Source organism: Anguilla rostrata, chromosome 6 (assembly GCF_018555375.3).
Source record: "Anguilla rostrata isolate EN2019 chromosome 6, ASM1855537v3, whole genome shotgun sequence".
In the NCBI taxonomy this organism is placed as follows: Eukaryota; Metazoa; Chordata; class Actinopteri; order Anguilliformes; family Anguillidae; genus Anguilla; species Anguilla rostrata.
Window position 1 is genome coordinate 10,040,483 of NC_057938.1, and position 571,572 is coordinate 10,612,054.

Below are 571,572 nucleotides of genomic sequence, written 5' to 3' on the forward strand. Positions count from 1 at the left end.
CTACTTGTGCAAGTGTGGGTGCAACCATGGACATTTTCATAAATATATAAAAAGGTCTGGAAATATTTTGGTGTGCAGGGGCAGGTGAGATACAGAATCACCGCCCCCCCCAATTATTGAAAATTATTATCGTCCTGATTCTATTTTCTTTGTTTGCAAAGAGGTTTATTTTTAATGTTTCCATAAAGAACTGTACTAGCCACCTACTCTATAGCTGCTCCAAAGATCGTGACTGGAACAAACACGACACAAAACTTATTTTTTACTGAACTTCGCTGGCAGTTATTTGAGAATCTCCTCCAACTGGTCGAATTCTGTCGTCATATCACACCATTTACATAGCCAGGACCTCAAAGATGCAGTGTTCAGATTTGGCCGCAAGATGGCAGCATAGATGTAAAAACTAGGTATGTGAATTTGTCACTATTGCAACACAAACTCATTCCCTGAGCACGTGGGTTCATTATCAAAAAGTGTGTAAGGATGCATATTGATAACAAGCTGAGGGACCTGTGTTTTGTAAGAAAATGCATGCTTTTGCATCAGAACATACTGGAGCTCTGTGCCTGACCCAATAACCTTGATTGTACATCATGATACAGATTCAGCCTGGCTATACATCAGCATCGCCATCTTGCGTATATGACACACACACACACACATATACACAAGAATTGATTGCTATACTTGTGAGGACTTCCCATTGACTACATTAATTCCGTAACCTCTAACCCTAACCCCAACCACTACATGCCTAACTGTAACCCTAACCTAATTGTAACCCTAACCCTAAGTTCTAACCCTAAAACAGCCTCTTGAACTTCTGAGAACCAGCAAAAGGTCCCCACCTTGCGTAATTTCGCTCATCTTTCTATCCTTATGGGCACATTTGGTTCTCACAAAGATAGTAATACATGTCCACACACACACACACATACACCCTATCTCTGGCCAATGAGTTCTTAAAACTTGGCAGATTTGGAACCACAAGTTCAGGATCAGGTGAAATCTTGCCCTGTCTCGTTCTGCTTCTCTCCATTTCAATAGAAGTGTTTACAGAGGTCCTGACAGGTATACATTTTGTACCTTTCAGAGTTGACCTCTCACATCTGGCTGAACCGTGGGGGAGAGTTTCCCCCAGTACAGCGTGTTGAATATATAACCATTTTTGAATATTTAACCATATGGGGTTTGGAAAGGTGCATCAAGTAACATGTTACAATTGCCAAGTTAATTATTGAGATGCTTTCATTAGCTCTCTGGATTTGAGGGTTCTAGGAGCAGGTCTTGGGTTTCTGAGAAATGCAAAACATTTACACTCATATGCTTTGTCACCATACTTTTATTCATAGCCTTGCATGTGGCTGAACCACAGACAACAACAGACAGTATATTCCAATCTGCGCTCAGCATACAGGTTTGGAATTTTTTATCAGCCTGCTGGAGGTGAATCAGCATAGACAGTCCCCTGACCATAGCTCTCAAACTATAGGTTACATACTACTTTCTCTGGGTAGCACAGCTACTCTGAAGAGAAAAGGTTGATTTATTCAAGGGCTCTGGAAAAAAGATAGCACACATTTTATGAAGCACATTTTCAGGAGTACCCAAATTACTATGAGTATCCATACAGAGATCCCTGGGTATGCACACTTCTTACACTTTTACCTAATAAACAACTAAATCTTGAATCTCCCTGAAATCAATTTATGAAAGCTGGGCTGTCTGTACTTGCCATTCATAAGTAGAAATGTTGACGCTCTGGAAGGTGGAACCCGACCTGTGTGACACCTATTCTGTCAGGATTTGTTGTTCCATTTACCACCATTGTACCGTAGGCCTATATGGCAGAACGGGCGTGTGGACGGGTGCCTGAGTCGTGTGCATAGTGAGTGGAATTTCGCTTGACGCGGGTGGGTTGTTGTCCTTGTTTTTCCGACCGTGGGCGGATGGAAGTCCTTGTTTTGCCTTTAGCTGCGTCATACAGCACATTCATAAAAAAGAAAAGGGATCTATCTCAACATTTCACACCGAAGGACTACGTGGCACACACACTGCAACTGTCTGTATGGCTTTTAACTGCAGGCAAAGCAGTATTACTCTCCATTCAGGTAGACACTTGTGAATCCTTTTTTCTTTTCCATGTATCAACAGGATCTCAAGGTGAATGGTACATACAATTTTTACACCTTCCATATTAGACGGAAAGCAAAAGAGATGAAGTGCTTCAGCATAAGCACTCTCATTGGGCTGAAAGTACCTCTCATTCTCTCTCTCATGTGGTAACAGTAACATCAATTGTGAAGGCTGAATTTATTCTGATTACTCCAGGATGTTGCTATGTTTGATGCCAAAAAATTATGTAAAGAAAATGAAAACATAATTCATATTTATAATATACCACTTACTATATGCTGTACATTTCAAGTAACAATGAGTTATTTCACAAATAAGGAACTGTTATGGCTTAAAATCAGTAGTATTTGTAGTTATAAGCTGAAAATATGATCAGTACAGCATTCCGTTGTCACAAGAAATGACAAATAAAGATTGCAAAAACCTTGGATCTTCATATATGCAAAAAAAAACAACTTTTGTTTTGTAGGAGTTTGCTCAAGGAGAGTTGCAGCCAGATGCCAAACTGTAAGGATCATGTCTTACATCCACACCAAGACTAAAACGTTGAATTCTTGAACGTATTCTTTCTTGTCTTGTTGTTCTGTGGAGCAATCCCGTGCACGCGCGCTGTCACTGGTTCATGTAATACTACTTTCCACTCACCTGGGTGGTGAACACAATACAAAGCAGCAGGAGACTATAACAACGCCACAGACTATTACTTGAATCATCCCTGGCCTCATTCACGGCAGTGTGTGTGACGCACATTCAGCAGTGTTTTGTAGGAAGGTGGTGTGTGGGTTGCTAGGCATTGTGAAGCAGCGCTAAAGGAGGTGAGAACCGCGGGCTGGAGTGGGAGGGAGGAACTGCAATTTCCTTTCAAGCCGGCCTGACTTTTGAGTGTTACTGACTTGCGCTCCCATTGAAATTGGGACAAGAAAGTGGGTTTGCGGATAAACGATTTCACGTGACTCCTCTTGTGTTGATAACCAGAAAAAAAAAAACACTCCTGCCACGGGCTTATGAATGACTGAAACTCGCATTGTATTTTCTGATCAAGTCGGAAATATTGTTCTTTATTGCTTATTACCTTTGAACTACATTAAAACATTGCCTTCATTGAATCAGTAGACACTGAAAACTGTGAAAAAATACTCTCCCATAAGGCATTCTATGGATAGGATGAAATCTTTTCCGTTCAGTTATATGGGTAATTGAATTAGATGCTCTTCTATTGCTCTCTTGAAAGTGGCTTGAATGTAATTTGGTAAAGAGTTCCATTCTGTGATATATCTTTAAATGACAGTAGATTTGAGGAGATTTGTTTTAGGGTAGTGTGGTAAAATATATCCTGAGCCGCCCTTTCCAGTTTGATAGTTATATTTACTACTAAATACTAAGTACACTACTTGATCAGAAAAATACTGTGGTTTCTCAGAGATTAAGACATTCCCGTAGCTTGTGTTGAACGAATGACATTTGTGCAAACAGAACAATGGAATGCCAATCTGGCAGTACTGTTTTTATATATTTAACTCTAGGTGTGACAAAACTAAAGTTTTAGTCACTTGAATCAGATTTATTGATGTTATATACCCACAATATATGTAAGTAACAGCAATACCCATGTCCGTTTTAGTTAAAATTTTGTCAATATGCTCCGACCAAGTCCCATGTCCAACTCAATTCCAAGTAACTTGGTCTTTTTGATCAAATGTTCTTTCAAGTAATAAGCTCAGTTGAAGTTCATTAACAGGCATATGTCAATATTCAGCACAAATTTGTTCTTATTTGCCCACTCTGCCATATATTGTCTGTGATGGGGTTTACCACCCAAAAACAAATTGTTCTGTTACTGCATGTCTACATGTGCAGTCCTTTATTTCTTTCTCTTATGCTGTTTTCCTGTTGTCCCTTTATATCGTCACTCTTCACGATGACATAAAAGCAATCAATTATATCATCATTATCATCATCATCATCCAGAGGGTATGGTGACTTAAACCATACATTTTGTGAGGCTGTCAGTTGTAAGTTTCTTATCATTGTCGGAACATATAGGAGCAAATGAAAAAACATGCCTCTGAGACCATTGTTGCTGTCTTGGCAAAGTGCATCAGTGAGTCAGTACTGAAGGCTTCATGCTCGCTGAATGGAGGTTTCAGGGCAGTATGAGGAGAAAAACATAAACAGGTAAGAACCAGTCCTGAAGCACTGTTGCCATGCAACAGAGCAGAGCTTCCTCTGATACTAGAATCCTTCTGCAAGTTTAGATTTTTCACTGTTGGGGAAAAAACAGCTCGACAAATGTGTCCCTCGTTGCCATGGCTAGGTCATTTAAGCCCCAGCCAGCCTCCCTCCCCTACCCACAATCTTCCCTCCCTCTATTTGACTAATTCACATTAATGCAGATCCATTTTAATTCCTGTTGCTAGGGTTGTTTTCTCACTTGTTTTTGCTATATTTCGACCAAACCAAACTGAGATTTTGATAATAACTTTTTTGCAGGTTAAATTTATGAATCAAACTGTGATATTGATATTCACTTTTTACAGGAAAGCCATTGCATTGCCACACATTTTTTGGTTTCTAATTTTCTGTACATAGCTTATATTTTTTGCATATTCCTATTAAGTACTTCCACAAAATCTAAAACGGCAGGTCTAAATCTGGTCCACAGGTCAGGCAAGCTAAAAGTTAACCATTAAAATCAATTTGAATAAGGCTCATGTGCAAACACTGTGAGGTTTCACAATGGAGACACCCTTTCTGTTTGATTTTCAGGCATCTGTTGATAACTGATATTTAAAAATAAAACAGCAACAAATCGCAGAAACTGAGACACACGTCAACAGTAATTCCAGTTCAGCATCTACCTGATTCTGACGGAAATGAGGACATATTTGGTTTGGTCTGCTGTTGCCAGAACAGTGAGTGCGCCAGTGGGGTGACTGGCTCCCATCACTGAGTCACCCCGAAACCTCCTGTCTGTCCCTCGTGTGCTCCATCCGGCCCCCCCACCCCACTCGTGGACCGCCACCCTCGGTTGCTGAATGCAACCTGTCCAAACCTGACTGACTGTGTACGTGTGAACCTTGTGCCAGATAGAGGAGGATTCCCTCCACCCCACCCCCGACCCCCTCCCAACTCTGGCTCCTTCCAAGGTTTGTTGCTCCATGTCTTCCAGAGAGTTATTCCTTGCCACTGTTGACTCTGGCTTGCTCTCTGGGGGTTTAGGTGAGGGTAAACTAGGAAGCACTCAATGACAAATCCTCTGCAAAATGCACAAAAAAATAAAATGTATTGATTGAACAATATCGACATGCTGTTAACTGCGCTATTTCCATCGCTAACCACAGTGAACACTGGTTCCAGGTCACTGGATTCCAGCTCTGCATTTTGAAGTGTCCTCTGCCCGGTCTTTCTCTGTGTCTGTGATTTCCAACATATTTTCTCTCTGTATTTGTCATGTCTGCTCACACCTGTCTAATTTTCTGTATCGACATCAGCCAAGTATCAGGAGCCGTTTCTACAGTCCGCCTGCACTTCTTTGCTTGCAATTTCCTACAAATCCAATAGGTGGCGATACAACCTTCAGGTTTTCTACATCATCTCATTTTGATTTAATTCAGAGTTTCCCAGCTGTGTCCCTCGAGATCTACCATCCTGTATGTTTTCACTTCAACCGTAATTTGCCACACCTGGTTGTACTAATTAGCGGCTCAACGAGATCGCTAGCTGCTGAATTAACGAGTGCTTTGTTAGGGTTGTAATGAAAACCTACAGGACAGTAGATTTCTTCATAAAAGTGCACAATTTAAAAATTTTAAAAATGGAATCATGGCCCCAAATCTTCTATGATTTTCATAATTATCACGCCAAATCTTTTTGGCTGAACAGTTATACCTTTTCTACTGACTAATAGACTAGTCTGTTAAGTCATTACATTTCATTTCATTACATGAAATATGAAGTGATCCTTCCATGGAAAATGTCAATGGGGGTGGGGGAGGGGGTTTCTAATGAGTATTCTATAAAAGGAAGTTTTGAAAACAGACTACATTCCTTCCTAGAGCATGTTGGCCTTTCTCATAGTCTGCAGATGTGTCCAGCTGGAGAGAACAACACTTATCATGCTGCAATGGAGCTTTCAGTGTTGTCAGGTCCACCCCTGCTCACCAGCACATATACCCCTCCTGCTTCTCTACATGCCACTCACAGTGCACATGCACAGGCCTTTCATTCTGGCTGAGAACATTCATGTCTATGATGAAGGATGCATCAGGAACAAGGACCCAGGTCTCATTTCTCATTTCAAACAGGGAAAGTTTTTTAGGATTTTTTTTAGGGGGGGGGGTACACTAACAGTGCCACCCAATACAGCATGACAATTTTGGGAGGGGGGGCATTTGATGTTTTCCCAGAGTTGGGGGAACCATGATCAGTAATCAGGCAGCACTGTTAAATTATGATGCCATGGGTCCCAGGGGGACCTATAGGCATATCTTAAATGTGACCACAATAACTTAAATAATTTAGTTTAGTTTACTGAAATGCAGGTGCACTGTGTAAGGTTTGATTCTATAGGAAATCTCACTGCCTTTTATCACTGAGAGGGCATTCTGTATACCATGTTACATAGTGTTTTTCTGGCTATACACCGTAAGCTCAGGGGACTCACCAGAGGACCGGTGTGTTGTCACACTGAAGACGAATTGCCAGTGGAACAGCTGAGTATTCACCTTTCAACTTAACCCTCAAATCAACCCTTTTGGTCACTCCTTGACAAGAGCGTTATGATGTCATTGGATTTGACCCTGCTCTCTAATTTCCTACACCACTCTGATTTATTACCTTTTCTCCAGTTTTAGAAGTTGTGCCTCCCTTCTCTTTCTAAGCTAGTGTTACAATGAAAGATAGCTCTTTTTATCACTGAGTAAATGTGACAATAATATTGAAAATATCTTATAAGAAAAAATTTGAATTTTATGGTATTATTTTCAGTCTTTAGGCATGAGAACAGACAACTGAGGCTGAAATTGTACATCCTGAGTGGTGGGACAGGGTATCATCACTGTTCCCAAAAAAAACAGGTTCCTGGGGCAGCTGTCTCTGTGTCCCTTCACTTTCAGTTCCTTCACCAGCCAATTCTAGGAATGGTATTACGCGGTTATCAGAAAATAAAAGAGGCTGGAATGTTTCCCAGGCCACCTTACGCACGCGCACACGTGTGTACGCACGAGCACAAGCTGGAGTTCGCGTTCTCCCTGCCCTAAATATTGAGAGGATGCTGTTTGCGTCGCCCAAATCGACGGGAGGTTAAACAGTGACTCACAAGGATTTCTGCACAACTGAACCAGGTCCCGTTGGAGCTGTTTCTGCCGACCCCTCATCTTCGTCCGTCAGTCACCCGCCCACCCACTCCTGCCACCTCCCTCTGACTCACGCTTCTACGGGGCGCTGCAGGGAAGGCCTGCCGGCTATCTGCTCCCGACCCCAGCCCCAGACTGCTCTAAATGGGAGAGGGCGCGTGGGCGTTTGGGGAGGGGAGGTCTAGTCAGGCGAACTGAGCTGGCAGGGCCAGGCACGACGAACACGAGACCCCCCGCCGTCCCTCTGCTCACAGCGTGACTCAATGTGCGGCCGTGTGGGGAGCCAGAGCCACGTTTCCCGCTGCCTTCTCTAGTGGAAAACAAATCAGACTCACCTAAGTGATGGCCACACGGCACGTCTTTTGGCAAAAGAGTGTCCTTTCCTAAAGGTCAGAACCCTTCCGTCCTCATAGGTGCATTTAGAACAGGTTTCCTACTGTGTCACTGTGAGCCCCCCACAGTGGCTCTCTCATTGGTGAATTTAGAACAGGTTTCCTAGTGTGTCACCGTAAGCCCCCCACAGAGACTCTCTCATTGGTGCATTTAGAACAGGTTTCCTACTGTGTCACTGTGAGCCCCCCACAGTGGCTCTCTCATTGGTGAATTTAGAACAGGTTTCCTAGTGTGTCACCGTAAGCCCCCCACAGAGACTCTCTCATTGGTGCATTTAGAACAGGTTTCCTACTGTGTCACTGTGAGCCCCCCACAGTGGCTCTCTCATTGGTGCATTTAGAACAGGTTTCCTAGTGTGTCACCGTAAGCCCCCCACAGAGACTCTCTCATTGGTGCATTTAGAATAGGTTTCCTACTGTGTCACTGTGAGCCCCCCACAGTGGCTCTCTCATTGGTGCTTGTGCTTCGTGAGCAAGACTCTCGGATGCTTGAAGACTGGTGAACTGTGCAAGACTCTCTCGATGAGTCATGGTCTGCCCCGCAGGTTTGCTGTCTGGTGCACATACCAGGCCATGGTGCCGTGTCCTCGACATCCAGTGTGTGCACCTAGAGTCTCCTAGTTGGTGACTCAGCTCGGCCTACAGGCTGGTCCCAGTGGGGTTATGAGGTCATGTTTGTCCAGCTGACAGATAACAGTGAGTCTAGTGTGACTGACAAGTGGCGTGTTCATGTCTTCATATACGTGACGTGCCAGACTCTGTTCCATCTGTTCTCTGTGGACTCTACTCTCTAAGAATTTCTAAGACTTATGCAACTCGCTCAGGATGCTAAATGCACAAATGTAATTGACTTTTCTTCAAAAACACATTGCTGGATGTGATGATACATGTCATGTTTCTGGATTTAGTTTTTAAAAAATAAAGTTACTTCAACACTGGAACAACAGCAGACCTTCGGGTTCAAGCCTGATGATGAAAGGAAAAGTAGGTTGGACTTGATTACCCTGAATCATGCCATCTTTGTCTAAGTTGATATGGAGCATGTCTGGGGCTGCATTTGATTACCTCAATGTCAACCTAATATTGCTAGCTGACATCTTACCAATATTTCCCGATCCACAGGCAGCGACATTGTCGTTTTTTAGGATTACCCTGCCATACTTTTGTACATGTCGAAAATGTGGCTTCATCCAGGGCTACCTTCACAAAATTATAAACCCTACATAACACACGACTAATAAACATGCTCGGAATTCAACGTGTCTTTTTCCTTTGTTGAAGCATGGAGTTTGGAGTCATATTCCTGCATTGCTACTCTCTGTCACAGTCTGCCTGGGAGAAGAAGCCGTTCAATTTTAGCCTCTTTCGAAGCAGCCAGGAAAAAAACGAGATGCCTAATCAACACGAGTGGGCCATTCTGCCACCAGGCAACCACTGCAGCCTGATTGCGCTTCCAAGTCTGAGGCGTCATGAGTGGGCCGATAAGAAAGGTTTTATTTATGGCTGTTCAGACAGGAGGCGAGTGGGAGATAAGTGACGTTACAAGCGCACGCCTCTGCAATATGTCTGAAATTCAAATTTCACCTCTGACTTTAGCAAACCAACTGTCAATGCAGAGGCCTTAAATGCACTGAAAGAGCACTGAACCCGACGTGTCATCTTCATTTCTCATATTAACACTTGTGTATGCTAATAAAACGTGAGTGAGTGTGTATATTGTTACACCAATGTACTTTACATTGTATTCAAAGTACATAGGAAAGTGGTCTTCTTTTAATAACCTGCTGTATGTGTTTGCACATATAATCCTAATACATTGGGTTTTATTTGTGATTACTGTGTGTTCAGTGATGGATAGGCACACCGGAAGAACAGGTGCACACTCCTACAGCTGGGATTTGCAACATCTTCATTGCATAATCATTGATATGTGTCATGCCATTTCTAACCCTCCCAACATCCTCACCCTAAAGTGGGGCCATAATGAAATGAATGAATGAATGAATGAATGAATGAATTGTGCTGGTTCAGAAGCTGAAATGTACAGCTAATTTAGGTTAGTTGTCGCCAAAGGCATTTTTTTGCAACATTATAATGAAAATGTATATCGAACAAAACACATCTATATACATGTCACACAACATAAATCTATGTATTCTCTTCAGGTAAAAATGGGGGCTCCTAATGTGTGGGCACGCTTATCCTGAGTCAGTGCTCGTGCGTCACAATGTACTCTGCAGTGCACATCTCAGAGGCTAAATTTCTGTCAGGCGCCAGCAATCCAACTTTGCCGGTCTTTCTTTCTGAATGAGCAACTCAAACCACTTCCGACCTCAAATCCTGTCTCCTGCCTAACTGTGCTCCAAAGCATTTTTCATTTGTATTTTTAGCCGGCCAAAATGGTCCAACGCTTCGGCAAAGTTCTCAAACGTGAATGCCGTGACATAACAGATGAACTGCTGCCAAAGATGGAGGGTCAGTGTAACAGCACTTTCCATTCCTTCATTTGTATGTCTGCAGACAGGCTGGGAGGAGGGAAGGGGGGCAGTCAAGTGAGAGGGCTTAAAATGGTTATTGCACAAATCACCAAAGAGAAGGTTTCTTGAACAATTGCGTGTTTGGTGATTTTGAAGCTGGAAATATTTATGGATAGGCTTGGACCAAATGCATTGTCCGCAATGTTATATAACACCTGTTCTGAACGTATCCGAACAAAGCATTCTTTTCACCTAAAAACACAAACTAATATCATGCAAGATAAAGTAAGAATGTCTTTATAAATTATATATTATGACATTTTATATAAGATCTTACAAGTAGACAAAAAAAACAAACAATCAGAATGCAACTTTTAGTGTGTTTATTGACTGTATAACAAAGAATAACGGCTAACTACTAATGGACCATTTCACCACTTTCAGTAAAAACAAAACAAGAAAAAAAAAACACTGGCTTACACAGGAAGAGAATAGTTGACATTTTTTATATTTGAGTGAAATATCCTTTTAAAATTACTAGGCTTGTTGCAACTGCCACTTGTTGAAACGGACCCCCGCTCTCCTCTACAATTAAATGTGCATGCAAAAGGTGCATTCGGCTAAAGTGCGTAAAAACGGATTGCCAGTGCACAGTAGACATGCCTTAAGCATTGATATTTCATAATAGTTCCAATGTAAAAATCCTGTATAATATACCTTTAACTTGACTGTTTACTACACGATTACGTCATGTGTCATAATATAGAAACCACTCCCACTGTTTGACCAAGCACCAATCAGACTAAACACGCAGACGCAAAATTCATACAGACAACCTGTTTTCCACCAATAAATCCACTTTTGTAGTGAGCCTCCATAAATTGGTTAAAAAACAAACATGTGCCGCGCATTGAGTTTTAACCCAGACTCATATCGCGTAGCCTACCACTCATTCCGCTTTAAAATTTCGTTATTTGGATATTGGCCTGTGTTGTACACAGTCCCGTGGCACTCACGAACGGGAATACTAATCACTACCCATAGACCGTATAAAAATAGAAACTACCTCAAATCGCCCCGATACGTATAAGCAGCGGGTTACTGTATTACGGTATGCAATAAAAATATATAGTATTGATAACATTGTGTAACAACACTGTCAGCTCAGACGGAATCCGCATAGATCTGCTTCAGGTGGACCTAATCGCTGAATATGTGACGACGATGGCTGTTTCATAACTGAGCGCTAATACTCGTTTCTTCTGGATACAACTAGCTACTGCAGGGGGCGTGCGCTGTCTTCCTTATTTTGTGCTATTGCTACAATGCATGTTAGTCCGACTGTCATTACCACAGTTTTAACAAATAACTATTTTATCACGGAAGTTTTTGAAACCCATAACTTTTTTTCCCACAAAAGTTCCTCTTAAATTAACTCACCGGGTTACCCAAAAGTGGAACTGCCTCATACCCTTGGATAATCGCATATTTTACGGTGACCGGCGGTACGAGCTCCTGTCATTCATACAGAAAACTGGCGCGGCATGTATTCTGTGGGCTGTTCACAGATTCTGCTGTTATACAACAGTCGGGTGTGCACTTCTGCTAGACTGGTGCTGCACATTGGTCCTATGGTTGTTATATATACCGCGCAGTCTCCTTGCATCAGAATTTAACTGGACACAAGATAATGATGTTATTTTACTGTTAGCCAAACCTCAATTCAGATCTTTCTTGCCTTAGTAAAGTCAGGTTTACTTAACTAGGTTTTGGAGCTGAAGTAGGCTATAAACTAAAACATAACCTTTCCGATTAAAAAGCTATAGCCTATAATCGTCTATTCTGTATCTTACATACAAATGTTATGCAAATGTATCCTATCCAACAGCATTTTTGTAGGCTACCAATATACGTATTCTATAAAAAAAAACAGTGAATCCACACATTTGACTCCGATACTGAAAGTGTAGATTTTGTGTGACTTTCTCGCAGCTTTAATATAATTCGTTTGCGTAAAATGCCACTGCTATGAACCCAATAAGCTCTACACATTGACATTACACACCATTGTATAACTGTTTAGATAACACGCGGGTATAATTCAAACTCTTAGAACCAACCGCTTTCCTCCCTTGCCTTCGGTTCATTATATACGGTTTTCCCTACTACTGATTTGTCCACACCTCTTGAGCAGCTTCAGTAGGCATGGGTTTCCACGTGAGACGTATGACATCCTTATATAAAGAGACTGGCGGCCTTTTAGACCAATGGGAGCTGCCTGCTGTCATTTCCGTATTTTTTCCATGGAAACTCAAAGCTCATATCCAATGAAATGAAAACAGTGAGGAAATAGGGGAGGAGTCCGTATTGAGGTCATGCTCAACGCTAGGGGATCCAGGGCGGCAATAGTGAGGCTGACTTGAGAGTGGTGCAGTGTGTCAATCCATATGCCGAATAGTTTTCCGTAACAGACACAGGAATACGTTCAGCTGACATTCCAGACGGGAAAAAATTACGGACTCTTTCTGACACAGAGAGAACTATCTGTACGGGATCTAATTGTGCAGGTTTGGTTGATTTCTTACTTATTTTTTTCTTCCTAACACGGTTATTTTTTCTAACGCTAATGGGTTTTAATCATTGGAAAAAAACTTGAGTTTATTATGCCTGTTGCGAATGACCGTTTCCGATAAAACACGGAAACGGAGTGATCAAAGTAGACTAAATTAGCTGTGCTTCTTAAACGGTGTATTTTTTTCTGTATTTGAATGAACATGACGCGTACACATCTAGGAAAGAGTTTTAAAGAATGGGTTGCATAACTATGCCGGTGTTCGGGTCACACAGCTGGCCGGTCAGTGGAGGTCAGTTGCCCAACCCATATTCGACATTCTTGCGGCGTGTGGAATTATTGGATTGTGGAGGGAAAAAGGAATTTGTAATTTCCCCCGTTATTTTCCGTCTTATGAAAACATGCAATATTTTTATAGCCTACGGTCGATTAATTTTTATCAAGCCATAATGCATGAGTATTCGAGGCGGTATCACTATAATGTGCAGTGAAGCTCATTTGGGGGTGTCGGAAAAGTTATGAAAATGTACCTGGCTAGTTTGCCAAAACATGTTGCTCGAGAAATAGACAAAAGCCACATCTTACTGAAGGTGTAAGGTAGGTTTTTGATACTATAGTTAGGAAGCACTACGTTTTTCTCGCGGTTAGGTATAGGATAGCTTGTGTTTAAATTACTCTATTATTATTTCTCGATTTTTTGTTTCTGTGCTTACTGTCTGTATCTAGTTCTGAACGTATAGGACGTGGCTGTTGCAGCTGTGTGCCTTAACGCTAGTCTACTTTCATATGCGCTTGCCGTGCTGCTCATGTAAATCGTCTACGTACGTTGCCTTAGCTTGCTTGAAGTAGGTCGACAGCTACTGGTTCAATCCAGCTGGCTGTTTTGTTGTACTGTCAGTAGTGCCGGGCGAAGAGGATGATTTCTTGACTGACAATTCTTGTTGTTGTTGTTGTTGTTGTTGTTGTGAATGAAAAACGATTAACCTATAACGTTATACTTCCTATGCAAGGAGAGTTATTCACGAGGACACGACAAATATCCTGAAAATGTACATTTTAAAACCTCAATTTGAGCTTTTATAAACAACTTGATCTGCAGAAAAATTATAAGGGTTATCAAGTTTTCGCTTACATCCCTTGTGTTAGTATTGCTATGTAAATATGTGGGCGTGTGCTATACTGTCAATCATTGCATTGAGTGGCCTCAGAATTCAGGGTTATTGCAGCTGACCTAGTCCTACTTCAGGCGCTCCAAATACTATAAGCTGGCTTTAATGGTTATAGTCAACACAGCACTGCTTCTAGGATGCAACACTATGCAGTTGTCGTCTTCAGTTAAGTTTCTGGTAGGGTTTGATAAGTATATTTTTATTTGTCAATAGAATAAATTGTGTTTGTATTCAAGAAGCATAGAAGCATTGTATTTGTATTTTGCTTAATGTAATTTCAGTTCTATGTCTCATTCATTTATTCAGTCTCTCTTATACCAAACTTTGTGTAGTTAACACACTACACAGCTAAGAACTGAAATGGTACAAAATTTGTAAGAGATAAAAGACTGATGAACCAGACTGTGAGCCTAAATGGTAAAAGGATCAGAAGCTGTTGAGTGCCTCTGGTAGTTTGAAAAGGTTATGTATGGTCGCAATGCTTTTGTTCCCTTTTTGACGTCAACATAGAGACTGGGAGCAATGCCACTTCGCATAGTCTAAAACAAAGACTGACAGCCGTTAAGACTGATAAGAGACTGCTGTCGTCTTAGTTAACTTAATCACCTAGTCATTTTCATCTAAGTCATTGTCATGTTGTGGCTGTTCAGACATGCAGGGATTCTGACCTTGACGTCACTATAATGGTGATCAAGAATCTGACTGAGGGCTGACGGTTGTACGAGGCATAAGCTACCACTTTCTGCCAACTATGAGTTAGGGTTTATCCCAAGTCTTCTTGGGGCAGTTGCAGTGGCCTTAGCCAGAGTTTAAGTGGAGTTGAAGTTTAAACCACTGCTCGACCTGTTGGCTGCTCAAGGTTCGTGAGATTAGGAGTAACAGTCTCCCAGATTTAGCATGGTATTTTTTGCAGGTTTAAAGTGGGGACATAGGCTCCATTACAGAAAATACATTTATAAGTGAAGAAATTGCACATACAACATAAAAACTTATCTGAAAATGAACAAATAATGTGTGTGATTGTTGGAAGGGGCATTATTATATCGGGTGTAACATTTCAGTTAATTCAGCAAACCTAAACATGAAAAACCATGATGCATTATCATGAAGCTATCTTCTCAGGACATATCCACAAGCAGTATGATGGTTTATCTAGTTCATTTGTTCTGCCTCTAAAAGGGGGGGGGGTGACTTGTGTGACTGGAAAGAGCAGTTCTCGCTGCTGGCTGCCTGCAGGCCTTGTGTGGTATGAGTGTTCAGCATTTCTCATTGGTGAGTGGTGAAACATGACGCAAATGGACCAGTGCCACAGGAGAGGGATTTGATTCTGTATTCCGGTAGAGAGAGAGAGAGAGAGAGAGAGAGAGAGCAGGAAATAGAGAAGCCCGGTGCATCGCCCACTGCTTCACAGAAGAGGAGCAGAGCATTTTAAAAATCCTTGCAGTTTGGGGTTTCTATGCCCTGTTCTTGCTGTAGAGGTTAGCGAATCACTAACAGTGTCCATTGTGACTGCAGGTGCCAGGGAAACACTTTGCCAGAGATCCGGGAGCTTCAGCACTGAAGGACAGCAATGTTTATCTAGGCCTTTCAATTTGTTTACCACTTTGTTTGGTCGACTGCACTGGGAATCAGATCCCCAGTCTGACCCCTGTTACGCCAGTCCTGTCTGCTTCCCATCTGTCAGTGTGTGGAAAGCCAGACAAACTTGAGTTACTTTTTTATTGAGTGATTGATTGATTGATTGATGTACATCATTTCAGGAGATATGCTGAGCGGTTTTTCTTGGAGAAGTGCTGAGACTGGAGTCACTGCATTAGAGTTTTGGAAATTCGCACCTGAACAAAACGTTGTTACTGTGTTGAATGCATTTTGCTATGTGCAGAAACCCTATTGGCCTTGCTCCTGTAAGCAGGCTAAAAAGTACTCATCCTGTTCTCCTTCCTTGCAGCCGTGTGTTTTTTTGTGGTGGCATGACCAGTGCTTGCCTATTGCAGATTATGGGTAACTTTCTAATATCTTATCTAATATCTAATATAATGCTGGCTTATATCAGTCTAAGCCAGTGTTCAAGCCCATTTACAAAGCAGCCAGCCGTGGGTGAAATTGGCCAGCTTTAATACTTTTAAATATCACACAAAGGTGAAGAAATAAGCACATAGGCTAAAGGACAAAGGTGTATGCTGGCGTCTTTAATCAAGAAATATGTGAAAATAATTTTAGTCCAAAGTGATTTTATTCTGGGCAGAGACCTCAAGTCACACAGGCCTGGCTGTAAGCAGTACAAAGAAGAAGCAGTCATACTGGCAGAAACACCTCTCCCTTTGCCTGGACTTGCAAGTACTGCATCCCAGTTCCAGGCCGTACCCAACCTGCCCATAAGCACTGACCCTGGATCAGTTAAATTTTTTTCTGATTGTGATTGTGCCTAGAACATAGGCTTAATAATTCCAGATGCCCGATGTTTTCTTGGGCCGAAGGTGCCTAGAATTCAGAAACGTCTGCTTTTCTGACTCAGCTGTTCGTTTGGGTGTGCGTTCTGTGTAGCGTCTAAAACATGCTGCCTGTTTGTTTTGGAATCCTGTTAACTGTTTGCTGACTAAGCAAAATTATGTAATTTCTTATGTAAATGCAGCCTGTAATGCAATATTGCTCTGGTTTCATTACGTGGAGCTTTGCACCCGACACAGAGTTATGAAACCTCTTGGGGGATGATCCACAGTACTGATTAACAAAGAATAATCTAAATGACGAATATTTCACCCTTAGGTTGTGTGCATGTTTTAATAGGACCGCAATGGGGTTAAGAAGCTGTTCATTATGAGTGACAAATACAACAGTTCATTGCTCTTTCAGTCTGTCATTAATGTTTTATTATGCTTATTGGAGAATAAACAGTAAAAAGATCTTGTTTCTTAACAACAGACTGATGAAGTCCATCTTGGAGCCCATTTCAACACAAAAAATTGTGCAACCCACCATATGGTGTATACTTGTAAATCAAGCCCATTGCAACGAGATTCAGGTTTTCTTTCCATTTCATTACTTGATTCTGGGGTCTTGTGTGTTGACCCGTTATCTGCTTCAGAGTCATTAATGCCAACCACAGATCGGTTTTGGCATTATCAAGTTTGCTAGGTACACAATGATTGTGGGCACAGTTGCGTGTGCCCTTTGTCTGAGCACAGGTAGGCGTCTATTGGGCTACTATCACAGAGTCATATTTTCCATAAGAAATTCTCTTCTAACAAAGTATCCCATGTACAGCACTTTCTAATCATACTGGACACAAGACAGAAATCGAACACAGTTCTATTTAATTTGTTTTCTCTATGCATTAATAATGATCGACCTTTATGGGACTGAGTTGGTTGGCTCACCTCCAGTACACTCCAGTATAATCCAGGTACATGAACCTGAAGACATGGCAGAGTTGAGGACGAAAGCGTGGCCTACATAAGGAGCTCTTCATTTGCTGTCCTAGCTGCGTTACGGGAACTGTGAGCCAATACCGTGACAAATGTGCCCAGCAACCTCTTTATCCCTCACACTGCGTCCTCCGACTGCGAGAGCCAATTTGCTACTCTGTGCGCTCCAGGGGATGCTCTCCTTTCTGCCTTCCTGTCCTCATTAAGGCCTCGTTTAGAGGGTGGCACATCACCTGGTCATTTGAGTCTTTATGCTCGTTAAGTGCTCGTTTAGACAGAGTGACATGTCACCTAGTCATGTCAGACTACATGTGTTAAAAACAGCCTCACTTAGAGCAGTACCTCACAGTCAATGGAGAGGGCCGGTTTCTCATTTGATGCCGGCCAGCTACAGGTTGGCTTAGCACTCCTGGCTTATTATGCCAGGATATGATGTGATACGAGGCATTTGGTGTGTGTGCACTTCCAGTGATCACACTCCTTCCACAGTAGAGTGAGAGCCAATGAAATATAATGCAAATGTGTGTGGAGTTAATATATTGTAACGTAATGATAAATCAGTAATACATTGTTAAGTGAATATATTGCAGTATCTGAAATTGGTAATAAATTGCTATTAATGTTGTAAAATGTATGCTATCCTTCCCGATATGAATGATATAGGCTCTTGTTTCATAAGGTTCTGTTGAGTGAAGTTCTTGGGCAGGGGTGTCAAATTGAATCCCAAGGGGGCCGCAGTGTCTGTGGGTTTTAGTGTTTTTCTTTCAATCAGTAGCCAGTTAGGGACTTGAGAACAAGGTGTGTGGGTTCGTTAGCCAATCATTGACTTAAATGAAACATTTGTCTCAAGAACAGCCCAAAAAGCAGCAGACACTGCAGCCCTCCAAGACTTTAGTGACACTAGTGGACACCATACCGACATAATGTACTCTATATTATGTACTAATAAATGCATTTTCCTCACTATGAATAGATGAATTACAGTGCTGTCCTTCCTGGGCATCAAAGGCACACTGGCCTCAGTTTAAATGTGTGAAAAATCACGACCAGAGTGTTAACAATGTTGGTAGCGGCAGTGATGACTGGAGTTGTAATTTCTGAGCAGCTGTTCAGGTTGGAAGACTGATTGAACTCTTTTTAATCAGACGGGTTACAGACCAGTAGAAAGGGCGGGCTTATACCAAGTGGCCGAAGCCAGTCATTTTTCAGTTAGCCCAGTGATCTTCATTCCTGGTTTTGTTTTCGCCGTATTATCAGCAACCAGTTCAGAACCAAGAAACCAGGTGAGGCGAGTTAACTCAGTCATCGACTGCATTAATTGATCAGTTAAGTGCTGAGAAACAACAACTACAACAAACCAGCAGACCCTGCGGCCTGCCAGGACCTGGAATGAAGATCACTGATATACCCATGCTCTTATCCAGAGCTTCTTGCATAGTTTGCCTTCTTTTACACATGATCCATTTTAATGGGCTGGATATAGCATATATTTTTCAGGATTTTGCGATAGGCCATTTATGCTGCCTGTTTGTGATGGTAAATCCAGCTGGGGGTATTTCACAAAGCAGGATTACTGAGTTAAAACCCGGGTTTTCAGCACAGTTATCCAGCTAACTTAGCAATCATGCTTTGTGAAACAGGGCCCTGGTTGATCAGCTAACCTGTGTTAATCCTACTGAGCAGTCGAGGAAGGCTAATTGTGTGCACTGGTGCCTTTAAGTGAGAAAATGTTAAACACGAAGAGCAGATTATAAAATGTATACATTGCACGTTACTAAATATTCCGAGTGTACTGAACATATTGGAAATGAAAGGCCAATGTAGGCCTCTCTCTTCTTGTTTCACTAGAGACGGTTCCCTGTGTCTTTTGGTTTTGAAGGTGCCGGCAACAGCAAAGGGCGGTTCAGAGTTCTGAGAGCACACAGGGAAGCCGCTCCTGCCGTAACCCTGGCGACTGTGAGATCGTTTATGCGGTTTATGTCTCTTTCGCGGGGCGGCCATTAGAAAGGGAGGTGAAAAGAGAGCGCGAATGAGGGCACCCCCCCGTGCGCGGGGCGGGAGTCGGGATGGGGGGCGGGGGGGGGGGGACCTCGGGCGAGACGGGAGGCTCGACGGCAGACAGAGCTGGTCTGAGGCCTCCCTTTGAAGCCTGTCTGACCTCTGGGCTCGCCCTGGACTTCAGTGGGCCAGCGGGAGCCATAGCCCTTTACGCGGGGGGACTGATCTTCAGCCCAATCAGACGACCTCAGTGTCTCAGACTTTGTTTGTTGTCTGAAAATACCTGTGAACATTATTGACGGCTGAAGTTTGAAGTATTTTAGGAACGCGAAATTACTGAGGGTCAGCCTGGCCGCTTCTTTTAACTGAAAATCAGTGTAATTACTGTGCGATGATTAAGGGGTGATTTTAGAACTCCAGCCTCCGTGTGCAAGTGAAGTGTGTGAGTCAGCATCACTGTGTCACGCGCACGTCTCTCTCTGCATTTCATTTCTGCAGGAACGTTCCGGAAGGGCGATTACCAGCGGCAGGCTCCCCGTAGGACGATGGGGTGATCCTCTCCCGTTTTCTGCCAAAAACCACTTACCTTTTTACGGCACGTCCATGTCTGACGACTCCGACTCCAAGCCTTACCTGTACTCCGCCCTGGAGGGCCGGGGCGAGGGGGCCGTGGCCTGCAGCGCCATGTCCCAGCTGCACAGGATGGGCGGGTACGGCGAGGGGCGCGGCCGGGGCGGGGCGGAGCTCGGCCTGGCCTCGGAAGGCAGCGACAGCAGCAGCCAGGGCCCCGGCCCCTCCCCCCACAGCGACAGGAAGCGGGCCCGCTCGCTGCACGAGGAAGACGTGGAGATGAAGAGCAGCGGCTCCTGCGGCAGCGGGACCGAGTCCCACAGCAACGAATCCCATGGCAATGACTCCCATGGCAACGAGTCCCATGGCAATGAGTCGCTGCGCAGCTCCAATGGCAACAGCAAGGATTCTGCCCTGCTGGTGTCATCTGGGAGCAACAAGAGGTCAGTTCGATTGCATCATGGGGAGTGGGAGTGCCGTGTCATTGGTCACTGTGTCAAAATATGTTGTACAGGCTATGAATTGGCTGTGCCATCACAACACAGTCTTAGACATACACCCCTTCCCCCTTTAATCCACTCTTATTACATCAGTGGATGGCTCGGAGCTAAAAATTGGCATGGAAACTATTTTGACTGTTATAGAGAGCCGCAAAAATGTGCGTATGTACGTCATCCTCTGAGTTTTTAATCCGTTTCATACCTAGTGAGAGACAAAAGAAAACAGATGAGCTCATGCTTTAATCCTTCATGCTGTTTTTGATGAAGAGAAGGGGGGTGGGAACTTAAAGGAGAAGAATCTGATGAAGGGGAAGTTGGGGGGTTTGACCCTTTTGTGCGCTAAGCACCCACAATGCGTTTTTGACCCACTTATGTACAGATATCAGTGCGCGGTGAATGTCGTTGACCCTCCCAGTTTTTTTCCCCACATGTACTTTTGGCTTTAACTTGAGAACACAATGTTCTGCCAAGTTACTTCCCCTGCGGCCTTTGGCAACAGGAGAGCGCGAAGACAGATGTTGGCGGCGCTCCCCCCATTCATTTACACTGTAGAGGGCGGAGATGGTTTCCCTGACAACGCCGTGTTGAGTTTATATGTGCGTCAAAGTTTGATTTTGGCCGCCTGCCAAAACCGCAGAATGTTCTCTAGTCTTCTGGGCGGCGCCTCAGTCTGCAGCGGAAAGCATGGGGTTGTGAAGTCGTTCCCTCTCGTTTCTGTCTTTCCTTCGAGCGCTGTCCTCGGTTAACCTGAATCTGACTGAACCAGGGGTATGCAGTGATTCATTTTAGGATTTGGGCTGCCTTCTGCAGTAAACCCTGGATTTAGTCGGCTTTTTAAGAAGAGGCCTCTCAGAATATGGCACCTCCTGTTTACGTGCCCTCTGCTCTTCCTTGTCACCCCGTGAAAAGACCAGAGTGTAAGATCTTTCGAGTGGGCAATCGAGCAGGTGCTGGAGAGGCCAGCACGCGAGCATTAATCATAAAAAAAAGTTCCCAGGATGCCTTTGTGTGACCTGCTTAATACACCGGGCATTCCCCCCACCCCCCGTCCCGTGCTGTATCCCGATTTTTGCAAACTGTTGCAAACTACAACATCAGGACAATATACAAAGTACAATAAGCGCTGGAATGGAGGTTCATGTAACATGAGTGGTAGCTGCAGTCCGGAAATGCCGTCCTCTAGCACAATAACTGCGCAGCTCAGCTGGCGGACCTGCAAAACACAGGCATTTCTGAATTGCGCGGATGGAAAAGATTGCCGGTAATTTCCCCCACCGAATTAAAACAACAGCTCTGGGGTAATGTGGAAAAAGCGACAGAACGCAAGCTAATCTGCAGTTAGCCGTTTTGTTCCTGGCTCTCTGTCTGCGGGGGAGTACTCTGTCCCTCATTCGCTTCTTCCTGATTCTCAGCCCCAAGGACAGGCCGTACCCTTGTGCCTCTGTAGCGCCAGAAGCTAGACCCAGTCCGGCCGGTTCAGTTTGGGTCCCAGGTGGTTATTGGATTACATGATATTACATTACATTCATTCAGCAGATGCTCTTGCAAGGGGGAAAAGAGCATGGCACCAATGCAGCATTCAAAATGCAGCATTGAGACGTAGATAGAAGTAATATGAAAGAAGGAAACGTCAGGTCTGTCATCTTTATCCGAGAGGGCATCAGCATTTGCACAAAAAGTGCGCAGTACAAAAGGGATGTGCATTAATATCGGTTTCAGGAAGGGAAATTAACCCACTTGTCACAAGCTAATACCAGTGTGTGCTATTCAGGCTATAATGAACTTAGCTTTATATAATTAGAATGCTATTTACGCTGGCAGAGCTATTATGAAGGTGCTTTCTATAGGTTAATAAGCTCATTTTGGTGCTATCTACGTCCTTGAATGTGCTAAACAAAGTATCAGCTGTAGTTGTTTTTAGCCTCTTTGTGTATTAAGGACCTAATCTTGGAGGCTAAAGCTGCTTCCCAGACATGCTGCATCGTATTGCGCCTCGCTGGACTTAGAGAAGGTCCTGTGAGCTTACCTGTTGTCCAAGTGCCTGCTTATAGCAGGGGTGGATAACCAGTTGCAAGTGCATGTCTGTTTTAGTTTCCACGAATTAACCCGGCTTACCTATTAGCTGTGTCAGCGAATTAGCTGTATACACCAGGGTGGGGAAATTGTGGTCCTGGAGGGCCGGTGTGTGTGCAGGTTTTTGTTTTCCGCCAGTTACCCTTACTAAATGATGTAATTGGCTGTATAAACCAACACCGGTTCACTCGTAGATTTGATCAGAGTAAAACTTTGCGTACGGTGACTCGATAACAGTCTTCGGCTGACATTCATGCTCTTATCAAGCAGTGAGGCTCAAATGTCGGGTGGCGTAACAGTTATGGCTGATTACATAACTAAGGCCAGAAGTTGGCATGAAACCCAGGTACGGCCTTCTTTACCCACCTCTGGTTTATACCAACACCGGCTCACTCGTAGTTAGTCCTTTCACATGACAGAATACCGGCCTGGAGCTATAAAAAGGCTGCCCTGCAGGCAGACCTGTGCTGTGCTCTCCACTGCGCCTCCGTTTGAAGGCTGGAGCCCGGGGTCGTTTGTTGTTGCGCTGAATCAAAGAGCCCTGTTGAAGGTTCCTCGATGGCCCGGGAGGGGAGCAGGCTTTTCAGGCTGACAGTAATGACCATCTGTAACCTGTGTGTCTGTCTGTCTGTCTGCCACCTCAGCTCCAACTCCCACAGCCCTTCCCCGCCCAGCAGCTCCAACGCCTTCAGCCTCCTCAGTGCCAGCTCTGAACAGGACAACCCCTCCACCAGCGGCTGCAGGTAAGCTAGAGTCTCTTAGTGTTTCTTTGGTGTGTGTGCGTGTGTGTGTGTGTGTTTGTGATTGGAGAGTGAGGTTTCATGAATGGCATATTGGGTAGAACCACAATGAGCTGTCAATCGCTGACTTGAAAAGGCATTGCTTCTTAGAGAAAATGAAATGATTGGCCCAAATTAGTGAGTGACTGGCATATACTATAGTAGCCCTGCCTATATTGAAATCCCAGTCTTCCCTCACTAGTGCATGTGTATGTGTGCATCTCCTTCTGTCCCTCTGAGGCTCACGGTATGTGTGTGTGTGTGTGTGCATGTGCGTGTGTGCTTGTGTGTGTGCGTTACATGACGTGCCCTTGACATGCCCCCCGTGTGTTTCCTTGACGATCTGCAGCAGCGAAGAGTCTGCCAAGGCGAAAACTCAGAAGGAGCTGCTGAAGACGCTGAAGGAGCTGAAGCTGCACCTGCCGTCGGAGAAGCGGCAGAAAGGGAACAAGTCGAGCACGCTCAGTGCCCTGAAGTACGCGCTCCGCTGCGTCAAGCAAGTGGAAGGTGAGGCTCCCTGCGGAACTCTGGGCACAGCGCAGCCACAAACACTCTCCGGGTACACGGCGTCCCAGAACAGCCCATCCAGGACCGGCTGATGCAACATCAAGCTTAACTCTGAACACTAATTGGGGCCCCTGGTTAAAATAAGCCCAGGCTGGGGGGGGGGGGGGTGGTTCTCCTGCGGTCGGTGATTACATCAAGAATCGATCTGTACTGCGTGGGTGACTCTTCTCGGGATGGAGTAGTTAAAGCAGTTTTGTGAACCCATTTCTATCCTGGTACAAGCAGTAAAAAAACTTTATTCTGTTTACTCAGATTGAGTGATGACTGTGAGCTCTCTAATAAAATCAGCTGCAGTAAGGGAATGCTTTCGTCGTTAATGAAGGATTTGAATTGTCGTAAGATAACGCGCGTCCTGTAATCAGTAATGCCCACATAAACTGTTTAAAGCGCAGTAGCACGGTGTAATGGTGCGATGTTATTACAGTGCTCATTCCTGTGCGTCTGCTCTGTTGCAGCCAACGAGGAGTACTACCAGCTGCTCATGATAAACGACAGTCAGCCGTCGGGCCTGGACGTGTCCTCGTACACCATCGAGGAGATCGACAGCATCACCTCCGAGTACACGCTCAAAAACACGGTGAGTGGGAGGCCCGCTTCGGATAGGCCGCACGAGCGTCCGTCACGTGGAGATGGCTCCCCTTAAGAGCCGGACGCTCAGAAGGTACGCTGGGAATGGCCTCCATTCAGGCGCCCGTACGCCGCGCCGTGATTCTCCCTGAGCCACGGTCGTGATCGGGATGCGGCCCGAGCCGGCGGAAGCCGCTTGCGCCCCCGGAAACCGCAATTACGCCGGGAAAAATAGAGAAAAAGTCAGAGAAATTAACACCCACACAGAAAGCCCGTGAAGGATTACTGTGGCAAACAACACCCCCAGCACAATGAAACGGCTGCGGTGTTCTGTTTGCCGCATGATGTGAGTCATTTCTGTCTGTGGCGTAGCCATTAGTTTTATGGTCACGGGAAGGAATATTAAATTGTGCGTGTATGTTTGTGCTTCTCCGTGTGTGCGTGATCTCCTCACAGGACATCTTCGCGGTGGCCGTGTCCCTGATCTCGGGCAAGATCGTGTACATCTCGGACCAGGCCTCGTGCATCCTCAACTGCAAGCAGAGCAACTTCAAGAACGCCAAGTTCGTGGAGTTCCTGACCCCGCAGGACGTCAGCGTCTTCTACAGCTTCACCACGCCGTACCGCCTGCCCTCCTGGAGCATGTGCACCGGAGCGGGTACGCCCAAGCTCGCTCGCCCGTTTCGTCTGCTCAGTCACCGTAGCCGGTCAGGCGTGGCCATCAGACTCGGCCCCTGGAAGGCTTTTTGTTCACTGCAGTGGTCTTTTTTTGGTCCAGCCTTTCTGCTTAAATTCTTAGTTAGGCCCTTTGTTTACTCCGCATTAGCATTTCTTGGGTAAATAATACATTACGGATTAACATTGCACGTGTCCCATGCCTGTTCCAAATTACTGACTGGTCCAATCGAACGGGGGTAGCTGTTTAAAACACACACCTGCCGTTCTAGAAGGTTCTGCTTTAACCCTGTTGTTCTGTTTACTTATTAGCCCCTGTGAAACTGCTAGCTTGGGTAAAATATACCCCAGGACATTATTGTGTAAATTTTAAAAAGTAAAAAATACTCAATATATAATCTTTATCTCAATTCACGTGGATGCCATTTACCTGAGCAATGAAAATGTTATTCATTTTTTGTGATAAAGGCAGAAGGTTTTCATACAGCAGGTTAATGAAAGCAGTGTGACATCACTGGAAAAGAATAATCTGGCGAGGGCAAAACCTTCTAAGAGATTACCGGGCTTTTTGCGTAGTTCGGGGAAGCTTTCCGCGTTTCTGACGCGTTTCAGGCAAATTGCATTAACCTCGCCGCTGACCGAGCAATGGCATCATCTATTCATTGAATGTTTCCGTGCACCTGCCACTGAATATGCACCCGCTGACAGCTTTGTCTCCTTTACAGAGTCCTCTCCGTCAGACTGCATGCAAGAGAAGTCCTTCTTCTGCCGTATCAGGTGCGTGCGCGATCTAAATCCGTCCCCCGGCCCGTCCCACCAACCATCTGCTCCAGATGTTTTCATTTATGTTCCGTTTTCCATTTTGAATCATCGCAGGGAGGTTAGCTTAGCAGGTGCAGAGGAGCGAGGCTGCTGTTGCCTTGGAGACAGGACTGCTGGTCAACCTCGCCATCTTGCGGGCAGTCCTGTCGCTACAGCTCTATGTGTGCAGAAGAGAAAGAAGTTACCAGAACCACTAGATTTAAAAAATGCTGAATAGAAAGGCACTCAACAAGATGTGTTACTGGGTCGTTATTGCATCCTTAATTAGCTCACGGATTTACAGATCTTGTTTTTAAAAGCGTTCAGGTGTTTTAACTTGCGTGCTGTGTGCCTGTGGGGCGGTCATGTGACCACCGTGCCGTTGTCTTTGTGCAGTGGGGGCAGGGAGCGTGGGGGGGACCCGCAGTACTACCCCTTCCGCATGACGCCGTACCGCATGAAGGTGCAGGACACGGAGCACGCCGAGGACCAGTTCTGCTGCCTCCTGCTGGCCGAAAGAGTGCATTCTGGGTATGAAGGTAAAGATTGGCCACAGTTCTTGCAAAATTACTTCAGTGACTTTTTTGCATAGAAAAACTTTGTAATCAGTGTACTCTTCCAGTATCTTTTAGACCAGGACAGTAGATCTTTTAGACAAAGATACACAGAAAAATAGACATGAACTAGCCATTAACAGAATCTTTTTACCCACTTTCTGTGCAGCTCCCAGAATCCCCACAGACAAGCGGATATTCACCACCACCCACACCCCTGGTTGCATCTTCCAGGATGTAGATGAGAGGTGAGCCACCCATAAATCCCAGCTTTCCCACAGCTTTGTTGACATGTTTCCATAGCATGTATTAAAATGTTGTCACAGCATGCGTAAAATGTTAACCCAGGATAGATAAATCATGCTTTGGCTTTTTTTCAAATCCTAGCTCTCTTACCCAAATGTAATTATCTATTTTAATATCATCACATGCTGGTTTGCATCACTTGATAAGGTAGTGATAAAGCTCTCTCTCTCTTTGTCTCTCTATCAGGGCTATCCCATTGCTGGGTTTCCTCCCACAGGATCTAATTGGTACCCCAATCCTGCTGCATCTGCACCCAAACGATCGACCAATCATGTTGGCCATCCACAAGAAGAGTGAGTTCACTCTCACATTACATAACTAGGCATCATGCTTCACTTCATCCTGTCACTGACCCCTGGTGCGTTTTCTCCTCCAATCACAGTCCTGCAGTACGCCGGCCAGCCCTTTGACCACTCCTCCATCCGCTTCTGCGCCCGCAACGGGGAGTACGTCACCATAGACACCAGCTGGTCCAGCTTTGTCAACCCCTGGAGCCGCAAAGTCTCCTTCATCATCGGCAGACACAAAGTCCGCATGTGAGCGAGGCCGCCTGTTCTTTCTGCACTGCCTCCGTGACCCCTGTCTCTCTCTCTCTCTCTCTCTCTCTCTCTCTCTCTCCCTCCTCTGATCATGTGTTCTTCTCGTGGCCGTGTCTCCACAGGGGCCCTGTTAATGAAGATGTGTTTGCGGCTCCTCCCTCAACCGAGGTAAAGACCATGGACTCGGACATCCAGGAGATCACAGAGCAGATACACAGACTGCTGCTGCAGGTCAGTGCAAGCACGCGTACACGCACAAACATGCACACACACACACACACAGACGCACACATTCCACCTCTGACACTGTCTAACCGCACTCTCTCATCCTCACACAATAGCCCGTCCACAACAACGGCTCGAGTTGTTACGGCAGCATGGGCAGCAACGAGCACCTGATGAGCGTGGCCTCGTCCAGCGACAGCAACGGGGGCCGGCCCAGGCCGGAGGAGGAGGAGTCTCGCAAAGCCAAGCCAGTGAGTGACACGCTTAAATAACACATTCATGTATGTTATTGGAATGTGTACCTGTGGGTGTATTGAAGCAGGGGCTGGAACACACCGTACCTTACCGTCTGTCTGTCTGTCTGTCCTGCTTTCCTTCCAGCGTACGTTTCAGGAGGTCTGCAAGGGTGTCCACATGCAGAAGAACCAGTACCAGCAGGGGGCAGCAGCCTTCCCCCCAAAAGCCGAGCCAAAGAGGATGCCTAGTAGTAAGTACAATACTACCCCTCAGTCCCATTCGCTTGAGCGCTTGAGGTCAGGGTAGCATTTTGATCGAGCGATGAAGATTACATACAGAATCTCCATGGATGGTATGGATGTTATTTGTTTGTATTGTACAGTGTATGCGTGAGGTATTGGAGCTGATGATGTTATATGTTTGTATCGCATAGTGTATGTGAGGTATCGCATGGTGTATGTGTGTGAGGTATTGGAGCTGACGATGGCTTTTCTCCAGCAGAGTCCCAGCAGAAGAGCCCTGTGGTGAGGCCCAAGGACTCGGCCGTGCATCTGAGCGGGAAGGAGAACGTGGTCAGCATGGAGGACCTGGTGGGCGTGCAGGAAGAGCTGACCTACAAAGACGAGACTGTTTACTCCTACCAGCAGATCAGCTGCCTGGACAGCGTTATCAGGTCAGAGGCTGCCATGGAAACCAGCGCTCCTAGCACATGGGCACGGCTAATAATATAACGCCTGCCCTCAAAGACTGGCGCACTGCGTGTATTCCTCATGTTGATGTCTGTCTTACCCTGGGTTCACGCAGCGAGCAACTGGGATGACCAGTTGCCGGAAGTCCATTCATTCTGAGCCACGTCCAGCAACTCGAGCAACATGGCAACCGAGCAACCAAAGTTGCCTGAAGTGTTGCTCACGGTTTGACCTATACAACCTAATACACTCTGGCAACCCATCAACCGAGCTGCTCGCTGTGTGAACGCAGGGTTAGGGTTCAGCTACTAGCTTTTAAAAAGCCTGCTTGGTTAAAGCATGTTAGATATCACCACAGTTAGTATTTCTTTAGTGTTCTGAAGCAGTCAGCCACATGGTGGCGCTGTATCAGCCATTGAAGCATCACAGAACAGCATGGTTTGCATAAACATTCTCTTAGGCGTGTTGTTCGTCAGGGCGGATTAAATGGTAGTGGATAAAAAGTTTGTGGTTCATCTAGTCATTATACATCAGCGGGGGGGTGGTGAATGCCGAGCTGAGTGTGTGGGCGTTTGACTTCTCTAGGTACCTGGACAGCTGCAGTGTCCCCATCACTGTCAAGAGGAAGTGCCAGTCTTCCTCCAACACTGCGTCCACCAACTCCGACGAGGACAAGCAGAACGCGGTCGATAACGCCATGCAGGTGTCTGAAGGTATGCCTCCCACCCGTTCGCCTCCCCTGTGTCCGTATCCTCTAAAACTGCTAGTGCCCTTATGCTGGTCTTCCCTACAGCCTTTAACGTTTATGGCAAAGTTAATCCCTAATTCTTGTGTTCCCTAAATGCACTCCTCCACACACGTCCTGTAAAGCCATGTGACCCCTACCACCATTCAACCTCACGTTTTGTAATGTAACTGCCATTTCTTTTATAGCACCAGTGCTTTATGTTAAATTTGTTGATCGTTTTATTTTTAAATAAGTACATTTCTATAAGCTGAGTTTTCCAGAAGTTTTAGAAAAAGAAAGAAAGAAAGAAAGAAAGGAAGGAAGGAAGGAAGGAAGGAAGGTTCACGCTAGCACCGTTGCTCTTGGGACTCTTAAACTGACGGCACGTCGTCTGCCTCTCTGCACTCCTTCAGAACCGGCCCTTTTAGAGGCTCAGCCTGGCCTCCCTCCAGTGAAGGTTCACAAAAAGCCACCGGGGGCAGCAGTGGGCTCCTCCCTCGCGCCGCTGGCCCTGCCCAGCAAAGCAGAGAGTGTGATGTCCATCACTAGTCAGTGCAGCTACAGCAGTACCATTGTCCACGTGGGAGACAAGAAACCTCAGCCAGAATCGGGTATACACACAAGGCGACATTTTCCTTGTCCTTGCTTTCTGGGGTCTTTTGAGGATTTCTGTGCGTGTGCGTGTGTTTGTTTGTATGTGTGCGTGTGCGTGTGTGTGTATATCTATGTGTGTGAGTGGAAGTACGTGTGTGAGTGCGCAGAAGTGTGTGTGCATGTGTGCATATATATGTGTGTGTGTGTGTACATGTGAGAGAGTGTGTGAGAGTGTTTGTGTGAGTATGTTTTGAGTGCATGTGTGTGCTTGTGTGTATGAGTGAGTGCATGTATATGGGTGTGTGTGTGTATGCGTGTGTGTGTGAGTGAGCCTGTGCGCGTGTGTGTGTGCATGTGTGTGGGCGTGTGCGTGTCTTTTGTAACTCTGTGCTTCCCTCCTTTCCCTGCAGAGATAATTGGAGACGTGAGCGGAGCAGGAGAGATGGGGGAGGGCCCAGCGGTCGCCCCGCCCTCCAGCGCCGTGTCCCTGCCCAGCCAGGAGCGGGAGGCCTATAAGAAGCTGGGCCTGACCAAGCACGTGCTGGCGGCGCACACGCAGAAGGAGGAGCAGGTCTTCCTGTCCCGCTTCCGGGATCTGCGCGGCATGCTCTCCCTCCAGGCCGACTGCTCCGTGCGCCTGGACCGGCAGCGCGGGCAGCCCGCCACCGACGGTACGCTGCCTGACCCAGCGCCTCCCTGACTGCCAGGATCCGCTCACCACCACAGCGTGTTCAGATGTGGAGTTCATGTGTTCAGCATGTACTGTAGCAAGAGCAGGGCGTATACCAGAAGCAGCGTTCTTATTGGCTGTGGTGGTCATGCTAGTGGAAAGCATGTTATGAACAAAGTTATTTTTTTCATGTGTCATCTCACTTCCCACCCGGGAGTCCCCATTCATATTGGTCTCGCGGACCCCTGGGGGTTCTTGAAGGTACTATAGGGGATCCCTGGGCAGACGTGAAATGCAATGACTATATATATATAGGTTTGAGAAAATATTTTTTAAATGTTATGCGTTATTTTATTTTTTTTTAAAGGGGGGTTAGGATTTGAAACCCTGCTAGAGCCTTTGAGCTTGTTTGGGTGTCCCTGAATGAGAAAAGGTTGAAAAGTCCTGGTCACACAAAGCACGCTTGCATACAATAGCGTGTACACAGGAAGCCACGTCTCCTCTTACTCTGTGGTTATGACACCAATGCTTCCTCTCACCCACAGCAGCAGCGGCCGCTCAAGGGCGCAGACAAGGCAAGGCGGGCGGCCGGGCGGAGTCGGCCAACCGGCGGGGCGGGCGCAACAAGAAGACCAAGTCGAAGCGCGTCAAGAAGCACGAGTCTTCGGACAGCACCGTGTCGCACAGGAAGCAGTCGCTGCTCCCCCCCCGGCAGGGCCTGAACCAGACCTCCTGGTCGCCCTCGGACACCTCCCAGTCCACCACGCTGCCCATGGCCTACCCCGCCGTCATGCCCGCCTACCCCATGCAGATGTACCCCGGGGCGGGGCCGGCGAACGCCCAAGTCAACCCCTCCCTGCCAGGCTTCGGGGAGAGCCAATGCGGCCAAGACCCCCGCTTGCCCATGCCGCCCACGCCTTACTCGACGCCGCTGGTCACGCCCATGGTGGCTTTGGTGCTGCCCAATTACATGTTCCCCCAGATGGGGGGCGCCCCTCACCAGCCCTTCTACCCGGATCAGACCTCCTTCCCGCCCCAAGCCGCCTTCAACGGCCCCGCCCCCTTCTCGGCCACGCCCGCGTTCCATGTGCAGCCGCAGTTCGCCTCCCAGAACCCCTTCCCAGCCCAGCTGCATTTCCAGGCCCAGCCCTTCCCCTACGGCATGCCCGCGGAGGCGCCCAAGAGCCCCGCCCCCGAGCCCCGAGAGGGCGTGTCCCGCTCGTCCACACCCCAGTCGCTCGGCGCCAACGGCCAGGCCTCGCCCCCCCTCTTCCAGTCCCGCTGCAGCTCGCCCCTGCAGCTCAACCTGCTCCAGCTGGAGGAAACGCCCCGCTCCACAGAGAAGATGGACAGCTCGGCGCCCCCCGGTGGCTCCCAGGGGAACGGCGTGATGGACAAGGGCAGTGCGGCCGGCCCGGCTAAATCCGGCCAGGAGAAGCAGCAGGTAGGAGCTCCTCCGGGCTCTCCCCCTTGGGCGGTGTACCATTTTACCCTGTGGGCCTCATTCTGCCTCTCCTCGAATCAACCAGCAGCCTGTCCAGCCAATACACACCTTTCTCACAGTGCTGTGAGACAGCAGTGACATCTCTGAGCTGCTACAACATGGCAGCAGCATTTCCTAGAATTGCAGGGTTCCAACTGCCATTTCTACCGTCCTGAGATATTGAGCTTCAGTTTCAGTCTGAGCTGATTTGGTTTTATCACTTAAAACTTCCTAAAAACTGGAATTCCGCACACATTTGAAAGTTTGTACATTTATCACACACATGCAAAGCAGCATTTATTTGTACATCTTCCACAAAAATGTTACTTGAAATTCTCACGTGACGACGCGTCAGCTAAAGTTTTCGGTCCCCCGTAGATCAGCAGCACACAGTAGTGCTGAGGGCCCCTGCACCCCCTCTGTCCCTCGGAAGGACTGCCCCTAAAATGGAGCATGCATTCTACACTGTTGACTGTTAGTGGTCATCTTACTCATCAAGCTTAACCAGGTTTAACACGCGTAGGCCTGGACAAATAAGCCCAATAGTTTCGCTGTCTGGCAGCGGTTGTCTTTTTCTTATGGGGCTTATCCCCTTACCTCCGGTCAGAGTGAAATTCGTGTTCGCTTGACCGATGCGAGCGAACCAAACAATGAGGCCTTGACCTGGTTGATTTACATTGCCATTGTGGGGTAGAAATAAAGAGGGAAAAAAAGCTGATATTAATCAATTTGTCCCTTACACCTTTTAGCGTTCACTCCATCTGTCTGGGCTAGCACAGACGTCTGGAGGGTCTGCCAATGACCCTGGTCCCACAGGACCTGCTTTTCCAAAGCCCACATGCAGTATCGATGTGCTTTTACCATGGTTACAGTCACAAGAGGGTCTTTCTTGGGATAAAGTGTGCTGTAGACTCGTTTGTGGCAGTGAAGAGGTAGGCCAACGCTGCGACCAACCCCACCTCTCCCAAACCAAATCGAACCATAAGATTGCATTGCATTTTTATTTATTTTTTTGGATTGTTTTGAAATCAGTATCCCAAATATTTCTCTGCACTGCTGTGTTTATTTCCCTCAGTTTTTAAAAGTGTAATTTCTTATCGCTCTGCATGAAGTCCAACGAAGCCGACACATTCTGTTGTTGTACATACGTGTGTGCGAGCGTGAGAGAGAGTGTGTGTGTGTGTGTGTATCCCTACACAGCATTGCAGGTTTGGCTGACCTTTTGCTTTGACCCACCTTCAGTTGTTATGGACCCTCCCCTGTTGCTTTATTAGCTTGGCTTATCCTGTTTACAAATAAAACTTCTGAGTAATACGGTCGATGAGCTAAGAGCTTTGCTCATATAATGGAAGGATGGTGTGAATCCGTGATTATTTTTGAAAAGGGAGTTTCGCGGATGATTGAGCATGTGTCACCCTTTACTCCCTGCACACCGCCATGTCTGTCCTTCTGTGTTATTTATGGCTATGTAGGCTGTAGCGCGTCTCATTTTCAAGTGCCTTTTAATACAAGGCAAGTCCAAACTGTCTCTTGATTGATATACCGTTATAGCCAGTGCCACAGCTCCTCATTGATTCAAGGATGAGTCTTGGCAATATACAGCCTTTCTCTGAATAAAACCTCACCGACTCCTTTTCAAACTGCACAAACTGTCTAAGCGAGAATATGTGAGTCTGTTCCTCTTTCAAGTGTGAAAGAAATTTTAAACATTTGTATGTAATGAGAGCAACGTGCCCTCCTCTTAATAGAAGGCTCAGATATGCGCACATTGCAGCACTAATGGTGTCTATTCACAGCCGGTGTACTGCCCTGACGTACAGCGGCTCTAATGCCGTACACCAGGCTGATGGGCGGCCATTTTGAAAATAAAATGGCAGCATGGTGCTGAGTTCAACGTGCCCACCTATCGTGTTAATTTGAACCCTTTTCTCATAAAGAGATAGAGGAAGAGAAAGGAGACAGAGGAAGGGAAAGGAGACAGAGGAAGGGTTGAATGAGGGAGAAGAGATTAGAAAGGAGACGGGCAGCTCAAAAAAAAAAGGACGAGAGGAGGTAAAAAGAAGAAAAAGAGTGCCGGTGAAGGTGCTGTGATTGACCTGTCAGCGACCTCTGTTTTTCAGATGGGTTCCCACAGCGACGCAAACTCCACCCTGAGCGATCTGATGGACATCCTGCTCCAGGAGGACTCTCGCTCCGGAACGGGCTCGGCCACGTCCGGATCGCTGGGCTCCAGGTCCAACGGCTGCGGCGGCTCAGCCAGCGGCGGCTCCGCCAGCGGGACAGGTCCGTCCGTCCGCAGGGCACCGCCAGACACCAACACGTTCCGAAATGGGCTCCCAAATCCACACTTCCCGAAGTGGGCTTTTCCATTGAAGCAAATGCTGTCCAGTTTAGACAAAGGGGCATGTCTTAGCACTGTTGCTTATTTGCACTATTGCTAACTATCGCTAAAGAATATATGTCAAGGAAAGTCAAGAGAATAAAATCATGGTTTCATAGAAACCAAAGATGACAGGTCACCAAAAAGGAGACGTCAGGAAAGTCAGCACTGACCAAACATAATGAATTTTCTAACAAGACCACAATTACCACTGGCTTGTCTATTTGTTATTAATGTAAACAGAGGGCTTTTGTTTCAAAAACTCACCCTTTTCTGACCTCTGTTCTCAGGGAGCAGCCACGTCAGCAACAACAGCAGCAAGTACTTCGGCAGCATCGACTCGTCCCAGAACAGCCACAAGACCCAGGCCCCGGAGCAGGAGGCCCCGCCGCAGCCTTTCGCCAAGTGCGTCCTGCAGGACCCGCTCTGGCTCCTCATGGCCGACGCGGACGAGTCCGTCATGATGACCTACCAGCTGCCCTCGCGGTGAGTGGGGAGAGACCGACAGTGCCCCCTGGTGTCAGCCCGACTGATGTACCTGCCCAACCCGCATAATTCTGGTCGCAGGGGCCTGAAGTCTGGGGTGTTTCTCTTTTAAACACCAGTAAGGCAATGGCTTGACTTGACTGCCTAATGATCTTTATGAGGAGGCAATAACTGACATATGTGCGTCTCAGTAGATCACTTTGGTATGGAAGCACAAAGCAATAATCACAGCTGTTGTTGCCATCGTTAAGGGTGGTTCACACCAGATCTGGCACTCCATGCATCCTATAAATTTTCTATGGACAGGCCATAAAAACAGACAGCTTGGGGGTTCAGTGCATCACCAAGCGCCCTTCCCGGATTTGGTGTGACCCCCCCCCTTTATTCTAATGTCTCAGGGGATCTTGGACGTGGGGAATATAATGTTAGTTGGTTTCTGCAGTGGCAGTCTACATCCAGCAGGTGGCTGTCATGCACCAAGAGTTGTACCAGAGGGGTTCAGGCAGAGCGGCTAGTTGAGGGCTTCTTTGTTTGACTATGTTTATCCACATTTGGCCCCACAGGGAGGTGCAGAAGGTGCTCAAGGAGGACCGGGAGAGGCTTCACAGGATGCAGAAGAGCCAGCCGTGCTTCACAGAGCAGCAGAAGAAGGAGCTGGTGGAGGTGCACCCCTGGATGAAGAAAGGAGGTCTGCCTCAAGCCATCAATGTCAAGGTGAGTTCTCTCTCCTCGCCACAGAATTTCACTGTTTTCTTTCCAACGTGACAGTTTAAGGCCAGTTCACTATGATGAAACAAATAACTGTATTTCCACGGGAAAACTACAAACCTTGGCATACAAACTTGGATATCACACAGTTCTTAGGACAGCTTGGTTCGGGTTCGTGCACAGTCCAGCTTGTAGTCAGGGTTTGTGTATAGTCCAGCTTGTAGCCTGCTGGTGCCAGTTTGTTCCCATCATCTTAAAATGGGAGATTTAAGTCTGTTCGAGCCTTAAAGTTAACAGAAGAAATTCAAATCAAGAGGTTGGCTGTGGATGCCCATATAGTTACTTTATTCTGCAGATTCTTTTTTTTTTTTTTTGCTGTTACCTGTGCTATAGAGTGTATGGTCAATTTTATAGAATAGAGGCTATTCAGTTCATAAGTAAAAACAGGGGTTCGGAACTTACAGGAATGTAACAAGACAATACTGCAGGGTAAATGCTTGTTCAAAGGGGAGTGGGAATGTTTGTTCAGACTTGGGAATGATTTTGTGGCTTGGGTCAAAATAAGAATGTCACACAAGTGGACCTTAAAGATCTATGTGTGTGTGTGTGTACAGGCATGTGCGTGCTGTGAGGACGCCTCCTCAGCCCTGATAGAGGAGGAGTCGCCGGATTTGGAAATGGGAGAAACGAATGACGAGGCCCAGAAAGGCAGCGAGGAAGCCCAGCAGGCCGAACACTGCCACAGCCACTGATTAGCACTGCCCCCTCCTGGCCAACAGACTCAAGCGCAGGCCAGAGCACTTCAGCTCCCTGCGCACGCCTAGAGAAGGGCCTACGCACAGACTCTCGCAGACTCTCGGCACCTGCACAGAGACTCTCAGCACCTGCACAGAGACGACCGGGCCTGCCTGTGGGAGCTATGGATACAGTCGAAGAACTGCTACACTGTGTCCCCTGAGCTACCGCAAACCGCTGCGGGAGATTGCCACTCGAGTCAACACCGTGTCCATACACTGATGCCAGTGTCCTTGGTCAAAATTTTGATGTTTGTGTTTATTTATTAAAAAACGTAAATATGGTCAGTTTAAAAAAAAAAAAAAAAAAAAAAATTTTTTAATGCTCAAGTCTGTCACGGAGTCCCATAAATGTTCCAAGTGAGGATGTCCGTCATGGAGGACGAAGGTGCTGACCCCTGCTTTCGCTGCAGCCAGTGCCCTCTTGACCCCGCCCAGACTACCGTGGAGCCAGTCAGAAGAGCTGTGTGACGTGACAATCAATTTTTGTCTCCACCCACATCCTTTACACAGTTACATGTTTTTTTACATGTCAGTATTTATTTATTTTTTTAATATCCTGTCAAGTTTGAATTCGGTCAAAGCAGGTCTAAACATATGTTCTCTGCACTGTTTGTCCTCCCTCAGATTATTCTCCTTTTTATGTATTTTATATGTTGTGGGGGGAAAAAACTAAAATATTTTTTCTAATAAAAAGGGAGAAATGTCCTGATCATAAGACGCACATGAGTTAGTGGTGGAAATTATCAGTTTCCTCTGCCTTCATTGACCTAGAGATATATGTATATAGTGTAGATGTTACTTATTTATGAACAGAAAGGACCTTGTAGCCAATTGTTTGCGAGCAAGGCTTCAAAAACACATTTTTGTATACATAACTATAAAAGCATTGTGCTCAAACAGAGGTACAGGCAAGGATGTGTTATAAACTAAATGGACCAACATCATTTACACAGCTGAATTGTCTGGTGTGTATGTACATACATTGTGCGGTCCATACGTATTTGGACAGTGGCACGATATTTGTTGTTTTGGCTCTGTGCTCCAGCACACTGGATTTGAAATGAAATGATGAATATGAGGTTGAAGTGGAGACTTTAATAAGGGTGCAAGGGTACTTGTATCCATATCCATTCATCCATGTAGGAATTACAGGATTGTAATTGTTCACCTGATATGGATTTAAATACCTGAAAATTATACCCAACCGTCTGCACATCAACACATATTCATAGTTTCATTTCAAATCCAAAACAAAAATTGTCTCACTGTCCAAAGACTGCTCTGTGTGTGTGTATATATAGAGCCAGTATTTCGTGGGACCTGTTAACTGCCAGTCGGCCCTTGTGAGGGTAGTGAGGTAATAGATGGCATACCATTTGTGATACAGTACATTGAACAATAAGGCTGTTTGTGAACCATACCTGTGTCCTGTATACTCTCAGGTCAGAGTACAGTACTGGCATTCCGCAGTAGGATTACTTTTTTCCTCCCGAGTATTGTAATTGTGTTTCCTGTTTATTCATTTTTAAGGCTATGAATCCCTCATGTCATTGATATCTTTTGCAAATGTCTTTCATGAGGCAAAGGCAAAACTACCTACTAAAAGGACAACACTAGTGACTGAATGTAAAGTTAAATGTAAATATTTTTTGTCTCTGTGTTACTGTATGGTCAGACAGCTATGGAGTGAGACGAAACTGTAGCTTCTTTTCCAGTTTTTTTGGAAATGATGGCTTTCCTGTGCTGTGAATTTATTCATAAATTATATTGCAATAACATTTTTAATAAAAATGTGTCTTTATGCATTTGATAAGTTGTTAGCCACTCATTTTAATGTACACCTGTGGCTGAATGGTGGTAGCAGACTGCTGTTTGTAACCCTGCCTTTCCAAACCCTTGTCCTGGCTGCATAAATCCAAATTTGGTTTAATCACTGAATACTGAATGTGGGTGTAAGATAACTGAACGAGTACTGTTGGTCCTTGGTAAAAACAAATTTATGATCGTGAGACAAGTTACTGAACTACATTTGCTACTGTTGACCTTTTAAAATAGCAAATGTTTCACAAATATTTTGTTAATGTTCACGCTATATGAAATGACATGGGCCTACCTACGACCTTGCTAGCTTCATTTCGAGTTGTTTAAAATTGATTGGATTAAAGTTGGATTGGAAGAGTCGAACCTTCATTGCTTGAATTTTACCGAAAGCTGTGTACAGTGTTCACCATGTCTCTCATCCGTAAAACGGATATTGTACATGTGGTAACAGCGATTAGTATCGTTGCAATGATACAAACTCTTTTGGTACGTCCACTTCTGTTTCAGAATGGCAACAATGCGTGTCCGTGGCTAGCTGTTGTCTTTTTAGGTTCAATTAATGCCAGTTGTATTACAAATAAAATAAAATGAAGAGAGAAGAGTTAAACTGGACAGAAAGTATCTGCTGAATCTTTCTTGATTGGTTGATTGATTTGTCGTACGTAGGAGTTCATCCTCTCTGGCTACAATCAATGCATAATATAGGCTAACACGCGAATAAAATAGTTTGATAACCCAATGGCAAAGTGATTATGCTTGACACTTTTTAGAAGCATTACAAGAGGTTAAAACATTGCAAGAGGTTACTTTTTTGTATTGTTATAGAACATGCTAAATACTATCTTGGAAACGAAAGATTACCCTGCGTTATGAACGACAGGCCCGGGGCTCTCCCTTGTCAAAACTGCTGTTTGGGCTTTGTGGACCATCTGCCAACAGTAGGCCCTGAACCCAAACCAATTTATATTGAAAACTGCTTTGTGATAGGCCTACTGTACCGCAGACTTACACTAGTGCTAACTTAAACAGTTCTATAACCTTGCTATTTTACATAAGGTGAGTTGTTTAAAATAATAGCTTGATTCGCGGTATATGGACCTTCTTAAACGACATTTTTTCGACCCAATAGCCGGATCCAAATAAAAATGGTCCAACTGTCAAAATCCTTGGGACGCATCTCCAGTTTTCTAAGTAGCTATTGTAGCCTGCTGTCCATCTCTCATAGACCTACCTTCGTACGCCCAAAGGCTTGGTTTCGATGGTATCACGCTGGCAGGCAGGCTCACAGACCGTAAAAGGAAACCCGGCTAATAACACCAGCTTTGATCACAGATTCGCTGCCCATTTACATGTCCTGTCTTTCGCACCTCTCCCAATTTTAGGCGGAGGTGTGAGCCGCAACAAAGCCTCATCAGCGGGGGACGTCGCGTCTGGGCACTGCTAATCCGGTGTTATTAACCTATGTTCGGTCACTAGCCGAAAACAGTCTGCGAATCTTAATATGTGGATTTGCACGAATTAATATGTACTCTGGTGATTGATTTATCTGTGACAGATTGCCCAAGTAGTTCAAACGCTTAACACACATTTCAGTGTTTATTAGTTTTTCCTTTTTTTGGGGTGGAGGGTGAACTTCACACTTACCAACTTCAAACTTCACATTAATTCCACCGATAAGTTTTGCCTTTTTTATACAAAGGTTACTTGAAATGTAGTTTACAACATTGAAAGAAGACATAAATCATTGGTAGGCCTACAATGTCAAAAATGCCAGGGCACAATGGCTTGTCATTGGGGCAGTACCCTCAGAGGCATTAGTATTCTAAGGTACAAATATGACCCAGTGAGGGAACATTATTAGAGAACAAATATGGACCCGTACCATACCCCTTTTATAACAGTGTATACATGCACACAAACGTGTGTTCATTTATAGGTGATGGTAGCTATATATGGCTATGACCCGACACATCATTGTGGTGCCTGCCTTACATTTGCTCAGAGACAGGATCTAACGTTTTCCTGCTGGCTGAAGCTATTGTGTCTGTGTACTTTGAGAGTCGTTAGCAACACTTTGTTGTGCAAGGCCCAGCCTAGGTGTCAGTGCACGGCATGAACAGCGGTTTCCACTGCAGATGGGGTTCTTTCATGTGGGCCATGGGAACTGTTGGAGGGGGGTTCTCCTCCAAAAATCCCCCAGTTGAAGTGGCTCCCAGGTCTCTAGAGGGTGCAGTGTAGGGTACTTATGGACGTAGGGTGGTTAATAAAATATTTCATCCTCGGGTGTTTAGTTGGTTAGCGAGTGGTTTTTCTGCCTGAAGCCTCTCTTCTGGAGCCTTTTCTGCCCCTCATAAACCAAAAGCCTATGTGTCACTTTTCATGTAAAACGAAAAAGCATTTATTTGTTCAAGTTAGCCTAAACATGGTTTAAGTATTGCTTTAAAAAATAACCAGTTTGACATGTAGCCTATGCACTGGCAGGTCCACATGGTACATGGTACAGTTCTTCATGCTATGCTCCAATTAACTGTTTCCTGCAATGACACTGCCGAACAGAAAGATGTAGCCTAAACAAACATTTATATTTAATATAAACAACCACTTATTTTAAATGATTGCTTGTTATGCTTCAGATATGGAAAATCTAATTCCACAGTGCATTCTAAAAGATCCCTCAGCCAAAGTTTGATGCTGAGCTTTCAACAGCATTCAGCCAGTAGGTTCTAATTGGGAGTCTGCAAATACATCTGATACCCAGTCGAGACATTTCAAGGGGCATCACCATATGAATAAGGAAATTGTGTGACTTTTGACACGTCCTTGCAGAGAAGGAAGTTTCATGGTAGAGCTTCACACCCGATAAACGCAGAGAATGTTTTATGAGAGATTTGGTCGCTGCATACGCGCATTTATTCATGTGATTTCAATACAGTGACGTTTGTCACACGTAAGCAATAATGTGTGATGGAATTCAGTCGCTTATTTCGGTAGCCCAGTTATAACCAACCAACAAACTACACGCAGCAATGGAGGTGTGTTCTTTTTTTTTTAAACAGAAATATTCCAAGACTGTAAATACTTTTCTCCCATTTAAACTGGTGATTCTTATTACCCAGCAAACAAAGTACCTGTTATTTGGGTGCAATTACCTAAGCGTCTTGTCGTAATTAGCATTAATACCCAGAAAACAAAGGATTGATTGTGCTTAAAGTACTTTTTATTCAAACGTCTTCAGTTAGGCCATGTGCAAAACAAAGTATCCATTGGATTAAGCAGACCGCAATGTGTTTGGCGAAATCGTTATGCATTTAATGGGTTGAAAACAAGATCTTGATACAATCTGATGTCGCACTGCATCGACGCAGGCAACTGGAGACAAGTTCACTTTTGGAAACATTGTACTGAACTAGCCTAACACAAGTCACACACAAACATTGACATTAAATTCACATTATTTACTACAATATGCATTATTTGCAAATGTTCTTTTATTAATTTATTGTTTATTAACCAACGGTGGATTGAGTCACAAAATATACAATATATAGGCACTGCATTATCGAGAGCAATTTAAATTTGTGGGAAACAACAACCCCGCTACCAAGAATGACCTATTTACATTTGTAATTTACCCTCCCTTCATTGAAGGTAGCAATACCCAATTGACTTGAAAATCCCCACTATAATGTGATAATATATACACCTAAACATGTACATGCAGTTATAAGCTTTTTTTATAATATCGGTGTTTATGTTTAATAGTTTTTCTTCAGTGAATTGTGTGCATGAAAACTCAGGTTCTGATCTTTTTTTGTAAAGAGCTTTTCTTTGCGGTGTCCCCTGTGAATAGACAGATATTTACAAAACAGACAGACGGGTCAGTCTGTCTCTGGTCTAAATGGGATACGCAGACGAGAACAGTGCTGTTCGCTTCTCAAAGTCTTGTCGTCACACTTGGCTAACTGCAATCCGATGGAAACGCATAACTACTCCTCAATCATTCTCAAGGACAAGACCACAATTCACAATTTACCACGGTCTCCACATAGATGCTGAATAGGTAGTTGTGGGCATATTTTGGACCTCCTGGTTCTCAATAGCCTCGGGAGAAATGTGGCTCTGATCACTGTCAGTGTCGTCCAGATCAGAACACAGATCCTCGCTGATCGTGATGGAGGGCGCCGGTGAAAGGTCCGATAAGGTAGAGCTCGACATACTCCGACCCCCCGGTGATAACAGTGCTGTGTAAATCCCTTCACTCGCTGACCAAGTGCTGCCATTGCTGGAAGTCTCTGACATTACATCCACAAGCATGTCCTGAAAGTGGTCCTCGTTCAATGGCATACATTCCAGGAGGTGGTTGAGCAGCTCGGCAGCCACTGTCGCATCAATCCCAGGGCAGTTGGACACGAATGTGTGCACCTCGTGCATGCACTGAATGTAGCCGGCTGCAAACCTCTCGCTCGCCTCCCGATTCATAGTGTCCGCTTCTACAGAAACAGAGGTACAATTATACATTAGGCTATATGTCTTAAGAAGCATAGTATGCAAGCAGAACATTCAAACGAGGCTCATCAGTGTGCTTAGCTTGTTTATAAATAAATATATTAAAAAGCATACCTTGAGTTCGATTCTGTAGAATTTGTTCAACTCGCTTCACAGTCATTTCAAGAACTTCTGCATTCTCCATCTTTGACTGGACCTGCCGGGGGAATGGTTGAAGCTATTATATGTAGGCGAAATATAAACAATCGGATGCAACAATGTGGACCAAGCACACTTATAGTTTAGGATACTCCGCATAATTTATGATCACACATCAGTTGCGGGCGGCGCATTCAAACTGACAAAACTTACGTCTGTGTCCGTGATCAGAGACCTGAGCTCCTGCAAACTTTCATTGATACGAGCTCGCCTCTTTTTCTCCACCAAGGGTTTTCTCGTCTGCAAGCAAGAAGTTTACATTCATGACACAACATCTACTGTAGTTAGTACTAGCTTTCAAACAGCAGAGTTCTGGTGTCTTACCTTTCTGTCTCCTTTAACACCGTAGTATTCATCTTCATCCCTGCTATATCCGTTTTTGTTGAGTCGGGATGAGGGTGCCATGTTGGTTTCAACCCACACAGTTCGGAAATCTGTGGCTTTGTTGCACTGTTACGTCACGATCCTTGAAGAGGGCAGATGGCAGGCGGTGCTAGTTACAAAAAATCCACACACTTAAGGCAAACAGACCAGGCGTTTATTGTGTACTCTTTACGAGTTGTGATTTTGGCGTTAGACGATTGTAGTAGGTATTTATAGGGCCTAATTTACATATGAATAGAGGTTTGGCTGTGAGAGCCAGGAGACACTGGAGAGCACCAAGCATTAGCCAATCAGTTTGTAAGCCTTTGTTTCTCTCCCTTCTCTCCCTCCCCACTTTCCAGGGTTGCGCCGCACAGGCTCGAACTGTAAGGAAACATCTTTATGTTTCTGTTCCCGATTAAATATATTTTCTTCAGAACCCACTGCCTCCATGACAGTCAATGAATAGGCTACGACGTGGAAATATAATTTGGACTGTAAAATTTAAAGTGAAGATTCTACGAATCATGAGGCTCGTCGTCCCTCCAAACTTTGAGAATTAAAATTAAAAGCACGCTGGGTTATGCCATGCAGTTACGTCGCAGGTATTCTCATAGCTTATAGTTTGATATTGTGGAGTTTGCTGGTAATAACGTTTAGCTAGGCCTACTTCTCTATAGTTTAAATTGCTATTTATTTTATTCAATAACATTTTGGCATGATGTACGGTGTTTCTCTTTAAAATGTAATTGAGTTGGTGGTTAAAACGATGCTAGATATTCTGTCACGTCACATGTTCATTTTAGTATGTTTTTATTTATCAGTGTAATCTAATGAGCGAAGTTTAGGCACATAATGCAGATTGTTAGACAATAATCGTATTGCCTAGAAATTGGATCCCTGCCATCACTCTGTTCGGCTTGCCTCATTTATTTATTTATTTATTTATTTACGTTATTTTTTCTTGTCCGAAATTAGGCCTAACACTGGGCGACATAACCCCAACATTATTTCTGTGAGGCCTTGTGAATGTAACGATGCCGCCAGTTGGCAGCTGCAGGCTGACACCCCTTGGACAAAATGAATCAAGTCCGAGCCCTGAAGGCCATAGAAAACGACAGGTGTTGTCTCGCGCTTGATTTGTTCCCCGTTGTTTGGTGTTCTCCGCACTTTATTGTCTGGCTGTAGGCTATATTCAGTTATCCTATTCATGTCCTATTGTAAGTGACAAACGTCACTGGGCAAACGTACACGTTCCAGAATATTAAGTTACAACTTTTGCAAACTTAAAAAATGCTGCATATACGTTCAGAAATTGAGTAGGCCAGTCATGATACTGTTACAGCCATTAGCTGGGCCAACTGTTGCTGATGATGATTTGTTGATGTAGTCTAATTTTCAGGGAGGTGATAACAGGAACCTTGCTGTCGAATAATAATCCACGCGGTATGAATAGAAAGATGATCGCGTTAGCCTCTTAAATACTGTGCAGTAAGACATAGGCCTACTAAAGATCTACACCACTAAATTCAGGTTTTCAACTTGAAAAGGAAAAGAGGTGTTATTTCTATTACGAAATAAACTTCCAAGTCTCCAAATTTTATGGCCCAATACAGGCAAATCTTGGAGCAACAGGGCGGTAATAAGGGGGTAATAAACTGTGGACGTGACGGTGTTCCCTGACTTTGAAGTCATGAGGTTTGGCGCCTCAGTAGGCTACCTTATTCTCAGCATCCGTACAGTCTTGTTTTTATAAATTGTCCATCGTACGTGTGGAATTAGTGGCTCAGGGTGTCGTAACCGATTTTTGTGTATTTTGACGGGGTGTTCTATAATAAAGTTTTTTGTTGAATTTGGTTTGTTGAATAGCCTTGGTTCAAGGAATTACTGGCTATTTTATTGACGGACTCTAGATGGCAAGATTTGCAAAGTAAAGCATCAGTAAAGCTTTTGTGTAAATGGATTCTGTTTTATACCCATTTTGGAAACAATTTTTGGTCTATGCCGTTTGCACACATCCTGGTTTTCAGAAAGTTTAATTTAAAAAAACAAAAACAATTTATTTATTTGTTTTTTAAGAGACTTTTAAAAGAGACCATGTATTTCTGAAATCCATATAACCCTTTAGGTTCCCAATTAAAAATGAATGGAAAAACTTCATTTATTCAAATTTCACTGGCAAAATGTCTTTCAAAGCGCAATAAGGCGACAGAGATTGCTGTTGAGAATTTTGCAGGTCTGTTTAAACAAAACATTGTTTTTTTTTTTTGTATAATAGGCTACAATGAAGTATGTATCTTCAAAGGTGTCCCATTTTTTCAATAACACATGTCCCATGGGCCATGTCTTAATTTGTGCCCCTGGTTTTAATCACATTTAAAATTAATTATGAAAATAATCAATAAAAATTCAAAACAGTAATAGTAACAGTAACAGTAATAGCCTATTGCTTAAGCTGTAATAGGATGGTATGGGGTTTTGAGCATGAAAGGCAAGTAGTCTATTTAAAGCATGGTCTGACCAATCCCAGTGAACAGAAGGGTGAATTTAGATGGAATCTAGATGTCTAGAGGGGTGGAAATCTAGGTTGAGAGATGTTTTGACATAAACGGACTAGGTTAGCTCAGTTTAGCCATAATTTCGCTCGGAGTTTACCCTGATATAGCCTGGCTATGTCCTAGCAGGCTACAAAACTTTCACATTTCAACGAAATCTGGAGTTTTCGCTAAACGTCTAGATTGTGTATACCATCCAAATTGGTTAAATTGAGCTAACCTAGTTTTTTTGTGTCAAAACATCGATCAACCTAGATTTCCACCCCTTTAGACATGTAGATTCCGTCTATATTCAGGCTTGTACTCATTTGGATCAATCATGTCATTCATATATAAATGCAGTCCATTCCATAGAAATTCCACTTATTTTCATCATGATTACCAACCTCCTACTTCCAGTCATCATACTGAGATTGAGTGTGAGTAATGTAGTCTTTTGAGATAAGGCTCTGTATAATTACAGAGGGTTTGGCTGAACAAGCAGTGTGCATTTAACATAATCTGGCCCAGAATGCAATTTGGGGAAGAAATTCAGCGCCTCACATTGTGTTTATGTCCTCTCAATTTGCATTGTAAATTTCTCTGTTAGGGCAAAATGTTTGTTTATAAACAACACGGCATCACAGCAAGTGACAAATTCAAGGGCGTGGCCATATAGTCAGGGCCTAAGAAAATGAGGTAGGAGCTCATCTGCAAGCTAGGTAGCTCTTTAGTTTATTTTGCTACCAATCCAGTTAGTCATCAAAGTTAGCTATCTAATTCAGTTAATTGATAACCTATATTTTGCTGAAAACCCAGATTTAAAAACTAACAGTATGGCCTCAAAAGTAATCTTTTCTGTTTCAAGTCTTGAATAATGTTGGGTTGCAAAGATACTTAAACCTTTTGAATTTGGGAATGTTAGAAACATAATATCTGCCATGGCAGTATAGTATAACAGGATTGTAGGTTTGATCCCAGGTGTGGCATTGCCATTGTATCCTTGAGCAAGGTACTTAACCTGAAGTGCAACAGTAAATACCCAGCTGTTTAAATGTTAAAGAACTTGTTCATTTCATTATTTCAGTGACATTTCAGCATTTCAATTCATTGTAATAGAATGCCAAAGTTCACATGGTTTGGAATCCATTGTGTGCTAAACCCCTTATCATTATAGTGCAAAAATATATAACCATTTAATTTTCCATTGGCAGTACATTGGCATTGTTATTATATGGAGGGACCCTTATGGGGGGAGGGCACAAGCTCACAAGGCACTTGGCCACGCGACGTAAGTACAGCCAGCCCGCTGCGGAATGCTACGCATCGCTGGTCTAATAGGCTGTTGCGCAGATAGCTACCCTTCGCTATCAGCACGCGGATCTCAGACGTTTTCTCTGCCCTCTTCTCCGTCCAATTTTCACTTTAACTTATTTTCACATTCACCACCTTTTATATTTAAAATGATATTTATGTTACGCCAAATCTAGAGAAACATTATATTAATTCAAGGTTTTTTTTTAGTCTATTAGACACCACGTAGTAATCTATTGTTTCTTTGTTAATATTTTGTAGTTTCATATTCCTGGAATTCTGTTAACATCATACAGCAACCGCTTGAAAGTGTTGAGAAATATTTTTTTAATGGACACGAAACAGGAAATAAACGTGTTTTTCTACACAAAGTCTTTTTTTTTTTTTGTATTTAATTTTAAAAAAAGGGGTGGGGGGCTCTTACAAAGACGACGTGTGATGGATTTAGGACGTAAGCCTATGTGCTATACCATGCCATCTGGCCACGCGCCTCTGAATCAAAATTAGCGTGGGAATGACGAAGTCACAATAACCCATTTCAGTGTGTTTTCCAAGCGGCTCTGTGTGGCGTGCAGCTCAGGGTTACTCAGCAGAATGAATTGTGAATTGTCTTTGTAGTAATGGGCACGGTCTTGTGTGCCTTAGGAAGGTTGCCGTAGTTCTAGGCGCAGGTCATGTGTGAGAGGTTGAATAAAGAATGGCGTTGCAAGCATGAACGTCTCCGGCTGATTAGCTTAAAACTCATACTTCTAGTCTTCTTGTCGTTTTTGAATGGCCTTTAAATGTGATGGGTGTAGCTAGTTCAAGAAAATAGGGCTAAACACATCTCCGGGTAGACTTGTGAGAAGCGACTTACCCTCAGCCCCGGTTAGGTTATTGTAACCCTAACAAGATGCCTTTTTAAGCCAAGACTTCAGACACAACTGAAAAAAATGAATATTTATGGCTAGTTTGAATGAACTCTCATCTTGCGATAGACAACAATGTAATCAAAGTGATCGGTAAACGCACACAGAACCGATTTTGGAATTCTTTGAGGCAAATGGAGGAAGAAGGGCGCCTGAGAAGGCCATCAAATTAACCGTTATTTTTGGGTGTGGTCTTTACAGGCAGGATGCTATTTGTTGTGGGTCTGTATACCTACTCCTACATGTCAGTATGTTCTGTAAATTGGCATACTCTTTAAACATTCATAATAAAAAGGCAGTGTGATTTGGTGTAATTTATTGAATGTAATCTAATGAATGTAATTTATTAGTTCTCATTAATGCATGCAATCCAATGTAAATCTCTTGTTTAGAATGACACACCTTTTTTAAAAACCTTTTTCTCCCCGTGGTTACACTACTTCCTCCTTCATAGAAATATGTATTAAGTCTACATTTACATGTATAACATAACAGATACACTACATATAGGACTGTTAGGCCACTGTGTTCCTGAGGGCCCATATTGCTGCACATTTTCTAAGTCTGTATGAATAGTGGAATACTTAGCACATTCCTTCTGCTAATCTGTGCTGTCTGGGAGGGGGGGAATGCCAGGTGGGTGTAGATTATGGAGCGGAGGATGTGACATCAGTTGTAGGAGGAGAATTGGCTGAGGAGAAGGCCCGATGATGCAGCTAGAGTACTCTAAAACAGAACGCAGTCTTCGTCACTGGGGGGGGGGGGGGTTGCTATCTGGTGTGGTTGAAAATAGCATTGCCCTGTGTGTTCCTATTGTACCTTTGAGAAAGGTACTTATCTGAGATGCTTTTTTAAACTTCCAGTTGCATAAATGGTGTCTATATAAAAATGTGGGCTGTAAGGTTTTAAAAAAAAAAAACTAATTTCCTCTTGGTCCGCTCTTATAACATTTTTAAGTTTGTACATTGCAAAGCACTTTGATAACTCTAAGGATTCTGTATTATAATAATAATAATAATTATTATTATTATTATTACAATTATTATTATTATTATTTTATTTAAATTTTTTATTATTGTTGTTGTTTTGTTACAGTGGAGGCACCTTTTCTGATTCCATACAAGTCTTGGTCAACTGTTGGCAAAGGCCATTTTAGCACCAATCAGAGAGCCTCTGTGTGAAGTAAATGCTAAGGCTGAAAAGAAACATGCGGTGTTTTCACAATTCACTATTGAAATGAACAGATCTAAGTCTGACCTCTTCCAAAAGTCAGTCAAATTACATTTACAGTGCATATACATACACTCCCAAAAAGAAGTACAAGCAGAAGCTCATATTTTACCTTTTAGTAATTACAATATTTTTGTCTTTACTGGAATTCCAGCTAAATGCAAATAGAACCCTACTCTTGGTAATACATCTGTTTGAAGTGTGTCCAGTGTGGACAGTCTATATACTCAGGACTGTGAAGATGTGAACAAGAATGTTATTGCACTGCCTTCAGGAGATCTCGCCCCTGGTCCTTGAGAGCATGGTTTTTTAAACTGAAATTTCTGAAGTAAAAAGATCTGCTAATTGTTTTTTACTAAACATTTAAAATGCCTAATGAAGGATGATTTACCCTCTTAATGCCGCATTATGTCAGAAACAGCCTTATTATTATATATTTTCTATTACACCTTCATTTTAATACTTTCAGCAAACTTTTAACCTATTGGTTCTATTGGTTCTTTTGTATTTTGTCTTTGGACAAATCAAATGGTAAACAAGTCTAACCTACGACAAAATCTATTCCAGCACAAAAGTCTGAAACTTCAGTAAAATAAAATACATACACAGGGGTTCTCCAGGACAAGGGTAGGGAACCCATGTTGCCTGGAGAGAATTTTCTTCTGGCCTCAGGGTGTATTCAGTAAAGGTCAGGTCCTACTAGTGTCGGGTCAGTACATCTTGGTATCTTACTGAGTGAGAAAAACTGCAATTAGTTTAGAAGATTGACCACTGACGTCTTATCGTCTATGGTCTGCTTGACAGGAAGAAAGCCTCAGGCAACATTAGCGGTTGAAGTCAACCCACCATAATCCCTTGTGCATGTTCTGTACAAGCCATGGAAGAAGCGTCCTAAAGCCTACTTCCCATTAAGGAGATCCTGCGTGGCACCAGCAAGAAGGAAGTGAAGGTGGAGGCGGCATCCCAGCTAGTGCAGGATCTTTCCAGCATCAGCCTCCTCAGCACGCTGATCGCAGACCTGCTGTTGGTCGACTTCCAGGTGGAAGAGGGAGTGAATGAGAGCGAGGGGGAGGCAGGCTTCTTGTTCTTTCATGCTTGCTCTGTGTCCACGTATTTGTGTGTGCGTGTGTGTGCGTGCGTGCGTGCGTGTGCGTGTGCGTGTGCATGTACGTCTGTGCTTGTGCGTGCGCGTGCATGCGTGTGCATGTGGGGGAGCCCGAATGTGCGGGTGTCTCCCAAGAATGTGAAATGTGCTTGTTGCATGAGCATCATTTGTGCGGAAGGTAAGGAAGAGGATGCCTTTTATGGATGTGGGAGCTCCAAGTGCATTTATGGAAGTGAGTTCAGATGCTTGTCTGCATGTGATTTTGTACGTCTGCATGCGCGTGGGTTACTGTAGATGTAAGCAGCTGTGTGTGATTGGAGTCATTTTTGAGAGTGTGATGCTGTGCGTAGGCATGTGGGGGCGTGTGTTTATGTTTGGGGGGGGTCTGTGTGTGTGTATGTGTAACTATGTGTGGTTTTGATATTGCAATCTTTGAAATATCATAACGCCTGCAGCAATAGCAAGTTTTCATATCATTCACTCAGCCAACAATACCAGTGTTTCAAAGCTATTGCGTTGTGATAGGATATATGGCTAAGACAATGTGATGATTTTTTGTTTCCTCAGTTTTGTCTAGTCATTCCTGACAAGTGTCTCTTACGGAAATTCAAAAAGAACCACATGCTGCAAGCAAAAATTGTTTTGTGATTTAGTTTTATCAGTCATTAGTTTCTTAGTTATTATTGATTGTAACAGATGCCCTTCTCGTAAGTGCCTTAATACATAAATTATGGCATAGCATATCACTGAACAAATGTTTTTCCTTACACTCTTTAGAGTGTTAAAATGATGTGGCTCTGATTTTTAACAGCATTCTCTGTTGGCAAATTGGTATGAAGATCCCTACAGTAGATGTATCTGTGCCTGAGAGAATATATTGTGTGTTGTTAAATGGGTGTGTATAAACAGTGACTGCTGTGTTTCCCTACTTTATATTATACACTGAGGCAGCCTGTCAGTTTTTCAGTTTGTTTGCTGTAATTTGTCTTGCATGGTTGCAGGTTTTCCCTGTGTGTTTTTGATAGGTACAGGTCACCTGACATAGCCCTGTATTGTGAGGTCTTGCCAATGGACAGGCATTGGTTGCATCATACAGTCAAGCAGTACAGCAGCTTGTTTTAATAAATGGATATGTCCATATCCAACATTACCTTGGATGCATTTGCCACTTTCAAATTGAATCTAATACCATTGCAACAAAATACCACTTCCTTCCTGCCCCACAGATGGTTATGCACCTACATTCTCAGAGTTGTGTCATCATTCTGCTGCACAAGGCAGAGTTTTCAATAAGAGCAGTCTGATAACTACATAATCTCTGTGGAATCAGCATCCTTGTTGTGTGCTCATATAATTTAGGTTGGACATCTAACCTCTCACTCCGGATGTTTCTACTGTCAAAATGTTAGGAATAATTTGAGAAACAAGAGAACAGGTTAATTTGCAACCAATGTCTGGTTTACAGCAGAAGGTACTGCACTAGTGTACTTTCATAAACTCACCAATAAACCTGACTGGTCAAAGGGCAAAAAAACATTTGAATAATAAGTCCAATATCATTATTTTCTCTATTGTATTCTGATGTTTATGTCAGGGACGTGCAGAGGGGGTGGCTACAGTGGCTTGAGCCACTGCTTCTTTGTCCTCCTTGGCTGAAATGGCCCTCTGCCTCACTGGACCAAATAAATAAATATTAGAGTGAGTTTTCATACAATGTCATAAAGTAGTGTGCTGACGTTGATGGGGCTTTTTCTTGGCTTGAGCCCCTGCCCCTCAAAATGTCTATGCACGCCCCTGGTTTGTGTCATACTTGTGTCTTTCTCCAGTTACCTACTTTGGTTGATTATCACTTGGATCTTGTACTAATATGAGTTTACCTGCACGTTTAGTGATTGTGAAATGTTAGCTTGTGATACAACTGAAGATCAATTTTAAATTAAATTAACAATAAGGCTGATGGTATGTACCACAGAATGTTTAGTCGTTGGCTACACTGTCCCATTCAACGTTACTAACGGAATCAGCACCAGCTGGTGTCCTTATGTCCTTCATTGCGGAACATTCTGTAGTTTTCAGGTGTTCTTTTTTGCAGTTGGGATTGAGTGTGTGGTATCTGGGTCAGTGACTTGCCTTAAAAAGCAGTTTGTAAGAAGGAATGCGCCAAGAAATGTTGATAAGTATTCATAAGAAGCCGAACATTTTTGTGAGGTTTATCAAAATAAAAATCCACTATAACATTTATTATAGCCTACTTACATTTATGGTGTTCGTACGACTCGATTACACACGTCGTGCTCACCAATCCTCTGAACCAGAGCTCGTTATTGTATTAGAAGCCTGTCACTTTAAGATGGCTTAAATAAATAAATAAACAAATGAAACACGAAACTTCCGGCAGATCCTAGCCAAATGAAAAAAAAAGAAAAAAAAGAAAATCTATGTCATCAGCACCAGGGAAGGCTGGGGCATTGAAATAAAGATCAGAATCCGCACTCGCTCCAGAAGGAATTCCACAAGCGTCAAAGCCTCCAGACAGACAGAAATGGTGAAGATTACATTTCAGCAGGTCGCGGGACAGAAACCCGAGAAGGAGAACGATGCAGATAAAGCGGAGATTCTCATCCCCTGTCCGCACGTAAGTTCAGTGCATTCATATGTGTTGGTGCAATGTAGGGTTGTTCTTCTTTCTTTGGCGCTGACATTAAAGGTGCCCTATTATAGATGATGGGCGCGCTGTGTACAGTGAAATGGCTACTGTATTCGAGTCTGAGCCCCTCTGTGTCCACCGTTAATGGTCTATTGACATTTAGCCTACTGAGAAAACAATTTTACAGGACAGCTGATGACAATGAGTCTGGGGATGTACTCAGTGGGAAAAAGTAGGTGAAAGGAAAGGGACCAACTTCATGGATTGCATGTGATAATATCACATATTGTTTGCTGCAGTAGCCTACATACAGTTTTAGTAAATGCAATTAATAAGCTATCCATACTGACAGAAGACAGTTGGTCGTGAAGCTTGCAATTTTTAAAAGGCTGTAGCCTACTAAAATCCCATATTCCATGAAATAGAATCAAGGTTTTTGTGACAGGAAGTTTGAAATAGATCAAAATCACCAGTGTACAAGTCAACTACAGTCAGTGTATCAGGGGAAACGATGTACCATACCAGTAGGTGGCAGACAAAATGGCAGATGTCATAGGAGGGGTTACCGTGGCTCCGGTGTTCGACAATATTTTCCAGCATCTAAATGGATCCGGTTACCTTCGACGTCGATGGTGCACTTGACATTCTCTTGTTACCTGTGAATTATATTCTAAGAGCAAGTGCAGGTGTGGGAGACAACAGGATGAGAGGCTGAAGCGCTTGAATGTTAAATGAGGGCGATGTCTAAATAATTTAATTTAATAAGACAGCTGAAAGAGACCAGGTTTCCAGTGGTTTGAATCTGTAACATATTTCTTCTCGATTAATTTTCACCGTGATTGACGTGAGAATGTATTCAGCTTCTGGACGTTTTAACCGCCAAATTCATCGAGTCTAGCCTGAGACTGCATTAGCCAAGAATATGATAGACGTTGTAGGTGCCTATAAACCAGTGTAACACTCTCTTTTTAAACGGATCCAAGAGCTACCACAAATTAAGGGACGTTTGACCCACAATAAATGCTAATGTATCATTGTCTGTACACACGTTGTCTGCAGCCGATAGCTATTACTTGACAATAATAGCTGATGTGTTGCAAGACGTCCTTCATAATCTTAGATCGTGTAGGCTCATCGCCTATGAGTTTTCCACCGAGATACATTGTGTTCTGTCACTTGTAGCCTTCCTTGCATCATAGTGTCTTTGTAACTACATCATCCAACCACTGAGCTTCAAGTGAGGTTATTTTTGATACACAGATGGTGGTTGCCACAACACCAGGACTTTCGTGGGGCTCTGTGCCTCTCTCCTGGCTACATATACAGACGACAGTGTTCAGACTGATAATAGGGTGTTTTCCTTGTGTTTCATGACAGGTCTATTTTATAATGAGATATTAATTTATTGCTTCAGTCAATATTGCCTAATGTTAGAAATGTTCTAAAAATGTTTTATTATTTCCACAAGTGTAGGCTAAACATTCCTCTTTGTCGTACATATACGGTGTCTGAGACTGCGCTTGGAACGACAGCCAAGCTACAACATATTTCGTATCATAAAACAGACGCATCATACATGCTACAGCATCCCGAACACTCAATGCTCATTAGTCACATTTTTAGAACCTGTTACTTTTAATCACATTAGACAAATAGACTGCTCTACAAAATGACGCTTGCCTCTAGCGTCAGAACAATCATACGTAATTGAGGCTATTAATACTGTCTCTTGGGGAGCGCATCTTACAATGCCTCCTTTCTTTGGCAGTAGATCTCCCACACTTTTCGTGTTACGTTTCATCCTCGGATACGAACGCGGTACAAATAAGGAATGGCGGAATGTGGTAGTGTGGCGGGTTCTATTAATAGGCATATCTGTAGCCGTGTCAGCTGTACTCTGCTTCGTTTCGGAGCGTTTCCAATCTTCCTGGCGCGATTCACGTAGGACGAGCGCGTGTCGGTAGCAGATGTACTGAGAGACTGGGGGTGGATTGGTATTGCTCATACCCTGTAGCCTACTTGCTCAGATACTCTGCGTTATGAATAACTTGGCAACTCCTTCACAAAGTACACCCACGCTTTTACTCCCAGATCTTTGTGAAAGCCCTCGTCATGAAATTGTAGCAGCACGCGCTATTTTAACACGTACAAATATGGAATTACCTGTGCGATTACGAGTTTCAGTTTATGGGATTCCATTGTACCAGGTCCTTACAAGGGTGGCGCTATTACTCACGCTCTGTCTCTGTCACACACATAGACAAGCACGCACACTGACACACACACACACACACACCCATCATCATTGCCATTATCTGTGTATGGGGATTATGTAGACAGTCCATTGTCTGTGTGTGTCAGTGCTATAAGCAGCATGTGACCCTATTTTCTTTCTTGTTTTCTCAACAGGAGGAGCTGGTTCTTCCTCTTCGGCCCAAAAGATCTCCTCTCAGTGGCCTATGTTGCCTGACCTTTGGCCTGGTGGTCTTCATGTGTGTGCTTGTGCTGGCATCGATATGTGTCTATAGGTACTACTCCATACCACAGGTAAGACTGCTTAATTTTTGTCTTTAAACTGACATCACGCAGGATGTAATCTGTGTGGTATCTCATTTATAAAACCACAGATACATGCACTGTTGAATGCAGACATTTTAGAGGTAATGTTAGTAGCCGCATGCATAACCTGGTAAACATTTAAACTGTGTCTGAGTCCTTACCCTGTGGGTGTTAGTGTAGGCACAGTAATCGTGGTAATCAGCAGTAAGGGCAAATTGAAAAGCTTGTTGGTGCATGTGCACAAGTCACTAAACCGGGGGTATTCAATCTTTTTAACCAGTCAGTACATAGCAGTACTTGAATTATTACGATGAATCATTGAATCATCACAAGGGTGTCCAATTTTATACATAAAGGGTCATTGTGAATGTAGGTGTTCTAGTTGTGTTCTGTGCTTGTTCAAGTGATGATTAGATTTCCATGTTTCAAGTGTAAATGAGGGGCAAAGTTTTTTTTCGTGTTCTGCTGCTCATTTTATCTGATTCAGCTTCCATTTTAAAGTGGAAAGAAAAGTCAGCGTAGAAAGAGGGTTTTTGAGAAATGGGGCCACAGTGTTATCAGATACTGACAGGATCAGTAATCGAAATGTCATCTCACCAAAGTACAGCTTATACTGCTGCAGACAGATTGACCTCAATGTAGTTCAGCTGCTATTCGACCTGATGCATTTTCTATGGTTGTGGTGGTGATGAGATCGACAATCTCAGGAAAGTATATGATGATGATGATGATGATGATGATGATGATGCTGGCACTGATTGTAATGAGGATGATGATGGTAGTGGTTGCAATGAGGATGATAGTGGTGGTGACAATAATGGTAATAGCTGTAATGATGGCAGTGATGGTAATAGATGTATGATGATAATGGTGGTAAAGCTTGTAATAATGGCGATATTCATGATGAGAATGGCAGTGGTTGCAATGAGGAGGATAGTGATGGTGACGATAAAGGTAATAGTTGTAATGGTGATGGTAACGGCTATATGATGATAATGGTGGTAATGCTTGTAATAATGCCAATGTTAATGATGATTACAATGCTAACGGTTGTAATGGCGATAGTGGTGGTGACAATAATGGTAGTAGTTGTAATGGCGATGTTAATGGATGCATGAGGACGACGGCTGTAGTAATGGCGATGGCGACAATGGATGATGACGTGGTTCTTCGTTCCCTGTGCTGTTGTGCAGGAGCCTGAGGATAATATGTTTCACTGCCGCGTGCTGTACGAGGACCCCATCTACGCCCCGCTGCGGGGGCGGCAGGAGCTGGAGGAGAACGTGGGGATCTACTTGGAGGACAACTACGAGCAGATCAATGTGCCCGTTCCCCACTTTGGCGGCAGTGATCCCGCTGACATCATCCATGACTTCCACCGGGTGAGAATACATTTGCTGCGCTATGACCTTCATCGTCCAAGGAAAAATAGATCTGGTTACATGAGCAGTTGTCTGAGCATATAAGAAGCTTAAGTTTCCATGCAAAAATGATGGCTGCCCAGCAAAGACATTATTATTATTATTATTATTATTATTATTATTATTATTATTATTATTATTTTATACAGTAGTTGGTAGCAATGGTCACTTGGTTTTACAGTTTTGGAAGAGATGTGGTTAGCAATAGCCTCCATTCGTTCTTGAATTCACACTATTTGTATTTAGTGGAGTGGCTGGTTTTGTTTATGAGGAATGATAGTTGGTAAAACAATTGTTAGATGGACTGTGTGTCCTTGATAGTCCTTCGCTGAACTATTTTGCTCTTAAAAAAAGGCTGCTGTTATCATTATTGTTAAAACTCTTTTTTATATGTTGCCAGGGCCTGACAGCCTACCATGACATTGCGCTGGACAAGTGCTACATCATCGAGCTGAACACCTCCATCGTCATGCCCCCGAGAAACCTCTGGGAGCTGCTGGTTAACGTCAAGGTACAGCATCATGTAATGTTCCGTCAACCATTTTGCAACGTTGCGGCAAAGCTCTGGCACGGCCATCGCATTGCACAAAATGGAGCAAGCGAGTTGCTGTTAACTGGTTGCCACTGTAAGCTGGGTGCCGCTGTAGCAATGGTGTGAGAGTGTGTAGGTGTCGTATGTGTCTGCCAGGGGAGCCAAAGCAAACAAGGTCTGGTTAACAGGGGGAAAAAATAAACTGAAAATGGGGCTATTTGATACGGGTTGTGCATCCTGTTAGGCTGACAGATGGTTGGACGAATAATTCACGAGGGATGTGCCCGTCTGTCTCTACAGAGGGGGACCTACCTTCCCCAGACCTACCTCGTCCATGAGGAGATGGTGGTGACGGGCCGGGTTCGAAACATGAGGCAGCTGGGGGCCTTCATCTACAGGATGTGCAGAGGAAAGGACACCTATCGGCTCAAGAGGCGGGGATCTCGCAGACGTGAGTGTCAACAAGATCTCTTTTTTATGCCCAGGGCAAATCACATGGCTCTTACAGCTCTACAGACCCACAGTCTTAACACACTCCCAAGTGTTCAGAATGTGATGTAGGAGAAGAACAGGATTACATTTAAATTTTTGAGTGGCGTGATCTGAGGAAATGCAAGGGTTTTTGAAACACTAAGGCCCCAGATGAAACGGCTTCCCTTTTACTAATGCGCTGGTGTTGGTGTTTCTGAATGAATCGTATTTCCACGCATCCATTAATTGTCCCTCAGAGAGGAAACAATGGTGTGTTTTGTTGAAGTTCAAAAGATTGTGTCACCGTGGGCAACTGAGAAAACTGAGCTAAGTTGCAGCTACTGATATCAGTGGGTAGAGAGCTCCTAGATGTAGTTATAGACTCATGTGGCAATGGCTGATTTTTACCACAAGAATGTTGCTGTCATTGAAAATTGTCATTGAAAACTTTTGATTGGAAAACTGTAAATATAAGGTCATGTCATATTTAGCATCAGGGGTTAGTTAACATCAAAAGTTTATTTGCTTTTTTTGTCAGCATTTTTTCCTCTACATGTCAGTCAAGGACAGTTCTAGCAATGGTTTACTCTCCCAGGTGTTTTATGAATGTGCTCAGGTAGCTTGCTTGGCATACGGAAAATTTGCATAGCTCACAATTTAAAAAATGTATTCATACTCATACTGCTAGTTGCAGTACATACTGACAGTGCCTTGCCTGGCTGTTGAACTGGTGCAAAACCTAAATTTGATTGTCTTGTTTTTTCTTCTTTCTTGGCAGGCATTGACAAGCGCGAAGCACGCAACTGTCACACCATCCGCCATTTCGAGAACACATTTGTGGTAGAGACGGTCATCTGTGAAGAAGCCTAAGACAGGGGTTCCGCTTTTTGGCAACGTCTGACATTTACGCAGATTCACCTCCAATACTGTAGCTCTCTTCAGCGTATTTAGTTTGACTGCACTTTATAAGCATGATGTATTATATTTCGTTTAAGAAATTAATTTTGGTTTGTTTTGTCTGGTTTTATTTTTTGTCCTGATTTGTTTATTTTTCTGTCGTTCTGTTATAAAATGCGTTGTTTGTCGTACCAATAAAATCTGTATATTTGAATATATTTAAGAAATTTCAAGATCAGTTTTAGTCTTGAAGTTTTGTTCTTTGTTTTTTAATCATACTGTTCTTAATGATTTTCCAAAGTGAAATGAGGAATGTTTACTGTATCAGCTGAGAGAAAAGAGGTTAGATTCTTATTTTGTTTTCATGTGTATCCCCCTTCCTGTGGGGGAACAGTGCACTGTTGATCCACTGATATCCCAGGATATCCCATGTACAAACAGTGCTTCACTATGTACAAACTTTTCCATTTGCTATTTGTCACATGATTGTATCATTGTTTCTACTTTCTCCTTTTGGGGGATTGTAAAATATGTTTCTTCTCCTTCCCATGAATGCTGTTGATTCCTTTTTTCTCCTGTTGTACGATCAAATCACCTTGTGTTTTGTCTGGGTGGAAACAGGCAGGCCCCGGGACTTTAAATTCCGGAAACTGGATGATTCCATTTCACATTAAGAGGGTTGTTCTGGACCAACTCAGATGATCCAGACTTTTGGTTCTGAAATTACGTTATTTTTTTTTTTTTTTTTTAAAGTCTTTAACCTATTTATTAATGTTTGGTTAGCACAATTGATGTCACTGATCTAGCTTTTCCAGAACAATCCTTTTCCTTGAGATGGAGCTTGCTAGAGGGGTGTCCCCCAGGTGCAGCTCTTATTGTTTCCCAAAACGCCCTTTCCCGCTGGTCCCACCCATTTGAGCTCACCAACATGCCAAAGTTCCACCCCCATTTTGCCATGGCCAATTCTTCCCACCTTCTACCTTTTTTCCTCTGCATGTTTCTTTGAAACACCTGTACTGTTAGAATATTTTATAAGACCACAAAGACAATGCCTTGGTTCAGAAACTGAACTGAAGTTATCGCTGTTGCAAGAGAACTTTAGAATATTTAATGTTCAGTCTACAATACCTGATTTGACTGATACTACTGTATATTCTGTCTGCTTGTAAAGCCCTCCTACCTGTGAATAAACTAGATTATCCAAAATGTGGAACTTCTGCTTGTTGTAATCATTTCATCTCTTGATTTTATTGCAGTTGGCCCCTGACTACTTGTTTGTGTGGCACCATTTAAAAATTGTAATTGTCGAGAAATGTCCAATATTTAGGGGAATGTCCTCAGCATGAATTCCCTAGCCCAAATTAATGGTCTTGCATTACAATCCTTTAGTATCTTATCCAAAGAAACTCACACAGCTTGCATTACTCTATTCAAAGGTATTACGACAATTTCCTATCTGGGATTCAAGCAACCTCTGCATGACAAGGGTACAACGGCAGTCTCCTACTGGGGAATCACTGCCGCCCTATGTTAAATGCTCGCTGGAAAATAGTGTGGGCGACTGTTCCCTGATAGTCCATGGTATTGTCCACTACTTGGATGTGACCCCAAATCACTTTTTTTTGTGCCAGTCAGCCTTTGGGTGACACGCATTTCTAAATCCTCCAGTTCTCACAAGTTCATTGAGAGATATATGCTGTAATAGTCAGTTCAGCTGCTTTGATGTCAATCCACATCATGTTCACATCAAGCAATAACAATGGTGGACTTTATAGGACTGATAGGCCAGTCTGTGAATTTCAACATGCTCTGTTCTTCATCTTGAAAGATCACATTGCCACACACCATAGAAAGATGTGATGTGCACGTGTATGTAAGCTTATACCTGACTACATCAGTCCTATTGAGTGTCTAGTTGTGCTAGGTTTTAACATTTCCTGTTGTGAAAGCGCAGCTTGTTCCTCATACGCCATTATTTCCTCTTCTCACTAGTTTTACTGCAAGGCAAGTGGAGAGACTTTATGGTACTTTGCACATCATATTCACACTAAACAGACAGCAATATTTTGTAGGCCAATTTCCAGAAACAGAGAACTTGATGTATTTTCTATGGCATTTAAATAGTAAATTAGTAGTTTCCTGTTCTTTTTGAAAAATTGTATTGACCATTTTTGAGTGTTGGTTAGAGTCAGTAGCCAATTCACCAGTGTGAACAAAGCCCAAGAATGTGAAACAAAATGAGAGTGAAATATGTCATCCTCCCTCAACACTCTCACCAATCTTTCTTCTCTCAAGGACTGTCCAAGACTCGTCTAAAGAAGCAACATTAAAAGGTTTTGAGAAATTTCTGGGCTTTGATGATGAACTGCCCTTGACAGAAAGGAACACTGTTTTGTCAAGTTATGAAATAGGTGAACAAAAACATGAAACTATTTTTCTTGTAACACTAAGGTAGAAACTGATTATTTTCTCCATCCATCCACCTATTATCTATACCCACTTATGCTGGTCAGGGTCGTGGAGGGTGCTGGAGCCTATCCCAGCATGCATTGGCAAGAGGTAGGAATACACCCTGGACAGGTCGCCAATCTATCGCAGTGACTGTTTTCACTCTTTGTATTATTAATAAGGAGTTCTGTTTGACAACATTTTAAATGTTGCATTATGAAAGTCTGTTGATTATGTGGCTGTAACAAAGACATTACCATCTTTTAAAAATATCTAATTATTTAATAGCCGTGTCATGAGTTAAACTCAATTAAGCCTTGTATAATTTGGAACTAATCACAACCTAATATTGTATTCATTTGCAACTGAAGTTTATACATTGATAACTGTTCTCCCATGACTGATAGCTACCACCATATTGAGAACTTCTCTTTACCCTGATGAATGCTGGAACACCAGAATGTATGTGTTGCTTCCGCATCTGCTTGGCTTCTTATTTTGTAAACAATATATATAATTTATAATTGCAATAAATGCATAGTGATGGAAACACTTGCCATTTAAGTCTACATCTGTTCTTGAATAGGTATCTAGGGTTTTTATGCAATCTTTCAGAGCACAGTGCTTTTCTGGTATTTGGAAATATTTTATGGCCCCCTGACAGTTGATCCATAATACCAGACCTCAGTCTTAAGTTTTTTTTCGCACCAAAATATTATATGAAGTACATGCTTTTCACAACTTGAAGTCCCACATGAATGACCACGTCCTTTTTATGATTTCTGAAAATAGTTCAAAAATACACAAAATACATGATAACACACTTTGGAACATTGATTTGAATTACTTCTTTTTTGTTTGTTTTTTGATATACTGTTGCCCACAGCTTTATTTATATGTTTACCTTTGCATACATGTTTTTTCTTGTTATAGCTCTGTACACAGATACTAAATGCCTTTACACAAACCAATCAACTAGAGTCTCCTGCAACGTTTATTACACAAGAAAGCGTGAAAAAGCTAAACACATACTGTTAGCAAATAATGAAACATATAGCCTATCCTTTGCCAATTATAGGATTTTTTTTTTTTGCTGTGCTACATAATTATTCAAAACGACGTTGCAGCAAAGCACATAAACTTGCTGAAGTGTGCCGTTTTTATCATTTGAAATTTGACGGCCTTGGCTGGTTCTAGCGCCATTCCCTAAGTGTCCAATGTGTGTTGAGCCTTTTTCTTCCAGAAATCATCTAGTGAGAAATAGTAAACTAATGGGTCAAAGCAGATATTGAAGCTGACAAAACATACAGTCCCCATACGAACAACGAGGTTGTACTGTATTACGCAAAGCGACCGTAAAAACAACAGCATACCGTACGGTACAAAAAATGCTGCAAACATGAATAAATTAACACCGAAAATCATCATAACTCTCCCTTTGTTGCGTCTGATCGACTCTGTTTTAAGTCTGTGCAGAGTCCTCATTACCATTGCCGTCGATACGACATTTACCATTAGCAATGCAAATATTGTTAGAGAACCTGCTACACCCCACCACTCTAAACGTGCTTTTTCACTGCAATCAATCATGTCCTTGTTCCCGGTTATGGCCTGGGGGATATTTAAGACAATGAAGAGAACCCACGTAACCGCACAAGCGATTCCCGAAGATCTTGAGGTGCGAAGCATCCGCGAGCGCAGAGGGAATTCCACCGCCAGCAGTCTGTCCACGCCGATGAAAGTGATGAAGACGGCGCTGGTGCACGTGTTGACACGAAACAGCATTCTGGAGGTAGTGCATACCACGTCTCCAAAGGGCCATATCGCTGTTGAGTGATAATATATGCGCAGAGGCAACGGGAGGGTCAAGAGGAAGTCGGACAGTGCCAGATTTGCCATGAAAACGGTGTTGGATGACTTCAATCCGTGCCGCTTTAGGATAATCCACAGGGACAGCCCATTCAATGGTAATCCCACGAGCATCACCACGCTGTACGAAATGGCGACCACAACAGACGTTTTGTCCGCCGGAATACTACAGTTGGACATCTTTCCTGTTAATCTCATAAACACACAGAAAACTGCGGACTGCTTGACATCCTTTGTGTGCGTAGTATTTCACCGCATATCAATCGTTCAGCTGAAAGTGAAAGGAAGGAAGAGCTGGTGTGATGTCCAAATTTGGTGCTATTCTATTGAAGTGTGTATAAAAATACCTACACGGATCACCCGACGTGGATGTAAAGTTGACAGTCTGCACTTTAACCTCATGTCAAATCCAATGTCCTGGAGTACAGAACCAAAACAATTGTGTCAGTGTCCAAATGCTTATGAACTGCATACACACACACACACCGTCCACTTTATTAGGTACACCTGTTCAACTGCTCCTTAACGCAAATATCTAATCAGCCATATCCATGTGGCACGAAGCAATCAATGCTGGTTCAACGGCATGTAGAACATGGTCAAGGCGATCTGCTGAAATTCAACACAACACAGAAAATCTCAGTGAACATGTGGGGAAAGCAAAAGGTGATTTAAGTGACTTTGAACGTGGCATGGTTGTTGGTGCCAGACAGGCTGGTTTGAGTATTTCAGAAACTGCTGATCTACTGGGATTTTCAAGCACAACCATCTCTAGGGTTTACAGAGAATGGTCCAAAAAAGAGAAAATGTCCAGTGAGCGGCGGTTCTCTGGGCAAAAATGCCTTGTTGATGTCAGATGTCAGAGGAGAATGGCCAGACTGGTTCGAGCTTATAGAAGGGCAACAGTAGTTCAAATAACCACTTGTTAAAACCGAGGTATGCAGAACGGCATCTCTGAATGCACAACACGTAGAATCTTGAAGCAGATGGGGTACAGCAGCAGAAGACAACCCGGTACTAGCAAGGTGTACCTAATAAAGTGGTGAGTGTATATATGTAGGATTTTAGAGTTTCATGCAAATATTATATGAACAAAGATCACAGATTAAATGTAGGTGAGACAAATTACCTGTTCATACCAAACAGTATTGAATAGAGCTTCTATCTGCAAATGAAGGGTATGTAAGATTTTATCATTTGTGGTTTTCTCAGCATTTCCTGTTTATCGTCTTGAAAGGTCGTCTAACCCATCTTTGATGAGAGGTGGTTAAAATGTGCAGCAGCAGTGGTCTTGTGAACGAGGCTAATAATAGGATATTAATTCTATTCCTCTTCTCGCCAGTACTGTTGCCTGGTTGAGAAAAACAACACTAAATACTTCTGCATACATTTTAAATTACCAGTGTTTTTTGAAACTACTCTTGTGCTGGTTTTCACCTTTTTCTGATTCAGGGACCCCCATCCAGACTGAAAGGCATCTAGGGGACTCACAACACACTGGGGCTGATGGAGGAGTCTATCTGTGCACATATCAGTTGGCCAGAGACCCCCTACATTTCCTTCAAGGACTCCCTGGGGTCCTTGTTGAAAATCCAGGATTAATGGCACCCAAAAACTATGATGCCTCCCTATGATTTAGGCTGGTATACTATAGTGCTTCTTAGACCAAAAACCACATAACCACACAAGCAAAAAAAAAAAAAAAAAAATTTATTAATAATTTGAAACAAAAAGGGTGAGTCCAACAAAAATAAATTATAGCCACTAGGTTACAACCATCCAAATCTTCTAACACGAAAGAGCAAGAGTTAACACTCGGAGTACGAAGCACCCGCGCGCGCAGAGGGAACACCACTGCCAGCAGTCGGGCCTGATGAAAGCGATGAAGACGGCGCTGGTGTAGCCTCCACGTTGACACGGAACAGCCTGCTGGAGGTAGAGCATGTCACGGCTCCAAAGGGCCATGCCGCTGTCGCGTAATAATAGATGCGCAGAGCCACGGCAAAGACGGATAGTGCAACATTGAACAAGGAAACCGATGTTGGATGTCCTCAACCCGTGCCATGGCCATTTTTCCATATGCACAGCCCATTCAGTGGTAACCCCACGACGACCACCACGCTGTACATGGTGGCTAAAATAACGTTCACCCATACTGCATTTCGGCTCGCAGGACAAGATGAGCTGATCATTTTTTCAGATAAGTGGCACAAATGTTACTTCACCCACAATGAGTATTTTTCTTCTGTCTAAAACTAGAAAGTGAGATAACCACAACCTAGTTTCTCCTTTCCGAGAAAAGGGTGATGGTGCTATGGGGTGGTAGAGAAGGGCATAATTACTTTGAAACACAACCGGAAAAGCTTGCATTTAGTAATACAGGTTGAATAGGTTGATAAGGATGCCTTTCTGGTGGCTTCTTCAGCATCAGATACATAAAGGACATGACCATCATAGAACCTGAATTATTCATCACCCTTGCATTTGTATGTAACTATTCTTCTCTGCAGCCCACTGATCTACAGAAGTTCATCTGTATTGTGTTTTAAGAGGGCAGTGGATAATATTCCAGTTTTTATTTTATTTTTTATTTTTGTTTCAGTCTGTAAAATGTCTATTGTAAAGCTTGCAAATGTACTGCACAAAAATAAAGATAAATTGATTAACTGATTGATTGATGAGCTAAACTGAGGTCCTGTCTTACCGTGCCAATAAAGTTCTGATGGTGATTTTTGCAAAGAATGGGATTTCCCCAGCTCAATTTCATACCTGCCTCTCACTGTGACTTTCTACTATTCCCCAAGCAAAACTGGCTGAATGAATCCCACTTGGTCCTGCAGTTGCAACATTTGCCACCTGGGGGCACTGACAGAACAAACATACCTATAGGTAACACCAGAGCCTTAAACCAGACACCCACCGCACGCGTGACGACCGCGAGCGCACTACGCGCGTAACTGAAGCGTAGTTGAAGTAGCCTACTGTTATTACAACGGCAGCGGGCGACGTCCTCTACACCAGATGCGAACGCGTCGCGAACCAGCTGCGAAGCTTGTGCGACACAAGCGAACTGAAGCGTAGTTTTTCGCTTCTGTTCTATTTTTCTGCTTGTCGCGCGTCGTGATGACCTGTTTATACACAGACATATTCTCTAAAATGCTAGGTACGTGCTCTGATTTATATTTCATCCTTATATTAGGCTACTGGGGGTGTCCCTAGTTCCCTCCCAGATATTTTATAAGCAGCTAAAAAATTTTTTTTTCGTTTTTGTATTGTCCTTGCAGGAAAAAAAACAAAACAAAAAAAAAAACTGGAACCTGGAACCTGGGGAAAGGCAAACTTAATTTCGCTATCTTATTTTGCGGAGGGGGTAGGGTGAATTTGAAAATACACCACAGAAAGACGTAGCCTATTGAATGATGTAGAAGTGAATGCACCGAGCAGCGGTTTGTTAGCTCGACTGTTGGAAGGTAGTTTTTAACCAACCATTGCTCAGCCTATTTGACTTCTCCGATGTCTTCGTTCGCCGTGCTTTCAAAAAGGGCTTGTTAATAAAAATCAGATAATCCACAGAGCTTTAAAAAATCAGATTATTTAGTGGTCTTGCCGATGAAAATGCACCTATTTTATAAATGAAGTTGTAAGCCTTTATTGCACTTGTACTTCAAAGCTTCCGGTGTTCATGGCGTTGTGGTGTTCATATCCCTTCAAGATTAAACTGTTACGATATCTTTTTGATGATTAGCTGATTTTACTAAATCTGATCCTATAAATGTTTGTGACATGAATGACCAGACTACACGCGAATTCCCAATGGTTGATTACGGATTATTTATTATTATTATGATCATTACATATTCTTCATAAAAGCAAATAAATTAATACAGTTTGAGATTGATTATTATGCAGGCTACGTTGCGATTTAAGATTATGGTAATTCTTTAAAGCGTTTACTTTCTCACGTATTTACATGAGTTAACGAAATATTACCAAATTAACAAACCGAAAAAGGTCTCTCACCAAGTATTCACTCAACCCATAATCAACAGTCGTGAACAAACGTGAAATACACGATGTAATCCCACTGCAGACTGTGAGAACTACTAGGAATATAGAGCTTTAAGCAAGCCTTTGCGCGACACAAACGTAACCTGTGTAGACACACTACGCGCCGCGCCGTGCTACTTCGCCCTGTTACGCGCCGCTTACGGTACGCGTGAGGTGGGTGCCCAGGGTTACGGTTAAGCCACACTATAAGCGGCGACGGCCGCCTGTCGCCGCGTCCCCACAGTCGGCTGTTTGTGGGCGTGTCACCTATTTTTGACAGACAGTTGTGTTCGTTAAATGTTGACCGGGTTTAATATCGTGTTTCATATTCATTGTCCTGTCTGAATAAAAATCATTTTTGCAGTAACCTAGATCAGAATTTTTAGTCAGCTGCCTAGCTAGGCTGTTTAATATCTAGCTAGTGAGTAACAACCAACAACAAAAACATTGTCTGGCTTAGGCTACATCTGGTCAGCTAGCTAGGTGGCTGGTAGAAACGAACAACTTGCAGCTAATACATTAGGAAAATTTTTTTGTTTGTTATTGTTTGTTGTTACTCACTATAGCTAGACATTAGACAGCCTAGCTAGGCAGCTTATTAACATTTTTCAGAGCTAGGTTACTGCAAAAATGATTTTTTATTCATATATATATATATATATATATATATATCTATATATATATATATTAATATATATATATATATATATATATATATATATATATATATATATATATATATATATACACATATGTTTGCTTGTGAAACTTGTCAAAATGCTGAATGATGCATGAATAATCAGTAAAGTAAAGTCACAACAAATTTGCCATAAGATCCAGATCCAAATCCAAACGGAGTACACATATGATTTAAAAGTCTTGCTGGAAAAGGTTATTTTACATACCTAGGAGCTTCGGAGTGGAATAGTTTGGGTATGTTAATTAAATCAACTCCCTCTCTGAGAAGTTTTAAAAGGTTAACAAAATCCTGGCTGATCGATAAGGTTCCTATGTAGTTATCCCTTTTGCTCCCTAATGTTAGGATTGTGATTCTGTTGTACGTAGTAGACCCTATGGTTTGTACTTGCCTTTTCCTTTTTTGTGTCTTGTTTTGTTGAGTGTTGGAGGACCACAATGGAAATAAGCCTCTTTCGGCTTTGTGTTGTTTTTTTTTTATCCTCAATGATTTTTAATGTCTGTAACAACTGCAGTGCAGTTTTATATGTGTTTTAATTGTCAAATAAATTCAATTTGATTCAATATGGGCTGTAATAAGTACTCCTTAATAGGAAGATCCCTACCCCAAGAACATATCTATTGCTATAGTACAGTACAATTAATTTTTACAAAGTACCTTATTCAAGAAACGCTATGTAGGGGTTAGGTAAAAGCAGTCTATTCAATTCATGACCTCCAATATAAAAGGATTTCATTGACTACAACAACAAAAAATCATCCTCATTTCACCAACTTCCAAATTATTTCACCAACTCTTATTCAATTTAATTTCTAAAGTAATGCTTCCACTACAAAATGTGTGAAAAATTATGACATTTATTTGGCAGACAAAAAAGGGTCAGATAACAACCTAAATACATAGAAGGGCCATAACAAACAATTACCATAACAATTCTTACCATAATGTTCTGTTAACGTTAGCTAAATCTACTACTTTGGCGGAAAATAATGAGCTAACATGCTTTAACTCATTGTTAATTCGATTCAAATGTGCAAATAAGAAAGTATCAAAAATGCTGTTGATTTTATCTTCTTACCTTTTAAAAGTGTATCACAGAGTCAAAAACACTGCTACTCTACGGCGCTGCTGCTACTAGCTCCCAATGTTTGGAACTATTCAGACTCTCCACGATCTGCCATTGCTGTAAAATAATTGGCCCGTTGGAGTGAACGGAGTTGACGCGACTCTCTCTTTCTATGGCTCTGGGTAACACCATCAAAACAAGGTGAACATCTTTTCGTAGACTTCTGTGTTCTTCCTTGTTGAACAATCGTATTTGCGTATTAAGATATATTTAGGTATTGGTCAGTGAGCTTGCAGAATCAACTTTAAACAGTAAAAATAGATGACTCATGATCACCATGGTTATTGTTTGCATGCTGCCTGAAAGTTGAAGCCTGGCCATTAGGATCTATAGATAATTATGCGACTGATTCTTATATCATTGGTGCCCCCTGTTGGACAGTAGCACAGTCAAGTAAAATGGGTCTCTGTGCTCCAGAAAGTGATTGTAATTTTTGGTGTAACGGGCCACCTACTACCCACCTACCCACTGATTAAATGAATCTTCAAATTAAACTACATAAAGGTTGCATTGAAAGAGTTCACCATTCTAGTTTTCACCATTGGAATATTTCACTCCTTTTTTAAGTGAGGAAAGGTCTGTTTAGTTTAGCACCGCCAGTATACAGTACACCCATTTTGTTTCTGACTTCCTGTGAGCAAGTGAGCCTGTGGTGCGTGTGGCTCTGTGTGTAGTTCTGAGCAGCCACACATCATGTCGTCTTTCTGTTTGAAAACCAGACTGGGTGTGTTCATCTGCAAACATCTGTGGTTGTTACTGAAGATCTATGTATCACTAACTGTACTCAAGTGAAAAGAGTGTGTGCCTATGGCAAGGGATAAAAGATCAGAGTTTATGCTCAGATTTGTGTGAGGGCATTGAAGACGATAAAAATATTAATAATCTACCCAGCAGTCTCATGACTCTCACTTTCTGTCTCCTCCGTTTGGAATTGCGTCTCCACATTTACACAAGGATCACTGGAGCTGAGTCGCATGAGCATTAATGCACTTGCATGCAAAGCGGTTACTGTTTCAGCACTAAAATCTATACAGTATGGCAGGCATAATAGCACTAACTGTATGTTTTTTCTTACTCATGACAGCTGCTTGCCTGTGAGGGCCTTGCCCCAACACTGGGAGGACCTAAGGCAGTTGGTACCTAAGGAAGCCCCGCCAATTTGAAACCACCCTACCCGTCATGGGTGTAAGTCGGTTATGTCCTCCTGCAGTGGACTCCCTGTCACAGCTGGGCTGCATTTGGCACAGATTTGAGCCTGGCTATGTAATCTGTTAGGGCTATTCAGTACTCAGAGGGCTGAAGCAGTAGCTGTGGCAGCTCAGCTGGGTGAACTGGGTGTGGGTGCCTGTTGGTGAGCCTTTTGAAGTGATAGGCACTTTAGTAATGATTCGATGGGCTTACACTTGCAAATGGGCATTGTATATTGCAGTGCAATATGATTTTTATTTGCAAAGAGAAGATTTGTTTACAATTTAAACCTTTGATTGAGATTCTTAAACCGTAAACCTTAAGATTCTTGTCCTGATTTCTTGCATTGTAAACTAGCTGTGATACCAGTGGCAATTGGTTTAGCCAGAACATCAACATTCCTGTTTCCAGTATATGACATCACTGTTCTTAACTGATGGATGTCCACACTGAGTCACGCTAAATCCTCCCCTTCTAAAGTGCAACCCCCAACCAACTGCTAAAAGGAAGTTGCTGCTGTGAAAGCCACAGCACAGATACCTTCAGTATGTTTTGTAGGAGGGAACACCCACATTTGTCACATCACAGGGTACAACTTCTAACCAGAGACACTCGGACTGTTTGTCGAATTAGGCCGAACTAATTCAGCTCTTCCATTGGCTGTGGTTGGGGTGTTTGTCTTTGGTGACGCACACACTAAGCTTTCCTGCCCCCTGCCCTCTGGCCCCCCAATCCTTTGTGTGGCACTCAGCTCAGTCCAATTCTGAGGATCCATTCCTGCCAGACTGCCAGAGTTAATTGTACTTCTCCACTGGCGGAAGGACCTCCTGATACTCGAGGTGCGGACTTCCTTGGCGACAAAATAGTAGCAGAGGGCGTCCAGACAGCAGGTGACGTTGGCCAGGGTCATGGCCAGCTGGACGAACACGGTGATGTTGGCCTGTAGTGTGCAGTCAGTGATGGTACCTCGCCGCACAAAGAACTGCAGCAGGATGGCTAGGTGGCTGGGGGTGAAGGGCACCAGGAAGGCGACTAGGCCGCTGTAGATGATCCGGATGCAGGCCTGGTTTTTCGGGCTGCGCTCTCTCGAGCGCCGGAGCACACGGACGACCCGGGCGGAGCAGGCCACCAGCACCGCCGCCGGCAGCAGGAAGCCAAAAACCTCCAGGCAGCCAATGAGCGCCGGGTGCCAGCCCTTGTCCGAGAAGCCGTGGAAGCAGCGGAAGCTGCCTTCGTCGCCGGGGTGGAAGTCGTAGACGGGCGCGGTGGCGCCGAACACCAGCGCCCAGATAGTGGCGCACACGAGCAGGGCCTTCCGCGGGGAGCGCAGTTGCTTGGCCTTGAATGGGTGACTGACGCCTATGTAGCGGTCAACGCTGATGCACGTGATGGTGTAGATGCTGCCGTAGATGCTCACAAAGTACAGGCTCTCCAGAAAGGAGCAGAAGACCCTCTTGTTGTCAGCCCATTTGGAATTGGACATCCGAAATGGCAGGGAGAAGAGGAGCAGCTGGTCCATCAGCGCCAGGTTGGTCATGTAGATGGTGGACTCGGTCCACTTCTTGAGCTGGAAGCAGAAGACCAACAGGGCGGTGGTGTTCAGGATGAGCCCAAACACAAAGATGGGGATGTAGATGACCAGCCGCAGAGAATCCATCATGTTGTCCATGTCTGTGAGATTGCACTTGCTCATCTTGACGCTGTAAGAGACAATACCTGCGATCAGTTCACATGTTTATCATCACTATTCCTGCCTATCAATTTCTCATTCTTGCCTAGGTCAGATAATTATTAAGCTAAACTGAACACCAACACTATCAGTAATTAAACCTTTAGTTGTGCCCTGAAAGTGCACAGTGGTAAGTACGTTACTGTTAAGAATGACTCCCATAGGTTTTTAATGAGGTTGGAAAGCAAAATGTAGTTCGGCTTCATGGACAAAATTTACCACCAGCCTCTGTGTATCTTTTTTTGCCCATTTGTAAAGGTATTGTCTATAATAATCACTACAAAGGCCTCAACTTAGCATTGCCTTGTTCTTCACATTTACTTAACATTTACTTTCATTTAAGAAGAACCAATTAAACTTTGTATGTAAATTACTTTGTTGCATCAGAACAATATGGTCTGTGGCCATCTAATTACCCCAGTCCTGGAGCCCTCTTGTTTATGCTTGTTTTCATTCCAACCATAATTCTTGAATTACACGCAGCTGTTAATTGTGACTAAAAATGTACACGTAATATCTAATCAGGGATAAATTACAGTCTTAATACCACATTTAGGGAACAACTGAAGTTCCTGTAGCAAACAATGAAAACTCTAGATTCATTAAAAGGCTTTTAATCAGACCAGTCATGCTTTCATTTTCTGTAATGTGCTGTAATAATTATTCCTTTTTTAAAGAGGTTGCATTTTTTAATTGATTAATTGATGGACCTACAGCACAAATGAGCAAAGTCCTTAACTCTATAAGTGTGGACACCTGGCACTAAAACAAAGCCAATTGTGAAAAATATTTGGAGTTTGGAGACAGATTGATGACAAGCAAGATAAAAGTTAAAATTTGTGCTGAAATGAGGAAGAACATAAACATGTGCTTTCAGGTACATTGACTGATCAAGAGACTGGCTGGAACATAAATAGGCATACACAAGGAAGTGCCAGAGCAGAGGATGTGAACCACTGCGTTAAACCACAGACAAGCTGGCAGTATCTTTACTTTCACATTTGTTTTTTTACAAATCATGAGAATTATATGCAAACATAAAGGTGGGCTGTTCTGACAGTAACCGAGATTGCTGTTGTCATACTAAAAAAGTTCCTTTAACTAATGTTTGCTAATTCAAAATGTTCTAATTATACATTTTAAAAATCTTTTTAAATGCCTACAGCGGAAAAATAATTGTTCCATTTCAAAAGGAAACATTATCCCAACTAAAACTTTCTAATTGCATTAGATGCCACTAACACTTGAAACTGGTCTCCTGAAAGCAAGCTGAGATTGTTTGAGAAAAAGAGAAAGAAATGGATGACTCAAGGAAATCAAGAAAATGGCGGTCTTTCAAAATACAGGTTCCTTTGCGGAGATGATTTGTGCAGCTGGTCTGAAAAGAACAGGTATGTCTTTGTGTGTTGAATGTCTACATGTGTTTGCATGTGTATATCTCATTGACAACAGCATGAACGTCTGTGTGTGTGTGTGTGTGTGTGTGCGTGTACATATCTTTTCTGGAATTTACTAAATTACACCATAAAATTATAATTTTGAGTTGTATACCTTCTGACCTTCTGACCTGGCAGTATGTAGTAGGACTAAACTAAACTTCATTTAGACAGATACAAGACAAATAGCTGTCAGTACACTGAATAAGAATGAACTAATGTAATACTTTTGATGTTCAACCAATCAAAATTACTTCTAAAAAATTATTTAATTCCCGACACCAACCACTGTTAATACCTTAGACAGAAAAACCACTTGAGTCTACATTAGACAGAATGTGTTCACTGAATGGTGTATTTGTCCACACATTTTTAAATTAAATTTAAAAAATCAGATTTCTAATACTTCTAATACTTTTGGCCAGTACTATATATATATATATATATATATATATATATATATACATAGTATTTACATAGATAGATAGAGAGAGAGAGAGGGAGAGAGAGAAAGTAAATGCAATTAATTAATGTAATTAATATTATAAGGATTATAACACGAATCTGCATTAATAACATTGCTGCTTGTTCTATGGACTTCTATGGGGAATATAATGACAGGCCAGCACTCACAAACTGTTCAGTTTTTTTTTTTTCAAATCTTTCTCTGTTCCATTATGCAGAAGCACAGCCTGTGCATGCCTCCTCACTCTTCACACCTCACACACCAACCTTTGAGTCATGCTCCCGTGGCGCTCAATCAGATATCTGTGAAAAGTGCTCCTTCTTCACTGTCTGCTTTCATCTGTTTACAAATATCAGGAGGCCAGGAAGTAGGTAACTCATTGACCAAAGCAACTGACCTTCAAAAGAATAAATTGTTTAGCACCGTATTCATAGTTAGTAACAGACATTATTTAATGTGCCCTAAGCATTATGACCTTATTTACTTAAGTGGTTAAAATCACTTTAATTTTGCAATTACTGCTGTTTCATGTCCTACGCTATTTTCTTGCGGAAAGTTAATTTAATTTGGCACTTACCTGCCTATGCTTCCACCAAAGTTGTCACTTGTCTTTTGCTTATGTGTCTGTGTGCAATGGCTAAAACTGAGCAAATGGTTATAACCACTTCCTTGCGCAAGCTTTTCGATGTCACCATCTGTCTGTGTTCTGAACTGACAGAAGTCTTCAAAGACATCTTGATTTTGAGGTTCAGCTTTTTCCCGTTTTGTTGCAATTGTTTTTGTTGTTATTGCTCTTGTGTTAAGTTGTATTAGTTATTCACAGTAAGGAGCCTAAAATATGAATGAGGACAGCAAACAATTATTTTAATACAAACAATTCTTATGTTAATTATTATTAATGGCACTATTGCTGAATTAAAGAAAGAAATCTACATTCATGCACAGCATTTCTCCAAATCAAGCCTGGCATCACATTGATTTTATAACTTTAAATAACATGGACAGTTTAAAGAAAATGCTATGTATCAGATAACAGCTTGCGTGCCAGAAATATTTCTGGTTGAAGATTTCGGTCCATGGGGGTGTGAAGAAACTGCTCAGGGGTGGAGGTGGAGAAGTTTCAGTCTTTGAGTTGACAGCACTGCTTAATATTCATTTTCATACTTATAAAACTGCATTGAAATTCAATGTAATTACTGTATTGTATTTCTGTTATTTTTGAGGGGGTGTTTTGAAGAAACAATCTGAATGAGTGGGGGAATGTTGACCTTTAAAAAAACCACCAACTTAACAAGACATTTGAGGTCAGAAAACATAAGCACAGCTAAGGTTGTGTCCTTTCCACAAATTACCCATCAATTATTTAAGTAAGGCTACACAGTACGACATACTACAGGAACTACAAAATACTACAGGAACCCGTTGCTTCCTAACAAGAATTATATTGACGGGTGGATGTATAGCATTATGCAAATGTTTGGGCACCCCTAGTCAAATTGCATGCTTTGTAGATTTTCTAAGTGAAAAGAAGTTAACAAAAGTGACGAGAAGTTAACCTCTGCAGGGGACAAACTCAAACATGACATATTTCTGTGAATTTTAATGCAGAATGCAGAATGTCTCTGGATTGCTGTGGACGGGCAAGCGTTGAGGGGAACTACAATAGGGCTTTGCAGACATGCAGAGTTTGAATGTACTCATTACCGAGAAATACATGACTTACCACAGATAAATCTAATCATGCTGATACCACGTCAGTCAGTTGAAAATGGAGGTTACACAACATATTGAAACCAAGTCACAGAAAAATACAGACTCATTTAACATGCTTTGATTTAACATGCTTTGACTGTTTTTCTTACGGAAGTGTCATAAAAACTTGGGTACAGTTCAGGATTTATGTCTACCAAAGGAATAAAGTTATGTTAAATGAATTTGTTGCATATTTAATGCTTTTCAGGAAATATCAAAACAAAAATTTTTTTTTTTCAATACAATTTGTGCTAGGTCTCTATCCTTTGAAGACAAGTTACCACAAGAACAAGTGAATAATGAACAACACTACACTGTTTATAGCCAGCATAAGATTAATATCCCACTGTAGTAATTCAAAACCTGTGAAAGATAATAGTATAGACATAAAAATAATATAAATGTACTTACTGTTATAATGGTAAAATATTATTTTTAATAATTACAATAATACATGTGGTTGAATAAAAGTTTTTACTCCTCTACAATGGTATGTGATGATAATGATAAATTCACCATACCTTGTTTGGGACCTGCCCATCTAAAATCTTCTCTCCTACCAGAAGTCATCTATAAGACAGGATGCATTCCAAGCCATTGTATATCTTCTTGTGAGCACATTACATGCTTAATATATTAACAGTACTCTCACTCACAGAGGACAATACACTGGAGTGATGCACTGTTTTAATTCCATGATGGCAAATAACTGAATAATGATATTTGAATGCAACACCAAAGCAAAATGGAAAAAAAAGGTAAATATTGAGAACATGAGCAAGCTGGAAGCACAGTGTTGAAATGGGGTAGTGGAAGTGATGTGCTACCAACCATACTGTCACATGATGCAGACACTGCTTCCTCTAATTACTATTCAGCTGTCAACATCAGTACTGACCAAAGGGTACAGGGGCAAGCACTTTTAGGGAACATTTTAATGGATTTTAAAAAATACAAACTGAACTGAACAATTTAAAGGCTCCTGATAGCTAAAAACCATGATCTCATTTACATCCCATTATGTTCCAATCATGAAATCTTTGCAGTTTCTTAATGTTCCCTAGCAATTATGGTGTCATTATTATTTTTAAACAAAATTATCACATTATCATTATTATTATCAGTTTGGTCATCTAGCTAAGCAGAGGGGCAGATTAGAATTTGTGAGAAAATTACAACTACAGAATAGCACATGCTAGCAATTTACTAGGAATCTCAGGGCTTTTTCAATTGAACAGATATGCAATAGGACAGTGTATATTATGTTTGTATTTCAAGAATCTAATTGTGTGGAATCATTTACAGCATGTACCAATTTGTAGTTGCACTGTGTGGTCTTAGCACATATTTATGCACATGTATTCATATGTACGTATTTACAGAGTTTGTGAGTTTTTTGAACGATTTAAATGATTTTTCTGAAACTGAAACTATAATTAATTACAAATGTAGACCTGAGTATGTTTCTCTTGCAGTTTTAGCAGAAATAAATGGCAGTTTGTGTTCTTGCAGTAGTTATAACATCATGCAATTTTGTATTTAATGTAGTTTTAAATGTATGAAATTGTGGTGGAAGTTGCAAATCAAATATGCAAATAAGACAAAAGATCTAATCTAAAACATAGGCCAATGAAAAATGTTTTGGGGGAAATCTTGAAATGTCACGGGGTTGGACTTGAAAGAACCAGGACCTAGTAAATGCTCTCGTCAACCACTGCTTTTGGAAAACAGCCAATCTGTCAGACTGTCTGTCAGACTACACCACATCCTCTCTCTGCAGGCATGGTTTTCTATTTACTGACTACTTTTAGATCAACTGCTGCCACTTGCATACGTGAGAGCTACAGTTAGACCGTTGTCTGGGATAGCTTCATGTCATCACAGGGCGCTGTTCCTTTAAAACCAAGCACCATTTGTACTGCAGTGTACACTGCACATACTGTATGCAATGCCGAACTTAAGCTTCCATACTGTAATCAGTCATACACGACAGTATAAAAATGGGGGAGGGTGGGCAGTATTGTGGTTTTGGGGTCATTATCTTTCTTGAGACCGTCTGTATGCTAGTCACCCTGCATAGATTTCCACAAAACACAAATCGCCTCGGGATGTTCTGTTGTATGTCCAGAGTATTTTTTTGTTCACGTGGATCAGCTACAAGGTACATAAAAACAAATACCACTTAAATATGTTTCTAATTAAATACACAATACGTGCTACATATAAGTGAAAAAATGACACGATTCTCTAAAGTGCAATCTTCCAGCTCTACACCACAGGTCCCTTGTTTCTCTGGTAGGGACAACCACATCTATCCACAGGGTTTGGGGGAAGAAGTTTAACTTCTGTGCAGTTTATTAGAAATCCATGAATGAACAGGGCATTAACTATCCATATCAAAGTCACGGCAAAACAAAAATGGAAGGACAAATTGTACACATGCCGTCCCTTTTCATTTTAGTGGTGCACACACTTACACATTATTAACATGTTCTGAGTGGCAAATGATATTTTGCTGACTTTCTCACTGGTATTTAGTTTAGTTGAAAAGTTATTTATTGCCGATGGAAAAGTAACATGACTCAATTCACACGGTTATAAAGACAATGTAGCTAGAGTACAGTAAAACTGTACTCTGTTGTGAAACTGTAGTGAGTTACCAGCTCACAGGTAGGAGGTACAGATTTATATCAAAGGCAAACACATTTGCCCACATATACACACAGGCACGCATGCGCATACAAATACACAGATACAACTTAAACTCATTACATTTAGCGAAACATACAGCACATAAAAAGACAAGATAGGAAGGGTAGATTCCTGCTGACCTTATAATAATCAACTTGTATTTAAGTTATGAAAATTTGATGATAATTTCACCGAACAGTATTTTTTACATAGTATACCATAGTATATCAGTAAAATTATTTGACAATTTACTATCAGTAACACATTTATTATAAAATCAAAGTATTAGCAAATGTTATAAAATGTTTGAATTTCTACTTCACTAAAGAAAACACTGTACTCTATTAATACTATTAATAATAAAGTAATTCAGCAATACTTAAGCATTAATAGAGATAACCATCAAGCACCCCTAAGCTTATCATGTTATAAAACACTTTACATTTATATAAAATAGCTTCCTAGCACAGAAATACTGAAGAACGACCCCAAGCCAAGCATTTCTAAACAATTATTTCTGAGTCTTAATATATTTATTTAACCATACTGAAAAACATAATTTTGTGTTTAACTACAATTTCCTCAAAGAAAATATCTATTTAACAATATGCATATTAATCATTTGTTTAAAATATTTTTATAAAGCCTCTTCTTGGACGTAATGGGTATGAACACATTCACTACTGCAAACATTGAACTTAAGTAATATTAAGATAATGAGAGACATGATTGTGCAATAAAGACTTGACACTTAGAATCTTACCTTACTGTAAGTACAGGATTTAACACTGCAACTGAAATATCTCAGGCGTGCTCAAAAATCTTAAGAGGACTGAATATTTTCATGGGTACCAACCAGGTAAATGAAGACTGTGCTGACGTTTCACATTTCATCCAAAATCAAACCTAGTACACTGGCACAATTTATGAAAGGAAAGTACAAAATGCTGAGGCTAACAAAAATCACACGCACTCAAGACACACACATACCCACTCACCCACCGATACACATGCACAAGCACACACACGCATGCTCAGCTACTTTTCAATAACACAAAAATAAAGGCCGGCATGCAAAATAACTTTGGGACTCCAAATTGAGACATTTCTGCACGTACACATGTCCACTTCAGCTGCAGGTTGCAATGAGTTAACACGCATAAAACTAAGTGTAGCTAAATCTGACCATGTGATGCCCCCTAATGTCTCATTTGTGAGACATGGGCCTACTTGGCCATGGAAGAACAGTGCCCCACTGAGAGAGCATGCTCATGAGGACTCCTCCCACTATCGTCACCGGGTGTCACAAGTCCCAGGGGCTGTCGCAGGGACGCACGCTCCCGTGTCCCAGCAGGTGTGGTCCTGACCCAGCGACCCCATCCAATGACTCCTCTTCTGCCTCTGTACAGGCCACCCCGGCTCATTTCTAAATGTTTTTCAAAAAGAAGGGCCAAGTGGGGTCTTATTTATGTTCATTCCCTAGTGATCTGTGTGTGTGTGTGCATGTTTGTGTGTGTCCGTGTGTGTGCGTGAGCATGCATGTGTGTATACGTGTGTGTGCATGTGTGTATACGTGTGTGTGCATGTATGTATGTGTTTGCGTTTGCGTGTGTGTGTGTGTGTAAAGGAGTAGAAGACCGAGGGTCTAAAAGGGTGGAAGTTCCTGGGGCAGTGATGGGGGGAGGGACTTTTAGGCACTTGAGAACTTCCTGAGCATGATAACTATGAGTGCAAGAAGCACCGATGCCCCCAGGAACACGGCGATGACGATGGCGGTGATGGCGCCCGGACCCAGCACTTCTGCAGAGATCACACACATAAACACATTAGGAACGCTAAACGACTGCAGGCAAGTTGTACGGGTCAGGAACAAAATATCTATCGCTTGGATAAATGCATTTTAAGTGTTTGCTAAAAATACAGGTTGTGAACGATAAAATGAATCCACCACGGTGCTCTAAGAGTGAGGGGATCCGCAGGTCCGGCAACAGTGCGGGGCGCTTCTTCCTTGCACGATTGGGATCACTCACACATGCAACACAAGGTCACTACCAGTGTTTAATTAAATGTCACTTCCCCCGTCCACAGAGCACAAGTAGTTACCCTGTGGTTTGAGCAGCATGACACTGATACACTGATGTCACGGGCTGATAAGTCACAAGATTTCAACCCAATCAATGATGTATGCAACACTCTTCAATGATTCCTGAGACAGCGATTTCAGCTCCCATCGACTAAGTGTGAGCTGACTGACATTCCGGTGGAAGAGCAGTGTGATGTTCCTCCTGCAGAATTCCACATTCCGGCCATATCCTCTATGCCACTGAACATACAGGCTGAACTGACTGCGAAACGCCTCTTAAGTGACTTTACACTTCCATGGATTTGTTCAGAATCACTATTCACCAAATGTATGGACTACACAGCAATTTAACTTGGTAGTTCAGCAAAGAACATACATCAATACAAGTGTAGAAGGCACCTCATTTGGTGCAAGACTTACAATATACCCAAACATATATACATATACAATATACATCACCCACATACAACATGACCATCCAAATAGTGCAAATCAACATAGTGCAATTCAACATGGATTGCAGATTCAGGGGGTGGGCGTTATCTTCATCTATTTATTGAGTAAAGTAACTACTGGTGAGTGAGAATGCGGTCTGATAACAAGCACAAAAACAGCCACACCCTTACCGTTGTCCTCATCCAGTGGCTGGAAACGGGTGTTGTCCTCGTACTCAAAGGTGAAGGCGTTGTCCGTGAGGTCGTGGAAGGGGTCCTTCGTAGTGACATCAAATGCGTCACCCCCCGACGACGTGTCCTGGCTATCCTTGTGTGGGGTGGGTGCAGCATCTGCCACTGTTTCTATTCAAAAGCATCAATGGATTGATACCCTTATTAAGAGAGTCATTTCCTTTTACTAAGTCTGCACATCATGAAATGCTGTCAGGCCAACTGATAGATAAATGGTTCAGGGCTCTGGTTAATTCTACCAAAGAATGTAGCATTAACTCAAACTGAAACACATAAAATGAAATGCACAAACCAAGACAAAAGAGGGGGACTGGAATGAATGGGTTTTGAATTCAGTAACAAACTAAGAACCATCCTGTGGCTTCAGGGTTGGCTTGGAAACCATCAAGGAAGGGGGAGGGGCTTCCAAAGCTTTCAAGAAATGACTACTTTGCTGTGGTTTGCTGTGAACAAATCTCAATAGTGTGTAGTGTGCCAATTGGCAGGTAGTAGTAGTAGTAGTAGTAGTTGGAGAGATTCAGGCCAGCTTTATTTGAAATGTAGCCGCAACTTGTACAAGCATTGGTCAAGCACTTTGATGATGCAGTGCGAAGCCGTGCAAAGTTCCCGCCCTCCAAGGAAGCACGGGAGCCGCTGATGAAAGAGGTCTTTGTAGAGAACCATTTGGTGCAGACCACAGGTAACCTTCACAGCACTCTCTCTCTGTCCCAGGTTTAACGGTTCTGGAGCTGATGCATGTAAACATTGTGTGTGTTTGTGTGCGCGTGTATGTGCGGAGGGCTTTATACACACATACACAAGCAGCTATATTCATATATTCGACTATATATGCTACATTATACAAAATATTGATACAGCTTTAGTGAGTGACCACACATTTTGAAATATGCAAATAAGATATGAAATGAAAATCCATAATTTATTGTCTGGCAGCCTGAGGAAAGCTACCTGAGGACGGCCTCTGACACTGACGACTACAGGCGACTACAGCCATTTTGCCTTCTACCGTTTTTCGCATCCCTCCAAAGCCTGCTTAAAATCAAACCGGGCCCAATGTTTGCAGCCAGTCTGACTCACTGACCAGCGGAGTATTTTTATTAATAACATGTTTACTCTGCTGTGCAGGCTTCCTGTGTTGGAAGAGGCTGCAGGTATGTTGCCCGAGTTTCTCCCCCCTGCCCCCCCACCCCTGGCCAGCCACCCTATCAATGCAGCCTTCACTGGACGGGCACAAAAGGGCGCTTGTGCCAGAGGGGGCGGTGTGCCCCGACGCGCTCGCTTATGAAAGGATGAAAATCTGTGGAAATCTGAGTGTTACTGTGGCAGCCTTGCGCAAACAAGCGTTCCTGTTTCCTGTTGCCACCAGCTTTTTCTGCTTCTCGTTGGCTATTTCCGAGTAACGGCTCTTAGACAGATCACTACCCACCCCTGCCGATTTCATTCCATTACATTACATTACAGGCATTTAGCAGACGCTCTTATCCAGAGCGACTTACACAACTTTTGTACATAGCACTTTACATTGTATCCATTTATACAGCTGGATATATACTGAAGCAATGCAGGTTAAGTACCTTGCTCAAGGGTACAACGGCAGTGTCCTTACCCGGGAATCGAACCTGCGACCTTTCGGTTACAAGCGCAGTTCCTTACCCACTGTGCCACACTCCGTCCCAACTGTGATTTTCCTACACACATCGAAGCTTGCTCATACATATTTTTTATTCACATTATTCTTTAATTCAACATTATTTTTTTTACTTTCCTACCACCAATAAATATACATGACTGGTTCACTACAAATGGCCTATTCTGCAAGTGGTAATCATTTTTAAGTAACAATATTACATGTACTGTAGATACAGAATAGCTTGTGTTGTTTCAGAAAAGAAAAAAAAAAGTAAGCAAGTAAATAAAATAAACAAAATCATCCTACCCTACATGGTGTCTGAAAGCCAGAGGGTCTGACCATCCACAGAGAAACCTTGACAACAGAACTAGGAACCACCAAAATAATCACAAGAACAGAGACACACTACCAACTAGGCACAGTTTCAAATTGCTTCAAAACCAGTGCAATGAACCAGACCCATTAATCTGCTTTTCCTCATAACAATACGAAAGGCCCTAGAAAGAGCCATTTGGACAGATACGGGGATGGATGGACAGAGAGCCGATGAAAGGATGTTGTTGGCGTGTCATTGGCTAGGATCTGAGCGACTCAGAGCTCAGGGGGGCAAGCCCCACATGTCAGAAGCCAGTCCATCACCGTAGTGACACTCACCGATGAGGTGTCCCATGTCCTCAGCTCACCCTACTGGGTGGGGGGGGGGGAAATTCCAGACTAGTTGTCACTACTATGAGGCTGGCAAATGCCCTGTCTACCCTTCCCTGGCACACTGTGCCCCACCTCCGCATTAACCCAAGGTCGAAGCAAGGAGCAAACATACAAGCCATTTCGTCTCTATGAGTGGGAAACGTGCGTATGATTGTATGCAAGCATACATAGGTGGCCCACTTATACATACATTGCGTGTACAAATGTAAAAACGTGTATACGCACGTAAATGAACAAGTGAACAAATATATCATTGTCTGGAACAAAGAAACTAGATTTTGGCATGCTGCTGGGGAAAAACTTAACTGAGCCGGTCTGAACATTCATTCCAGCTCATACTGTTGGCTCCTGTTGCTCCAGTAGCTGACACATATTGGCCACAGTAAATATTTGAACGGTTTCACTCCCAAGCAGGAGATTGGTGGAGTCTCTTCCCACCAGCTTGCTTCATGTCTAGCTAAAACACTGTCAACCATTTTATTCATAATATCACAAAGAACCTCCATTTTGTTGATGGTAGTTCGAGTTTATGGTTTTTAGTTACCACATAAAAATGACACCACAAGCAGCCTGTCTGCCTGGTGAACAACGTCCACTAAGCGTCTCTGTAACATTGCTATGACATCACAATGCTGTCAGGAAACTGTGTTCTAGTAGTGTGGGCACACAACCAGAGACCCGATGTCTGAACAGAATTTTGGGGTACGACAATATTTAAGGGAGAGCACAAGAAATTTGCTTGAGTCACCATTCATCCATTTTTAAGTAATTGCCTTTTCTTCACACTGAAATAATGAGAACATTTATTCAGAATTCATTTTGAAAATAACTGTCCAGTCCTATTTGCTGTCCTATTAGATTCAAAGACTGACTCAACTGTCACCGGCCAATGGCAATAGTGACAACTCTGAGACTAACTACTGCACAATTCCAGTATTCCTTTTTAACCAATTAGATTCTTAATAGTTGCACTGAGGGAGCACTGTAAAGTGATATATCCGTACATCACTCACTAAAAATGAGATAACAACCTTAATTTACACAACGTAATAATTCCAAAAAAGGCTATATCTTTTTCCAGAACACCTAATGTAGAATGTTGTTGTCATGAGATACAGTAATATAAGGACTTTCAGATTACAACATAATTTTACGCTAGGCAGAGAACAGCCAGTCCACAGGGGATTCATCTAAAGTATTCACATTAGATAGTTTCTACTCTTTCTAGTCCTGAACTACGACAGCGACTGAATGGCCCCCTCATCTACGGTCAAGAGACGGTCTTCACAATTCAAACTTGTGAGCACACAACTGCATGCAGTGCAGTAATACAGTAGCGTCCAGCAACCAAAATCAGCTGCAACCTTGAAGTCCTTATAATACAAATGGCTACCAGTACAGCAGAATTATGAAGCACATTTTAAAATTCTGACAACAAACAAAAAACAAGAATGACCTAAAGCTTAAAGATTTGGGATAGGAAAACAAATTACTTTTTACAAAAAATCCAAAACCCATCTAGAAAGATTTTGATCTAATTTTCCACACATCAAATCATTATCCGATTTTCAAAGAAGGCCCTATTGAAAAATTGAGAGGGAAGTAGTTGGTACTTTGCAAGAGCGACACCGCACATCCACCAATATCTCTCCTCACGCATGAACAAATAACAGCCCTACCTGAATGAATGGGGTCCAAACGCAGGCTCAGGAGGGCCAGTATGAAGAGACCGAGAACACTGCTGGGAGCCATGTTTGCTGTGTGGAGCCTGGATGGAATCTCCTCTGCTTTCGACGGGCACGTCCGTGAAGACCGTCCTGGAAAGGGTGAAGTGGAGAGGGCGGGAGAAGGAGAGGGAGGGAGGGATAGAAAGGGGCTGAAAAAGAAAGGAAAGAGAGAGAAGGGGAGGGGCACTGACCGTACAATACGAACCTTGTCAGTACCTGCAGTGACCAGCCCCGCACTCAAAGTCCTGGGACACACGCTCAGCAAAAAAGAAACGTTACTGGGCATTTTCATCACCTCCAAATTCCCATCAATGTTCATTTAGTGGCTCCCAGCACTTTGGTTTGTAAAGACTGTGTGTGTGATCAAACATTCCCACTTTACATGCAAATATGAAATGCTCAAAACAAAATGGCGGATTTCACCCAGCACACAGTGGCTTCTGTGAAATAAGGGCTGCTACACATACTGTACTGTACACATTCACCTGAATTCACACACTCATTTTCTATGGATATAATTACTACATAGTACAAATACATATTGTCAATACATGAAGTAGTGAGGTAAATTTGAAAATTTGATATTGAGGTATATAGTCTGGTATTCACACATTACAGTAGATCCTCCTTTAGGCCAAAATGTTTTGTTTCTGAAGGGGTAAAGTTCAGGGAACTCTGACTTTGGAGGTAATGTGTCCAGCCTGCAGTCCGCCTTAGCATTAATTAGTGCCTGTAACATTAAACTGTTGGCAAGTCTAATATTATAGGCATTAAAGAACCAAAGAACCAAAACCTACCATGCACTTAGCTTACCAACTTTTTTCCCCCCACTCCCTAAAATGGCACACTACCTAGCAGAAAACTTGAGGCGATGAGAACTGGCAGAACTTTAAGTGGACCCAGGTGAGATCTTGACACCACATGACAACTTTACAACCTATTAAATTCCCCGTTTTCTCGAAGCGCTGCCCTGCCGATGATGAACAGCCACCTCAGCAGACTCGCTCAGAACCTCCTGTGGCTGGGGGGCGACCTACTGACAACCCCCTTAAAGCAGTCCTTTATACGACTGGTCATTAACTCCCGAAACAGTGTGAAGGCAACTGAACAAATGAAGGCCTTGCTGTTGGAAAGCCTGAGCGGGAGAAAGAAATCCTGCGTGCGCGCGCTTCTGTGAGAGCGTGCGTGAGGAGGGTTCAGCCAAAGGGAGCACAGAGGTTTCATTACAATACAACACATTTTCTTGTTGAACATTCGCAAATTAGGTCCGGTGAGGCAAAAAGAAAAAAAGAAAGAAAAAAAGGCGGGGCTATTCCACTCCAGCTCTGACTGTTTGCCACCGTGAGTATGTGTGCAGGTTTCAGACGGAAAACGCTCGGTAAGCACTTGAAATATTTTCATAGCCTACGCGTACGACTCCCGTTTACGTACGACTACGATGACTAAGAACTGAATGCTTGGAAATGACACAGTAACAAGTGATACTCTGAATATTTCCAATAGTTTTATTTCCTATAGAAAAGGTAAACAGTGGCTTGAATAAAAAAGGTCAGGGTTTATATACCAGACCGCAAAGCCCCTCCTACAGTTTTGTGACGTTTGTGTGTGCCGTTCAAGTCTGTTCTGTAGCACAGGGTGCACCGGAGCTGTGGAAAACCCACATTCCCCAAAATAACATTTTTTCCTTTTTTTAAATTCCATTTTTGAAAATATTCAGCACATAAAAAAATTGATACAATTGCACACACCCATGCATAAAATGGGAGTTTATACTCTTTTTTTTATACAAAGTCAGCTTCTGTAAACCCATTCAAGAGGATAGCCTCTTCCAAATAAAAAAGTATGACACCTCATTTCCATACTCTATTATACAGTTGCAGAATTGAAAGTTTATTCTTTTAAACAGGCTAGTATTTTACAAGGAAATGGATAACTATTGGAACCGTTGCATATGTCCTTAAAACAGGACACCATTTTGATCAGTTTGCAAATCGTCTCCCACGAACAACTGGCAGAAAATGGGGGGGTAAACTGAAATTAAAATAAAATAAAAAAGGGCAGCTGAAAATCTTCCAATAAATATAGCAAAGGGGGTTCTTCCTTTCTCTAATGTTCTTTCTACCCCCGTCCAAATTGACCACAACCCACTACGCTACTTCCAAAAAAAAAAGGGATGTTGACTCCACCTCCTCTCCCCACTGTGTACTGTAACCCCAACCCTCCCTTTCAACTTTCCCTGTGAGGTGGGAAGTGGGTTTCGATCCTTCCAGGAGAACCACATCCAGAACATCTGGCGGCTCGGGCCAGCAGATCCCCGTCCTCTGTAAAGCCACAGTTCCAGTCCAGTTCGCCTCCGACTGGCCGGTCTGTCGTCACTTCACCGAAAACACGATGCTGTCGCAGGCCCTTCTGACTGGGGGGAGGAGCGGTTGCATCCCCCCCACCAGACAATCAACTTAAAAAAGTGGGAAAATTTTTAAAAAACAAAAAAAAAAAAAAAAAAAACTGGTGATGGGATGACATGTCAGTTGTCTGGGAGCAGAAATATTTGGCGGGCTTGGCACCAGTCCCGTCCCACCGCCTCAAAAGTCCTCTACCGTCTCTATCTCCCCCATGTTCAACCGTTCTGATGAGGCGTTCACAGAAAAACCTGCCGAATCAGAGAGAGCACATTCAGTCACATGATCACAAAGGGATCTCAGTACATTCAGCAATAGGAGAACAGCTTTTTAAATGCACCTGTACTTCACAGGGTTGTCAGGTATCATAAGCCAAACTAGAAGAAAACCGATCTGAAGTGTTTCACGGTGAAGGAGAAACCTCATCTCAACCACCAGCTATGTGGTGCACCCGCTTGGGTAAAGCACGGCAGCCATTTCGCAAAAATGCTCACCACACACAAGGAGGAAACTACAAGAAGGTAACTACACTGAGGCATTAGGACTGATTTGATTCAGCAGAAAGACTGCCCCCTACACGTCCACCAATATGCTGTGAACACCAGCTGAAATTCTGATAGATATACAGTTTCTCTCTTTTTTTAAAATTCACCGATGCGCCTCGAGATCAGTCTTGTTTTGGGGTTAGTGGGGTGGGAAGGATTTGCTTTCCTGGCCAATTTACAATAATAGTGTGGCTGTAAATCTGAGTTTCTCTGGCAACCCGAGGGCAAGGTCCTCTCCCGAGGTCTGCCGAGCCTCAGTTCTTACCTAGCAGGCTTGGGTCGGCTCGTACCATCTTCTGTTTCTTCTTCTTCTTCCCTGATGTGACCGTCTCAAAGCGGGCCTGCTGCAGGCTGCTGTGATTGGACTGAAAAATTGACTGACGTCCTGGCTGGGTCCCGCCCCACACGGAATCCTGGAATATAGTGGATAGTCAGTCGGGTCAGAGGGGCAGGCATTTCACCACACGATCCAGTGATCAACTTATAAACAGCTCCGAAGCACAGAAATCTGTAAGTATTTTGTGGCACCTCTCTGGAACTGTCACAGTCACACACTTAGACTATATTGTCTGGGGAAGTTAATTATCTAGCTCCACCATTACACGTGCACATCAGGAGCTGTTTTCAGAAACGCTTCAGGTTATCAATGCACCCAAAAACCCTTGTCTTGGTCTTTAATACACATTTTTTAAACAGAAATAGAACATTAGTACTTCAAATTATGTGACACAATACCCCGTGGAACAACGTTTTTGGATTTAATGTCAAAAGGTCGGCTGTGTGCCGGTTCTAACAGGTCTCTTGGTTCCCTGGGAAACGCCCCCCCCCCCTCACCGGCTGCTGCTGTGCTTTCTGCTGTGGCGCTGGCCGCGCTGGCTGCGCTGGCTGCAGCGGCGGTTGCGGCGGCGCCGTCTGGTGGTTGGCGTTCTGTTTGGCACGGCGCTCCAGAAAGTGCTTGGCGAACTCCTTGGACTCGGGCGTGTCTCCGAGGTAGGCCCTGACGTAGTCGTGCACCTCGTAGGGAGACTCCACCTCCTTCAGGAACGATGTGAACGTGGGAACTGCTGGGGCAGAGCAGACGGGCTGAGAGCAGGCTCATTCTCTCACACTGAGGGCAATGCCAAGGAAGAATCAGTGTAGAAAGAACCAAGCAAAAAATCGCAACTGTTGCAGTGTGTACATGAACGTTTTTGAGTGCAGTGTGTGTGTGTGTGTGTGGGAGGGGGGGTTTGTGTGGTGTGTGCGCATGTGTGGGGGGAGGGCATGTGCGTGTGCGTGCGTGCGTAACTCACCATCCAGGTTGTTGGCGGTGTTGAGTGTGTGCAGGGCCTGTTCACACCACTGTGTGAACCCGTCCTGAGTCTGATTCACGCCCTGGAACAGCTTCAGCAGCTTCTCCTCCTCCTCCGCCTTCTTATTGGCTCGGCCGCTCGATGAGTGGCTGCACACGCACACGGGCACACAGACGCCGCAGGGTTAGCCAGCTAGCTGACCGCTGCGTCACTCCCTCCCTGCGTCACAGCCCAGCGAGCGCCGCGCCCGCACGCGAACGCTAGCGCCGCTCGACCGCGCGCTTTCACAGTGAGTGAGCGAGCGAGTGCGCAAGTGCGCGAGTGCGCGCTACCTGAGGTTGGCGTTGCTCTTGTTCTTCTTGGCGGGGTTCTTCTGCGGGGGGGTTGTGGCGGCCTCCTTCGCAGCCTCGTCCCAGAAGCCCAGGTTGGCGTTGCTGGCGTCCGCCGGGCTGCTCCAGATGCTCCCCGCGTCGGTGCCCCACTGCAGGCTGCCGCTGCTCGCCGAGCCCCACACGGAGCCCACACTGCTGCTGCTGCTGCTGCTGCTCTGTTTCCACAGCAACAAAAACAACACAAAAACAGGAGGTTCAAACCGAGAGGTCAGCTCCGCTCAGCCCTGAGGGACAGTCTGCCAGCTTTGATAAATTTAACACCAAACACAGACGACCCAGTACGAGAACAGTTACACACAGAGGTCAGGACAAACATCTTTTTTCAAAGCAAGTTTTATAAACCAACAGATTTATTTTATCTATCATGGCTCGCGTTATCGCAGGATTCTGAGGTTTTATTTACTTTTTTTTTTTTTTAAACAAAGAATGAGTCACACAATTACACTGCATTCTATAAAAGCAGCTAGAGGTCATCTTTCTTTATAAAGATTACAATGGGCGATGACCCAGACTTAAACCCAACAAAATAACCACTCCCGTTTCTTTGAGCCAATCGTCTTTTGTTGTCTGACATTTGTGTTGTGTAAATATTAATCAATAAACAACGTAAATATCAGCGGCTGAATGATTGGCTCAATCAAGGTAATTATTTTGTTGTGGTGTCTTACGAGAAGCAAAGACAAAATTTAAATTTGAATGAAGTTTAAACAGAGTCACTCATGCTCATCATGAGTAAATTAAAACCGAAATCTCTCCCAGGGTTTTAAAAAATATTATTAGCCTGTGTGGCAAAAATGGTCATCGTCATAATTTGTAGCTTATTACAATCCCGTTATAATTCCATCGTCTCATCCCAGTTCTGTTGAAATGGTCATGATAAAATAAAAAAACGATATACGTTGATTGTGTCAATTCAATTTGGCATATTATGGGATAATCAGTTAAAGTTACCACTGTTTGTACGAGAGTCACTGGCAGATAGTAAGTGCCTCTATGCCCACGTACAGCAGCTGGGAGGGACCCGAGCGCTCCACACCGGCCGGACAGCTCTGGCCAGACGGCTCGGTTCGGCTGCTGGGGCAGCCGGCTTACGGTTCGGTCTGCTGGCAGCGGCTTACGGTTCGGGTCTGCTGGGGGCAGCCGGGGCTTACGGTTCGGGTCTGCTGGGGGCAGCCGGGGCTTACGGTTCGGGTCTGCTGGGGGCAGCCGGGGCTTACGGTTCGGGTCTGCTGGGGGCAGCCTGGCTGCGGCGCTTCCTTCCTCTGCTTCATCTGCTGGGCTTCCTCCCTCTGGATCTCCAGCAGGGACTTGGGCGTGGCGGAGGGCTGGCGGGAGGCGGAGCCCCAGCCCGGGAGGCGGGACTGGGGCTGGGACTGGGACTGAGCCTGCTGCTGCTGCTGCTGCTGCTGCTGCTGGATGACTCTCATCAGCTCCTGCTGCTGCTGATGCCTCTGTGGGGACAGCAGGCCCGGTCACACGCTGTCAGCCGTATGCAGGGAGTGTGAGAGTGTGTGTGTGTGTGTGTGTGTGTGTGAGTGTGTACGTGTAAGTGTGTGTGTGTGTGTGTGAGTGTGCGTGTGTGCGTACGTGTACACAGCTCTCCCACACACGCGTGTATACATCCCTTTCTCAGGCAGATACAACTGGTGTGCATAAATAGATGACCACACTCATCCGCACTGCGTGCAAACTGTGCATACAGCTCTCTCATACACAGCCATATATAACACTCTCAAACTCATACATACACGCAGTGAATATCATTCTAATATTAAATACAATTTATCAGGGGATACGAAATTAAGCTACTACAAGTTTCCCTTACACAGGAGTCAGGATGCAAATATAAAAAAGGAACACCAACATAAAAAAGGAATACTTTAAAAAATGACTGTGCTCAAAGAAGCCAATTTTCTGTTAATTTGCACGTCCCACAGAGCCCACTCAATATTTTGGATCTATTGTAAAAAATACTGTGTACCTTTTTATGCCATATCACCCAGCCAATGTGCAACAATTTATTTTCATTTGGATCGGATTATCTGTTCTCATTTAAATGTACGCCTCCAGATAAGCTACTTGCACCCTTTCGTGAATGAACCATGACGTCCAACGAATCGTGAAGAGAGCCCAACCGCTTAATATGATATACTGCGCAGCACTGACACACCAAATCAGCACAGCTCACTAACAGCACCCTTCAAAAGCTATTTGTTTTGCAAAGCAACTCACGCTCCAGAGCCACTTCCGGTAGACACACACACACGCACACACACTCAAACACACACAGAAAAGCACATTTCAAGGTCTAATGCAGTTTAAAAAAAAACCAGAAAACACAGTAAATGAGCCCGTTTCTGCCCTCATCGGGGCTAGACGGGCGCTTGGCAAATCTCTGGAGACGACCCTGAAAATGAACAGTGCTGAACGGGGCGGGGGAAGTGAAAGAGCAGCAGGGGGGAATCGGAGGCTCACTCACCTCCTCCAGGGCTTGCCGCTCCCTCTCCTCCTCCAGCTTCTGGATCTCGGCCAGCGACAGCGCGCTCTGGGCCTGGCACAGCGGCAGGGAGCCGGCCGCCTGCTGGCCCCACTTGGAGGAAGAAGGGAGCTGTGGAGAGGAGGAGAGCGTAGGGCCCGATTTATACTCTGTCGCACGACCCTTTCGTCGAGTGTCGTGCGACAAACACGAAAGTGCCGCACGACGTTTCTCATTCGTACTTTGGCGAAGGTCTGTGGGGAGGGTTCTGTTGATGTTTACACTTGGCCAAGAGGCTCACTCTACAAATACATGAGCCTCTGCTGACGTTTACATTTGAGAGAACATGGCGGCACCAGGAGAAACTATTGAGAAATAAGGGAGGAATACATCCTGAATGGCAGAAATGAGGCGGTCTGTCGCTCAGATAAACGAAACATAATGAAGTGGAGGGGGGGGAAAACAACATATCATACATGTGACATATCACATATCCAAGCCAATGAATTTCGGCATTCCATTTGGCTGTCCAATCACTGCGCGACAAAGTATGATGTTCTGTGACAAAACAAAATTCAAGAGGCGCGGGACACTTTTTTTCCCCAACTGAGAATATGTCATTTAAGCCATGCAACACTTGTTGAAAGGGTCGTGCGACTAAGTATAAACCAGAATTCTACGTGTTTGGAAGAGAGGACATTTCAAATTTCAAAATCTGTGCTTTACATGAATGCACTTGCATTATGATAAAAATAACTATTTTTTGCCAAATATGCCAACTCACGAAAATAACAATTAACTTCACTCATTATTTTACTAAGATAGCTGTGACAGAAACAGGATGAAATAACAGGATTAGTGTGATTTAATAAGCTGCAAATTATGTTTTGTCATTCCGATAATAATTTTTTTTGCCACACAGGCCAATAATATTAAAAAACCCCAGGAGCAATTTCTGCTTTAATCTGCTCATGTTGAACAATCAAGCTAGCGTGACATCTTGTTTTGACAAATCAAGCGTGACAATTCAAATCAAGCGTTCTCTTGCAATGCTGTGTGCAAAGGCTGTGTAAATTTTATGCTCAATAAACACAAATGTCAGGTTATCAGCAGTAATCTTATATACTTAAGCGGTTCTCTTTTCTATCTGTCAGCATTGAAAGCAAGCTCATCATTGACAGGACTCAGTCAGCTGAAATGCCAAGTATCGATCGCATGTTGTACTGAGGCTTTTTCATCTTCAGCAGTCTGAGCAGACTCCATTGACAGGACTGCTGCTGAACCAGAGAGCAGTGCTACCCCTCAGCTCCTCACCTTCATCTGAGCCAGCTGCTGCTGCTGCTGCTGCTGCTGCAGCCTCCGCAGCGCCTCCTGCTGCCTCTGCCGCTGCACGTCCTGCTCTCGCTTCTTCTGCTCCTCCTGCTGCAGCAGCCGCGCCTCCTCCTCCAGGCGCTTCTCCTCCTCCAGCCGGCGCAGCGCCTCCAGCTCCTCCTGTTTCTTGCGCTCCTCCTCCTGAGCCAGACCCGGGAGCAAACGCACATTAACAGGCATGGACACACAGAGGGATGGACATGCAGACAGACAGACACAGAGAGGCAGAGGGACAGACAGACAGACAGACAGACGGAGAGGGACATGCCCACCTGCTTGCGTAGCAGCTCTTCCCTTTGCCTCCTCTCTTCCTCCTCCCGCCTCTTCCTCTCCTGCAGACGGCGCGCCTCCTCTTCCTCCTCTTCCTTCTGCCTGCGCAGCGCCTCCTCCTGCTCCTGCTGCAGCCTCAGAGCCTCCTCCTGTTCACACACCTCCTCCACTCAGTTTCCATTCAGCACTGCCCTTAAACCCCTCACCCAAAAACTTAAGAGCTTCCAATCACCAATCATCCCCAGCTCACTCACAATGAGAAAGCGGCTACCTCAATGCGACTTAATGCTGAAAAGGCTAGCAAAGCATTCACAGAGGCAATGGCTAATGCTATAGATACTCAAAACCGGACCTCAAATCCAAATCTGGCCCCGGTTTTCTTCTCTCTTCACTGAACAGCTAGTGCTACAGATTGACCAGACTGTCTTCACACCAGACTCCCAGGTAAAGGGAGGGTGAAAAACCAGCAGTTCCCAGCACTCGAGGACCGTGTTTCGAGTAAAGCTGCCACACACTATACAGAAATAAATTTTAAAAACATTAAAAAAAAAACATTAGTTCTCTTATGCTCGCGGTCTCTTACCTGTTGCCGTCGGGCCAGCTCCTCTTCCTCCCTGCGTTTGCGCTCTTCCTCCTGCTGAGCCAGAAGGGCCTCCTCCCGACGTTTGCGCTCCTCTTCCTCCCTCTTAGCCCGCAGCTCCGCCTCCTTGCGCTCCTGCTCCAGCTGCGAGGCCCAAGGGAAGGTCTCGTCATACCCAATGTCGGACATGCGGTCCCAGAGCTGCTGGCTAATGCAACTAACTAGCAAAGTCTAACAGTGGATGTGTTTCATCAGTGGTAACCAACCCTTTTCCTGGAGATATACCATCCTGTAGGTTTTCACTCCAACCCTAACAAAGCACACCACATTCAACTGCTAGAGATCTCAAGAGCTGCTAATTAGTAGACGTGTGCCAAATTTGGGTTGAAATAAAAGCCTACAAAATGGTAGATCTCCAGGAACAGGTTCGGTTTCCACTGTGTTACATAATAGAAACATCCGTGAAAATGACACTCAGAGAAAACACTTCCACAGTGATTTGTGCCCAGTGACTGCAGGTCCTGGAGCACAGCTCCATTGCTGGGGACGAGCAGAAGAGGCTTTCCGGTCGCGCGGCCGCAGAGTCCTACCTTCGCCGCGGCTTTGGCCTTCTCCAGCTGCTGGATTTGCTCCAGGGAGGGAGCCTGCGCCACGGAGTCGCCCGGAAGATCCCACACGCTTCCCCCTTCCCACGCTGACGCACGACATGGAAGAGAGCACCACACTCCGTTAGGCTACACACACGCTGCGCGTCAGCGTGCCAACACCTCGCCACCCAGCCTGCTTACGCCGCACGCGGTGACTCAGCTCGCCGCTACGGCAACGCTCCCGCCAACCAATCTCATTTGAATTGGCATTAAGGAGGAGGTGCCCTCGGGTTAAAACGCAGAGAACAAATCCCGGTGACAAATCCCGTCCGGTGACAGATGAATTCAGCGCGAGCGGCAGGAATTGCACCTTGCCAACGCCTCCTAAGGCTGAAGAGCAGCGTGCTGAATCACTGACTAAATGAGCCCTTCACTCTCAATGCATCCCACTGCTGAGGCGGCTACACACACACAAATGACTGCGCACCCACTTCAGCAGTCTGCTGCTGGCCGTAGCCTGAAGGCTGCGCGTTAGCATCGTCGCGCAGGTTTGGCGGCGGCGGCGCTAGCGGTAGCGCACGGGGCGAGCGGGCCGCTGATCGGTCCCCCTGCGGACGGCGGCTTACCGCTGCGGGCCGCGTGCGCGACGGTGGCCGACGCCGAGGCCTGCGGGGACGGGTTCTGCAGTTCCCAGACGGAACCCGAGTCCGGTACGGACATGGAGCGCGTGACGGGCGGGACCAGGCTCTGTTCAGACGTCCTGAAAGAGGAGGAGGAGGAGGGAGAGCAAGGTGAGGAAGAACCAGGCCCAGGCCTGTACGGTTCATATCAACATTAACTTTGCTCATCTTTTTAAGTGAGGCCTGTAGTTAATGTTTTTAACATTACAACCCACCCAAAAACCTGGCCTTCCTTTGATGGCTCAATCAATTGTTTAGTCAGCAAGGAAGACGGAACTCTTTCTCACACACCTACACCCACGTTACCTTTTCAATAGTCAGCCACTGCATTAAAAGCTAACCACACCAGCATGACTGCATATGACTTTCAAGGTCATGTAAACGGTGTCCTGACCGCTAATGCACCACACAACACCCACGCAGTGGATTAACTTTCCATCCTAAGCCAGAATGGCTGCCTGCTTGCGGCAATCACATGACTACTGCAGAGTATGCATTCTAGCGTCCCTTGTTTCTGTGGTGCATTACCTCATCTTGAGGGCCTGGTACTGCTGGAGCAGGAGGTTGAGGTGCTGCTGTTGCTGTGGCTGCTGTGGGGCCCCCAGGGCCGCGGCCTTCTGCTGCTGGGCCAGGGCCTGTGCATACTGCTGCCTGAAGGGGGCGCCAGATTACATCACCGACTGGCATGGATTTACAGAGCCTACATTTTCACATGACTCAGCGCCTCTTTCTGACAGGTTTGCTTTAATTTGGCTCAGTGAGGTAAGAGAAATACCTGTGCTAGACAATGAAAGTCATATATTTGTAGAGTGAGCCTCTTGACCAAGTTATTACTGTGAAAGTGAATATGTTCTGTCTATGTTCTCAGCTGGTTACATAATGGATTACATATTACAACTGTGAGGTGCTGCTGTACTCAAACACACAGAGATAAGCACATTTGTGCCACTGACATGCACAGACACACACAGGCTCAGACTGGGCCTACCTGATGAGGTACTGGTACTGCAGCTGCTGCAGCTGGTACAGGTTGAGGGCTGTGAGCTCCTGCTGTCTCTTCAGCCTCGCCTGGTCCACGTCGCCCTGCGCACAGCGGCCAGACAAACACACAGCGCGGTCAGGGAATGGCTGGAGGGAGAGGGGCGTACGGCACTGACCCGTCCTCTGGGGCAGAGCTGTGTCAATTGTGATCATGCCTGGCAGCACACACACTAGGCTCATCACTGCCCGCAGACTGACTGCAAACCGACTGCACCGGCTGCTTGCGCAGTGCAGCTAGACTGCAGTGAAAACAGACAGTGCTACACGTGCTGCATGCATTTTATTCTAGAAAAATATGGGTTCGGTTCAATGCATTTAAATCTATTTCAACAGGACAAAAAAATGTGATTAAGATTAAGGAATTCTGAGGATACAGCTCCTTTCTTCTGAAGAAAAGTACTTCAAGTACTTATTTACTTAATAACACTATCAGTGTGAGAAATTCTAGATATTGGTTATCTGAACAAATCAGCACATCATTCATTGAGCTGAGCTACAATACAGCACTGAATTGTGGAACAAACAGCTAGTGGTGTCACAAACAGAGCGCAACATAACCGCGAGTAAGACGGTCATGCTTTACTTCAAATCTCAGGGCTAATAATATGACAAATGGGATAATGCTGCAAACTCAACTTGCCCTCCATTGGGTGTGGACTGGTACAAGCAGTAAAGTAATGACCTGACTGAAATTAAGAGGTGCCCACAGAGCTGTTTTTACCAGCATGGGCGGGGGGGAGGGGCCAGGTGTGAAGGGGACCCGCCCCCACATCTTGATGATCTCGCCGAGTGGCTGGAAGAGCTCGTCACACCCCCTCTTCACCAGCAGGGTCATGGTGAAGTACCCGGCCTGGAACCACTCCATCATCTCCTGGTTGGAGAAGGGCCCTGAGACAGAGGGAGAGAGGGGATGGGCGTTAGCATTCAGAACTAACTCTGCTAACAATCCTGGCGACATTTTACTGACGGCTACAATGCAGCCAGGCAAGAGAATGTGCCATTTAGGGGAAGCTAACGGCTCTCTGTACCCCTGTAGGGCAGGCTAACGGCTCTCTGTACCCCTGTAGGGCAGGCTAGCGGCTCTCTGTACCCCTGTAGGGCAGGCTAGCGGCTCTCTGTACCCCTGTAGGGCAGGCTAGCGGCTCTCTGTACCCCTGTAGGGCAGGCTAGCGGCTCTCTGTACCCCTGTAGGGCAGGCTAGCGGCTCTCTGTACCCCTGTAGGGCAGGCTAGCGGCTCTCTGTACCCCTGTAGGGCAGGGTAGCGGCTCTCTGTACCCCTGTAGGGCAGGCTAGCGGCTCTCTGTACCCGTAGGGCAGGCTAGCGGCTCTCTGTACCCTGTAGGGCAGGCTAGCGGCTCTCTGTACCCCTGTAGGGCAGGCTAGCGGCTCTCTGTACCCCTGTAGGGCAGGCTAGCGGCTCTCTGTACCCCTGTAGGGCAGGCTAGCGGCTCTCTGTACCCCTGTAGGGCAGGCTAACGGCTCTCTGTACCCCTGTAGGGCAGGCTAGCGGCTCTCTGTACCCCTGTAGGGCAGGCTAGCGGCTCTCTGTACCCCTGTAGGGCAGGCTAGCGGCTCTCTGTACCCCTGTAGGGCAGGCTAGCGGCTCTCTGTATCCCCGTAGGGCAGGCTAGCGGCTCTCTGTATCCCCGTAGGGCAGGCTAGCGGCTCTCTGTACCCCTGTAGGGCAGGCTAGCGGCTCTCTGTTCCCCTGTAGGGCAGGCTAACGGCTCTCTGTACCCCTGTAGAGCAGGCTAACGGCTCTCTGTACCCCTGTAGGGCAGGCTAGCGGCTCTCTGTACCCCTGTAGGGCAGGCTAGCGGCTCTCTGTTCCCCTGTAGGGCAGGCTAACGGCTCTCTGTACCCCTGTAGGGCAGGCTAACAGCTCTCTGTACCCCTGTAGGGCAGGCTAGCGGCTCTCTGTACCCCTGTAGGGCAGGCTAACGGCTCTCTGTACTCTGTACCCCTGTAGGGCAGGCTAGCGGCTCTCTGTACCCCTGTAGGGCAGGCTAACGGCTCTCTGTACCCTGTAGGGCAGGCTAGCGGCTCTCTGTACCCCTGTAGGGCAGGCTAGCGGCTCTCTGTATCCCCGTAGGGCAGGCTAGCGGCTCTCTGTATCCCCGTAGGGCAGGCTAGCGGCTCTCTGTACCCCTGTAGGGCAGGCTAGCGGCTCTCTGTCCCCTGTAGGGCAGGCTAACGGCTCTCTGTACCCCTGTAGGCAGGCTAACGGCTCTCTGTACCCCTGTAGGGCAGGCTAGCGGCTCTCTGTACCCCTGTAGGGCAGGCTAGCGGCTCTCTGTTCCCCTGTAGGGCAGGCTAACGGCTCTCTGTACCCCTGTAGGGCAGGCTAGCGTCACTGTACCCCTGTAAGGCAGGCTAGCGGCTCTCTGTACCCCTGTAGGGCAGGCTAGCGGCTCTCTGTACCCCTGTAGGGCAGGCTAGCGGCTCTCTGTATCCCCGTAGGGCAGGCTAACGGCTCTCTGTACCCCTGTAGGGCAGGCTAGCGGCTCTCTGTACCCCTGAAGGGCAGGCTAGCGGCTCCCTGTACCCCTGAAGGGCAGGCTAGCGGCTCCCTGTACCCCTGTAGGGCAGGCTAGCGGCTCTCTGTACCCCTGTAGGGCAGGCTAGCGGCTCTCTGTACCCCTGTAGGGCAGGCTAGCGGCTCTCTGTACCCCTGTAGGGCAGGCTAGCGGCTCTCTGTACCCCTGTAGGGCAGGCTAGCGGCTCTCTGTTCCCCTGTAGGGCAGGCTAGCGGCTCTCTGTACCCCTGTAGGGCAGGCTAGCGGCTCTCTGTACCCCTGTAGGGCAGGCTAGCGGCTCTCTGTTCCCCTGTAGGGCAGGCTGAGGCAGGCTCTCTCACCCTGTATCTCTCCCTGAGGGTCTTTGTAAAACCACTTGAGCGCAGCCTCGTGGGAGAGCGGGAGGGCGGCGGGCTTGGCCGGCTCCAGGCCTGAGGCGGAAAGCTTGTCGTCCTCCTGGAGGTACGCCACCATCTTCTCCGCTTCCTGGGGCAGTGACAACGAAGACCCCACGAGAGGCCCACAGAGAAAGAGAGGGGAGGCGGAGACACAGCGGAGGAGGAAAGGAGGCAATTAATTTTGGCAATTGGGAAACTGATAGAATCCACTCAGATGATTAAATAAAAAAATTAAATGAAATTGAAGGTGAAATGGCCTTGAGCCACGGATTTAAATCAGGTTTCAAAGCAGCGAGACACCGTTTGGCATTTCTGCACCTCCCCGCACCTGCTCAAAGTGCTTCAGTCCCTCGTCGTCATCCGCGTCGTGTGGCAAGGCCTCTGGCTGCCCGATGGGGGCCATGATGCCTGCCGGAAATGGGAGGGGCCCAGGGACCAGCTGGGGCATGTCGGGGGGCCGCCGCTGCTGCGTGGCAGCAAACGTGGGGGTGGAGGTTTCTGCAAGACCGCAGAACCACAGAGGTCACGGCCTGCGGCACGGTTAGGACCACAGGCCTGATTGGTACGCTTCAGTCACATGACTTACCTTGGAGGGAGGGGGGAGCCAGCTGCTGCTGTGCGACTGTGCTGGTGGGAGGGGCGATGGAGGGCGGGGCTTTACTGGGCACCGGCCACGCCTCGGGGGGAGGAGGCGTGTCCTCCTCCCTCTCGGGCTGATGCGGGGGAGAGGGCGTGGGGCGCAGGAGCTGGGGCTCTGCTGGACATGGGGGCGTCGACAGGGGAGGGGCTGCCTCTTCTTCCGACTTCCCAGAGTCTGCAGGGCGGGACCGTGTTATGGGCGGGGTCATGAGTTCACGCAGAACAAACCGACAAAAAAGCAAAAATGCTTTAACTCAGCCTCGCCCAGCTTCATACGACAGCAATATCGGCAAGTATCGTCCTTATGACCTCTGACGCAAGTCTTCTGAAGGTGCGCCTTTTAAGTGTTGAACTGCTAATTGTGTTTCTGTAATCTACGGTTTGATATGCCAGGGATACCAAGCAAGCCAATTCCTCAGTTATCTGCATGATTCACTAAATGACTCAAGCTATAATGTATGCAATGCACCGCGCCCGCGCGCTCACCCTCCCTCCCGTCCGCCTCCTTCCCAGCGGGGGTGTCCGTTTCTTTGGTCTCGTCTGGGTCGACGTGCGCCTCGCAGTCCTCCGCGGGTCGGAAGTCCAGCTCCGCCTCCTCCAGGATGGGCTCCTTGGGGGCTTTCTGCTTGAGGGGGGGAGGGAGGATGTGAGTGGGAAGGCTGAGGGACTCATGTCAGCCCAGCACAGCGTAAAGCTCAAGGTGACCACAGAGGGCTGTGCTGACTAAACACAACAGCCGGTTTCCCAGTCAATGTTCAGTTACTGCTTTTTCTGCTATTGAAATGCACGCTCCGCTCCAAAAAAAATCATGACTAGAAATCCCAGCTGCGAGCGAAATTGCCGAACCACATTAATCGCAACAATCCCAGAATGAGAAGCCAAGTATAAGGCCGAGAATTGAATTAAACTTTGAAATCAAAGCCCCACAAAGAGAACAAAATGTCTTCTCAGGAAATCTAGCTGTCAAAATCCCCACTGGGGTACATTCACACACACTGATCAGAAAAAGTATCTTCTGACAAGGAAAGAAAAGTACAAGAACCAAAACACAACATGCACCTAAGTTTGCTGTTAAATGCTTCAGATAGGAAGAAACAAAAATGAAATAATAAATGTCAAATTACATGATGTTATGACAATGCACTTACATGATCTCTGTTATCAGATAAAATCTCAACAATCTAAAGTTAAATATATATGTGTATATATATATATATACACACTTGTCAGTAAGAAACCCTTAAAAACCTCAATATTGCCAACGCTATGTTGTTGTTGTTAGATTTAGCGACTTCCCAGCCCCTTTCGTGACCACTTCAAAAAAGAGCCTAGCGACAAATCAAGCAACATACATAAAATAAAAAATTCCATGCCGTTACAGGCAGCTTTTCAGAGAATCTCCCTCTGTTGTGTAACACATATTCATATGCAAATGAGTACACAATGTCATGAATATGCAAATTAATGTACAAAGTCATTTACAAACTTCTAGTGGCTTTTTGAGCATGTGCTAGCTTGGCAGCTACGGGCACATTTCAGTAGCGTACGCTGGAGCCCGTCAGAAGCGGCGCTCTGGGGCGGGTCGGGGCTGGCGCTCTTACCTTCATCTGCGGGAGGCCCGAGAGCTCTGCGGCCCTGCCCTTGAGGGACAGGAAGGCGCCGGAGGAGTCGAAGGTGCCCGTCTCCTCCTCGGCGTCCTCCAGGCACCACTCCGGCAGGCTGTCCCGCTCGTCGTCCTGCGCCCGCCGGTACCCGCGCTCCTCCTCGCGCCCGTCGAACGGGAAGCGCCGCCGCTGGTCCCACCCGGCTGAGCGCGGGCCTTCTGCAGAAAGGGGGGGGGGGGAGGGGGGGGGGGGGGGAGTTTGCGGGGTCACTTCCAAAAACGAGCTCAAACCGGGCTCTGGGTAGGAGGGGATTTTTTCGGCCGACGTACCTGGGCTGGGGGGGCACCACCTGTCGCTGCCGTCCCGCCGTGAGCCCGCCAGACGCCAGCCCCCCTCGTCGTCGTCGCCGCCGTTCTGCTCCTCGCGGGACACCCGCCAGTTCTCGCTCTCGGAGCGCGTGAACTCGTGTTTCCGGCCCGGGACGGCCACGCCCTCCTCGTAGTTCGCCCTAACTGCTGGGGAGAGGGCGGGCAACAGGAAGCTGTGACTGAGCTCGTTTTGGGGTTGGGATTTGGGGCATAGGAACGCGCCTCTCGAACCCATTTATTCCACATATTTCCAACAAGCAGAGGGCGTCCTCGACTGAACAAAGACCAACACATTTGCAGCCCAACACATCCCATAAAATTGTTTTCTTTTTTTTTTCTTTAACAGAACAAGAACTTGACCCAAACCCTCCCTTTAGACATCACAAAATGTCATGCTCACAGAAAAGCATTATGGAACAAATACTTCTATTCCACATGGAAACCGCATAATTCAGTTTTGGTGAAACTGTTCACTAGCTAGCAAGCCAATTAATTTCAGCAATAATGCAGAGGCTTGCTAAAGCTAAAAAGCGACATGTACATGACTGCTCTGGGAGGAAAAGATAAGGAGCTCACTTACTGTGATTCAGCTGGAAGTGGGCTGTTGCAACATCTACTGCGTCACGTGACAGGATGGGGTCCAAAAAGAGAAAAAACTATTAGCAGACTGCACTCATACACTTGACCTGGGGACGACTTGCCCACAACCTGAGAAGCCTAAGGAATCACACATTTCATGGATTCAAGAAAATCGCATCACTCTTCTACAGTACATTTACGCAAACATTTATTACATAAAAATAAATCATGAGTAAAACACCAGTTGAGGAAACATTTCTCTTACCTGGATCTTTTCGACCTGGTTTTTCAAATCTTTTGTCTCCCCTTGAAAAAAAAAGACAGTGTCAAGGTAAGAGTCACAGAAAAACACATTACTTAACCTACGGGGGGGGATCGGTAATAAACAACCAAGCTGAAACTCAGAACCACTAACTTTTTCCCATCGGGTGGTTATAACAAAACAGGCACATCACACGATTTATTCCATCACCCATACACGCCCAAGGACTGCACTTCTGAACTGACTGCAGAGGGACAGGGATACCTTTCTACAGCCACCCATCCACGCCCATGCACTGCACTTCTGAATTGACTGTAGGAGGGAACGGGATACCTTTCTACAGCCACCCATACACGCCCATGCACTGCACTTCTGAACTGACTGCAGAGGGAAAGGGATACCTTTCTACAGCCACCCATACACACCCATGCACTGCACTTCTGAATTGACTGTAGGAGGGAACGGGATACCTTTCCTCCCAGCTCTGTGAGCGGTGCATCTCTCTCCCGCCGCGACCAAACCCTCCCTCACCGTCATCAAAGCTTCTTTGGTAAAAGCCTCCTTCTCCTCGGCCTCGTCCTGGGAGGACACACACACACAAACACACAAGTTGTCATGTAACAGTGAAATGTAGTCATAACAACTTCTGTGTATTATGCCAAGCTGTTTCTGTCACGCTCCTTCATTTGCGGTAGGTCAGAGTGGAAATGGCTCAGAAAGAACGTAATCTTCCTGCAGATGAACTGCTCACGTCAGCAACGCACACTACTCAAACCCAACAGTAATGTGCTGCACTGTGGAAAATGACCGTGGAGCTACGGATGGGCCTTAAAGTCTGAAGATCACTTCCTGTCAATCGGCACCTTTGGGAAAGCTGGCCTTCCCGGACTCACCTCGACCCCGCGAGGAACTTCGGCCCCTCGGGGCCCCCACCACCGTCCCCACTCCCCTTCCTGTGAGTCGCAGCACAGCTGCACTGTTCACAGACATGGAGAAATTTCTCTGTGGAGGGAGACGCACACAAAGACATGACCAACAGGGCTCCTACAACACGCCTGACACAAAAACGACTTTTCAATGATGAGGGGCAATTTGTTTTACATTTTTCATGGGAAAGGATTTCCCAGCTGAAACGTTCTCACAGTACTGTTGCAATGCAGTTGCAAGCTTATAACACTGACAAAACATTCCAGGAACATTGTGAGAATATTTTGTGTCAGCTGGGTCATGAGCTCATATAAGATGAACTGCTTGATAAACACAATGCGGGTCAGAGCTCAGAGAAATTTGGCTCTCTGTACAGAACAGGTATTGTGAGTGCCACTTGCTTGTGACGATTGTAATGAAGAGGTTTCATGTTTGCGGGAAGAAATCACCTGTTCCTCTTCTGTAAATGGTACGAGTGCCAACGGTGGGAGGGGCTCCTCTTGTAAAATAGGGAGGAACTCCTTATCATGCAGATCTAGAGGAATCTGCCAATAGGAGGAGGAGAACACTAAAGACAAATTCTGCTAGAATTTGAAACCATCACCAAAGGGAACTTTGGTAACTCAAGTATTTTGTTCCTACAATACCCAAGCTGTCTTTTAGCAGTTAAAGACCCAGCCACAGAAGATCAGTTTTCAACCAGGTTTCGTATACTTAAGGTCATCCTCCTGAAATGAACTAACAACTAAGCTTCAGGAATAATGGAAAATAATTCCCTTTACCACCAACACTAACATTTCAATGAGCTTTCAGGGAATGATATTCAGAATCAGAATCAGATATATTGGTCAAATAAGTTTGCACATACAAGAACTCTCCAGAACTTTCAGAACATACCATCTAGCCGAAAACGAATAAAAACGGCGAACACCATTGCGTTTGACAACAGAACTTGAAGGGCAGTTGGAAGTGAATTCAAACTGCTATGCAGTCCAGTTTGAAACCACGCTACACCCGCCAGGCACCTCGGCGGATGGCCTTACCTTATTATCCTTTACATAAAGTGCTAACATCTCCTCTCTGCCGTAGCGGTAATCCGCCAGCTTGTACTTTGGCAGCGCTGGTGAGAGGGGAGGGGAGGCGACGCTGTTGCTGCTGCCGCCGCCGCCGCCGCCGCCACCGCCGGACAGGGCGCGAAGCCTGCAGCAGAGGAGGAGAGGGGAACCGCTAAACGCTCTCGTTCAGGGTAGGGAATCCCAGCCCAATGTACACTACCCAGTTAGTCGCTGTACATGCTCCGTTTTGCACTAAACTTCATTGGCACAATTCATTGTTCCCCATTTCTTTAACCTTCTATGTTTTGACACGCTGCAGAAGGAAAGGAGACATGCCGTACAATAATTACTGATGACCAAGGAAGGGCTGGCTGGGACATAAACCAGTGACTCTCACATAGGTGTTCAGCACAGACACATACTGCATAGGAGATGGCAGTGTTTGCATATATTTAATGCTCCAAAAGCAAGCTTTTTCTTCTGATACATCAATATAACCGGCTTCTCAGCACACCGCTCCACAATCAGCTGAGATTTTAACTGATAAAAACCATTGATCCCCCAACCAGGAGGGTACATGGAGCAATTTACTCACCACTCGGGTCCAAAGTTCAGCATCTGGGTTTCTGCCATTGTTCCTTGAAATTCTACAAGCAAAGGAAAATAACTGCACTTAAACATTGTAAAACTGCTATTTCTAATCTATTTTCAAAAATTACAATTTCAAACATTGATTTATTTGGCAACTTGTAACCTCCACCAATAGAAAAACAAATATTGCTAGTAAAAATAAAAAAATAAAAGCTTTTACTTCTTTTTATGCAAAAAACTGTAAGAAATATGGTCCATATATAATTTATTATGCTTATTATTCCATTGAAACTGGGCTCATAGGCACATGGCTTCCAAAGGCTGGACCACCATATAGAAATTAAAGTTCTTTTCAAGAGTGCCAAAAGCAGAATACCCCCTACCCTTCTCAACAGACTCATGGTATATAGTTTCATTCCCAACAACTATTTTAGGCTCTTGCCCAATTAGGAAGGGTATTCCAGGCACCCTTAATTCAACAAGAGGCTTTCCCTTGCTGGCAGTGCCCCCTGCTGGTCATTCCTCTCACGGCGATACAAGAGCAAAATATATGAAGATGACGAGATTTTGGGAAGACGGGAAGGGTTCGTCTATTATTTCAGCATCAGGACACCGCAACTCTCAATAAACTAGCGATTTCGCAAGAAAGAGTAACTAACTCATTAAGAACGTAGTTAGCCGCTTAGACGAATAAATTGCACCTGGCATAAAAATGAATTACTAGCATTTGCTATAAATCCGTGCAAAGTGTTTGTTGTGCTTGGGTTTAACGTTACTCCACGTCAGCCAACTTGAGGTTACCTTTAACATGTGTTGCGGTCTCTGCTTAGCTCACAGAGCTGTTAGCAATGGAACGCAATATCTAAACCAGTCCAACGTCGCAGATCGCACTTAATGTTAGCTACTTTGCTGGCTTGCTCATTACATTCTGACAATATGGAAATCACCCTCACCTAATTCCATGTTTGCGGACAAACTTTGTTTAGCTAAGGGTATTCCGCTGGCTAACCTTGGCTAACTCAAGCAAATTAAACTTTTCAGCTTGCAGGACAACTGACATAAAACTGAAAACTACGACTGGTTATAGCTAGATGTCTTCCTCGCTACGACAGGCAGCTAGCCAGTATGGGTTTGTAGCTGACCAGCGACCAGGGCACTGGTTTTCCAAAACTTAATTCAATTGGAAAAACCGTGACAGTCATGACAAAGCACAACACACATCACCATAGGAATACTTACAATTCCTTCATTTGGCCATTTAGCAACTCATAGCTACAAGCGGATGCGTACATCGAGATGCTAGCTAGCTCTCTAACTAGTTACACACATGCTACGGCTAACAAGCTAAAAATATTATGTAATATTACGGAGAACACATCTACAAACCCAAATAGCTGTCTGCCCACCTAACATTAGCCATCTACAAAAACTGTCAACTTTTAAAAACAAGAATCACATCACTATTTCACAGTATCTTCCATTCCACAAAGCCAAAGTCGTATTTGGGAATCTCACCAAAGTGCCCGAAACGCACGTCAAAAAATGTCGCAAAACTAAAAGAAAGTATGCTGACATGAGTTTCTCATAAACCCCAGAACGCTCCGTGCGGCCTACACAGCCTGCTGCCACATCGGACTTTCCTATTTACCTACCGCGGCCATAATAATTCCCACGACGGTTCTGATACCATACTAGACACCGAAGCTCTACGGCCAAGCAACCATGCGGGATTCAACACAACTGTCAATCACTTCGGAGCCAACACCAACAGTGAGTATATATTTCAACCGTTCAGTTTTATTATACAACCATAACAATAATTTCCACCCACTGCTTACCTGTTTTAACTGACAGTGCAGGCTTTGCTATGCGAATCCTTTCGTTTCGACAAGATGGCTGAGAAACGGTCACATGACCACATAAAGACCACCAGGGACCCGGATGGCAATGGATTAGCTACCATAACTTTAATGTAATTGTTATTTCAATTTCCAAATTACAATTAAATTTATTATACGAGAAACATGCACTGGGAGATGGTGTGCAATTTACCAGAATAACACACCCATATTGCCACTTCACTTAACATTATCTAGCGATATGGTGAAATGTAAATATCAGTGAGAGCGGAAAACAACTGTACGTTGAAAGTAGGATGAAAACCGTGTTGCTTTGTCATGTCAAATAAATGCACACGTGTACGGTTCAAAAATAAAGATACCGACTGATTTTGCAATTTTAATGTCCTTGCCTTTCTTTGCATTGTACTGCCATAGAATGGTAATTGAACCAGTCAAAAGTTCTTGAAGTGTGGCTCGTTGGTCTAGGGGTATGATTCTCGCTTAGGGTGCGAGAGGTCCCGGGTTCAAATCCCGGACGAGCCCATCTTTTCGTTTCGCGAATTACACTTATTTGACAATCCTTTTTATCCAAAGTGACGTACAATAAGTGCATACCGGAGGTAATTGGAACAACTACAAAACACATATATGTCCCATAAGGTACAACACATTTTGTATCAATTATTCATACACAATTAAATGTAAGAGTTGCACAAATACATGTTGTTCATCCACAAATAACCGCAGCCAATCCACAAGCAACAGCAGCGGATCCACAAATTAACTGAAATCCAGCGGCACGATTTGCAATAGACAATCAAAAGATTGTGACCCCGACGTGATTTGAACACGCAACCTTCTGATCTGGAGTCAGACGCGCTACCGTTGCGCCACGAGGTCCTGATATCATTCCCGGAAATATTGACATTACAACTTGAATCCACGAGGCTTAATTATAGATTCGTTTTTCCAATATATTTAACGTTCGACGGAAATGGCCGGTTAGCTCAGTTGGTTAGAGCGTGGTGCTAATAACGCCAAGGTCGCGGGTTCGATCCCCGTACGGGCCAACTCTACTTTTCTTTCATGACGGTCATGACTAATTCGTAGCCTAGTAATTACTGATGCATCTGCGGTGTAAGAACGAAAATATATCCTGTCCTCCAAAACTGCTTGTCTTAACTCAAATTAAACAAGCCGTATTCCAAAGCAATGCTACCCAATGTGTCATACATTCTTCAAGTATTCCACTAGCTTGGCCCCGTGTGTTCAAGCGTTAATGGGGCAAACATATGTTTGGATATGTTTGTAAAATGTATTTAATATGTGTATTTTTAAATCTGTATTCATGTATGTACACCCGCTCTGCCCCCTTCTGTAGTGTGAATGATTGTATCTTTGTTGTTATAAATGTCTGTTTATAAATGCAAATGTACATGCTGCTAGGGAAATATTGCCATGGGGATAATTAAGTATTCCATGTATTTGTCTAAGTGTGTATGTACAGTATTATTTTACAATCAGTATATATTTGAAGATTCAAATATATAAGGACTTGTACATTTTGTAAAATAAACTTGAGAACGAAGTAGAAACATATCCTGTCTTTTGGTCCATACATTGCCTTGCATGAGGCAATTTTTTAGAGACATTGTTGTGACACTAATTTTGAATGATGTCATTGTCTTCAGATTTTAAGAACCTAGGGCCAAGTTAATTGAAAGAATATAGGAGACATTGGGTAGCATTTCTTTGGAATACGGCAGGCCTAGATTTGAATGAATGACTTATACACTTTATTAGGTACACCTGTTCAACTACTCGTTAATGCTAACATCTAAGCAGCCAATCACGTGGCAGCAACTAAATGCATTTAGGTATGTAGACATGGTCAAGACGATCTGCTGAAGTTCAAACAAAGCATTAGAATGGGGAAGAAAGGTGATTTAAGTGACTTTGAATATGGCATGGTTGTTGGTGCCAGACAGGCTGGTTTGAGTATTTCAGAAACTGATCTACTGGGATTTTCACGCACAACCAGCTCTAGGGTTTACAGAGAATGGTCCGAAAAAGGGAAACATATCCAGTGAGCGGCAGTTCTCTGGGCAAAACTGCCTTGTTGACGGCAAAGGTCAGAGGAGAATGGCCAGACTGGTTCGAGCTGATAGAAAGGTAACAGTAACTCAAATAACCACCCGTTACAACCAGGGTATTCAGAAGAGCATCTCTGAAGGCACAACATGTCGAACCTTGAAGCTGCTACAGCAGCAGAAGACCAACTCGGTACTAGCAAGGGGTACCTAATAAAGTGGCCGGTGAGTGTATGTGCTTTATGTGTGAGTCACTTGGCATGTCTGTACGTTGAAAACGTGTTTTTCATCAGATATTATTTCGTTTTGTACTCTGTTATGAGTTATGTATAGTATCTTATTGTAGATGAGAATAACATAGCATCATGCAAACCGTCTACTGAAAAAAGATGAAGCATTCCTTCATAATGAAAGAATGAAATGTATTTCAAATGTTTAAATGGAAGCGTTTTCAATGGGCTATTGTACACGACAAACCTAGTAATTGTTTGTGTGTCGGTTGAGGATATATAGGGCTGGCTAACATGAAAGGCGTAACTTGGGTTGGATGACATACCTGACATCCCAATTATTTTAGGCAAAAGGAAATCTTTAAAAGAAAACTGCAGAGTTGAATCGACAGCAAAAACTCCAATATCACATGCGTTGGTGGTATAGTGGTGAGCATAGCTGCCTTCCAAGCAGTTGACCCGGGTTCGATTCCCGGCCAACGCAAACGTTTTAGAAACGTCAAAAGCAAAGACCAACGGTTCAGTCCTTTACGGCCTATTTTTTACAGTCTCTGTTTACGACACGATCTTGAGATGTTGGCACAGCGAACATTTTCATTTTAGGACACTAGGGGGCGACGTTATCCCACGCATATCGGACTAATAGACTACGTACTGTTTAAGCCATGTACTGGCGCTTATAAACACAGGACCAGTGCAGTGGTCCTTTGTCAGTGTATTCAGTGAATGATACGGTGAAAGATAGAGAACGCTCACCATATTTTCAAGGAAAACGTCCTTATATTAGCGAAATTGGAATACGCACAAATATGGTGCTTTTGATGAGCGGAATACAGTCGCCTTCAGCAGTAATTGTGCTACTATTTTTCTCTGACTTCATGTAGCCTATATTCAATCACTTGTGGCACGATCAAGGTTTATCTGTGAAATATATCGTCTCCAAGGTTAGATGTCACGATAATTATGGTCAAAGGGAGTTCGACATAGCTAGACTTGCTAAATGCACTGAGTATGGAACTGATTTACATGTAGACTACTGGGACTACAACGTGCGTTCATCGAGCTAGATTAGTTTTATTGTATTCACAGGTAACTTAATTTCCCTGTCCAATCTGGTCAGTAAACGTTCTTCACTTTAGTAAGCGATATATGCCAAGCCGCATTGTAACAGCACTCATGCAAACAAGAAATACATTGTAACTCACCCAAACTGAGTTTTGTTGATGTTCAGTACATTTTGTGTTCGCTGGTTTGTTGCCAAAAGTTTATTTTCTGTGCCCAGTCCGTAGTGCAGATAATTTATCAGTCCAGAGCTAGCCTAGCTAGTTTGGCACCGCAGAGTTTATCCTGGGGCAGGCTTGCCATGCGATCAGGTCAGTTGGGGATTTGCAAAGCAGGTATATTGGCTACGTTTGACTTTTTTGTGTTGAAAATCTATAACTTGTGCTTTATATTTGTAACGCGATGTATTATTGTTTCAGCGTATTGGTTTCGTTTATACATGGAAAGAAAATATATACAACGTAAGCCAGACAAGTGCTCAACGCATCACACTTTCAAAAAATAATATTCAGCCTCTGCCTCATGCTTCTGCACGTGCTAGTTTAACCAAATTAGCATTCTAAATTTAAAATATCCTATACATATTGAAAATCTGATGCATATTATTATTATACTGGTACAGGAACAATCATGCTATCTCAGTGCTTGAATCAATTGATTGAATCTAATTTCTATTGCAGAGTAAAACAGAGACGCTAGTTTTCAAGTCAGCTGAAAACGGTGTCTGCAAATTGCGGTCAGATTTGTCCGTCGAGGACAGGTGAACCGTTGAGGCTAACCGATTAAGAATTACATGAATATTCAAGCAGCACGTGGGCGTTAAACAAGACAATGATCTTGAGGCCTTGCAGGAAAGTTGGCTAACCATAGTGTTTTGGAATGGAATGGACAGCCAATGGGGTTAGGGATATATTATATACCCATGCTATTGTGCCAGGAAATCCCATGGGGCACTGTCCTAAGAGTAACATTTCTCTGCAGTGTTGTAGGACATTGAATAAAACTATGCAATCTGCGAGGCCAACAGGGATACAACAACACAGCATTTTGTCGGAGCAGAACAAACTTATTGTGAATATGTATGTGAACCACGGAGCAATTGCATGGCCCATGTGCAATAACATGCAGCTGGCAGGACATAAAAAAAATTTTTTTTTAAACTTGATGCTGAGCTGTAGCCTACTCACAGAACTCTGACTTGAAACGGCGGCAGTGTAGCACAGTGGGTAAGGAACTGGGCTTGTAACCGAAAGGTCGTAGGTTCGATTCCCGGGTAAGGACACTGCCGTTGTACCCTTGAGCAAGGTACTTAACCGGAATTGCTTCAGTATATATCCAGCTGTATAAATGGATACAATGTGAAATGCTATGTAAAAGCTGTGTAAGTCGCTCTGGATAAGAGCGTCTGCTAAATGCCTGTAATGTAATGTAATGTAATGAAACATCAAAGGAATAGAACTGAACAATTGTGTGCAGGTGACACCCATGTAGTCGCTGTGCAGATATTCTTCACAGAGTGCCCCCCCCCCCCACATGGACTTTTTTTGATTTGCCATCTTAGAGGAATTAAAACACCACTTGGTTCTTGTTCACTAACATTGGCCTTGAGCTTAAGGCTAAGTTACAAAAGCGCAGACCTGGCGCAGCTCCAGTTACAAATACAAGATATTCAGGGCTCCTAGCAGCTCAGCAGAAATCTAATTTACCCCAGATCTATAGGAGCCTCTGGCTGGATGCTCTCGCTGCCAATCTAATGAGATGTCCTTTGCAGAATCTGACAATTTGAACAGAATATTTGGTTATTGTGACCACTAACAGTCAGACTCCCTCGATGAGGAGGTGGTGTTGAGGTTGGAGGATGACACTTCAACTGCCAGCTACACATGTCTGTCTTCCACCTCTCACCTTAGCAACTGCAGAATCTGTATTTGACTGTAGCCCTCAACACTTAAAGCCAGAAAGTATTCTGGTAATACCATACTTCATGGCTATGCTGCACTCGGTGTGTGGCTAGCTCCTCAGCTGTATCTTAGATGCCACTGGAGAACCATGTCAAACAAGCAAACAGAATTTAATTAAGTAGCCCTATCACTGAGCGACTAATAATAACATGTAGGTAACACATTTATCCCCAATTTATTAACTGTTTACTTAAAGCATCTTTTTCTATTAGATAATTGTTTTATGTAGCCTACAGGCGAAACCTTCCAGAAAGCAAGCACCTATCAATCAGAGTGCCGTCAGCTGTCGGCCGGTGGACAGCTGTACCGATGGCAGCCAGCTAGTGGCCACTGTTTGCTGCCCGGGCTGTAAGAAATCAATTTTGAAACAACAATAAATATAACATGAATAACATAAACTCCTCTCAATCACTTACATCCAATTCCATACATCCAAAAAAGATAATAATAATAATAATAATAATAATACCAGTTTTCAATTAAACAGGTAGTTTTGCTTTGGGCTATGAGCAAACTATGGGAAATTATGCACTGTATTTTTTCAAGGAATAAAATGATGACAATCATTGATATATTACTCTTTCTGCAATCTCTGTTTTAATACAGTAATTCATTGCAGGGCGTCTGTATTTGATTAGTCTAGCCTTAAAAGAGATGTGACAAGTGTCAGACTAATTATAGTGAAAAGCCAATAATCATGTCTTTTTTCAAATGTGTGTGTGTGTGTGAGAGAGAGCGAGAGAGAGAGGACTTTCTCTCCCCCCTCCCCACACACACAGACAACTACACCATCACAAATAAAAATTTAAAAAACACAATTACGGAAAATAAATCTTACGAAGACTTCAAAACAGTAGTTTTAATTTCCTCTCCTAATTCACCGTAAATCGCTATTCCCCCGCTACCCAAATACCCCAGAAACCCTGAATATTGTTCACCAATGTAAAAATGCCACCTCAGCGAGCAATCGTTTATGAATTAATCCCCTTACAACCAACTACAGGGTCCAATGAACCCGTATCACTTATTCGATTCTGCCGAGTCAGCCGAGTCATCCAAATGTGTGTGTGTGTGTGTGTGCGTGCGTGCGTGTGTGTGAGAGAGAGAGAGAGAGAAAGAGAGAGAGAGAGGCATGCAAGTAGTTCAGCAAGCCTACTCTCGCGCTTAGCAGTAGAAACGGGACAGCAAGGAAACCAGTGTTCAATATTGTTTTTCCATCGGATTTTAACTCCAAGAAAGCGATTTCTAGTCTACCCTTCTGAACTCAACTATGTGAAAATCCGTCAGAGACCGTTTTTGAAGACAAGGGCTAACCGTTCTTAACCGTTCAACAGCTCTCTCTCTCGCTCTCTCTTTCTCTCTCTCACTCTCTCTCTCTCTCAGTTGTTTAATTAACACAATTTACCATATTGGCATAGCTATCTCTTCCACATACTTCCTGGATATCTGTGGATTGACATGCTGCAATGTCCCGAGGAATACTTTCACGCGTTAACCTTTGGTGGATTTTGGTGTCATCCACGCTGCTGGCGAATGTGTCCAGTGTAAACGCGCATAGCTGCTATGAAGTGAAAACGGCTTTCCAGCTACACCACATTGGTCCATTGAAATTGGTACCCGAAACACCTGGGACAGGTTAGTGCGTAAGAAAGACTCGTGCTTGCCTGGATGCTGTAGCTTTTCGGTGTGCAAACGCGCAGCTATTTCAAAACGTACGGTATTCCTAACCAGGTTGGCAAACTGACAAATGTAATCCAGGCAGAATTAAACATTTCTAAATAATTAACATTTTGGTTGCCTAAATTCAGTACCACAGCAATGAGGCCAAGCACAAATATTTAAACTTACGCTAAAGTGATTCTTGCGAACTTTGGCTATATGATGCTGTTGCTCCTGGCTCAATAGCCAATGCACGATTCGTGGTTCCACTCGCGCTGTGAAATGTAAATTGAGGCTACATTATGAAAGCCGACTTGATAAATTATGACAGAGACATCCATCCACTTGCCTACTCCAGACATATGACTCAGCGCTCAAGAGCGAGCTCCGGTGATGCTAAAAAGAAATTCAGTGAGCTCACCGGCTGGAAATACACACCTTAATGTCCTCATGTCGCATAAAGAAAATAGAATATACATATGAGCATAATTCCAGGAATGACGCATAAACGTGTTTCTTTGGTTTAACTGTTGCCACACAATAAGACTAGGAGCCATCAAGAGTTAGGAAGGGAATAATGTGATCGTGGTCTTTATAATTGATGTTGATGACAGGGCAACAAAATACAACAATTCCAGTGGTATTCTGAGTATGTCAATTGGGAAGAAAAATAGCTACTTCTGCAAAATGGTAATATAATCTGGCAGGGGAAAATAAGAGAGGAATTCCCAACTTAAAAGTAGCACATTACAATCGCAACAAATTCCACCAAATTTGGTGGTTTCAATCGGCGTTTTTTCGGCAGCTAGTAAAGCGGAGCACTGATTCGTTTTTTCCAACTCTCTTATGGTGTAACAAAAGGGAGACCTAACATCTTAAGTACCGGTGACAAAGCAAAGTACACCTCTGACAAACTGTTTATGCAAACACATTTCTCTTGCATGCCTGATTTCGTTGGCAGCCATTAGGAGCCATTAGAAGCTGCTCTTCCCAAGAATTAAACTGAAACTAACAGAGTCAGACTGAGAGAGAGAGAGAGAAGGGGCTAAATGTCAGACAGACAGACAGACAGTCAGGCGGAATGGGATTGAAGGGTTGGCCTCCCCCAGACCCAAAAGTTCCTATTATTTTCCACTCAGTGTGAGTTTGTAAGCCTACCTGTACTTTTGCTCTGCATTAAGATGCCCCTTTGAAGCTATTTTGAAGTGGAAAGGGAGTTGGAATGGGCCACATCTAATTCAGTTCAGGAATAAAACAGGGTCTCGCCATCAGTCTGAGCGTCAGACAGCCACAGTAATGCCACTGAGGCCTGACACAGTCCTGTGGTTGGGGTTAAATACAGCACTGTTGACATGACTGAAAAACATTCCCTGGAGAGTTTGAGTTTAAAAGCACCGGAGGTGGTTGTCATTTCCAAGGCTGTGCTAACGCCCCTCTCCCCACCTCTAATCTACGCGGTGTGGCATTTTGCAATTTCATTTTTTGTTTTTTGTTTTTGTGGTAGCATTAGTTTCTTATTTTATCTATGATTGAGAATGTTTGACACAAGGAGAAGTTGGGGAAATAGGTTTTTTAAAGCATTTCCTTTTCTGTTTCCCACAATTCTGAAGGTAGCCAATATGTAGTTATGCCTACTGCTTTCTTGGAATTGGAATTGATTTGTGCCGGTTCTTGAACAGGCAGATCCAGCAGGCTTCGCTTGCCTGTCGGTTTCATGTCCCTTACAGTATAATGGGATGGTCTGTCCAAAAACCCATCAGTGTCATATGACATGCAATATCCCTGTGGATGAGCCACCCCCGGGCAGTGTTGGGGATCACACGCTAAAGTCATGGCCGTGTCTCAGTGCGGGGGTGGGGGGGGGGGTCTAGGGAGCGGGTCTAGGGATACAGTTGAAACTACAGTATGCTTTATGCCATTGCTACGGTTACGTGACGGCTCACCAGGCAGAGACGTCCTTGTGGCTTGCCCTGTCAGGAGTGGCAGGGCCGCAGACAGAAAATGCTAGAGGGAAGCCATCTAGTCTAGAGAGATGTTAACAAAAAAGGCAAAACAAAAAGAGCCACAAAATGACAGATGTCATAGTTAGTCATTATGTATTGTAGGAAGGCCAATGAGGGCTGGCAGGAGTAGGGATGTGAATGTATTATATTTTTGAAAGTTTTCTCCCTTGCTATCACTGTGCCACAGGCACCCAGGACACTGCAGCTGTGGTGTGTGCGCTCCTGTGATGCACTGTCCTATGAGTCAGTGTCTATTTTACTCTCTAGAGCGTACGCTGTACTGCAGGAGAGCTTCCTTTCGAGTAATTTGATATTCAGTTATTCTATGGCTCCCAAGTCTTTACACTGGAACAGTTTTAACCTTTCTCAAGCGTTGCATACGTATAATATTATTACCAACAGGAAATGGACCACATATTCAGGCTGATTTTTTTTCCCACGCAGCTTTAAGTTCTTTTTCTTATAGGCGCTCCTTAAAGAATGCTTTTCTTTTTTTCATTTGTCGCTCCGGCCTCTACAGCCAGTGATCATTTAGATGTGACGAGTGGTCGAATAATCGCTGTCGCCTCTAATGAGTGGGCAGTGACTTGATCCTTTTTGGCCAGTGAAGTGATGGTGTAGGGCAGGACTGCTCTGTGAATTCTCCTTTCGCCACATCACAGCACCCAGACAGAACTCTGGAGCTGAAGATCTGCAACCCTCTGCTCATTCCGGCTCTCATTTAGAGCACCTGGGTCTGGCTGAAGTGCACCTCAAGATCATCGCACGTCTTGTTTGGTGTTTGCTTGTTTTTTCAGGAATCTGGAGGAGTTTGCCCTGGGTAAAGCCGAGCAGGCCTCTCTTCAAAGCACTTCCACAGGGGACTGGGGGTGAAGGGGGCGGGGGGGTTCTGGAGTGACTTTTCAGATCAAACGCCAAGTAAAGCAGCTCCGGAGTTCTGACGCTGTGAAACTCCAGTCCGGTCAGAGTCAGAGGTGGGCTGGGGCTGAGGGTGGAGCAGGGCAGGGGCAGGGGAAACCTAATGAGTCGGCCTTTCATTAGACAGAAAGGGAAAGTCACCAATTGTTATTTTCAAACTAGCACGCCAGAGCAGCCTTATTTTCTGACTGGCTTTGTGTTCTGTTACAGGGTAACATTGAAATAAGTAATTGTACAAACCCCTGACCCCTAAGCTTTTTAAAGTTTTTTGTATTTTTTTGGGGAGGGAATGTACCCTAGTAGTGCAGATTTTAAACTGCAGAGAGAGAGAAAGAGTCAGTCTAAGCCTCTGCTCACTTGTCCTAGAAAGAAAACCGCATATAATCTGTGAAAAGATAAGACAATGCAGATGGTTACTAGTCATGAATTAACTAGTTTAATGTTATGAGGAGTTTCTGACTGACTACAGTACAAGTTTGATTTTTGGAGTCTTGTAGGCACTTAATTTTTCTTCTGAGGGCTTTCAATTAATGAAGAATTGGTCTGTACCACTGCCAGTGTATGCCTTAGAAGAGCAATGCTTCAAAGTTGCTTAGGCAGGGATTATTTTTAAAAGTTATGACTGTTCCCGTGCTGTGGTTTTGAGCCAAGGGAACCATGCAGAGATTACCTGCTGATCTTGTGATGTGGAATGTATCAATCGAAGGACTGTGGGGAGGCAAATCCTCACTGATAAATACAAGGTTGCAGCAGATAGTGCAATTTGGTTCTGTCACGTTCCTCTTACAACGAACCCGGTCATCAAATCTGTGCAGCTCTGAGCCTCAGACATCTCAGGTGAATCACAGGGGTCCTAAAAGTGATAGATGGACACACAGCCCTGTTTTTATGCTCACAGCCTTGACGCCGTGTTCTGCGTTTCTGCTGATTTGAAGCTCAATAGCTTCTGTAATTTCATTCAACATAAAACAAGCCTGTGATTTGCTGCCGCTGAAAAGATTAAACCTCTGGTCAGTGTTCACACCTCCAAAACTTTCCAGAACCATTCACACTGTACTGGTCAAAGCCGGCAGTGATTGACATGTTCTATTCACACTGCAGACTGCTTTAAGCCATTTCAGGCAGAGTCAGCTTTAAAAAGCCACCTAACAGCCTGCAAATGGTCCTCTTTCAGACTGAAGCAAAGGCCACTGTTGAGTCAAAGCTGGCATTAAGATGGCTTATACAGCAGTGTGAAATCTCTTAATTCATGGCAACTCTTTTCTCTGTGTATTGTTTGATAGGTAGCCAAGAAAGCTCCACTCTTTATCCAGTTTCCCCCCTGCATATAGCGGTGTTCTACAGTTGGCTAAACTGAGTAAAGAACACAAATACATCTTGTGCTGTGTGAGCTTGGACAGCCCGGCCTGCCCCCACATACGAACACACCTGCTCACTGTCTACCGTTTATTCCACTGTCCAAATCTGCCCTTTCTTGCCATTCTCACAAATGACAAGCTTAATGCATACACCCTAGCATTCGCTTAATGGGAGTTGGACTGCTTTTAGAGCAATCTGGAATCTTCTACTACCCACTTCCATTAGTTTCACCCACCAAGTCCAGTCTGCTCTCCTCTGCCTATATAGATTTCCCTTCTTTTCACTGCTTTTAAGCTCAGTTAAGGTACGGTCTTCCTTGCTTTTAAATATTGTGTGTTCCTTCAGCTGCCATGCCATTTCACGTTCACTGGAGATTTGATTGGTGATAGGAGTGTTCCACCATTGTTAAAATAGTATTAATGTTGATGGTCGACACAGGATAGAACTGGATGCTATACACAAGGAGAAGGTGTGAAATGCCTCTCTGGTTAGTCATTCCTTTTACGGATTCAGTTTAATATTATGAAATAACTATGCTGTTATATTAATTATGGTGAATGGACACATCAATTGCACTGATGACTATGGAATCTATTGGTAAACAGTTGATAATGAATTAACTCTTTAATATTGCTTTATCCAGTTTATTATCAAGTTTTTCTCAGGGCAAACTGCTGTTCTTTTGACAGGTAGGCGAGAGTTCCTCCACTAGGCTGGAGACAAGTAGCAGGAGTCTGTGAGTGAGTCTATAACACGGAGAAGGAGAAAACAGGAGTTTGTGATGGAGTTTATAACAGGAGTGAGGGAACAGGAGTCTGTGATGGAATTTATAACAGGAGGAGAGAGGGAACAGGATTCTGAGTGAGTCTATAACAGGAGGAGAGAGGGAACAGGATTCTGAGTGAGTCTATAACAGGAGGAGAGAGGGAACAGGATTCTGAGTGAGCCTATAACAGGAGGAGAGAGGGAACAGGAGTCTGAGTGAGTCTATAACAGGAGGAGAGAGGGAACAGGAGTCTGAGTGAGTCTATAACAGGAGGAGAGAGGGAACAGGAGTCTGAGTGAGTCTATAACAGGAGGACAGAGGGAACAGGAGTCTGAGGTGGTCTATAACAGGAGGAGAGAGCAGGAGTCTGAGTGAGTCTATAACAGGAGGAGAGAGCAGGATCTGAGTGACTATGAACTATAGTAAACAGTGAGTAACATTAATTGCTTATCCAGGTGTCTATAAGCTCAGGGCAAAGTGTTCAAGGAGCGAGTGAGTCCCCAACACGCGGAGACAAGGGAGCAGGAGTCTGAGTGAGTCTATAACACGGAGAAGGAGAAAACAGGAGATTGTGATGGAGTTTATAACAGGAGTGAGGGAACAGGAGTCTGTGATGGAATTTATAACAGGAGGAGAGAGGGAACAGGAGTCTGTGATGGAATTTATAATAGGAGGAGAGAGGGAGCAGGAGTCTGAGTGAGTCTATAACAGGAGGAGAGAGGGAGCAGGAGTCTGAGTGAGTCTATAACAGGAGGAGAGAGGGAGCAGGAGTCTGAGTGAGTCTATAACAGGAGGAGAGAGAGAGCAGGAGTCTGAGTGAGTCTATAACAGGAGGAGAGAGCAGGAGACTGAGGGGGTCTATAACAGCAGGAGAGAGCAGGAGACTGAGGGGGTCTATAACAGGAGGAGAGAGGGAGCAGGAGACTGAGGTGGTCTATAACAGCAGGAGAGAGCAGGGGATTGAGGGGGTCTATAGCAGCAGGAGAGAGCAGGGGATTGAGGGGTCTATAACAGCAGCAGAGACCAGGGGACTGAGGGGGTCTATAACAGAAGGAAGGGAGAAGTGGTTTCAGGCGCTGGAGATCAGGGCTCACTCAGTCAGACAGCTGTCTGGATACAGACCTCTCACTGTGGCGTAACCCTCCCCAATAACACACCTCCCAGGGGAGACTGTCATGACCACATCCAATGAGCCGCTAGCCGGCCCCCCTACCCCCCTCCAGCCCCCAACCTGGCCTCTGTACGCCGTGGTCATCGCTCGATTGAAGTCCCGAAGCCAAACATTTCAGCCGCGATTCAGGGGGATCCAAAAAGTTCAGGTATGCGGCGGACCCTGCCGGAGAAGTGTTTTCTTTCAAACAAGACCTTTCCCAAGCGCAGCAAATCAATATTGAGTAAATACCCCGCGGCTTTGAAGGAGACGAGCACATCAAAGCGAGAAGCACTTCCTGAGGCGAGGCAGAAAAAAATTACATCTGAGAGACCAAATTCAGCATTAATTACCTGCATTTATGGAAGTTTATTCCTGCACTCAGAGAGCGAATCAAAAAGCCACTTCAGGAAATTGCGCTCTTTTGAAATATATATGTATGTACACTTATCATCTTAGCAGAAATTTCTGTTTTTCTCTTTGATCAGTAACTGAATCTTGTTTCCTTAAAGCACATTTATTTTGGTCAAACTGAGTCTTTACAATATTGACCATTTGACCTGTGTCTTTTTTTCAGTTCTACAGGCCAACATGTCGTGCCTTTGACATTGGATTCATTATAAGCTACATTAAGATCTGACCTCAGTAAAATACTTGCAAATGCATTTAATCACAAGACTTATGCAACCTGAGAACGGTTAAAGAAAATAACCATTCTCAGCTTGCGTAAGTCTGGTTTACAATAGTCTGGAAACCAATTTGACCATCTGCCATGCCAAGTCTCTGTATGTGTCTGACTGTGTTTTAATCGTGCAAAGTTTGAGAAACTAGAGGCAGGTTTGTCAGGGCTGTGGAGTCTATTTCAGTCTGAACTGCAACTGGGCATTTAAAAGGCGTTTTAACTGCTCAGACTGCCATTGGAATGGTGTAATTCATCCCACCGCCATGCTGAAAACATCACATACTTGATATTCTTGGTTCTCTGTGCAACACGATTGCCAGGACTGCTTCGCTTGATGACACTTTGCTTGATGATTTGCGAAAAGCTGTCAGTATTCATGAGCTAATCCGCAGAACCACCTGCATTATGTAAGTGTGGCATTGCCACGAAATGCTAAATTTGAACCGATGCTAAATGAATCGTTGGGAGATGACGACCTTGGGCTCTGTAGCCACGCGACCCCTCAGGGCCATTGGTCCAGTGCTCACTGTTAGCTATAGCGTGCTTACAAAATTCTGTCCCCCCCCCCTCCTCTTTGGAGCTTCAGCCTGTGAGGCCATGGTCTATTTCTGAAACACTTTCTCCGTCGGGTTCCGGACGTGGATCGTGGGGCCGAGGTCCCCGAGTATCAGTTTCCCGCTGGAGATAACACGGGGCGGCGAGCCAGCCGTGGGGGCGGGGGAGCGGCGGGGCGAGCGGGGGGTCGCGGTGACTTCACTCTGCGGGGATGATCGCAGCTGGCGCTTGGGCGCAATCTCGGCGGGTAATTAAGCGACCGCGGTGCTCCGACTCGGGGTGCAGCCTATTGTGTTTCAGGGACGGATTTGGAAAGGGGGGCACAGGTCCCTGGGGCCCCCGGGGACCACAGTCTCGGGTTCCAGTTTCACAGCAAAACCAAGTCAGGGGGGAAAAGACACCCAGCCTCACACCCCTGAGCACTGAGATTTAATAGTAAACTTATTATGGGGGGGTTGATGTCATCATGTAATTTCTTGAGTGAGAGATATGAGAATGTATTGACCTTGCATTTCATTTTGGGTCAGTACTGACGTTATGTTGACTTGTAGGCCTTGTCAGTAGATCTCTCGTTTTCCCTGGAACAGACTTATTATGGCTAGTACTGTTGAGAAGGATAATATCATCACCTAATGAGAGAGAGAGTTTATGAAAAATAGCTACTTCTGCAATATTTATGTTTATATGATATTCTCAAATTTTCCGTTTGCTCCGCCCTTCAGATGTGCAGCTACAGATCTGCCAGCACAGCGGCCCCACCTGCTGCACCCGTAAGATGGAGGAGAGCTACAGAGTGGCTGTCCAGGCCGAGACCCTGCAGAGCATCGCCTCCTACAGCTATGATGTCAAATACCTCTTAACCAGCCACGCCACTGCCTTCCAGGGTGAGAGAGCTCTTAGAACTGGACACTACTGTGTGTCTGTCTTCAAGATGATCTGTGATTTTGTTCACACACACACACTCACACACACACACGCATGCACACACACACACACACATACACGCACACACACACAGATGGACACACGTGCATACACACACATGCACCTACACATACAGATACATTTACATGCCCGAACATACAAAAGCATGGAAACATGCACAGACATATGCATGTATGTATACAGGTCTGTAGACACACGTTAGTGGTTTCATGGCTGTACAGTGTGCTGTTTCAGTGCTAGTATCTGTAAGTGATGTGGTATCAATCTCATCTACTCTTCAAATGGGAGCTGATGTCCTCTGAGCTGGTTGGATGGCCAGCTAGTGTGATCTCCCTGCCAAACACCCCCCCCACCCTGTTAGAGCGTGACAGCACTGGGGATGACCCCCACCTGACTTTTATCCCTAAGAAAATCATTTCATAGCCTCTTTCTTTGAATAAATTCCTATTCATTTCTAATATTAGAAAATGTCCTATTATGTGCATTTGCTACTATGGTCGCTACCACAGCAATAACTACAACTGACTTTTAGTTCATCAGTATAGATATATGTTAATGAAATTCAGTGTCATTATAGGCTTTTTTGAAGTGGGTGAGTTTGGGAGGTGATGTCGTTTTGGTCGACTGGCTCCTCCCCCTTGGTTGGGGATTTGGGATTGGGAGCTCTCTGTGGGTTTGCTGGCCTGTGATTTGTGGAGGGAACGCAGGGCACATGAAGCCTCGTTGCTTTGCCGCACTCTGACCCATGCTGTGGGGGTCGTTGTACGGGTACCCCGGTTTCCAAGGAAACATTTATACGGCCAACTAAGAAGGCAAGCAGCCCAGTTTCCAAAGCCGCCTCTCTCTTTCAGAGTCGGCTGAATAATAATAAAAACGTCACTTGAATTTGGAAACAATTGGCCCATAAATAAATAGATTTCTAAAAATGCAAAGCAAAACTAGCCTCTTTTTCTTGGCAGACACATTTCAGCGGGGTAATAATACGCTTAGGTCCATTTACATTGAATCCCTTTCAGCTAACTTGAAATCACAAGCAGAATGTTTTAACAGACTTGAAAAGGACAAAAAGGACTGTATTTGTACTTGAAAGAGCACCAGTTGGCAGCTGTAATGTATGCTTATATATGTTTGGGGCTTGTGCTGTCAGTTTAACACATCATAAAGAATGCATGAATGGGTGGAAACTTCTGCATATTCATAACTGCCATTGACACTTATGAATATGCAGAGGCTTGGATCCATGCATGCTTTATGAAGTGCTTATTCAAGGTGATATTTGACATGCTTCATTCACAAGTGGGATCTGAGGCTCTCGCAAGTAATATCAGTCTGGCAAACTATTTCTGGTGATTCTTGTGCAATATGATTTGCTTCAGGACTCTTCAGGTTGTTCATCTGTCTTTAGCTCCTTTAATCAAAAAGCATCTAAATCACTATATGAAATGAAACATCAGGAGAGAAAGGGAGCTCTTGAACAATGCATGCCTCCATTTGTTGTGTACTTTGTGTCCATCCTGGTTGGTTTGTCCAAGAACAAATATTTTAGGTATACTGGCTCCTTCAGTCTGTGTTTCTGCATTCTGGACCAGTCTGTGAAGGTTGCCCAGACACTAAAATGATCAGGTTATCTGATTAAACAATTATCTTAAATTTGGGGCTTTGGAGGAGCACAAAAGCTTTCTGGCCGTTGACTTCATCTGTGGTAATTGTTCTTTTTATGTGGTCATATTTGTTTCTGTCAGAATGGTTGCAGTAGATTTTTGAGACACGTGCCAACTGAGAAAGTGTTCTGGCGATGTTTTTACGTCTCTCAATTCCTCCATCTCTCTCCATCACTCTCATTTAGAATGTAAAAACGTTTTCATTTTCATGTCCTTGGGGATGTTTATGAGTTAGTTTGAAAAACAGGGTGTTTGAATGGGATGAAAAATGCGGTTGGGTTGGTCTCCCGGTATTGTCTTTTTAAGAAGGGTACGACCTGTTTGCTGTTTGCTGTGTAATGTGTCCAGCTCTGCACATGCCCAGTTTACTCTCTGGATCTTTGAGTATCCTGTCAACTCATTCCCCGATGTGTAATATCTCAGTGACTCCAGCTCTCTGTTGGCTTTTTATTGAAATACAATACAATAGTGGAAGCAGAAGGTAATCCTGGGAAATTTAAAAATATCATGAACTTTCGGTTGACAGCTTTGCTGACGCATGCATATCCCTACTGTGGGGTGGTGTAGAGCTGAGCTTGTGGAAGTCCCTCAGGAACCCAGACTAAAGAAAGGATGTCATCCGCCAGGCCTCCACAGGTTAAGAACATTTTCTCCATCTCTACCAACATTATGAGGCTGCGGAGACCATGCCTATAGGAGTCTGGGTCTCCTTCTTATAGTGAGCATGGAATTAAATTTTAACTCAATGAATGGTTAGTACAAGGGTTGTGTTAGTGATGATGATGTCCTTGGATGTTGCTTTGATGATCTTGATTCTAGTGTTTGCTTCTGTGACTGATGCCATCCTTTTGCTCTATAATGGTACATCTAACTTGGTGGATTGGATTTATCATGATAGCATGCAAGTTATTTGCAGTAGCTATTTTGATCCATTTTGCTTGTAAAATAAACAAGAACCTGTAACACTCTTAAGAATGCTTTCCCATAGTGTCCAGATTTACCTTATGTTGAGATTATGTATGTAGGGGCCCTGTTTTAGAAAGAGGCTCAGATTGGGTGATTAAGTCTTTTGGAACTGTGTTGTCTTGATGTGGTCAGGTCTGAACATGGCGGGGTGGGGGGGGGGGTTCACAAGAAGTTGGGGGCCAACCCCTGCTGGTTAACCACTGGAGGCCCCACAGTCTATTTGGGCCTAGATTGGACCCTCCCTCCCACCAGTCACCGCACACGCTTACACAAACACACACACATACACACGCACACACAGAGGGCTGAGAAAGGGAATTCAGCTCACACAAAAAGACAATAAGCCAGCTCTTTCTGGCCAGAAGTTGCTTCCTTCTTTGGTTTCCCTGTGTGGTTCTGGAGGCCTGACCGATTGCCCGGGGCATTCAGCCACCAGCTTCTGGATGTTCTGCAGTCTGAGGCGGCCTGGATCCCAGCAACAGTCCCACCCCCCTCTCCCCCACCCTGTGCCCACTCCAGCGTGGGACAGTCCTCGCTCTGGAATTGCCTCAGTGTAGGAATGCAGCCTCCCTTGTAATGTGTCGGTTTCACACTGATTTATGTGTGTGTTGTGTGTGCGCGTGTGTATGTGTGTGTGTGTTTAGTGTATGTGTTTGAAAGGGAGTGGGGTCTGATGACTGATAGAGCTGATAGGTGCTACATGGTTGCTTGCGTGAGTAGTGTGGTATTTGGAATAAGGAATGGGGCTTTTAACCAACAGGTCATGGGATCAGTTCCCAAATGAGGTACTGCCCTTGTACCCTGGAGCAAGGTATTTAACCTGAAGTGCTTTGGTAAATATCCAGTGGTACACATGAAAAGTATGAATGAGGAATGTCTCCTTGCGTAGGGACAGCTGCCAAAGAAATAAATAATTAGGATATCTTATGGAAGCTGGAGGAGTGAGCAACATCCCAGAATCCCATTCTGTAACAATGCCTGTTTTGTAGCCCATATGTTCTCTTCCCAATATTTTACACACTTCTCCTGTTTCTCTGGGACAGTTTACTGCTACTCTCAGGAAATGGGTTTGGCACAAGCCCTTAAATTTCCCGTGCATTTATTTAATTCTATGTTCAGTATTCTGTGGTTCCCAAGACGGAATATTCTGATAATCCAGCCCGCCCTCCCCCCACCATATGAAACCCAATGACTCATCTGTTATTTTATGCAGGGTGTATCGGATATCGGACCGTCAATAAAGCCCAAAAGTGCCGTACATAAGCAATCATCATTTTCTGGCACTGTTGGAGGTGCCAAATAATTTTTTTAGCAGACACAGGGAGAGCGGAGCAGTGAAGTGGTTTAAAGTCACTATCGGTTTGGCTTGAGTGCCGTCATTTGCTCCTTGGTATCAATCGCCTTTCAACACTTTGTCTGGGAGACGAAAAGCACTTAAGGTCTCAGATGGACTTTTTGATGACACGGTGGGCTGAAAGGGTAGCTCTTCCATAACAGTCAGTCAGAAAGCTCCTCTGCCAGTGCAAGTGAAGGGGGTGACAGGGAGCACTGGTAGGAAACTCCAAGCCTGCTGTGACCCGAGGCCAAACTGATCCACTTTAGTGTGGCATTACAGTAAGTGGGCTTTTGGAGGAGGGCCTTGACCTATCAGTGTCATCTTGGCAACCAGATTGGTCACTGACCAATCAGAGCATGATTGGTCTCAATTGGCTGACAATTGCAGACCAGTTGGGTTTGTGAAAGAGACTGACTGATTACATCACCTGGTAATCTGAAAACCAGAAGCATTTTTTTCTGTTGTAGCCGATTGTCGAAGAAATTAATGTGAAACAGCCTTGAAAGAAAGCCGATGATAATAAAGTTACTGGCTGAATTCTCGGTCATCCTTCATGCGTAGGATACGTGTAGGATATTTCTAAGGCCTTCATGAAGCACGTATTGTTCATTAACATGATATAGCATCTTTTACATCATTCCTAAGCAGTGACTTATGACATACCAAAATGTTAATCTCAAATTTGGTATAGTGAATGTTAAATTTTGAAATAACACATGATGTCACTTAAATTGAGTTGAACCCTTTGACCGAAACTCCTTAACATGTGCTTATGAATGATTTGTAAAGGTGTTATACAGTGATAACGAAGGCATTTCTGATGCCTTACGAAGGCTGGAGGAATGCATGCTGTGTGAGGGGAGACACGCCCCTGCCGCACCACTGTTCCTGTCACTCATCCTTTTATAGCTTTTACAGGAAATAGGCTTTCTCTGTTCCCTGGTTTTTATATGCTGCACAACACTCGCACTGATTTAAAGTCACTGGCCAGACTCCTGTATCCAGGGTGTAGTAATGACACAGCCATGGGCATGCTTCAGTATTGCTCAGACAGCAGTAATAATGTCACAATGCTGCCAAGAGTGCAACTTCAAGTCAAAGTGTGTTTAGCTCAGGTGGGTGTAAATACAGACAGATGGATAAATATCGTCCTACCAGTACCGAGAGGTTAGTGGATTTCGTGATGCTACTATTGCCATTAGAAATAGCATTAGGTGAGACCCCCCAAATGGAAGTGTGTGCGTGTGTGTGCCTGGGCAAGGGATACTGTGTGTATTCCACAAGAATTGTGGGATAATTTCAATGGAATGAAAGGCATTTTTACGTGGGGGCATGGGGGGTCTGGAAAACCTGTCATTTGGGTTATTTGGGGTGAATCTGAAGTACCGCTAAACTGTTTTAGCAAGCCTCCGGTCAGCCTTTGCCAGCAGATCATGAATTTAACTCGTTCGGTGTGGTGACTATGAAACTCCAGTGTGATGACTGGACAACTCAACACTTCCTCTCAAATTGATAAATCTAGTCTAAAAAATTTGCCTGGATTAGATGGATTAGAATTGGCTTTAAAAACAGGTGTTTTTGGAGCTGGGAGTCTTGTCCTGGATGGGTTTCATCCTGAGGAGCCTGACACCCCATGGCATTGCCCTCCTTACCTGTGCACTATTCACAGCACCCCCCCTCCCCCTCCTTAGCCCCTTCCCCAACCTGCCTGCCCCGCTTGCCCCCCCCCCCCCCACAGAGCCAGCCTTTCCCATAAGGCCCTCCTGTGATTATGAGGGAACTGCCTCAGAATCACGGGGAAATTCCACTGCTTTCTCAGTATCGCTGGATCTTTCCAGCTACTCTGTTTCAACTCTGCTGTGCTATTTTGGTTGGCCGAGTTTTGGTGGCTGATTATTTCTTGTGCCCTGATGTGCAGTGTTCCCGTCACAGTATGAGATACGTTTGTTTTTGTAAGATGAACAGTGAAAAGAGGACGTGTGTGTACTCTCCACATTCTGTACGGAATCTATACCTGCAGCGGGGTCAAAGGTCGCGACAGAAGAGAACAGGACAACTTTACATAAGGCTGTGCTCGCCAGAGTGAAGGCGTGGTCTGAGAGGAGAGAACAGCGTTTCCCAGTCATGATCACCTCTCTCTCCCTTTCAGAACGATTCCTGACAGTTTATGTCTGTATATTAAATATGTTTTTGTTCACTTGAGAGTTTCAGTAAATGACCCATAGCATGCGGTAAGTGATGTGTTTTGACTTGTGTTTGTCATGTATGAAGTGCTGCTTTATCATACGCACAGCAGCCCTGTGAGAAGGGCGTCGCGCCAGGAGTTCCCTGGCCGACGGGGAGCCGCTCGGTCCCGTCTCAAAGACGCGGCGGCTGCCAAGACCACACGCCGCAAAGGACAACCGTAAAACAAACGCATTCCTCTCTCTCCTCCCGAGCCCCTTTCATTTTCTCCGGTGCTGTCGGCGCCCCGGTCCTCCCGCTCTCCTCCTTTTCTAGCGCCTAATCCATTGTGTGGAGACGCCCGCTGTCGTAAGAACCGCGGAGAATAGCCGTGCGTTCTCAAATATTTTCCGACAGCGTGATTCATGAGATGATGGCTGCTTCCCGCTTAATTGGACAGGCCTTTCCCACTGCATCCAGTTCTGTCATCCCTGGTCGGTACGCTACGCTAAGTAATTTCTGTGTGTGTGTGTGTGTGTGTGTGTGTGTGTGTGTGTATGTGTGTGTATGTGTGTGTATGTGCGTGTGTGTGTGTGTGTGTGTGTGAGAGCGAATGAAAGCCCCATTGATGAATGGAGGAAGCATTATTGAGTGCTTTTCTGTACAGGGTGTGTATGATGCATATGCATGTGTGCGGGGCTCGAAGGGTGTGTGATTGAGAATCAGACATAAATCTGCAAATATCCCAACATCCCAACTCAGAATTAATTGGTGCATCAGCTGTCGATGAATCACCTTCTGAACGTGGGCAGATGTATGTGTTTAGACCCTCTGCACTTTAACTGAGGGTGACAAATTATTTTTTCTTATATTCTTTTCTTTGCAAGGCCCCAGTAATAGTAATTAATGATTTTAATGTGCTACAGCTGCCTTTGAGGAAAGTTTCTCACAGTCTGACTGAAGGTTACGAAACACATGCGCTTGCTACAGGTCAGTGCTGAAAACAGCATTAGGAAGCCCCTTTGTGCTATCAGAACCTAAACATGGCATCAGTGTCAGTGCCTTTCATTGCACCTACTCTATCTTTTTAAGGGTGTAGTGAGGCTAGCTCTGGTTGCTAAGCCTTCCTTGTTGCTTTTCTCATGCCCCCAAACAAAGAGAGTTCAGCAGTGTTAAGGGCAGAGCTCTCAGACTATGTAACGTTGATACACCTGGTTTAGACCTAAGTTACTGCCCATATTTACCGATTCGTTTTGTTGGTCATATGGCCCCATGTGGGAAAAAAAGTGGCTCATGGGGAGATAGAAATGCCCGTTGAAAGAACGCGGTGTTTACCGCGGTTCGCTCTCCTTTAACTTAAATATATGGCAGGAAGCAGGTTTTGAATCCATGCGGAAAGCAAAAAAAAAAAAAAGAAGCCTTTCAGTAAAACATTTTTCACTTTGAGAAATGTAATTACATTGAAAGTGTTTACGGTCGGTTTTCAGGCTTTTGCTCTCAGGGGCAGAGAGGGAAGGGAGGGATGACAAGGCGTGAGAGAAAAAGCAGAGGAAAAACAGAAGGAAAACAAGCGAGGGAGCGAGCGAGCGAGCGAGCGGCGGAAACGAGCGGCGGGCCCGGGAGCATGAGTCAGCGGAGAGAGAGACCCGGCGGGCTCTGGAAGGTGAGCGGGCGTGGCCCCCCGTCCCCGGGAGCACCGCCTTCACCGCGGCGTTCACACGCTCGGCCCTCGGGGCGGCCGCCCGGGTCCGAGTCCAGGGAACGGCCCGCGGGCCGGGGCTCAGAAGCATGACCTCAGCTCCGCCTCAGCTGGTAGGCCGGGACAGGCCGTCCTCTCCCCCCCCAAAACAATCATTTCCTGATTAATCCTTCCTGTTTTTCGGGCGCTCGGGCTGCAGCCTCCGCCGCGCCTGAGCCCCGGCTCGGCGGCCCGCTGTCTGGGATCCACATCTGGGTTTCTTGGTCGTCCCCCGTCCCTCCTCCGGAGAGACGTCTCTGGAAAGCACGGGCGCGCTTGGCTCCGCGCGATGCGGTCATTTGTTAGCGTAAAAGAGATCTGTCAGTCCCCCCAGATGAATTAGGATTCTGGTGGAGCGCCAGGCGGCTGCTCTGGAGCATTTCACACGGCTCGCTAAGCAGGAGCGATTTCAGCCCAAACTGCTGAGTTCTGCGAGGGCTGGCCGCATCGAGCGTCACGGCAACACCTCAGACGAACGCACCAGGAAGGCCGCTGATATTACGCCGATGTGTTGTCACGCATGGGAAAGCATTTAGACCGTATTACTTTTCCAATGCAGAGCGATACTGTATGTGGGGGCAGGGCGGGGGCGGTGCTGAGTATCTTTGTGACAGATGTGCTGCTGTGCTCTTGTGTCTGTGATTCGCCGGCCTTCTGAGTCTGTGACCGGGGGGTCAGTTACATTTTCGGGTGAGGAAAGGAAGTGGGTATTGCCGGTAATCCTGGCCTGTCAGGATCCGAGCAGTTGCTCCCGTGAGCTGGGGGAGCGTTTTGTGTTCCCCACATCTCTCTCTTCACTTCAGCAGCCTGGTTAATCTCTGTCTGGAAAAGGCGGAGCACCTGTTTAGCCACAAGCTCCCTTATTTGGACGCCGCTGCCTCCCTGCCACGCCCGCTCGCTTTGTTGTTGTTGTAGTTGCGTGCGGAGCAGGCCCAAGCCCTGTTTTCGCAGCGATCTTTCACGTTTTTATTTTTCTGCCAGCTTGGAGCCTGGAGTGTGTGGAGTTTCCCACTCGGTAAACGGGTGTGTGAATGAGTGACAGCCTGTTGGGCCCGGGGGTTGGGCGAAGGATCCGTAAGCTGCCCCTGACCTCTCTACTTGCTGGACGCTGGGTTTTGGACCCCCCTGGCTGCCCCCCCTCTTTCAGGTCATGGTTATACCCTCGGCATCCATGGAATTGTTTATGTTGGAGAGTTGTGCGCTAGCTGGGTTGCCATCTTAATTACAGCCAAGCTGATGGAGAGATGGACTGCGCATTCCTGTGCCCCCACCCCCCTCCCCGTCCTGCACCCCACCTGCTAACCCCCTGAAAGAACAGCGTCAGCGAGCGGGTGGAGGCGGGCGGGGGGTTGGGGCTCAGAAGACGTCTCACAGATGTGGTCATGGTGCCTCAACCCTCAGGTCAAATGCTATCAGTAAGAGAATTGCTTAGTTGAATTCAAGTCAAAGTCGAGGCCCGTGGTCAGAATGACTGACCGCTAATACCGCCACGACGTCCAATCGCATCACTGTGATTTATGCATTTATTTTGTGTCATTGGATTCTTTTGGGGGTTCGGTTTACGAATTGCGAAGTTATACCTTCTGCGCTATGCATTTTTACTAATTAAAACATGATATTTAATCTGCAAGCATGCGCCTCCGCTGCAGCGCATATCTGGGCTGGGAGCCGCGTGAAACACAAGACCTCTCCGGGATTAAATGCTTTATGGGCATGCAAGCCGAACCCGCGCCCGGCATCGCCGTCCAAACTTGCGGCTCAGGGCGGACCGCAGCGGCGCATTTCGAGACCAGTGTCTCCTTCCTTATTATCGCCCCCCCCCCCCGCCCCCTCTGGGCAGGGCCACGTGCCCCGCCTGGCTCAGGACGCTAACGATCCTGCCCGTCAGGCGTCGAAAAAAAACTCCGCCGTCACCTCTCTCTGTCCCCGAACGGGATTGGGAACGGTCGGAGAGTTTCCGTTATCGCGGTCGAGAGCCACGGAAACATCGCCGCTCTTATTTTTCAAATTTTTTGATGGAGCCGTGGCGATCGGCGTAGTCATTACTGTAGGAGCCCGGTGACTCCCAGGCAATTGAGATTAAAAATAGCTGTCGCGATTAAGCTGAAGTCATTTACGGTGGCGTTGTGGCGGCAATTTTAAGAGGCTGTGTAACCTCTGAATCGCAGCATTGTAAATCCAGGCACCCCCTTTCCTCCTCTGTCGCACCCTCGTGCGGAGGAGTAGCGCGTTAGCCTTGCCCTAACGAGGGTTTTATGGCCTCTGTACTGTATGTGTGCGCTAGGGTTCAGGGCATTAGAACCGAGCGCTCCTCAAAACTCCTCTTGTGGTCGGCTGCGGCCGCGGAAACCAGCAATCGAAAGCAGCTCCTCTCTCGTGTGATTTACACGGTGGCATTGGGGGCAGTGACATTTTGGGCTGCCATAAAACAGTAAACTTAACTTCTTTCGCATTAGTGGGGCGTTAGCAGAATGCTACCACAGAAATGAATGTCCAGACGGGGAGGGGGGGGGGAGCGAATATCAGCCGAATGTGTTTAGCAGATGATTCATGTTCTCAAAGTCCAGAATTCCTCCCTGCATCTGTAATTGCTCCTTCACACAAACACTCGATAGTTTTATGTGCTCCCCCCCCCCCCTCCAGGAGGGTAGATTTTTTCCCAGGAGCCTTTGTGGTTGTAGACAATGACTTCATGGCGTCACAGTCCCTCCTCTCCAGCAGCTCGTTTTGGGCGGTCCCTGCAATGGGCCGCATCCCCAGCGCTCCGGAGCAGAGGCTACTTCCTATCTCTCCATCCAAAGCTCTGCTTATCTTGGTTTTCTTAATTCACCTTTTCCCAGGGCAATAAGCGCTAGATACTTTTCCATGGAAATTACCTTTCGTTGACAAACACTGTCGTTGTTTTTTCCAGCTTTGTTTTTCTCCCCTATATGGACCTGACATTTGTGGCTGTTGAGTCACCTTTGTGCCATCCGCGTGGCGCTGAACACAAAGTGCGCGTACTCCTGCGGCGCACGCAAGTATTTACACACTACGGGGGAACGCAGTACTACAGGAGAGCTTTCACCCATCTGTGAGTCATGTCTATCAGGGATGACTGCTAAACCGTGCCTTTCAGACCCACTGCTGCCGTTTAACCCACGGTGCCCCCCCGCCCCTGCGGGCCGCGACCCCGCGTCCCTCTGCTCTCCCGCGGCGGTCGGGGGCCGGCGCGCGATCCCCGCGGCGCTCCCTGTCCCTTTTGGCCTCATTACGGAGGCTCCGTGGCACCAGACGGCCTCCGGGACGGGCGTAACGCGACCCTGGCATGCGCGGCCAGAGAAAGCGCTCTGTGGTCTCGGCTTTCAGGCCAGAAACCCCGCTCATCCGCACACGCGCGCGCTGACATTCAGCCGGGCCGCCTGGCACGAGGGCGACGCCGTCCGTCATCTCCACCGTCTCGTTTCTTTATTGTTTTCGACAGGTCTCTCTCTCGCTCTCGCGCGCATTATCTCTTTTTAACTATCCCGTGAGGTTGGCTGATTATTATTTCTGATTAATTTGTTGGAAATGTCCGCAAATAAAAGTCACAGTTCAAACCAGTAACAAAGGTCAGTTTTGATTTGATATTATTCAAAGGACTTCCAGGACTTGATACTCAGTGACTATTCTGACTCCCTTCTGAATTACAGTAAACGATCATGTCTCATTTAATTTATTGGCCGTGCAAATTGTATTTTAATCATACCATACTCATTTTCTCTCTCCTTCTCCCTGTGACTCCCTCTCATTATATTGCTCATTTCTAAACATCTCATTTGAAACATGCTTTGGTGTGTCAAATTGAAATGGCTGCTTCACAAAGAATGAAAAGGAGGATTGGTTTCAGTGGCCTGTGATTAAGTGGTCTCATTGCTGTTTTTTTACAGGAAGTAATTGAATTGTTTCACTGCTCCTTCTTGAGTAATGGTAGTTATTGCAGCTGTTGTGTATGAGATGGCTGCTGTTGATTTTGTCTGTGCTATGGGAGGGAGAGAGAGAAAGTGGGTGTGTGTGTGTGTGTGTCTGTGTGTGCACTTGTGAGAGACAGGGGGAATCTCTATACATGATTAATGCATGATTAATGTGTCTGTTTCTTTGTGGATTTGTCTTCTATATGTGTGTTTGTGTGTATGTGTGTGTGTGTGTGTGTGTGTGTTTGGGAGAGACAGTGCAAATCTTTGTGTATGATAAATGTGTCTGTGCTTCTTAGTTAATTTGTCTTCTATGTCTATGCTTGTCTGTGTTTGTGTGTGTGTGCATGCATGTGTGTGTGTGTATGTGTGTGCATATGTGCGTGTGTTTGCGTGTGTGTGTGTACATCTGTGTGTGTGTGTGTGTGTGCGTATGTGTGTGTGTGTGTATCTCTAGAGGTTTCTTCCAGTTGCTGCTGTTTCTCCATCTGCCAGACTTACATCAGTGCCTGAGGAGGACTTCCTGGCTAGGACATGGAGAGGAGGGGGCGGGGCGGGGCAGGGCAGGGTGGGCGGGGCAGGGTGACATCACAGCTGAGCAGACAAGCCGGTCCGAGGAACGCGTGCCGTCCTCTGCGAAAACATGTCCTAGCTCGTGAAATGGCTGCAGGCTTGACCCGCGTCTCAGAACTGCTTCCACCTGTCCGCCGCTCTGTCTGTCTGAGGGTGTTCACGCTTAGTAGCAGAGTCTGAACGCTGCGCATACACAGCCAGGCGGCTCTTCCGTCATTCGCTTGGCTTCCAGCCCCTCTGGAATTCATTCATTTGAATTTATCACACCCAGATGTAGTTTTAGCACCACTTATGTCACAGGCTGGAATTAGTCCCCCTAGCTGTTTCACGCAGTCAGTTTTCTGGGTTTCTTTTATTTAAAGAATGCTATTTACTCGCTTTATTATTTGGAAATTTCACCATAATGTGCCGTATAATATGTGAACTAGTCAAAGGGTTCAGGTTTCAGTCAGAAAATATTGGATGTGACAAAGACCTTTATTGAAAGTTCTTTATATTCATGGAGTTTATTACTGCTGAATTATACCGAGACTAGTCACCCGCTTATATATTAAATATAGAGGATATTGGGGGTGGTGTTATTTTTATTTTTTGTTGGATGTTATATTTAAGCCTTTTGGTAACATTGATTGGACCCTTGGGAGTACTTGCGAAGCTGATGCATTATTCTTTTCCTTCTTCTTGCCCAAAGAATTTAGCAGTCTCATAAAAACGTGCTGAATGTGGAGTTGATTTGCATGCACGCTATGGCACCGACGTCCAAGATAAATACCATGGCCTGCCGTGAGTGCCTCGGTTGAAAGGGTAGTGTTGAAACGTACGCGCTCTTAGACAGCTTCAGTTCACCTCCTGCACGGGAAAAAAACCCTTTGAAATTTGGCAGATGTCCTCACTCTGCAGCTTATGGTGTTTTTTTCCAGAGCTGGTCAATATTCCCACTGTCTTTCGCTACTGTCCACCTTTGTAAATGGACTGCATTTATATAGCACTTTTATCCAAAGCGCTTTACAATTGATGCCTCTCATTCACCCATTCACACACACACTCACACACCAACGGTGAAAGGCTGTCATGCAAGGTACCAATCAGCTCGTTGGGAGCAATTCGGGGTTAGGTGTCTTACTCAGGGACACTTCGACACGCCCAGGGCGGGGGATCGAACCGGCAACCCTCCGACTGCCAGACAACCGCTCTTACCTCCTGAGCTATGTCGCGATTCTAGTCACAAAGCGTAGTTGAGTTAATCGCAGCTATCTCTGACATTGAACATTGAGTTTTGGAGGCTTTTACGCCTTTGAGCAGTGCTGCGTTGAGGCGGGCCAGCTGCATGCTAACGTCTGGAGCAGGACTAAGTGTCCCAGCTCAAGTGGGGGGGGGGGGGGGGGGGTCAGCGGGTCGTTCAGCCTGTACTCCGCAGGACAGAATGCTAATGGCGTTAGCCGCTCCTGCCCTCGCTCTCTGGGCTCGGTCGCGATTCTAGGCAGGCGCGCGGGGCGGTCACGGGGCGAAGGCGTTTAAAGGTGAGGTCTCCGTACGTGTGCGGGGGCCAAGCGCCAGAGTGCGGTGCGCTGATTGATCATTTGCATACCTCACTGCTGTTTGGGGAGTTGAGGACTGTGTGGGGGAGGATTAAAGCGGTTAAGGTTGGATGTGCGGTTTTTAAATGGCGGTAATCTGCTCCGTGCTCATGAAGATTAATGCGTGATGGAAGGCAAGTGGAGTGGTGCTGAGGGGAAATGGAAGGCCCTTTTCCCCTTTTAAATGCGCTCTTTTAAAATGACCACAAGCTTATGCTCATAAATTGAATTGACTTAGAAAGTGTAAACACAATGTCATTCTCTGTCTCGCATTTTTTAAGTGAAACGTTTAGGATTTTGGTATCTTTTCCTTTGGTCTTTTCCATTTTTTTTGACATTTTTTATATTTGCTTATATGTGTTTCTTCTGCAAACATTTTTGTCGATCTTATTTGTTACTTGAAAATAAATTTGTTAAAATAAATGTGTTACTAATTCTATCTTGCTCTCTCTCTGTCTCTCTCTCCCTCTCCCTCTCTGTCTCTCTCTCTCTCTCTCTCCGCAGATACCCTCCAGTCTGTGGTGTCCTTCTCCAAGAGTCACGTCAGCTCTCTGTTCGACAGCTCCTACCCGGCCCTGGCCTCGGATGCCAGCGGCCCCGTCGGCGAGCTCTTCTCCGACCTCTCGCTGTTCATCCGCGGCGGCAACGCCAGCGTGGAGTCGGCCGTCCACCGCTTCTACGACGGCCTCTTCCCGGCGGTGTACCGGCGGCTGCTGAGGCCCGGGGCGGCCGAGCCCAGCGCGGAGCGGGACGACTGCCTCCGCATGACCCGGCAGGACGTCAACCCGTTCGGGCCGCACCCGGGCGAGCTGGCGCAGGAGCTGGCGCGGGCCCTGCAGGCGGGGCGGGCCCTGAGCCGGGCGCTGGGAGCGGGCGAGGAGGCCATGGACGCGGTGGAGCGGGCGGGGCTGTCGCGGGAGTGCACCCGGGCGCTGGTGCGCATGCAGTACTGCTCGCACTGCCGCGGGCTCACGCTCATCAAGCCCTGCGTGGGCTACTGCCTCAACGTGATGCGCGGCTGCCTGGCCGGCCTGTCGGAGCTGGACCGGCCCTGGCGCCGCTACTTCGCCATGCTGCAGGACGCCGGCGGCTCCATGGCGGGGGCGCACGACCTGGAGCTGGCCCTGCTGGGCGTCCGCTCCCAGGTCGCCAGGGCCGTGGAGTACGCCCTGCTGCACGGGCCCCGCCTCGTCGCCACGGTGAGCAGACGCCCAGCCCGGCCCGCTTAGCCTGCATGCCTGACGCATTGCGCGGTCTCGCTCGTGATCTCAACTGAGGGAGGGATTTCTGGGCAGAGCCGGGAATGAGAGGGATACTGCTGGAGAGTCCTTAGGCCAAGGTCTCTCGCTCTCTCTCTCTCTCTCTCTCTCTCTCTCTCTCTCTCTCGCTCTCTCTCAATCTCTCTCTCTCTCTTACTCTCTTTTTCACTCCTCTTTCTAGGCTTTCCTGTCCTGCTTTATCTCCTATTTCTTGCCTTCCCTCTTCATCTTTTTCTCATTCCCTCTGCTACCATAGTTATCTCTCTTTCTCTTCTCTCTTGAGGGGGAATATGTCACCCATATGTCATTTGCTGTCCGCTGCTTTGTCTTCCATCTCTTGCTGTCTCCGTCCCTCTTCTTTCTATTTCCTCTCTGCTCTTCCCTCCTCCCTCTCTCCCTCTTTCTCATTCTCGTCTCTCGCTTCTGGCTTTCACTCTATCTGCTCACACCACCTGTGTCCCTCACTCAAAATCAGAACCGCATTCAAAGGGCTGTATTGACAAGAGCAGCATTTCTCTATGCTGCCAAAGTGTACAAGTTTTCAAGCTTGACAACCAGTACAGCACATCTTTTTCAGAGTCTAAACAAGCAGTTCCACACAAGGCTAACCATCTGTGAGATTTTACAATCCATTGCCAAGAATTTGAACAGTTATGAACAAAGCATTACTAGGCGCCATGATTCTTAAAACATGCCCTTTCAAGTAATTTCATTCCTTTCATACGTATAATTTTGATTGATTAGCATGTAACGGCTGGTCCAAACAGCTGAAGTTTGAGCACAGAAGTTAGAGTGGGTTTGTGAACAAAACCAGGCCAGGTCTCTCTTGACATGACAATGACCCCCAGAGATTTCATAATCACCAAGAGTGAGTGAGGGGTTCTAGGCACGGCTAATGCGAAACTATGCTTTTTTGTTTAGTGGAGCCCTTGATAAGATCTCTTTGATTGTGCTCTCTGTTCACTTTCTGAACAATGAGCTTCTCACTCACTGCTGTATCAGACTCTGCAACACACAAATTTAAGCGTGTGTGTGTGTGTGTGTGTGTGTTCTTGTGTGTCTGTGTGGGTGTGTGCGTTTGTGCAGGCGTGTGTGTGTGGGCGTGTGCATTTTTACATGCGTGCGTGTGTGTGTGTGTGTGTGTGTGTGTGTATGCCCTGGGATGAACAAGTGTTCTATTCTCAGCTTTCAGTATCATCCCCCATTGATAATCCCATAGGCGCAGTCCCCTTCCCTCCTTTCCCCGCCCGTTCACCTTCACAGCGCCCCCCCCACCCCCACACGCTCTCCAATCATCCCAAAGCTCCCCCCGCCTGCCCCCCCCCCCCCAGGACACACGTGTGTCTGGAGGCGGGGTTAACGCCTGCGCCCGGCTCGGGGGCCGCCTCCCCCAGGGCGTTTGCGTGTCGCGGCAGGTCGATCTTTGGTTAATTGGGCCCACGGTGCCGGGAAAGCGGGGAGGGGAGGGGAGGGGAGGGGTGGGGGGTTGCCGGGTTCGGAGGCCGACCCTGGCCAAACACGCAGGTCTTGAGGCTGGGGGCTGGCAGCCTGCTTGGTATTCATTAAGCAGGGGCCTGACACAGAGGAGAAAGGGACGAATTTGACAAAGCCCACTGAGTTCCAGCCATCCATTCAGACTGGGTCCACTGAGGTGGAAAGGGCCGGAAAATTGTTCCTGGCAAAGGAAGGGACCCCCCCTATGGAGCACTGCTGGGGTCTGATCCATGCGGTGGCCTCTGGGTGTCCGAAGCTCAGAGCTGCAGCTTCAACGCTGAGCCCTGGTGCTTATGGCCAATGAAGAAAAATGTAAATCTCAAAACCGCAAGACTGTCCTTTCAGTTCAGCCTTAATGTCGCCCCTCCTCTGTTTATTTTGGAAGGATTTTAAAAATGTGTTGTTTCTTTTGCAGTATTTGTTTTCCCCGCTAGAAAAGAGGGGGAAAAGGTTAGCAAACGATTTGGTTCGTCTTGAGTTTCAGACGTGCCTGTGGCCCGCATCCATGATTTATTAGGTTTCCATGGTTCCCCGTTCCCCGTAATTTGCTGTGAGGGTAATTGGCCCGTCGGCGCAGCTCTGCGTTGGACGCTGCCTCCGCTTCGCCGGGCGGCGCATTGCAGTGTAGCGCAGTTCCTCAGGCATGCGTCGCGGAGGCAGCGCGAGCCATGCAGCCGCAGGGAGGCCAGCCTCCGCTCCACTCCGCACTTCCCCTCAAACTCTTATGTTTAACAGCTGCCGAAAGGACAGTTGGCCCGTGGCATGCTGCGTTACAGCCCCCCGCCCCCGCCCCTCGCCCCCCGCCCCCGCCTCGTCAGATATGCCCCTACTTTGGTTTTTGATGGTTGGGAGTGCGGCTGTGCGGCTCCTGTGAAGTTACTGTGGAGACGCGAGGCTGGAAGGCAGGTGTTGACAGTCGCGTTGAGGGGAACACATTCCCTTTCTTGTCCAAAAAGCTTGGGTAGGGGGGTCAAGGGGCCAGAGGGTGGTGTTGGGGGTACGAGGGAGAAAGCCAGAGTTTTTTTTTTTTTGGGGGGGGGGGGGTGTGGCCTTCTCCATTCCAGTGGCAGAGTGTGCGGATAACAAAACATACATCGTTTCTCACACTCGGTGCTTACACATGACTGAGATGGCTGGGTGTCATTTTACCCAGCTGTGGTGATATTTTCACATTGGGGTGCTGGGGGTGGGGGTGGGGTGGGGGGTGGGTCAAGGGATCCGTGAAGGAAGGAGGGGTTGCATGTAGTGCCTCCACGTCCCCTGTTACATAGAAAAGAGTCGAGCCACAGCTCAAACCTCAATTTCTTTTTCTTGCTGATGACTTCTGCGTCTTCTCTCACTCCCAGCTCCCATCGAGAGAAATGCTCATTTACCTTCTTTTCGTTTTCTTCTCTCTGTTACTCCCTGCTCCCATGATCCTTACTGCCCAGTGCAGTTCTCACCGTGCAAAGTGTCCACTTGGTGACCAACGATGCAGAATGGTTTGCGATGTGGCCCCACCCGACCACGCCCTCGCTGCCTGATCAGGGCTCGACACTGTCGAAGCAAGCGAAGGAACAAGGAAGACAAGAAAGATGCATTCCCCGGCTCCCGTTCCAAGACTAAACCAAGGACAGACTGATTGCCTGTGGCCGCTGTGATTAACGGTTTCCAGTGCGTGACGGAAAGCTATTCTAAGAATGTGCGCGTTCGGATGAAATCACCATTGCAGGGATAGCTGAATTAATGTGCCGTTAGACCCTGTTCTTCTGAGGTTTAAGCAAACATTCTAATTATTCCCTTATTCACAGAAGAAGAAGAGAAAAAGGTTAATAACAGCTGTTTTAGATAACACAAATTGTACTGGGCTCTATTTTTTGATGGAGGCCAACAGTGGTCGAACGCTGTGAGCTCGGGCGGATGCTTCTGGCCCGAGCGTCCAGGCCTGGCCAGACTGCTTCCTCAGCAAGTCCAAGAGTTCATTAGCTGATACAGTCCTCCGCTGCACTGACACAGCAGAGACGCTTGGACAGGGAAATTCTCCCACTTCCTTCCACGCCGCCAGTTTGTCTCTATCTGCTGATAATATGCGTCCTGCACCAAAAAGTCGTAAACTGCGCTCGGGAGGCGGCTGCTACATTTCTGTGCAGAGGACATTCGGCAAGGACTGGGCCTTTGAGCCTGCAGGCCTTCCATCAAGCTTAGTGGGCTGAGACTAGTCTTTACGAGCTCTCTCCAGGTTCAGTTTTCACAGTTCTGCTTCAGTTTTCTCTCTCCTTCTCCATTCCTTCCCCACCCCCCCCCCAGATTAAAATTCAGACATGTTTTATTGGCGTAACAATACATTGTGTCATACTGCAAGTATTTTGTTAAAATAATTTGTCTCTCTCTTTTATGTTCGAGTCCATTGACAGAATCCATATCCTTTGAACTCAACTTTATGTGCTGATCGCTTGGCACGGTAACACATCATATTTCTTTTCTTCTTTTTTTTCCCGGCTGACCATTTTCTTTGTAACGTGCTGATCTCATAACCAGTAGGCCTGTATATCTAAATACAGAGAAGGTCAAGCAGAAAAGCAAGACTGAGAATTGATAGGGTTTTCTCCCGTTCATTTAGAAGTGCCACGCTGTCAGCTGTGTAGCTCTTTAAAGAGTGCAGGTGAGCAGGTCTTTAAATCATCTGGATGGTTCATCTCTTTCACCTTGCTTACGATACCGGCCAATCCGCCTGCTATGAATTTCCACGGCCAGCATGATCCCCTAACCACAGAGCCTGTTCTGTTTATTGAACGTGATTGGGTGAGGGATTTGTGCAGGGTCCTGATAAGAATTAAACTCACAGACTGAGGTTGTGTAGGCATTATTGCTGCTCACTGTTAATAGTCGTGGGTTAATGGAGTAGCTTGGCTGGTTTGTGATGATGACTCCATTCATAAGCCCTGTTGTTTTAGTGCCCAGAATGCGAGATGATTTGATTCCGACCAGCCTCTCCCCGCCGGGCAAACCCAACCCCTTTCGTCCCCCAGCCCCCAACCCCCTTCCTGCCTGTAATGGCTGGGGCAGGTCCCGACATGCCCACAGTTCACAGATCAGACCCTCTCCATTGGGACAAATATAGCTCCTTTCACTGCAGTGTCCAATGGGGCTGCACCTCACTGCTGTACACCAGGTGTGTGACGCTGAGAAGCGCTGGTGTTTTGGTACGCTGCCCGCTGTTAACAGCTGCTCATAGAGTCAACCCCCCAAAAGCCCCACCCTCAGAGCCACATTTACATGGTGCCATCTTGACGTTGCAAGGTTTTTAGTTTCACAAAAGCTGCGACCGTATTGTCGCTGGAGCCATTCGATTGGGTGCGTGTCAGTCATGTGATCACACGGTCTCTGCCCCACACAGTTCTTTGTGTTATACTGTCTTGTAGTTCAGAGTTGTAGTTCACTTGCTCCTCCATGTTATACTTCCTGCCATTTGAGATGCTCCCACGGTCGTGGCTGTCCTTTTTACGAATCCGTTTACTACCCGTATGGAGATGACATTTGAATGCCCACCAAAGGTCAGTTATAGAGACATATTTTTGTACCATTCTTTGAGGCCATATGCAAGTGATTAGAACATGGTAAACAACGATCACAGAGGGGAAAAAGGCAAAAGCATCTGTATTCAGCTGTGTTTGTTGGTCAATTTACTCAGATGTTTTGACTATTTATAGTGAGTTATGAAGGGAGAGGTTTTTCCCTAATTGCTGTTGACATCATTCAGAAGAGACAGGAAGTGGAGTGAGCCTAACATGGAGGACTGGAGCTGAGTCAGTCAGATAGTCACAGAAAGGGAAATGGCAGCCACATGTGAGAGAAGAGGTGGAGACTGAGGCCGCTGTAAATCAGCGAACCATGACAGAGGGGTTCATGGGAAATTAAAATGTTAAGCCATCTTTCAGGAAACAAACCAGGAGCATCCAAACCACAACCTTGGACCATGTTGGTGCCTGGGGGTGCGAAGAAAGTGGTGGGTCATGTAATGAGATTGTAAATAGGTTTCTTGTGGCATGTATGAAATTGGATTAAAATATGCAAAGCTGGTACAGTTGATTTTTGGAATCAGTGCTGTATTTAAAATAACAGATAAAAGGATGCCATTCTAAAGCCATTTAAAGGGGACTGATAAGCATTGAAAATTTAATTTCCAGTGTACAAACATACAGCATGGGATTTCACAGTATGAGTAGAGCCAGTCAAGTCCTTGTCTCGACATTTGTGTTGTAGGATTAATTCAACTGAAAATACACACTGGTGACGTTACATTCATGGATTGGCCAATATGAGTGTATAACTATCCCAGCACTTCTTGGTAATTTGTATTTGTCCTAATACTGTAGCTTATTCTTCTGCCTAGTTGGCTTTGCAGATGTTAGGCCAGAATAGTGTTCACTGTTCTCGGCTAGAAATAGCTGTACAAAATAAGTATTGTACCTTACTGAACCCGTGTTCAGCAGTTGTCTACGACCATGAAATGCACTTTTTTGTACGTCGCTTTGGATAAAAGCGTCTGCCAAATGAATGTAATGTAATGTAATGTAACTCTTGAAATTGTTTGACGTGGCCTTAAAGAACAGTGTCTCTCAGCACAGCTGAAAAATGTCTTGGGCTGAAGGCTGTTGTCGATCCTTGCCAGCATTGTCACTGAGGTAAACAAAAATACAGCCAAGTGAACTGTTTCACGCTGGACTGTCATACGCATGCATTCAGCTCTCTCACATGCATACAACAATCTCATAAAACCTGTGCACACACTCATACAACATTTTTGCACGCTTCTCGCACAGCTGGCACAAACTTTTACAATGCTCTAATACAATGTTTACAACACTAATAAGGGTTCTCACAAGTTTGTGTAGCTTACACACCCACACAACTGAAAAAACAAATAACATCAGACTCATCATATGACCTTGTAACCGGATCACATGGTAGGACCTTCTTGTAGTCTTTGCTCTGACCTTTCGCTCCTCTCCCAACACAGAAGCACAAGAAACTCTAGTTTGACCAAAATTGCCCATGGAGCTAAACTTTCTCAATCGCCAGGCGCATGCTAGCATGAAGCGGTTAGCCTGGCAGCGTTCTTGCTTACCCCGGTGACAATGCTGGCGCGGATCGACGGGAGCGCTCGGCTCCAAGAAGTTTTTCTGCTGCGCTCAGGAACTATAAGTGGGCATGCATCATTCCTCCGAGCTGTGTCACATTATGTCAGCGGACTTACTCTGTGTCCGGTCCTGTTCGGCGTGCTGTTTTGCATAAATCTCCTTTAGCACCTTAACTTGCCGCTTCTCCGGCTGAGTGTAGACCGATAATTGTAGTAATGTTGCCAACGTGTACTTTCAGTTGAGTAAATCATACAACAAAGATATTAAGACAAGAGTTTGGCTTCGCTGATTCCGGTGCGGTTGAGAGCTTACATATATGGTAAGTTATTTATAATAGCGCGTGAGAGTTGTGAGCTGTGAGAGCTCTAGCTGTAGATGGGGGGGGGGGGGGGTGCGTGTGATACTCCCATGTAGAATGCAAATTGAGCAGTGTATAGTGTATAAAGGGTTAGCTCTGGGTAGACAAGCCCTGTACCCACAATGCACTGGTGTGCAACAGTCAGAAGAGCTCTGAGAAAGTTCCTGCGCCTCTGAGCCGAATCCTTGGACAAATAAACCTCTTTACTGGACCACCAGTGGATACTGTAAGGGAATACTCCCCAAGAGGAGACACACTCAAACACCAGCGGGAGGATCCTCCTGCTCTTTGACCCGCTTTGACCTTCTCGCTCTCTTTGTCTCTTTCTTTCTCTCTTGCTGTTTCTTTCTCACACATCGTACGAAACTCTCAGACAAATGCATCCGCGCATAAACACACAAGCGGTCTGTCAAGTGTGGACACACTGTGATTGTCACATGTATACTTGTAGATGGACACACATACATGAACGTCCATATGCAGATCACACACGTACTTGCATGTTCACACACATATTTGCACACACATACTCGCAATCAAATGTGGACGCATACATTGAAAACACATAGAAACACACATGCCCAGTGCAGTATGGGTGGACAGACGCAGGCCATGACAGAAACACATGCACACACACAGACACCTGTTGAGTCTGCATGTAGAAATACGATCCAAGCAATTTCTCACTTACATTTAGAAATCCTACACTTATTGGATCCTCTCAGATATGTAATCTTTGGATGGATTATTTTTCACAGGCATCCAGTATTTAGTTATCAGTCAATCAGACATGGAATGCCTGAGATGTATCAGAAACAATAACAATGAGCAGGTGGTCTGATAAATGACACACATTCCATAGCTGGGTGCAATATTGATCTTTACGCTCAGGGTTTCAATAAGAGATAATTGACTAATTGATTGATTGATTGATTGACCTGTATTAGTGACTTGTGTACTGGATTAATCTTACTCACCATGAGGTATTTTGGAGATGCTGTATCTTATTTCTAATGGGAATGGTGCTGTTGCCAGTGTTGTCTCTTAATGTGATGTTATTTGTATTAAATGGATATCCAGCTGATTATGTATGCACACATAAAAAAGGACAAACTGTGGTTTCTTGACACCGATTCTCTGCAGCTAAAATATTGTTGGTCCAATGCTGGATTCCTTCAATTTCTTTGTGTTATCCTAGAAACACTGGTTATTGTCTTTTCCTAGAAGCACTGGTTATTGTCTTTTTCAGGCATCGTACTTCTTCAGTTGCCTACGGCCAGAATTGATCACGCTTCACCTTCAGCTATTGATTCCTGGAAGAAGGTCCTTGTGACAGTGACCACCTTCATTTTGGACTCTGTATAGATCTGGGGAAGGGGGCAGGGGAGAAGGCTGCTCACCTTGTTTCTGGAGACGTTATGAGGATGAGAACAGAAAACCAAATTTATATGTTTGTTCAGACAGGGTCAATTTTACCTGCTTTGCTTGTCACTGGTGTAGGCTTTGTCGTCAGGGAGACGTCTTTATGATGGGATGAAAAGCACAATTTATTGGGCTATAAATACTTTTGAAGGAGCACTTGCTCTGTTTTATCTTTTTATATCCTTGTCTTTTGCAACACGGCAGCTGTTTCCGTGGTACACAGGAAGATGAGATATGAAGTTATTTCTAAAATAAGCAAATGGGACGTTCTGTTACCATGTACATCTAAAATACAGACAGCCACAGTCACTCCCAGTATATGCCTGTCTCTCTTTCTCTCTCTTCTCTCACCTCTAACTAAATGTAAAGAAAAAAACTATTTTTTACCCAGTGGTTGGAATGAAAACAAATGGAAATTGAACTACTCTTAAATTGAAGGATCGGAGCAGGGGTTCAGGGCTGGACTCTGAAGATCACTCTATTGAGACCAGACCTCAGAACTGAGGTGTTAATCACGGTCAGTGTTCAGTACTGAGGTTGGTCGTTATCGGTGTTCAGCACTAAGGGGCTAATCATGACCAGTGTTCTGTTCAGCGGTGTCAGTCACGATAAGTGGGAGTGTTTGCGAGTGTGCTCAGTCGCTCTTTGGGTCAGTTGTGTGCAGTTACTGTGTAGGTTCATGGCTGTGTGGATCTGCTGTGTTCAGTCGCTCTGTGGGTCCAGTGCACTCAGTCTCTGTGTGAAGCCACTGTGTTCAGTCTCTCTGTGGGTCCAGTGTGCTCAGTCTCTGCGTGGGACACGCCCTGTTTGTGTGCTGCAGGTATGGGGCTGTCTGGTCTCTGGCCATGGCATTGGGCCCAGGGGCTCAGACTCTTAACACCTCCCCCCTCCCGCTCAATGAGTCTGGGTGACTGAGGAATTCCAGGCCTGTAATAGCCCTGTTTATTAATACCAGTGGACCCAGCAGCGCCGCCCGGCCTGCCCACAGCCCTGCCTGCTCCCCCAGGCCAAACCCCGGCAGGCCCCTCGCCTACAGCTGCCCAGAGGGGCCCTGAGGGGCCCAGAGGGGTCCGCCTGTCTGAACAGAGAGCTGCTTTGGAGGGAGGCTCACAGCCCTCATGAAAAAACATATATTAAACATTAATATTGAAACTTAAGGAATGTGGTTATGTGATATAGCTATACAAAAATGTAGTTCTTGTTAGCTACAGGGGGCCATTATGGCTGATTCAGATCTTGTGGTTGGGGGTTAGATGGCACTGCTATATGCTTCAGCAAGGCATTTCACTTGGTTTTGGACACTTGCATTAGCCGCCAAACATTACACTTGCTCTGTTGACTCAGTCAGTAAAAGCAGGTACCTTTAGCAAGCTAGCTAACGCTAAACTCAGTCATAATGCCAAAAGAGAAATGGAATAATTTATAAGCACAGAGTATTCTTTAAACAAATAAAATTATTAAATTGTTCAATTTATTTTGCCTTATCACTAAAAATAAGTTTTGTTGTCATTTGTTCTTAATTTTAAATACGGTACAGGCAGCATTTAGGCACCAATACTGATTTAAAAGCATTGTTTTAGCACTGGTATCGGCGAAATCTAAACAAAACCCAACCCTAGATATGGGAGAGAAGTAGGGAAACCATTACACTGCATTTGTTGGCCAGAGAGTTGTCTGAGTGAGTGCTGGAATGAGTCTGTGAGAAGCTTACTGGTGCGTGAAAGCTGGTGGGGCGAGGGAGAAGGGTGTAGCACCCTTACTTTCTCTGAATCCTGAAGGGCGTTGGCCTCTTGTCTTGTCAAATGCAGTGGCCCTGCCCTCCCCCCATAATTACACCATGTTGCTTATCTCTCCTTAGAAACTTCCAGAAGATATCTCATATGTAGCAAAACCACCCATTAACAATAAAGCTGAAGGGTTCAGGGCGAAAGAAGAGTCTGTCTTTGTGAGCGGTCTGGTTCTTTTTATTCTTTTATATCAGTTCAGGGAAATAGTGCACAGAAAGCAAAACGAGAGTGATATTTCCAGCCTAGCACCTTTCCTGCTGTTAACGTACTCATTCCAGAAGTACCCTCCCGCCAACTATTAATGATAATGTATCAAATTTATATTACTCATTTGATGATCTTAAGGTACTTTACCGTGATGGAGGAAACTCACCTTGACCTTCATTGGTGTTTGGCAGCTACCAGGGTGATACACAGTAGCTATTTTGCAATTGTTTGAATGCTCACCACATAATAGTTGATTATTATTATTACTATTATTATTATTATTATTATTGTTATTGTTATTATTATTATTGTGCACTGTGGATAATGAACTTGGTAAATAGAGTGGGGTTTGTAGTAAAAAGGTAAGGCCACCAAAAAAAAAAAAAATATGGTAATATAATGTATAAATATAAATATGAGAACTCTAATCCACTGTTGTGTAAAAGAGCCATATTCTGCATGCTGGTCATTTGTGTCCCTGAAGTTTTGTGCATTTGAAATGAAAAGTCATGCAAGGCTTCTGTAACATATGCAGCTCAGTCGGAAACCATCACTCCTGTCTCTGCTTCTCTTGTTGTACTAATGTTATTCAGGGAGAGCCCAATGTAAGCAGCTATCTACCTGGATGGACTGTCATAGACTCCTGCTTTTCAATTCATGAAGCTGCGTGCACATGTACATAAAAAGTGTTGCAGGCTGCTAACATGGCTAACACGCCGTTCGCCTCTAACATATTTGGTTGTGCTGACTGTGCCTCTTTAAAACTGTGTGTCTCTCCTGAAACTACAGAACTGTCATCACTTTCTTGCTTTCACCAACAATGCTATATCTAGTGTTGCTTTGTAGTTTTCGCAAGAGGCTGTAAGTAGTTCTTGGCCACTGGTTTAGAACCGCTGTCCAAAGGTGACATTTTGTGAATCCTAAAATGCTACCAATATTGGCGCACTCCAAATCTCCAGAAGGCGTCCCATTGGCTGATCAGGTCCCTGTGATGTGTGCTTCTCCTTTAATGCTGACGAACGCGAAGCGACGTCCTCGCAGCCTGCATCACGTGTCCCCTTTGTTCTGGTTTCACCATATTTCGTGATTGGCGTGACCTCTTTGAGGAGCCGGCTCCCTGTTTGCCTGGAATGAAAGGATCTGTGTCTGTTTAGCATATGGCTTCTGACAGCCTGCGGTTCAGTAATTGCTGAAGGTTTTTTTTTTTTACCAGCTGTGTTTGTTACTGTCCCCACCTCCACTGTTTGCAGATTTTTCTGTCTGTGGTATAGGGCAAAGACATGTTTATCCTTTCCATTTTTCGAGCACCCACTGCATCTATAAAGTCCCCTCAACCCCTTCCCTTGCTTACGAGCGAGATCTAGATGGCCACAGTTAGCATGGTACTGAGGCCGCCACAAGTAGCCTTAATGAATTAGGAAGGTATTTATAAAGCCAACCGAGGCATTCTTTAAGCAAACAAGACCAAGCTGCGGGGTTCGGTTTTCTGTGGAACGACTTCACTCATCGATACGGTCGGCACGGAAACATGTACAACTCCGCCCACGGACCCCCGCCACAGGCAGCGAGGTTCTAAAGACAGAGGGCTGGAACTGCTAATCAAAAGGGCCCACCTGCTAACCCAAAACCACAAGCCCTTTGCAAAAAGTATTTCATGTTTTGCATTAAGGTAGTTTCTTTTCCAGCCCCGGAGTTGCTGCAGATTGCAGTGTTTGTCTGTTTGGAAAACGTCCTTATCAAGATACTGAGTGGTGCTTCTCAGAGAGGAGCTTGTTCTTAGTGCAGCAGCCATCATACGGCTTTTGGTCCAGATCACATCCTGAGACTTTCACTGCTGCCTGTGGCTGGAAGCCCCAAAGAGGGAGGGAAAAATTGGCTATCATTGGATTTAATGTTGCCCAGGGAAAGAGGGTTTCAGTCAGAATGGCATTTCCCCTGATGCTTCGCAATAGCGACCCCTCTGGTGGGTCATGCATCTGCAGCTCATCCCCAGTGCCTCTGTGGCTGGGCTCAAAGACATCAAAAAGAAAGGAAAGGGCAGTAGTCTAAGGATATGCTGCCTTAAGGGGGGTACAAGTAATTGTGTGTACATACCAAACGGGCAGAGGATGCTGCAGTCATTGGATGGGTCTCAAATAACCATTCTGTTTTCTGAATTGTGAAATAGGGAAAAATATGAATTAGAAAAAAAAACCTTTAATGTTTTTTTTTCCCACCCACGTTCAACAGACCTCTTCTGCAGTGGTTTTTCTGTTTCCAGTAATAGTTCGCAACAGATTGCCATCTAAAAAACCCTGCTGTTAACACAAACACACATCTAAGGACCATTTTCTTTGTATGTAAAACAGATATATTAATTCAGTCATCGTGTTTGATGATTGGATTTTCACATTAAGCAAACACAATGAATGAGGCTATTAGACGGTTATATAAACATAAACGTCTCTTTGCTGAGGGACCAGTAGCTGCCTATTCCAATTTTCCCGTTGCTTCGAGTTTATCTGATTCTACTTTCAGCTTAACAAAACATCTGGTCGTATAATTTATTTTCAATGTAAACATGAACACGTTTCGTTTTTGGAATTACAAAAAGTTCATATAAATTGTGTGGTGGATGTTCGTATTATGAGGTTGGATCAGAATTAACTTGATTGCATCTGATTTTACAAGCTGGTTAGCATCGTTAGCTTATTTTAGTATAAATATGCACAACTCATTGACCAAATTAAGACTGATGTTTTACGATGGAACCATATCAGTCTCTGTTTCTATGACCATTTCAAGCCACCATTCATAACAGTACAGCTGTTCGGTATCTATGGTCCCATTGCAGGGCCGTACCTGTGACTGCTATTGCCTAACTACTAATCACTGCTAGTGTCATGTAGTGCCTCTAGTGGTGAAATATCATTACTGCAGGAACTGATAAGGCAATCAGTCAGTTTGCTCTGTGCAGGTGAAAGGCTCACTCAAATTTAAGGCCACTTAATATCCTGAAGTGCTTTTAAGCCTATTGGGCAGCATTGATTTTGCAGGCAGGATTGTTAGCCTTCCTCATAAGCTGCCAGGCCTTTAATTAGCGTGGGGTGCGTATGACTCTCCGGGTCGGTCGATAGCTCTGCGCACATACTGATCATCATTAGGGAGGCCTGATTGTGCTCATCTCGTTAGAGGGGTTTTTATAGCTGCTGTCAGGGGATTAAATTCCACCCCTGATGCTCCAAAGCCATAACTCTCCCTTTCTTTCCCACCTGTCGGTCTATTCAGCATTCATTCCTCACCCTCTCTGTCTCTGTCTCTCTTAATCAATCAGAATCTCTCAACATCCACTCTCTCTCTCACTCTCTCTCTCTACTTCCCTCTCTTATTCTCTCCGTCTTTCCTTTCTTACACGTGCTATCGTTTCACATATTGAGCAGTGTTTGCAGATTTACAAGTAATACTTAATAATAATTAATAATATATGTCTGATGAATGTATCTTGTGACAACTATGTAGTCTGTAGTCTGTAGTCTAAGTGTGTGAGTGGTCTATCTGTGTGTGTAAATGATATGTGTGTGCTTGTGCCTGAGTGTTTGTGTTCTTCTGCCTGTGTGTGTGCGTGCGACCACAATGACACGATCACAATAACAGTGTGCAGCTCTCAGTAACTGCAGGTCTGTTTGTTATTACTCCCTTATTGAACTTATAAACCATGGAAAACCCGAGTGTTCCATTCCGCGAGCCTTCTCCAAACCCACAATCCCCTGCTAGTTCCTGGAAGAGCGCTGCCACGGCTCCTTTTCTTCTTCCTCTGCTGATCTGAATAGGGACAGAGAGTGTGGTCAGAACACTACACCCACCCCTCGCTCTGTTCATAGCGCTGCTTGAAGTTTATGACTCTGCGCTACTGTGTTTTAACCCTGTTTGTGATTTCCCTCCCTCTTTCCCTCCCCCTTCACCAGGTGGACAAAGTGTGCGGGCAGCCCACGGGAACGGACACGACCGTAAGCCCCGCCCCTGACACGGCTACTTCGCCCGCGATCTCCGCGACTCCATCTCTACCACCGACTCAGGCCCCGCTGGGCCGATTGGCCCATTTAAGGAGGTGAGCACAGGGTGATTTGGACCCTCCTCATCCAACCCCCTGCCCCCCCTCTACTTTTAATCCAAAGCTTTCTTGAATTTGGCTGACATCCTTATTGGATCATAAAGTGGAAACCCAACTGTCTTCTGCATCATTCTGCATCACATTAAAAGATTAGATTACATAATTTAATTTGTGATTGGCAGGCTAATGGGCATGTGATGCGATGCCTTCTTCCTGCTCTCCTGCAGGGACAGTAAAATAGGGATAAGACACTGGCACCATCACTTTGCCCTACACCAATCACAGACTACATTGGCAAAGATGAATAGAGCAAAGCCAAAAACAAGTCGAACAGTAATTGGTGGATAATGTCTGGGTGTAAGCCCTTCCCTTTTAAAAAGCACCTCCTGAACAATAGCTAGAAAGTATCCACCAATCACTGTCCATGTTGTTCCCAACAACATACTCTGTGATTGGTGGAGCTCTATCTGTGCCTTCATCCAAGCTGCTCTTGCCCGCTGTGGCTGACAGGAGCGTGAGGAGAGGGAAGAAAAGAGCGCACTGAGCAATCTGTCTGCCAGCCCAGCGAGCATCTTCAACTTCCTGTGCACTCTGGCTGGCTCTGCACTGTGCCAGTCACTGCTCAATCCCATCCCACCCACTGGCACAGGGTGACCCAGTCTGCCAGCCTACCCTGCCTCTGCCACTCATTCTGTCTCAGAACTTCATCGGTGACCCAGAGCCCCGACCCGTGGCCAGTGTAGACGCAGCATGTGTGACTGGCAGCTTCTGCAGGGAGGTGACAATGCCGTCTGTGGCAGCAGGAAGTGTCCCTGCCTCGCCACAGTACCGTTTCAATGGGCACTGCTTCGAGTATTGGCTATGTCATTAGCTAATTACAGTATGACCAGGAGTTTGAAGTGATCAGTCACAATTGGCTTAATCACTGATTCAAAATTAGGGCAGGGAAGTGGAAAAAATAACTGATTAAAAACTTATGATAAAAAATTATAATTGATTTGAATTGAATGGAAATATAATTGATGTAGTTGTTAAAATATGATTGAATGGTCCTGCCCGTATTAAACAATCACTTGAGAATTTAACATGTTTACATGTGAATTAAAATATTCACAAGAAAATGTCACATGTGAACTGGACATTTTCACATGTTTTTGGCTTTTTTCACATGTAAATGAAAATTTCCACATGTGAAAACAAAGCTTGTGACATGAAATCACATGCAATACCTCAACATCTCTAATAGGTTCCAGTACAGTATGAGTACTGTACAATAAAATGCTGCAGATTGACATCTCCCTACCTGATTGATGAATTTGCAATTATGTCAGCAGCAGCTTGGTCAGGATTGGACTCCAGACTGTGGGGTGCTGTATTTACAGCTTTTAATTATGATTATGGATATGAGCTGTCTCATTGCAACTGAGACTGAGTGCTGTTGTGTTGAGCGTGCTCAGTGGAGCAGGATACAGGAAGTAAACGGCCACCACTTCCCTCAGCCCCTTAGTGATGTTGTCATTGCATGTGCATGATGTGCCTTTTCCAGGGTTATGATTCCACCATTTTCTGTTTCGTTTTCCCTCCCCCTTTGGTATCGGATGTTTTTTTTTCTTACCTCTTTCTTCTTTTCTTTTCCCCTTCCTACTCACATCTCATCCGCTTGCAACACCCCTCCCCTCCATGGTGTTTGACTGCTCCTAGCTCCTTACCTCTGAAATCCTCCAAGAAAGATGAACCTGAAGGTCTCAAAAAGATATCTAGGTAAGCATGGGTCATCTAAATGCCAGCACATCTCTGTTTCTTTGTAATGGGTCTGGTGTGTGTTTCATAGTGTGAGTATCTGTGTGTTCTTTGTTAATGCCTTTACCAATTTCGGTGAAACAGGCAGTCCGCATTACTGCCTTGATCACATGACTTGGATTTAGCTTCAGTTAATCTGAACTGTGACCTTAGATGAACCTGTTCACGTTAATCGATGGGTGGCCTAGCATATGCCTGTTTGGATTCTGATTTACCATGGCTTCAAAACATAACAGCAAACAGAGCAGCCATGTCTTCACAATGCCAATTTTCCTCCTGGCAAGCTTTGAAAAAAGTATGAATTGGTTTCACATTATTCTAATCTTTGGAAATTTATGTTCACTGATTGTTGGGAAATTGCATGCACTTTATCATTTCGCAAAGTAAGGAGGTTTTAATAAATACATTTTTATTGACTGCCCTCAGTATTTTTATCCCCTGTGGTTTTCATTTGAGGTTGCTTGTCATTAATGGCTTTGCTTTTATAGTTTACAGTACATTTACAGTTGATTACCTTGCATTATTAACGTCTAAGGAAAAATACTGTTAATTTATCATCATTATCATCACTGCAAAAAAAGTTTGACTTAAGTGTTTTAGTCTTGTAATGAGGCTTAAAATCTTGTTTTTCTCTCTCAAGTAGAAAGCATTGGCTTGTTCTAAGTTACTGTTACTGCTTGACAAGTGAAGTTTCCTCACCCCATTGGCAAATCTTGAAATGAGTCAAACTCTGACCTCATTGGAAATATTATTGTCTCATTTAACAAAAAAGTACTAGAAATTGGATTTTAAGTCTAAATATAAGGCTAAAATACTTGTTGAGGTTGTGACTGATTTTTTGGTTTTTGCTGTGATCATCAATAATCAGTCACTTTTTTTCCAGATAATTATCGAAGGTATTGTATTCATTTATATGCGCATTATTACTATTGCTTTGTAAAACGTTGTGCTCCCCACTGTGTTACAGAGAGTTACTGCGCTACATTCAGAACTACAAGTCCTTCTTCTCGAGCCTGCCTGACTTGCTGTGTGAAGGGGAGATGGTGGTGGACGACTTCACCTGTTGGAGCGGCGATGATGTCGTGGAGACTTTGAGGTAAGGAGAAAGGGGGGGAGGAGGGAGTTCCCATGGATACAGACTATAAAGTATTTCCCAGACCTTTTGGGATTTGAATTGGAAATGTCCAAAGATACAGCGTGCAGACTTGTGTATTGCACGGGGTAGATTGGACGGGGTTAAAACTATTCTGATGTCCTCTACAAATGTACAACAAAGTACAAGCGGAGTTTCTTTTTTTCTGAGTTTTTTTCTGTGTATCTTTCTCTCTCTCTACATGGGTGGCACTGTCAAGAGAAGAATTTTCCTCTGTCTTTGAGTTACGAGGCATTTATCTCACAGAGAGCTTAGGGAGTTGGCTGGAAAGTCACAACTGCTTATGGCTTGCAGCCTCAGTCAAGCTCTCGCGCACAAAGTAATTTATGACCGTGTCTTTGGTTTGTGAGCATCAATAAGAATATGCTGATTGTCAGGAGATGCACTTTCATCCATAATTGCGACAGTAACAATTCTATTCTTTTCCTTGGTGTCAGATTAACGGTAGAATTGTCTTAACTGATAGGTAAAAGACATGATGTCATTTGTCTACGACACCTGGGTTTATATTCTCATTTGTATGGGCACTGATATACCTAATAGCTTCGGGTTTGTTTACTGTATGTGGTAAAAACAACAGGCCAAAGGAGATTGCTGAAAGTATCCTTGATCCCTTCCCTTGACATCCGCCCCATAAAAAATGTTGTGATTTATAGATTTATAGATTGCGTATAGCCTGTGTATCCAGAACCACTCAAATATATGTGAGCTTTTAAGGCCCTGATCCTTGGGGCTCACTCTATGTTGATTTTTATTCCAGACCGAGCCACAGTTTAATCAATTTGGTTTTGACCCAGATGTTGATTGAGCGTCTGCCTAATCTTAATTGATTTCTAATTTGTTTACACAGTACAAATGAATAGAAGTGAAAGAAACTCTTTGAAAATGTAGCTTTCTGTGTGAAACCGAGGCTCTCAAAGCACTTCCTGACAAGAAAATGAATTCTCTGGAAATTGAATTCTAACAATGGGCACTGTCAGGCGGGCAGTAAATTTGAAAGGCGTACATTTGAGAAAGCACACGCGGAATTTTACTGCGCGGTTTAAAAGGAGCATTTCAGAAAGGGCAGCCCCGACGTGCGGAGCGACGGGTGGCGTCAGGCCCCGAATAAACCTGTCGTCTGAAGGCATAGCTCTTCAGATGTCTTCCGCTTCCACATCGGGCGTCCGGAAGCGCGCTAAAAATACGAGCTCGCGGCGAGTGTGCCCGCGCTGAGCCCGCCAGCCTGCTGGGTGGAGAGCGAGAGGGAGCTCCCGGCCCCGCTCGCCCACTTCTGCTGATTCAGACCTGTCAGAACGTCCGGGCCAAATCAGTGCGCCGCTGACATCATCGCCATTTCCCCCGTCATCGTTTTGGATGATGGTCTATTTTAGTTCAGGTTAAGTGATAAGGTTGAGGTGGGGTGGGGGGTGATGTTAGGATAAAAGGGATTTAAAGACTGGGTAGGGGATGGGTTTGGAGGCACAAACCAACGCCCTTAGAGACGTTTAGTGGATGAATATAAATATTTCTTCTTTTGGCTCGTGGAGGTTGTTATCGATCAGCGGTCAGTTGCCTGGGAGGGAAACGACACCACGCATTAATCACAGCGGGAAGATGGCGGGCGTGGCTCTTCTTGAAAGAGCGCTCTTGGGCCAACGGCCACCATCCTTCATTAGGAACACGTGAGGGCAGGGGATTGTGGGGGATTGAGTGGTCAGACGAACACGACTCAGTCCAACGCTCAGTTTCAAAAGATGCATTGTTTCCCCCCGGCAGAAGTGAAGCCATATTCAGGAGGGAGAGAGCGAGAGAGAGAGAGAGAGTGAGACTCTGTGGTGTTAGTCCCTTTGATTTTGTGCCATTCCGAGAGTCAACCCCTCAATGAGCTCAATGGATTTTGACAGTTGGCCTGTGCCAGGCATTCACTGGTTTGTGGTGGAGTTCAAGCCACCAGGAGGAGCAGTGTGGTGGCTGTGTTTCTGCCAAACCCTTGGTTCTACTTCTCAGAAGCCTAGACCATGCTCATATCTAATAACCCTTGTCATAGAAGCCTTTCCTTATCCTTTTTATTATAAGTTTATTATTATTATTATTATTATTATTATTATTATTATTATAACAGGAACAATTGATATGCGTGCGGTTGCAGCGTCCAGTGAACTTGTGTGGAAGTGGGATCCAGCATGCTAACTGTGCCCCCCCCCCAGTGGGTGTGGTATGTGTGCTGCTTCCTTTTTATCTCCCGCCGTAGCCCTCTGAGGCCGGAACAGGCTGTTTGGACTGGGCCTGTTCCAGAACCCACACGCTCTGCGGAGAGGGGCTGGGATCGGGCGGATTTCACAGCTTTGTCCTCCCCCACCAGCCCAGCACATTAGAACATAATAGCCTGGTATGTTGTCATTGTGTGGACATGCCTGTAGGAAATGTATGCTTGTGTCCGTGTGTGTGTGTGTGTGTGTGTGTCCCATTGTGTATACATGCGTGTGGGGTGCAACTGTACAGTATGTCATAGCATGCTCATGTGATAAAATAGTTAAACTTAAGAATACTTGAAGTATAATTGGAGTGTATTTCACGTATGCTGAGTATACTATTTTTTCTCATGGGTGTGTACAATACGTGCACGTGTGTGTGTATGTGTCAAAGACAGAGATGCTGATTACATGGGGATTGTCTTGTACTTGTGGTTTGCTGTGGCTGAGTAGCCCATCCCAGCCTTCCCATACCTCTCGTTTGAGGCTCGTCCGTGAGAAGGGTGGGTCAATACTGGTGTATTATGGGATACACCCTGCCCTGGATACCCGAAAGCGTGGAGTGAAACAATGGCTCTCCTGTTGGCCCTCCGTGTCAGAAGAAGAGCCTCGGCCCCTCCCCACCCAGACAGGGAATGTGCCCTCAACCAGCAGGGAGCCCTAGGAGCGCATCAAACGCCCGCCCGCCCGCCCGCCTTCCCGCCGCTGAAGCTCATCTCTGAGCATGTGCGCTCACAGAGGCTGCAGCCTGGCCTGAAGACGCCTCAGACCACCCTCCCTCGTCCCACCCCAGGCTCCCCTAACACGCTGCAGTCCCACCCTGTGGCACTGCAGGAGCGTGTGCTCTTTGTTTCCCTGTCAGGACCTGAGGGCCTGTGGTCCTCCGCTACACGGGCTAGCCCTGCGTTTGCTCAGCAGCCCTGCACTGGGGGCAGGGCATCGCTAAACGCTAACGGCGAATGTTAGCGCCGGCAGACTGCCGCTTATTAAGGAATTCCCCACAGGTGAACTGTGTTACCCAGGTGAGTCGTCTGTCCCTCCCAAGCTTCTCCAGGGAGGTTTCCCTTGCCATTGTCAGCTCTGGCTTGCTTTGTGGGGATTTAAGCCAGGGTATATTGTGCAGGGTACATGTATTGTGACAAATTCTTTAAATTCTACATAAAGAAATTTGGAGTGAATTTTGATACAAATTTATTATGATATTTTATATTGAGAGAGAGAGAGAGATAGTGAAGTCTGTGTATCTTATCTCAGAACACAGCATGATATGGCCCAAGATGTCTAGGGCGTCGACAACGGTAGAGAAGGTTTAGAACACGTTTTGTGAAAGGCAGCATTCAAATAGTTCCAGGCATTGACCACTTTGTCAAAACTCAAAAATCATGAGCTGTTGCCAAAAATAGGACAAAATATGTCTGTGCCATTCTGCTGTTTCTTGTAAGTTTGCTGAATGTCTAAATATTTTGAGGTTAAGAAGAAGAAATGCTTGGGTGTTTGTGTGCGCTGTATTTCCTTGGCAGAAGAAACCTTTCTCAAAGCCGCAGCCAAGAATGTAGAGGTCGTGATAGAGATTGGATTGATTTGGTTAAGTGTTATTTTTGAGTGCAGCCAGCAGGATATTCAAATCTGTTTGTCCTGCGAACTCGCGGAAGGAACAAACGAAACCAAATTGCCATTGCACGCTTTTCTCATCCTAAGTGGACAGCTTGCCAATCTGTGTGTCATCGTCTTGATCGCGTACACCTTTAAATCCGCCGCGTCTGTTTCTTGAGCCCCGTGGATGATGTTTTACACGTGAGCGTTATGAAAAGTTAATGGGAGTAACGGAACTGGCTCTCCGCGCAGATGGTATCGGACGTGTGCTCTCACGGGTCTTCTTTTAGGGGCGTGAACTCATAATTCATGTGTTTGTAACAGAAGACAGAAAGAGTCTGTCGGAATGGGTTTGCTCTCTTTATCAGGTTACGACAATCTGTGTGTTTATCATCCTGACATCTGGAATCAATTCTGGCATCTCTGCTTATGTGTGTGTGGCGGGGGAGGGGGGGGGGGGGGCAGGGGCTTGCAGTGGCTTGATATGACCTTGTTATCCTCTGTGCTTACTCGGGGCTCCCTGCTGTTGTCACTGGCTTAATAATAGTGGAACATTCACCTGTACTCCAGCTCGAGGCCCTTTGAAACCACCTACCCCAGGTAGCGGCGCGCTACATTAACAGCTCCAGTGCTGCGGCTCTTTCTTGGACGACTGCTGTCCTGACTGACAGGAGAGCAGGAGAGAGGACAAGAGCAAAATATATGTGTGTGTGCGTGTGTGTGTGTGTGTGTGCGTGTGTGTGTGTGTGTGTGTGTGCATGTATGCTTGTGTGTGTGTGTGTGTGTGTGTATGTGTGCACGCTTGTGAGAGGATGCGTGTGTGCATGAGTTCAGATGGAGAGCGTGAGTAAGAAAGGGACAAAGAAGGAACACGAGAATACGATTGGAACGGAGGGACTAGGAGCGAGAGGGTGAAGGAGAGAGAAAGATGAAATGATAGGCTAGGAGACAGGGCTGTGGTGGATCTCACTGTGTGGCCGGCGCTTCCACTGCCTGGCTCCTTGGAGCAGGGCGGAGCCTCCTGAGAGAGAGAGAGAGAGGCAGAAAGTGGGCGGAGACATGCTTGGATGTGTGGCCAATAGAGTCAACGGAAGCAAAGCTCTAGCTCATCAGCACTGCTGATCTTATTATCCAGAGAGGAGTGGCCTGCTGTTACAGAGCTCTGCTCATCCCCTACGGATATCTGGGTACGAAGGGAGAGAAAGAGGGATTATTATTATTATTATTATTATTATTATTATTATTATTATTATATATAACTGGTGGGATACTGAGCCACACAGTAAAATGATCAGTTGTAAATAAACTCTTACGGAGTACATACGGTCCTACTCTGGTCCCTGTTGAACTCATATGTACTCTGTTAGAGTTGAATTAATAACACCAGACTTTTTACTGTGCACAGCTTGCCAGCACTATTCACAATCTTAAGCTGTGAGTTAATGCAATGTTAATGAGCGGCTATTATTCAGAAGTTCCGTTCCTGGCCGCGAGGTTTCGCGGTATTTGCAGTGTCTCTGAATCCAGACGAGCCCGGGTCCAGGTTATTGGTAATGGCGACTGCATCGCGCCGCGTGACGCACTGTCGCCAGTGGCTCGCCAGCTCTGGCCTTGCGTCTGAGTGCTGGGTCCACGCCCCGCCAGAGGGCTGGTACATAGCACTGCGATGAGAGCTCCCGTCTGAACCCCGTCCGGTTCCCGTAAGCCCTGCTCGTTTTTCGGGCTGGGTCCCGTCTGGGTGCCACCCTCCGACTGGGGTGAATTCAGGGCTGTGCCCTGTGTGGGGAGGGGGGGGGGGGTTGAAGTGCTTCTTTGGGGCAGGTTAGGTGATGATGGGGCGGGGGGCACATATGGCTTTTTCCACAATGACAGTGTTTTGCACAGTTTAAGGGTAATGATCAGAACAGAATGTGAATGTGCAGTTTTTTCCAACTAGGTTCTGTAAGTGTATTTTTGGTTGAGTTTAATAATGTTGTACACCATTAATCACAAATAAATGGTTAACGAATGTTAATTCGCTAGCTGGGTGTCATACTCTGTGGAGCATTACTTGTTTCACCTGTCTGGCACCCTTACATTAATCAGTGCAAATCAAACAGGAAGTTTCTCCTCATTTTGTCTTTATTTGTATCACACATTGCACAGATCACACAGTTTATAGCGTATGTGTCAGTGGCCAAATTCTACACTTTCTTGTAGAATACCACAGAAAGGTAGCCTTTGTCCCTGTCACTGCAGTCCTCAGAGATCAGAGCACCGAATATCCGCTCTCTCCCTGCGCGTTTGCGTGTGTGCTTGCATACCTGCTGACGCACGTCTGCGCGAGCGTAGATTTTACGGACGGGTACGATTGTGGAAGCGGCCTGTTAAATCCACTGAAGCACAGAGCACAGAGGCTTCGGCTGAGGCTTCGCCGCTTTGCGGGTCTGCCAGGCGCGGCGGGGCCAGCTTTCGCGCGACGGCACATCAGAGCGCCGCGCGACGTAACCGCGACATTCCGACAGGAGGAGCGCGAGGCGAGGCCAGGCGAGGGCCGTCCGGGGGCGTTCCGATCCCGCTTGGTTTTTTCGGAGGGCACCTCACGTGGCTCGGCGGGCTGTGTGAAGCTCTTTGAAGGGCCCTCTTTGAGGCCAGCGTCTCCCCGCTGCCAGCCGAGCCGGGTACGAGCCGCTGACATTTCCCCCCCCCCTCCCCCCTTTGTTCTCGCCGGGACTGTGGGAGCGGGGGCCTGGAACTCACTTCTGGAGGGAGCGCATAACCGTCTCTTTTGTACGAAAGAGCCTGACTCTAATTAGACTGATGCAAAAATGGGCAGATAGAGTGACAAGTCTGAGGGGAAGAAGTACCAGAAAAACAAAACGAGAATTAGACGAATGTTGGAAAGAACAAAGTGACAAATTGTAGGTTGCGGCTCTTATGAAAACAACACGGTCGTCATGTGTCAGGACCGCTTGCGTTCTGCAGAAAAGCGGTGCGTTTCTCTAACGGTATGAACATTGACTGACTGACCGGGTTGGTCATTGGAACGTACCCCCTGAGCCGACCAGAGGAGGATGGGTTCCCCCCCACTGAGTCTGGTTCCTTCCAGGGTTTCTTCCTATCTGCTACCAGCTAGATTTTCCCTGCCACTGTTCCCTTAGACTTGCTCCTGTGGGGATTTAGGCCAGGTTTGTCTGTGAAGCATATTGTGACAATTGTTTGTGAAATGCGCTATATAAATACATTTTGATTTGATTTGATTTGATGTGAAGGGGCAGTATGGCCTAAAAGCACACACAGTTTAGCCTACAGAGTGCTTACAGCAGCAGTTCACAGCCTTCATCGTGTTTAATTCAGTTTTTCAATTCAAATTTTCACCTTTAAATCAGCATCAGCGAGCTGCTTAGACCCTTGACACCAGGTGAGGTGAGGTGAGTTCACGGTTTAACCCACTGCTTTGTGCAATTAATTGCTTGCTGAGTAACATCAAATACCAGCAGATTCTGTTGCTCTCCAGAACCAGGCCTGAGGAGGACTAAGTTCAAAGACTGGACCTTGGTTGTGAGTTTAAATCCCTGACAGTAGGGCGTGGATACTCAAATCTGGTCCTTGAATCCAAATCCAGCCCTGGTTGTTTTTTCTTCCGGGTAATTAACAGAACAATTAGCGCTATTGATCAACCAGACAGTATTAACACTGAACTCCCAGGTAAGGGGAGGGTGGAAAACCAGCAGTTCTTGGACCTCGAGGCCCGTGTTTTCAAGAACAGGGCGGAAGGGTTTCAGTGGTGTCATGGATCAAGTTGCCGGAAAACTGGAGAACTTTTGACTGCTTTCTTTGGAACCAGTAACATTGGATAGTGGGCACAGAACCCAGCCAGTGCCACCTTACCCCTTTTGCAAACTCAAACCTGCTGGCACCTTCATCCAGCACTTTGCAGGATCAAAGCCCAGATAAATCACTGGCTGCGTACATCCATTGTGCCACAGGATTGTGCCACCAGAGACGATATGGCACTGCCAGCCAGCCGGATAAGTGTAGCAGGTGGGGGCTGGATGCAGACCCACAGTACTGAGGGAGGGGCTACCAACAAACGAGACGTTTTAACGAGAGGAACACAGATCAGTCGCGAGGGGGAGGGAGATATTTTCCCCCGTTCTTTTTTATAGGCCTGAACATAATGGCTATTTATCAGGGCTTGAGTTAGAGGTTGAACTGAGGACTTGACTTGAACCGGTCGCCGTGGCAATAACCCCGCCTCTTGTTGGATTTAAAAAAAAAAAAAAAAAGAAAACTAACAACAACAACAAAGATGGACTTTATTCCGCTCACGCCCCCCCAGCCCCCCGAGTCTGAGCAGTGGTTACCATGGATTTTGGCAGCATGGCCGTAGATCGTTTTGGGAAATAGTGGGTCCAGAAAAGCTAAAGGCTGTTGTCATGCAAATAAGATGACACATCTGAAACACACAGACATGCACACACACACACACACACACATTTATACACACATGCATTTTCTCCTCAATGCATGCAAACACACTGAAGTTGCGCCTTAGTCTCTGTAGCTTTCTGTTATTACCTTGTCCTTCCTTCTGCAGGATGCCAGTATTTCTCTCATTCTTGTCTGCCTGACATTTGGGCACAAAGAGAAGAAATCTTTAACCTGCAATCTGTAACTGTGTCCTTGGCTGACCTCCTGGTGATGTGGAGTCAGGGTCGATCGGGGTGTCAGCCTGAAAGAGCCTCGCTCTCTGCACCTGGGAAACCCACAAGCGACAGAGGCCAAATGAGCCTCATCTTTGCTTTCTCATCGATGTGTTTTCCACTTTCGTGCACAATGCTGATTTCACTCGAGCCGTGTTTACTTACTGTACTTAATTTACCTAGCTCAAGTGGAAACACTTAAACAATGTTAAAACCTATAGTCAAAAACCCTGAGAGGGAGTCAGGTGGTGTGCCAGTAGGGGGCACTCTTTCTTCTGAATCTAACAGGAGTCTAGTGCCCATGCTAATGGTAGCCTTTTAGAGATTCACTTTGGTCCCGCATATAAGACTAGTGGGGACATTAACCCCCACGGCCGGGTAAAATGAATGAACTGACTCTTCTGACTCTTCCTCTAGACACACCCTCCTGTACCCCCCGTCCCCATATCACCCCCACCCCCCTCCACCACCAGTCACAAGCTACGCAATCCCTCTTACGTCCTGTCTTACCTCCTCAGGTCGTCTCTACAGATGAAACATTAATTCTCGGTCGACCTTCCCAGTTAGTAGAAGGTGAAGAGAATAAATAAAAGAACAGAAAAGGAAGTATAAAGAAAAAGGCAGGCTAAGGAAGGCCGAGGGGGCTCTCTTGGAGGGGGGGGGCACGTATCTCCCAGTGACATTCTAGCGAGATGTCACTTGAGAAACCGAACGGCAGGAGTTGCGCTTGCAGCTCAGCGTTCAGGATTAAATTGACCTTCAGTCTGTCACATGCCTCCCCAGACACCACCTGATTCACACCCCCCCCTCCCTGTGACCCCCCCCCACCTCCATAGTCTGAGTGGGACATCACCGCTGTGCATTAGGCCTGAGCAGCAGGAATGCTGTCACTGCAGTTTCATCTTCCCGGGGATTTCTGCCTGGCACGCTCAGCCAGCAGGTGGCCAGGAACTTAAACTGCACGTCCCATTAAATCAGGGGTGCCTGGCCGGGGAGGGGGTGGGGGTGGGACAGGACTCTAACTCTACGCAGGCCTGTGCATGCTAACCGTACACGCACCCCCCCCCCCCCACACACACACCACCGCCCCTCCCGACTGGGGCTCCTGTCTGGGGCATAAGGTGGAAGTGAGGGTTACGTATGTCCCGTCGGCCTATTTGGGGTGCAGTCCCCGAGGTGGGTGCTACCCCTGGAGAGGACGGCCTTCTTGTGTCACTGCAGAAGGTGGGGGGCTGTAGGGGGGGTGGGGGGGGAACCGTAATGCATTTCAGCCGGGAGCCAATTACTGTGTAACTGCCGCAGGGTGGTTGGTTGGAGACTATAATGGATTTCAGCCAGGAAGCCTTCATAATTAAAATTATGCTTTTTATTAATCTGGCTTGGATCATATTTATAAATATCCTGAGGATCTGATGCAAAGCTCTAATGCAAGACTATAAGTTCATTTTCCCTGAGTGCGGCCATCTGCTAAGGCAAAGCAAATAGACAGCATAATGGATCGGACCAGTGAATCCTGGTGGTTTAAGTCTGGTCTAGTTCAGATCGAGGGTCTCCAGTCATAGTCATGGAGTCACAAAGTCCGCTGAATTTCTGAACGAGCTACCAATTTTGACCCAGGAAACCAAGTGAGGCGAGTTAGATAACTGTAATAAACTCAGCATGGCCTGTGGCTCTCCTGGACCAGGGTTAGCCATACTGTTCCAGATCATTCTTGGTCAATATCACAATGGAGGCCCAATGCTAGTAGGCATTGCTATTGTGGCTAGCTGTTCATCGCCCTGTTATTGAAGGTAATGCTTGCTTTTCAAAATCATTATTGGGCTCTGCTACTTAGGATTTGTGCTGCTCTGACAGTAAAATCATGCAAGGGAATCATGCAAGGGGGACACAAACGGCCCTAATTTTACCCCTTTAATGTAGAGTGCTCTTACACAAATACCTTTGAACATGAACTGTCACAAAGTTTCCAGAAAACCTTTAACTGTCAGTTGTAAAAAAGCTAATGACAATGATGTATCATGTTCTAACTAGTAGACATTAACAGAATATCAGACGCTCATATTTGTCATATTTGTGGTGTAGCTTTAACCGATGGACACGCGTCCTCGGGCACCTCCCGTCAAGCTAACCGATGTGGCGTTGTCACGGGAACAAGGTGTGATTTTACGGTTGCTCCCGAGCTTCGCGGATCGGGGCCCGCATTCCTTCGCCACCTCAGAGGGGCATTTCGTGCGCGGCTCTCGGACCGGGGTGGAATTCCGGGAATGTTTTTTCTTTTATTTCCCGCCGGCCGGTGGGGTTTTTTGTTAATGTTTTAATGCCATTTCCTGCCATTTCTTTCCAATGAAAGACCCCTTTCAGTGGCCTTGCAGAGGTGTTAATTTGACACCCTCCCAATATACCTGCAAAAATAATAGAACCTCACTCAAATATGGTCACGTGTCACATCTTAGTGTTTGCTAGATACAGCGCTGCTGAATTCAGTGATGGATAAGTGATCTTTAACTCTGCCCAGTGTCCACACAACTCCCTCTTACATGTGTTCTGATCAAAGTGTAGAATTTCAGGAAGACTTGACTAATGGAGAATTCAAGTCCATGAGATGGCTTTGAGGTTCAGCTAGCAGAACGGCCTTGTACCCGAGTCCCCTGTACAAGAGGGTTTGTTTGCGGTTTGGGGCCCTGCCAAGTGCTGCACTGGGGACACTTTTTGCCTTGTTTTTTCTAGGACGTGGACCTGCCCGGCTCTCCCAGGTGTAACAAATTTACAGACAAGGGTTTATACTCCTGCCACAGGACCCGTGCCCTGGAATTTACTAAGATTCACAATGGGAGCAAAGAGCTAATTTTCCTTAAAGCAGAAGGTCACCCATTTTGAGCCTGGCTTGAAACGGCTGTGATCCGATATTTTTAAAAGATATTCTTGAGGTGCTTGAAAGTTTTGAATGGCCTGAAGATGTAGGAGATATAAGACAGGCCTGGATTTACATAAACTATATATTATATTGTGGACATACATATACATTCAGATGTATTCATTTGTGAGGTGTACAGTAGCAGGATCATGGGAAAAATAAAAGACTCTTCTCTGCTAAGTAGGAGATATAATCCCCTGTGATGCGCATAACATATCCTAATTAGGATATAACTTGTACCATAATTAAGAGGTTTTGGAGAGAGCCTGTGGCTTTCACTGACAGCAGTGATTATTGTTTCATTGTTTGCACTGGAAACAGCTGAAATAATACAAAGTCCTGTTTTTTTATGAATTGGAACATTTGTGGTTTCACCCTCCAAGGAGACTTTGGTTTTATTATTGTTTTATTCCATCTTTCTCCTAGCATTCATAGTATAATGCAATAAACTGATTATTTCAGCTATATCCAGCTATGTTTCTTCGAATATAATAGAAAAGTTAGGGCGTAAATCTGCTTTAAAATAGCCACAGTATAATGGAAAATACTCATGCAGTTATTTGTGGATGTATAGTTCAGAGTTGCAAGCTCCAGTTCAGAAGAAATTCTGAATGATTTAGCCTTTGATCTTTTAGCTCTCCCCTTTGTGAATGTACCCCATACTGTAGCCCCCCCCCCCCAGCCCCCCCCGCCTTACCAACTTATGAACCTGTATCAGGTTACTGTACTCTGTGGAGGAGGCTCCAACCCCCCTCCCCTTATTTTTTTTAATCTCCATAAGAGATTTTCTCCCTTGGGATTGAATATGCTGTATATCTAATCATATAAGTGCAGCCAAAGTGATTAGAGACAACTCGGACAGCTCCTGTTCTCTCCCGTCCTTCCTGTTCCCATCTTTCCTCACTGTAACCCCTAAGCTCTACAATATGCCTGTGTGTGTGTGTGTATATGTCTATGCATGTGTGAGCATGCATGTGAGCATGTGCGTGTATATGTGTATGTGTGTGTGAGCATGCATGCATATGTGTGTGTGTGTGTGTGTGTGTGTGTGCGTGTGTGTGTCTGATATACAGGCTGTTTCCACTCTGAGACTTGTGCTCTTACCACCCAGCCAGACCCAGACCTAAGCAATCCTGGGCCTTCACGGCATGCGGATGGGAGGACTCCGGGGGCAATCTGTAAAATTTAGTCTGATGACTCTGAGTTCAACACTGTGCCCCCTCTCCCCTGTCCCCCAACCCCCAGCCCCCCAAACTCAAACCCCCCCCCCAAACTCCAGCCCCCAAAAGTCCGGCGCCTGACCTCCAACCCTTAGGCTTTGAAGAATGTCAAGACCCTGCAAGTGTCAGGCAGGTTGTTTATGTAGAGAAGTACCAGTGGCCATTCCTCTTGATCTCTGCTCACCACAGTCTCACGCGTAGTGGTCAACACCGCCACCTTGTGGACGCATGTGCTACACACAGGACAGACAGCTGCCAAAGATTCAGTAGCGTCTCCCAGAGAGGCGCCAGTGGTGAGACTGATGTGTTTTTTCACACATGCTCAGTGAGTTGCTCAATAACAATAATGATAGCATTGTTAATGATAGCTTTGCTCAAAAAAGTTCTCTTCACATACCAAAGTAAAACAGCTTTAACGTTTTTTTTTAACAGTACATAATAATCGTAATAATTATTATAATTGGCTATTTTGATATAGCTATTACTGACCGATACCAATTATTATAATTCTAATTAACATTATTATTACCACAGATGGTATGATTTTCTCCCAAAATAAATGACTTGCCTTGCATTTTGTGTAATGAAAAATGTTATTAAAGAGTCAAGATGTGGTTTTAACATCAAAATGCATAGGTTTATATAAAGACAACACCTTTTCTTTAATAATTTTCTCATATGGGTTGATGGAAGAGGGGCAGCTACATGGTTTGGAACAATGTGCTGACTTTGTTACTAAAGAACTGAATCTGGAATTAAAACAATGTCTCCCATTCCAAACCCATCAAAGCCAAGGAGGACTCCGGTCCGTTCCTGGCTTCCCATTGGCTCCTGGGCTCATTAATCGCTGTCAGACTCAGGGTTCGAGGCTCGGCTGGCTAGACCCCAGGCCAGGCACTTCTTTCCGTCCTCTTTCCATGTAATTTTCCTCTCGATCCGATGGAACGTCCTGCAGAATTCCACAGCATTCATGTACGCACGTGCCTCTTCAGCCATTCTCATGCCCGTGTGTGTGTGTGTGTGTGTGTGTGTGTCTGTCCTAGGCGACACGTCGCCCCTGTTTCTTTTCATTGGACGTCTTTTCAGGAAGTCGCCTCTCAGGCCAGCGGTTTTCCTCTCATCCGACTCGGCGCGTTTGCTGCCTCATCCTCTGAGGGTTTGGCGAAGAGGCCGATGAGGTCATGCGGCGGATTTACGCGTCCGCACGAAGCTTCCCCGAGTCCCGTCTTCACGTGTGACTGTGCAGTAAACAGCCATTAAAAAGCCATCCAGATAAACACATGCCGCGTTGGTTACGGAGTGTATTTCCCCTCTCTGACTCTGTATCTCTCTGTCTGTCTGAAGTGATTAAAGGCTGTCCTCGGCCTGCCCTGATGATCAGGGAAGATCACTCATTCTCCGGAGGAGCCTGGCCCCAGGGCCCTTTCAAGCCCGTCCGAGTCCCGTCCTCAAAAAGACCGAACCCGCTCCTCTTATTTTCCTTTTTAATTACAGACGGGCACTTCCTCAACCCCGGTTATAATGAGTAACAGGGAGGATGCGCTTTCACAAGGTCGAGGGAGGGGAGAGAGGCGTGCGAAGAACGAGTATATTCCATATGCCTGCACAAACCAAAACTCCCATCACTGAATCAACTCTGACAGTTATTATATGAGCCAAACAGGGGCCAAATGTTCTCTGGTAGAGTTAAATGTACTCTGTTAGAGTTGCATTTTGCTGTTTATGACTCACCTTGGGACAAAACTCAGTCACGTTCAAACTGCAGGCACACACGGACACACCCAACTGGGTGCTATACAAATACGTAATGTAGAAATACGATCAGCTCATTTTCGGCACTGATTTACAGTGGCAGCGGACTGCAGAAGGGTGACATTGCGATGAAGCAGTAGCAATATGGGCCAGAGCAAAGGAAATGTGAGGGCATTGAATGAACACACTGGCCCACAAGTATGTGGTAAAAGTGCTTGTATAAGTTTACAATACATGTATGAACCCTGGCCTTACAGTGACCTGACCCACCACCGATTGCCATATTCACTTCACCCTCATTTGCAGACATACTGTAGCTAAAACAATGAAGCTCCTTTTTGAGAGCTTCATTGTTTTAGCTATGTCTTCACCTGTAATATTCACTGGTAAAGATGGCAGCCCCTTCCCTCCTCCTGGTTGTCTGCCTCGGTTTAACTGGTTCTGGCTGGTTCTGATGTGATTGCTGATTTGTTGGCTCTATTGTTCTGGCTGAATGGGAAGCTCTCCCTTATTCTGAAGGGGGCTTCTTACTGACCGCAGAGTTTAGGAACATGAAGACCCTGCAGGTAACTGTCGAGTGAGAGCCAGGCACCATGTGGTCACTGGCAGTAACCTTTCGTGTCTTCAAGCACAGGCCAGATTCTCCTTAGTGTGCTTAGTTCTATTCCCTTTTCTGTGTCCTGCTCAGCTGATGGACTGAGTCCAGCGTGTGGAGCGGAACTGTTTATTTCTCACGCGCTAAATCAGTGTAGCACATCGCTGCTGTACCACAGTTACCGCCCGCCACATACCACAGAGTTACGGATCTGGGTTGAGCTGCGTAAGAACAAAGCCACGTCGGTCACAAGGGAATGGGATACAAAAACAAGAGGAAAAGAAGAATGGATAGGGTGTTCATCTCTATTAAACAGAGTCCTACAATAGGTTCAATAATGAGGGACGGCGCTTCGGGGAACGTTTGGGTAACGTTAGCGCAGGACGTCGTGCGTAGCGCGGTAGGCCTTTAGCGTCGTTAGCGCACCTGCTGTCCTACTTCTCCAATCTCCAGACATTTCTGTGGTTCCCATGGCCTGCAGTTCTGTCCCACAGCTTGCAGCCGGGGACAGCGAGGGCATGAAAAAACGTAGCTACCTCAGGTGGGGGATGCTTTTTCAGCCATCAAACTGCCGCGAGTAGCAGTGAAAATGCGTACAATTCACAAAGAACCCACCGTGGGTGGAAAGTGCTTACGACTACATTATCAGGGAGATGGTGACACGGTACGCCGTCTGGGTCATGCGTATATATAACTTGTGCTATCTGCATTAACGTCAGTGCCAGAATGACTCATTTTTATGCAAATGGAGTGCAGTGTTGGATGTGTTCAATACACAGAGATGATGCAAATTACCACTCGCAGTAAGGGGTTTTTTCAAGAGAAGCAGAAACCTGGCAGTAAATTGGCACAGTCCATTTAAGAGCCGTACAATGCGTGAACTTGCCAGCGACGGTGGGAGCTGTCATCGTTTCCAGAGGAAGACACCGCTAACGTTAAGCTTGCAAGAGAGCAGAACAGAGAGAGAAATTATTGTGCATACAGAAGAGAATTGCTCGACAACAAAGATGACATTGAGCCTGCCCCTCTGTAATTAGTTTTCTTCTATAATTTAATTAGGCTATTTCATTGCATAGAAACAAATATTTAGACACTTCCAATAGCCATGTTACTTAAATAAAAATAATTTATTTGAAATAGTCAAATTCTCTGAATTGAGGTGTTGTTCATATAAATCCTAAAGAAGTCATGCACCCAATTAAAGTGCATCCCTTGTACAGTGACCTTCAAGTTTCCAATTAAGTATTGAATCAGCATTTGCTCAACTTATAATAGGTGTCTCGCCTTTTGCTTTGTTTGTTCATTCGAAGGTAACTTCATCCGAGACCCATTTGTGAGCTACAAAATAATTGTGCTCAGACAACTGAGACTAGGAGCAGCCTTAAATGTAAATGAATGCAGCACAAAAGATACAAAAACATTTCGCAACCACAAACGGAACATACTGCTCTCGCTAACAATTTGGCCGTGGGTGCGTGGTTCGCTAATTTGGCACAGCGTTTGACCTTGTTGTGCAATGAGGAGCACAAACTGTGCTCAAGGCTGGATACCCCTATGAGAATTGGGACGTATTGTTTTAAAATCTTAAGTACCACATGTAATTTGAATTATGCATCATAGTGTTATGCGGTTCACGCAGGGTTGTCAAGGGTGATGTGAACAGGGCTCACTATATACTATGAACAGTGGCCACTAGAGGGAGCCTGAGATCCAAGCTAGTGTTGGATTAGGGAGTTACACCATCTGGTCTGTGTATAAATAACAGCTACATTTATTCAAGTTATCATGTTTGTTGCTTAGCATGTCACAAAATTTAAAGCTGGATGCTGAAACTGTACTATTTTATCTCTGGCATTGCTCTCTTGTTGCCATAGGAATGCATGCACTGAGGAACTGCAGAATTGTTTCCATCCCACATTACAGTCTGCCTGTTTTCTGTTTTGGTAGCATAAGCATTTGTTAGATAAAAGGGGATGGCAGTCCAACCAGGCATTAAAGAATTTGACTGTTCACATAAGGGCGGCCTCATCCATGGAGTAACATTTCACTTGGAAGATAAAGAGAGAATAGCTGTACTCAGCTATTTAACGATAATTCTTTGTTAGTTTCCGTGCAGTTTTTAAAAAATTTTCTTAATATTTTAATTTATATTGACTAATTTTCACCCACTGTCAATTTGGAAAGTAGGGGCAAAATTGGCAATGGCAGCAAGTTGAATTGTGCAGTCTGCTGCCCGGGCAAGAGAAGCTGAAATTATAAAGCACATATTTGGAATTCTATTAAACGTACTGTTCGAAGAGGTTTGGCTGGATTATGTGCACGTTTTCCCGCGGGATTGTGGGAAGCAGTTCTTGTATTCACCGCAGGGGATTTGCGTGTTTTCCAAGCTCAAGGCGAAAGAGTACTGCATGCAGATTCAAAAGACAAGGAGAAAATAATGGGTCTCTTTGGCCTGAATGTGAAATACCACTCGTATCAGCGAAGGTCAGTGTCTAAGGTTCGGGGGGGGGGGGGGAGGGTTCTCACATCCTTCCATCCCCAGTGGCATTTCCGCCTCCGGGTACCCGTACGACTCTTCCGCCATGCTTCTTACCATTTTAACTGTAACTAGGATGAGGGGAGCTCGGCCTCTGTTGCTATAATAAGGTTTTCGCTCCTGTCTTGCCATTTCTCTTGGCATCTCTTCTGCAATTACTGTGATCGATGAGTCCTGTGCTGACCTCCGGGGGCAGCACTGAGGGCTCCTGTGATGCGATGCTCTGAGAGTTTGGCCTGTTTCAGTAGATTGTGGGGACGGGACGGTGGTGCAATGGATAGCACTGGAGCCTTTCTGCGTGGTGTTTGCACGTTCTCTCCCATGCTCGCGCGGGTTTCCTCTGGGTACTCCGATACTTCATTGTTCAACTAGAGAGTGCGGACCAAAAGACATGCAGGTTAGGCTAATTGAAGAGTGTGAATTGTTTGGCCGTAGGTATTGGCGACCTATCCAGGGTGTATTCCTGCCTCTTGACCACTTGCCCAATGCATGCTGGGATAGACTCCAGGGAACCGCCCCACCCCGACTCTGAAGCAGGCATGGGAGTGACATCTCGGTTGGTGCCAGCAGATGGCAGTGTGGGACCAGCATTGAGGGAAGCCAGACTTCTCCTCAGCCTTTGCCAAGAGTGAAGTTGTATGTAGGATCATGGCACTAAGGTCAAACTGTGTTTGACCGATGACCAGGAGCTTTTTGTAGTAGACCTGTTTCTGTTCATTTGGGATAGAAGTTAAAACCTCTAGTTTTAGTGGGGGCCTTGGCAGTGGGAGGGGTAGCAGGTGGTAACAACAACAACGTCCAAATAGACAAGAATCATTACCATGGGTTAAACAACAAAGCATCAGCGCCGCTAGCATCTGAACGGTACTAATGTAGCCACAGTGTAATGCTGCACTGAGAGTGGACAAAGCTGTGCTAGTGACAGCTGTTCTTTACCATAGACATATGCGTTCATCCCTCTATGTGAATTTTGGTTCAGCGTCCCCTTCAGCTGGTCTGTTTGAGGGCCATGCTATCTTTACCTCCTCTAACCGTTCCCTCACTTCGATGGGTTACATGTACTTCAATAGCAATTAGCAGCTTCATAAGGCTTCCAGTGGGACATTTTCCACCCTTGTCCCTCTTTGCTTTCCCAATTTTTTTTTTTTTTTGGTCTTCTTTTTTTCGCTGAGCAGGTATTGACAGTTGAATTTCAGGGAATACATTGCTTACGTGTAGTAAAGACTTCCAGTCACCAATAAACCTCCAAGTCCCAAAAAAAAAATCAATATGCATGCATTCCCTCCAGGAGCCCAGCCCGGTTTGAGGAAGACATGTTTTAAATGTTGAGCACGGGACCAGGGCTGCTGAGGACTGTAATAACTTAATGATAAGAATCCTCCCCCAGAGAACATGTCTGGCCTTTTAAACGAGCTTGAACCGACAGACTGTAATATGACTGACATGAGGTATTTAAAGAGCGTGACCATAAAGGAACTTGATTACCTCAATTACGTGTGTGTGTGTGTGTGTGTGTGTGTGTGTGTGTGTGTGTGTGAGTGTGTGCGCACGTGCATGTGAGTGTGTGCATGTTTGAGACCCTGTGATGCTGGAATCAAGACAAAAACTCTGACACTGATTGTATGGTTTAGGAATCTAAATATATCTGTATGCACACACACACACACACACTCTCTCTCTCCCTCTCGCTCTCTCGCAGGGACACACATGCTATATGTACCTCACATCATGGCTAGAGCCCAAAGGCTGAGCCACAGGGAACTGATTGGAGACTCAGTGTTCTGTTCTCAGTGTACCGAGGAGCTAAAACTCATAAAGGATGCTGATAAAATAACAGCACCCCCTCATCGTCTTGTTTTTTTTGCGAAAGACACGGAAGGAGACAAAAAAAAACAAACCGAAGAAACGTTCCGTTATTTCCAAATGAGGAAGAGACGGGTCCGTTTCAGCGTCGCTCCGTGAAGCGGCCGGCGTAGCGCGTACGCGCGATCGCCGTGCGGTCTGTGTCCTCGGACGGGTCGCTGTCCACCGGGCGACGGCCCGTCTGCGCGCCTCCCCCGTCGCGAGCGAGCCTCCGCTCTCCCACCGCCAGACAGCTGCCGTCCACATGGGCTCCAGCGGCACGCCGACCCATCCCACGGTCCTCCGGGACGCGGGCTTGGCCCCGCGCCCCTGCCCACAGGTTGACGCCTGCACCGCGCCCCTGCTTCCCCCCCGGGTTTCGCTGGCTCAGTACAACCCCCCTCCCCCCCTCCCTCCTCCCGCGGCTCGCAGATCAGAAACGCAGCCGGGAAATTGTCTGGGTTCAAGGCCTCCCCACCCCCATCCTCCCCCCCCCCTCGTCCCAAACCACACCTTCTGTCACCAAGCTCAGTCCCGCTTTGTGACGGCAGAGCTGGAAAGTAACGTGATAGATCTTAGGAGGCTTTAGAACAAATGTGTAAATGCACTCTCTGACACCGCAGGGTAATAATAACAAACACTGTACATCGCACACCAGCGACATACCTCTGCTGGCTACACGGCATTACAGGGATGTATCAGAGGTTGCAAACAATCAATCACATTTTATTTATATAGCATATTTTACAGAGAATCTTTCACAGTATACCTAGGTCTAAACCCCCACAAAGCAAGCCAAAGATGACCGTGGAATAAAAAAAACTCCCTGGATGGCATGTAGAAAAAACCTTGAGAGGAACCAGACTCGGTCGAAGCAGCTTGTCCTCCTTTGGCCAGCTCAGAGTCCCAATTAAATGTAAAAAATGCGCGATTGCGGTCCCCAGTTCTCTTATGTAACCCTTTCTGTCTGTCAAGAGGAGAATGCTTTTAATACAAGCTCTGTTTCTGTTTCATACGTAGGAGCTTCCAGGACAGAATTCACTGACATCAACTGGACTTATATCTTGCAATTTAGGTCTGTCTAAAATGGTGTTTAGTTGCAGAATGTGCCAAGCCTGCTATTTGCCAGATTCGATTTGGACATTCTAGTGGTCTGATTTAATTTTTCTCTCTCTTCCCACTGTAATTACAGCCTGCTGCTTACCACATTGTGCCTTATATACTGCCCTGCAGATTTCCATTGTTCAACTGGAGAATGCGGACAAAAAATACAGAAGTACGAGAGCATTTGTCAAGCCGGTGTGCTATCCCAAATGGACATATGCAAGGACTGGCCATGCAGCTCTCGAATCACAGCTTCTGCTGTTTGAATGTGTGACAGTACATATGGAAGAAAACTCTTTGCCTAAAGTTTTGTCTAACATTGGTATCTGGCTCTGAATTTTACTCCACAGACCACACTAATCAATCAGACAACACCACCCTGTGCAGCTATTTGGCCCTATTGCCACTGGTATAGGCAGGATTCTGTACCAGGCATCACACTCTGAAACCCAGGGTTTTGATTAGATGAGTGACTCACCATGTCCTGTGCTTACCCAGGAGACATTATGCATGTGCACGCAGTGTGCTACAGGAGACTTAGCTCAGTTGGAGGAGGAGCAGATCGCACTGATGACAACCAATAGCATTAAGGTGTCTGGCAAACTGGCAAATCAGAGGCAGTAGGTGGCCCAAGAAGCTTGTCCGTTCTTGGCAGGATGGAACCGTTTATGTCATGCTGTTGCAAACTCCTGGTCAAAGTTGACCAATAACAACACCTGAAATAGCAAAATCAGTGTTGTAGCACTGTGGTCTGTGCCTGCTCAACTTGCTGTGAGTCAACCGCGTCAAGAGGCACATTTCCTTCTGGCCCGAGAGGAAGGCCTTGCTTTTGAGGAGTGCCTTGTAAACATGCACTCGGCGCAGAGCAGGACTGTGGGAGAGCGGGCCTGCAGGAAGGTCTTCTGAGAGATCTCCCCGGGTGCCCGTTTGTTGTGGCTCCGAGCCGAGAGCGAGGCTGGGGAAGGGCTCGTTTGGGGCTCCCGGGCCTGACAGGGGGAACGGCGCGCCGCGGCTCTGGAGCAGAAGGATAACGGCACGCCGCAGCCAAGCGTTCCGTTTAGGTCCGATAAACGCTCCGGGATCTTTATCGTCAACGTCCTTCAAACGGGATTAAGTCAGCACAAGCTCCGCTGGACTGCACCCTGCCTATTCTGCACAATGTAAAAATAAAACGAGCTCTCTACCGTCCAAGTGCCTGCCATGTCCCAGCAACTTTGCTCTTCGCTGATTAAATGTTTATCTTGGTGGCTTTTCCGTATTAATGTGTTTATTTGAGGAGGGCATCCAAGCTCTCTTTATGTGTGTTCTAACCATAAATTCCTGTGAGAAAGGCATGGCCTTTTCAAACAGTGTTGCCATTTTGGTGGTGAGTATTTCAACATATTTCGATTGTTGCTCGTAAATCCGAGGACCAAAATCCGCCATGCGAATTAGTTTCCACTTCATGTTTGTTTTTGTAGTTTTTGAATAGTGGGGATCTTCATGACACAATACTCTGTACTACAGTTCACTGGTTTCACAAATAATAACCATCCAAAGAATGGTACAAAGAATCTGCACTGTGTCATCTTTAACACTGTTAGGCTGTCAGAGTTTTTGCGGTATGCGGTTGCTATGACATGCTGCTGTAGCATGACTCTGCTAGGGGCAGTTCAGTTTGCTCATCTTTCAGCTATGGAATGATGTTTCAGAACTCCATAATGCATTTGCACGCATTATGTCCTTTTAAATCAAACGCATTTTAATTAAATACACTGGCACTGTAAAAATGTTCAGGATTCCATATTAATCACCAGATTTCCAAGCTGATTACTGAATTCCGTGATTCCGTCTATATTCTCCACATTACAGAAACAGACACGGAACTCATATTCACTTGCCATATCGATATAAGAGTATATGACTAATCAAGACTAATTATCACTGTAAGTACAGTCCAGGGACTATTTGCAGCAACAACAATTTATGTATGCTATACTGTACAATAGATGTCACAGACATGGTAGATGTGCACGTACGTCTTCATGTTTGGGCTCAATTGATGACCAGTCTTAGTTTACTTCAAAGATCAGAGTCAGAGTAGTGCAGTAAGACTGCACGAAGAGAGTACAGTATATCCCTACTGAGTTCTCCCCTAATACCCAATGCTGTAAACGTTCAAGTCCTGGATGCATAATGGTCAATCAACCGTCCTTGCAGTGCCAATATTCATGATATAGTACTGCTAAATGGAATGTTATACATCACTTTAATGGCATAGTGCTTTCCACTAACATAAACATCATAGGTATTGGAAAATTGTAAGCAGTCAAGCATAATAAAAATGTGACTTTTAACATCTCTTTAAGCTTCCTTAGTTCAACGTTTAGATCTTTTGGTGCGCGCAGTGGAAAATTGCTGTTAACTTCAAAATAGCAGTGAAGGGCGAAATGAATGAGATTCTGCTTGAATGCTCGCTAAGTCCAGAAATGGACCTGTCATTGCTTAGGTGGGCTTTTGAAATTTTGACCTGAGATGCAAATAATTGAAATGTGAGACAAATTACTTTTAGAGACTGTTCCTTGATCTTCTGAACATACAGGAGGCAAGTTGATTTGGCCAGCACCAAGTTATTTATTTTTTCTTAATTTTATTTTTTCAAAAAAGATCACTGTAGAAAGTGGGGATTGAATAGGCAAGAGTAAGAGACAGAGGGAGGGAGATTGACAGGGAGATAAGTTAAGAGAAGATGAGAGAAGAAAAGACAGATTGGGAGGAAGGGGGGAGGGCGGTTCTGATTGAGGGTGCTCCATCATGGTGTCTGGTGCTCGGTAATTAGCTGGCATATATCAGTGCAAAATCAATTAAAGAAGTCAACGGCTATGCTCCTGGCAGAGCAGGCTGCCATGTTCTCCCACTTCAAATGACTATAATGAGGTAGCGGATGCAGTGGTCAGAGTTTTTTGTTTCATTACCCTAATAACGCTCCCCCGCCCCCTCCTCCCCCCACTTACCAGTTATGCGGTCAATATTTGGATTTGCAGTCGAAGCACGCTCAGTCATTTCACAGCACGCAAGCTATCTGGCTTTTTAATTAATCATTTCTGTCAGTAAAGTGGGCTGCCCGAAAACTATTGATCTTGTCTCTCGAGAAGACGGTCGTCTTCCTTCAACCAGGTGCTTAATTTGCTGTCGAGAAAGGAATGGTCCTGATACTGCGGACACAATCACATTACCGACACAAATGATTCAAGTTTAAATAATGTTTTACCATCTCCTGGCATGAGTTGATAGCTAAAAAGGTATGTTATCTCTCCACTCCGAACGGCTGGGAAAATATACAAACGAGGCGAATCTGCTAGCAGTGTGCTCTCAGTGTCACCACCATTTACTGACAACCACCTCACGACTGAGAGCAAACTGCGGCTCTCCAAAAAACAGCATCACAGGCAGGCTTACGAGGGACAGATGGGGCATTGGTAAGAACCAGGATTCTTTATAACCACTTCCAATTTATTCTTAGGGCTGGGGAATAATTAAATGGTGATAACCATGAATGGATAGACATGAACTGTTTATATTTGAAAGACAGCGATTGAGTTGAAAAGGCAGCGATTGGATTGATATATAGCGCTGTACTCTGATATTCAGCTGGAAGTACGAGTTTAATTTCCTGCCCTGACGCAACATCTACAAAGGTCAGATCGCTCCCGCTTTGTTTACATTTGTCTCCCCTGAGCTCTGGGTTGGCCTGCCTTGTCAGATCCAGGATTGGCCTCAGTTCTTCTGTAGCTGAGCCTCATGATTATGTTATCCATCGCGGTTTCCGCACCTGAAACAGTGCTCAAATATCACACATCTTGGACCTTCGTACACAAAATCCTGCTGCATTATTTGCTTTCCTTGTCAGTCTGTGATGTCACCATTAGCGCATTTCGACCAGGTTGGCCTTCTCACTTGCATTCTTGCATGCCTTACGTGGAGCAGGTTCTCGGACCGTAAATATTTGGACATTTTACATATGGTTTGTGTTTATTGAGCTCACTTTGCTGCTTTGGTGTTTTTGGTGTGGGTGAACTTTTCTCACTGTACACACACTACTTCTGCTTCTTCACACAAGCTCTCGTTGTTCACATTTTAGCCGTTTCAGTTGCTATGCGCGCATCCATAGCTCTGTCACACATTTAAGTCTTTCCATCTTTCCATTTCTCCGGAGGCATTATCATGAGTTCTGCATCTATCTCTAATGATGGTTTCTGTCTCTAGCAATCAAAACAGTCTCGCTCTCTCTAATTGCATGTGGAAAATGCTTATCTTTCAAGTATACCCTAACTTGTTTCAGCACAAAATATTAGCGTTACTGCACTCAAAGTAAGGTTTCCTCTTCTAGTTGAAAGAAATAGAAAACGTATGTCATGTCTTTCCGTTGCATGCTGGAAGAATAAAGTGGTTGTTTCACTGTCTTCTTCTGTTTCACCACTCATGGGCGTATCATGAAGCACTTTGCTTGAAATCTTTCACATTGTCTACCAAATTCACTGACAGCTGCGGTCCAGGCGGGATTTTGTTTATTCGTTTTTCACTTTTCTTGCATTGTTTGACTTTTCGTTTCTTATATTTCCAACAGGATTATTTTTATTTCCTCTGGCTAAGTTTTCTGCAAGGCTAGCAAGGGTATCGCTAACAATGGCAGTTTGATAGTGGCGCCAACTTCCTTCTTTTTGGTCATGAAACTTTTTGGTGGCCTGATCTGACCCCCTTATAAAGTTTTTTTTTTTTTTTTACATTTTAAAGCAAGAATACAGCATCACTTCTTGAGTTTCTTTTATTGGAGAACCCTGTACGCAGAGCGCCGCGGCTAAAAGCTTCCTAAGCACCTAGCTCCTTTTCTGCACTGATGTAGCGCCTGTTATTAGTGCATAACATCTCGACGAGGCTTCTGGTATTGATGGGTTTCCTGCGGAGTTTGGTGGGGAGTTTCGCACGGTTCTTGGGCCAGCTCAGAGAAAGGGGCCTCGGACAGAAAAGGATGGTATTGCGCTGAGTGCTGACTGAGAGCAGCCAAAATGGATGCTTTGAGTGGATTCCAACCTGGCGGCACCATTATATTGCAGAGCCGGCTGCTAAGCTGCAGAGCCAGGTTGCCAGAGACAGAAAACCGATGCACTCAAACTCTTATCGCCTTTATACACGTACTGCCTGTGCTGCGCGTGTGTAAAGGCGGGGTACTTCATCAAATTTCAGAAATATTAAAAATACTGGAAGCAACATATCGCATGCTGCTTCACAAAATAGGCAGGCTACTAATGTAAAAGAAAAACAGGAGGCCATAAATTAATTTAATAGATTTTCAAAAGTGACCATGGATTGGTCTTATTCGTCTTTATGTCTAGAGCTCTTCCTCTCTTCATTCCCGTCAATGTGCTCCTGTATATGCAGTCAATGGAAACAAGTCTGATCACTTGTCATTTTGCATCCTGTATTCCAAATATGGCTGTTATTGTACAAAAGACAGTCCAAAACCGTTTTTTTATTTTATTTTTTAGAATGTCATTCCTCAGTCCCATTTCAGGCACGATTAATGGCATTATTGTGTCATAAGCTGACAAAAGTGTTATTTAAAATGTCTGTATGTTTTTCTCACAATGGCTGCTGACCTTTGTGAGATGCATGCATTTGATCTGTGAATGTATTGTCTTGGCTGATATGCATCAGTAACACTGAACATCTTTCCAAAGTTTGCTGTCTGGGGTGGGGGATAGCGGGTGGAATGGGCATCATCTGGCATGGCAACTGCAAGTAGTATGTCTGTAGGTGGTGCCTGTTGAAACAAGGATACAGGAAGGAAAATGCAGTGATTGTCTTTAGATCAACTGTTTTAACCAACGGCTCTTCACTTCCTCTCTCTGTGTCTCTCCTTCTGTCTCAGTTATAGCACCCGTGTGGTAGACAGTGGCCTGCAGGCCCAGAGACAGAACCCAGAGGTCAAAGTGCGGAGTATTGACGCCGTGCTGACTGAAGCGAAGGAGATGCTGGAGCGCTTCAACCAGGTAAGCGCACTGAGCCACCCCTACAATCAACACACACAGGCGCACAGACAGCTCAGCACACCCAACACAGCACAAACCACGCATATCAAGCACACGCACCACACACATGCACACGCACATGCACACGCACACGCACACGCACACACACCACACACACAACGCATATACACACACACACACAGACCACACATCACATACATTCGATACCTTCCAGACAACACACAACAGTCCTGTCACATTCACAACTGCAATATAAGGGTGAATTATTGTAACCTTCCACACACTCAATACATATTTCAAAATAGTATTAAAATACATGGCTGCCTTGAAGTAGCAGCTCTTGTTGGCATGATGGCCACAGGATTCATTACTAGTCGGATAAGCGCATTAAGATTGTTACTATCAACAAAATAGGTAAAAGCATGGGAACAGGCACAAACTGAACTGTTAACATGGCAAATATTGCAAATGAACCATTTCCTCTATTTGCTAAATCTCAGCATTCATCAGTTGGTGTCTGTTGTAAAGCTGTATATCAGCCAGGAACGCTGTAAATCTTTTTTAAGGGAAGCGTTTGTTCTTGCCTTGTGCAGACAGTGGCTGGGCTGTTGGCTCTGTGCAGGCTGGGTGATGGGGGTCATGGAGGCCCAGATAGAGCCGTAAATCTGCATGAAAACTGTATGTATGTGTGTGTGTGTGTGTGTGTGTGTGTGTGTACGCCTGTGTGTGCTGTACGTGTGTGTGTGTGTGTGGAGGTGTGTGTGCAGTATGTGTGCTGTGTCATGTTGTGTGTGTCCGTGAGGTGTGTGTCGTTGTGTGGTGTGTGCCTGTGAGTGAGTGTGTGTGTGCGTGTGTGTGTGTACGCCTGTGTGTGTGTGTGCATGTGTGTGTGCCTGTGTGTGTGTGTGTTTGTGTGTGTGTGTGTGTGCCTGTGAGTGAGTGTGTGTGCGTGTATGTGTGTGTGTGTGTGTGTGTGTGTATGTGTGTGTGTGTGTGTGTGTGTGTGTGTGAGTGAGTGGTGTGTGTGTGTGTGTGCCTGTGAGTGGTGTGTGTGTGTATGTGCTGTGAGTGTGTGTGTGTGTGTGTGTGTGTGTGTGTGAGTGTGTGTGTGTGTGTGTGGTGTGTGTGTGTGTGTGCCTGTGAGTGAGTGTGTGGTGTGTGTGTGAAGTGTGTGTGCTGTAGTGTGCTGTGTGTGGTGTGAGTGTGTGTGTGTGTGGGAGTGTGCGTGTGTGTGTGTGTGTGGGAGTGGGGTTGTGTATCCTCTTCGTGTCCCTGGAGGGTGACTCAGCAGTGGGAATGGCGTGTTTGGTCACACGCTCCTGGCGATGGAGCGGACCCGTGAAATGAGCGAGGCTGGGGTGCGGGTCATGGCGCGGGCCGCAGGAATGCTGCAGCCCATCCTGCGAGCGGCGCTGGCACAGACGGCGTCTCCGCACACGGAACACGGCGTCTCCGCACCCTGCCGCCAGCGCCAGTCAAACGCGGGCTCCTTCCCTGCCCCCGTTTCTTCTTATTTTCTTCTCTCTCTCTCTTTTTTTTGGGGGGGGGGGGAGGGAGAAAATGAGGAGCAGACAGTTGGTTCTGCTCAGGACGCAGGGCTGTCTCGACGCCTGTTCATTTGACGGCTAACGCTGGAGCGCTGCTTGTGTCAGAGCCTGGCTCTCCCTGCGGAAGCTCTCACGGGCCCGTTAGCCCGGGCCAGCGTTGTGTGACAGGCGGGGGAGGCCGTAATGACCACAGAGGCCCCTCCCTGGAGAGCTCAGCGGACGCTGGGCTTATTTGTCTGCCCGAAGAGCCCTCGTGTGTCCAGCAGTGGCTACTCTTCCCACTGGACCAGATCAAACAGTGGGGAATGGGGCAGTGTACAGTGTCCGGGAATGGGAAACAAACAAATCTAACCCTTCCCCTAAATCTGATTTGGTTGCGAAATCCCTTGTGCTCCCTACCTGCTTTGATCCCCCAGGTAACCACTGGAATAATGGTTAAGTTCCCAGATAAAGGGAAATAAGTAGATGTGCACCCTCCATGCAGTGTTTGTATTTCAATCACATTGTCATTTCATGTGCCACTGGAGATTTTTTTTTTTTTTTTTTTGAGGCCTATTTCCCCATGCTGGTGGATCTTAGCCATACTGGCCTGCTTTTCCTTGCAGTGATAAGGAGTGATGTGCAGAAATAATACACTTCCTTGCCCAGTTTAACTCTGGAATTTTCCCAAGCTGACCATTCAGAGAGAGGTGTCAAAGACCAATGGGATGCAGCCACGGGTCGGGATTGGGCTGCTGAGAAAGTGGAGACGACACAGGCTACTTTAGAGCGATTGTGTACTTTTGAGCATTTTGTCATGCAAATGTGATTAAATCTGAATGGGCCCCCAGATAAACAGCCACTTCCCCAGACGCCCTGGGGACCCATTCAGAAGATAAACAGGGACAGATTAAGGTTCCTCCCCGACTCATTTTAGCTGCTCACACAGTGCTCTCTCTCTCTCTCGCTCTCTCTCTCTCTATGTACCTATCTCTCTTTTTCTCTCTCTCCCCACTCTCTCTCTCTCTCTCTCTCTCTCTCTCTGTCACTGAATTCAGTGATGCTTTATTGCCATGAAATGGGCCAACCAGAAAAATGACACATGCTGCATATCTATTGTGAATGGCTGTGTGGCAACCTGCACCTGTTTCCGAGTGGTGCCATATAAAAATAAATAACTGTGGACTGATGACTGTGTACCACAATTTGGGCCAAAGCAATTCACAATGAGGACATAACAGTGAGACATAAAGCTCTCCATCTTTGTCCCTCCACTTCCTCTCGCTCTCTCTCTTTCTCTCTCCCTCTCCTTCAGCTCTGAGATCCACTTCCGTAAGTGACATATCGGCACCTTTTTTTCTGAGCGACGCCCACCGCTTTTTTTTTTGCGTGGAGTTCAGGGTGATGAAGGTTGCGTTGTCATGGAAATGTAGGAGAGCGCCACAGTCTTGTTGACACTTGTGAGGCCTTTCCTCCCTTTTACCATCAGGTGTGAAATATTTAGCGAAGCCTCCACATCCCTTCCCTGAGACCTTTCGTGCTCATTGAAGATAAGGGAGGGGGTGGCAACTCGACCGCCGTGTCAAACAGTTAAGTTTGTCTGCTGCAGCCTCAAGAAGAGCACATGTACGCACACACACACACACACACACACACACACACACACACACACACACACACAGGGAAAAGCTTTAACTACAAAAAAATGCCAGTGTGCAAAGGCAATTACTGTATAATCAAGCCATACTGTGAGAGTTCTCTGGTGATTAGAGATGAAAGTTGTTGAACTGTGAAGCTGCACTCCAAGTAAAACCTGTGGACTTCCCATGGTTATTTTCACATAATTGTTGAGCGCAAGGACACTGAATTTTGTCTCCACATTTAAACCTGCAAGAAATTTGTATTCAAGTCAGCAGCACCGGAATACGCGTTTTAGTCATTTCCAGATGCACACAAGACTTTAGGATTTATTAAGAATTTTTATATTAAATCTTCAGGCAACAAAATAAAAGTGTTCCCGCCCCCCCCCCCCCCCACTGCTCTGGGTACACTGTTCTGGATGTAATGGGTGTTAAAGAGCTGCAGGTAAAGATCGCTCGATGATTTAATATATAATGGAGGTTAGCGTATGACTCTCTGTGGAGCAGTTCTGCCTCAGCCTCCTCCGGCACATCATAAAGGCGTCTAATGTGAAGTGTAAATATTTAAAAGGAGGGGTCTTGATTGCAGGCCATCCTCGCAGCTGCTTTCGGGTGGAGATGCACCAAAGCCCGTTCGCTCCGAGACCCCTGTTATTGGTCCATTAAAACCTCTTTTTTCGAAGCCGCAGTTTTTCTGCTTTCCGTCAGACAAGATGGTGGGCTCTAGAATTGCATCGGATAGAGAGTGGAAGCTTTATATGATACTGTATGAGTGCATTAAGCCCAGGAACCGGACTGACAAAGACTGGGAGTGATAGGATGGATACTGAGTTGCTTTACAGTATTTATTTCTCAGTATAGCTCCTGCTAACTTACCATTTCTTTCTTCTCAGCGAGAGAGCTCTAAATCCTGAACTTCTCGGCGTCCGGTTATTTAGGGATAGCTTAATTTTCAAAGGTCAGTTTCATTGAGTAGCGCTGATACCATTTGATTTCCTGAAGAATGCATTGCCCAGGGCGTAATGTCATTTACATTTCCTTTGTCCCAAAGGAAGCGGCCACATTTCCGTCACAATAATTATCCAAATGATGTTTTGTCTGCAGGCAGGGAGCAGGGCTTGGGAATTTGTCTGAATTCGGATGCGCTGTATGTCTCTGCAAAGTGCAAAGAGCAAAAAGGTCAGCAACAGTGCAACAGAACTAATAAAAATGGCAGATTAAACATTCTTTTAAAGGTTGATCGTCAGACTTGGAAAGCACATTAGTGTACGTGTAACTGTAAACTTTTTTGTTGGTTGAAGTTAGCGCAATGAAGAGAGCGTGCCCATTTAGCAGGGTGTTGGGTTGTGCCACATCGACAATGCTTAAGGTTTTTTTTATCCCTGAGTTATGGGGTACAGTGGCTGAGCTTGGGCCGGCTAATGGCTAATGGCCTACTTCCTCAGAGAGAGACAGTGAGAGTAAGCTAGAGATGCACATTTAGAGGTACTGCCAGGGAAGGCCCTCCACATCAGTGCCACGGTGAGCTGAAGATTAATCATTTTTGCTGTGACGGCTAAAAGCAGTCTTAGACAGCAGTGTCCCGCCACACATTTACAAACTCATTCGAATGAGCAGCACGCACAGTAAGGCTGTAAGGCTGGAGAGTGAAAAAGCGTGTTTTATAAAACAGTGGTTGCACAGCGATGGTACAGTATTCAGGGCTCATGCATCCCAGGGGCATTTGTCCATAGTCTTCTGGTATGTATTTCTACATCTATTACACTTATATAACAATGTAATTGTGGGTCTGAACACGTGTAATAATAAAAAATAAAATGAAAGACATTGGTCATACTAAAAATGACAGTTGTTGTATTTTAAATGATCGTCGCAACTGACATCAGTGACAGAAACCAAATAAGATATGAATTTGAAGGAAAACAATTAAAATATTTTGATGTGCTCCTGAAATGGACACAGTTTAGATCTGTCAGTGTGGAACCTTTTATTATGGACAATGTTGCTCTGACACAATGATGCTGCGGACAACCAGTGTCCAGTCCCGGAGTTGTTAGTTAAAACCGTTGTTTGTTTGTTTTCAGTACCTTCTTTGGGAGGTAAGGTGGGAATGTTCTTGCCAGGGACACTGCGTTCGGTGTTATTTCGTTCATCTCAGCCGTGAGCTGATGGCGGCCTGGCCTTGGAGAACATTGGCATGTCGAGCGCTCACACCCGTGCACGCCTACAGCGCGCACCCGACGGGCTCACACACACGCAGACGGAGAGGAATGCTTTGGGCCTGTCAACAGCCCCCTCGGCCAGCATCTAATCACATGTGTACTTTCAGAAATTAATTACCAAGTGCTGCCGTGGGATACGTCTGAATGAGAAACGCTATTCAGGGAGTCTCAGGGCCCGGACAGCACATTTTGTTTCCTTGTGTTAAAGCTCCCCTGGTAACTTCCTGAGAATTATATTTAAAAACACAAAAAACAAAAAATAATCCGAGAAGCCAAACAAGGAATGTAATTACGGGCAGAGCGACTGGCCTCCCCACGTCCCCGACGTGAACAGATGCGCTTCACATCCGCGGAGAACGCGGCGACTGCAAATCTGTTTCCTTTTCGAGGTTGGCTCCGCTCTGGGTGTTTTTGGTGTGGCGTTTCTGAAGGAAACAATGTCTCTCCCTGTCGAATCGGTCCAATGGGACCGGTGGGCTTCACAGGTCACCGGAGTGGCAGAGGTGGCCTGCTGGCGCCGGACTGAAATTGAGTTCGCTCGCTCGGTCCTGTCCGCATCTCTGCCTCGCCCTGACCGTCCCGCACGGTCGTGCAGGAGGTCACGGTAGCCCGACCGCTGGAAACAGACCTGGAAAGGGCCTTTGGGACCAGCCCCCCCCTCCCCCCCCCCATCCCGAGTCACAGAAGTGTCCCGGATCATGGAGGGCCAGATGCCGCGGCGGAGGGAGGGGTGCGGTTAAATGGAACGAGATGTGCCCTGGCTAGAAAACCCCGGTGCACGCTGTTGCAATAAAGCGCAATCACTTACGGTTGTCTCCGTGTGCCATTTGGCTTGTGGCGTACTCTTGAGTGCCTGTTCCCAGAAGCAAAGATACGGCAAGCTCTTTTTTTCTTCTGTTTTTGCCTGTCTCGAGTTTTAAGCAGAATCGTGTTTCGGCGTAGGACTCCCGGAGTGCTGGTACTTTCCCGTCACACCCCCCTCTTTCTCAAATAAAGCAGGAATGTGTTTGGGACCCCAGTTCTAAGCTAATCAGGCCCCCTCTGTGTTATTGCAGCCCCAAACTCATCCCTAGGGGGCCAGACAATAGTTGAGCGGGGAGGGTGTCTCCTGGCAACTGGGATTTGCATTGAATAGGATCGACTAGACAACGTAAGAAAAATGAATCTGTTGCATACCAGCGACGCAGGTAGCTACACTGTGGCACGCTCGGTTGGGAATGACGAAAAGGGGTGTCGGTGTTGTGTTTTCTGCTCGGGGAATCGGCATTACAATAAAAAGATAATGAAAATAAATACATTATCTGACTCTGGATACCAAAGCTATTGCTCTGTCAAGAAGTTGGATTGTTTTTGCCTCTCTGCCTCATGGACCAGCACAGCTGCTGCTGGGTGTGTGTGTGTGTGTTTGTGTGTGCGCGCATGTGCATGTGTGTGTGTGCGCACGTGTGTATGATTGTGTGTGCCTGTGTCTGTGTGTCTTTGTGTGTGTGTGTGATTGAGTGTGTGTGTGTGTGTGAGAGAGAGATAGAGTGAAGGTGTGTGTGTGTGTGTGTATGTGTGTCTTTGTGTGCGTGTGTGTGAGAGAGAGAGAGAACGATGGTGTGTGTGTGTGTGTCTTTGTGTGTGTGTGAGAGAGCGAGAGAGAGAGCAATGGTGTGTGTGTGTGTGTGTGTGTGTGTGAGAGTGAGAGTGAGAGGATGGTGTGTGTGTGTGTGTGTGCGCGTGTGTGTGAGAGAGAGAGAGAACGATGGAGTGTGTGTGTATGTGTCTTTGTGTGTGTGTGAGAGAGCGAGAGAGAGAGCAATGGTGTGTGTGTGTGTGTGTCTTTGTGCGTGTGTGTGTGAGAGAGAGAGAGCGATGGTGTGTGTGTGTTTGTGTGTGTGTGTGTGAGAGAGAGAGCAATGGTGTGTGTGTGTGTGTGTGTGTGTGTCTTTGTGTGCGTGTGTGTGAGAGAGAGAGTGATGGTGTGTGTGTGTTTGTGTGTGTGTGTGTGTCTTTGTGTGCGTGTGTGTGAGAGCGAGAGAGAGAGCGATGGTGTGTGTGGAGATAAGGTGATGTGGGGGTACTCGTGGCAGCAGTGAACCACTAGCAGCAAACAGGATGAGCGAGTTAATTGGCTTTCTGAGAAAAGCGGTCACACACTGGTGTACAGCGCCAAACAGAACCCGGGAAACACAGGGGCTGGCAGGGAGAGAAAGCAGATGAAGATTTATCTGGCCTCACACCCTCGCGCAGTCCCGAGAATGCACCTCCACTTTCCTAAAGAGCACAATAAACCTTCTGTCCCTTTACGAGCTGCTTTTCTCAGCGCACAGGCTGATATGGGGTATGGGACTTAACCGAGGGCTGGGATTGGTCCACTGAACTGCGCAATGGCTCCGCTTCTCCTCCGTGAATCAGCATCTCGGCCAGGAGGATAACTCTGCCCTCTGCCTCCTGGGGATGTCCCGAGATTGCACAACTGCCTTATTGCAATTAACAATTTAGCGATTTGGCAGGCACTTTCATCCAAGGCAGCTGACAAAAGTGCATTTCACATGGTAAGCAAACGCCGCAAGGCCTGGAGATATGCTAAGTTGCTATCGTATTAGCTTCCGTGCCAAGGTCCATGCCTGACATACCAGATAACGAGGGAAAAGAGTTGAGTTTTTATTCAATAAAAACACAGAGGTTGAGTTTGACCAGGTGTGTTTTTATATGTTTTCATCCGCTTGGGTGTGGTTCTTGAGCAAAGAAATGTGGGAGTGCTGGAGCAAAAGACACGATTCTCACACTTCAACAGTGTCTCAAATCCACATTATAAAAAATACACCAGGCACCATTCTCTGGTGTATGGTGTGTGTGCGAATTAACCATTGCCTCCCAAAATACAAGAAAATATGGGTATCATATAATAATGTGTAACTTTCACCTTGCACCTTGCATAATAATAAAGACAGAGCTAATTTTTTCCAGTCCTGGAGGCCTGCAGTGCAGGCTCTTTTAAAATCACATTTACTTTCAGGACTTTGGAGGGAAGCTAAATTAGTTGAATTAAGACAATGATTTACATCGTTGCCTGTTAGTAATTAAGGCCTGGAGATACTGTGGCCCTCCAGGGCTAAGGCTAAGTGGCCTTGCAGAATGTCTGCTGCATAGCAAAGACCGCAGGAGCCAAGAAGGAGGTCTCGTCTGAGATGCTGGCGATTTAAGTGGGAAATCACAAAGCCGCACATCCCTCCAGCGAGTTTATCTTCCTTCAGGGGCCGGGGATGCGGACGTGGAGGAGGGCGGGGTGGGGCGAGGGTGTCAGTCATGCTCTGCTCTGCTCTATCGCGCGGCTTCCTCTGTGGAGGAGCACTCGGGTCTGCTTATCGCCGCGCGGGCCTGTAGAACACGCTGATCTCCGATACGGGGTCAGGCTTAGCGGGGGAGAGAGACCCTGGAAGGTTTTCAGCGCCTTGTAGGTTGAGGAAGCGAACTAATCAGGATACAGCGTAGGTCACTGGTCTTAGCTCAACAGGGCTCCAAACATCCTGCGAGAATGAAAGAGAGAGAGAGAGAGAGAGAGAGAGAGAGAGAGAGAGGGACTGACTGAAAGTCAGGTTGTGCCCTTGAGCTCTTGCTGATAGCGTGACTGTGAACTGGAAACGGCTGGTTCGAGTGCAGCGTAGGGAAGCCTCTTCGTGCAGTCTGTCAGTGACCCAACCCAACATAGCTATACTCATTCCTGGCTCCCCCCAATTTTTTTTACTATTTGCCCGATCCTGCACTTTATACCTGAGTGGTCACGTAACCATTGGCATTTACGAATCTGGACCAGAACCTTGATTTTCAGATGGAAATAATAAAAAAAAAAGTTATTTTAGACTCACTGAATAAAGGTCAAGCAATTGGATAATAAAAATGATACGCAACACAACTGGCCTCATTCTTCAGATGTATTGGCGTTGTGTGCACTGTGGAGGCGAGAGAAGGCTTGGCAGACTGGAGAGTGGAGACAGTAAACCGTCTCCTTTTTCTGGCTGAGAGAGAACACCTTACATAGATATTAAATGACTAGACTGGGAATATCCCTGGAGGCAGGTGACCATACTGCATAAGGATAGCACTCTGTCTAGAATTAGAAACTGTTTTTTTGCGGCTCTGTTGGTATTACCAGAGCCATCCTGTGATTGCCGGAAGCTAAAGGAAAGGCTATTAAATTGAGTGTAAGCATTATGGTCTAAAACCTCAGCTATGTCTGGTGTACTTTTCAGTTATGAAAGTTGAAATGCAACAAATCAACAGAGGACCACCTGAGCCTGCCCACGGACTACAAAGGGCTACCATGGTCTCTGCGGAGGCAGTGCTTGGTCTGAGGTTATTCAGTCTCCAATCAAGCCCTGAGAGTTGAGTGGGCCAGGCTCATTGTGATTTAATGTCTTTCATTCCTTGATTGATAGATGAATGCCCTTTTGGCTATCGGGCAATTATTGATTGACTCATGAATATGCTTATTGAATTAGACATTTGCCTTGGTTTCTTCGCACAATTAGTGGCTAATGAGCTTAGGATGGTATCGACGGAATGCCTCTTTCATGGCAATGGGCAATTTTTTCAGTGTCCTCGGTGGGTAACATTCTTAATTCTATTCACTTTGAGGCCACGCGCCAAAACAAACAGGCTTCCCAGTCCTGTCTACATTGCATTATAATGATGATAATAGAGCATCAGAGGAAAGGTCTTTCCCTAAGCAGAAATGATCCATTAATGAATTAAGTGCACCTCTAGCTCTGCATGTGTTTTCAGAGTAAACATTTAGCCATTGCAGGAGATTTAACGTGCGCACTGGATGAGCTATGTTGTGCTTCGCTCACAGCGAGTACAAATTCCCTCCTTGATTTGTGCCAGGTACATATTCTTTCTGTATAAAGTAGGCAGTACAGTACGTGCACTGGAAATAAATTGATTGCTAGTTGCTAATACTGTACACAGCTGCAAATTCATTGAGGTTCATGGTTAGGATTAGGATTAGCATTATGGGTAGGATGAGGGATAACGCTGCTGCTACGGTTAAAGTAATATTGTTACAGCTATTGCCTGTTATGTTGTAACTGGCTGTTCTAATTGCGTAGGTGCCAAAAGTATGTGGACACCTGAACATCACACCCATATGTGCTTGCTGAACATCTCATTCCAAAACCATGGGCGTTCATTTGGAGTTGGTCCCCCCCCCTTTGCAGTCTCCACTCTTCAGGGAAAGCTTTTTACCAGATTTTGGAACATGGCTGCGGGGATTTGCTTCCATTCAGCCACAAGAGCATTAGTGAGGTCGGGAACTGATGCTGGGCGATAAGGCCTGGCGCCCAGTCTGCGTTTCAGTGCATCCCAAACGTGTTCGATGGGGGTTGAAGTCAGGGCTCTCAGACAGGTCTGTCATCCTCAGTCTCTCCCAGCCCAGGGTTGGGTGAGTGGTGGCAATAGAGAGACTCACGATTCAGAACAGAAAAGATAGAGGTGTGGGGGTACTGATGGGGTGGTAGCCAGAGGCATTGAGCCAAATTAGCATTAAATGGTGCGTATGATTGTTTCCTACTGCCGTCCAATGGGCTCTATTGTTGGGTTGAAAATGTTTTATGTAAGCTATTATGTGGCATTGTTATAATTTGCCTATGCATGGTTCTGTAAAGAACATCTTCAATAAAGGAAAATGTAGTGGTATCATCTATTGCTGAATGTAGCACTCCACCCCCAGTCCTGACTGAAGTGGGTACTCCATTGGTCTACAGAAGTGATTTAACATTATTATTAGATTTGCCCTCGCAGAGTTATTGTATGCTACAGTTTATTATGCTACCATAAAGCATGTTCGGTGGTCCTTAGAGAGAAGCACTACATGTGAAAGTATAACCCTGTAAAATACAAAACCCAGTAAATTTTAATAGTTTATCCTGTTATACAAAAAGGTCGGATCCCATTCATAAAGCTGGGTATTTAGAACAATCCATGTAAAAATGTACCGGAGTCTCTTACCTGGCCTGAACTTCCAGATCTGAAAACAGGCCTTACATAAGAGTCCTATTCTGATTGGTTCTCAGAGAAAGGAGAACCAACCACTCGGAGGACGCCTTCACGGTTGCTGCCAGTTGGAGTTAACGGGTGCATTTGGGAAAAGAGGCTGGTGTGGAAACAGCTTCTGAAAGACAGGCCCAGATTTCGTCTGACTGCAGCGAGCTTTCTCATTCTGATGCAGAGACACCAGCTGGGGAGGAAGAGGAAGAAGTAGACGCTGAAAAAAAGTGCAAGCTCTGACTTTTGATGAATGAGAACTCTCTGAAGCGAGACATCCCGCAATTCTTTATTAAAAAAAATAATATCTTCTGGCAGAATGAAGTTTGCTGTTGGAGCAAAGTCTGGGTATGTTGTCTGCCTGGATTCTATGGAAAATAGAGAAATATTTAGGGGAGTGGAAAGGCTGACTGTTGGTCTTTTTTTCTGTCGGTCTTCATCTGTGGGTCCCTGTCAGCATAGCAGCTTGTCTCCATATTCTGCATAAGTTGCCATAGATTCCTCTGCATGATTGACATGTTGACAGGTCTCACTATTTTCTTGCCACCTATAGCTCCTTCATGGCATCCCCCTCTTATGGAAATTGTGGGTTTTCAGAATCCTTCCGTGTCAGTATCTATGGTATAATACCTCTATTTCTCCTTCTACCTGAAATCTTCAGTTTTGGGAGAAGTTTCCAGTGCCCCTGATTATGGATGCTCCTCCACGCCCCTCCCCTAATGCGAGATTATGTGCATTATGGCTACAGTTCAAGCAGGCTAGCTGGAGGAGGAGGAGGGGTGGTGGAGGTGCCCAATTACGTATTCTTACATGTTGCTCGAGTGATAACGGGAGGTCGATGGCACCAGCGGAGGAGGTGAACGAAATCGCAGCCGGAGCACGCCTGAGCGGGCCGCGGTCTGATTACCTCGTCTGCTCCCCCGGCGTGAGCCGGGCCACGGCGGCGGAGGCCTCGGCGAGCGTCGCTGTATCGCGGGCTGCTCGCCGAAGACGAGGGCGAAGGCAGGGAAAACAAACACCCACCCGGTAACGGAGAGGGGGCGGCCCGTGGCTAAAGCGCCGCCGTCAGCTCGCGGAAGCGCCTCTTATGAAATGCAAAGCAGGCCGTATGCGCCTCAGGAACACTGTAGGTACACGCTCAACTTTGATAGAAAAAAAAAACAAAAGCACAAAACACTTATCTCTCTGAGGCATTTCGCCCTAGGACACGAGGTTTCCGTCGCACTCCGTCTCTCTGCCTGTGGTGGTGTTTCCTCCAGTGCGTCTCCTTTAAAACCCCAGCTTTGGGAACTACGCACAAGGACAAGTTCCAAAGAGACACTCGTGTTTTGACGGTTCAATAAGGCCCAGGGGGACAGCAGGTTGGTGGAGTTTGTTTAACGTCCTCGTGTACGTCTTGATGAAAGCAAGGTCAGACAAAGCCCGTAGAAAAATGAAATTCCGTTAAAGCTTTGCCATGGCGACAGGACAGGACAGTTTCTGCCGAAGTTCTGGCGCTCGTCCTCCTCAGAGGGATGCTAGGTCATCCTTTGAAAGCAGCCTTTTTGAAGCCTGTTTTATTGAAAGTCTGCAATTGCTTGATAATTCGCGGCCTGTGTGTTCGCCTTCTTGTCTCTGAAGCCTGGGGAATGTTTGCTAAGCACGTACAACGTCAAAAAAAGTGATAATAGTCAGTTCAATTAATTTCAGGCCAGCGCTGTGTGCACTTAGCCTCGTGTTGACAAAAATGGAATCGGAAAATCTTTTTACTTGAGGTCAGTAATTATGTTTCTGTCTGATGAATGAAGCCTTTGAATTCCTGTGATTCTACATCAAGAATCCCTGCGCGACGAGATAAAAATTGATGGCTTTATTCATGGGGAAAACTGGAATAATTTCATATCAAACCCCTGTTTCTTTTGGGAACAAAGCCTTTGCTGAGCCGTTTTACTGCACTGGCTACTTGCTCTGAATATTACTACCTCCAGCACTGCTGAATCCCCCTCTCCTCCCATTTACAAGGGGATTTTTTAAAGCGAATTCAGCATCTTTCTCTTGTACCTTTGAATACTGTGCTGTAATAGTACGTGACATGGCATCCAATCAGCTTCCACATCAGGGAAAAAAGGGATTTTCAAGTTATAAATGACTTGGATTGTCAGTAATTCATGCCACTGAGCGCAACTGTGGACACAAATGCACGCACACATGCACAAATGCATGCACACACATGCACGCACACACGCATGCACACGCACACACACACACACATTCATGCACAAGCACAAAAACGCACATGCACACACAAACTGTACTTTGGTCTCTGTGTTTTGAACTCTGTCCAGGTCAGCATTTTTCCTCATTTCTCATATCATTACACCACATTATGGTATTAACTTGTTTAGGGAACACTGACATATAACTATATCTGCTGACATCATCTATGGTCTAAATGTTGCCCTGTTGCACTTATTGCATTGCGTATTTGTTTATTATTGTTTCGTGGTTCTGCTCTGTGGTAATAGCAGTAGTGAGGGACAGAATTGCTAATTTAAATCTAGTGCACGATTGTTTTTTCTGCAGAAACATTTATTAGATACACTCTGGGAAATGTAGATCAGGAAATATAATGTAAATGTAATTCACATTCAAACTTTGGAGAATCAGTTTTTGCATCTGAACCCGTAGCATACTAAAACCAGTCGAAAATATTCACATGCTATTGTTATATATTATGTAAAGAAAATAGTTATATAGCCATCAGCCAAACTGAGATACTCTACGAACACAGAAGTAGCATGAACAATTCCATATGCAATACATAAATCCTCTTTTTTATTATCACTGTAGCAAAAAAAGGTGAGCAGTAAATAGAAATGTGTCACATTTTTTTCCATGAATAAAATGCACCTGAAACTGCATTTTAGGTTTCAGTAAAACGGGAGCTGGTCTGGGAGTAGGTTTCTGGAAACTAAACATAAGGAAACTAAAACAGTGGCACTTTTTCTTGCAAAATAAAGTGCATGGTTTAATGCGATTCTTGATGTACTGGCACATGAGTTTATTCATGAACAGTGCTGGAAACCATTAAGTTGAGCTAAGTGGTCAGACTCTGCCTGTTCGTCCACAGACTGCTGCTCCACTTATCAGTGGTCCCTCACTGATGCCGTGTTTTTATAATTAGCATGCCATCCCTAACTTGCTTGCTTTGAACTTGCGGTTTGGCTGATCTATCCTTCTGGAACTTTCCTTGGACAATAGCTTTCAGTTTCTCTGTTATCAACAAACACAGGGTGGTTTCTATTGCTACTGTACAACATAGAAATGGTACTTTCTCTGGAATGTGTATGCTGAGTTCCTTGTTGGTCATATTTACTAATATTTATTACTGTTTAGTCATAATTAATGTGTGTACAGTCTAGGGCTGTATGATTAATCAAATTCACATTAAACGTGTGAATTCACAATAGCAAGAGGCCACAGTATTGGCTTTACGCTCAGTCAAAATAGGGAAACGGAGAAACGGCTGGTTGTTTGAGAGATGCGCCTGACTTTGGTCGTGGACTTCCTGCATTATTCTCAGAGAAACTGTTACCGCAGGCTCTCGGTCGTTATCCGGTCACGCTCCGCTGGTCCGTGACCGGGACTTTTTTTCAGAGAGCCCCGTCTCATTTTTAAGCCGCTCGTCTGTCTTAATTGAAATTCCCAGGGAGCCGAGCACATGAACCGCGCGGCTGCTGCTGCTGGTTCCCCCGGCTCGGAGCCGCGGATTTCCACGACGGCGGTGTGTTTTGCATAAGCGCTTTCTCGCCCGCAGGAAGCCTCGCCTCGCCGTTTCTCTCACAGGAAGCCTGCGGTTCGGGAGTAGCGCCCCTCACACCAGGACGCGCCAAACACAGACCGCATCCAGAGCCTTCTCATTTACTGTCCCGTTTGCCACAGATGGGCTGCCGCTGAGATTTCCATAGAAACATCGCCCCCCCTGCAACCCGCCCCCCCCCCTCCCCATGTCAGGCGCTAGTGGGGTGTTGACAAATTCTTTCCCCTGGAAACACCAGGAATCCTCATCCCATGTCTTTTCTGTGCTCTTTTATTTTTTAAATTCAGTGTCCCACGGCTGAGATTTCCTGTTTACTTATTACCCCGTTTTAAGGTAAAACCTTTAAGGTAAAGTACTTGTCCTCGCTTTGACTTTTTGAGTAGCTTCCCGGTCCCTCCTGCTGGGGTGTCCTCGCCCGGGCCTCATTTGTGGTTTTAGTGTGTTTATGAGCTGGCCCGTTCGGCTGACCCCGCCCTGCTGTGTTTGTTGCTGCAGGAGATGGAGGACAGCTCGCCCGGGTGGGGGACCCGAGGGGCGCTGATGGAGGCCGGCAGCGGGGTGGCGGAGGGCAGCGCCGACTGCGACGACGAGGACGGGTGCCGAGGCTCTGGGGAAGGGAACGTGGAGACCGGTGAGTCCTCGCTACGCGCGCTCTGTGCCGTCCTTCATCCTGCGGCCCTCACACCTCTCTTCACCAATCACTGCGCTGCTCACACGTTTCCCCTCAGCCCTCTTTCAACCTGACTCCTCACTGTTTCTCATCCACTCCTCATCCTCTCTGCGTATCTCATACTCTCAGCACCACTCACAAATGCACTCACACACACGCACAACACACACACATACATGCACACACACACTGACACACCCACACTCATGCACACACACACTCACAGCCCCCCCCCCCACACACACACACACACATATTGTGATTTGCTGCTCTGTGCTTGTCGCACTCTCAGCCAAAGCTAGTGACAGTGACCCAGGGGTGAGAGCGTGCACCACAGGCGCAGTTCAGAGACCCAGTTTCATCATATCCATATTCGCCGGGGGTCATTTTCCCCTCACTGCTGGTCTGAAAGTTCATGGTTTTATTGAGGCGGTGAGAAAATGTCCCGGGGGCGGGCAGAAAACCACAGCGCAGCAGCGGCATCGGCGAAGCGGTTAACAGCGCATCGACTTTGCAGTCGGACTCGCGGCAGAACAACCCCGACCGGCTAATTACCGCTCGGATCAGCCGCTGCAAACGGGCGGCCATGACTAATGCACCCCGCGGGCCAGGTACTCAACAGCAAGGCCGCGCAGCAGACTGACGTGTCTGAAGGCTCATGGGAAAAAAGGAAAGTAGGAAACAAAACAAAAAAAGAATAAGCAACAAAATGAAAAACAAAACACGGGGCCTTTCTTTGAATGAGCCTAAAATGGCGGACCATTGCATCTCATGCGCTGTGTGAGGGTTCCAGCATCCAGCGACTCTGCCAGATCCCGTATGTCTTCAGCGCGAGAGAACTTCGACTGAAATCTTCAGACCTTGTGCAAGCTGGGGAAATGCCCGGGTCTCCAATAGCCCTCGTCCTGTTCCTCGCCGATAGCGTTTATTTTCCTTGCCTCCCGCATCCCGAAAATGTAAATAAAAGACCTTGGCGGAAACGGGGAAGGTTGTGTTTGGTAGAAGATGTGGGAAAGCGAGAGACCGAGCCTGCGTCCTGGTTTGTTTCTGCTTCTGTCTTGTTTAGAATAAATTTCTCCAAAAAAAAATAAAATAAAAAAACGTACCTCGGATGAACCGGAAAAAAAAAAGCGCCTGACTCTACTGTAGCGTTTTGAAATGCCAAGGACTGCATGTAAATGCAAAATATGTTTATTTGTTATAGGGTTTTGTTTTCTCTGGAGTAATAACTCAGAATGAAAGGGGGCCGCGGAGCCAGACAAACAGGATTATCAAGGAAAAAACATGTAGGGGGGCGGATGCACGCTCGCGCTGGACTGAGTTTCCTTCCTCTGCTTTCCCAGTCAGTCCTTGCGTATCGGGGTTCTTCACACTGATGAGAATGAGCTGCATTATGTGACATCGGTTGGCTCTCCGCAGAAATCCCCTGGCCATCGCTGTACACTGAGGTCCATGGAGGACTGGAGCCATCTGGCTCCAAACAGACTGATTCATAGCCTGCGTTTCTCTCCTAAAGCCCTTTTTATAATCGCACTTCATTGCACATTCCTTTAAGGGGCAAGTAATAAAGGTCATCACACAAACACGCGCATGTACGCGTGCGTGCTCATACACACACACTCAGTCACACACACACACACACACACACACACACGCTCCCACATTTCCTCAGAATTTTATTGCCCTTACGTTAATGCTCTGTAACTGGCCTCGGGGCTTATAAACATTTGATTTGCTGCTCGAAGGGCTTTGCAGAGATTGGATGCCACAACCCCATGCCTCTGGGTACTGGCCTCTCCATCCATGTTCACACCCACATATGAGCACACAGATGTTCAGTATCACTCACACTAAACCAGGGTCAAATACTCGCTTTGAGTTATGTGAAAACCCTTGTAGACACAGTACGCTTCCTGAAGAATATTCATCATTTTAAAAGAAGCATCTGCTTTCGCTGATATTCAGATAAAGAACACTCTCAGGGATAACTCATGAAAATGTGCACTCTTTCAGAAACAAAATGCACACGCACACATGTTCAATAACACACACACCCACACACACGCACACAAACTTGCTCTGTGTATCTCTCCCAAATTCCCCATTCTCTGTCCATGGCTCAGGAGGTCATGAGATTTTGATTAGCAGCTCACAGGGCCCTTCGGAGGTCGAAGGTCGCGACCCCCGTGCCCCCGGTCACACGCCTCCCCCTTGACTTTGGAGCCACTGGCTTGCAGAAGTGTCAGCGCGGGGACGGGAAACGGGGGGGGGGGATTGACGAGCGGCTCCCGGACCTGCCCCCAAGGCGCGTTCCGTCTAAGCGGGGTCACCTTTGACTCCCCCGACAACCGTAAAATTCGTTCGCGAGATGGATCCCAGACATTACACGTCCGAGGGAGGCCATTTGAGGGAAGTTATTTGGCGCGGAGGGCGCGGGCGCCGCCGTCCCCGCCTAATTCAGAGCGCTGAAATCCGTTCCGCTCCGTTGGCACGCGGCGCAGAGGCAGACGCGCTACGGGCAGACTTCAAAGTCACGGCCGCCCGCTGCGGACGGATCTGGCACCGGCAGCGACGAGCCGCAGGCCGACTGCAGCGCCTAAAGACGCATTCCCATGCGCCGCGTCATCGGGCTTATTACTCACTGGTCCTGAACCCCCCGTCAGACACATTCACTGTCATTCCTGCGCGGTGACCAGCCCGCTATTTTTATGGCGGCGTCAGAGCTGGCGCACAAGCTTTTGTGTTCGAGGGGGGACAGTTAGATAGCTAGACAGTCAATCTTCATGTCGTTTTTAGTGGCCTTTCATTGGCCGAAATGAATGGACGCGATGATAAATGCGCGGATTGTAATGCATAAAGCGGGGAGCGAATTTTAAATGGGGACGCGCCGAGGCGTTTCATCCCGCGGCTAGGCAGCGCCGAACCGCCGGCTGTCTGGCACGGAACCCGAGGCGGCGGGGGGACGTTGTTGCGATTTGGGGTCTCCGAAATTTGGCCGCGGCGACCGACTGCGACTTTGCTGCGGCACCAAGTAAACATTATCTGCAACTGCTTCATAGAATGGCGGAGAGCTGAGCAGATTCGAACCAGGCCTTAGTTTAGTTATATGTGGCTGGAGGGCTGCCAGGCATGTGTTTCCCACTACAGTGCGGTCACTGTGCGGGTTTGACCTTCAGTATTCATTCCTTATATTGTTACACACCCTGCTGTCCCACACACAAGAGCTGGCCTCTCTAAATAATGTAAGGAGGGTCAGTGGTCGCTAGGGAGAGTGCATTTCATGCATTACTCGAGTGTGATGAAAAGCTGTCCATTGTACTGTACAAATTCAATTCATTCTTTTACAGGTGTGGTTGTAATTTGGTTGTAATGCAGGTTGCGCTAATATCAGTTACCTACACTAGTATTAGTAGTAACCATAGCAATGATACCAAACTGTTCAAGTCAAGCATTATTTTACTTCATGTTTTGTACCAATATGTTTCACAGAATATCAGCCTGAAAGTTACACTAATGCAATGCCTATAGTGGCAAAGTGGTGAGGAGAAAAACTCCCTAGCTTAATAGTTATACACAGCAGCTGTAGTAGACATAGCACTAGTAGTAGTTAGTAGTCATGCCTGTAGCAGTATCTATGGTGCAATTTATAATACTAGCAGTTGTAGTATTCATAGCAGAAGCAAACTTGATGATAGAAACAACCTTAGCTGTAGCTACAGTAGTAGTACTTCTAGCACGAGATGTAGTATGAGGCAGTTGAAATAGGAGTAGAAGTAGAAACTAAGCCAGAGGTAGTGTTAGAAGTAGTCATAGTGCTATAGTAGTCGTAGTCAGTATTACCTACAACACTAATACCAGTAGGAGCAGTTATGTTTAATCAACGTTAGATTGAGATGTACCGTCACTACTGTAAAGAGCTTTTAAAGGCACTGTATTATTATGATGAAGATTATGATTATTATTATTGTTATTATTATTGAGAGCATGTCCACTGTGTAGTAAATGAATGTTAAGTGATGCTGATATATCCATCCTGTAGAGTAATCCTAACAGGAATGCCCAAACAGCTGTGAACCTGTCACTGCTTTAAAGAAGAAATCCACTCTCCTCCCGCTCCTCTCCTCTTTTACGCATTCATCCCCACTTTTCTTTTATGGGGGCCAAAAGGAGTTGGATGCCATTTCAGACACCTCATTACAGCCCATCAATCCCTGCGTCCCTTTTGTGCGAACCGAACGCTAATGGAGTAAGGGGCCAGAAGATGGATGGCAGCGAATTGCTTGTTCTGCTCTCCCGCGGAGAAAACCGGCTGGTCCTGTGTCTTCAATGGCGCCCTCGTTTTTATTCTCAAAGTTCACGTTCGCTGGCAACCCGAGCTGGGAAAACAGGACAGGACCTTACCCAGAATACCACGGGGGAAAGAATATTGGTGGTGGGTGGGGGGGGGGGGGGGTTCTTGGGGGGTGGTGGGCATTGCATTTCTAAATCTCCTAGCAACGGCCTGTAGTGTGCCACTGGCAGGAGAGCAGGGGGAGGCTGAAAGGGGTTGTGGGAACTGGAGCGGGTGGTGAAAGAGCAAATGTCTGCCCGCTGCAGAGGAGGGACAGTGAGAGCTTAGGAGGAATTAGCCTCAGCGGGGGGACAATGCGCGAGTCCGCCTCGGTTCTGCTGGGTCCCGAGAGCAAGCAGATGCCTGACGGGACCGAGGGGGTCTCCAGGCGAGGAGCGCCGGCTCCTGATTGGACCGTCTTCCCCTCAGGCGAAACTCACGTGGACTCGAGGGAGCTCGCCGATGTGCCCCCAGCTCCTACAGCTGAGGTTGTGACCTGGAACTGTTATCCATTTCAGCCTTAGTCAGTCAAGCTCCTGTCCACATGAACGCCTGATCTCTCAGACGAGCTCTCTGACAGAGTGGAGCTCATAGTAAGGCCCTATAAAATCATATTTCATGCTTATCATGTAAGATACATTTATTTATATGCATAATTATTTGCTGTATTCACATTGTTGTATTGAACTTGTATTGAACTTTTATTTTTGAACAACTCCCACAGGTTTTAATCCCTTACTATTGCATGAAAAGCTGCTAAACAGAGCTGCAGTATTACAGCACGCAGTCGCTTTGCCTCAACTATAGGAGACAGACGTTAGGACTTTAGCCAGTTTTTGTGAATTTTACAGTTTCAGGCATTGTGTCCCTTCATTTTCAGTGAGATACATTCGTATTTTCAATATTTGCAGGATTCCACATTAATCATTTTTTCTGTGTTGATTACTGAATTCTGAAATTCAGTCCACGTTTTCCGCATCTCAGAAAGCAGAGTCCTAAGACCAGATCGACCCGCTCTGTAAATCTGTTTGCTGTTCGAAGCAGACAGGAGCCTGCAGAGCAAAATATTATTCGTAAAGTGTTGGAGCATGGCCTATCTGACCAGACTGACAATTCCCCCTGTAGAGATTTGCTAAGCACTCTTCAGAATTGTGCTTCGTGCCGGTTTATGTGGATTACCTCAGGGGCAGGTCTGCCTTTGAATATCTGAGTCAGCGCTCCCACGGTACCTGTCAGTCATTGTGTTGTGTCATCAGAGAGAAAAAAAACCCAGCAGATTTTCTCAGATCTGAAGGAGACAGGTACAGATGACTATAGCTATATGTATCTCAATGCAAGCAATGTGCTCCATGTCGACAGGCAGCTGTGGACTGCGTCTCTGTAAGTGGGGACAAGGACACGTGCCTCTTTTTTTGTCGCAGAAAAGAGTCATGACTTTATACTTCCCCCGTCTTCTGAAAAGGAAGTGTATAATGGCAAGCCACAATCGCTCAAGACATGGCTTACAAATCCAGGCCAAAGGGAGGCTATGAATCCTTCCTTCTGCCAACATTGTATGTGAGAGAAAGATTTGAAAGGAAAGCTTATCTGTCACTCACCGATACAGGAGGAAGGATTTGAATTGCATTTATTTATCCGAGCGCTTTCACGAGGAGCAGATAGCGGGAGGAAGATTGAATCGCGAGCTCGTCTTCAGCGAGCGGGCGCGGGGAGAGCCGCACTTGAATCGCGATTCATCTCCGAGAACCAGGTTCAGGAAGACGGGTTGAATGGCGAGCTCTTCCGCAGCCACGGGACGACACCGCCGCCACAGGATATTGGCCATTGTGCTGGCGGCGCACTCCCATTGACGCTACGGGGGAAGTCATCCCCCCCCCCCCCCCCGGCTGATTGAAATCAATCCCGCTGCACCTTCTCCAGCGCAGGGTCTGAATAGCGCTGGGAGCCCAGGAAGCCGCGGCCCGTTTTGTGCGCGCCGGCCCGCCATTCGCCGAGCTCCTGGGTTCGGATGCGCTCTTCGGATAAGGGAGGAAGGGCTTTGTGCGCGGCTCTTAGCGCACCGCGGAGCGCTCCCGTCTCCACTGGCACACAAGCGACTGGGTCTTTATCCAGGCCCAATCCATCCAAACACGCACTGAAACGCATGCGGGCTCCTCTAAAGTCAGCAAGTCAAAGATGAAAATGATTATTTAATTATCATCTTGTAAAATATCAGTACTTCCTGTAGTCAGCGCTAATCGTATATGCCGTATAAACCTGCTGTTGGGTTATCAGGGTATCGCTGAGGACAGTGAAACAGGGCCAGATGTTTAAGTGGGAAACAAGTGTAATTCTTAAATGCGTAATTAGAGATAATTAATCGCCAGATTGCTATAGCGACTTTTTAGCAACCATTGTGAAAGGGTGTGATAACAGACGGAGAGATGACGGGATAATGGTTTCATTCCCCCCCCCCTCCACCCCCACTTCACACTGCCACACAGCCTCATGCCAGGCTTATCAGCTTCATTTCTGTGCTGAGAGGAAGTGTGGAAGAAAGTGAGCAAGTAGGGAGAGATAGAGAGGGATAGAGTGGGAGAGAGAGAAAGAGAGTTATAGAAATGTTAAGAAAAATAAAGAAAGTGAGCGATAGCGAAAGTTAAAGATTATCCTGTTCACAGTATTTCAGTAAGAGACAGCAATTGAAATTATCTCAGATATTTTGTGCTTGTGTGTTTGAGCCCTATGCAAATCTGTTTTGTGTGAGAGGATGTGGGAGCGTGCGAACGCGTTCACGTGTACGAGAGAGGGGGACTGTCGGTGAGAGCGAATGTTTGCGGACGTGCGAACGATCGCTAGCGCGTTTATTTTGACAGGCCGTTAGCGTTTGGGACAACAGCGAGGGGATCCAGCGTCCGCGATGTGTTCACATGGTGTGCGATTTGTACCGGAACGTTCCGTCCCGACCCGGCCCGGCCTCGCTCTCTGATGCCGCGCCAGTTAGCGTGCGGCGGGCGACATGAAAGCGCTGGAGGTTCATCCATCCTTTCATCCATCCTTCCAGGGGATCCGGGGAGGCCCGAGGCGGGGCTCTGAGGTCAGCACAGATCAGCACAGAGGTCCTCATTGTGTACCCTCAGCCCCGTCCCCGCTGAGGGCCACTGGGAGGGGCCGAAAGGGCCCGGCCATGCTGCTTTACTGAAAGGGAACAGGACAGCCTCACACTGACTGAGCACAACTCACAGCACCAGCATGGCCTGTAGAATATTGGAGGTTCCCTCCAAAGGTGAACCCGCAAGTGTACCCTTGAATAGCTTCAGTGTCCAAGTACGTGCATATATGAAGTGCCAAATGTAGGCTGCCCTGTTGGGTCATGTAAGTTTGGTGGTTGATCACACGCCACTGAGGGCTGTGTAGTTGGTACAGCTGACGAACGTAGGCCGCAGGTCCCTGATCCGCCCGAGGTGTCGCGCTCTCCTAACCGAAACCAGGTGGCGATACCGCCAATCACTGCCCAGTGAGGCTCCCAGCCGCAATCAACGCCTGGCATGCATCACATTTAATCAGGACCTTATGACCAATTTACCCTGCACGCCACACCAGCCCTCAGCTGCCTGATTAAGATGATGGTGATGATGATGATGATGACAACAATGATGACAAAGCACCCTGTCTCCAAATCAACACACTGTAGCACCCTGGCTCTAAAACAACACACTGTAGCACCCTGGCTGTAAAACAACACACTGCACCCTTGGTCTAAAACAACACACTGTAGCATCCTTGGTCTAAAACAACACACTGTAGCACCCTGGCTCTAAAACAACACACTGTAGCCTGGCTCTAAAACAACACACTGTAGCACCCTGGCTGTAAAACAACACACTGCCTGGCCCTGTGATTCTGTATTTATTGTATGCGATCCACATTGAGCAGCTCTGAAAAGAGCTTTGTTTCTTCTTCGCTTGTTTGTGTGTCTTGCTCCCGCTTTGTTGGTGCTGAAAGGCTGGTTTGAGGCTCTGTCTGAAAGAGGCTGTGCTTGGGGAGAAATCAACTTTCTAAAACCACTGAATATCTTTATCTCTCTTTTTTAATGAGTTCTGGGATCTGCCAAAGTGGATCTTGAGCCCCCTGTGTTTGGACAATGTATTTCTTAATATTGAAGGAATGTTTTCTTTGCTTATAAAGTAATTGGAGGGATAGCAGCGCTGAACTGGCATGCCAACTCAGGGGACTATGCTCCCAGAATCCCCTGGGAGTCAGGATTGATACATCTAATGCCGGACATCCGGTATCCAAGGCAATGGGACTCCAACCAGAGAATTAGTAATGCTAAATGAATTACTTTCAGCCCGGCCGGAAGGTACCATGTAAAATTCCAAGCACGCAAATTTGCATGCTTCACTTTACACGGTTATCCTAAAATATCAAAAGCTCCTGACCATTCAAAAAAAAAAATAAATAAAATTAGTAACAAGTAACAAGCAGCCATCCGTTACGAAAAAGACCTGGACCCAAATTCTCCTAAGACCCGGCAATTCATTTTTTGTCTCCTTAAGGGGACAGGAGTCATGAACTAAATGTTCTACTCTGCTGAAACAACACTACAAGGGACACTCAACAAAAATATTTTTGGAAATATTTTCACTGCAACGTGTTTTTTTCCATTCAAGACACTCGTATTATGTCAACAAAAAATGTATATTTTTCTCTGCTGGGAGCACAAGAGGTTATTCATAAAGTATCTCACGGGTAGGAGTGTTGGTTTCTGATTGGTCTCGGCTCTTCAAGGACAAGGTCACGATTTTGACAGGGGAAACGTACTCTGAGGTGCTTTTTGAAGACGTGGCATGACGTTGATGCTAATCGCTGGTGATTGAGTACCGTTGGGATGACAGCACTCTGATCAGAGGCTAATTAGCAAGGGGCCTGCGCAGTGCAGGGCCTCCACTGACCGGAGACCGTATAATGGGTGAGAGGGGCAAGCGGGCTAAAGGACGGGGGTCAGATGTCCTGTTTGGTCCTCGTATCTGATGCCTGGCGCCTGACAGTGCTGACTGTGATGACGGCAGCCTCTGCCTTCTCTCCTCGCGAGCATCGATGGTTTGATAACAACCGGCTCTGAAGGCCTGGTGCTCCTGACAGCATTTGTCTTGTGTATATGGCCCTGTGTTATACAGCCTGTGTAATAACAACCTGTATAACGCCTGTGTTAATAACAGCCTGTGTGTGTTAATAACAGCCCCTGTGTTAATAACAGCCCGCATGTTAATAACTGCCCGTGTGTTAATAACAGCCTGTGTGTGTTAATAACAGCCCCTGTGTTAATAACAGCTCCTGTGTTAATAACAGCCCGTGTGTTAATAACAGCCCCTGTGTTAATAACAGCCCGTGTGTTAATAACAGCCCCTGTGTTAATAACGGCCCCTGTGTTAATAACAGCCCCTGTGTTAGTAACGGCGAGTGTCTAACGCCCACTGCTGGCCTTCGTTCTGGAATCCGAGGACCCCCACTGGCGGCTCAGCTATATAGCGAGTGGGGTGAACCTTAGTCCCCTTGTCAACGTGGCCTTTCTCCAGCCTTTCTCCAGCTTGACCAGCGTGTGATGGGAGTGTGGTGGAGTTTAGAGACTAGACACCTGATTTCAGCCCTTCTGTCTCTGACAGGAAGAACGTATTTATAGCAATGCTGTAGCACTACTGTCACTCCTCTTTCTGTCATGCAATATGCTATCTATGGAGGACGCAGTAACATTGTGGTGCTGATGGGGAGGAATTTAAGGGAGGGTGCGGAGGCATTGATAGCTGTAGAGGGGCACGGTTGCAGCGTCATGTGAACCGAGAGATTATTTCACTTTTATTTTTCATATTGCGCAGTAAGATTTTCAGGGATAAATCAGCTTTGACAGAGTTCTTTTTCACACCTTTTGCATTCACATAAACCGAGTTTGAGTTTAATTCGAAGTGAATATTTTAATGTGTGCCCTTGCTCGTCCCTGCCCTGCTCCTCTGAATGGAGGAGTTGTTTTGGAACTCCTCATGGTTTATTGGTGGTAGTCAGTTCTGCCCTTAATGGCCTGCGATCGATGAATTTCGCCCGGAGACATGGGCGGAGCTTAGGGCCAAGAGGAGCAAGCATGTGACTTGCATAACTCATCCGTGGAGCTGAAAGAAAGATCGCTTAATGATTGAGGCTAAATACTTCTCCAAGGGCAGGGCCTTTTAGCTGATGAGCTGTGTGTGTGGGAAAGTCATTCAAATTAGGTGGACACAATAGAATATTGTCTCAGTAATGCCAGATGTTATTTCTCATGTTATTTCCCTTACAGAACTACTTTCCACAGCTAACCAGCTGTGTGCCATATTTTGCATTTTGCACAAAAAGTATAACAAAAATAAGATTTGAACATAGTGAATAATAATAATAATAATAATCATAATAATAATAATAATAATAACCATTGATTGAACTAGACAAGACAAGCTGAGAGGTGATTTCTCATTTATTGTGTGTCATTGGAAACAAAATGGATGGAGGATGCGAGTCACAGCATCATAAGTCAACTTTTAGGAGGATGATGCCAGGTGTAGATAATTTCAATACCTGCAACTAATGATTTTGACAAGTGCTGAGGATTGTTAATGACAATCAATGATTAGGAAACTCAGTCTCATCTGAAAAGGCAGCATTATTCAGCTGAATGTCCCTGTCACTCTATTGGGGCCGTTGGCCTTCACTGTCCGGATGGAAGACCACTCCCAACTGACCCACCAACACAACACACAGCAGTAACAAATGTTTCCCAGGAGGCCTCCCATTGAAGCATTTTTTTAAAAAGCCTAACCCCGCTTTGCTCCAGCCATCCCGCACGATGAGGTGGGGCCTACGGTGGGGGCATGGCGGCTGTCTGCGAATCGTAAAGCTGTTTTTAAATCCAATTAAAATGCTGCTTGCAATGTAAATCTGTCAGGCTTAATGACCTGGTTTACGGAGAGCCTTAGCGGAAACAATCTCTGCATTTCTGAGGTGAAAGCAGTAAACCAGACAGGAGAGGAAGAAACTGAGAAACGGCGAAACGTTTTCAGCTCCCGATGATCTTTACCCCACGAATAGCGTTAGCGTGGCGTTCGTCCAGTGAAAAAGGGCGTTTCTGAATGTGCTAATCCGCCCAAAATCCTCCGCTGATTAGTGGCCTTGAGGAGTCGTAAAATACCGCTGATCATAATAACTGGGGATTAGCAGTTTCGGGAAATTGAGGAGAGACATGTAGCCTGTTCTATTTTGTGGAGTTCAGCAAGAGTGGGAGAGAGCCTTCTCTTTGTTTCACTGCCAGTATTTGGGGCAGCTTCTTCTGGGACCATGTGAAAAATTGAGCCATGTGCGTGTTGACATCTGTTAGTAGATACGCATAACAATGCTTTTACTCAGCAGGAAAATAAATAATTATTTTATTTGAACATTACCCAGAGTGATGTACATTGTTTTTTTTTTTTTTAATAAAAAACCATTAATACAGCAGAATATTTTACCTTGGTTATAGGTATAGTAGCAGTACCCCAATAATTAGTACATAATTACATAAGTATATGCCCAGTTCTTTAATTAATACACCACTCTGCCAGCTCAAATGTAACGACAAAATGTTTTTAATGTTGCAAAACCCATTTGCTTGCATATACAAAACAAACACTGTAGTTGGTTATATTGCTGAAATTGCACTGCCTACAAAATAATTGGTATCAAAATGCTGCCAAGTTACAAAAAAAAAACCCTTGATCTGTTTCACACTGACTAAAGAGACTCTTTTTCAAAAGAAATTAGCATGAGCATTTGCATTAGGAGGTTTCCTGCTAATCTACCTTGACCCTGTGATCATATTGCCATCTCAAGAGAATGTTTCAATTGTGTATCAAATCAAAGAACCCAATCCTAACAAGTCTCAGAGCACACAAAATAATGATGACTTTCTTATTCTGCACAAGCGGAAACAGAACACCACAGACCGCAGAGCGCAGGCAAGAGGCAAGTCAGTGTTCAGTGGAGTCGGATTGAACTGAGATTGAAGTTGCCATTGCTGTTTGCGACTGGAAAAAACAACATTCGCTTGTTGCAGCTTTTTTGACTATGAAAATAATAATTTTGAGCCAGTCCCGGGCCACGAGGCACGAACCGCGTCGCCACGCCAGAATGAATCAGCGGCTCTGACCGTAATGTCAGCGCGCAGGCGCTGCTGCTGACCCACAATTCCCGCTTCGGCCGCGAGGCTGGGGGGGGGGGGTCATCGGCTCGGGCGGGGCCGTCGTCTGCCAGGCTCTCTCGCGTCCCGCTTCTCCGTTTGAAAGCCAGGTGCGTGCTGCGGCGGAGGCCTCTCCAGCGCGCTCGGCGCGTCACCCTAATCCCGCTAACTCCGGAGCCGGGTCACCGTATGCCGCGCGGGCCGGCCCGTTGCCAGGCGCCCCAGCCGCGCCGCGCCGTGCCGTTTCGGGCTTCCACGGAGACGGGCGCCTGATTTATTTTACATGCCCGCCACGTTGCTAAGGCTTCCGTGGGCCATTCGGTTTGTTTATTTTTGTTCGGTTCCAAATGGGCTTCTGTTTAATCTGCGCTCAGCGAAGCCGCCTCTGGGAGGGTGGGGGGTGGGGGGTGGGGGCTGGGGGGGGGGGGGGAGGTGGCAGCCGTGAATACCGTATCCCAGTTCTGCCTCTCGACCGACCTTGTCGCTGTGACACAAATATGACAGTAGGACATGAAGACGTTTTGCCAGACCTCGATTCCATATGTGGTTTGTAATGCACTTGGGAACCCTTTTGTATTATTCTATGACTGTCGCTGAATTATCTCATTGCCTACTCTGGAGTGCTGGTGAATCTACCCCAGTCATGTGGTTAGCTCTACATCCTAGGCAGTATTAGCTGATGGAGGAAATTTTCCTTGAGGGAGTATTATTGGAAATTTACCTTTGCTTTTGAACTTTACTGATCAAACAGCTCAGTCGCAGAGTTGATATATTCCTGGCAGCTCTAAATGGGAGATTAAATGGATAGCTCTTAATCTTGGCAAGCACAGCACTCCACTGACATGCAATTTTTGGGAGTTATTTTGCGAAAGTTCAAATCCACTGCAGCTTTAATTGTATTTGAAAAAATATTAGGCACACAACAGATATTTTATGCCACATTATTGCTACCTTAGCAGGACCCAGAAGGTAATAGGCATTGGCATTTTAGAAACGTAAAAGCACGTATGAAAATATGTCTGTTAGGCTTCAGCATGAGATCACTTAAAACCTTTTTTAAAAAACAAGTCTTCACAAAAACAAAAGAAAATTCTTTCAATGTACTTACAAAGTAAATACAAAGTAAAAAAGAGAGAGTGCAAATGAGGTAAATATGGAAAGAGAAAGAAGAGACAGCGAAGAGCAGACAGATTGTGAGAGAGCACATTTGAGATAGTAACCAGGGCTGTTTCTGGTCATATTTCAGTCTTTTCTCTTGTGAACCACTGATTGTCACCTGTTGATGCTGGTGGTTATTTAAGTCTCAAGTGTACTGACATACGTACATTGAGCTAATGAGTTACTGTCTATACTTTAAAATGAAACTAATGTGAGTATAAAGACATTAATAAGCATTGAAATAAGAATATTATCCATGTCATATCCATATCCTGGGAGTATTGTTTCAGCAGATAACCTCTGTGTAATGAAAGGACTTGTTTTGCCTGATACAGTAAAGCTTATGGTCTTCACATGCCAATGCACTGAGATTAAACTGGACAGCACAACAGCATCTTTTTTGCTGTTAAAAAAAGACTGTGTACATTCCTAATTGGCAAAACTTCTTTGAAGGTTGTTTTTTTTTTTTTTTTGCCTGATACAGAAAAACCTTTTGATGTGACAATACGCTGAGATTTGATTGGACAGCCCAACTGCAGCTTTTTTGTTGAAAACAGACTGTTTTCCCCAACAGCCCCCCATGCCTCCAGCAAAAGGCTTCTGGTCCATTATTCCCTCTCCAGATATAAATAGAAAATACATTGCGTGGCTCTTTTTAAATGAAGACATTACGCAAACATGCTGAATGTTAACGAACAAATTAGATATTGAAAAGAGTGGACCTTTCGGAAGTGCAGCCGTAAGCAGCTACTGCATATTGTATTTAATAACCGTTTTGTGTGCCGCGTGAATAAGCTGAATGGCTCTAAGAGAGTGTCTGTTTCACTGGGAGAAAAGAAGATGCCACTTGATAAAGGGTCTGAGGTGTATTTCTGTGTTTACCACTGTGACCGCTGGTACTCTAAAGCTGATGTTAAGCTGTGCGTTCTCAGTTCCTCTTATTGTCTCCTGTGCTGGGACCACAGCATACAGTACCATTTGTCACAGCACTGCATACCCTATGTTTCCTACTGCAACACAGGCTTGAATTTAAAGTATCAACCATTCTATCAAATATTTTTACAGAATGTTTTAAAAAATTTCATGATACCTGTTTCTTTTACACACACGGTGCATTATTCTGTTTTGCAGTTTGTAGTCGCAGTTGGATCTCTCCAGTTTGGCGGCAATTACTTGATTATGATAGAGTGCACAGCATGGTGAGGTATTAATTCTTGATGAGAGATGATTTTTTCGAGATAAAACGGGTTTTATAATGAGAAAAAATAATACTATTTAAAAATAAGCATAGTATCGTGCTGAGAAATTAATCAGTGATTTATGAGGGAATTTTTGTTGGCCAATACCTTAAGAAGCCATTCAATCCCTGCGTGTGCATTTATTGAATGGGGTTTTCACTTTATTTTTAGAACAGTTATGCCAAACTCTGTTTATGACATACTAATAAAACCTGATGGTTCGCTGCATCTTTTTTGTCTAAACTCAATAAAAATAACCTGAGGCAAAAACAAATCCGAAAGAGTCCTTAGGAGAATACTGCCTGTTTATCTCCTGACAGGATCTCTCTGAAATGGCCATCCTCTCCTTGAAATCTCCCCGGAAATCCCCGTAGAATAGAAAATGCAGCCCTAACCTCACACAAACGCATGCATGCGCGCACGCTCTCAGGCTCACACACACACACACACACACACAGGCTCACACACACACACACACACACACACACACACACACACAGGCTCACACACACACACACACACACACACAGGCTCACACACACACATAGGCTCTCTCTCACACGCGCACGTATACGCACACACACACACACACACATACACACACACGTACAGGCTCACACACACACAGGCTCTCTCTCTCTCTCTCACACACACACACACACAGGCTCTCTCTCTCTCTCTCTCTCTCTCTCTCTCACACACACACACACACACACACACACACTTCTCTCTTATATCTTGAAGTCAGTTCCTAAGGCAGTTGGCAGCAGCTCATTCTGCCAAAGTAAAAAAAGGTGTCTTTGGGCCCCCTCTGTAATTAAGATGCCCTGTAAGAGAGGGCCTGGCAGCGAGCAGCACGCCTGCCCGAACGGGTACGCCGCCGGAGTCCGAGCCGCGCCGCGCGTTCACACCGCGGCCTCAGAAGGGCCCAATCAACCCCTCGCTGGCTGCTCAAAAAGGGCCTTATCACTCATTCAGGCTCTGAAAGGGTGGCCCGGGCTTCACGTGCGCAATTATGCGCTTGATTGTGTTTCCCAGCCTTGCCCGGCACACGTGGAGGAAAGGGCAGCTCGCTCCTCATTATACATAAGCCCAATCAAGGCCTTCCTTTCTGCATTGTGTCCTTGGTGGTATTGTGGACAAAGTCACCTGACCTTGTGTGCGTTAACCTTTTTTTTTTGTAAGAGAAAACTGTCAGGTTGTTCCACGAGTTAGGGTTTGTTCCAAGAGCTTTTTTTTCATGTGGTCCTGAAGGCCTGGGCTCATGTTAAAAATGGTGAGTACTCACAGAAATGTGAATATTCATGGGAGATATCTATAAATGCGGTCTGCTGGACTCTTTGTGACAGAGATGGATGTGGAAGGGAAACACCCCCAATGTGGACTGGCGCCCCCTCCAGTAATCAGCATGCTAATGCAGCAAGCTCCTCCGCACCACACCGACAATACAGTCATGTCCAACAACCAGGCAAAGAAAATGAGCAGAAACATATTTATCTGTCACACCTGACAGAGGGAGAAGGAAAGGGGGAAGGTGGTCGCCCCTGGCTTGCTGGCTCAGCGACATGGTGACTAGATTAATTGTGTCTGCGTTTGCGGCCATTAATGTCCGTGACCTTCTTAATTAAAAACAAAAATAGGCCTTTCCTCTCGCCGCCGTGTCCCCTGCATCGTGGAGCCTGCAGGCGCCGCGGTCGTTCTGCATCGCAGGAAATGACTTCTGCGTTTAATCTGTAGTGCAGTATCCTTAGTGCAGCACAAAGGACTGGCGGCAGAGCAGAAGGTGGACTCGCCATCTATGTAATCTGCAGCCAGCATACTGCTATCAGCACACAAAAGCCCAGGATATAAATATGCTTCATTAGCTGATTGCGGTTGACGTCATGTTCTCACCAAGGCCGAATCTTTGTTTCCTGAGGACTCGGTGCTACAGGTGTGAGGCAATAATGAGAAACCGAACAGTCACGAAACAGGAAGTGTGACGCTTAAGGCAAAGTCAGTGCAGATCTCTGAGGTTTAAGGTTGTCGTTTTGAGAGCGTGGGGTACTCATTTATCAGCGTATTGTTCCGGCTCTTTCTGTGGCCTTTCTCACACCCTCTCTTACACCGCCAGAGAGCTCAGCTCATCAGCACGCCTTTGAATTCTGCATGTTTATTATCCATAGCCTGGCTCTGGTGTGTTTGCGCTTATGTGAACTGTACATGCATGTCACATATATATATATATGTGTGTGGGTGTGTGTGTGTATGCGCGCACGTGTGTGTGTATGTATGTGTGTGTGAATGTGTGCGTATGTGTGTGTATGTGTGTGTGTGCATGTGTCTAAAGAGGCAGGCTCAAACGCCTACATCAGCATGTATGCCTTTGAAAGGGGCATGCCTTTGAATACCGCTCGTGCTTTGAGGGACCCTACCAGCCTGCCTCCTTGCATTGAACTGAATGCTTTTATCTTCCCCGTTTAATAATCTGTAATCCCAGGTGACAGTTTCACCTGGTGCTCATTCAGGCGGTATGCAGAATATTCGCAGAGTGCCCAGGGGGCCTGTATGCATTTCATTTAGTGTGTTCCAGTGTCAGTCAACAGCGGAAACATAATTGCCAGTGATTAAAAGAAGGCCCTCAGAGGTTCTTGAAGCAATAAAGTGGTTTCCGACAAGAACAATACATGCAGGAACACCTTGTTAAACCAATAGTGGTAAATCCTTTAGGACGCCAATCAGGAGATTCACTTCCTCATCGTGGGATTACTCTGCTGTTACGTTTCATTTTATTTCTGAAAACGGCCATTTTTCTGAACTGAAAAACGAATGAGAATTTGATTGATGTCGGCGTGCTCTGGCTGCCTTGCGAGATTGCTGCCATTTTGTCTCGTTCCCAAGGGACTTCCCAGGTTGCTCTTCAGGGGTTGTGACTAATGAGGAGGTGTCAGTCAAAGTGATTGAAGGAGCTGGAGCTCCGCCCCTGTGCCGTGCTGCCTTTATGGAAGCTTGTGGACTGGGGTTTTGCTCAACTGTACTGCCCATACATGTTAACAAGGGTACTGAGAGCACAGTTACTGAAGATGGCATTTATAGATGTCCTCATGAATTTCCAAATTGTTGGGAAAACTTGCCATTTTTGATTTATAGATTAATTAATATAACATGATATGACATTGTATATGGTGAGAGCTCACTTCATGCAATGTGTGTGTGTGTGCCTGTGTGTACGCGTACGTGTGTCTGTGTGTGCATGTGGGTCTGTTTGTGCGTGTGTGTGTGCTGCTCTGTTTCAGCTTTTGTGGGCACAGAGTAAGCATTGCTCAGTCTGGAGTAAGCATTGCTTTATATAAAATTACTGATCTGAGGAACTTATTATTTTATAATTTTTTTGAAAAATATTAAATGCATGGACAAATATTAAATGCATGGAGTATCTACAAGGTCTTGACATCCTTGACATTTAAACATATAGTGCCCATTGTTGTATATTTAGGTACAGTTTCAAATAATGAATTTAAATGTGTGTTTCTGTAGGCGTGGATATAGGGGTGTGTGTTTAATAGACCCAAAGGCCTTCAACACGCCATATCGACTCCACAGCAGATTGTCAGTGACTCAATAAATCAATCCTTAAATCAATCAAAACTCATTATGAAATGTGTCCTCCAGAATGTGATTTGCAGACCTCTTTTCAAAGCAAGTGAAGTGATTTCTATTGAATGAAGTATTTCACAATCAAATTAAGATGATTTATATGCTGGTAGATAACAGGGTGTTATCTCGGATTGGTGATAGAACGATATTATAGAGCAGAGATAAAAAATGGTTTGCCACTGGCGTGAATTCAGTCGATGTTTATCCGCTATCGTGACCAACGAATAAATGCAGGATTGATTTTTCTTCTTGAATGGTTAAGACAGATTAATTTAGGTGATTATTGAATTTACCAGGCCGAGTAAACTGTGAAAATTGAACACTTAGAGTGCTGTTATTTGCAAAACATAGTTAAAGACAAATTTTGACAGAACTGAGACCACTATCAAATTAATACCGAATAGCACAACACAGGGCTGTGCAATATCTGAATACTTCTCATCATTCTGGACATGTCACTCCCCCTCTCATTTGACAGCCTATATAAGCTCACATAAAATGCAAAACCTTGGTGCTAGCCTGTAGGGCAGCTAAAAGTGCAGACCTGTTATATTTTCAAAAGATCATCAGTACTCACACACCTACCAGACCTCCCTGATTTGTTACCCCAAAATGTGTACTTGATCGGCCAAAATTGAACCACGGGCAAACACGGCACTGCATACACACGTGTGTATTCTCTCATCTGTGGCAATTGTTTGTAATGTAATAGTGATTTTCTCACTGTACTGTGTCCTGTATTTTCTAAACTGGACACGGATGAAGGATGGACTAAGCAGAGTGATAGAAGAGAAGGAGTGAGGGGGAGGGGTGAGAGAGAGGAAGAGAGAAGGGAAGAGAAGGATTAAAGGGAGATGGAGAAATAGAAGATGGAGAGGGAGGGGGGAATCAAAGAGAGATGGTGAATGGTGAAATTTGCAGGTGAGTGAGTGAGAGAGAAAAAAGAGAGGGGGAGGAGGGAGAGAGAAGTGAGAGATGGAGAGAAGCCATGCGATGCTCATATGGACACTTTGTGATTAGCCAGCTCCGTTTTAAGCTTGGGACTGAACTGCATTCCCACAAAGGGATGGATCAGACAAAGGAGATCACCTTATGTTTTTTTTTATTACCCGCTGTTCCACACTCGGCCATTTGGAGCTTTGGAAACTTCATAACCATAAAAAAAACACTGATCCAGGATCACCTGACTCAACCCTAATGAGAATCTTGGCTTTAACGCATTGCACCCCGCGTTATGCATTAAAGGCCAGTGACTGATCCAGGGCCAGTGCAATATCCGCACAGTTCTGACCTCTCTGCGGTCACCCAGCCGTCTGCAGGCCTGGCAGTTCCTGTCGTATTTCCTACAGGGGCACTTTCGGTTGCGGGAGAAATTAAAAGCGCTTCCTCTCCCCACACCTGCACTTGTATTTTGTATTCCAGAGGTCTAATCTTCAGGGTGGCGAATCAGCCCCTCAGCCGCCGCCGCCGCCACCCCGGCGGCACGGCGGAAAGCCGTAATAAGCCGATATCGGGCCGCCGGAGTCCGCACACGTCTCTCCGTCTCCCCCGACGCGCCGTGTCAGACGCTCATGTCATCATTTTGTCAGCGGCGCGGCGCATAATTGCGTTGAATTAATTTTCCTCTGCTGCTGTCGTGTGCTGTGAGACTCAGTGCCCCAGGGAGGGGAGGGGGTTACAGCCATGGCTGTCACTGCTCCTGGGGGGGGGGGAGCAGGGTGGGGATGCCTAGTGTTTTTGATGCCTCTGGCCTTCGGGTCCGAAAGACTCCTGGTGAAAAGAAAAAAAGGGACGGGGGGCCCTTGTGAAAGGGAATAACAGTGTGTTTGGCTGGGGCTGGCGGGGGGGGGGCATCCTTGAGAGGGGATGAATAGTTGAGTAATGTGGGGGCCGGTGAGGTGAGGGGCAGGCTTTTGGCCAATGCCGTGGCCTTTACAGGACAGTGACTGATCTGCCCTGCCACTCACAGTATCGATGGGGCTCTGTAGCCCCACCCCACCCCACCCCCCCACCCCCCCACACTGCTGTATAAATCTTACAGAGCACAGACTCCCGCTACTGTGCTGCTGCACACACTATATATTGTAGACAAAAATATATTGCAGTATCTGAAAGTGGTAATAATTTGTGCAGTTGCCTGTATATTGTGACGTGTTGCGATGTCTTGAAGACATATATTTTATTTCGGTCTATTTTCAGTACGTTGCATGTTCGTTATGGCGCACACACTCACTCCCTCTCCCTCTCAAGCGCATGACTAAGTCTTAGTCACCGTGTTGAAATGAGAGGGTGTGTGCAGGCCTCGTTAATGTTGGGCCGGGCTCGGCCGGGCCGCCACCCCGATCCTCGTTAGGAGAGAACTGGGCCGAGACCAACGGTCCAGCTGCATCCCTAGCAGTTCGCCAGCGTCTCGGGGAACCTGAGAATCCAGATTTTATGACTCTTTCTCTTCCTAACACCCACTAATAGGGTCAGGTCCATTTCCGCGGAGAGACGAAGAGATGCCTCAGCCCTTTATAGAGTGCGATGACTCATAGACCATGAGCGGCAAGAGCTACAGCCTCTTTGTTCTATGCCGTATTTATCTGGCTAAATACACTACCCAGGATCAGAGCTGAAGTTAAATCTATAAAGTCTTAAATCAGACACTCAAAACCGCAGTCCCTGCAAGTTAGTACTTTCATTTTATTAGTTATTAACTGTCAGTCACCATCAAAGCTGGCTGTATGTTACCGCTGCCTACGGTGCATCAGAGTGTATTTAAAAATGGCATAAAGTAAGTTGCTTTAAGAAAAATGAAAGTGAAGCATCCTGCTGCTTCCGTTATCTGTGTCGTTCAGCTCTGTTCTGTTTTCTCTAATGTTCCCGGAGACTTCCTGAACAAAACGCAGAAGACCTTCACCATAAGCCCCTGGAATCAATTAGAACTGGCAGGGTCATTTTTAAAGGAAAATGCCATTTCATGAAGGATAATTACCCCTCCCAGATTAATCTGCCGCAGTATTTCAATACAGCTGTCCAGTTAATCAGTCAATACCACATCTTTAGGCAAGCAGTCACTTTGTTGTAAATCTGTTTAAATTTTTGATTGAATTGCTTTTCCCCTCACAATTGAACCATCTTGATTGAATCCAGGGGGATGGTCAGCTACATTAATTATTGATCCAGTGGGTTTGGATGGAAGGAGCACCAGAGCGATCTCTCGCACGCCACACCCAGGTTGGCTGAGCCTTAGGCCAGTGCCTGTGTCTGTGGGAGCTCGGCTCTGTCCCCTCCCTTCTGGCGAACCAGGATGTTCAGAATCACCTCTGAGCGTACAGGAGGGGGTCCTAAGCACGAGAAAAACCACAGAGCTCTATGGAGAAGACAAGCAGGGTGGAGCGTGCCTTGAATCTACAGTATCTGCGGGGAGGACCGCAAGTTGACCGACCTCCAACCGCCATTGCGTGCGCTGCGGGCAGAATAAACGTCAAACTGGGGAATTACCGTCTCCAATCTGAAATTCAATTACCCCGGGCCGCCAATCGCCTCCCATAGCCGCGGCCTTCGTAAATGATTGCCTTTTCAGATAAAGCGGAAATGTCAGCCAAATTGGAACGTCTTCACAAACAGACTCCTTGAATGGCTCAAAGCGCCGGTAATGAATTCAGGTTGAATCTGAGTGGCGGGGACGTCCAAACCTGGATGTCGCACAGCGGTCAGAGCTTGTCTTGTAATTATGTCTGTGACAGGAAGGTATGAAACGACTTGATATGGAGGTGAAAGCCCTGAGGACTGGATGGCATGAAACGATTTGTTTTTTTGTTTTTTTTCTTTTTTTGGGGCGGGGGGGGGCAATGGGGGGTTGCAGAGTTGCAGTGGTGTACTTGGAATTAAACCTACAGCCTACTACAAAGAGGATCATCTTGGCTGTTAATGTTCCTGTGATGGCTGATCTGGCTGCGAATCTCACTTCAGAAGTCAATATCTCTCCAACTTTTGATTCATGGATTTTATAGGGGTCCCGTAAGGCTATGTTTGGCGCTTGTCGGCCATTTGCGATGCACGGCAATTTATTCCCCGCCCCCTCGCCCCAGAGGTTTCTGCGCGCGGACAGCTGAGAGGTACACGCACGCCCACCGATTGATGCCGAGGAGTCTCCCGTGTGAGTGCGGATGCTTCCGGAAAAAAGCTCAGAATGAAAGATTGTCATTCTGGATTGTCTCTTTCTGCACTACCATCTGCCTCTTTGACTAAAATGGCAGGTTTTTAGAGGCTGCCTTCATACAGCCCCTCTAAATGCAGGGCCCAGATGGACGGTACCCACAGATAACCTTTTTTATGAACTTCAGAAGAGCTGCACTTGTGATGCACAGGATAAAAATAAAGGCAATTCACCATGGCCAGACGCATCAGACTCTTTCAGTTTTATTTTGTGCTGTTGCTCGTATTGATTAGCATATACAGTATGAGGAAAAAGCATGGATTTTGATTGAAGTCACTATCAAAAAAAATGACTGTCTCAATCTGTCCTTTGTTAATTTTTTCAAGTGACATAAAAACCTTGAGGAAAAAATGACAGAGTGATCTGTATATTCCCATGGTGTTTAAAGACATACTATGCAGGATTTTCGCCTTGAAAATATTATAAAGCAACCAGGATTCACGCAACTAGACTATGTAAAGGCAAAAATAAATTTAAATAAAAGTGCGATTAATTGATGTGTTTGTGCATGTGTGTGCTTAAGTAACACAATTGTGCCATGCTTCCAGGCAGGCTAGAGTAGACTGAAACCCTGTGGTGCTGTGCTAGCATTGGCTAATGTATTTCCCTTCCATTACTAAGCTAAAGCTTGCTACCCTGTAATTTTTTAAATTGATGTTTGTCTCTTTTAATGTATCGATGGATGTGCCTAACAACTTTAAGAAGCTTTTTAAGCTTCAAAGTGTCTTTCTTCAGTCAAGAGTGCCTTCACTCTTTGGAAAATAAATAAATTCGTGACCACGTCTTAATTTACGCTGTCTTCTGGACATAGGCATATTTCCGCTTCTACTCTGTTTAAGAGATTAACCCTAGTGAGTCAAGTTATTTGAGGGCCATGTGTGGGCTGGGCTTGCTGCAACCTCTTCACTTCCTGCAGATTGTTATTTTTTGGAAAATGCTGCTCTGTCAGCATAAGCAGATAATTGGACAATTATACCGCATTAAGCAAGCACAGTTTCTGGGAAGACAGACTAATGCATATAGAAGCCCATAGGAAAGTGAGTTACCCCTGGACTGGCACATACACTCTGTACATATATTTCCTGGTGTAAAATGGACTCTGTTAACCTGCAGACTGGCTCATTCTCTCTCTCTTCTGCAAAATCTCTTAAAGGGACAGCGCATGAGAAACTGTCCGTCCTGTCATAAAGCTTCACAGAAATGGTGCCAGTCGGCCCATCTGCTTGCCACTATATCGCAAATGTGAATTGTATGTAATGAGCTAGTAGTTGAAGGGTGCATGTGTATATCAGTCATAATCACATCACAGAAGTCTTTATAAACACACTCTGGCACAAGTGCTCTCACCTCCCAAAACAGAAAAAGACAAAAAAACAACTACCATAAAGAGAGGGGAGCTGTCGGTCGGTGTGTCTTGCTAAGGTACTTGTTATTAGTATTGTAATGGCGATCCTGGCTGTAGCTGGAAGCCCTGCAGCGTGATGCATGGCTTGCAGTAGCATTGCCCAGGGAGGCGGGGTTTCACTCAGCAGGCTATTTCCAGCATCAGTGCACAGTAGTAAGCACCATTATCGCAGCTCTCCGCTGTAGTGACCCCAGCTGTGCTGGAGGAGGCATGGTGGCTGGCTGCAGTGCGCTTCAGAGGATGTATGTGCAAGTGCGGTCCATCACACGCTGAGGGAAGATACTGCAGGGGTGCACCTGACCTACATTATTAAGAACAAACCGGGGAATGCAAATGTGGGTAAAAACAGAAAGGAAGACCTGAAACACAGTGGGGGGGGAGGCAATGCAACCTTGTAAAAGTATCAAAGGATTCAGAACTCTGTTTGGTTTAAGTCAGATTTGTGATCGTGGCATAAACAATGACCCCATCTGGACTGGAGATCAGCGAGGCCTTTGTCTGCTGCTCTCTAGGAACACACGTCCATTGTGATGTGGGAGCAGATTACAGCCCCGCTAGGTTTGCCTGTTTTCCCCGCATCAGCAGCAGAGCCTGAGTGCTTAATGTCCCCACACACAAAGCATGTTTGAACCCACGGGTCCTTCTCAGATCAGAACAATGCAGTTTAAACTGATAATCAGTGTAATCACTGTAATCAGTGAATTGGGAACAGAAGTCACCAAAAATCGAGACACCATTCTACAGTGGATTTTGATGTTTGAAATCAGTACCATTGAGGGTAAAAGGCTGACGCATCTGATTGGATAACTGGTGTATCCAGCTCTGCACATGATTGATGTCTTGCTACAAAAATGTTCTTGGGTGGATGATGGTAATTACAAGCTTTGATTGACACATCTCATGAAATATGAGAATATGACAGTGACAGTGTCCTGCCCTTCATATGTAAAAGCTGACAATGTGACACCCTTGTGACTTTGATTGAATTTTATCTGTGCTATTACATGCATTCCTGTGACCATTCTGGCTCTTAATACAGACATGTTATAGATATGTTAAAGACTTATTCTTACCTGCTTTCACAGATATACCCAAATAGAAATAGATGTCAGGATCAGGATGCACTTTCTGTATGATTTTAAACTCAATTTTCCATGATGCAGTGCGGTTTAATTGCCATATAGGAACAGGCTGATAGCACCACAGGTTCTATAGCCTAACCATATGTTCATTTCCTGCATTCCTCATCCTGTCTCTTATGTAACAACAGGAGATTATCTGTGAACATTTTTTGTCAGTGAAACAATGCATAGGTATTCAGGAGAAATTTGGGAGGTTTTTTTTTTTGCAAACTAGGATGTAGACAGGCTATATACGGGTAAAACCTGAGTTATATTGAGGATATCCACGTCCATCTATGTCAAAGTGTCTTTCCACCTAGATTTCTCTAGATGTCCGGCTTTTGCTAACTGGGTTTTGGTAACAGAAGCTATCGATGCTATGTGTACAACCCTGAACATCACAGTATTGTCCTTGTTTTTTTTAACATTCCTAAATAGTGGCCTTTTCAAAAGTGCTGAAACATCACACATTCCCCCAAAACTAGAACCCATGAAACGGAGTAGTCGCTGGACGCCAGTAGAGCATACGGCTGACTTGTCTCCAGGGCTGACCCGGGATCAGAGAGGAAGGTTCGGAGGGGGCTGCAGAGGAGGACTCTCTGGGGCTCCGGAGTAATCTCCTCTAATCCACTGTTTGGGCAGATGAAGAGAGGGCTTCGGTCGCGGGCCTGGGTGGAGCGCTAACGCGGTTCGATCGGGCTGATTTAAAGCATCCGCCGCGCTGACAGGGCGGGCCGCGGGGCTGCGGGCACCCGAGTAAGCTCTTAATTCACCGAGCGCACCTCGGTCTGCACACTGGCAGAACCGGGGAGACCCGGAGACCGGGAGGCTTTCAATCCGCACACCCTGTTAGCGCGGTTATTCTGTGATTGACTGTAATAATGCTTGGAAGTTGTCAAACGGACCCCTGTTAGGGCGATGACAGGCTCCTTATAGAGCGCTTTAATTATAGTGGCAAAGGCCTCAAAAAGCCTCTTATGCTTGGCAGAATGTTGGCAACTGCTTAAGAAACTGTCAATTTAAAATAAAACTGAGACAGGGTATGTTGTGTGTGAGTGTGTGTGCGTGTGTATGTGTGTGTGCATATTTGATTTTGTTACAAATTAAGTTAAAAAAAACCTGCTTTGGAGTCCAGTTTGGGGCATTTTTAAAGTTTTCGTTATACTAAGAACATGCAGTTAAATGCATTACTTCCATTTAAAAATATCATTATTTCTGTATGTAGCATGTGATGTACTGTGGTTTTAAAATGATCCAGTGTCATCTCACGGTCAGAGAGATACAGATTCTGATCTCCATCTGGTCAGTTCCTGTCTCATTATTTGATCAAACATTCTCATTATTCTCTGCCATTATGGGCTTGTGATTGTTATGGATTTTATATAATAACTTGGTTACCTTGTTCAAAGCCCTCCTCAGGTAGTTGGGAGTCCCATTGCTTTATCAATTTCTCTCTCTCTCTCTCTCTCTCTCTCTCTCCCTCTCTCTCTCCCTCTCCCCTCTCCCCTCTCCCCTCTCTCTCTCTCTCTCTCTCTCAGCCCGTGAGGAGCAGATTGTCTCCAGTAAAGGGGTCTCTCAGGAGCAGGAGCCCCCACGCCGGTCCACGCCCAACCCCCCTCGGCAGCTCATCCCCAATGCGAAGGGCAGTGCCCCCGCGACCTGCATGGCACCGCCCGCCCTGGTCCTGCTCCTCCTCCTCCTTCTGTCCACCCTGGGGTCGCAGTGGACCCTGCTCTAAGCCCCTCCCCCCTGAACCCCAGGCCACTCCCCTCCACACGCAGTGTGGGCCACGCCTCCAGAGCACGGGACTGGACTGGAGGGGGACGAGGAAGAGGAGGATGGGTGGGGGAGCGGTCGCTTACGGGACAGACTGTGGGTCGTGCTGCAGTGTGCGTGAGCTCCAGAGGCCGGTTGGCTCTTATCCCGCTACTTCTCTTTGGGCTGTTCTGCGTTGGCTTGGGAACTCAGTGCCTCTCGGGCTGATTTAAGGCCTATTGTTTGCTCTTCAGCTGCTGTACTGTAATTCCTCACTGTAATGGACTGCATCTGTCCCCCTCAGCACACACACACACACACATACACACACACACATACATATACACACACACATTCACATACACATGCACACACACCTACACATACACACACACATTCACATACACATGCACACACACCTACACATACACACACAGATTCACATACACATGCACTCACACACACACACACACACACACACACATGCACTCACACACACACACACACACACACACATACACATATATACATGCACACACACCTACACATACACACTTACATACACACACACGCACTAGCCCGCACAGGTGTATGTATTCAAGATCCACCTCCACCGCATACTGCACTGGCCCAAAGCTTTGACCTTTGCACTGGCTGCCTGCATGGCAGTGAATCAGTTCCATTTTAATCCAGGAAGTTTTATAGATTTGTGAAATGTATTTTCAAACTCATGGAATCCCTAATATATTTTTTAAACAATCACCGAATGAGGCCATACAAATATAATTTGATCCTGCCTTTTCAACCACAGCTTTTTATAAAACTCTTGCATGTTTTTGGGCTTATTTCATGCTGATGGCAGAGGATTGAATGGTATGCACAATATGTGTGTAAAAAACGTTTGGAAAAACAAGAGTTTGGATTCTGAAAGCTTCAATACAACAGAGAAGGGATGCTCAACAGTGAGGATTGTGAGTCTTCTTTAACTTGTACACACATACGCATGTAGACACGTGCATACTTACGTATGCACACACAGTACATGGCAGACGTGCACATCATGCACACATACATCACGTACACGCACACACAAACCACATACATACACTCTCATGTACGCCTGTACACATGTACACACAGAATTCAGATTCTGTGTCTTATCTTTGCCTAGAGTTGATTCCTAGCGAAAGAGGAACCTCTCTCACTGCTTCAACCCCCCCCCCCCCCATTCACTCGACCTTAAACAGTGTGAGCCCAGCACATTTTAACAGGGGAAGGAAAGACAAATTTGTCTGCCGTTCTTGTCTGCTTATTTAGTGCTTAGCCTAGTGTGAATACGTAATGTACGGCAAACGAGGACAGGCTACTGCTGGTGTGCTGTTGATTGTGTTGTGTCTGTATTTGGGTTGGATCTGTGAATGTGTGAGGTAGGGTTTACCCGGGTAGAGTCCACTGTTGTCAGGAGAAATCAACAGCCACCCATCACTGTGACTTCTTACTGCAGTTCTCTCCACAGGCACTTCTGTAGGCTACAAAGCACTGCAGCATAAAAGATGGATACTTATCTGGTCAAAGCCAAGGTTAAAAAAATTTGACATCCGCTGGTCGACCCTGTAAATGTTTCCACTTTGGTAGCTGGTAGCAGCGCACTTCAGATGTAGGATTGTTATTGGTACACAGTAATGGTCGGTTGCCAGAGTAATGTGAAGGTCTGCATTATGGATCCTACATTGACTGCGTGTCCTCTAGACTTCACACTGAGCTGATGGGTCCTCAAGTGACAGTATCTTTGGAATAGTTTGTGAGAGACAGTGTTCACCCCCTGAGAAAGCAGTATATATTACAACATAGCATCCAGCAGATAGGATAAATATTCTTGACATAATGCCAAAAAACATGCCAATATTGATATAATATTGCAGAAATACACTTATTGCCACTTGTGGATGTAATATTTTCATTTTTGTTGAGATTTGTTTTTTTTCTACAAGGGAACCGATGTCAAACCCTGTCTGTACATTTTTGTTGTGCAAACTTTTCTGCTTTTTTTGGCCTCTTTTGTCATTTTGGTGCTGTTGTAAAATTCACACATACAAGCACACTCTCTGTCTCTCTGTTTCTTCAAACACTCCAGACCAGACTTGCTGTGGTGGTTCCTGTTAATATTATGTTCACATCCCCATAACAGGATAATACCAGTTCCTATCTTCTTGCCTATCAAGATCACTGAACAGGTGCTGTGTTTATGTTAGCAAGCTCTTGCACTTCAAAACCATTTAACTTTTTCAAATGTTTACTTTCTTCACAAATGTCTGGAGAAAAGCTCAGTTAACAATTAGCTTTGCCAACTGTAATTCTTTTCAGTCTTGTAATATGTTTCATATATACGTATATGAAACACATATATGAAATTACCTGCATATTTAACCTTAGCTATTGGTTTTGTGAATCAACTGTCATAAACTGTTGCCATGGTTGCACACAACCGTGTGTGTATCATACAAATATGTTCATATTAGTGAATGTGAATGCATGAAAGTGTATTTGAATTGTTGATAAGGACTGAATGTTTTTCTTCAGCATCAGAGCTTGTGGAGTGCTTGTGACTCATATTGTAAGCGAATGTAAACAGGATCTTATATATGTTTGTACTGACAGGGTTTAGACTTGGGTAAGGTGCAGTACTAGCAGAACGTACAATGCTTAGGATATTATAGCAATGTATGGGTTATTTGCTTTTTTGCAACACAATTTGTCCTTGCTGAGTGTGCTCAGTAGATTATACCATGACATCTCTTTCCTATCCCTGTCTGTTTTTGTTGGCATCCTTAACTTGCATCAGATGCACAAAGAACGCTCATATAGCATGTGTATAAATGTATATATTTTACATCACTTTTCTTCTTTGCTTTCTTTTTTAATGCTGAGTTTTAAGTGTGGGTAAGTGTAGCTTGGTAAGGCTTTTTAAGGGTGCACTTGGTCTTTTTTTCCAGAAAATCTCCTTTGTGTAAAATGAAAACATTGATTTTTCTGCCTTACTTAAGTATCCCCTTTAATAAGAAATGACTTTTTATTGGAGTTTTTTCATCCATGGTACGTCACTTAACACTATATTAAAGTTGAAAAATGACTGTGATCACACTGCACAAAACATGATTAAGTTACATTTTTGTCCATACTGAACTGTGCACAGGGTGATAGATTCAAAATTTCTGTTTTAATATGCATTGAACACGAATCTCACTGTCTCAGTTTGAAAAATAGCGTTTTTTAAAAATATTTAATAACTCACTTCTTGGTCAGCTTTTGCAGGCCCCATCTTTTTGCTTTGTACATGGTAATACTGCAGCTGATTCTGTTTTGTCTTTTTAATTTGACTTTGTGATCATCAACTTTTAGCTTCAAGGAGAGCAGCGGGATTGACAGGTCCCAGGCATCTGTCTCTTATCTGTGTATAAGATGAGTGAGCATTCTGTGTTTTAGACATACACAACGGCCAGTGTGTTGTCTAACCTGAGCAATATTAGCTTCACCTGGCTAGCTGAAATTATGGACACTTGCTTTATTTACACAACTGCAGAACCCAGAAGAGTCTTGTGTTGCTGCCAATGTGAACATCCAGGGCCCTCAGATCTGATGTTTTTGCATGGCTTTATTGATTTACATATGCTAGAAGTTGCCTATGTCTAGGATGACTGGCTACATGTTGCATACCATCATACTTTTGTAGGTCTGGATTATTAGTGCTTTAGTATCTTGCTCAAGAGAACAATGGCAGTGTTCCACCAGGGGTCTGTGGGCTACAAGGCCAGCTTCTCGCCCACCACATAACCAACAGGCTGGGGCAGGTCCGGGGTTTACAGACGAGAGCCACAGTAGCTGCTGGACCTGCAGTTGTTCAATTTGTAACTGAAATAAATGAGACTGTTGATAGGAGAAGCTGAATGTGCCAAGCCTGAATCAGCCAACCACCGCTGGACTAGGAGAACGTCTTCCAGCTTGATTAATGTTCCCACAATGTTATGAATTTGTACCATTGGTATACACAATGTGATAGTAAGAATGGCATCTTCAACAGAAATGGGGCTGGGGTGGGGGGGGGGGTGGGGGGCAGGGGGTACACCACAGCCTCCACTACAAAAGTACGGAGGAGTCCGATCTTTAAAAAGCCTTACCTTTAATGAGTCTTTTCACTCAAGCAAAAGATTGAAATGTCACTGTCCCTCGAGTGGAATGGATGAAACATTTATTACTAGACTTCAGTTGATACTTCAATAAATGTATAAGGGTCTGCTTGGCCGTGTACTGTACCGGAGTCTTTGTCTTTTGATTTTCTCCCTAAACCTGAAAGCAGCTGCCAGCTAGTGAGCACAGGTCACAGGGAAAAATACACAATACATGCTGCTGCTCAGTCTCACAATCCACTCAATTTCTCCAACACTGAACTGTCTCTGTGTTTGTTTTGTGTTCTGCAGTTGTGCGCCACTGATGATGATTACAATGCTTTGCTTGGCAGACTCTTATTCGGAGTGTATGGTATTCATTTCTCTGTTATTCATTCACAAAGCTGGATATTTACCCAATGCAATTCAGCTTGATGGTCCATTCCAGTTGTATGCAACTTTCAAACAGTATCGCGCTTATCTCTACATAGCAGCTTATTGTTTCAAAATGATGTGGTCAAGCTAGACTGGCATCATATGAAAATCCATGGGAGAATTAATTTTGGCCTGACATTAGAAGGATACCTACAATAAAACAGGGCAAATTACACTTTAAATTGCTGTAGCACATTATACTTTATCCTGTGAAATGATCATGCTGCAAATGGCTAGCTCTTTCCCCATCTTCCTCTTTCGCTCTGCCCCCCCTCCCCCAGAAGAAAAGGAGTGTCAATCACTGGACCTGTCATTTCTGTAAAAAAAAACCCCGCCCCCAAACTGCTGACAGTCCAGACTGTACGCCACTGTGCCAGATCAGCTTAGACAGGAACAGGAGCTAATTGAAGAGCAGCCGGTGCCATTCCCAAAATGCTGAGGCAAGGAGGATTTTAAAATAGTTCTGAAAACAGACAGCTGTTATGACACTGGCTCCCTGCTCATGTCCAGTCTGGGTAGAAGTGCCTTGTTTCTTATCAAATACCATTTTTTATGGTCTCAGGTGCTGTGCTCCGCAATGGGCCTCATTCCCTGTGCTCCACAACAGGGCTCATACTCTGCTCCACAATGGGGCTCATGCTCTCTGCTGCACACTGGGGCTTATACTCTGCTCCACAATGGAGCTAATTATCTCTGTTGTACTCTTGGACACATACAGTCTGCTGCATGGAGGGTTCATGTTCTCAGCTCCAAGCAGTGGCTCCTGCTTTGCTCTACACTGAGGCCCAGGACCTCAGCTCTGCTGTGGAACTTGTGCTGTTGGCTCTCTGATTTGTACAACATAAAATTCAGCTGTGGAGATCTGATTCACATAGCCATAGTGAATACAACAAGAATGGCGGAGGTCAATAGCTACATTTCATTCAGCAGTGAGTCATTGTGACGGTAAGTGTGTTGGGAGGTGTGTGTGTGTGCGCTGTGTGAGAAACAGTATCTGGTATTTAGGGATTTAGTTGAAAAGAACTTAATTTTTCAAATCGTTTTAAATCCACATAAGTCAATAGCTAACATATAATCAAAACAATTGTTCACATATCAGACCTTCAAGCAGCCTTCGATGCTAATACAGGATGCTAATACAGAATAGCTGATGGGAGGAGGGGGGCATGATGACGCACACATTGCTGTCAACTGGCTGCTGTTCTGAACTCTGACAAGGACACACAACCCTGGGCTGGCTGGAATTCCTGTCCGGTGGCTGGAGTCTAGAGCGAAGCTGGGCCAGTTCATTTTTTTAAAAGTTTTATTTCTGGTAGGCACTGCTCGGCAATTATTTTCCATAAATAGCAGAGATTCCTTGCTTCGTGAGAGCTGCGTCACCACACTTCACCCTCCATCCGTTCGCACTGGCCAACCGCTGGCTGCAGACAAATGGTGTGACTGGCGGCTTCCCGGGTGCGAACAGAAGAGGAGAGACCACCTGCTCAGGAGCAAATCTGGGACAGGAGGATGCTGATACGAGCCACATTAGGGGTGTCCACATTCTCAAAGTGAGGCAAGTGGCAGAAAAAAAGCGTTTTGCCAGCATTAAATTCATTTTCTTTCCCCAGTTCCCTTTTTGTTTTTTATCCTCCGCCGTTCTTTGTCAGGATTCTAGTATCTGTAGATATTTCAGCAGATATATTGAGCGTGTATGAATGTTTGTACGCGTATGTGCATGCGTGTTTTGTGTGTGCATCGTCAGATCACACAAATGCATCATCATGTACAATATGCAGCAGTATCCCCTGGTAAATTTACAATGGCCTCCTGTAAAGAAATATGACAGCAGCCTCCTTCAGATAAACAGCTAAGATTCATAATAATTCAAAATCTCTGTGGAATTCAAGGCCATTTTTGCATTATTAAATGAAAACAGAGTGGTAGTAAGACCTCATATCCAAAGACAGGAATCTGGAAATTACTTTACTGGTGAGTTAAGCCTGTGGCAGGAGAAAGAGGGGGAAGAGAACTTCTGACCACAAAGCAAACACTGCTGCTTTGTCATGACTAGCGGTACTCAAACTTTATTGCTATGGGATAAAATGCACTTGCTACATCAGCCGGGCTCCATATTTATATGGAGCTCTCAAAATAGAACAGAGACACTGCCACACTTGTCACTGCACCCCGCATGTTCACAGATTTATTTAAACATGATGTAGGTCGAACCCTTTCCACAATTTGGGACCAAGACAATTTAAATGGCTCCTCTTTTGTTGTTCTGAGGTTTGGGGGAATGTAGCTTCACATGCTGCTTCTCTCCAAGGTCCTGAAGACATCCCATTGGTTGGTGAGGAGGCACAGCACTCTCTGTTATGACTCTGTCTCTTGTAACAACTGAATTGTGATGAGACACAGATCCTTCTAATGACACTGGGCCTATACACTTGCTAAATCCTGTTGCAGTATTTGCACTGCAGCATACCAGGATAAATGATTCATATTAATACATTAAAATACAAATACCAAATTCTTACTTTCTGTTGCTGTTTAAGCGAAATTGCATAAGTCGTCTCCTAAATGAGTTATTTTCAGCATATAACCCTGGTTATGAGTAAAAAGAAGTATAAAACAATATTGCGCAAGAGTTTATGAATGTGGCCAAAAAATTTGATGTTTGATTACACCAGTCAGCAAAAGCTACAAGCTTTAGAGAATCAATGTGGACAGAGGTGAATGTAAGAAAAACAGGAGTTTATTGTGACATGTAATGTAGTAATGCTAAAATAATCATAATAAACTTCTTTTACATAGTGGCTGTAATCATGATCTGTTTATTTTTCTTTTTGTGAAGGGTAACCGGCTCACCTCACCCACCCCTCAACCTGCGTGACGCACAGGAACCGTTTTGCACCAGAACGCTCACCAGCTGAGGTGAAGATTAAAGGTTTTATTTAGCCAAGGAAACTGGGGATGTAACGACGGCCAGATTTAGAATGCCAGGTTGGCGTCTTAATCCGGACACTAGCGAACCTCCAGCTTCTTCCAAGGGCATTGAGGTCTTTGAATGGCCTTCAGCTTTACTTAAACTTGGTCTGCACAGCTCTGAGCAGGACGTACCATTCAGCCCGTTGCAATTACACGCGAAACCAAATGACTAAGGCACCCCACAGCCCTTTTGTTGAGAAGGCTTTATCTGGATCGTCCTGACCATTGAGTCCCGGGGGATGCGGCTGAATACAGTAAAGATGGCCGATTCTTTCCCATCCATGACAAGCGTTCTCCGATTCACTCTTCTGTGGATCCCACTGGGAGCGATCATTTCTTTTCTCCAAAACATCCCTGGCGCGTCCCGCCGCCGCCGTTCCCGTTATCACACTCTGTCTCTCCTTTACTACCCCTCTCTCTTCCGCCAAATCCGGCCCCGCCCATTGATTTTTTGCAATATACGTATGAGAGTTTAATCTGGAAGCGTACATTAAATCTGGCTCGGCGCTCAGCCGTCACCTGCGCGAGGCTTGTCACGCGCCGCCGAGCAGCGCTGAGAGATTGAAAATGCATCGGAGGACGTCTCGCGCCGGATCCGATTGGTAGCCCGACGCGGGCTCCGTGCTAGGTCGCGTGTCTCCTGGGTGATACCGTCTTGGTAGAGAAGGCAGATTGAAAATGCAGTGTATCCTGGGAGCTGTCTGGTTTGAAGGTGTGGATTAGAGAGGGAGAGTGTGTGTGTGTGTGTGTGGGGGGGGTTGTGCTGTTTTTGAGACAGGATAGATGTCACAGTAATCGTATGAGGAGATTCAGTGATAGGCTGCTTTGCTGACCCTTCATGAGCCTACCGGGTCTCCTTTGTCATTGCTCTACCCCCCCCCCCACCTCCACCTACTCTATCCACCCACCTCCCAGTCCCTCTCCCATGCAGCTTCCCTTTCTCCCTCCCTTCTTTCTCCCCTTTTCTTCTGTTACTTTCTCATTTTCCCCTCCTTTCTCACTTTATCTATCCAATTTTCATTTGATACACAGACGGTATTAACAAATCCCCCCACCGACAAACGAAGAACAGAATATTTATCCGCTCTTTCTCTCTCTCTCTCTCTCATTATGGGATGGGGAGGGGGGGGATTCTGGTGGGCTATCCTAACTAAACAGGAGCTCATTGATCAAGAGCAATTGAAAATTCAGTACATCTTGCCAGGGTGTCACATAGCAGGGGTGGTGATGATAGGAAATCAATGATGTAGGAGGCTTACACTCGTGCATGGAATCTCTGTGAAATTTAAAACAGCACTTACTCTAAGCCTTTATGGGATAGCGGGACGCAGGGACAGGATTCCTCTGGAAAAGGTCCAGTTGCTCTGCCACAGAATAGGCATTAATGCAAAATTCATGCGTGTTCATGTGTTTCTATGGAAACGTGAAAATATCAGGGATATATTTCTGACATCTGTTGAACTCGTGTGCCATTACTGCATAACTTATTCATTACAGTTATATACGTACAATGCACACACATTTCATGTCATTGTATGCATGCTTTGAATAATTTATTGCATAATTTCACAATACCATATATGGCCTTATTTTGTCACATCACAGCTTCTTAATATTTTATATTTAGTGCTGTGTCATTTATTATTTTCAATAGATTTTGTTTACTTGCATTTCATAGATTTTATACATTTACATTTTAGCAACACTTAAGATAATATATTAGTCGACAGTGAAAAACATTGAACAACCAAGAATTATGGTAAACATTGATGAATTTCTTAACTGACCTACAAGAACATTCCTATGAGGTTTGTTGTGCATGTACACTAGGTTGTTAAATGAAATGTGTGTCTTGGTCAAATTCCCATTAATGGCATTTAAGGTAGCCTGTGTGATCCATGTGTAGAAACTGCAATGACATCAATCAACAGTTAATTTGTCATGAAAGAGAGAAAGACACAGCAAATTAGCAAATTAAAATAAAGAAAAATTAAGAAACACTAAGTAATTAATAGATGATGATCTGCCTGTAATTGCATTTAAACAGATGAACGTAGGCTAGTTATGTTTCTCCTATATTGTAAATTGCTCTGGATTTGAGTGTCTACTAAATGAACGTAATATTTGAAATGTCTGGTGAATAAAATCGCTAGGACGGAGAGCTGTCACTCACGGGTACTCAGAGCCTTAAGAAGCTGTGAAAAAATAATAGCTGAGAACAGAGGAGGAACCGGCAATATGCACGAGCCGAGCGCTAAACGTGTTCCCGTTCCACGCGGTGGTTTCGCGGTGGTGAGGTGACCCGCAGGTGTGAGCGGAGTTTACGCTTTTGCAGTTATTTCACTGTGACCGATCCGGGAGAGAAAAAGACGCCTGGCTCAAATTCCACCAGGGGGTCTCCCCGAGCCCCCGCCACATTCACAGCACAGACGGCCCCCGTTTCGTCTTTACACAAAAAGCGAAATGGTTGAAATTCGTGGCGTTAATGCAGGCACTCCGTCAATCACACTCCCCGAGACATTGCGAGGGAGACGCTACATTTTCCTCCACGGACTCGTGTCTTAATCCGCTTTCGATACTTATAATTGTGTTTTCATAACGAGGAAGGAAAGTGACATTTGGAAGATAACTGCGTGCACGAGAGAGAAGGGAACGATTGCATAATGATGTATGCAACAATGTAGCTGGAGAGCAGTCTGACCTCAGTTTGACAAGAAACATCATCTACCAGCGGTTTTTTTTTTACCAGTCTCCTCATTCTCTTTCCTCTCTATATAACTCCCTCCATGTTTTTCCTGCCTGTTTTATTTGCCTTCCTCCCTGTTTCTCTCTCTCTCTCTTCTTGTTGTGTAGACCTATGTCTTCCGTGTTTACCAGAAGTTGTGGTGATTGATTAGAAACTTACAAAAGATTACTTACAAATTCCTAGTATTTAGACAGCGAGAGTGTGCTTAGATTTGTGATTACGTAAGAGACGGTTCCAAGAAACACGTTGCGGATGAATAGCTGACAAAATGCTATTCAGTCCCAAGTGCATTTTTATCCCAACAATGGCTTCCCATTAAGCCCAACCATGGCGAACCCTGGGAAAGGAATGCATGTGCTGCCTAGTCACCCCGGTTGGCTTTCACTGTTACCCAGAAATATGTGGCCACTGTGCAGGAACAAGCTCACAATCGACCATGAAAATGCGATGTAGCACAGCTGATTCCACAGTCGGAAATCCATCCAGTTTTTTTAAAATGCTCACCATATGTTTTCAATCTCCTCCTGGTAGAGCTGCGCTTCTTTCATTGTGATTACTCTTATTTGAAAAAGGAAATCTGCGAAAGGTCTTGATCTCTGCCGGTTTAATTTATTGATAGGTCACAGTGTGGTTCAACGCCTGTTTGCCGTAGCGCTGTTCTTTTGTGCAGGCTTACTGTATGCGGACAATAACAATGAGGTGTCCCGCTGACATTTGCTGGTGAGCTCCTGTCAAAGGGCTGAGCAAAGGTAACTCTTCCCCTTTAACAATCTGACAAAACTTAAGAAAAGCTAAGAAAAGATTTGGCCGTTTTCAGATTGTTGTTGTTGCTCATTTGAACCTTTTAAAATTCTTTTGAGGCAGTTTTTGTTGTTAGTGTTGTCCACCTCGCCACAAGCTTATTTGTACAGGAATGTTTTAAAAACTGATTGTCTCAGTAAGTTTCTGAAATACTGGTAATGCAATTCATTACTGGTCAATTGTTGCACTACTGGACTCAATGAGCATGTAGCACATTAGGATCCACCATGAACTCAGAGGAGTGGAGCGTGCCTGTTGTGTATTATACATAAAATATCTCCTATACTGGCAGGACTGACTCACAATGTCACCTTGGTGTCCGTACACTAGTCATCAAGAACAGCCTTCAGTGAAGCATGGAAAGATTATAGGTTTCAATCTTTGGTTAGACCCAACCTTTGGGTTCTTTTCTCTCAATCACTCTTATTTAAATACAAAATAAGAACAAAAATGTAGCATGTTGGTACATGAATCTGCTAGGCAGATACATACTGTGATGTCACCCCATCTACAGGAAATCAATCTGTCTCAGTCATGTGACCTTTTTGTTTGTGGCAGCCATTTTGCTGACTGTCTTTCTTTATGTAGCAGCAAATAGGCTAGTAAAATTGCTCACATTACTCTGATTACAATATCCCATCAGATTACAATTTCTACAAGGTCAGCTAACAGTTAGTAGCTGGAGGTAGCTGAAGGTGGCTACCATACATGTTGCTAACCAACAGAACAGGTGCAAATTACAGGGTCAGGGACCTGGTGAGTGGGCCACCGTTGCAATATTTATCAATCGACAACATCTTGGGTAGGTAGAAAATAGGATAACCGTCTAAATTCCTAACTATCCTCATAAAACCGATGATCCCATATTATAAAGTGGACTAACATGAATATGCAAATGAAATGAGAGTGTGAACATTGTCTGTGTGAAAACACTGGGGTGCTTTGGACAGATGGGAGGGTGGAAACCGAGATGTGGTCTCTGGTCACAGTCATTCTGTCTGCAATGCTGCCACTTGATTTCTGCAGAAAAACATCCTGAGAATTGATTTCCAGGCATGGAGTTCACATGCACTATTGTACCATTGCACTATCGGTCTGAACATTTCCAGAGACGCATCATGCAGTGCTTCTGTTGTACCCTATGAACAGACTATTGTATTGAAATGCCCATACGTAGACCATATACAGCAGTCATTTATACAGAGCTGGAAATTCTGTTCACTGACTCCCCAGTGGTGAGTGTATCACATGGTTCTGATATGAGGAACAATAGCCTGATAGGCAAGTCAAATTTCTAAATTTCTAAATGCCTACTGAATGCCAGTTGGTTCATTATCTATATACTGATGACAAGAACGCCACCTTTAAAGGTGCCTAAAGAGAATTGGGTTCATGTGATGCTGGTCTGCTTTTGTAAGGCACGTGCAGTTGATTGTCACCAAGTACACTAATCTGCTGTTAGCAAACCAGCATTGATTATCTAAGCAAGCTAGTAAACTTGCTAGATACAGGATAACAGTGAGTGAATGTTATATAGCATCGGCTTATGCTACCCGACATGAGATTGTGAGACTCTACTTGAACTGGTACTGTAGCTGAGGGGGCAAGTGAGTGCAAGCTGGCAAGCCACCCTAGCTAACACTGGCTAGCTTGTCAAGTCTTTTGTTTACTGTTAGCACGTTAACAAGTTATGTAACTGTATAGAATCTGTGGTAATCACAGATTTGTTTATTTCTAGCAAATTAGCAAGTTATATAACTGTCTAGAATATGCAATCACAGTTCTCTAAATTATGGAGTTAACAGTTAAAAATACTAACCACTTAGCTGTTAGCAATTTGCTTTTTAAAATTGCACAGATAATTTATCATATACAAATTATTATTTTTATTTTTCAAATACAATTAAACATTGTAATGTCATAAACTATTTTGAGAGGAATGAGGAAGACACAATTCATTTCTCCCACAGGCAGTCTATTTTTTTTAACTGGAAGTCTTGAAAATGGTAGCAAAATCAAAGAGAATGACAACACTACTTGGGAGGCCCATTGACAGGCTTCAGGTAGAATACCAACCAAGGAATAGGCAGATGTGAAACAAACTTCACTGATTATTGTGAATGATTCATTGAAGGAGGGAGATAAAAGGCCCAAGCAATACAACAAAAAATAGCCCAAATTATGACAAACCACCAAAAGCCATTTCCCCCCACACAATAACATAAAAAATAGCCCAACTGGGGACAGTTTCCACCCAGTCTGAAAACACTCCCCACACAATATTTACACCCATCACACCCCTTCTGATTCCAGCCACAGTGGGGCCTCACTTTCGTCTTCCAGGAACAGAAAGAGATCCCAAAAACTAGTGCACCATGTAAGGTGGCTTTACCTCAGGTTCACGCTATATGTTGTCATTACCAAAATATATTCGTTTCAAAATATGACTACTGCCCGAGTACATTCAGCAAAAGCGAAGCAAGAGAAATTCTGAGTGCTCATATCATGATACTGGATTGGTCTGTTGGAAAAATATGACAGCCCCACATTTCCTTTTTTCTCCCCTAATTTGAAATGTGCCACTGCAATTAGAGGAATGTCCCGTAACTGCCAGCCACCTGTGCAATCCATCAGCTCCACAATGCAGTCATTGTGCCAAATGGGTCTGTCAAGCAGAGTGCAGGGATTCGATTGACCAGAGGAGGTGCTATTGAGTAATGCGGGAGATGCTGTGGGCTGAAGCTGTCCCTCCTGGGAGTGTGCAAACATGACATAATCATCAATTTTGAAATAATTGTAAAAAGAAAAACAATGAACAATTGAAGAAAAATGTACAACAATGTTCAGACAAATATACAGTTATTCATTTCGATTGCTTTATGCCAGTGAGAGAGCTTCAAACTTTTTTTTTCTTCCATACAAGGCTAAATTGGCACTGCCGGCACAGACACAAACAAATACATGTATGCATATGCACATGCAATTGTACATACAGAATCTCTCACACACTAAAACACACACACACACACACACACACACACACACACACAGTTTCCTAGATACTGACAGCTGAGGCAGGTCAGTTTATTTGACCGGGTGGAGGGGTGGTGGGGGGGGAGGCGGGGGCTGGCACTGGGCACCTTAATGATACACTGAGACATTTTGGCACGAGAGGGCAGAGTGTAAGCACACAGACAGCAGATAAACGGACTCGCTCAGAGACCGTGGGACTCTGTCAGGATCTGCATTAGTTACACTCCAAACAGAGCACCCTGTCAGCTGCCTCAGAATGGCTTGCTGTGCCATGTAGTAAGGAATGCATTGAAATCAAAGCTTGAAAATGCTCTGCGTTTGAACTGCTCATGTGAGGGAAGGAGAAATGCAGTGTATTAATATTCCCTCAACTTACACTTTTTCCTGTCTGTACTGGACATTTTAATGACAGAGCATTTCCAAGAGGTGGAAACACCACCATGTTTCTGTATAAATATAACTGGAAGGAGCAATAACCGGGGGCCAAACATAAGATTTTATGAGTGGTTGTTGCAATTTTTGGAAGGAAAAATCAAAAATTCAGCAGCAAAATCAGAGCAGTAATGTCACTGAATCATGAAGTGACACGTTTTGGGATCAATAGAGTATTAGGTTAGTGACTTTTTCACATTGGTCCACTGTAGATGAATTAGCTTCACTGCACTTCCCTGAAATCTGAGTTGGAAGCTTGCATGTACAAGCAAAATTTGTGATGTCACAAATATGTTGAACCTATCATGGTCCACCATGCAAAAATATGCAAATGAAACTGTATGGAACAGTTTGCAGCCATTTCCCCGGTGCTCCCTTTTTCAAAACATTGAATTGCAACGCGCTCAGAAAGCGCTGTGGAGCAGGTATAACGGGACATGGATCCAGCACTGATGGCAAACGCAACGTGAACACAATGCAAATGCACCAGTGTAGCTGTACGGTTAGCGCGCAGAAAGCTAACTTGTTACTGACATTGTTGTGACAGATGGTGTGTTAAACATGGCAGACTACAGAGTTTTAAGGATGCAACCCGGAAGTAGGAACTTCATTCCACTTGTTACCAAAGGAGGCCATTCTAAAACAAAAATGGGTGGAATTTGTTAATAAAAATCGCATAGATGTATTTGACAGCATAGAGGGAATCTGTGTTTGTAGTGCACAATTTACAGATGACTGCTTCCAGAACCGCATGCAGAAGTCGATGGGTTCAGTAAAGAAATTGATTTTGAATCCAGATTCCGAGCCTATATTCCAGAACACATAGTGGCAAGCGTTGTCAATTTGCATATTCAAAGATTCTGTTACATAGATGCTACTATGCCATTTCCAGTAGTTTATTGCAATGTACTAGTTATTTTTAATAATTTCTTGAAAATTGCTGTGCAATATAAGTCTTCTCCTCACTCAAAAAGTTAATATTTCTAAATATTTGTTGAGAATTATGAGCTTTTGGCTACATATGCAATTTTATTGGCTGTGGTGACATATGCTTTATTGGCAAACTTCTAATACAATGATCATGCATGCTAAATGTCATTCACGCTGGTGAGCCTGTGAGAAGCATTAGCTTTAATATCAAATATTTGATAACTAACTAAATAAATAAATTAAACATGCATTTTATGGGATTTGTTTCAAATGTGGTGCAGTGATAAGGCACTGAAAATCGAAAAGAACGCTGTCCACACACTCCTGCAGAAATGGACTGAAGTCAAATTGCCAGTATCCTCACGTATTCTTGCATAAGTACAAAACTGAAGGGTGTAGAAAGTGCTCTGTGCTTGTCAAAGCAGTAAAGTAAACATTTTAGCTCATGCGCTCATCAGTGCTTGTCACTCGCACTGCCATACATTGAAATAAGGTACTGTAAATAACACCTGCATTCCTATTTTGAGAAGGTTTGACAGTGGATGAGATTCACACATTTGCATATTTCAACAGTCCTGTTTTATTTAAATATTTAATTTTAACAAATTATGCTTGATAGCTTCATTGCATACATTATTTTGCACCATGTTCCATGCAAATGAGAAGAAGCATCACTTTACTGATAAGAAAATGGCACGAAATCTAATATGGCAGACAAGGGAAATGCAAACTGGAAAATGTGCTTTATGGAATATAATATATGCCAATGTTTCAGGTATTTACATTGTTTTGTTGGTTCTTTCTGTTTGGGGGGGGGGGGGGCAAGCATCGAAACTACCCTATTGCTTTTGTCAACTTTATCATTCTTCTTAATTAAGATTAATTTTAAACCATAAATAAATATTGTACATACCATTCTGATTAAATAAGTGAATGTTGTTGATTAACATTTGGAACAATTTTTCATGGTAATGTATTCAATTAATTCAAATACAGTACCTGTTACATACCTTTACATAATATATGTAAAGAATGGAGGGAAAGCCCGGTGGGAGAAGCTGCACTGTAGATGTTTCTGTGCAGAGTGAAGAAAAAAAAAGCTTGTGGTTGGCGTGATTCTGAAGTACAATCACAGCTGTGTCTGTGGTGAGGATTGATTCTTTCACAAAGACGAGAGGACAAAGGGCATTGAACGAGTAAAAACTTGCACTGCATTTGCAGCACCAGGAAAACTTTCCCCAGATGCACATACTCATTGACGCAGGTGGTTAACAAGGGTGAAACAAAATCTACACTACTCGCATGCACAGAACAGTGCAATAGGCCAGCAGCCAAAGAAAGATATATGCCCATACTGCACTAGCACGCCTATACACATGTATAATGTAGATCTGAGGATCACTTCCTGGCCACTCCATGATTACATGTCACACTCATGTGAAAGAAAGTCTAGATCACTGTCAGATTTTGATGGTTAATCATATTATCTGTCACATTACCTACTATGATTGCCAGTTGTGCTGTGTACAGGGAGTTAGCATGTCTTATTTTACTTATTTGTATTGCTGGTGTGGGTCTAAGTCATGTCATATATTTTCCCAATGGTCTTCCTCTAAAATTTGATGTGAGTTTCAGGGTTATTCAGGGGCTGCTGTGAATGTGGCTCAACAGTTCTTTAAATACAGAAATGTCTCACACTGACTCATAATATGGTGGCTGTTGTTACTGCCGCATACCAGTTTATAGATCGCAAATGATATTTAAACCATGAAATATTGTAATATCATTCATATTGTTTCCTTTGATATGTGTCAGGAGAACATACAAAAACTTCCATAAACAACATTTTAAATAACCAGAATATTGGGTCACATGTAGAGCCATGCAATATATGATTATGATGATGCAAATATACCTTAGATGAATTGAGCATTAATTTTAAAACGCGTGCCATTTGTGGATATTGGTGAGAGGGGTCAAAGCCAGGTCAATGGCCCTTGAATAATTAAGGGGCACTGCCCCCCAGTATTCACGACAACGTTCACTGAAATGTGTACTTATGTCAATGTAATGTTACACAGTAAATAATTTCTGTGACAGTAGTGCATCCGGTTAAAACTCTTACTTCCCCTATCTGAAACAGGGATATATACATTCTTTGACACACACACACACACACACACATGCTCTCTCTCACACACACACATGCACCCAATATCCTGTAGGCGTGAATTTTTTTGAAGTGCCCAATTAGCCTGTTTCACACTTTCAGGAATGCTTGAGTGGATGCGGAGCCAGTTCAACTCTTGGTCATTTCTCACAGAACTGAAAGTTTTTTTGTGGTGGGTCAAACGGTGGCTGAATTTTTCCCCAATGTGGACTTTATCTATGCCTCAGTGCACTATTTCTTGAAGAAAGCAACCATATGCTACTTTGAATTTCATAGTTTTCCTGAAAAATATACGGTTCGGAGGAAAAATGTATGTGCATGCAGCCTGGCGAGTTTAGGATAGGCAAGCTCTTTTAAAAATTAATTTATAAAGCTGTTTCTGCTAGCAACTCGTTTTACTTGTAACATATGGTGAGTGCAATCAATTTAAAGTCTCTTGAGTTGCTTTATTGTGTTACAATTGCTAATACTGGCAATGAATCGTAGTTCTTTATCTTACAGTTAATAAATAAAGACAGAGGTAAGAGAAACGTTTGTTGGGGTGTCTAGTTGTGTGCTGCTAGTTTCGTTTAATTTGTGGAATTTATATAATGGTTGGATTTGCCGCCTTCCTGACTGACTCTATTATTGCATATTTGTCACACTGAATGGTTTTAAATCTTTAGACAAAATTTAATATTAGACAAAATGGAAATGGAGTAAACACAAAAACACATTACAGGTTAAACAAGTTAAAATTATTTAATCTATTTAATGAAAAAAGATAACAAACACCCATATCACCCATGTGAAAACGTCACTATCCCTTAGGTACTCAATCAACCAATTAAACAAATTTAATTGATCATTTGATTCAGCTGACTGAACAGCCAGGCTTGATTGCAGCCAGCCCTGATTAATCTAAATCTCAGTCATATAACATCTTATGATCAGAGTGAGCTAGTCACCACAAAGTTTCTACAAGCACACTAAATTCCAGAAAAGATGAGAAAATTTGTTTAAATATTTCAGTCTGGAAAGGGCTACAAAGCCATTTCTAAGGCTATGGGACTCCACCAAACCACAGTGAGAGCCGTTATCTCCAACTTGAACCCAATAGAGATGCTGTGGCAGGAACTGAAACGAGCAGTTCATGCTCAAAAACCATAACGATGGGAAATATTGAAATTATAGGAAGCGTTTGGTTGCAGTTATTGCTGCTAAAGGTGCAATAAGTTATTAGGTTTAAGGAAGCAATTACTTTTTCACGCGGTTTTGTGTGTTTTATAACCTTTGTCTAATATTACGTTTTGTCTGAAGATATGAAACCATTCAGTGTGACAAATAAGCAATAAGGAAATACGGAAGGGGGCAAATAGGCTTCTTTCTCAAGGCACTGTAGCCTATGTAGAGTCAGTGAATAGACAGGTCGGCAGAACACCCTGAAAACAGCCCCAACCTTAAAACCCCATTGAGTAGTGGCAAAAAATAACCCCCTCTATTGGCCGACCCGCTGGTTTGATGCAATTTCCTGCAGGGAAGCTCCTCAGAAAGCCTCGCGCAGAAACACGAACTCCATGCCCTGCAGGTGGTGTCTTCCCTTCTCCTTCACTTGTCCACAAGGCAGTGCCGCGAGAGCATCTCCGCAATAAAGCCGACTGGAAAACGCAACTACACTCACTCCTTGCGCTCTGGCACGTGTACCCAAATACCTTAACTGCAGCAGAATATCGTATCTCTGTGTTGGATTGCTCTTTCTCGTTTAATATCAAAACCCGTTTAATTTTATGTTGTATTGGCTCGTTTTTTTCTGTTGAATTGTATATGCATTTCGTTTTACATAATTATTTCCCCCTCTTCGCTTAGGCTATTTCATGTCCTCTCCAAAATAACAAAATTGTTGTCTGTATACTGGCATGATTCATTGCAACTGACGCATTTGAGTAACCTGATTCATTTGTATAGAGTGCGGAAGCAAAACTGCCTTTGGAAGGATTGAAACTCTTGCAGTCAGTCTCCGGATACACTTGCAATTCGTTTCAGATTTCAGAAGAACAGGCTGGTATTACATGTCCTCGACCACCGCTAGCTAGAGGCGTGCTGCAGCGCTTACCACCCCGTTACCGGACAGTCAGCCGAGCGGATGCCTCTCGCAGTTTAGGACTTTTCAATATTACTCTCACTTGTTCTCGGATTTGCACTTAACCGTGTGGTGGTCATTTCGCCCCCCTGTAAAATGGATATACTGTGGGCTTTTCTTTTTTGCGTCTTCATCGGTCCGGTTTTCGGGGACAATGTGAGCAGCAAAGCCCGCAGCTGTTCGGATGTCAGGCAGTTCTACAACGGCAAGGGTTTTAGCCTGAGCGGAGTTCCTCAGGCCGAAATATCTGGTAAGAGAAATTTTCATTCTGAAATCAATATTTTTCCCGTACAGTTTGGATTTTTTATTTATTTTTTGCTTAGTTAGGCTATATATTTTAATAGCGTCGCAGCCAATAACATTTGCTTCTATGACATGCCCATAATGTATTAGTATGTGTGCTTTAGTGTGCTATATCTCATTCGTTTATCAATCTGATTTTTTTCTGAATCTTACTATAGGCACAGCATCCAGGAAAACTGTCTTTGCGTCACCTCAGCTTGTCTCGTAGGTGCACCAACAGCTCCCACTCAAACTTTTCAGGATTGTTAAAATGAAATTATTACCCGAGACACATTTTCAAAACATTGTTCAACTCAGTGTGACGCATGCTTTAGGCTACTCTCGACTTTTGAGGCATCCAAATAACGCTAATACAAGCAGGAATCGTAATATTGCTTCTGCTCATAATGATGATGACGTTGTAATTAAAAAATGAAAGTAATAAATCGGCGTCAATCTTTTTTTTTTTTTTTTTTGTCGCATGAGACGAGTGATTGAGCCGAGATGTATTTGATATACGATTGGCACCTCCGCCATAGCACTGCTAAGAGACTTATTGCAATTATTGTCAGGGAAGGCACAGACCACTTGTGCTCATGATCACATATTTGCACATCAAGGCAGTTCCCTCTCATTCTCTCCCCCAGTATATTACCCCGTGGGGCCTCTGGTCTTTCACGGCTTGCATACAAAAAGGTCTCTGGTAGTTGTCATGACAGTCTTCTTGGTCACTATTAAAATATAAACTCTTTACATAGGCTACCAATCCAGTTAATAAAATGTGAATTCTCCAGGACATTTTGCACATTGCCAATGACAACAGACAAAATACATTTGGATTGAAGAAGCTATTAGAAAATCATGATTTTCACACTTTTGTGTCCTGATCGGATACGTTCCGAGGGTTATTCACACTGGCTCGCGGCTAATTCATTTGAGCAGAAATGAGTCTGAGATCAATTCTGAGGGTTCTGTGAACTGTGGATACAGCGCATTTACAAAAAAAGTTCCACAGTAAAGTTCCACCAGCCATGAGATATCTGCGTTTTTTTTTGGTCCTCCTTTATTTCCAGACCGGCCAAGACACGTTTTCAGGCTGCTTCAATGCACGAGAACTTCACAGATGTGACGTCAGCGCAGGTCTCAGTGTCTGCTTTCAGGGAATTGATTCACAAACAAGGATTTACCGCAGATCACCTGCTGTCATCTCATGCAATTCCCTCATTTCTTAGAATAACTTTCTCACCGGTGCAAAGAAGCCACTGAAACGGGAGAGCCGTCATGCTGAACACACCCATTGTAATGACACAGAATGATCTTAATGATCATTTCGCACAACAGACTGTGTGAAAAGGTGACTCATCCGAACCTACCTTATCATTTTAACAGTCTGAACGGACTGATAAGTGGTCCTGTGAATGTCAGAATTTATCATGTCTGGGATTCTGCAAAGCTGCAGTGTCTATTCTGACCAAATTCTAATTTATATTTGAGCAAAAAAAAAAAAAAAAAAAAACCTGCACCATTGGTGCCAACAGACTGTCATTCAGTGAAACTAATTATTGATCTGACTTATCTACGCTATATTTTTAAAGCAGCTGCTTCAGAATTGCAGCACTGTTAAAACTATTGGTAAACCATATAACATGAATCATGTGGTGGGATTGTCTTGAATCAGTTGTGTGTTATTCATTGGCTTTATTTTACTGCTGTAGTTAGATCTTTTAATGTCTTAGTTTCCCAATTTACTATTTTGAGAGTAAAATGTCTCAAGTGAGACATTCCAGAATGTTACTTGAGTTTGAAAAATTAAGTGCAAAACCTAAAAAAAAAAAAGATTGCCAGTCTGTGATTGGTTGTTCACAGATGGCTGCACAAAGATGACTCCGCAACCCTTGCAATATGTGTGATGGTTTGTGGTGTATTTATATAACAATTTCTTATTCAGTTAGAATGTGTGCCACGGGTTATATATACACCTGTAAGCTCAATTTCTGCTGCAGTTGGCACACTAGAGGGATTCAGATCTGGATGAGAGCGTAGTTATTTCTGCACGGATGGAAGTGGCTTGATTGCGATGCCAAGGACATAGAAGATTGCAAGTTGACGAGGTAGAGGCTGGGAAGGTCATTCTATTCTTTTTCAGTAACACAGTGGAAGCCAACATATGCAGGATGCGATGAAGAGTCCATTCTAGTAAATCATTCAGAGGCCCTGTCATATCTTATTCATGACCATAACAGTGCATTGTGCACCACTGGCACTAAATTCATATTTTGAATCACATTCTGTTACACTCAGATATTATTATTAGTATTATTATTATTATTATTATTATCATTGTTATTATATAATGCATTATATAATAATAATTATTTATTCATCCAATGTATTTCCATACACTTCATTTCCCCACAGCAATAGTGAGTCATTTATCTGCTGCTGGGCATGTTGTCAGGTGACTGAGAATGAACTCATAGCACACCTTTTCCCCCATTTCATTCGCTGGCTCTGTGAACAGACTGCTGGTGTGTTGGCATGGCCATACATCCTAGGTGATGTCACACCGGACAGGGGGCAGGAATAGCATGCTGTTTGCCCTTTCACTCTCTCTTTTGGTTTTTTTTTCACTCACTTTCCCCCATCACTGCCTTTCGTTTTCCATGTCCTTCCACCCCTCTCTTTCTCTCTCATTTCCTCTCGGTTATGCCTCTCTGTCCTGCTCTCCTGCTGTCTGTCTCTTTTTTTTCTCTATATTTCTCTCTCTGTAACTTTCCTCCGTACTGTATCTGACTCCTCACCGCCTGCTTGAATTGGACATTTACATAGTGTCATAAATGGCATGTCTTTACTGTGTGTACAGCCTCCTTGTTATAGATAACGCTGGTGGAATTGTGTAGTGCCGAGGAATACTGAAACATGGATCGGTACCAGGTTTTTGTGCAGAATTGTTGGGGTTAGGATTCGGGTCATCCTAGATGAGTACTTGGGGAGCAGTACCATCCAGGGGCACAAGACTTATTCTGCAGCCCTGTGTTTGTAAACCTCCATTTATGTTTAGCCTTGCAGCCCTTGGTTTGAAATGTCTGTGCCCTTGGGCTCTCCTCCATGGTGCTTGTAAACAGGGCTTTAGAAAAAAAAGAAATCCCCGCACTGTCTCCTCTGAGTCAGAGAAGTCTGAAAACACACCTATATTTCACCCCGCCTTCCCCCCTTTCCTAATAAAGGACTGTGCAGTGCCTGCTGTCTGCATGCGAGTTCACATCAAAGGTTAGACATTTTGCAGCGAGGGAGATTGTTTTGTCAATCAATGATAACCAGCTGATATTACACAGCTATTGAGCTCCCATTTGAGCCAAATGTCACTAATTCATCGCTGCTGGTATCCTGCGGTCTGCCAAACAGATGTCCGTCCCGCAGGAGCATTTTGGGCCGTTTTGTTGCTCAGCCAAGGCACGTGACCGTTGCCTAAATTAGTTTTCCTGATAAGACACCTCCTCGCTTCGCTATCGAGATTGTCTTTCCTCCTTTCTCTTTTTATCAGGCCGTCTTGGCAGTGATTAGCCAATATTGATTTTTTTAAAGGAGAGTGGTTCATTGGCTGTCAGACGCGTAAAACGCTTCAGTATTAAGCACTTTGTGCATTTGTCCAGGCGCAAAAGTATTTCTGAGTGACACGTAGGCCTGCGTCTGTACATTTTTGATGTGAACTTAATGAATGTAATCCCTCAATTTTGAAATGGAAGTTAGGAATCCTCGGTTTTTGTAATAATCCACAATACTCTTGCCATATTGTACAGTATTTGCACTTAAAATGTACTGTGCAAAAATTTTGTGAACGCTGATGTCAGTGAAGTCCCTGACTTTGTTCACAGTTATTCACACCTTTGTTCTTGTACCCTACTTGTTCCGGTGCTGTGATGTCACCAAGTTTCATAGTTGATTGGACGAGAGAGGGGAAGTGTGCTGGATAAGGAGATGTCAGTTTGAAATCCATTAGCCTGGGTCTCTATTTGGTTATTCATCTCAGGAGCTGCTGTTACCACGGGGCTGTTAGCATGAAACGGAGAAGGCTGCGGAATGGCTAGCAATCTATATAACAGAACTGTGGTTCAGCAAATTATAATTGGCCAGAAATATGAGGGATTATGTGGTTGGAGACTGGTGGAGGTGGGACCACCATCGTTCTGTTCGTTATAAAATCATTTTTCCTTTTTTTTAAATGACCAATTCTGTTCTTTAAATCTTCTTTGCTAGCTTTTATTTATGTACTTGCATGTGGTTTTAAAAACTTGGCATTCAGATGTTCTTAAATGAGATGATCAAACGATTGTCCAAACTGCCATGCAGATACACTGTTGGTAACAAATCCAGAATTAAATATAACTACATTATACAGCAGTGAATGAACTGAAAATGGTCTTCCCCCGTGTGAGGTTTTTGAGGAGGTCTCACTGTGGTCCAGCTATAGCCAGTCAAGAGCATTTGAGCCTGTGCATGTTTGAGAATCAACACAGTGCACACTAGTTGTATCAGTGCCCAGGTAGTCACTCTGAACACGGACACAGATCACATGACTTGGCTAACTGGTGCTTCCTGTGGAGTATAGCCAAATTCCAAAAACAGCACTAGCTTCGCCCCAAAAATCGATCTCGTGATTTGATCGAGCTCCCGTCTCCCGTCCAGCACCTCTGATGTCTTTTCTGTACCCTGTTCTACCGCGATTATGGGTGGGTAGTACGCTTATAATGCTTAAAAATTTTTTTTTTTAAAAAGCAGTGACATTGAAGCGGTTTTGTGCTTCACCTCCACGCACCTAAAAGACCCGGGGGTTTGATTGCCTTTCAGTTGAGAAAAAGGGTAGAGAAAAAGGAACAGAGGAGCAGAAACGGAGAGAGAGAGAGCAGCCGAAAGCCATCGCAGCGGGGCCGCGGATCAGCGCGGCCTCTAATTAGTGTTAATTGGAGTTATGGCGCGATATGATCGGTAAGCACATGACTCACGAGGGCTGAGAAGCAGCCGACGTGATGAGAGAGAATCTGTCCGGCCCCCCGCTGTACATTTATCAGGGCTTTGCAGATAAGAGGGGCGCTCAGACTGTCTAACCCCCGCCCACGCGGCCCTGCGTGCCGAGGCTTTTCGAGAGGCGATGGAGGACGCTCTCTGTGACGGTGGTGATAGTAGATGCCTAACTACAGCCCCTGGTTACACACAGACCCACCACAAGCTGGCCATGGCTGTCTCACTGTCCACTTGTGCTGCTCTGCTGTCGTACAAGACCTGAAGTCGCTGTGCATTCCCGAGCCTGCTTGAAAGCTTTTGTTAACCGATTTGAGTCTCGCTGATCCTGAGTCGGCCCAGACTACGTGTCCCATCAGTCCTTGGAGCTGGTTAAATAAACTTTCCAATGAGTCGTGCTACCATCGCTACCCCGTTACCTCAGACACCGTGTCTTTGACGCATGAACGATGTGCTTTGATTTGAGGTCGATACTGTGCGCGCGCGAATTAGAGATGCACATTTAAATAACTTTGATATTCAAATATTCTCTGGCTCCCAAGGTTGAATATTTATTTAACTTGATGCAAACTTTTCCCTCCAAACAGTGTGTGTGTATGTGTGTCCTGTCTGTATAAACAATGACTCACTGCAGAGATTTGCATTTACTGACACTATCAGGCATGCAAATGGAAAATATTGATTAATTATATTTAGCTAATTAGTTTGCACTAGGTTCTTTGGCTTCCTTAATGAATACTGATAATAAGGAATAAAATGGTCCATTTCACTTTATATATTTTTTGTTAATTGAAAAGAATTTGCATACCAATCCAAGCAATTGATTGATCTCATTGTCCATGGTTTGAAGTTTGGTGTGTCACATTCTGTCTAATCCACAGTACAGACAGTAAACACACAGAGCTCACAGTGTCTCTGTGAGGCTGAAGTATGGCTCATCTGTGTCAAAGTACCATGGCTGTGCTCGGTTTATGTGCAGTTACAACGGTTCCAAAAGAATGTTCAGAATTCAGCAGAAAGCAAGAACGGTCATTAACATAGCCTGAACTGTTTGGTTACGCTGTCAACAGAATTAAAGGATTACAGAGGATAAACCGCAAACTACTGTTTTCTGCAACCAATGTCTTAAGGCGTGGCAGATGTCCAGTAATGAAATGAAATGCACTCCGGGGGCCTTATCCATTAACACCAGCGCTAATTCATTTTCCACTGTAAAATGTGTAGGCCCCAGTGCTGAGGAATGCCTGCCGTGCCCTTGTGGTGCCGCCACACTTCATTATTTGTGGGCAGTGCGGTTGATAGGCCAGCAGTCCTTACCAATCGAGCTTAAGGATCGGTCTTTTAAAGTCAAAACCCACAGAAGCTTTGGAATGCAAAATCCCATCCTCCAAGAACTGTTTCACAGTTATCCCCCTGGCATTTTTTAAAAAGGTTTTTGTTAATATAGTGAGTAAATGGCAGCAACAGTGGTGTTCAACTCCCACTCTACTTCCTTGGGCCTTTTGGCCTTAAACGGCGAAATGGTCTGCCCATCGCACGGCAGTGATATTGGAAGCTGTTGGTTGGTGATTTTGTGACTGCAGGCTCTGAACACAGTGAGCTGCTTACCTGCCTTGTTTAAATATGTATGAATTTTAATCACATTTGCCTTCCCCCGGATTACCGAGAAATCGTGTACTTCTGCGGGGAGCGGGGAGATGGATGAGTGTGGATAAATAACGCCGCGTCGGTTGGTATCGGCAGCGATCGCTACGGTATCAGCGTTTCGCCCGTCTGGGCGCCGTTCTCATTAGCTCTCCGGTGCTTGGCAGCGCCTCTGTTCTCTTTTTCCGTTCGGAGGTGGGCTCAATTACCTGAAAATGTTTTTTTTTTTAAAAGCTTCGATCGAAGGTAGAAATTATGTAAAATTACAGCAACAGAGAAGCAGCTGTTATCTTGCAGACTGAAAATGTGTGTGGGGACGGGGGACGGGGGGACGGGGGGACGGGGGGAGGAGAGGCCGGTGGGATGAGCGGTTGGGGGGGGGGGAGAGACGTGATCTCTGAGCTGCTCACTCCAGTGCGTTCTTCACCGCATTAGGAGCGTTCACTCTTCAGCTGGAGTCCCAAGCGCGTTGACGGATCTGCAGAAGCTAATACCGAGTGCTGATCTGTGACCTTTGTGAACAGCGCGAGTAACCGTCGTCGAAGAGCCGCGAGTGTTCTCCCCCGGTCTGGTCGTCTCGCGCGCGGCTCGCCGGCGGTGACAGGCCCGCTTTCTCAGGCCCCCCTCCCCCCCCCCGCCTCTGACCCGCCCGTTGGAGTCGAGCCGGGGAGAGGGTGTCGGCAGCGTTCGTCAGGCGGGCGGAGCGGTCTCGCTGTGTCAGGAGTGCGCCGGCGTCCGTCGGCTCGGACCCTCGGCGCTCGCGCTTCTCAGAGCTCGCGGGGCCTCGTTGGCGCTAGCCCCCTGTCTCCGGCTCCATAAATACCGCGCGGGCTCTGGCTAGACTGGGCTGGCTGGGTTCGGACGGGGCTTGCGCTGGGCTCGCTGTTACCATAGCAGCCGTGCCCTCCCTCCCAGACAAAAGACCTTGAGGCAAGCCCCCGGACATGGGCCACGCCCACTGCTAAACACCTCCACCATCCGCCGTTCGCTGTGCCCACTGCACCCACCCACCACCCACAGCCCACATTCCTGCCAAAACCCTGATCTCAGTGCATGTGGTTTTCAGAGCTAGGAGGTCCCTCTGCTTTGCACATATTAACCCTCTCTTTCTCACACACACACACACACACACACACACACACACACTCTTGTACACTCACACGCGTGCAGAAAGCCCATCTAGCTCCCTCTCCTCCCGAGCTCTCTTAATCAGGCCTCCAGACCGGAACGTGTTCTCTCCGTCTCCGTGTGTCTGCCCAGCGAGGGGGGCCGGGGGATGGTGCTGACGAAGCACCCTGCCTCCACCTCCAGGGACGACCGAAGCATGATAATGCGCTTCACCGAGAATGGGCACAACACAGCAAAGATCCCGTCTAATCCACTGCAGGATTCCGTTTCTGTGCATCACCGAGGGAGGGATGAGAATTCTAATGCTCTGACAGATTCTGCATATGCATACATCTTATGCAGGAATCTTATGTTGCAGCACATACTCTACATTCAATTCAGGGATTCAATAAGGGAATACTGCTTGAGCATTTTGGTACAGAGGTGACATTGTAAACCGGCTCCTCTGCGCCCACTCTGACATGCAGTGAGTGGCATGCCGCGTGCCAGAGGAGCATGCAAATGGGACAAGGCGTACATCGCAGGTAGTCAGTCAAAGTGGCGCTTTGCCTGTGATAGAGATGGGGGACTTCGCCTCGTCGCTGCCTTTCATCCCGGGGAGTTATTTTTATCTTGTAGCAGATGAAAGCACACGTGCTGGGCAAACAGCGGGAGAGGAGGCGATCAGTCAGACGTGCGCGGGGTCGCAAACGAAGCCCGCGCAGGCGCGCGGCGGGGGAGGGGGGGCGGGGGGGGAGAGACGGGGTGCGCGTGCCGTTCCCCTGAGCGCGGCGAACCCTCCTCGCAGCGTGGGCTTTGTGCAGCCCCTCCTCTCCGCTTCGATACGCTCAGACGCGCAGGAAGGCTCCCTAAACGCACGCGGACGGCGGGCGGACTGTGGGCGGGGAGGGGCAGCTGGGTGAGCGTTTGGGGTGGCATCTCCCCCGAGCCCGGCTGTGGGGAGGAGAGAGGGGGGCGGAGCCGCTGTCCAGCTGCCGGATACAGCACCCCCATGGGACGACTACAGCCCTGCGTCTCATCAGTCACTACAGGAAGTGTGGGAGACTATAGGCCACACAGGGACTGTGCTCTCTCACCTCTCACACAAAATAAGCGCACACACATGCACACACACACACACACACATAATCAAAACTGCAATCACACATAAGCACATACATATACACACACACACTGAAACTGAACAGCTCACCCACATTAGTGGCATTCCCTAATTTTAGACAGCACTTTAAGGTCATTCATATGATGTGATATCTACTGGTATGATAATAAAAAAAGTGTTTGGTTTCTGTGTAGCCAAGTAATTAAAATGCCAAAGGATTTCTTTACCACAAATTTATCACACATTAAGCTATCTCAGCATATGAATTGTCTCAGTTAAGCTGATGATTGGCAATTCTAATTACATGTGTGAATAAGAAAGAAAAAGTGTTATTTACTGAAAGTCAAAACATGCCTTTCATACTGTGTGGAGTAGAGAAATATGACCCTTTGAAAATTGTGGCTGTCCAGTAACTGAGAAAATAGACTGGGATAAAGAAAGATTAAGATGTCTTAAACCATGTGATTTTTTTTTAAATGTCCTGTTGCGAAATTCTTCACATTTTCATTTTTGTGCTCTGTAGGCCAGAAATTCCAAATGCAAAGCAGCTTGCAAATTAGCGACCGCGCGCCCTTGTCAGATTAAAACACTGATTTACGTGGAGCTGAAAACCACAGCGCGGATGATAAAGTTTTTCCCTGGCACCCCGGCGGTTTCCTCCGTGCTAAGCGACTCTCGGTGGAGCCCTGGCACTCGCGTCGCTAAGGCGCGTACGGGCGTAACACTTCAAGGTGATTAGCGAGAGCCGCGGTTTCGAGCGCGGGAGCGAAGGCGCGAAGCGCTTCCCGGGTGTCGATCTGTCTGGCGGGGGCGCGAGACTCGTCTCCTGCGGGTCGGTGGCGGTAGCTGGCGGCTCGGTAAATTCGGCTGCGGCTCTCTTCCCCCCCACCCCCTTCCCCGCCCCCCACCGTTGCTGTAATTAAAAAGTAAATCAAACGGCAAAGAAGTCATCCGCCCGATTTCCAGCGGTGTCTTCTTGGTGTCTTTTCGGCTGAAAGGAAAAGAGAGCGGGAAGTAGATCAGGCCTAATGCTCCCCCGTCACTGAGGGGCCTGTCTGAGACGGAGTAAAGCACTACCATTAAAGGAGATGTCAGAGGAATGCAGACATCGGTCCTAAGCCTGTGCTTCGGCTGCACCTGCTGTAATGTTGCCCTGTGGGGGACATAGGGCAGTCTGCACAGGTTAAGCCGAAGCCCGACACAGCATTAGCCATTGTTGTCTTCTTTTTTTTTTTTTTTTTTCCAAGGCGTGGTTTTATTTTTGTGCATATGGGTTTGACTCACTGGGACTGTGATGGAGAACAGGAGCACATCCAAATGAGTAGGAACACTCCCTCTCTGATACTGCAGCCTGGTCCTCCAATGACTAGAATACTGCCCTTCAACAGTGATACTGCAGAGTCTGATGAGATCTGGTTGGCGTGACATGATTGGTCAGGCCGAGCGAGGATGCGAGCATCAGGAGATGTTAGGAGACGTACCTAGCATGCATACAGAAGAACTGTTAGCATAGAATCTATGTGAGGCGCAGTGACTGGACTGGGTTTGTTTTTGTGTTTGTGTGTTCAGATGGTAAAGGGAGCAGCTCTCTCTGCATCTTTATTTTCCTCCTGTCTCTTTCACTTTCTCTTTTTCTTGCTCTTTCCATACTCCTGTGGCGTCTGCCCTCATGAATATTTCACAACGCCCAAACAAACCCAGCATTGTGTTGGGCGGCGTGTAAGTGTACGTTTCTGTGTTTGCATGCCTGTGCAGTTCTGGTAGTCATGCTGCATAGGTCTTACCTGGGGTGAGCTGGGTTGGGTTTGGGGGGGGGGGGGTGGGCGTGGCTGAGATTGATAGTGGGCCTGCGCTTGGGATTGGGGTGTTTAAAAATTGGCCTTGTTTTGGATTTGGGAGGTTGGTGTTGGGTAACAGGCCTGCATTTTGATGGGGGTGGAGGCTTGGAGTGATGTGCAGGAAGTGTGGGTTTAAAAGCCCCTCACCATAAATCATTCATGCAGTCTGAAGCCTTCATCCTCAGGGAAAGGCTCCTGTTGTTGGGACAAAGGAGGCCAGACAGCTTCCAAGTCTTCTCACTCTTCTCTCTCTTTTATTGTCTCTCTTTCTATCTCTCTTTCTCTATATATATCTACCGCTTTTCAATTCTCTCTCTTGCTGTTAATGTCTGTCTAATCCTCTCTAGTTCTTTAGTTCTTTCCACATTTTACCCCCTCATTTTTTCTCCTCCTGTTTCACTCCCAATTTCCGATCATCTGAGTATACTGATGGTCCTCTGACACATTCTTGTTCCCCATTTTATTTTATTCTATTATTATTCCATCTATCCATCTCTGCTGTCTTTAGATCTGCAGTCCCTCTTTCTGTAGATCCCTCTGTCTCTGCTTTTCTCTCTGTGGCCTCAGACTCTTCTGCTCCAGATCCAGAGGCATTAAAATGCATCCAGCCTCCAAACTGGCAATTTACTCAATGTAGTTTGTGATACGATGTTGTTTCATTGAGGCATAATGGGTATTATTATTATTATCGTGGGTGCAAATTATTGTCAGACAGTTCTCTGGTTGTTTTAATGAGGTGGTAAAATACTGTTTCCCTAATGAAAAATTCTCAAACGCTAGAAAAAAGAGGCAGTTTGATGCTAGAATAGAACCAACAGAAATCCAATAGAAATCAACAAAGAGCAGAGCACAATGAGGCCTTCTGTGAAAGGAGGTATTTTCATCTTCTCCATGGTGTGTGGGCTGTGGGCTGGATTTGTCACCTGGGTCACTGGACTTTGTCTTCACAATCAAATGTAGTCAGACCGATAATATTTGAGAAATAGAATTGCATAGATGTTTAAATAAAAAAAGAAAGAAATGAATAAATAACCAGAGTAAAAACTGAGACGGTCTGAGATTCGGCCAGCCTGCAAATTGAATTGGTTCCTGGCCGTGAAACAAGGTTGTGGCATCCTGCTCAGACTGGAGCGCGTCCCTCCACGAAATTAGGCAGCATGGAGGATTTTGGGGGGGGGCGGGGGTTGGGGGTGATAGGGGGCTGGAATGTGAGTCAGCCATGACGTCAAACACCGAGGAGCGGAAAAACTCGGGGTTGACCGGATTCACCCAGAAAAAGAGGTGCCTGTCGACATGGTTCTCCTTCCTGTGGTTTTAATGAGCGGATGGGTTGTTCGGCTTGCCGCCTCAGTCTCTCCTGCTGCCTCAGTCTTTCCTGTCTCCCCTTGACCACGCTTGGCTGACTGCAGCTGCTGCGTGCGTCACTCAGCACCGCACAACACCCTCTTACTGTATCACGTAGCTGTGTGAACTCACTTTCTGTCGCACCTCCCTATTGATTTTTACCTGATATCAAATGAGTTCCTTGCTTATAAATTGGCCAAATGTTCTAATTTTAATGTTTTAATGTTCAAACGCTGCTCTGAAATACTGAATGTACGTTCGGCCAATCGACAGCTCCCTGCAGTGGGGAGTTTAGAGTGAGGCCAAAGCTGACCCAGGTGAACAGAAGACTGTGAGCCGTATTCAGACATAGGGTTTCCCATTCTCATGCCATCTCGCATGCCGTTTCTGCCTGCGGTGTCTGATTGGCTATTTGGAATGAGTGGGCGGGACTTATCAGGCTGATGCCAAATCAATACTGGCACACTTCATTAGATTCAAGAGGTTGGAGGGTCATAATCTTTTTAGACCGGTGTAATGAGGTACCTAATTCCCCTCGATTTGATCCTCCAGGGAACTTTATGGTCTGGATAATGACTATACAGTGAGGTACAGGAATTCACCTTTTAACCCTCAATGTGTGACATCCACCTGAGCACTGCAATTAGGTGTAATTTGGCATTTGTTTCAATGGGGCATAGTTAGGTTTCCAGATTTGGATTTTAGCATGTGCTTCACAGGAAGTTTTAGCGATGAGGTGCATCGCATTGAAAGATAACCTACTGAATACATTAGAAAAAAAACAAGGTTTCGAAAAATCTCTTGAATCAGGTGCTTGATGAACCTGGGGACTGGCGTATTTCAGTGGAAGGAATCCTATGGTTCTGCAGCCCTTTGAAACATACCGCACCTTCATCCCACCCGTGCCCTGATATGAATTTCCTGTTTGTAACAAACGAAGATGGATATTGCTCCTGACTGGCTTGGGGGGACCCATCCTCTAAACCGCATTCGATTGCAGCTGTGTCAGGTATTATACTTGCTCTCGCTGATCAGCTAAGTGCTAACGTTCCATTACTGTACCATAAATACCAAAGAGCGAGTGGGTTGTTAATGTCTTTTTTTTTAAAGATTATTATATAATATTTTTCCTTTCATATAAATACTGGCAGTCTGTGCTCCTCTCTGGCTCTACTCTACTATAGTTCACTGAAGGACTGTAGAAAATGAAGAAAGCTGGTTATTTGATCATGTGAATACTTGACCATGATTTGGTTACTGATTTTAATGTTTAATATGACATCAGTAGTCAATTACTGTGGTATGTATGCGACATTTGTTAAAAAGAGACAAAGAAAAAGGCAGTTACTTTTTTGCATTAATATTCATGAAGTAGAGGCTATGAAGTCCAGCACAGTCTCCAGGCTCATGAACACCTGCTGTAAAGTGGTGGGCAGAGTTATATTTATTTGGTAGTATTTGCTTGTACCACCCTAGTACTCCATCTCTCTTTCTGTTGGATCTTCATAAGAATGTAAATTCAGCTAGGCTGAAATTTCATGGCTAATTTATAGCTCAAACATGACAACCCACAAACAAGCATGTTCATGTTCAATCGAATGTCTGTCTGAAGGCTCAGTATTTGGAATAGTAATTCCTGTCGAAGCTTGAAAATAGTGAGCCCTTTTCACCTCATTCGCAAGGACTAAGGACCCCATACTGCGACAACTGCATGAAGTGTGTAGATGTAGAGCTTAAGGTAAAATAACAGCCCCGGGTGCCCTTGAAGGCATTTGTTTGAATTCAGTGCTTTAAGCTTTAAGTATAAGAAAGAGCTTAGAGCTTAGAGAGGTAGAATCTCTTCATTTCAACTAGCGATCAGCCCTCTGAGTAGGTTCAATATGTGTCAACATATGTACTGTAAGTACTTTTTCTGTCAGCAAATGTGATGTAACAGGAAATGAACCATGGGATGAGATTTAATTTGACAGGAAGGGTTGATTACAGAATGCAGCAGTCCCACACAGTGGCTGCCTAAGGCCAGCAGGGGACTGTGAGTATCCTTGATTTAATCCGGTTTTGTAAAGTCTCATTCAGAACCTTAGAGCACGAGCGGACCCCCTCCGCATTGGGCCAGTCCATGGCTGATTGAGAAGGCCCTGTAAACGCAGTGAAGCCTTATTGCACTGGCTGTGGCCCTCTGAGGAGAGGACAAGTCCCCGTGCCCTATTCCTTCGGCTTCTTGCGTTTGAAGCATTCTAGATATCAGTGTAGAAATGGCAAGCCTAAGATATGCACGAGAACAATGAAAAAGTATGATATATTCCAAAATATTATATTACAGCGTATAAAGTAGCACACACAATAATTGATTCATTTTGGAGTATATAAAGTACAGTATAATGGGGCTCTAATGGAAATAATTTAATGGATTGTACCCTAATTAGGTTTCGTAAGGTCTGCACAGCTGTGGAGGCAGTAGGGTGCGGGGCTGGGGGGTATATGGGAGAGAGGGAGGGGCTAAAGATTATGTCATTAATACGGCCTGGTAACTGTGTTTACCTTGGGATTTGGACGTCTTTAAGAAATTGCATTTCCCAGGAATGTCAAGGTCATAATCCCTCTCTAAGTAGAATGTTCCCCCCAGACCTTTCTAAAGTGAAACGCTTTCATTAACCACGCCTGGGGCAGCCTTCCCTGGATTTAGCCGTGACTGGCTTAGGCTTATTATATTTCTAGGACAGTGAAGCCTTGTAATTATATTTCTTTTTCTTGTAAAGAAATACTGAAGATATAGGGCAGCATTTCTGTCATGCTACAAAAATTATTATCCTCAGTGCATTAGCATTTTCAGGAGACACAATTGCATCTATTGAAAACATCATGTGACTGTATTTTTTCGGTCCTTTATCTAGAGCAACCTGAAAAGCTTTTTTTTTTTAACACACTGATTAATAAACACCACCATTTTTCATGTAACTGTAACTGTTATTTGAACAATGCTGGTGTGATTCGGTTACAATGGGCTTGAAACCCTGAATCTTAAAGTTAAGAGTCTAGAGATCTGTACTACATGGCCAAAGGTATGTGGACACCTGACATCCAACATCTCATCCAAAATTATGGGCATTGACATGGAGTTGGTCCATCCTTTGCTGCTATAACAGGCTTTATACTAGATGTTGGAGCATTGCTGCAGGGTTTCGCTTCCATTCAGCCAGAAGAGGTCAAGCACTGATTGGGCAATTAGACCTGGCTTGCAGTTGGCTTTCCAACTGATCCCAAAGGTGTTGGATGGGGTTGAGGTCAGGGCTCTGTGCAGGCCAGTCAAGTTCTTCTGCACCGTTCGCGACAAAATCATTTTTATATGGACATTCCCTGAACTGTTGGGGAAGCACAGAATCCTACAGAATGTGATTGTATGCTGCAGCATTACGGTTTGCCTTCACTGGAACTAAGGGGCTGTCCAGACCAAGGAGTGTCCACATACTTTTGGTCATATAGTGCATCACAAGCTCTAAGTGACTGCGTGGCTAGATAGACAGAATGAAAGAGAAAAACGGACAGCACTCACGAGAATACAATAAACTATTGTTCTATTGCATCCATGTATGAGGGCACGATATGCACAAACATTTTGGCCTAAGCCTTCGTCAGTGTACTGAATGTACCAAAAAAATAACACTTATATGGAACAACCATAACACACTGAAAACCTGGGAACCATTGGCATTGTTAGGCTGAGAGATATAACCTTTTTCAATATCACAAGGGTTCAACAATCAGTTTTTCTGATTGTACATTATAATGCGATTATCCTCTGTGCTGTGCAATATTATAGGCTACATAGGTATAATAGTAAAACAAACAAAATGAAAAAGATATATACAGGAGATGTTTTCTCTTGGGAAGTCGCAGCACTTTGCTCTCTCTGTTAGCGTGTGGTGCTCTCTCCCTGCTCCTTCTCACAGCGTTTCTGTAGAGTTTGTCATGCTGCCAGTTGGCCCAAGTGTCGCGGCTAAGATATGTAGGTATTTCTGCATAAATAATATTTCCCTGGGTTTGGAGTTCCCTGGAGTTGCCTTGTTGATTTATTTTATGTTTTTTTTTTCCTCAGTACCACCAAATAAAGGCACTGAAAATGGTCGAATCGCATCGATGTTTCTGATTTAAACAATTTTTTCTCAAAGTAAATGCTTCCATATTTATTTCTGTTTCAGGACCACCAACTTTCGTTCAACCCATCTCTCTTTGTCTTGATATGCGATGTGGGAGGAACATGTCCTTTGCATAACGGCTCTCTTCAGTTCAATGTTGTTGTGTTCTGACGACCTGAAAGAAATGCAATTTCTTTTTCAAAGTATTTTTTGATTTTTAACTGATGGTTGTCGTAGAACAGTATACCATCCCAGCCAACACAAGTACACTTGGGGATTCATATAAAACACTGGGCCTGAAATCATGGCCAGCACAACCAATGAGAATAGATTGAGGAGAGGGGGGCAGTGCCCTCCAGGAAGGAGATGACTGATGTCACTTTCTCCTCATTGAGGAACGCATCCTCTCACAAGGACAAATCTATAAAAGTGAGAGAGTGTAATGTTCGATCAGGCCTCGTACGGTGCGATTCGTGGCCTCCGAGCGCGTGTCTGGAAAACTCAAACTGTGGGCCATGGCTCAAATCCACTGGGGCGGGGCAGAGTGGGGGAAGAGGCAGGGTCAGGGCCAGGAACAGGGTCTGTGTGTGGGGTGGTGGTTAGCATGTATGACTAACGGTGTACTGTCGTTATGGGAACCAGTGTGATGCCATCCCCGGAACTTGCTGTGGCTTTCATCTGACCAGACCCAGAGATTCATGGGAACCGCAGTTGGGTTCCTCTGTGTTTAGATTGCTCGTCATATTTTTGTGCCTGCCGCCATTATTAAGCACCTGTGTTCCTCCACAGGCCGCCGTGGGCCTGCAGGTGTGTCACCTGGGCCCGGCGCTGCGATTAGCGGACTCTGATCTCAATGCGCCAGCGAGTCGGCGTGATTTGATGCAGGTGCGTGCGCTTTTCAGGTTTCGTGACCCCTGAAGCGGTTTCCATGGCACCCTGTGTGTTTCACTTTCTCAGTGTGCAAGTGCCCGTAGCTGGCCTCCAGGTGTGTTGGCACAGCTTTGAAATGGGCGTGTATTTTAAGGCTTGTTACTCCTCACCTGCGTTATCACCGTCATAAATAGCCGATTACTGGAGCCCTCCTGCACACATGCACCTGCAGAACGTTCTGCTTGCATGCAATCTGTGCTCAGATGGACATTTCATGTGCAAAAAGATTCAGTCATGTTTAAGAAAATTTATCATTTCAGTTTGCTCATTTCATTCGGCTTGCAAAACAGTGGAAAATGTAAAAATGTCTTAATAAACATACACCAGCGTTTGTGCTGGCATTAAGTATAGTTAACCACTAGCTTGCTTGTTTATGACCTGATTCAAATAAATTGCATATGAAAGGCTATTATCCCATTTAAGTTGTATCCTGGGAGTCTAATTGACAAGGTGCATAAATACTTAAAAATGCATTTAATGGGTTCGTCTTTGCTCTAAAGATAAAAGGCGTACTGACATGCATCACGACTCAGTTACACAATTTACAATACCACCACAGGGAAGGCAGTTCCATTAACACATGTTGATCACGACTCTGCCTTCTCCTGTGGAGAACATAAAGACCAAACTCTGCGATCCGATACCATCTGGAACACGCAGGATCACGGCTTTTGAAGTAAAAAACTAAATAGGGACTGCCACTGAATAAATACGAATAGAGATAGATACAGAGAGCCAAAACTGTGAAGGAGCGAGTCAGATAGGGAAAGAGAGAGGGACCGAGATATATGGTGGAGAGAATCTGCGTGTAGGAAGTGTAATATGTGGTTTTTATCGTTTCATTTTCAACCCTTTCCCATGGTATTTGTTCTTATGTAAAGGAAAGGAAATCGAGGGAAAATCCCGTTCTCTGTAAAGATCAAAAGCTGCACGATTTGACAAGATCTCTTCGCGGGTAGCGGCGCTGGCTGACGGACCTCCAGTCAATTGAAAAATGAGTCTTTTTGTCCATTCACTTCACCCGGGGCAGGGATGGCCGGGGAGGGCTGGGCTGGGGTGGGGAGGGGTCGGGGGGGTCGCACAAAGGGGGCCATTGTGGTGGCTGTGTCGAGGGCCAGGGGTGAGATAACGTCAGATGAGTGCTGGCTGTTACCACACAAACCGCCCCCCCCACCCCCCACCCCCCTCCTCCCTCCCCCCACACTCCTGTCATGCCAGTGTTACTTGCGCTCCCAGACAGCCCGGGATCAAGAGGCCCCTGCCCTCGGACGAAGACACCGCCAATCAACGACCCATTTATTACCTTCATCTGAGCTGCAGATAGCAGACTGAGGGATAGACGCCAGGGCCGAAGGTCTGACTCGACTCTGGCTGGCTGGCATGCGTACGGCGATAACCATCGCCTCCCCGAGAGGCTGCCGCATCGCTCTAATGAGGGTTTTGATCGGTGTAACGACAGCTCCTAATACCGTCTTTGTCCTGTGGGAGCGCGGTGCGTTCGAAAACCCGAGTGAGTGAGTGAGCTTGCTGAGAAGTACTGCATGACGAGTGTGTGAAAAGTTGGATTTATTTAAACATGCTGTGCGGAGGACATGTTATTTAACAAGCAAATAGTATGTTTATTCACTGGCATGGCACTGCAGGGCCTTAAGAGAAGTCCAGGGGGCGCTGTGGAGCACTCCAATTTTTCCATAGGTTGTGCTAAAGCTCAACCGACAGTTGAGTCCAACATTTCCCACATATCTAAAATGGGGTCCTTTAGCAGTCGCCAAATATATTTTCTGTGTCTACTCACATTTGGTACATTGAGGTGCGTAACTGAGACAACGCTGTCATACTGTATACAGTCTAGCACCTCAATATAGCTGTGCCTTTCCTGGGCTTCAGATATGACTCCACATGCAGCTAGACAGTTAGTGTGTGCAGAAATGTGCAGCAGCTAATGTCTGTAGGACTAAAAATATCCAGACTGCAGTCTGGCAGTGCTGAAGCTGACACCCAGGGTCCTTCTTGGCTGCACACGCCCATTTTATGGCACATGAAACAAGGCAGAGGATAAAATGCTAGTTGGCTCATTCCTGAAATGGCTGGAACTGCTGATAAAATTATACAGACTTAAATTACATGTCGAAACGGGCTGTGGTTAGCCTCCACACCAAGCTGTGACATGTATTTGCAGATGTGCATGAAATAAGGTTTTCTTCAGTGCTGTTCACAATTGTACATAGATGATTACAAGAAATAGAATTAGATTTTCTGGTGGGAGTGCTAAGGAATAACTATAAAATAATGTCAAAATATATTTTTAAATTATACGGCACAAATATTGCTAGAATTTAAAAATACTTACATTCGGTACAGAGGCCACTGTTAAACTGTATAAAACGTAAACCTAATGGAAAAGTAATTCACAATGTTGATTTTTACTGTTTTTTATCAGTCCTTTTTACACCCTGAAATGAAATGTTTTTCTCAAGGATAAACTGCCATTTACGCTGGAAAAAAATCAATGCTTTCTATTTAGCTATTAAGCTGAAGTATCGCCATTTGGTTTACTCGGTATTTTGCCTTGGACTGACACTACTGTAACAATTTTCCAATATGAAGAAATCCTTGGCTCAACTGGTGGCCTGTCTTTTCAGCCTGAGGTGGTGACAGATGATAAATATGCTTCAGTATGTCATGCTAAATAAGAAATGACTTTTGCTTTAATACTAAGGTCATTCGGGATGCATACTGTATCTCGGCTGTGTTCTTCTGAATAGATTTAGCCACTTTCATACACACAACAAAATGTTCAATGTAAACTCAACTCTGATCAAGTACTTTTCACTCAGATACACTGCATGTGGTCCCTGTCATATTTGTAAAAAACTGTTGCAAGTGATTTAACAAAGTATTTTTCACTGAGCCATGTACCTTATATTCCGTCTTTGTGACCATTCCATTATCGGCTTTTTTACTTGCAATGAATCCCTTTGTTTCATTTTAGTGTTCTCTCTGTCCCTCTACTTTATAAATAGATTCATATTTGCTCATTATTGAAGAGGAAGCATGCCCTAATTTTGTGTGTTTCAGATTTCAAAACGATTGGAATATTTAAGACCCACTGTTTGCCAAGCAATATCACAGTCAATGAGTCCTTTGAAGCCATTCTTTCTTTGTGAGAGAGAAATTGTTTTGTTGAGAGGTATCGTATATGTAAAGAGGCTTAACTTTTTGGGTTTAATTTGGTGCATTGTTTCTGTATAGTTCCCCCTGCTGGAGATCACAGTTTCTGACATGTTTGGGTACTTCAGAAAAAAAACATAATCACTGAGACAGGGCGTATGAATTCCAAATCAGTTACACATGTGGAGTACCGGGCCCACCACTGGGTCTAAGAGAGGGAGGCTGGGGGCCCCTCCCCTAAGTGTGAAGGGCACTTAACTGATATGCTCATTTACTGAGCCAGCAGGGACTGGCAGTTAAGAAAGAAAGAAAGAAATTAAGCTGCACGTTTACACCTTTTATGGCACATACCAGGCTCACTTTGATGGACTTTCTCTTGATAATAATCTTGGTTAGCCAAGCAGGTTGTCTTTGTAGGGGGCATCAAGGTTGGGGTAGCTAAACAAGCAACCAAACCTGTAAAGGCACACATATTGTGTCACACATTCAACTACTGTTGAGTGCTGACTCAGTTAGAGGGGGCTGAGAGTCATGTGACAAGCAGGGGTTCCCTACTGAGCTGGGTGGGGGGAGAGAGTGTATGAGAAAAGTATAGAGGGGGCAGTGCTATGAAGAAAGAGTTAGGGATTTACAGAGTGCAAGGAACAGAAAGACGGGTGGAGTAAAAGTCAAGGAGAAAGGAATTGAAAGGGAGGAATGGGGAGTGTGCTTTAGAGAGGGATTTAGGGAGAGGGAGAGGTATGGAATGAAAGTGGGAGAAAGGTTGAGGGACAGATGCTGAGGGCAAAAAGAAAAGGCAGACAGACAAAGCCAGCTCTGAACTGACAGGGTATTGTGCTGTACTGTAGTTCAGAGTAAGTTCAGGTCTGTTGAATGTTCATTTTTTCAAAGGAATATCAATGAAAAGCTGTCTTTCAGCGCTTTGTCGAGAGGGGATTAGACGGAAGCGGTGCCTCGCATTCTTCTGCGCACCTTGTGTACTTATCCGTCAGAGAATTTGAGAAAGCCCCGTTTCACGTGGGTGTCTTTTGAACCTGCCTTTTTTTTGTCCCGAGTATTCATATGTGCCTCACAACCATCTCCTGTTAAGTATTCCCATACATTAATACTGCAGAGTATACAGTATACCCCTGTGTGTGTGTGTGTGTGTGTGTGTGTGTGTGTGGTATGTCCCCTGGTGGTCTAGGGGTACAAGGCTGTAACAAAAAGTACTAATTCTTAATCACTAATAATTAGTACTTTTTGTTTCAGACTGAAGCTGGTTATTAATTTACAACAATGAGTTTAAAGAAACAAGGAACACCACAAAACAGAAGGGGAAACAATGGACATTACCAGAAAAGAAACAAACAGAAAAAGGGTGGTACTCACTACCTCACTATACAATAAATACATCTATATAATAAATAAAGACTTTATCTGACTTCCCCGCCTTTTTCCCCAGTAGCAACCGGCAAACAAGCCCAATACACAGACCCAGTAATATGAATTCTAGAATCAAGTCCAGAATCGGTACACAGCAGAACTCGGAACGGAACAGGATTGGGCAGAAGCAGCCCTCATTCCTCCTGCTCCACCAATCATGTGGTGAGCTGTATGCCTGAGTTTAAAGAGAGAGAATACAAAGACAGGGAAAAACAGGCACTGGCACGTAACACCCCCACCCAAGTCAAGCATCCATTAATGTTTGTTACAAAAAATAATAATTACATATGTGACAGGGTGTCTGCCAACACATTTTCTGAGCCCTTCTAAACGTCTTGATGGTAATTCTGCACCAACAAGTTCCACCTCATCATCCACTGGTTTTGCACAGGTGGGCCAAAACATCAAAGGGTTATGGTTGGTGTACGCAATAATAGGCTGAGGACTCGACCCGAGATACTCCTCAAAATTCAGAAGCGCCCGTAACAGTGCCAGTGTTTCCTGTTTGATGCCGGAGTCATTCAACTGATGTTCATTGAACTTCCTGGAAAAGTATCACATGGGATGATCAGGCTCGTTTTCATCCACCTGCTGCAGCACTGCTCTGACACCGGCAGCACTAACATCCACCTCAAGCTTAACAGCAATGTGAAGTCAACAGCAGCAAGCACAGGAGTGCTACGCAAGAGCGCCTTAACGCTCTCAGAAGACTGCTGACAAGTGGCAGACCAAACAAATGCACAAGAAGGACTAAGCCGACTGGTGAGGGAGAGAAATTTTTATATACGTATGTGTATGCAGCTCTTGTTTACCAGAGGCCTTCCTAGGCTGCTAGAGATTGGTGTTTTGACCAACGCTCTGTGGACATCGAGGAATCGTGCAGTTAGAAAGGCTTCATAAATGAGTTATGCATGTATATGTGAGATTGATCGGTGGGTCCTAAGAAAATGTTTTTATGTGCCTTTATTTAAACATGTAGTGTAACAGCTCAATTCTCATCTGCATTAATGACACGTGGAAAACATGAGAATGGTCTCTAAAACATAATACGCTCCACTGCTATCAAATGTCCTCACGTTTGCTTTTACTTCAGGAGTAGGAGAAAAGAAATGGGTGAGAGAGCTGAGCATCTGTGTTTCCCCGTAACTCACACTGACTTTACACTGTCACCATCGCGTGTACTCATAATCCCAACAATCAGACACTGTTAGCTTAAGTCATAGCCAAGCTCCCCTTCAAAAAACATCTTAAAGGTCAGATGACTCAACTTCTCAGTAGGCCCTGTAAAGCAATTTGACCTGGGACTGCTGCAAGACACAGGCCCTTTCACCACTGAACTCTTGCCTTTCACTGAAAAACTCACCCACGCCACATGACCTTAACACTGCAGGTTACATCACTTCCTGTTGATACTGTTGAACAAAGTGAGGCACGGTCTTTTTTGGCTGATAAAGGGCTTCTTTGCAGCATTTAGTCTCATTGTGGTGAACACGTGACACTTTTGTTCTCTCTTGACCTGCCCGTACTTTCGTCTGCTGCATAGTAAACGTGTATAGCAACAAATGTATAATAAAAATTGATTTGTTATTCTAGTTTAGCAGCATATGAGCTGAATATGTTCAGAACCTCAGCCTGGAATGGCTCATGCCTTAAGGTTTCAGCATTAGGAAGAAAATTATTATTAGACATTTAGATTGTGAGATGTCCCCATTAAGCAAAATGACTTCAATTAATCTTGCTAACTCTTCACGTCGTAAATCACTTCATTGTAAAGCACATCCTTCATCCTTGAACATGAGTCTCCCATGTTATTTTAGTCTGTTTCTGAGATTTTGGCTGGGATTTGCTGTAATTAGACCTGTCTCAGGTCTCAGGGTCTTACAGAGATCCACCCCAGCAGGTCTCTCTCTTACCAGGGGAGTTGGATTTTATTTTTGCCCCTTTTCCTCTCTCATTTGGAATTACCTTTCCAGTCATGCCACTGTGCAATGTGTACTTTTTCAATGGGCAGTGCAGTTGAACCAGGTTCACTGCACTCTTCCAGCAGGCCAGTGGCAGCTAGTGACATTTGCACATTACAGTCAGCATTCTGCAGTTAATGTGGGCAAAGCAAATACAGCGGTTACCCAAAAAGCCCCAGGTGGGATTGAAGCCAGTTGTGTCCTACCGTTGGGGACTGTTAGTTAATGACATGGCCTAGGTCTGAATGTGCAATGTCACCACTTTTTTTTGTACAGAAGGAATTTTCCACCAGTTAAATCTATTCAGACCTTGGGGGAAATGTAGTGAGCCCCCAGGCTAGCATTCACACTGCCAACAAAAGACATAAATATCCTTTGAGAATGGCTTCAGCACCATGTGAAAACAACTTAAAGAGGGAAGTGCTAGATGATTGCCACTGAGCATCAATGGCAGTCTTTTCAACGTGAGGTGGATGAAGGGCTAAGACATAAACAAATGGGTATTCAACGACTCGGACGTATGAGAAATGGTAACTTGTTGGAGCCGGGAGTGTTTTAAGAAGAGATTACGACCTCGAGGTGATGGGGGTGAGGAGGGAGGGAGAGAAAAAGAGTTTTCTTTACTTTGATCTGACAAGAAATGGTTGGCGTCTCAGTTGAGCACTGGTCCATTTTAGGACGATGTCAGAAGAAAGTCACAGACTTGCGGTGATTGATGGCTGGAGACACCGTTGAAAGCCCGGAGGACAGCCTGAACAGACGCAAGACTAGAGTGTGTCCTCTGATTTAAATCCCTTTTTAAAAATCTTTAGTCTCCTTTTGAAAGGACGTTACTTGTACAATCTCTTTTACTCTGGCACATCAATTTTACTCCCTGAGTTTTACATTTTACAGCCTCCATGTCACACTTTGATGTATTGCACTGTATCGATCACCACAAATTGATATGCGTACCATTCATTTTTTAACTCAATAATTCAATAATTAATTCAATTTTACAAATGATTTATACGCTGCATTTATGTGAACTGAATGAATACATGACTTTGCGGAGTGTCACTCAATTACTGAAGAGACGGCTGTATATAATTGTATGGATATAATTCTTTTCTTCCTTCAAAGAGATTTAACAGTAACAAATGTAAAATCAATGCACAATTATTTTTCTTTTTTAGCAGCCGCTCAGATAGAAATACTGTAATAGCCTCAATATAGTCCTATTTTAAGTTGATGTGGGTGCAGAGGCGGGGTGGAGTAGGGTGAGAGAAACCGTCATTTCTAAATCTGCCCCTCCCTGCCAGTGCAGGTCTAATGACCTCACAAACGAGGGCCAGCACGTCCTGCAGCGACCCCAGAGGTGACCGACCGACCCACCCAGACTCCGCACTCCGGTCAGGTCTGACACTGACCCGACCCCTGAGCCGTCTGCAGGGACGCCTCGCACCGTCAATAAACAGTGTTTACCGTACAGGGGGAGAGCTAGACTAAGCGCTGACACTCTGCTCTGTTGTGCCAAAGAGGTCTGCGGTTGTTTAATGCACTCATCTCTGGGCTTTGTTTTGAAAACTCTGCCATGTCTTGTTGACAGCCAGGAGCTTCAAGCTATATAGGGCAGTTTTAAAACACAGATATTCAGTTTTCTCTAAGATCTGGTCAACCCTCACTGCTCATTAATATAAATACCAAGGTGGAATGGTTCCAGGACAGTAAACCCCCCCACCACCATCACCCATCAGTAAGATTAGCACACCGACAGTGTATTTATAGACAGTAAAAACTGGGCTAGGCTTGACTTGGCAGGCAGCTGTTAAGGTGCCATTATTCATCGGTGCCTGACATTAGCTTTAAAGTTACATTTGAAAATCAATTTGAATTCCTTGCGCTTGCGTTGGTCGGTGCAGAAATCGAGACAGCCTTGTGAAGTGCAGTGAATTGAATGTAAGCGCTTCAGGAATTAAAGTGGAGTTTGTGAAAGACTACCTGTGCCTACCAAAACACACCTGGCGCTGGATTTCCAGTGCCGTGGTTTTGGCACCAGGAATGCGCTGGAGAGGGTTTGTGGTTTCTACGTTAACCGTGGCGGTGGATGATAAGCTGTGTGATGATGATTTGTTTTATGGAAATGGCCAGCTGGATTTTCTTATCCACGTGGCACATTGCCTGTTGTGGACATTGGCCACCCTTTTTTTTTTTTTTGAAAGCTTTGGCAACTTAATTGCAGAATGCATGTAATCCGTCACGCTCCTGATAGCTCTCCGCCTCCTCTGAGGACTGACAGTGCTGTTTGCGAACACTGAGTGCTGTTTGCTGCTGTCAACTCAAGCCCGCTGCAGCCGTTTTAGCGTGAACGGCGAGTTCAAGCAGCAGTGCCGATGAAACTCACACTCTAATGTTTCACAGAGTACTGGCAGGGCACAAATTCCCAAACTCAGTACTCTACCCCCCCCCCCCCCAACCTCCCACCCCACTCCCACCACCACCACCCGTATGCCGATTGTCATTCTATCCATAATTGCAATTACTCTATTGTTGCACGCTGTTAATCGCTCTCAATTAGACACTTCATTTCTTAATTTCTGTTGAGGAATAAATGTCTCTCTTAAGGCCACATTCAGACAGAAATAGCTGCAGTACGCATGCCATAAAGCACGGACGTCCCATATTCAGATTTCAGGGCATGTAATTAGTCAGAGCAGTTCTGAGGCTGAGAACTGAAATCGGTGCTGCTAAATGCTCAAATTGTAGAAACCAGGTTGCTGAAATGAATCAATTTAGGGAAAATGAAGAATTCAAATTAAAACAAATTAAGGAAAATGGTTGTTTGTGTTCGCCAGCCTTAACTGATTAACAGCAGCTAATGGCAGCATTACATGAGTGGTCCCTGGACCAACCTTGGGAAGCAGGAATGGTAGGATGGAAGGGCTGGAGGTGCAGTAGTTATTAAGGAGGGCACCAGTTTGGGATTTGGGTTAGACTGGGAGAGCATACCTCGAAGGTCATTCGCTGGAACCGTTGCAGGTTCAGGTTATAGCACATTTGGAAGGGCTTCAGGAGGCTATTAATGTGCCATATCAGTTATCTCATTTTCTAAAGATGTCCTCTCGCTGCTGGCACTGTCAGCTGCCCAGGCTCTTCTGTACGTCTCTTGTGTGGTGCATGTGCACTAACGTGTGCATACAGTATGCTTGTACAGTATGAGTTTGTGAGTGCATGCATATCTGTGTGTGTGTATGTGCGCATGTGTGTGGATATCTGTTCCTGTGTGTGTGTGTGTGTGTGTGTATGTGTGTGTATAGCATGGGAAAATATAATAATTGCATGAAAGTATTCTCTAAACTATTAAAACTTAACAATCCAGCTACCTCATCCATGGAGACCCATAGTTCTCAAGATAATTTTACGCGTTACATTTACTGAAGTGGATTTTTCAACAGAAGCATTGAAGCAAAGCCTCAAGGCAATAACAACAGTGTCTCTCCTCTTTTAAAATGATTACACTGTGCTTCCCTGAGTGTTTTCCAGACTCGGGCGCTCTGAGCACGACTCCACGCTGTGTCCCCGCCAGCTAACGCACAGACACGCTGTCTCATTATGCGTTTCGTGTGCACAGTCAAACCGTTTCCTTCTGCTGATCATATCGATGTTTGCGATTGGGCAACAGCAGGACCGGACACAAACTGCGTCAGCACCGTCGATCTGTCCGGTCACGCCTCCCCTGGGCCCGGTCGCCCGCCGGTAATCCGCCCATCTGCGCGGGGATTAGGATTAGGGGCCTCTGGGCCGATTGGGCCGCACCCGCGGTGCCAGCGCTAACGCCTTCACTGTGGCGTTGAGCAGTTACCTACCGGGGACAATCAGCTGAGTGCTCTCCACCCGCCGCAGCGCTGTGCCCATGACCTTGCACTTGTCCCGGGTCTCCGGGGGCAACCAGGGTGTCTGGAACAGGGCTTCGTTTTTTTTCTTCTGCATTCTCCCACAAAAAAATCAAACGCTGGGGGGGGGGGGGGGTGAGTAAGTGAGTTGAAAAGAATAGAGAAAGTTAAAAAGAAAAGTCGACTTGGTCTGTGCGAGAAGACCTGCAGATCAAGGCTGTAAGCTGTGCAGTGGAGGGCTTTAATGGAAATCCACAGGATGAGAAATTACAGAAATCAAAGCGAGGGGGAGATAAGGTTTTAATTCACTGAAAACCAAAGGTCATTATCAGGAGATGAGTATCTGAGACTGCTGCTTACTTGGAAACAGATTTCTTTTATTAACTGAAACCCTGACTCTGTTTGAAAAATAAGGTCAATAGTCATGAATTGAATTTCAAGAGTTTCTGCTGGTAAAATGCATACTGGAAATGTCTCTGTCTCACTCTCTCTCTCTTGCTCTCTCTCACTCGCGCTCTTGCTCTCTCTCTAAGGCCAGCAAAGCAGATGGCTCCTTTTTAAATGTTCTCTTTTATACCTTTCACAGTGGCGTCTCTTAAAAAGGTTTTACATTTTTAAATTTTTCTCCCTTGTTAATATTGCAGAAGACATGGAATGTATCTATTGGGTTTAAAAACGAGAAAGAAATAGTTTGCTTCTGCAAGCTTTCATGGATAATTCTCCGAATGGGGGGGGGGGGGGGCAGTGCCATCGCTATGCCGATGGTGGGCCGTTACCGTCCTGAGCTATGCCTTGTTGAATTTCCATGTGACGCACGGGCCCTCTGTGCAGGCTGGGGCGTCCGCTACGCCCTGAGAAACAGCGCTGAGAGAAAACCCGCTGCCTTGCCCGGCGTGTAATTACGGCCTCTCCTTCCTTAATCCTCCAGGAGCGTAAATGCCTCCCGCCTGTGGGCTTTACAGGAGCGCAGTTCTAATTCCACTTCTCTCGATCGCACTTTAATGGAAGGCTCCATCCCCAGAGTCTTTTGATGAGCTAATGGGCAGAGGGTTGCTCCCGTCAATCAAAGTGGGTGAGAGCTTAAAATAGAGAACGTAAGTGCAGAAAACCCTCTTTCCAGCCGGGAAGAAAAAAGACACGGCCATCTCGAAACCTTTTCGTTAGCTTCCGCGCGTCAGTCGTGTTGTGGTCAGACTGGAGCATTACACGTTTCAAAGGCCACCCAATCGCCGAATCCTACGGCTTACCCTTCGCCCAAACGCAGGGTTATATTGCCGATTGATGACGGTCTAGATGCTGTAAAATTTAGTTTGGAGGAGGATGCTCTTATCTAGGGCTGCTCCTTCGCTTAGATCAGCCTCTTTACTAATGCTGTGCAGTTTATGACTGGCCCAGAACTAAAAAAAAAAGACTCTCTTTCATGATTTGAGCCTATGTCCATCAAGATAGGTTGAAGTCCTTAACATCTACACCACCCTCAATGGAACTGTTCCTGTGTTCCTGCCTATATTGAGGGGGTTGGTGTGTGAATGGTGTGGTAAATGGTGAATGGTGTGGGGGTGGAGATGTACACACGTGATATACACAGCTTGGATTTTTGTGATTTTACATCGCCCCTTTTTTTCAACTTTGTCCACCTGCCATTTGGTACTCAGTCTACTTCTGAGACCCTGTTTTCACCTGTATCTCAGTGTGTCTGGAGAGCGTACCTTTATGGCACATACATTTTGGTCAACCTCGACATGCACAGAAGTGGTAATAGCTGAGAACGATTAGCTTGTTTCATGTCATTGGAACCCGAGGAATGCAGGTGGCATGTTTTGACATTTGATGAATATTTTCCATGTTTGCCTTGACAGTTTGCATTCAGCTGATCCTCCATCACACTCCCCAGCCTGTTTCCTGCTAACCTCTGCATAATGATGGAGCCAAATAAAAGCCATAAAGGAGACGAGCAGCGTTTATAGATTTATTCCGCAGTGGAGTGATTCAACAGCAGCAGCACAGTCCGTTTCAACAAGTAAAAATTTATGAGGTAAAAAACAGAAGCTAAATAAAAATTTATTGCAGCGATGTAGAGATTGGCTTCTGTGCAGTTTATGCACACACTATCAAGCTCAGAGGTAGCAATTAGCTCTGGTTTACTAATTTATGTGAACAGCATTGGTATTCCAAATGTTTTCATTCCTGTTCTCTAACTGAGTAATAACAATGCTTCATTTTAATTTAATTAGGAGGCTGGCTGTAACAAAAGCCTGCGCACACAGTGAGTCTGCAGGTCCAAATTTGGGAGCCACTGCCTTAAGGGGCTGCCTGTGTTCACAAATGTATCTGCGTGCAGAGCAGGTCTATATGCTGTGCATTTACTGCATGTGATCCGGATGCATTGATACTATTTATGTCTGTGCACAGCAGGTCTGCCTAGCACTGCGCATCGGCTGCGCAACATACGTTTCTCATTCGCGTCTGCGCAGCTCCGCCTCATTCTGCACGGCATGTTGGTCCAGGGGAGCGTGGGTAATCCGCGGTGACGGTCTGGGGAGACACGGGGCTCCTCTCCTGCATTTACAGGTCTCCTGTTTAATTAAGGAGGGCAGCTCCTCGGTGAGGTGGAGACAGCGGGATCAGCGGGGCTGGTGCCATGGCGACGTGCGACGCCCCGCGATCGGCTCGCAGATTCCTTTATCTTTACTGTGTGACGGATCCCTCGATGGGCGAGGTAGCAGTGCCTTCATCGGGACTGAGCCTGCACCCGTGGCAAATGCCCTTAATGCCTGACCCAGCCCCATGTCATTTCTAACCAGTGCTGGAGAGAGAGCAAAGGAGTGTCTCCTCTAATATGAAAATGACACGCAGCGGTTTATCCAGTGCCCTCTATAATTTATTAGGACGATTTTCACTGGTCTTTGGGAGACCGCCGGCATGTCATCAGGGTGTCAGCGTGTCACAGTAATCAGGGGACTGCCTGTTAACCAGGTTTAAGAGCGAGTTTAAATGCTTTAGCACATGGGGATCTGCTAGTACTCACTTCTTATTTATCTGGATGCTGTATATAGGTCTATTCCCTGTATAAGTGCACGATGTAATACTGTAATGGCATGTAATAGGTCAGTCCTTCCATGCTTCCTTTGGCATGGAAATGAGCAGACACTCAGACACACGCGTTCAAGGTAGAGATGGGTCGGGCCGGGGGGGGGCGGGGCTGTCTGCTATCTCGTTTGTCCCCAGACGTGACAGAATGCCAGCTCACCTCAGACGTCCTCCAGCCTGATATTGTGGGACACGGTGGCGTGATGGCCTGGGTCCCAGCTGTTTAGAGTAACTGTCCTGTGGGTGACAGATTGCAAAGAGAGAGAGAGAGAGTGCGAGAGATTATCCTTGACATTCAGTGACAGAATAGAGGGGAGGCCAAACGTTGGATGTCCCTGTCAGCGTAGAGTGACTGCTTTGGCCAGCCTACTGTTTGTCCCTGAGAGAGGCTGAGGCTGCTGTTGACATGGACAGAGCCAAAATAGAGTCTCCCAGATGTGTCTGCACGGTGCAGTCAGTTAAACAAATGCAATCAAGTCTGGACAGTTACCCTACTCAGGATTAGACTCTTAATCTTCAGTCTAAATGGTCTGTCTGTCTATCCATTTTATCTATAAGTCATACCTTTGACGGTCCGAGGGCAACTGAGCGCTCGCCGGCTTTATTTCTCTTTCCCCGTTCCTCTGCAGCTGGCGGGATGCTGTCACGAAGAGGGATTTTGCGGTCGAGGTGAACGCAGGCGCGCGGTCTCGCGCGCTCTCGTCCGCTCGATCGATCGCTCGCGTTCCGATCGATGCGGCTCAGGCCTCCTGTGGAGACGGCTGGGCCCTCGCCGGTCACGGTCTGTTCGGCTGCCCCCCCCGCCGCTGGGCTTTGGCTTCCTTGGCCCTGGGCCAAGGCGGGGGGTGGGGGTGGGGGAGTATTTTGACCCTTAAGAATTGTGCAGGTCATTTGAGTTCAGGCAAGTGTGATACAGGTGTAAAAGGTGTGGAATGCGTGTGTTTGTGTGTCGGGTGGGATGGAGAGGGGGGCAGTAAGTGTGTGTGGCATAATGGGCTAGGTCTTGATTTGATTTCATTTATGCCCCCCCCCCCCCTACAGATCAAATGTAGTTATTCCGTGTATGGATCATAACGCTAAGTGTGATTTAATCCCCCTGTCTCTGTGCAGAGGTTAATGGGTAGTGCTTCATTACCGATACACAAAGGAATTGATTTATGGAAAGTTAAAAAGGCTCTTTGTCAACACTCTGGGTGTGTTGAGGTGTACGTTTGCTCAACAGTATTGGCAGCAAAAAGTTGTGCTGCCTCATTTTTTTTTTTTTTCACATGTTGTCTCCCAGATCAATATTCAATTGGCTGTCAGAAGAAGGAAAGTTGCTCACAGAAAAGGCATATACTTTTTTATTTTCTTTGAAAAGAACAGGAAACCAGTTGTCATAAGCCTGTAACATAAAATAAAATAGATTGAAGATTTCCAACAGAAACAAAACTGTACTGTCATTGTATACCTGTCTGTCTGTCTGTCTGTCTGTATGTCTGCTTTGATGTCTATATCTTTCCCTGTTTGTCGATTTGCCTGTCAGTCTTTGTACCTCTTTTTTCTGCCTGCCTGTTTCTCTCTCTGTCTGCTTGCATATCTATTTGTAAGCCTGGTTACCTGTCTCTCTCTCCATCACTCTGTCGGTCGGTATAGCAGGCTCCCTTTGGCAGCCAAAGTATATTCATTGACGCGCGATCAGCAGCCTCGTGGTACCTAGCTTGCAAATATACTGCGGTCCACTAGTAACGCATGGCTGGCACTGCTGTCTGTCTGCCAGAGTTTTACAGATAGGTGCTACAAGAGGTCCGCCAGTGGACGGTTGAGCGGAGGCAGTTGAGATGAGGATCAGCTATTGAGAGAACGCAAATAAAACAGCCCTACCGCTAGCAGCCCGTTCTGTTGCTGGTTCACGGAATGCTGGCTGGCCGACAGCTGGCACCGGTGCAGGCCCGAATCACGCTTGCTCGCTCGCCTGTTGCTCATGACCATCCTGAGCTGGTGCGTGAATCTCTGCTCATAGGTCGGTTTTGATGAGATGGCAAATGAGGTCATCGAGGTGCAAGAGAGACACCAATGCGCAAAATGATCTCGGTGCATCACACCTCTTACGTGTTCCTGTTCGACCGTGTTCCTCTTACGCGTTCCTGTTGCCGTGTTCCTCTTACGTGTTCTGTTGATGTTCCTCTTACGTGTTCCTGTTCGACCATGTTCCTCTTACGTGTTCCTGTTCGACCGTGTTCCTCTTACGTGTTCCTGTTCGACCATGTTCCTCTTACGTGTTCCTGTTCGACCATGTTCCTCTTACGTGTTCCTGTTCGACCATGTTCCTCTTACGTGTTCCTGTTCGACCATGTTCCTCTTACGTGTTCTTGTTCAACCATGTTCCGCAGTGTAAATCAGACCACGCAAACAAAGGCTCGCTTGAATTACTAACACTGTTCGAAAGCAGATATGTAATAAGTCAACGAATACGCATTGAATTGTAAAATGGGTGGATAGTGGTGTTTCCAGTGGGACAGAGGGGATTTGAAATTTCAAGAGACGGGAGCCTATTTCTCCCTCCATCTCCTCATTGTTCATTTTACAGCTTTATTTTAGATAGGTAGATCATAAAACTCCAGATCATAATTTCAAACAAATGAGAATCCGTCCAAATCTCACACTGAACATTGGTTTACCCAAGAATTCAACAGTTTATGTATTTGGTTATTATTTCTTTATAATATGGACTAAAATAATGTGATATAATAGCCATAGTGGCATAAGTGGCTTATGAAAATATAATAAGATGGTTGGGATGTTCAGCCTTTTTTGGTGTATTTAGGCTGAACATCCCTACTCTACATGTAATTGTTCTCAGATTTGGACTAGGAATTTGCATGTGGTCCATTCATTCATATCATGCCATGGGGCCCATCCATGCACTAGAACAGTGCCTTAATAGAATAAGCCACCCAGCAGCCTCAACAGGCAACATTTCTGATTATTTTTCTGCTCTTTCTCTCTTACTCAGAAGAGATTATTCAAAATGCATTTTCACACACCAGTTCACCTGCTGCCATTGTCCCCATGTGTCCCTGCTGTGAGCATGTGCATTCGCACATGGTCTGCTCATGCACATGAACACACATGCTCGTGCTGCACGCTTGTGCTTGTGCATGTGTGCGTAATAGCCATTGTAATTACTAATTAGATCGCTGGTCTTCTTTCTTTCCCAGCAGAGGGTGAATTTGCAGAAATACGGCTTTGTTCATTTTTCTAGTCTGTCACACTCTGTAAAGCTCATGCTTTGACACAGCATGTGCATAATTTAGAAACGTCATTAAAACGATGCAGCTCAGTGCAGGTGTTTTCATTGGATTACAAAAATCAGTCTTAAATAGTGCACAGGACGCGCGCTGTAAGGCAATGTATGTTCTGTAGTCACAACTGAAAGCCCCTCATTGGCTCATGTTACAAACTGGCTCTTGAATTTAGCAAACAAATGGCATTATTCTTAGTGACCGCACTTAACAAAATATCAGCATATTACCAAATGTCAGTCTCTTTTTAAATGTTAAGATGTTCTTGTTCTTATTTCATATTGTCTTTGGCTCTGGGTAAGAAGCCGCTCTTGAAGACGCTGGCGGTCTCTTGAGAACGGGACGATAGCAGCCTCGGTTCCGCCCGCCTCTGTCGGCTGTCCGCGTGGGCGCCGTGGTTACCGGGCGAGGCCGCCCAATCCGCGCGCTAACCTGGGTTCCGTGTCGTTCCCCTCCCCAGGCGAGCACCTGCGGATCTGCTCCCAGGGATACACCTGCTGCACCAGCGTGATGGAGGATGAGCTGGCCGGCCTGGGCCAGCGGGAGGTGGAGGGGCTGGTCAAGGAGGCGGGCCGGTCGCTCCAGATCTCCCTCAGCGGCCAGTACAAGAGCTTCGAAGGTCAGTGATCCTCAAGCATATTACACCCAGAGGGGCTGGTTCTGAAAACCAAACCCCCACGTGATGCATCATTTCTTAATGTAGCAGATGCTGCTGTACGTGGACGCCTGCGTAAGTCATCTTTTTATACATTTTACTTTTCTACTGTTGGATCAGTGTCTCAATTCATATGAAGAACTTCTTCCAAGGGTGCACAGTCAGAGGGTCCCATCTGGGAATTAAACCTATGACCTTCAGAGTTAAAGACTTGCTCACACACCCTGCCACACTCACAGTGTGACAATACCTGCATATGGACACGTGTGTGTGTGTGTGTGTTTGAGTTTATGTGTGTGCGTGTGTGCGTGCTTGAGTTTCTGTGTGTGTGCATGTGTGTGTGTTTGAGTTTCTGTGTGTGTGTGTGTGTGTGCGTGCTTGAGTTTCTGTGTGTGTGTGCATGTGTCTGTATGTGTCTGTATCCCTGTATCTCTGTGTGTATGGGGCTGTTACCATGACCACTAACAGAGTTCTGGCCTTGTTGACGGTATGGCATATTTTCTCCCTAATATAGCTGCATTCATTTGTCTGCTCTGTCACACTCAGTAAACTTCATGTTTTGACACTGTAATATAAACTGCTTGGAACAGCAGTTCTCTTTCCGCCCTATTGCTCAGTGCATGGGCATCTCTCTTCTTAAAGCTGTCAGATTGAAAGATGAGGAGTGACGCACACACACCCAACCACACACACACACACACCCACCCACATACATACACGCACACACACACACACACACACACTCACACACTAGAAAATCTTTCTGTTCCTTGTCTCTTAATTTGACAGTTATGTTTGCTAATGAATTTTATTCATAGCAATTCATTCAGTTTGTGTGTTTTCAATTTTGAATTATTACTTTTTCCTGTTGGAAGAAGGTTTTAAATCAGTGGAGCGAATTTAGCAGTTACACAAATTGCACTGGGGGTGCGTACATACATCCATACCTGTCCGTGTCAGAATGAAGTGTTTGTTGCCAGGCAGCAGGGCTGAGTGCCTCTTTATTTTGTGTGCAGTGAGTAATATGTGTGTTTCTCTCCATCCTTCAAATGAACAGCCCTTCTCATTATCAGTTGTTTTACTCCCAGTTTCATCTCCTGTTTAAACAGCCCACACTACATCAGTCATGTTCCTGTCATCAACAAAGCAAGGCACACTTCTGTTGGCTCCTAAATACTCTTTTGACAAAAAAAAAACCCTGGGCGGTATTAAATCTGTCTTCAGTGAACACAGAGTATGAATATAAGCAAGTGATATTTTAATAATTTGATTCTTGCTCATCCTCATAAGTTCACTTGGGACTAAAATATTGTGTATGAATAAAAACGTAAAAGCGGCTCAAATGTATTACTCTAATTTAAAGACATTATAGTGGTTAGACAGCAAAAGCACTGTGTAAACTCTTAAGCTCATATAGAATACATATTAAACACTGATTGAGTTTAGAGCAGAATTACAGTACCACTGAAAATATTACTGTGTTGAGCGAATAGCTACCCTAGCATTCCACAGCATGTGCTGCACAGAGAGTGGCATTGCGACGGATGACATGATGGCTTACGAATGTTAACGCCTTGCAGTCCGTCTTCATCTCAGAAGAACCCACGGCTTAAATAACACTGAGATGCTCAGAGTGTTCTGCTGGGGAGAAGACCTGGGGGAGATGAAATTACAAACGCTGGAAAATTCTGCGGTGGTACACTTTTCTAATGATGATTTCCCTGTGGGGCATGGGGTTTTAACAATGCCATCAACAACAGAAAAGGCTGAGACCTTCTGAAGTGTAAAAAAGGCTTCACAGCAGTCCACTCTTTGAATTCTGGCACCACTTGGCACCAGTTGGAGACTTGGATGAAAAAAATGTTGGAGTTCCTAGAAGAATGGAGACACACACACACACACACACACTTGGATGAAAATGATGTTGGAAATGCTTGAAGAATGTGCACACACGCGCAGACACACACACACACACACACGCTGTCATGTTTAGATGCAAGCCCTGCATGCACGCACATACACATGCAAACTCTCACAGCACAGGTTTGCTTGGTCATGTACCTTTGATGAATGGCCTTATGCCTGAGGAGGCTTGTGAACATAAAGGTTATTCTTTCAGCCATATATTTCATTTGTGTTTATTTGTGGTCACCGGTACCTTATTCCACCAGAGAGTGATAGTGAGACAACCCGCAGATCTTAACAATCAGCCACTGTGATAATTAGAGCGTTAATGTGCATATTATCATTTAATTGCCGCCTGCAGTTATTAACTGGATGTTGGTACATTAGTGCTGAGGGAATTTAATGGAACGATGTGATGACAGACACATTTTATTTGTGGTCTTCGCTGCCACTTTTAGTTTCCTAGCTCTTCACTCTTTTGACACCCGCAGTTTGCCCGTTAATGATCAGTTTTCCTGTCGTAGTACTAATACCAGACCGGTTATCAATTTCTCTGCCTCTGGTTTGTGTGTCTGTGATGTGTCTACTGTCTGCTCTGTCTGTCTTTGATAAGACCTGTCTGGGTGTCTGTGATGTGTTTCGTCCGTCTGATCTGCGTGTCTGTAATGCGTTTGGTCCCCCTGCTCTGGTGTGTCTGTGTGCCTGCCCTGCGCATCTGTGATCCATTTATCAGCCTGGCCCTCTGTCCTTGTGGTGATAAACAGCTCTGCGATGGTACTAAACGTCCTGGCACTCCCCACCGCCTGTGATTTCCCCCACCGCTGCCCGCGATGCCGCCGTCTGGCCAGGAGCCGGTGCCGCCAAACCGCATAAAGGCAAAGGGGGCAAACCACACGTTAGGAAATCCCAGAAACAGTCCCTGTGTCCTGGACATCTTTACACCACAACAATGCGCCAAATACTATCGTCATCTTCAAGGTCATCGGGAGTCATTCAGGCTGTGCTCCGGCCATGCAAACAAACCCAGCCAGTCGATCCAGAATACAGAGAATCCAAAATCACTCCCCCACCACAGCAAATAGGACTTTGCCAGTGTTTAGCCCTTGCGATCCAAGCATTAAAGGTTTGCCGAGGTCAGAGATATGCTTACCTTCCCTTACCTTACCCCTTACCCCTCCCGCAACTGTTATGTTTGTAAGAACGTAATGATATTCTCTTATAGGAATGTTTGTTTGGAATAAGCCATTCCGCTATTAAAGTATTTAACAACCTGTCGAGCCTGGAATTGAATACCTCTAGGCTTTCGTTACGTTACATTAAATTTCGGCAATTAGAAGACGCTCTTATCCAGAGAGACACAGAATATTGTGGTGTATTTGAATTACTGGAAGGCACATTCAGAAATGTTTTTTTTTTTCTTCTACATTTCAGAACATAAATGTTTTAGAATGTGCTTATAGTACTGAGAGAGAGAGAGTGAGAGCGAGAGAGAGACTGAGAAAGTGAGAGAGGGACACAAAGAGAGTGAGACAGAATTGAAAACCTTAGGATTCTAGGCTGTGTCTGTAGACGTCAAGGGAAGCTGGTAGGTACCGACCACACTGTGTCCTGCTGTAAGCTGGGTCCAAATGCAGGATAAACCCTGTGAGGCGGTGTAGAGATTCAGCCCTGTCGCTCTGCTCCAGCATAATCCCTATATAGGACAGTGGGTTGTCATGGGAAAAGGCCCGTGTTGTGTTTTTGCGGTCTGAAGGAGCCCTGTTTTTTTCCCTCGTTGTGCTTTTGTAGTGGATGGGGGAATCTGATTTATCACAGCAGGAAAGGAGATGTGGAGGGCGGGGCTTTTTAGCTCGGGTGACTGATGTGGCTTGGTGATTTATGGGAAGGGAAGAAAACGTCGAGCCACGCCGCACACGCCCAGGGAACACGGTCTACCTCAGCGCCGTGTCGTAGCGTTGACAGCAGCCTGCCAGGCAGAGTCCCCTGCCTGGTCCCTTTTGATTTTTGGCCCTGCCCCCTTCTCTCCTTTTGCATTCCCCATCAACCCTGTTTAAACACTCCGTTCAAGCGTACTGGATTCACCCGAGAGAATGGCAGGTCTCTTCAGTGGAAACCTTTGCGCTTCACAAGGTTCAGCATTCTGTGTATTTGTGGCTGGAGGAGGAATGCCAGCCATAGCAGCCTTTGTTTTCCACTCCTGTCAGGTCAGTTGCAGAATTTGGCGATTTGCATAATTCTGGCAGTTTAACCTTCTCAGAGGGTCCAGTACACATCCGGTTCCTTAAACAAACATCCTCCCCTGGAGGGCTCGATTTGCACCGGAGTTATCGGTCAACTGAGTGGCATCCGGTAAAAAAAAAAAAAAAAAAAAGGCAGCCCACATCTTTTTGTCTATGCGTTCTTTAGACATTCCTATATTCACATCACAGCGTGCGCAAAATCTCCTGACGTCTTCCTGCTGTAGGAGACAGAACGTGCCTCTCTCCAGACAGTCATCCTGTTATCCTGACAGGCGTTTTCTTTTGAGCTTATATTAGCGGATACCGCCGGCTGCACCTCTGTGTCACGCCGTGTTGATTGGCAGTGCTTTTAAGGTGTTCCTGATTGATGCTGCAAAACAGACGAGTGGTTATCCACCAAATATTTAAATAAGCCAGCGGAATTATTGGGCAAATAGGAGACCCTGCTGGCAATGTCTCCTGCACACTGCTCTCTCTCTCTATTCATTATTTATTTACGTTAAATTATTTATTTGCCTAGCTGACGCCCTTCATTCAGGGTGACTTACACGGCGCTGGCTCTCACGTGTTGTGTTTTAATAGTGGAAAAATTCAGGTTAAGTACTCAGCTCGAGGGTATGTCAGCGGCACTCTGGGATTTCTACCTGCCGACCTTTAGTTACGAGAGCAGATTCCTTCCCACTGTGCCACACTACGCGTGCCAGCCTCTTCCCTCGCGTGGCTATTTTAGACTCACGCCCTGTTGGCAGCGCAAACTGGGTACATTTGAGCGTCTGTCTGTGTGTGTGTGTGTGTGTGTGTGTGTGTCTGCGTTTGTGTGCGTAGGTGTGTGCGTGTGAGAGTGTGATGCTGGTAGAGGGAACATACACAGCGAAATGTTCTTTGTAATATCTACTCTGAATGTACTTGTAGCACTAGCAGAGTACATTTTGTATCTGTTGGACTTAAGTAAATGTGCTTGAGTTGAACAGCACAGAATTGTCTCGGACGTCTGAGTGTCTACAGTATGTGCACTGCATGCTGGAGGGAGTAGTGTGTATATGTATGCATACTTGTATGTGTATGCTAGGTGGGGTCAAAGGTATGTTTAGGTATATGTGTAGTGTGTATGCAATGTGTAGTTGTGTGTATGTGTGTGCATATGTGTATGCGCAGTGTGTATGTGTGTGTATATGTGTATGCGCAGTGGGTATGTGTGTGCATATGTGTATGTGCAGTGTGTATGTATGTTTATATGTGCATGTGCAGTGTGCATGTGTGTACATATGTGCATATATAGTGTGCATGTGTGTATGTGTAGCATGTATGATGGATGGAGTAGTGTGTGTGTGTGTGTGTGTGTGTGTGTGTGTATGCTGGATGTTTGGAGTTTGGAGCCAGCCCACAGACAGGTGTTCCAGCCAGAAGGTGCTGTTTGTCAGACAGGTGGCAGCCAGGTTCACAGTGTTGAGTCCCACGTCTGGATTCACTCAGGCAGACACTGCGCAGTGCGTATGCCATTCAGGGTGTCTGAATGACGCGCCGCTCTGTGTGTGCTGTGAATGCCTGTGCAGCGTGTGGCGTGTGCATGTACATTTTTACATTCAGCAGCTGCTTATGCGGAGCTTGCATTCTTTTACGTGCCTTTGGCAATTCAAGTACCTCAAGGGTGCAACAGCAGTACCCCACCTGGGAATCGAACCCACAACCTTGGAGTGTCCCGGAGTCCTAGCTCCCTAACCATTATGGTACACTGCTGCCGTGTGTGTGTGTGTGTGAGTGCGTGTGTGCGTGCATGCATATGTGCCTGCGTGTGTGTGTGTAGGTGTGTGTGTGTGTGTGTGTGTTTGTGTTCCCTAACCATTATGCTACACTGTTGCCGTGTGTGTGTGTAGGTGTGTGTGTATGTGTGTGCGTGAGTGAATGTGTGAATGTGTGTGTGGGTGCGTGAGTGCATGTGATAGTGTGTAGGTGTAGATGTGTGTGTGAGTGTGTGTGCGTGTGAGAGAATTTGTGTTTCTGTCCATTAACTTTTGTGTATCAGACTGCAGCATCTCCTGTGCCAGCCGTAGAGAAATCAGATGTACTGCTCTCGTAGGTCTGTATTGGAGGAGATGCGAATCACTTGTCAGTGAGTTTAATTGGATTTGATCACCACTGCTGGCTGACAGAGCACTTCATTTTCAGATGGTTGGGCTTGTTATTAAAAGCCGCTGTTCAGATTCGTTCACATTTCTTTCTTCACAGAGACTACAGATACGAGTGCAGAGCGCTCTTTTTGAAAACTGACTCGTTTATATGGCTAAAAAAGGAGGGAACTGCAACACTGTCCCCTAAATTGGTCATAGACGCATAGCACTCCCTGTCTTCAGCACCTCATTGGATTGATTGCAGACATGTCAGCAACAAACACTACTGTGTTTAAAAAATGAAATGAAATACGTATTTGGGCAGGAAGTTTTTTCTGTTTACTAAGGGCAACATTGTGCAATAGAGGGATATGGGAGCCGATGTAGATAGATGGCGGATTTTCACGGGAAGAAATTCATATGTGAAGATGCGTGCATCTCATTAGAGATGGGACACCTGATGCAGGGTCACCTCTGATTGTGTCATTAGTAACAAGGACATCTGTGCCATTATGCAGTCGTTTTGGCACACATGCAAATGAGGTTGGATTTCAACACCGGTGCAATTATGCCTGTGGAATTACTCAGTGTGCGCACTTGCCTTTTATGACGGGGAGAGGGAGAAAGAGAGAGGGAGAGAGGGACATTAGTGGAGGAGTGACGCGCGATGAATCATCCCTACTTGTCGTCCGATACGTCTGCTTTTTTAATATACAGGGATTTTAATGGCATCTAAATGCTTCTTAAGGCTTTCAACGAGTCTTCTGGCGAAGAGGGAGGTCTGATAAGCGTTCTGATGGATGCACAGTTTCCTGTGACAAATGCGCACTTCGGAGTCTTCATGTTTCCAAGCACAGGTGCACAGGTTCACCTCGGTGCTACTGTATTCATTACTGGTGGATTCTGATTTAACTTTATTTTTTACTGTTGAATGGTCTGCAGACACTGATGTCTTAAAGGACAATTTGCATAATATTACACAGGTTTATTAACTTGTTTTAAACCCTGGCACCTTACACGTTAGGCATTCTATAGACCATTTGAACATTGCTTTAATGGAGTACTAAATGTATCTTACCTTACCCAGTTTTGCTTCTTTAGTTTCCACTGGAATTCAAATGGTAATACTCTGGAGTCGGGTGCTCTGATCACTGTAAATCACATTAAGTCCTCACAAGACATTTTGTGTATTGTGCATGGTTTGGTACTTCACTGGTTGGCAGATGTGGCACGACAATGGTGACTGAGGCCTATTAGTGACTGAGGCAGCAAAGCTGTCTGACCAATCGCCACATTGCATCTGCAGCCAGGGGTTTGTGCAAGTGTGGAACGTTTCAAATGTCAGAATAAGTTACTGTGAGATTCTATCTCTAACTGTGTGCATAAACCTTCCTCTTCCCTGGCTGGGCAGTTGATACTAGCTAAATTAGAAAAAAGCCTCTGTGTGATACCTTTATTACCTGTCGGGATGGGATTTGTAGCAGGTTGTGCAAAGTGTCTGTGCCCCATGGAAGAGAAACTGAAGGAGGAAGGGGGAAGAAGCAGTGGAAATGAAAAGACAAAAGGGCCATCTGCTGCTGTCCATCAAAGCCGCGTTCCCGTGGAGACGAGCCGGTAGCCTGCGGACGCCCACGTCAGCGGGACCGGACGGGGGAGCGGCAGCAAGCAGGCTCTGCCTGACCTTCAGTGACCCCTGCGCATTTTGTTACTACTATCTCTTCCGGTCGCATCAAAATCTACAAGTACCGACCAGTGGTATCTGATCCATTTCCTGAGATGACAGAGTTTACCTCAGCTCTTCCAAGACATCTTCCCTGTCACTCTTACTTTGTGTCTCTCTCTCTCTCTTTTCAGGATCTCCCCATTATTTTCCTCCTTTCTCTCATTTTGACTCTTGATCCCGTGTCCTACTCTTCCTCATTTTATATTTTCCTCTGTCTCTTCCACACTCCGTCTTGATCTTTCCTTTGCTTCTTTCTCTCTCCCTCACTCTCTCCATCTTTTCCTACTCTCTCTGAATCTATCTCCATCTCCTCGTTCTCCTTCTTGCATCCACCCCCTCTCTCTCTCGTCCTATCACAAATTAACAGCAGGGCCCATCCTGTTACAAGGCCATTAATGTCATTACGTCTCCACATCTGTCAGAGAGAGCGATGGGCTGGTGAGCATGTGCAGTGGAGGGGAGGGGAAAGGGGGGGGCGATGGGGGGAGCAGAAGGAGGTAGAGAGGGAGCCTGCAGCAGGAATCACACCCCTGCATTTCTCTCTCCGTTGCAGGTTCCGTTTCATCGGTTTTCTCCTCTCTAAGTGTCAGAGAAGGGCTCTGTTCACACGTCTCAGACAGACATGGGCTTCCTCTCTTGAGCTGGAACACTATATCCTCTGAGGGTTTCCAAGTGCAAAGGAGAATCAAACCTTGTGGAATTAATTGAGACTTGGTTCAACTGAATTCAGCTCTTACTCAGTCTTAATAGAGATCCTTGCACACAGAAGCTACTGAGGAATCGAGTAGTTTCCATGTGAGCACAAATGAATATATTTAGGATAGACACATTGAGTTAATCCTGGGTTCATCCACCGTCATATACATAGATTCAACAGTCATCCTGATATCAGGACTCTGGGACGGCATCAACCAGCCAAGACTGTCAAGGGTCATTCTAGTGCTACAGTCAGAGCTGAGAGTCCAGGTATTGCAATATGTCACAGCTCTAAATACATAGGAGTGAACCTGGCAGCTTAAGCCAGGAGGACTGCTAAGCAAACTTAAAACATGACCCCAGTCCTGCATGGACCGCGGGAGAGACCATGCTGCACCGAGAGAACCCGTGCTCCTTTTCACATGGGGACAAATGTTCACATCTCAAATATTTATGCTCCAATGACGGGGGGGGGAGGATTACGAGGCTGGTGTAACACTGGCATGGGCTGTAATGAGAAGTGCCCGCGACACAGAGAGTCCTCCAGCACCGTTAATTAGCGAGGCCTCTGGATGACATTTAAACAGAGCCGCGCATTAGCCCATCGTTAAAGCGCTTGTCACTCATCAATAAACGTGACATTGGTCCATAAAATTAGCTGACGTGCCACACTTAAATAGCAGTGTTTACAATTGCAATTTGGTGTTTCGCGGATACTCTTATCCAAAGCGACTTACATGGTACAGCATCAGGATAGAGCATGCAACACTGCCAGGGTCAATGATTAACCTCCGAGCGTAGCGCCAAGCGGCGTTGTCCATAAACTTGATAAACAGCAATGTGACGAGTGGCTAATAAATATTTCACAGAAATCACAGAAAATAATTGCAGTTCTTTCAGAAAAGTGAGAGGATGTGTGCATAATGCATGGTCACCACACGCTCTTTATCCTTTGAATTCACATTCAGAGGCACAGAGAGATATTTTGCTCTGTGGAAGGGTCTATTTTTCACCACAGGTAGGTTGTAAATATGCTCAGTACGGAGATGATTTTGAATAAAACTAATTTGGCCTTGGCTCGAGACACTGTATTTCTCTGTTCAGAATACTACAGAATACGTCCCTCTTCACATTAGGAGGTTATACTACCTGTTTAATTGCACTGAAACTACAGCATTTACAGTTTAATTACTGTGTGTAGACATTGCACTTACGAAGGCATAACCTGTTTATGGCTGTATGTTAAACGGTTTCTAAACTGAAGTCACAACATTAAGTCACAGTCACACTTGTAAGTGCTTGCTAGATATTTCCCACTTCAGTCTTGCTACAAATGTCAAAGCTTCTGAGTTCAAATGTTGGAATACAGTTTTAACAAGCTAAACTGAAAATCTTCCCTAGATTGCTGCGGTTTACAGATGCCTCTAATGACCGGTGTCTATTATATTCCACTTTTATAGGCAGGGGTCCAAAGATAGTTCAGCGCCACATTGAATAATTTAAGTACAGTTGCTGTGTACCTCTCAGTCTGTGGGTCTGCCTCTTCCTTCGTTTGTGTGTGTCTGTAGGTCTTGCAGTTTGCCTTTGTACGTGTGTGCGGCCTGTCTCAGTTCAGAAAAAAGAAGTATTCTTTGATTGGATGTTTCTTTCTGCTGTCTGCTGGGTAGCAATCTTGTCTGCTGTGAACACACTGAGAGGATGCATTCTTTACACTCGGAGTGTCACACAGTGAAATCACTCACAGGGTTAAAGAGCAGAGGACAGGATGCTGAACAGCGAATAGAGGTTGGGAAAGCAGAGCTCTAATTGAAGGGTAGCTAGTTTGCATTTTAAATCAGAGAGAGTCACAGTCAGTGGGAGTTGCAGAGTACATTTACAATGCTTTTGCTCATTTCAATATCATTGTTAAAGACGTTCGAATTTGATACTTTCACGCTGGCTTGGTCCTGTTGCTCAACATAATTACAAGTGAAATCATTGAGTCTCTCCCCATCGGAAGAAGTCATCTGCGAAAGCTTGTGGGTGTGCATGTGCATGTGCATGCGGGGGTTGCAGAAAAAGGAGAAGCTGCTCATTTGCTCCGTTAACATTGTTGATTAAGCAGATCAAAAAAAATGTGGTCTTCACATTTCTGAGTGTTGACAGAAATGCTTTCTCTGCAGTTCCCACAGCAGTGTTGTGGAGGCACGGTCACTGTAATGCACTGAACCGTGTCTTCCTCCAGCATAATGGAGTAGTGGAGCTGTGTGGCACAGCTTTGACTGTATACCAGCTGTAGACCTTATCAAAAATGTCCAGAAGTGATTTTAAAAAACAGTGCTTTTAGTCATCCTGCAAAGCATTCTGGTTAGGGTTGCTCCATTGTGCTTGATCCTAATTCAGTATTGGTTGATCAAGGCAGAAGTTTGAAGCTGTGGTGAAAGCATCAGACTCAATTAGAAAGTTGCAGGTTCAAATCCCAAGTGGACCACTGCTGTGGCATTGCTGAACAAGGTAACTTGAAGCAGTTGCTGTGGCAAAGATCCAGCTGTATGAAGATGTAAATCGAGTATGGTTGCCGATTGTGTTGGATGTTTCCTTATATACATTTTACTATGGGAATGCTTGTGTTTCTCGATGTGTGTTGGTGTGTGAATATCTATGCCTATGTGTGTGTAAATGTGTTGTCCTCTCCTGGTTCAGCAGAGAACCCACAATGACAAGCCCACTTCTCTCACAGATATATTACTGCCTGTAAAATAAAAATAGATTTTCCCTTAATTTTCCCCTGCTGTGATGGGGATTGATTTTTCTGGCTGTGGGGTTTTAATCACAGCTCTGAATGGACTGTACTGCTCATTTGACACAATGTACCTAGTTTCAGGTGTGCTGTTTTTTATTTGTTATTTTTGAAGATGGCATTGTGTAAAAGAATTCTCCGGGGTCCATGTCTGTGTTTGCAAAAAGACGCCCGAGAGCACTCCAGGTTTTGCACCGGCACCTTGAAACAGAATATTTGCACCCCTTCAGCACCATGGCACCCGACTCGCTGCTCGCCCGAGGCCCGGCGCTGCCGGCGGCCGAACGCGAGCGACGCCGTGCTCTGTGCCGCGCTTTTATTAATGCATGTTCTTGAATAGGCGCGTTTTGGTCTGTGACAGGTAATGCCAAATCGACCATAAAAACTCCCAGTATTACACTTTCACGCACCGCTGAAACCGGTATCTGCGTTCATGTCAGCTTTATTGTCGCAATAAACTTTTATGTGTATCCCCCCAAAGAGCCGTGCGGTATTCATTCTGCAGTGGTCCAGATCCATCTTCCCCGATCAATTGTGGGGGGGGGGGGAGTGGTGTACACTGGTCCCAGTCTGTGCTGAGCGATGTCTGGCTTAAGTGATCCATGCACCTGCTCCTCTTAGTCGGGGGTGTCCGACTCCAGCCTTCAGGGGCCACAGTGTCTGGAGGGTTTGGTGCGTTTCAGCACTTCAGTGATTAATGTAAGCCGCTGATTGGTTAGAGCCCACACATCTTGTTTCCGAGGCTTAAATTGCCTGGTGATTGAAAGGAACCTGTAAAACCCAGCTGCACTGTGACCTCCCTGGGGTTTTGACACTCCTACCGTATGGCAGACTCGTTCTGTGTACTTGGCGTCTTGCAGGAACTGGCTTTGAGGGGAAGACTTGTGGGGTCAGTGCACCAGTCATTCAGACGACCCGAAGGCCGTGCTGTTCTGGCGATCGTTTTTTCATCATAATGCAGGGACATTAAAGCTTTGCCCACTGGTCTCAGTAACCCAGTTTATGTGTTTGGACCCAAACTGTTCCAGAACTGTATGTGCCTGTTCTACATTTTCTGAATTTATGTCTTTTTTCTTTTGCCTTGTGCATTGCATGGCTGCTCTTTCTTCCGGTGAGAGAATTGCCCAATTAGCTAAGAGTATTCTGGCTTTTCAGTCCCCTCTGGAAGGCAGACCTGTTCGCTTTTGAAAAACTGCTGTGTTGTGCATCAGCAGTGTATCGGAAAGTTCCAGGCAGTCCCAAAGAAAGGTCACTGCTTTCCCGAATCTGTGCACGTAACACACAGAGGGACATCCGTTAAGTAAATTCTGTGATGTAATGAATGATTAGCGAGGCAAGCTGCTGGATAAAAGCCTGACTATAAATGAATGTAAAGCAATTTACGAGCTCAAGTTGCCAAGCTTCTGTTCAGTATCATTTTCCTGTGAAATGAGAGCCCTGATATTGTATTAAAAATAGGGGAACGTTGCTTTGAATTATACTCTTCTTGGACACCATGGTGACAGAAGCACCTCACCTAGCTGTGCATAATTAAAGAGAGATGGAGCCAATTGTGTTGACAGTCGAAGGCTGTGACTGTGCTTATGGACTACATGCACCACCTCACCACCAAGATGATGGGAAACACAAGTAATTCCAGGAAGCACTGGAAATAGCAAATTCACACCGTCAGAGTGGCATCCCATAGGCTTAGTGGCTCTCACATGGCCTCTGTGTTTCGTCAGTTGGCTCCATGTTGACCCTATATCAGTGTGCGGTTGTGTTTTGATAAGGAAGAAGCAGAAGGTGCTTGATCTGTGACAGATATCGGGTGAGGCTATCCAGGAATAATTTTTTGCAGCTGGGTCATGGCAGGCTTATGTTATTAACATGTTACGCAACTCGTTCCCTACTCATTTCCTCAGGGGCTGTGTGCGCGTGCGTGCGTGCGTGCGTGCGTGTGTGTGTGTGTGTGTGTGTGTGTGTGTGTGTGTGCGCGTGCACATGGGGGGGGCAGGAGGGTAGGAGGGTGAATCAGTGATCCAGAACTTCTGATCCAGCCATATGAGGTGTCATTTACGGAGAGACAAGATATCCTCAAAACAAGCTAAGCCCTTGCATTGACAGAGATGAGGTCTACACTGATCCATTTGTCCAAGGTTACAACCCTATCTGGGACAGTGTAGATGTTAGCTTGCATGTCTGCACCTTGATTTTGGTAGTCTTTGTGTTTATATGCATATTTTCTGCTAGAGCACTTTTTATGTTTTTTTCTGTTTGAAACACTGCATTACAGGAAAAAATTAACTTCTGCAATATATTTCACAGGTGTGATAGAAGCATCAGTGCCGAACAGAATATTTTTCACTGATAAATTACTGTGGGTAACAGGGAATTATTATACAGACTGCGACTCATTTCCTGTGCAATAATACTGTTGTCACTACTGGGATTAAAAAATAAGAAAATCATTCTTTTCCCAGTCTTTTCATGTTTGCTCCCAAAACCTCAAACGTAATGATGACTGAAATTAAGTGTGGCATCGACTCAGAGAGGAGCAAATTACTGAGACAGCACTGCTTTTCAGCTGGAACTGTGATTAAAGAAACGCATTACGGGTGGCCTCAGTTGTGCCTGTACCACCTCAGTATTTTAGCTTTTAAAAAAGACAAAGGAAATGTTTTTTCCAAAGCGAATGTGACGTTTTCATCGTTCATTTCACTCAATTTCCTTGAACATTTCGAATGTTCTTGGACAAATAAAACTTTCATAATCACTCCCCAGTGAAATGCCACCAGTCTGATTGAATGTGGTATGAAGCAGAATGTAGAGCTAAAATCCCCCTTTTTTGTCATTGCAGGTCACTTTGTGGACTTGATGAACCGTTCTGAGAACTCCCTGCAGGAGTTTTTCCGGGTCACCCACGGCTCGCTCTACGCCCGGAACGTGCGCGTCTTCCACGACCTGTACGGCGACCTCCGCCGCTACTACCGCGGCTCCGCCGTCAACCTGGAGGAGGCGCTCAACGACTTCTGGGCCCGCCTGCTGGAGCGGCTGTTCAAAGACTCCAACCCGCAGTACACCATCGGGGACGAGTACCTGGAGTGCGCCGTCAAGCAGGCGGAGACGCTGCGGCCCTTCGGCGACACGCCCCGCGACCTCAAGCTCAAGGTCACGCACGCCTTCGTCGCCGCCCGCTCCTTCGTCCAGGGCCTGGTGGTCAGCGGGGAGGTGGTGCGCAAGGTGTCCCTGGTACGCTCCCTGTCCCTCTACTGCTGTCTGCCTCTGTGGCCTCGGCCCTTAACTTTGACTTGCTGCTAAACGCAGGTTCATTTTCTCACCTTTGAGGTAGGAAGCGAAGCAGTTGTGAGCTGTGCTGCAGATCCCAGGGGTAGTGTGGGTAGACAGCGAGAGGTGGTCTTCAGCTGAGTCAAATGCATCAGAGAGCTTGAGGAGGATTGGCGTGGAGGAGATGGAATTTGCCTTTGCAGAGTGGAGTTTCCTCCCTGACTGCACAGAGGCCCGTCTCTGTTGAGCGCTCAGCCCTGAATTTAGGCTTTAGGGGCTCTAGGGAGTCATTTTAAGTGAGAAAAGCAGAGCGCTGAAGTTCTGAAGAGAGATGGCAAACTAGTTCTGGATGACAGAGACATCAAGAGTTGGTTTCTTGAATAGGGAGATGAGGCAAGTCTGTTTGTAAAGGACGGGATGGCGGGATAGCAGGAGTTGAAAGAGGTAAGAGGAGGAGAGGAGCCTGTGGATGGCACTAATCGGCGTGTCGGAGGGAGATACCATTTTGAAGGAGCTGCAGATGTCAGCAGCGTTCCCATCGAAGACAGCGGTGAAGTCATCTTCAGGGTTTGAGGAGAAGGCGCAAGGTTTGTGAGGAGAAAGTACAGTTCGTGCTCGCTTTCCAGAATTGATTGTCTATAAAAGCTCCCAGCACACGCACATACGCTCGAATGTTTGCTCAATGAAAAGGTCTTTGTTTCTCTGTGAGAACATCCATCTTAGAACGTATTGTACCTCTGGCACAAAAACATTGCCTCATATGTATTTTATTCCCATAGTAATCGTATTTTACTGGAGTGCCTACAGCATTCGCATTAGTGTTCCTGACCTCTCTCCACCACTCCTATTGTTCCAGTGTCCCACATTTCTACTCTGCTTTCTCTGCTGGGTGACCAGTGGGTTCTGAATAACCTCCGAGGTTAATAATCTCCATCAGCACCTTTTTTGGGGGGCTTCACATGCTTTGGTAATAGAAGTTTTTTTTTGCCCATTTTATTTCCTCCATTCTGCATAATTATGCATGTGTTAAATATGAATGTAATGCAAATGTACAGCAATTTATTTAACAATTTAAGTCAGGGAACTAAATATAGTGAGTACAGTAAAATTGAGGAAACAAGCCCTTTAAAATTATTCATACGGAAACTACGCATGCGCCAACACACACACGCAAACACACACACACACACACACACACACACACGCATGCATACGCACACACACACACACACACAGAGGCACAGGTGCAGACTTTCACACACTTGCGAATGATAACCAGTACAGCGCGTTACTGTTGCTGCCGGAAGCAAGCGGGTCGAGTGAAAGCGCGGTGGCCTTGGTACAGGGCCGGCTTGTCACCGGGATGGCGGTCAGTGTCTCCCTGCAGTGAGGGATGTCCGCGCCCTTCCCGCAGACAGCCGCGAGAGCGGGGACACGGAGCCCCCAGCAGCCGAGCAGGGGGCCTCGGAATCAATTAGAGCGGGACCGTAGATCTTCCCCCGACGCGGGGCGCCAAGTCAATGGCAGATACCGAGGGAAGGTGTGTGGAGCTGACACCTCTTCTGCCGCTCCTGCCAGCTCATCCCCGTAGCGTCCCCTAAGCGGCTCTGCGACCCCCCCCCCGCCCCCCGCACGGTCCGCTGGCTGCCAGCACGCCCGGGGTGCGGCGCATTAAGGAAACGCGCTACAGCGCCTCCAGCCGCTGACTTCCCCTCCCCTTCCCGCTCTGTGTGCTTCATGACTTGCGCTCTGAGGCCAGCTGAAATCTGTTTTCAGTAAATTGGGGAAGAGCGGCTGAAAGCCTGTCTGCAATTAGGGTAGCTTTTCCCGCAGAACGTCTCTGATTCGCTGGCAGTAGGGACTGGCCACTGCTGGTCTGTTAGAGCCCGTGAAGCTCCCACACACTGCTGTCGCATATGGTCATCTGCTCTGATAATGTTCAGTAGTATAATAATAGAGCCACCCTACCTCCCACGTTAAAGTAAACTTCATATGCAGATATGTACACTCAGGTTCAGAATTATTGGCACCCTTGACAAAGATATAAAAATGGCTATATGAAATAACACTGCGGCCATGGTTGTCTCAGTCTCTAAACCTGAACCTGATAAAAATAGGGGGTTTAAATTGAAAACCCTTCAGATTCCCTCTTCAGGTGAAACCACTTATTTTTTATCTGATTCAAGTTTAGATGAAATTGGAAAAACATGGAAAAACAGGAATTCTGTTGTCAGTTTACCATTTCTTGATTGATTTTGAGGTATGCTTGGGGTCATGCCAGGTTTTGGATTCCTTGGGGGGAATACTCAATTTTTGGCCAAAGTGTGTTGGTCCTTGCTGGAATTCATTATTCCATTGACCTTAACGAAAGACCCAAGATGAAAGTATCCCCCTAACATCAAAAATCCAACACCACATTTCACCATAAGAATGACATTCTTTTTAGCGTTAGCGTCCTTCTTCCAACGCCCAACCCACTGATGGTTTGCACGGCCAAAAAAAACCCCAATTTTGGTCTCATCTGACCGTAACACATGGTTCCAATCTAAGTTACAATGCTGAACTTTGAACACGCTTGGCTACTACTCTTTTAATAGGATATTATTGGTGCACTTAGGTGCCAATTAACCACCCTTGCCACACATAAGCTTAGGAGTGGCACATTAACCCAACCACCCTGTAGTCATCGTTTTTAAGGGGGAGTGCTTGTACGTACATAATTGTAAAGGGATGTTACAAACATTTACAAACATCAGATCGGTGGGCTGGGGGGCCTTCATCTTTTCCCTGTCGCGCTTGCTACCTCTTCATCGACCCTGGACCACCCTTTACCTGAATGCGTTCTGCATATTAAGAAGGGGCACTTTGTCATGCCGTGCTGACAGGCCACTCCCCCACCGCGAGCCGTAGCTTTCTCAGAGGATGGGGGGGGGGGGGCGCCTGTGTGTGCGGATGACCTTCTTTGGTAAGGTCAAGATCAGCCGATCTAATGATTCTTTTCGCCAGATGAAAGTGCGGGGCGGGGCCGAGCTCCTAATTCAGCGGCGGGTGGGCGGGTCCTCCCGCTGTTTTCGTAGCGTTGCGTTAGCCATGCGCTGGTCGGTTTCTGGTCCGACTGACCTAGCTCTGTCCTCACTGGTGTTGTTTCCATAGAGGCATGATTAATTGCTCACCTGACTTTTATTTATTTATATATACAGAGAAAATACTTGTGTGTATTGAGAAGAAACATTTGCATTAGGCCACACCAATGGGATATTATTGTCCTCCGGTGAGAGAAAAGTTAGAGTCACAAGAAGAAAATGCATTTCCAGGATTGCTATCTGGAAAGTTTTTAATGGGAGAAAACCTTATTTGGGAAAAACAATTAGAGCATTTGATTATTACGGCTTGTTATTTGAAGAGGTGTTGGAAAACAACTAATTTAAAGTTAGCAAGTTCCAGATGGTAGTATTATGACTGAAGAATGTTTTCCTTTCATCGTTTCCGAAGTGGATTCCGAACATAGGATTATGTTGATGTCTTATTGATCTATTTAGCATTGAGCAAATGATTGTGAAGATTTCTGGGAGTAGATTGTTTTGAGTTTGAAAGTACAGTTTTATAGCTAGAAATATTCCACATTACCGAAAATGACCTTTTAAATGTTATAGCACTATGCGGTGTTGTTTCCATGGAGAACAGGATAAATTAATTTGTGGGTCGTTTTATAGTCCGTTGATGCATTTTAAGGCCTTTTTGGAGGTTAGACCACGGTACACTACAATGATGAATTATTAAATTTAGAGTGAATTCAAACTAAAGAGGCACTCGTCTGCACTTTGGTCTGCACTCGGGGACATTTTATGCACCTGTTTAACACTAATTGAACTGTGGATACAGTTGTTTACTGTCCCTGAGCAATCCGGTAAAAAGTATTCCAGTTATAAAGTTGCTCCATTATCCATTATGTAGCGATATAGTCTATAATGTCCCTTTACATTTATGTACGTACAGCTTTATGTAACAACCAATGGAATCAGGGCAGATCAAGCTACACTGCAGCACCAATAAGCTCAGTTTGATTTGATTACCAATTCTGTAATATTGCTACTGGGCATTTTCTGTCTCCAGCATTGATGTTTTTTTTAAATTTAAATAGTGATTAGGTTTTACAAATTCCTTTTCAGTGACCAGACTGTACTCAGAAAATGTCCTAGTACATAAGATACCTACCCAAAGCGGCGGTCCTTCAGTCCTTTTGTACATCTGAGTTTCTCAAAAACTTTCTACAAACGTGTGGCAATCATCACTAATCAGTCAAAATACTGAGTAGTCTACTCATACAACATAGTAATTTGATTCTGACTGACAGCTGTCCATTCGAAAAGTTTGACTAGTTGGGGAAAAAATCAGACTTGTGAATGTATAAATTTATTACATTTGTGGCGTTCTGAAAAAAGACACGATGGTGAAATTAGCCTAAAGGGCATTTTGTCTTAAAACCATTCAGAGAATTCATACTTCGGATATTGTGAGTAGTCATATTTTTCAGCAGCTGTAACGATTGTGACTGATTGGCGTTGTTTGGGCTTGAAAGAAGGGTGGATATAAAACTCGTTTGTTCTCGCGGAGGTGAAATGCAGTCACTGTGGAGTGTTCCGTGGTAAGCGGACTGCTTCCTTGTTTTAATATGACTTCCATGCTTCGTTTTCATTTGTATTACAAAATAGTCTGGCGTATCCGTCTTATTAACGTGGGCTCCGAACACATCCTCCCAGCCCTCTGCGCCTGTCCCGACTGCGTAATAAGTCACGGTATAACAATAATTTACACATGCAGGCACACACAACTCACATAAAACCCTCCTCAACATATGCATCAAAACATTCAGTTGAAATGTTCTATTCCCAACTGTCCAATAAACTTCCAGCAGCACAACAGTTTCTGGTCTGATGGTTTGCTTGTTAGAACGCTCGCCCTGTCCCTGCGCTTGTTGCCGGGATCATTTGTAGGTCAGGTGCTGTTTTCCTCTTTTGTTCTTGCTTTTATTTTGTTGGCAGGGAAGAGTGAATTATTTTCATGTCCCTGCTTACGCAGTAATTTAATCTGGAATTGATTGCTTTGTGAAGAGTTGAGCAGCCCTATTTATAGGTCATTAATGGGGAGGTGACCGAGAGCGTTTGCCTCACAATGTGGAAATCTGCCCCTCATTGTGGAGTGGGCCATAGTCTGCAGCCAGAACTGAACAAATAAAGGCTGATAGCTCTGCAGGTCCATAACAAACCTCAGTATCCTTTTATGTTCACGTTAGGGCCCGTATCAGTCTAACCGCAATGCGCTTTGTCATTAAGTGACCTATTCAAGCAAGCAGTCGCTTCTCTCATCCAGACCTCAACACAAGTTTGCTGGTGAAAAGATTAATTTTGTGAGCAAAATGTGGAAAAAATGACTCATTCACTAATCAGTGTTGAGGAGAATTGCATTGTGGTTTGGTGGAATTTGGGTATTCTTTATGATTTAAAAGATACTGCGACTCCTTAAGATGCTTGTAAACGAGATTTACAAGTGGAGATGGGCTTTCCCCAGGCTGAATGCACTGAATGATCTGAATTTTTCTTCTCCCTTTGGAATAAACTGCTTAATGACCTCAGTCCCTCTGTTTAAATACTGACTCTCTCACAGCTGTAAATCGTTCAGCGCCTGATGCGTCCCAGGCAATGGTTTGGACACAGTAGATGTGACCGAAATAAACAAAATCCATTTCACTCGGATGAGCTGAGGGGACATTCTGGGTATTAAAAAACATAATCTGGCTGAGAGGGAGATAACCAAGGGAGAGAAAGACAAGAAAGATGGGGACAGTGAAAGCAGGAAAGCAAGAGAAGGGGAGAATGGGGGTAGAATGTTGATAAAGATTGAGGGAATCATTGAAAGGGGAAAGAAGGGGGAGAGAAATCAACTGAGAGGAAAAGAAGAAGAGAGAAGTAGAGAGATCTATTAGCGATGGCTGCTGATTCCCGCTCTGACTGCACCAGTTGCCAGTGTCCTTTACCTCTCCGGAACATTCCTGTCCCAGGGGGGCGAGCTGTTATAAGTAGGCCACGCGCCACGTACTTACTCTTTCAGGGCTGGAGGTTTGGAGGAGGAGGAGAAGCAGGGCTTCGCAGTCTTCTCTAGCCTCTGCTGGCCTCCTCACATCAGTGGCCTGCACACTATCACAGGGAGAGACAAGACCAAGAAACAACAGAACATAAAATATCAAGAGCAATGTTCCCCTTTTAAATGAAAAACATGGTAAAAACAGGAGTGCAAGCACTTACATAGGAATCTGACATACACCGATGTTAGACTAAGAGTCACGAACACACACACACACTAGCACACAAAGGTCCAGCAGAGATTTCAACATGCACCACAGAATAAGAGGGGAATGGTCTAAATTCCTGCCATAACAGTTGCTCGTTTTTCTCCCCAGAATCTTTAGTCAGCATGTATTAAAATATGTCAGCTAATCTCGCTTCTGGAACGTGGATATCCCCCACAATCCTCATTGGTGCCCCAGTAAGAGGATTACACGCACACATGCCAGATCAATGTAAACAGCCTGCTTCCTTTGATTCCTGGAGAGATCTCTTAAGTGGCACTTTCAAACAAGCGGCGTCCACAAGGGCCGACACGCGCGAGGTTGATTCTGCTCCGCCTGTAACATCGGCCACCGGTTTTAGACCTTTATCCTGTTCCTCTCTGCACGTTCCACTTCAGACAGCCCGCTTCCATTTACGGCCGTTTTTCCTTTTGCGGGGAGAGAAAGAGAGAGAGAGAGAGAGAGAGAGAGAGAGAGGAGCGTATCTGGTGGTTTTAACGGCTGTTTGCGCTAACGCAGCTGGCCTCGCTACAGTGCAGTCGCGGATGGTGTTGTCGGTCTTAATTTAGAAGGAACATTGGCTTGCTTTGTTGGCCGTGCCACTTGAGAATGCAGTGAGTCTTCAGAGGGAATCTCACACAATCGGAGCTGTGGAGCAGTTTCTAATGACAAAGGGTCTGTTGTCCTGGCGTGCAGCGCCTATCTTTCCCATTGCCGTAATCAGCATAAATAAGTATAAATGCAATGTCATTACGATGACTGCAGTAACAGCTGGAAATGGGACACAAGGGTAGTGTCTATCATTTTTACTGCCCCTCTATACAAAAACGTGTTTTTTTTAATGGTCAACTTCTCTTGGAAGCTTGACTTTCTCTATACAGGTAGATTTTTGTTGTGCACAACTTGTCACCAGAGCGCCTTTATTACATTGGCCCACTGTAGATGGAGAGGTTTTCCATACTTCCCTGTTCACCGAGTTGGAAACGTGTATGTACATGCAAAATTTGTGATGTCACAAATATTTCAAACCAATAATGGTCCACTATGCAAAAATATGCAAATTGCAGGAGAGCAGTGGTAAACTGAAACCTTAGCGCACAGATAACTGACTAGTTAGTGACATTATTGTGACAGTTGGTGTGTTGAACATGGCGGACTACACAGCTTTAGGATGCAATCCCGAGGTAGGAACTTTGTTCCACTCATTACCAAAGGAGCCCATTCTAAAACAAAAATGGGTGGAAATTTTAAAATAAAAATAATGTGGATGTACTTGACAGCATAGAGGGAATCCATGTTTGTAGTGCACATTTTTCAGATGACTGCTTCCAGAAGTTGCATGCAGAAGTTGATGGGTTTCACAAAAAGAAATTGATTTTGAGTCCAGATGCTACATATGCTACATATTTCAGGACCACGGCAAGTGTTGGTAATTTGCATATTCATAGATTCTGGCATTCTCAATGAGGATAAACGTGTAGAGGTGCTACTAAGCCATTTTCATTAGTTTAAGTTTTCAGTTTACTGAAAATTCTTTTGGTGAAAAAACATTAAACAAATTATTGTTCAATATAGAATATTTTTAAGGCTTTAAAGTATATCTGGAGGAGTATTTGAAATAGGCCGACTGACAATTTGACCTCAGCATCCAAGAGTCACTTTAGGAAAGAAACTGGAAGGTGCTGGAATAGTGGGATCCGAAATTGTTGAAACTACAATTCCTGATCATTTAAATTCGGTGAACTTGTAGTTCATTTTATAGACTTTTCTTCCTGATTAAAGTCCCAGCAGGCTAGTCCACAGAACTGTGTATTATGTGCTGTTTTTTTGTTTGTGTTATTGTGTTTCCGCAATACAGATTTCCCAAAGGGAGCAATTAAGTGTTAAGTATAAGCAAGCAGAGGTGTGCAAAGCATGCTGTTTAAAGAAAGCGACACCTATCGCTGCGTTACTTAAGTGAACACCCAGCTGTGAAAATGACACAGTTTGAGTCATTACCATTCCCTCGATAATGAAATATCGAAAAGTATTATTTGTGCTCTTCTGTCATTTCCTTGTGCATCTCTCTCGCTGCTCATTGCATAGAAGCCCCGCCCATCCTCTGTTTCAATTCTGTTACTCCACAGGGCAGTGGTGCTCTGAATCTCTCAGAAATGTCCCCTGATTACCCATGGCTAACTGACTGCTCTGGAGCATCATGATCTGATTGCTGCGATGGTGACAGTGGTGATGTCGCCGATGGTAGCCACACCCCCAGCCCCGTCCCCCCTCCATTTTGACAGGCCCTTAGCACGGTACACCATCCAATCTGTGGCCAGGTGGGCGGGGCTCTACTGTGCTAGGTGAGGGGGGAATTTTATACGAGGGTTCTGTAGTCCCCTCACATTAGAGCTGAGTCGCTCCAGGCCTCTCGCCTGGGCCTGCTGGGTTATAATGAGCCACTGCGGCTCCCCTCGCTTTGATGTGGGGACTCTTCGCCCAATGAGATCCCTCCGCCCGGTCGGCCACATCAGGCTGGGAAATCAGACAGCTGTTCTGAGAGAGCGAGCGCGTCTGCGGGGTAAAACCAACAAGCGCGCCAGAGACCAGGGATCCCCAGTTTGTTTTCACAGTTTTTTTGTTCTTCTTTTTTTTGGTTGCGTATTCGATAAACACAGATGGTGTTTGCTTTCCACTGAAATGGGTTCCAGAAATAGCTCGGCCACAATTACGTTTAGTTTTGCATTTTCTCCCCCTTTTTGAGTGTATGGCTTTTTCCCCCAAATAATATAATAATTTAATCTAAAGAGCTAAAATAAACCAACTCAGATGTAGATCCATGATTCGATTTTTGCGGTATTATTTTCTGGTGTTTTATCTGTGTCCTTCTCTTCCAGCCCTGTTCGAGGGACACTTTGAGATGGAGGTGGCCGCCATTACCCTCCCCTGTGCTTAGTTGTGCTCAGTTATTTGCAGAATATCACGCGCTGCATCAGAGTGATTCATGCTTCACTGCATATATTATTTATATGATAATGTTTACCTAGGAGACGTTCAAGGCTACTGTTCACAGATATTTTTGAATAATTTTCCATTATTCAGAAATGTCTGTGAACAGTAGACTAGCTTCGTTCCCAGTTTATCCCCTTGAAGAGTAGGTTTTTTTGGAATGATTTTTTTCTTCAAAATTCTAAGCCAGGGTTCTAGAACTCTTTTCAGTTACCAGTAGTGATTGTTACACCAGCATTAGAATGTTCAGTTCTAATTACATATTTGTGATCTCATCTTCTTTTTGCCGCCTCATTCTTCTACCCATTCCGGAAGGTACACTGCAGCCTTTAGGCTGAGCTGTGCTGTCACTGTGCTGGAGCACTGTGCAATTTACATAGTCATCAAAAGCTGGCCCCTGAGAGGCCAGAGGAGTCGGTGTCGAAATGTGAGGTGGGTGATACCCTGGGTGCCTGAAACACACTTTCCCAGGGCAGCAGTGGTGCCAGTTGTCAATGCTAATGTGTCTTCCGGGGAGACTCCTTCCACAGTCTTGAGTTGAGTCGCAATGTCACATGCATCACGGCACTGAGAAAAGGAGTCTCAGTTGGTTACCTGTTTGCAGAGAGTTGTATGTGTCCAGCTAAAACTGGCAAATGTACTCAATTTCTGTAATGACAACAAAGAGACAGATATTTTGATTCTGAGAGAAATGGATCATCTGAAACCTCAAATATGCACATATATCTTTAAACAGGATCCATTTCCCCCCAAAAATGAAGACTTTTGGACTTGTCTTTGTTTAGCTGGTCCACTGCTTGATTGTTTGAAGCATGTGTGAAAGTAAGTTGGCGTACATTGGCGAAGCAGGTTTTGTGGATCCACTGAAAAATGTGGGGGAAGAAAAAGTCTCTCTTTTTCCCAAGGCAGTGGAGTTGGATAACCTGCTTGGCTCCGTTTGCATATTTGGGGGAGTCTGGTTTGAGGTAAAGCTTCATGCTTTTAATTGGCTGCCGGAGAGATCTGAGGTGAAGGTGACATCTGTACTCTTGGCACCTGGCGGGCGGCTAATGCGAGGTCGTCGGCGGGACGTTGGCGTGGAGACCACAGGGCCTGTCTAGCAATCTGCCAGGCTTATCGCCATGGCTCTACCCTGACAACCGGGCACGCAGAGCCAGCTCTGGAGAAAGCCACAGACCCATCAATCTGAACGTGTGACTCAGAACACCTTTAAAAGGCGCTCGGCGTGCTTGGACAAGGAAATAAAACCCTGGGAATCTGTTGGATGTACAGGCATTTATAACCGGCTTTTAAGACCCATTGACTCGGTGTGTACTTATTTAAGTGTACCCAGCTGACAATGTTCCCAAGTATTCACTCTTTCTCTAGAAAATGCCGTAGTACCATTAGGTATACCCATTAAATGGAAGTTGTAACTATGTGGCAGGAATTCTCTGGATGTGCAAATAATGGGGTTTTAAAACAAATGATTGAGTTACGAATAATTTACAGCACCGAATACTTAATGTATCATCAGCCACAATGACAAAAACAGAATGAATTAGAATTTGTAGCAGAATACCAAAATGCGATTTTAAAACCAAAATAAGAAATGAAGTTTTGCACTTTCATATTAGTGTATATCAGGAACACTAAAACCGAAAAACCTCTCAAATTTTCAGCATTTTCAAACTGAATAACACTGTCATACATGTGAGAAAGGGGGTTGTCACTGTGGAAGGATGAGGCAGTGTTCCCTGAGTCCAGTGTTCAGATATGCTATTGTGGAAAAGCTCAGTTTTCATGTCTTATACAGGTGCTGCTGTTCGCTGTCCGTGGTGCTGAAGGAGAGCTCATCCCTGCAGTGGTTAATGCTCTAGTGTAGTGTTCCTCAGCTTAAAGTAGGGGAGTCTAAAAATATACATGCAGGCTCCTAACTTTCTTCTTCTTTTTTCTTTTAGATCTTTTTGCTTGATTTATACACTAAATAAATTTGTGAGACACGCTGTGGTTTATAGATCCCTTGTTGCCCACAGATTTAGGGAACGTAACAGAAACGGTCATTGTTAGCAAGAACATCCCAGCCTTTACTGTGTGTGCATATAGTGTGGTTCATGACTGGCCTGCTTTGGGTCTTTCGTCTTCTACATTTACCTTCATCACTAGCACTGCTCCAACTCTGCGCTCTAATTACTGTTTGCACGTATCTCTGTGGTTCCCCTGTGCCAGGTTTCCCTGAGCCCGGAGTGCATGCGGGCCGTCATGAAGCTGACGTACTGCCCGCACTGCCGCGGAATGGGCTCCGCCAAGCCCTGCGCCAACTACTGCCGGAACGTGATGAAGGGCTGCCTGGCCAACCAGGCCGACCTGGACACCGAGTGGAGGAACCTGGTCGGTGAGTGAAGCCTGCTGCATACGGGAAGAGGAGAGCGGGTCTCTCTCACATGCATGAGTACATACACACGCACGCTCACTTATACACAAACACAGCCAAACATACGTACATACAGTACGTACACACCCATGCACGCACGCTCACTTATACACAAACACAGCCAAACATACGTACATACAGTACGTACACACCCATGCACGCACGCTCACTTATACACAAACACAGCCAAACATACGTACATACAGTACGTACACATGCGTGCACGCATGCTCACTTATACACAAACACAGCCAAACATACGTACATACATACAGTACGTACACATGCGTGCACGCACGCTCACTTATACACAAACACAGCCAAACATACGTACATACAGTACATACACACGCACGCACGCACGCTCACTTATACACAAACACAGCCAAACATACGTACATACATACAGTACGTACACATGCGTGCACGCATGCTCACTTGTACACAAACACAGCCAAATGTACAGTACGTACTGTACAGACACACTAGATTTTAACAAAGAGAAGGTGGTACGCACCCATGGTATTATATTATGGCTTGAGTGTCCCAAAATAGCAGCAGGATGTATGATTTTGAAATGCAGGCACTGTTTTTAATATTTGATATATCGTAAGTGTATTGTCAAAATGTGTTTCATGCTCAGCAACACAAAGATCTGTGTCTGGTTATAAATTTTGAATAAATTGAAAGGTACGGTGTCACTTTCCTGTGAAGAATACCTCTGAAAACTCTTTCTCTCTTTCTCTGTCTCCATCTCCCTCCCTCTGACCCTGACTGCCACTCCACATTGCAGACGCCATGTTGCAGGTTGCCGAACGGTTTAAAGGGCCAGCCAGCATAGACATGGTCATGGCCTCTTTTCCCACTCGTATTTCAGAAGCCATTATGACCATGCAGGAGAATTTAGAGGTCTTTACAAGCAAGGTAAGCTCAACCAATGGCCAGCCCCACATCCTCATGCTCCGCCTCCCATCTCATTCGTAGGTTATAGATACTCATGAGCTTCCCCTCGCAATGTAACTATTGCGTGTGTGTCTGTGCGTGTGTGTGCATGTGCGCGTGTCTGTGCTTGTGTGAGTGTGTGCGTGTGTGTGTGTGTGTGTGCGCGTGTGTGTGTGTGCGTATGTGTATGTGCGGATGTGTGCGTGTGTGTGTGCAATGTATCTGTCCACTTTTTTCTGAAAGCATTATTATCATAAGAGATGTTCTCATTGTGTAAAAAGCTCTAATGCCTCATATTTACGGTTTACATACTTCATGCAGCAATAACGAAATGTCCTTCACTCCGCACGGCACTTGAATTTTATTGTGTGGGACTGGAGCTTTATTGCGTCATTTTAAAAGGCTTCAAGAGCAATGAAACATTTTTATGAAATGAAAGGCAGAACACTCCAAAGAATAAGACCAGATAACAAAGACTTCTCTGTCCTGTTCCTCACCCCCCACACCTTAAACTGGGAAACAAGGTGTTTGTGCGTGTAGTAATCAGTGACAGTTCCCAGGAGGCCCTCTGTGCTTTCAGTGAATCCATGGCTAAACCACGATTTGGGCAATTATACATTTCTGTACTGTATCCAAACTGAATTTGCTAAGAGACCAGCTTTTACAACAGTTTCAGGTTTTGCTAACAGACCAGGATTGAACACACAATCATGTAGCATTACACTTTTTTGGAGAGTGCAATTATTGGAACTGCTGGTGAAAATTGTGTTGGGAACCACCGGGGAGTAAAATATTTCATTCTGCGAGGTGGAATTGCTGTTTGCCGAAGACCCATTATTGGACTATCAGGGTGGTAATGGATGAATCTAATGGATCACCCATCATTATTTATCGTACCCTCAGTGGGATTTCTGCTGTTTACATTGCAATCTGACTGACTCAGCCAGCTCGCATTTGACTAATTTGCACCCATTATAGTCTCCAGCTGTTAAGTCTCTAGGAGTGATGGCGAGTCTCTTGGTGTGACTTCATGTCTGGGAGTGTCTGCCAGCCTCCAGGTGTGTCTATTAGTCTCTATGTGCGTCTTGGCTTCCAGGCGTGTCTTGGTCTCCCGGTGCGTCTGACGGCCTGCAGGTGCGTCTGACGTGAGATCATTTTTCATCTCTCTCTAGGTGTTCCAGGCTTGTGGGAATCCCAGGATGGCTGGAACTCATAGCTCAGCGACCGAAGAGATCCAGAAGAGAGAGAAAATCACAGAGGACAGGACTGGCATCACCCCCAGCAGCACCACTGGAGCCAGGCTGGAAAAGCTGGTCAGTGTCATCCTCTCTCTCCTCATCCCCCAGTACAGCAAATATGTTGGCCATTCATAACCTCTCCAGTGCCTCCAAGTCTTTAAGCCTAATGTGCTGTTTGGACGTGGTCTGCTTCCTCTGAAAGAGGGCTACATTTAACCCTAGTTTAGAGTCCAATAGGAAAGATTCATTTTCCTATTTATCTGTGATAAACTGAGTGTCAGACTCAAATCCTGGAGGGCCTGAGTGTTTTTTCAAGATTTCCTTTTGATCGGCAGCCAATATAGGCCTTGGAAACAAAGTACATGGCCTCTTAGCCCAATCAATGGTTTGAATGAAACACACAAATGCTAAAACGGACTAAAAAAAACCAGCAGACAGTGCAGCCCTTCAGGACTGAAATCTGACATCTCTGTGATAAACTACAGTAGGACCCACAAGAAAGGCTTAATTGAAGAGCCCGTCTAAAGGCCTGGCACTATCAAAAGAAACCGATGTTGAAAAACAGAATACCAATTAGAGGAGTGCACAGAATCTGAATGAATGAATGAATGAATGAATGTGGGATCTGCTGGCCAGCTTTTTACCCTGAAGCAGAGAGAGAGGGGTGCGTGGGCCTTGAAGCCCACGCGCTTTGCTAGCGCTACGATGTGACCGCGTGGGCTTGCCTTCTCCGTAGGTCTTTAATGTGACAGCGAAGCTGAAGGACGTGCAGCAGTACTGGGTCCAGCTGCCCGGTACCCTCTGCAGTGACAAGGTGGTGGCCGGGCCGGCCAATGAGGACAAGTGCTGGAACGGCATGGCGAGGGCCAGGTGAGACTGACCTGGGTGCAGCGCGGATTAGCGCTTCGGGAATTTCATTCTAATTGGGTTTCTGGTCACAAATATATATTCTATTTTTCAGTACCTTGGTTGTTACTCCATCCATCCATTATCTATACCCGCTTATCCTGAGCAGGGTCGCGGGGGTTGCTGGAGCCTATCCCAGCATGCATTGGGTGAGAGGCAGGAATACACACTGGACAGGCCATCAATCTATCGCAGGTCACACACACCATTCACTATGGGCAATTTAGAGTCTCCAGTTAGCCTATCTGCATGTCTTTGGGCTGTGGGAGATGACTGGAGTAACCGGAGGAAACTCACCTGTTGCTTATAGTCCTAAATCCTTTCTATGCACATCTTTCTATGCTTCCTACTCTGCCATACTCTCCTCCCATTATTGCTATTGTTTGCCTCATCTCTACAAAGATGACCTGTAATCCAAAAGGTTGCAGGTTTGAGTCTCTGGTGGGTTTCTTTTTGCTGTTGTATCCTTACAGAAGGCGCTTAGCTCAAATTGCTGTGGGCAGTATCCAACAATGTGAACAGTTGATCTGTCATATGGGAGATAGAGATTAATGCCTCTGCCAAGCAAATATATAATGAAATAACCTGAAGATTGTAAAGGTTTACTTCTGTCGTAAGTAGGCCAGCCTGGGTGGTGTAAGTAGCAATGTACTGGCAGGTAGAACACAATGTGATTTAATACACAGAGATACAGAGAAGGAGAGTTATTCTTGTGAAAAATGCTGTGTGAACTAGAAAGAGAAACTAGGCGCCTACACGTTTCCACACCAACACAAGAATATTAGGTTATGGGATGTTCCAGCCAAAGGGAACCTTGGCCTTGTGCTTGCCTGTTTGTATGTTCAGGGTGCTTATGCCTGACTCTGTCCTCTTTCACAGTTATCTTCCTGAGGTTATGGGGGACGGCCTGGCCAGTCAGATCAACAACCCCGAAGTGGAGATCGACATCACCAAGCCCGACATGACCATCCGCCAGCAGATCATGCAGCTCAAGATCATGACAAATCGCCTGAAGAACGCCTTCAATGGCAACGATGTTGATTTCCAGGACACCAGTGAGTGGCGCAGCGCCCTCTAGTGGCTAGGCATGTCGCTAATCAGTACTGACTGTTTACTAATTGCAGATCATGTAGCATGTGTACAGCTGGGACTTATACACTTGGACTGGATTAGTTGGTCTTTTTAAAATTCTTTTTAAAAATTTCAGCTTGCTTTTTAAAGTATACATTGTTCAGTTAAAACCACAGTTAAAACCAGTGAGGAAACCTATGATGTATTCCAGACTACTAAGTCAAAGATACCTACTGGCATGTACACAGAACTTAAAAAGTAAGGTATTAAAATAACTCCTCTCGACATTGATGTGAACCGAAGGAAGATGGAGTTTCTCCTGGCTAATGATGCTAGTTTAATAATAAATACCAGAAAGGCAACAAAAGTCTTACTGTGATCCTATGTGATTCTTAGTCGCTCTGAAACCCTTTTCATCTTGGTCTTATCTCTTTGAGCTAGAGTATTGTCTCTGGGGGGCCGATAGCACTTATTATTAAAGCCGGGACCAATTAAGGCCAAGATTAAAATCACATATTTATGTCTGGTGCCAAGATGGGATTTTATGCTTTGCCTGAGAACATGAGCACCCCCTTGAGGTCTTTGATGGCAGTACCAATTAAAAACATACAATGACTAATAGTTAACATCTTCACCCGTTTGTATTTAGCTGCCGTTGAGAGAATTTAGGGCTAACAGGGTCCAAGTTTATTTTAATTGCAATTTAACAGGCTATGATTACAGCAGCTTGCCTTGAGAGAACTCCAGTGCAGGGATATTGGTTGAATCCACCCCTGCATCAATGTTTTGGTCAGTCAGGAAGAAGATTGATTTTTTTTTTTTTGAATGGTTTGGTTGAACCTGCAGCCTTCTTGTGAAGGGACAGCCACTCTAGGCTAGGTTATCTAGGCTTCATGAGTCATCAGCTGTCTTTTCCCCTGCAGGTGATGATGTCAGCGGGTCAGGAAGTGGGATGTGCGCGGATGAATTGTGTCCCCGCGGACCCCATGACATCACCCCCGACACAGTCCAGCCCATACTGATTGCCTCCCCTTCCGAAAAAAAGGTGAAAGCCACGGGCAGCCGGCTCCGCCCCTGCAGCGCCCTTCTCCTCCTCTCATTGGCCATGCTGCTGTTAAGGCGATAATCTACAGGCTCCAGCACCAATTGGGACTGTGTGTGGGACGGGCTGTGGTAGGGGAGGGAGGGAGAGAGGGAGGGAGGGAGGGAGAAAATGGCTGGGCTAGTAACTTTGCCAAAAACAAAAAAGAAATTCAAGAATAAATGAATGGACTGCCTTTCATCCTGGAGAAGAAAAAAAAATGGAATAATGATTACTCCTTTTTTCTGTTTCTTTGTTATTATTTTTAATATATGGCACGATTAGAGCTGGTTTTGCGCATCTTCTTGTTTCTGGTGTTTGGGTTCTCTGGAAATTCTGTACCTAAGAAATGTCAAAAGAAAATCTACAGATATATATATATATATAAATACACACACACACACACATATATATATATATGCAGTATATCTATATATGAAAGTTGTGTCTGCACAGAGGGAGCTGGCTTTACAGTAGTGCTGAGCCAAACTTATATTTTTTCTCTATTAAATTAGGTATTTATTTATTATAACAAAGAATAATAAATTAGGAGCATTAGGAAGGCTGGGTAAATTACTGACTCATTTATTTTCTTGTCCAAAGTGTGCGAATCTTACACTTGCAACAAATGCCAGTTGATGGATTTTGAGGAAGATTATAATGACCTTCTTGGCTACAGCAAAACCCATAAAAGCTACATTAGCGCAAACATTACATTGAGAAAAACGGAAAAATAAAGATGAGACTGCAGTTTTATAGATCAGTACCCACTGAGTAAGTGCTGGATGCAGTAAACTCTACATGGAGAGACTTATCTTTGGTAGAGGCAGTGCTGCATATCTAATGGCCTCTCTCTCTTTTTCTCTCTGTCTCTGTCTCTCTCTCTCACTCTCACTTTCTCTCTCTCTCTCTCTCTCTCTCTCTCTCCGTGCTGGCAAAGAGATATCAACAATAGGAAGGGTTTTGAAAACCTAAAGTGTCTGCTCAGCTTTCCCCATTAGAGATGGCCAAACTGGCATACTCTTAAGAATGACTGTACTTACCACATACAGTACACATTCTAGTAGCAGTGGCTGTGAAAGTGAGGAGGTTATGCGTGTAGATTTGGCTTCAGTTTTTTGGGGGATTCTTATCGTTTTTGACACAGAAACAGAATTTTTTTTATGTTTGGGCTCCTTTTTGGTAACTTTAGCAGTGAGGGATTGATATGAAAGACTTGGATGTAAAATGGAGGTACAATTCTGTCTCTGAGCCCCAGATTAGCCAGTGCTGCGCCATATATCCACTTTTAATGAAATATATTGTGTACAAGCCTCTCAGTCCATTTCCACGATGCATATATGTTTTAGAGCCAACACTGCTGTTGATGTCGTGGTGACATAACTAGCTGTAACACCACACCTTAGCTTCACAGAAATATGCGTGCCAGTCAGAATTCAGACAGGATACTGGAGAAGTAATATATACAGTATGTGAATTAAAAAAAAAATAAAGAATTGTTGTAGGAGGGTTGGAGAGGATGCTACTGATGACAGTTTTCGCGGGATTGGCAGTGTGTGATAATGCGGGGAGGGGGACAGAAGGGGGTGTAAAATAATTGGTTGTTGTTATTGTCGCCATGGTGACACTTGGTGGTTGGAACAAACAAAACAGGGGTGGGGCGCTTGTATGTTTGAATGCCCATGTGTATGTCAATGATTGTTTTGTCCCTATCACAATGCAGTGACATACCCCTGTACATGTCTGATGATGTTTGTTTGCCCAAAGCACCTGTAGGGTTACTCACGCTACAGTGACATGAGATGAGTTCATGACCTGCGCTAATAGATTGGACTTGCCTACGTCTGAACAGCTTCCCCCCGCCCTTACTCGACACCCCCACAGCTCCACACCTCCGCTCAGCTTTTTATCCTCCTTTATCAAGGCTGTGTTCTTCCTTACAAACGCTTTTGCGTACAGTGTGGTTGGCCTTCACGGATGGATGGATGGTTAGAACAAAGCGGAATGATGGAGACCAGTACTGGGGACTGTCACGAGTGGTGATTGATGCGGACTTGGACTGTGGACACAGATGGAAATGTACAATACTTGGGAGTCACCTGCTCCGAGTCACGATTGATGAGGTTTTGGATCCCCGATGCTGATGGAGGTGGACAGTTTTAAAGCAAATTAATTAAAATGGAAAATTAATAGACATAAATCAAGGGCCCTTGGACTGACGCTGTCAAACCATGAATGTGGCTGGTGTCATTGAAATATGACTTTAAAAAAACCTTAATTTCAGTTTCATGGCTGCAAAGAGCAGCACTAGGAGAGATGGAGATTTGATTGAAACGTGTATCAATTGCTGTTGTTTGTACCTGGAACCTTGTGTTGATTAATATAGAGTATGTGATAAGATTTTTAAGATGTCTGTGTAACCATTCCAAGGTTTTTCTATCGTCAGTGGCCCTGGTGGACAAAAGACGCTGCCAAACCCTGAAGAGATGGAGATTAATTCCAGTCACTCTTCCTCTGTCTCTGCCTCTTCTCTCTGAAATTCAATATTCACCTCTGCGATTCATTAAATCACATTTATCAAGGACCACTCATTCACAATCTCACACAAAGCACTAATGCTTTTTACTCTCATTCTTTCCTTGTAAAGAGAAATTTCCACAAAAAAACCCTCTTCACCGTAATAGCTGGGAAACGTTAGCATAGCATGTATGCACATTTACAATAAACATTTTTTTTAAAAGACAGTAAAAACAACCTGATCCCTCACGTAGAGATTGTGTGTACATGCAAATACAAAATCAGGTAGTTTGTTTTGTTCGTCTTGATGCAGTGGTTACCTTTTGACTTTGTTCATATTTCAGGTGTCTGATTGAATTCATTTGGAGAAATAATACATGTTTTCATCTGTCAGTTATGTCAGAACACACATGTTTAGTGAGGATGAAATTGAGGATGAACATGTAGGAAGACAGTCTTTTTTGCTAATGAGAATATTTCTTTGCTCCAAATTTAAGCTGCTGAGGAATTGAACAAATCTGACATGATCAATAGACTGCTCTCTCCCTCATCCCTTTCTTTTTCTCTCTCTTGCTCTTCATCCTGCTCTCCTAGCAGTCCACACCAGAAATCCTCTGCACTGACAAAACTGTGATTTGCAGAGAAGGGTGTTTCATGTCACAACACAGTACACAATTGATTTTCAACAACCGAGAAACCCATCAGTATGTTTCTAATTGTGTGATGTAAATAAATCTATTTCTCAGTAAAGCCGTAACTGTGGGCTAACTTCTCTCTGTGTCCAAGTCTGTTGTCATTTCTGTATTGTGTGCACTGTACCACACAAGCCTTGTGTCCCTGCTTCATCAAGGGTACACGGAGTATCACCATGCAAAGTGCTACTCCGCCTTAGTTTTAGACGGCCATATTGCTGAAACTCAGCTGTAAACTTTGTTGTTCTGGCCCTAAATCAACTTGTGAGATTATTTTACTATATTGAATGAATTCATATAGCATTCCTGCAGTATTTTCTGAGAGAAGAGAAAGACAAAGAGAAGCCACTTCTGAGGCAACTGAACTGCTTTTTCTCAATGGACAGGACACCGGTGTGAAGTCAAGCGATCAAAAGTGAGTTTTGCATTTTGTTTCACTTCACATTTTGAGATGAATGTTCATGCTTGAGTAAATTTTGTGTTGTTGTTTATACAGTATGTTGCTTTAAGGCTCTCTAGGGTAACCTCTAGGGCAATTGATTCTTTTGACTGCTTTAAAGTTTTTTGTCAATTAGACTTTCATTTGTGTAATAACATTTATATACAGTATGGTACAACATGACCTCATTTTGATGGCCAAACAAAGCTGATTGTATTGGTGATGTCACATTCAACAGCCCACCTCTGACTGTGGATCCTGAGCTGGTCACTCGACTGGACTTTTTTTTTTTCAACAACTGGACCCCTGTGCAAACAGCGCCCCCTTTTCCCTGGGGGTGAGTTACAGTACGGCACAGTTACAGCACATTCTCCCTCACCCTCCCACATTCAATCCAAATGGATTTCCATTAGGTCCTGCTATGCCTCCTAAGAGGAGCAATGTTTCCATTGCAGGTTACGCATTGATCTTTCTAGAATTTTCTGTGATGGATACTGTGCCACTGAACCTGGGGCTTTTTTTTTTTTTTGCGGGGCAAAGGCAGTTTGTTGATTCACCGTAGCCTTCCGGAGAAGCCCCCCTTTCGTTTCGAGCAAATCCAACACGGGACCGCATCCATCCTCTTCGTCATCGACCCCCAAAGTATAGATCGCCCCCCTCCGCTCTCTCCAGTTCGAAAATAGCGTACGGCAGCCCGTATTGAGGAAACACACCACGTCAGAACGAAATGGTAATCTAAATGTCAGAGGGATGACTGCCGTACACCGGCTTCGACATTCTAATTGAGGAGATTGATGATTGCGTCTCCTGACCTTTGGGCACAGCGCGGATGGAATAAGAGGCACGAGCTAGTTGCTATTTCAGAGACGCGTCCTAACGAAGGACGTTGGCTTCGCTGGGTTACCCTGCGTACCTTTAGACCACGAAAATGCAAGCGTTCCTTATTCAGTGCGAGGGGGGAAGTGTGCGTTAATCATTAACTCCTCACCTTGTGGTTTTTGTGCACATTATTTTCAACGACCAGGAGTATGGCCCATGAACGCTATCTAAAATAGCCTCATTATTTTAAATAATTATGTGTTAAACATTCAAATTATTAAGTAGACTGGAATGCAAATTCTTAATTTGCTTGCAGTGGAGTGCGAGGAGGGCAAAGTCCATCTAACTCGTCCTTGCCCTGCCGTCCTTGGTGCCTCTTCTAACCAGATGTCTGTTCACTACAAGTCTTGCATCTTTATTGTACCTCATCCAAGTGCCATTGAGTGCCCTTTCTCAGGGGCACCAATCTGTTTGAATCTTCACACGGTTGCTCTTTGTGACAGGAATACAACTCCTGGTATTGGCCGAGAGCCTGGACATGTCCCTTTCTTTTTGCACCAGAGTTGTAGATTTTTTATTTTTTAGAAGATAAAAACTGAAAAGGATTGTTTTTGCCTCTTGCAAGGCCTTTAATTTATTCATGATTAGAACCTTGCTTGGCATGGAATTCTTTAGCCTCTGAATTCCCTGAAATGAAGTATTTCAGTGGCAGCAAAAAACATATAAGGTCACCCATCCTCAAAATGAAAGTTATGCTGTGCTTATTATTAATTCATATTGTTTTCATTGTTCTGAAATGGTTTCTATAGTCAATCATTAGTTATGCATTATTAAATATAAAATTATTTTAAAATTGTACATTATAACAATTAACGATGATTCCACCTCAAATCTCAACTCCAATGAATCTGTGTGGAAAGGTGGAGCTTCCAGCAAAAATGTATGGTAGTGTCGATCAAAAGGGGGTGTGCACTAATCAGTTCTGATATGTTAAAGAGTTGGAATCATTGTCAAACACGTGACCATGGCCAGGACCAATCAGAATGTGTTGCATGTTTCGATAACATCCAGTGATGCAACAGTATACTGGGCGTGACAAATTCTTGCTGAATTGTGTAATAACACAGAATCAGACAGGCGTTAAATCAACGTACATAAACACTGATGGTTATTATTCTCTTGCTGATGATTAAGTGGAGGTTGAATCAATTACTGAGGTCATTGCCATAATTAATTCTGTGATTGTTTGACACATGGCTTGAAACAGAGGCTCCATTTTGGATCGATGATGCAGTACTAAAATACACGAGAGAACAACCCCTAAAAACAATATTATACATTATAAATTATATATGGATTATGTATTAATTAATTTGTTCTCAAGCATTATGTGATGTCTAGACACTTTCAATCACATCATACATGTGTACAATGCATTGCCTCTTTAAAAATATCTGACAGTGATCCAGAGTGGGTTCGAGGTCATCTGTGAAATTTGGCCTGGATGAAGGAAGAGATCTGAGATAATTAGAGATAAGCACATGTTATATCACAGCTGTATGCCATTTTACATCATGATCCATCTGTTCATTGATAGAATGGACCCCTGTATGAATCATGTAAGAATAATACAACTTCTGTCACATCAAAATATGGTAAGAGATTCTGTATGTGTGTAGCCAAGTAAAAGTGGAACATCTGTCCTCCCATTACTTCAGTTCTCTTATCCTAAAGTTTGTATTTTTCATGTCTCTGTGATTATAGATGCTTAACAGTGTACTAATTTTATGCCTGTGTTGAATAGCTAAATTGAATATTTGTTAAATAAGTTACTGGCATCTTTAAAAGTTTTGACTTGGAGTACTTCTTAGGTGCAGTGTTGTACTTAGATATCAGGAGGGTGTGTCAGTCCTAAGGTTCTCTGCATCCTCGTTAAGGAGCAGAATGTGAATAGATCGTTATCAGCATTGCCTCTAAATATTCATGGCTTGTCTTCTTCATTAAAACTGCAGTGGCTACAGGGATTCCTGGCAGATAATCAACAGAATGCAAGAAACAGGGATGAACAAAACCAATAGGCAAATGGATAATATATTAAAGCTATTCTGACGCGCAGTCCACAGATCACAACACTTGTGCCCTAACCACTGCCCCAGAACTATCCGAAAAGCTTTTTTTTCTGACTAAACGCTAGCCTCTGTAATAAATGTTACATGAGGAGAATGACGATTTTCCACCTCAGAGTTCAACTTCGATTCCTTCGTGTGAAAGAAAGGCAATGCCTCCATCTACTGGTTACATGTATTATCGTCCATGTGATTGCTGAGCTGCCGTTGCAACATTCATTCCTATGCCTGGTTCTAGCCACCTGCCACCACACCATTTCACATGTATACACACCCTGTTTCTGCACTCTGCGTACCCACGTGTCTCAGGAACCTTAGTACTTTTATGCTATTTGTCCCCCTGATTATGTCAGGCATTGGATAATTATACAATCCAATGTTTTCAGGCATTGGATTGTATAATTAAATTGTTAGTTTGAATTTATTTATTTATTTAGTGTGCTGTTGCCCAACATCACGTTTCCTATCCAGAACCTGGCACCGGATGTTCTCAGATGGGTTTGGAGTCACATGGTACGACTCTGGGAAAGAGCAAAGATATATGGATATAGATATATACATACACACACATGCACACGCACACACACACATACACACATTCCCAAAGAGACACTGCATGTTCACTTAAGATACTTTTATCTAAACGACACTGCAGGGTAGCTGAAGTTACCCACCATGGGAGGAGGAGCAACGCCAATTCATTTCAGAGTCTCCTTTGTCAACATTTGTTACTACCAAAGATGCTTGTTAGTTCACAACAAATGTCAAGTCACACTTTCTAAAGAGAGGCGTCTGGATTGATTCCTTGAAGAAACGTGTACTGTGGCTGCCACCTGCTGGTGAATGCTGTGACTAGCAGATTCAAATAAAAAGAGCTGAACAGCAAAAACCCCTTATGTGAAAAATAAGAATTATTCACTTTCAAATATATATATATTTTTTATAAAACTTAAAATGATTTTTTAAATATGTTCTTTTATTGTACAACACAGAGGTGTTCAGCGTCATTATTACTGAGCCAAATAGTTTCCACAGTTAACAATTTGGCCAAATAAAGTGTTAAAGCAAAATCAAGTTTTTTTTTTTTTTTTTTTTTAAATCTATATTTATATAAACCACTATATTTCTATTTTACATCTAAATAGACTTCAATCAGGGTCAATTCTGAATTCCTTCAGTCACTTCCTGTATCATGAAATTCATGAAACATGAATCCTACGGACAAAACCTGCTCTGTAGGTCACTCTGGTTGAGGGCTCAAGCTAAATGTATAATTGATCAATCATTGGAAATGGTGCAGGCAACATGCCATTAGAAGCTGAATAAATAGATGCATTTTATTGGCAGGCTTGACTTATTCCAGGAAATCAATCCTGAAGGTCTGGATGGAGAAATCTGTGAGCCTGTGCTTGCAACTCAAACACTATTTAAATGTAGCCAAGCCTTCCTTTCACTTCTTCTATGTGATTGTAATTTAGTCCTGCAACCTGGAGAGACAATTACATGTGCTGAATGAGTCCAATCAGAAATTATCCAGTAATGCAAAACAATGGAAATTAACAAACACTATATTGAGCAAGGCTGTTAGCACAATTTTCTAGCACAATGTAGGAAGTACTCTTTGTTTCTAGATGACAATTGATGAAAGATGAACCATATTAACAGTTATATTAACAGTCGGGCAAAATTTATCAACCTTTTATAAGCTACCAAGGACATTTATGGTAAACTTCTCACAGTTTCACCAAAATTAGGACTATTCCATAGGTTAGAGCTGTATTGTATTTCTTGCACAGTCATCAATTACACAGTGAACTCTTTCAACTATATTCATTTAAAGGTCGTTGCAAATAAGGTCAAATGGAAATTCTGAATAAATTCCATGTTTTTGGAGTATGCTAAAAAGTGAGAAATGTAATTTGCTCAACCAAGGAAAAAAGCAGAATTATATATTTTCGTATTTGTTTTTACCATGAACACATCTTTTAAAATAAATATCTGGGGTGTTGGTCGGTGTGTCAACATAAAGCTAGTCCATGATTAAAAGTGACAGACTTGACAGGTTTTTAAACAATTGTTTATTTTGTTATTTTTTAGTATTAATCATACAAATACAATTAGTATTTAATAGTTATTTTCAACCAGACCAACTCTCCCACCCATCCCACCCTTGGCGGCCCCCATGATATGACAGTCTGAAGATGTGCCTGCAATTCATTTTTGTAGTTTGCTTACTGTACTTGTGACGGTTTAATTTTTCACTTGCTGCTGTAGATTGACTTTATGCCACCAATCAGTCAGTCAGAATTTAGATGTGCCTTAAGATATTTTTTGTTTAGTTTGTTTTCTCTACAGCGCTGTCATATTTCAGAGGTCATCCGTCACAGAATATCGACTAACATATTGCAGCAGAAAAAGTAACCTTTGAGCGTAGCTATGACGTTCACCTCTTTACCGTTCTACACAGTATTCTCTGAGCAGTAACCATCAGAGCATGAGTGCATCAATACATTGCAGGAAAAATGAACAGGACAAGGAAATCGATTTAATTCTAGCTTGTTACTGGGCCCTAATATTCTGGTACCTATTCAGGAAAATGCATTCAAATTCAAGTGTCAGCAAACTGGGGAAATACAGCTTGTTATGAAAGCTTGTTACACAACAAACATTTCTCCAGGACTGTTTTGTATCTCAGTGTTATTGAACGCCTTGCCCATTAGTAATATTAAAATTTAACTAAATGTGTTTGATAAGGTTGATTTCGTATTCATGTATTTTGCACTGTATTTGTCTTAGACTTGAGTTGCAGAAGCCTTGTGTAACTTACTCTGGAATAGGGTGTTTAAATTGATAATAATAATAATAATAATAATAATAATAATAATAATAATAATAATAATAATAATGAATTCTTGTGTCCATGGCAAATATAGTTCCAGTTCCAGCTACTGAGTGAGAGGATGAGGGCATATCTGGAGAATCCTTTACTGCTGGTCCATGTGACAGCTTGGTGTCAGTCGCATGTGATGATGTTGTTGGAGTACACACTGTCATCAGAGGCAGACAGTGTAATTGCCACTCTTCTGATTGAGCCAAGTCTCCCAGTCCAGCACAGAAATGCAGCCTGGCTTTTCCGCCCCATTATCACAGTCTGACAGGCAAAATGGCACCAAGAGGCTTTTACACAAATTCTGCTGTCACTCTGTGTCACAATATTACAGTCGTGCCTGTGTGTGTGTGCGCGCGCGCGTGAGTGTGTGACTTTGCGTGAATACTGGACCAATCTATTCAGCCATCCTTCTCTCTATATGCACATATTCTGTGTTTGAGTATAAAATATTTTCTTCAGATCCATGCTTCGATCCCTCCATCACTGAGCCTGTGCTATTTAAATTAAGCACGGCAAATAGAGAGTGATTTTCCCATCTGCTTTCTCACTTTGCATTCACACATGGGGTATTTGCTGTTCTAATGCTCTGCAGCTGCTGCAGAAGCTGCTAAGCTGCTCTGCTGTTGCTAGTCAGCTGCCTGGATGTTGAGGTATGGGGCTGTGCTGAACACACGCACGCACACACACATGCACACGCACACATGCACACACACACACGCACACACACACACACACACACACACTCACACGTGTGTGCCCTGCCCCCTTGCACCCACCAACCTCCCACACCCCTCTCCTGGACTCCAGGCTGTGTCGTTCCCCAGATCCCGGCTGAACAGATGTCCAAATCCCAAAGGTTTTGACATTTATTGTTTTATTTATATCCTGAAGACCTTTGCATATTGTCAGGCGGCCTATTACAAACCGATTATGAGATTGCCGACGGCCATGTTTATTGATGTGGGGGCTTGCGCGCGTGCATTCACAGACAATCATCTAAAATGTCACAGTTAATCTCTGAAGGTCAGCCTCATAGCTTTCTGCCAATCTGCCTTTCCATCACATTTCTGTGTGTTATTATTTAATTTGGCCACTGCGCCGACTGAATTCACAGAATACTGTTTTCCATTGTCAGGACTGCTGGTGGAACCGACAGTGTTCCTCCACTATTCCTCCTCTAGGGGGCGCTGAAAGGTTGTTTTTCTCGAATTTCTGGTTTTTAAGCACATTCGAAGGGGAGGGAGGGGAGGATGCATTAGGCGTATTTGTGTGAGCATCACGGAGAGACACAGCGCCTGGATAATTTCATGCCCAGGTTGGAATCACCAATTGCGTCTTTCAAGTCACACCTGTGCAAGGAGCACTGCAGCTGCAGTTCACACAGTCCTCCAGCATATTTGCCCACGGTCCAGTGGCTATTTTCCACACTACAAGCCACACAATCTGTGGGAGCCCCTGCCGCCTGAGGGCTCCCAGCTGCTGCTCAAACAAACATGCTTTTATCAAACAGGTCATTTCTCGCATGCTGTGTTTATACAGAATGTCACCCCGCTCATTTCTGATTGGCTTTTTAAATCACCCATCACGTTAACAACCTTTTCGATCCGAAGGTGCCGAATGGACGAGGGCAGGAACTATGCTGTTGTGGTCAAGGACGGCTTGTGTTACATTTAAAATCAATTCTACAAAAACATGAATTAGTAATTAAAATATTAAAAAGTATTGATTTGCATTGAACTGCAGCTCTCCAGAAAGCCGTTAGCTTGAAAACTGCCCCTGTCTGCCCCTGTCAGCTTTCACGTATGAATGCTGACCTTTGTCCCCCTTTCCCAGGTGAAAGGTCACTGCTGAGGCTGGACCTGAAAATACTTAAATAAAATCACGGTTGCATTTTATTTCCAATCGGCTGAATCCCTGAGCACATTTCAGGGAGAGTGGTGTTAATGACAGTGTGTCGTAAATAGCTTTCAGTGTTTACCCTTTTATTTCCACGGCTTCAGTAGAGACAGTGTGAACTGCATTTAAATAACCTGATAGCAGCTCCCATGCACACACTCATGCACTCCCACACACCTGCATTTACACACACGCACACACACATGCCCATACACACAGACACGCACAGATACACACACATAGGCACACACACACACACAAAGGCACACACACATACACGTGTGCATGCACACACACACACACATACACACACACACACACAAACACATGCGCACACAAAGGCACACACTCCTTTTTCTGGTAGCTGTCTCTTCGAGACCGAATGCCTCTGCTCATTTGCAGATTTTACATGAAGCTTTTTTATCCTCGGCATGTAGGTGGGAACTCTAGCTCCCTTTGTGACTTTCTGCTGTTCCGTGTAATAGGCATATCTGCCTGTCTCAAACAGTCACAAACATAAAAGAGCATGCTCACGTGCAATACATCCTAATGCACATATTAACGTATGCACACAAAACTGGCAAATGCACCAGGAATTAACCTTTGCAAGCACACTATATGCATTTACTACAAATTATGTATGATTCATTTTATCTCCTAACCTTTTGATTTTGTATAGTGAGAGTAGTGAAGGCTAACTGGAGGGATATGGTTTATTGTTTGTGCTGTGTTCGTGTTCAAAACCGTATTATACATGAGGGATTCTGTAATATGCTGTAACTGGTCCTCTGGGATTTACTTCACTTTTGTTGTCGGTCCTACAGTGATCACTGCCTCTACTTCCATTACAGGTATGCACTTACTACCCATTTGTTACAAAAGAAGCTCCTCTGCAGTTTGTGGAAGATTTATTAAGTTTACCGTAACATCCTGAAAACACCTTCATGCAAATTCATGATTCATGAATTTATTCTTATTCATGATTCCACACTCCAAGAATCTGTGCTACGTTCTGTCATCTTTGTTGAATCTCCTTACCCTCATTTTCCTCTCAAACACACAACAGCTATTGTTGCTGGATCACTAGACAAAAACATCAGTTAAAAACTATGCATTGCCATAATATATGCAGAGTACCAAACCCCACAACAATGCAAATGCTGTATTTAAATATGATCAGCTATACAGTTTGCAGTGCTATTTACATAATTATAGTGTATTGCAGATTACATTTGATACTTTATAAAATGACTCTCTTCCTTGGCTGCTGAACTTAATTGTCCTTGGCAGACACTGTGATCCTGGCTTAGTATCAGACTCATTGTTCTCTTGACTCCATTGGTGTTCTCTACGTTGGTACATATTTCTGCCCAGGTTTTATTATCAAACAATAAAAAACTGCAGCCACAAATAAATTCCCTGAAAGGAAAACAAACACCTGTGAACTGAGATTGGGTCTTAAAGGAATAGTTCGCTTTCTGCGGTTTTTATGTTCTTTCAGTTTTTTTTTCAGGTTAGTATGTTTTTAATTGGCCCAAACCTTTTTTGTGTCCAATGAAATACATTTTAGATGCTTAGAGAATACACCACCTGGCTTTACAATGACTGGTCTGGGGGATTTTGGGGATCATTGGTCCAAAGCAAGAAAATGCATTTCAAGTGACTCCAAAGCATCTTGGACAGCAATGTTATGTTTCCAGAGACTATGCATAAGAACAGATTAAATATATTGTGCTTATTTACAATAATTAGCATGCATTTATAAGACTAACTGCATCCATTACAAATTTTAAATCTCTGCTGAAAACTCTTTTGTTTTGTTTATACTTTGTTTCTTTGATTTGGCACGCACTGCGTCATTAACAACGTTCAGCAGTCGCGCCCATAGACATATATGTCTATGGTCGCGCCCCTTACCAGAAGATTTAAAAGACCATCCGACAGGAAGGGGCGGGGTTTAACTGTGTTTGGGCGGCAAAATTTGAATAACCGAACGTACAGCTGAGGAGGCATTTGTATTTATTTCGTATTGAGCAATTAGGGGAAAAAAGTCACGAAATTAGAGACCTACCGACGGGTTTGTGTGCTTGACGACCTTTTGGATGCGTAGCTCCCCTCGTAAGCCAGTTTTGTTTAAATTGTTTTTTTTTCTGTGTCTGGATACCGTCTGTTTGTGGAAAGGACCTTTTGGAAAACACCTGCCAACTCTTCTCCGTCGGTGTGCTGCCTCTACTTTTCCCCCTTGTTGGTTATTTTTTCGCGTGCGTTTTAATTTTCACCAAATCTAATAAACTGAAAGGAGAAACAAGACATAACAGCACAGTCTAGAAGGCCCGGAGGCAGTGCTGGTCCAGCCCTACATGGACATCTTCTCCGCCTGTAAGAGGCAGGGAGCATTTTGTTTCTGTTTTCTTTTGTTTCGTGTATACATCCTGGTATACACGCATTTTGTACAAATTTGAAGCCATAAGAATCTAGCTTTAATTATAGGTCTAGCTTTCAGGTTATAGCTAGGTAGCTGGCCATGTTTACTTGGCACCTGTAGATTTGTAGCTCGTAACATCAGTATGAAAGGTGCTCTACAAATAAAGTTTTTTTATTATTATTATGCAGTTTTCAGGGTTTTCACTCTTTGGGCTGGTGATGAATCAATTTACTGTATGTTAAAATCTATTTTTCAATGGGAAGTTTTTCTTTTTCTAGCAAAAATCATAGCCAGTGCCTGGAACAGAACACTGAGTGCCCTTTATGTACAGAGCTCATGAATTATGCCTATTATTAAATCTGTGAGGTTTTTCGAGAGTGAATACGAGTAATTGTGATCCTTTTGTTTTTTGTTTTTGTATCTGTGCCCTCGATGGATGGCTGTATATTATGAGTAATGGTGTCTTGTAAGCCCATGTGGGCTGGGCATGTTTATGATGTAAGACACTAAAGTAATCAGTCAAGAAAGCATACGACTCGTGCCGTGATTTGGATGGAAGCCACGGAACAATTTCCTGGAGCAAAGCAAGCTTTGATCACATGTTCTATAGCAAATAACTAACCTTATGGAATCTTATTTTTCTGTAAATAAGATGATTACCTGTCATTTTTAACGAATAATTGGGCAATACACACACATACTATTTCTGGAGGTATGGTATAATGTCCCTGTACAAGTTGCGTTTGAGTTATTTGTAGTGCTTGATTTAGACCACAAACCCCCAAATGACCCAATTCCAGCAGGTTGTAAGACATGTGCCAATGTAAAGCATGCACTAAATGTGAAATAACATTTCCTAACTGGATATTTATTCCATAAATATCCAGAAAGCGGCCTATCCCTTTAAATGTCATTCTCTCCTCCTTCGAAACATGGAAAATATAAGTATGGGTTTGGCACCTTTCCATCAAACGTTTAATTTTCCCGCTGACAGGGTGCTCATTTTCCGAGTGCTTAGCCCCCGCTGGTGCATATTCCACACCTGGTTTGATAGGCACCAGCTGCTGGGATCACCATGATGAGCCTACGGAGAGCTGGACTGACCGCACGTCCATTAGTGATCTGTCCTTCAACTCCCCCCTCAGCGCTGTGTCTTTGGCCGCCATTTCGCCCACATTAACATACATTTTTCTTTCACTCATCTCTTCCGCAATGTGACCTATGAAAGAGACAGTGTGAGGTAAGGATGGCTCAAAGTTTTCGGAGGTCTGTTAAGTGAGACAAGACAGTGAGGCTACCTGTCCCTTAATTTCCATTAATCGTCTTGTATATTACAATAATAATAATAATTTTCAATGAGTGTGCAGTTGGAAATATAGAACTATGAGGTTTCATTTGTTTTCCATTACCACACTGCCAATGAAATCTTGTTTCAGTGCTAATGCTAATTTCTCTCTTGTTCCATTTTTAGCAGCTCTTTCATTGAAGGCATTCATCTTCCTGAGGCAATCAGGTTTCTCCACAGTGATCTAGCTGAATTGTTTAAACTACATAGTACATACTGAAAGTTTGGAGATTTTCTGATCAATCCTACCTGAGATTCAGTTCATAATTCTTAGAATCTTAAGAACGTGGAATAATTTTCCATCTGTGAATATTGCACAAAATAATTTAGATAAAGAGTTTTAATGTTGGTATTGAGCTTACCACCACTTTTTAAAATTGTTTTACATTAGTACAATGTTAAAGTAGGACTGGTTAACCTTTCCCGCTCCAGGCATGGGGCTACATAACAGAAACGTAATTCTTTCCTCCAGTCAACATCTTAACTACAGTCAATTTCTCCTCGAATTTGGTGAGCGTTATACAATGATATTTTTCTGCCTCCATTATTTAACTATCATTATCTGGAAAAAGTCTGTGGTTTTCTGCAGTTTCAACAAATGCGCAGCAATAACTGACACTCACATGGCCTACTTACAGTACCAGCACTCTCACACAGCGGGTCATTAGCAAGCTGCAGTTTGACTGTACAAGCGCAGGACACTCGCTGCACTTCTTTGGAATAAAACTCTTCTAACCCCTCGTTCCTGGGCGAGGGCGGTAATCAAGGGCTGATTGTACTGGGATGCAGAACGTCTCCAGCATGTGGCTTGGGGTCAGATATTTTTCTGTTATTACCAAAGACCGTGAGATGACAGGTAGGAGCTGGGGAATGTTGTAAAGCCTAGGCAAGGGGAAGGGGTAGGGAAATGTGCGCAGCTATAATGATCTGGACCTAGTCATTAAAAATGATGAATAGCACTTCACAGCTATGCTGGTATTCACCTATAAGCTATTCGTGTAGTTAGAAGGTGTAACGATATAGCAATTGGCTGCAGCTCTGTTTTGCTTCCAAGCGAACTTTAATTTGTGCATAGTGCATGATGTTCTCTCAACATGCTACACAACACGGTGCTGTCAGTGCAACAATGGCTGGCCAACACTGAGTGTTGGAATAGATGGAGAGAGGGTTGGGGGGGGAGAAAAGAGGTAAGAAAGGAGACTGGAAAGAAGGAGACCAGGAGTAAAAGGGAGGGGTAGGCTGGAGGTGAGAGAGAAGGAAGAATGGTGAAGAACGGGAGAAGGAGCAAAGGGCAAATAGAGGGATAATGTATGTATTAAGGAGGGAAGGATGGAGAGGAATAGAGGGAGGAAGGTGCATTAGGGCCAGTCAGTGATCTTTTCTGGTTAACGTTATCGGGCTGAAGCCGTCCAGAGACTGGCTTCACTGGAGCAGAGGGAACAATTGAATAGAAACAGGTGTAGGAGCCGCTGTATTGATAAGCAAATATCAGGCTCACTCAGCAGGGCCCATGTCCACGCCGTGTCCCATAGGAGGGGGTCTTTGTGTCCGCCATCTGTTGGAGCAGGATCGCACAATGGACTGCTCGGATGGGTGAGGGGGGGTGGAGGGCAAATGGGCTTGTGCACAATCAGTGCAAATATATCTATGAAACGGTAATGTAATGTCCCCAGGATTATAAGGAGGTGAAAGTACATTTAAAATGCAGATGCAATCCCTGCATTCATTGGGTTTAGTCTGGGGGGGGGCAGGGGGGTGGCATCTGGACAGGAGATATATTGGGGCCTCCTTCATCCCCAATCTCTTATTTTTTATTTATGTTTGTGAAGTGCCATATATGCCTTTTTATGTATTACGAGCAATATTTTTTAATTAATTGGTAATATAACTCCATTTAACCAGGAGGTATTGTCAACATGCTTTTCAGGAGAGAAATATGCCTAAATAAAGTCATTGGAACTGTTATTTTGATTTTTTTTTAAATAGAGAGATGAGCAAGATGGGCTGCATGGCCTGTTTTCATTATTGCAGTGCTCTCACGCACAGTCACCTGAATGGTGATGGAACGACAGGTGCCTATGCCCACTGAGAGCCTCAATTTAGCCTTAATGGGTGGGATGGGCTGAGGTGTGTGCGTGCGTGTGTGCATGCATGCGTGAGAGTGGGGGGAAGGGATTTTCTAAGCATTTGGCACATCAATGCTGCACACACAGTCAAGCTTGCAAACGGCGATTCCACAAAGAAATGTCATGTCATTAGAGCTTTTCACATTCCACTGAATTCCTGAGAATATGTCAGGTGCTTAATTAACTAAGGATCATTTTCCTAATGCTGAATGAGGCGGGGGAAGAATAGAATATAAACATATTTAAAATTTATTTTCAATAATTCACAGGTTGATAACGTTTCACCAAATGGTCTACATGATATTTGCATAATAGCCTTAAATAAGTAGCAGTTCCCCATGTTCCTATGCTTTGCATCACATTATGTTCGGTAATCATCCCAGTTTATGTAAGAGGCTAATTTGCCGTGAAAGCAAATTTTGGATGACCTGATTTTTTGTGTATCTTGAACACGGGTATCCAACGGTTTTCCTCTTGATGATGCAATCACACCACCCACAGAAGCTATTAATCAGCGTCGTTCGCTATTAATCAGTTTTACATCACCGAATATAAAAACACCTTGCACAAGGGGATTTCTATCTGCTATGCCAGCAAATGACCACTTGTCGGTGCTGTTTCATTTCCTCACAAGCAGTCAGTCGTTCAAATAGGCCAACGAAAAGTTTTTTTGTTTAGAATAACAATGCTCATGGGAGGAGCAGCTCATTTGCGATTGGTTTAGGATTTGCTGCTTTCTGTCTGTGATTGGTCGCAACTTGCGAAGGAGTATGAGGGGGGTCTCTCGGAACCCCTTGTCCACCCCCTCGCCCCCCCACCAAGCTTTCAGCGTCCGAAGCCTGCCTCTCACATACTACATAGCTACCCCGACTTGAAATGTGACTCAAAATATTCGCTGCTGGAATACCGTTTTGTGACAACTGAAGGATTGTGTGTGCGCGCCTTCTGGTATTCATTGAGGGATACACTGAGGAGAATACATTTGCCATGACAGTGGATTTGCTTGCGATTTTATGTCTAATCACCTCGGTCTCAGCGGTTGAAGGTAAATTGGACTTTACTATCTAGCTTTCTGGCTGCTTTGTGGGATGCAATGTCAACACATCGTTTTCCAGGGGAATGCCATATTTAGCAACATTTCTGATTTCCGTGATCCAAAACTGGAGTACTTTGCGTTGCAAAGGAACCAAGCACGTGGATGCGTTTTTTGCACGTTTTAACCCCTGTTTCTGACGTATTGTTATTTTTTTATAAGGACTATGTAACTCGCATGACCTTTCCCCCTCACTCCAGAAACTATTTCTGGTTTGTATCTGTTCTGGTGGTGCTCGAATTGATTCTTTGAAACTGCAATGCAGTGTTGTGCAGTCAAGAAACATGGGTAGATATTGAATCGTTGGTCAGAAGGACGACCGGTCCCCCTTTCTCAATTTAGTTTTGCTTTTTGCAGCATTTGAGCGGCGATTAGATGACCACTGATGGGAGGAATATCGATTAATTTGGTAGCTACGATTTGGTTATTATACACCAGTTTCTTAAGGCACTGAACAAAAATATGGTGTGTCTGTGCATGTGTTCAGTTCTAAACTGAAATTGTGTTACTGGCTGTTTAGAGTAACGCCCGGAGAACCCGCCTTTACACTCCAGATGATGCATAACTCAGTTGCTGCTGATGCAATGTGACAACGCTGTGTATTTTACAAAATATTAGTATTTCTTCAAATGACCCACTAAATTTTACAGGTAGCCTACAAAAAATATAGGCTTAATAAAAAAATTTGAAAGCATAGATGTGTAATCCACGTACATGGTGGTGATGCAACTTCTACATCCACATATTTCACAGTTAATAAACAAAAAGATATGATAAAGAACTTCTTTGGTCGTGTCGTCCAACAGGTAGCCTGTTCGTAATTTCCAAATTGGCGTCTTTATGCAGACACGGACGAATGAATGACATAAACATGCAGCATACGTTAATATTTTATGCAGGGCACGTTATTCTTATTTTAGGCTAAATGAACACTGCCGATCACATTGAAAAAATCCATTCGTTTCAGATGGTGATTTAATTGTATCGAGTCCAACCGTAAATAGGGACATATCATTAAATACACTGTTCACCAGGGAAAGGTCGTAAATTCGGTTCCCAATTAAGTAATTAACGTCGATGTATACGGTAGCCAGCCATAATAGCCTGTCAACGGATGCAGTGCACAGTTTTTGTCGGCTACCTGTTGCTAGAAATTCTCTAAAACGAATTATCTGACCAGTTTAAAACTAACTGTAACAAAACGCTATTCTCTAATGTGGATCATATAGCAAATATTAAAACACAGAAAGCGTCTGTAACAGGAGGTTTGTTAATTCAGAGTATTTGCACCTGATAAGACTTTCCCTTTATAACGGGTCTTACGTTTAACATTTATTCATGGATCCGAAGCTACTGGAATCTGTATTTCATCCCAGCAATCATTTAGAATTCCAGCAACATTGCCAGTCGCCTGTTGTCGCTTATAGGCTACTCATCATTGGTGCTTCCTATTTCTCTTAAATCTCATCAGAATTGGGATAGCCTACTTCTGTTTTACACTGCGGAGCTTACATTGCATGACTCGGCTAAATGAACATAAATAAGCTTACCAGGCAAGATCTCTTTATTTATTTATTTATTTGTTTGTTTGTTTGAACTTTTTCGCCCACTTTTCACTGTGGCATTTTCTCAAAATGAGACGCCGTGGTGTATCGTATTACAGCAGAACTTGTACATGGTAGGCTATTTCTATACTGACCACTCTTCGTTCAGCTGCATTCAGTTCAGCGTGATATTGCAACCGAGGTTAGCATCGCGTGGACCGTCCGCTTCTTTTCTCGGTCAGCTAAGGCGTCAGGACCAATAGCTCTACTGACCGTCTTCTCCGGTGACTACCAGTAGGCCCAGTGTTCGACATGAATTCTTTCGATTTCAGCATTGTATTCGGGTGCCATAGTGCTCGGTGACCATCCCTTTATTGATAAGCTATAAAACCTGATCGTACCTTCATTCATTGATTGATTGAGCTGGCGTTTATCATAAAATCATGTCCGTTGCATCACCAAGCCTTGTGCTCTAAATATTAACCTACTGCACATTTTCCCATTATTTGTTCATCCGAAATGGCCGGTCGTTCTCTGATCCATTAAACTTGCTTGAGAGAAGGATCTGGAAATGTGCTAGTATAGGCTACTTGAAGTTGTGTTCTCAAAGACCTTTAAGTAGCCTACTTAAATGATTTTCATATGGTTTGAAATTTACTAAAAGAAACCGCGCAGCATGCCCATGTTTGCATATGGCCTATATATTCAAATTGTACACGTCAATCTTATAGGCTCGGAAGCCTAGATGAAAAAGCCTAAAGCGGGATTTCGCAGCTTCCGAAACAGTCTTAAAATGATTTTAAAGTTCATTCATGGAAATAGGGAATTGCTATTACGCTTACATATTTTCGTGGGCTACTTGAGCATGATTATCAAAGGCAAGAGCCTACCAAATGGTATAATTATAAACCTGGTCATTTTTTCCAGTCGTAAAATACAATCCGTTGTAGCCTAGCCTACATTAAAGACAAGGAAAGGGTAAATTTTCTGAACTGTGATTTGCATTACGGGTATGTATACTGTAAAACACTAAATTGTGTTTTTACGAGTTCATAAGGTAGTGCGGTGTCATGTCTTGCCAATACTCGAGGTTTGACAACGGGTTACTACTGCTGTCAACAGTGCTATGCAGCACCTATGCATAGAGACATTGTAAAGCAGTGCTCTGACCTGTACTGAGTACCTGAATCATAAAAGAGAATCACCGCCTACCTTAGGCTTTAAGAAACGCGCTTTAGGAGGGGAGGAGGACAAGGTTCTCCAGACCTGGTCTCCGAAGGGGGGCAGGGGACTGGGATGGCAGTGTCTGGTTGTAGGGGTGGCAGGTGGTTCCCTTCCTTAATTTTTTCTTCTGGGGTAATTTTCAGACAGTTTTAACTGAGTTATCTCCCTACGTTAGCAGGTAGGAATCATAGAGGCCAGAGTTTAAGTCATGAAACAATTAGTTACACAGTAAAATGTCCAGCGTTAATTCAACTCTTTAACAGCTAACATTTGGTCCCACATTCCAGAGTGAATTAACACCAGTAAATTAACACTACTTTGAGGAGTTGCGATGCAATGTACCGCAAATTAACAGTTTTGAAACAACTCCTTTTCACTCAACAGTCGTCGTTTCTACAATTGCTGTTATAGAGTATTTTTCTTTTGCAGTGACTGCCTTGTGTGTGTAAAAATGTGTTGGGGGCAAACCCGCTCCTGATTTTGTCAGGTTATTCTAGAGGGAGAGCGGGTGTTAATGTGTGGAGAATGTCTTCAGTAGCATATGGCACGTGGAAGTTGTCTATCGTGCCTCGTAGCGCAAAGAACAATGTTTTTAATGCCTTCACAATCGCCTGTCCTTGGGGAGACAGAGCTGAGAGGGCCTTTTGGCTTTATGTTTTGGATTTAACCTGTTGGTGTGATTTTTCTATCCCGTGCCATAACTTTAGATTCGACTGTTTCTCTCCTTGGATCACATTGTTGTTAGTTACTGTGGGGCAGAGGAGGATCATATCCTCTCATTCCCTGACTGCTCATATCTGTCTCATGCATATGTGCAGGGTTTAATGGTCCTCAAGAATTTCAGTTGATTAAGTGTGATGCTGAAACTCAGCATTGCACTTGTCTGCCATTTGGCTAACACCAGTTACTGATTGTAACTGTTAGGCTGGGTGTTTGTGAAAGAAAAGGTTGGGTGAAGTCACAGAGCAGTCAAAATAAACTTGTCTAAAATCAAGGAAAACTGGGGGAAAAAAGGCAGAATCACATTTATGGAATTAACTAACCTCATCTGTGGTAGTGGGAATCAATTGACATAACATGCACAACTGTAGCAATGGTAAAAAGTGCTTGAAAAATCACCGGGCAATTGCCGCTAGGAACAAGTGCGAGTCAAATGCATTCATCGCACTTAATCGCTTTGGTCCATCATGGAAAGAAAGAGCATGCATTTGCTTTTCATTTAACAGAACGTTGTTAGAAACAGAGCATGCTCAGATTGAATTATGGCAATAATAAACAGGATTTCCGTGTCCATGTTTATTTTGGTACAACATGCTGTACATTATGAGGTTTGAGTCTTTGATGGAATGCCTGTTGATAATATTCATGGTGATATGATGAGAACCGCCCCCTTTGAATGGAGTTTTTGATTGTGTCCTTTATGGGGGAGAGGGTGCGGTAACACTCAGTTGAATTCTCTTGATGACTTCTTATGTATATTTTTCTCAACTTTAGGAATTACATGTGTTAAGCAGCTGGTCAGTCTCATATCAAATGCAGATTTTTTTTATTGTTAAATAAAAGTAGCATCCCTTACTCTTTGAAATTGAACAGGAATAATGTTTCACCAGTTCTCCACTAGGGGGAAAGGAGCATGAATCAGCTGATGCCATTGAAATGTTTCTTTGGGAAACTGCAGTCTACAACTGTCACAACCTTGCTGCAAACATAGCTACATAAATACACATGCACTTATTAGCATGCATTTAATGTGCACACTGATGGTCACATGCAATACACACACTAATATTCAAATTGTTTAAGAAAACAATTTCTCTCTGTTTATGTCTCTCACCTTTCCCCCTCTTCTTCTTTCCTTCTCTGTCTTCTCTATTTCTCTTTCCTTTTTCTTCCCTCTGTCTGAATTTTACTCTCTCTGACCATTTTCCTTTCACGCTTTGACTAATGCGCCTTGCACCCGAATGTTAAGCTGCAGGTAATTTGATAGGCAGAGTTTGCTGTTACAGGAGGTGTTCCTGTTGAAAGCTCCCTGTCTTAATTCATTTGTCTATTCCAGACATCCAAATGAGCCGGCCAATCTGGCTTTGATTGGTTCGAGGGCAAACAGACAATAAGCCGCGTTGTTGTAAGCGCTGGAAGTTATAATTGCCCTGCTGAATAATGAGCCCGGGATGCAGGGAGCACGGTGACTTTAATTGCATGTAAATTTCTCTTCTTTCTCCCTGACCACTTCAATTTATTTGTCTTGTATATATTTTTAAACCCATCAGAGTGTCTATGGCTTGTGTGTTCAGACAGGGGTCATGTGTCCTGTGCCCAGCTGTGGCCCTGGAGGGCGTTTAATCAGCGCTGTTTATTTGATCCAATCAAGGCATTGGCTGAGTAGGCCCTCTCAGCGCTGTCTCCCCGAGGACAGGCGATTGCGAAGGTATTAAAAAACATTGTCCTTTGCGCTACGAGGCAGGATAGACAACTTCCACGTGCCATATGCTACTGAAGACATTCTCCACACGTTAACACCCGCTCTCCCTCTAGAATAACCTGACAAAACCAGGAGCAGGTTTCCGCCCCCAACACATTTTTACACACACAAGGCAGTAACTGCAAAGGAAAGAACACTATTACATCAGTTGTATAAATGAGGACTGTTGAGGGAAAAGGAATTGGACAACTTGTTTCAAAACTGTTAATTTGCGGTACATTGCATCGAAATTCTTCAAAGCAGGCCTGGTAGAATTTCTTACTGTTTGGGTCAGGCAAAAACACAAGTAGTGTGTATCCCCTGTATACCCATTCTGAACAAAGGCTAAATGAAGTTGAGGTTGGTGGTGGATTCTGGATGTAAACAGTTGCCAAGTAACTGAGAAACTGTAACAAGCCTTCTCTTATCATTTAGACGCAGAAAACTGAAGAGGGGAAAAAATTGTCATGTCTACTTTGAGGCGCTCCGTTGTAGGAAATGCAGGTTGCTGGGACTGAATAATCTGTGTTTGGATTTGAACCTGTGGTAACCTTGGTTTATCCTGCTTTCCTGGGGGCGTATGTATATTTCTGGGACCAGGTGCTTTTTTAGAAAGTGAACTTGCTGTGCCAAATGTGGCTCTGACTGCACACAGCGTATTAATTGTTAATGGGAGCATTAGGCTACCCACGGTGAGTATTCTACCATTTTGTGCCTGTCTGCGCTGCTACTTTGCTGTGTGGTTCAAGTGAGGGCGTCTCAAGGGTACAGTGATATTACAGTACAAGATTAAAAACACAGGAATATGGAGTATGTGCCCAGTAGATCTTGAAATATCTCAGCAGAACACAATTTATCATTCCAGCTATGTCAGTCGACCTTCATTTAATTCTTGGAAGTTAGGCTACACTGAGGAAACGAGCCCTCATTTACAATTGTACCATGATTACAAAACCAAATTAAAACGACAATAAAAAGAGTAAAGACATTTTTAAACAAAATAATAAATAAAAACGAATAATAAAGTATTGATAACTGTAATAATAAACAAATACAACGTAAACACCGTAAATAATAAAAGTTCACAAGGACAGTTATTAACAACGAAGTTGTAAAAACAATTATACTCCATTGTAATCAAGGTTGAGATCAGAGACTTGAGTTAAACCAGTCCAGTTTCGGTTCCTTATGTAATACATTCAAGGTTTGTGGGGCATAAAATAGCACTTTTATCCCGGTCTAAATTTATGTTGCATGAAAATATTAGTGCATCCATCCATCTATCCCACTTATTCCTTGTCAGGGTCACGGGGTTGCTGGAGCCTATCCCAGCATGTATTGGGCAAGAGGCAGGAATACACCCTTGACAGTTCGCTAGTCCATCGCAGGGCATGCACAACAGTCACTCACACACGCATACCTATGGGCAATTTAGAGTCTCCAATTCACCTGGCCTGAATGAACTGTGGGAGGAAACCGGAGTACCCGGAGGGAACCCACATGGACAAAGGGAAGAACTCACTAACTCCACACAGAAAGGCCCCAGATGGGATACACTGTGCATGTAATATGTAATTCATAAATGTAGTAGGTCTAATTGAACATCTGGATAGCTGTCATGAAGGTAATTTGTCAAGGATTTTTATCATTTTTAAAAACCTCATGGAGTTTACCGTAAAAAGTGAAAGGTGTTAAATGGTGTCTAGTGTCAGAACTGTGGTGTTGCCCCTGCTCCTGTAGCGGGGAATGCATGTTAAAGGCCAAAGCCTGTGGATGCTGGGCCTCTGCCTGTGCCTTACCCCCCTTCAGTCTCAGAAGCAGATGGAAGGATTGTTCTTTAGTCTTGCGGAGGAAAGATGCTCTATTCTGGAGTCTCACCGTGACATCACTTCCTTTACACCATTTCCTTTGCAAGGGATGTGCGCTGGGCTTGCCATGCATAAATCTTTAATCAGCAGCAACAGAGCTCTAGGCTCTTTGAATGAACCCCTTGGGCTCATTCCAATTGCTTATTTTAGCCTTCCTTTTCTCCTCGGTCCTCCACTTGATCGAGGTCTGCCATCTTTAAAGACATTCCAAACCATGAAATGCTCCTTGAAGGAGCTAGGAGTGAGGAGGCTCACAAAGGATGCTTAAGCAGGAAAACATAAGTGCATCCTTTGTGGAAGTTTTTTTTTTTTTGGACCATGTGACATATAAATGATCGACCCGTGTATCCACCTCTCCCCATCTGTCACGTGTAATCGGCGTGGCTTCAAACCGATGCCTGTCTGAACAAGAATGTTCCATTTTCCTAATACACGATTTCTTGATTCCTTCGCTAGGTGGAGCGAGGAAAGGATGCTTGGAGGTAAAATCTGTGATTGAGAAGAACCCCTTGTTTTGTTAACTGTGTTCTCCTGCTTCAGGCACATTGGAGAGGTGGATGGTCCATTCACATGTGTTTTGTCTTTCTGGCTTATGCTGTACATTTGTGATCCTTGGTTGTGTCACCACAGCTATCATTTAGCAGACTCTCATAAGGTTAAGTACTTCTCTCAAGAGTGTAAGTGGCCATGTTCCACCTGGGAGTTGAACTCGTAAATAAACAGTGTGTAAATGATCCCAGATAGGCAAATCTGCCAGTTTGATAAATCTTGATTATGAATAGATGAGACACGGAAAGAGAAGAGAGCATAACTCTGCATTAGCCCATTTCAAACAGGAGAGCGCTCGCCCTCGGGCTTAGGAATTCAGACAATAGGAGCCGGAGTGTGAGTGGGCGGAGCTCGGTGGCGGTTTACACTCAGAGTACAGCTGGAGTGGCTGCTCTCGGCCGGGGTGCGGTTAATCAGCCTGGCGAGGTGGAGTGCGGCTGCCGCTGCGCGGCGTGGCCCGGCGGCGGCCGAGGCCTGGCGGTAATGAGCGAGCGGGCTTCAGATCCCGGGCGCGCGCTGTTATCGCTGCTCCTTTACATGTGAACCAACATCGGCTCGTTATTTCCCAGCTGGAACGGTCGGGGAACACAGGAGCAGGGAGAGGCCGCTTTACTAATGCTCCATGGGAAGCAGAGAAGAAAGTGGTGTTGACTGGGGTGGGGGGTAGGGGGTTGGGGACGAAGTTGCCATGTGTTATTTGGAAAAATAAAATTGAAGAGAGGTTGGTGGTATGTATGGAGGGAGAGGGGCTGGGAGTCGAGGTGGAGGGGGGAGTTTGGGGGTACTGAAAGGAAGGGGGGAGGCGTGGGGGGGCTTAGCATACTGGAGAAGTCAGAGGCATCCCATTGCTGATAATCCACTGGTACTCAGAAAGCAAGGAGCATTCAACAAAAAGGAGATTAAATCAGAATTAAGCCATTTTAATGAATTTGGCACTGTACGCTTTCTTTGGTTTTAATTTCTGCAAAAACACAGCGCGAGATGCACCCAGTACACAAGCTGCCAGAACTGTCAGTTTAAAGTAATTAACCGCTAGGTTACATTAATCATAACGGCGAACTTGTGAAAAATAACCGTGAAATAGTTTGTCTTTGGGAAGTACGATCTGTGCGAATCCGGATCCTCCTCGGTGCGCTTGTTCAGGAGACAGACAGGTAGAGCTGACAGACAGAACAAGCCCGTTTGATGTTAGGCGGAAGGATGTCTGGCTCACTGTCCGTCTGGTTGTTCTTTTTGGTGTGGGTGTATCTCTGCGCCAGGGAAACGCAGGAAAGTCAGCCTGTGGGGAAAAGCAGAACCTGGCCCAGTGCTTTCAGTGCAACGGGGCTGCAGTGTGGATCTGTTATGGAGTTCGGCTCCAGGCTCTTTTAGGGTACCAAGTCTGGCCCCCTTTCCTTACAACAAGGCCCTATTGTTCCCCCCGTGCCTGCTCTGACCACAGTCCCGTATAGGGTCTTTTCCTTCCTTTTTTTTTTTTTTGACGGAAAGGCATTTTGATTAAAACTCGGAAGCTGCAGCAGACTTTTTCTCTTGTTTAAATAGTTTGCAGCCCCAGTTTTCTCTCTTCTGAGCTGTAATGTGACTCCGCTGCTGTATTTACATAGTGGACACACAGGCGCATACTTCTACCAGGGAGCGAGAGAGAAATCAGACTAAATGCTTTTTTAAATTACTCTGTCATTGAAATTTGATTTCGGACTCCGCACTGTGACTAGGAATTTCCTTTTTTTTGGGATGGGAGTGAAGTGTTGTGTCAAGCTCGTGCCTTTCAGCCACCCTAGTGAAAATCATGGAGCTGAACTAAGATCTAGCCTACAGTACGCCGTAAACACTGCTGTTATTTGCTTGTTGATTGGTGCTTATTGTAGGTAGTCCCTGGCAAGCTGAGTGAAGTTGATTGATAGCTAAGGAATTTATAGCTTTCTGTTGCTCTGACTATTTGCCCCAGTTTGCTTCCTGCTGTTTGTGAAACTTCAAGCCTCATTCACACGGTGCCTAAAGAGGGTGAGCAGCTGTTTCTCCTAATAATATGGCACGTACTGTACAGTTACAAACAGGAGCCATAAAAAATGTTGTTTTCAGCCTGACTAGAAGCAGGTAGCCTATAGAAAACCAATGCTGCTTACTGTGAAAATAAGCATTAAACTGTGTGGATGTGACCTTGAAGTACCATTGACTTCTAGCAGTAGAACACTGGACAACTGCACAAGTGACCTGTGTTGAACTGTTTTGACACCTTGGCAGTGACGTACGTCTGTGATGTCAGTTTTTCATACACTTGCTTGAATGCATAAACACAGTTTCTGTTTATGGGCTGACGAGTACCTTCAACATAGATTACGAAGGGATAGCTAACTGTCAAAATGTTTCTGTTACAGCATTTCCATTCTGATATGCCAGAAGGTGAGCGAGATCATATATAGTAGCTGGTGGACCAGGTGATTAAGCAGTTCAGCAAAGGATTTATTGTTGTTTACATTTCTTTAGATGATTAAGCCTTTTTAATTCTGATTTGATTCTTCATACTTTATTCATAAAAACTGTTTCCCAACACTCTCCTCTTTCTGTAGCCGGTTTCCTGGGTCTGGTCTGAAGCAGGTTTAAAAATGAATTATTAATGCTTAATTATAATTATCTCTGTGGTACAACTCAAGTGTTGGAATACTCACCATGGTATTTGACAGTATTTTGTTTGAATAGAGGTTTTATTTTCATTTTTAAATACAGATAAATTGGTCTGGTGCAACAGGTGAGATCTTAAATTTCCCAGATTTCAGGCGAACCATGTTTCACATTACTTCAGGGCTATGTTTCAGACATGGAGATTTAGTTTTATTTGACTGTATTATGTTTGAGTAGAGGTTTTATTTTCATTTTGAAGGGCATTTGAAAAATACAGTTAAGCTAATTCTACGGGGTACAGTGGGCTCCAGTTACAGAATGAGTCACGGTAGAGTCATGCTTTTTTTGGGTGTTGGGGTTGAGTGCCGGTTATTGGAAGAAAAAAAAAAAAGCAGAGGATCATTTAAAACGGAGAGGTGCGATGCAGACAGTGATGAAGGAATGCCGTAATGACCTTCTGCTGAGCCTTGTTGAATGTCAGCCTTGCTTTGTGCTGCAGTCCCCCGGTCCGGGAGCCTTGGGCGTGGAGAACGTCTTCGCAGGTAATTAACTATTGATTTTAAGCTGCTGGAGGAGCGATACGGGGAACCATTGTGGGCTCCCCTAATGGCACCACATGTCTGGCTGGCCCTGGCTCAGAGGAGCAAATGGGCTAGGGTGAACTGCCCCCGGTGGCCAGAAACGTAATTACATCACATTAATTCTCAATTATTGTATTAGCATAGCATTATGCAGGCCCTTTGTATGCGTTATTTTTATTTTTTATTTTTTACAAACTCTTTCATCCAAAACGCACCCCCTTGCTGAATCTACCCGGCTATGATTGGTCAAAGCTGAAAAGTGGTTGGGTACCCTTCTTCCTGGTAGAACAAAATTCACTGCATTCTATAAATACAGATATTATAAGAAATTTGTCTTTTAAAGATTACAGTGGACATTGATCCAGACATAAACCACAGCAAAATAATTTCTCTGGTTTCTTTGAACCAATCGCCTTTTTGTGTCTGACCTTTGTTTTGTTTATTAATCATACTATTTACACAGCCAGCACTGCAAGATTCGAAGAGAAAGTACTTAATTTGAATGAAAAGTTGAAAATGAGATGTCACACTGGCTAGCTTGCTCAACATGAGTAAATTAAAACAGAAATCGCTCCTTGGGTGTTTTAATATTATTAGCCTGTGTGGCAAAAAGTTGTTTTGTTCAGAACGCTGCAACATTATTTAGCTTATGTGGTCCTGATAATCCCGCAATTTCATTCCACTTCTGTTATAAGTGGCATAATAAAATGATGAACAACATACATTTATTGTGTTATCGTTGTTAATTGACATATTACGGCATAATAGTTACTTTTATCAGAGCACAATTGAATTCGTGTAAAACGCAGATTTTGAAATGTCCTGCGTTCCAAAGATGCAGCTATCCATGACCACTGCCCCCAAAAAATCATATTGTTCTACTTGGGAGGATAAGCACCTTTTCCAGAATTGCTACTGACCTATAATTCATTTAAACATTCAGATATCTAGAGAGCTGATATGTTAACCTACGCTACTGTCAGGCTCGTGCTATTGTCAGACTCTGACAAATTGTATCACGGCAGATTCAGCAAGGGACGTGGTTTGCATGAAAGCAAGTGCAAAAAAAAAAAAAAACGCCCTTCGTATAGTTGGGTTTTCAGCATACCATACCCAGGGGAGTCAGAAGCTGTACTCTACACTCTGTGTCCTTGTAGCTTTATTGCGCGAACTGAACGGCTGAAATGTAATACATTCTTAGAGTGATTTCTTTCAGCCAAGGTGAAATGGATCATTACCCTGTGAGCAACCACTGGGTTTGCTGCTCTAACGCTTTCCTCACTCCTCAAACTCAATACTGCTCGCCAGTCCCATGATCATCTGCCTCAGCTCTTGAGAAATGTATCAGTATTGCTATCAGTATATTTAGCTTAAATAAACATGTGATAAAAGGGAAAAATTTAAAAAGAAAACACGTAAATCTATTATATATTTTTGAAAATTGTTTTGTAAACATATTAAACATATTATCAAAGCAACAGCAATGAAGGTATTTGCATTGTGAACTAAAGCTTTGCAGGGCTGTGTTTGTTGGTACTGGCAGTCCAGGTAATAACTAGACCTGGCAGCCTATGCTGAATCCCATCTTGCCTTGTTCCAGCCATGTGTCACGATCTGCCTCTCCCCCTAAAACAACCTGACAGAAATGGATTCAGTGCCTTGTTCCTGGTTGGAGTGTTTTTTTTTGTGTGGGTGTGTGTGTATTCACATCTTCATCTGAGAGGGGCTCGGCATATTGATATCAAATGCGAGTGGACAGAGAAAGTTTAAAGAGAAAAAGTTTATCAAGTGGGCATGTGGTCAAATCGGGCATGGTGTGATCGACACTACCAGACTCTAGTGTTGGTCAGTGCTTTGCGCTGAGTGCAGGATGAGAAAAAGGTGGTAGAGTTTTTTTATTTTTTTATTTCTTAGCAGATGTAAATGCTGGTTGTGTGAAGTTCATAATCGTGGGCCATGGTTCAGATGTTCCAATGAGCGTCAGTTTTCAAAGACGCCATTTAAGTCAACTGCAGCCGCGCTGATTCACGGACCCATTGTTTCAGCTGGTTGTTCATAACACTGGTTATTTCCTTTCGAAAACAGAGGAGAGACATGGTAAAGCTGTTAGACCTCATTAATCTCTCAGTATGACTGTAAAAATGTCTGACTGATGGGGCCTTTGTGTTTTCTTCTGAGATTACAGCCACAAGGAGCCCTCTTTCCCCCCAGAGATGTTGAGAGAGGGGAGAGATTTGTGGCTCGACAGAGGATTTGACTTTTCGCGAGTGTTTGATTTGGATGACACTCTTTGTTTTTCGCCGGTGAAAAGAACGCGTCTCCACATTATTCATGCAGTTTATCCACGCGTCATTTGCACTGTTTAATGGACCGTGCGGTGCACTATTTGAGCAGTCGGTGTGGTTTCAGGAAATAGATGTGTGGTCGGGCGGGGATTACGTGTATGAGAGTGTACTTCTCCTCTGCGTTTGCTTGCCTTGTTTGAGGGCTGGCGCCTGAATTTTAATGCACCGTGTTTTGAGGCACTGCTAACCAGCCGTGAGGCACTTGTTGATATACTGGTTCCATAACATTTCATGAAACACTGAAAAACAGTTCTGTACACATTAGAAGGATTATACATTCTTTAAATGAATTTTTATCATCATCACTATTTCTGATAAGTTAAAGCCTGACTGATCTGTTCTGTGGATGAGAAATATGGATGAGTGGGGAAACACTGGGAACACCCTCTTGTGTATGGGGACGTACTATGGGGACACCCTGTTGTGTATTAGTATACACTATGGGGACACCCTCTTGTGTATTGGTATACACTATGGGGACACCCTCTTGTGTATGGGGAAGCACTATGGGGACACCCTCTTCTGTGTGGGAGAACACTATGGGGATCCCCTCTTGTGTATAGGGACACACTATTGGGACACCCACTTGTGTATGGGTAGCTCTATGGGGGACCCTCTTGTGTATTGGGAAGCACTATGGGTGCAGCCCCTTGTGTATTGGGAAGCACTATGGGTGCAGCCCCTTGTGTATTGGGAAACACTATGGGTGCAGCCCCTTGTGTATTGGGAAACACTATGGGGTCGCCATCTTGTGAATGGGGAAATATATAAAGCCCTTGAAGCCTGGCTTAGGGTGTCTGCCAGTCAATTTTTAAGGATTTTGCTGCCTTCTGTCTGTCAGATGTACTCAGTAGCGCTGTCAGATGCACTTAGTTGCATTAGAATTTAGTGTCACAAAGTAAAGGGATTTTGCTCTCTCCTTCCACAGACTTCTATTAATATTCTTTTGATATTTCGGTGCAGTTCTGTTCCGTACAGCGCTGTTAGGCTCGAAACGAAGACCGCGGGATGAGGGGGTGTTACGAAGCGAGCTCTTAAGCCGAGCTGGCGGGCGGAGGAAGAACGATTCCCAGGCTGAATGGGGTTGGCGTGGCGGCGCGCGTTTCTCACCGACGGCTTGCAAGACGGGACTGGACTGCGCGAGGCAGCGTGGGAGTGTTGTTGAGGCATTGTTGCCACTACAAAACCAGCATCGCCCCTAGCGACAAGACCAGATATCCCACAATGCAACGCAAAGTGCCGCTCGGTGTGTGAATAATCTTCTTTGCAAGTGAGACGAGGTTGATTAAAAGGGAGTCGTGAGTTATTCTCCACCTAATTAACTCTCTGAAAAGTTTGCTTGGAAGAATCCTACTGTTCATATAGGCTATGTCCAATGAAACGCATTCCCCAAATGTAATGTTCATGTGGTAACTGCTTTGTTGTTAATAAGTGATAAATTCCAGTTAAGGCTCCAGTACCTAACATCTAATAATATTGTTACTTATTATCTCTTAAATGCAGGCTATGGCTTGTGTTTAATTTGGAATTCGGTTGAAGAAAGCGCTTTTGAAACATGATCTGAGATGATCATGTTTCAAGATCGCTTGTAGCTCTCCACCTTGGATTAAAACAGGCTTAGAGAAAAACAAAAAAAATCACCCATCTTGTACAGTCATGAGGCCATAATGAAAAAGATTCATAAATAAAAAAATAAAATTTAAAAAAAAAAAAACAACCGGAAAATTCTCCTCACAACAGTCCATGCCTGTGTCACGGTGTGATTGTAATGCCACAGTACTTTTTGCAGAGGCGGCAGGGCAGCCATGTTGGCCTGTTCCATAGGGAACAACATCCATCAGATGTGTACGTTTGATTTTCTTAACTAGCTGTTGAAACAGGAGCACACTAACATTAAGGTAATGTTTATGTGAGTTCAGTTTTCATTGGCAAAGAGGAAAATTACCACCCATTATGGGGAATTAAGTGTGTCTCATCCTGAGAATGGATGCTGTTTCCCTAGCAGTAATATTGCTTTTATTATATTTGTACCTGTTATTAAAATCAGGCCCTAGCCTCTATAATGAGTGTTTCACTTAGGTATTATTACGGTTTTTGAAAAACATTTTGAAATCTAGAACACATGATCACTTAAATCATTTAATATTTCATTTTAATTCATTTTAGTGGCTTTTTGTGCTGTCTGGCATGCTGCATAAATGAATATCTACATTGTCTCACTGGTTCTGTCCAAAGTGGCCTCTAGTCATTTTGCTGTGTTGTAGATATTCTCTGTACCCTTAACGCCCTACTTTGAGTTTGTCTTCACTGGACTTCTCTGTTCCAGTGCTTATGAACCTTACTGCTGGAAAATGCCAGGCTGAAAACATGGCTAGGGATAGGACCCCTTTTGTTGGGTATATGGGTAAGCTATATAGACTATATACTGTAGCTATAAAGATTCAAATCTGAAATGGCTCAACAACCAAACTAACATTTAATAACTTGAAATCTGTCAAATAATTTCTTTATAAATTTAGAAAAAAACAAATGACATTTTTCTTGTTATTAACCGTGCGATCAAACTGCCTGTTCTATTGCGACGTTGCTTCCCTGCGTTTGACTGTGCTTCCCTGCGTTTGACTGTGCTTCCCTGCGTTTGACTGTGCTTCCATGCGTTTGACTGTGCTTCCATGCATTTGACTGTGCTTCCCTGCGTTTGACTGTGCTTCCATGCATTTGACTGTGCTTCCCTGCGTTTGACTGTGCTTCCCTGTGCCGAATCCTGCCGCCTGTCCTTCGCTCCATCTGGTTTCGTTTTTGCTTCCCCAGGAAAGGCCCCCTTTTGGGTCTGATCGCAGTTTCGAGTGTCAGGGAGTGGCTCGGCTTGACTCCCCTGACCCTCTTTCAGAATATTAATAGCCCCAATCGGGTCTCTGCGGCCGCGCGCTCCGTCGAGCCTCCGCCTCTTGACCTCCGCGGCCGTGATTGACGGCTCCCTGGGCGGGGCTAGGCTAACAATCGGCCGCGAAGCTCGGGTCCCTCCGCTGACATCAGGCGGTTAATGGGGTAGGGCTGCTAACTTTTAATGATTTTTTTTGGGTGTTCTGCCATTTCCCCTCCGCTGTTGACATCAGCACATTAAAAGACAAGTAATGGAAAACAATTTGTGGAAGAGCAGGTTCGCAATTAAAGATTCGGCAGCGCGCCAGCCCTTCTAGGGGGCCGTCCTTTGGCATATGGCTCCTAAAAGAGATTAGATGCATTATTTTGGGAAATATTCCTGTCATGGTGGAGGTAAAAATAGCTGGCAGAGAAAAGAAGCATGCATTTTTTATTTTTTACTGAATGGGGGTCGGCTGAGAAAAAAATGGACCTCGTTTCAAAACAGCCAGTATGAAACGTGATCCATCAATCGTCAGAGTCCTCTCATGAAATAACAAAATGAACAAAAAAGCCCCTATCTCCAGACTCCAGGAAAATGGGACAGGTGAAACTAAAACTACAGGAGAAATTGCCCGGCAATTTACCAGTAATAGCTGCAGAATCATTTGGTATTCAGGCATGAATTTTTGCCAGCTAATTGCCAGTCTTTTTTTTTTTTTCCTGTAAGCGAATACCTTAATTATGTTAATCTTCTAATTCCCCCAATTGGCTGATGGCTTCCAGTTGACGTGGGATTTGGGTTAATTCTACTGGGAGGGAGAGAGAGTTGTGGATTAGGCTGACAGTAGGGCATACCTCCACAGCCTGGCCTCTAGCCAGTCTGGGTACAGAACAGATACTGTACATCACCCGATCCAGATCACTGAGCCCGTACAAGCTGATTCAAATATGAAACATCATGAAGCTGAATTATTACATCCACCCTGTGACCACAGAACTAGTGACTATAACTCACCCCCATGACCCTCACAGTTTCTGTCGCAATGTACGCTCTCCATCAACCAGTGGAACCATTCCCCCAATTAAACCAAGAGCTATTAGATAAACGGCAAATCGGTAATGTTGAGTGCCATGAAACCAGACTATCAGTCTCAGGATCTGTTTGGATTGGCTGTCCAGGTTGAATGAAGACATGTCACATGTAATAGCTTTGTTTTTTCTTTCACTGAAAGGTCATCTTGCAGATAAGATCAGGCTGAGATCTAACACCTGAAGCCGACGTGCTCGATTACTTCATACAAAAGTAATAGGCCGTATCACTTCAATTCTACACAATACCACTTAAGGGCATCAGTCTGCACAGTGTACAGTGGCTACACAGTAAACAAAACGGTTCAAATGTATTGCTGTATTACTTCCCACATAACATTTTTTACATTGTTGTAGATGGTAGAAAGGAACAATACAGCCCGAAATTGTAATTTAATGGGCAGTGGAACACCAAATGTGCATCGGAATTTTATGTTTAATTTTCACTCTCCCTTTTTTCTATTCTGCTTTATTGTGCGTTTTGGAGAAAAACCAAGTTTATGTGAAAAGCAGCCGCTGGTATGTCGGAGGATGCAGGAGTAGCACGGTCCCTGTGACCAGTCCTTCTCTCTGCGGTCTAATGCATAACTGAGATAAACCAGGTTCACCGGTTTCCGCGGGTGACGTGCCGCAACCTGCCGCGGGACGTACCGCGATCGCATCGGCAGGAAGGTGCCCGCACGGCAAACCAAACGAAACCGCCCAGCACGCCGCTTTTTCTTCTTCTTTGTTTTTTTCACGTCTCTACAAAGCGTTAAATTCCACCCAAACTGAGAGGCGGCGTACTTCCTGCGAAAGGTTTAACCGGGTCCTGGCGCTCCCCTGCCGGCTCCGCCCAGGCCGGGTGATTAAGGAGCCGGGCCGAGCTCTGCGCTGTGTCTCGGCGGTTCCCTGAGGAGGCCGCGCGGGGGCTGGGCGCTAGCGCTGGCGCTAATGCGTCGCAGGTGCCCTTGTTTGCGTAGCGGCAGCAGACGTCTGCCGACGGTAAATGTTTGCCGAATTAGAGCTTCCTCCCGTATTCCGGGCCCCAGGCGGTCTGACGGCGTCGCCGAGCGCCGGGGTTCGGCGGGCGAATAATAGAAACCACGTGTGCGTTTCAACCCGGCCCGGCCCCCGGCCGCTTGAACCAATGGGGCGGCAATCCCCCGCGCGCACGGGGACGTCATGGAAACGGAACGTGCGCCAGTTTTTTTGTTTTTTTTTGTCTTTTTTTTTTTGCACAAGGGAAAAGCGCAGTGCTGTTATATCTGGTCCGGGAACAAAGGAACGCGTCGGATGCGTACCGGGTTCCTGTCCCCAGGGCCGGAACGTTCCGTGGCGGCTCTCTGCTCGCGGAGCCAGCGGTGGATTAAACGCGCTGCTATCGCGCTCCCTACCGCCGTGCCCATAAGCCGCTGTCACGCTAGCTCCTTTCATCTTCGTTCATTATTAAAAAAAAAAAAAAAGAAACTAACTACATAAAACTGAAATTCAAAAGGGGAAATGAAACATTGGCGCCGGTACTATTCCTTATTCGGTACAGGTCTGAAGCGGCTAGCGACCTGAGGTTAGCGAGGAGCCTGGAGAGGCCGGGGAAGCCTTTCAGGCACCGCATGTCTTTCTGCAGCCTCCAGCGCAGCCTAAAGCTGGTGTTTCAAATTTAAAAAATGGGCGTTCGTCAGCATGTAAGCATGGTAGGTCACCCACTTCCCCGGGTTTCAAATGTATTTCTTTTTTATTTATTTAAATGTAATAGTTGTATATGCTTGAGTGGGTGTTTGTTTCTTTTTTTCTCCTGGATTGGGTGGCTGCTCGTGCCTCTCAGGTTTCTGGAAGGCCCCATGGCCGCATGCGCCAGGAGCTCTGCAGCTGAAGCGTGTGCATGCCTGCAGTGTGGCTACTCTGCATCCTGCAGCTCACACAGTCGCACTGGATGCAAGAGAGGTGCATCTCTGATTGGTGACTGCTTAACCTGTGCGCTCCTGCCGTGTTGCTGGGAGTAGCTGGTGGAGCTGTTCACTAGCGCTGCTCTGAAGGCTCCCTGCCTACTCAACCACACTCTGTGCCAGTTGTGTCATTCCTCCACATCAGAATCATAGTCGAGACAGTGGATTGACCTGTGCTGGGAGGGCCCAGACTGCACTCATAGAAACATCTACTTGGTGGCCTTTTTTTTTTTTTTTTAAGGTATAAAAATGTAGGCCAGTAGCTGTCTGAAATGGGATGGCACTGAGCTGCTCAACTTTAGTTCCACTTTCCCGCTCAGACCTTCGCCCAGCAATCTCCCAGGACGGGTTTTTCTGTTTCTGTCTGCGTTCTGATTTCAGTCCGGCTTTTGATAGAGCAGGCGGGCCCGCTCATGGACAGAAGCAGTTTTCTGAAATCAGGACTTTGGCAGAAACGGGACTGAATGAACTCTGAGTGCCTCTCTCTCTCTCTCTCTCTCTGTCTGTACTCCTGCCCGGGCGTTTTTAATGGCAGTCATGTTGTAGCAGGGTGACGTGGGAAACACTGGGATTATTTGTTGTGAATTGTGCCCACGTGCACAGAAGGGCCCAGGGCTGGTCTTGTGACAGCGGAGTATGGTAGGAGATGGCAAAATTCTTGGCCAATTCAGGAATGGCTGACCTACAGATTACCCCAAACAATGGCAGGAAAAGGCCCAGGGGTCAAAAAACTGGTGAAAAAAAGAAAAAAAAAATCCTGGGCTTTGAGTCACAAGCGATAACTGTTCTACTCCAAATGTCTGAACCTCTTTTTTTCCTCCTGTCTTCCCCTTTCCATCCACCCACCCAGGTCCACATTTCGCTGGGAGGAAGCTATCAGAGCCAATAAAACAAGCTGCTTGGCTGGGGTCCCATTGAGTGGAGCTCATTGAACCACCGACGTGTTTTCATTTGCTGTCTGCCATATATGCCAAGTGCAGACCCAAAAGTAAAAGAGATGCTCTAGATTCTGCAGAGCCGGCGGGGCTTCTGGTGAGGCGTGTCTGAAAAGAATCAACATTTGGCTTCCTGTCTGATAGTGGGCGAAATCCAGGAGGTGGGGAGGGAGGAAGCCGGGGGGGGGGGAGGGAAGGATTGTCTGGTTTGCGCGTACTGCTCTTCACACGCGAGAGAGAGACACACAGAGAAAGAGGAGAGAGAGAGAGAGAGAGATGGGGGATACGTTCCCTCCCATGCTCATATATGCGCCGCCAGCATCCCTCCACGAGCTCCTTTAATTAGCGGAGCTTGGAACAGGAACATCCTGTTTTGTTATTCATCCCTGTCCCCCCCATTTTTTTTCCCTCCAATCACAAAAGCACTCGCTCCTCGTGCTCATCAGCCCTCAGGTGCTACTCGCAAGATCAGCTCAATTACCCGCGGAGCCCGAAGCAATTTGCTCCTCTCGGCCCCAAGGAGGAGCCGGCCGCTCCGCCCGCTCCGTCCGCTCCCGGGCCGCGGCGGACGCGCGGCGGGGAGAGAGGCTGGGGGAGCCCTCGTACCTGAAAGCAATTTCAGCCCCCGTCTGAAAACGAGCCGTGGACAGGAATTGAGGGCAGGCCGTTTGCGCGGAGAGCTGGAGGAGAGGTGTCGTTTCTGAAGAACGCGGCGGCTCAGCGAGGGACAGTCAGTGGAGAGGCGGCCATTACGACCCGGGGCGAGTGCAGCTGCGTGTGTGTGTGTGTGTGTGTGCGTGCGTGTGTGTGTGCACGTGCCGGCGTGCGTGCTTGCAGGGTTATGTGCAAGTGTGTGTGTGTGTGTGTGTGAGTGTGAGTGTGTGCGTGCAAGTGTGAGCGTGAGCACGTGTGAGTGTGCCAGTAAGGGTATGCTTGGGGTGGCACTTTTTCACAGTTCACTGAAGCACACTTATTTTAATTCTTCACGCGGCTACACCCCACCAAAAATCTGCAGAGGAGATGGCCTGTGTCCATGATTTAATTTGTTTCAATTGTTGCATAGATTCTACTAAAAAACAGCACTTAAAAATGGATCAGTGATTACCTCTCACTAGTGACCAAATTATTCCTGTAAACCACAGACTTTAGTTTTTTTTTTTTTGGGCTGTTTTCTTGGCTATATTCTGCAGGCTAATGCAAACAAGCTAATTAAACTGAAAATAGTGCTTCCCTCAGGAAAATCTGTTTTGTTATGGTTCTGCTCTGATCTACACGCATGCGCGCACACACACACACAAACACACACACACACACACACACACGCGCACACACACACACACACACACACGCGCGCGCACACAGAAGAAGCCGCCTCTCAAACTCTGTGTGAACCTGTGTCCCGGCGGCTCCCCCCGGTGAGAGACACAGACGGAGGGAATTAATTAGGCTCCGGTGTGAGGGGCTCATTTTTAATAAATCACTCCATTATCCGGAGCCGTGTGCGGGGCGGCGGCCTGCTTCCTGCGCGGGGCGGGGCCGGGGCCCCGAGGCGCAGAACCAAACCGCCGCGGCCCGACCCCGACAGGCCCCGGGGACGAGGGCGCGGCCAGGGCAACGGCGCCGGAGGCCGACCGGAAAGACGCACGCTAGCTGAACCGTCCGAAAACGACTCTCCCCCCAGCCCGATGAGGGGCCTGTGGGGCCGGTGCGTGCTGCGATCGCCCTGGCTGAACTTTCCCCGGCTCGCCGCAGAAAGCCAGGCTCGCCGAAGTTTGTCCTAACGCAAAACAGTTGAAACGGTAAGGATTCAAAGCCTACATTTGGGAACACCTGCGTCCTGTTGCCGTGGCAACCGAAGATCTGTGCTGTGGTTGATGCCACTTAGTTAGACACACTATGTGCCCCCCCCCAAATAAAAAAACACAAAGAAAGGAAAACAATTCTGCAAGAAACGACAAAAGGATGAGAAATGTATTTTGACTGGTGAAGGCGCAATAAAAAAATAATCTGGCGATGGTTGACGCTGAGAGACTTAAAAATAGGTCACGGAGAGTTTCTGGCTCTCTCCGTGTTCTGAGGCTGCTGTGCTTCTCCAAAAGTTTGGGTTCAGCTGCAATGCGCTGTGCTTTCTGTGACCTTCAGCATTCCAGCTTCCCCGCCCTGCCCTGCCCCGCCCTATCATGACATACTGGATTCTGTCTGTTCGCTGGGCGATCACAATGCACTGGTTTATGTGTAATTTAGGTGCTTCAGCAAAAAATAGAATGCGCTCTCTGTGCTGTCACAAGACTCCACTAAAGTTAACCAGGCAGACTGAAATCTGGTCCTAGTGGACAGTAGTGCTACTGATGTTTCTTTTTTTTTCACCGGTAATTTAATGTTTAATTAATGGATTGGCCAGACATTCCACTCAGCTGATTTTTCCCAGGTCTAGATCAGCCGCTGATTAGAGAGGAAGAATAAAAAAAAACACAGGACTGCTGGGCTCGAGGGCCAGATTTGAAATGCGTTGGGCGAGACGTCAAGCGCTCGTGGCGTGCCGCTCTTCTGTTGATGTTTCAGGGCCACGTTATCATGGCTGCACAAGCACCTAAATGTGCAGGGGAAAGAGAGCATCGCTGCTGTGCAGGGTTGTATCTCTGCAGCTGACGGCAGTCCAGCTCTTTACGATATCAAAGTAGCGGAGGGTCAGCTTCGCTCGCGCGCGTAGCCTGCATCATCCTGCAACCGTCACAGCTGTGTCCCCAGATGGTGTAGCCTGCTTTTCCCCGGGACCTGATGGTGTGGTGGGAAGGAGGGATGAAGAGGCGTGAAGAGGAGGGGTTTACGGGGCTCTCCAGCGCCTGCCAGGCCTGGCAGCTGACTGCGTCGGGGGTGGGGCAGTGCAGCCGGGGGAGAGCGGGCTGGCCGCGGTGGACGGCTTCTTTCCTCGTCCGGAAGGGAAGTCAAGTGTGTTCGCTGAGGCGAGCTAACCCGTCCTGCTAAAAATCACCTCCGCTCCAACTCTTACCGCCCCCACCCCTCCCCCGCTTCCTCCTTCGCTCCAACTCCTACCACCCCTCCCCCCATCCTCTCTAAACCCCCTGGGGAAGCCTTGTGACACACAGGATTATGATTAACATTTTTCTTTCCTTCTTTTCTGAGGTGAAGATGTGCAAGCTGGCCCAAAAGTGTTAGCTTCACCTTTATCAGCCATAATGCTTCATACTGTCACCATAATCACCATATAAGTGATGTTTTTCAAGGTATACTTCTAAATGTTACCACAAAAAATCATTGATATTTTATTTAGGGGTGATTTTCAATTTCATATAGCAGCCCTGTGCAGTGGAGAAGCAGAAATCCTCAGTCTGCACCAATGGCCCAGAAGCCAATGACAATTCTCGGAGGTTCTGATTGGCTGCTGAACCAATGATGCCAATGGACACTCTTCCAGTGCTAGGAAAGCTACCCTGAGAGCAATGGCTGACTGATGGGCAGTTATTTATGCGTTTCCAGATTAATAGCAAACATTAGCAATGCCTAATGTCTGGGGAGAAGACAGGGCTTAGTGTCAGGGTCTGCTTTACTACTAAAGAAACATGTAGGCTATGTGTCCTTATTTTAAGGAGTTGGGGTTCGGTTCAGCATTGTTGAATGATATTGACTATGTTGGCAGGTAGCAGGGTAGCATAATGGTTAGGGAACTCTATGCTTCAAACTCTAAGGCTGTAAGTTTAATTACATTTAATTTAAATGTAAGTTTGCAGAGTTACACTGCCATTGCACTGAGCAAGGCACATGACCTGAATTTCCTCAGTAAATATCCAGCTGTATAAATGGGTTGCATGTAAAAAGAATGTTAGCTTGTGTAAGTTGGTCTTGGTAAGAGCGTCTGCTAATCAGCTAAAACGTAAATTCAGTTGTTGTTGTTATTAAGGTTCTGTGATATAGGAAGATGTTTGGATCCTGGAATTTAATATCTGTCTATTGAGTGAGGCCCAGGTTTAGCTGGGTTTTGAATATAGTACTGGCAGACTGAGATGGTGAGTCCATACTGCAGCAGCAATGCAGATGCTGGGGAATGGAATTAATCAAAGTCAAAGGCATACCTGTGCCATGCGCTGGAAGACACTAACTCCCTTCAGGTGGGCCTGCAGGCAGAACTGGTTTGTGGGCTTTGTAGGCTCTCCAAAGAGAGGCCCCTGAACCAGGAAATCGGAAGATTACCACAAGCAAACAATGTCCGCGGTGTTCTCTCCAGCAGCATCTGGTTTCCTCTTCCAGAAAGAAGCAGGGGAAGGCCGGACGGAGTGGCCCTCCAATGCGTTTGTTATTGTTGACGTTTGATGGGTCATGGTGTGTTTCAGGGTAGGTCATGTGACTCACGTCTGGAGCTCAAGGACAACAGGGATTAAGTAAGACGTTTTAATGTTTGGAGCTTCCTGTTTTTCTTTGGGTGTCGCAGGGATGTAGGCTATTTGTAAGCCTGCACTGATGACACTGGCTTGTAAAATTGGGCTGTCCAAATGCTGAGGAAAGAAAAATAGGCAGGTAATTGGAGAAGATGACTGCTGCATTATGGGGTAGCAGTGTGGACTGTGAAAAGGGAACACTGTAGGGCCACCCGTATGTCCTATTTCATTGGATTTGCTAAATGGCCGTTTCTGTTTGAAAATGTTACCTCCCAATCTTTCTTGTGCACGTTTCTCCACTTGTGGTCCATAATTATGTTAAATTACAGTCCAGAACATTTTTTTCATTATGACCAACAGAGTTAGAGGATGTGAGAGTTGTTACTTACTTACTTACTATTACTTTTACCCTGTGTTTGTGCGTGCGTGCGTGCGTGCGTGCATATTCTTTTACACATCATTGATTTACCAAGACATTTTACCTGAATGTCATGTAAAACTTGCTCTTCTGAACAACCTCTGCTGTAGCAGAAAGAAAGGTGTGATTTTTTAAATGGTCCTCATTCACATATTAGCCTACAACACATTTCACATGGAGATGGTTTTTGCATCCTGCAGAGAACAGATTTCCTTATGCTAAAATGGACCCAAGAATAAATAGGCTTTGCAAATTGTCTGTTTGCAGGCCAATTATTTTCCTGTGATGGGAGTCGTTGTTGTACTGAATGTTTAGGAAAGAAATAAACTTGAACATATCCTCATTACTGACTGTTCATATGCTCCAGTGGCTTCTACCCGTCTGTCATGAAAAAGAGATATTTTCACAATTTCAAATACGATAATATGGACATAAAACAAAGTGGAGCCTTTCTCTTATGTATCTTATCTATCAGATTTAATTGTGTTAAGTGAGATGAAAAAAGCTTATTCAAAGTAGTAACTGAAATAAAGCCGGCATTGCAGATGCAATGTAAAGCTAGATTTGCGGGGCTGGTTCAGTTTTCACTCAGAGTGGACTCTAGCGTTCATCTGGGCCGACGCGTTTGGATTGGATCTGGACGGGCCGGACGTGCACGGAGCTGACAATGAAAACAAAACATCATTTGTTTATCGACGGCGATAAAGCGAGCGTTAGCAGTTCCGCTGAGAGAGAGAGTGAGTGAGTGAGTGAGTGAGAGTGTGAGGAAAAGGAATAATTGTTTATCGATCTCGGCGCTGCGTTTTGGGGGAGTGCATTAAACGTGGGACTGCTGGGCCGGGCCGGGCCGGGCCGGGCTGGGCTGGGCTGGGTTGGGCTGGCGCAGCACGGGGTAGGCCGCGCCCTGCGTGGCTGTGGGACGGGGCGAGGGTTAGGGACAGGGCTTTATGAGCCCCCAGCACCTGTGTGCGTTACAGGCTGTCTGAGACAGTGACTGAATCACCTGCAGCACACCAGACTGCACGTGCTGATTGAAATGAAGCTATGTACAGTACAGCGCAATGGAAAACAGTAGTAGGCCTATTTGTTGGGAAACGCTCATAATATAGGTGCAGTAAGTGGCATGATGCGCTCTCTTAGATTCCACTTTGTCGACTCAGTGACTTCATTTTTGTTTTTTTTCCTGTTGAGTAGTTCTATATACTGTAGTATATATGGTGTATTCATAAAATGATGTGTAAATGAAATGCGTGGAAGGTGTGGCGTGTTGGGTGGAGGGGATATTATTGAAAAAAATAAGTGTTTCTCCAGCTTGAACATATTGGTGGGAGCCTGCCGGGGTCCGGGGGAGTCTGGAGAGTTTGTAATCGTACCTGGAGGAGAGCTCTGGGAGGACGGCGCTTTTAGCGATAATGGGGTGGATATTACACGCCTGACTGTTCCTGAAGCACACCGGCCGCGACACTAAGCCACAGGGAAAAGGCACACGCGGCGCCTTTGTGTGCTCACGTCCCCCGCGATACCTTCCATCTTACAAAAGAAAAGAAAAAGACTGCTTAATCACCATTTTGACATTGCAAATGTGGCAGTGTTTATCCCTTGTAATTGAAATATCTAGAATGGCTTGAGTGTGTTGACTGGCATCGGGTTCAGCAGTGCTTAGCAGATTGGAAGGAGGCACTGTAGAAATATCACCTTTAAACTACTAACTGGCATCGACTGGTATTCATTTATTGAATTGAATTAACAAGTGCATCAAATATATTAATAACCAATTTAGTGATTTTTTTTCTTTTCACATTAGAGAATTTTAATAAAATCAAATGCAATCATTTAGAAATATACTTAGGGACTAATACGTCCATTATCTGTGTATTGCTCCAGCACTGAGTGCAAGACACAATATAAGCTAACAAACAGCTGCTAGCAGCATCATCATCAATGTTCCATAAATTTTGCGATGTTGGGTTGCTATCACAAAATAAAATTAGGAATGAGTTGGAAAAACCTGTTGGAATTTATCAAAACATTGAAAATGCTGTGTGCTTTGTCTATCAGTAAGGAAGAGCAGTAAACAGGCAGGTAAAGCACCTGCAGGTGTGCTACTGGAATTTGCTACCCATCTATTTAATTACTTGATTACTCATCAAAGAAAGTAAACGTAAACATGGTGAGTAACGATCGGTATGAAGGTAAGATTCCAGCCCCCTGCTTCCAGCTCACCATCTTTCACAGGCGGAGGTGATTAACAGTGTCTGTGAGGAGTTGACAGACACATGACAGCTCGGAGCTTGAGACACACCATTTATCTGGATTGTATGTCTGCAAATTTGCATGAAATGTCTTTTAGAAATAAACATCTAGTCTGGTCATTCAGTTTGACAGCTAAGAACAGTTCATTCCAAGTGTCTAACTTGCATCATGCAAGGCATTTAGAGGGCGTTCAGATGGAGAATTGTGGGGCAAGAGAGCAGAGGACTGTGAGGAAGAAATAAAAGAATCATGTTTCCACTGGAGATGTCTGTTTTTACAGCTCCAGAGGTGCTTTCATGCGCCACCTTTCCCTTTACACGCAGGGCTGCTTTTCTGCAAGCTGCTCCTATTTTCCCATTTTCATGATTTAAAAAAAAAAAAATGTTTTGTTTCCTCTCAAAACAGCATTAAAAATGTCTGCTTGAGGGGTTCTGTGCAGCCGGCATGGCGGCCCGTTCCCGTGGCGATGGAGCTGGATCACGTGGAAGCTGTAAACTGAAGCCCTGGGAGAGTTGGTGTCACTGCACAGACAGCGTCGCTCCCTCTGAGGGACAAAACGTTATTTTGCTTTCTCCATTTCCCCGAATCCGGCGGGGGAATCGTGTTCCCGAATGAATATTATGTCTGTGAGAATGCCGTGTTAAATTAAATCAGTTACAGTAGGTTTGCTTGTCAAATTTTGGAGTGGGGGGGCAGCATGGTGTATGATACTGTATATATGATGAAAGTAAAGATGTAGACTTAAAGTTGAGCCATAGGCGTAGATTTCGGGGGGGACGCAGGGGATACATCCCCTTCAATATTTAGAACACGTGCATTTGTCCCCCTGAATTTAGTTTTTTCCTTTACATAAAGACATTTCCACCATAAATTGATGCAGAAAAGGCACAAATTGGTGCATAAAAATTCCCCAGAATGTAGGAAATGAAGTGTTTGACGTCCCCCCCAATGTTCAAACGAAACCTACGCCACTGGTTGGAGTTCATGACGCATTGGACCAGCGTGTCATTAGAGAGGGGGACTAGGCCATCTTCACAACCTGAGAGAAATGCATATCCTGCTGTTCTTTGCATACCCCTCATCCACATGATTGTGCGTCAAATGCTGACTTCAGATCCTTGAGATTGACTCCCCAGTCCACTGCCTGTCGCTGGAATTGACTCCTAAGTCAGGTGGCTCTGTCATATTTTTGTAGTTGACTCATATCAATGCCATTTTTATTATTGTGACTGCCGACTACTGGTGTTGGATCATCGTAAGACCAGATCATTATAAAATCATTAGATTTTAATGCGTTTCGGCCGGGTGACTCACAGCGCTCGCCTCAGACCCACGAGTCTTCCGAGACGACCGGGTCTGGTGACGCGCTCTCGCCGTGATTTTTTCTGTGAGAGTCAGACTGATTTTCGCACCCATCTTTAGCGTCAGACTCGCTGTGTCCTCCAGCGCGTCAGTCATTGCGGCCCCTCAGACGCGCGTGGATGCTAACAGGACGGTCAGATTCATCTGCAGTGCGGCGAGGGTAAAGAATTTTCCCCCAGTCTTTTTGTTCGACTGGCATTCGAGCAAGACTCTTCTGCCGTGCCTTAAACTTGACATGCTTATGCAAGTCTCACTGAGAAATGCTGAGGTTCATTTATCAGGCTGCTAAATTGTTTTTTCATGGTGGGGAGAGCCTTTTGCTAAACAAGTGCCTAGTCTTGTGTCTGAGCAGTTCACCAGCATTGACGGGATTGTAGCCAGCTCAAACTTGTCTGCTTGCAGAAAGAAAACACAGTACACAAGTGCTAAGAGAAGAGAGAGAGAGAGAGGGAGGGAGAGCGCTAGATGGAGAGAGATAGAGAGAGAGGGAAAGGGAAGGCAGGGAGAGGGGGAGTGAGAGAGAGATTTCGAGCAGCCAAGTTCTTGTCCAACTTGCATACAGTCTAAACTGGAACAATGGGTCCCCTGAGATGGCCAGCGTTTTCATACAGAACATCTCGAACGCTCCTTCCTCTTCCCCAGCTGCCGCCGTATCGATTCGGTTATTTCAACTCGCACAATAGGACCCAAAAGGAGCCTTCTCCTGCTGCTGCCGCCGCTGCCATTGCAAGCCATTTATAACACCGTCTGCAGTGTGCAGGCAGGGTGGTGACACCACCGTGTTCCCAGTCTCCTCCGCCGCTCGGGCTTCAGGAAACGAACACTCCCTCACACAATGGCTGCTGGGTAGTCGGTTTAAGGAGTGTCGTGCGGCATAAAGGCCGGTTTATTCGGCTAAGTAACGGCTAATGGCTCTTACACAATTCGCAGCGCTCGCGCGTCTGCCGGGTCCCATTGTGATACAGTACCGCACGGGGTCTGACGTTTCCACAATTTATTTTTCCATTAGTTCCAGGCAACTTAAAACATTGTCACTCAGCAGTCATTTCGGAGAGGTGCGATCACGGTAATGGAATGACGGTACTTTAAGCCATCAGTAAGCCCATATTGATTTTTGGGAGAGCGCACATATTTCACGGGCGAGAGCGTCCGCGATGTAGTGTTTGTACACATTTTATTGTGCGGTGCTCAGCTCGGAGAGGGGAGACCTGCCGCAGAACAGAAATACATCACTACTGACCCAAGGCATCGCGGGACAGAGCAGCGCTACAGACACGGCAGTACTGACAGTGTTACTGAACTAAGGACTGTTCTATAGCACCATAAAGCAATAGCGGTGCTGACCCTCGGCACAGATAACCTACTGAACTACTGACACACAGCAGTACTGACACAGTGTTACTGAGCAAAAGACTGATTTGTAGCACTATAAACCAACAGCGGTACTGACCCACACAGCGCAGTTAACCTACTGAACTACTGACCAACAGCACAAGTAACCTTCAGTGTTACCAAAAAGTATTGCTGCTGTTTCAGGACTCTTAACAACAGCACTGACCTACAATATGTATGACTCACAGTACTGTTTACTTACAGCCTTAGTGACCAGCTGCACAACTGACCTAGAACATCACTTACCCACAGCAGAAGTCCTGCAGCCTATTGCAGAACGTTATTGGCCTGTGGATTTACAGACTCAGTACTGCTTGCTGACACACACACTGCAGTCCTGTAGAGCACACAGTTTTCAGGTAACTGTATCACTGACCCAAAAGTCTCAGTTTCATACGCCCTACCTGGGTCACTGTGTGTAATTTCAGGAAAACGGCCCAAAGCAAGCCTACCATAAATACAGCCCCCTGCAGATTATTATGCCTGTTTTTTAAATTGAACCTTGTGTTTGATGTAAACACTGCCGTGAGGAGTCTTCAATCTTTTCATCCAGTTCCTGTATTTATATTACAGCAGAATTCACGCTGGCTTTCACCTGAAATGCATCATGCTGAAAAAAGCGTGGGTTACACATTGGGGCGGTGGCGGCAGGCCCGGGCAGGCCGTTAAAGAAAGAACGGGTTTTCCACGGGAAGGCTGGTTCCTCAGGCCCGAAGCTGTGCGTCTTTGGCCCTTCTGTAATTGTCCTGCCCCTCGTCTGTCCTGCTTTCACGAACATAAATACGCTCATGTAATTAATGTATCGGGAGGGAAACGGACGGAGTTGTGTCCTTCGCCCGAAACGTTCACAAGAACCAAGATGGAGGGTGCGTCCCAATAAAAAAATGAAAAATGTGTCCTCCTTTCCTCCACTATCACCACTGTCTCCTTCGTGCCCCGGAAACTGAACGTTGTGTCCTCCCTTCCTTATTTGAGATGAGCGAAGCGCACAGAACTGTGCCTTCAAACTCGTCTCCTCCCCTCCTGTCCTCCGCATGCTTCCGGGTGGGAGACGAATGGTAGTGGGGGAATGGAGGAGTGAAGAATAATGGGACGCATCCAAAGTCACAAGCTGGAGGAAAGCAGCAACTCTTTCCCTACTTCTTGTTTACCTTTTCACTCTTTATTGATCGCCTCTGCACCCCCCCCCCACCCCCCCACCCCCCGAAGTAGACAAGGCGAGAATTGTGGGGGTCACTATATTCGTCTCCTGCTGTACTGGTAAGCTGCCAAAGTAAACAGACCTCCCTTCAAGTGCCCCGAGCGCCGATCTTGCTCTGACAGCAGACACCGATCCGTCAGAGCCCCCAGCCCGGGAGAGCCTTTCTGCTGAGGGCGGTCCTTCGAATAGGATTCTGCGTATCCAAAGGTTAATCGTCCAATAACAGGTCCCCGACGCCGTCCCCGTGGTGACGGGAACATTTCATTCACGGTGAGGTATCACGGTGGCGGTTTTTAATTGAACATTGTGAAGGGCAGAGGTGACCGTCTGAGCCGAAGCCGTTTTCTTTATTCTGTTTTATTGCATTTCGGCTGTGGGGGACTCTCCTCGCTCTGCTCTCAGATCGGCTCCGTCTGTGCCCATTTCCGAAGGGAGCTTCGGAAGATAAGAACCTTGAGACAACAACATCTGCATCGCCGGCCCCCCAGGAGAGCATCTGATAGATTAATTTCAGCTTTGAAATGATTATTATATAAACCATGTAAGCATAGCTGTTTTGACTTATTTCAAGTTATTTTTGGAAGGCAGTGCAGGGGGGGGAGGAATAAAAACAGAATCTTATCAGTCCAGTATCTACAAAGCTGCAGCCTTATTCCAAAGGCTCTCTGCAGTCAGCGGAGAGAAGATGAATGAAGAAAGAAAACAAGCGGATTCGTGTCACACCCTGACAGACTGGCACGAGCTCGTCTGATTCAATTAGCACGGGAAGTCTCTGAGGAGAGCCTCCTCGCGTGGAGCCCCTTTTCAGAAACGCCAGCTCCGAGACGATGACGGGGCCGCGCCGCCCGCCTGTCAGCCTGTCCGAATGACGGACGCGGGCCTCGGCGAACGGGATGGCGTTTCCACCCGCCGGACGCGAAGCTGCTGCTGGGAAGGCTTTTGCCCTCTGCGGCGCGGCGTGTGACATCGCCGTAGCCCCGCGTCACATGATCGCGGCGGTAAATCAGGTGGGCCCGTCAACTTCTGTCTCCGCACGCCCAGGTGCTCTCAGTGTGCTGCATTTCTCAGACTAATCACTGATTTAGCTCTTGTCAAACACGTTGGAAGTAGAATTCTTCAGTGCGGTTTATTTAATAGGCCGTGCATGCACGCATATATGACGTTTCACTGTTTAAAATACGTTTTTTTATTTATACGATGCAGTTTATTGAAGGTTTTTTTTTTTTTGAGCACCTAAGTGCTGCCACTGGCTAAACTGAAATTTCCATTCATGCAATTCCATTTTTTGAATCTTCCATGTTGAAGTGCACGGCATCTTGACCTGTGTGGGAGATTGTAGATACTGTAAGATGCTCTACTCATCTTGTGATGTGTGATGGTAGTTGTACAACACAGTTCATTATTCAGATTTAAATGAATACATTATTCTGTGTTTTAGGGGTACAGGCCGAGTTGTGTAATGTCATAGTTTAGCATTAGCGGTCGTGGCTCTGGACACTGCACAGTATCGCGCTCTCCCATGGTATTGCCATCATTGATAGGAGTGTTATTTTTATCTAGGCTAGGCTTTAAAAAGGCACACATAAGGGCCCTGGGTGATCTTTTCTGACGTGAGGGAACTCTCTCAGTTAGCATACTGAACGTCCCCCCAGCCGATGTGAAGCAAACTCTGAGTGTCTGATCGGCTCATGTCAGGAACGCAGTCAACAGAAATAATGTTTGGCGGGGAGGGGGGTGTCAGGGAGCATGTGCAGAAAACACCTGCGATCACAGAAGTCACCCCGCCAGCACCCGGACCCCCCTCAACGGCCACCATCTGGGCCCCTGCTCTCTCCAGACAAAACAACTATGTTTTTCTATTTGGGAAGATGAAGAGAGTGTGTGTGCAGACACATACAGGCACTCACGAATGGACCTGCTCACAGACGTGCATGTGCACTCAGGCACACACACACATACTGTACACACACTCAACGCTTAACACTCAAATGAGCCCTTCCAGACTTGATGTGGCCGCATCTGCACTGTACTTCAGCATCGTTATAGTATCACTCACGTTCAGTCTTAATTATGAACCCCATGTATGTGTGTCGCACACACACACACACACACACATACTCACGAACACAGTACAGATGTGGCCATATGGACTCTGGAACGGCTTTTTTGGTGGCACAAAAAAAAAACTATTCATTACACTAGAATAGATATAAAAGTAAAATAAAAACAAGTACAACAAAAAAAAACTTTCAATACATAAATAGACCCTAGTCATAAATCAACACAACACCTTGCACAGAGAGAGAGAGAGAACACCCATCTATTACACGCCCACCCGCACTGGGGCAGTTCATCCGATCCTTTTCATCTTTTATCTGCTCTGGAAAGGAAGAAACTTACCAGAATTATGATTTCTGTATTATTATCTCAGGGAGTAATTCTGTTTGTTCAAAGCGTAGGCTGGTGTGTAAAGAAATTTTACGCCAAAAAAATGTATTTTTAAAAATGTCTTTTTTTTTTTTTACTACTGAAGTTTCACTGCTATAGCAATCCCACCCTTTTTTGAGTTGCGTTATGAGTTTATGTACATAAAACATCATTTTCCGCTGCGGTCTGTTTGCCATCTCCTCGGTTTGCTGGGTCACGGCAGGGTCGCCGGTGCATGGATTGCCGTCTAAGTGCCGCGGCTGTAATCCATCTTGCAGTACCGTCCCGGCCAATTATAGAGCATGTGGCAATTAAGTGCAAGAAAAGGTCCTCCTTCAAAACCCGTGTCCTGTTTTTCCTCCGTGAAGATGTGTGTGCAGATGGAGCCAGATCCCTAGAGAGAGCTAGCCTTGACCCTCTGGGTACTTTAATTATGTCCAGAGCTAACGGATATAGCGGCGCTGGGGGAATGTATAAAGAGACCATTACTCCTGGAATGAAGAGTGGAACGTGTCCGTATGTGAGGGAGCATACGGGTGTGTGTGTGTGTGGGGGGGGGGCAGGTTGTTGGTGGGTGGTAGTAATGGGTATGAATTACAATCGTGGCTTGGCGTTAGGTTCTCTGGATATTGGACAGAAGTTACGCCACCCTGTCGCCCATTATCAAGTCGGATCAGAAACATGATGAATGTATTTTATGTAGCTTACTGTGCGTCAAAGTATGCTTCATGTGATAAGCCAGTAATTCAGGGGCCGTCCGTAGTGTGCATATTCATACATGTGAAAGGAAGCTATATTATACCTTTATACATTTTAGACAGAGGACAAGTGATATTAAATGGCGTGTTCAAATGTAATGATTCTACCTTGATGAATAATGCAGTTCCATATATCTTTTATCAGTGTCTTTCATGGCTGTTGGCATGGAGGGTAGAGATAAGGTTCTTCTATTATTGGTCCATCCTTGGTAATTGAGTCTGTGGCTCTTTTTAAACCTTGGAAGAATAATTTGGGGCTTTCTGTTAATGGTGGAAAATTAGCAATTTGCGAACCGTGCTTTAGTGTTGATTTAACAGGCGCCAAGAGTGAATTTTTACAAATTTCAGATAAGTGTGGGGTGGACTTTCCCTTACTTAGTTTCGCAGTATCATTTACAGTGGCGGTGTTTTCATTAGAGTACTGGCTTGACTTCATAGGTGTAGCTTACTTTTAACTATGGGACTGTGCCGGATTCGGTTATTACAGTTAAATGCAAGCGTACATTTTTCTTCTCAGTTCGAGGGGTTCCTTTGTGTGATTACTGCAATGCAGAGGGAAAGGTTTCTGTCTGTGTTTAACTGTTAGTGAAAGTTAACGACAAACGTTGATTGAATCCAGGCCGGTGACGACTGAAGGAAGCTTGTGAGCTTTCAGTAATGTGCATGCTCTGTGTGTGTGTGTGTGTGTGTGTGTGTGTGTGTCTCTCTCTCTCTCTGCCTCTGTGTCTGCCCGCCCGCCCGCCCGCACGTGCTCCACACTCACTCTATGCAGTGCTTTATATAGCAGCGGATGAAGCCCTTATTTCAGCCTTTCAGTTAAAAGAAAGTGCGTAGATCAAAAGCATTTCTGTAACTACACTTGAAAAGAAGAAAACATCTCAGGTTTTGGGGGAAAACTTTGAGCGTTGGGATTCAGTGGAGTCGGTGAGCTGCCTTTCACAGGTGAGGTTCTGTCATGGCAGTGCCATGTTCCAAAATCTCAGGACAGGTGCGCTCACTGATTAGAGAGCCAATCTGGGCCTGCTTTCTGTATCACATTCAGCGGGTTCTTAAATCTCAGCAGCAAATGGAAAAAAATGAATACGGGCCAATGTTTTTAACAGAAGTGGACCGACCTCTTGTTTTAGACTTTGCGTTGAAAACATGCTATTTTTTTTTTGCTTACGAATGTAGTTTGGGCTGGGCAGTGGAAACGGCCTAGCCTTTGAAAGTCAGATCAGTGCATGGAGAGCCCAGCGGCAGGACTTATATATGTATCGGTCACCCAGCATGAATTAAACCTCGGTTTTTACAAAGAAACGATTTGCAGAGAAGAAAAAAAACCAATCTGAGAATGCACTTTCAAAGCACGCACTGTGATTTATATTTAATACCACTATATATGCTTGATAGTATTTTATCATAAGGATACACATCCAACCTCACATCCAGCAACATATGCTTTAATCCCAGCATCCAATGTGATTTATTTGTGATTGGATGGAATTGCAGTGCAATTACATTAGACGTAAGTGCCCAAGTTACCTGGGGAATGATTTGCCCTTTACTCCCCCATTAACAACGGATTAAACGATAAGTCGCTCAATCTGGCTCGGGCTCCAAACGATGCTGCGTGCTGTTCCCCGTAATAGGCAAAAATTATGAGATTGTAGATTCGCTGCATGATGAAAATTGCCGGTGTCAATTAGTATACTAATGCTGGTTGCGCGCAAAATGTTGCTGCGTTTCTTGATTCTGAGCAAGTGTGAAGTATCCGCGTACCGGTTCTGCGTGCGCGCTCGTGTAAGACGGTTTACCCGTCATTTATTCCGTGCGTCTTAATTCTCTGCCCTTGTTTTAGGGAATTCCTTAAGCACACCACGTACTAATACCCGAGCTCTCCGTCACGGTTTAAATGGCAAATTAATCAATTATTCTGCGCTGGTGGACAATTTTAAACATTATGCTTTTGAAATAAAAATGTGTTTATGAACAGACATATTCCATTTCAGAACCTGTAATTATTCATGACTTGTGACAGTTGCGATGGTATGGGCTGCTCTGTTCCTCCTCTCTCTCTCTCTCTCGTGTCCTGTACTCTAAGGAGGCTGCTCCGGTTGGCTGAGAGCCCTATCAGTGGTGTGATAGGACGTGGCTGTGGACTTAATGAATGTTAGTAGATGGGAACCGTTTCCGGCGAATCGCTGCCCCGCGAGGATCTTCGCCGAAGCTCGGCTGACGGGAGCCGCTGTCGCCCGGCCATCAGATTCCCGAAAGGACTGAAGTGACGTGCCAAACGGGGAGCTGGCACTCCCCGAGAACAAACATGTCACTCAATTCGGCTTCTTTAAAACATAACGTCAGCGTGATTGATATATAATGAGTACATGTGCACACAGACACACATACACGCGCACACACAGACACACACATGCACAATATGCACACACACACACACACACAACATGCACAGACACACACACACACACACACACACCCACAACATGCACAGACACACACAGACACACACACACACACACAACATGCACAGACACACACAGACACACACATGCACAATATGCACACACACACACACAACATGCATAGACACACACACACACACACACACCACACATATATGCTTGCTCTCCCTCAAGCATATGCATACTTAATCTACAGATGTACAGATGCAACAAAGGTACATACTCACTCATTAGTGCAGTACACAAACATGCTACTTCTTAGTCCTATGCCGTGTGATGAATATTTTAACTGCTGTTGTGGCTCTGGAGCAGAACTGCGATGACTGCAATGCTGCCGATGCCGGTCAGGACTGGAAGCCGTCACCGGACTGGTTTCTGAGTCCGATACGGGTCAGACGCTGGAGCGTGCTGCAGCTTTCGCCGTTCTGCGGTTTTGGCTGGATTGGCTCACATTGACTCCATGAACCAAACGTGTCTTTCCAGGACAGAATTGCCAAGGCTCTTGCTCGTTTCTTCGAAGGAACGATCACCTCTAAGCAAATAATATTGAGTTACGGGCACCGAGCTGAAGCCTGTGACATTAAGACATTAGCTGTGATGTAGGATGCCCCCAGGGCAGCCAGAGGGGGGGTGGAAACGCAGCGCTCTGATGGCAACTGTTTCTCAGGTGTGGGAAGAACACTTTAAACACAGCGACGCTGAATCATTTTTTGAAAATGGGTCAGCGCTCGCTTGTGTGTGAAGTGTGGGATGCTCGTACTTCTGTTGGCAGGCAAAGCCGCGCATCATGAGCTTGTTAAAGTCGGACAGAAAAAGGCGAATCCTGTATTTTAAGCTCAGGTCAGGGCCTGCTGCATTATGGAGGCCATCTTGGGTTTCGCGTGTTTGTTACTGTAGAGAGGGGACTTTGTGCAGTTGAAGAGGAGGTAGGGAAGCTTGTGAACCGAGGAGTCTGCTGCTGAATGAGCTGTAAGGCGTGTGAATCTGTCATTGTGATGTCTGTCACAGCACTCATCAAATAACAAGTCATGATCACCCACACACACACACACACAGACAGACTCTCACACACACACACACAGACAGACGGACTCACACGCACAGTCACACACAGACAGACAGACTCACACACACATACACACACACATTCACTCATACACACGCACACATACACACACACACACACCCCAACACAGAGACATAGACACACATGCACACACACACATATACACACATGTGCGTGCGCACACACACACCACGCACACACTCATGCATGCACGCACTAATTCATGCACGCACACACACACACACATACATTAGTACTCCAGAGCCAGGATGAGCCCAGGGCATTATGTGGTTAAATCTTGGCCAGAGGGAACGTGCTGTCTGGACTCCTGCCACAGAATCCCAGTTGGTTGGTGAGGCTGTTATCTTCTGTTTGGCCCTGAAATGAGAGTATTTGGTGGCCATTCTCTTTTGTTATTTAAATTGACATCTTTTCCATTTGAATCTCTGCGAGTGTGCACAAACGAATAGGCCTACATGCAAACAAGTACGCACACCCTTGTATGCACACGTGTACACACACACACACCCATGCGTGCGTTCATAGTATTACGCGCACCCACTTGCATGGACAGAAGTAAGCACATGTCAGTTACATGCCCAGTAATTTCAGCTGCCCATTCATGGTACTGCCCAAAATAAGGAACATTAGGCAGGGATAGATCTTGAGTGGTTGCACGCACACTGACGCACGTACGCACACACACGCACACCAAGCGCCATTGCTTCTAGATATGCATAACACTTAATTCCAGTTCCGGTTGAATGCTTTTTGTAAATTAGAGATTTCAGTAAAAGGTTACACAACTGCTATCCAATATAGATGGGTGGAGTCTCTGTTTCTGCTCTGATCCAACGATTGCCTTGGCTTTTGATTCATGCCATCAATTGCTATGAAAAAAATGTTAATGTGGGAAGGCATACTTCGCACTGTGTGCCGGATGCATCGTTACCAGAAATGAGAGCCTGACAGTAGGTATGGCGTTATTACAATAACAATGCCTTACAGCAAACGGGAACAAAGCTCACTATATTTATTGCGCAAGGCTCACATCTCCCCCAGAAACTCTCCAGGGAGAAAAATAGTGTCAATGCCAGCATGCAGTGCAGCACAGAAACCCCAAATTTAACCGGTGAACTGAAATACAGATGTTTTGCTTCCTCCTTCCTTTAATGATGTTTCGTGCTGTGAAGTCGGCAGGGCTGCTTGCAGCACGGCGCGTTATTTTCTTAGCAGATGCTCATACCCGGCCTACACTTGTGCGCATTTTCTATTTGTTCCAATGTATTAATTCAAGGAAATCGGTTTTGTAGGTTACTCTGGGGTTCAACTATGCTTAACCAGGGATTTGAACCGGAAACCCACTTGTAGATCCAACTCTAAGCTGCAGTGGTAGACGGCATTGTCACGTGCGGCTAGCGCTAATAGAAATCTCGTTTCGTTCGTGGGTTGTCGGGTGGAGCGGGCGGAGGAAAGCGGAGCTCGCTTTTCCTCCTCTGTCTCGTAATCTCAGAAGACCGGCAGCCTCCGAACCCCGCTCCCGGCCGAAAGCGCTCCCCGGGAACGCCCCGCTTTTGGTTTGTTTTCGTTTTTTGGCTGACGCTCTCCTTACTCTCACCTTTGGGTGTGCCACGAAGCTCCTGCTCTGCCAGGGGCGGGCACAGATTGCTCTGCTTCCTGTACATGGCCGCTGGTGATGCGCTGATACCGTCCGGCCTTCTTTGCACTCGCGAACGCTGCTTCAGGCAGTTCATCCATTCCATCTCACGTACATTCAGATATGCACACGTCCTTAGCCCTGATCTAGCATATGCATTGCATGTTGAGTATGTCCTCTGGCAAACAGATTAATGGAAAGGTAAGCCTTTCGGTGGAGGTTGTGAAACACTTCTCTGTAGAGAATATACGTGCAGGAGTTACTCGGCGTTTGGAAGCTGTGCAGCGTAGACGACTGGAGGCTGCGTCTGTTGGCAAGCAGAAATCTGGGGCGGGGCGGGGGGAGGTCTGCTGGTGGACACGGCAGCAGGGGGGTTGTGGGGGGTGTATTTCTCAGTCCTGCTAGCGTTGATTCAAGCTTTGTCGCTACAAAGTAGACAATAGAAAATGCACGTTAGCAGATCAAGATTGATCTTTGGAAAAGTAGCTTTCTTTCTGAATAAGGGTGGCCCTCGTTGACCGCAGTGTGTGTACTGAATCAAGAGGGGCACGTCTGTGTGCCGTGTGTTCAAGTGGGGAGGGGGTTTGCGTTTGTACTGTAGTTATTATTAATGATGCACGAGGCATCATTTTTCTGCGGGAGGAGCAGGCTAGTCATTTTCTCGGGTTTAGGAGGGATGGCAGCGGTGGCTAATGAGCTCCCTTGGCTAGGAGGAGACGGCGTGTGGAGAGGCTCCGGCCTCACTCGCGTCCCTCAGGAGGGGGGGGTTGGGCCCCGCCGCACTTCTTTTTCACACCCGCTGATCCTTCGCCCGGGGCGGGGGCACCGGGAACAGAGATGCATGCTGGGTATCGCCTTTAATGGGCCTTGTCCATGCGCGGCGGCCGACATCGCTAATTACGCGGCCTTGGGGGGGGGGGGAGCCGTGATTTTTAAACTGTTTTGTCACATTTCCATTTGCGAGGAAGCGGTGTGTTTCTCCTGTGGGGGACCTCCTGGGGAAACCTTTGGTTTTATGATTGAATCTCAGACACCTGAGCCGGACTGTTAAATGGTGAAGGGCTTTCTGTCAAGCGGCGTGTGAGAATCTGCGGGCTCCCGGCCCATGAAATCCATGGCGATAATTGAATGTTATTGGATATTAACTTGACCGGATCCACAGTTATTAAAGCCTGTTCCGCTATTCGCTGTTGGGAAGGAAAAGAGATTTAATTGTAGACCTGCTCACTTTCCTTTGTCCTTGCGTTTTTGGAAAACGACGATCCAAAAACTGTTGGAGATTTTTTAAAATACACCTTCTATTTATAGCCCAGTGGCATTCCACAATGCCATGCTTTATTGCGAGGTTAGAATAGTAGAATGTTTATGTACTCAGCCGTCCAATAGAATTGAACTTCACTGCTGTGTCAATCGTTAGAAGGTCCCACCACTGGTAGTCATAGCTTAGACTTTCATTTTACAGTTTAAGAATCTACAGTGCATCTGATGACCCCAGTGCAACATGGATCAGTAAAACTGGCCCTATTGATTCATGTTTGAGTGCAGAAAGCTGCATTCTGTCCTGGCTGTATTCCATGGCTTGTGGTGTTGCTTGGCAGAGCTGGGATGCCCGGGCTGGGCTTGGATTGGCTCCTCTGTCATGTGATCTAAGTTACATCTTTTGTTTTTTTTACTAAGTAGACTTGCCACTGTGACTTAGAACTTCTGCTTGTACTTCAACCTTCCAAGTCCAATTTACGGCCTGACATTCAGATGGAGTGATTGAGGTCAGGAGTGTGATAACAGTGTTTGGCCCGAGACTTAAACCCCAGTCCCCCGGGGCAAAGATATTGCTTTTTCCCCCTGCCTGGGAGCGAATTGAAGAAGCAGACATGTTGACCCTTAGGTGACCAGCCGGTACTTCTCAAACATCGATATCTGCGAGGTAGACGTGCGCGCCCTGTCACCAGCATGATGTACACCGGGTCCTAATGGGGAAGATGTGTCCTGGAAAAAGAAAAAAAAAACCTGGGAAATAAGTAGCTATGTGGGCTCTGCAGGGCAGATTCCTTCAGAGTTGCATGCCATTAATGCCTCAAAAGCACCCTCCATCTCTGTACATTTACAGGACCTGTCACTCTCTCCCGATCCTTACCTTTCTTTTTACCTGTCTCCCTGTCCTCGCTTTCTCTGCTGCTCTGCCTCTCTCTCGCCCCATTCTCTCCCCCTGTCTCTTTCTTTCTCTATCACTCTCTCAATGGGTATGCATTTTAGAACACTTACCAGGTCTTCTGTTTCGTACCTGGTCTTCTCCGCTGGTCTTACAAGGCTACTGAGATAATAATGAAAATAGGAACTTGAGATTCACAACAAAACTTTAATTGCTGTGCCTTTTGGGCTTCATTTGATTTAAACGATAATCCCACAATCCCATCCATCGCACCTCCAGATAATTAGGCCTCCCCATGAAAGATTAATGAATGGCATCATCTCTGTGCACCCTGGCCTGTTTCCTGGCTTTATGGAAGGAAAATAAGCTGTAACTTGTAAATAAATGGCTTCAGCAGTCCTGCAGAGCTTAGTCTGATTGTGTAATAATTCAGTTATCAGTTTATTTTTGGGTGAAGTGTAATGCTGCAGCTTATGAACTTACTGCCACGCTCTGCCTCTTTCCTGATTTTTTTATGTACTGCTGCTGACACTAGGATTGCTGGCCTCTAACTACTAGACCAGAGCATTAGACTGCAGGGTCACTTGAAATGTGACCTCATTAGCTGTGTAATTTGCGCAGTTTGACATTTTTAAACTTTTACAAGCACTAAATCACGGCTGAAGACCGGAATTATGCACTAAACCCAGGAAATTTCCGTACTGTAGAGTTCATTTTAGGAAATGTCTATGTGTAAACTAGTGTGGCTGGTTGACTGATTTGGTAAAAAAAAAAAAGTCTGGAGCTAAAACTAGGATGCAGATGTTCCTCCACGTTTTGCACACGGCACCGTACCTCTGTTGCTCCATGAGAACTTTTCTATTTGGCCACCATTTTGTATGAAAAATCAGTAATGGTTGAACGCTGAATCGGGATGTTCAGTGAGGAGCAGGAGAATGGAGCCTGTAAGGTTTCAAGGTACTGGTGCTCTACAATAGGTCCGGAAAAGGTTTCTTCAGAAGAGATTTGATGTGGGCCTGTTTGAAGGCGTTACCAGCACAGCTAGCGGTCATGGAGTAGGAACGAGCCCAGGTGCGATGGCCTGGAGGACAGGAAAGCGGATTGGACCCACTGGACTGATGGGTCAGTAAAATGTACCTCAAGAATTCTTCATGTCTGCAAGAAGACGGGGCGAAAATGTGGCAGAGGAAGGAGTGGAAGGAGAGATTCAGGGTACAGGCAGTAATTACTACTACCGCCCAGGGGTTACATAGAAAAGTGTTACAGCAAAATTACTGCTTGTGTGCATCCGGGGACAGAGGTGATGTTCATCCTCTCCCACCTGAATAATTACTGAATTAGTGCCGCTAGTGCAGGTTAGATTAGTAAGTGGAGCCGGTGTCTGTGTCTCAGTGATCCTCTCAGACCTCTGCTACGAACACAGGCTGGAGGGTGGGGGGGAAGAAAAGCTGTTTTTCTCTCTCCCTCTCCGGTTTCAATTTCATTTCCAGTTTTTTTTTATTGTCATGACACGGATTGGTATTGCCAAAGCGCTTGCTGTACATACACAGAGGAGACGGAAATATGATATGACAAAATGAAAAACGAAAAATGCGAAGTTAATAATTTACAACGATAAAGACTGCACACACAACATGAAATATTTAAATACACGAAAACTGAAGTAAAACAAAGGCAAGGAAAGTCGAGTAACATGAAAGGACGTGTTGATAAGACTCTTCTCTCTGTTTTATCTTGATTAGATCAGATCAGCCATGATTTATAGGCATGTCTACGCAATGCTGTACCATTTTCGTAGCGAGCAATTTGCATAATTAGTAATATAACAATTAGTGTCCCTCAGAATGTGGTCATGTGTAACATTGGGCAGACAGTGATGGTCCCTGCGTCTCTGTGAATGAAACATGTTTTTGATGTTCATTCATTTTTTCGAAATATAGGAGGAATGTGAACATTGTGAATATTTTTCTTTTAAAAAAGCAAAAGTGCATCTCTTACACAACCCAACCACAGTGACTACAAAGCCTTTGTTCTTTTGGAAGCCATTTTTTAGGTGTTAAACTCTGGTGACTGAGCCTGTTGCTGGTAAGGATCACTCTACTTTATATCTCTGATGGCTGAACAGGTACTTGACCAGTGTATTTTATACCAGTAAAGTTTTGCATTGTAATAGTTGTTGTGCTTCATGAATGAGAGGGTGTGTGTACGTGTAGATATGTGAGCGTGTGTATGTGTGAGTGTAGGTATGTGTGTGTGTGTGTGTGTGTGTGTGTGAGAGAGAGAGAGAGAGAGAGAGAGAGTGAGTGTAGGTATGTGCTGAGGACACAGTGCAGTCTGATTGCTCCCTCTGAGCTCACAGTAATTGAAGGAACACTCTTGGAATAATGAATTCCCAAAGCTCTCAAACATTCACATCCACAGATGGTGCGTTCTGAGCAAATCCAGGGGGATAACATGTCCCTGCTCTCCTATAGAACAATTTGAATCGAAGCTTTTTTTATGGTGTTCAGTTATTGTACCATGTCTATGCATATTATAAAGGTGTGGTCATAGTGGATATCCTATGTATTACTCTACCCTTTTGTCATTTATTTTTGATTGATTGACTGATTGATTGGTATATATCAGTTCCAACATCCTAACTGCTAAATAGCTGCTAGCTCAGAGAGAGGGGGAGATGTGGCATTAGTAACAACGCTCAGTGATAGTCATAATGTTAGCCTCCTTCACAGTAATCCACTGTAGGGGAATATGCTTCAGTCCAGTCCACACAAAGGCATATTAAAAAAAATGTTTATGTCATTTTTTTCACACTTACCTGGCTGGTCCTCAACAGTTCCTCATCTTGTCTCATTAGTATATGCGTTTTAGGGTAGAATGCGGAAAATAAACATACTGGTGGACTGAGTGCATGAGTCCTCAGAGTCCCATAATTTTACTGAGAATGTGGGAACTGCCAGGCTAAGGACCAGGCGGTCTGGGCAATGAATGCTAAAATTGGCTTCATTAAAAGGAACTTTGGAAACATGCTGATCTTTCCTGACCAGTCAAGTGAGAGATCTGTGGAGTATGTAGGAAGTGCAGACTAAAAGAAATCTGGGTTGCTTTTGTGATGAGAAAGAAAACAGGCAGTGCAGTTTGTTTGCTGAATAATAATAATATTAATGGTAATAACAAGAACAATATGATGAAGAAGTGTGTGGTTGTTATTACTGATTATTGATTACAATCGTGAAAGTAATAATTCAAAATTTTATTTCATCAGAAGCTACTTTGAATTTGTCCTGGTGGTTGCTCACTTCATTGTTGAAGCATAAATATAATTACCATACTGTATGTACAGAAACAGTCCAGTTCATGGTTAATACATTATAATATGATACACTACAGTAATGTACTATACCATGTTATCATTGTACAGGGAAACAGTGCTAATTTACTGGAGTTTGAAATCCAAACTGCATTAGCTTAGTTTCTGAAAGTGTGTTTAATTTTGCATGATTTGTTGCGTTTGACTGTGATGAGATGGTGCTTAAAATTTTGGATTTTGGTGGGTGTGACTGGTCGGAATCATTTTGATGGCTATACCTACCTTTGATGTGGAATATAAAAGGCTAGGAGGTAGGGCTAAATCACAGGTAGCAATTTTGGCTTTTCAGCAGCTCTCTCTAAATGGCTTCCTTTATGCTATGTGGTATTTCCATACCTCACAATAATGGAGAAAGTGAGAACATTCTTTCTAACAGCTGTGTGGAACTGGGACATCGCCTTTTGTGTAGTACCAAACATCTTTCGCAGCTCCTGAAACTTTTTATCTTGGTTTTTTTTTTTTTTTTACGACCAGTTTTACAGCTTCACTTTGTCTGCCGCTTTAAAGCCCTAAAAATAGCTGCCACGAGAAATGTCAAGGAATCTACTCTTCCAACAGATCATTCAGTTCCAGTGACCCAAGGGTGCACTTCTCTCTCTGGATGCCAGCGACGAGGTCCTTCGTGTTACTCATCTCGAGCTGTAGATTATTATCTTTGCACCATTTTGCTAGGCCAGCGACCTCACCCATGTGTACGGTCCCATCCCCTAGCATTAGGCCATTCTGTAGCCTGACAGTCTTGGACTAACATACATTCATTTCCATACTGCTGATACCATAGGGGGGGTGATAGAATGCAACCTTGTACTGACCCTGACCTTGTTTTTTTAATAAGTAAGAAATGCAGAATCTAGTGGCTTCGATTATGTTACAGCTTGCCCTACTATGTTGCCATAGTACACAGGTGAACACCAAAATTCTGCAGACCCTGTAGCTCTTCCATAGTATTGATGGTATGATTGTGTTACATATAGAATTGTAATCAATAAACATCAGTGAATGGAGTCTTCCATACATATCAAGCATCAATAGGTGCTTTAGTTGAAATACTGGCCAAGGATTTAATCAACATTTGTTGTTAATTTTGACTTGTAGCCTATACAAATACAGTTGGTCTTTTTTTCTTCACAGACAGTGAGTTCAGCAACCTGTGCTTGTGAAGAAAGAAAACAAAATGTAGAATTATTAGCATGCCAAAGTTAAGGACAAATATTGATTAGATCCAGGCTACTGCATCCCCCAATCTTTTGATCCAGGCTACTGCAACTCCCAAATGACTACATTTTCTCCTGCTTATCTGTCTTCTGTGGCTCGGTTTTCTGCATTATTTCCAGAAAGTTCTATTGTAAATAAGTCAATACAAAGAAGGGAAGGAGAAGTCTTCTGCATTCCCTCACAAGTCAACCTGGCCTAACATCATCTCTGCTAGCAGTGCACACCCTGCTGGTTGTATAAAATTTTCATTTTACATTTTAACGGGTATGATTGATCATCCAGAGTAACTTTCACAGCTTGCAATCTTTGCATATAATGCATTCAGACAGCCTGATATTCTCTGAGGAAAGTATCTTGCTCAAGGTTACAATGGCATTGTGGCCCCCTGGGAAACAAACCTGCAGCCTTGGAGGAGTAAGCCCATTTCCCTAACCACTATGCTACTTTCTCACCCTCATCACATGTAGAACAGCATTTGGGATTCTCTCTTTTTTTTTTTTTCATCCTTTCTTATTCCATTGCTCCGTCGTACCCTTTCTTTGCCTCTCTCACTGACTCTCCATCCCTCTCTTTCTGTATTCCTTTCTTCCCCGTCCCGCTCTCTCCCTTTTAACACTCCCCCAGATGGACTGGCTTCTTGAGGCATCTGTCATATAATCTGCCTCTGGGAATGGGGGCTGTGGGTGTTGGCATATCTCAGGTGGCCAACCGTAACCATCGCAGGGTTTTTTTTTCCTTTTTTTTCTTCAAGGTGCTTGACTCACATGTTCACACCACTGATTTCCCTGGCGGGGGGGCCTGAATCATCTGCTACTGTCTCAGAATAGCTTTTGTCCTGTTCCCCCTATAGAGCACATTTCAGAATCTCTTTCAATTTAAGATTCATTTTCACATAAAGCAGGGTTTTTTCATGGGGGCCTGTTATTCTCTGATGCGTGTTTTACATTTAAGGCCAGCCGTGTTTTTTTCGGGCCTGTTATTCAAGTCTATGAGGCATGAAAGTGTAGATTTGTTACACCTGACATTTGCACGTTAATGACAGTGACAATTTAACACAAACCCACTATAAACAATGTCTAATAGTGGGTTTGTGTTGGGGGGGGGGGGGGTTACCTTGTGCAAAAAGTGCAAAAGAAGTGGTGAAAACGCAACAAGGAAAGGGCAAGGAAACTGCTGGGGATCATGTGGATGTGGAACCATGTATTGGCAAAACACTACACTGTCTTGTTTCATTAATATAACGGGGGAGAAACATGAATAGGGCCATTTGTGTGGCATTCATACAAGCTTAGCTGCTTTTAAACAACGCCAGATAAAAGTATAGCTACAAGCAGCAATTAACGGGGTTAAGCACCATAGGTTAATGGATTTAACAGCATGTGACCTGTGACCATATATTAGATCACACTGCCTGAAGGTCTATACAAAATAATTGATTTTCATGGCTGTAACTACAAAACAGTAGATTTTAAAGCCATTTCAAAGGCTACTGTGAATATTGATTCACTTCTAGTAGCCAAATTGCAGAAAACAAAGAAGCAATCTGTGATAAAGAACAGCATACATTTAGTTTATGTCCCATGCTACACCAAACTGGTTACAAGATGATTTGAATGATAGAAATGTTCTCTGTAACAGGAGAAACAGATGTAAGTTCATTAGTATTTTCATAAGATGCAGTTAATTAAGTATTTTGAAAAATATACAAATAGGCCTAATGTGGTGGCCAAATCTTGTGTGAAGACATTTTCTTCACAGAATCCACACTAAGAACATTTTTAAGTACACTTTTTATGCTGATAATGGTCTGCTTGTGTGGTATCTCTGAGAATGGTCTGCTTGTGTTCAGAGTAGCTGAACGGTCAGCTTGTTTGTGTGGTTGGCTTGTTCATGGTGCCTGTGAGTAGGGTTGCCGAGTGGTCACGGTGCATGTTTATGGTTTTTTTCATTGCCGCCCACGCCTGTCCTCTCGGGCATTACAGCTTCTCTGTGCAAGGTTGCCTCATCTTCACGATGTCTTTGAGCATCATCACTTGGCTACGGCCAACCAGAGGTGTGCAGATGTGTACTGTGCCGTGCACGATCCGTTTCCCAGAATTCCATGAGTGAGAGCTGCTCCCCAGGTGCTTTTCAATTGCGCAGATACGCTCTCTACATGCTCTCTAAAATCGTAAATTTGTTTACCCTGCATGTTTGTGTATTCCCTCAGAAGACACTGAATTATTACCTAAATACAAAACAGTTTTTTTTTCTCTCCTCCTTGATTTGAGATCATATTAAAATGCAAGGCTTAGCTTGCTGTTAGGACCTCATCACTTCTCAGTAATTGCTCAGCGCACACTCAAATCCCTCTGATTTTTCTTGCGTTCACGTTTTCTCTGTCTCTCCCTCTTGGCCTCTGCCCCCCTCCCCCACCCACACCCACCCCCCCCATGAATGGAAAATCATTTTAAGATAATTTGAAAGAAGGATCTTGGGAGCTTCAAGTAATGGCGGTGGAAAATCAAATCACAGAGGATATTTCTTTGAGTAAATGCTGTGGTAGTGCGATGAAAAAGAAAGCTATTATCAGCGCTCTGGATCTATACCATGCATGTGTTGTGCCGCTAGCTGTTCTCTAGGAAGGCTGTCCAAACCTTAGCTTATCGGTATTATCGAACCTCGGCTTCATTGGATTCAGATGCATTTTGCTGCGTGTTTCATTAAGCCCAAGGAAACTCGGAACAATGTGAAAAATCAGCCGCTCTCTGAAGATGGCCTGCTCTTGAGCGGCAGTGTCAGAGCGGCCCTTCGGGGCGGGTGGCGGCGAGGATGTGATTTCTCTGGCGTTTTCTCCGGCCCTTTGTTGTTGTTTTCGTCGTGTCCGGGTGAAGCCGCACACCCGCCGTCGCCGTGTCCAGGTGTGTTGACGTGACACGGTGTGCCTCCGGTCACCGGTGCGTAATTGTGTGAAGAGGAGAAATATTGATCCTGGAGGTCTGGGATCCATCAATGTTTAATGCAGTCCTCTTCACTGAAATGGCCTACCATTAAATATTGATCCTTTCAGAGCGAGATTCACTTTTTTTCCTATTTAATTGGTTCTCTGGTGCAGCAACAAGGCTGGTGCTGGGAGCAGCTTTGGGGGTGGGGTTGGGGGGTAGCGTGCTCTGTTGGAGTGGGGTGCGGGTTGCCTGACACTGTTGCCATAGGAACGTGAAGATGTTGTCTACGTTTTTGCTCTGTGATATTTGCAAGCCATTGCCCAATGTTCCCTTTGAGTGGGTGATAGCCCCAAGCACGGGCCTTTTAATATTGTGCTGACATCAGGATGCGCATGGCCAATCAGCTGACGGCAGAGAAAGAGACAAACACGGAGGATCATAGGGGTGTGGCCTGTGTGCTAAGGCAGTGTTATGTGGGCATATGTGCTGTTTTCTGCATTTATTTTTTAAAAAATATGCCTTGCCTGTACAAATGCCAACTAAACCAAACGCACATCGATCAGTTTAGAAGCAGGTAATAAGACCTGCTCTTGCAGAAAGTCCCTTTCACATGAACGATTTACTGACGGAACAGAGACAGATGTCTGAAACGTTTAAAATGAAAGCCCTTCCCTGTGTTTACACAGTGTGCTGTTCCCAGGTCCGTCACGTATGATCCATCTCTTTATGAACACAAATCACATTAATGAAACTGCGAGAACAGCCTGTGTGAAAAGGGTCACAGTACAAGCGGCTGGAAAGTAAAGACGGGTAGGTAGGTAGAAACTACCACTGAAATGACTACTTCTGGCCATCACTCTGGTTGGGAATTCTCTGAGGACAGAAAGGTAATTATGAGCATATGTCTACAGTGCCCTCCATAATGTTTGGGACAAACATGGCTCTGTACTCTGCAATTTTTAGATTTGTAATCAGACAGTTCACATGTGGTTAAGGCGCGTATTCTCCGCTTTTATAAAAGGGTATTTACAGCACTTTTCTATACATTTATATACAACTTTAAATATAACTTTATTTATCGGGCTGATTGTGGGTTGTGCTATAAATGGGACCAAGGAACCATCTGCTATAGTCAGGCCTGTATTTGGGCTTGAATCTGCATCTGAATGGGCCTGGAGAGTTCTGTTATCCCATGCTTGGCAAAATACAAGCAACCTCAGAGACCGAGGGACTGCTATTGTATAGATTGTAGTGAGACTCAGGTCTAAGTGCTGTGGTTTAAAGTTGGAGTTGCACACCGAACTCCAGAATAAGGTAACCTTTCCATTAGCCAGCAATAATGCTGAAGTCTCCCCGCGCTCCACTGTCATTCTGCTAGCGCATCGAGAGAGCCGTTTGAAAAGCCTTCATTTTGGACGTGAAGCTCGCTGCTTTCGCTCTTAGAACAACAATATCTGCTTCCCTCCCCCAGTATGCCAAGTCTGCAAATTTTAATCAAACTGTCCGCGCCAATTCCAGTGAGGCTCCGCCCCTGTGACCATTTCAGTGATGTCACAGCTTGCTCTTTCCCTCACCCTCTGAGACATTTACCTGAAACATTATCTCACGAATATGAATATGATACCGTTTGGAAGACACAGAGAAAGTAGTGAAAACAATAACTAAAGAAAAAGTTGTTGGTTTGTCTAAAGGTGATGGGCGCAGGAGGATAGGTTGTTATTGTAAGCCTGTCAGGGTTTAATGTGATACATTTTGTTGGTGTGTGTGTGTGTGGGGTGGGCGGGTGGGTGTCTGTGCATTTAATATTGTGGAGGAGTTTCTTTGTGACTAGAAATGTAAAATGCCATCTTGTTTTAAGCTGTTGATTTGACAGTAAGTAAATCAGCTGCTCCATAGATTTTGTGAAGGCATTTCCCATCAAAGTGTTATGTTTCCTATTCAGTCTCATCATCTTAATTGGAATGATAAACTTCATCATTAACATTAATGTCTAGTCACACAAAAATGTCTAGTCACACATTAGAAAGGGGGTTTAGGTGTTGAATGTCGGTGGCACAAAGATATCTGGTCACTTGGCTCTATAAATTTTTCATGTTTGTTGCGTTTGTTGTCTTTTTTCTGTTCTGAGTTGTAGTCTCACATGTTAAATGGCACTGTAGGTCTTGTGCAGTGTATTTAGACCTACACACAAGAGAAAATACATGCTGCATGATACAACCAGGCACAATGACAATCAATTTGTGGGAGGGATCACTTAAATGGTATACCACAGGACTTGTTCAGTTGCAAAGAGGGGAAGAGATGGCCAGATTTATCTGGGAACAATGAGCCTGATGACAAATATGTACCCACTCTGCCAAAGTGGTTTGTGGATAAGCTGTTCTACAGGAAAGTGGCCTGTACTGTGAAAGGGCTACTTTTGAATGGATGTGTCTGAATGAAGTTTAAAAGATCCACTTGCTTGAGTTATCCTTAACTTTTAACAGCCCTGGGCCTGGAATGGTGGAGATGTTTCTGGCTTCTGTTCAGTCTTAGCTTGACGGCCCAGTTTAATGAATGAATTTCTAATTGTCCCAGTACTTCTTCAAGTACATGGTTGCCTGCATTCATTAAGCCTAATAAGGAATCCAATTATGAAGGTGGGTTTTCAGCTAGAGTGAAAATCCGAAATGTCTACGGCCCTCCTACCTGTTCTGTAGGGTACTGCAGTTCAGTTCATATGAAATGACAGATAACTCAGTATAATTTGTTCAGAGGTGGCTTATATTGGATTGATCCTCTCCAATGGAAATAACCTTTCACCTGAAAAGGATTGAAAACATGTCTACTGGCTGCTGCAGGGATATTTTACCACAGTACTGTTGGGTATTTCTGCCTTGTCCTGCATTCGGTTTTCATCTTATTCTTCTTCCCTTATGTGAGGGTTCAGCATTGCTTCTGGACCACAATCCAGTGGCTAAGTTTTTGCCAAAAGCCGATTTTAAATTATTATTTTTTTAATCTGTGAGAAGTGAGAAAATTAAAAATATATATTTCATATTTATGCACATAGTTTTTTACTAGAAAGCTGTTTACATGCAATGTTTACATGCATGTAAATACAAAATGCACCAACCCTAAGCTTGCAAAACACAATGCCACACTCACTGGGATAGCTGTTCACTTTCCAAGCTGAAAAAAATGCAAATTCACAACCCAGTGAGCTTGAAATGGAAACTTTATGCAAAGATAGTAGCTAATTATTTGCCTTTGATTTGGTTCTTCTGAAAAGCACAGTTGTGGTGATTGTAGGCTACACTTTAGTCATTGCAACAGCACAACCACTGCTCCACAGTCGTAAAATACACTTGTATAGTTGTTTGTCAAATATCTTATATTACCAAAGATTTCATATACAAACCTCAAATACTTCATTAGACTCAAGCTATTTCTTCATAAATGAGATGTGAAAATATGTCAGCATTCACTCACACTTTCAGGCTTGAATGTGAACATAATTGACTGATGTTATTTTATTTTATTCTATTTATACATCCTACTTGTTTGGCTTGCATTCATGAATACTAAAGTGGCATAGCCTTGGACTGCGAGGCTCCCACATTTTGGAGAAACTGAAAAAGATTGTTGCATATTGATAATATGATAATTTGATTCATTATTGTATTTATTAGCAAACATTCAACTATTAATCCCAGTAAATGATCAGTAATCAGACTGCAGAACATCAGAGAAGGGAAAAAATCAAAATCCAGCTCCAAACACTGCAGTGTTTTCACATCAGAATCAAGTTGTTCTCTGGCAAATCTCCTTTTTGTTCGCTTCAGTTGAGTCCGATTTACCATCAGACATCTCTTGCTGGTGCACAGAAATGAATGTCATATTTGGGTTTATGGAGGTGATACTGCTTTAAATGGAAGCGCTGACGGCTCGTGAGCGAGGGCGCAGTATTTGACTCTGTTTTTCTCTCTCCTCTGACCTGTACAGAAACGGTGATGGACACCCGCACTGCCACGGCAGAATTGGGCTGGACGGCGTACCCGGCGTCCGGGGTAAGTACCGCCCGTTTCTGCGTCTCCTCGCCACTTACCGGCAGTACAGGAAAAGAACAGTGGCCGTAGAAATATGAGGAATTTGGGGAACTAAATCGGGTGATCGGTTATAAATATGTAAACACTCGTGCGTAAACAAATCCCTCTTCTGCGATGTAGGGCGAAAGGATCGATATGTGTGGCACCAGTACTACTGTGCTCGCGGGCACGCACGCACACACACACACACACACGCACACACACACACACACACACACACACACACAGGCACATACAAATTTAGCTTTGACCCATTTTGACCCGTTATTTTCTCTCTATTTACTTTTACAGCGTCTTAATGAAGCCAATTTGGCTTAAAACCGTTTAATTTAATGGCGTCATCGCACCTCTGTACAGCAGCGCGGTCGCGCGGCGGCGCGGTCGAAGCGCTAGCTCTTCGCGGGCCGCCTCACTGTTGTGTGAAATAAGCCGCTGACACTCCAAGCGAGGGGTTCAGGTGAGGTGGCGTGGGACGGCGTGGGGGGCAATGCAGGGATCAAAGAGCCAGACGCTTGTCATAAGAAGCAGCCCTGGGCATTGCCCTTTGATTTCGCTCACACGCAAGCTGATGAGAAGTGCCGTAATGTTCGGAGCGAAAACTGTGCCGTTGCCGTTATCGATCAGCAGATATTCACAAGCAGGTTATTTTCATTCTCTGGAAATGATTTTTCTCTCTCCTCTTCCTCAGAAGAGAGATATTTTCTGCGGTCTCTGTAGTCTTCAGGGAAGCATTTCAAGCGGAAATCCATGGATAGCGTTTGGTTGAATGAACCAACCTTGCCTCAGGTGCACAGAACCTTACAAGAATGCTCAATAAATACTTGGCATGTCCGACCAAACTCTCTACCTGGGTTTGCTTTCCCATGAGAATGACTGTCCTTGAGGTAGATGTGCGCATTGTAAGGTGCCCTGCATATACAATAGACTGCAAGCACCAATTTCCTTATTTCCCCACAATGGGATGGGAGTGGAAACGGCCAGACTGAAGTCTGACAGTGTGTAATGGATTCAGGCTGCGGCTGCTATCTGTGGTATTAGGGATGTGTGATATGGGCAGCCCAGCAGAGAAGAAATTAATTCACTCGCGTACGCGGTTTACAGAAACTTCCTGACTAAGGCTCTGTCCATAATATTTATAGCAGAACCCGAATTACCATGTAATTTTCATTACCTGCTGTTGTTATGAAAAAAAGTGTGCTAAAAATAAATATTAAAATTGCCTACTTCCTTGCGAAAACCACACAGAAACAGGACATCATTAAACCGAGTCTGCGGAGATTTGGGTTGTTTATACTTAATTTCTGCACTCGACACACATAGCACAATGGAGAACTTGGCCATTCATGGAATAGGTCTAAGCTTTCAGCAGCTGTAAGAAAAGGAATATCAGTCTATACTCAAAAGACAAAGACATCCAAATCATTCTTAGCAGAGTAGCAAAAAAAGCCTATATGTATTTTAATTAATGGAAGGATAGAATGTTGGCATGATATTTGTGGATATTAGATGTGATGACAAGTGGATTTTATGTATGTTTATTATCCTCTCAACAGACTCAATTGCTATAGGATTTTAACAAAATGTGCTTAGAGGTTGTACGGCTTAGTTTACCACCCACAACAGAAAAAAACTGTTTTATTTGGGGGATGTTTTTATAATCTTGATTTGTAATATAATATTGTAGGTATTGGTATTCATATTGCTATTGCTATCAGTAAGATAAGAAGTATTGGCACCAGGATCTGTGTCATTTCAATATGAACAAAACCAGTCCTTTCATCTGACATGTTCATTTTGACCACATGACACGGATTCACTGAATGCAGCAAGGTCATAGAGAGTCAGGCAGACAGAATTAAGCCCGGATTATTCCACGTATTATTTCCCGTTGTATAGCGTAAGAACTATATGCAGTGATGCATTATTGAAATGTAAATTAACTGTGAAAATAAAACCGTAGCCCCCTCTAACACACAGCTCAAAGTCAGATACTCATGATAAACTGAATAGAGGTTAATTGAAAATGGGATATTTCTTGTTTGTCCCTTGGATAGGGTAAGAAATGTATGCGGTAATGTGTCTCTGAAATGTAAATTAACAGTGAAAATAACAGATGAATACACACACATGGACATACATGCAGTGGCCCGTCTAACACACAGACTCTCACACTGGCTCAAAGTGAGCTGCTCACTGATGATGAATTAAATATGGGCTCTCAGCAGGCTGTCTGACCTCTGACCCCGGTCAGGAGTGGTAATTGCCCAGACTAAATCCTTAGGAGAGGGGCCGGCGGGGGGGGGGGGGGGGGAGGGGCTGGAGGGTGCGGGCGGGGGGCGGGGGGCAGGGGAGCAGTTAGGAGTGACAGGAAGGAGGGAGAGTGAGAGAGAAGTAGCGGTTGATTGTGTTAAAAAAAAGTGTGGCTGGACATGAGTGAAGTGCCTTTGAGGGTGTGAAAGGGGGGTTGGCGACGAGGTTAACTCCTCTCATGTGATTTTGAGGGGCGGGTGTTGGGGGATTTGGTGTGGATGTTATTCAGGGATTATGGACGAGAAGGGTCTGGCTTGCAGTTGGAGAGTGCGTGACAATGACACTGGCGTGACTTGACCCTCCGCTGAGCGAGTTCTGGCTGTCCCACAGACGCTGGGCGATGGACGCGGGGGCGGGGGTGTTGGCGTCAGGGGCGGGGTTTGCTGACAGAAGGGCGCGGCCCTGCAATGGCACCCTTCATACGCTTCGGGAAGGACGAGCTAATGCACTCTCCCGCTCTCCAAGCACAGCCGGGCACTCGACAGCCTGTTTGTCTCCATCAACCTGAAAGTGAGAGAATAATGTCAGACACTTCATTTCTCCAGCCATCTGTCCAGCAGTCTTCAATTATTAATATTAAAACTTCAGCGCCGAACCCGGCGCTCGGAGGTCTCCCCAGAATCCTGTGATGCAGTATTTAAGGGAAGGTGCAGAGTGCCCAATGCCACCGCCATTTCACGCTTTTCAGGCACCCTTTAATGACACGTTTTTACAGCAGTCCGCTGCTCCCTTGTTATACTGCCAGTTTAAAACCAAGGGCAAAAGTTGTTGATAAGTCAGGGTGGTGATTCACCATTTACAAGCTGTCCAAGAGACGTGCCGTAAATATTTGCTTATCGGGCATTTGCTCCTTCTGCAGGCCAGTTCTGCCTTTAAAAGCATGTTGAATTTAAAAATACGCATTTTTAATCGCATGCTTTTTAAATTTAATATTCATGTTGTGTTCTTTAAAGTGGCAAAGCACGTCTTGGTACCAGCGGTACTGTTAACGGGACACAGTAGTGTAGAATGAAGCGCTGTGCTGTCACAGGAACGTGCACAGTAAAATGTCCAGTGTTAAATCAACTCTTACAGAGTACAAATTATCCATATTGCGTTCTTACAGCATGTACTCTGTTACAGTTGGATTAACACAGGCCATTTTACCGTGTGATGTAAGGAATGTAATTGGACTGTAATGGGTGCTGTTCTTTGGGCAGACCCCCTGGGTGATGTCCACAGGGGTCTGAATCGAAGGTGGAGGTTCGCTCCAGACCCCCCGAGCCGCAGACCAAATGAAACGACCAGAGAGAGACGGTGTGAACTTCCCCCCCCCCCGAGGAAATGGGAAACGCCCACGCCCGCGTTGCCCGTCCGAGAGCGGGTCATGACTACACTTTCAAGAGAGCCACCGCCGGTCCAACACCTCAAGGGCGCCACCTCTTTCCCCCCCCCCCCCTCCCTTTGTGGTGCCCTGCAGAGATAGTCTTCTTTCACCGTGGAGACGGAGGGGCGGTGCTGAGAGAGCTTCCTAAAAACAGCACCCTCGTATAGCTGTGACCTTGCACAAGCAGAACTCCAATTACCTCTGAGCGCGGTGGGGAGCCCGGGCGCCACGTCCCTGCCCTAATTTCAACCCCGCTGACGGGGGGTAGCCTATTTTCTCTCCTGCCGATTGTTAATCCTGCACTCCCGTCTCCGCGGCCGGCGCAATCTTCTGCTCGGCGCTCCTTTTGTAATGGCCGGGGCAGATGGGCTGTCTGACCGTCTGAGTCACTGGCTGTTGTTCGTCTTTAATCCATTGATTCCTGGCTCGCGCCGGACCTGGCAGAGTGCTAACGCCGGGCACTTTCCGCTCCCCTCCCGGCTGCTCCCTTTGTGGGGGGCTCTCTGAACGCTCCGGAGGGCCACCGAAAGGCCACCCGCCAGAACTGAACGGGGGCGTCCCTGTCCTCTGCTACATGGCCCAAAAGTATGTGGGTACCTGACATCCGACAGCTCATCCACAATTATGGGTATTAGTATGAAGTTGGTCCGCCCTTTGCTGCTACAAAAACCTCCACTCTTCTGGGGATGTTGGAGCAGGGATTTGCTTCCATTCAGCCAAAGGGCATTAGTGAGGTCTGGCGCTGATTGGGTGATTAGGCCTGGCTTGCAGTTGGTTTCCCAATTGATCCCAAAGGTGTTGGATGGGGTTGAGGTCAGGGCTCTGTGCTGGCCAGTCAAGTTCTCTCAGAATTGTCTAGAATGTCATTGTATACTGTAGCATTAAGATTTTATTTCACTGGATGTAAGGGGCCTATGAAATGAAAAACATAGGAGATTAAATATTTTTAAATATTGTATCTTTTTTATATTGGAAAAATATAAATATGATTGATGCTTCATAAATAGCTTGGTTAATGCTTGCTTGCTTGCTTGATAAATAGATTGTTTTGTGAATTTGTTATTGCATATACTGGATTAAACATTGTAGCTGAACTGTTTTACTGTGGTGAGAAATGTCCATTGGACATCTGTCAAAGATAAACAAAAACCCATTTTAAACTGATTGGTTATGTTTCCCCTCTCCTTTGTGCATATTGGCTGCGTGCAGTCTCACCTTCCCTGCTACTAAAATTCTTAAGGCAACAAAGGCAGCTCTTAACACCGTTGGCAAATGAGAGGTTTTTGCTGGCATAGTTGTACATGCAGTGTGCGGAAAACACTGTGTCCATGATTAATTGCCTCCCCGGGCCCCGTTCCGTACCAAACCCGCAGACAGAGAAACCTGTAGCGCAGCAATTTTCCCTGTTCCTCGACTGTAATTCTGATGAATCGAACACGTGGCTCGGAGCTCTTAACCAATCCCGCGCAGACGTTTAGAATAATTCGCTCGTATCCGGGAAACTTTTTATTATTTTTTATTTTTTTACAGAGCGCCCGTGAAGTGCCGCGGCCGTCGCTTTCGGAATCCCGTCCTATTTTCCCGCGGGCGCGGTTTCTGTTTGCATGTGAATGAGTGGCTGGCAATAATGGCGGTTTACCTCCTGATCGGAGAGCCGCGGGGCAGGGTGGCGGCTCAGACACCGGGGCCTTTGAGCGCCATCGGGGAAAAATGTCACCGCGCACTCACCTCGGAGCGTTAAGGAAATGGTGTCATTATTTCCTGTTTCAGTAGGAAACCGTGAGCCCTGTACAGGGAAAGCTGTGAATTTAGTTTGAGCAATAAGGAAGCATTTCTGCCGAGAGAAACGTAATGGAAGATGTGGAATCAACAGAACTGAAGCCTGGGACAAGCGTTTCACGCTTCCTTGATCTGTGCAAAAGGGCACCTGCACAGTAAAATGTCCAGTGTTAGTTCAACTCTGGAATGTGGGACAAAATGCTATCTGTTAGGAGTTGAATTAACGCTGTTAGTTCAATTAACAGCAGACATTTTATTGTGTGCCCTCCCTCAGGAGCCTGGCGCGACAGCGTCTGTTCCCCAGCTCTGCGCAGTCGGGTGTCCGGAAGCTCTCTCTGTATCCTGGCCCTTACCAGCGTGGGCTGCTCTGGCCTGCGCAGTCAGGCATCGAGGCTCTCCGTGTAGAATCACAGAGAGCTTCCTGTGTCTGCGGAGAGCTCTCTCAGGACTAGCGCAGTGCCTGCACATCCCCAGGGCTGTACAGTACAGCAGCCGCCCCAGAGCCGGCGCTGCACTACGCGGGCCTCTGGAGAAGCAGACAGGTCTCTGTCAGTCACAGGACTGGGCTACTTTCAATCAATACGTGCCGCGATCGGGCAGGAAGGAGCGCATCTCGCCAGAGATCACGGCCGCCGCCCTCCCCTCCTCTCAAAAAAAAGGGGAAGGATTTTTAATTAGTGAGGCTCGTTGTCAGAAGTGATTGCCTTCCCCCGCTGAATCTTTTATCCCCCCCAGTAACCTCATTAGAACCATCACCGGGGCTCCTGTTGATTCTCGTTCGCCATTTAGACCGGCTGTCTCATTAAAGCCTCGCTCCTGAAAAATAATGCAGGGGGGGGATCAATATGATGAATGGAGGGAGATGAGAGGGCTCGCGAAGGCCGTTCGGCGGGCAGGGCGTAGTGGTGCGGCGCGGCGCGGCGCATGCACGCATCTCTCTCTCTCAGCTGCGAGAGCACGCTAGCTATCAGTAACGCTTTCCTGTGGCCTCGCCAATGCAACGGTTTAGACCCTCCACATTAGCTCTGTAGCCTTTTTGGCCTCGCCTGGTAAAAGGCTGTTTTTGTTGTCACTGTGGGGAGACACTAGGTGGGTCATTTCTAGGGGTGCTTCACCAAATCATAGTCAAAAGGGACAATGTGTAATTTTATGAGAACCATAGTGTGTGTTTCCCCCACTTTTTAATGCATTTTATGACCATGCTTTCTAATGTTATCCAGCTATTGTCTTGCTGTGAATCTCAGAAAGAAATGGGGTACAAACTGAAAGGGGAAAAGCCTGCAACAAGGACATGAGCATTACAGCAGCTCACTGGTAAAGATGTTCACCGTAAGACTGCACCCTGTAGCTGAGTCATTGCAGGTTTGGGCCTGGGATCTGTCATTAGATGACAGATCACGATGCTGGGACAGATCACAGTGCTGGGACAACCCCCACCAGGGGGGGGGTATGGCGGACCTCAGTCGGCCAGGACTCCATGGCTTACTCCTGCCTGAACTACTTCCAACAGTGTACCAACAGGCTGGCTGTTCTCATCTCAGCGAGAGATACGCATGTCCACTCATTGCGCTTTCTCTCCTGTAGTACTGCGCAGCCTGCAGCGTGTAAAAAAGTCAGCAGCTTTGACTCGTGTGCACTGAAAACGTACACACACTTCAGCAGCGGTCATGGCAAGTTTTTGGTAATTCGGTAATTCAAGAGGCGCATTTGGTGACGCCAAATTTAGGGAAACACAAGAAAATAAATAGATACATGCGCGTTCCAGCTGAGCTGAGCTCAGCAGTCTTTCCTGGGGATGAGCTGTAAACTCCTGGGACCAGCCTTCCTCCCCGCCGATTCTGCCCAGTGACATTTATTTACCATAGCGATGCATAATGCATAGTGTCACTGCATGCCTTCAGTGGAACAAGAGTGCATGTGCTGTATACAGTTATGGATGTGTTATAAAATAAGCACAGGGCGCTGATCCGGCATGAATGATTTATTTCATTTGATAGCAGCATATGAGGGAGAAAACAGCCTGTGGTAGAAAAATGTTGTGTACAATATTGCTTCAAGATCCTGGTAACAGGAACCAACAGGAACTTAAAAAAAAAAAGAAATGTAGCCCTATAGGATCATGTAACATCCTAAAAAACATCTTTTAAGCTCCTACATGATCCTACAAAAAGATATTAAGGATCCTACAAGACCCAATATGACACATAATGATCCTACAGGAGCCCTATTAGGATTTTAAGGAGATGTTGTAAACGACTTCATTTGAGGTTCTGCCTGTTCCTCTTTCCAACAGGCATAAGGATGAGAATTTTCTTTTTATGAATCATACAACCAAATGCATAGTTATTTTCTTGTTTCATAGTGGTGAAAGGGAAAGTATTACATGAATCATATCCTGTTATGTCTTAGACCTAATGTCAAATTTATGCTTATTAGCGAGAGAGAAAACCTATAGATGTATTCATACGATGTTCTGCATTTACAGTATATAGCACATTACATCACTTTCTGCTGACTAGTAGATACTACTGAGTCCATTTACATTTCGGTGCTTGGAGCCTCTGCAGTTTGCATAGAATTTGAGGCGTCACACATTGGACAGGACACGGCGCCTCTGCTGTGAGAGACTGGGTGCGTTTCACAGGCAGAGGCGGGAGGAAACCTCAGACTCACACGGGCGCGACCGCGTGCGGCCGCCTGACAAAGCGCATCAGCGGCCGCCCCGCCCCGAGTACGACGGGCCCTTCTAATTTTGATGAATGGTCATCCCGGAGCAGAGGACGGTCGACACAGGGGGGAAAAAAACAGGGTTTAATTTGAGCCCGAGATTACTGTAAACTCATTAATCACCGCCCGGTGCCGCTTTTGTTCGTTTCATTCGCTCCCTCCCCTGCACCTCCCCGACGACAACCTAACCTAATTCTCTGCAGCTCATCACGTTGGGTATTAAACTGTCAATAGTGGCCTAGTATGTACCATACACACACAGACACACACAAATAAGAAAACTAAGAGGATCGCCTTGACTGTATGAGTACTGAATGTGTACACAGCCATCTTCATTATACATTCATTTATTTGGCAGATGCTCTTGTCCAGGGTACTGTACAAGGCACGATACACAAAATGGCAAAAAGAACAAGAAAAACAGAAGATCAGGAGGTGGTTGTTAAGTATAAAACTGAAAGCAATGATAAAAGTAAAGCGTTTTGTTTTTTTGTATAGGCCTACGCACTGTGCTCAATGAGGTTTCACAGGCTACTGTTAACTATTATTACCCTACGCTAGCTATGCCAGTGTCGACACAGTGCTGCTTTATCGTGATATGCACTGTAAGAGCAGCATTGGTCTGCTAGAGCTAGAGTTTTTCCACATGTTTCATAAATAGGTATCGGTTGCACAATTATATATATTAGTTTCACAAAAAAAAATTTCACTGTCCCAATACCTTTGCATTTTATATATATATATATATATATACATATATATATATATATATATATATATATATATAAATGGACTTGAACAGATAATTGATATCACCCTGACTCAATTCTCAGTTCCCCTCAGCGACCTATCGTCAACTTTAGGGCTAAAAATAAGATGCCTTAATTAAATATTTTCTGCGCTGTCCTGTTTTTAAGCTGAGATATTTTAATAGGAATGTTAAAAATGGCTACTATCGAATCGTCTTTTCAGCTGGTGGAGAGTAAAAATAATTGTTTCAGGTAACGACAGCCAACACTGGGATTTACTTTCAGACCTACATTGTTATACGCTACAGCATCTCTGACCAAACATTTTATGTCTTTATTTGTTTACACAGAGATTATCAGTCAGGCTACAGGCCTCTCTGCAGTAACAAGGTCGCCACAGGGCTGTAGCAGACATGAACTCTCCTAAGAGTGGCGGTTACTGGTCCCTCTGCCCTGCAATAGGGAAAGACAATCCCGCTTTCTGTACTCAAACCGTCTTTGTGACACAAGAAAAAAAGCTATACAAATAAAACTTATTTGATTTGACTCAAGTTAAGCTTTAACAAATGAACTTTACGTTACCTCAGCGTCGCTACGCGTTTCCACACTGGACTGTATTTGTGTAATTCTTTTCATTTTTTGAAAGCCGCGGAGGTGTCTGTGTGACATTTTTAAAGTTGCTGGCGTTACAGAAAAGGCGGTCTGCCAGAATTAATGGCACCAGGCTTTGGCCATGTTTTAGATGTATCTGCTGCACGCCTCTCGAAGTGTGAAGCAACGGCGAGGTCCTGATTAGGCTGTGTCTGGCTGGCATAAATCAGTCCTTTTTCCTCTAATTATAATTTAATACTACATAATCCTGAATGTGTTACGTGCACACATTTCATAATACGCTGAGGTGGTGCAGAGTCGCGCTTTTCCAGCACAGATTTGGGTTGGTTCGTGTATCAAGTATGTATTTAAGTGGCTTATGGCCAGGAATAGTCCATGGAAATTCCTTTCTTTTTTTTTTAAATGGTGAAGCGGTGGTCATATAGGATATATAGTATCGTATCAGTGAGGGTTGTCCATGTTAAAGGTCTGTTCAGAGGTGGAAAATTGTTCCAATCACCTGTATTTGCTAAATTAGCAAAATTCTTCAGGTAGAACTAATTAGTGTAATCAGCTGGCTGGCTGAGTTAATGGGTGGAAGAAAGACACGGCACGACTTTTACTTTCTGACCCCTGGACTTTCCACCTCTGGGTCTGAACGCTCACTAGAAATAGAAAAACAGAGTAAAGCAGTCTACCTTTAGGCTATATTGTTCAAAAACGTTTCATAGATTTTAAATCAGCTCAAAATTTTCCCCAGTCAAAATTTATGTGTCCACAGGACGTTATGGGCAGAGCTGATTCTTCATGGAAACACTCTGAGAAAAGGGTTGTACTCGGTGATGCGCGTATTGTCTGCAGTGAGCCGTACCTTTACAGTGCGCTCGTTTTGTCCTTGCTTCACAGGCAGTCTTTACATTCATTCGAGTGTTGTTCAAGTCCATCAGAATAGCCTTTCATTCATCCTGCTCTCAGCCAGGCAGGCATACAGGGGAGGTCACCGCTGTGGAGTAGAAGTTACATCGCCTCCGCTGAAATGGCGGACAGGTAAAATGTATAACACGGTGCTGGGCGACACTCGTCCAATCATCAGCGCGACCATATAAGCCTACGTATTGTCCGGTACCTTATTCAGTACAGTAAAATTAGGTTTCTGATTGGCTACCTTCATCCACAGTGTCTTATAGTGCTAATGTTTCATGGTAGCACGTTGTAAGGCAGGCCAGCTAACTGTGATTTGTGATTTTATAAGAACAGATGGTATAAAGTGCAGTGGTGTCAGCAAGCTAGCCTCATTCTCACGTCAAGGTGGCAGGTCCAGTAATGCTATCATGACTGCCTGACAATGCCACGCTGGGCAAATAGCAGGATTTGTTTGGTAGTTCTTTGCCCAGGGGAAACACAAACTCCGGTGCAGGCATATGAGCTGAGGGAGCTTCCTCTAACCCCTCTGCTTTGTCTTTGTTCTCGCCCCGTATCTCAGTGGGAAGAGGTGAGCGGCTACGACGAGAACCTCAACACCATCCGGACCTACCAGGTGTGCAACGTCTTCGAGTCCAGCCAGAACAACTGGCTCCTGACCACGTTCATCGACCGGCGCGGCGCCCAGCGCATCTACGTGGAGATGCGCTTCACCGTGCGCGACTGCAGCAGCATCCCCAACGTGCCGGGCTCCTGCAAGGAGACCTTCAACCTCTACTACTACGAGACCGACTTCGTCATCGCCACCAAGGGCACCACCTTCTGGATGGAGGCGCCCTACCTGAAGGTGGACACCATCGCGGCCGACGAGAGCTTCTCGCAGGTGGACTTCGGCGGGCGGCTCATGAAGGTGAACACGGAGGTGCGGAGCTTCGGGCCGCTGTCCAAGAACGGCTTCTACCTGGCCTTCCAGGACTACGGCGCCTGCATGTCGCTGCTCTCCGTGCGCGTCTTCTACAAGAAGTGCCCCAGCATCGTGCAGAACTTCGCCATCTTCCCCGAGACCATGACGGGCGCCGAGAGCACCTCGCTGGTCATCGCCCGCGGGATGTGCATCGCCAACTCGGAGGAGGTGGACGTGCCCATCAAGCTCTACTGCAACGGCGACGGCGAGTGGATGGTGCCCATCGGGAGCTGCACCTGCAAGGCCGGGTTCGAGCCGGACAACGCCAACGTCTGCCGAGGTGAGAGCTCCTCCCGTCCTCCTGTTCCCGCCGGGGGCGACGGGCGAGCGTCCAATCGGTCCCCGGCTCTTCGGGAGCCGCGTTCCCACCCCCCCGCCGCGCCGATAGACCGGGGAAGCGGCGTTTATTAATGGCTGCGGCGCTGGGCTCTGCCGGTCGGACCGGAGTCAGCAGATTGCTCGGGTCGCCTCGGCCTCCTTTGTCTTACCTTTCATTTCGTAGGCTAATGCTTCTTCTCCTCTCTGCATATTTTACCCATTCAGCAGTGTTCTCACTATGAATAGCTCGGGGTGTCTTGCCTGTAATGCATTAGCGAGGTATACAGCGTTCAATTAGAGTTTATTCTTCTGAATTTGAGTTTGCTCGCTCCCGGGGGATTACCGCGGACCGCTCGGCGCGGTAGAGCATTGCTGTTGCCACAGACTCCGTTGTGCTGAAATAGGGTTTACCGAAATACCCTGTTTGTTCAGCCTGAACGCCTGCCCGTGCGGCTCCATAGTCGGGAGTACGGCTCTCGGTGCGCCGCGATCCCTTAAAACACACGGCGCGGGGTTCGGATAAATCCCGCCGCGGTCGATAGATTCGCCTCGGTCCCGCCGGTCGCGGTATTCGCAGGCACAGGCCTGCACTGTATGTGCAGAGGCGCACCGTCTCTTGGGGGCAGGTCCCTCTGGAAACGCAGCCAGGAACGTGCTGGATGCAGATAAGGTCGATCGACGGCCATCCGCCGCCATCGACGTATGGATCCCTTTCGGCCCTTCTGATGTGGAGCGAAGCTTCTCTCGGGCGCGTTGCGGAGTGTCCTTGACGGGCTCGGATGACTTTGAGGGGGATTTACCCACAGAGCACATGTCCCCGCTGTTGCTCTGAAAGCACAGACCGCACCACCTCATCCCCACACTGAACCCCCTTAGCATCGCCAACGATAGTCACAAAGTTTTTCTGCTCTGGAAAGTAACGCATTTACACCCCGCCACCTTTGAGGTGAGGAACAAGCGAAGCTAACGCTCATTATGTTGCTAATTAGCAAATGTAAGATCTAGGTTTGTGCTATCTAAGGTAATCTGCGTTATTTGGAAGACGAAGGGAGGTGTTTGGGTTGGCAGAACCGTAGTTGGACTCACTGTCTACATATCTACCAACAGAGCTAAATAAGAGATATGAAAAGATTTGGATTCACACATTGTAAGTGTGCCAGCTATATTTCCTTACACTCAATAGGTGTGTCTTGATCACTCGCCTGTTTCTTATGGTTGGTGTTGATACACCGTACACATTAGTCTGTCTTTATGCAAAACCATAGCCTCCGGACTCTTTAGTTGATGAATACGTGCGTGCCAGAGCAGCGCATTTTTCTGTACAGGCCGATGAATTGGCTAATGTTTTGAATCGGAGCCGAATCGTGCACAACATTTTAATAGATATATAATGAAACGGCCTCAGAATCACTGGGCATTTATTTGTACTTACTCGTTCATAAATAACTTCCTCTGAGCCCAGTTCCTGCTCCTGCCTTGTCTGAGAGTCTCCACCAATCTTATTAATGTCCTGTTGGTCTCCATTTCTGTCAGAGAGCCATATTTCTCTGCCAGAGCCCTCCAGCTTCCCTGCTCTCTTTTTTGCTCCTGCTCTCTCTCTCTCTCTTCTCTATTTCTCTATCACTGCCTCCTCACTGTCTTTCTGCCTCCTCTCCTTGTCTGTCTGTTGTCTTGCTTCCCTCTTTCACTCCTCCTCTCTCCCTCCTCCTTCCTTTTTATCTCTCACTCCCTCCCTCTCGTGAAGTGATTTTACTTAACATATGTAAATATGTACGTCCGCATATCCAAGCGTCTGAACAGTCGTTCATTTTAAAAGTTTTGTTGCTCCTGTCTGGTTAACTGGTGAATTAGCAGCAGACCACAGTGGTACACAGCAGAGTGTCTGAAGGCAGGTCCACACACTGAGGAACGTGCTGGCACTGGCAGAAGCTGTGTGAGTCATAGCAGAACCATAGCGAACCATGGGCACGCAAGTGTGGAGTGGAGACACGAATCCACTGCTGCGATTGACCTTACCACACACACACACACACACGTGCACGCAAGCACAAACACACACACGTGCACAGACGCACACACACACACACGTGAAAATTGATTCAAATCGCCTCACCTACTTTTCAGACCTTCCTTAATGCGACTTTCTCGTCCTGTATTTTAAAGGTACCCTCTTTAAATCTAAACTCGTTATCCCCGACATGTAAAATTATCCTATAGTCCCCCGCGATCTTCGTGCAGTAATGGAAATATTAATAACCGTGGGGACTCGGATCGTCCGCAGTCCCAGTGTGCCGCTGTGGGTCGGTGTTTGGTAACGTTAATGCTATGCTGGATCGCTCGGGTTCACCCCTGATCTTCGCTCTTGTGGGCGGGGTCACGCCGAGCTCTGCTGGATCACAGTCCTCGCAGCCCCCGGAGCGCCAGACCTGAGGGGGAGAGAGAGAGAGCGGTGAGGACGGGGGAGGCGGCCCAACACGCCGCCCTCCTCCGAAACGAGTCCCAGATGGCTCCGGCCACCTGGCTGGCGTGAAGAGGGCGGCGGTGCCAACGCGCGGCCTGCTGAAGAGCAGGCGGCTGCAGGGCTAGCTAGGCCCCGTTCCGCCCGGTGGCGCTGGGCTCCTGGGTATCACTGCGCTCGCTCCGTCTCCCTGTCTCCTGCCGTCTGAATGCGGATTTAGACATCTCTCCCATTTCCTCCTATTAGGAGAATTTCTTGGATCTGCTTGTGGTTTTTTTTTTATTTTACAAAGTTTTTATTGTGTTTTCTGTAGCGTTTTTGTCCCAGCTCTTGAAAGAGGAGTTGTAATGGGCCTCCAGACCTCAGGGACGTTTATTATTAACTACTTGGGGATTATACAAGAGTGCATCGATTGCGGTAAACAAATATGGAAGCATGTTTTATTGCTCATATTTTTGGTATTGCAGTTTTGCAGAATTAGACTTACAGTATGCAGTGCACTGAGGCTGTGCCGTCTAGTGTATCGTCCAAGTGAAGTGGTTTGCCTGAGATATGTTTCTGCAGTACTATAATGCAGGGCTTGTTCTGATTGACCCTTAGGGCCCGTTTCTGACAGTACTGCTCTGACAACCTGGATATATTGCAATCCCTCCTCTGTGGGGAACAAAAGCGCCTGGTTATCGGTATAGATGGGTAATGTTATCTTTAATAATATTGTAACATATTTCCCTCTCCCTCCCCCTCTATCTCAAACTGCATCTGTGCCTCTGTCTCCATCTTGCTGGCGGCTGGCTCAAGTGTGTGTTCGTAGAACAAGGGTTTAGTCAGTACCAGTATCACTAGCTGCAAAAACACACACACAAACACACAAACAACATACACTTGCACACACACAAACACACACACTCAAAACACAGTCATGCCACCTCCACCACTACACGCATGCACTGTCACGCACACGCAACACACCACACACACACACACACACACACACACACAATGTAATATTCCTTTCTGAGCACTTCTCAGCATTCTTCTCATCACTTCCCATCGCTCAGGGAAGCCTGACCTTTTATAGATTGTGTCAAAAGAACCCCTAATTCACCTCACACTGTGCCTTTCAGTCGATGCTACAACTGTCCCCAAACAGCTGCTCTTTAACTTTGTGTACCTCAGTCTGGCACAAGGGAGGCAATACAGTTTGGTACAATGCATTTTTAACAATGGTGTCATTCCATTCCAAAGCACACTGCCTATAAAAAGTACCCCTTATCATGGAGCACAGTAAGATAGCACACCCTATTTTGAAACTTCAGGTACCACCTGCTCATTCACACAAGGAAGAAAACATCATGTATAACATATCTGTGATTTACAAAGATGTACAATTATGGTATTGTTCATCTGACGACAATGAAGACATTCATATCCCTGAGCAATAAATCAGGTTTGCATGCAGGGAACTGTTGTTCTTCTTCATTTTCCAGTCCCTTCATTTTCCTTTCTTCGTAGTTATGCCAATCACGGTTGGATTAAAAGATTTCTGCAGACCCACCATTTCGCGCTTAGAATAATCCTCACCTTCTCTCCCAGTGCCCCGATTCAATCCATTAATTCAGAGAAGTTTAATATTGAGTGAGGGATTAGGGATAGCCACATACTGTACATATATATATATATATAGATACCTGCAACTATGTCACCCTTTAAAGCAGAATACTTAACAAAAGCCATCATGATTGCACTAGCCTTATTCAGATCTAATGAACTTCCTATGTTTAAATGAAAACATTCAGCTCCACACAACCAATGATTATGCCTAGACTCAGTGTTGGTAGCATAAGATTATGATTTGTTTTGATATGCATTAGGCTATTCAAAATACATAAAACCCTCACAAGAAGATTAGGTTACATATATCGAATATGCTGAAGACCATCGTGAGATGGAATAGGTTTGCAATTGTCCAACGTTCTTTTTATGGTACATTCATGTTTATTTAATACTGTACATGTTGCAAAGGTTTCACTTAAACCTCTGTATCTCTAGTCAAACCACACATTTCTTTTCACACCTCGCTATTAGAGAAAAGCCCAGTGAAATCTTTGATTCATTGAGACATTGTTAGGGGAGGGAAGTATGAACAGCTAGGATATTTGTTTTCCCAGTTTCCTTCCTGGTTATAAAGATGCATTGTCTTTTGCCTTTTTTAAACCGAAGCCTGTCTTGTCCCTGTCCAGGCATTTGTCTTTCACAGGAACCAGACAGCAGTTGTTGTTTTGACTTCGTGTCTCCGAAGGGTTCATTTTCACAGGAAGGATTGACAGACATTTTAGTCATGCGAACACAGCGAGAGTCTGCAGTAGTCAGGTTGCTTGGACCCCCTGAGAAGATGCTGTGACTGGCTGTTCTTGAATCATATGATATCAGTGTTATTTTAAGATCTTCATCCTGCTGGTAAGGTGACTTCTCATGGGTGGCCTGAGATGTACCCAGTGCATGATTTAGAAGTCTGGGGTTGTGTTTGTGCCTCTGGGCTTGTTTTTCTAGTTTTGTCTCTCACTAACTAACTAAAATGAATTACAACCAAAGCAGGGCAGCAGCCAGGAGGCCAGACAGCTGGGCTGGTCCCTCATTGGAAGCTTCACCCTGTTTAAACCGTGCCTGTTTTTCCCTCCTTTTTGTTTGCACCCTCCGCTCTTCCCTCTGCTGCACTTTACACCAGTAGGTTAGGATCCGCTCGCAGGCTCTTAGCGTCTCGCCTTTGCACTCAGGCTAGCTAGCTTTTTGTTAGGTTTGGGACATCATTAGCCACGAATACAGTGATCCAGGAGAAACGGCAACTACATTACAGCGACTATCCACAGTGATTCCAGAAATGACTGAAATTGCACTCTCTTAATTGCCTCAACTGCACTGTCATTATTTTCAGGATCCGCTTGTATGTACACCCTCTTATTTTCCTCACTTTAAAAGAGGTCACCCCAGTGCTGTATTGGCAATAAACGGACACACTCATTTTCCCAATGACTACAACATAAGTTCAACATAAGTTTTGAAACTGCAGCCTTTAACTCTGTAGACGCCCCCCTCCTCCCCTGTACTGCAGTTGGTATTTCATATTCCCTTCCCCCCCTCACTCCCCACCCGACAGAGCAGAGTTATTGGATTGCGGAACGGCAACCCGTGATTGGTGGACATGCAGGATGCTTGGACCGGTTCCAGAAGAAAACCCCTGGCTCTCATTGATCCCCACAGGCTCCGCCCACTCTCGCTGAAGGGGAACTCATTTGCGCTTTCGTGGAACTGCCGTAATTGCATTCCTGCTCTGGTGGTATGAACGCCGCTAACAAGAAAAACATTTCCGCGTATTTTGTTTGTCCCCCTGTCCATAAATGCACACGCCAGCGTTCGTTTTATGAGTTGGGGGGGGGGGGGGGGGGCTAGGGCAATGGGATGGAGCCTTGGAGCAGAGCAGACCAGTGGCACAAAAACACACATCAACGTTATGTCTTATCTCTCCTTCCATTATATAGCCACTCTGTTAGTCCCCAGGAGGACTGCAAATTCAATTCTCTTTCCTTGGCCGAGGGCTGTAAGTTTAAAACAATTTTCAGCTTAATTCTGTTTTATATCGTCCGCTTTTATTAGCCTTTACAAGAATTAAACAAGGACCTACGACCTCAGAATGTCTGTGGAGCAAAACCGGTTTTTAAACCAGTCTATTATATTGTGGCCTTTGCAATTAGACGCTGCCCACTCAGCACAATGCATTGCACTGGCTGAGGTTGGTCCATGAGGAAAGCTTGTAATACAGTAACAAGAAAAGGCTGAATGGCAGGAAGCATGTGTGTGAGAGTGTGTGTTTGTCTGTGTGTCTGTTTGTCTGTCTGTCTTTGAGTGAGAGTGTGTGTCTTTCTGTCTGTCTTTGAGTGAGTATGTGTGTCTGTTTATCTGTCTGTCTTTGAGTATGTGAGTGTGTGTATGTGTGTTTATTTGTCTGTCTGTCTGTCTGTCTCTCTTTGAGTGAGTGAATGAGTGAGTGAGTGAGTGAGTGAGTGAGTTTATTTCTCTGTCTGTGTGTTTGAGTGAGTGAGAGTGTGTGTGTGTGTCTGTCTGTCTGTCTTTGAGTGAGTGAGAGTGTGTGTAGTGGCAGAGCGCTCCATAAGCAGTGGGATATTGGTGGCCCAGGTGAAGCGTTGCTGCTCTTCAGCGTCTCTGTCAGCTGCTGTGACACTCTTCACACCCCCAACCTTCGCATCCCAACACAAGCAGTGTCGTCCCCAGTGAATTAAAACGCATCGACCCACATGAGCAAACAGCCTCTTCAGCCAATATCCACCCCTGTCACTCACACATCACACTGTGACTGACGCCAGAGCTGGAAAGGGGCAAAAGAGGGCCTTGATGGGAGTGCCTGAGTGTGAGCAACTAAGACTGAACGCGTGCGTGCGTGCGTGCGTGCGTGCGTGTTTGTATGTGCGTGTTACAGAGGGAGTGGGGAGGAGACAGAATGAGTCTGAATCAATGGAGCTTCACATCTGACATGTGGCCTGTGCCAAGCTTGCGTCTGTCAGATATTTAATAAGAATTCTGCACATCGGCCCGAGCTTTCATGCTACATAATTAATCCGGGGAATACGATGTCATTTTAAACGGCCTAGGAACCTGGGATCGGCTGATGGGCGTGACATGCGATCTCCTTCCTCTTTAACCCCACCCACCCACCCCACCCCACTGTCTCGCTCTTTCTGCTATGTCTCCATATTGCCTCTCTCTATCTGTGTTTGTGCTGTAAATGCCTCTGTACTGTGTGCATCGTGTGCCAGTTACTCAAATAGAGATTCTGTGCAGTACAGGAAAGTCAAAGCGGTCTCTGCATTTGTGTGTGTGTGTGTGTGTGTGTGTGAGAGAGAGACACACAATCAGGTCAGTTGCCAAGGCTGCAGTCTGTATTTTAAGTGTGACAGCTGGGCGTTCGCGGTCTGGAAGGTGGGTGGAGGTGGAGTGTCTGTGGATAAATGCTTGTGCGGAGGCATAAATGTGAAGTTGACATGTACCTCATTATTGCCAGAATTTCTGATGGAAGAGATTTGTGGCTTCGGGTGTGTTTTATTAAGCGGTATTTTCTCCTGCACAAGCGATCTTTTAAGTGCTTTATTTCCTCCAGTGTAAATCTGTCCAAACGGTTTCTAACTTTTCCTTAACCACCGTCATTTTTTTCCATTCGTTTCGACGGTGCTGATTTGCTGAAAGCAGAATTCCAGCTTCCTCCTGAAGTTGTGTTGGTGGAACAAGGTGGTCCTGAGCAGGGTGTGAGGTCCGGTCTCCGAATTTGGACGTTGGGCCACAGCCTCCCTCTTCCATTATTCACTGAAGTTGTGTTTGCACAGCTGATTCCTTGATCCCAAGCACCAAGATACTATACATTTTTCCGGATGGATAATTCAGGTCATATTCCATCCGCGAGGGTGCATTGACAGCACCTCCCATGGGAAAGTGATGCTGCCTGTTCTGAGTTTCTAAATAACGTCTTGTTCCTCGAAGACTGCATCACACTGCTGTGACACCTCAGTAGGGTGGGTAGGCCTTGACATTGGCTCATGGAATTGAAGACGGTGTTATAGCATACACCAACTGAAAAGCACTGAATCCACCCCCAGGTCATTATTTCTCAAGGAACAGTGCTGCTGGCCATGCTGTGAAAATTAATATCTTGTGTGAAGTTTTGAGATAATGGCTCCAGTCTCCCTTCATTCTATAGTTGTTTTTACTTTGTTTAATCTTGTGGAGGTGGTGTTGCTGATGATGTGTGTGTGAGTGTGTGTGTGTGTGTGTGTGTGGGAGGGGGCGGGGGGTAGTTAAATTAGAAAGAGCAGGAAGCATACCTTAAATGAAAGAGAGAAAAAAAGAAATGAAGAATTCTCTCCATTGGATTTTCTAATGACTTGAAAATATATGAACTGCATTGTCTTGGTTTATGAGGCTCTCTGGAGCATTTTATATGCTTTTTTATCCCTTTGTAATTGGGTAACAGCTTATTTCGAAAGCCTTATTGCTGCGCCTGTAGCTTTTGTGCTACGCCCCATTTCTATGCTAAGCACATGAAATGTGGTGAAGAGCCGTCTCTATCCGAACGGGATTGGGAGAGAATGCTGAGAGTGGAAGAGAGGTCGGCCTGTCAGCACAGTGAAGGCCGAGCCTTCAGGCCAGGACAGTCTGACTTTGATTGGCTGGCCGTCGACTGTAACCCCTCCTATCCCGACTGCAAGCTGCATGCCTCCCGAAATCGCCCCCCCCCTCTTCATTAATCTGTTTATTCCTTTACGTGAAGGGGAAACCGAGGCGTTTTGAACACGAGAGTCCGGCGCGCGGGCGTTGATGTTACCGACGGTCACATGACTTTACCCGGCGTTCGGCGGGCCGTCGCGGGGGGAGGGCGGGTGAACCGGCGGCCGGGTGATTGAGCGCGGTACCCCGGGCTCGAGTGTCCATTCATCACCGGCGCGTTATTTTTGCATAATGCACCCATCGTTAGGCGGCGGGCGGCAGCAGCGGGGGGAGTGGGGGTGGGAGGGGGGCAGCCCGCAGGCATACTCCCGGCGGGACGGGGGCTGAGGCGCCTGGAGGTTGGGGAGAGGGGGTGGGTTGGTTGGGGGTGGGGGGGGGGGGTGAGGAAGTAGTTATCAAGCAGCAAGTAGGTCACCTGATTGCAGCGGTGGTATAGCCTTTGCCTCTTGATTCTGGCACATTCCAAGCTTTGTGCTTTAACCCAAATTACTTCATCTGGAGCTCTTCAAAGACTGCAAGTGCTGCTGTGTCTAACTGATTGTATAACTTAATATGAATTTACCCTCTGTGTAAAATGCATATTTTACCCTTTGTATGGTTTTTAAACACCTTGGCCATGGATTGGTCCTTATTTATTTCCTCACTGACATATGTACTTAACTTTTTTTTCCTGATTCCTTTAGCAAAGTAATTCTACCAAATGCAAAGCCAGGCTAATCTGCGATGGGCTATATGAATGCAGAAACATCCGGAAAGCCCTTAAACACCTGCCATTAATGAGGGCAGAGCAGAGCTCTTAGTCTGGCCAGTTTGGAGCTGTCTCTGCACTGGGATCTGTGTGTGGAGCTGGCCAAAGGCCTCACTGATTGTCCTGTGTGTATCCAGAATAAGACATCATCAGCCATGTTATGCAGTGATTTCATGGATACATAGATAGATGCATGGGTCAAGGGGAGGGGGAGATACAGTGTGTGAGAGAAAGAGAGAACAGGTACTAAGTTATTAACAATATTGCTAATGTTCTATTCACATTCTTGTTTTTGGATGCTTTCATTAGCTGCTGTGTATGTGTTGCCAGTATGCAGTTATTGTATATGTCGTGCCAGTTATAATTATTATAGAGCACTTGATCTGAATTGAAAGGCAGTGGTTACCCGCTGGACTTATACAGCAAGAGCAGCATGCCACAGTATGCCTGCTACATTTCAGACAAAGGCCCACACTGCAAAATGTTCAGCGTCAAATTAACTCAAACAGGGAATCTTTTTAAACTCTATTAGAGGACACTTAGGCCATATTGTTCCCATGTTGATTTAACACTGAGAAGTTTACTGTGTATGATCCTGCTTTCACTGGCTCAGGAGAAATACCGTTGCAGAATGTCTGCTGCCAAGGTTTCCACCTCTCCGCAGAAAAAAATAAAAATAAAAAATCGATTTGCTCTCCATGGTCACTTGTTGCAGACAAATGTTTCTTGTAGGTTGTCCAAGGGTAACCTTTTTACATTTTCTACATCTTTCTTTCAATTTTCAGAGTCCGATGTGATAAAACAAAAATGTAATATCTCTCGAGGACTAAAGAAAAATAAATTAATTGCAAATCAATTGCAAAGTTTGGAATTATATATAAAGTAGTTGTAAAAACGCATAAAAGTTGTTCGTCAGGCTACAAAATTGGCAAGGAGCATGGAATTTGTGTCCATTCAGCTGGCCTCTATGCCGGTCTAAAGCTCGGACTTTGAAGATGAATTTCAATACCTGATTGAAGGCTCCCCTGAGACCCTCATTATCACAGGGCCAATTCACTCGAGCTGACCAATCGGACGTCTCCGTTCTGTCCGGCGTGCATTGTCGCGGCTCCACCGATACGGACCGCTCTCAGTATGCGACGCGATTCTGCGTTCTGAAAAGATGAAGAAAAGGTGCCTGGGTTGTATAAGAGAGATTCCTCTTCCTCATTATGTCCGGCGCACGGACACGGGAGCCCCACCGAGGTCTAGACTCTCGCCGCGCGGTTTCCAAGCCAACCGAGGGCGGGGCCATCGTCGATGACTCGGTCCGCTCGCCGCTGAGAACTGAAATCCGGGAGAGCCGGGCCTTTGTTCAGCTCGGTCCCATTCAGACGAGCCCGTTCGATTTCCCACAGTTTGTTTTGTGTGTACAGGCGCGCAGATGCACATCCTCTCTCTCTCTCTCTCTCTCTCTCTCTCTGTCTCTCTCACACACACACATGTATGTATGGCTTTTCACAGGAAGCTAACTGTCAAACGGGCCACCTTGAAGCCCAATTATAAAACCTGTAACTCTTGTTCAAATCCTCATTACAGCCCAGATTAAAAAGGCTGCGGAGGCAAAACAGAGACAATGGAGGGAGGGAGGGAGAGAGGAAGAAGAAAGACGGCTGGTTTCCAGGGACTTCAATAGACTGAATGTGTGAGGTGTGGAGGCCTGACACAGCGGCAACCCCCCCCCTCCCCCCTCCCCCTGAGCTGACCCCAAATTCAGGGATGCTCCGCTTTTTTAATGAGGTGCCAGAAGTCTCTAATGAGGTACTCCCTCATTTCATCACTGCCACAAAGAGAGTCACACACTCTGTCTGTCTCTCTCTCTGTCTGTTTCTCTCGCTTGCTCTCTCTGTGTTCCTCCTGTTCCTCTGTACTGCGACATTCCTCTTTGCCCGACGGGGCCAGTCAGACTGAATGGGGCCCATTGGTTCGGCCCGAAACCCCCATACCACCACCCCTGATTCTCCATCACTCACCCCTCCTCCCCCCCCGCCCGCTTGGTGGTATTTCTCCCCTCAGTATTTGCCTCTAATTAGCCGGCCGTGGCATTGTGCGGTTAGCGGGACAATGGGCAGAGCGGCCTGGGAGAGGGGGGGGGGGTAGGAGGACAAAGCCCTCAATGGCTTCAGCAGATGGCCCGGGCTGCTGCAATTTGCCCCGCTGTCACCACTGTTGGCACAACACAAAGGGACGGGGACTCGGGGAATGACCGGGAGGGAGGGGGGGTGCGGTACGCCGGTCCTGCCAGGGCGAGAGGACCGCCCGCCAACCCCGGGGAAAAGAGCAAGCTCGCTGGCGCCCCCAGTGGACAATGTGCGTTTTGTCTGCTTTTCACGGTCAACCAAGCTGCACAAGGCATTATTCAAACTTTATACAATGCCATGAGCAGCATGGCTGTAAAATCATTTTGAATTTTATAGCGCACCCCCCAAACCGCAAGTTTTTTTTTTTATTAGGGCGTTTGCTGCCCACAACGAAATAACAAGAACACAGAGTTTTCACAACTTTCCACAACTTCAAAAAAAAAAAGTTTTAAAAAATGTGATTTGGCTAGCAGGCAAATCAGTTTCACCACGGAGAAAAAAACAAACAGTGTCAATCAAATTCTTATCTGAGCTTGTTTATGTCATCCTTTCAATCCTTTCAGCAGAGGACATTCACCATACGCCTGCTGTCACATGGGGGGGATGCCGCCTACACTGGATGCAATTCTTTATATAAAAGAGATTACAATCCCACGTCCCTAACACGAGCACTGCCAAATCCTGTCAAGTGCCTTTGGAGTCGGGGAGAGCCAATAAAAGAAATATCCTGTTCTTTTACGTTTAGATTATCGGCTGAGATTCAGCTAAATTCTCTTGATATTTCTGCCAAAGAAATAAACCCAAAGAGATATCCGCAGTGTTATTGTCTTTGTACATCTGGCTCCGTGCGTTAAACAGGAAGTGGATCGCTTCGGGGCGCATGTTTTTTTTTTTTTTTGTTTATCGACGGTCACTCTTGGTTTTGATATCAGGTCTTTGCCATCAGAAACCCCTCCCTCGCACTGGCCGGGCAGTGCGGAGCTGGAAGCATGCACGCTTGGCTCGTTCGCCCTCGCGTTTCTTTTTGCAGAATCGTAACGGTTACAAATCGTGGAAACCAGGCAGTTCGTTTGTGCGAGCAAATTTGAACCGCCCTGTGAGCACTGTGCCTGTTTATCCAGTTGCGTTGTGACTAATATGGAACTAATTTGCGGTTTCGGTAAAAAAGAAATATTGAAAAACCCAGCCATGGCTTCCTGCCCTTAACCCAAACCTAGCCCTAATCTCTATGTAATTACACAAATCATGTAGCAGTGTGTGCTTATTTTGCACACTATCATTATTTCACTGCGCGTTTCATTATTCGCTTGGCAGATTACCTCCAGAGCAGTTTATATAGGTCCTGTTTTTACGGCTCGTCTTTTTATAAAGCCCAATGTTTTCTGAAGCTATTCTGGCGAAGTGCGTTGGTCGAGGGTGCGATAGTGACATCACGTCTGCTGAGGGAAGCCGCAGTCCCCTGGTTGGCAGGCCTCGGGTCTGCATCGCGCGGGCACTCCTTCATGAACGATGGGAAAGGTCTGCACTCCGTCCTACCGCTGGCGCATTGTTCAGTGAGCACGTGCAGGAAGGAAGTGCGTTTCCACGTGGACTTTAAAGCGGTTTACAGCGCAGCCCTTGTGGAGGGTGGAGCAGATGGACACCGGGCCTCCTCTCCACTCCACCCTGCCGGACCACCTGACCAGCCCTCCTCCTCCTCCACCAGCCGACGTGAGGCTCGCACCTCTCTGTGACGGGAAATGCAACCCGTACTGCGCTCCGACTGCGACAGATTACCTGCTCCCGAGGACCCCCCCCCCGCTGGGGCAGCCCGCTGACATCGCCTGCCTGAAAAGACGCCGTTGGAGAGTTCAAACACGACGACTAGGACCAGGGGGCCCCAGAGAGAGAGAGGGAGGGAAGGGGGGGGGGGGGAGAGTAATCCTCTTTTTGTATGTTTCTCCCGTCTCTCTCACTTTCTCTCTCATTCTCGCTCCCTCTCCCTCCCTCACTCTCTCTCTCTCCCTCTCCCCCAGTGACTCATTTCGTCGGAGCGCTTGCTTGTTTGTTGGCCGCACAAAGGCGGAGAGACTGTTTCTTTCGGGGGGGGGCAAATAAATCCTGGCGTCCTTCAAGGCCGGGCAGTTTCTCACGGGGCCCTTTGTGGGGCCTGTGTGTGCGGCAGGGGCGGCGGGGGCGACTTCGCGAACACATCAGAGGGTGCTCTGGTGGCGGAGGCCCCAACACTTTATCCAACCCCCACAAGTTTGGCAGTCCCTAAATAACTTTCCCCGGCCCTTTCAGCTCCCCGGCTTCTCTCCAGCGCATCGGCGAAGCCCGGCGGGGCTGCTGCGAACACAGCCCTTTGAAAGCCTTTCTCTGTCTATATTTACAAAGGCCACGTCTATTTCCTCTTTAAAGTTGTCCTCTTTTGAAAGAAGACACTCTAGTGCTTTGTAAATGCAAGCAAGCCTTCTGCATGCATATGAAGCTGACTGAGTTGTGGCAATTTTTCTATGATTTAGTTTTATTTATTTATTAGCTATATGCTAGTTCTCTGGTAAGTTTTGAATAAATATGTGTTTTCTCTACTGATTGCTTATTCAAAAACATACTTGTAAAATAAGTTCAGAGGGTGGTGCTTAATTAATTTAGCCTACTTCATAACTTTACATCAGTGTAACAATATTACGGTTAGAGAAATGAATAATGAAACATTAAATAATGTAATTTTAACAGACATTATATTTACATACAGTATGAGCGTTTAGCAGACACTGCACGGATTACATTTTTTACATGCAATCTCTTTGCGCAACTGCTTGTTTTACTGAAGCAATTCAGGTTTAGGACCTTGCCCTAGAGTACAACAGAAGCGTCCCAGCTGAGAATCAAACTGCCCGGACTTATGTGGTTTTGCGTTGTCACGGTCACAATCTGCAAAAATGTATTCTACTATAAATGTTTTTCAAGTAACAATGTGTTGGCAGTGTTACACACGTTTCAAATTCAATTACAATATTGTAGAAGTAGGATTAATCTTAATATAAGCTATATGAAATGGTATCATCCTTCAAGATCCCCATTGTGTTTTATAACTTTAATATATTTTTTTTGGAATTACTGAAACCACGAAACTCTGAGCATTCCTTCCAGATTTAACGTGCGGATTAGTCGCAGCCCATGTGGTCTCCGCGCGGTGACCGGCGGCAGACGCAGTGACCTCTGACCCCAGAGGTCGCCAGCCAGTCCACGCCAGCGTTTCGGCGAGCGAGGGCCTGAGGGCCGGCGGCCGCGTGATTGCTCTGAACAGTCACGGCCGGCGGAACAGCCCCTAAGCCCCTCCCACAGCGCCGTCCTGATGGAAGTTGCCATGGCTCCGCGGAGGGTGGCGGGGGATGGGAATGGGCCGCGGGCCCCGGCTTTGATCCTGCTCTGTGGGGAGAGAGAGCCGCGTAGCCCGGAGCTCCGTGTTCCTCCACCTGAGCGACGGCTCGCAGAGCAGCGGGAGACGCCGTTTCACGCCGCGTTCCGGCTCGCAGATACGACCCGGGCCTCGCGGTTAAAGTAATGAGTCTGAGATTTGAACCGCACTCCTCCCGGTTTGCGCGCCCAGGGTCTGATGTTCCGCGGGCCGTTCCCGCATTGGAAACGCGGGAGGACTTGTTTTTGCGAACAGAATTTGTGTCAGCGGACTGGCGGCAGGGTGCTGATGCTGTAGAGGGCTGGAAACGACAACAAAAAATGTAGGAAAAATAAAATTCGAGACTGGAAGGAAAGTGACCTGTGTTTCAGCTGACAGTGTGGAAAAGCCCTGTGGATTTGCCAGTGCTGCTGGGCCTCGCTGGCACAAGCCAGATATTTTGTTGCTGGCAAGTCGCCGCGTCCCATAGAGTGAGCCGAGATCTGTGTGTCAGTACTGACAGGCACCCTGGGCTTTTGTTTGCATGTGTGTGTGTGTTTGTGTGTGCGTGTGTGTGTAGCCCAGAGTGTGTGTGTGCGTGCATGTGTGCCTGTGTGTGTGTGTGTGTGTGATTCTGATTATATGTAGTTGCCCTTGACACGATGAAGAGTAGGTTTTGTGAGAAAAGAAACCCATTTGGAAGAGAGGTTTGATACAATGACACTGCGACTCGTTCCGCCCGTGATGAGGGGATTTAGAGAAATAATGAGACTGGCGGGTCCTCAGCTCTGTTAAGGGCTTCATATAAATCCTAAATCCTCGTTGCAGAGAATGGCCACCCCCGTAGTCACATCCTGTCCCTAAAGCTAACGTAGCCCAGTCCATTTCGAGTCAGATAATGTGAATAGAACAAAAGATCATTAACTGTAGCCTCAAATCTTAAAATCAATCTCTCCAACACATTCGCTATTATGCTGGTGGAGCCATTTTATGACAATGAAGCTGGGAGCATTGCGGCCGTGAGGGTGGAATTATAGCCAAAACTGGACTCCAAAATGGCCGATATCCTCTTTCCACAGTCAAGTACAAATGGGGATAAGACAAATAAGCCCCTCCCCCCAGACCCCGTTTCTTAGTGGCTCCTTCCTTCTCTCTCTCTTTCTTCTCTCGCTCTCTCTCTCTCTCTCTCTCTGATAACAATGCTGGCATTAACAGCCCATCCTCTGAAAACATTGCACCCACAGCCCCCCCCCCCCTCCCCAGTGGTGCTAAGCGTGTGTTGAGGGGGATAAAGCAGACTGAGAAGCGTATCTGAAGAGAGTCAGAATGTGTGAAGGGCCTCTGTCCACTGTGTGCTTTTCACCGAGTCGCTGAAGCCTGTTTCCCCTCTGACGTTCTCTCCGTAATTGCTGCGAGAGAGCCTGGCCTGGGCCCAGGCGACGTCTCACCGAACTCTCCCTCAGTTCAGCTCAGCTCACATGTGCCTTGTTAGCCCGGCTGTATGTTATGAGCACTGCGAAGGCAAATTGGGTGTTGAAGCTTGTTTCTAGCCGCCTCTCTTTATCGCTGTGTCTCCTTCCCTCTTCCAGTCCTCTCCCTCTTTCCCTTTACTCTCATTATTTTGCCTGTGTTAGGTGATGCCAGGAGGCGGGTGGAAAATTGCATTCCGCCCGCCGTCCCCACACGGTGAAACCGTGGGGCGATCTCCGTTCGGTAGAAGAGCGTTGCCATGGGGGCCGGGGCCAGGGGCCAGGGACCTCGGGGGTCTGAACGAGTGCCCGGAATTTTTAAGGAAGACAAAAGGCGTACCGGTTATGGGCCCCACGCACAGAGAGTGGCACCACACTGACTGTATGAGTCTTCTCCGTTCTCTTCCTTCAAGATGCTGCAGTGCTGTTGTGCTGGTCTAATTTCACTAATTCTCCATAGTTATATCATTGTGAAATCAGCTCTAATAGTGTACATTCTACTCCAGTGTAGTACTCTGTATGTCGTTTGGTTCGATGTGACCCCTGTTCGAGTGACTGAGCAATGCACTTGCCCCAGCGTGAAAGGGTCTTAGTGGGATTGGCTGTCTGGCTGTCTGGACAATAAGGGCGAAGCGCATGGGAGGGGGGGTGGGGGGGGCGGGGGCGCGACTGATGGGGTTTAGAGCCGTGTGACCCAGCCGCCCGCGGTCCGCTCGCCGGCGGCTCATGACGGATCAGCCGCTCAGCGCCGGGACCGCCCGCGTCTGACCGCACGGCCCCGAGACTCATCCCATCATGCACCGGCGCCCGCGCGGCACCCTGGTCCCCGCGAAAGAAATACCCTCCGCGTCCGCCTTCGAATCCCCGCGAGCCGAACCGGCCGCCGCGTCCCAGCCCAGCCGAGCCGAGCCGAGCTTCATCTTCTCCCTCCGCCGCGCCCGGTGGGGCCGGCCCGCGGTTGCCAGCGGTTACAAATCCGAAAGGCCAAATGAGATTTACCCGCAGAGCGGTGTCGTCGGAGAGCGGCCGGTGATTGGGGGCCGTGTCGGAGCGCGGGTGCGGGGGGCCCTAACGCGATTAGGAGCGATGTTTCCCTGACCCCGCGGTGGCGACGAGCTGTAAGTGCCACGCAGCGTCCCACAGCACCTTAATCTAGTGCGAAAGCAATTGCTTTGCCAATCGATACGTACCATGGCACGGAACCAGCATTATTATTCCTGCCCCCGCGCTCAAGGTGGAATCAATTTATGGTTATTGATTTTTTTTTTTTTTTTTTTTTCGCGACTGAAATACAAAGAGCCGGGCGGAGCGCGTTTGTATTTTTGGAATATGATTTATTTTGGAGAGGGGCCGGGAGCGAGATGGCGGCGGCGGCGGCGGCGGCGGCGCCCGGGAGACGGAGAGCGGGCCCGCGGCGGATCCTCCCGCCCGCCCTCCATAAGTCTCCCCGTGGCGGGGCTGCCTGGCACTCTCCCGGGCGCGGGTACATTTGTCACCACGCGGACGGGCATTTATATAGGTGTCACCCGCTCGCGCGCGGGCCTGAAGACGAGGGTAAATCACAGGAGTGTGGAGTGGCGCGCGAGCGGCTCGTATATCTGAGCTCTGGGTGTTCCCATGCCCCGTGTCTGTGGGAGATGTTTTGGGGCGGGGTGGGGGGACTTGATTTCGTGCGTTTCTGATTCATTAGGGCTCGGTCCTCCTGCTGTGCATGCCTTTGGCAGCTACTGCGGAGACCCACTGGAGGAATACATTAGAGATGCCGTTCAGTCTTCAGTACTAACTTCTAAAATTCACATGCTGTGTGTGTGTGTACGTGCACGTGTATGCGTGTGTGTGTGTGTGTGTTTGTATGTGTTTGTACACGTGTGTGCGTGCGTGCGCGTGTGTGTGCGCATGTGTGTAGTGTGTGTGCTGCTGGTGGCGGTGTTGCTTTCTCCCTAACTGCCACGGTACCTAATTTTGAGCAGTATATAAGCGAGCTCACTGGGGTTAGGATTCGGTTTTAAAATACTGCCAAGCCTTTTTTATGGACTGATTCAGTTACTCAAAATGTAAGTTTATCTGTGAAGCCAACCTTATGCTCGTAGGGCTTAGCTTTGTGCTGATGGTGATTTGTCTCTGCTCACGAGGGCTGGAGTCCAGGAATCAGACATCGATGTTGTCTGAAATATATGGCTGCTGGGCTGCAGGCAGGAGCCATTGTGCACAGAATCTCCCTCAATTGCCAACATTTCAATTAAATGAACAAATTTATGATCACAGGAATGGGAAGAAAGAAATTTAAATGCAAATGATGCAATTTATTTGTGGATCCCATCCCGTACATTTTTACTGGAATAAAACAATTAAGAAATGTATTTATTATTTTGTTTTTAATATTTGGGTTGTATGATAACTCTGAATTGGTAATAATGAATAGGAAGGCAAGAGACATATAGATCAAAAGCTATTTTAGGTGTTGGCAGTAACATTTTCTGTAAAGAATGGTAGGCACACACTAATGTATTTTTTCTGAATAAGTATATTATTCATATGTAATATAATCTATTTCGGGGATTTTGTACAATTCTGTATTCCCTTGTATTTAGGGATGATTAAGGAGTTTACTATTTTAGCTTATGACATAAAATATTGTATCGTGGCTTGATTCCTGAGTAAAATGGTTAGCTTTCAAGCAAAACAGGCCATAAAATTTTATGACCACATTGGCCAGGAAGTTACAAGAGAATTGGTAGCTACAGCACTTAACATTAATTTTGCAATGATGCTGTGACAATGGGGTATTGGCGAAAAGCTCCGTTTTCACTGTCAAAGTTAACTTGAATTCCAATACTGTGACAGAGCAGCAGCAGTTCCGAGTTGATTAATGCACATAAAGATGAGAAATTATTCTTAAAATGGAGTCATTGTACCGTCGCATTAAAAAATCATTGAAGTATTCTAGCCAGTTTCTTAATCCCACTCCAACACTACAGGTAGTTACATTTGAAAGCGAAAGTGCGTTCCCTCTAATGTTAATTAGGCTGCGCATTGTTCCTTGTTTTTCCAGGAACCTCTGCTTCAGCCTGCCTGTATTTTTATTTTTTGTTTTTTTTGATACCGTAGGTGGAGAAAAATGGAGAAATGTCATTTATGTGAAGAAAACGCAACGTTCAATCTCTTTGCCTTTCGATTTGAGCGTATCAAACCTATTAAGGTTCTCTTAATATTTGAGTTAAAACGGTAAAACACTGCTTTTTTTGTTTTTTTTACCCACGCAGAAATGGGCGCTCACAGCCACAGAGTCGCCCACGCGCGCTTAATTAATTTGAACTCGCTGAGACGTGGCCAAGTCCTGGAGCTTAGCTGGCAGAGCTTTATTAAATCTCCGTTATTAATGACTCTGACGAGGTGCCCCTCAGCCGGGCTCTCGCACGCGGCGCCTTCTCTCCCGTCGCCGACTCTGTCCAGGAGGTGAAGAAAATCCAGGCGACGAGAGCTCGGTCCCCTCCATCTGCTGGCCCGCGGAGGTCGGCTCCATCCCCCTTATAGCCGGTCCCACCGGCTCCGGTACGCCGCGGTCAGCGGTTTTAATCCCCTCCCCTTCCTGGCCCCGGCGCGCCTCCGCACCACCGTGTCGGTCGCCGCGTCGTTAATGTACCCGCCGCTCTACGACCCGCTCTCTGAATCTGGGGAAGCCGAGTTGAGCCTCTCAGTTCCGCAGCGCTTTCCTTGTGGCCGTCGTTGCGGATAATGTGTGTCTAAGGAAAAGGGATTCGCGCGTTACGTTTGAACGATTTCCTGTGTCCTCTTTTGTGTTTTTGTGCAATTAAAACCAGAAGGTTATGGATTCAAGTCCCAGGTGCCGAGTATTGCTGTTGTACCCTCAAGAAAAAGTACCTAGACTGAATTTCCTGAATAATCATTCCAGCTGAGGGATTAGCGTTAGCCATCTGAGCTACGCTATACGTGAGTATCTTCTCCCCGGGACAGGGCCACACCCGCTCCTGACGCAGAAGCCCTCGGTCACGTGCAGCCGCTGCCGTCCGCCATCAGCGCGACCCGCGAGCTCGACGGCGTGCGGGGGGGGGGGCACGCGACGGAGCGACGGTTTCCCGCCGCGAGCGCCAGCGACGAGCCCTGCCGGGGGGGAGGGGGGGTTTGGGACGCGCTGAATTTACTCAGATGAACGCGCCCTGCCGTCCCAGCGCCCCTCTCTCATCCCCCCCCTCTCTCATCCCCCTCTCCTTCTCTTCACTCTCTGCTCTGGTGGGCAGGTCTGCTTCACAGGCGCTTGTGGGAATGGCAGGGGAGGCAAGGAGGCTATGCTCTACTGAAACAACCGCTCTTCCATGGCTAATTACTGCGCCACCTGTTTGTGCCTTAAGTGCAGTTTTTCTATTCCTTATTTCTTAGATTTTATGTTCTTTGCATAAAGAATTTTGCAGATACTTTAGGCTTCATTTGTCTTGTTTGGCATTAGGTATTATTATTGGTCTGGAGTACCATGACTCTTGTCTGGGCTCTGTTATTTGTCCTCACCTTGGATTCACGGTTGAATTCAGGAGATTCTTTAACCAGAAACAGCCTAATGTAGCCTAATCACCAAAATTAGTGAAATAAAGTTTCATTGGAAAAAAGTGACACTGGATTTTAATTTTGAGTGACAAAGTCACGGCTGTTTGTTTTTCTTAACCTTTTATAAATAAGGTCACGGTGATTAAATTTCACATTTCATTTACCAGAGCTGCTGTATATGAAATTTGTGGACTTTCATTTGTGGAATCCATTTTGAATGTACACATTTCAGTGCTTCTTCTGTGGTTAGTGGAGCCTTGGCTTTCTGTAGAGAAAAGATGAAATTCAGCAGCCATTGTACAGCCAAGAAAACAGACTGGAGGAGATGCAGGTCTGAGACACAGACAGAAGCACTCTTTAGTTGTAGGGTAAAGCTTGCGTGAGAGTACACTGAAGAGCATTTTACAGAAAAGCTTGTATTGATTCATTGATTCAGTACTTTTATGAACTATGTTTAGAAAACATAAAGAATGATGGGAAATATCAGTGCTATATGTGACTGATGCACAAAATAAATACTGTAGGAAACGAGAGGATCTTTAACGTCTCGCTGTATGTTATCTTTGTTTAAGACGTGGCGGCTTGTCTGCTGAATTTGCCCGTTCAGTGCCCGTGAGGCTACACCATGGCAACTGCTGCTCTCCTTCCCCGAGTACTACCGTCTGTTTTAGCTGTTCATTCATTAGGCCTGGCATAGAGAACGGCTACTCTGGCAGCGTGTGCAGAGCACACGTGCAGAACCACACATGAGCGCACACACACACATACACCCATACACATACACGCGCACGTACACACACAGTGCCTGGTTTTGTTTGTTTTGTTTTTTTTGTTTTTTTTAGTTCATTTTACCTCACTTGACTGCTTTTTGAGGGCTCAGGCCTGGTTTATGCCTAATTTCCTGTCTGGTTTCCTCTGTAATGCATCTTCATGACAGCGTTTGTGAAAAGCGCTATGCAAATAAAATGGAATTGAATTTAATTTAATTCAATTCGAGCATTCCTGTGGACAAATCCTGCTTTCCCAGAAATCCATGTCTTGTTCTTAAGAACTGTCAATGTGACAAACCCGTTTGACCACTCTTTTGTACCTTAAATGGCTTATGTTTTCCTAGTCAAACAAACACTTATGCATACTCTGTATATGTGCAGTGTGTGCATGCGTTAGCGAGTGTAAGGGTACGCTTCCTGTTGTCCCAGGCACACCATAGATGGCTGTTACACACAGGCACAGCATCCTGCTGCAGCCCAGGGCCTAGGGAGAGACTGAGGTTGGGGAGCGAAGGAGGAGGGAGAGATTACCAGCCCCCCCATCTCCTCGCTCAGATCTGTGAACTGTAAAAGGAGAGTGCTGAAGGCCTCTGTTAGGAGGACGCCCCCCCCTCCCCCCAACCTGCGGTAATTTGTTTGACATCCATTCATTCCCCCCCCCCACGGCTCTGTCACATCCCCTCACATTAAACTGTCAGAGCCAGTGAGCACAAGACACGTCTCCATCCACACATATGCTACCTCCACCTTCTGCTACACCACCAAGCCCTCTCCCTCCACCCTACCGCCTTTCACAGCTGTTCTTATCACTGTAAGAAGAAGGGAGGGAGTCATATGCAAAAGCAGAGGAGAGAGAGGAGGGGGGGAGAGAGAAGAGAGATAGAATTTACATTCTGAAATTACCTTTATTGAGTGACCTTTCGCACAAACTGCATGCAGTCAACGACCTCAGCAAGAATGACAAAGCTGCGTATTTGGCGTGAGAGAAGACAGTCGTCGCCGAATTCCCTCCTGGAGCGAGGGAGGGGAAAAGAGGAGTGTGCTGAGCAGGAGCAGCGAGGTGGGGGTTCCTCCAAAAACTGCCCCAGAAAAGACGTGAAGAAAAAAATTTCATTAAAACAGGAACATCGTATTCACTTGATGTAAGCTACACCACAGAGCGTGAAAACATTGGGTGGGTGCATGGGTGTGGGGGTGTGTGGATGGGTGAGGGGGTGCGGTCTCCCAGGAAAGAGTAAAATAAAAACAGGGAAAAAGGCACAGACCCTGATGAAGGCTTATTAGCCGTGACACGTCAGTCATTCGCAGTACACGTTGTTTTTTAACCCAGTTATACAAATGATTTTCAACTTTTGTTCTCTCATTTGGAGCGCCTTGGGTCTTGTATCATTTTGCTCACTGTATTTCTGCAGTTTAATTGATTACGGCGTCTTCTTGGCCCGACTTGACTGAGTATCTTTTTTTTCTGATCTCTGGTTTTCCTGCTGTATTCCAGTGGGGCTGCATCCGGGCACACTTATTTATTTTCTGACCGCGCATCATTAGTCTGAAGGACAGGTATGTGCTCGGCTGGAAAAGCGAAACCCCGCCGAAGCTTGGTGCGCCGCCTCTGATTAATGACTGGACAGAACACAGTCCCTGCTTATTCATTCATTGTGGCGCAGGAGCCGACCGGAGGAAAAAAAAGAAGCAACGAGCTGCAATATTTGAAATGCATCAGTCGGGCGGGCAGCTGGGCTTTTTTGCCTGATCCAGGGTGAACTCCAATACGCGGCTTTATTTCATTGTTAACCCTTATGTAAGCATCCTACTTTTGCAGCATTTTAAATATTTAGTTTTAAGTGAAGCTGAGGGGTGGGTGGGGGGGTGGGGGTGGAAAGATTTGATTACCAGTGTTGTGCCTGGACAGGAGTGATGGGGAGGTAATAGGTTGACTGACCGAAGATAAAAGGAACTTCACAGAGTTTCCTGCTTCTCATTTCGGGGCGTCTCCGAACAATGCTTCGGCCTTTTCCCGCTAAGCGAAGCCGGAGCTTTGACAGCGCTAAAATGGAGGGGTGATTAATGTTCTCCGAAGTTTCGGGGGAAATCTGGGTGAACGTCCGACAATGAAAGAGGCTTTCTGAAGAGCCAGAGAGAGGCAGAGGTTTTGCAAAGCGATGACGGACGGGAGTTAAAGTTCGGCGGCCACGCCCACTGAGCCTCCGCAGCTGCGTGCCCGGGGACCCGGCTGCGCTTTCAGGTCCGAGGACGCGAAGGCGACCAGCGAGTGATGTCACAATGAGCGCTGAATGGAGTCTCGACGGAAGCTGGCTTCGCACAAAAGCATCGGGCCTAGAGTTTCTGCCTTCACTTTCAAACGCCTTTTACTTTTCAATCATGTGTCCCGGAGCTGTTTTGTCTTTTCATTTGTTTTGTAAGTCACTTTGCCTCCCCCTCACCCTGCTGCATGCAAGCGGGTTTGGAGGGTGTCAGGGCGATGCGAGCTCTTAGTTGTGTTTGAGATTTATTTTTTGCGATGCGTATCCTGCGTTGTTTTCGATTTCGCTTCAAAGAAAATCTCTCGGAGCGCAGTGAATAGAAACAATGTAAGATTTAGTGGTGCCTGAAATAGAAGCAGTGAGGTGGAGGCAATTCATTGAGACCGATCCGCATCAGAAATATGAATACAATGAATGCTATGAAAGGAAGAGGCTGGTCGCTTCGCAGTGACCATCTGTTCCCATGCGATTGGTCAATAAGCAGATCAGTGCGCATGGTTCCCTGACGGAAATTTGATGGCCGGAGCTGACAGATTTGCCCCACAAATCGGGCAACGTTCATCGCAACCGAAAATGGTTTACCGTCATGTCCAACAAATTGGTTTGGAAGAACATCACATTTTGGGTGTCTACGTGCAGTGTCTCCCACGCACTGTTTTGTACAGATCTACTTAAACACAGCGTCTTTAGCCTTTATGCCAGAAGCCCACATATTTTCACGGCTGTGCAGTCGAAATTGATCCTCTGCGTATTTCGATGGTTGCCAGCATCACGGGTAAGTACCCTTGCCCTCCGTGACGGGCTGCTCGTGGCGCATCGTGATGTACTGTCAGTGAAGGGTGCAGTGTTTCCTCATGAGCTCGCAGAGTTTTGGGCGCAGAGGTCCTGAGGTTTGGGATTTAACACTCTTGCCCCCCCCCCGCCCCCCCCCCACACTCTCTTTCATTTCACTTCAATTTTCCGGCTGTCACACGGCCCGCCCGCCGCCGCGTCCGCGCCTCGCATCGTGGCGGCGATATTTACCGTGTCGCGCCGGGCGCGCGGCAGTAAATCCACCGTGTATCTGCCTCCGTGCCGAATGAGGTTCTCACAGCCAATAAGCTGGAGCTCTCTATCTCAGCAAACACGCTCAAAGTTTTCCTGCGAGACGTAGAGAGAGAGTGAGAGAGAAAGAGAGAGAGAAATTTTACAGTTTTGAATTAATGTTGTTGTACGACCTTAAACATCAACCTTTCACAATTAATCAGCAGAAAAGCCTGACCTCGTGTTTGCGTCGGTGGAGACAGCCGCCCCAGAACACCGCACGGAGAGGGAGAGACAGAGAGAGGCCCTCGACCTTTGCCCCCCCCCCCCCCCCCGCCAGAGGTAGATGGACAGCTCTTGCCATCTTATCTCAGCCGGGGAGCCGTGTTCGGTTTGAGACCCGCGGTGTGCCACCGTCGGCTCAGGCTTTGGAAGGCGGCGATAGAAGCTAATATTGCCTGAGAGATAAAGAGCACACTTCCCAGAGCACACACAGATTAAACGCTCTCGTCTTTCTTTGAGGAAATAAAAAACAGAATGGAAGGGAAGGATCTGCTCGTTCCGCTCCCCGGGTGCCCCGCTTATTACCTGTGGATTTTTAAGTCTGGGCAGAGAACATCTGTTGGATCGGGGCTGGGAGACCAGGCCCCGTAAAGCTTCTGCGGTGGAACGGTGCGCTCCCCTTCGCTGCGATAGCGGCTGGAACATTCTCCAGGCGGCGTAATTGCTGTTCAAGGACACTCAGACAAATTGTTGCTCCAGTTCTTTTTTTTAATTCATTATCGCGAAACGTTTTCCTTCGGATCGAAAAACGAAACCTCGCGGGATGATGGATTGGCGCTACCCTTTTGTGGCGGAAGCGCCGTCTGTGTCCCGGGAGCAGGAAAAAGGGGTCCGACACCTCGAACGGGGGGAAAAAAACCAGGGAGGGAGCGGAGCGTGGGCGGCGTGCCAGGGCCCGAGGCGGAGAGCCCCCCGATCCCTCCGTCGGTCGGGCGATTAGGCGCGGGCCGCCGAGGCCGCGGAACACGCCGCCCCGCGTCTGTGGCCTCCTGAAGGCGCGGCGCGGCGGAGCACGACCGCGTTCATTAACCGGCTTAATGTGGGAGCGCCCAGCGTGTAACGCCACAGAGCCATTTAAACAGCACTGGAGTGAATCCTCACAAGCACACGCCCTCAGACTGTGTCAGCCGCAGCCTATATCACCCCCCCCCCTCCCCCCCGCTTCCTCTGCTAACCTGTCGTTCCTCCCAGCCAGAGAAACCTCCACTCGATGCGCAATTCTTGCTCATTTTGCAAAACAATCGGCACAAAGAGCCGAGTCTTGCGTTTGCGAGCAGACGCTGCGGGGCGGTCTGTTTGTTAAGGATCGATGGCGTGCGGTGAGCGCGTGCGGGCGTGTCGTTTGTTAAGGATCGATCGCGTTTGGCTCGCGCGTGCGGGCGTGTCGTTTGGCTCGCCCTCTCTGTGTGCTGGCCGATTGCTCAGCCCGCGCTCCTGTCTCCTGTAAATGAGGAGCTAACGTGCGAGGTTGAGCGAAGCCCCACAAACACTTCACAGCTCGTTAAACATCGGCTAGAGCGCGCGACCGCGTGACCGTGCGACCGTGCGACCGTGTGACCGTGCGCCAGGCGAGCGGTCGCCGCGTTTGTCTGATCGCTCCTCGAGCGCATTCTGAGCGTATGTGAGGGGCGGTGTTTTTGACCTGAATTCACGGACGTCAGGGTTATGTAACGAGGTCCGGGGGCTGGCTCTTAAAGAGCTGTAAACCTGAGCAGTGCGTCGGGCGAACATTAGGAACGCGTGCCCACACACTGCCGTTTGCTCTGGCTGTCGACAGGTTCTCAGTGCCTTTTTCCTGATGAAAATCGCGATGTCCGTTAAGTGCGAATCCACACACACAACCCTCAGTGTGGGCTGTCCAAGGTTGTGCTTCAGGTGTGTGTGTGTGTGTGGGTGTGCTCATAAGAGGTCATTTTTCTTTAAATTGAGCACTCATCCGCCATATTTTCCGTCCCGTCACCCCCCTAGTGTGGGCACCAGCCGGGCCACGTGCAGGTTTGAGTGGGCGTGGTCGATGGCCCGGGGGTGGCCTCTTACTTCTGTTTAGGACAGCACTCCCCCTGCCTCTAGCCCTGTGGCTGAGGAGCTAACCGGCTTTGTCAGGTGGAGACCGCGGGGGCCCCGGCCTCTGAGCCTACTGCATCCACCAGATTTCGAGTGGCGGAGCCACGTTGCCATGGAACCGCTGGCCGGGCCTATCGCTGCGCAGCCTCTTCCCAGCTCCTCGGAGCCCCTCCCCCCTCCTCGTTAAAACCCGGCTACTCTGTCTGCGGCTCCCTCCTTGGTCCTGGATAAGCCCACAATGCACGCTGGCGTGACGGAGCCATCTCACAGACCTGGTCTGTAATGCACCCAAAACACCCCCCCAGTTACCCCCCCCCCCCCCGCCCCCCGGGCTGTGAGCACAAACAGTCTCGAGGAGCTGTAAAACAGGCCGTGTTTTACTGCACAATAAACCAGCTACTGGTTGCAAAACTGTCTCTTTTTCCCCCCTCCCCGATTGCATAAAAACTTTAATTAAAACCTAAAATGCGATTGATATAAAGGCACAAGGTTTCAGTCCCCTCTTATTTTATTCAGGATTGGACATTAGGACCCTGGTTGTTCATGTGAAAACGGTGTGGACTGCCAAGGCCCCACTCATTATCCCCGCTCTGTCTGTTATAAACATAACCAGGAGAGCCCTCTGCCTCTGCAGAGATTCATTTTAATTAGCGCTCATATCCATCGGACATGTAGCACATGTAAATTTTTATACTTTGGAATGTATGATCAGCTGGACCGATAACCTAAGATGGTTTTACTTAAAAGCCTAGCGCAATCAATTTTAAAAGTTTAAAGTGTGCATTAAGCCACAGGATAAAGTTGCTTACTTTTTCCAAATTCATGAACACGAAAATTGAATTTCCTTTTGATGTAAAGTGTTCCATTTCTCAACATGAGAGATGGAGCTGTAATTGGTATTCACTTCAGGATCATTTCTTATTGGTATGCTCGCTATATGCACAAATCCCTGATTAGTCAAAATGTGAATCACAAAGATGATTATTTCAGCAACATTGATCTCTAAAAGACCACTACCAAATCTGCCTGTTGTGGGGATTGAACAGTGTGAAGTGTTCCTTCTACTAAAGGATAACGCTCAACTGAATAAAATAGGCTTAATATCGTATTATTTCTTTTTTTATTTGTTTTATATTGTTTTATTTTTTTGTTCTTTATGTTTAACGTTCATGTTTCTAACTAATGTTCAAAGATTATGTATCAGTAAAATGGACTATTCCAGATTGTTATGTTGCCTGTTTTCACCTGTAGACCCTTGGTAGATGAACATGCACAGACATAGTGATAAAAAGAAATACAAGATAAAAGCATAAAATCTGATGGAAGTACAGGGGAAGAGCAGCAGTGAGTTATCTTGCAACACTGTGTTGTGTTTAAAAGTTTAGTTTATAAGCACTTCCCCAATGGAGATACCCATTGAAAAGAAAACAGAGTCTTGGACTAGGCTTAATCCTTGTGTGGGAAACCAGCCCTCTAAGTTTAGTTAATCTTGGAGTTTTGTCAGCTAAATTGTGAAAGCACTGTGATTCAGCTCTTGATCTATATAGGTTTTCACATAGCGCCAAACAGAAATCCGTCTGAGCAACATTAGCATGTTAGCCCTTATTGCTATAGTAACCTCCAGAAACCAGACCTGGGTAAAATAAAAATTTTAAACACTGTATTTTAACCCTTTAGTATACACCAGCAAATGTTATGTAAATTACTGACAATATGGTTGTATCTTTTGATTAGTAATGTGATCTGCTGGGTGTTTTCTGATTTTACCGGCATCTTTAGAGTGAAATTGTTTCACATATCTGTCTCATCCAGGTCTGACAGCAGCTGTGATTTACGAGCGCGTTGCCTGGTGTTTGCTCGGGTTATCAGGCGCTGTGTGATAGGAGCAGGACTCGTCCAGATTCTGGGATATGAGCTGAACTTTGAGTTTCCAGCCGTCACCGGAGGATGCCGTGGAATTCTAAATGCGTCGTGTGTCGTAGCGCATTGCAGTCCATGTCTGCAGAAAGCCTCGTGTCAGACGCACGGGTCCTGTTCCGCACATGTTCTGTGTGTGCCTGGCAGAAGATCTCAAAGGGTTCTGCTTCCTCAGACATGCTAACCGTTGTAAAAGTCCTGGTTCACCAGGTCGGTAATGGCAGCGGATGAACTTGTGTTTTGGCACTTTATTCTCGTCCTGCAGGATCCAGTCGTGCTCAGAGCCTGTTCTTATCTGTCGGAAGGGAGGTGGGTTTGTAGCTAGCGCTCACAGAGCCGGTCTGTAATGGTCCCTTCTGAAGCCAGATTAATACCATACGCTCAGTCTGCCTTCATGTGCCGGCACTTTGAAATGTTTCATTCCCCATCTGTAAAGAGGAGCCCTGCTGCATTCCCATGCCGTTTAGAAACGTCGGAGAATCCTGCGCCCCAACCGCAGTGGTGCTCAGAGCGTGTGGGTGGAGGGGGTCGGGGGTTTGGGTACTGAGGGGGGGGTGGGGGGGGTATACATTCTGGGCCTGGCAGATCTGCTACTCCTCTCTGCTCTAGGGGCCAAAGCGAAGGTTTATAATCGAGACTTCCAGACTCACCAGCCACGAGCCAGGCCTTTTCTGCGTTAGGTGGCAAACTGGTGCGCTTAATTGCGATAAGTATGCATGGACCACAGGGAAGGGAATTGCCTGTTACCCACTTGGGCTTCACTTAATGAGAAATGCCATTTTTAAATAGCGGATGCTGATTGAATGAGTTAAAACACCTGCTGTTTTTGATTGATCAGCATTTGCGCATACATTATCTCAGTCTGGTTCATGATTGTCACCAAATGTCATCAGGCTTCCGCGTGACCTTGATTTTGCCGTTTTAATGAAGGCATTGTGTGCGGCATTGTGTGCGGCGGGGAAGGTATGGCAGTGCAGATCCTGCGTACTGCAGCAGTACTGCCTCTGGTCCCTTGTGGTGATGGTAGCTATCGACCTTAATCGCAGCTGTTGAAACGAGAGACTGAGAGGCAAAGAAACTTCTAACCACCGTGTTCAATAGGCACTGTGGCATGTTCCCCGGGAAAATGTTGCATAGTTTAAATCACAGTCATCATTTAGCTTACAGTATGTATCTAATTAGCCATTGAAATTACGTTGCGATTATTCAATGACATTAAAGTGAGATGGACAGTGTGTTTTAAATGGATTTCAAGGATAGTGATTATCTCTATGTCCCAAGCGTCCACATTTATGCTAAGTACATAGCTGGTACACCAAACCAAACATTTGTCCTTGGTTTCATTTTCTTTTCGAACTATCCTAGGTTCTTTGTAGCTCAGTCTCCATTTGATAACTCCAGGCTTTAGGGAATATATTCTCGGGTGGAGTGAAGAATAACTGCAATGTTTTGCTGATGGAAAGAACATGAACAACAGATCTTCTCTACTCTCCTATCACTCTCTAGGCTGGGTAAAATATGCACCACATCTTCTATGCATAAGAATAGTCATGATTCTTATTGGTCAAATAAATGCAGGGTGAAAATGTGAGAGGCTGCTCTATCTGAATTTATGGGCCTTGTCTTGAAATGGCAGAGGGCAGTTAACTAGTCTGGATGGCTGATTGCTGAGCATTACTGCATATCGCAAACAGCTGGTCATCAATCCAGCCCTGTACAGAGTCGGCCAGGCTTTTGTTTCTTTAACTTGTAGAAGACCTTTCCTTATTTCTGAAATTAATGTGGCATACTGATGAGGCAGGCTGTTGTGTGCGAGTCTGCTTAGGATTTGTGACATCACTTCCTGGAGACCTGATGAGAGCGCTTTATCTCCATGTGAGAATAGAACCTTTATCTCACCAGTGTCATCGAGGATGTTTCCTATTGGTGGACTGAGATGGCTTTGAGTATTAACAGGTTGGCATAAAACCTTATTGTAACTTTTTGCACCATTACAGTAGGGTTTCTGCTGTGGTAAATACTAGTGTTGTTACTGTTTTATGAACATTTGTTTTTCCACCCTAGCCACAACTTTTCAGCACGTTTTTTTCCCTGGAAAATCTTTTAAAGTTGTGTGTTGTGACGTGACAAAATTACAAGATCATATTTCACAATTTTCCACAGTATGGACGTAAAAATGAATGTTATAAAAATGTTATTGGGCCAGCCGAGTAGAAGGGAAAGCGTGCAGTAAAGCAAGTTTATAATAGGCCACTAAAGACACTCAACCTTCCTGTTGGAGGGATCTGGCTTTTAGACACCATGGTGAAATTGTGTGTTTTCCAGTTGTGCTGTGTGGTTACAAACATTGTGAGTTCAAGTCCCATTCTGCCCACAGCAGCTACTCTGAGAAGGGGTCTCTTGTTGATCAGTGAACCTAGCTTTTTGTTCAATCACAATGTATTTTTCATCACAGTGCAAAAAAAAGGAAGAGCCATTCAGAAATGCGGAGCTGTCTGTCCCCTTTTGGTGAAGGAAATAAAGGGTGCCGTTTCTGCACTGATGACTTAACTCTTCTCATTGTTGTCTCCCACAGCGTGCCCCCCCGGGACTTTCAAATCCAACCAAGGGGCGGGGCTCTGCCTGCAGTGTCCCCTCAACAGCAGGTCCACCGCGGAAGCTGCCGGGATCTGCGTCTGCCGCAACGGCTACTACCGCGGGGACATGGACCAGCCCGACGCCCCCTGCACCAGTGAGTGAACCGTAATTCACCTCGTCCTCATACGGCATCGACAAACTGGCCTGGGGAGCTTTCCTGTCCGTTCATTATGGGGATGAAAACAGGGTTAACAGAAAGCACTGTAGAGTTTTCTGGATTTTCATCCGGGCTGAAGTACTATACGGAACAGCTCTGGGGCAGTGTAAGAGTACACGATATAGGACACAAACAATGGTCTAGATTCAGTCAGACCAGCACACAGGGAAATTGCTTGTTTTTTTCTGCCACAAACTGTTTGGATAGTTTAGCAGTAAACAATTACCTCACAAAGTTGTGTTTGTGAAGGGAAAAAAAAAATTGCATATATTCATCAAAGTGAGGACAAATGCTTATTGAGTTCACGCCAACATCATGTAAACAATGAAGAGCTCTCCTCGTTTGTTTTCCATCAAGGATAAACAAATTGCTTGTTATGCAGAGAATACAGACATTGTGAGAACTGTATCCATGCAGGAAATAGCGCGTGCTGTACATGAATACCTCCGGTGAGCGTGAACGAGAACAGCGCCACAACGTCCTGCTGTTCGGCAGCCGAGAAAATGGGCCTCAGCAAGGGTTTCTGGGAGTCCTGGGCGGCCCAATCAGTTCCCTCCGTCCGTCCCTGCTCCACATTCGGCCGGCTCCCAGGAGGCCCGGGGGAAAGTGGAGCGCAGTATGTGGGTCACCTGGACCGACAGGCGACTTCCTTCCCCATTCATGAATAACATTACCGCCGAATGACAGTTTTATGAATGGGGACAATTTCGGCCTCGGTTCTGGTCGGTCTCAGCTAAGTGGGCGTCGCCTTCCTTTCGTGCCCAGAAGCCTCGCTTGTGCATCTGCGCTTCCGCGTGTAACCAGGCTGCCCGTGCAGTATGGGGTCCGTTTCTGCAGCTGTGGCGCTCCCACTGTGCCTTGTTCAACAGTGCCGGAGCAGAGTGCTATGCGGGGCTAATACCCTCCCTGCTGTCTGCAGCAGCACGCAGCTGACAGCTAGCCGGGCTCGGGGAAAGTAGCCATATGCTGCCCCCTGGCCTCGGGCCTGCCCACATGCTAAGAAGCGCACTGTCAGCACGGCGCAAGGTCAGAGTCTCCCTCTCCGGTGTCGCAGAGACTCGGCCCCTCAGGGTCCGGGGGCTAGCGGTGGAGCTCAGACCCCCGTTATCCTGCTTGACTCCGGGGGTCTGACGGGGCAGATCAGGGGCCGAGACAGGGCAGCCCCCGAGGCTTCACACCCACACCTTCACACTCCTCACTTAACAAGATTAGCAAGATGGCAGTGCTCTCTCTCTCTTTCTCTCTCTCTCAGGGTCAGCGGTTTTTCAGTTTTTTGGGGGCTGTCGGGGTGGGGGGGGGAGGTGAGCCCCGCCAGATTGCTGATCCTCGGATGAAGTTCACACAATGGTCTCATTGTGGGATTTGGATTTTAGGGGGGTTGTTGGGGGGGGGGGTTCTTGACTCTGGGAAACTTCTTTCTTTCCAGAATCCAGCTTTCACTGCTTCTTGCAGACGGCTCTGTTTTTATTGATTTTGCTAATTGTAGTATTGGAATCCATTACCATAACAGTCATAGCAGCAGTTGTAGCTATTGTAGTAACAACAGGGAGTCATATTAGTGGGAATAGTAGCAGCAGCAAAAGCTATAGTATCAGTGACAGTGCAGGCTATTATAAAAGTGTGCTGCCTTTAAGTGTGATTAATCACTTTTACCTTTTTTCTTTCTTGCACATTCATCATTTTTAAGCAACCACTGAGCTCAGATGTTGAAAATATTGAAGGAAAAGGCCCTTGCTTAGAGTACCAAGGCTTAAGGGCAAAGCGCATTGTGATTAGATTGAATCTAGCCATATGTTTTCTGTTTGCATTTGTAATGGCAGTCGAAGATTCCAATCGCAGTCCTGCCAGCATACAGTACCAAAGTATCATCTTGCTGTTTATGTAAAACACGATGGTTGATCAAGTCAGTCGTGATCTCCCCATCCCTGCAGACACAGAATACATTACTGACAATGGAAAAAGGCCCATGGAGTTGGTTTACTATCCATGAAATCTAGCCAGGAACAGTTTACAAGTGTTTAATGGGTTTCTTATTTCCCCAGTGACAATATATTGTATACAATTTTTATTCATGTATTTATTTATTCAGGGATTGCTGGAGAAATTCGTTCAAGGAAGGCTTAAGTCACTCTTTCCCACTCACCCTCACTCAGGGTATTCTTAGCCATTCTTCCAAAGTGGTGTGTGATGTAGAGAGGCTGTAAAATGGCCCTGACTACCAGCCTAATGGACTGGGGGGCTCTTCAAACTGCAAGTCGTCCTCTGAAACTCCTTATTGTCCAGCATATGTGTGGAAGAGTGTGTGGAGAAACTAAGATAATAAAAATGCACGCATTTCCAGGAAACACATCTGACATGAAAAAATTGAATTGCAGAGTTCCGTATATTGCCTGGCCCTTTTTCATTCGATTTGAGAAAAAACTTTTATTTTAAAATGAATGTTAAAAATGAACACTGAATTGAAATTATATAGGTACACAGTGTTAAAGTTAAACTGAAATTACAGGAATAGCCGGTGGAGCTTGATCGCTGTCATTCTTTTTGGATGGAGTTTTGCATGTTGCATTCCTTGGACAATCCAGCGGCCCCAGATTTCTGCTGAAGTTGAGTGGCCTGCTGTCTGGACTCCTGATCAGGGTCCAAACCTCCTCAGATCCGAGGCCTGGGAGGACGGGGTTCTGGAGAAAGCGCTCGTAAACCAGCCTAAGCCGGTGTAATTGCCGCTCCCAGCTTAATCCGCTGGACCGCGCCGCCTGGCAGCCCGCTCTTTGTGCGCTGCTGTCCCTCTGTTTCAGCTGACCAGGTTTCTGCTCCCCGTCCAGTTCTAGCTGGTAACATATGTGTGATCGCTAACGCGTATGTCTGTGCGTGCGTGCGTGCGTATACGCATGTGTGCATGTTCGTTCGCGCGTGTGTGCTTGTGCGTGGTTGTGTCTGCATGTTCGTGTATGTGTATGACCCTCTTCCTGCTGATGCACCTGTTCCCTAACATGGTCCCAGCTGCCCCAAACTCTGGATGGGAGAGCGAAACATTTTAAAGAGCAGGGTTTGAGTCTCGGCTTCCCGTCCCAACTCTAAGCCGCTGATGCAGACCTACGTGGTGCAGGTCCTTATTAAAACACAGCCGAGTGGGACTGTTTCGCCAAATAATGGGGACACTTTAATGAAATAAACGGTGCAAAAAAATGGTGGCATTAGTGGAAGAGCTAGGAGGGTGAGCGAGTAAGCGATGGCATGATTGTTTATTTCAGCGTGTGGGTTGGGAGAGGAAGCAGCGGTGTTGCCTTTTTGGCTTAGTGCCCAAACTCACTTCTGGTACAAGTTCCAGCGCCGTTCGCAGATTTAAAAAAAAAAGCTCCAGAGCTAAGGTCCCACTGCTACTTTATTATAAGGGTGACAACAGTAAAAATATTAGCCTGTAACCACGGCAATAGCAAAGAAATTATTCCTGTCGCTACGGAGATAATATGTCGGTGTGTGGTATCACCATTTTTTTTTTTTTTGTTATTTTGTTTTTTTCTTCTTCGTGGAATTCTGTCACCAGTTCCGGTATCAATAATGATGTAGCCGTGTAACCGGAGCAAGAAACTTGTAAACAAAATCAACACTGGCTTCTCCAACTAAATTAATGCCAGAGGACAGGCGCTCGACAAATGAAATCCTCTCGAAAATTAAAACAGCCAAGGGGGCAGCCCGTAATAGCCTGCAAATCACTCGCTAAGTGGCAGTCGCATCTGATTTCTCCGGCTGCTGTTACATCAGTGGTGGTTTTCCCCCAGCCCTGGAAGCTGGTCGTGTGCATCCATGTTTAGGTCACCCTTTCACCTCTTAAATAATGTTTGCTTTATGTATAAAACATACTCACGCAGCGGTGTGTGTGTGTGTGTGTGTATGTGCATGTGTGTGTGTCTGTGTGTGTGTGTGCTTTCAGTGTTCTCGGTTCCTGGGAGAGGCGGTTTGGTGCGGCTGTACTGCACCTCTTTAATCTCAGCTCCTCTGACCCATTTCTGCTACACGGAGGCAGGGGAGAGTCCTCTTGACTGCTGCAAATTAATCAAGGAGAACTGTGCTGTGCTGTACAATATTGTAGCGTGCTGTGCGGTGCGGTGCTCTGCTGTGCTGTGGTGGCCCATCCTGTGCTGTGCTGTAATAAGCAATGCTAAGCAGGGTGCACTGCGGAAGTGTTCAGAAGTGTGCTAATCTATGCTGTGGTACACTTTAATGTAAAATCTTGCTATAATGTCCAATTCCAATGTTTGGCAGGCTTCTGTAACGGGCACCAGATAGATCTATTTGTTGTGTAGCGACCTATCCAGGGGACGAAATAAAAATCCTGCTATATAACCATTCAACCATTTCATCCATACAGCTGGATATTTTACTGATTCTGCTGAAGTACTGTACCGTGGTCAAGGGCACAGCAGCACAGTTCCCCCCTCAGCGGGTCACTGGGGGCCCGTATTAGCTTTAAACAATTCTGTTTGATCCTCAGTGAGGTGGGGAGACCATTTTGAAGCGCACATTTTTTCATTATTCTGGTAAAGCTGACCCACAGCTAATTTCATGTAAGTCTAGCTAGCGGTTTTCCCACCGTGTGGGATTAAGTAGCACACGATGTTCATGCAAAATAAATATGAGCTGAACCGCGGTAGGCTATGAGCTTCCCCCTCCTGTATTCTTCCTGGGAAGTGATGCCTTCATAAGCACCGCTAAAGCATACCATATCTACAGTGGATTAACCTTGACGTTCGGCAGCGTGGATCGTAGAAAGCATCACGTACAGGGGAAAGACAATCTGCTTTGTGCCCAGTTTCTTCAGAACGCTAATTATGGAGTGATAAATAATAACACCGTTGTCTTTTGTCCCTGAGCGTTTCCTCCAGTGGTTTTTGTCTTTTTTTTTTTGGCTGCAGTCCACCGCTGCCTCTCTGCGCCGGCCCAGGAGGCATTGCGCTGGGAGCTGTCGCGCTAGCGGCCGATTAGCACGTGCGCGGTGAGCGAGGCCACGGCTCGACACCGCGTTTCTCGCTCGCCCTCCCGGTTTTCTCTCTTTCTTTTCTGTTGTTCGTTTTTCTGTCGCGCCAGCGGGCCTTGCGTTTCGCGGCATTGTGCCCGAGCCGCGGTGTCGCTCGGTCGGCCCCGGCAGAACAATGATTAATTGTGCTGTCTCCGAATGTCACGGCCGCCCCTGCCCGCCTCGTACGGAACGCCTTGTCATCGCAGCCGGAGCTGAAAACCTTGAGCTCGGCGCGCCGCCGGAAGCGCGCGGGCTCAAGGAAGTCGTTTTTTAAACATATTTAAACAATGCAACGGTTGGAATCTTAAGAAACACAACCGTGCCTGGTACGGGAATGCGGCTAAAACAAACCGACGTCTTTTATTGGCTTTTATCTGTCGTTGAAAGCCCAGTCGTCACTTCTGGGTGACGTCCAGGCCCATGTACCCTGAACCTCGAATGACTCCGTGTAATAATAGCAGCCAGCGACTTATGCAAGGAATATTTTAACAGCTGCTGAACTTACAAAGATCAGGCTAGCAAAAATAATTGTAGTTTTTGGCACAGCAGAGATTCGGTACACCCTTTCTCTCAGCGCAACTCGCGAAATTGCTCATTTTAAGGGGGTGTTAGCTGTCAGCTGTCATGGAATTTAAACCAGACGAGAGCAAAGAGCCTGTATTTACTGTGCTCCAAGTGCATATGGCCTGGGCTGAGGAATAAGTTATTGGTGTTCTTCCATTCTCGGTTGACCTACCTGGCTGAATAAAAAGTACAAAATAAAGAATAACAATGTGGCGCCGTAGCAGTTACCCTGGGAGTGTATTAAAACGGTGATGCGGAGGCATTGATGATGTGTTAAAATGACTCACCGTCCCCCCTCCCGCCTGTGTCTGCGGACCGCAGGCGTGCCCTCCGGCCCGCGGAACGTCATCTCCATCGTGAACGAGACGTCGGTCATCCTGGAGTGGCACCCGCCGCGGGAGACGGGCGGGCGGGACGACGTGGTCTACAACATCGTCTGCAAGAAGTGCCGCGCCGACCGCCGGTCCTGCTCGCACTGCGACGACAACGTGGAGTTCGTCCCGCGGCAGCTGGGCCTGACCGAGACCCACGTCTTCATCAGCAACCTGTGGGCCCACACCGTCTACACCTTCGAGATCCAGGCCGTCAACGGGGTCTCCAACAAGAGCCCCTACCCCGCCCAGCACGTGTCCATCGACATCACCACCAACCAAGCAGGTCAGTGTCTCACCCCCTCTGTCCCTTAACCCACCCACAATTATATCCAGTGTCTAATCTCTGCTCAATATCATTTGCACCGCCCTCTCATTACCAACCTTTTTTCTCTGCTTCGGCCCAAAGATTAAAATGGAACGTTGTGGGCAACTTAGTTCAGACGGTTTTGGAAGTTGGAGAGTTTTGAATTTTCAAAGTTGGTGAATAAGAAAATTGCATTTTTCCTCTTCCATCTGTTAAATGAAATCACTTGCTTTTATTTTTAAACTGAGAGTGCCGGAGATTCCGCTTTTTTCATCAAAAGAAGGAACCTGAGAGGTGTGTCACGCTGTGATCACTCGCTTCTCTCTCTCAGATTGCTGTGTGGACCGTTTCAGTGTTTACACATCACACACCTTTTGAAGAAAAACTAACAAAAAAGCAGGTTATTTATATTCTTCAAAGTGTGGCGTTTAAGTTTTACCTGGAAAAAGTTTCTTCAAAAGAGAAAAAGATGCTTCTTTTTACTGTATATTTTGTACTTATTTGCATTCCGTGGCCAGAACCTTCCCCATCCGATATGATGTTGTCCTAATAAACATGGGACCTGTAGTTTCTTGACATCTTAGCCAATTTTATGGCTTCTCTTATATCAGCTGGGAACGGTACTGGCAGAAATTAGAACTGTGCACTTAAGATTTTATTCATTTTGGGCAAAAATGTTTTAGTGAACACAAGTTGGAAATTGTTGAGTGTTCATTTGCAGAGTTAATGTGAATCCAGTTGGGGTCAGAGTAAAATGTGCTCTATCAGAATTCATTTAACACTGAATATGTTACTGTGCGAATAACCTTGAGCTTAAAGTGATTGACAGAAAGCCTAAATGTGCAGTAATGAAGAAACTGCAGGTCTCTTTTTATATTTAATGTGGCGAACGAAAAGGAACAATTACCGTCCTTTCACCAAGAGCACCTAGCTACTTGAAATGTCAGTCAGTTGAAACCTTTAGCTTCCCAGTCGTGAGAGTAGCATTGGTTCAAAGCGCAAACTGGGAGGGGCCTAGCTATATTCTCTCGCCCTGACATATGAGTGTGTCACATATTTACGTGTGTTTATGTCAGACCTTTTATGTTTCTGCTGGATATGAGGAGAATTGTTCAGAGTTGCGTAAATGTGAGGCAGCTCTTTGTTGAGGTGTTGGGCAGCCAGGCTAGTGCTCAGCCTCAGGGTGAAGGTGAACAGCCTCTGAGGCAGAAAAGATTAAAGCGAAGCCACAGAGATCGCTCTCTGAGAAGTTCCTACTCGATGTGGTGCACTCGAGTGTGAATCGGAAAAATATACGGACATCGCAGGATACTCATCTGACAAAGTGGCTCAGCACACAGCCTGTTGCACACAGCAGGCTTTCCGCAAACGCTAATAAAATTGCCAGTTCAGTTGAAACGACATTCAGAACAATTCCTCTCTAGGGGATAAAATATAAATGATATGTATTAAATATTTTTTATCATATTTGAAACATAGCAAAGGCTACAGTCCAACGTGGTTAATGGGGAAGTTGAGCATTATAATTATTTCATAAAGGAAGAATTCACTTCCAGGAGCTAATTTTAGATAGCCATCCACGTTGATGTTCATGGCAGTAGCAGGGGAAGATTGGCTACGTAGTGAGTTAATCGCACTGAATTATCATTGAGGCTAATAGATTAGGCTATGATGTATGGCGGGGTGAACAGGAAGTTGATTCCATCATCCTGGGTTAATGGTTTGCCCTGTAATTATGTGTTCAGCAGATGTTTGCGTCATCCTGTGAGCTTCTGGCCTATCTCTCTAGTGTGGAAGGAGTTAGGGCAGCAGTATCTTTTGCATTTACCTTAAATTATTTAATCTGCCCTCACAAGAAAACAATTAAAATCAAAAATTGAAGGTGCATTTTTTAACCGAATATACAGCTTACATTGTAAAATATATAGATAATTATCACTTTCAGATTTCACCTATACTATGTAGGCCTATATACGTACATATTTTTATGGAATATTTATGCAATGTTTATTCACAATATAGGGACAATAAAATAGCACTTTAGAATATATATTTGAATCAATACATGGAATTTCACACTAAACTTTCAAATTAAAAATGATATGTATTTTATGTTATTACAGTTTATAGTGTATAACAGTGGTTCCCAACCTTTTGAGGTCCAAGGTTCCCCTGTAAATAATTTGGATTTGACCAAACGTACTATATTCATGTCCTGAAGGAAGATCGGTCTGCTAATATTTGCAGCACGACATAACAAATGCTCCATTATAACCTCAAAACAGTTGAGCTTACAAATACTCCATTATTAATTGAAATCAGTTTTTTTTTTTATTCACAGTATGATTCATTAGTTTTATCATAAATCACTTTCTCATTTTTAACATAATTTAAATTTCAACCCCTAGAGGGATGTCACGGCACTCACTTTGAAAAGCGTTGCTGCATGATATATGCAGAAAGTGAAGGCCATACTTTATGGATTTAACATCTTGATCGGCAACGGTTGCCAAGAACACATTGACATATACAGCATTGATGAACCTTGTATTCATTGCAGGATGTGGTGTCAGGGTGTGTCAATATCAATGAATAGTTTGGGTTTTTCTTCTTACGTTTTACCTGTATTTATTCCAGTTTAATCGTTATTTTATTCGATGACGCTAATTTTGTAGCCATTTGTTTGTCATTTGATTCACTCTCAGAAGAAATCAATGTGTTTGCTGGCTCGAGGGTTTGATTAAAGGTTAAATGACCACTGGATGCTCAAACTATCGAATAAACAAGTTTAATGTTTTTTTCTTTTTCTTTAAAAAGGCTGGGAGCAAACTTTCTGCATGTCTGTCTGTGGGGAAAAGGCTTTTACGGTGTCATTAGTTGTGCCAAGTGTCTGGAGTTGGTTATGCCCGAGTAAAGGAGTGGTAATGCCAACCCTCGATAAAAGCCAATGGCGGAAATCTGCCAACTCGCAAGAACTGTAGTGCGTGCCCTGTGCTGTGAGCTCACAGTGAGGCAGAGTTTGTAAGGACCAATCACAGTGGTGTTTACAATAAGAGAGCAGAGAGCCATGGTACAGCCGGACCCATTGGTTGGCCAGGCATCCACATACAAACCGTATAGACGCCCAACTGGTGGGTTACCCTGCTCTTTTCCCTCATCTATCCAGTAAGTCGTCGGGAGCCTTTTTCAAACATTAGTATTATTATTGCATTGCTGTTTAGATTATTGTGCTTCTTTGGAAAATCCCACTGTTATCCTGGCAAACTGTGCTCTAAGCCATTCTGGGTCTGTTTTATCATAAAAAGTTCTGAAGTTCTGGGAAACAAAAGATTTGAAAAGAAAAGAGGGACGGCTGTAGGCAACACTGAGGGACCCCTGTCTTCATCAGAGGCTCTCCTCATCCCTCAGCAGTGCTCTTTTCATCTTCGGCTGTACAGCCCGGTGAACAGAAGTGAGCGCTGAGGAAGGCAGAGTAAGTCCTGAGTCACAACTGGAGAAGTCCCTGCTGAGAATAATCACCACTGTAAGTGAGGAAGCGGGTTCTGAAAGAGGAGTCAATGCTGTAATAAACCAGGGAGCGGGCTCTGAAAGAGGAGTCAATGCCGTAATAAAGGAGGGAGCGGGTTCTGAAACAGGAGTCAATGCCGTAATAAAGGAGGGAGCGGGTTCTGAAAGAGGAGTCAATGCCGTAATAAAGGAGGGAGCGGGTTCTGAAACAGGAGTCAATGCTGTAATAAAGGAGGGAGCGTGGTTCTGAAAAGGAGTCAATGCGTAATAAGCGAGAGATGCTGTAATAAGAGGGAGCGGGTTCTGAAACAGAGTCAATGCTAATGAGGGAGGGTTCTGAAAGAGGAGTCAATGCTGTAATAAAGGAGGGAGAGGGTTCTGAAAGAGGAGTCAATGCTGTAATAAAGGAGGGAGCGGGTTCTGAAACAGGAGTCAATGCTGTAATAAACGAGGGAGCGGGTTCTGAAACAGGAGTCAATGCTGTAATAAACGAGGGAGCGGGTTCTGAAAGAGGAGTCAATGCTGTAATAAATGAGGGAGCGGGTTCTGAAAGAGGAGTCAATGCTGTAATTGGGGCCAACGTGGAAATTAGGCCGTCACTGTCAAAATATGAGCCAGTGCTGAGGACTGGTTTTCCGAAAATCAATCAATGTGGTAATGGAGTCAGTGATGAAAAAGGAATACATTCTGCATGGGGAATGGGTTCTGAAAATGACGTAGTTACAGATTACACTGTACCTGCCAATCGCTGTCCTAATATAAAAAAATTAATCTTCATTTGGGACTTTAGTCCCTTCATTCCTCTAGTGGACTTCTTCAATTATTAGTTATACAAACGTGCAACGGTTTCTTTGATGTATTGCTGAAAACCTTTGTGTTAATATAACATCAATGAATTATGGCTTTTTTGTGATTTTGAGAATCACATCAATGTTATGCAGTCGTATGTGGGTTGGCAGGTGGCCCCTTATCTTACGAGGATTGCGTCATCGCTGTAAAATATGCTGGCAGCTATTTACGCTCAATTACAGCGTCTGGAAGCGCTTTTACTGAAAGTTCAGGTTGACATCACCCCACTTTCTACTCTTACTCTCACACGAAAAAGGACTTAATAACCTCCACTTATCCCGTGACTTGGAGGAGGTAGGAGTTCAGGTGTGGCGCGGACCTACGCTCCAGAAAAAGATTGTCCCTCCTGGGATTCTGGAGCACTTGGCTCTAAATGCCACGCTCCAGCAGCCGATGAGTGATTGTTCAGCCTCGTGTTGTCCCTGTGAAAGATTTCAGACGAGGGCCCCGGCTTCTCTGTTTTGTTGTCACAAAACCGCAGCGGAGGATTGTGGGTAGCTGTTACAGTGATTTATTAGCCCCGAGTTTAAGAGTATCGGAGCTCGGACGCGCGATCGCGCTGTAGCCGCGGCGGTCTCCGGAGCAGCGGGCTCGGCGCGCCCGTGCGTATGGGTTTATATCCTGCTCCCGCGGCGTCTGGCGGACGTTAGGTCAGATCTCATTACCGCCGGAGAGGCGGCGCACTGTCAGCGTGGTGGAGCTCGGGCGAGAGGCGGGGACTCGTTTGTTAGCGGGTCTCCCGGATGGCGGCCTCGCTCTTTCGCCGGGAAGTGGCTGTCCTGAAGGGGTTCACCCCGAGACTGCTGCAAAAAAGCAGGGGCTTTAGGCCACGCTGCTGAGGTGGTCGGTGCGTGCGCGCGTGCGCGTGTGTGTGCGTGCGTGCTTGGAGAGAGTTCAAAGTGACGTCTCCTGCGTCCTTTGTGTGAAAGCGCCCCTACCACATCCTCTCATGGACGCTTTCACCCTTAACTTACTTCCACAGCCTTGTAAAAACCTGCAGCCCTTCGTCCCAGTTCCTGGGTTTCTGCCATCAGGAAAGTAGGGGACTAACCGGAGAACAGCTGGAACGAGGATGAGGAATGAGGAGTTTTTATGCTCTTTATGATTTATCCCAGCCTTGCTGTACATAATTATAGTGTTCTGCCATTATTGTTTTGGGAAACATTTTAAATAAAAAACAATGCTATGTGGATTTCAGCAGAAGCTGTAATTATTTGCATTTGGATATGTATTGTGGTGTTACCAGTCTGGTATGGTAATAACATTAAAATATTGAGCTGCAAACACCATAGAGTATGTAAATAAAAATTTGACTGTCTAATCAAAAATGTCGAATCAAGTTGTTTCTAGTGTACACGCGCATAGGGGAAAACACACGTGCATCGTGTACTAAACAATATATCCGTCTGTAGTGTTCGTTCTGGCGGACAACCAGATTAGCCTCGGTCACGCCTACCGTTGGAGAGAGCACACGCACCTGGGTTGCGTTAGCTAATCAGCCCAGGTGCTTAAAGGTGTGTTCTCCTCCACGGCACGGGGCGACCGGGACGAATCCGGTTCTCTGCCGGACCGAATGCTACACCGGCATTTACACAGATATCTGTGTGTTTACGATCTGTACCGCCGTGGTTTATGAAACTGTTTTATACACTGAATCTGAGTTTTCTCCGTGACCCATATAAAGCAGTACGTGTGAATAAAACATTTCCTCGGCAATAAGAGAGTGAGTGGAGTGCATCTGTCACCAGCAGCCAGGCTCAACTAAATAAGTATGAAATACAAAACAGAATGTGCTGGACAGCTTGACTTTGATTAATGTTAAGCCAAGCTGTATTGAGAAAGGGCAGATAAAAGTAGAACAGGGATCGGGCTGGTGGGTGATGTCGAAGTTGTGTGGGCCTGCCTCCACCAATCACTGTCACCGCTGAGGGTCCAGGGTCCAGGGCCGTGGCTGTGGACTCTGCGGCTGTCCTGTGTCAGGCGGACTCTGCTGACCTCGGCCACTCCCGGTCCTGACACCACACCTACACAGGTTCCCCGGCAGAGTCAGAGTCAGACACTCTAGCCACGAGGCAGTAGTGTGCTCAGTCATTGATCCAGTGAGTGCAGATGTGCCTTACAGTAGCATGCAGGTACAGTACCTTTGTGTGGGTGTGTGTGTGTGTGTGTGTGTGTGTGTGCGCGCGCGGGTGTGTGTGTGTATGTACGTGCGCTAATGAGTGTGAGTTCAATGAATGTGTGTCTGTGATTGGCTGAAATTTCAGGTCTGTTTAAGAAAAATATTGTCAATGGGAGGGCCTAAGGCATGGGGAATCAGTCTTACACACGTACGGGCGCGCGCGCACACACACACACACACACACCGGCACGCTTGGTCAGTTTCAGTTATGAGAAAGGTAAACGCTGCTCTGTTAGAGAGGGGGCTTGTGCGAAAGGGCTTCTCTCAGAGGCATCTGGCCAGCTCTCCTCCGCCCCTCGCTCGCACACAAAATGCAGGCGAAGCAATTTAAGCTCCCCTGTCCGAGCGAGACAGAGCGCTCTCGCCGTGTAATTGATAACACAGCTCAGAGGAGGCCCGGCCGAGCGTGAGCCAGCCCGCGAGAGGCCGGGAGCGGCGCGGCTGGCCCCGCCCCCTCCCGCTCCGCCTCGTCATCTCCCAACGCTCCGCCTCGCTGCCGGAGACCAGCGGCCTGCCGAACCCAGAGTCAGCGTTCGGATGGGAGGCCGCTGGGGTGAGGCAATGCTTCGGCAGCCCAACGCACCGCGGCGTGCCTGTCCTAGCTTTGGCGCGCGCGCGGAGACGCCGGCTTGCAGGGGTGAGGGAAGCTGTCGAGATCGCAGACGCCCTCCGTTGGCTTGAGCTACCTTTACGGAAAAAAAATTGCGCATTTGAAAGCCACGCGTACAGAAACCACGTGTGGACACCAACATGTGAAGAGTAAACTATAAAAATGCAAACTATAAAAATAATCCCACTTATATGATGAGCGCCGGGGAAGGTAACCTATGCTATGCTAAGTCACATGTTTTGTTTTCAAGTGTGAAAATTGTAATTCACATTTGAAAAAGTCTGTCACTTGTGAAAATGTGGAATTTCTCGTGATTTCATGTCACGTGCTTTGTTTTCACACGGAACTTTTCATTCACATGTGAAAATGTTCCGTTCACACGTGGCATTTTCTTTTCACATGTGAATATTTGAATTTGCGTAGGGAAATGTTGTGATTACAAGTGAAATTGTGATTTTTACAGGTGATAAGGCAAATTTCACATGATTTTTTTTCATAAGGGTACTCCATCACAATGACAAACTCAAACTTGAAAGCAAATAATGCCCACTATAACCAGTCATCTCAGTACATTACATTTTTATGAAGAATGCTATGAAACAATGTCATAATGTATGCAGAATATTTCAGCCCAATTTAAAATTATCCCTGCATACATAATGACAGTGTTTTGACAGATGTCATGTAAACTGAAATACACTGTTGTGACTGGTTGTTGCAGGTTTTATGACATGCCTATGACAGTAAAGTGTTGTACAGGTACAGCACTTTACATGCAATTGTCCGTATCTCTAATGCCAACTATCACGGTCTGATGTCACTGTTCTTTCACTGACCTACATGTAGATTAGGAAAGCTGACATAGACATACTGTGGTCTTGATTAACGTCTCGAAGAGCTGCCCAACCGTTTCCAGCCAACCCTTTGTCAAGGTGACTCCGGTCTCTGTGTCCTCTACTCTCATCTCTTACGTAGTGGCTTTTGTGTCACTCATGGATGCCTCAAATGTTAATATTTCATACAGTATTTACATTTGAAAGGTAACTCAAGACTTTTACAACGCTGTATAATCGGTGATATTTTATTTGATTTGTGGGTGGGCGGACGACTGCCTTTCTGTGGTATGTGATGTTTTCAGTCATTGTTAAAATTTAATGCCTTGATGTCATGCTAGTTTTGGTGAGGCACATAAAAAAAAAATCTTCTAATAGAATTGTTCCTGTTTTTTTTTTTGTTTTTTTTCTCCTCTTTGTCTGTACCCAGCTCCCTCCATGGTACCCATCATGCACCAGGTCAGCTCTACCATGAAAAGCATCACGTTGTCATGGCCACAGCCTGAGCAGCCCAACGGCATCATACTGGACTACGAGCTACGCTTTTATGAGAAGGTAAAAGCCATAACGCACCCAGGCCAGAGTCATGCTTTTCACCCCTGCCTCTCACTGAATGAACATGCATGTTATTTATCTGCACTGCACAGTACAGAAAAAACCATTTGGCCCTGTTTAGAATGAAAAAACACCGGCAAAATGTGTAATATTTTCAAACTGGATGCAGGCTCTCATTAAAGGCTAACATTAAGCAGGTTGGAGGATTTATTTCAGAGGTCTAATGGCAAACGAGATGGCAAAATGGAGAATTCAGCATCAAGTTCAGTATGAGCAGAATTATAACCCTGTATAAAGAGTTTGATATCTTCTACCGTAGAGAATCTTTGATTCGATGACGCCGGGGGTGTTTGCAAATATCTCAACATGGGTGCAGACCTACGCATGTCTGAAGGCTAAGCTTTTCAGCAGTGATGGGAGAGATATATCAGCTGCAAATGAAAACAGCCACTGGTGAAATATGCTTCTCCAGTCTCGGGTGTGTAATTAAGCCTGCAGGAAATCTCATGGTTTTAATTTAAAAGAGATGAAAAAGTGATTTGATTTGCTGTCAGTCCTGTCACAGACGGGCGTGATTAAAATGATGATGCGTTCTCCCGCCCGGGCTGCTCAGCCTGCCGTGGAGCTCGTTGTTTTTGCACAAAAACGCCACGCAGTAGCGCAGAGCGGTCAGTGGGGGGGGGGGGATAGAAACGAGCGCGCGAGCGCTACGGTCGACGCGATGCTGCTAAGTGCGTTGTGGCGCCCGGGTGGCTCGTTCGCTAAAGGCGTTAGCCTCGTGCCCGCGCTCGCGCCGAGCCCTGCGCTCTCGTTGCCGGGGCGCGCTGTAAGTGGATTATTTCAGTGAAAGCTCCCGGCCCCCGGAGCTCGCAGCGCTAGCTCGCGCGTCGTCTCGCGCGGCCTGCGGAGTGTAAAATTGCCGCTGGCTCACACGCGAGTGCATCAGAGTGCGTCTCAGCGTCGGAATCGGTGGCGTAGCGAGCGGTGGCTCGAGGGACGCAGGTGTTAAATCGGTGCATAAAAGGGAGAAATGCTATTTTCGTATTGTATATGGAACTAGAATATGCCAACGAATGACTATACAGATACATGACAAGTTGGATATTACCCTTGACACCCTACTACCTGCTTCCTTCTCTGTCTGGATCTTTGGTGATATGTTTGCCCCCCACCCCCCCCCCCCCGTGCCCTGGCCGAGTCCCTGCTCTGAAGGGCTCAGATTAATCCTTATGTCTTGAGACATGTTTCTGAATTCGGTAAAACCTAGATTCCGCTTAATCCAAGAACATTTATGAAATATTGAACCTGTAGATAGTTTGTCAATTATTTGAATGGATGTTTGATTTTCATCATTGCATTAGCAACCTGAAATGATAAGAAATGTGTGTTGATTCCTAAAACTGTCCTGTCCACGGTGAGACTCTAGTTATCATGCAGACATCATTAAAAACCAAACGTTGACCATGCATTGTATATGAAGCCCTCCCAGAGCACATATTTCAGCAATTCCAGACTGCCCTTGAAATGCGAGTTGATTTTTATTCATCACATCTGCTTTTATTAATTTGGTTTAACGGGTACGCCCAGCGCGAAAAAAGGGTAGGTGAGCGAGGGGCGTTGCTAGGATACCGCCACACACTCGGTGCTCCGGAGAGACCGTCTTCAAGCCCTGGCCCCAGTCGCTGGGCCGGACTCTACCCTGAGGATTCAGGCGTGACCGCCGTCCGTCTCCTCCCAATTACGCGTAATGATGTCACTCAGCGCCGCAACCCGCCGCGCCGCGGACCGTCCTCCTCCTCGCCCGCCCGTGCGGCTGGAAGCCGGGACCTGGCCGCTTGTTTACGGAGTGAACCGGGCCGGCGCTGGACCGGCGCGCTCATCGCCTGGCCCGCGGGGGGCCCGCCCGCTGGCGAGCCAGGCGGCCCTAATCTCTGTTGTTTTGAAGTCGGCCGCGACTTTAAACACAGGCGGAGCCTCTCGCCGCGGAGACGCGCCGCTGTCGAAGAACACAGGACCCGCCGCCCGGGCACACGCTCCGCGGCGGGGCCGAGCGTGTTCCCGAGGGACCGGAGACGGCGGGAGGCCTCGAAACGGATCCGCGCCCCGGCCCGATCCGCTCCGCTCCTCTCCTCCCGCACGTGCTCAGTTCCGCGGGGCCCCGGTCCCTGTGCTCTGGAGCGCTCTCCTGGACTCCTTGATGAGCTGCGTACCTTCTCCGTTCTCACCCCACGGGAAACGGCTTCATTTCCCTAATCAGACACAATTATGTCAATGGAGCTGAAGGTTCCGCGTCTCCAGGGTCCACGTGCGGCACCGGCATGTTAATAACTAGTTGTCCTTCGTCAGTAGCGAGGGTTTGTAGGTCCAACTCTCTTACGGGTTTCTTACTGTCACTGTATGGTGAAGCAATGAGCTGTGTTTTGTTTGAAACTTTGTCTTCAGTAATGGCAGGAGATTAGTACAGCTACATGCATATTGACTACTTTTGTAATACAAAGATGTTCATCCAAAATCATGAATGAGTGTTCAGCAGCATTTAGGAATATGTGTTTATGCTTCATAGAGTATTATTAGCTGCTTGTTATTAATACTTTAATACTAATGTATTACCATGGCCTTGCACAGACTTTTTGAGGGGCAGGGGCTCAAAGTGAGAAAAGGGCACTCCAACCTAGAAAAAATACTCAAATACCCAGCATCCCCCGCCCCCGTCCCCAACAGCCTCTCGCTTGTTAAGTGGAGATTGGTCTCATTCTTCTGTTTTTTTTGCTATAATGCACAGGGCAGTCCAGAGAAAGGTTTAGTTAGATCACACACACACACACACACACACATTCACCCGCAGGCACGCATTGTTCATCAGGATAGTCTTTGCATTAAAGGCGAGCGTTTAGAAGGACAGCACCTCTCGGCTGTGAGGTTTTTAGTGTGTACCCTGAGAGAGAGTCTGCTGGAGTTCCCCTCATGGGCTGTCCACTTACAATGCCCACAATTCTCACCACAATATCCAATTATTCTGGAGATTCATTTGTCATAACACACTTCACTGCGCAGATGGTGAGCATCATGCCAACGAAAAGCTGAGTTTATGGAACCGACAGTGTTCCGGGTTCTTTTGTGTCCTGCGTTCTGAATATAGCCTATATTTCTGATCTGTGAGCCGGGCAAGGCGGTGGTGGCAGCGATAAAAGATCTGTTTCAAATGTTGGAAACCCTTTTATGTCTTACTGTAGTATTGATTTGCTTAGCCGGCACCTTCATCCAGACAGGCCTTCCACTTTTCACATCAATCGTGTTTACTGCTAGTCATCTGCTGATGTGATTGAGGGTCAAGCTCTGTGTTCAAGGATAAAGTGGCGTCTCGCTGCGATTCAAACCTGCAGCATTGTCACTTCCTGTTTGCAACTCAGCATAGCTGCACACCACTAGTGAAGCAGGCATGATGTCAACGTAGATATCTCTATATAGATGAGAATCACCCACACACACACACACACACAGGAAATAAAGAGAGAGAGAGGGAGAGAGAGAGAGACGTACCTAGGTTACAACTGTGGACATATCTGTACGTTTATCTTTTATCTCCTTTCACAGGTAGTAGGAGAATACTGTAAAGGCTACCCTTGCTAGCCCTTGAAGGTGATGGCAGAGATACTGGCCAAAAGCAGGCTGCGATGCTATTGTTAGCTTTCTCTGCCTGGTCCTCATTAACATCATCAAAATACCTGGCAGAATAGGGCACTAAAAGGTGTTCAATTTTGGAAGTTTCTTTTTTGTGAGCGTACCACTTTTTATTTTTCTAAGCATAACTTTTATGCTTGAATATAGAAGGCATTGCCCATTGTCTCGTCTCTTTTGGTGGTAGCTTTCCCTTATCAACATAAACACTTTTTTTCATTGGAAACCACAGCAGATGACACATGATGTAAAACTGACAGCCGTTGGGGAATACCATGACTTTATGCAAATCATTTTACCGACAAGTCATCTTGATCACGACAAGGGTGATACATTTAAATGCTTTCTCGTTTTTACTATCAAAGATAGCTCTTTTTTTTTTTACCTCAGTCTTATTGTTCCTAATAGAAGACATTCCATTTCAATACATTACAATGTTCCACACTCAAGTAAGTAACCTTGAGTGTGGAACATTACCCAAATTGGCAGTTTATAAAGCATGAAAACTGCATTAAAGCCCAGTGAATTTCTCCAGACAGTGATCACTGATAAAGTTATCTTTAAAAGACTTACGAGAAACCCGTTCTCAGAGATAGGGAATCCAGTTGTGGGCCCGGGTGCACCTGCACTACCAGAACCCCCTCCTGGCCCTCCAGCGCTGCTCACATTGTTTATTAATGATGCAGAGACATTCGAAATGCAAAACACCACGATTGATTGTTTTTAACGAGAAAGATAATTACAAAAAAGTTCATTTGAAACTTTCAAAGGATTGCAAAGGATTTTTGCTTATCTTCAAGACCGAGACCAGGAAAAAGGTGCAAATACCATCATTTACTGATATGTGGAAATAGACAAGAGTTCTGTTGCATGGTGATTCACCACCATTGGTTCTCTGTACCTGTAAAAGAAAAAAATTAACTTTGAACTGAGCTATTGTGATAGGTAGGTAGCCAACACAGGCAATGAAGGCTACATACTGCAGGCATCTTTCACCTAGCGAACAGGTGTACAGCAGTATAATTGTACCTGTGTTTCACAATGACTTTGTGGGTGAAAAAATTAAAAGTTGTAGGTTTTCGTTTCTTGGGCTAATTTCTACGCCACAGCAGGCGTGTGCAGATGCATGTATGATGCAAGAAGTTGCATATCTATCCACAAACCCCCATAAAATTTTAATGTTTCTGTTTGTGTGTGTGTGTGCAAAGCAGAATGGTTTTGATACAGAACAACCTACAAATTGCAGATGAGATCAGAATGTTCTTAATTGAACATTCTAATGCTGATGTAATTTTGAAAAAAATATTCTAAAAAACCTATTATTTAATGGTTTAGAGCAGTTAAAAGCCAGAAAATACACTTCAGGTTACTCCAAAGCAGAGTGTAAACCTTTTTGCTTTAAAATGTGTGAAAGCATTCATCATTTCATATAAACACCCAGATATATTATATTAATTTACTGTGTACTGCAAACCTTTTATGTACTATTGGTGTTGATAGAAAATGAATAGGAATTCAGTTAATGAATTGAAGTGTCCACAATATTTGACTATTTTTAAATTAGTTTGTTTTCAGTTAGTTTTCCGAGTTGCAATGGAATTGACCACAACTATGATTTTCGTACATATCCAATAATGCAAGAGAATATACGTAGTAAGAAAGCAGCAGGCGATTGTTGTAATATTTACGTAATTTGTCATTCAATTTGACATAGTGAATAGTTCACATTTTTTACTTTTGTATGTCTGTTAACAATTAACTTTCTCTATGTCAGGAAAAAGGAGAGAGAGAGAGTTAGAGAAAAGAGGACAGGAGGCAGAGATCTAGAAAGAGATCTCTGGTGTTTTGTAAATATCACTTTGGCTTGGAGGGCTTCCTCTGTGTCAGAAGAGAGCTGTAACTCATTGTCCCAGTACCTGACCTCAGCCAATCAGAGAGGAGCTGACTGTGGGGCGGGGCATATCCCGGGCTGGCACATGGGAACCAGGAGCAGTGCGGGTCACCCTGCCCCTCACCCCGCATTCCTCAACACCGACACCTGTAATTTGGGAAGCGAGCTTGAACCGAATGAAAAGTTTTAAGAAACAAGGCTGAGTCTCATTTATTTTCTTCCCCTCAGGACGGGCGGAAGGCTCGCCAAAGAAAAGGTCACGGCTTCCATTAGCTCCGTGGCGGTTTTGTGCGCGGTCGCGGCCCCCGGGGGCCGGGTGGGAACAGTGCGCCAGTGTCCGCAGTCGGACTGGCTACGCACGCTCAGCAGACAGGGACAGAGCCCGTATAACCCCTCACAGTCCTCCCGCGCTTCCGACGCTCGGAAAAGCCTGGCGGTGGAACTGGCAGCGTCGAGCTGGAGCGCGCAGTCATTAAGGGAGGAGGCCTCACTACCGAAGCGCAGTCTTCATTAGCGTTTATTTTAGCGCTGGCCTTTCGTCTCCATAGAAAACACCATCTCTGTCCATTAGAACGTCACGGGAAATTTACCTTTGTACTTAAAACAATCACTTTCACTGCTGTGTGAAAATATCCATCAGGACAGGCCGTTCCAAACAGCTTTCTGTTGGAGGAAGTGATTTGAGCAAGATCACTGTGTGTGTGGAAATGGACAAAAGACTGTATGTTTAGATTGTATTTTTTTCTCGTTAACATATCATTAACATGACGTTAGTGCTGTAGAAATGATGACTCTAAGCACTGCTGTGGGGATAGGGTGGGGGTCATAGTCATGCTGTTCACACAGTAAAATCCATACAGCATTTGTGCAGATCTTTATTTAGGATATCACTGTGTGTGGGGTTGTGACGGAGAAAGCACTTTTGTTTTGGGGGTGGGGCGCTTTCAGGGGGCACGACCGTCTCTCTTTGGTTCTGGAAAGCGCAGCTCTCAGCTTCGAACAGCCTTTTTACCGCCCCGTCGGATTTTTCCCAACACCTCGCCCGCGGGCCGCCGAACGCAGCGCGGGCCCGTAAAGAGGAGGGTAGGGGAGAGGTTCTCGTGAGGGCGGCCGGCGCTACTGGAGTCAGCGAAATGGAGATCGCGCGTCTCTGGGGTCCCGCTCGACGTCACGGCCGCCGCGGAGAGCAGCGCTGACGAGCCCGTCATTCTGCCGGGTGAGTCAAAGGCAGGAGGCTCTGACACGGGGAGGTTATCAGGGGCCCGACTGAGACAGCGGAGATGGTGGATGGGCAAGATACTGACGTGCAGTGCCGAGAGTAAGCAGATTAGTCGGCGAATGGATTTGAAGGACGTTTGAAATCTTTTTTTCAGTACATCATCACAATCTGGAAATGAGGACAGAGCTCAAAGACTAACCATCCATTAACAGTTTGGATGCTTCCTTTTACTCAACTGTATACAAAATGAAGTCTTGACAGGCTTTTTCCACATCACACCCGGCAGATAAAACGTTTCAAACAGTCAAGCGTCTCGAAATTGGACAGCGCTGAAAGAAGGCTTCGGCTGATATGACTATAGCCTAAAGGCTGCAAAATGGACTATGCTAGAAAAGGCTGCCTTTATTAGATGCGCTGAGAGGCCATGTGATAGACAGCGGGGTAGCGTGTTTGTGCATCTGCATCAGGTGCCAGATCTGTCCGGCTCAATCAGGGTCACAGAGGAATACTTGCTGTATTTTAGTCAGGGACCTACAGGGGGCGCTCTTTCCTCGCAGTCGCCCGCTAAGCGACAGTTTCCACCCGGCGCTGCCAACAGCCCTCACCTGCCAGTGCGTCGACCCCGAACTCACCGCGTCAATCGAAGCAGTCTGTTCCTCCTGGCACGGCCTCCCATTGGCCGGCTTCCATCCGCCCTCCCCCTGCCAGCGCCTTGTCACAGGAGAGTAAATAAAAGCGGGGCTCCTTTAAATCCCACTTGACTGACAGCGGGAAAAGGTTAGCGCTCTTGGCCGTCGCAGGCCCCTCTGCGAAAGGCGTGGAAGGAGGCGGAGAGAAGTACGCTAAGTACCCGCCCGCCCACGCGCGGCACCGCCCTGCTGGTCTTGCATACTCACCGCCATCACTCATTGGCCGGGGTCACTTTAACAGTGTGGTAATTGGTGCAGAGACACAGCTGTATTTCACACTGCGCGCTCTACTGTGGGTGAACTCGTTCTGATGCTCGGTGTCTGTCAGTCTTAGCAGTCGTTCTGAAACTAGTCATTCGCAGCCACGTCTGTCAAACATCGGAGCTCTGTGGTAACCTAAAGCAATGAACTTTAATGAACAAGAATTGTGCTTTTCGGCTTTTGTTGTTTATTCATACTGAACTGTATTATACTGTATACACAGTATTCATATACTATAAGTGACCAGCATAAATGCATGTTTTGCTAAGGACTGTTGATCTACGGTAAGAATTAAAAGTATTATGATTATATTTAATCTTTACTTTGAAATCGGTCCTCTGTTCTGTTCCTTCTGTTCTGAGCTGAAATTTGGGTTTATATCATACTGCAGATGCACTTGTAATAATAAGGGAGATATATTGCAGTACATGTGATTCAGAACGGCAAAATGTTTAGTATATAATCAACTCTGATGGGAGTGCCTTTAACTCTAATAGAGTTTTGGACTCATAATCTATGTTGATTTAACTCTGAATTTCTGTGTGTGATTGCCCTGCAGTTGCAGTACAAATGCACAATTTGCTATGGTAATTTTTTAAAATGTCTTTTCTTTTCCCTTTGTCTGCCTGAGCGTGTACGTATTCAGTTTCATTTAGTGGAGCCCAAAATAACTTTTTAAATCCCCTTTGGGGTAATTTGCGAATGAAATTGCAGAGCTCTTCCAGTAATTGGTTTAGCTATTTTTGGTTATTGATGTCGTGTTTTGATTGGAGTAGCCCTCGTATAAATAGATTTTGATTTGTAATCTTCCCCGGTCGCCACTGCTCCCAGGTCTCATTCGCGTCTCGGCGCATAAAAGATTTATGAAAACTGGAGGACAAACGTGGAACAAACGGCACGCTTGTGTGTCTGAAACCCTGCGATGGTGAAAGAGGTGGCTTTGCTTCATAACTCAAGCTGGCTCGATTCGGACGCTAGGCCCGTGTATCGCTAGCACATAACATTTGTCTTTGTCACAGTGTCCAGTAGCTCCTAATGCAATTTATCCCTAATAGGCTATTACATGCAAACCAATTTTCCCATTAGTGTTGTCCTCAGCTGTTCATTGATAGGGAGGTTTATGAATGAGGAAATTGGGTTTTAGCATTGTTTATTTCGGTTTATTTCGCTGAGTTGGATCACGTCTGGCCCAACCCTTCCTCCTGCTCTCCTCCCTTATTTCTGCCTTCTCTCAGAGGGTCATTTTCCTTTGTTCTCTGCTCATTCCAGTCCACCAAACACAAACGTGCACACTCACACACACATAAAAACACAAACACACACGCACACACACACACATGAAGACAAACACACACACACACACACACACACAAAGACAAACGCGCACACACATACACGCACGCGCACATGCGCACACACAGTAGCTATAAATATCTGTCAATTTTGAGTCAGATCGTATTACCAGGGAAGATATAGGTAGACAGCAAAATGCAGTTCTGGCCAAGGAGTGGCATTCATAGCTTGCTATCAGCCTGCGGCAGTGAGTTTGGGTGATGCCTGATTCTCTGGCTGTCATATTCCATCTCTGTCTGAGGTATTGATAGGGCTGAGCCTGGGCTTTCAGTAGTGACAGGCCTGAATGATTTCTGGTTCCCAGCATCCTCTGCTCCGGGCAGCAGCTCACCTTAATCAGCAGCATCTGGGCCGGATTCGTTATGGCAGAGGTGGCCGAAAACCCGAGAACACCAAGCCCCAGAGGCTGGTTAAGCTTTGAGAGACAAACATGCAGACACACACCAACTCCCACATCGACGCACAGACAAACCCAATACATAAATGCGCCCATGCAGGGTTGTATGCACACAGACATGGACTCCCACAATTGTAATTGACTCTTGGTTAGTTCTTTGTATTATGAGTGCTTATTCAAGAACTGGGACACACAAAATGCTGTGTGGGATATTTTATATGAAGGATTACAATGAATACATGATAGAACATTCATATGAAAATCATCTCTAAATATTAGCCATAACTGGTTTTCTTTTCAGTTTTTCATAACTGGCTTATATATAGATGCAGTGAAAATGCTGATTCAGTCTGATGTTCATTATATGAGGGCTTGCAGTTTGAAAGCCAGCCATTTTCCTCAGTTTTCAATGGGCTTCCAGCTGTGTTGCCTTTACTTCATAAACGCTAGAACCAAATAAGAGACCGTAGGTTGGTTTCAATCAACACCTGCCCTTTGAATTGCGAATAAATGTGTGTGTGTTCATTTTAATCCTCACATGCCAAGTTTGATGAGTTCATTTTGATCATTGTTGACCTACCCATTCGCGTTTGTGAGGAAATATGAACACAGCAGAATGTATTTAAGCATTAAACATTTACTCAATCGCTGTTTTTACCATCCGCTCTTAAAATAAATCCATTGCTATTAGCTTGGGGCTTTTTGCTTCCGTCCACTTACTGAATTGATGGGTCGGCGAGTTAGAAAGTGCACTTTCTCTGATACCCTATAAAAAAAACCCAAGGTCATTAAAGGTTATTTTTTCTAGATAATACATTATAGATCATTTAATTGACAAATAAGGAGGACAGGAGTGTTTGAGAAGGGTTTACAGTAATAACTCCGGAGAATTGCTCCCTTATTTTAAAACAAACAAACTCTCGAAATAAACAAGTTTTTCATAATAATTAGCGCTTGCGGTACTTCAGACACCAGAATCAAGAGAGCCAGCCATTCATTATCTCCTCAGCTAATTAGGTGTCTGCCGAAGTCCTGAAACAAACAGAAAATAAACGAGTGGGTAATTGTGACCGTTTCCCGACTGCGCGGCTCCTCTCATGTTCTCTTTGTTTGCTTCTCTTTGTGTTTTGCGCTTAATTGGGTTGGATGGGATTGTTTTCTCCTTGGTAATAAAGCGTGATTGCGGGGGGTATGTTTCATTGGGGAGAAACAGGTGCAGGTCTCATGCAGACTCAGTGAATGGTGTGGATATGTATGTATGTAATGCATGGTATGTCATTGCTAGCGCTAGTCATTCTGAGCATTCGGCTTGTGTTCTTCAGTGTATACGGGAGCTGAGCTGAAGGAGCGTTGTTATAGTCAGCTGTGCTGTGTCCAGGCTGTGACGCTCTCGTCTGGGGCTCTCTCTCTCGTGCAGGACCAGACCGAGTTCAACTCGTCCATGGTGAAGAGCCTGACCAACACGGCTCGCGTGGACGGCCTGAAGCCCGGCACCATGTACGTGATGCAGGTCCGCGCCCGCACCGTGGCCGGCTTTGGCAAGTACAGCGGCAAGATGTGCTTCCAGACCCTGACAGATGGTGAGTGTGTGTGTGTGTGTGTGCGCGCGCGTGTGGGTGCATGTTTGTGCATGTGCATTTGCGGGTGTGTGACTGTGGGGTGTGCGAGCGTGTGCGTTTGTAGGTATCGCACCTGTGTGTGTGTGTGTGCGTGCGCATATGTGCAAGAAACCCGCGCTCGATAGGACGCGCTGAGCTGATTGGTGTGTGCGGCGTCCGCGTTTCGCTGAAGAGCTATCCCAGATTGCTTTAGCAGTGATTACTCACTGATGTATTTAATTATCAGCCACGGGGCCTGGGATTGTCCTGAAAGTGTGGACACCTGCTCCACCGACAGACTTCCTGTCAGCGCATGCAATGAGCTGCTCTGTCACACTCAGTACCTTTCCTCCCTTCCCTCTCTCCTGGGCGGGGGCGGGGGGGGGGGGGGGGGGTGTGAGAGGGGAGGGGCCGTCGGTCTGAATGTGCGTTTAACTGCATCACAAACACGGCTCTCCACCTCTCTGCAACACTCAAAGCCATCGCTCTGTTCCACGCAGTAAAACGCATCTCGTGTTTATTAAGTGGTAAACGTAGAGACTGCGGATCCGCCGGGCTGCGTGTTTGTTTACCTGCGCATTACCGTCCAACCTCATTTCTGTTTTCTCCTCCTGAGTCATCAGCAGTGATCAAACAAAGCGGGCTCTGTTAAAACTGGAGTGCATCTGGTCTGTTTCTGCACTTTCACACAAACACTACACGCGCACACGCGCCCACACACGCATGCATGCATGCAAGCATGCATGCACACACGCACACACGTGCACGCACACACACAAACACACACCCATGCACACACACAAACACACACCCACGCACACATCAATATCATGGGCATTATTGTACATGTATTTAGTGTGTCATAGTTATACACTTATCTGCTTCACTTGCTAATGGAGATAAGACAGCGATGCCAGTGATTATCGTTACGATGGTGATGGTGGTTTTGATTGTGCTGAAGACGATGCTGGCGGTGATGGTGATGCTGATGGTTATTAAGGTGACGATAATGAGAGTTATGATGGCGACAGTGATATTGATGGTGGCAGAGAGCGGCTTGAGCTCTGTCCCAGGCAGCTGCTCCCTGATTACATCCCAATGAACATTTGTTTGTCTCATGCCAAGACACGTCCATTATTAAGACAATTAGCGGCACGGAAAGGAGATACTGTATCATTCTGTCCCTCTCAAGGCAAGTAGCACCCTCCCCACAGATCCCTATTGCCTCACCTCACCCCTCAGTCTATTTAAAGTCTGTGCTTAATGGCTGGTAAATGTAATGGTGAAAGTAAGTGATTTTAATTGGGAGGTGTGCAATTGAGTGTTGCAGCAGAGACACCTGTTCTGAAGTTCCCTGTCTGCCTTTAACACTGTACCGGGCAAATGATGTCTGTCCTTAGAGAGAGTGGAGGGGGAGAGAGAGCGAGCCAGATATCATGATGGAGTCAGACATTAAGACAGGCTATAATGAGTTGGTGAGCATGTCATTTGGCCCACCAGGAGGACATTTGAGATTCAGCTAGCGCAACACGCCAGTTTCGCTCCATGTTCAGGTGCATCGTCGGGCCTGCCGTTCGAGTCTGTTCCGTTTTACCGCACGCGCGGAAAGTTTCCTTTCCTTTTGATGATTAAAAAAAATCACAAGTTGGAGGTTCTTCTATAAAATTACGCTGCTGGTGGTCTCCTTGAGCGGCGCTCGAAGCCTGGTGAGCAGGTATGTTCCGTGTCATTCATCAGCCACGGCAATACCCCTCTGAAGTGGTTTGATTGACATCCGCAGCCTTCGAATCGGGCGTGTTTGGAGTGCCGAAGGAGCGTTTGAGTCATCGTCAGTCAGGGCACTCACGCGTATGGCAGGGCTTACCAAACACCCCGCTCGCTCGGTGAGAATCGCGTATGAGCAGTGGCAATGGTGTTCCATTTGCATTCTGAGCACATACAGGTGGCCATTCAGGTGCTGATTGTATATTTGAAAGCGCTCTTAAAGTAGACTTCAACAGTATTTCATCGTCAGACTCTTGAGTTAAATTGCCACTCTGGTACTACTCAAATCCATTCAGAGACGGTCTTTAAGTTACCAAGATGAACTTCTCGCCGGCTAATGAAATTCTTGAAAAACATACAATGAACCTCAGAAATACAGAAAATTTATTTTTAAAACATACTTTAATTAGGCTACTTTGAAAGGTTGTTTTGACATTTTACATACCTTTAGAAGTCCTTTACCGTGTGAAATTTGAAATCATAAAGCGTTGCATGCCAAACATCACTGTTTATTAAACTGGACTTTCCGAATGTCTAAAAGTCCTATGTCTTAACATTTTTTCTAAAAAAGGACAGTGGACATGTCTGCCCACCTGTCTAGTTGTTCTTTTATTTATTCAGACAGGTAGAAAGCAGAGAGAGTAACGGGTAGAGCAGGGTCTGCGGTTCAGAAGGTACCTTTGCAGGGATCGGACCCCCACCCACGCAGGGGGGAGGCACGGATGTAGAGCCAGCCTCCATACGGACCGCACCCCAAGCCTCGTTCACTTTTAAGTATTTCTGAAGAAAATTCCGAGGCGCTCTTCGCGGTCTGCGGACTGAGAGAGCAGCGCTCCAGAGCGTGGCTGGAATGCAGCAAACGCTGCCTGGCAATGGCAGACATTCTGCGCCGCTGTGGTGAAGCAGAAATCCTGAGGCCTGTTTCAGGGCAAAACCCTACACTGGCCCCCGCCGCGCTAACACGCTAATGTCCTGTTATGCTGATGTTCACCTGAGCTTACATCCCTCCATTTTGTCCCACCCCTTCCATTCCCCCCCCCTCCCTGTATTCTTCCTCTGGATCTCCACCTTTCCTTCCCTCCCCCTCCTCCTTGCCCGTCTCTCCTTGTCTTTCCTCCCCTTCTGCTGTCTCCGCCCCGTCTTCTCCCTCGCTCCGTCCCCCTGCTTTCTTTCCCTCGCCTATCCCGCCCCTTTTTTTGCTCTTCCCCTTTCCCCTCTGTTTTTCCCGACCCCCCCTCCACCCTTCCCCGGTGGGCGGAGCAGATGACTACAAGTCGGAGCTGAGGGAGCAGCTGCCCCTGATCGCGGGCTCGGCGGCGGCCGGGGTGGTGTTCATCGTTTCACTGGTGGCCATTTCAATCGTCTGTAGAAGGTACATACTGCCCCCCCACCCCACTCCCCCTTCCCAAAATTCCCCATTGGGCAGCACCCTTTGCTATTGGACAGAGCTTTTCACTTTAGGACAAACCCATTTGCATAACAACAGAACAAATTATTATAAGATAGACCAGTTTACTATAAAGCAGACCAGATTATTATGGGATAGACCTGTTAACTATTAGACCAGTTTACTATAGGACAGGGTACATTATTCTGGGATAGACCAGTTTACTGTTGATGTCAGTTTACTATTAGAGAGTCATTTATAATAGGCCGAACCTGATTATTATAGTAATGGTCTGTTCATGAAGGTAAAGATCACTTTAACTTATAAGGATTTTGGATTATGGTTATTAACAGACATGTTTCTTTCGTCCCACAAAGAATATGTAAAGTCGGGCCAGATCAATCCAACGCTGTGTAAAACCATAGATATTCACTCTGGTGAATGGCATTTAAGATTATTACACATTTTTGCTCTCGTTGGCTACTGTCCACTGTCTCAGTGTCAGCATAAATTCTGAAACTTTTTCCACAGGAAGAGAGCGTACACCAAGGACGCCGTGTACAGTGACAAACTGCAACATTACAGCACTGGGCGAGGTGAGCTGACCGCTCTCATACAGTGAGAGGTGTTTGTGTGCGTGCGTGCGTGCGTGCGTGTGTGTGTGTCTGCCGTGTTTGTGTGTGTGTGCGGAAATTTGTGTGTGTCTGTCTGTCTGCGTGCAAACCATTGTTTGCATGCAAGTGCAGGAGGTATAATATCAAATTTTCCTTTCATATGCAGCCCCTTCAATCAAGCTTTTCTTTCAGATATGCAGCAGTAGATTGGAATAAATGTGCCTTTGTTATGATTTAATACGATTTAAAAGGGAGGTGTATTTATCATCTACAGTGATAACAAGCCTCCTCTCAGGAGTGTTATTCTTAACCCTGAAAAGGCATGTCTGCGTATTTCAGTAAAATTTTTGGTAACGTTTTTAAAGCCGCACTTTCTCAGGTTGCTTTTTCCGGCTGTCGTGTTCTCTGTAGGCTTTGTACGCTCTTTCTGAAGCTATGAGATGGAAACGAAATATAATTAACAAAGAAGAATACACAATTCATCAAATGCAATTTAGAGAAGAATAAAATTGAACTTTTTCCTCAATTTCTCAGAACATGATTATTTTTTCTGAAATTAATTACAGAAGATTTTTTCCCCTTTGAATCAGAATGAAGCTCCGCGCATTGAAAATAGATAATTAAGTGCAAAAATTCACTGTGAAATATTTAATGCGCAATGTGTACGATGTGCGGACATGCGAGAGCTAAAGCTGAAGGACACCCTCTTCCAGACCTTTTGCACAGAACGTTTTGTCTGCTGCATTGCGTCTCAGACCCTTCAAATGCAGCGGGGTCTCTGCAACATACACGCGCCAGCCCCAGTGAAGGGGTTCCAGATGGACTCCAGATCTCCATCCTGTGAAAATAGATGGATAAATAAACAAATAAAACAATAATGGCAGTTGGCTTCGGTGCTTGAGGAGGGGTACAGATGTTGCTAAGTGGGGTCCCACAGGAGCGCGTGCATGGTGGCGGGCAGACTGAGCCGCGATGAAGGGGCGCGGGGGCCGTTCCGCCACTGCCGCCACCGTGCGCATCTGCTTCCCCAAACGCCGCCGCGCGGCTCCATTCTTCTCTAGCGCTGGAGCACACGGAGAGCCTGCTTCAGCATCTGGACCCGCCATGTTTTGACACCAGATAACGTGCGGCGCTGGCTGCTGTTTGGCACCCTTGTTGGTCAATCTGTTGCCTCCCCCCCCGTGATTGTAGACTCAGCCAATTAGCAGTCAATCCTCCCCTGTGGTTTACAGCTGTTGTGCTGTACTGTACACTCTCGTCTGCTTGCTCCCACTTCCTGTGTGCAGCCGGCCTCTTTTCAGAGGCCTGCAGCACACGCACGTGCACATACACTCACTGTATCCAGGGAAATGAAAAACCCTCAATCAATGCTTGATGATAAGGCACAGTGTAGATTGCTATGGACTGACTGTTGCTTCTACCGCCATTAGAATTTGAGGCAGTGTGCCTATGGAGCCAGCTGCCACCCTATGTACTTCTCAAGTCCATTTACTGAAGCTGGTTTGGCCTTGGTTAGTACTTGGATGGAAGACCTGGGAAAGTTATTGCTGGAAGTGGGGTTGGTGGACCAGCAGCAACAGGCAATCTTCCCTCTGGATCAGTTAACAAATATCACCGTGCAGCAGTCGGGACACTGTATGAGATGCTGTCTCATGTGAGATGCCAAACCAAATGAAAAACAGAAACGCCTCTCTCTGGAGTTTGCATGTTCTATCTGTGTTGGTGAGGGTTTCATCCCACAGTCCAAAGACATGCAGGTTAGGTCCATTGGAGAGTCTATATTGCCCTTGGGAAGTGAATGGGGTTTGGGCCCTATGATGGGTTGTCGACCTGTCCAGGGTGTATTCCTGCCTTTCACCCAGTGTATGCTGGGATAGGCTCCTGCAACCCACTATCCTGACCAGGAGTAAGCGATTTAGAAAATGGACGGGTGGATGGAGATTTTAATGTCGACAACAACTCCCAACAATGTTGGAAAGTCCATGATTTGTTTTTATTTATGTTTGTTTAGGATAAGTACCTCAGATGAAATACCTCTCTCAAGGCTAAACAGTGTCTCACTTGCAACCGTCAGCCTACAAAATGAAGAATAAATTTGGCACTGTGTAGGTATATTCACAGTGCAGTCTCCATTATAAATATGAAATGAAAGATGATAAAATGTGCTCGTGATATGAAATACATTTTGCATATTAAGGTGACGCATGTCTCACTGTACCCAAGCAGCAACCAATTCTGTCTGCTGTTTTAGAGCAGGCAGAAAACAGTCCCACACTTTTGATTTGTTCCCTGAGCACACACTGATCAAAGAAGCGCAAACGGTAAATGCAATATTGCGCGTAATCTTCCTGCTATAAAAATGAAATTTTAAACAGCGCCACTTTAGATGAAACAAAAATTGATAAACGGTTAAATTATACATGAAAGGGGGTTTGCGATTGTTTAAAAAAAAAAAAAAAAACCAGTCGAAGCTGGCATTCGTAGACTGTGCCAGAACCTAATATTCTAACTGTGCTGTGCCAGTTCTGATCGCCAGAAAGCCATTGTCTGACACGCCGTGGCTGTTCCAAGCACCAGTGCGAATCCTCTAAATTACAGTGTGTATGGATTGGCTTAATTGTCAAATGCGTTTTGCAAAGCCCTGATTCAGATCTGTTAGCCGTCCGACGTGTCCTCTTCAAGAGGCAGTGCGCGCCGTGCCTCCTGGCTGCCTGTCCGGACCGGGCCCTGGGCCCCGGGCCCCGAGCTCCGCGCGGTTTATCTCGCGGCAGAGACAGCGCGTGTTCCCGTGCCGTTGGGTCAGCGCCCGCACCAGGGCCCTCTCATCTCACGCCTCATTTCCCGGTTTCGTCTTGGAGAGCGAATTGTTCCGTGCCACTCTCTCAGCAGAGCGGAGAGAGGCCTCTGGCGCAAGCTAAACGGGGCTGCCGCCTTCCATCCAAACGTCAGAGCGGGCTGTTATCTCTATTGTAAAAGTTTCTGGCTCGTCATAGGTCTGGTTTGACATGTGTTTCTTGTTTGCCTTAGTTTGCTTGTTTGTGGCTCCCAAAGTGGAACAGGTTCCTACGCTTATGACATATCTCCCCTCGTTTCTGCTAATTTCATTTCCTGTCAGAAACGGCACTTCTCCTAGCATCATGTGACTGATGAGATTTAAGACAGATTCTCAATTCCTAGTTCTTCCTATGTCTTGTAATTTCTTTTTTTTTTCTTTCTAAGACTCCACACACTGAGTGTACAGAGTTCCCTGGAGGGCTAAATTACAAGCCCGTGTTTTTGTTGAATCTCACTCTGCTTCAGAGTCTGCCCGGCGGCTTGTTTCTGTTATTTTTATTGAATGTGCAAATGCTAAAATTACTCCTTACGATGTAACTTTCATTTGTGACCTAAAGCTACACAATTTTGATATGAATCAGGAAAATATTTTTTGAATCTCTTAACCTTTGCCCATGACCTCATACAGTACAGTGTGTACAGAATATATGCATGTCTCTTTGACCTCTTTTAAAGATGTTTCTGCTGAGAGAACTTGAGGAAGTACACTGGGTACCTTCATGCATAAGATTTGGGAATGCCCAGTAATGATGTCTTTTTGGAAGGTTTTTCAGAAGTGCTTTGTCACTGTGTCCCAGCTTCTCCTTCAGGATGACACCTAAATGCACTTCCACTTATATAAGAAACCTTTATTGGCTGGATTGACTTTTTCTTAAAACAGTCGTGACTTAGAAATCTACCATTAGTTTAGATTCAGTTTGGTTATCTTATTCCCTTGAGGCTGACAGGGAAGTTGGGCTGAGCAATTTGTGCCACTTTGAGCTGTTAGTAAGGCCAAGGTGTTTTCTACCTTGTTGTTTTCCTGATTCATGATTTTTTTTTTTGTTCCATGGTGTCGCATATTAGTCTTCCTTCCCGTTTTCTCCATTTCAGTTTGTCTTGTTTTTTTCTGGATCTCCCAGCATACCTCAGTCTATGACTATTGCAGTGGCAGAGAATAATTTTGTGTTGTGCGGGTTTATCTATTTATGGGTCCCGCTGGGAGAGTTGCTTCAGAAATTGGTTCTTCCACTATTAAATGGGAGGAATGTCTGTGCGCACAGGAAAACAGAGGCTCCTTTCACTTTCCAGCACCACTCTCCCTCCCAGCAGTTCATGTTCTGTCTCTTTCTCTCTCTCCTTTGTGGCTTAATGATGCGAAGACAGTTTTATCAAACGTCGTTTTTTTTATGCTGTGAAGGAATGATTTACAGAACTCAGCACGTATGGTTCCGTATAGAATTTCATACAAACGATCCTCTTCTCTGTAGCGTGCAGTGTGAAATGGTGCCGGTATGCTGTTTGAAATGACACTTTTGTAAAAAGACTTTTCCCTCTGTGCTCCAGATCTGACAAATTGCCACTCCCCCATTGGCTGCCCAACCCACTTCTCGGGGTCCCCAGGGATGAAGATCTACATAGACCCCTTCACCTACGAGGACCCAAACGAGGCAGTGCGAGAGTTCGCCAAGGAGATCGACGTATCCTCTGTGAAAATCGAAGAGGTCATTGGTGCTGGTACGAGCAGTCACCCCGCTTCTCATCATTCTCATAGTACTAGTTTTGTACATTACAAGAGTTCCAGAACTTATTGAGAAAGTTTCAGAACCATATCAGCGGGATATAGGAGTGAGCCTGTCAACCTGTTGGTCACGTTTGAACAAATCAGAAGCTGTCACCTTCCACAGAAGAACACTACACAAACCTGTATGATTGGTTCAAGTCAATGAGACAAAGATAATACATGATGGCTGCTCGTATTTTGGAGATGGTACTGCATGCCTAGATAAACACATTTTTGGCCACACAAAACCCTCTCTCTCTTGCTATCATTAATGGTAAATGGTAAATGGACTGCATTTATATAGCGCTTTTATCCAAAGCGCTTTACAATTGATGCCTCTCATTCGCCAGAGCAGTTAGGGGTTAGGGGTTAGGTGTCTTGCTCAAGGACACTTCGACATGCCCAGGGCGGGGTTTGAACCGGCAACCCTCCGACTGCCAGACAATCGGTCTTACCTCCTGAGCTATGTCGCCACTAGCTGCCACCTGTGCTGGGTTTAAATGAGCATGTCTCCTCTTCAGGGGAGTTTGGAGAGGTGTACAAAGGTAGGCTGAAGCTGCCGGGGAAGCGGGAGATCTACGTGGCCATAAAGACGCTGAAGGCCGGCTACTCCGAGAAGCAGAGGCGGGACTTCCTGAGCGAGGCCAGCATCATGGGCCAGTTCGACCACCCCAACATCATTCGCCTGGAGGGCGTGGTCACCAAGAGCCGCCCGGTCATGATCGTGACGGAGTTCATGGAGAACGGGGCGCTGGACTCCTTTCTGAGGGTGAGGAACTGATGCTGTGGCTGCAAGCATTACCATACTGACAGTATGCTGGGATAGCATAACTACACTTAACTCAAGGTCAGGCTGAGACGTCCCTATGTTCCATCTTTATTCAATCATGCAGCCACTGAAGAAAGAAATCACATGCACATGTATTCCTGTCTTCTTCATTTACCGCTGCATGCACACATACACACGCGCACACATACACACACACACACACACACACACCGAGGTAAGAAGGACCGCAATCCATGACCCTTTGACCCTTTCCACAAGAAAAGTCAGAACATACGGCTTAATCAATAGGCGTGTGGGATATTTGAATCTCATGGATTGGCTTGCACTCCCCTTTGATCTAGAGAGGTGTTTGAAATGGGTTCTTTGAAGTTCCCATGGCCATCCACCGCGTTAAACCAATGTTTCCATTGATTTCGTAACCCCCATGTTTGTTAGCGTGTGTTCAGTTCAAAGAGAGCTCCGCAGAAAATTTCAAAGCAGACCAGAGGTTGCGGTCAAGGGCTGCATCCGCGTTTCATGCAGAGGGAAATTACAGCACGCCTTGGAGGGACCTTTGAACAGGCGCACTGATTCATTGGCAAGATGAAATGCAGAAATGTACTACATTCCTTTTACAATTTCGGAACGCCTGCTCCCGGCGTTGGGGCTGTCAATGCAAAGCGTGGTTTCAAAGGAACTGAATACACCGCACGTGTCAGAACACAGGAAACAGTGCTATTGCGTGGTTGGCTAAGACAATGACACAAAGGTGACCGTAATGCAGGTGCAGTTTGGCTGTGGTGAGAATGCGCCAGCAGGTGGGAGCTGCTCTTTCTGTTTCTAAATGGAAGATGTCAAACTGAGAAGAATTGATACTGGGACTTGTTTTCTTGTGTTCAGAGGATTTTCCTGTTGAGCCAGCACAAATGCACACCTGGGTCTAATGTTAGAACAGCTTCCCAAAGGATTTGTGTCGAGTGTGTTGTGAAGTCCCGTACAGCGTGGGGAATGCAGCACTCTTGCTGTATGGGGAATCGTAAAGCATACAATGTGTTAGGCCGTACCATTGATTAAAATTTACGATATATTTCAGTAAGCGTTGTGAAAGAATGCCTCCTGTAAAATTACATATTTGAAATGCTGGCAACCCCAAGATTCTGGTGTGGGGATTTAGGCCCTTGGGCGTGTCCCAGTATGACACCATTGTGGCTCTGTCACTCTCCTCCCCAAAAGCAAAACGACGGGCAGTTCACCGTCATCCAGCTGGTGGGCATGATGCGCGGCATCGCAGCCGGGATGAAGTACCTCGCGGAGATGAACTACGTCCACCGCGACCTGGCTGCCAGGAACATCCTGGTCAACAGCAACCTGGTCTGCAAGGTGTCCGACTTCGGCCTCTCCCGCTACCTGCAGGACGACACGTCTGACCCCACCTACACCAGCTCCCTGGTGAGTCTCCCTAATCCTCCTCGCCCCCTATCCTGTACTGTCAAAGGCAGGCCCGCCTCTCTCTCGCCCGTCTGCTCCGTCATGAATGAGCATGTATCTCTCACCCTTCTCTTCTTCCTCGTTCTGTCCATCTCAAACCAGTCTACATCCCTGCTTCTCTCTGCCGCAATCCTTCTTTCTCCTCACAATAAAATTATCGGTGTTAAATCAACTCTCACAGAGTCTATGTGAGTCAAGTAGAGACTAGATGTGCTCTATGAGAGTTCCTATGCACTCAGGCTGAGTCGATTATACGTGGAACGTTTCGCCGTGCCCTGCGCCTTTATTCAGTGCTCTAATTGGCCCTTGCTTGTGCTTAAGTAAGGACTGTTAGCGGTATTCAAAAGCAGCCTACGGAGTTAAATACCAGGTACCCTCCGTGACACGTTCTGCGGGTCCAGCTGGAGTTGCTGGTTGATAAGAGGCAGAGTGAAGCATGAAAAGAGAGGCGTCTGATGGCTCCAGATAAACCAAGCCAGTCAATCACGGGCCTGCCATTGCGGAATTGCATAATTGGTTGACTGCCTGCATTCAGCGTAATTCAGGAGGGCATTTCCCCCTCTGCCCGGGATCGTGTTGCGCCTGCTCGCTTTTTTGTTCGGCTGAGCTCTTAATCGTGAGGGTTCATTGGAGACCTTTCTGCTGGTTAATCCCGTCTTTTGACTCCTTTAGCAGAGTAAGCTGTGGTACCAGGTGTCTCTGAGCTCCCGCTTACACCAGCACGCGCGGAGAGATGGAGCTGCTCCGCTCGCGTCATTAACATCTGCACAGAGTGTGTGTGTGTGTGTGTGTGTGTGTGCAGTTCGACACAATGTATCAGCTGTTATTCTCATTTCAGTTTCAGATATTTGTCCACATTTAATTACTAAATATTATGGAACCAATTGCAGGTGACTAACAGGTCATTTGAAGAAATACGTATTTCTAATACGAGGGAGTTTGGATTGTCAGCAAATGCGCAGGTTCCAGGAGCCCCGTGTTCTGTAATAGCAATATCTCGACTGTGCTATTACTGTCTGTGGAGCGACACATAACTGTGACTATAGCTTGTGGGTTTCATTCTGCAGAACATTACTGCACTATCCAGCTGCATGATAATGTGCAGTCCTTTGACACTATGACTGCGCTGCTTAGCTGTTGAACTGCCCTGTTTTAATGAGTGGAGACTGGCTGCACACAGTTTGGAGGACGTGCTTGCTAGTCTCTGAGGTCTTTCAGGTAAGTGCATTTGCAAAACACGGGCCATGAAAATGTCTGTATTTTAAGCAATTTCATGTGCATTCTAGGCAAACTGACGTTTATAGTTATCTACCAATAAATCAGAAACAATTCAACTTGACTGGGACGGGGAGTTTCTCGGTTAAAAAGAGGTATTAAAAAGGCATTGGGAATGAAACTGAAAACGAGTTCACCACTTCACTGTTAATGTAGCATTTGATATTCCGCCAACTGTACCACACCTGCAGATGATTAAACTTGAACATCAACCTGGAGCATCTCATGTAGAATATTGCACTGCTACCATTATATAAAAATGTGAAGCTGAACTGTTATAGTTTGTTTAAATTCCATGAAAATGATCAACCCGAATCGCCCCGGAATCAACCTAAATAAATTCAATTACGCGGAGCGTAGGCTGCTCAAAGTGGCTATAGGAAAAGAAAAACGGGAGCCTGCACTCAAAATATAAAAGATACTTTCGTGTATCTTGGCAACAGCCCTTAATGACGGAAATTTAAGACAAACATGTTTTGGCCTCAGTCGTCCTCAGTGTCTCAATGCTCAGTAAATAGTTCACCTACTTTGGGTTCATCTTGCTACACTTTCACTCCAGGTTATGGTGGGAACATCTAAAAAAAAAAAAAATTGTCCTCACTGTTAATGTTACCTTGTGTATGTTTTTTGTCTTTGACTCATGGTGTTTTGATACAAGGTAGGCACAAGGAATGCAAGCATCTGGTCTAGCCTCACCTCATGTCACGTCTTTTTTTGTTTTACAAAGCCGGCTGATAACTGGCTGTTATACGCATCCATGCACTCAGTTCAGGGCTCATTTCAGGAGTTCAGCTCCGGGTTCCCCAGGAGCCAGTTTTCACATTCACAAGAAAAGGAGAGACTCAAACAAACAAGGCCGGACCTGCTGAGGCTGTCGATGGACGGGGAAACTTTATTACAGGTGTGAACTGGTGGTGTGGGCAGACAGTTGAGCTCAGCAGGGTTTCTGTGTCAACAAATAGCTGCTGGAATTAATTGTGAGCCAAAAGCCCTGGCTTTTCCTAACGGTCTTTCAGGGAGTTATTTAAGTCCCGGGGAGGATAAAAATACAACACTGTCACTGGAAGGTAGGCAGTGCGAAGTGGCCTTCCTCCTCTGCATGTAGCTGATGGTTACAATAAAATATGAGGTATAATTCAAATGCCCGTCAGTCACCACCTTTCGGAAGAGGCAACACATTCTGAAAATCTGTGAAATATACCTCCTGATGCATTACTGTTTACACAGTTTGCGATATTTAATATGACTTTAATATGACAGCAGAGGTAGGAGTTTTTCAAGTTGTTTGGCCCAGCTGCTACCTGTAGACGGTGGTAATTCGTGTTGACATAGGATTTGTGAGTGATTTGACAATCCACCCACGCATGGCGAGATGCTAGAAACTGACAAACAGGGTTCTGCGGAGAGGAGACCGCGATCTCGTCTAGCATAGCCTATTAGGAGGGGCTGTCTCAGAATCTAAGCAATTTCTCCCTTATTTTGGCCTATTTTGACTAAAAGTCTGTGCCTCTCGGGTCACACGCAAAGGATTCTGTAGCAGAAAGAATATGAACTTCTGACCTTCCCAAGTGCCATTGGCTGTTTTACACCCTGCAGGCCGCACAGTCCTACAAGAGAGAGAAAGCGCTGATTTTATCTGAGGCAACAGCTGGGTGCTTGTGGTTGCCTCCCTTGAAGTTGGTAAAGCATTTTTCTAAAGCTCGGATCCTCATGTCAACGGCGACCAGTGACTCAGGTCTGCCTCACTGGCTTTCCAGAGGACTCGAGTCAGTGTTTACGAGCGACACGTATCAGGAAATCCAGTGCACTATCAAGCATGCTGTTTCTTATACCCATCCATTCCCACTCTCCTCCACCACATGGGCACGACCCACAGTCACTGCGCACGCAGATCAAAGCCAAAACTAGTTAAAAGTCTGTCATTTGAACCAGGGTCAGAGCTTGGGTGAGGAATTAATCTCCACCAAAAGACTTTCCCTCCCACAACTTTCACAAAGAACTTGAAATTAGTTCCTTTATATGTTAAATGCTAGGAGTGCAGATTAATAATGAATAATTTGCAGCCTCGGTCCCAGGTGACCTTTAAGCTGTTACTGATATCAGGGGAGTATTGCAGCCAGAAGATGTTTTGCTCTGTGGGCCCTGATTCTGAATTCAGAGCTGTGCGCACTGCCATCTTTTTTTTTTTTTTCCCCTCATGAAAACCTTTTGCGTGACCTTTCCATAGCCGGAACTCGACCCCGGGTCGGCAGAGTCCGTGATGTCAGTTAGGGAGTGGGGGTGGAGGATTTGAGGGGAAGGGCCTTGAGCTCCGCCCACCCAGGCTGTTAACGAAACCGCGTGCCTCGCCCTTTACCGCGTGACCTCTCCCTTTATGAGTCTGGGAGAGCAAGGCCATGATCACGGGCGAGGCGAGGGGAATTAAATTCCGCTGATGCCGCATGATTTACTCACAATCTGAGCTCCTCTTCTAAATGAATGCTTTTTTCTTCCTCATTATTTTGGATTCCCTGGTATATGTCCTCCCCGTGGGGTTCAAGGCCTTTGGTGTAGGGTTTAGTGTGCGTTTCATTAACCGTTTGGCTGCTCGTTGTTGTAAGTGAAGAACCAGCGTGGTGCCTCTTCGCTTTTCTATTGATGATGTCCCCTATTAGTTTAGCATCTCTCCATCCATCTGTCAATATTTCTACCCATGAGGCATCATTTAATTTCTCCAGTTACCACAAAGAGTTCTCCTAAGTGGCACTACTACGTTCCTAGCTAAGAGTGTCTTTTTAAAACCTATTCACAAAGCTGTTGAGGGCCAGCTTTTACTAACGAATGGGGAGAACTCGTAAGCTAAGAGAAAAGGAGGGGTTGACCTTTTTGCTACGGATGACATAGTGTTTCCTCAACAAGCTTACTTATTTTGCCCATAGTGATTGGGTGATAGAGGGTGAGTCTTTGTCAGCAAATTCATCAAGAAATTCTGTAGCGGGAGATACTAATCATGTTGGCCTATTCAAAAAAAGATTTTTAAATAAAATGTCGGCCATGTGTTGCTGATTTATCGTGGAACGAAAAATAATATAACAATATATTCACGTATGCATTCGGCTAATTGTCGGCCTCTTACATGTCCAACAACTTGTAAAATAATTAGTGGATGTTCATTTAAACAGCCTTTTAATTATTAGCCTAGAATAACCGTGACTGACAGCGTGATGCTACATTGCCCTGCAAACAAAAACAAAAACCCAACTGGCCGCAAGAACAGCTTTTACTTCTTGCCCAAGTGGTTCATGAAAGGAAGGATGTTATTAAAGGGAAATTTGGAATCGAGATCATTTCAAAAGCCTAGAAAGAAATGTGGCAATATGCCTCCACATAAATACAGTTTTCCCCCTTCTGTCCACTACTATACTGTAAGCATAATTCCCTCGCGATTGAGGCAATGCCTTTTTAAAAGCTCGATGTGACTAAATGTTTCTAAAACATTGATTGTTGGCAGCAGATCTTAGTGTCTTAGTCCTCTTGACAACCCCAAACCTTTGACAGATTTAGGAGCTGGTTTTTGCACTAAAACGCTTTGGAATTCATCTTGAACCAAAAACTTTAGGAGTCCTAAAGTTAGGACTGACATGCCCATTATTTTTAAGAGTTTCTCCTAAATCTGCAGGTTGGGAGCTACATTTAGCCTTAAGATGTTTTGTGAATTACAGCCACTGGTCTACTGCTTGGTTTTTGGTTGACGCTCTTTCCTCATGCTCTTTCCCGACTTACTTCGAATAAGGAAACTGATTTTTTTTTTTTTCTGATTTCAGATTTCCCAAAACAGACAAACTGCCGCGGTGCTAAAAAATCATACCGTACTGAAAGCGTCTCTCTCGGTCTGTAGAATTCATTTCACTCAGCGACTCCTGCCTGTGGCGCTGCCGGGAAGCCGCTAAGGCTGCTATTGGCGAATGGCGTGCAGCTTACAACAGATATTGCCTGAGCAAGCTGGAAAAAAAACCCCTCTGGGTGAACGGCGATATCGCGCCTTATCAGGACCCTTCCTGGCTGCATTCACTGTGGAGGTGGGGCGGGCGGTCTGCCGGTGTTTGGTGAGGTTGGGGCGGGTGGGGTGGGGGGGGTGGGGGGGGGTGTAGAAAGTGAAAGGAGGAAAATACGGCGCCATTTCTCATTCTCACCGTGAAAAATGCACCTGGTTGACAGGCTGGCAGCTTCTATTACAGGAGGAGCTGGTCCGCTGCAGATAGAGATGGAAAATAAGGCCGGGCGCGGCGCCCTTTTCACCCGCGCTGATTTTCCCAGCATGCACTGCACAGAGAGGGCGAGAACACCGCTCATTTCAGTTTGTTTGCCATTTTCGTTTCGACCTTTGCCACCACGCTGCCTGTTTGTTAAGGAATTATTTTTGTCCCCCACATATGTATGTTAATTTGCTCTGTTTGCTCTTATCAGACTGAGTTTGGGGACATGTCATCCGCGCAAACATCCAAATGTGGAAAACGCGTCGCATATTTATTTTTATTTTTTTTACCAGCTTCCAATCTTTTTCATGAACAGTAATAAATATTTCCTAATTGTGAAATGTGTGGGAAAAGTTTCGTAAGCACATGCAGTAAAAACATTTTTTTTAAAAGCCTTTTTAGCTGCAGCGTGTGATGTAATGATTGCAGGTTTCCGTGTGAGGCTGTAGCCGCGCTGCGTCGTGTTCGGGCTGCTCTGCTTTGGCAGGGGCTGAATGCGTGGCGCGCGTCCCTTGCGCGTCTCCGCTGAATGGCGGCAGATGGCCGTTACTCACTTGTGCGGCGGGGTCCCAGCTGCGCGAGCGGGACGCGTACGCGTGGCGCAGACGCGCCGAGGGCTTCGGGAGGCTCCTCCGCGCCGGCGCCCGCAGATGTTGCCGGTGATTGCTTTTAACCTGACACCATCCACGGAATCCCCCGTAGACCCGCTCTGAAAGTGTCAGACAACCACAGCCCCCATACCCACAGTTACTTAAAAAAAAATAAAAACTGAAAGTGCAATATTTGGAAACTTTCCCCTATGTTGCCCTCGTACATTTGCCACATATTTGAGTCATAATTTGATATTTTCTTACTGCCCCGCGATTGTTTTATTGATAATAAGTTGGAAGGAAGTGTTGCATGGAAGGTGAAGTTAAATGCTATTTAAACAGCACAGTAATGTGCAATAATTGAGCAAATTAGTCGCGAAATTAGTCGCAGATTCGAGTCGCAGACTGAGCCACAATGCTGATATGATGTTTTCCAGGGCTGTGTTTTTCCGCTATCCCCTGCATCCGCACGTCTCTTTCTCCTGGTCCGTGGCCCCATACCCCCCCCGTACGACAAACAGAGCGGTATTTCATTCCCCTCATCGCTCGCGATCCTGCTCCCAGGGCCTTCTCTCTCTCTCTCTCTCTCTCTCTCTTTTCCTCCCCGGCCCTTATTAAAACCAGCTCTTTTTATTATGCTTTTCGTCTTCTCTTTGTTTGCTTTCTTATTTCGCCGATTTGCTTTATTAAACCCCGAGCCGTCTCCGCCGCCGCCGCCGCCGCCGTCCCCCCACAGCGCTAATTACCGACGCCGAGCGTAGCCGCCTCCGATCAGGCAGCCGCGGAAACGTTATTACTCGCGGAGAGACCCGTTTTTTTTTTTTTTGGAGGGGTACCTACTCTCTCTTTCCGGCCCTTGGCGACGGATTTCATTTTCAGAGGTGTCCCGGGGCAGGAGCACAAACGAGGAGATTTCGGAGGTGGGCGGAAAAACGGCGCGGAGACAGAGAGAGTGAAGATGCAGGGTCCCAGCAGTCACACTTGTTTATTTTTTACAAGCGCGGGTCTCAGAACGGCGCCACATAAACTGGGCCTCTAATATCTTATCACTGCAGGGTCCGCAAGAGTGTCGTTTCCCCGTGATGTGTGGGAAGCGCTTTTCTCTGGGTTTTAGGGGGTCAAGCACTGCAGGTTGTTGTTACCGTCCAGACTTTCTTTTTCTTCCACCACTTCCCCGACGCAATATAGAAAAGTCATGAAACCCGGGCCAGTTGCCGAAATATTACTGCGAGGTTAGCCTGCACATCCGTTTGTTCGGTGTCATGGTGTATCAAAGGTAACTTGTCAGGTAAGGTAATTTAGCATAATGTGTGCTGCGGGTGCGCCTTTAAAAAATGTATTAATTAACCAAAATGGTGAATGGTCTTTTTTTTTTTTTTTTTTTTGTTAAATCTAGAGTTTTTTCCAGATACACCCTGGGCATACAAGCCTACGTCATTCTAGCATAGAAACAGACAGGCTTTTCTGTAGAAATATGTAATCATTTTCCAAATGATTTTGAATCCATCGCCACATGTTGTTTTTGCTGTTATGATGTATTTGTATTTTTTTTTTCCACACCGAAAGGTTTGCATCCCACAAAGCAAGATGCTCTCTTGAAAAGAGGTGGTTGGAAATGTTTGTGCAAATAGCAGCACTCTAATAGCAGCAAAATTATCAAAGCAGCAGCCTTCTAAAAATCTGCAGCATTCAGACTTGTCTCCTTTGAAGCCAGAGGCATGCGAGAAAGCGTGAACGTCAGCCTAATTGCCATTAAATGCTATTAGTAGCTATTAAATGCAAGCACCTCCTGAGTGTACAGGAAAGTGCTACAATGTCAGCGATTGATCAGCATAATGCATGTGATGTTCAAGGGTTCAGGTATCCACACACACACACACATACACACATGAATTCACACACACTCACATCAGTTACTAGCACCCTGTCCATACATACTTTGGCACTGCTGTCTTTTATCATATTTTTCATTAAGTGTAGGATAGGATACAGGGGTTGATAAGATTGATATAGGTGGAACACTAACTGAAATTTCATAGCCATTTTTAAAGTCCCATTATATCTCCAGCAGAGGATCAATGCTACACTGCAATGCTGAGCCTCCTGCCATACAGGCTAGTGAGCACAGACAGCTCTTCTGTTCTACCCCAGGACCCACATTGGGGAGGGGCAGCACATGAATCCTTGCATCTCTCAGTGTGTGGAGGGAAATGGTTGTGTGTGTGTGCTTGCGTGTGTGCATGCATGCATGTCTGTGTGTGTGCATGTGTGTGTGTGTGTATAGAACAATAAATGAAGAAGACAGGAAAAGTGTGTGTGGAGTGCTTGTAAGCCTGTAGTGTTTTTTTTTTAATTAAATAGACAACCAGCAGCCTAACCTCAGTCAGGAATCTTAGTGCATTGTGCTACTGCAGTACTACAGAACTTGTTGACAGGTTCAGTAGCCTTTGAGTACAATAAGCAAGGCCACTGTTCACAAACTCACTCTTACTCTCTCTGTCGCTCTCTCTCTCTCTCTCTCTCTCTCTCTCTCTCTCTCTCTTCTCTCTCCTCCTCTTCTTCCCTCTCTCTCTCTCTCTCTTCTCTCTCTCCTCTCTCTCTCTCTCTCTCTCTCTCTCTCTCCCTCTCTCTCGTGTTGACAGGGTGGTAAAATTCCAGTCCGGTGGACGGCTCCCGAGGCCATCGCCTACAGGAAGTTCACCTCCGCCTCTGACGTCTGGAGCTACGGGATCGTCATGTGGGAGGTGATGTCGTTCGGCGAGAGACCGTACTGGGACATGTCCAACCAAGACGTAGGTTTTAAAAACATTTTAATGTTTTTTTTTTTTTTTCTAATTGCAACTGTCTGAAAATATAAATGAATAATTACACAACGAACGTCATATGTGCTGCCGTTGTTTTGCTACTCTGACGCAAAATGGACAGCCATCCCTAGGTCATTCTGTGCATTGGCTGCAACACGTCTTCACTAAGAGCACTGAATAAATGAAATTGCAGGTTCAATTTGAAACGACCGACCAGGCATATGGCTGCACCCACTTTTATTGGAGAGCCTGTGACTTTACATGATAATGTGTGCGGCAGTAGGGAGGAGATTTGTGTTTGTGAGTCGTGCTCCATACCGTACGGGCTGATTACAGCGTGTGTTCCTCTCCTCTAAAGTGTTCATTAGCCCTGGGAGAGGCCGGGGCTTGATTTGTCCCTGTGTCCGCTGGAACGCGCTCCGTGCGCTAAGGCCTCTTCTCCCAGCCCCCTTTCCAGCCAGCTGCTTCCCCTGGAACATCCTCCGGGAGGCACGGCCAACAGAGCAGATGCTTCAGTCTGCGCTGGGCTGTAGGATGGGGTGTGTGTGTGTGTGTGTGTGTGTGTGTGTGTGTGTGTGCGTGCGTGTGTGCGTGTGTGTGCGTGTGTGAGTGTCTGCATGTCTGTGTGGGTGCATGTCTGTGTGCATGTCCGGTGCGTGTGTGTTTCCATGTCCATCTCTGTGCATGTGCCTGTGTGTGTGCCGTGTCGTGAGTGAGGTGGTGACTGTGAGTGGAGTGCCGTGGAGTGTGAGTGCGTGAGTGAGTGAGTGAGTGAGTGAGTGAGTGCCTGAGTGCCTGAGTGCCTGAGTGCCTGAGTGCCTGAGTGAGTGAGTGAGTGAGTGAGTGAGTGAATGAGTGAGTGAGTGAGTGAGTGAGTGAGTGAGTGAGTGAGTGAGTGAGTGAGTGAGTGAGTGAGTGAGTGAGTGAGTGAGTGAGTGAGTGAGTGAGGGTGATTGAGTGAGTGAGTGACTGAGTGACTGAGTGACTGAGTGAGTGCGTGCGTGCGCTTGTGTGTGTGAAGGGAGAAGTTGTCCTTTTGTTACACCCCTGCCCTGAACCATCAAAGAGCCACGTCTGAGTTTCAGCCCAGTGCGAAAAGTTGCTGAAAAGCTGGAACGGGACTAACGATCGCACCCTGTTCCCTCTAAATCACCTGCGCGTGTCAGCAGTTCCCCGCCCTATTGATCCTGTTCATGCTCCGGTCCCTCTCCTGAGAATGCACTTATTCACAAATTAGCTGCTCTGTGTGACTGTGAAGAGAAATGAACAACTAACTAACGGCAATCATCTAACTAGCGATCAGGTTTTCCTGAGATCCGAGTAAGCGAGAAGTTACCAAACCATTCAGGTCGATTTCCTGTGTTTCGCTAAAACTGGGCTGCTCTGCATTCTGATGGTATTCCGACGCTGACCACACCGCAGCTGGAAGCGAGACGTCTTAATCAGGAAGTGGGCAGTTGAAATGAGGCACCATGGGACTGCTTTTTAATTAAAACCAGCTGCTAAAAACGGCCCAGGTGTAATTACAGGAGGTACCAGAAGGATGATTTCTGCCGTCGTCTTTATCCGGGAGGCGCACACACATTTTATACACGGCCGCTTACCTGCAAATTAACGAGGGGCAATTTCTGCGGTATCTGACACATACATCCTGATATATCTGAAGAAAAGACATCCGCGGCAGTTGTCTTAAGCAATGTCTTAAGACCTCAGCTGATCCAAACGTATAGGTGCGGTGAACTGTTTTAACACACTGTTTAATTGGATCTCGTTTCATTAGCAAGAAACTGATTTGCTCAGCTTGTGGCTAATCGGATAAAGACGGAGCTACCCATCGCACATACGGTAGAACAGGGGAGGAAACATGGGGGAGTCTCAGATGTGTTCACACTTGCAACCTTGGGGGTGCCCCCTTGGCTGAATCAGTGGTCAGCCAATGAGTAATGTAATAGAAGGAAAGATATGTTGAACACACTAAGAGTGTATCAGTAAATCAAAGACGCCCTCCCTTAAGTAGACCACACTTCAAATGCCTATCTCTGATCAGCTGTACACTTTCATTATTTGTGGGGGGTGTGGAAACGCTGATACCTGACCTGGGGTTTCACACATCTTGTGTGTGCGTGTGGAGGTGGGGGGAGGGGAGTCAGAGAGATTAATGCATTTTCATTATGTTCCTGAAATGCGAAGCCCCACTGAACACAGCATGCCACCTTCCGGTGGGAATTCGGTACAGGGGAGCCGAGTCATAGCAAGAGTGGACCACATGACTACCTTCACCCGTGCCAGTCCCATTTCCCCTGTAGAAACTGGGGGGGGGGGGAGTCACCAAAACCAACAGGGGGTTGTGCCTCCGCCTGCCGCTCTTCAGTAATCAGGACATGATAGTCCAGTAGGGTTCATGGAGACGAGGGACGATTGGCGAGTGTCCGGGGGCCACTAGAGCTCACATTCTCCTCCTCATGGGCCAATCAGGCATTTGCGTGATGAGACGTCCTGACCCCACTGACACCGCAGCAGGGCTTCCAGACGTGTGATTGGCCGACACCTGCTGGGAGAGGTCTATCTGTACTTTAGATGTGGTCAGTGTGATTGCGTGTACTGTAGCATTTCAAAGCTTTCATTTGATCTACTACGAACCATGCCCTTACTTTGAAGAGGAGTGAAATTGGAAGACTGAGGGAATGGTTGATATGGATGAAACCACTATGAAGCAGACCGAATGAGGATTGATTTTGGAGCAAATTAAATGGTGGATTACATGGATGTCTACTGAATATCATTTGTGGGGGAGATCTGTTGATGATTTCTCATCAGCTTCTTAAATTATTGTTTTTTTTTTCTATTTCTCTTCTCCAAGTGGCTGAAATTCTCATATTTCGTTCATTACCGTTTCTGAATCCGACAAGTGGAACACATGATTTTATTCTGGATCGTCTGGCCTTTGAAGTACTTGAGGGGGCACGTTTGTGTACTTTTAGAGCCTGGCATCTCTCCCCTGCATCTAGCTGTGCAGGCTGCCCATGTTTGACTCCCCTCGAGCGGTCCAGCAGTAAAATCCGGCTCAGTTTCATGGCGAGAGAGCTGGCCGGCAGCGGGGAACGGTGCCAGTGTCGTCCTGCAGATGCTGACTTCCTGTCTCCACCCCGCTGTTGGCGTCCTTTCGCCAGTCTCCTTTCGCGGACCGAATCAGCAAAACAGAGTTCGACTCTCTGCCTCCTCTTTGTCTGCGAGGGTCGAAACTAAAGCATCCGCCTAGAAAAGAGGCCAGAAAGCCAAACTTCCACTTTCCACTTTGGCTTTGTAGTTACACTAGTGCAGAAGGTGAGTCTACAGACACTGAGGAATACACAAGAATCAGTGCATTGTGGGAGACATTAAATAACACAGAATAATGAAGAGAACAGGCCATTCAGCCCAACAATGCTCGCCATTTGCATAACTAAATTGTACCTAGTGCTCTGATCACCTTCTGGCTAGATATTATCTAACACCATATCGAGCCTGGTCTTGAAAACCCCCAGAGTTTCTACCTCTACTGCATGACCTGGCAGGATATTCCACACATTGACTACTCTCTGCCTGAATAAATGCTTCCTAATGTCTGCGGAATTTACTTTTTGCTCATTTCCGTTTATGTCCCCTTGTTCTACTGACAGAACTGAGGACTCAGCAATCCCTGTGTTAAAACGTGTGCTGCTTAAGTGTTCAACCATCTGTGATTGGCTCTTAGCCCCATCCCGTCCTCCAGTTGGACTGTTTAATGACCTCGTGCCCTCCCCCCCCCGTCCCCAGGTGATCAATGCTATCGAACAGGACTATCGACTGCCCGCGCCCATGGACTGCCCGGCCGCCCTGCACCAGCTGATGCTCGACTGCTGGCAGAAGGACCGCAACGCTCGGCCACGCTTCTCCGACATCGTGAACACGCTGGACAAGATGATCCGCAACCCCACCAGCCTGAAAGCTGTGGCCACCATCACCGCAGTGTGAGTGCACCTGCGCTCGCTCGCTCTCCTTCTGTCTCTCTCTCTCTATCTCTCTGCCTCTCTCTCTCTCTGCCTCTCTGTCTCTCTGTCTCTCTCTCTCTCTGTCTCTCTCTCTCTCTCTCTCTCTCTCTCTCTCTCTCTCTCTCTCTCTCTCTCTCTCTGCCTCTCTGCCTCTCTGTCTCTCTCTCTCGTGATGACAGGGTGATAAAATTCCAGTCAGATGGATGACTCCAGAGGCCATCGCCTACAGGAAGTTCATCGCTGTCACACACAAACATGTACACGTTCCATCTAATGTAAGGTGGTGTAATATTAGGGGAGAGAGCACGCTGTATTTTGTTACTGATGCCACTTTATCCCCTTCCCACCCGCAGGCCTTCTCAGCCCCTTCTGGATCGTTCCGTGCCCGACTTCACCACCTTCACCTCAGTGGAGGATTGGCTGTGTGCCATAAAGATGACCCAGTACAGGGACAACTTCCTTAGCTCTGGCTTCACCTCCCTCCAGCTGGTTTCACAGATGACATCAGAGTACGTAACCACTGCCAGATCACGCTTCCATTTGACGTGTTGCACTGACGTGTTCTAGTCATTGGATGCATAGACGGTAAAATGCTCAGTGTTAAATCAACTCTTACAGAGTCTATATAGTCCACTGCGGTCAGAGGTCGAGTTGAATTAATGCTGGTTGTTTTACTAAGTGCAAGCATAAAAATAGCTTTTTGAAGTTCTGCAGCTACAGCAGCATGCTGAGATATCAATTAGGTATATAATTGCATTGTTAGGCATGGTATACTGTCTACACTTAAAAATGATTCTAATATATTCTGTCAGATAGCTTTCTGGTTCAGTGATTCTGCTTGTTATTAACAAGCATTTGTGTATTTGACTTCTCTCTCAGTGTAATGAATCAAAGCTCAGAAAATACAATGTATGAAATCCTTAGCCATGAGAAAAGACATGCATGCCCTGTTGTTTAGATAAGGCTGACATATTTATGTACAAAGTGTTTGGTGCCAGGTACTGGTTTGTAACGGTTACAATCAGATAAAACTCTGGTGCTGTTTATTAAAGCAACAAACAGCCATTGATGCTTTTTAATTAGCCTGATCTCCTATGGGGAAGGCTTTAGGCTTGAGCCATGAAAACACACAGAGAGCCAAGTTTGATTTATTTATTTTTTTTAAACTTCTTGGACACAATCTGAGTACAAGACATCAGCGTTGACATTAGAGGAAATAGAGAGCCTTTACCCTGCCCCTGGCCAAAATCAGTTTGTCAGAGACAGAGGGAAAGAGGAACATGGGAGGCAATAGTTAGACCCAACATTAGATTCACCTTCTAAACTACGATAGCAGACCGTGAAAATCTTTTCTAAAAATTCTCGAAATTGGAGGCTGTTTTTCCTGAAACCTGAGGCTGCTTGTTTGCTAGGGGAGCTCACTGAATGGGGATGGTTTTATTCGGCTCACCTGTGGCTAATCAGCCACAGGCATTAAAAGCCTGACTTTTTGTTTGCTCGTTTGGCTGAGAGTGATATTGCATGTGGGAGGTTTGTCAGAGGCTCCTGGTGCTCGTAGCCTGGTAATTTGGTAACTTGCAAAGAGAGTGTGTAATTACACGAGGAGAGGACAACAATGCGAAAACGGTTCAAGTAGCAAACAAACAACAAAGGCTTCTGTTAAACAAAAAGACGATAATTAGAAAGGAAATGCACAGTTATTTTATTTTACTTTGAGAGCAGAGTTTTTTCTCTTAATACCTCCAATATCAGTGGACACCTGTTTTTAGAATCCTACTTTCATGACTCAAATTGGAGCCTTTTTGTTTTATTGTTGGTTCCCGCGGGGAAATAAAAGCATAGCAAACACCAGTTTTTTTACTGCCCAAGTTGAATTTTATGCGACATCATAAGGTCTTCCAGTTTTGTGTGACTGCAGAGGTGGAAAGTCCAGGGGTAAGACAGTGAAAGTCCTGTGTATTTCCTCCTGTTAATTCAGCCAGCTGATTTCACTAATTAGTTCTACCTTCTGGCTTGAAGAATAATGAGCAAATACAGGTGATTGGAACAAAAATACTGGGGAGGACCTTTACTTTCATAACCTGGATTTTCCACCTATGGCACTGTGTGGATAAAACTGTCAGTTGAATTAAAAAAGTTTTGACCTTAGTTTTTTTACTTCGCAATCAATAAAAACGGGTGGTGCGGCAGAATGACAATTCAAGTACAAAATTTTTTGCTACATTTCTTGATACTTTAAGTTCATGAATGACAGCTGAAGACTGTGCCTGTGTCCCAACATGAAACACCTTATTATGGTCTGTGGTTAAGTCAGCATAAGTGTGTTGAGATAATTGGCTACTTTGGCCAGTGCAACTGGTGACAACGAAAGTCAGCTGGAACAGGACTGGCTACCACTAGTTTACTGCACCCCACCCAGCAATTCTACCCAAGTGCGTTTCAGGTTTGTTACTAAATGAGCATGTTCGTCGGAATAAACCCGAAACTCATTTGGGTGGAATGGCATTTGAATGCAAGATCACATTAGATCAGCACACAATGGTGTACGCACGTAGTAGTTTGGAGCAAGAGCGCTGGATCCATTAATATGATCATGAGTGACCAGCATGAGCCCTCCAGATTATATAAATATCCCGATTTCAGTCAGTCATATTGGTGAAGAGCATATCTCATGGAGTCTTAAGTCCCATGTAGCATGAGATGAACTGAAAAACTCCTTGAGATTTTGGCAGGAAAATAGAAATGGATGAGAGAGGCACTTGCTCAAAAGTCCCTCTACTGCAGTGCCGCCGTATACATCAATGCTTGTATTAAATAATTTCTGGAGTGGAGAGTGGATGAATGTCATCCTTACCATTGAGACATTGTTAGCATTGAGACGTTGGCATTTGAAAGCATTCAGAAATGACCACAGGTGGTTATCCATGAGCACTGCTGGAGTCTTGGGTGGGTGGGATTCTTTCAGAATCTGGGTTTCGCCCTCAGACTCGCGTCAAATTCCTGACGGGAGGAGACCTTTCCGTCAGAGAGGCAGCTACGCGGCAGACTTCAAACACCGTCAGCGCCGTGCAAATAAGCGACGTGTGTTTCAGCGTTAACGTAGGTGTGGTGTCGGGCTCGCTGCCGGCGTGCTGTGCTTTCATGTGTTAAATCAGCCTGCTCTAGCTGTCAGGGGCGAGGGGACCCCCTTTATCAAAGTGCTTATTAAATCCTTACACTTTCTTATATAACGCAGTGACATGATTACACCTGTAATTTATTGCGCGCTAGTGATATACCCTACCTGCTTAATACATGTTTGGTTTTGTCAGTTTCACGGTCCGTAACAACAGCTGATAAATAATCTCCAAAATGGCGTCTTCCGGCTCTTTTGTTTACCGGCGCGAAAGCCTATTTGCATAGGAATGTGAGCTCCAGGTATAAACTGTGCCTTGCGCACGGAGCGGAGCCTGGCTGTTCATGTTTATCTCTCCCCTCTGCCAAGAATAAAATAAAGGATATGCAAATTATCGCGGCTTCCAGGGAAGGTGAAGCTGGAGGCAGCATGACAGTGGCACGTCAAGTCTGTGCCTGGGTCCTACCTGTCATTTTAAACGCTATATTCGCACTTCATTTATTCCCCCCTCCCCCTCCCCCCCTCCCTCCCTTCCCTCACGGCTGGTCTCCATGTTGGTTTTTTTTTTTTCCAGGGACCTCCTCAGAATCGGGGTGACCCTGGCGGGGCACCAGCGGAAGATTCTGAGCAACATCCAGTCCATGCGGGCGCAGATGAGCCAGTCCCCCACTGCTGTGGCATGACTAGAGGAGGCGCTGAGCGGCGGTGGCGGCGGCGGCGGTAGCCTGCGCGGCAGCCTGCGAGGGAGCCTACGCGCGGGCCGCCAGCCGGCCGCGGGTTCGATGGAGCGCGCCCGCGTGGAAACCGTCGTTCTGATCTGATCGAACCCCCCCCCCACCCCCCCGCCGCATCAGCCTGCCCTCAGCTCAACGGCCTCCTCCCCTTGACGAGACTGGTACCCAATCGCCAGCGGACAGGAAAATGAAACCCATTAAGTTAAATGTACCGTACGAAGACCCGAAAAAAAAGAGTATATTATTAAGACGCTGTGGAATATCACCTTTTTTTTACTTCAGGTTTACTCCTGCTTTTCTGTGGATTATTTTTTTGCCCTCAGCCCGCTACATCAGAGGACGAAACGAAGGGAGGAAGGAGGGAAGGAAACCAGCTTTCATCCATTTTCATTCTTCGTTAGCCGTCGTACGTGTGTTCGCTCCCGCAGGAAAAGGAGCGCTGAGCTGCCTGCTGAGGTTCAGGCGGATAGCGTTGCCCAAGGACAGCCCGGGAGGGCCGCCCCTGCGTCAGAACTCCGTCGGAGGAATATAAATATGTTCTCGTATAAATATAATGAAATAACTGGGAAAAAAAATCTTCATATTGAAGGTCATTTGTTATAGAAACTTTTTTCTCTGCTTGCATTTTTTGCAAATAAAGTACACGGATTGTAAATGAGTTAAATGGATTGTAAATTATGCCACGGTGGTCCCTTACACACAGGCATCTTTCCTGGATGTTTTGATTTTGCTCCCGGCACAAAGGGGACCGCAGACTGCTGTGGGGAACAGGCTGCGGCCTAGCCGATCTGTACAAAGAACCTTTGTTTTTGTGTCAAATGCTTAAAAAAAAAACTTAAAAAAAACGTTTATGTCTTCAGACATTGTTGGCGTGGGGTTTCCAGGCTGCGGAGCTCTTGTCTGTAAAGGCCTTCTCTTATTCCTCTTGTGTGGCTTCTTTCTGTGTGAGCTCCTGGAGCCATGGTTCAAAGGACCTGTTCCAGCCCTGCAGCTCAAACTGTCGGTACGTACCCGTTACCTTATTCAAACTCTAGGTCCTAATAATACACTGTATGTATGTCAGCGTAAACTGGTTGAATAATCATGGATTGTGTAAACACAAACTCTGACATGCAGACATGCATTCCCACCCCTTTAAACAGAAGCACTCCAATGCTGCTAGACGCTAGGGGGAAATGTGTAAAAGGTCTAATGTACAGTAGCATGTTTTATATTCATTCCACAAAATACTTCTGTATTTGATTGGTAGTGTCATTGTGTAAGGTACAAAACCACCCAATGTGTATTACATTTGCTATGAAAGCACGACTGTGTAACTGCCCTGATCAAGTCAGTGAACCTAATTATCAAGAGACTGAGTAATCTGGCTCTTTCAGATTAGCATGAGTCACCAGCAAGGGTGACAGCCCAACAATGGGGTTTTCAGTCTGATATCCATAAACGAATGTGGTACTTCAGAACCCTCACTGCCTGCTTCTGTGTTTAACTTACCGGCACATACTGTAGACCCCACATTTTAATAGGACATTATCATTGGTGTTTACATGTTTTGTGTTTAAGTACACTTACTGGATAGTACACTTCTACCATTGACCCTTCTTTAGAGTATCATGCAGAGAAACAGTGGGCATTAATGTAAATGTTTTGGTACGGTACGTACAGCAACGCGTTGAGTACACGCGGCCCGACCCGAGCTGGAACTGGAGCCACACACAGGCAGGTCGAGGCAGAGGGCCAGTTTCTGCTCTTCGCAGGCAGGGGAGCGTCTTCTTCGGCTCTCCCTCTGCCGCTCGCTGCTGGGTGTTTGTTGTTTTTTTGGCGTGTGATGGATGACAGTGGTAAACGGTGCTTAGGATCCTAATGAGACTCTAATTGTAAGAGGCTTTCAGCTGTGCATTTTCAGCAGGGCTTTTCGGCAGAGGCTAGCGCTGAGCGCCGCTCGAGTGTTTACTGGGGGCCCAGCCTCGGCCGTCCCCCGGAACTAATGTGCCGAGCTCGCTCGGCTGTCTAACTAGAAATGCACTGAAACTTAAATCAATGGATCAGTGCATTAACAAGCTATTAAATACCGCAGTCTCCGCACCGGATGAACAGTGTCAGGGTGCTCGCTCTTGGGGGGGATGTATCCCATACATTGTGGGGGGGTGGGTTGATTGATTGATTGATTGATTTTATTTGGTCTCAAAAACAAACATTAACAATGCATCACACAACACAAAAGCGAAATTTAAATCATATCAACTTAGGAACATAGCAACCAGGGAGACCAGGATGACCCTTAAAGTCGAAAATATATCGACTTATTTCCAATGGGGTCCCATAACCATAGAGTTACAAACTTTAAATTGCGCACACAATTACTCAACTACTGTACTCCAAAATAAAAACAATATATCACATAAGGGTGTATCACATAAGTTTTGTGGCACTAAAGGAGTGACCTCTGACCTCCGTTGCTCACATCTCCCCATTCACTTTATCTCTACCTTCTCTGATTCTTGGAATGTCTTGGTATGCGTGACTGAGGGCTGTGTCATCACTGTCACTCGTGGTGTCAGCCAATAAGAAAATGCAACGAGGCTTGGCTCATGATTAAGAGGGGCTTCTTCCCACAGACAGCAGCGTAATGGGAGAGGTGTGAGATGATTGACAGGTCTCTGGCAGCCCGCAATGATGAGCAAACGTTGAGCAGAACCACTGCTGAGTGGGGAATTAAACCGCATTTATACTACACGCACACACACACACACGCACACACGTCATTCATCTCCTCTCCAGCTGGGTTTCCATTATTGGGGAATTTATACAACTAATTGTCAGTTTCCAGTGATTGACTTGCCTAATTGAAATACTGACTGTATAAAAACTCTGGGTCTTAGTATCTTACTCTGTTGACAGCTTGAGAAATTTCAAAATAACGGGTCTGCTTGAACATCAGAGCAGAATGAACCAGCTGCAGTTCACACAAGCTTAATCCACACCATGACTGCGTTTGAAAAATGAACCTTTCTCACTTGCAAATGACTCATTCAGAGGGTAGTTGAATGCAATTTGCATACACCATGTTGTACAAATTTTTAAACAAAAGTTTTGAAAACCTTGTTTTTGTGTACACACACACACACACACACACATGCCACACTGACCCCATGGTCACCTCAACCCCACCTTTACTCCTTGTCAAACAAGTAACATATACTTCTGCCTTTAGCCAAATATGACTTCATAGTGGACTTGGTTTCTCCTCCCTTTCTGTGACACTGTTGTGACCAGCAGCCAAGGCTGTGAAGGTAAAACATTTTCCGTTTCGGTTAGTGTGCTCAAAAGCCCTTTTTCATGCCTTTGGACATATACAGGTCCTTTTTGCGACAGGTGGCATTTATATTTTACAGCGAAGAAAATCTAGTGAGAAAATATTACAGACAGTCGGAAAATGCGCAAGTCATTTTATGCCTCTGGCCAGTAGTGAGGAGGTTATGCCTTGTAATTCTCCGTGGTGGAACAATTCCATTATCTGTTTGAGCCGTAGTTTAATTAACTGTGCATGAACCCATTATTTTTTAATTAACACCGGCAACTTTCACCCACGCAAGAACGATTTGTCATCTCCAAACGTGGCTCAGGATGTCCCTGGAAAATATCGATTGATGCAAACACTGCAGCCGTTATCTGCTCTCAGATCGCTAAGGTTTGTGTCAGTTAAGCGGGTCCCATTTGATTCATTTAGATTATGCTAATGCATAGACAGTCAAAGGTAGGAGTCTGAAGGGAGTTTTAATTAGGGACCTGGGTTAATGACTAAGCGTGGGTCGCTGCTATCAGCTGAACTTGTTTCAGATGGCTAAAGCTGATTAGCACAAATTGAATATACAAAATGCTCAACAGATGAGAACATTCGTCTCTTAGTTTCCTTTAAAAAAAAAACATCGTAATCATATACTTAATCGCATTGTATACTTACTGAAACGGTAAACAAACACAGCGACCAGTGGTAAATGGAAGTTCTGATGAGTGTAAGATTTTAAGTCAGTCAAAATCTTATACATGATGTTGATTCAAAATAAATCAGAATCAGGTGGTATTTGATCTTACAGTAAATCATCAGTTATTTGTATGCACTACCTTCTGGTCACTAACCCAAAAAACGAATGGAGTAGCAATGTGTTTTCTAGTTTTACCATTGTAATTAAAATAATAATAATCAATGGCAGCCAATCTAGAAAACTTTTCACTTCCTTGGAAGGGTTCTGGCTGGACTGGGCTAAATTGTGCGTGCGTGCGATGTGGAGCGAGTCTCTTGTTTGTCTCTTAACTGCCTGTCTCTCTCCCACTGTTCCTGCTGATGGGAGTGATATGAAGGGGATAGATATCAGTGAAAGGTGTGGGCTGTGTTTAATTTACCAGTGAATTAAACAGACTTTTCCTCGGTGCCCTCTGTTTGTGAGCTGAATTTCAAGAAGGGTTCGCCGTGCTCCAAATGTCCTCCAGTCGCCTGTTTGTTCCCTTTTTGGCATCACTGCAGTGCTCTTCTATGCAATGCTACCTACCTTAGTCTCCACTCGTGTGTTTAACTGACCAGATGAATCTCAGATTCACTGTACCATTTGCAAGCCATTTCACTGATTTTTTTTTTTAAAGGAATTGCATTTGAGGTTCAAAGGTGAGACTATATATCAATTTGTTTTTCTCACACTTTTGCAGAGTACGGTGCCCCACGGGACCTTGGGAAAATGAAAAGGAATCCAGATGTTTATAGAAACAAGAGCGGAAGCCTCCGACACAACGCAACACACCAAACTCAGCGCACTGTAAATACCATGGCTGCAAGCTCTTCCTCTGTGTCATCGTACGATTAAGATTTGTTTTATTGTGATGAGTATGTCAGAGTTTGTAACTGTAACTTTCTGAGAAATATTGTACTAAAATGCACTCAATAAAGATGAATCAACTGGACTGGCCTCTCTACGAGCCCATTTCCATGTTTCGAGATGCAGTGGATGCATATTTTATTATTTAAATTGATTTGGGTTTATTTGTGTCAGCAGAATAAAAGGATTAGACACCCTCAGATGCCTGTAACTTTCTATTTTTGGCAATTTTATTTGAACGCCAAGAGGTGAGTGACACCCCATGATGATTGGATTTGAAGAGCAATGTGACAGCTGCCCAGTAGTGCTTTGATACAACTGCAAACCATCTGCAAATGTAATATGTTACAAATGTATAATGACTCAAATATAGCAGGAAATTGCATCTCAGCTACCACTCAACCAGTTACGTTTATGACTCTCATTTTATGTATTGTGAGTTTTGATAGTGAAGTTTGGGGAAAATCTCCAAAAATCACGTGGCCATTCTCAAACACAATTAGGTTCTTAAAATGCAAGATCACGTTCTGCTTATATGTGAATCATGCTCTACTGTGCAGTCTGTAGGTATTTGAATAGTGACACAATTTTTGTTTCGGCTCTGTACTCCTGCACATTGGATTGGAAATAAAACTATGAATACAAGGTTAAAGTGTAGACTGTCAGCTTTAATTTGAGGGTAGTTACATCCATATTGGGTGATTTGTGTTTGAATAACACTTTGCATTTTAACCTCATATTCATTTTTTCATTTCAAATCCAATGTGCTGGAGTACAAAGCCAAAACAACAAAAATAGTGTTACTGTCCAAATACTTACAGATTGCACTGTATATTCATGAATTGCATTCTACATGCATTTAAAATGTTGGCAGTAATCAAAGTCCGCAATCTTCATCAGTCTGATTTATATGAGACTGAGAATCCTTAGTTAATGAGACCTTAAAAAACAGGCTACTGAAAATACGTTTCATGGTTGGAGATGTGTATAAGAATTCTCATTGTTTTCCAGGAGTGTGCCCTGACTTCATTTCCTGGGACCAGGGAGTCATTTTCACTCATTTGTGATTTTAATGAACACAGACCGCTTACATATTTAATGCAAGTAACCCTCAACATGGCTAAGCAGCACTAAACTGAGACTGCCCCCATAAAACAGGAAAATACCATATTTTTATGTACTGCCTTTTAATAACCGCCAACTCCCTTTGGTTCCACCCCCTCAGCAATGACTTGGAAACGATGAATGTCACCAAGCTACCCTTTTACCACAATGCAATGGGGCACTGCTTCTGAGGGATGTCTTGTAATGTAACCACATTGTGCTAATGAGCGTTGCAGCTAAGAGGCAGCATTACTCCCTGTACGCCTGACAGAAGAGGACCTGCCCCAGTACTGGGGAGATTGCCAGTAAACTGGAGCAGGATTGCACGTGCCATTTCGAATGCTAATTCATTCTTCATTCAGGGTTTTCTAATGGAAAAACCCAAGAGAGGTCAGACTGATGCTGTAATGGTGCTTCTGCAGCTACTGCAATTGTCAATTATACACATTTAATGACTATTTATAGTGGCAATTATCCAGTTGCTTTAGCTTCGGAAGTAAAAGTTCTTTTTAAAAAAATTGTTAAGTTGCCTGGATCAATTTTGTTAAAATGCAAAGTGTCTATCCATAATGATATACGAGGCAGGGGAGCACTAAATGTACCTTGATAGAGGGAATAAATGAGAACCGAGCTGCTGTTTGTTGAATATTGAGTCTGTGGCTAGTACATGCGTCAATTAAACAGGATTTAAAACGGCCCAAACACGGGAATGCAGCTGATTGGGAAAACTTTAAAAGCCTCGGCCAATCAATATCGTCGGAGTAATTACCTTAAAAAGGGGGATCATGATTCAACGGTGACGCTTAAAATGGGAGAGTGGGAAAGAGGGATGGAGCGCAAGAGAAGGCGAGACAAAGCGAGAGAAATGGGGAGAAGGGGCAGACAGATTGTTTGGGTAATTGGATCACTGGCAGCGTGATTAGTTGCAGAAAGATGAGAGAGTTCTTGCCCTCGCTGGTTTCGTGCGGGGCTCGGATAAACGTCCTGCCGCCTGGCTCGAGCCTACCTGTGTTTCTCGCTCATCGGCCCGCTTATTCCTGCTTCTCGGGCTCTGATTGGTAATGTCTGGCCTGGTTGTGACCAAAAGAATGATGGCGCGCATTTGAGATTATGACATACAGTATTCTATCCTGTGGACACAGTTTGTAATTTAAAAAATAAAGATTAGAATGCCAGGAAATGAATACGGGTTTGATGAAATGTGGCGATGTGCTGAGAGGTGTGTATCAATAATGAAAATGAGGGCAGGAGACATGAATAATAAAGGGGAATTCTATTGTTTTATTCCTCCGGGATTTATTGGTGTGTTCACATAAGCACAGTGTCATTATCAATATACATTATACAGACAGGCAATGGATACCACACAGTTTACCTTTTATTGCCACATCACTCACAACAACAGGAAAAAAAGGGAATAATCTCATCAGTCCATAGCCCTTTAAACACATAGGCATTATAACAAGCTCTGCATCAGATCTTTGTATTTCGGCATTTTACAACACAGAGATCATCTTGCACAGTTTGTACAGCACGATGTCTGAAGCAATTCGCATTAAGCAGCTCCTTGATATAACAGAAGCACCTTACCTGGGGGTCAAACCCATGACCTTTGAGTTATAAGCTCACCATACACCATACCCTGCCTAATCATTGTGCTCTACTATCATCCTCATCATGGTGGTAGAGGTATATTCCTCTTACTTGAATGTTTTCAGATCCGTACCTCTCTTGGTTTCTTCTCACATTTTTTAATATGGTAATTGCTGTTTCTCATTGTGAGCCTGGCTCTAATTTCTAACCTCTCCTTTTCAGTTAAGTATTTGCCTCGCAGACAGGAAATGAGTAAGCAGTATTAGCATCAGTGTTGGTTATGCTTTTGTGGTTTGGTATTAAAAGAATCTAATAATATTTGGCCGGCAGCGCTTCGAAAATGTAAAATTGATATTTCCTGGCTTCTATGAGCATAGCTTAATTGTTTGCTCTTCAAGAACGAGTGGTAGATTTCACCTCCATTAAAGCAAAGCACAATAATCTGAGCCTAGATCAAATGAGATTTGTTTTCTCGTAGGGATTTTGGAAAATTGAATTTTGATTTATGTAATTACCCGAGCAATCTTCTGTCGACCATGTGAGTTGTTATTTCAAGGGGGACCTTTGTCACCAGCAGGAATGTGGTGGTGATGGGAGGCATTTTCGAGGGGGGGGGGGGGGTTTACAGTGTGACAACAATATGCAATTAGGCCTAACCACATTCTTCATTAGAGGTCACTCCAATTGCCATATTAAATTCCCATCATTCATCACTCTGATGGGCTGTGATTGGTCTGATACTCGAATGTGCTGCAGGAGAGGGGTGGTTTCTGGGTCTTGCCTTGGTGGCCTCCTTTAGAGACTGACCATATGTCATACTGCATGCAGGAAAGCATGTTCCTGTAAGACTGTTCCCCTCAGGAACACAGTCTGTCTGCACTCCTCATGCAGAGATGTGAGGCATGTTGTAACAAGGTCTCTAAATCTCTGCTATTGGGGAGAATGTTTAAACATCATCGGAAGGTACTGTTTAATGTCTGGGTAGGTTTTTTGGGACTCTTGACAAAGGGGCCTGGTGCCTCGGAAAAAAATTAATTAAACTGCCCGGTTCAATCTGCTGAGCATTTATCAAGCAACCTTGCAAGGGAAATTGAACTTGTGCATGCTTCATTTACTCCACCAAAACTTTTTTAAAACCTCAGCTCAGTCTTTTCACACACTGGCTGATTTTCCCAGAGTCACTGTAGAAATTGATATCTAAGCTGAAAATGGAAACTTGTTTGTGTAAAACAATTTTTAAAAAGTTTAAACAAGGGGACAGTATTGACACACTGCCAGGGAGCATGCATAAAACCTCTGAAGATCTGCCCTCTTAATTAGTGAGAGAACCAGTTGTGGTACAGACAAAGCAAAGGATTAAAACTGTGAGAAAAGGTTGGATGTGATTGGGGGTGGGAGGGGGGAGGGTGGAGGTGTGGAGGGGGGTTGGCAGGGGGAGTGTAAGGGCACATGATCCCTGCCACTGAATCTAATCCCACTTTCGGCTCGGTCCTTTTCGATTTCTGCGGAAATCAATGAAATATTTTCCCACAGAAATGAAGTGAAAAATCAGCGAGCCGCACAGTCAAGGTCTTCCTGTCTGTCAATCGCTAATTAGTCTCTGCAAAGGCATATTCTGTGTTCAGAAGGGCATTGGAATAGCTCTGCTCCCATATATATCGCTTTCACATTGTCTTAGTTGAGCCAAGTCGTGCTTGGGTCACTCAGGCTGTTAGGTCACCCCAGCTTTTATTTTCACTGTCCAGCAAGACGTGCCAGGCCAGGGCTGTGGGTGAACCTGCATCATATGCTTGATTTCTTTTAAATGCCATTAATGATTACACAATTTTGAAGAACGAAAGTGAGGGTTTACATGGGGTACTTACATGCTAATCTAATTCAACCAATATTCTTTAAATTGAGGAGCTAATTTAATTCATTATTGCACCCTCGCTGTCATCAGGTTCCATGGAATGTGGATTCAAGTCTTCTCTAATTAGCAAAGAGAACTTTAAATGCTAATTGTTGATGCTTTCCATGATGCTTTGTTATAACTGGTAATGACAGAGGTGGATGCAGCCCATGCCTGTGCTTAAGCTTACATGGGAGCACACTGAATAGATTATACAACAAAGTCACAGGAAAGGAGGCTGTCTTCACTGTATGGCCTTCTGGGTAAAAACGATGATGGCATGGTGACCTGGGAATTGACACATCCAGGTCCCTGGTTCAAGTTCTAGGTGCTACGCAAGTACTGAACTTAAAATATTTGAGTAAATATCTAGTGATGTAATTGGGCTGTACATAGAGCATTTCATGGAGGCATTGAGCGTGAGTTAATTGGGAGTCCATATGGGAATTATGTACAATATGTCTAGGAAAAATCAATTGTCCTGACTAACAGTAGGAACCATTTTGTTGATTTCGAAGAAATAAAAATGGTAACCGAATGAATACAGCAATACGAAATATTGTAATGGAAGTTGTCATCAGGTAGAGACGGGCACCTGTTTAGTGCTTATGGTGGAGAAGTGGTCATTATTCCTAGTCCCACATGAGTTCCTGAATTCCTGCCACAAATTACAGTGGTGATTACATGACCACGAGACACCGAGAAGGTTCTCAACCAATATTTGTGATGTCATTACTCAGTCCCAGGGGTCCCCACTGAGAATGGATTCCTGTCAGCTTACTCAGGGATCCAGTTATTGCCAGAGATGGTGGGGAGGGGCCTTGCCTGTTCAGCCAGCCTTACTGCATATACAGCACAATCATGGCAGGCAGGCAAGTTATTCTCATATTTTAGTCACATCAGTGTCATAGAGCATTTGTCAGATTATATTTTATTATTGTTTTATTTAGATTATGTCTTTATTTATTTTCTTTGTCATCTTTTACTGTGCAGTGTTGGCAAATTATTTTACCATTTTGCTACTTTTTGCTTGTTTTGTCCTACATTTGTCAAACCTTTGCACATAAATCTTTTTTTGTCAGCTGAATATTGCGATACACAGTGATGATGACTAATGTATTATTATTATGTATGTATTATGTAAAGGATCAGTGTAAACTGATTTATAGGACTTATTGCTACTTCTTCTCCATTTGGATTCAGTGAATCCGTCCCGCCTGGAGTCTCCTGAAGGTTAATGCTGGGGTTTTTTTGACCCTGCAGACTCCTCTATTGCCTTGCAGTTAAGCACAGTGAATTTAATGTGCAAAAGAGGAGATTCATTTTTCTTACTGTCGTGTATTAAGTTTTTTTTTTTTCTAAACCATAAAACAGTGGGCCGGTTGGACCTGGCTAATGATCTGCAGTGGAAGCAGAAAGCCGGTTTAATTGTGATGTAGAACCCTGTGTCTGCACTTTGCAGCGAACTCATACATACAAGAGCCTGCTAATGGCTTGTGAATATGACCCTCTCCGGACTCGGAACGCCACAGGGCTCCATTCCGAGGGTTGGGGGGGGGGGCGGGTTTGGGAGGGGGGGTTATGTCCGATGACAGTGGAGTGGAACGATGGCTGAATCCTCACAGAGGACCGAGCAATATCAAACTTCCTTCAGGCCCCTTCCTGACTCTGACTCTTAGCGTCTGGAGATCTGAAAATGAATAATTTAGCAGCCCTGGAGCAAAGCCTGCTTATATAGTCAAACGCTCAGTCATGTGACCTGCAGTAATGAGCTTTACCTTACTATCCCTTGTCCCGGGACAGTTTAGGACCCCATCTCTGGCTCTCTTGGGGCCTATTTTAGGAAAAACCCTCTGACAGGGAATATGATCATGTAGCTGAGGAACAATTTATATTTCATATGGGGTCAGAGTTTGATCACGTCTATATTCTGGGTAATCTATTAAATTTTAAATTAAATTTCATTTTTTGGACCTCCTTCTGACCCCCTCATGGGTGGGAGGAACAGAACCCCCAGAATGGCTTTAATGCTAAACTTAGAGGACAGTGGGACCACAGAGAAGAGGCAGTGTTTCTGCTAATAAGCCACCACAACTGCCACTGCAACAGAGTTCAGGGTTCATCTCATCTGCAATTTCTGTAAGTCTGAGCTCTTCATGACACTGTTTAGAAACCCCTGATTTATATCCATTAACCTCATTTCTGTGAGCTACAACCCCACCTCTGCAGGTGAAGTGGATATGTTGTGTTTGTATGAGGGAGCAATGCTCCGCCCCTCTCCATCCACTTTAGAACTGCCACCTCTGTTAAACTCCATGGAGAAATATTAAATAAATTTCAAATGCCTATAGCAGTGCCAATAGCTACACATCAGGTGTGGCACAGTAATTGAAATTCGTCAAATGGAACCATAAAAGCACACATCATGAGTAATACATTAAGCATACTAAATTATGATAGCAATACTACGCATGTGACACAATAAGTTGATCTAATGTCCACTTATGCACTGTACTAATTTGAGTTGTCTGAATTGTCTAAGGGGTGGTTCATAGTGACTGTGTATATGATAAAAGAAGAAAAATCTGCCATTATTTTAGTCTGATATTGTCCCTAGATTATATCAGATTATGTGCTTGAGTGATTAATATAACCAGCGTCTGTATATTGGAGCAGGAGACTTCCTGTCTGCTTGTAATGTGCCCTTAACTGTGTAGGTGGATTGGTTTTGGAGTTGGTGTTGATGCTGTTCTGTGGTGAGGGTGCTGGCTACTGCCCCCTTCAGATGAGGAACTAAAAGAAAAACGATATTGATATTATATTGATTGAAGGGGTGGGGACACTGGTCAGTCAAGTGTAGCATTACCCCAGGTTATTAAGGAGCAGTGGTCAGATGGAGATCAGGTTGCGGTCTTCCGTGGTTTGGCCAGCGTAATAACATCTTTGATACTGATACCGAGCCGCCTTGCTGTTGACCCCCTCCCCCCTCCCCCCTCCTTCCTCCCCCCAGAATAAAAAACCACAATGGAGCACATTGTTTAGTGAAATGCATGGCTCCTTTCAGACTCCCGAGAAACAGCGAGGGGAAAAGTCAGGCCGTCAGATTCCCCGTTTCAACCGGGGGCCCCCCTGTGACTCTTCATGTTCACCGCTGGTAGAGCGCGGTCACGTGAGCCGCCGTCTGAGACGGGCCTGCTGCGTTCAGTCTGCTGTTCAAAGGCTGACGCTGACCACCTCCCCACATCATTAGGTGAGGGAACATGGTATCCCAGTCGTAAGAATGCATTACTCACAGTCAAGTGAACTATCTTCCTTATGCTTGCAGTAAAGCAGCAAGCGCCAATGACTATTTTCAAGTGGGTACATTTTCTGTTGTTTTGTTACACGCTGGTCACGTGTTGTTTCGTTTTGTCCTACCGTGAAAGAAAACTGATCAATACCTGCAGCGCTATGCGTGCTTTCAGGAGCTGGTGTGTCTGCCTGCCTGCACCAGACAAGTGCAAGCACTGTTCTTGGGCATCTCCTGGCTGTATTCTAATCTTGTGCTTGATAAGAGACAGTCTGGCACTGAAGGCTATGAATATATAGTTTAATTCAGGTGGCTGCTAGGGGTTTTTGTGATCATTGATAGTGAGTTTTAAAGCACATTTGAAATGCACATATTCCAAAATAACCACTGAATTTTCTCCACCAGTGGCACACAAAGTGGTGAACATCATTACACCAGCAGTACGCAAATTCCACCCCAAAGTGATTCAGCATTCAGCATTCCAAATCACATTAAATGTGGACCAGCTTCTGGTGCTCTAGGCTGACACACCATTATCATCTAACAAGGCAAACAGAACAAGTGCCTAACCACTTTATGTCAGAGGGAAAAGGTGTGAAGAGAAATCCCATTTTGAAACTGCAAGACATGCACCCTGGGGGCTTGTGGTGCAATGACATTAAATATTCCCTCATTGACACTGCTATATTTTCCCTTGATCAATATATACCTGAAATATTTGTTTATTAGAAATGGTAACGTGTTTTAGAGAAAACTGGTATACATGTCCTTTCATTATAATAAAGAGCTTGGATTTGAGATCTTTTTATTTTTGGTTCTGCTGAAACCAGCAGACCTGTCATTTCTGAACAATTTTGAAATCTAAATACCATTTTAAAGGTAAGTGCTGGTCCTCCCTATTTTTCCCTTGGCCAATGGCTATAGTGGTGACATGAACAAGAATAAGTTCAGCCATTTTACTGGGAATGCTTACACACTGTGCTCAATTTCAGTTTCAATATCCTGAGAGGCCCTTGGGTATAGGGAAGAAAACAGATTCATTGAAAAACAAACAACCATTCTCCCAATGGCCAGCGCTTCAGAGCATAATCGATATCCAGAAAAAGTTATGACGGAATTGTGAACACAATATAGAGGGCAAAATGTTGACATGAAAGCCTGCCGTTTTTTTGCTGTAGATTAACTTTAGGCAATAGCTCTCAAATATCATATGGTTCAGAAATCAGCACATCAACTCAGTAAAATGTCTTGTGTTTGTGAAGGGGGAAAAATAACTAACATTGGATTTGAATTATTTATTGTGTTGTGTGCTGGCCAGAGAGATGTTGTAATAAGTTCTAATGAAGTTCTAATAAAATTCAGTCCTTGTCAACTATTCCCATCCACCATTTTGTATAAATCCTCAGGATCTCCTGAACCTCCTTGACTCCCAAAATACACAAAGGTTTGTATGTCAAGGATGAGGTACTCTATAATGGAATATACTGTGTCCTTAAAACACCATGTTTCGGTTAAACTTACCATATCTTATATCAGCTTGTAAATATTGGGATCAGTGATCACTCTTGACTTTATCAGACATCTAAATCCTGGCCCCTGTTGTTTTCAATCATGTTTTTTCTGCTTTTGTAAATATCCAATTTTCTTGTGCCCCAGTATAAAATTAATTAGTTGACAATGTCACTGTCTAGAGAGAGAGAGAGAGAGAGAGAGAAAGAGAGAGGGAGGGAGGGAGGGGTAGAAAGGGAGAGGTTTTTCCTCCATCTGTATTATAGCGATAAGAGTGAGTCTTCACCTATGCAACATTGGGCTTGAGGAAGAAAGATGACTGGTGTGCCTGTAGTAGTGCTCCCTCTGATCATATCCTAGAAACAAAAATGATAATGGTCTTTGCACACAGGAGGTAATAAAAAAAAGTAATCTTGTCCAAGTAGCAAGGTTGTTTCTGGGAAATCGTTTTCTTCAGTCCTTGGACGATATCGTGGCATTTACATTTTACTGGGGCGCTTTGCGGAATGGCGGCGTTGGAGTAACTCCGATTCCTCTGCCTCCCCAGAACACACTGACATTTCCGAGCGTTCCGGAATTACGCCGAGTGACAGTATCCATGACAGCCAACCATTACTCCCTCTTTACAACAAATCATTCGCCCCACCAAAAGGGAATGGGGGTTTTAACAATCAGGCAGTCATTTTATTTCTATTTGGATGAATCATCTATCCCTCAAAGGGAAATGGAGCCTAGTATTATATTTACGCTAACCAACAGACTTTCACTGGCAATGTGAAGAGTTATCACAGATGGGGAAGATAAAATTGGTGTATTTGTATTGTTAAATGTGTTCTTACTGCTGAATGTCTAGAAAGAAATGTCACCTAGAGTTTAGTGCTATGTGCATACAGGGAGGAAAAGATTTGGATTTCGTGCCTGTCCATAAAATCTCCCTCATCTAACTGAAAGGAAATTTAAAAAAAACATAAGTCAATTATTAAATACCATCGGCTATTGGCACAAGTGCTCATTTCAACTTCTAGATGCACACATAACAAGGCAGATATGGCAGGGAAACTTGGCACTCGAAACAGGTGCTACAAACAGACACAAATTGTTGGGACACAGGCTTTAAGGTAAAGCATACTTTATTTATCTGCTAAAAGGTTCACACTTAAATAAACTGTCATGTTTACTGCAGAATATCTATAGCACTTTTCAATATTGTTAAAAAATAAAAGATACTTTCATGTTTTGGTAACGCTTCCTGTTGACCATTGATGACCGGAGCAATTGAGAAGTCAATGCATGAAAACAACAGGAATTTTTAAGCAGCTGGTCCTTTCATTTCTAATGGAGGTGGCTAAGTTCAGTCAGCAGAAGCTGTTTGACCCCCTCCGTCAGCCATTAGATGGAAAGTGGAACTGCCCGTGATCTAGAGATTTCCATCAGCTGCTGAGTTAAAAGCATCTATAAAATATGCAGAATGATGGCTTTCCAAAATATGGCCTTAATACACTCCCACAGAGCCCTCACTTAATTTTCTTAGGAAATTCAATGCTTAACTTTAGACCAAAGACAAAGTACCGCAGGCAATGTTTACACATTTCCCACTACTGACGAGTGCCCCATCTCTTCGTTAAATTGAGTTACGTTACTCATTTAGTAAAATATCTTCAAAGGCAAAGCTGGCCATCAACCTTCTGCAAGGATGTATTTATGGATCATAAATAACTTCAAAACATGCCTGATCTTCTAAGAGATTCTCTGAAATGCAGGAACAGAAACTTTTCCAATCTGCAGGGTGTTTTCCAAACTGACTGAAATGTCAGAAGAAGTTAATTCCTTTAGAAACATTTTTAAAACTGACACAAACACTAGTCTCATACATTACAAATGTAGAAAAAAGCTAATAATATAACAGGTCAAAATTTTGGGATCAATGCCGAACATGTACCCTGCTGTATTCTAGATGCTAATTGGCCTGCTGTCCTCTAGATGCTGAGGACATACTGAGCAGGCAGCCTGCTGTAGTCTATACTAACTAGATGGTATCTAAATAAACTGATAGCACATCGTGTACCAACCGAAAGCCTAAAACATTGGGTTTAAATTGGGATGTGATTCAAAAACAAATGACAGGCATATAGATTATTAAGTATAATTCCATCCTGAGTCATTTAGATCAGAAATGGGATCCTGAGATTCTTCTAACCCTTAAATATTTGAATATTATGAATGTTTTGTGTAGATTATCAGACTGTGATGGTTTTGTGACTTCAGAACAAAAGAAAATGACTTGCAAGTGAAAATGGCTCCCACGGCAATCTCCATTTCAAAGAGAGGCTTTCAGTGTAGTGGATGCAATTTTTATCACAATTATATATATATATATATATATATATATATCACACCATATATATATACTTAGCATGATGGGAAAAGGTGACCAGGTGTTTGTTTGGGTTTTATTACGCAGTGATGACTTGTGCATTTCCATGCAAACGTTCAGTGGCTGTGTACTGTGGACAGCATTCGTTTCGCTGCAGGCTACGGCTCTGCAATCTTCAGATCCCATTCAATCCTGCGATGGGTCCACACCTCCTTCTGTTCTGTTTGGGCCCCAGTGCCTTTGCCTTGGATGGCTCTTTCTTACTTTCTCTCACACACTGACTGCATCTATGTATTTCTATTTTGAATTATTTATAGCATGTTTCATTCAGATCAACCTTATGTCATATACATAAATAAGACCTGTCATTACCTGTCATGACAATGCATTAGTGTCATAATGTGTACAATGTCATTTGCAAAGCAGATTTCAAAACAACTGCTGGAAAGTGATTGACGTATGCATTTATGTCAGTGAATTGACTATGGTCTATTGGAAGCTGTCAATATGCTGTCATGACCAGTTAAGGAATGGGTTATGTCAGGCTTTTTGCAATATAATGTCTGCTTTATGATGTACAGTTCAAGTGTACAATTGTCAAGTGTTAACTTTCTATAAAATGTACAAAAACTTAAATCACATAAATCACTTTTTTGTTTTTTGTTTTCACTTGACAGTTACCAGGAATGTAATATGAGTCGTGCCCGTTATTGTGACATAATTTTAACAGGTACTAGTTAAGAGTTGTTTACATGCATGCTTAACTCCATTGAGATACATATGAATATTTATGAAACACCTTTGATGACAAATTAGCCGCACTTATATTCAGATCACATTTTCACCCATTTCTCCTGTCAGAGGGAACCCACAATATGTGTTTCTGTGAGACATACCTGCTGCACAGGTTAAATTATGAATAATGGAAGCCATTCCACTGTCACACCTGTGATTCATCTTGCCATCAACTGCTTTGCAATAAATAATTTTGACAAGCATATAAATACACAACTGAATTCTGACATGCAGGATATATACTACTGGTGTAGAAATGGATGGCCGAGGAATGGTTGGGTGCATACAAAAATATGGAAGGAAATCGCTTTACACCATTACAATATAAATGGCGAGTAAGCAGGGCATGCTGGCCATGCATGGCATGTCCAGTATTTTTTGATATAACATGTTCAAACATATTTTTCATATATTTTCTTGGGAGCGCTGACAGTATGCTGTCCTGGGGTATTTTTTTTTCCACTTCATTCATATGAGGAAAGCAGTGAGGGCTATAGATAGCAAAGCGATCGCAGTACAGAAGGCGCCATGTCAGGGAATCTAACCCCTGGCCACCAAAGGGATTAGTCCATGAGTTGAGTCAGCTGCCCTGTGGACTATGCCACAGGCTGCCGTATGTGTTATCTTGACAAGCGGTATTATTATTATGCTGTCAAAAAATGAGTATTGGACCCCGATGGGAAACACCAATGGACACATTGTGGGTGTCCGAGGGCACTGCCATGCTGAAACAGGAAAGGACCTTCCCCCAAACTGCTGGGGAAGCACAGAATCATCTATAATATTATTGTATGCTGTAGTATACAGAAGATTTGCCTTCATTGAAACTAAGGGACCTAGTCCAAACAATGAAAAACAGCCCCAGACCAAGGGGTGTCCACATACTTTTGCTCATATAGTGTATATGTGGTGGTTCTTTTAGGGCTACAATTTGAATATAACATAGTGAATGGTTTTACACTCAATGTGGCAGTGAGTGGCAGAAAGTAAATAGACTCTGGTAGTGACAGCTAGATAAAATTAAAACTACATTGAGTACCTGCTTACTTAGTATTTGAAGTGGAAGGGAGCACTTAGAAGGTAAAGTGTAAAGGAAGGTAAGTGTTTTACCCCACAATTGATATGTAAATGCACTCATACCTAGCTATAATATAGTAAAGCCTTTGTGACAGGATCATGACACTTGTCATAAAGTAACTCAGTATGCTATGCCATGAAACTAGTAAATATACATGTCACACCACAGCTACTGTATGGCAACTGTCAAAATGTCTTATGGCTGTTTTTGACATTCCTTGATATGTGTCAAAGCATTTCTGACATCATCACAAAGGTGCCATGACCATAATTTCAGTAAGGTGGTGAAAATACCTTACCAGAATTGTAAATGTAAGAGGAAGAGACGTATCGAGCACCGAAGACCAGGCTTCACACCATGCAAGATGCACTATAGACATAATGAACATGCTACATGGTCTGAATGGTATGTTCTCAACCTCTAACTTGCTCCTGTTTCCTCATTTTTTCCAGATGAAATAGTTATTTGTTTTCAAATGGATTGACTCTGGGTGTTTCATTGTTCTTTTCATTCCCAGAGTTGGACAGAAACAATTGCAAACCGGAGCTTATCTTCAAACACTGCCACAGGAGCAACGTATGCAGAATGAGCTTTTTTCTGTGTGGGAAACAATGAGGAACCATGCAGTAAACTGCAGCATACAATGAAAAGATTCAACCTCAGTTTAATTTCTTTCCTTTTTCCAGACAAACACTGCCTGTCCTTGTTTGCCTCTCTTTGCTTGCTAATGTGCAGCTGAATTGCTTTACTATTTTAAGAGACCCTGGTAATAGGGCTCACACTGGCAATATATTCACAATATTAAATGTGAAGCAAAAGTTCTCTGGGAGAGAAAAACAATGGCATTTATTAGTTATCACCAGATACTTTTTAGAAAACTGTTTTGGGTTTGGTCAATAAGAGGGAGGGGAAGGGCTGAAATTATAAGCGCACAATAGCCATAGTACAATGGCAGCCAGTTCAGTCAAGGTATTTGGTATATTTTCAGTTCCTTAGGAGAGATTACAGTTCAGGACTCATGAAGCTAAACGGAGAATTATGGCTGTGTACAAATTTTCAGATTGTAGCACAATTGTCTCTCATCAGTCCAGAAGCGAGCTGCCACTGCTGCAAAAATAAGAAATCAAGATGATATTATGTGATAGTTATTATGTTAATCCAAGAATCAAATTCACATTATTATGTAGAAAAGATCACGGTAAATCGTGAAGCTCATGTTATAATGAGAAATTACCATGTTGAATAAGGTGCTATTGCATTATGGGGTGGGGGGGGAGACTGCTAATTTACTGGCTGATCAAGGCTTTGCTTCTGCTGATCTGCATTTGAGGTCGCTGTGGTGAACAATAATTATTATTTATCTGGTATTAACATAAATTACCACGTAAAAGTGATTGTGAATATTTTTCTGTCTGATTTTTATGTGTTTAACAATGTTTCACATCTTTTCATGCAATGGTGTAACATGCATTTCATTTTTTACTACCAATGCTAATCACATAATAATGAATGGGGATGTTTAATGTGATGTTTTCATGTAATGACATGATCCGACATAAGATGGATTTCATTATCTTGTATTAACATAATGATTATCACATTTCATTATTTTTTTCATTGATAGTACTGTGCTTCTATACATCGGAGACAAGATGTTTTTTACTTCCGTAATTCTGTAAAACCATCCTCACATGATTGACTGAAGGTTAATCTTCAGCCCAAGGCCTAGATAATGTCAAGTGAAAGCAATGACGTAATATAATGTGTGCAAATCTATATGGGCAGGCCTGGACTGCTCAATCTATTGAGCTGATCTGTGTTTTAAGTACATGTATGTGCATCTATAATTGCACCGTATTGGACACGCCAAATGTTAAACATACAGTACCTCAGCCAGCATGCTTCACCCCAGTAAATTCCTCCAGCATCTGCACAGCACTTCCACTGGCTCATCATTTGGCAGATGCTTTAAACCAACATGGCTTACAAAATGGCATTTAATATAGCAAGCAAACACAACTAGAGCTCGGAGCTTAAAGGTGAAAAAAAACCCATCTCCTCATCAGGGAATCGAGCCCCAGTGTCTCACATGACGTGCAGGAGTACACCACTGAAGAATGAAGAGTAGGACAAAAACCCCTTTAGGTGAGTTGACCTGTGACAGATCTCACTGTTGAGCTCAGTGGCTGTTCTATCCCTGTGTTTGCGTGTCTGTACAAGGGAGCCCTGTGTTTCATCTATTCAGCCACTCTGCCTGCCTCTAATGAACTTGCACCTGTGTCTCCTGCTGTGTTCCTTCATGCACATGTGATCTCCCCCCATTCTTTGGTCAACCTCCTGCCATCTCTTTACATAAAAGGGACTCACTCCGATGACTTAGGATGATAATGAGAAGGAGGCAGGGGTGTTTTCTGAAAGGGCTCAGTCCCTCTTTCCTCACTGCCCCTTCAACGTCATCTGACGTCACCATGGGAACCAGCACCACGCCCCACGCTGTGCAGAGCTTTGAGTCCTTCAGTAATGAAACGCATCTGCTTTCTGCACGTTCAGGTGAGTGTCTTGATACCAGTTGATAAACTGCTCCTCCTGTTGTTTAGCAGCAAATTTAAAACTCATTTGACATCGCTGGTGTCATGCTGGTAGGATCTGTAGTCGAGAATATATGACCTGAAATGTAATTCTTTGTAAAAAAAAGCAGGATAACTTATAGGCCGGCTGGAAAGTCAATAAGTGCTTACTTGTTTCAGTTTAAAGGTTCCTCCTTTCTTTTATTTATGTTTTCCGAGTTATAAAATGTTGACAAACTGTGCCTCCCAGCTCTAGCCAATGGAATCTGTTCATTCTGAGGATCAGCATTTTATGCATGTGATTAAATTTATGATCACTGTCAGGAAGGCATATTTATTGTAGCACATAACTTGGTACAATGAGCACACCTTTCTACTGCAGAGGCACTTAAGATGTTTACAAAACCTAGCAAACAGTTGGATGAAGGAGAAATTAATGACAGAAGTGACACCACTGCAGAGAGCATATCAGGATGTACAGACAAGAGTGAACAATGCCAGGTAGCAGAACCTAAACTAACAGATGCCGGCAATAAATAACAATGTAATTTAACAATGTTTAAAAAAAACTCCATATGGTGGAGCTCCCAGGTGATGCATTCGGCGAGCACGCTGAAGGCACTTGTCCTCAGTTTAATAACATGCCCCCACAGTCTGCATTCAAATGCTGGCCGTGCCAGTGCTGACTGCGTTTGAGAGTACTGTGAGCCAAGACAAAACTGGGCATAGAGTTACAGCACTCAGATACTGCCCTCACTGTGAAAGATAGACTGCAACTGCCCAACCAACCAGAGTCTGTCTGCCCCAGCTGCACAAGACCTCCAGGCTCTCAGTACAATGACTGGGAGCAGCTCACTGAGTGAACTGAAAAGTGAGAGTAAGCACCAGCTGGTGGGGATGCCTCACAGGTCACACGTGTCAGTCTACGCTCACCCCATTGCAGAGGTGACCTTCAAATACGGTTGGACATTGGTATAAGAATGGTTTAAAAAAAAAAATAGTTCAGCCATTTAAAATCTCCTTTGAACCCTATTAAAGGCATACTAAGCAGGATTTTCACCTTGAAAATATTATGACGCAACCATGCTCAGTCATTACTATGATGCAGTGGCAATCTGTGTCTGCGTGCACTTCTGCCCAGTCCTTGCTCCTCTGCCAGTATTGTTTTCATTCTAAAAAGTGTTCAGGATGTTCTGGGCCTTGACTTTTGTCTTTATGGGCTGTATCTGAAAAGCATGTGGCCAATGGACGAAGAAGAAGAGGAAACGTGTATGGATTGGTTAGCTTTAGGATATTATATCATGATGTATTAATCCATTATGTTTTAATTAAAATGTTACTGGAATTCCATGGTATTTATAATATCGTGGAAGGGCTTTCTAGACTCTGACAGTCTATCAAAACTAATGAGTGGCTGAGATTAATTTGTCCTGATTGCCCATATAAAGGGATATTTGCATTTGGTGCATATTAGCTTTCCTTACATTGACTGTTAAAGGCTAGTTTGGTATTAAAGGAGTTCATAATGGTTTGTGGAAGCCAGAGTAGCCGCAGGAACCTGGACTGATCTGATTAAAGTGCAGAGAACATTATTCACTGTGAACGTGGTCTTTATACAGAGGCAGGACAGTGCACTGTAAAGATGTGCTTGAAAATTCATCACAGAGCATAGTAAAAAATTCTCTTTAACACACAATTCATCAGTCTAGCCACTAGATTCCACATCACAACTCTGTTTCAGAAGGCTGAAAATAGCTGGAAATCCAGAAATGGTTGAAACAATCATTTCTATTTCAAATATTTACAGTTTATAAAAATACATTTTACATTATAGAAAGGAATTTCATGTCATCCTGCTTGTGGAAAAACAGATTTACAAAGAGCCACAATTGCCCTGTCTCTTCAGGTAAGCCAGACAACATCAAAATTCAGCTTCAGGCAAAACAGATCCTATGGAAGGCTTCCAGTGCTGCTGACTTCTCCAGCACAGTATGCTGTAGCTCCTTTTTGCCTTTGGAGATTGTTGCCGTGCGTGGAATGGCTAGCTGGAATAACCAATAAAACTGCTCTCCCCTGTGACCCATTTTAACGCAAGTGGGGGGGGATGCTCCCCAACTAGCTAGTAAATTATGGTTATTAATTGTATCCGCGCACAGTGCGCTACATATTATGGACTGTTTCAATCTGCTTCAGACTGCCGTGGGCAAAGCACTAACAATCCATTTTTACTGGGTGTAAAAAGGTTTTGAGCCTTCATAGGCCATATTTGCTATACTTTGTCTCACTGCTACATTATGTGATCTCCCAGTTTGATGTTATTTTTGAACAAGGTTCTAACCAAAGTAGTATCAACCCATTTTTCTAAATTTTTGGTTAACTGATAGGCATTTGACTATGTATCATTTATCAGATTTGTGAATACAGTACGTAATGTTTTTATTAGTATCCTTGGGGTTCATTTATTAAAATTTTCTAGGATTTAAACTTAAAACGTGGTCTTAAGAATTTCCCTTGTCGTGCTTACTTTATTTAAAAAAATAAGACCAAAAAAAGTTGCTTACATTAAAAAAGTGATGTACCTGTGTCTTGCCCACATGTGATATATAAATTTCAAATGAAGTTCAATGCATGCGAACGTGCTTTACAATTACCCTATCATATGAATGCAGCCAGTAACAGCCATTTAAATAAGGTTGCATTGCATCCCTCTTCATGCCAAATTGTATCATCCATCGTATTCTTAAATTATGAACACAGCCCACTTTGGGGATTTGCGCACACAACCATTCAACATTTGCGCACAGCACCGGTAATTAACATGCATCTAGTATAAACTTTATGTAGATATGATCATATCTACATCAAAGTGGTATTTTATAAATAACTGCTTAGTCAGGGTTTTCTCCATAAGCCACTATTTATGATACAATTTGATCATATGACCATTTTCTAAATGAGGCTCCTGGTGAGGAAGATTTAGTATTAGTATTGGTGACGATGAAGGGGCCTAGTTTGGGTGGGGAGGATGGGGGAGTGGAATTCTAATTCTGCTAAAGTTCAAGGAGACAAAGACTCGCTGCAAAAGAGCATGTTCAAACTGTCTTTGGCCTCATCCATATCTCCTGTTTGTGTTGTTTTTTTTTTGTTTTTTTCAAAGACTGCCAAATCCATGCCAGAGGGATTTATTAAGCACAAAGACAAACCAATTTTTAATTGATCAGTGGAACACATCAGGAGTTGTTTGTGTATTGCTGAGTGGCTTTTAATTAAAATGCCTAATTAATCCGTTCAAATGTGGACGAAGGCAAAAAGACTTGCAGTAATGATAGCTTTTTGTGTTGTCCTGAAAGATAAGCATATTCCTCTAGTAATTCTAAATTAATGGCATACAATCAAAATATTACATGATGGAAAGTAAAGAATGACTGATCTCTAAGATTTAAGTAAAAGTATGAGCAAACAAAAGCAAAAAAGATATAAAAATTCACAAATAGGAAGATAAAAAATATAATTTATGTAATAATTAATAAAATGCTCTAACCTCTGAAGTTAAGAGGACAGTTGAGAGAAAGTTGTATACCAAGATAGGAGTGGCATAGTGGGGGCATATTTGATTTTGACTGGTCAGGGTGAAGTCAGAATTTTTCTGGAACTGTTCTGCAGTTACAAAATGAAGTGCTTCGCCTTGTCAAGCCAAACCAACTAACCCCGATTCTATCGATATCTTGTCTGATCTGGCATCCTGTGGTGAATATTCATTCCAGGAACAGGACTGAAAATAAAACTGACTTACAAGCTCTCCCTCCAGTTCCCTCCAGTGCTGCTCAATATGTGAAGACCTAATGTGTGTGAACTCATGAGAGTTCGGACAATGATGGAGCTTAATGTTGTGAGAACCGTAATTGAGCAGTCCGATGCTTGAGATTCATTATATGCGCAGAAATGTATTATCATTCTGGTTTGGGGCAGATGTTATTACTGCTGTGCATATGCTTGGAATAGCGCATCACTGAAATCCTGAAATAACAGCTGCCGCTCGCCAATATTAAATTACAGAAGGAAATGCCTGACTCATTATAATCCAGTGTGTGAATGCCTGTATTATGCTTATATACTGTGTGACACCATGGAAATTGTCAAATTTATGAAAGCTGCCCATTTTAATAAAATTCATTATATGTATTCCAATCTGTCTAAGCATTCATTTCAGTCATTTTATTTGTTTAAATGGGATTGTCCAAGCAGGATCAATCTCTACAGGGAGTCCCGGGGTCCAATAAAATAATTTAAAAAAGAAATAGAGAAATTAAAAAAGAGAAATCAGTTGCACAACCCAGACCAACCAATGGCTGAAGGTTACAGGGTTACAGTATGGCATAATTGTAAATGGTCCCTTTTTTACATTTTCATATAATGTTCATGTTATTAAACATCTAACAAACCAACCTATCACAACTGAACTGAAATACTATTACACAATAGTCATAGTAATCAATATGATGGACACAGTTCTTACTATGTCAACAATGAGACAAGTTTAACTACTTGTAATTGTTGTCTCCAGGTGATTGTCATAACAAATTAGTCACAACATGTAAATGTGAAATTACCTATACAAGGCAATCATGATGATGCTTAACAATATTTTTCTAGTTAGAGCATACAATGAAAATGCATTAAACCTGGGAATTGTAATTAGCCATTTTTTTAAAAAGCTTGTGAGATGAAAGTTATACGTTCAGCAGGCGTATTTGTAGATAGTGCCGGTGTTAATGACCCAGATTGATAGTATGAATTCTCTGAATAATGTTTAAATGAAATGTACATATGACAAATTAAATATAAATTGGGTCCTTTATCACAGTAGATGGATATGAAAGTAGAAAGTGCAGCTTTTGCTTAACCACTCTGATTCCACTTTAGATCACAAGACTGGAATCACACATCTTGTATTTTGAAAAGAAAGTACTTTCCTATGTGGTTCCATAATGGTAATGGGATGCATCTTTATATCTTTATGTATCAGTATAAATGATCTCTTAATGATACTGATTTATCATCTTCGCCCCATGTTAAAGCATTTCTTTCTTACAGAGAGGGGTGTCTTTCAAGATAACAACACCCCATCCACAGAGAATGACCAGTCACCCAGTGGTTTGAGGAGCATCACCAGATCTGAACCCAATCAATCATTTATGGGATATTGGGAGCCCATGCCTGAAACTGCATTGTTCACTTCCTGCATTTAACTGTGAGTAAGAACGGTGTCATATTCCTGTAATATTCCTGCAGTATTCCAGATGTTGATAGCCTATTCCACAACATATAGGCAGTAGTGAGTGCACAGAGTGGCTCTAAGCCCTATTAGCTGGCTTTGCATTGGTCTTTCCACCATTTTAATTCTTCATAATTACCGTGCAGACAAATGAAACTGAATACAGTCCTGAGTGTGGCTTCCTAATTGGTGGGAATGCTCAAAGCGAGCTCTCATTAAATGCTCATTTCCTATGACTTGTAATAAAACACTAAATGAAACCTCATATATAATTTAGAGAACCCACTGAACGTCTCTTTATGTTTATGTAAATCTTGAGCCGTTGGAATCCTCCTCCAGTATTATTGCATTGTTCTCTGCTGGACTCATTACTGGTGACAGGTATTCAGTGAGTGGCTGTTCATCACAGCTGCCACTATTTCTTCAATTGCAGGCCCAAGATGACCTTTGCACATTAGCTGTACTCTGAAATGTTCTCTGGTAAATGACAGAAACAGTAATGATATTAACTCACAAAAGAAGAGAGAAAAAGATTTCCACTTTTATTTGACAACTGTTTAAAAAGTGGCTATGCCAATGCTAAAGTTTCTCTTCGATAGAGGCTGGTGAAAAAAGCCTGATTGATGTCATAAGGGTATTTTATTATCATTTTTGCTAAAATAGAGGCCCAGATTTACTCACGGCTCCTGTGTCTAGTATAGGGGTATAGTCCACCAAAAAACGAATGGGATTTCCTTCCAGTCACAGTGGGTGAAAATTACAGAGTGATAGAACTGTTCCTCAGAGATAGTGACACCATTCACCTTGATGCACAGGCAAATATACATATGCATACAAATATGTGAAACTGTGATAAAATGCTAAAACTCAGAATGGTTGGAAAATTTGATTGAAGTATTCCATCACATTGATTAAAGCCGATATTATGCACAAGCCAACTTGGAAAATGGGAGTTAACACATGTTCTGTAGGAGCAATGGCCGCATTTCAAAATAATACCTTCTATGCATGAATAGATATTACTATAGATAAAATAGTATAGATAAATAGTTTGATTTCCAGGTTAATATTTATCCTCAATAAAAAAATTAATACATTTGCATTCTCTGTGCAGCAAAAAGTCTGCCCTAAAATATTAGCATAACAGCACAACTGAATAGCTATATTACACATATGAGAAATCTAAACCTGTGCCACTTGATGCATTTAATTACTTGGGTAAATCATGCTCTTGTTGTTATTGTTACAGCTATTAGATAATGATCTTAATGAAAAACTATTCAGGCAAACCAATTCTACAATGCCCAATCTAGTTTTAAGCTTGTGGATTCTTGTGAAAGGTTTTCCTAAAGTGCCTGACATCAATAAGGAGTGCAAATGCCCAATGATTTGTGCCTAATGCCTCTTAGTTAATTTTCCCCCAGTGCATCTTAGAGTACTGATGTGTCTTTCCCCTCTGTGTTTCAATAGCCTTGTTCAAAACCACAAATTTATTTGTGAATATAAAAATGTAAAGACCTGCTACTTGTTCACTTTGTTCCATGTTAACATAAACAATTAAAAACATATTGGGTATTCAATGCTTCCCTAAGGTCAAATCACACAATGGAAAGAGCACAATCTAATGTTTTTAGTGTCCATTATCAGTCAGATTAAAAAGTACATTTTCTGATTATCACAAGATTTTAACGTGCAAAAAGCACCATATGGCTGTAACCTGCACCTAGAACCCTTAAAAGCATTACTTTACCGGGATTTTATTTTTTATTTTCTATTGCCATATTTGGTGGCTCACAAGATTGTACATTAATGTAATGGAACCCCACCTTCACCTCTTGGCTGTATAAAACTGCAATCCAGTCCAAGGAGATTTGCATTCATTGGCATTTTGAGGCAAGAAAATTAATATTAACGAACCATATTTTCTTGTATGCCAGGTTATTAGAAGCTGCTTTGTAAATATTGATGACAAAGCATGCAGCTTTTTTCATTTATTATTACGCGTTTGAATACTGGTCCAAAATATTGATTCTCATGGTTGGATCTTCAAATTAAACTATTCTCTCCCATCCCTACAACAGTCACATTGGTTTCAGCTCTAAGATCTGCATATGCGCATGTACTGTATGTATGCCCACTATTAAATACAAAACCATTCTTTTATTTTCAATAGCTATATGAATATTGTAAAGACCTGGACCAACCTTGGAGATGCATAACATTTTGCAGTTTTTTTTCACCAAAGTTACACAGCAGGGGTGTTGAATAGCCGACTTTACAACTGTTTACAGACACAGAGCCCTGTGCCATGTAGGTGCTGCTACCCCTATTCATTCACTTATACAGTAAACCTTAATACCCGTTATGTTAAACTCACTTTCCTTCCCTGATAAAATGCTCAACTTCAAATAATACTTAGTTTTCTTTTTGTTTTTTTTCATCTTCAACAATATGTCAGAGGCCTGAAATGGTCAGTCTTGCCCAGGTGCTTGGCGCAGTGAGTCATTGGTATCTGATAACAGAGCCTTATAATGATGCAATCTCTTTAAAAAATTTTTAAAAAAAACTCAATTTGCCCTCACAGCACAAAAGGTCTACTGAAGGATAATGGAGGAATATGATGAAAAGTTGAATGCCAGAATGCAAATGTAATGCACTAATATGTTTTGGAGCATTCAATTGGCAGCAGAGATAGAAGTATGGTTAATATGCAAATACTCAATGTGCTTTTAAAATATAAAATATAGTAGCATCCATTAAGGGTTTTGAATTGCATTGCTATCACATCTAGGAGATTTGTGGGTATAGACAAGAGTAGAGGTTAATGGTTTATTCATTAGTTTTGTCAGTGACCTCAAAATGGAGTTGTTTCCATAAAGCCTTTTCCAGCTGAAGGTAGTGAAAGCAATTGCCATTTAGATGGCAGTTTGTCTCTTGCTTCTCAAATATCTCATTATTCTTTATCAATTACTTGCAAGAGCCTGAGTTACCAATGCAGTGAGTACACCACTCATTGACACATCCTCGAATGGCAAGTCATTTTCTTCTGAATTTCTTTGGCCTATCAATTGAGGGAGAAGCCATATTGATTTTTTTAAAAAGCACAATCCTCATTTATTAACACGTGTGTGAAACCTAAATTCAATCACCTGTACATACTATGATATATATATAAGGTTTTAGTATGAACATTACTAGATCTCAGTTCTAGAGCTGTTTTACCCAATGTGCATGCAAATGTGCCTTGACATTTTGCAGAAACGAATGGCCCTAACAAAAGACTGAGCTCTAGCTCAGTGTGTCTTGGGAGCTAGCTAATTATGAACCATCAATAGTTGGCTATTATCGTAGATAGTATTAGAAAACAGCCTGGCAGCACTTTTTCGTTTAGCTTGCTGTCTATGGAGAATAGGGGATATTTTTCAAAAATAAAGCTCAAAAATTCATATTTAATCATGGACTGTATTTTTTACAGACACTCCATTAATACACCTAGATATTAACTGAAACAATGCAGGTCAAGTACCTAGCTCTAAGGTATAAGAGCAGAGCCCAAACTGGTAACTGAATCCACAACCTTTGAGTTACAAAAAAGTACCTAGCCAGTCTCTAACCATTACACAACACCACAGCCAAAAAAAACTACAACATTATAAAAATTATGTTGTTTAACTATTCAGTAACATATTCTGTTGTTTAACTGTTCCCTAACTATTTTTGTCAAGAATTAAGCAATTTGTTAGATTGTATCAATCCGGCATTCCATTCAATAGTGTTGGTTTCAGCAAATGCCTGCTAGCTTGTCTGTTGTTTTTTTGTTATTATGCTCGCTAACCTATGCCGAGTAGCAAAAAAGTGGTTGCACTATTGCGTGATATTGGTAAAATCTCCTGGTGTCATTAAAAAAATTAATTAAAAACATTTGAAGGGATAAAATTACTTACCTTCTGTTTAGCTTTAAATGTGAGAGCTGTGACCGATTTAAATTTAACCATCATTTAAGTTCCTTCAGCTCCAGTTCATACTCAAAATTTTGACAGTTCTCACAGACTCTTGGAGCAAAGAGTCAACTAACCTTCCCTTTTCTTCATGGATCACTTGGTATTCTATGCCAAGTAGCAAAAAAAAAAAAAGGCTGAACTCCTTGGTTTAAAACACATTCTTGTGGCTCAGAACATCGTCTGTGTTTACATACAGTAGACGTATTCATTCAGTAATAATATATTTATGCATTGTGCAGGTTTAGAAATATCTAGTACTCATTTAATTTTGTAAAACACACAGAACAGGCAGACAGACTATTGTATCAGCAAGGAAATTTCTCCCCTTAATACAGTCGGTGGAATATAAATGAAGGAGGAATTTCAGTGTTTTACGGCTTCAATTAAACCACACACTCTGAATATCCTAGAAAACAATGCATCGCACAAATGACACTCCAGGATTTCTTGTAAAATTACCAGGAGGAAAAAAGATCCATTAAGGCACTACCTATGTGAATATCGCTGCAGTTCAAATGCCATCCATCAAACTAATGATTCCTCAAACTTTTACTCTTCGGAACAGTGAATAATGACAACCTAATAAAAATGTCATCGCCTGTAAGATATTGTAGCAGCTCTGAGTTTTTGTTTGACAGCACCCCCTTTAGAGCAATACCATTTAATTGACTGAAAGTATTTTGGGTGCATAAAATAAAATGACATTGTGATGAGTAAACACATGATGATAAATCAATAATACACAATCAAACTAATTTCCTTTCTCTGACACATCCATTAAATGCCAGGGTGTTGCGTGATTCCCAGTCATGATGAAATTTGGCAGCATCGCAACTTTCCCCAGCGCTCTGTGTCAGTGAATCTGTTAGATTCTCAGTCACTTTCTTGCCATAACAATGTAGGGACTGTACAGTAGCATCTCTCAATTCCTGTATTTTAGTCTATTTTAATAGGCTATTTTAATAGGCTGTGTAGGAAAAACCTCAAAATTGGCCTGCACGTTTTCATACTGGAGTGGCTTAAGCTTGAATACAATCTGTAGAAATGGAATGTTTCCATATCACTCGGGTTAATGGAGCCCAGTTATTTGCTGAAATATTTCTGCAAATAACTGGGACGCACGCAGTTGTGGCAGAGAAACATGTGTGGTTGTTTTATTCCTTTGGATCAAAAGCATGTCAGAAAACACAGATAAGTTTCAACACTCATTAGTGAAGCTGGTAAACAGTGTCACGTCAGATGGGAGATACAACGGTCTCATCTAAACGTAGCCTGAAGTCCACCCTTGTTCCACGCTGTGATCTATTCGTTCAGCTAATTAATCATTCACTTTTGCTGTTCTTGAACCAGTCAGCCATTTTGAAGCAGGATTTCTATTCCTTTAGACTGTGTCTGAGGTGTGTCAAGGTACAGTTTTTAAAAGAACAAAGCCTTTTAGATTTTCTGAGCTGGAGACCAAAGTTTGGGTCGTCTGTTGGCTTCGCTGGCCTTGATGTGATATTCTCTTTAAGCACCAGGGCAGAGGTGATCGTTGAAGCATTTTATATCAGGTCTTCATCTGAGACAGGCCCAGAGAGTGCCCACAGTGCTTATAAACTATTCTGAATCAAAGCCTTTCAGGAAAAGATTCACCCTTTTATAACCCCCCAACCCCACCCCCTTTGAAAAACTGACACAGATTGAAATGGAATCGTAGAGCGCAGAAAGAGAACGCGTTGGTGCGACTGCATCTGGCCTGGCGTCCTTCGCACTGAGAACGTTCCTGTCCTTGCATGCAGCTGGACCGCTGGACGGATCACAGGGATTTTCAAACGGCAGGGGGCCCCTCTAATCTGCATGTCGCTTGTTTGGCGGCACTCCTGTTCTCCAGATTAAAGAGGATGAGCCCCCCGATTGCGCGGCCTGGGTTGAGGGCTGAGGGAGAGGTCGCTGGTAGTCTGGCTCGAGGAGAAGTGAGCCTTCCTGAAGCTTTCTGGATCACCTCAAAGAGGAGATTCATAATAATCCATAGATCTTGGAGAGCATTTTCTTTTTATATAAATCGCTCACACAATTTTGTGTGTGTGTGTGTGTGTGTGTGTGTGCGTGTGTCTGTCTGCATCTAGGTCTGTGTGCACAGAGGCATAGGAAGCAGGGGGGACAGGAAAGAGTTAAACCCCCAATAATTGTACCATGTACCTTTATTTTGAAAGGCATGTTGCGGGAGCGAAGTCAACAAGTCTACCCAATACAGCAAAAATCATTCCTTTTAATGGAGCCCAATCTTTAAAAAAATCATCCCATTCAAATCATGGGATCAGTAGGTTGCAATTACTACAGTATCAATCCCTCCATTAAATCTTTTTTTTTTAAATAAGATTTTGCGAGGAAGTTTGCAGTCATATGGGAGGAAGGTAAAGTGAATACTGTGCTATTACCATAAAAATAGGTTTCAGATTGTATTATATAGTTATTATAAAGTTATGCGTATTGTTCAATACGTTATAAATTGAACATGCATTAATTGACTCTGTTTTGCATGCCCTGTGTGCAACAAAGAATAGAACCTTGAATCTAGCTATCGATAGACTTATCTGAAGCTGAAATTCGTTGTAATGTTTCCTGAAAGTATCGGAGCTGGGTTAGAAGTAAAATGATCCAGTGGCTGATTTGGTAGTTTTCATTTAATTTATTTCCAGCATTCCTTCATGCAAAAATGTGGCAACAAAAGCAGTCGAGAAACTGATCCAGTCCAGCGTTTAATCTGGTGCAAGGCATCATTTATTATGTCTGACACACAAACATGTTACATATTTACATAACGTTATACTGAACAGCATTTTGATGATGGGGTAAAAAACAAAAAAGTGTAGTTGAGTTTTTGTGAGCAAATATTTTTCTTCATTTTTGAGAGTGAACGTTGGGTAGGGAAAAAGGGGAATTCAAAGACCTTTTTGTATATTTTGTATATTTTTGAAATGTTCTCATATTCTCATATGCCTGCACATAAGTGAAAATAATTTCTTCTTGAAGACAAACTATCTATCTTAGCTTAGTAGCTGCTTCTTCAATCTTGTTCAGTTGGCATGCCTCATCTGCACCCCACAGACACATTGCATATTTATTATCCATGCATTTAGTTATGTGTCTAAAAACAGAATGTTTGTGATGTATTTAATTCATGCATTTCAATATCAGAGGGTTAAATACGGTTTAATTAAGTTGACTAAACATGATACGTTCATGCTTGTGACCTCTTGAGGGTGTCTACTGACTAGGAGATATCTCAAGATGCACACAGAACAATATAGAAACAACAAAGCCAGCTATTGCAAGTGAGATTGGATGAAGCTAGCACGTGTCTGCATCTTTAATAGTCTGGCTGGTTCTGCTGGAACCAATTAACTTTTTCACTAACTACAATATTTATTATGGGGGTGGGCGGGGTAGGGGCTGGGCCAGCAAATATGTCCCCCCCAATGTCAAACTCACTCCTATGCCCCTGTGTGTGCATATTTGAGAATTGTTCATATTCAAAACAAAATAGTCTGTATTTCCACAGGGCATGATGATCTATTTGCCTATGTGCACTGAAGATGACAAAAAAATCAAGTTGAAATCCACAAATCTAAATTTTCACATCAATAAATATTGTTTTATAGTGCTCATGAATATAGGTTTCAAACTAGGCAGAAAACGGATGCGTACTTCCACTTTGGAAACTAACATGATTATCATTCATTTCCTTCCTACTGCCCCCATATTATGCAAATTATCGCAGATTTCAAAAGAAAGAACGAACTCTGCTGGTGAACATGCAGCATAAAAAGAATTTCTTCTGGAGGCAGTTATCAGTTGCTGGTTCCCTGTTTTGGTTTTCAAGTGAAGTCATTTATAAAAGGGAATGTATCTTCAGAAGGCATTCGCTTTATCATTTTAAATTATTTCAGGAAGAACTGGGATAAAATCTTATATCGTGCCGATAAAAAAGTTACTGCAAATTATTACAGAAAAATGATTGCATAGTTCACTTGAAAACGGTAACTTAATTAAAAATGTTTTGCCCTTAAACAGTGGTAATTGAGTTGTTTAAACAAACATTCCATTTGCTAGTTTGTAACCATGTTTGCAATTAATGGATTAATAGGCTTATTACACGCTAAGCTAGTAAGGAGGAGTGCAATATAGATAGTACAAGCTACAGGCCTAATCTTACTATAGCAGACAAAAGTGCAATTCTTTGCTGTTAATGTGTAAGTACTGCCAAAGTGCGACAGCACTTTTAGACAGGTACTGGTGCACATTTAATTAAACATTTAATTAAACATGCATTAATCAAAAATGCTTAAATGTGCACTAGTATCTATGTTATTCCAGCTGTTATGAATTGGTTTTGTATTTTCAAACAGCTTTCATAAACATTTCTAGTTTTCTACCTTTAGAGAACTAGATTAGTACAGAGATTTTAACCGATAGAGCCTAAATAATTATCCCAAATCTTAATTTGAAAATATAATAGTATGTTTTAATACTGCCACTTCCTTATGAAACATTTTGCAGTCAGCACGTTTACAGAATTGGCTGAATTGCATTGGTCTTTGCAATATTCAGTACATAAAATATCTAACATATTTAAAACACTTTGATAGTCAAGGAAACAATGTTAGCACTTTGTGCCAATAAACACTTATTATTTTAAATAGAAGTACATTATTCTGGTTTCAACCTTCAGGCTAAAAGAGAGAATTGTTGGAGATAATGGCCTATCTATTCCACCTTTGTTTTTTATTAAAAAGCTGGCAATATTTGTTTCTGAATTGGTGGTGTTTATTTAGGTATTGATATTTTTTATTCAAAAATATATAATACATGACAGGACAATTTGTTTTTCCAGTTTCCATGATCCATATTATATCGCACCCATTTGAGCATCGTCGCCGTATCTTTGACACTGTGGTCCTCTCGTGTAATGTGTAAGGAAATGGAATGATTTTTCCAGGTTACTGTACCTGATTGTTTGGATTTAGCTGTCCCGCGTCTCTTGGGGTTTCTGCAACCCCTACTATCCATCTTGCTGTCCCATATGCTTATGCAGCCTTACCAAAAGCACAGGTCTCATCACCCTCCTCTCGATGAGAGATGAAACCATTGGCTGATCCCATTGCTGTGGTGACATAGGATCACTCGATGGGTGCATGTTGCCTTGGCAACCACATCTACTTGGCCAAACTGATAGCAAATGAAAATTATGTTTCTTGTTTTTTTTGCTCAATTGAGATGACAGAGTGCAGAATGAAGACAGGCTGAAAATATAAATGCCTCTTACTGGTGTTATGGTTTAAGAATGACATAGTACATAGGACTGTATTATTAAATTTAATTTAATTTGAACTGATTTTGCCTTTGCTTTGTTTGTACCTAATTGGGATTTTGCAGCTGTGTCAATCCTTCATTGCATTCGCCCAACAGCCAGTGTCTGTTTACACTACACAAAAGTTCTAGTACAGAGACATGTCTCCTGATTACATCTGCAAACCTATCGGTGCAAGTAAGGAGAAACTAAAGCAGCCGCCCGCAATGCAAGGAATCCTGGCCAGCTGAAACCCACCATACCACTGGAGGGACAAAGCTAATTGCGTCCCACCACTGAGGACCTCCTAGTCATATTCAGCTAATGGCACGACCCAAGCTTGAACCCTCGATGTCTAGGGAAGCTCTAGGTCTCAGCCTTCACTCATGGTAGACACTTCTACTAACTGAGCCACTTGGGGTTCTAATTTCAAATTCTAATTTTCAAACCCTGAATAATTAATGTATGGGTTTTGAACCCTCTACCTCTGGGAAAGTGGCTATACTTGCACATTTTTATTAGCATTCTCCATTTGTGCGAATCCTTACAGTATTTACGCATTATTGCCGAAGACTTGTTTGATGTTCATCGGCGGCAGGTTTCTCCTTTGACGCTCTCCTTGTGTTCCTGAAGTGTAGATTACAAATGAACCGCATCAAAGTCAAAGTATGAGCGCACACTTTTTTTTTTTTACTGAGGATGTGTGGGAAATGAAATGGTCCCATTTGCGGTATTGAATAAAACGGCGATCCTGAAATGACTGCAGCTGCTGCTGTTTCTCAGTGTCGGGCCATTTCTTGCCAATACGGTTAACCACAGTAAGTAAAATAATCTAAGGCTCCTGGTTATTGGAGCCAATTTATTGGTTTATGGCCGCAGGAAATTTATTTTCCTGGCATGTAATCGATATATTGACATCAGAGAATGACATTTAAAAGTGGCTCTGGACAAGGCTTATGAGCTTAATATTTGCGCTGCCGCCGGGATGCAGAGGGGATGGTAATTTGTTAGATTGTGGATGGGGAGCTAATAAACAGAAAAGCATTAGGGTCACAAGCCATTTCTCTTGACCTTTATTTTCCAAATAAAAAAATCTATTCGCAGTTAATATCACTCCATTAGTGAGGCACCTTTCACAGTGTTTCTGAGGCGGGAGTCGCGTGGACGTGTCTGTGAAGGCACTGGGGACCCTCGTGTCCTGTGCTGCCTTTTGGACTGTGCCTCCTCCCTTACAACAAGCTTTAAATTGCAGTCACTACAAAAAAAACTAACAAAAAAAAACACCAGGGACAACGCCCCACTATTTTTATGGCAAAGCATTTTTGGGAAAAAAATACAAAAATAAAAACAGTTCTTACTGTATTATACAAACACTAATGCATTATTATGTGGGAACCACAGCCTCTTCTCACAAGCTATTTACGTGTTCACTTGTTCACGTTTCACGTGAGAGCATTTCTTGATTAGCCATGCCTTCTAAAGCTAATTTTTAAGACTGAGGGAGGGGGGGGGGGGAAAGAAGGCCTGAAAGAATGTTTGAGGGGGGGTGAGTTTGCACGGCCCACCGGCCGCCTGCTTGGGGGAAGCGGCACGCGCTCGTCCCGCAGTGCGGAGACGCCGTCGGCTACGCCGCGCGCGGCCCTTCGCGGGTGAACCCGCGGGAAGCTCTGTTTTACAGCCGTCTGCCCGCCACCCCTCAACACGCCCCTCCACATTTTCCCTGTCCGCCCCCCCGTCACGTGGATGAGCTATTGATCCTTCACTGTCTGAATGCGCCACCTCCACCCCTCCCCGCACCTTTCACTGGAGAAGAAGGGAGGGACGGAGAGACAGAGAGCCCAACAAAGAGCACGCTGTGCCGTTTGCCCAGAACCAACTCCTGCACCGGAGACAAGCTGGGAGATTAATAACTGAATGCTCAATTTGAGAGGAGCGGGGAGGGGGAAACACAGCTCTTTTAAAAGCTCTGGGAGCGAGTAGGGGGGGAGGGGGGGGGGGGGTGAGGGTAGAGTTCAGTGGGGGTGGGGGGTTTCTAAATCACCCGACAGTTTACTGATGTGATTTAAGCACCCGGCCAGGCTGGACTTCCTGCCATTAAGACGGAGGGAACGCAGAAACTGCGTCCGGCAGTGCCGCCGTCCGCTTGATTTATTTTGCCACGCTCTCGCGCGTGAATGAGAGGGGAGTGGCCACACTGAAAGGATCGGGCAGCTGGATCACAGGGACTTCAGCCCAGAAACGTTTCAGCGACCTCCATTGAAGATCTGCTAAAGTCTCTTGCTGTACAAAACCCTCTATTGTCTTCCTGCTGGAATTTATTTATTTATTTTTGTATTTCTGCAGACTCTCAATTTATATGTAAATTCAGTTTTTTTTTTTTTCTCCAAGACAACGCATTGCCCAAGGTAGTTTTATTCATAAGTTACAATGACCCACTGTGCATCACTGGCAAGTCGGAAAACAGCGCGGATCCTAAAGGGAGACAGGTCGTCCCTGTTGTTTAAAACAATAAACATGTCATATAGTGCATGTGAAATCCTGTGGATATTAAAGTACAGACAACAACATGCATCTCCTCTGCTTGTGAGGCTGTAGTGTCGCCCATCATCAGAGGACGAACAGCTGAGGAAAGTAAATGGAAACAGAATGAAACGTGGTCAGGTATGGGTGCTTCATCTGGGTGTGCAAACATTTATGTTTGCTAGGATATGGTCAAGGTCTAAGGTACACCCTCTGGACATATAGTGACCTTACCCAGTGTCATTCAGATTCTATTTTCTGTATCTGGATTCAAAGCATAGGCGATATAGGCAGTTGTGTAAAGAGCTATCTGTAAGGTGGGGGGGGGTGCTAACCATTTGGGGGGTGGCAAATGAAAGGAAAAAAATGAAACTTGTTGCATCAACCACAGTTGGCAAAGGAAAAAAATGGGAAAATGGACCTTGTGGTGTTAACTGTAGTCGGAAAAATTTGCCACCCCTTGATCGCAAACCGCTTTGTCCCTGCTCCATGATTGTTATCCCCTCCCCCCGCCTAACCTTTCCACGATCATTTTTTTCCTATGTTTTTTTCCCCCCCCAGTTCAACCACTTATGTGAGTGAAGCATTTCCCTAGAAAACCTATAGAACCATATTTTCGTGACCAATCAGCAGTAGCCCCTTTACAGCTATTTGATAGGACTACTTTCCTTTTAATGAAATTTCAGGCTTTCTGGGAAAACGTAAAAACTTAGCCATTGGTCAAGTTCCAACATTCAGAACAGCCATGATGATGTCCATGTTCTGGAACCTTGGCTCCTCCAGCCTTACCCTCTTTAGCACTTCTACCTAATTGTAATATCTGGTAGTTGACAAGTTGATAATCGAGTCTGCACTTCTGGCGCTTGCTACCTATCTCAGGGCTATACTTTCCACTCTGGGGCACTTTGATCCTTAATCTTTACACTTGCGTTTGCATTGGTAGTCGCCCTGTAAAAGAATATCTGTTGAACGCAGTAAAGACCACATTGCTACTATTTATTAGAATTATCTGTATTGCTAACTGTCATAAAGAACCCTGAAAAAAATTCTGAAGGCTGTGGAATAGTGTTAGTCCGTACACGTATCCCACTGGTACGCTGTTTACCTTGCATGACAAATGTCAACCTTGAGAGTCCTGGAGACAGAAGCATGTTGACGGAAGATGCCCTGCATGTCCTATAAATCAAACATTGCAGTATCTGTGCTGGTAAGCACAAATCAGTGTTTATGAGCACTTTGTTTTTTTACCAGTTTATGCAATTTAATAAAACCACTTTATAAATGTAGACCTACAGTATATTTTGCAGCACTGGACTGGAAATGATTACAAAAGTCTTCATATGCATGGAGGTTTGCAGCAAATTTATTAGAAAAATGTCTAGATTCCCTGAATTGTAAATATATAATTTTTGAGATTTATTTAATGTAGACTCTGAAATCATTCTTTTTATTTTTTTGAACTGTATTAACAATGTGCCAGGTAAACATGCCTAACTTGCTGAACCCTCTGTTTTGTAAAATTAAGCTGCTCCAACTATCCAGTTCTCCAGTTATTTTACAAGGAGATTTAGTTTTGGTACTTGGGCCAAATATAGCTGAATCCAAAAGGAACATATTGTCTCACAGTGGTATTTCTCACTTAGAATATTTTTCTGGAAAGTTAGTGGGAGCTAAATGTGTGGGATGGATGGCTTTCTGGAAATTCTCCCATTTGAGATTACACCTTGGCTTATAAAACTTCCCAGTGCATTATATTATGTTTTCATTCCCCTCGGCATTTTAAAAATCAGTACATCAACAGCAATTTTTATAACAATTATATCTGATCATGCACCTGCTCTGTGCTATTCCAACCAAGCTTCAATGTAGCCATATTCAAAGATGATATTTAATATTTTATTTCTTTGGAACAACAATTTCATGGAATGTATCAATTATGAGCTCAAGTACATTTTGGATATAAAGACCCCTCCATATTAATCCTCATCTCATAAAGTGTTTCCTTAACAGCTTCCTTGCAATCTCAATAGAACCTGCTTCATAGAGTATGCTGTGAAAATTGTAATTCTATTATAAATGTTTTAGGTAGGGCCTGAATAATTATTAGGAGCTTTCCAGATGAAATGAAAATGTGATCATGTGCCAGACTGCACCTGTGTTGTACTCTGCAAAGTGTGTGTTTAGTCTTAAAATGAGACTTAAAATCTTTTCTTTTTTCCTCTCAAGTAGAAAACATTAACTCGTTTTAAGTTTCTGTTTGCTTGACCAGTGAAATTTTCTTACCCCATTGGCAAATCTTAAAATGTGTCACTGACAATATTTTTGTCTTATTTAACAAAATAGTAGTAGAGATAAGATTTTAAGCCTGAGTATAAACCTTGTTAGATTTACTTGTTGTTTTTTGGTTTTGGCACTGCAGCAGTCGTGTTGATCAGGGTTGCTTGGGTCACTGCTACATTTGGTCTTCTCAAAGGCAGACCATTCGCCCACCGTCATCACTGAGACATCCTCCAATCAGCAGCTCTCCTGTAGTTCTGTGTGACATGGTCACTGGCCCTTGGTTGGGTGCAGTAGGGGAGTTTGCTCCTATATGCAGTGCACCATGCATGGGTGAGGGTGGCAGAGCAGCAGTTTGAGCAGAACAGCTGGCATTTCAGAATTTAGGAGGGGAAAAATAAATCAGGGACTTAAGTACCTTTGCAAAAAACAGTGTAAAAATTCTCGATGCCTTTAAGGAAAAAGAAACTCGTGGACATTTTTTTTGCACTGCAGTGCAGCGTGGTCCTGTTACGCTAATGCGCATAACTTCCTGCCCCCGTGATTATTTCCTGGGTATGACTAAAGCAGATTGTTGTCACGAGAGAGGCATCAAGAAGCCCCCAACCTTCGAGATGCTCCCAGTGCCAAACGCGTAGGCCCCGCAGGCCACACAATTTACAATGCGGTCTCTCTCCTTATCGACTCAAAAAAAGCGAGCAATCGCGTGTGACTTCCTGCTCCAGGAAAAAAAAGCCAGAATGAAACGGGGAACCTTTTAATTGAAAAGGTTGCCGCTCAAACAGAGACGTCGAACAGCCTGGAAGGTCAAACTCATTTCCGGGCTCCGGCAGGATGGCGATGTCGCGGATGACAGGAGGCGGAGTCTCGGGATCCCAGGCCGGGTGTCTGGTACTTACCCAGGTCCCATCAGGAACAAAGTGGGTCGTGAAGGACTTCCAGCCATATGTGTCCCAATATCAGCCAGTGAGGTACGAACAGAGGAGTCGGAGAATTTACCTTTTAGCTCTTAATGGTCCTGAACCCCTATGCTTTTAACAGGCGTTGCAGCTTCATGACGACAAAGATATCTAGCTTTGTAAAAAAATTTAAAACAACTAGATTTTATTTTGTAAAAAAAAAGATTTTTGTTTTTTCTCATTATGCACTTCATAGGAGATCCTTATGTAAATTGCCGTGCTTGTTAATGGTGTGAAAGCAGAGAACAGGTTCTGGATGATTACAGATAAGTTCGCTTCCTGGCTTACTTGTTATCACTGTGCTGCCTGCGTGTCTGTGCTCACATTGTTCTGCCTCTTTCACTTACGCAGGTGAAAGAAGCCATAAACTGATGTGCAGAATTTGGCATTTCTGGCAGGCTGGCTTAAGCGATAACCAGCATAACAACCTGGAGTGGAGCGCTAGCAGGCTGAAGCCATGACAACAAACTAGGCGCATTTATCTTCCTCCTCTCCGAGCACTCACAGCTATGGCCCCATCCGTACACTTCTTAACTGCATGTCATCACCAGTAGTTGTTGTTCCGTAGTTGTGTCACAAACTGTTCATTTATAATTTACATTTTTTTGTTTATTTGCGTTGTTACATTTTGATATACTTTTTTTTTTTTAAATTATTAATCTTCCCCTTTGTCTATTGCTGCTTTGTTCTTATTGTGGCTTTGGTGTTTGATTTGGAAAGTGCTTCAGACACAATGTGCGAAAACCTCCATTGATGAAGGGGATTATTGTTGTTCTTGTTGTTGTACACAAACACAGGCAGCTCACCCCAGGTGGCTCAGAATATGACCAGAAACATATGAAAACTAAAGTCCCAGTCAATATCTGGGCACAGCTTACTTTATTGCTATTGAGTCAGTTTCATCTGAGGTGTCCCTACAGAGCTCATGTTTTTTAGGAATGGTGCCGAATACAAATATCATATTCAGCAACACTCAGATCATGTTCTTGTTGGACAAATGCAGATACAAATACAAGTATTGGCATCTCCTCCCACCCCCTAAGTTGTGAAAAACATTGTTAATTACGATAACAATAATGCAGTTGATGCTGTCTCACACTCGGAGCTACAAAAGGCTTGCTTCAAAGAGAAGCGTGTGTCAGCCACTCAGCGTAAAGGACAGCACAGTGGACGTCCCCTCTGTTTGCGCATGACGAGAGAAGGGAGCAAGGGGGTGTCACTCTGTGAACCCAGAGGAGGCCCGGGAGTAATGTGGAGCTCCTGCCACACATGGGGCTCCAGGTGATCTTTAATTTTTCATCTTTATTCATGATTCCCCTTGAGAGAATGTCTCTACCTGCTGTTCATCCCCTTTCAGGTGCATTCCTGGGGGGAGGGGGTGGTGCAGCTCGGAGGAGGGAGGGACTGGAAGATGAGATTGGGAACGGGTGGAACATTGACTGGGTCCGGGAGAATTTCTTGGTTTTACTTTGCAATGCAGAGGGTAAAAAAAAACTTCTATGGGGAGTGATATTGCCTTTGAAGATGTTTGTTGACTCTATAAATTCATAAATTATTTTCACTGTCTTTAGCAAGCCTGTGGTGAGGTCTGTCCCCGTGTTGATATTTACAGGCCAATTTCTGCTGGTCATCTCCGATCGCAGTGGGAAAACACTTTACAGTGTTTTACACTACCTAGGACTGTAAAAAACAATGTTAAGTGTGTTGTTGTGGACATTAAACCTTTCCATTATGAAACATAGGGTCTTGCATGTGCATTATCTGTTTTTATTAAACCACTACCACCGCTCTCTCTGTACTCCGATTATTATGATATAAACACGGAAAACCGTCACGTTGCGATAAAAAATGCTCAGCGGTAGGCAGAGCTGCCGAAATATTCATTAATGTTAACTAGCTCACAAATACTCTGTATTTTCATGACACCACTGAAAATCTCACCTACAAGCAAGCCAAAAAATTCAACCAAAATACAGCCAACCCCATTTGACAATATGACAAACTGATTATTGTTACAGCAAGCATTACACCATATTACCCCATTATACAGCTGGCCTCACTAATATCTTATGCACTGTGAAAGAAAATGAAATGTCTTTTTGTATCAATATTAGATATTATCTGACATGTATGATATTGTCTGACAAAAAATATTTTATTTTTGTTTAAAAAAGTGTTTCAGCTTGACTAAAGTGTCCTTGTACTGTGCTGGCAGGCTTTGGAGGATGCGTCCATTATGTTCTCCTGCATTCAAAACTTGTGTGTATGCCCGCTCTTCAGTGCAGACTCACACACCTCTGTATGAAGGGACCTCCATAATGGAGTCCATTATTGTTATTGTAACTCAGACTCAGTCCCACAGCACATTGCACAGGGAAAAAGACCCCGTCGTTAAAATGAAATCGAGGAATATTTTCTCAATGCATAGGGAATCCATCTAAGCAGGGTTGTTATCGGCTTGCCAGTAATCACTTTACTTGCTCCACTTTTGTCTGTTAACGTATTTATTGTCCAACGGGGACCCATATTAAGGTTTTATTTATACTGAGTACCACTAAACAAAGCATTTCAACCAATTAATTGTCCATTTTTTTCCAAGTGCATAGGAAGTGGTCGAGTCACTTCCTAACAAAACAGAACCAAAGTGAAAATTGTATTACTTGTTTAACCCCTTATGTATTGCCCCCTTTTTAACAAAAGCCTGAAAATGACATACCCAAAATAAAATGGCTACTATTCTTGAACACATTTGACTGCAGGCATAATTCTCTTTTGAAAGGTAACCCTTGGGAGTTTAGAAACAACAGAGGCTCAAACACAGTGGAAGTGCACGTTTTTTCTAAACTAAAAGATTTTTTTGTTGTTGAGTGGATACATATGCTTGAGGCTGTGCCTGGTGGGCTTAGAAACAAACTGAAGACACAGCCGCAACGCTGGACAAATCCTGGTTAAAATTTGATGGCAATAACACCAAAAATGAGCATTCTGCATCAGTTTTTTCTTAGCTATGTCCAGGCAGGTTTCCAAAAAATCCATTTGGAGAGTCCAAAAGGCACACTTGGTAACCAAATAATAATTATGGGTTATTAGAGGTGTAAAATTCCACATACTTCATACTATATGCTCGTGGAAGAAGTAGTGGCTTGCTTTTGCCTTGCCTGTCACCCTCCTCCTCCCACTCTCTCTACCCCCAACCCCACCCCACCCTCTCTACCTCCCTCTTGCTTCTCTTGCCTTGCAACCTCTGGCAGCAGCAGGTCTGAAAAACTGTAGAAAATAAATACATTTTCTATCTAGTTATCCCATCAACATTTCAAAATATTCTAAATATTATCAAAATATTTTTATTATTATTCAGTTTGCCTACGCTTTATTTGTAAGATAACTGAGTAATAAAAAAATATATATTTTCAGAATGTATTTAGATGTTCACCGATATATAAAATAGGATCAAGTCCTTCACTGAACACGCCTTCAGCTGTGGAGTCAAAGCCCTTTTCACTGTCCTCCTCAGAAATATTCACTCAAATGAGTGATTTCTTGCAAGACCTCCAAATGCTATCTTCCATTTAGACTTAGGCATTGCAAAACATATTTTTCATTGTAAAACGACCTTGGTAGGCATAAAGTCTCAAGTATAAAATTTTTTCACCATGCGCATATAAACAAATATGGTTTGTTTATTCAGGAGGAACAATGCATGTTCTTTTATGCAAGCCTAACATTGATCGTATAACAATGGATACAGTGTTAGAAATGTAATATAATTATCTAAAATGCTTCTCAGTCGTCACTATAATAGCTTGCCACTGGTTGGCAGTGCACTAGGCTGAAGTTATACTGCCCATGTTGGGTCGTTGCAGGTCCCATTGGGTATATTGAGGAACTGCTCGGCCAGGACTGGTCAGAAAAGATAGATGGGCTTGTTTTGTTTTTTTTTCCCAGAGAATCTATACGAACCAGAGATAACAGCATTCTTTCACACACAGTTTTTTGGCATGTATGCAACTGCGAAACGCACAACAATGATAATTCGAGTTTGCACGTTTCTGGGACTGAAAATGACTTGATTTTTTTCCTCTAGATTATTGCTGTGGCTTTACCATGATATGTGTTGTCCGTGGATTTCCAAAACACTTGGATTTTTTTGCCATCCCAAATAGTTTATAGATATGGATATATGTAGTTATTGTACGTTGCTTTGGATAAAAGCATCTGCCAAATATACACACCTGAAATTTACATATATTTTTAAAGACCACAGTGATAATTTATGCAAGTGATTAATATGCAGTAATATGCAGTCACAACGTTGGAGCCTTTGAAAAGAAAATGTTTTAAAGCTCTTAGTTAGAATAAATTTTAAAAAATCAAAAAGAAATTCAAATGTCATTACTGTATTTCATGGTACATTTCAACTATTTAAAAATACACATTTTTAAACCAAAATCGAAATGATTAATTTCCAAAACCGAATCAAAATCAAACTGAACAAAAAATAAATAAAATTTAAAAAAAGCTACTTTTGAGAGATGTACTTCATAACCAGTGACTAAACCAGCAGCAATTTGGTTCTTGTTTTTTGTTTCAATTTGCTGTTTAACGGTATATGTTTTGTCTTTTTGTTTTTCTTTGGATATAATAAGATAAAGATGAAAAATAATTGAGAACGTCAGTTCAAAACAATAAATACCAATGATTCACTGCATGTATTTTTTATTTCATTTTTTCACAGATAAACATGATTTATGCCCATGTCTTCAATATACTGGAAAAAATTAATGACACTTCCATTGCTAAATGTGGTAAATGACAACCATTAACCAAAACCATTACATACCATACATCAAGTATTTTTGCATAAATTGTATTTCAGCATTGCTTTACAATCCCAATTATGTCCACGGTATATTTGACCTAGTTTAAAGTTTCACATGTGCTAAAAACGTAAACAGAACACAACCTACAGTACATGTCTTATATAAATGTATTTTTAAGTAATATAGGATATTAGGGATGTGCAGAAACAGCTATGCTGCAACAGTGTCTGTCCAACAGAATGATCTTCTGTCTGTATTCTAGCTTGGACGGTAGAGTTTAGTTAATGAGTAGAGTTGGTGTTATCTACCCTCCCTGTAGCATGTTTTAAACATACAACACATTATCTGTGCATTTCTAAATAAGAAATTTCGGTTTGGATAAACTAATTTGGGCTATTGCCCAAAAGTATAATAAGTGTGGGGTATGATAATACATTGCATTTGAATTGTTAGCTGGTTTATATTATTTTTCAAAATTTCTAAATTAGACAACCTCTGCTATTGCAAACCCACAGGGAAGCAAATACTGTATCCAGAAGCTAAAGGCACGAATTGCCAGTCATTCTTCCTGCTTAAGTCTCCGCTCTGCATATGCTACAGCCAGTAGCAGGCCCCGCGTTTCTCTCTCCTCCTCCGATAGAAACCGGGAGGGCAAATCGGTTGACTGCAGCCATGGCGGCTAAGCTTCCCCGCTTTGATCCATTGTTGGCATTCCGCGAGACGATCCCACCGCTGCCCTGCGTTAAGACACAAAGGAGCAGTAAATGGATGTATATCTGCGCTGGGGAAGTGAATCTCGGAGGACGGGAATCAAAGCGGGCTTTGAAGTCAGGCTGCGGCAGAGATACACAGAGAGCACGCAGCGACCACGTGGGCCCACCTGCCTGGTACTCTGCATCAGTCCTGCACCACCGCATCATTTTCACCTACCTGTCACTTTCTCTGAGCGCAGTTCAAACGTTCATTCGGTCATATAAATATTACATTATAAATACGGTTCGGTTTATAATTGCTGGAAGATAAAAACGTTTTTAAAGATTGACTAGCTAGGGCTGGTCACTGGGGTCGAACAGAAAGAAAACAGTTCCCGAATTTTATCTCTTGTTTGACCAAAGTGCCTTTCTGCGGCTGTAAATAATTTGGAACATTGTCTGTATGTGGCCCCAGCAGAATTTGATTTAGTTTTGAGGCTGACTAGGCTGCAGAATGACTCAGGGAAATTTGATTAACAGCCCAGTTGTTGTATTCTCCAGCCTCCACTGTTGTTAGGCTTGTAAAAGGTTCCCAAATGCACCTCGCACTGTAAACGCTGAAGTACAGTGCAAACCATTTAGTTTCTACAATAAAAAAACTGGCTTGAGAAGCAATCAAATTAAATCAATAAACAACAAATGCCTGATTGCTCATGAAAGAGAAGGGCAGCGGGCTGTTGGCTTGACTTTTCAATGTCTTCCCATTCTGTAATTTACTCGTAGTCGTAAAAGCCTTTCATCCACTGAGCACAAGTACAATGTGCAATCCATAACTTCCATTTTGTTAAGTACAGCATTCTTTGAAGAACATTCAGTTCACTGTAGCCAGTCGGTTAAAAAAAAAAGAAAACGGATCAGTGGAGTGGTAGTTAATTGCGTAAAATGAGTCTCTTTTCCTCAGCCAACTTTTATTTAGGCCCTTACCAGTGAGAGGTATTTTAAAGGGCCCACAGGAGTCAGCGTCATTCACAGCATGTAGTTCTGTTGCCCAAAGGTTCCAGGATGATGTCACCTTGTGACAACATTTCTGGGCTGGGCAGCTACAATGTGGAGCTGAGTAGAGCTTATTTAACAACAAAAAAATATTTTAAAGTATTTGTTAATGTTATTAAGCAACATGAAAGCAGCAAAGCAGATTGTCCCTTGGCTTCCACCTAAAGCCACCTTCCACCTTGAATTTCTTGGTAAGAAAAAATAAAAGAACTTGCAGCTGTGGGTGAGGTTCATTTTGGAGTCTACACCCTTGCATTTCACATTTCACCTTGGTGACTATTAGTATACAAAACATGAGCTGGCCAGATGGGTGCCAACAGTAGTGAATCTAATTTCTATACTTGAACATTTCATGTCATTTTGTTTATATTTAAATGTTTTTTTGGAAAATGGTCTAACAGGTGATGAGAAACTTAAATTAAACACAAGTGACTTTGCATTATGTGCTGACAGGAATGATTTCTCTGGACATTTGCCACTGCATGACTGTAAACAGAATTTCTATTTCTGCTGATTGCAGACAGCAAAGGATGACAAATGGGAACATTTTGTATTCAGAAGGATTCTTCCGAGTTCATGTTAACAAGGTACAGGCCAATTTTCATGGAAAGCACTGCACACAAACATTTAACAAGAATTATTATTAGAATACGTCTTGCATACCATATTTATTTATACATTTGATTCCTAATGGTTTGAATGACTGTGGAAAGACCAACCATTAACCTCCAACAGCTATACAAACGCACTTCATCCACCAACAATGTGTGCCAGCAACATGCGTGCAAATAACCTTATCCTTGAACAAACCTGAAGGACCCCTTAGTTGGGCAGGAGCAGTTGCCCCTTCATTTCCAGCACATACCACAAACACACAGCTTGTGTTCAGTGGCACAGCTGCTCTTGGAAAGTCAGTGCTGACCCTTCGTTGGTTGGTTGCGTTTTCCGCGGCTAGATGAAAGCGCTAGCAGGCCTCGCTACGGTGCAGAAGTGAAACATTCAAAGGCAAACAGTGATGAGACTACTTCATGGTATGGTGGCCATGGGTTATTAATCCACTGCTGCCTCGGAGACTCTAGGTCTCATCAGTGTTGTCTGGAGTGAGCCAGCTTTAAAAGAGACCCTGTGATGCATCAGAAATGAACCCTTTGGTTTCTAACTCTGATCTCGTCTCTCACTCACCTGTCCAGTTATAAAACAAATAAAGCCATAACTTGCACACACTGTAGACTGCGTAGATGCTCAGTTGACTGAAAGCACATACTCCTGTTATGGCAAATTTCTCTGAACATGCCTCAAAGGTATGTATGTTTTTGTGAATCGTCGGGACCCAACTGCTGCAGGACTCGAGAGGTTACTGATAAAATGGTAGTGATATTACTCCCCAAAAAATGTATCATTGAACTGGGCATACACATCTTCTCATAAGATCCCCCCCCCATTAACTGTAACTGGCCATAGAGGCTGTCTGCAGACTGAAGGAGCGTTTTTTTGAAGCTGCTACTGTTGTACGATTTGTTTAATGCTGGAAATGTCCTCGGGAGGCACCTGCAGGGTGCCATTAATTCAGGCCCGGACCTCACTCCGCCTCTCGAAGCGTCGGCCGATTCCTCAGTGTCCCCTCCTAACTCAATTCCCCATCACTTAAATTGGAATAAACGGCAGATTTATTGGTCCTTGTGCTGCGAGCCAGCAAGAGCCATAATCGGAGGAGTGATACTGCAAAATAACACACCTGGCACAACAGGACCCCCTAAGCACGACCGTCAGGAACTAAATATTAACATTCCTGTGTGGAATGTCCAACTGAAACACTGGTTTCCTTTATCCCACAGGGAGTTCCCTGGTGGGTGCTACTCACTGCTGCGGGTTGAGGTGTCCTCCCTTCCCTGTAGAGATAATACAAGATGAGAGGTAGTATATAAACGGAGTACATTATTGAGAGTGGCTCCTCTGGGTAGGCCAGGTCTGCTGTCTTCCACCCCAACCACCACGCTGCTCGAGCGGACCGCCGGGTGAAAAGAAGGGGTGGCCGGCCGGATGCCTGCTGGGCACATGCACGTCGGCTTGCGCCCTCGTGGAGCGAGGAAGGACGGGATGTAAAGAAAAGGACACACAGAATCGAGCAGAAAAGAAATAAATGCGTCATTACAAAGGAAAAAATATTTTAAAAAATACCGAGATACAAGGACAAGCCGAAAGCTGAAGTGCTAGAAACGTTTTCTTTGCTCACGCCTTTTGTTGAGCCTTGGTCCTTGATATTTGGTGAATGCTTTGAATGAATAAAGCTCAAAAACCCAAGCAAAAGATAAAAGTAATTTTAAAATTTCTGACTCACTGAAGTACACATCGATGTTTGAATAAAACTATATTTAAATCATACATACTCATTTTGCCTTTTTTGGTACCAGTATCTTCTTAACACCATTGATTCAGTCAACATATGTACTTAACTTAAATTCAAATAAATTCATGTCTTGTTTCATTTAATTGCGAGTCAAAGGTCAGGACAAAAGATAACCGAGCCCTGCCCATGATCTTGTTTTTCCCACGGCGCGCAGGACTGCCTGCCACCGTGGACTATGCATGGCAAATTGTGGTCACTCACTCATGGACGACCTTTGAGGGACGTTTTGTAGGACGCGTGCGCAGGAGGTGCGGTGGTGCTTCGTTTAGTAGGACGCATGCGCAGGCGCATCTCCCAAAATCACTACTTCGTAAGGCACAACATTTTTAAGCACAGCTTTATCACCTGATGTTACTTTAGCTAACCCTAACATGTTGGCGTTTCGCCTATTTAGTTAACCTAGTTAGCGCGTACCACCGATACAGATGTATGGACACAGGGAGGACAACAAATAACGTTACAGAGGTGAGGACACGCCATAGCTAGCTAGCTATATAGTTAGCCAAGTTTTAATCATGACACTTTGTACAGGTGCGCCGTGGATCTGGACGGTTTCGTGCTTGTTTACTGTCTACATTGTGTCTAAAATACATTATCCACAGCATCTGTCACTACCCTTCAGAGAATATCTTAAAACTAAAAGGCCTGTTTCTTTTCAAAGCAATCCACACTGAAGTTCAAATGGTTTCATACATAATTCAGGCTGCACTAAGCTACAGAATAAGGTGTGTTGTCAGCTCACATATAATTCATGTGTTATGTAAGCCAAATGTTTTGGTATTTAATGTCATACCGACTCCAACCATCACACTCAATATAAAAGTCTTTTGTGGCATTATGCATTTGAATAATGCATTCAAGGGAGAAATGCAGTATTACCACATACGAAAAACACAACTTGGTGAAACACTGTTTGTCACCGCTATTTTCTCCCCAAAGTGACTGGCCTTGTTATGAAATCGACCGATAATCACCGTAGCCTTTTGTAGCTTCAAAACAGCTTATACATTCTCCACCTCCGAGCGAACCGCTGGAAGGTGATGTAAGATGCACAGGTCTCTCCCTGGGGCAGTTTTAAGTGAGGCAATTTTCTTTTTATCATAAAAATTCTAACGTTTCTGGGCCACGGCCGTACAGTTCTGCAGTCACTTTGCAGTTTTTCCACCCTCAAGGGGTATCAAAGCTTTAATTACAAAACACAGCTGCCATAAGCGCTTTCAAAAGAAACCATAATCTCTAGGGGTCAGGGGTAAGCCTTCATCAGTAATATGCGGAGGGATGGTGGGTGGGGGGTGACAGTGGTGGGGGGTAGTGGGTGGGGGGTGACAGTGGTGGGGGTTGGGGAGTGGTGGGTGAGAGGTGGGGGGAGGGGGGCGGGGGGCGGGGGGGTTGGTGAGACATCATTTACGCATTCAACAGACATTATTACAGATCCCATTTTAGCGAGAACACGGCACTCGAACATTCGCCCGTTTTTCTTGATAATGAAAGCGGCTCAGAAGTATAATTACTGAGGGGACGCTCTGTTTTGTTCTCTCATTGAGCTCAGATGGGATCCACATCTGATTCTTTCACCATCATCAATTTAATCTCACTGTAATGGACATGCCATTGAAGCTGTCGATGCAAATTACAATCACAATGGACCCTCCGTGCCTCCCATGTCTCCGCGTGTGCCTTCGGTCAATACTCTTTCAGTGCGTCCGAGTTCAGAGAGTCTGAGCAGAGGCATAGAGAGCAAAAACGCCTTTCAGAGAAGCTCCCGCTCTTTATTGAACCTGCATCTCCCATAATCCTTTGTCTGCTTCCACTGACGTCAAACCAAATTGTACCTTGATTTCCAGATAATATAATACCTTGACTTTTTGTTGAAAAATACAAAAATTATTCATGTACTCTAGAAGCAAGAAAACCTTTGAGAAACAAAGTCTGTCTTGCAGTAGCAGGGATATAAAGTAGTAAAGAAGTGGCAGTAAAATGTGTGTGTGATGATGGGAGTGGAGTAGCACGGAGGCGCAGTTTGTAGCACTGCCGCAGGTCCTCCGGCCTGAACCTTTCTGTGTGGGTGTGTTTGCACGTTCTCCCCGTGTTCGCGTGTGTTTCCTCCGAGCACTCCGGCTTCCTCCCACAGTCCAAGGACGTTCAGGTAGGCTAATTGGAGACTTTAAATTGCCCATAGGTATGAGTGTGTGAGTGAATAGTGTGTGTGACCTGCGATAGATTGGCGGCCTGTCCAGGGTGAATTCCTGCCTCTTGCCAAATACGTGCTGGGATAGGCACTCCAGCACCCCCTGTGACCCTGCCCAGGATAAGCGGGTACAGACAGTGAATGGATGGATGATGGGAGTGGGCTGTGTAGTGTCTATTCACAGTGTTTTCTGTTGTGTTACTATGGAGTGATCGCTGCACATCTATGAGAGAGCATCACATGCTTTTTTTTAAAAAAAAATTTTAAAGCCTGTCCCCTGAAAGGGGATTGCAGGCATGCATTGACTCAGGACGGTGATTATTTTCTACACAAGTCATTCTTTTCTAATCTCAACAGCATGCGCCGCCTAGGTATCCTCACTCTCTCTGAAGTCCGTCTAAAACTGCACACAGGATGCCTGGAGTGGAATACTGAATAGAACCGGAGCACAGGGTTCAAGAATGACAGGCAGTAGGCCATCACACATCAGGTCCGCTTGGGCTTATAGAAGACAGGCGCCTCTTCAAATACTGTATGAATATGCGCTTCTAAAGTGCCAGCGGTGAGCTGGCACTGTTTTTTCCCCTGCTTACCGATGGTGTGACTTCCAGATTGCTGACGCATACAAATAAATGTCAGATTTTCCTACGCTTGGAGTTTAAAGTGGACATTTAAAAAAATAAAATAATTTCAAACCCAACATATATCTATATGTCAGGATTGATTTTATAAATAGGCTAGCAGAAAAAAAACTGACATTTGAATGTAGGGAGCACTTCACTGGCACTAGACTGTAAATCAAACAAAGACACTGAGTGAAATAAACTGCCTACAAGTGGAAGTGCAGTGGAAATGGACGATACATCTATATCATTTTGAGACTATCCTGCTCATAGGAAATCTATATGACCGTGCTTCTGGGGAATGTGGTTAAATTTGAATCAAGTACATTTCAAACATAAAAATTTTACTTGGGGTGGAACCGGTACTCTCCCCTTTACCTGAGAGGAGAATTGTGATGTTGGGGAAATGGCCAATCCCAGTATTTACGCATGCTGTGGATTACATCACAAGAAATACAGATCCTTATTATATACCTCATCACAGCCATTTTACAGCTGTGTCCATCACAGGCACCAGAGTTAGGTACAGAATTATGGAATGATTTTTTTGTTGGGATGGGGATTCAGATCCTGGCTGCATAATCGCTCTACTACTGAAAATGAAGCTCTTGCTGAGTACCTGCAGTCATTTAAAGGAATATAGATCCCCAGGGCCACTTTAGTTTCAGGCAATAATGTACTCACTATGTAGATCCCATTTAGCAATCCATTCTGAAATTATTCTAAAAGAGAATGCTGCCTCTCTTTATCTTAATTTGTCATAGTACCAGAGCTAAAGTAACAACAATGCTTTTTTTGATAAAATAAGATCAGGACAGTCCATTCTTCTTTCATATTCTTTTTTTAAAATTCAGACAGGGAGGAACTATAGGGCAACAGACAGAGGAGGGAACACAGCAGAGAAAGTGCTACAGCAGAGAATCGAACCCCTGCCCACACGGGGGGGACTCACACAGAACTGGAGAGTCGGCACAAAACACACGTCATACATCACCACAACGCCGCTTACTTTGAATAACAGAGTAAAGATTGTGCTCATATTTTAAACATGAACATATTTGTTGTTAATTATAGGTGATTTCTAAACTTGTTAACGTGCCGAAAACAAGGGATTATGTGCTGAAATTAATTACTGAAAGCTAAGGATAATATGGCAGTTTGATAGATCAATCAACATTTATCCTCACCTATTACTCATAATTACACGCAAGTGCTTTTTTTTTTTTAACATCACAGCTTGGACTACCCCTCTCCCCAGTTCTAAGAATAATGATATGAACATCTTAAATGATACGTCTTGGCTTTCTCTCAGAGGAACTACCGAAGTTAGGTGGCAAGACAAAACAGGAAGTGGTTCTTTTTATTCAGTGAGCCTTGGGCAAATGCCATTGCACAATTATAGGATTGATAATTCAGAGATTTACATATACTATTTTTAAATCACATTTTATTTCTGCATTTTTGTATATGCTGTGTACACTTGAATAATACAGACTGAATCACATTTCGCAGGAGCCTTTTGACTCCAAGTCTCCATGTTCATGAAGGGGGCTGACCTTCTGAGCCTTTTGTGGATATATTTGTTGAAGTGAAGCTGTAGAGACTAGGGCTGTTGATTTTAAGGCATTAACTCTCAGGCTTGATTTAAGAATAAATTCAAAAGTAGCCTGTAAATTAATTAATGTTAATCACTGATCCCCACTTTGGAAATCAGTCTGTTACCAATGCAGAACTGAGTCAGTGCCTAAGATTACTGAGTGCAGATTGAGAAACATGACTGAGCCCAATATAGTGTATATTGTACAATATATACTACTAGGGCTTTGAACAGAAAGTTCAAAGTCTTATTTGGATTTTTTTTTTAAAAAGATTCTCGTGTCAAATTAACCATAATAGAGTAGCTTTGAATAAGGTCTTGTTGACCAAAAAAGTCATTTTGTGAATGAATGCATTTTGAAGACAGAGTGTCAGGACTGTGATGTTGCAAAATAAATAAATAAATAAATAAATAAATAAATAAATAAATAAATAAACTGTCCAGATTGAATCCTGACCATATAAGCACTTGCCGTAGCCATTCGTCCCATGGTAATGCGTAATTGGCCAGAGTCACTCAGAGAGGGATGGCTTCCGTTCACAGGGGATTCTTCCTTCCCGCCACTCAAAAGCTCAAAAGAAATAACTACAAGAAAGAATAAGTAAGTGAAAAGAATAACTGCACAGCTCAGTTGGTAGGCCGCAGAGTGAAGAGAGAAAAAGAGAAAGAAGCGTCAAGCTGAATGCATCTTGGAGGCTGTTCTTGACAGCTTTTGCTGTCCCAAATTAACAGAGGATGTCACACCAGTGGGATGGGCCTACAATTACCAACGGACAATGAAGAGAGTAGAAAAATGGGTAATAAAAAAAGTTATAGAAATAATATGAAAAACATGCAAGCATTAAATTAAATAAAATGCAGAAATTAACTGTAGAAAATGATTTTAATTGTGGATGGAGACTGGATGGCAGGTATAGGTGAGTGCACAGAACAGATAACATTTTTCATGTCTACAGCTATTTCTAGTAGTGTGTAATGTAATTTACTTCCAACATATATTTTTTCATTTTAAAATAAAATATGAATTTGAATCAATATTTCATCTTCATCATAACCTTGTATAATTTAAGTACTGTATGCATGCAGCTGATCCCTTTTTTGAACACGGAAACCAATCTACTGTAGAGACATTAACTAAAGAGCTCTCATCTACATATTGTCCACTTTTCTTTTCAAAACTACAACAGAATGAAAGCCCACTTTGGCTACTTCAGTGTACTTCAGTCACAGATCAGATTGTTATTCATCTTAGTGAAGTTTTGTTAAAAAAGCAATTGAACGCCTAGATCCTGTATTGGGTTATTTTCTTTTGAGAGTCACTTGCATAATCATTTGGTTTTTTTTTTAGAAAGATTTCCTCTGAAGAAGCAAAGTGCTTTCTCCACCATGCCTCTATGTGAGGGCTACTGAAAGGAGAGATGGATAGAGTTCACCCCATTAAAGCAGGGCTTGCTCTGGATACCATATGGAGACACGGAGCTAAAACAACAAGGCGGCGCTAGCTTTGTTCGGCCTGTTGTTTGGGCGGTAAAGAAAGGACGGCCATTTCACAGCCTCTTCAAAAAGCGTCCGAAGGAGCAGACGGATTAGCCTCTCTGCGTTTCTTTCCCAGAGACTGAAACAGAAGCCATCGTGATGCTTTTGGGGAGGGGTGGAGGGCAGGGATGGAGATTTGCACAAAGCTAATGAGAACACCAAAGTGAGCATTAGCTGTTTATTTCATGAGTGTGTTTGGGTGTGTTTACAGGACAGTGGTACCAATTAGCATTGAGGATTTGACATCTTGGCATCCCATTCTGCTCCGAGACGGGAGAGGCGAGAGAGTGCATGCCGGAGCTTCCGTACGAAATGCAAAAGAAGCTGTAGGCCACGCGCGAGGGGGAGGAAGAAAACACAGGCACACCAGTGACTTAGAGTGACACCCCTGAAATGTAAAGCCAGCTGGGCCTCCATTATTCAAAAGAGCCTCTTGTTTTAATTCAGTGGAGCTGAAAAGACAGAGTGGACCTAGGGCTCAGCGGAAGGCATGGTCATGCATATGCAACAATAGCTTGCTAAAACTTGTTATTTTGATGGTTACGTTATTTTCTTTCCCCCCGACAGATTGCAAACACACCCACTGCTGAAAAAACAAAGAAATAGAAGTGATACTTTACAAAACAACAGTTTCATACGCAAAAAGCCTGTGTCTCTTTATGTCTAATATTAAACATTTGAAAGTGTTCATTTACTTCACCATTAGCACAGCTTGATTTCATAAAGCAACCTGAGCACCAAGTGAGATGGCTTTAACAATCTGCAATCATTTTCTAGACTTGACATCCAAATGTGTCTTTTTGAAAGCCAGATTAAAATTGTCCTTTTTATTTTTACATCTACTATACATAAAGTGTCATAAGATAGCAGACACTAACATAAGACATTTTGTTTTGGGTTCCCAGGCTGGACAGTCAAAGCTTGTAAGAGCATAGATGACCCCTGAATTTCAGTTTAATGATAAAACAAGTCCTATAATTTCAAACATATGCAGAACCATGGTCATATAGATCTATGCCCATTTAAAACCAGGGACATGATGAGACAGAGATTGCAGGTTGAGTTGCCATTAGATTTTTTTGTAGGCCTGTTATTATGGGTGGAAGAGAAGTTTTCCAGGGGCTACTGGATGGGTGGGTTTTCAATTTGAGGTCAACGTGAAGGTGCAGAAGGGGATCCTTGCTGTCATCCATTTACACTAAATCTCTTGGTTCAATCATTAATTCACATGACTTTTCTTACCACTGTTATGCTGATGATACACAACTCTTCTCCCCTTTCCCTCCCTCTGCCATACTGGACAGTGAGAGAATATCTGCCTGCCTAGCTAATGTCCTGACATGGATGGGCAGGCACCACCTGAAGCTCAGCCTCAACAAGACTGAGCCGCTGTTCATCCCTCACAGGACCTCCCTAATATGGGAGCTCTCTATTACTCTGCAAAGAGCCTGGGGGTGGTCCTGGATCCCAATTGCCCCACCTCCCACTGCCCACCCCCCGGTCCATGAAAACAATCTCAACAACAGCAACAAAAGATGTAGGTTACAACAAGCGGTACATCGTGAGATTCCCAACTGAGGAGATAAAGCATTAAAAAGCTGTTTCCCACCTGACCATAAGACACCACTGATGGCTGCACATGCATAGCTCCTATGCTTCCAATTGGTCCTATCGATGTAAATCTATTGTGAAGCTGTTGACCTGCCGTCTTGTAGGGGCAATTGTAATTATTCTACCACTCAGTAATATTGACCATAAGGTGAGTAAAATGAATATTTCATTCTGAAGGTTTTTACCCACAGTATGTGAAGTCGGTACATGCGTGTGGTTACTGCTGAATTAGGGTGTGTGTATGTGTGTCTATGACAGAGATAGAGATAGTCATTGGATAGATACTTCAGACTCAAAAGCCCCCTCCAAAGCTTTTGTGCTTTTTATTACCATCCATTATATCCAGAAGAAGACTACAGACATTGCATGTTCACATTAAGCACCTCTACTTTCACATATCTATAAATTTATGGGCACTGATTGTTAGAAATGACTGTGACTGTGTTCCAGTCATTTACTTCATTCGAGAAATCATTATAGTAAGTCAGATAGATGCAGTTGCAGCAGAAGAACTGCGTTCAGTTCTCAAATTTAATTTAATTTCACCATAATCCCATTAGAAAACACCCATGTCCTGTCAGTTTTGAATGAAAACAAATGTGTGCAAAAATGGACATTTTTACTGTGAATGTTAAGTTTAAAGCTAATGGTTACACGCTAGCTCAGTGAAAAGTGTGGTTTCCCCAGTTTGGTTTGGAGTCGCTTTGGTGTGGAAGAGGGAATCGCAAGTCATTTGGGATACTCATGCAGCCATAGTGACTTACAAAATCATTCTGTCATTTTGTGTTGGTTTAGGTGGGAGGGGGTGCACCTGGGTGTAAAAGGAGCTGAACAGCATGAGAGGCACCTTAGACCCGTTAACATATTGACAACTGTAGCTTGAATGCGATAAGCCAAGCCAAACACATCGACCCATTCACCAGCACAATCATATGCAAACAAGTACCGGCAGGCACATGTATATACTGTATGCACGTGCACAAACACAGATGGAGACACGCAAACACACGTTAAAAGAAGAGGCACGAGCCACCAACACAGCTGAAAATGGCACCGATCAAAGCAAATATCTAAATCGGGGTCGGTGATTCAGTTGATTCATCTGCGGTTAATTGGTCTCCTCCTTCGAAAATGAGAGAAAACTTCCATCTGGAAAAATGGAAAATGACTCCTTTTTTGCGAATGCTAATTGAAACAGAAGCCTTCCAATCAGGCACACAAAACCGAGTTCACTCGAGAGAGTAGCTCCGAGCAGCATCTCACATGGGAAAGCAAAGCTGATTAAAACGGCGCGCAATCATTATATTTGTGTCACATCACAAACGCTGATCTAAACAGCAATAAGAAAAACAAAAAAAAGAATCATATTCGTGTGCTTGAAGTATGCATTGTGCACTGCAGGCAAACCATCCAAAAGGCAACGCTCTGACAAAAATCACATTCAGAAATACAGAAGAGAATATAAACAAGGACACGTGTCAATAAAAAGCTGGCCTCCACCGTATAAAGACATTGGGCTACTGAGTGCTGGGTAGCCTTTTCAATGTCTCTGATATAATGCCCTTTAGAAAAACTCTGTGGACTGCCTTAGTGAAAAGGATGGGCTTCACATCAGCAGACTTCAATGTGTCATAAGCCTTGACCCTTCATTTGTTGCACAAATGCTCGCCTGACAAATACCGTGGCCAAAGAAAAGACTTCATGCCTTCAGATTTGCCAGATGTATCTGAGTGTGACCCTCAATAAGTGAAGTATTTTTCATGGGTGTATATGAATATGAGCTTATTTTAAAAAGCAACATGTAGTTCTGTTCGTACAGTAAAGCTGGTCTGCTCTTTGACTTAGCGCTAAGCAGACTAGGTGCAAAAACACTCCAAATCTTTTGTTAAATTACGCTGGCATCTAGCGAAAAATTGCTTCTGTGCAGGGTGAAAATGTAAAAACTTGGCCTCAGTGCATCTGAAGGAAATATTTTTAATTTATTTTCAATAACATTAGAAATGTAAAACCTTAATCTAGAGCACAGGTGGTACAAAGATGAGGTTTCGGTGTTTTTTTCAGTGATTTTGATTTTCTGTCAGTTATTCTGTCCATGAGCAGATGCTGTGGAATTAGCATGCCACCCATGAGCTGACCGTTGAAATCTTTCTGGTAACACTGGCCCCACCACACAGACACGGGACCCTGCGGATCACATCAAACAATAAAAACAAAGGATGCTGGCTTTTCACACTTGATACGTTGCAACTCGCACCAGGTTCAAGGGTAGTAGAGACAGTGCTGCCAGCTTCAGGAATCTGTCTGTAGTACATTTAGGACAATTTATTTTATTTTATTTTATTATATTCTTTAAAACTTTTTTGGCTGCATTGTCTGTATTTTATTTGATAATATATGTACTGGTCATGAGGGAATCTGAAGGGGATAAAATTGAAATATAGGAAACAAATGTGCAGCCTTAGCCTTGTCCCTGACAAAGGCTGCTGGATCTGGCACCAGCCAGGAGAGTTTCTGGATCTGGCTGCAGATTGGACACTTAATGGATCTGACACCATGAAACAAAGTTGCTGAATCAAGGCGGGGATAACAAGGTGTTGTGTGAGTTTCCATTGTCCGGTAATGAGAGGTCAAACCGCTCCTGGGCAAAGGTGTCAGGAGGTGAAGTATGGCTGGCCTTGGGTATCTGTAACAAAGCAACCCAAAAGAGAAGAGCTACACACAGAGTCAGGTGTGAGTGAGAACAGCAGCTGCTGGATTATTAAGCAACTGGGTCCCAATTTATAAACAGGGGGGTGAAGTGTAACTGTGTGCACAAACACATAGTACATGCAATTGCTACAACAGTGTTTTTTTTTTTCTCTCATTTTAATTTTGAATGTTTCAAAGACTTTCTCTACTTATAAGAAAAAACGCAAAATTAATTTTAGTTAGTATTATTCTGATGGGGATTCCAGATAACTGCATTCAAATCAGGTGAGAATTGTCACTTGTATCTTCAGCTTCAAATACATTTTTACAGTTGAATGCACTGTAGAGATGTGCATTTATAGTGTAGCTACTGCATAATTACACTAGTATTGGGGGTTAATAGAAGGTGGGACCAAGAAGCCTCACCCAAAGATTGCTCCCACTGGAATTTGAATCTGGGTTACACGCAAGCCACACTCCAACCAAACCAACTTTCACGTGAAGTTACATTCCTTTATGATCAGTCCCAATTGGATTTTGTTCTTGCACAATCACCAATGACATGCATTAGCTAGATTTCCTTTGTGTCACTTTTTAATATATAGTGTATCAAGGAAGCAATCAGACATTTACCTTGCATGTCCTCCTGAAATCTACCTCTATTGTCTATCTGTATAAACAAATGTTGTACAGATTGTGAGATTGTGGCCGATTAATTGTTGCAGAAAAGCTTTTGTTTGGAAGAAGTTATACGTTTTTGTCATGTGTTACATAGTGTTCGGACACAGTTATAATTAAACACATTGTTGGTTATAGTTATAGGAGGAACACGATGGGCTTGTCAGGGATTCCAACCCGGAAGCATCCGAAGGTTATTCATACAGTAGTGCTGACAAGATTTGATGGCACATCAGCACATTAAACCTTTTCCCTCATTCTCGGGAAGCCTTTCAATCGAGTCGATGACAGCGCCATGAGATCACCTGAGGGTGCGGGCCTGGAAGGGCTTTGACAACACCACGACGCGAACGCTGACTCCTCAATCACAGTAATTAAGCCAGCGGGTCACGCAGGCATTTGGGAAGCCATCTTGTTGCGAGGAACGGCCGAATATCTTATTTGGGGAGTGATTGCCTTCGCCCGATTTCCACCCATCGATGGAATACAAAACGACGCGTCGCGGGGTCAGGGCCTCTTCTGTTTTGCCTTGATTATTTTGCTCATCTCCGAGTCGTGCCTGAATACGCTCCGAGCGGCCTCCTCAATTTGGCGCTCGGCTCCCTCCTCGCACCCCGAGGGAGGTCTACATTATAGGCAACCGAATGAAAGAATAGCTGGATTATCCCCTCTGCGGCCTACTTTAAATGCAAATGCCGGGGGCCTCATCCTGAGAGCGTTTTAGCGAGAGTGCAGTGATGTGTTAAGCGCGTGTGTTATCACCACGGGTCTCCCGTAGCTGACTGGGGCCAAATTAAAGCCACGGTAGGAATATCTCTCTCTCTCTCTCTCTCTTTTTTGTGATGTTATTTTTTGACAGAGCATCCGCGTGGCCACGAGAAAACCCGGAGTGACAAAGACAACCGTGGGGCATCTCATTCTAGCAGAAAGATTCATTAATAAAGGAGACGGGAAAGTGGAACAGAGAGAATCGATAAGTGGTAACAGTTATCACGCAATGCGTAGTCACAGCTATGGTGCGACAGCGTGGTGTTGTCAATGGGGCTTTTGTAATCTCTTTATTAGAGAGAACATTTATCCAACCATTGAAATTCAGCATTAATACGATGTATATACAGTATAGATTACATTACAATCATTACAGTACATTGTAATTGTATAGAAATTGAGACCTGGGTCGATGTGAGGGGGATTGACTCTGTGGAGTCTTTGGGAGTCTGAAGCCCTTATGGTTCTTGGTTGACACACAGACATGTGCATCAGGGTGCGGGACATTAAGCAAGTCCTAGTTTGAGGTGTCTACAGGTGTGAGGTGTAGACTACATACCATGAAGGAAATTTTCACAGGGTTAACAAAATACAGCTGCATTTCTTCATAATTTGAGCCATGTACTTTACGTGACAAAAGGTAAAGTACAGCTCCCCATGAAGCCACTTGTTGGTAAATGGTAAATGGACTGCATTTATATAGCGCTTTTATCCAAAGTGCTTTACAATTGATGCCTCTCATTCACCCATTCACACACACACTCACACACCAACAGTGAAAGGCTGCCATTCAAGGTACCAATCAGCTTGTTGGGAGCAATTAGGGGTTAGGTGTCTTGCTCAGGGACACTTCGACACGCCCAGGGCGGGGGATCGAACCGGCAACCCTCCGAGACCCTGCCAGACAACCACTCTTGCCTCCTGAGCTCTATCGCCCCCTTGAGTAATCATTGATAAGAATTCCATTGTCCAAAGTGAATCCATCATGTCCTATAATAATTTGCCATTCTACTATAAAAACTATTCCAGTCTGCCATATAAAGAGAAAATATAAAAGGTTGCTGGATCAAATGTCACTTTGTGACAGACAAGCTGGCCATCAAACAAGTTATTTTTTTATCCCTGTCTCCCAGCAATGTCTTCTTAACATCTTACCTCAATAAACTTCAGGTAAGGCACAGTCACGTGCTCTTTGAGCAAAAACTCATTGGCTGGTGTACGTTTCCATACCACAGTATTAAAGTAACAAGATGGGGCCTTTTTATGCTTAAAATGGCACGGGTATTCAAATCTCCTTTGGCAATAAAACGTAAACATAATTCCCTAGATCAGCAGGCAAAGGTTTATCCGGCTTGCTTGCGTGTTGTAATATGTCTTTGACATATTCATAGTATTGCTGCAGTCATGTAACACTGCTTTACCTGTCCACTGGATCTCTTATCCAGGGTAACGTCCTATGAAGGTGAAGGTCTCTTCACTATGAATTTAATGACTGGAATGTTAAACATAATAAGGGAAGGTGTCTTCCGTGTAACGATTATTATTCAAGTCTACTTTGAACTGCTAATAGTAACTGCTGTGACTGATTAAGGTCAGTTTCCCACTTGCTGGTGACTGCAATTGGAGTATAAATAGTAGGTCTGTGAGGAGCGGAAGGGAGGCCATTTTGAAATAAGCAGAGTTGAGATCCTTTCTGTGGAAACATGCAGTTTCCCTTTGTATTAAAAAGTACCTCTTGTATGCTCCCGCTCTCAGATGGTATTTCTAAAAAATCATTTTGTAAGGCAAAGCAGTTGGCAGCTTTGCCACACTTCAATACGTCAGCTGCTTCATCAACTTTACAGCTGGAAGTACAGAAGCAATTTAGGGTTTAAAGTAAAATTTAAGTAGCTGTTTGAAGTACCTTTGTTATCATAACTTACAACATTGCTGGAACATTGTGAGAACATTATATGCTTACTGGGTTGTCAGCTCTTCATTTGGCAATAATGTACTAACTCTTGAAGAAAATGCATTTGCCTTCACCAGGCAGGGTATCCTTGGTGCTCACTGACCAGATAAAATTGTGTTTCAGCAAAATCTTCGAGATGAATTTAGCTATAATTCGCCCACCAATTCTATTTCACATACAGTTAACCTCTAATAGAGAAAAGGCTAAAGGCACTATACAGGCCAAGGCAGGTGATCTATTAACTCCATACAGAGTGGCTTATATGAATATATTAGATATAAAGCCAGAGCCAAATGTTTCTCATAAATGCGGACCTACAATGCTCGTGACATCAGCTAAGGTTTTGAATTGACACACCGCTTGGTTAATACTCTAATATAAATCCATTTATTTCAAACACTCGACAGATGTACTGAAAGCCCCTGATAAGAAAACTGTCGCCAGACCGTTCCTTATCGCAAAGTGCAGTTGAATTTCCTCTCTGCAAATCAATTACATTGAAACACAACTGCAAATTTAAACAGCGTGAGCATTAGCTTTTATGAGAAAGCATTAAGTCCAAGGTATTTGCTTCCACCAGTGTTTATCCACTCTGTTTATCCTCCAGAACTGTGTTGCTTTGCTACCAAAATGCCCCATTATCAGAACATTACTGAGCCATTTGGCACAGTGCGCGTGTTTGCATTAGGGCAGGCTCTTTATCAAAATGCAGAAGCGCTTCTTTTTAAACTGTGGATTCACTGAACCGCACCACATCTTTAATTTCACATTTGATTATGTGACCTGGCACACCACCTGGAATACCCAATACCCCCCCCCCCCCCCATACACACACACACGTGCGCACACACCTTTCTCCTTATAGGAGGAAATCATGGTGGACTCCCCAGGGATGAAGCAGAGAAAATGCTCTTCCGTGTGGAGAAGTGCTGTAACAGGACAATCATGGAAAATCGGACAACAGCAAATCTGGTCAGCTCAGATAGCTAATATAGCAGATGGCTATAGGAAAAGCTCATATTTCTTTAAATTATCAGCAAGGAAAATGGCAGGGAAAGGTCAGAAAGCAGTTACCATTTAGGTATATCGAAACTGTGCAGTATGCAAATCAAGCTGGTCTCCGTCACTGAGGAATTCAACCAGTCCTGTCAGATAAGCAATAGTCCCCCACCACATCTTGCTCTGCCGCAGGTGATGCACAAATTGTGAACGTCAGACACGCTTGCCCACAGCAGTTTCCTCCAGCAGATGATATGGCATATGTAATATATGCAGCATGTACACTGCTGGACAGAGATTGAGATAATGTGACAAATTATGATGCAGTCAATGTGTTTTCCTGCCTTCATTAAAATGATTCTGAACATAATGAACATGTTCTGAAATCCGCATTAGGCTGGGCAGCAGAACAGATGTTTTGTCGCTGTGTAGTAAACTAAGAGGTACAGGCAGATGGCATTGAGCTGTGTGCGTGGACATCAACTGTACCATACGGTTAAAATAGTCTTCACTTCCACTCACAGTGAATGACAGTTCAGCATGTCTTCCTTAAGAGCAAATGAAATATCTGTACATATCCACCTGAATCTTTCATGATGCAGTTAATAATTAATGGCTCAGCTGGAAACTAAAGCCGGCTGACTCTTTCTCCAGACAGATCTTACTGTATATTGAATATGTAGCAAAATGGAAGTATTTTATAAAAACCTTTTTTCTTTAAAAAAAAAAAAAAAATGTAACCCCTGCTTCAAATATGTCCCTTTTTTCCCCTCATAGCCTCATGATTGTGGATGTGTGGTCAGTAATACTTTTGATATTTTTCACAGATTAAAAGCCTCCCATTTGTTTGGTTACTGACAGGGCTGGTGCGCGGACAGGACCGTGACCGCATGACCGTCTGAGCAGGAAAAACTCACGCGAAACAAAAGAGAGAGAGCGGCGGCCATCTTAGGCAGATTCGCAAAGGCTTTTCTTTATTGTCGTTATTGTTGTTCCTCAGATTTACTCCGGAGCGCTCCCCGGTCGCTCCCGGTCTAATTCCCCTCTTGTAAATCAGCCGACGGGCGGAGCAGCTGCGCGGAGCGGCCCTTTGTCGGCCCGTGCGCGCTCGCGCGAGCCCGAAATGGCCTGGGTGGGAACAGGGGGCCGGACGTTTAGGCCTATTAAAGTCTCAAAGACATTTCACACAATGGACTAAAGGGGAGGTCACTTTGTGCATTCCAATGGGCTGAGGAGCTCTGGAGATTCCCATTGAGGTCCATTCCAATGTCAGCAGACAACATGCATTATTTTAAAAACTTGCAATAAGAAGCATTCAGTGAAGCTCGCATTGTAAATTCTAGGTACACGTGGGCCTACTCGCCTATTACATTTGTATTATAATTTTGGTTCCAGTGTCTACTGTATTTCTTTTGGAGTGCACATCCCAGCGCTTACATGGTCTCTTTTAAAGACAAACTGAGGCCATTAGACTCACTAGGCTGTCTGGGATGGCAGACATCCTCTCATTGTCTGCGGGCCTTGCTATTCATTTATGGAGATGGACGTGAGAGAGTCAAAGTCGCCACACAACTGCGCCGTCAGAGACAGCCCCTCCACGCCGATGCCCGTCCGGGGATTCGTCTCAAGGACGGGAGCAGGCCTTGAGAAAACAGGGAACACGGGAGGTATCCGAGTGTATTTGGGCTGCATGGCCTGAAGTGCGGGGTCATCGATCTGAACTCTAGCCACGGCTGTGGTTGTGCTGTTAGGCTCCCTGACCAGAATGCGATAATCCCGTGGGATTTTTTTTATTTTTTGAGGACAGTTGCTGGATAGTTCCCATTAACAGGCTGAAGTAGGTACAGTATGAGGGAGTAGAGTGCTCGCCACCTGAGAGGCAACTCACTGAAACATGGATGGAGAGGTGTAAACAGTGAAAGAACAGGCTTCCCTGGCAACAAGCATGTGCAAGGGACAAATGCACATAACAGGATATCCGCACGTCTGTGAGGTTTATCTTTAAACAATTGTACATATGCACGTCTGTGAGGTTTATCTTTAAACAAATGTACATTTGCGTTAAATGTTTTTCACAGTGCTCTGACCATTAATGCACCATACAGATCATAAAGCAGATCTGTGATGATGACTTGCTATGACCACATAGCCATATCTTCACGTCCCATAAACCAATGAATGTATTCAATTAGCTTTCAGTATCAACACGATCATTGGAGACCAGACTTAACTGCATTGGCTATTGCTTGTGTCCACATGCTGGGATACCAACACTTGGTGAGGCAGAGTGCATGGACAGAAAAATGCCCTCTAGTGGAGGGGTGCATGGTGTGATAGGTCTTACCTTTGTACATAACCTCAAAGGATAATTCCATTTAGTCCACACTTAGTCTTATCATGCCGCTTGCATTCATAAGGCAGACAAGGGTCATGTCTCTTATCTGAGGTGCGAGTTGTACCTGTGCTTCCTATTTGTTTTTTTTTTTTGTTTTTTTTTACTAATCTGTCTGACAGCACCTATTTTCACTGCAGCCTACCAACTGTGCTGAAAATCACCTCAGCCTCACCTTCCCTGGCTGATGTTATAGCCAATTATGTGCTACCCCGCTGGTCTGCATTCCAGTCAGCACTGGCATGGATCTGGATTCGGCATCAGGCTGTTGAGAGCATCCTATATTGCAAGCCGGATAAATGATAGATTACATTACATTTAACTAATGTAATGTAATCTCACATTAGTTAAAAACTATTTTTCCAGGTTGGCTTGCTTAGCAGATGACTTTACCCACATCTATCTAAAATGCTGATTGCATTTCTAGATGCAAGTATAATGCAGAGAAAGACAAATAAGAGAAGCCACAAGTTAAAAGTTGGTTTTCTTTTCTTTATAATACTTTTCTGTGTGTACGTGTTTGTGTGCATGTGTACATTCTGCTGTTCTTTTTTTGTTGTTGGTAAGTGAGATCCAAGGCACTGTTTTGAACATTTCAACTGATATAAATGCACTGCATTCAGAAACAGTGACAGGGTTTATACTTTCTATGCTAATTGAAAATCCCTTTCAAAGGAACTTTCTGAAACTGGACATTCACACCACTTTTGTTCCGGTCACCTGGACTGACCAGGAAAACAATAATTATATATTTGCAGACTTCTTTTTAATCAACTCTGCATCAAATGAGAACAAAAAAGGGGGCAAAAGCCCAAGAGTACACTTGCGATTATACAAATCCGTGAGTCCACCAAACAGCTTTCCCATACCTTCTGCTGCTGATTTCATTTATCCTCCTGAAAGCTGGATTTCTCTACTTTGACAAAATCAGAGGCAGGATCTCAATCTCTTTCCTCTGCCAAGCTCCACCCTTTCCTGTACATGCAATTTCAGCTTTCAGTTTACATTGTTCTAGCTTTACCTCACCCATTTTATAATTATCCAAAGAGCACACATATTACAATACTTTAAAAAAATAATAATTCAAGTACTTAGTCATACCATTATGTCAATAATTTTACTGCTTGTTCTGTACATTTTAATCAAATCTAATACATCCTCAGAGCAATTTATGGGATAGAAGCCTTTATTAATTTAATCTGAATTGCATCTGTCAACTTGATCTAACGCTCATGAAGCATAAAACTGTGTGTCACAACCCTAATAAATCCACAACAGTGTCATCCACATATAAACGAGATGGAAAAATGACGCTCTTAAAATTGCAGTTGCCTTAAAATGTGATCATGCAGTTTACATAATCATAAGAAACCATGGCACCTTGACATGGTCATATCTCTAACCCAAGGCAACCTACCAGTATGGCATGTGATACTGTATTGCATTGAAGAAGAATAAGACCAAGATGGGTCTTATTGGGGTATTAGTATTGCTGTAGCCTGTAACTTTATTTTTATACTTTCACATGGTGTTTCTCATTATTTTTGTAGTTTCACATGATTTGAAGAGACCATGTTTATGTGCTTTCATAAGCTCACAGTTCATGTACAACACTCTCATTGGCTTGGAAAAGTTTTCCAATGTACACGCACCAAAAAAATAAATAAATAAATAAAAGCTCAAAGATGGACAGGGATTCTGCCCCAGGGCCACAGACAAAATAGGGTTTTATCATTAGGAAGATTGCGATGACAGTTATGAAAGCGGTGGCAATGTTGTTGGCGGTGGTGGCAGTAATGATTACACTGCTGATGGCATTGGTGAAGACTGTGATTATGTCGATTACTGTGGTTGTAGGGACAGTGGCGGCAAACCATTGATGGACATCGTGTGTTTCGTGAATACAAAGACGATGGCGAGTTGATGAAGACAAAGAAAATGATAATGACGTTGGTGATAATGATAATGAGCTGGACCGTATCCCGAGTGAACCGAGCTGCTGAGCTTCGCGCGTCCGGCGGCGAGCGCCGTGTCAAAGGTGAAACGTAAATACATATCATTATGTAGGAGAAACTAGCCTTCCCTTTTGATAAATGAATATCCAGGCAGCGATAATGAATGAGATGACAGCTTGCCCTTTTTATTGAAGTGCCGGAGAGGAATAACCACATGATGAATGGGCAAGTTCTGCCCGGCTGCAATCACGCGACGGGTGACTTCCCTCCAAATTGATTTTTAATCCCCTAATAGAATGGAAATCATGTGGCCGAAGCGTGGTCTAAACCCACCGCTCGAGGAAGAAAAGCCAGTAGCAGCCACAGTAGAAACAAAGTATATAGAGGGTTGGGGTGGAACATTGGAGGTGATGGGTGTGTTGTGTGATGTCACAAATGCAATATTCTTTGTTTTCCGGAGGTTTCAGTGAAGAATACGAGCATCCCTTACCAGATATGTGTCAGGCCTGGGAACACAGACCTGGAAACTGACATAGCAGCTATACATACTGTAGTATATACACGGTGGCTCAGCAGCTGATTTTTCAGTGAGAAGTAGTCCATAAATACCTGTCTGAGGTAAGCTCACAGTGCTTACCACAGACATGTCACCAAATGGCTTTACAAAGCAGACCTGACACACGCAGGAGGGCTGGGATCTTGGTGGCCACGCATACATCTCCTGAGCACCTACAAGTGAAAGCACAAAGGGAGGCAGAGAGAGCTGGACAGAATAATATATCATTTGGACACACCTCTCTGCATTCCTTGATCCAGTTAATAATTCTGATAAATAATGTTCATAAACTGGGCTAAATATGGCAATCTGTCGGATAAAGACAGATTGGTGTTTTTAAATAGAAATTTAATTCTCTGTTTGATAAAGTAGCATCATGTAATGTGTATAGCAAATGGTTATTCAGTACCTCTGCATACATCATGGAACCATTCTCTATGCATAGACAGTGTCTGCATTTTAAAAACAACAGGCCTTCAGTTTGCATAATAAAATGTTTTATTTAATTAACCTAAGGCAATATGCTATGTAATAAATGCCATCTTGGACACCCTTGATGAAACCAGAAAGAACGATTGAAAAGAGAAGAGCAATGATGAGTGTATTCCACATGGAACCAGTCCTGCAATTAACCTTTTCATTAGACCTAGCTCCGAACTTTTGTAAATATGCAGTTGACCTTCATTATATTGCCTGGTAGAACCAGAGTCAAAATTAGCCAAGTGTATAGAGTAGGCTTGGTGGTTAGGGATGGTGCCTAATTTATGTTTATATTTATAAATATAAATACTGCTCTTTAAAGCAAATTCATGGATACAACAAGCCATTTCTAACCTCTTCATATACTGGGCTCCATCTCTAGACAACTTGACATGCCTTTTGTGCACACTATGTTGTGTGTTGTACTTGTTCAGATACATCAATACTGTATGAATATTGTTCTTTGCTTTGTCAAATTCACTTGAGTAGTTTTGCATTGTTCATTATATAAACTCATGGTATCAGTGCAAAGGAATTTTATTTTCTTACAGTATAGGCCAACTGACCTTTTTTTGATTGAATCTTTATGTGCTTTCTGTCAACATTTCTCCCAGAATTTACATCTGGAAGGACATGTATGCAGCATTTTGATTGCATGCTGCATAACAAACTATTTTAAAAGCATCAACATGAAATGTTTGACATTAATCACTTGTGAATATAGAAATAAAGATATATTTCACCTTGGGGGCAATTGCTGAGCTTGAACGTTCATTCCCCTGGTTTCTGAAACATTAGCAGCTGTTAGAGAGGAATTGACCTAAGTTTAGAAAAAACCAAGGTCTTTTCCTTAGTTTCCACAGATTTGACTATCTTTCCTAAAAAAGCACTTTCAAATGCAACCTTAAAATGCTCCAGTACAGTTAGAAAACAGATGTTTCAACATTCATTTCGCCATGGGGTTACTTATATCAGAAAACATCTTTCACAAAGTCTAACTACAAAACCATGATGTTGCTACTAGATGAGCTGACAAACTTTGATACACTGGTGCAATGATGTCTCTTTTGGTGGTGCATTTGGTGAGCAACAGTCACTATAGTATGCCAGATTTGGCACAATTATGACTATCACTAATATACTATTTTCCCTAATCTATTAACAGTAAGTGTTAGTTCAGTAATGCCATACTACAATGCTTGTATAATTTGTGCAATGTACAATTGCATCTGCAGCCAAATATGGTTCTGTCAACTACAAGCCCTGGCACATATTTGGGCGTAGTTTATCTAACAAAGTATCACTTTAGGTGTTTACACTGGCAAGGGTTTTGTACCACAGAAGTGAAAAGGCTAAGAGCCTGTTTTTTGGTGAACCATTGCTGGTTGTGCTGCCATTGCCAATGGTAGAGGATTGAGTTCCAGAAGATCCACATCAACACAACACTAAAAAAATCCACTGAATATATAGAATATATGAGTCTCCAGAGAATAGCCCCAGATAACACTGCCATTTCAGTGAATGTCTTGCTCTCAAAGTGATCTTTACAGGTATGATGTAATGGCCTTTCAGTAGGCCCCATGGGACTTTCTGAGCAGGTGTCAGAAGTACTGGTGGATGTCAGTTACGTCAGGGTAGCTCTTGTATGCTAATTCAGCGATCTGCTTTTAAGGTCAAGTTCATCTGAAAAACATTGGAGTTAGAATATCAGGATGTAGTAAACAGAAACAACTTCAGTGCTCCATGGGCATCAAAGATGTTGGGCTGCGTTCAATCAACCTTTTTCCTTAGTTCTGACTTGTATTTATTTATGACTGTTACTGTTTTCAATGAAAATACAATTTATTTAATTAATTATTGTGATTGTTGAGTTGTCAAATTGGATTAGTGAAGAGAGAAAATCATTGCTTGCATGTAATTGTGAGTAACAGATTTCAGATTTCAGTGTAGTGTTGATCTATTATCTATTATCATCTGGCTGTTATTTTGCTCAGATTTATATTTATTAAATTTTATTTAAGCAGATCATAATTTCAGCATTTTAATTTTTTAATCTTTTGGGTCATACCCAATTTTTCTCTCATAAGGGGGTACTTTAATTAGTGTTATTGTATTTTATTGATCTCTTACTGCATCCTGTGTCTGAAATATGCATTTCTGAGGAGCCTCACCACTACAGTACCATCTACTATCACCTCTCCTTTCTACCTGTCTCAATATGCAGTATTTGAATAAAGCAAAGAAATAAAAATACAAAAAGAAAGCAGGCTGCTGTCTCATTTCCTTTAAAATAAATAAATAAATTCTCCCTGGTATATAGAAAACTGCTGGTCTGCCTGACATCAAAGAAGTGTATATTAATATGCTGATCAGAAGACAAGGCGATGCATCTAGACCTTCAGATTGTGTCGTGGTGCAGGTTTTAACCTGGAGAGAGGTTTGGGCTTGAGTGGTCTGTGAAATCAAGGTGGGTGGAAGGGGGAGAAGCCCAAGGGAAGAGATGAGAAATCGAAATAAATTAATAACTAGATACAGGCACTAACACAAAACAGAAAAGCATAGCCATGCGAATGCTGTAGGGATCAAATAGATATGTCAGATTTAATAGCAGTTTTAGTTTCCTGCTTCAGTTGTCATTTCAATCCCCCAGTATGAATAATTCTACTGATATTTCTGATTAATGACTGAGTTTTCATTCATCTGATTACTGGGACTGTGTGTGAGGACAGTGAATCAGTACACTGACAGAGCATAATTTTGAATACCTTCAACTGAATTTTAGAATAATTTTGAGCTGGTGAGGAAAATAAATCTGTTGTCACAATAGGAGTGTGGCTGACAACAAAAACGTTGCCTCGCTCAAAGATATATTATTACTTGGACAGCTTGCAAACCCATTTTATCCATCCAAGAAAAGCAGCCTGAACTGATGGGACTTTGTTGTTTGACATTCATGTGTGGCACAGAAAAACATTTTGAAAGCCCTCCCTCCAGCTGACATGAAAAGCCAATCGCTCTCTGCAAATGTGCCCAGTCTGGCTGCTCCACGTCTACGCACTGCTCAGGGATGAGGGATGCTGTGGGCGGGGCCTTTGGAATGGCTGGGTTTAAATAAGGCAAGGACAACCACAGTTCGAAACCTGTCAGTTGATGCCCATGAAGAAGACAAATGGGTTTAAGCTTAAAAATGAGTGGGGTGGACTGGGGGGGATATAAAAGATAAAAAAACACCTTGTGGGTGGTCAATGGTTGACTCTGACTGATGATGCCAGGATGATGTCTCATTATGAAGGCAGAGTGAAAAATGCCTTTATTCTAATAAAGGCCTTGGAGATTTGCCTGCGCGAAGGTAAACTGCAAAGGCCGCCTTTCTATCTTTAAATCCAAGTGTGAGTTTTGCAGACCCGAGTAGTTCAAGAAAAAAAAAAGCCTTGTTAGCAGCTCGTGGCTGTGTGTGACAGGATAGCTGACTAGTTGTATCTGCGGCCTAGACAGGATCTGTGAGTGGGAGAGGTTTAAAGTCTAAAAGCACTGTTTCTAAAAGAGGTTTGTCAGACAGCTTTGCAGATTTGAAATGGAAAAAATTACCTTTACTTGTAAGTGTGTAGGGGGAGCACCATTAAATATTGAGCCACTGGGGAGCACTGTCTCCATAGCACCTTTCTTTTAGTTCTTCTATTGATATTCGTCTGTACATACAACTATATGTAGGGCAGGAAACATTTAATAACTTTATATCAAGGACAAAAGCTGTATACCCAAAACCCAGTCGAGTAGGTCAGGTTGACGCATGACATATAAACAGACCTGCATCCATAAACAATCCATTTTAATATTCGTAAAAGCTCAAATATGGTTCGCACCCCCCTTGAGAAAAAAATGAGTTGCATGAGAAATCAGGCCCGACTAAATGAGAATGTGGTGGTGATAAGAAATGGTGTGGGGGAAAAACAGCCATCACAAAACATTGCCAAATAGCATTGCCATTATGCCAATTTTAGAATTGGACTTCATGGGGTTTTCACAATAGAATTTTTAATTTGAAGATAATTAGATTAATGTCTGCCCTCCAGTCTAACAAAAGTTCTACCAAGCTAACAAACAAATGAGAACCAGAGAAGGAAGCCAACTGAACAATGGAACACGTTACCTAGCTATTATCTATTATTGGCCATTTGAAAAGCTTTTGTAACTGACAAGAAATACAAAAACAAAACAAGGACAAAAAGTAGGAGGCTATACTAAGAAGAAAATAGTTGTTAAGCCACGCACGATATGGGATTTTATTCTCAATAAATATCGAAAGTGAAAAGCTGCTGGGTGACAGTCACAGAGGAAGGAAACAACCACCATCACTAGCTATAGAGAAGCCCTACTGGACAGGGCTGAGAGTGGGGCTGGGGGTGGGGCTGAGAGTGGGGGTGGGGCTGACATTTCCAAAGCTGTTGAAACCAAACACGTCTGTTATTTCCAGGCCTTGCATGGAGACTTGACTCTCCTACCAGTCTTTCAGAACATGACTGAATGATTGCATTTCAACAAAGGTGGAAAAATCGAATGCTGCAAATTATTAACATGGCCTTTCCTTTTTGTTGGGGGGGGGGGGGGGTGATTCACCATGGGAATCTACTTGTATGAGAAGAAACATGGAAAGAATGACAGGAGCATGCACATTACAACAGAATACAAACAAAATAAGAGGGAAACTGTGTCTCTGAGGAATGTGGCTTGGATACCAGATAAATGTATTATAAAGATTTATTTTAATGGTAGCACATAAGATTATGCTATTCACTTTACAATAATATAAAGCATATAGTGAAAATATTATATATATATATATATATATATATATATATATATACACAAACATATATGCATACCAGATACTAATTAACACATTGTTCCGGCATTGATAGTAAAAGGTAGCATGAAAACCAAAACCAAGTCGCAACAGAATGTTCTTCAGAAAAAATGCAAATGACATGTCAACTTGACCAGAGAATAATAGGCCATGTGCACAGCCGATTCAGAACAGTGACCTTCAGATAAAGGAATTTGTATTAACCTTGCAAACCTGAGTGCCAGTTCCAGTAAACATGACTGTTTTCTGAATGGTGTTATTCAAACGTGAATACAATCATATAAAAAGAAATACCACGGGCTCAATCTCCCCCCCCCCCCAAAGACAACAGAACAAATGCTAAATAAAGCCAGTGCTTGTGAACAGGAACAGGTAAAAAAAAACAATATAAAAAAAAATGTATTTCCATATGAGTTTATATTAAACAAATGCACCCCACCTGGGGGGGGGGGAAGAAAGCGTGGAGTGCAATCGCATGGAAAATTAAAGCTTTGGGAATAATGAGACAACCAGCGGGAAGCCGTGAAGATGCCATGAGATCAAAGAAAAGCCTGCTTTCAAATGCTATGCCAGCATCACAAGCAGGCAGACTCCCACCTGCAGGGGTACTCGCTGCCTGAGCAAGAGCAGGAAGTGCATCAGGCAGAGCAGGTGACGGTAGCTGGAGCATCAAAAAGGCCCAGCCTGCAAAATATAATTATTTGTTTTGCGGGAAAAGCAAATGCATTTGTCTGAAATATCATCTTAGTCACCTGATTTCTTGGCAATGCCTCCATCTTGTTACATTTAAAGGTACAGTATAAGGGTTACAGGCATGACTTCCTGTTTAAATGTTTTGTTTTTTATTTTGTACATAAACCAGAAAGACCAGAGAATTGTACATGCATATGGAAAATGACATGTGTTAATGCCAATGAAAGACAAATTCCCAGTGAATGGCTCATGAGCTCTTTTTAAATCCCTGAACTCACTGGAATCCCAGCTTAATTTTCAGAGTTTTGAATCCATTTTAATACTGAAGGAAGAACAATCATTTAGTAAATCTATCCCAGAGTCATTTTTTTAATGCAATACATTTACGTGATAGATGTGATTATCCAGAGAAAATTACACAAGGCCACAATCCTTTCAGCAAGAGCCTAACTTATGAAGTTTGATTTTTAAAACCAGCGGTTTATTAGCTGGACCAATCATCTCATTAATTGAACCCGGGGTCAGACAATGGATGGCTGGTCATATCAAGTGTTCTTGGTCTCGTCTTTAATTATTTTACTTTCAACCAATTCAAATTTCTCTCAGCCCATTTTAATTGAGGAATCAGTTATCTGATTACGATTCTACCATTTGTTAAATGGCAGCATACATTTTAAGTCAAGTACAGATAAGAATGTTGTTTTTCCCGTTCGCAAACATGACCACTGATTAAGAATATTTTATTGAAAATATGGGGCATTAACAGCACCTCTGATTACATTCTGTGCAATATTACGATACAGTACATTCATTGCCTCCGACTCATAGTCCAAACGTTCTAGCTCTTTATTGGAAGAAAGGTTTTAGATTGCTCAATGAATGGGTTATGGAATTTTCCGGCTGGCTATGTGATATAACTCCAGCACAGGGCACCAACAATTACTTTCAGTTTCTAATGCATCAAAGGCCTGTGTACATAATACCTTTCACAACCTTTCAGGACCTGCACGACACATACCAGGAAGAAGAGTCACATATTGAGTAAATACTGGTCATTTGTCAGTGCATAAAATAGCATTATCTTTTCTGGTGTGAGTGCAAGCTTGCTACAAATACTGGTTATTTTATAAATGTACTTAAAAAAAAAAATCAAATAACTGAGGCATTATAATCACAGACACGTGTTAACATTATATAATTATTCGCAAATATTGTTGATGTTTTGTTCTTTTGTATTGTTTCTCGGCTGTACTGGAGTGCTGTGGGGAGACCTAGCAGCGATGGTAGGCGTCAACCAAAATGTAAAGTTGCAAAAGTGATGGTTTACCGTCAAGACAGGTGATGGAATTTACAGTGCAACAAAAATTAGTAAAATAATAATAAAAGGTCAATGGAAACAAACATAGCCCCACAACAAAAGAAAACTAACCGTGAAATGGTTAGTCCAAAAGAAAAAGGAAACAAACTTGAATGATGTTAAACAGGTGTCATTTATTCATTAATTCATATATTCATTCATTTGTTTCTTAAACCACCAACCATGAATGATGGTGCCTGCTAATTAATACATTAAATATATCAATAGGCTTCAACAGTATTGAAATACTTCTGCAAAAACACCTGTAACATTGAGGACTAGCTGACTAGTCTAAAAGCAGTGTTGGTGCTGATATGTTGCTCTTCTGTTTTGTTTTTTCTCCTCCAACATTGTTCATCTGAGACAACACTCAAGTTGCCTACATTTGGCATATAGAAATAAGTCACAGGTGTAAATTCAGTCCATGGGTAATGTTAAAATGTGCACATCACTGTGAAGGACATGTAGCTGAGTCGCATGGAAGCATTTTAAAAAAATAAGGTTTCTCCTGTCTGGAAGTGGGCCTGTAGTGAGGCTGAATCAGCTCAGAGAAGTAAGTTAGATTACTGGTTAACATTTATTTTTGTACGTTAACTACAATTTCATCACTGTCAAACATAGGTGTAGGAAAGCTCTATTAATTACTAACTGGATAACTACATAGATGAAACCATTAAACAAGATAATTAGGCTACATTGATTATGCACAACAACCATTTTATACGATACAATACGATACAATTTTTGTCAGTTTGCACTGAAATTCACTCATTATCAGTTGTGCTAATGAAAAATAAAGTGTGTGCATAGGATTTTTCCAGTCAGATCACCACTGTGAGCATACAGTATATCTATATATGTGTGTGTTTGTGTACACTGGCTATTGCCTAATACATATTTAAAATGTAAATGAACACACCTATTTACTACCTGGAATGCATGTGCTGTGTGTGTGCTGTGCGTGTGTTATAAATTTCCCTGAGATATAGGAAAATAAGCCTTTTGCCATTTTTAATGCCGAAGCAATTTATTTGTGAGTGGCAGTGAGAAAGTACATCCACACAGCTATCAAAAATGTAATCAAATTTTTTGCATCAATTTGTCTTTGGCCAATTTACAGATCGATCCAACGCCACAGTGTAAATGAAGTAGTTTCTCATTCAATAAAATATCAATCTAAGAAAACACAAATAATTGCAGCAGCTGGAAACTTAATAACTCCTTAATAACTCCTCATGTGTGGTTCAATTTTCTCACCATTATTAAAATTTGCATTCAATAAATTGAGTTTTTTTTCCCATTATTTCATGCCATTCTTTTGGCTGGGACATTTGTGATTACATCTCTCGGTAAAATGCTCATGGTATCCATTTTGGTAGACGTGAATATCACTGGATACATGAAAAAATTTCCTGGTCCTCATTTTAGTGTACAGCGGTAACTGAGTACCAACTCCTGGATAATTAAACAATTGACCTGGGTTGAAGAGCAAAGGATGCTATGACGTAATACAGATATCATTTTAATAAACCTGTGCGCTATTCATTCTTTTAAATGCATGTATATGCTATGGTCATTTTTAAGGTCTTCAGTTATCTGTCTCTTACAGGTAGGGCACTGATGTGATGGCTTGAGACATTTTAATTATGATTCTTGTTCTTCTTCTTCTTACTCTTCCTCTCTCTCTTGTTTTCCTCCTTTTCCACCATAGTCAAAGAAACCCTGGGTATGTTATATTTCCTTCAGAGTATACCCCCAGGGTTGAGCAGCTTTGAATGGTATTTCATGTGCAATCTGATCATTCTAAATCATTAGATCCTGACAATCTCTGCTATTTAAAAAGATTTTAAAGAAAAGTTGGGCATATTGTCATCAACTATTATCATAAGCCATTTGAATTTATATTCTTTTGAATCAAAATACTTGTTAGTAGTGTTAGTTCTGAAAACGTTTCAGCTCAGGTTATGCCAGTCCTCTCTGGATGATTTGTATGTCCTGGTGTATATTCACTCCATTTATGCAAGATGGAACACAATGTGTTCCTTTAATGAAACATAATTTGAACAAGTCTCCACTCCCAGAAGTCAGCAGGCATGGAAACTCTAATCTCTACACATTTAAGAATGATTTTTCCTGAGACATATAAATCAACAATGAGCTGTGCTGGTGTTTTTGCTTTGGATGGGTGCTAGGAGTCGCCTGGATTTTCTTTTGGCTTAATTCTACATATTGTTTGATTTATTCTCAGCCGAGCATGATTGTTGCACTCACAAGTGGCCAGATAATTGCAATGGGATGTTTTTCATAATTGAACTTCACTAATAAATGTATTTACATTCTTGTTAGGGCTGAGCGTACCCTCTTCTTTTCAACTGAAAAATAAAACTTTCAGCTGATGATTCTGGTCTCTGCAGATCAAAGAGCTAAAGCTAAGGAGGTGTGGGCTTGGTTTTTTAGGTAAAGTATGGGACTTGGAAGGGATAACTCCTGAGTTGCTGCTGGAAGAGATGGCGCCTTCTGTGGGCATATCAGAAGGCCCCATAGAAGGTGCCATCTTTCAGGTCACATGTTAAACCTGGGCCCTGACTCACTGAGGTCGCTTTTGTAATGCTGTATGGGTGTCTTAATCAAATTCCTCTGAAATTGGCTCTCTTCATCTGGAAATCTAATCACACTGGCACATGTAATTGGCTGCAGAATCATTTGCACTCCCTGCCAGACTTGATTCCCAGGGGGTCACTGAAAAGGGAACAGTTTTCAGTTGACCTACCTGGTAAAATAAATGAATAAAGATTCAGTGCGCTGCTCTGCCTGACTTCAGTGTGTACTCACTAATATTAATACCAGTGACTTGAATCGCATGTTATATAAACCACAAGGTTGGCTTCTCAGGGTACTGCATTCTGTGGGGAAAATACATTGGTCAAAGAGCAATCCCTTCCGTGAAAGTACTACTGATTCAGTTCTGTACATTCTGTACCTGTCATTAATACTGTGTTGACAGGGACAGACACCGATGTGTGGTTTTTTAAATATAATCCACATTTGGAATATGGGTGATAGTTTTTACAGAACAGGAACCTCATGCGGCTTTTGAGATTAAATGTAAAAAATGCTTTTTTTTATTTATATCCAGCCATGTTTTCCAGTGCACATAGCAAAATTATTTCACTGCACGTGTCTTATGCCACCCATTCCATGGTAGCTACAGTTGTCTTTTTAAGGAATTAAAGATCTATAACTATTTTTCCTCCAGATTATTTGTGGGAAATACTGAGCAGGGCTGCTTAAGCAATTCTGTGCCCTAAATCATATCAGTGGATTTCAGATAGCCCTTTTTGAGTGTGATTTTCATATTCAAATTGTCTGAAAATTGAAATAATGTAGGCATCTTAACTGTAGGTTATAAATGGTTTTGCTGGGGAACAGATGGAGAATTGTATCTGAGGAAAGAAAAAATCAACTAATCAACCCATACCATAGGCATTGCTTATTTGTTTTGAAACCATTTTCTCATTCAGTCTTTTTTTCCCTTTCATTATCAGAAGCCTCTAGGTCCTAGTTTTGTATGAATACGATTAGACTGTTAGACATTTGCTCATTTATTTCTTAGTATATTGTCCTGAAAAAGCTGACTGATTAGACTAATAAAATGAATTGTGACCTAAGTTATAGCATTAAGAATGGATAAACAGTTATACTGAGATAGCTGTAAGCTATCGAGACTGTACCTGATGTCTTTAGTGCTGACCCCATGCAAATGGGGTCCCTTAGCCCTCCCATATGTTAAGATCATAATACGGTTGTAACAGCATGCAAAAGATTGAGGTTGTCATAGTCAGAGTAACCTAGTAACCTGTTGTGCTGCAGTGCATAATCAAAAAGGTCTCTGGATTCTCCTGAAAAAAATGAATCCATGCCTCCTCATAATGTTATCCTGCTTAATAATACCACATCCTCCATAATTTGATAATATTGTGGGTGATTTTTTTGTCACATACTGTGCCAGGTACAATGGAACATTCCAGAGATGGTTCAAATGATGTTTTATTCTTTTGTATTGGATGGCCATGGAATGATATGTCCATGACAATCTAATACAAAAGAATAGCACACCTTCTTTCCCTTTTCATATATTTAGGATGGTGTAGTTATGAACTGAATACAAATTAGGTTACTTTTGTCCTTTGGTGGTGTTCACCTTAAGTGTTTAGACAAGTCTCGCATTTGTGAGAGATTTGCTCTCACAAATTGTTTGTTGAATTAAGGTCTTCATGGTGGTTTTTGGCATCGCTCATCTTTGATGACTCTTAATGTACTCTCTACTGAGGATGCATGAAATATATATTCTTGTGTCGACAAACTTTAGTGACATGGATGTAATGAAATGGAAAGCTGCAAATATCAATTCTTATGCACAATAAATATGATATGGCAGTAATACGATAGGGGGAATTTTTTGAAATGAGAAACTAAGATTCTGGAGGCAAAGCTCAACTCCCTATCCTTCTCTTTATCTCTTTCTTTCTCTCCCTTTTCTCCCCCTCCCTTGTAGCTCTCACACTCTCTGTGTGGATCAGAAGTATTTGCATCTTATTTTATCAATTTGCTCTGTTTTAAGTTGTAATTCAGTTAAACCAACACATTGCCCCCTTTGCCCTCTGCTTTAACTATTCAGTAATCAGGCCTCCGAAGTGTAATGGAGGATGTACAGAGAATGGGGGATCTGCAGACAACAGTGCGCATATGCATCTCGAAACAATGGAGGATATAGCTGTTGTGTATCTCAGAAAATAAGCAAAGGTTCCTTGCAACCCTCAAGACATGTGTCTTACTTCTGAATGTATTTTCAATTTCTGGAAAAAGAGCACTGGGTCACAAAACAATGTGTTCAGTACAACTGCAGGGTGCTCCGCTGCAGAGTCAGCAGGAAATCAGAGAGGCAGCGGTTGACTTCAGATGCCAGCTGTACTCTTTTCAACCCGGGGAGGAAGAAATAGATGCCCTCATTCTCAGAGTCCTGCCAGCTTTGCTCCTCAATGTCAAGTCCTGGGGGGCCACCATGATGATGCAGGGCTTGGAGCAGGCAGTGACAATGTTGTAGACAGGACAATTACCAGCCTTGGATGGATTACTAGCTCAAGGGAATATGGGCAAAGGATTGCTTTTCTAGTGCGTACAAGAGCCCACGCTGGTAGTGGTGGTGGTGGTGGTGGAGGGGTGGGGTGGGGGGTTTCCTGAGAGGTGCCATTGGGCTATATCTTCACTGTAATTAAAAAGGGAACAGAATGTGGCAACTGGAGGCAAATGGCACTATCATTTCTTGATCATAAAATACTTTGAACAATGTAACAGCAAATGCCAAATAACTATCTGATTAATTTTTTTACGATTGTTAAACTTAATGACAGTTTGCATCAAAAATAAGCAATTTTCAAATAAAATGTATTACCACTTTATAACTCTGAAAAGGGTTATGTGTATCTACAAAGAGTGTATCCAGTAGTGACTAGTCTTATAATAGTTGTTCGAAATAAGCCTTTTCCATGCAAATCAATCTGTTCATGCTGCACAGTGTAGGTTTCAACGGTCAAGTCCTTGCTATGTATGCAACGAGAAGTGCCCTCTCTTGCCATGACCTGCCAAGAGTCCTTGTGTCAGGCTCCTGGTGTGCGCTGAGGGCATTCCTGCGCTATGTAAATCAGAGACAGATGTGGTGGCACTTCAGGAGTGCCTTGATGCCTCTTGGATGGAGACCAGCGCCAAGGTGAGCAGGTGAATGAGTAATGCGTTCCTGACAGTGAGGGGGGAACTTTGTGTTCTGCTGTTGTTGCTTTATGGGTGAAGGGCAGGACTTTATATGAAGGACGGTGACAGCACGTTGGAAAAATGAAGGGTGGCTCCCACAGTTTCTTATAGGGGAAGAGCCATAATCCTCAGAGGAACAACATGAATTGTATCTGTGTGTCTTGTGAAATATTTTATTGAGAAAGATGTTTTATTGTTTAGTTTTTATAAAACTAGTTCTTTTTATGTAAAAAAAAGAAAGAAAAAAAAAGAAAAAAAAACACCTTTCTTTCTCTCCCTTTCTTTCTCCATGCTGGTCTCAACAATGTTATCTTTGCATGATTTCCTTCAATGTCAGCCCCAGGGGGGTTGTTATTAAAACTGTGTTAAACAGGAAATATGCCTGTGATTGGCAGGTGTGAACTGAATGCAAAATGGCAAGCATGTCATTGGGTTTTTGATGGAAGCTGGATTTTGTGGGAGATCACCTTGGATGAATCATCGGCATTTTAATCCTGGAACATATTCCATTTTTTTAGATTCATGTAAATTGATGGAAGCCTCCGATACATAATTATCCGTTGCTGTGTAGTTGGAATGCTGTTTTATTTTGCTTCAGTCAGCGTGTTTGGAATAGCTGCAGTCTGATGTAATCAATGTAACATATTCTTAGGTTCTTCATATTTTTGAATAGGTGTAAAGGATACACTATTTTGGGTTTAATGTGTTCTTTTTTCTTTTTACTGTATGAAATATTTGTATTACAGCTATTATAATTCATCTTTGTATGCAATTCATATCAATTCTGATTTCCTCTCTGTGTCAAACACAAGTGCTAGCTGTGTGTAAAAAAGGTCATGTTCAGAAAGCTCTCTTTAGGGAAAAAAGAATAAAAGGGTAGTATTGCTATTGTGTGGTCCTGATTCAATAATATTTGAGTATCCTTCCAAATATGTGATTTATAATACATGACAACTGTTACTTTGGTTGCCAATACAGGTATTTTTTGACACTAAATTTTGTCCGTGGCAGTGGAAATAGTTGTATCATACTGTAACTGTTATACATATAATAATACACACATTGTAATTTCCAATAAAGATTTCATGTATTTTAATTTAATATTTCATTTAATGAGGAAAGTTCACTTTTATCCTCAAACTTCCTCTCAGTGTTGTGATTTTTATGAATTACTTCTCATTAGACTGGAAGGCTGTGGGGCCAGTGCACGGGCAATGATGAAGTCATGGATCCCTGAAGATTGTCAGTGACCACACATTTTTCGAGGCAAAGAAGAAAATTATTACTGTTTGCCAGATTTCTAGTTTTGAGACATGTGCAATGTGAATGCATTAGAGGAACTGCACTGCTTCTTTCTTTTATTCAAACTACTCAAATTGCTCAAAATCATTTGCTCTAATATATGCATTTAGGATGGAGTAAGGGTTTATTCAAACAGTTTAAATTGAATTGAAGTGAAATGTATACACTTGCTATAATATACTGCTTATTAAATGTATCTAATGGGCACTGAATACATTTACCTTGTGCTGAAAGAATAATTTTTCAGCTGTGTAAGCACATCCATGCTGAGTCTACTCATTTTCTCTCGAATATTAAAAAGCACATCTCTATTTGTTTTTCACGCTTTCAAATTCTAAGTTTGTAAGGCCATTAAGATTAATGATTCAGAGTGAGCAAAGATTGGCTACAGGTTTTAAATTGAATATCAGCCCAGATTCGAGCAAATTGGGTGGAATTGTCCAGACTAGGCATTAAAATGCATCCATTTAGATTTAATGTTTAAAACACATTTTGTAAAATATCTGAAATTTGCCTGACTAACAGGGGCAACAACATTTTAAAACATACCTTTCAATATTTAGCATCAAATTATACAAGTATTAAATGATTTAATAATTTATCAAGCTTTGTGTATTTGTATAGTGAACTGCACTGCAAAATACTAATGGGTGGGTACACTTTGACTGCTAAACTGAGACAAACACCAAAAAAAACATTGCATATGATTCATCTGCTTGGCCTAGCTACACTAACCTCTTACCAGAAGGACGACTGTATTATCCTATCAGTTACAATTGATTATATTAGGGGGTACTTGCCCACAGATTCTTAACCCCTTAGGCCACAGTGGGTTTATTTGCATTCGTTTAGTTTTTTTTATGGTGAAATTGATGATCAGTCTGATCAAACAATGCACCATTTAAAAGTGTATAAGCCATTTGACAATGCCAATGTTTCAGCGACAAAGGTTCCTTACTTTTAACACGTGTGGTGGCAAAGCAAGCTTGTGGGGTCCTCAGCTTCTTTGCATTCAATATAGCCAATGATAATGAAATTAAATTTGTAATGGTCTATTAGTTGTTAGACTTGTGTGAAAGAACACATATTGGTTCTCCTGCGTGAACAAACCATGGCCTTTTCAGTGCACATGCTGAAAACATTATGCATGAGTCTCTTCTTCAGACTTTATGCCTACAGAGGTTGTTTTACAACAACAACAAAAAACTGATTTTACGATGCCTAAGTCTAAACAGAAGACTCGGCATTTGGAGGTCTTGGCAGAAAAACATTGGGGAAGGACAGTGACTCCACAGCAGAGGGCAAGTTCAATGAAGGACTAGATCCCATTGTTTTATTATTCAGTGCTCTTATAAATACGGAGTAGGCATACTGAATAATAATGGGGATGGGGTATTTGATGGAAAATTCAATCGATGGACTTCAATCAATAGATTAAGTTACGTTATAGATCATAAGTTACCTTTCAGAAGGGACCAGAATTATGCCTGTAGTCAAAAGGGTTCAAAAATAAGAACCATTTTATTTTGGTTTTGTCATTTTCAGACTTATGCTAAAAAAAAGGGGGGCGATACAGAAGGGGTTAGACACTTCTTGACCTAAAAATAAATACTGTTTTTGCATTTAATGCTGTAATAAGTAGTCATTTAAATGTATTTTAAATCTAATGTTTGACAGTTTTCCACAGGATTAATACACACATTTCCTTTTAAAGCAAAGCATAAATGTTTTTTTGTTGTTGTTTGTTTTTATTTTTTGGTGGGAAAAGAATAACACCCAGGGAAAAAGCCTGACCTGTCCCTGTGGTTTGAGTGAAGTAAAGCTAGATGCCTCTAAGTGTGTATGCTTCTGTAAACGGGCTTTACATGCCCCGAGTAAAAGCAAGGACTAATCAGCTTATCGTCATTCAGAGAAAGTCCCACCCCCAGACCATAAAAACATGAGCAACATAGTCACTGGATATATATTAATAGCAAGCATTATTTGTTCATAAGTTTATTAATGGGATCCACAATTACTAGAGCATTTCTAAAATAATGGATCTTAGGGGGATAGTTTGAATGATAATGCTGCTTTCCCGGCTGACTGAAAAGCACAATTTAACATTACAGCCCCAGCTGTTTCTGTGCCATCCAGCCCCAGCATCTTCTCTGCCTGCAGCAATCCATGCCCTTTCTGGTCTCAAGTGGTTGCTCCTCAAGCGATCCACCTCCTGTCTGCCATCCTGGTCTTGAACTTTTTTTGCCAAGTTGTCATCTCTTCTTTATGTCTCCTGCCACATTCCATAAACAAAGAACAAGTAGTTATTGTAGCTTTCAGAATCTAGCCATTTTGCAAAAATGTTTTATATTTATTGATATATATTATGCTCTTATAGCGTCCGTTGTGATTTATTGTCATATTATACTATTGATTTATTTTCTGCCTGACCAGTTTCTCTTTTTTAGCCATTCTGCATTGATTCACTTGTTTATAAATTTTATAATGCATCACAAGATCATACATGTTTGATTGTACACCGTCCCTGATATAAATATAATCCCCATTTTGAGCATTGTAACACCTTTCCCACAAACATTCTCTGGACTCCCATTAAAGCAAAATAACAATTATCTCCAAGCCATGCGTTACTGCTGGAAAGGAGAAGTGGAATGCTCAGCTTCTCTACGCTTCACTGTGTTCTAAACAGAGGGTATGCGAGAGACGGCATTTATCTTCTCTGGGGAGTTGTATGCCTATTTACATCAGAAATGGAGATTATAAATATAATTTATTTGACAATTAAAAAAACCTGTGCACCCACATTCATATGGTACCCTTTCCTGATTCCAACACAAGTTGTATTTAACATTTAAAGGCAGCTACTTAATTACAGGAGGCATTTCTGTGAACTAATCATTTGTTTAATTACACCTTGTTAGCTTCACACTCAAATATCTTACAAGGCTGTCAACTGCTAATTAGGAAATTGGCAATGAACTTATTTTAAACAGTGTTGCTGAATACGGAATCTTCCCATTACCATTCAACCCCAATGTAAACATCCAAACAAGTTACATTTTTTTAATTTGTTTGTTTGGTTTCTGTAATACATTGCTTAATTTATATAGACAAAAACGAAAGGTTCTATTACCTCTGCAGGACTGGCTGTGTTTTTAAACTAAGTTAAAATGTGGGTGGAAAAGAACCGAAACATTGTCCGTAACAAATAATTTTATTGATTTTTTTCTTACTAATTTATCACATAATGCAGTAAAACAAAGTTAAGAAGTGTCGTGCTGCCTTGCTTTCTTTCAGTTGTCTTAAGGCTCATGTACCGTATCAACTTTTCTACCATACACCTTCCTCTTTAATGCCTGTTGTCCAGAGAAGTGGAGATGGAACAACCTCAGCCTTTGCGGCCAAACTGTGTAGCTGTTCACAGGAGACACAATTGGCTCATAGTGCAAGTTTCTTATGTGCAGTGAGGACAGGAAGTTGTTATCTTTAATTGAGCTGAATTGAGAAAAGCTGGGATAAGGAAATAGCACTGTCACCTCACGGCAAGAAGGTTCTGGGTTCGAATCTGGCCTGGGCCTTTCTGTGTGGAGTTTTCATGTTCTCCCCATGTCCGCGTGGGTTTCCTCTGGGTACTCCGGTTTCATCCCACAGTCCAAAGACATCCAGGTAGGTGAATTTGGAGCCTGTAAATTGCCCATAGGTATGATTGTGAGCGTGAATGGTTTGTGTGTCCTGCGGTAGATTGGCAGTCTGTCCAGGGTGTATTCCTGCCTCTCGTCCAATGCACGCTGGGATGGGCTCCAGCACCCCCCGCAACCCTGCCTAGGAAAATAAAAACCACTTGTCCCTGCGCAATCCAATGTTTCTCACATACTAAAAAATTTCATGGTGACGCTTTTCAGAAATGGTCCACTTGGGTCAGTTGGAACATGCAGTAATCTTCTGTGAGACAGGTTAAGCGTCTCATCAGGTCTGTCCTATAACCTTTTTTTCTTTCTTCACGGAGGGATCACTGCTGCATCAGTTACACAGTGAGCACTCTCTCAACCACCCCTCATTCGGCATAGTATTGGTGGCATTCTTACAGGGTGAGGGGCATATCATGTTTGTAAAACACATTTGCAATACCTGTATTTGTTTTGTGATGCCAAAGGCATAGTGAAATATTCTCCAGGTCTCAATGTTAAAACAAAAAAGCTTCTTTTTTTCCCCCAAACATGACGTTCTTTCCATTTGCTTATGCCCTAAATGTATATTCTCAAAAGCAGTGTTGAGTGTGTCATGTCAGTATGCATGGCGCTGGAAATAATCACACTAAAACAAAGTATCCGTGTAATACTTTTTGCCAGGAAATCCATTTTAATCAAAAGGATCATATTTAATCACTATTAGCCCTGTTGAGCCCTGTTCTTTTAATAGGATAGGATAATTTAATCGGAAGAATCATTAACTATTTTCCATTATCAGACAGGATGCCAGCACGCTGCCTCCTAGTCATTATCACAAACTTTCCATGCATCAGAAAGACTGATATTCGCAACAGAAAATAGCTGTGAACATATATGACTTTGAAGTAATCATTTTTCCTGTTCATAATGCACTGAGGGGCTCTTTCAATGCAAAACAAACTATAGATGCTGTATTACTCACATTCTTACGCAATGAAAGTCAAAATCAGTTATTCTGCAAATGAGTATTGTCCTGTTTTTATTTGCATTTTCATGTTACATATTACACTTTACAATAGTGATTAAAATGTATTCATCTTTTTTTCTTCTTTTAAATTGCCTTTCAGTCTACACCATGTGATAATTGGATAGTATACCATACCATACCATATTTACTCAAGGAATTTAGTGCAGAATATGTATCATCTTACTGGGGTGAACATGCAAAAAAAAAAAAAAAAAAAAATCTAAGAAAACAGTGACAGCATGGTTAAATTCCCTCCTGGAGCTCATTAGTGCTAAATATTTTATTGTGGCCCATGATGGTAAGATCATGAGAGAAAGGGAGCGCTAATTAGGCTCATGTACAGCAGGTGGAAAGTGCTGGGCTAGCAGATTGTGCGGTGCAGTTAATTGGTCAGTTAGAGGAGACCCTTGTGCATCTCCCTCCCCAGGTTGAGCATGTGACCAGGAACATCGCTTTCTGTGTGAAAACTGAGAACCCTCTGCGTTGTAGTGACAGCAATGAAACAGAATATTAATGAGCTGAAAAAAATGTGGAGGCTGAAAGAACTGGATAATATGAAGAGGCTTATTTTACATCTTAAAAAGTGCAGTGGCTCAGCTGCTCCACTGATAGAATTTATTGCCTTTTTCACTCCTTATTTTTCAGTTACGTTTGAAATTTTTTCTAGATCTTAAGAAAGAAAAAAGGCTAAGAAGAGCTTCAGATCACAGCTAACACTGAATATTGATGACTGCATGTTCCTAATGACTAGACAATGCTTACAGATCATATGGAAAAAGGCTTTAATATAACCGCAAACTGGCCCAGACTTCACCAGAACCATTAATCAGACAATTGACAAAAAGCTTAGAGGTTTAGGTGTTATGTCTCATGTTAATGCTGCGTGAGCAGTGAACAGCTCATAGTAAACAATCCTAGCTTGAGTGAACACTTCATGAATAAAATTTATTGAAAGCCATTTCAGTTTTCGGCAGACAACAAAGGATTTCCAAATGACTGGACATAAACATGAACTGTCAGTGCTTAAAAGATGTGGTATAGGAAAGTGGATTTTTTTTAAAAGCTAGCTTGGCCTGGCTACGCAGACGGAAGATCTCCATTTATATTACGCTCATTGATATCATAAAATCTGATATAAGCTTGTAAATAATGCCTGTGTGGATGGATTGGCGTTCTATTTTACCTATTTTCTCTCACTCCTCTCTTTGTATTCATCCCAGAACATGTCCGGAAGCTTCTTTCAGAAAAATCACATTGGGGAGAACGTCACTTTGATTTGCAGAATGTAGGAAATCATAGGAATTGTAATGCATTTGATGGGACAGGTCATTTGCAACACCCCCGAGTCTCCCTTGATCTGAACGATTAGCGACAGATCTTATGAATGAATTGATCATTAAAAGAAATGTTTCCTGACTTGTTTTTTTTGGGCTTTTTTTTTTTTTTTTGCAATGGTGCATAAATGAGAGTCCCTCTTGACTTGTCTTCTTTAAGAGGCAGGTCCAGTCTTCACACGCCCACTGATTGGGCTCAGAACCGGGGTGATAACCTGGAACCCTTCGCCTCGGGTGGAGATCTGTGAGTTTTGAAACGTTCACTTCTTCCCAAAGACTTTATCGCAGCAGGACCACCAGTCAACTCAGAGCCCCTGTCTTATTAGCAAAAGAACAAAGCGGCCCGTCTGAGTGCATCAGCTTCTTTTTCCCATCATTGCGTCTGAGGGAAACAGCGGGGTATGTCTTTCTGTATATGCAGCAATCAATCGGCAGTGCTTTGATCGTGGCCCGAAAGTGTAAAGATACAAGATTCAGTTGCAAGGCATGTTGGGATATGGGACGCAGGAAAAATATTTTTCAAATTTAAATGATTTTCCAGTATCTTCAAATAAGCCTAAGATAAGAGAATGGCTGTGGGTCAAAGAGGGGGAGAAAAGAAGAAATCAGTGAGCCGTTATTTTCTGTTAATTTATCAGATTGGCCTTTGAAAATGGTTACGCTGTTATAAAGACGTGATTCTAGATGCTGGTGTTTGCTGAATGTTCTGAAGGAGGGCTGATGCCAGCCCCTCGGTGCTTAAAAATATACATGCAGACAGTTTCTCTGTTTATTTATTTGTTTCGGAGATATTTTTTGCAGGAGGAGGGAGAGCATACAGCTGTTAATGTGCAGATGCTTGCTTTTTACGAGTTGCTGAGAGATGTGAAACGGCTTCCAAGCAGTTTCTACAACTATTTGCCAACTGCAGATTTCATCATATCAGGATACTCGCCTACTGTTTTCCTTCTGCATATAATCGTATCACTTTGGGTAATGTATGGAATGAGAATTGAACTTAGAATAGACCCTATAATAATTGTTAGACATGTAAAATTGGGTATCACTGTAGGTTTATCAGCATCAACAAATACATATAGAGTAAATACATTGGTAAAATTTCGGTCTTTGATCCAGATTCAAACGTGTTCATACCCTTAGCTCGACAAACAACACTGACAAGTTCAGGAAAAAA

At 44.6% G+C, this 571,572-nt stretch overlaps 10 protein-coding genes, 1 long non-coding RNA gene and 4 other non-coding genes across 33 annotated transcripts; 8 read left to right on the plus strand and 7 right to left on the minus strand.

Moving 5' to 3' along the window:
- Positions 1 to 12,746: 12,746 nt before the first annotated feature.
- On the plus strand, positions 12,747 to 38,263 carry LOC135256472 (period circadian protein homolog 2-like). 7 transcript variants are annotated; one of them, XM_064338263.1, is made up of 24 exons: positions 12,747 to 12,926; positions 20,022 to 20,536; positions 23,311 to 23,409; positions 23,795 to 23,952; positions 24,468 to 24,589; positions 25,036 to 25,237; positions 25,980 to 26,031; positions 26,452 to 26,594; positions 26,779 to 26,857; positions 27,102 to 27,208; positions 27,298 to 27,451; positions 27,577 to 27,685; positions 27,796 to 27,930; positions 28,061 to 28,166; positions 28,415 to 28,589; positions 29,191 to 29,318; positions 29,746 to 29,943; positions 30,337 to 30,597; positions 31,142 to 32,040; positions 32,829 to 33,011; positions 34,200 to 34,362; positions 34,750 to 34,945; positions 35,509 to 35,659; positions 36,268 to 38,263. In XM_064338263.1, exons 2-24 carry the CDS (start codon positions 20,127 to 20,129, stop codon positions 36,403 to 36,405), a joined length of 4,368 nt encoding a protein of 1,455 aa, XP_064194333.1. In that variant the 5' UTR covers positions 12,747 to 12,926; positions 20,022 to 20,126; the 3' UTR covers positions 36,406 to 38,263. The 7 variants fall into 7 exon arrangements, with proteins under 7 accessions (XP_064194333.1, XP_064194332.1, XP_064194335.1 ...); XM_064338262.1 differs by lacking the exon at positions 12,747 to 12,926 and adding an exon at positions 12,979 to 14,277 and having other exon boundaries at positions 31,145 to 32,040; XM_064338260.1 differs by lacking the exon at positions 12,747 to 12,926 and adding an exon at positions 12,980 to 14,277.
- Positions 38,264 to 41,466: 3,203 nt separating this feature from the next.
- On the minus strand, positions 41,467 to 43,606 carry LOC135256475 (transcription cofactor HES-6-like). The gene is made up of 4 exons (XM_064338270.1): positions 43,300 to 43,606; positions 43,129 to 43,215; positions 42,892 to 42,973; positions 41,467 to 42,761 (listed from the first exon to the last, which is right to left on the minus strand). The coding sequence occupies exons 1-4, from the start codon at positions 43,378 to 43,380 to the stop codon at positions 42,301 to 42,303; spliced, it is 711 nt and encodes a 236-aa protein (XP_064194340.1). The 5' UTR covers positions 43,381 to 43,606; the 3' UTR covers positions 41,467 to 42,300.
- A 9,251-nt stretch (positions 43,607 to 52,857) lies between these two features.
- LOC135256476 (integral membrane protein 2C-like) lies at positions 52,858 to 60,169 on the plus strand. The gene is made up of 6 exons (XM_064338271.1): positions 52,858 to 53,064; positions 55,486 to 55,623; positions 56,829 to 57,017; positions 57,457 to 57,567; positions 57,889 to 58,039; positions 58,838 to 60,169. The coding sequence occupies exons 1-6, from the start codon at positions 52,972 to 52,974 to the stop codon at positions 58,927 to 58,929; spliced, it is 774 nt and encodes a 257-aa protein (XP_064194341.1). The 5' UTR covers positions 52,858 to 52,971; the 3' UTR covers positions 58,930 to 60,169.
- A 2,072-nt stretch (positions 60,170 to 62,241) lies between these two features.
- Positions 62,242 to 63,702, minus strand: lpar5b (lysophosphatidic acid receptor 5b). The gene has a single exon (XM_064338273.1). It carries the CDS (start codon positions 63,469 to 63,471, stop codon positions 62,611 to 62,613), a length of 861 nt encoding a protein of 286 aa, XP_064194343.1. The 5' UTR covers positions 63,472 to 63,702; the 3' UTR covers positions 62,242 to 62,610.
- Positions 63,703 to 68,854: 5,152 nt separating this feature from the next.
- LOC135256480 (G-protein coupled receptor 55-like) lies at positions 68,855 to 76,629 on the minus strand. 2 transcript variants are annotated; one of them, XM_064338285.1, is made up of 4 exons: positions 76,236 to 76,629; positions 74,540 to 74,793; positions 74,229 to 74,359; positions 68,855 to 72,031 (listed from the first exon to the last, which is right to left on the minus strand). In XM_064338285.1, the coding sequence occupies exons 3-4, from the start codon at positions 74,237 to 74,239 to the stop codon at positions 70,930 to 70,932; spliced, it is 1,113 nt and encodes a 370-aa protein (XP_064194355.1). In that variant the 5' UTR covers positions 74,240 to 74,359; positions 74,540 to 74,793; positions 76,236 to 76,629; the 3' UTR covers positions 68,855 to 70,929. The 2 variants fall into 2 exon arrangements, with proteins under 2 accessions (XP_064194355.1, XP_064194356.1); XM_064338286.1 differs by having other exon boundaries at positions 74,229 to 74,301; positions 74,540 to 76,629.
- A 1,422-nt stretch (positions 76,630 to 78,051) lies between these two features.
- Positions 78,052 to 86,583, minus strand: LOC135256481 (uncharacterized). Its single transcript, XM_064338288.1, has 3 exons — positions 85,192 to 86,583; positions 81,115 to 81,285; positions 78,052 to 80,205 (listed from the first exon to the last, which is right to left on the minus strand). Exons 1-3 carry the CDS (start codon positions 85,556 to 85,558, stop codon positions 80,096 to 80,098), a joined length of 648 nt encoding a protein of 215 aa, XP_064194358.1. The 5' UTR covers positions 85,559 to 86,583; the 3' UTR covers positions 78,052 to 80,095.
- A 138-nt stretch (positions 86,584 to 86,721) lies between these two features.
- LOC135256478 (GRB10-interacting GYF protein 2-like) lies at positions 86,722 to 107,758 on the minus strand. Of its 10 annotated transcripts, none has more exons than XM_064338283.1 (29): positions 107,651 to 107,758; positions 105,817 to 105,868; positions 105,210 to 105,366; positions 104,616 to 104,711; positions 104,133 to 104,241; positions 103,710 to 103,818; positions 103,243 to 103,283; positions 102,979 to 103,017; positions 102,360 to 102,545; positions 102,028 to 102,248; positions 100,913 to 101,051; positions 100,374 to 100,601; positions 100,116 to 100,285; positions 99,731 to 99,875; positions 97,594 to 97,760; positions 96,820 to 96,914; positions 96,360 to 96,482; positions 95,778 to 95,911; positions 95,155 to 95,258; positions 94,568 to 94,708; positions 93,987 to 94,133; positions 93,658 to 93,855; positions 92,347 to 92,475; positions 91,085 to 91,318; positions 89,808 to 90,022; positions 89,476 to 89,624; positions 89,018 to 89,244; positions 88,449 to 88,596; positions 86,722 to 87,889 (listed from the first exon to the last, which is right to left on the minus strand). In XM_064338283.1, the coding sequence occupies exons 2-29, from the start codon at positions 105,852 to 105,854 to the stop codon at positions 87,822 to 87,824; spliced, it is 3,957 nt and encodes a 1,318-aa protein (XP_064194353.1). In that variant the 5' UTR covers positions 105,855 to 105,868; positions 107,651 to 107,758; the 3' UTR covers positions 86,722 to 87,821. The 10 variants fall into 10 exon arrangements, with proteins under 10 accessions (XP_064194353.1, XP_064194354.1, XP_064194348.1 ...); XM_064338284.1 differs by having other exon boundaries at positions 102,360 to 102,542; positions 102,979 to 103,011; positions 107,651 to 107,757; XM_064338278.1 differs by lacking the exon at positions 107,651 to 107,758 and adding an exon at positions 106,766 to 106,938 and having other exon boundaries at positions 102,360 to 102,542.
- Positions 107,759 to 108,124: 366 nt separating this feature from the next.
- Positions 108,125 to 108,196, plus strand: trnap-agg (transfer RNA proline (anticodon AGG)). Its single transcript has one exon. It is a non-coding gene; the product is annotated as a tRNA-Pro (tRNA).
- Positions 108,197 to 108,481: 285 nt separating this feature from the next.
- Positions 108,482 to 108,553, minus strand: trnaw-cca (transfer RNA tryptophan (anticodon CCA)). The gene has a single exon. It is a non-coding gene; the product is annotated as a tRNA-Trp (tRNA).
- A 96-nt stretch (positions 108,554 to 108,649) lies between these two features.
- trnai-aau (transfer RNA isoleucine (anticodon AAU)) lies at positions 108,650 to 108,723 on the plus strand. The gene has a single exon. It is a non-coding gene; the product is annotated as a tRNA-Ile (tRNA).
- Positions 108,724 to 110,385: 1,662 nt separating this feature from the next.
- trnag-ucc (transfer RNA glycine (anticodon UCC)) lies at positions 110,386 to 110,457 on the plus strand. The gene has a single exon. It is a non-coding gene; the product is annotated as a tRNA-Gly (tRNA).
- A 3,646-nt stretch (positions 110,458 to 114,103) lies between these two features.
- On the plus strand, positions 114,104 to 226,084 carry LOC135256482 (glypican-5-like). 2 transcript variants are annotated; one of them, XM_064338289.1, is made up of 9 exons: positions 114,105 to 114,631; positions 122,811 to 122,972; positions 137,484 to 138,178; positions 152,571 to 152,713; positions 154,418 to 154,477; positions 155,484 to 155,612; positions 182,053 to 182,173; positions 197,886 to 198,021; positions 224,906 to 226,084. In XM_064338289.1, the coding sequence occupies exons 1-9, from the start codon at positions 114,463 to 114,465 to the stop codon at positions 225,103 to 225,105; spliced, it is 1,815 nt and encodes a 604-aa protein (XP_064194359.1). In that variant the 5' UTR covers positions 114,105 to 114,462; the 3' UTR covers positions 225,106 to 226,084. The 2 variants fall into 2 exon arrangements, with proteins under 2 accessions (XP_064194360.1, XP_064194359.1); XM_064338290.1 differs by lacking the exon at positions 154,418 to 154,477 and having other exon boundaries at positions 114,104 to 114,631.
- An 18,238-nt stretch (positions 226,085 to 244,322) lies between these two features.
- LOC135256483 (glypican-1-like) lies at positions 244,323 to 311,612 on the plus strand. The gene is made up of 9 exons (XM_064338291.1): positions 244,323 to 245,171; positions 279,608 to 279,766; positions 294,093 to 294,484; positions 306,063 to 306,228; positions 307,061 to 307,191; positions 308,382 to 308,522; positions 309,184 to 309,317; positions 310,233 to 310,408; positions 311,348 to 311,612. Exons 1-9 carry the CDS (start codon positions 245,018 to 245,020, stop codon positions 311,548 to 311,550), a joined length of 1,656 nt encoding a protein of 551 aa, XP_064194361.1. The 5' UTR covers positions 244,323 to 245,017; the 3' UTR covers positions 311,551 to 311,612.
- Positions 311,613 to 326,261: 14,649 nt separating this feature from the next.
- On the minus strand, positions 326,262 to 332,192 carry LOC135256485 (uncharacterized). The gene is made up of 2 exons (XR_010330442.1): positions 331,691 to 332,192; positions 326,262 to 326,528 (listed from the first exon to the last, which is right to left on the minus strand). It is a non-coding gene; the product is annotated as an uncharacterized LOC135256485 (long non-coding RNA).
- Positions 329,548 to 484,875, plus strand: LOC135256484 (ephrin type-B receptor 1-like). 2 transcript variants are annotated; one of them, XM_064338292.1, is made up of 17 exons: positions 329,549 to 329,825; positions 382,914 to 382,978; positions 394,023 to 394,704; positions 426,444 to 426,599; positions 432,565 to 432,900; positions 441,330 to 441,454; positions 452,360 to 452,522; positions 455,568 to 455,676; positions 456,223 to 456,287; positions 460,686 to 460,856; positions 461,424 to 461,671; positions 462,905 to 463,120; positions 471,902 to 472,051; positions 475,859 to 476,052; positions 476,427 to 476,582; positions 479,763 to 480,925; positions 484,624 to 484,875. In XM_064338292.1, exons 1-16 carry the CDS (start codon positions 329,768 to 329,770, stop codon positions 479,869 to 479,871), a joined length of 3,003 nt encoding a protein of 1,000 aa, XP_064194362.1. In that variant the 5' UTR covers positions 329,549 to 329,767; the 3' UTR covers positions 479,872 to 480,925; positions 484,624 to 484,875. The 2 variants fall into 2 exon arrangements, with proteins under 2 accessions (XP_064194363.1, XP_064194362.1); XM_064338293.1 differs by lacking the exon at positions 432,565 to 432,900 and having other exon boundaries at positions 329,548 to 329,825.
- Positions 484,876 to 571,572: the final 86,697 nt, after the last annotated feature.

What these genes read in the sequence shown, in the direction of transcription:
- LOC135256484 (XM_064338292.1), top strand. Translation starts at nt 329,768, where the DNA reads ATGACAGTGGATTTGCTTGCGATTTTATGTCTAATCACCTCGGTCTCA. An exon ending in ATTTCAATCGTCTGTAGAAG is followed by an intron (nt 455,677 to 456,222) that starts GTACATACTGCC and finishes CTTTTTCCACAG; the next exon opens with GAAGAGAGCGTACACCAAGG. An exon ending in ACATTACAGCACTGGGCGAG is followed by an intron (nt 456,288 to 460,685) that starts GTGAGCTGACCG and finishes TCTGTGCTCCAG; the next exon opens with ATCTGACAAATTGCCACTCC.
- LOC135256472 (XM_064338260.1), top strand. Translation starts at nt 14,206, where the DNA reads ATGGTTATAGTCAACACAGCACTGCTTCTAGGATGCAACACTATGCAG. An exon ending in CTGCGTCAAGCAAGTGGAAG is followed by an intron (nt 23,953 to 24,467) that starts GTGAGGCTCCCT and finishes GCTCTGTTGCAG; the next exon opens with CCAACGAGGAGTACTACCAG. An exon ending in TCGTTTGTGGCAGTGAAGAG is followed by an intron (nt 33,012 to 34,199) that starts GTAGGCCAACGC and finishes TCTGTTTTTCAG; the next exon opens with ATGGGTTCCCACAGCGACGC.
- LOC135256483 (XM_064338291.1), top strand. Translation starts at nt 245,018, where the DNA reads ATGGATATACTGTGGGCTTTTCTTTTTTGCGTCTTCATCGGTCCGGTT. An exon ending in TAGAGGTCTTTACAAGCAAG is followed by an intron (nt 307,192 to 308,381) that starts GTAAGCTCAACC and finishes ATCTCTCTCTAG; the next exon opens with GTGTTCCAGGCTTGTGGGAA. An exon ending in TGTTGATTTCCAGGACACCA is followed by an intron (nt 310,409 to 311,347) that starts GTGAGTGGCGCA and finishes TTTCCCCTGCAG; the next exon opens with GTGATGATGTCAGCGGGTCA.
- lpar5b (XM_064338273.1), bottom strand. Translation starts at nt 63,471, where the DNA reads ATGAGATTAACAGGAAAGATGTCCAACTGTAGTATTCCGGCGGACAAA.
- LOC135256482 (XM_064338289.1), top strand. Translation starts at nt 114,463, where the DNA reads ATGTCCCGAGGAATACTTTCACGCGTTAACCTTTGGTGGATTTTGGTG. An exon ending in GGCCCCGCCTCGTCGCCACG is followed by an intron (nt 138,179 to 152,570) that starts GTGAGCAGACGC and finishes CCCCTTCACCAG; the next exon opens with GTGGACAAAGTGTGCGGGCA. An exon ending in GGTCTCAAAAAGATATCTAG is followed by an intron (nt 154,478 to 155,483) that starts GTAAGCATGGGT and finishes ACTGTGTTACAG; the next exon opens with AGAGTTACTGCGCTACATTC.
- LOC135256475 (XM_064338270.1), bottom strand. Translation starts at nt 43,380, where the DNA reads ATGGCACCCTCATCCCGACTCAACAAAAACGGATATAGCAGGGATGAA. An exon ending in GTGTTAAAGGAGACAGAAAG is followed by an intron (nt 43,216 to 43,299) that starts GTAAGACACCAG and finishes TCTTGCTTGCAG; the next exon opens with ACGAGAAAACCCTTGGTGGA. An exon ending in CTCTGATCACGGACACAGAC is followed by an intron (nt 42,974 to 43,128) that starts GTAAGTTTTGTC and finishes TTCCCCCGGCAG; the next exon opens with GTCCAGTCAAAGATGGAGAA.
- LOC135256478 (XM_064338274.1), bottom strand. An exon ending in CGGGCCTCCCGCAGATGAAG is followed by an intron (nt 101,052 to 102,027) that starts GTAAGAGCGCCA and finishes CCCCCCCTCAAG; the next exon opens with CAGAAAGCCCCCAAGGAGCC. An exon ending in TACCAGGCCCTCAAGATGAG is followed by an intron (nt 95,912 to 96,359) that starts GTAATGCACCAC and finishes CTCCTCTTTCAG; the next exon opens with GACGTCTGAACAGAGCCTGG.
- LOC135256476 (XM_064338271.1), top strand. Translation starts at nt 52,972, where the DNA reads ATGGTGAAGATTACATTTCAGCAGGTCGCGGGACAGAAACCCGAGAAG. An exon ending in TCATCCATGACTTCCACCGG is followed by an intron (nt 57,018 to 57,456) that starts GTGAGAATACAT and finishes ATATGTTGCCAG; the next exon opens with GGCCTGACAGCCTACCATGA. An exon ending in AGCTGCTGGTTAACGTCAAG is followed by an intron (nt 57,568 to 57,888) that starts GTACAGCATCAT and finishes CTGTCTCTACAG; the next exon opens with AGGGGGACCTACCTTCCCCA.
- LOC135256481 (XM_064338288.1), bottom strand. Translation starts at nt 85,558, where the DNA reads ATGAACATTGATGGGAATTTGGAGGTGATGAAAATGCCCAGTAACGTT. An exon ending in TTTGGACCCCATTCATTCAG is followed by an intron (nt 81,286 to 85,191) that starts GTAGGGCTGTTA and finishes GCTTTTGAATAG; the next exon opens with AAACAGTGGCAGATGCTGCA. An exon ending in GCCACTGGATGAGGACAACG is followed by an intron (nt 80,206 to 81,114) that starts GTAAGGGTGTGG and finishes TGATCTCTGCAG; the next exon opens with AAGTGCTGGGTCCGGGCGCC.